The 563,476-nt window shown below is 46.3% G+C and overlaps 15 protein-coding genes, 1 long non-coding RNA gene, 6 other non-coding genes and 2 pseudogenes across 34 annotated transcripts; 16 read left to right on the forward strand and 8 right to left on the reverse strand.

Moving 5' to 3' along the window:
• The first annotated feature begins 5,100 nt into the window (after window positions 1–5,100).
• LOC123463699 lies at window positions 5,101–5,207 on the forward strand. The gene has a single exon (XR_006639089.1). It is a non-coding gene; the product is annotated as a U6 spliceosomal RNA (small nuclear RNA).
• Window positions 5,208–11,697: 6,490 nt separating this feature from the next.
• On the forward strand, window positions 11,698–26,913 carry G6pc1 (glucose-6-phosphatase catalytic subunit 1). Its single transcript, XM_004655334.2, has 5 exons — window positions 11,698–12,022; window positions 17,440–17,549; window positions 19,935–20,040; window positions 22,587–22,702; window positions 25,935–26,913. The coding sequence occupies exons 1-5, from the start codon at window positions 11,793–11,795 to the stop codon at window positions 26,444–26,446; spliced, it is 1,074 nt and encodes a 357-aa protein (XP_004655391.2). The 5' UTR covers window positions 11,698–11,792; the 3' UTR covers window positions 26,447–26,913.
• A 28,026-nt stretch (window positions 26,914–54,939) lies between these two features.
• On the reverse strand, window positions 54,940–74,674 carry LOC101598670 (alanyl-tRNA editing protein Aarsd1). Its single transcript, XM_045159829.1, has 12 exons — window positions 74,585–74,674; window positions 74,301–74,432; window positions 69,510–69,669; window positions 68,450–68,507; window positions 68,067–68,223; window positions 67,855–67,971; window positions 67,140–67,270; window positions 66,760–66,826; window positions 66,497–66,588; window positions 66,023–66,077; window positions 63,558–63,652; window positions 54,940–55,141 (listed from the first exon to the last, which is right to left on the reverse strand). Exons 1-12 carry the CDS (start codon window positions 74,621–74,623, stop codon window positions 55,006–55,008), a joined length of 1,239 nt encoding a protein of 412 aa, XP_045015764.1. The 5' UTR covers window positions 74,624–74,674; the 3' UTR covers window positions 54,940–55,005.
• Window positions 54,992–60,696, forward strand: LOC123463602. Its single transcript, XR_006639018.1, has 2 exons — window positions 54,992–55,237; window positions 60,396–60,696. It is a non-coding gene; the product is annotated as an uncharacterized LOC123463602 (long non-coding RNA).
• On the reverse strand, window positions 73,194–73,326 carry LOC123463861. The gene has a single exon (XR_006639232.1). It is a non-coding gene; the product is annotated as a small nucleolar RNA SNORA21 (small nucleolar RNA).
• Window positions 74,675–75,232: 558 nt separating the features above from the next.
• Window positions 75,233–85,331, reverse strand: Ptges3l (prostaglandin E synthase 3 like). Of its 2 annotated transcripts, XR_006639017.1 has the most exons (8): window positions 85,262–85,331; window positions 84,592–84,705; window positions 84,444–84,510; window positions 84,242–84,340; window positions 81,297–81,386; window positions 80,342–80,395; window positions 78,254–78,339; window positions 75,233–75,314 (listed from the first exon to the last, which is right to left on the reverse strand). XR_006639017.1 is itself a non-coding variant. In XM_045159834.1 (7 exons), exons 1-7 carry the CDS (start codon window positions 85,267–85,269, stop codon window positions 78,322–78,324), a joined length of 450 nt encoding a protein of 149 aa, XP_045015769.1. In that variant the 5' UTR covers window positions 85,270–85,331; the 3' UTR covers window positions 77,631–78,321. The 2 variants fall into 2 exon arrangements, 1 of the variants encoding a protein (XP_045015769.1); XM_045159834.1 differs by lacking the exon at window positions 75,233–75,314 and having other exon boundaries at window positions 77,631–78,339.
• Window positions 85,332–86,642: 1,311 nt separating this feature from the next.
• Window positions 86,643–103,358, forward strand: Rundc1 (RUN domain containing 1). Its single transcript, XM_045159560.1, has 5 exons — window positions 86,643–87,140; window positions 90,193–90,198; window positions 91,179–91,337; window positions 93,412–93,625; window positions 103,246–103,358. Exons 1-5 carry the CDS (start codon window positions 86,643–86,645, stop codon window positions 103,356–103,358), a joined length of 990 nt encoding a protein of 329 aa, XP_045015495.1.
• Window positions 103,359–103,374: 16 nt separating this feature from the next.
• Window positions 103,375–108,796, forward strand: Rpl27 (ribosomal protein L27). Of its 2 annotated transcripts, none has more exons than XM_004655333.3 (5): window positions 103,375–103,440; window positions 103,707–103,789; window positions 104,739–104,908; window positions 108,502–108,612; window positions 108,708–108,796. In XM_004655333.3, the coding sequence occupies exons 2-5, from the start codon at window positions 103,709–103,711 to the stop codon at window positions 108,754–108,756; spliced, it is 411 nt and encodes a 136-aa protein (XP_004655390.1). In that variant the 5' UTR covers window positions 103,375–103,440; window positions 103,707–103,708; the 3' UTR covers window positions 108,757–108,796. The 2 variants fall into 2 exon arrangements, with proteins under 2 accessions (XP_004655390.1, XP_045015770.1); XM_045159835.1 differs by lacking the exon at window positions 103,375–103,440 and adding an exon at window positions 103,468–103,506.
• Window positions 108,797–110,227: 1,431 nt separating this feature from the next.
• Window positions 110,228–130,636, forward strand: Ifi35 (interferon induced protein 35). Its single transcript, XM_012948152.2, has 7 exons — window positions 110,228–110,510; window positions 128,712–128,810; window positions 129,364–129,511; window positions 129,593–129,699; window positions 129,791–129,977; window positions 130,061–130,167; window positions 130,362–130,636. Exons 1-7 carry the CDS (start codon window positions 110,490–110,492, stop codon window positions 130,551–130,553), a joined length of 861 nt encoding a protein of 286 aa, XP_012803606.2. The 5' UTR covers window positions 110,228–110,489; the 3' UTR covers window positions 130,554–130,636.
• Window positions 130,637–130,744: 108 nt separating this feature from the next.
• Vat1 (vesicle amine transport 1) lies at window positions 130,745–140,501 on the reverse strand. Its single transcript, XM_004655332.3, has 6 exons — window positions 140,052–140,501; window positions 136,309–136,516; window positions 135,759–135,929; window positions 135,564–135,653; window positions 132,435–132,676; window positions 130,745–132,278 (listed from the first exon to the last, which is right to left on the reverse strand). Exons 1-6 carry the CDS (start codon window positions 140,484–140,486, stop codon window positions 132,195–132,197), a joined length of 1,230 nt encoding a protein of 409 aa, XP_004655389.1. The 5' UTR covers window positions 140,487–140,501; the 3' UTR covers window positions 130,745–132,194.
• Window positions 140,502–142,823: 2,322 nt separating this feature from the next.
• On the forward strand, window positions 142,824–146,732 carry Rnd2 (Rho family GTPase 2). The gene is made up of 5 exons (XM_004655331.2): window positions 142,824–142,943; window positions 143,472–143,559; window positions 144,814–144,923; window positions 145,581–145,715; window positions 145,926–146,732. The coding sequence occupies exons 1-5, from the start codon at window positions 142,842–142,844 to the stop codon at window positions 146,172–146,174; spliced, it is 684 nt and encodes a 227-aa protein (XP_004655388.1). The 5' UTR covers window positions 142,824–142,841; the 3' UTR covers window positions 146,175–146,732.
• Window positions 146,733–161,346: 14,614 nt separating this feature from the next.
• LOC123463632 lies at window positions 161,347–161,474 on the reverse strand (annotated as a pseudogene).
• Window positions 161,475–172,107: 10,633 nt separating this feature from the next.
• Window positions 172,108–257,304, reverse strand: Brca1 (BRCA1 DNA repair associated). 2 transcript variants are annotated; one of them, XM_045159815.1, is made up of 24 exons: window positions 257,186–257,304; window positions 254,585–254,683; window positions 246,811–246,864; window positions 232,808–232,885; window positions 231,049–231,137; window positions 230,358–230,494; window positions 228,914–229,010; window positions 224,011–224,056; window positions 222,172–222,248; window positions 217,669–220,992; window positions 215,448–215,536; window positions 206,769–206,940; window positions 201,043–201,172; window positions 199,195–199,352; window positions 197,660–197,728; window positions 196,829–197,091; window positions 192,079–192,166; window positions 186,975–187,052; window positions 186,469–186,509; window positions 181,403–181,483; window positions 176,780–176,834; window positions 174,101–174,165; window positions 173,629–173,689; window positions 172,108–172,401 (listed from the first exon to the last, which is right to left on the reverse strand). In XM_045159815.1, exons 2-24 carry the CDS (start codon window positions 254,662–254,664, stop codon window positions 172,280–172,282), a joined length of 5,454 nt encoding a protein of 1,817 aa, XP_045015750.1. In that variant the 5' UTR covers window positions 254,665–254,683; window positions 257,186–257,304; the 3' UTR covers window positions 172,108–172,279. The 2 variants fall into 2 exon arrangements, with proteins under 2 accessions (XP_045015750.1, XP_045015749.1); XM_045159814.1 differs by having other exon boundaries at window positions 228,914–229,013.
• Window positions 257,305–257,870: 566 nt separating this feature from the next.
• Nbr1 (NBR1 autophagy cargo receptor) lies at window positions 257,871–295,653 on the forward strand. 5 transcript variants are annotated; one of them, XM_045159823.1, is made up of 21 exons: window positions 257,873–258,360; window positions 263,835–263,945; window positions 267,879–267,941; window positions 269,577–269,595; window positions 271,830–271,852; window positions 273,318–273,509; window positions 274,808–274,885; window positions 275,993–276,207; window positions 276,962–277,129; window positions 277,724–277,933; window positions 278,459–278,618; window positions 278,710–279,000; window positions 283,054–283,203; window positions 283,680–283,755; window positions 284,247–284,357; window positions 284,601–284,765; window positions 286,358–286,769; window positions 288,518–288,609; window positions 290,190–290,262; window positions 290,922–291,027; window positions 293,832–295,653. In XM_045159823.1, exons 2-21 carry the CDS (start codon window positions 263,844–263,846, stop codon window positions 294,003–294,005), a joined length of 2,880 nt encoding a protein of 959 aa, XP_045015758.1. In that variant the 5' UTR covers window positions 257,873–258,360; window positions 263,835–263,843; the 3' UTR covers window positions 294,006–295,653. The 5 variants fall into 5 exon arrangements, 4 of the variants coding, with proteins under 4 accessions (XP_045015759.1, XP_045015758.1, XP_045015760.1 ...); XM_004655330.2 differs by having other exon boundaries at window positions 257,875–258,360; window positions 290,205–290,262; XM_045159824.1 differs by lacking the exon at window positions 284,247–284,357 and having other exon boundaries at window positions 257,871–258,360.
• On the forward strand, window positions 273,749–274,681 carry LOC105943811 (annotated as a pseudogene).
• Window positions 295,654–298,274: 2,621 nt separating the features above from the next.
• Tmem106a (transmembrane protein 106A) lies at window positions 298,275–313,980 on the forward strand. Of its 3 annotated transcripts, XM_045159832.1 has the most exons (10): window positions 298,275–298,347; window positions 298,633–298,742; window positions 299,334–299,462; window positions 299,560–299,784; window positions 301,088–301,151; window positions 307,505–307,658; window positions 308,793–308,933; window positions 310,279–310,322; window positions 313,041–313,094; window positions 313,403–313,980. In XM_045159832.1, the coding sequence occupies exons 4-10, from the start codon at window positions 299,580–299,582 to the stop codon at window positions 313,521–313,523; spliced, it is 783 nt and encodes a 260-aa protein (XP_045015767.1). In that variant the 5' UTR covers window positions 298,275–298,347; window positions 298,633–298,742; window positions 299,334–299,462; window positions 299,560–299,579; the 3' UTR covers window positions 313,524–313,980. The 3 variants fall into 3 exon arrangements, with proteins under 3 accessions (XP_045015767.1, XP_045015768.1, XP_045015766.1); XM_045159833.1 differs by lacking the exon at window positions 299,334–299,462 and having other exon boundaries at window positions 298,281–298,347; XM_045159831.1 differs by lacking the exon at window positions 298,275–298,347 and having other exon boundaries at window positions 298,369–298,742.
• Window positions 313,981–323,614: 9,634 nt separating this feature from the next.
• On the forward strand, window positions 323,615–323,805 carry LOC123463635. The gene has a single exon (XR_006639039.1). It is a non-coding gene; the product is annotated as a U2 spliceosomal RNA (small nuclear RNA).
• Window positions 323,806–327,422: 3,617 nt separating this feature from the next.
• Window positions 327,423–327,613, forward strand: LOC123463638. Its single transcript, XR_006639042.1, has one exon. It is a non-coding gene; the product is annotated as a U2 spliceosomal RNA (small nuclear RNA).
• A 4,031-nt stretch (window positions 327,614–331,644) lies between these two features.
• On the forward strand, window positions 331,645–345,875 carry Rdm1 (RAD52 motif containing 1). 2 transcript variants are annotated; one of them, XM_004655327.2, is made up of 7 exons: window positions 331,645–331,753; window positions 331,959–332,138; window positions 334,688–334,810; window positions 336,619–336,781; window positions 338,906–339,004; window positions 340,552–340,637; window positions 344,619–345,875. In XM_004655327.2, the coding sequence occupies exons 1-7, from the start codon at window positions 331,658–331,660 to the stop codon at window positions 344,706–344,708; spliced, it is 837 nt and encodes a 278-aa protein (XP_004655384.2). In that variant the 5' UTR covers window positions 331,645–331,657; the 3' UTR covers window positions 344,709–345,875. The 2 variants fall into 2 exon arrangements, 1 of the variants encoding a protein (XP_004655384.2); XR_006639015.1 differs by lacking the exons at window positions 336,619–336,781; window positions 344,619–345,875.
• Window positions 345,876–353,271: 7,396 nt separating this feature from the next.
• On the reverse strand, window positions 353,272–353,462 carry LOC123463636. The gene has a single exon (XR_006639040.1). It is a non-coding gene; the product is annotated as a U2 spliceosomal RNA (small nuclear RNA).
• A 5,951-nt stretch (window positions 353,463–359,413) lies between these two features.
• Window positions 359,414–359,604, reverse strand: LOC123463637. The gene has a single exon (XR_006639041.1). It is a non-coding gene; the product is annotated as a U2 spliceosomal RNA (small nuclear RNA).
• A 6,469-nt stretch (window positions 359,605–366,073) lies between these two features.
• On the forward strand, window positions 366,074–426,982 carry Plekhm1 (pleckstrin homology and RUN domain containing M1). 2 transcript variants are annotated; one of them, XM_045159821.1, is made up of 12 exons: window positions 366,074–366,184; window positions 373,018–373,106; window positions 378,492–378,739; window positions 380,923–381,549; window positions 391,683–392,064; window positions 405,248–405,509; window positions 412,272–413,192; window positions 415,781–415,926; window positions 419,469–419,662; window positions 424,841–424,904; window positions 425,289–425,446; window positions 426,543–426,982. In XM_045159821.1, exons 2-12 carry the CDS (start codon window positions 373,059–373,061, stop codon window positions 426,652–426,654), a joined length of 3,162 nt encoding a protein of 1,053 aa, XP_045015756.1. In that variant the 5' UTR covers window positions 366,074–366,184; window positions 373,018–373,058; the 3' UTR covers window positions 426,655–426,982. The 2 variants fall into 2 exon arrangements, with proteins under 2 accessions (XP_045015756.1, XP_045015757.1); XM_045159822.1 differs by lacking the exon at window positions 366,074–366,184 and adding an exon at window positions 371,952–372,065.
• Window positions 426,983–431,886: 4,904 nt separating this feature from the next.
• Window positions 431,887–471,635, forward strand: Arhgap27 (Rho GTPase activating protein 27). Of its 2 annotated transcripts, XM_045159655.1 has the most exons (18): window positions 431,887–432,033; window positions 432,910–433,047; window positions 434,874–435,557; window positions 462,415–462,810; window positions 462,954–463,136; window positions 463,360–463,440; window positions 463,513–463,596; window positions 463,835–463,902; window positions 465,489–465,579; window positions 466,367–466,471; window positions 468,199–468,297; window positions 469,868–469,973; window positions 470,193–470,315; window positions 470,388–470,486; window positions 470,663–470,740; window positions 470,865–470,999; window positions 471,094–471,199; window positions 471,306–471,635. In XM_045159655.1, the coding sequence occupies exons 3-18, from the start codon at window positions 434,892–434,894 to the stop codon at window positions 471,481–471,483; spliced, it is 2,598 nt and encodes an 865-aa protein (XP_045015590.1). In that variant the 5' UTR covers window positions 431,887–432,033; window positions 432,910–433,047; window positions 434,874–434,891; the 3' UTR covers window positions 471,484–471,635. The 2 variants fall into 2 exon arrangements, with proteins under 2 accessions (XP_045015590.1, XP_045015591.1); XM_045159656.1 differs by lacking the exons at window positions 431,887–432,033; window positions 432,910–433,047; window positions 434,874–435,557 and adding an exon at window positions 456,434–456,490.
• Window positions 471,636–476,051: 4,416 nt separating this feature from the next.
• LOC101596304 (40S ribosomal protein S15a-like) lies at window positions 476,052–476,372 on the forward strand. Its single transcript, XM_045159775.1, has one exon. It carries the CDS (start codon window positions 476,052–476,054, stop codon window positions 476,370–476,372), a length of 321 nt encoding a protein of 106 aa, XP_045015710.1.
• Window positions 476,373–563,476: the final 87,104 nt, after the last annotated feature.

Consider the following 563,476-nt stretch of genomic DNA (forward strand, 5'->3'; position numbering starts at 1 on the left):
TGTTTGTCACTCTCAAATTAATAAATATAAATAAACAAAAAAAGGGAAAAAGCTGGGAGAGTTAAAAAAAAAAAAGGTACCCAATGTTGACATCTGGCCTCCATATGCATGTGCTCACACAATCATGCATATTCACACACATTCAAAGTAAAGAAATTTTAAAAAGCTGGGTGTGGTGGCACATGCTTTTAATCCCAGCACTCTAGAGGCTGAAGAGGGAAGATTGCTATAAATTCATGGCCAGTCTGAGACTACATAGTGAATTCCAAGCCAGGCTGGGTTACAGTCAGACCCTACTTCAAAAGAAAAAGAAAAAAAAAAAAGAAAGAAAGAAAGAAAAGAATGAATGAATGAATGAAACCTAGCATGGTGGCACATGCCTTTAATCTCAGCACTTGGGTGGTAGAGGTAGGACAATCACTGTGAGTTCAAGGCCAGCCTGGGAATACACAATGAGTTCTAGATCAGTGTGGACTAGAAAGAGGCCCTACTTTGAAAAAATAAATAGAAAGAAAAGAAATGAAAAGGAAGGAAAGAAAGGGGGGAGGAAAGGAGCAAAGCCATTCTAAAATTTAGTGCCTTAAAATAATTAAATCAGGCTGGAGAGATAGCTTAGTGGTTAAGGCACTTGCTTGCAAAGTCTAAGGGCTCATTTTTGACTCTTTAGGTTCCATATAAGCCAGATGCATAAAGTGACACAAGCATATAAGGTCACATATGCACACAGGGGGGACACACATCTAGACTTTGATTTCAGTGGTTGGAGGCCCTGGCGTATCAATTCTCTCTCTCTTCCTCACTTGCATAAGAAAAGAGGCCAGTCTGTTGGGCTTGCGTCAAAAAAAAATTTTTTTTTTTTTACTTTGATCTCTGTTTTTCAGGGAGACAGTCTGGGCTGGGCTCAGCTGGGAAGTTCTTCTGCTGGGTTCTTTGGAGAGCATTCTCACGGAAGCTGATATCTGGCTGATGGACAGGGGCTCAGTATTCCAAAATGGCGCCATTCATGTGTGGTGTCTGAGGCTGTCAGTTATACAATGACTCTCCAGGAGGCTGTAGTCCAGGATTCTAACCATAGCCCAAAGAGAACAAATCCTAGTGAGGAGGGCTTTTTAAGCCTTTTTCTTTTCTTTTTATTTATTTTTATTTATTTACTAGAGACAGAAAGAGAGTGAGTGAAAGAGAGAGTGAGAGAGAATGGGCACAACCAGGGCCTCCAGCCACTACAAATGAACTCCAGACACATGTGCCACCAAGAACATCTGGCTTAGGTGGGACCTGGAGAATCAAACCTGGGTCCTTAGGCTTCACAGGCAAGTGCCTTAACTGCTAAGTCATCTCTCCAGCCTTAAGCCTCTTTCTTTAAGCACATTTACTAATGTCCCATTGACCAAAATAAGTCACAATACCAGACCCAGATTCAAAGGATAGAGACATAAACTTTGCATCTTGATGGGAAGAGAAGCAAAATGTCAATATAAAGAACCTAATGTCTCTCAAGAGTGCTTTCTCAGCCATCTAAACAACTCACCACACTGAGCACCTTGTAAGTGAGCAGAGCTCAATTATAGAGGCTGAGTGGGATGTGTTCTTGGTCCTGGGGGCTCTAGATAGAAAGAAAGGGATTAAGACACAAGAAAAATAACTGTAATTTAGGTCTTGATTATGATAAGTAAGGAATGGTTAAGTATTGGAGGAGTGTGAATCAAAGATCTCCCTTATACTAGCAAAGGGTAGAGGTCAGTAATTGGGAAGTCTTTCTTTCTTTCTTCTTACTTTCTTTCATTTTGAGATAAAGAGGCAGATAGAGAAAATGGGTGAACCAGCCCCTCCAGCCACTGAAAACAAACTCCAGATGCATGAGCCACCTTGCGCATCTGGCTTATGTAGGTCCTGGGGAGTTGAACCTGGGTCCTTTGGGTTTGCAGACAAGTGCCTTAACCACTAAGCCACCTCTCCAGCCTTCTGGGAAGGCTTTCTTACCTTGACGTTAAATATGGTTAGAATCTGGATGTGTGGAGATGGAGAAAATGATACCCTAGGTGGAGATAAGAGCAAAGTTATGACAACCAAGGTATGTTTGAGAAATCCAAACCAATCTAGCATATCTGGAGTCTGGAAGCCATGAAGGAAAGACTACAGGGGACAAGAATGGAAAGGTAACTTGGGATCTGATTGTGGATGAACCTGAGCTTGAACTTCATACTATAGGCAATGGGTAGCCACCGATGAAAAATGAAAAAAAAAAACAAAACTGTTTTATGAAAAGATTCTTTTGTCAATGGTCAGTAGGACAGCTGGAATGGGGAATGCAAAAGGGAGTAGATGGCAGTTGCATGATGAAGGACTGGGGTCTGGACAGGGTGATTGGCTGGGAATATCAAGAGTTTGGAGATGGCTCAGTAGGCAAGAGCACTTGGTGCACAGCATGAGGACCTGAGTTCAATCCCTAGCATCCAAGTAAGAAGCTGGGCATGGCAGCACAAGCCTATAATCCTAAAATTGAGGAGGACAGAGACAAGAGGATGGCTGAGGCTCTCTGGTAAGTTAGTATAAAAGAAAAACTGCAGGGGCTGGAGAGATGGCTTAGTGGTTAAGTGCTTGCCTGCGAAGCCTAAGGACCCCGGTTCAAGGCTCAACTCCCCAGGACCCACGTTAACCAGATGCACAAGGGGGTGCACGCGTCTGGAGTTGTTTTCAGTGGCTGGAGGCCCTGGCGCGCCCATTCTCTCTCTCTCTGTCTGTTTGCCTCTTAATCTCTCTGTCTGTTGCTCTCAAATAAATAAACAATAAAAAAAAATTAAAAAAAGAAAAACCGCAAGCATCAGGCTCAGTGAGACTATGTCAGAGAAATAAGGTAGCAGAGTGATAGAAGAAGACACATCTGTACACACGTGTACACACACCATATGCACACACACACACACACACACACACACACACACACACACACACACCATACAGACTACCCACACATACACCAGAGAAAAAGTAAGAAATATAAGGACAAGCCAGGCATGGTGGTGCACACATTTAATCTCAGCACTTGAGAGGCAGAGGAAGGAGGATCGCTGTGAGTTCAAGACCACCCTGAGACTACATAGTGAATTCCAGGTCAGCCTGAGTTAGAGTGAGATCCCACCTAGGGAAAAAAAAAAAAAAGAGAGAGAGAGAGAGAGAGAGAAAGAGAAAAAGGATGGGTGTATCAGGGCCTGTAGCCTCTGCAAAGGAACTCCAAATGAATGTGCCACTTTGTGCATGTGGCTTTATTTACATGGATATTGGGGAATCATGCCTTTAACTGCTGCTGAGCCATCTCTCCAACCCCCAACCCAATCTTTTTTTTTTTTTTTTTTTTAGGTTTTGCCAGCACTCTGTAGTCCCAGACTGGCCTCGAACTCATGGTGATCCTCCTACTTCTGCCTCCCAAGAGCTGGGATTAAATGCATGCATCAGTATGCCAACTTTTTTCTTTCTTTCTTTCTTTTTTAATAAATATTTTAAATTTTTTATTTATTTTAGAAAGAGAGAAAGAGAATGGACATGCAAGCTCCAGCTGCTGCAAATAAACTCCAGACACATGTGCCATCTCATGCATCTGGCTTACATGGGTCCTGGGGAATCGAACCAGGGTCCTTTGGCTTTGCAGGCAAGCACCTTAACCACTGAGCTACCTCTCCAGGCTTCTTTTTTGAGACATGGCCATATTACAGGCTGGCCTCAAACTTGCTATGTAGCCAAGGAGGACTTTAAACTTATTCTGATTCTTTTAATACATATATTGTTTTGTTTTGGTTTTCGAGGTAGGGTCTTGCTCTAGCCAAGGCTAACCTGGGATTCACTATGTAGTCTCAGGGTGGCCTTGAACTCACGGCGATTCTCCTACCTCTGCCTCCCAAGTGCTGGGATTAAAGGTTTGTGCCACCATGCCTGGCTCATCCATATTTTTTTTGTTGTTTTTTGTTTGTTTTTCAAGGCAGGGTCTCACTCTAGCCCAGGCTGACCTGAAACTCTCTGTAGCCCAAGCTGACCTTGAACTTGGTGATCCTCCTACTTCAGCCTCCCAAGTGCTACGATTACAGAAATTCACCACTACACCCAGTTTATGTGGCGCTGGATATTGAACCCAGGGCTCTGTGCTTGCTAGGCCCTCTACTAACTGAGCTACATCACCAGCCCCAAGACATTTGAAATCCGTTTCTTTTTACAATTATTATCATTAAACATTTTAAATCTTCAAAACAAAACAAACACTACTTTTCCCTTTCAGCCCTTCTGGAGAGAGGCAGGCCAGACTGTCCAGCCCAGCTTTCCTTCCCTTCAGCCAGATGGATCATGGATGGTCAGGCCTGAGGAGTCAGGGCACAGACCGGCTATTTACTTCCTAATGGAGCCCGGCTGTGTTTTCATATCTAAAAATAGCTACACACAGGCCATTCATCTCACAGGGCCTCCCTAACCTCAATGTTTGTTTTCTTGACAACTCGGGACCTTACTTCCCTTCCTGGCATGGGGTCCCTTACTTGGGAACTCTCAGGAGGGTAGAATGCTGGTTAAAAAGATCCAAGAGGACCTGGAGGAATAGCTCAGCAGTTAAAGGCACTTGCCTGCAAAGACTGATGGCCCAGGTTTGATTCTTCAGTAGCCATGTAAAGCCAGATACCCAAAATGGCACTGTGTGTGGAGTTTTTCTGGCTCTAGAATTCCCAGGGTGGCCTTGAACTCACAGTGATCCTCCTACCTCTGCCTCCCGAGTGCTGGGATTAATGGTGTGCACTACTGTGCCCGGCCATAAATTTTATTACATTTATTTGAGTGAGACAGACAAGTAGAAAGTATGGGCACGTCAGGGCGTAGTGCCACTAGATGCACGTGACACTCTGTGCATCTGGTTTTCCAGAGGTACTGGGGAATCAAACCCAGGCCTTCAGGCCTGATAAGCAAATGCCTTTAACCGCTAAGCCATCTCTACAGTCCCTAGCTTTTATTGTTGATTAACATGTATATGCATAAATCTAACTCCTCCTCCAGAAGACTATCTATTCAAGCTGATAAATCTAGTAAAACTCTAGGACACACTCAACATACAAAAATTAGTAGACTGTGCTCGCTTCAGCAGCACATATACTAAAATTGGAACGATACAGAGAAGATTAGCATGGCCCCTGCGCAAGGATGACACGTAAATTTGTGAAGCGTTCCATATTTAAAAAAAAAAAAAAATTTAGTAGACCGAGCTAGAGAAATGGCTTAGCAGTTAAGGTGCTTGCCTGCAAAGACAAAGGACCCAGGCCCACATTAGCCAGATGCACAAGAGGACATACGCGTCTGGAGTTAGTTTGTATGCAGTGGCTGGAAGCCCTGGCATGCCCATTCTCTCTCTCTCTCCCTTTTTCTGTGACTCTACTAAATAAAAAAAATTTTTTTTAATTAAAAAATGATCAGTAGAAGGCCAGGCATGGTGGTGCATGCCTTTAATTCCAGCACTCGGAAGGCAGAGAGAGGTAGGTGGATCTCCATGAGTTCGAAGCCACCCTGAGACTACATAGTTAATTCCAGGTCAGCCTGGACCAGAGAGAGACTCTACCTCAAAAACCAAAAAAAAAAAAAAAAAATCAGTAGGCCTTCATACACCAACAGCAAAGTTGTCAGGAAATCCTGAAAGCAATCCTGACCACATTTTTTTTTTTTTTAAGGCAAGCCCAACAAACCAATCTTTTTTATTTTATATGAGAGAGCTAGAGTGAGAGAGAGAGAAAAAGAGAATTTGTGCACCAGGGCCTCCAGCCACTGTAAGCAAACTCCAGACATGTGTGCTGCCTTGGGCTCATGTGCAATCTTGTGCGCCTGAGTCACCTTGTGCATCTGGCTCACGTGGGACCAGGAGAGTAAAACATGTGTCCTTAGGCTTCCCAGGCAAGCACTTTAACCACTAAGCCATCTCTTCAGCTCCTGACTGTATTTTTTTCTTTCTTTATTTTTTTAGTTAATTTATTTTTTATTAACAACTTTCATGATTGTAAACAATATCCCATGGTAATGCCCTCCCTCCCCCGGACTTTCCCCTTTGAAACCCCACTCTCCCTCATATCCCCTCATCAGTCTCTTTTATTTTGATGACTTGACCATATTTTTGAAAACTTCCTTCCCTTGCTTCTGCCCCTGCAGGGCACCATCAACCAAGATCAACTTTAACTGCTAGCAGGGAGGATCACATAAGATAGCAAGAGGGTTTCCTAACTGCTAAAGTGGTTTGGCAACACTAAAGGAACTGAGATGAGTCTACCATCTACTCCTCGGGGAACTGGTTGGTTGATTGCTGAAACAGATTATTTCTGGGCAGAAACACAAGCTTTTTGGGGGAAGGGGAGCAGTCTATGATTCCCATAACAGTTCTGGGTTTTCTATTTTTTAATGTTTTTTTGTTGTTGTTTGTTTTAGTTTTTGTTATTTATTTCCAAGTTGAGAGAGAGAATGTGTACACCAGGGTCTCCTGCCGCTGGAAACAAACTCCAGCTGCATGTGCCACTTTGTGCACCTGACTTTACATGGGAACTGGGGAATCAAACTCAGGTTGGTAGGCTTTCTAAGCAACAGCCTTTAACCACTGAGCCATCTCTCCAGCGCCTGGAGCCTCCTTTGATTTAGGTGGAAGGCAGCAGAGGAAGGGAGTGAATAGGGAGCCCTTAGCTATTTGCAATGAGGCAAATAAATGCCTTCAGGTACTTTTCTGCGAACACAATGTCCAGCTCTTCGTGAGAGCCAGGCTCCCGCCGCCTGGACAACCTGTGCGCGGGTCAAGGTCCTGAAGCTGAACTTTCTCACCACACCGCAGATAAGTCAGCCATTTTTGCCGGCTAACAATGATTAATCCACCCCCACCTGTTTTTCTAGCAGACGATCTAGGTCACTCACTCTGAAGGTGACAGTAAGCTGAACCGGCCAGTTTCTATGGTTCACCCCTAAACATGGATCACATGGTAGGAGAGAGAGAAAAAATATACCTGCAAAGTGCAAAGAATTTAAAACAAAACCAGGGCTGGAGAGATGGCTTAGCGGTTTAGGCGCTTGCCTGCAAAGCCAAAGGACCCTGGTTTGATTCCCCAGGACTCACATAAGCCAGATGCACAAGGTGGCACATGCATTTGGAGTTCATTTGCAGTGGCTGGAGGCCTTGGTGGGTCCATTCTTTCTCTCTCTCTATTTGCCTCCCTCTCTCCCTCAAATAATTTTTTTTTTTAAATGTAAAAAGGAACAAATGGTATATTGTGCACTTTGGACTGTAACTCTTCAGTAGCATGTACCTGCCATTCAGATGAAGCTGTGGATGCCAGCTGGCTTGGGTTTTTAGTCTTGTTGTGTATTTTGAGGCAGGGTGGTACTCTAACCCAGGCTGACCTGGAGCTCACTCTGGAGCCCAGGGTGGCCTCAAACTCACTATGTCCCTCCTTGCTCAGTTTCCCTAGTGCTGGGATTGAAGGCATGAGCCACCACGCCCGGTGGCAGCTTGGTTTTGTATGCTGGCTACAATGTGCAGACAAGACCTATCCTAAGAATCATAGCTAGGGAGCTGAAAGAAGCCCTTTTTTTTTAACAGAACTCAGTGCCCAACCAGAATAGAGGCTTCAGCTGCAGATGAAATCAGACCTTCTTTTTTTGGTAGTAAGTGTAATTTTTGGATGATGTCTGTGGTAAATTATGTCTCCTTCCTCTTTTGACCATCTTGTTGGCAAATAAACTTGAGGGAATGAGTTGATTTTACTCTGGGAGAAGGTGTTAGCCAGGACTGTTTAATGGTGGACCAGACTGTACTTGCTGGCCCCTTTCCTTTTCTATTACCAAAAACCCCAGACCTCTGGATGTCTCGTTTGTGGAGAAAATGTCTGGGAGTACCCAGCTAGTCTGTGTGCCTAACAGAGGACCAAGTCATTTTCCATCCCTGTTTCTTTCCAGCCTTTGCTCATTACTCAAGTCTTCCCTGCTGAGGACACGTGGTAAGGAACTCAGTGACATTTGTACAAATGAGACACATTTAAACATAGGGATCCCTCAGTGTTGTTAGAAAAATATCTGCCTCCCAACCCCCTAGACTGTCAATGTCCCAGAGGACAGCCAAGATTAAACTCTGAATTCCTGAGAGTCCCTGAGGCATGGGGCTTGCTTTGCTCAGGAAATGCTGGTGAAATTAAATTGGAGAATTTCTTGAAAGAGATGGTGACAAGAATTACAAGGAGATGATGAGATTCACTCTCTTCAGTTGTCTCTTCAGAATTCCACAAGACTCAGATTTTCTAGGCTTCACAGTTTTCCATACATGATAAAAATTTTCTGGAAGAAGCAAGAAAGGGCTAGAAGATCAAATGATAAGGCCCAGCAACTAGTCTGATGATGTCTTCCACAGTTGCTTTGGCCATGAGGGTCCCCTGCCTGGCAGGCAGTTTGCTAAGGAGTCTCCCAGAATGAGATATCAGCCCCATTACGCCTCTTTATCAGCACAAGCATTCTGCATCCCGAAGGGCCTCTGAAGATAGGGCTGTCTATTTGTTCCCCACATGATGAGCATATGACAGAACCCCACCTGACACAGAGATCCTCGTTCCTAGCAGCGCTGAGCATCTGCCAGATTTGCCCTCAATTCACCTCAGACCATAGACGCTCAGATCCCAGGGTTACCACAGTGCTTACTCAATACTCTCTAGGAAGACTTATCTGGAAGGGGCTGTCTCTTCTGCTGAGGCCTACTCCCTGTGGCCCCAAAGTCCTGACAGTGCGGAGCATGAATGTCTCAGCTCCCCCACCACCATGGAGCCACATGCATCTGGAGTTCCTTTGCAGTGGCTACAGCCTCTGGCATGCCCATTCTCTCTGTGTCTCTCTTCTCTCTCTCTCTCTTTCTCTCTCCTTGCAAATAAAGAAAGAAAGAAAGAATATTTTTATTTAGCCAGGCATGGTAGCACACACCTTTAATCCCAGCACTTGGGAGGCAGAGGTAGGAAGATTGCCATGAGTTCAAGGCCACCTTGAGACTACCAATTGAATTCCAGATCAGCCTGGACTAGAGTGAGACCTCACCTCAAAAAAAAAGAATATTTTTATTAATTAATTTGAGAGAGGCAGAAGCTGGAGAGATGGCTTAGTGGTTAAGGCACTTGCCTGCAAAGCCAAAGGACCCAGATTCATTCCCCAGCACCCAGGTAAAGCCAGACATACATGGTGGCGCATGCATCTGGAGTTTGTTTGCAGTGGCTAGAGGCCCTGGTGCACCCATTCTCTCTCTCTCTCTCTCTCTCTCTCTCTCTCTCTCTCTCTCTCTCTATCAGCTTCTTTCATGTTCTCTCTCAAATAAGTAAACAAAATATATTTTTAAAAACTAAAATGGGGCTGGGGAATGTAGCTCAGTGGATAGAGTGCCTGCCTATCATGCCCAAAGCCCTGGGCTTAATGTCCACCACACATAAACTGTGGGTGATGGTTCACACCTGCAATTCCAGTGCTTGGGAGGTAGAATCAGAAGGATCAGAAGTTCAAGGTCTCCCTTGGCTACATAGTGAATTTTTAATTTTTAAAAATTTATTTGCAAGCAGAGAGTATATACTAGGGCCTTGAGCCACTGCAAATGAACTCCAGATGCATGCACCACTTAGTGCAGCCGGCTTTATGTGGGTACTGGGGAATTGAACCCAGTCCTTCAGGCTTTGCAAGCAAGCACCTTTATTCACTTAGCCATCTCTCCAGCCCGAATATAGTGAGTTTTGAGGAAAGACTGGGATGCATGAGACCTTGTCCCCAAAAAAAGTTAAGGGAGAGGGAACATGAGAAGGTAATTAGAGGGGATTGTGATCAAAATATATTATATATGTACATAAAAATCATTAAGCCGGGCGTGATGGCACATGTCTTTAATCTCAGCAGTTGGGAGGCAGAGGTAGGAGGATTGCTGTGAGTTCGAGGCCACCCTGAGAATACAGAGTGAATTCTAGGTCAGCCTGGACTAGAGTGAGGCCCTGCCTCGAAAACAAAACAAAACAAAACAAAAAATCATCAATAAAAAACTAAAGCTTTTTTTTCTCTAGTTTCCCATTTTCAAGAGTTCTTATCTAGATCTATGTGTTCAGTCACTGCTGTTTCATGAGCGTACACATTCATTCCATTGCTTAGCTTACGTGGGGATATACAACGATAACTCAGTGGCAGCATGATTACGTAGCATTCATGAGTCCCTGGGTTGGATTCCCAGCAACACACACACACACACACACACACATGCATGCATACTTTCAAAGCCTGACAGCCTGGGTTCAATTCCCCAGTACCCACTTAAAGCCAGATGCACAAAATAACGCTCTCGTCTGGAGTTCGCTTGCAGTGGCAGGAGGGCTTAGCACAAACACACTCACTCTCTATCTGCCTCTTTCTCTCTGTCTTTCTCTCACACACAGATCAATAAAAAAAATTTTTAAGATGGGGCTGGAGAGATGGCTTAGCAGCTAAGGTGCTTGCCTGTGAAGCCTAAGGACCCAGGTTTGAATCCCCAGGACCCACGTAAGCCAGATGCACAAGGTGGTGCATGCACCTGAAGTTCATTTGCAGTGGCTAGAGACCCTGGTACACCTGTGTTCTCTTTCCTTCTCTCCCTCTCTTTCTCATAAATAAATAAATAAAATATTTTTAATATCATTTATTTATTTTACTAAATAAATTATATTAATTAAATAAAATATATGAACAATATTTATTTATTTTATTAGTTCATTTACTTATTTAAGAGAGAGACAGAAAGAGCCTGAGAGAGAGAGAATGGGCACGCCAGGACCTCCAGCCACTGCAAACGGAACTCCAGACACATGCGCCACCTTGTGTATCTGGCTTATGTGGGTCCTGGGGAATCAAACCTGGGTCCTTTGTCTTTGCAGGCAGATGCCTTAACCACTAAGCAATCCCTCCAGCCCCAAATAAAATATTTTTTGTTGTTTTTGTTGTTGTTGTTGTTTTCTGAGGTAGGGTCTCACTCTAGCCCAGGCTGACCAGGAATTCACTATGTAGTCTCAGGGTGGCCTCATACTCACTGTGATCCTCCTACCTCTTCCTCCCAAGTGCTGGCATTAAAGGCATGTGTCACCACGCCCGGCTAGATAAATTTTTTTTTTTTAAGTTTACTTTCTGGCCCTAAGACAGATGGAGCCAATGCTGAGGTGTCAGTTGACCTCCCAAACCAGAGGTAGACTCCAGCCAGACCCCAGTGAAGCTGAGGACGGACCAACGTGGTCACACTGCCCAGAGTAACAGAACCTATGGCTACATATTTTCAATTAGTAACTTCACACTTCAATAGCTTGCACAGCGAGACGTTTCTTTGTCCTCAAATAAGTGCAGCTACAGACTTAGAAAAGCATACACCCTTGCAGAAATCATGATGAAATTAGACTCTGCCCTGTATTTCTGCCCTGGATTCAAGGACCAGGAGGGCAGCCCCTTGCACTGTCAAGCACCATGCCCAGGTTAATAATTGGCCCTGCCAATGGGCGATCAGGCTGTTTTTGTGTGCCTGTTTTGCTATTTTACGTAAATCACCCTGAACATGTTTGCATCAACCTAGTGGTGATGCACCTTTGATCAATAGATTTTAGACAAAAGTGGTTTTTGGGTCCAAAGATCAGGGCTGGGTTGGCCTACAGACTGGATACGGGGCATATAAAACAGGGCAAGACGCAGATGGGTAGCAGAGCAATCACCACCGAGCTCAAGTAACCACGCGGGCTCTGCTGACAGCTTCCTAAGGTGCCAGGGGCGGGAGGATGGAGGAAGGAATGAACGCTCTCCACGACTTTGGGATCCAATCAACTCGCTACCTCCAAGTGAATTATCGAGACTCCCAGGACTGGTTCATCTTGGTGTCTCAGGTCGCTGACCTCAGGAATGCCTTCTTCGTCCTCTTCCCCATCTGGTTTCACATTCAAGAAACGGTGGGCATCAGACTCCTCTGGGTGGCTGTGGTTGGAGACTGGCTCAACCTCGTGTTTAAGTGGTAAGAGCCACACAGAGGGGGATGGGCAGGGAAGAGGCTTTCTGAAATGACAGGCCTTCCCATAGGATGCAGGCTATGCTCTTCAAGAAGCTGCGGGCAGCCTTCCCTTCCCTTGGGAGTCTGCATAGAGAAGGAAAATAGTGAGCCAGGCAGGGTGGTGCACACCTTTAATGCCAGCGCTCAGGAGGCAGAGGTTGGAGGATCACCATGAGTTCAAAGCCACCCTGAGAGTACAGAGTGAATTCCAGGTCAGCCTGGGCTAGAGTGAGACCCTACCTTGAAAACACAAACAAGCAAAGAAACAAAGAGAGAGAGAGAGAGAGAAGGAAGATAGTGAGAATATTATCAGTAAACTGGAAACACGTGGGAGCCTATTGACAGCAACTGAAGGGGTGGAAATATAGCTTCGTGAAAAGTCTGAGTGACAGAGTTTCAGCAAAGGCTGGTGAGATAGCTCAGTGAATAAAGTGCCCACGTTGCAAGCGTGAGGACCTGAGTTCAGCCTCTAGGACCCAGGTAAGTGCCAGGTGTGGTAGCACACACCTGTAATCTCCGTGCTGGGGAGGCGGGGACAGGCAGCTCAAAGGCCAGCAAGCCCAGCCTAACAGGTGAGCTAAGGCCAATGAACGGTCCTGTCTCAAAGGAACAGACAATGAGGAGGTGGACGGAGTTCCCAATGAGAAACTGGAGATTGTTTCTGGCCTCCACATGCACACGTAAAGGTGCACACCCACCCACACACAAGCATGCGCCCAGTATATGTGAATATGCACACATACACACACAAATATATATAATATAAATATTATATATATATGGAGAGAGAGAGAGCATGGGTGCCCCAGGGCCTCTGGCAAGCTCAAACAAACTCTCCACACACATGGGCCACCTTGTGCATCTGACTTTACATAGGTACTGAGGAACCAAACTTTGGTCCTTTGGCTTTGCAAGCAAACACCTTAAGTGCTAAACCATCTCTCCAGCCATATATATATATATATATATATATATATACACATACATATCTATATACATATCTATATATAATATATATACATATATATATATATACATCTCTCCAGCCATATATATATATATATATATATATATATATATATATATATATATGTATTGGTTTTTCGAGGTAGGGTCTCACTCTAGCCCAGCATGACATGGAATATACTATGTAGTCTCAGGGTGGCCTTGAACTCGCGGCAGGCAATCTTACTACCTCTGCCTCCTTAGTACTGGGATTAAAGGTGTGCCCCACCATGCTCTGCCTCCAATAAATAGTTTTAAAACATTTATTTACATATTCATTTGAGAGAGAATAGACATACTAGGACCTCTAGCTAGCTACTGCAAATGAACTCCGGACACATGTGCCACTTTAGGCATCACTTTAGGTAGGTACTAGGGAATCAAACCCAGGCTATCAGGCTTTGTAAGCAAGTGCCTTTAACCACTGAGCCACCTCTGCAGCCTCACAAACATTTAAAAACTGAAAGAAGCAGCAGAACAAAAACTGTAAAGGTAGAGGTATGAAAGGAAACAAGACTGATGGAAAAAGACAATAAATGGTTCAGGAAGCTTTTCTGTTGGGTGGCAAAAAGTAATTAAGCCCTTGCTTGGCCCCTACTAACTACATGACCTTGGCAAGTTATATCAGCTCTCTGAGCTTCTATCTTATAATCTATTCAGTAGTCTTCAGGACTTTAATAATGAACATTTATTAAGTGTCAGTATGTGGCAGATTATGTGTACATGTGCATGCATGTGTGTGTTTTGCTAGGGACTAAACCCAGGGGTTTTTACAGGTTTTTAAAATATATTTTATTCATTTACTTGAGAGAGAGAGGGAGAGAATGGGCGCGCCAGGGCCTCCAGCCACTGCAAACAAACTCCAGATGTGTGCGCCCCCTTGTGCATCTGGCTAATGTGGGCCCTGGGGAATCGAACTGGGATCCTACAGCTTTGCAGGTAAATGCCTTAACTGCTAAGCCATCTCTCCAGCCCAAAACCCAGGCTTTTTCACATGCTAGGAAAGCGTTCTGCCACTGAGTAGCATCCGCAGGCCCAGGCCATGTGCTTTTCTGTGAGGAAGCCACACCTGCGTCACAGGCCAAACCAGCAAGGCACTGAGCTTAATGGTGAGACCCACAGAGAGCCAGGGTAGAAACCCTGGCAGGTCCGGAGGTAACTGTGAGGAGCCGTGCTACATCCAGACTGGGGACGGGCCAGCACCCTGACTTTTCACACTTGCCAGTTTCCTTATGTAAATATTCCCATTGTGAACCTTCCAAGGTATTGATGGTTCTGGCTTGTAAAAATCTGGAGCCTGGCTGGAGAGATGGCTCAATGGTTAATGCACTTGTCTGAGAAGACTAAGGACCCAGGTTTGATTCCCCAGATCCCACATAAGCCAGAAACACATGGTGGCATATGTTTGCAGTGGCTGAAGGCCCTGGTGCACCCATTCTTTCTCACTCTCTCTCTCTCTCCCTGCCTAATTACAAAAAAAAAAAAAAAAACTTTGAGTATGGGTTGGGGAGATAGCTCAATGGTTTGAAGGGTCTTGCTTGTAAACTCTGCCAGCCTGGGGTTCAATTCTCCAGTACCCAGGTAAAGCCAGATATACAAAGTGGCACATGCATCTGGAGATTACAATGGAAAGTGACTATGGTGGACACGCTCTCCTTTCTCTCTCTTTCTCTCCTTCTGTTTTCTTTTTGGCTTTTCAAGGTAGAGTCTCACTCTAACCCAGGCTGACCTGGAATTCACTATGCAATCTCAGGGTGGCCTCAAACTCATGACAGTCCTCCTATCTCTGCCTCCCGAGTGCTAGGTTTGGAGACATATGCCACCACACCTGGCTCTTTTCTTTTTTGAGACAGAATTTCAACATGTATCCCAGAGGAAGGGATTAGAGGCATGTACCATCACACCCCGATCCAGGTGATTCTCTTCTTTTATATTGAGATTTGGTCTCGCATAGCCCAGGCTGGCTTTGAATTTGCTATGTGGCTGAGGATAGCCTTGACCGCCTAATCCTCCTCCTTCTGTCTGCCAAGTGGTGGAATTTCAGGTGTGCATCGCCCTGCCTGGCTCCCAGGTGACTTTTTGTTTTTAAAGTAGTGTCTTGGTCTGGAGAGATGGCTTAGCGGTTAAGCTCTTGCCTGTGAAGCCTAAGGACCCCGGTTTGAGGCTCAATTCCCCAGGACCCACGTTAGCCAGATGCACAAGGGGGCACATGCTTCTAGAGTTCGTTTGCAGTGGCTGGAAGCCCTGGCATGCCCATTCTCTCTCTCTCTCTCTCTCTCTCTCTCTCTCTCTCTCGCTCTCGCTCTCGCTCTTAAATAAATAAAAATAAATAAATAAAGTAGTGTCTTGCTCTAGCCCAACCTGGCCTCGAATTCACTACGGTGTCTCAAGATGGCCTCAAACTCACGGCAATCCTCCTGCCTCTGCCTCCTGAGTGCTGGGGTTAAAGGTGTGTCACCACTCCCAGCCCAGGTGATTCTTAAGACCTCGCCTAACTCTGATATTCTTTGATCATACAAAATAGAAGTAAGAGGTTAGGAAAAAGTTGTTACAAGGCTACATAGCCACAGGTGTACTGATGAAATTCCTGAAAACTGTTGTGTGGTGACGCGTGCCTGTTTGAAAATAAATAATGGGAAAAAGGCTATTCTAAACACCAAAACTCATGAAATAATTGTGGATTCTGTGTTGGTAGATGTCAAAGTTAGTGACTTCTCTAATTTTGACTTTTTAAAGGAAATTTTGAGCCGGGAGTTGGGGCGCACGCCTTTAATCCCTTTAATCCCAGGGAGGCAGAGGTAGGAGTATCACCATGAGTTCGAGGCCACCCTGAGACTACATTGTGAATTTCAGGTCAGCCTGGGCTAGAGTGAGACTGTACCTCAAAAAAAAAAAAAAAAACTTAAGTAAAAGAAATTTTATTTATTTGAGAGAGAGAGAATGGGCGCAGCAGGGCCTCTAGTCACTGCAAACTCCAGATGCATGTGCCACCATATGCATCTTGCTTACATGGGTTCTGGGGAATCAAACCTGGGTCCTTAAACTTTGCAGTCAAGTACCTTAACTGCTAAGCCATCTCTCCCGCAAAAAAAAAAAAAAGTTTTAGGGCTAGAGAGATGGCTTAGCAGTTAAGGCGCTTGCCTGTGAGGCCTAAGGACCTAGGTTCAATTCTCCAGGTCCTATGTAAACCAGATGCAAATGGTAGTGCATGCATCTGGGCTTTGCAGTGGCTAGAGGTCCTGGTGCGCCCATTCTCTCTCTCTCTCCCTCTTTTTGTCTCTAATATATATATAAGTAAATAAAAATAAATCAGAAAAAAAAATTTTTAAAGAAACGGAAAAAAAATTTGCAGTTACAAACTGAAGTTCCACATAATTCCCTCAGGGCAAATTCTTCTAAGGGTTAAAAAAACACCAAAAAGTCACATCATTAACATTAATGTGGATTTGCGGATCTTGGGTTTATTTTTTATTTATTTTTAATTTGTTTTTCAAGGTAGGGTTTCACTCTAGCTCAGGCTGACCTGGAATTCACTATGTAGTCTCAGGCTGGCCTTGAACTCACGGCGATCCTCATACCCTTGCCTCAAGTGCTGGGATTAAAGGCGTGCGCCACTATGCCCTGCTATTTTTAATATTTTTAAACAAAGAATCAAGGTTTATTTAATTTATAGTTCTTCCCTCTTTTTTTTTTTTTTTTGTTTTTGTTTTTCGAGGTAGGGTCTCACTCTGGTCCAAGCTGACCCAGAATTAACTCTGTAGTCTCAGGGTGGCCTCGAACTCTCAAATTCTCAGCTATCCTCCTACCTCCGCCTCCGGAGTGCTGGGATTAAAGGCGTGCGATGCCACGCCCAGCTAGCCGTCTTTTATTTTGATGTCATCATCTTTGCCTCCTATTATGAGGGTCTTGTGTAGGTAGTGCCAGGCGCTGTGAGGTCATCCATATCCAGGCCAATGTGTGTCTGGAAGAGTACATTGTAAGGAGCCCTACCCTTCCTTTGACTCTTACATTCTTTCCACCCCCTCTTCCGCAATGAATCCTGAGTCTTGGAAGGTGTGATAGAGATGTTTCCGTGCTGAGCACTCCTCTGTCACTTCTTCTCAGCACTATGGTGCCTTTTGAGTCATCCCAGAGGTCATCTGAAAAGAGAAGCTTCTCTAACCAAAAGTGACAGTAATGTTAATATATGGGTATGAACATTAGGAAAAGTGCTATGTCATACAAAGTATAGCTTCAGGCCTCTCCCCATTCATGCACCTCCCCCACACTCCTAGAGGCAACACACAGATCTGGAGCTTTTTTCTCTTCTTGACTGTGCGGGCCTCACCCAAAAACCATGCGCTCAGTAACCCTGACCCTGGCTCTGCCTTCCGCAGGATTCTCTTTGGACAGCGCCCCTACTGGTGGGTCCTGGACACGGACTACTACAGCAACACCTCTAGGCCTCTGATAAAGCAGTTCCCGCTCACCTGTGAGACTGGACCAGGTGAGTCCCCCGCCCTTACAGACGCTGAGACAGGGTGCCCTGGTTCTTCATAGACACTAAGTTCCAATGTGAATGAGGCTGGCCTTGAAGGGGCATGAGGAGAGCCATGGCTTCATTCTTTGGTCACAACGTTCAATTTGGTACAACTTTGTTTTTGTTGTTGTTGTTGTTTGTTTGTTTGTTTTTTGTTGTTGTTGTTTCCTGAGGTAGGGTCTCACAATAGCTCAGGCTGACCTGGAATTCACTATGTAGTCTCAGGCTGGCCTCAAACTCTCGACGATCCTCCTACCTCTACCACCTGAGTGCTGGGATTAAAGGCATGTGCCATCATGCCTGGCTCCTTTTTAAAAAAATTATTTATTTATTTATTTGAGCAAGTGACAAAGAGAGAGAGAATGGGCATGCCAGGACCTCCAGCCACTGCATATGAGCTCCAGATGCATGTGCCCCCTTGTGCATCTGGCTTACATGGGTCCTGGGGAATCAAACCTGGGTCCTTTAGCTTTGCAGGTAAACACCTTAGCCACTAAACCATCTCTCCAGCAAACCCCCCGCTTTTTTTTTAGAATTTTTGAGGCAGGGTCTCACTCTAGCCCAGGCTGACCTTGAACTCACAGAGATCCTCCTATCCCTGTTTCCTGAGTTGTTGGAATTAAAGGTATGTGCCACCACACCTCGTTTATTTTCCTTTTTTCTTTTCCTTTTTGTTTTTGTGACCCAGTGGTTTCATTAGGGTTGTTTATAGGAACATGGCCATGACGCTTTCTCCAGCAAAGGGGTAAGTGGGAGAAGTGTGAGGCCCTGCCGGCCCCTCCCAGAAGCTAGGCCCAGCGAGCATATCCCAACCCCCCACCACCCTGAGATGACCATCCCATCTTTATTAGTTACATTTTTGCATTTTGTTATTCTTATTATAGGAATTAGGTCAGATGATGTATTTAGTTTGCAATGTGTAATAGGAGTATTCCACCTGGCCCTCCTGGCTGGTTTCAGTCCTTCTAGCATCTCTTCCTCAGAGACCCTTCCCTGGATTCATACGAGGAAACATCCCAATGGCTCTCAGAGACCACTGGTTCATTCCAGCTGTTATTTATGAAACACCTGTTCCAGGCACCAGGGATAAAAATACCTTTGTTTCTGTACAAAACAAAGACCCCTGGTCTCACAGAACTAGAAGTTAAAGGAGGAATGGGGCTGCAGAGATGACTTAGCAGTTAAGGTACTTGCCTGTGAAGCCTGAGGACCCAGGTTTGATGCCCCAGTACCCATATAAGCCAGATGCATAAGGTGGCATATGCATCTGGAATTTATTTTCAGTGGCTAGAGGCCCTGGCGTGCCCATTCACTCTCTCTCAAATAAATAATTTTTTTTATAAAGAGGACTGCAGTACACAAAAATCATAAGAAATTAGCAAAGTATATGAGGTAGCAGAAGGTAATTTACATGCAAAAAAGCAAGAGAGGGTCTGGAGAGCTGGCTTAGTAGTTAAGGTTCTTGCCAGCAAAATCAAAAGGACCCAGTTTCAATTCCCCAGTACCCACATAAGCCAGATGCACAAGGTGGGCACTGGGGAATAAAACTTGGGCCGTCAGACTTTGCAAGCAAGCGCCTTAACTGCTGAGCCATCTCTCTTGCCCTTTAAGGGTTTATTTGGGCTTAGGGTTAAAGGGAATGCAGTCAGCCATGGTGGGGAAGGCACAGCCGCAGGAGATGAAACAGTTGGTCACATTCAGTCCACAGTCATGAAACAGAAAACAATGACTGTCCGCACTCAGCCAGTCAGCTCGCTTTCTCCTTGTGATACAGCCCAGTACCCCCAGCCCATGGAATGGAGCAGCCTGTAGTCAGCATGGGTCTTTCCAGCTCAATTAACCTAGCCTAGGAAATCCCTCACAGACAAGCCCAGGGGTTTGTGTCCACTGTGATTCTAAATCCTGTCAAGTCAACAAGGTTGATTATTACAGCTGGCGTGCTTAGAGGAGAGCAATGAAGCCAGCGTGGCCAGAGCAGAGGAAGTAAGGGCAGGTAGCAGAGAAGCGTCGGCGGGTAGGCACACCCAGCATGCTGGTTCCTGTGTAATCTCCAGAGTGCATATGACTACAAGAGCAGTGGCTTTCTCTGGCTTCCTGACCGCTGTACTCTCAGAGCCTTTCACAATACTCGGCACATAGCAGAAATTCAAATCGTCTGTGTTATATAAATACATTGGGGATAATTGAATGTAAGATGGGTGAATAGGTGGATGGGCGAAAGGGATGGTGAATGAATGGATGGATGGATGGGTGGGTGGGTGGGTGGATGGATGGGTAAATGGGTAGATGATGTTCCCTAACAGCTTCTCACCTTTTCCACCTTTAGTCCATTAAGCTCTTCTTCCCTTTCAGGAAGTCCTTCGGGCCATGCCATGGGCACAGCAGGTGTATACTATGTGATGGTCACATCTGCCCTCTTTATCTTTCGGGGAAAGAAAAAGCCAACATATGGATTCCGGTAAGAAGAACTCACCAGTGGGGTGTGTGGTGGAGGGCAGGAGGTGGCTCTGTCTGTAGTTGACACACCAGTTGCTCTTCCTCTTGTTCTCACCTCACCAGCTGGCACTGATAAGTGGCACTTCTGCTATAGGTTAAGAGAGTCACAGATTGTTAGGACTAGAAAGGACGAACTATGCAACCCTTATTTCAGACAAGGAAATGAGGCCTCCCACCAAGAAGGAGCATCTGAAAATTAGGTAGTGAGATACTGGCAGGGATTAGAGAAAATTCCACTATGTCATTCATTTGCTTATGTTTGTGGTGCTGAGGTTTAAACCCAAGGCCTTATGCATGCTGGGTAAGTACTCTATTATTGAGTTATAATCCTAGCATTAAAAAAAAAATTCTGAGGGCTAGAAAAATTGCTTAGAGTTTAAGGCACTTGTTGCAAAGTCAAAGGATGCAGGTTGAATTCCCTAGGGTCCGTATAAGCCAGATACACAAGGTGGCACATGCATCTGGAGTTCATTTGCAGTGGCTGGAGGCCCTGGCATGCCTATTCTCTCCCTCTCTCTCTTTCTCTGTCTCTCTCTGTCTCTCTCTCTCTCTCTCTGTGTGTGTGTGTGTGTGTGTGTGTGTATATATATATATATATATATATATATATATATATATATATATCTTTCTCATTCTCAAATAAATATATATTTTTTAAATTCTGAGCCAAGGCTGGAGGAATGGCTTAGCAGTTAAAGCATTTGCCTGCAAAGCCAAAGGACCCAGGTTCGATTCCCCAGGACCCACATTAGCCAGCTGCACAAAGGAGTACACACATCTGGAGTTTGTTTGCAGTGGCTGGAGGCTGTGGCACACCCATTCTCCCCCTTCCTTTTCTCTGTCAAATAAATAAAAATAAAATATTTTTTTAAAATTCTGAGCCATGGGCTGGAGAGATGGTTTAGTGGTTAAGCATTTGCCTGTGAAGCCTAAGGACCCCGGTTCAAGGCTCCATTCCCCAGGACCTACATTAGCCAGATGCACAAGGGGGCGCACACGTTTGGAGTTCGTTTGCAGTGGCTGGAAGCCCTGGTGCACCCATTCTCTCTGTCTCTCTCTCTCTCTCTCTCTCTCTCTCTCTCTCTCTCTCTCTCTGTCACTCTCAAATAAATAAATAAAAATGAACAAAAAAAATTTAAAAAGAGTTATAAAAAAATTCTAAAAAAGAAAATTCTGAGCCAGACATAGTAGCTCATGCCTTTAATCCTACCACTCCAGAGACTATGGTAAAAGGATCACAGTAAATTTGAGGCCAGCCTGGGACTACAGAGTGAGTTGTAGGTCAATCTGCGCTAGAGTGAGACTTTGCATCGAAAAAACAAACAAAAATTCCATTTCTAGCCAGGCATGGTTGCACACGTCTTTAATCCCAGCACTCAGGAAGCAGAGGTAGGAGGATCACTGTAAGCTTAAGGCCACCCTGAGACTACATAATGAATTCCAGAACAACCTGGGCTAACTCAAAACAAAACAAAAGATTATTTCTAAAGTAGTCATGTTATTTTAACCATGCAAGCTAAAGTAAACAGAGATAAGATATTGCTACTGTAGGAAGCTAAGAATGGAGTTAAGGCCTTAGTGTTTGAACAGATCAAACTGGAGGCTAAAATTCATACAAGCAAGCAAGGCATGGTAGTACATGCCTATGATCCCAGCACTTGGAAAGAGGAGGCAGGAGGATCAAGTTCAAGGTCATCCTCAACTATATGGTGAGTTTGAAGCTAGCCTGGACTACATGAAACCTTGTCTCAAGAAAAAAAAATCACATCAGGAAGAATTTCCCACATAGCTTCTTTGAGCAGAGGCTGAAGTTTAAACAAAATAAAATAAACTGGGCCTGGTGGCGCACGCCTTTAATCCCATCACTTGGGAGGCAGGGGTAGGAAGATCACTGTGAGCTCAAGGCCTCCCTGAGAATACAGTGTGAATTCCAGGTCAGCCTGAGCTACAGTGAAACTGTACCTTGAAAACCCAAAATAAATAAATAAATAAATATTAAACAAAATAAGCCAGGTGTGGTGATGCACGCCTTTAATCCCAGCACTCAGGAGGCAGAGGTAGGAGGATAGCCTTGAGTTTGAGACCACCCTGAGACTCCATAGTGAATTCCAGGTCAGCCTGGGCTAAAGTGAGACCCCACCTTGAAAAACCAAAAACAAACAAACAAACAAAAATTAAACAAAATAGGGATGGAGAGATGGCTTAGTGGTTAAGGCACTTGCCTGCAAAGCCTAACAACCTGGGTTCAATTCCCAAGTACCCATATAAAGCCAGATAAACAAAGTGGTGCATGCATCTGGAGTTCGTGTGTAGTGGTCGGAGGCCCTGGCATGCCCGTTCTCTCTGTCTGTCTTGCTCCTCTCTCTCTCCCTCTGCTTGCACACAAAGGCATAAGTGAAAATTTAAAGTAAAATGAGTGGCTCAGTTTGTCCTCCATCCCCATGAGGGCTGTCCCTCTGCTAAAGGTCCCGCACCCGGGTCCTGTCACGGCTGTCTCTTCCCTTGCAGGTGCTTGCGCGTCGGCCTGTGGTTGGGGTACGGGGCCGTGCAGCTGACCGTCTGTCTGTCACGGATCTACCTTGCTGCTCACTTTCCCCACCAAGTCGTCGCTGGAGTCTTGTCAGGTATCAGCTACTCCGACTCCTCCCTACTTCTTCCTGATCAGTACAACACCCCAGCCATGTTCCACGTGTCATTAGTGCTGTTAGCATTTGAGTATTTTGAAAGTCAAAGGAAGGGAAGTCTAAATCTATCCAATTATAAAGCTGTACCAGGAAAGTTCAGTATATCAAATTAACTCACCCCGTCGAACCTGACTGAAATCTCAAGGTTTTTGTATTCTTTTTTTTTTTTTTTTCCTGGTTTTTGAAGTAGGGTTTCACTCTAGCCCTGGCTGACCTGGAATTCACTATGTAGTCTCAGGGTGGCCTCGAACTCTCAGCAATCCTCCTACCTCTGCCTCCCTAGTGCTGGGATTAAAGGCATGGGCCACCATGCCCGGCCCGGGAATGACTTTTATTGAAATATAATCACTTGCAGACCTAATAGGTATCCACAGTTCATCTCTTTTAGTGTGAGTTTGTGTATCTGCAGTTTCTGAGACCCAGAAAAGAAAAGGGGCTGAGGAGGTGCTCGCTCTACAAGCCTGATGACCAGGACCCACGTAAAGTGGGATGCGTTCATTCCAGTGTGCCTGTGACAAGATGGGAGGCAGAGATAGGAGAAACCCTGGAAGTTCTCAGGCTAGCTAGTTTGGCATACATAGTGGCAAACAAAAAGAGACCCTGCAGCTGGAAAGATGGCTTAGTGGTTAAGGCACTTGCCTGCAAAGCCTGAAGACCCAGGTTTGATTCTCCGGTACCCACATAAGCCAGATGCACAAGGGTGGCACATATGTCTGGAGTTCCTTTGCAGTGGCTAGAGCCTTGGCATGCCTATTCTCTCTCTCCCTCTATCTTTCTCCCTCTCTCTCAAATAAGAGATAATAACAAAGCTGGTTGTGGTGGTGCACACCTTTAATCCTAGCAGTTGGGAGGCAGAGATAGGAGGATCACCATGAGTTCAAGGCCACCCTGGGGACTACACAGTGAATTCCAGGTCAGCCTGAGCTACAGTGAGACCCTACCTCGAAAAATTTTTTAAAAAAATTTTTTTAAGACATAATAAAAAAAGAGACCCTGCCACAAAAACAAGGTGGAAGGCAGGGACTGATACCCAAGGTTGTTCTCTGTTCTACACACACACACACACACACACACACACACACACACGAGAAGCCAGGTGTGGTGGCATATGTCTATAATCCCAACACTCAGGAGGTTGAGATAGGAAAATCACCAGCAGTTCAGAGCAGCCTGAACTTCAGAGTGAGTTCCAGGTCAGCCTGGGCTAGAATGAAACCCTGCCTCAAAAAAAAAAAAAAGAAAGAAAGAAAGAAAGAAAGAAAGAAAGAAAGAAAGAAAGAAAGAAAGAAAGAAGAGAAGAGAAGAGAAGAGAAGAGAAGAGAAGAGAAGAGAAGAGAAGAAAAGAAAAGAAAAGAAAAGAAAAGAAAAGAAAAGAAAAGAAAAGAAAAGAAAAGAAAAAGAAAGAAGAGAAAAGATTTGGGTTAAGCATAAGGAAGAATTTGGGGGGCTGGAGAGATGGCTCAGTAGAGAAAATGCTTCCCTCACAAGCATGAGGACCTGAGTTCCAACCCCTAGAACCCACAAATCATACTGCTTATCCTGGCATGTGCCTGTGATCCCAGTACAGGAATCCTTGGGACTTACCAGCTGCTAGTTTAAGCCAATCAGCAAGCTCTAGGTTCACCAAGAGACTGAAAGAATAAAAGTAATAAAAGTGGGAGGGATTGAGGAAGACACCCAACATCCACGTCTGGCCTCATACATATGCACACTCACGTATAACCACACACATATGAACATGGATGTGCATGTGCACACACACCCCACACATAAGCAAAAACAAATATTTTAAAAAGAATTTCTAGGGCTGGAGAGATGGCTTAGTGGCTAAGGCATTTGCCTGCAGAGCCAAAGGACCCAGGTTTGATTCCCCAGGACCCATGTTAGCCAGATGCACAAGGTGGCGCATACATCTGGAGTTCATTTACAGTGGCTGGAGGCCCTGGCGTGCCCATTCTCTCTCTCTCTTTCAAATAAATAAATAAGTAAATATATTTTTTAAAAAATAACAATTTCTGGGCTGGAGGGCTGGCTTATCAGTTAAGGCATTTGCCTGCAAAGCCAAAGGACCCAAGTTTGATTCTCCAGGACCCATGTTAGCCAGATGCACTAGGGGGCACACACATCTGGAGTTCGTTTATAGTGCTTGGAGGTCCTGGCGCACCCATTCTCTCTCCTTCTCCCTCCTTCTCTCTGTCAAATAAATAAATATATATATAAAAGAATTTCTGGCCGGGCGTGGTGGCGCACGCCTTTAATCCCAGCACTTGGGAGGCAGAGGTAGGAGGATTGCCATGAGTTCAAGGCCACCCTGAGATGACAGAGTTAATTCCAGGTCAGCCTGGACCAGAGTGAGACCCTACCTCAAAAAACCAAAAAAAAAAAAAAAAAAAAAAAAAAGAATTTCTGGACACTGTGTTACAGCCCTCAAAGTAATTGTGGAATGTTTGTTTGTTTAATTTTTTTTGTTTATTTTTATTTATTTATTTATTTATTTGAGAGCTACAGACAGAGAGAAAGAGGCAGAGAGAGAGAGACAGAATGGGCATGCCAGGGCCACCAGCCACTGCAAACGAGCTCCAGATGCATGTGCCCCCTTGTGCGTCTAGCTAACGTGGGTCCTGGGGAATCGAGCCTTGAACTGAGGTCCTTAGGCTTCACAGGCAAGCACTTAGCTGCTAAGCCACCTCTCCAGTCCTGTTTGTTTTTTGGAGGTAGGGTCTTGCTCTAAAAAGTTAGATGCAGGGAGTGGGGCACATACATCTGGACTTCATTTGCAGCAGCTAGAGGCCCTGCCTTCTCTCTCTGCTTGCAAATAAATAAATAAAAACACCTTTTAGAGAAACTAAAGTGGGGTTGTGAAGGGGGTGAGCTTTCCACGCCTGAAGGTATATATTCAAATAGAAACAGGAACCAGCTCCCCAATGGGAAACTTCAGTGTGATGGGAGGATGGATGTGATTAGACTCTTCCGTCTAAGAGAGACTGCACTGAGGACTTGCTGGAGTCACAGGTAGAAATAAACCAGCAACCCTCCATTTGGGTGTCTGATTTAATTTCACAACAGCGGGATGGATGGCATGTCTCCCACTGCTCCGAGTCCACCTGTCTGTCGTGGAGGTGAAGGTCCAGCATCCGTTCTGTCCCTCACAGTCCTTTTCTCTTCTGTGCAGGTATTGCTGTGGCCGAAACCTTCAGCCACATCCAGGGCATTTATCATGCCAGCCTCAAGAAATATTTCCTCATCACCTGCTTCCTGCTTGGCTTCGCCCTTGGATTTTACCTGTTGCTAAAGGGGTTGGGGGTGGACCTCCTGTGGACTTTGGAGAAAGCCAAGAGATGGTGTGAGCGGCCAGAATGGGTCCACATTGACACCACACCCTTTGCCAGCCTCTTCAAGAACCTGGGAACGCTCCTGGGGCTGGGGCTGGCTGTCAACTCCAGCATGTACCGGGACAGCTGCAAGGGAAGGCTTGGCAAGTGGCTCCCATTCCGCCTGTGTAGCATCGTGGCGTCTCTCGTCTTCCTGCACCTCTTTGACTCTCTGAAGCCCCCATCCCAAAGGGAGCTGATCTTCTATGCCTTGTCTTTCTGCAAGAGTGCGGCTGTGCCCTTCGCATCAGCCAGTCTCATCCCCTACTGCCTTGCCCAAGTCCTGGGCCAGACGCACAAGAAGTCCTTGTAAGGCATGTGGAATGTGCAATATTTAAAGTCCGTGACTATACAAAGGACTGGGGGAAAATAAGGTGTTTTGCAGCCCATTCTGAGGCCAGAGGTGCTAACATCAGCTCAGGTGACCCTCTCCCCCTTGGGCAATCCTAACTGTATGGAATGATGTTTTTTTCTGAAAAGGTAACAAGGCCATTTGTGAAAGCCTTGACTGTTAGAAATTGAGTCATTCTCAATTTTTCTCTGAAGACCTACTTACCCATGCTCTGTCAGATAGGTGAGAGTGAGATTTCCAGGTAGGGAAGCTCAAAAGCCCGGGCCAGAGATCCCAGCTGAGAATTTGGACCTGTGCTCATCCCTGCCAGGAAAAGGAGAAAGGCAAAGTGGACTGGACAGGGAGAAAATGGATCAAGGAGCTCTTGCAAACGAGATGCCAACTTATTGAAGTTGTATTTGAATATTTAAATATAGCATTAGTTTTTAGTTTTTTTTCTTAATTTTTAATTTTTTATTTTAGAGAGAGAGAGAGAGAGAATTGGCATGCCAGGGCCTCAGCCACTGCAATCAAACGTCAGATGCTTGTGCCACCTAGTGGGCATGTGTGGCCTTGCACTTGCCTCACCTTTGTCTGGTTTACGTGGGATCTGGAGAGTCGAACCTGGGTCCTTAGGCTGCGCAGGCAAACACCTTGACCACTAAGCCATCTCTCCAGCCCAAATATAACACTTTTGATAACGGTGGACCAAAAAAGTATAATGAACGGGTGATAATTCTGCTTCTGGCATTTCTCTATTACACGTAAGTGGACATGACTTCTGAATTATGGCAGTGACTGTGCTATGCTTCTAGGCCAGGCATAGCTGACTTCTGTTATTGCATCACATCTGCTTCCTTCTTAGCCCACCTCGCTTTCCATAGGATTTTCTTCTGGCTCCACAGTCACTGTGCTGGACCCTCAGATGCACCCCCTGAGGGCCTTTGGTGCTTTTGAATGTTTTCATAAAGCTCTGAAATCTTGGCAAAATGGCAAAAAGAGGGCCAGAATTCCTCTGAAGGTCACTCCGATGTTACTTTTTTTTTTTTTTTTTTTTTGGTTTTTCGAGATAGGGTCTCACTCTGGTCCAGGCTGACCTGTAACTCACTATGTAGTCTCAGGGTGGCCTCGAACTCACAGCAATCCTCCTACCTCTGCCTCCCAAGTGCTGGGATTAAAGGCGTGTGCCACCACGCCTGGCTCCAATGTTACTTTTGATTCCTGGAGGGAAAATATGACTCCTTTCTTTGTCCTGAGCCAACCAAGAATGAATTTTTAGGAAAACAAAAAAGCCAACTCCTCCATGCCTTTTCTCCAGTTCCAACTGATTTACAGAATATGTCTTGAAAACAAAATGCTGAAGCCTATTTATTTGTGATTCTTTGTTTTTGCTACTTATTCTATAGAATGGCATATATTATCATACTCAAGCATCCTGCTCCTAACATCTTTGCAAAGAAAACTATAAATGTGAAGTACTTTATTAAAATAACATTTTATTTAAGAATGAAGTCTTCCTAATTACTATATTTTAGATGCAATATGAACTGAAGCTTCCAATTTTTTTTTTTCCAAGGTAGGACCTCACTGTAGCCCAGGCTGACCTGGAATTCACTTTGTAGTCCCAGACTGGCTTTGAACTCACAGTGATCCTCCTACCTCTGCCTCCCAAGTGCTGGGATTAAAGGCTTGTGCCACCACGCCCAACTCTGAAGTGTCTCATTTTGACCCAGGTAAGTTTTCTAGGTCTTCCTCTATTTATTTTTGTTGGGTTTTTTTTGTTGTGTTGTGTTTTGTTTTGTTTTTCGAGGTTCAGTCTCACTCTAGCACAGGCTGACGTGGAATTCACTCTGTAGTCTCAGGGTGGCCTCAAACTCATGGTGATCCTCCTACCTCCTGCCTCCCAAATGCTGGGATTAAATGCATGCGCCACCACGCCTGGCTCTATTTCTCATTTATTTATTTATTTATTTTGGTTTTTCTAGGTAGGGTCTCACTCTAGCTAAGGCTGACCTGGAATTCACTATGTAGTCTCAGGGTGGCCTCAAACTCATGGTAATCCTCCTACATATACCTCCCGAGTGCTGGGATTAAAGGCATGCGCCACCACGCCTGGATTTACTATATATATTTTTAAAGAAAATGTTTATTTTTATTTATTTGAGACCAACAGACAGATAAAGAGAGAGATAGAGCAAATGGGCACGCCAGGGCCTCCAGCCACTGCAAACGAACTTCAGACACGTGCGCCCTCTTGTGCATCTGGCTAACAAGGTTCCTGGCGAATCAAGCCTCGAACCGGGGTCCTTAGGCTTCACGGGCAAGCGCTTAACCGCTAAGCCATCTCTCCAGGCCCTACTCTGCCTCTTTCTCTCTTTCTGTTTGTCACTCTCACATAAATAAATAAAAAAAAATAAACAACACAAAAGCTGAACATGAAAATAAATAAACCGAACTTAAACATGCAGAAGTCATAGGTTATCATAGAAGAATCCCGGTGCTAGTGATGAGATGCCTCTCAGTGAGCTTTTGGTCAGGGAAGTCTTTTAGGTTCCCAAAATAATACAGGCTTTTGACATTGTTCCCGGTTGCCCACCAGCACTATATGGTAGGACCCCATTGCTAAGGACACCACTTGTTTCAGTGCTAGGTCACTGAGAAGTCAAGCTGGAACTGAGTTGAAAGCTTCCTTCCTGCTGGGAGGTGCTATGAGGCTGCTGGGGAGAAAAGCCATCAGCACCCTTTCCCAGGGGTGAAGGCCGTGAGGTACACACCCCGCTGCCAGGCAAGACCTGCATACAGGTGCAATGATGGCGTGACCGCTGTGGGAGTCACCAGCTGCTGTCTTCCTGGAGTTGAGGCTAGCTGCCCAGGAGGGAATTCAGGCCTAGTACTGAAAATTTAGCCAGCAGTTTATGGTGCAGGGCGTGGTGGCGCACGCCTTTCATCCCAGCACTTGGGAGGCAGAGGTAGGAGGACCGCAGTGAGTTCGAGGCCATCCTGAGACTACATACTGAATTCCAGGTCAGCAGCTCATAGGCCCTAGGAAGGAAGCAACTATTGTTGTTTGGCTAAATGGATATTTTGTGACCATAAAATTGCCCTCTAAATACTTACCTTTTGGTTTCTTTTTTGGGGGGGGGTTGAGGTAGGGTCTCATCCTACCTCAGGCTGACCTAGCATTCACTCTGTAGTACCAGGTTGACCTTGAACTCACAACAATCCTACCTCTGCCTCCTAAGTGCTGGGATTAAAGGCATGTGCCACCATGCCTGGTGAAATACTTATGTTCATGCATATAGAATATTGCCACTCTAACTTTTGGTAAGAGAAGTTTCTTTTTTCAGTTGGTGTTGACTATCAGGGAGACTCAAGACTTGTCAGCTGAGAACAAGTGACCGTGAGTCTCTATCACACCCTGCAAGGGCTGAGGGGATGGCTCAGTGATTAAAGGGGCTTGCTTACAAAATCTGCCAGTCCAGGGGTCAAATCAGGCCCTGACTTTCTTTCCCTTTCTCTCTCTTTTTCTCCTTGCAAATAAATAAATGAAATATTTTTTTTAAATAAAGTGTATAGGGCTGGAGGGATTGCTTAGTGGTTAAGGCATTTGCCTGCAAGGCCAAAAGACCAAGGTTCAATTCCCCAGGACCTACATAAACCAGACACACAAGGGGGCACATGCATCTGGAGTTCTTTTGCAGTGGCTGGAGGCCCTGGTGTGCCCATTTTCTCTCTCTCTCTCTCTTTCCCTATTTCTGTATCTCTCTCTCAAATAAATAAATAATAAATTTAAAAAAAAGAACCCAGGTTCTATTCCCCAGGACCCACGTAAGCCAGATGCACAAGGATCTGAGGTTTGTTTGCAGTGGCTGGAGGCACTGGCACACTCTCTCTCTCTTTTTTTTTTTTTTTAATTTTTTATTTATTTGAGAGCGACAGACACAGAGAGAAAGACAGATAGAGGGAGAGAGAGAATGGGCGCGCCAGGGCTTCCAGCCTCTGCAAATGAACTCCAGATGCGTGCGCCCCCTTGTGCATCTGGCTAACGTGGGACCTAGGGAACCGAGCCTCGAACCGGGGTCCTTAGGCTTCACAGGCAAGCGCTTAACCGCTACGCCATCTCTCCAGCCCACACTCTCTCTCTTAAATAAATAAATAAAAATAAAGTTATAGTGGAGGCTGGGGTGTAGTTCAACAGTAGAACATTTGTCTAGCATGCATAAGACCCTGGGTTTGATCCTCAGCACTACAAAACATAAAACTAAATTTTAACAAGCTATACAAAGGTTTTCAGTTTACTCACAGTTATACAGCCATCCCCACAAATATTGTGCTGCTCCATAAAGGAATCCTGTACTAAGACTGAGATGGCCACTCAGTTGTTAAAGCACTCACTGTTCAACCTGGAGTACCCAAGTTTGATCATCAGACCCCACATAAAAACTGACATGTCAAGGGGCTGGAGAGATGGCTTAGTGGCTAAGGTGCTTGCCTGCGAAGTCCAAGGACCCAGGGCAACCCCCCAGAACCCACATAGGCCAAATGCACAAGGTGACTCATGACCACAGGTTGCACATATGCACGAAGTGGCATATGCATCTGGAGTTCGTTTTCAGTGACTAGAGGCCCTGGCTCACTAATTCGTTCTCTTCTCTTTCTCATAAATGAAACAGTGATATGTCATGGTGAGCTCTGTAATCCCAGCACACTGACTCTGATGGTGACACATGGACAGAGACAGAATTTTCTAGAAGCTTATGGTGAGCACAGCAAAGAACAGCAGAGCAAGAATCCAGCCACTTTGTCGCTCTCAAATAAATAAAATAAACAAAATTTTTTTTAAAAAAATTTGAAAAACAAAAAGAAACCCTGGGGCTGAAGAGATTGTTTAGTGGTTGAGGCGCTTGCCTACAAAGCCAAAGGACCCAGGTTTGAATCCCCTGGTACCCAAGTAAAGCCAGACACACAAGGTGGTGCCAAACATCTGGATTTGTTTGTTTGAAGAGGCTAGAGGCCCTGACACACTCATTCTCTCCTCCCCACTCTTTCTCTCAAATAAATAAATAAAAATTAAAAATATAATAAAAAATAAAAATAAAGGCTGGAGAGATGGCTTTCTGGTAAGACACTTGCCTGCAAAACCAAAGGACCCAGTTTCAATTCCCCAGGACCCACATAAGCCAGATGCACCTTGACTTCATTTGTAGTAGTGCACCTGCTCGCTTTCTCTCCCTCCCTCTCTCTCTCTCTCTCTCTCTCTGTGTGTGTGTGTCTCAGCCTCACTCTGCCTCTCTGTCTCCTAAATAAATAAATAAAAATAAAAATAATCTAGTAAGCATTAAAAATATTTTTTAATAAAATATTAAAATAATTAAAAAAAAGAAGCCGGATGTGGTGGCGCATGCCTTTGATCCCAGCACTCAGGAGGCAGAGGTAGGAGGATCGCCATGAGTTCAAGGCCACCCTGAGACTACATAGTGAATTCCAGGTCACCCTGGACAGGAGTGAGACTATACCTCGAAAAACCAATAATAATAATAATAATAATAATAATTAATTAATTAAAAAAAAGAAATCCTGTACCCATTACAAGCCACCCTCACTTCTCCCTCAACCCACCTAGCAACAAGCATCTATTGGTCTACTTTCTGGGTCATAAATTTGTATTTCATGGATATTTCATATAAAAGAAATCATATTAGCATATGGGATTTTGACAGGTTGGCCTCAGTCCACCAACCTCAGTCTCCTGAGTGCTGGGATTACAGCATGAGCCACCACACTTGGCTAGTATGATATTTTCAAGGCTCTGTATTGTAATATGTATTGGAGATCCATTTTTTATTATTTATTTACTAAATTTTTAAAAATTTTATCTTGCCGGGCGTGGTGGCACACGCCTTTAATCCCAGCACTCGGGAGGCAGAGGTAGGAGGATCGCTGTGAGTTCGAGGCCACCCTGAGACTCCATAGTGAATTCCAGGTCAGCCTGGGCTAGAGTGAGACCCTACCTCGAAAAACCAAAAAAAAAAAAAAAAAAAATTTATCTGTTTATTTGCAAGCAGAGGGAGAGAGAGATAGAAGAGACACAGAGAGAGAATAGGCACACCAGGGCCTGTAACCACTGCAAATGAACTGCAGACTCATGTGTCCCTTGTGCATCTGGCTTACATGGGTCCTGGGGAATTGAACCTTGGTCCTTTGGCTCCGCAGGCAAGCACCTTAACCACTAAGCGATCTCTCCAGCCCTTATTTACTTGAGATAGAAAAAGAGAGACAGAGAGAATATGGGTGTGCCAGGGCCTCCAACCACTGCAAACAAATTTCAGATGCATGGCCACCTTGTGCATCTTGGTTTATGTGTATACTGAGGCATCGAACCTGGGTCCTTTAAGGTTTCCCAGGCAAGCGCCTTAACTACTTAGCCATCTCTCCAGCCCTGAAGATCCACTTTTCGTGGAGAAGTAATAGTGCATTGTATGGCCATGCTACATTTTGTTTTATTTCTTGCTCGGTGGCCGAGTATTTGGGTCGTTTCCACTTTGGGCTCTCATGACTCATGCTGCTATGCATGTCTGTGTGGATGTATTTCATTGCTCTTGGGAGTATTCCTGGGATTGGAACTACTGTGTCATGTGGCAACTATATTTAACTTTTTAAGGAACTGCCAAACTGTTTTCCTCACAGCCTAGTAGGAAAAGTTTTACAGTGTTTTTGGTTTTGCCATCTCTTTTGATGTTCAGGTATCACGCCCTATATCATGACTTCATCCATTCTTTGCTCTGGATGAGATTGGTCAAGGGGTCACGTTTAACATGATGAGCCCCTCCTCTTTCACTGGCAATATACACATATGATAATATTACACGTATTTATGAGAGAGACAAGCAGAGAGAGCATGGGCATGCTAGGGCTTCTTGCTGCTGCAAATGGACTCCAGATACATGGGCCACTTTATGCATCTGGCTCTATGTGGGTACTGGGGAATTGAACCTGGGACACCAGGCTTTGCAAGCAAATGCCTTTTATCCCTGAGCCATTTCTGCAGCCATTTCTGGCAATGGCTTTATTGTTCTACTATGGGGTCAAGACCATTTCAATGGAAGACATGCCTGGATGTTTGCAGTTCCAGCCCAAATCAATTGACCAGCTATTTGTAACCTGCCAAAACTTGCTGACTTGTTTTCTGAGAACCATTACTTTAACTGCTGAATTATTAATATTTATTGACTTATCCTGTAGTAATTGCTGGACTAGGACAGATCTGCATGTGTAAATAAAATAGGGCAGTGTCATTAGTACTCAAGAGTATTTCAGGAGCCTCCTGAGTCTGGAAGAATCACCAAAGAACCTTCCAGTGATATTAAAGGAAGAACTGACTTGAAGTGGAATGGAGGAGCAGTTAGCAAAAGTCACGTCTATCAGAAAACCAACAATTTGATTCATCTGGAGGATGAGCTAACATCTGTCTGGCCCAGCAATGGACAACTAGAAGCCCCAAATCTAACTCCAGGATGGAAGATTAAAAAGCAGACACCTAGGGTTTAAAAGATGGCTCATTGGTTAAGATGCTTGCTTGCAAAATCTAAAGTCCTGGGTTGAATTCCCCAGTACCCACATAAGCCAGATGCACAAGGTGGAGCATGCATCTGGAGTTCCTTTGCAGCAGATGGAGGCTCTGACGCACCCATTCTCTCCTTCTCTCTGTTTATAATTAAATAAAATATTTAAAAAGAAAAGAAAGAAAGTGAGGAAGGAAGGAAAGAAAGAAGGAAGCCCAGAATGGTGGTGCACGCCTTTAATCCCAGCACTTGGGAGGCAGAGGTAGGAGGATCACCGAGAGCTCAAGGCCACCCTGGGTAGTGAATTCCAGGTCAGCCTTGCCAAGAGTGAGACCCTACCTCAAAAAAAACAAAAAACAAAAAGTAAAAAAACACTCTCCCCCCCTCCCAAAAAAAAAAGGTGAGGGTAAGCAAAGAAAGGTTAAGGTCAGGAGAGGTACACTAGCTGACCTAAGTCACAGCCACAACTTGTCCCCAGGTCTCCTGATTCTTAGCCCAGAGCCGCCTCCCCTCCCCTCTGCCAGTCTCCTGCACATATTTGGATGGCTATGTCAACATTCAGCTGTTGAAACAGAAGTAAAAGACATAAGTAAACAGCAGAGCCAGCTTACTTGGACCTGAACCAGATACAGCCAGCATGACTGTGCTCAAGGTGGCCTTGTCTTAATTCAGTTCGGCTTCTCTTCCTTTGCTTTCAGAAGTCTCCCCAGGGGGGAAATTTCACTAAGTACAACAGGTTAGTGCTTTCATGGGGCCTTGGAATTTTTTACTTTTTTAGCATGAGACTGGTTTTCCAGCCAGCATTTTTTTTTTCAAGGTAGGATCTCGCTCTAGTCCAGGCTGACCTGGAATTCACTATGTAGTCTCAGGGTGGCCTTGAACTCAAGGTGATCCACCTACCTCTGCCTCCCAAGTACTAGGATTAAAGACGTGGGCCACCATGCCTGGCCCAGCCAGCAACTTTTCAATATTTTCCTTGTGCTGTCTTCTCTGCTCTTCTCATCCAATCCGTTTGGCCTTCAGATCGTCTCAGCTAAAATCTAGCATGTGAGAGATGGGTCAGTGGTTAAAGCGCTTGCTTGCAAAGTCTGACTTCCTGGGTTCAATTCCTCAGTACTCACATAAAGCCACATGAAGTGGTACATGCATCTGGGGTTTGTTTGAAGCAACAAGAGATCCTAGTCCATCCATCCTCTCCCTCTCTTCTCTCTCTCTCTCTCTCTCTCTCTCTCTCTCTCTCACACACACACACACACACACACGCACACACACACAATTTTAGATAAACAAATATATAAAATATAATTATTTATTTTTTGTTTGTTTGTTTTTCGAGGTAGGGTCTCATTCTAGCCCAGGCTGACCTGGAATTCACTATGTAATATCTCAGGGTAGCCTGGAACTCATGGCAATCCTCTACCTCTGCCTCCCAAGTGCTGGGATTAAAGACGTGCGTCACCATGCCTGGCTCATAAAAAAATATTTTTGAAGGGGCTGGAGAGATGGCCTAGCCATTATGGTATTTGTCTGCAATGCCAAAGGACTAAGGTTCAACTTCCCAAGGACCCACATAAGCCAGATGTACAAGGTGGCACATGCATCTAGAGTTCGTTTGCAGTGGCTGGAGGCCCTGAGCACCCATTCTCTATTTGCCTCTTTCTCTCTCAAATAAATAACTAAATAAATAAATACATTTAAAAAAATACTTTTAGGCTGGGCATGGTGGCACACACCTTTAATCCCAGTACTTGGGAGGCAGAGGTAGGAGGATCACTGAGTTCAAGGCCACCCTGAGACAACATAGTGAATTCCAAGTCAGCCTGGGTTAGAGTGAAAACCTACCCCGAGAAAAACAAAAACTAACAAACGAAGAAAGGGCTGGGAATGGTGGCGCACGCCTTTAATCCCAGCACTCTGGAGACAGAGGTAGGAGGGAGTTAGAGGCCACCCTGAGACTACATAGTGAATTGGTCAGCCTGGGCTAGAGCAAGACCCTACCTTGAAAGACCAAAAAGAAAAGAGAGAGAATGGACACTCCAGAGCCTCCTGCCACTGCAAACAAACTCTAGACACATGCACTACTTTGTGCATCTAGTTCTACTTGGGTAGTGGGGGAATCAAACCTGGGTGGTCAGGCTTTGCAAGCAAGCACCCTTTTAAAAAAAAAGATTTATTTATTTATTAGAGATAGAGAGAATGGGTGTGCCAGGGCTTCCAGCCACTGTTAACAAACTCTAGATGCATGGTTTACATGGGATTTGGAAAATTGAACCTGGATCCTTAGGCTTCGCAAGCATGCGCCTTAACTGCTAAGCCATCTCTCCAGCCCCAAGCATGCACCTTTAACCACTGAGCAATCTCTGCATCCCTCCATCTTGTTTTTTTGTTTTGTTTTGTTTTCCGAGGTAGGGTCTCACTCTGGCCCAGGCTGACCTGGAATTCACTGTGTAGTCTCAAGGTGGCCTCGAACTCATGACGACCCTTCTACGTCTTCCTCCTGAGTGTTGGCATTAAAGGCATGCACCACCACGCCCAGCCATCCTGTTTTTTAAATATTTTTATTTATTTATTTATTTTTTTTTCCCAAGGTAGGGTCTCACTCTGGCTCAGGCTGACCTGGAATTCGCCATGGAGTCTCAGGGTGGCCTCGAACTCTCGGTGATCCTCCTACCTCTGCCTCCCGAGTGCTGGGATTAAAGGCGTGCACCACCACGCCCGGCTTTTTTTTATTATTCAAGAGAGAGAAAGGCAAATATAGAAAGAAGAGGCATGCCTGGGCCTCCAGCCACTGCACATGAACGCCAAACGTATGTGCCATTTTGTGCATCTGGCTTTACAGTGGTACTGGGGAATCAAACCTGGGTCAAGCACTTTAACTGCTACCACTGCCTTCCAGGTGCTGGGGTTAAACAAGTACGCCACCACACCTGGCTCCATCCTGTTTGTTTCCTTTAATAACATTACCAAGTGTTTGGGTTTTTTTTTTTTTTAATTAATGAGAGAAAGATAATGGACACGCCAGGGTCTGTAGCCACTGCAAACAAACTCCAGACACATGCTCCATTCTGTGCATCTGGCTTTACGTGGGTTCTGGAAAATCCTGGGTCCTTTGGCTTTGCAAACAAGGGCCTTAACTGTTAAGCCAGCTCTCCAGCCCCTTCCATTCTTTTTTAAATTATTATTATTTTTTATTTTTTAAGTTTTTTGAGGTAGGTTCTCACTTTAGCCTCAGCTGACCTGGAATTCACAATGTAGTCTAGGTGGCCTCGATCTCTCGCAGCGATCCTCCTCCCTCTGCCTCCCGAGTGCTGGGATTAAAGGCGTGCACCGCCACGCCCGGCTCATGCTGGTTTTTAACTCAGCATCAGAAGGCTGCTTGTGTACAGGGGTCCTTCTAGATTACTGAGCAGCTGTCTGGAGTGGGAGACTGCGCTGGACATGAGGTGGCTCAATGGGAGATTGCTTGCTAGGCATATGCAAAGCACTGGGGTCAATCCCCAGCACCAAGCAAAAACAAAATTAACTGTTAAATGGGAGATTTCTTTTCTTTTTCTCGAAATTCCAAAATACTTTCTTCATCCAGGTCTAATTGTTAAAGCAACCAGAGTCACCTCCTCTGAGTTCATACAAGTAAAATCCCTCAGCCCAGGTCTGTTGCAGGCCTGACGCTGAATGCAAGTGTTGCCGGTTTCCCGCAGCTGGGAACATCGTGAAACTCCAGAGAACCTGTGGAGACAGACTGGGAGTCTTAGCCAGAAAGGGTGAGATGGGCCAAGTCTGGCAGAGAGCCACCTATTGTAAGTTTTCTCCACCAAAGGCGCTGGACATGATTAACACTGTTATCTTAAGTCACCAGGGAGAAGAATGAGTTCAACACAACACATGAACAAACAGACGCCCGTAGTTAAGACAAACTCCATTACACTGGCGCTCGGTGACGCTGAGCTAAGGTCTGACGTCCTAGGAAAAGACAGAAGAGATGAAATATATACCTTGATTTTTCTTTTCTTTCTTTTCGCCTTCCTTCCTTTATTTATTTAGGTTTTTATGTTTTAGTTTGGTTTGGGGTTTTTTTTTTTTTTGAGGTAGGGTCTCACTCTAGACCCAGGCTGACCTGGAATTTACTATGTAGTCTCAGGCTAGCCTCGAACTCATGGTGATCCTAAAGGAGTGCACCACTATGCCTGACTTGACCCCCTTTTTATTAATTTATTTTTTTACCCCCTTTTTTTATGTTAGAGAAAGAAAGAAAGGAAAAAAATAATAATAATGGAGTGCCAGGGCCTCCAGCCACTGCAATCGAACTTGACCTTGCCCACTTGAATCACTGTGCATCTGGTTTACATGGGACCAAGACTCAAACCTGGGTCCTTAGGCTTCTCAGGCAAGTGCCTTAACTGCTAAGCCCTCTCTCCAGCCGGGCTTCCTTGATTTTTGAGACAGGGTCTCATTCTATAGCCAGGGTTAGCCTAGAGTGCGCTGTGTAGCCGAGCTGCCCTCAAACACGCGTGCGGTCCTCGTGCCTCAACCTCCTGGCTGATTGCTGGGACTACAGGTCCAAACTACCATGCTTGATTTGTGCTTTTCTTTCTTTTTTTCTAAATTTAACTTTTATTTCCTCCTTCCACAGAAAACACGACCAAAACTTCGAGCCAGAAATATATGCTGATTTCCTACAAACTATGTGTTTCTTAATCTGTAAAAAATTAAAGTAAATCAATAATTTTTTTCTTTTAAATATTTATTTTATTAATTTATTAGAGACAGAGAGAAGGAGAGAGAGAAAGTGAGAATGGGCATGCCAGGGCCTCTAGCCACGGTAAACAAACTCCAGATGCATGCACCACCATGTGCATCTACCTTACATGGGACCTGGAGAATCAAACCTGGGTCCTTAGACTTCACCACTAAGCCATCTCTCCAGCCCTTGGTTTTTGGTTTTCGAGGTAGGGTCTCGCTGTAGCCCAGGCTGACCTGGAATTCACTATGTAGTCTCAGGATGGCCTTGAACTCACGGCAATCCTCCTACCTCTGCCTCCCAAGTGCTGGGATTAAAGGCGTGCGCCACCATGCCCTACTTAAAGGTGATTTTTTTTTTTTTAAAGTCTCAGACATTAGCTAATGGTAATTATACTACATTGGCTAGGGAAAGCACATTTGAAGCATGCTCTATGGTGATAATTTGAAATGTTCCCAATAGGCTGGCTGGTAGCCAAGTAGCGTATAGAAACTCCACTCTAAAAGGCTTCAGGCTCAGGCTAACCTGGAATTCACGATGTATTCTGGGTGGCCTCGAACTCACGGTGAGTCTCCTACCTCTGCCTCCCCAGTGTGAAAATAAAGGTGTGTGCCACCATGACTGCCTCTTTTCTTTAATCCCAGTACGTGGGAAGCTAAGGTGGGAGAATTGTCATGAGTTCAAGGCCAGCCTGAGACTACATCGTGAATTCCAGGTCAGCCTTTAGAGTGAGACCCTACCTTGAAAAAAAAAGAAAGAAAGAAAGAAAGGAAGGAAGGAAGGAAAGAAGGAAGGAAGGAAGGAAGAAAGAAAGAAAGATGGTGATTACCTGCAAAGGCAAAGGACCCAGATTCAATTCCCCAGTGCCCACGTAAAGCCAGATGCACAAGGTGGCACATGCATCTGGAGGTCATTTGCAGTGGCTAGAGACCCTGGTGTGCCCATTTTCTCTCTCTTTCAAATAAATAAATAAGTAAACAATTTTTTTCAAGGTAGAGTCTCACTCTAGCCCAGGATGACCTGGAATTCACTCTGCCTCCCGGGTGCTGGGATTAAAATCATGCACCACCACACCTGGCAATAATATACTTTTAAAATATATTTTTAAAAAAAAAAAGCCAGGCGTGGTGGTGCATGCCTTTAATCCCAGCACTCGGGAGGCAGAGGTAAGAGAATTGCCATGAGTTCAAGGCCACCCTGAGAAGACAGAGTTAATTCCAGGTCAGCCTGGACCAGAGTGAGACCCTACCTAGAAAAACCAAAAAAAAAAAAAAAAAAGGAATTCACAGGATGGAGGGAATTACCATGGGATATTATTTAATAAAAAGGAATTCACAGCCAGGTGTGGTGGTGCACACCTTTAATCCCAGCACTCAGGAGGTAGGAGGATCACCTTGAGTTCAAGGCCACCCTGAGACTACATAGTGAATTCCAAGTCAGCCTGAGCTAGAGTGAGACCCTATCTCAAAAAACAAAAAAAAGAGAAAAAAAAAAGGAATTCACTAGGAGGGAATGGGAAGATATCTCAGTGGTTAAAGCCACTTGCTTGCAAAGTCGGCCAGCCTAGGTCTGATTCCCCAGTACCCATACAAAGACAGATGAACAGGGCTGGAGAGATGGCTAAGCAGTTAATGACATTTGCATATAATGCCTGCAGTCCAGGGTTCAATTCCCCAGGACTCACATACTGACATAAAGCCAGAAGTACAAAGTGGTGCATGCATCTGGAGTTTATTTGCAGTGGCAAGAGACCTAAGTGCACCCATATACTCTCTCTCTCTTTCTCTCTCTCTACATTCTTGCAGATAAATTTAAAAATTTTTATTATTATTATTATTTATTTATTTTGATTTTTCAAGGTGGGGGTCTCACTCTAGCTCAGGCTAACCTGGAATTCACTATGTGATCTCAGGGTGGCTTTGAACTCACAGCGATCCACCTACCTCTGCCTCCTGAGTGCTAGGATTAAAGACGTGTACCACCACACCCAGCTTAAATTTTAAAAATTTTAAAAAAGACAGGGCCTCCAGCCACTGCAAACGAACTCCAGACACATGCGCCCCCTTGTGCATCTGGCTAATGTGGGTCCTGGGGAATCAAACCTGGGTCCTTTGGCTTTGTAGGCAAATGCCTTAACCGCTAAGCCATCCCTCCAGCCCCTGTTCCCAAACATTTTTGCATAACATACATCTCACATGGCTTTGACCTTCCCATTTGATTTATTTTTGTTTATTTAAGGGAAAAAAGAGAATGGCACAACAAGACATCTGGCTGTTGCAAATGGACTCCAGGTGCATGCATCACTTTGTGCATCTGACTTTATGTGGGTCCTACGGAATCAAAAAGCCTGGCCTGCAGGCTTCACAAGCATGTGTTGAGCCATCTCTGCAGTTCTCTCCCCACTTGACTTGACATTTTCTTTTATCCTTCTTTTTTCTCTCTCTCTCTCTCTCTCTCTTTCTCTTATGGTAGGGTCTCGCTCTAGCCCAGGCTGACCTGAAATTCACTATGTTGTTTTAGGATGGCCTCAAACTCACAGCAATCCTCCTACTTCTGCCTCCTGAGTGCTGGGATTAAAGGCATGTGCCACCATGTCTAGTTCCACTTAATATTTCTTATCACCTAAAATAATCAAATTTCTGAAGTTGGGGCAATGGCTCAGCAGTTAAAGGCGCCTGCTTAAAGTAGCCAAACTTCTTAACCTGGCATGTGGGCTCAAACCTATAATCCCAGCACTTGGGAGGCTAAGGCAGGAGGACCAGGAGTTCAGGGCCAGCCTTTGCTATATAGCAAGTTCTAAGGCAGTCTAGATTACATGAGGCCCTGTCAACAAAAAGGGGTGCAGAGGGGACTAGAGAGATAACTCAGTGGTTAAGGTACTTGCTTACAAAGTCTGACAGTCTGGGTTCCATTCCCCAGTACCCACGTAAAGCCAAATGCACAAAGTGGTACATGTGTTTTGATTTTGTTTGCACTGGCAAGAGGCTCGGGTGAGCCCGTTTTCTCTCATTCTCTCTCTCTCTCTCTCTCATTCCTTGCAAAGAAATAAATGTTATTTTAAAAATACTAAAACAGGGTTGGAGAGATGGCTTAGTGGTTAAGTCAAATTGCCTGCAAAGCCAACGGACCCAGGTTCAACTCCCCAGGACCCAAGTAAGCCATAAACACAAGATGTTGTATTCATCTGGAGTTCGTTTGTAGTGGCTGGAGGGCCTGGGCATGCCCTCTCTCAAATAAATAAATAAATAACTCAAAAAATAAAAATAAAAAACACAAAACCAGCTATATATATCAGAGGCTACATTCCTGTTCCAGAGAGCCACTTCCTGCTTCCTAAATCACTATACCATAATGTGCACAGCCATTCCCTTATTTGGCATTTGAATTATTTCCAGTTCTTCACTCTTATAAATAGAACATGAACATCTTTGCGCAAATTACATTTTTTCCTTTTGGGGTTATTATTTCCTTGGGGTATATTCCCAAAACTGGTATCACAGGGTCAAAGGTTTGAGAAGTTTCATAGCTCATGTTACACCCTGCCAGAAAACTTTCTAGGCAGACTGTGGTATATTTGAGCATTGCAAATGTTTAGCCAGGTTTCTTTCCCACGATACAAAATAAGATTAACTTTCCTGCTTTTTCTTTTCTCTCTCTCTCTCTTATTCTTCTTTAAATCTTCAGTGGTGAAAGGAAGTGGAAAAATCTCAATGAAACAACAATAGAGATGGCAGAGCACACTTCCTGTGATGGGAGATGGGCTCTTTGGAGCTAGCTTGATCGGAAGCGTCCGCTGGTGGGACCTAAGGTAGAAACAGTTCGGCGAGAAGTTTAACCCTGCCAGTGGAGTGAGTGAGGCGACAAGGTTGAGGCGTCTAGAAGGCAGGTGGAAAACAGTGAGAAAGGACACGCGTCCTCTGCGTTGCTGTCTCTGGGGTGATGTCGCCACCAGCAGAGACAAATAAACCGCGTCTGTGCCTCTGGGCTTCAAGTGACCCCGCAACTGTGGGTGACTTCAGAGAATTCTGAATGCTTGCAGTCCTTGGTCTTCTTGGGGTAAGAATTATATTTTATTTATTTATTTGAGGGGGGAAGACAGATAGATAGAGAGAGAGAATGGGTGCACCAGGGCCTCCAGCCACTGCAAACAAACTCCAAAAGCATGTGCCACCGTGTGCATCTGGCTTTACATAGGTACTAGGAAATTGATCCTGGGTCCCTTGGCTTTGCTAGCAATCACTTTAACCTGTAAGCCATATCTCTAGTCTAGAATTATATTTAAAATGCCACTGGATCTTCTTTAACATCTCGTTCTCCCTGAAGGAAGTTAAGCATTGCAATGATTTGGATGTTGCTTATTAGTAAGTTTGGTCTCCAATGCAATGGTATTGAAAAGAAACCGGGCATGATGGTGCATGCCTTTAATCCCAGTCCTTGGAGGCTGAGGTAGGAGGATTACCATAAATTCAAGGCCAGTTTGGGTTCCAGAGTGAGTTCCAGGTCAACCTAGAATAGCCTCAAAAAAAAAAAAAAGCTGTCCATGCTTTTTGTTTGTTTATTTGTTTTTGTTTTTGTTTTTTGAGGTAGGGTCTCACTCTGGCCCAGACTGACCTGGAATTCACCATGTGGTCTCAGGGTGGCCTCGAACTCATGGCGATCCTCCTACCACTGCCTCCCAAGTGCTGGAATTAAAGGCATGCACCACCACACCTGGCTAGTGCTCGCTTTTAATCCCAGCATTTAGGAGGCAGAGATAGGAGGATCACCGTGAGTTCGAGACCACCCTGAGACCACATGGTGAATTCCAGGTCAGCCTGGGATAGAGCAAGACCTTACCTCCAAAAAAAACAGAAAAGAAAAGAAAGGAATAGAAGGAAAGAAAGGGAAGGGGAAGGCAGGGAAGGAGGGAGGGAGAAAGGAAAAAGAAAGGTGGTAGAACCTTCTAGAAGTGGGGCCTAACTGGACATGGTGGTGCATACCAGTAATCCCCATCCTCATGAGGTAGAGCCAGAAGAATCAGGAGTGTGAGGCTGGCCTGGGATACAGAGCTAGAAATTTCTCTCTCTCTAGAGGAGAGAGAAAGGAAAAGTAAAAGAAAAAAGAGGTGGGCCTAATGGAAAGTGATTGGTTCCTGACTCTTGTTTAGGGATTGATTACTCATCTGCAAGCCTGGGTCAGGACTCATAGAATTAGATTAATTCTCACAAAAGCAGGTTGTTAAAATAGGTGTGCTAGTCCATCACTGTAACCCCAGAACTTGGGAGGTGGAGGAAGGATGATCAGGAATTCAAGGTCATCTTCAACTACATAGCAAACTGGAGATCAGCATGGGATACATGAGACCCAGTCTCAAAAAAGCAACACAGGGCTGGAGAGATGGCTTAGCAGTTTAGGTGCTTGCCTACAAAGCCTAATGACCCATGTTTGACTCTCCAGATCCCATGTAAGCCAGGCACACAAGTGTGCAAGGTCACATGTGCACAAGGTGGCACATGCATCTGGAGTTCAATTGCAATAGCTGGAGGCCCTGCTGAGCCAATTCTCTCTCTCTCTCATTAAAAAATAATAATAACAGTTTTAAGGCCAGGCAAAGTGTCACACACCTTTGATCCCAGCACTCGAGAGGCAGAATTGGGAGGACTGCCATGAGTTCAAGGCCACCATGAGACACATAGTGAATTCCAGGTCAGCCTGGACTAGAGCAAGACCCTACCTCAAAAAAAAAAAAAAAAAAAAAAAAGTCAAGGGCTGGGGAAAATGGCTTAGCAGTTAAGGCGTTTGACTGCAAAGCCTAAGGACCCTGGTTCGATTCCCCAGGACCCATGTAAGCCAGATGCACAAGGGGGCGCATGCTCCTGGAGTTCATTTGCAGTAGCTAAAGGTCCTGGTGCACCCATTGTCTCTTTCTCTCTATCTGCCTCTTCCTCTCTCTCAAAAAAATAAATAAAACATTTTTTAAAAAATCAAAAAACAATTTTAGCTAGGCATGGCAGTGCACACCTTTAATCCCAGCACTAGGGAGGCAGAGGTAGGAGGATCACCATGAGTTCGAGACCAGCCTGAGAATACATAATGAATTCCAGGTCAGCCTGAGCGAGACCCTGCCTCAAAAAAATAAAAAAGGGCTGGAGAGCTGTCTCAGTGGTTAAGGCGCTTGCCTGCAAAGCCAAAGAACCTCGGTTTGATTCCCCAGTAACCATGTAAACCAGATGTATAACGTGGCACATGCATCTGGAGTTCATTTGCAGTGGCTGGAAGCCCTGGCGTGCCCATTCTCTGTGTGTGTGTGTCCCTCTTTCTCTCTCTTAAATAAATAAATAAAAATCAAATATTAAAAAAATTTAAGGGCTGGAGAGATGGCTTAGCGGTTAAGCACTTGCCTGTGAAGCCTAAGGACCCCGGTTCGAGGCTCGGTTCCCCAGGTCCCACGTTAGCCAGATGCACAAGGGGGCGCACGCGTCTGGAGTTCGTTTGCAGTGGCTGGAAGCCCTGGCATGCCCATTCTCTCTCTCTCCCTCTATCTGTCTTTCTCCCTGTGTCTGTCGCTCTCAAATAAATAAATAAAAAATGAACAACACAAAAAAAATTTTTTTAAATAAAAAAAATTAAAAAAAATTTAAAGCAACACAAGCAGAGTAGATGGTTATAAAACAAGCCCCACCTCCCCATATGTGACCCCAGGCGATTTCCTTTCTGCTTCTCTGACATGTGACAACCAGGGGTTTCAGCAGCGTTGATGCCATCTTCTGTGGACTTTCCAGGAACCAGAATCACGAGTTAAAGAGCCCCTTTTATTCATAAAGTGCCCAGGTTCAGACATTTGGCTGTAGTAACACAAGATGGACTAAGACAGGCAACATAATGAGAATGAACAAGTGCAACCAGGTCTTCCTATGCGCCTGCCACTTCTTTCAACCCTCCAACAACTAGTGTTTATCCCACTTTACAGACAAGGAGGCGGAACATCCAAAAACTGAGAAAATTAGGATCACGGGGAGTAAGATTCAAGCTGGGAAATCTGCTTTTGAACACCCACCCACCACACCATACTGCTTCAGGAACTGCAACAGAAAAAAATGGCTCTGCAGCTAACGGTGCTGCTTGCAAAGCCTAACAGCCCAGGTTCAGTTCCCCAGGACCCACGTAGGGCCAGATGCACAAAGCGATGCATGTCTATGGAGCTTTTGCAGTGGCAAAAAGTCCTGATTTCACCCATTCTGTCAAAGAAATTAAAAAAATAAATTAAAGAAAAATAGTTTTTGGTTTTTGTTGTTGTTGTTTCGAGGTAGGGTCTCACTCTAGCCCAGGCTGGCCTGGAATTCACTCTGTAGTCTCAGGGTGGCCTCGAACTCATGACGATCCTCCTAACTCTGACCTGATCAATTTAGCAAGATCAAAGCAAGGAGTAAACTGAGGGTCCTGGTACATGCCTGAAGTGTCGGCCCTTGGGAGGTGGAGGGAAGAGGATCATAAGTCATCTTTACTACACAGTGAGTTCGAGACCAGCCTAAGCTGGTCTGTGAGCTAATCTCACAGAAAGAGGTTTCACACAGTTCTCAAAACTTGCCAGGCCCCTTGCAAGAACCTAAATGATGCTGATCAGGAAGACATCTCAATCAACCTGCTTACCTCTGCGCACCTCTGGCCCTCTACCTGAACCTAAGCTTCATGTCAAGACCTCACAGACAGACTGAGGGAGGGAACATTAGACCTCTTTTGTCCCTTTTCCCAATGTGGCCACTTTGACTGAATCTCCTTTCTCTGCTTCTAGCCCAGGCTTGCCTTGAACTCATCGATACTCCTACTTCTGTCTCCCAGTACTGGGATTAAAGGCGTGCACCATCACTGTCAGCTTGTCTCTGCTTTATTTATTTATTTATTTATTTATTTATTTATTTATTTATTTATTTATTTATTTATTTATTTATTTAAGAGCTTGTCTCTGCTTTTAACTATGACTTAATGGCTTCTTGGGGATGGTGGCCGAACCCAGCTTATCAGGGCTGCCCACAGCCCAGGCTTCTAACCCTAACAACTCAGGGAAAAGAAGGAAGGAAAAATAATTTCCAGATGGCTAAAGGTGTCAGTCAGACCCTGTTTGTGTTCTGAGACATGCCGATAGTTCTCATGCAGGAACAAGGAACTATTCACCTGTGTAATGGGGAGCCTTGGCAACCACAGGCTCACAGCGCCCTCTACTGTTACGTTGAAAGGACAGGATTTTGGGACAAAGGCTGCTGACTGATTCTGATCCGGGCCAAGCAGATTGTAAGAGTGGAAGAAACCGAAATATTTTATGCACAACTCCGGGTTGAGTTCATTTCGACAATGACAGACAGCAATGATAAGGCAAAGAAAAATTTGGCAGATTGACTGTTTTGCCAAGGTGGGTTTTCAGTCTTTTCCAGCCGAGTAGAAACCTCCAATTCATCTGCGCTAAAGGCACACACAAAATGGAAAAATATCTTTTTTTTTTTTGGTTTTTCGAGGTAGGGTTTCATTCTAGCCCAAGCTGACCTGGAATTCACTATGTAGTCTCAGAGTGGCCTCGAATTCATGGCGATCCTCGTACCTCTGTCTCCCAAGTGCTGGGATTAAAGGCATGCACCACCACGCCCAGCAAAAAATATACTTTCTTTTTCTTTTCTTTTTTTTTTTCAAGGTAAGGTCTCACTCTAGCCCAGAATGGTCCTGGAACTCACTCTAGCTCCAGGATGGCCTCGAACTCACAGTGATCCTCCTACCTCAGCCTCCCTAGTGCTGGGATTAAAGACGTGCGCCACGATGCTCAGCGGGTCTATTTTTCTTTCTTTTTTTATATATATATATTTTTTAATTTATTTATATTTGAGAGCGACAGACACAGAGAGAAAGACAGATAGAGGAAGAGAGAGAGAATGGGCGCGCCAGGGCTTCCAGCCTCTGCAAACGAACTCCAGATGCGTGCGCCCCCTTGTGCATCTGGCTAACGTGGGACCTGGGGAACCGAGCCTCGAACCAGGGTCCTTAGGCTTCACAGGCAAGCGCTTAACCGCTAAGCCATCTCTCCAGCCCTTCTTTCTTTTTTTTTTTTATATTTTTTAATTTTTATTTATTTGAAAGTGACCGACAGAGAAAGAAAGAGGCAAAGAGAGAGAGAGAGACAATGGGCCCGCCAGGGCCTCCAGCCACTGCAAACGAACTCCAGGTGCGTGCGCCCCCTTGTGCATCTGACTAACGTGGGTCCTGGGGAATCGAGCCTCGAACTGGGGTCCTTAGGCTTCACAGGCAAGTGCTTAACCGCTAAGCCATCTCTCCAGCCCAGGTCTATTTTTCAATGTGTGTGTTTGCATGTATGGAAGTGCACGTGCCACAGCATTTGTGTAGAGGTGGGAGAACAGCCCTGGGGTGTCTGTGCTAATCTTCCATCTTGTCTGAATCAGGATCACTTGTTTGCTGCTGCAAACACCAGACTAACTCACCCATCACCTTCAGGGTCCTCCTGTCTCTGACTCCTACGGCTCAGGTGCATGGGGGTTGCGACACATGCACTACTGTGTTTGGCTTTGCTTGGCTTCTGGGGAGCCACACTCTGGTCAGCAGGTGAGCCATCTCCATAGCCAGAGTCTGTAATGTTTTTGATTTTCCAAGTGAGACCCTACTCTAGCCCAAGCTCACCTGAAATTCACTATGTAGTCTCAGGGTGGCCTCGAACTCTCAGCGAACCTCCTACCTCTGCTTACCGAGTGCTGGGATTAAAGGTGTGCGCCACCACTCCTGGCTGAGAGTCTAATTTTTAAAATCTATTTTGGTTTTGTTTATTTGGGTATAGGGGCTTTGTGCATGCTAAGCACACATTCTACCACTAAGCAATATCCCAGACTCAAATATTTGTGCTTCATAAAAAAATATTTAGGGGACTGGAGAGATGGCTTAGCAGTTAAGATGTTTGGCTGCAAAGCCAAACGACCCCAGGTTCAGTTCCCCGGTACCCACGGAAAGGCAGATATACAAGGTGGTTCATATGCCTGGAGTTCATTTGCAGTGGCAGGAGGAGGCCCTGGCACACCCATATTCTCTCTCTCTCTCCTGACTCTTTCTCTCTAAAAATAGCTTTTAAAATGTTACCCAGGCTGATCTCAAATTCCTGGGCTCAAAAGGCTCCTTCTGCCTCACTTTATTTATTTATTTATTTTTTAATGAGAGGGTGAGGGAGAGAGAATTAGAGCACCAGGACCTCCAGCCACTGAAATCAAACTACAGACATGTGTGCCATTTGGAGCGCATGTGCAACCTTTTACTTGCATCACGTTGTGTGTCTGGCTTATGTGGGACCTGAAGGGTCAAACACAGGTCCTTACACTTCACAGGCAAGTGCTTTAACTGCCAAGTCATCTCTCCAGCCCTGCCTCACTTTCTGCAAATGGGAAAGAGATCAACCACAAGGAATCAGAGGCAACGACCTAATAGTGGGGAGAGAGACCCATTTAGATGAAATGAACAGCAGCTGAAGAAGTTTTATGCCAGGCAGGCACGGTGGTACCCACCCATAATCCCAGCCCTCAGGAGGCAGAGGCAAGAGGAACTGCAATCCCAGTCTAGCCTGGGCTAAGGGTGAGACCTCATCTCAACAAAACAAAAGCAGCTGGTGGTGGTGGCACATGCCATGAATGCCAGTACTGGGAAGGCGGAAGTAAGAGGATCACTGTCAGTTCAAGGCCAGCCTGGTCAGGACTCCAGCCAGAGTTCAAGGCCAACCTGGGCTAGCTCAGGCCCCCACCCAACAACAACGGAGCAGCCCTGTGGCTTCATGTTACTTGTTTTGTAGCTGCCCCATAAAAGATGCCCAGTACTTCTGGGCTCACGGGTGAGTCCACAGCCTCTTGAAGGCCCTGGTCAACTTTAAGGACAAATAGACAATTTGCAGCTCCAGAGTGTAAGGAAGGGATCCAAGGTTGACCATCTGGCTAGAAGAGAAACAAGCAGGCTTGTCCTGTCCTTTTATTTATTTATTTTTTTTTTTGGTTTTTCGAGGTAGGGTCTCACTCTGGTCCAGGCTGACCTGGAATTAACTCTGTAGTCTCAGGGTGGCCTTGAACTCATGGCGATCCTCCTACCTCTGCCTCCCGAGTGCTGGGATTAAAGGCATGCGCCACCACGCCCGGCTTGTTTATTTATTTTTTAAAACACTTTTTATTTACTTATTTAAGAAAGAGGAAGAGGCAGAGAAAGAGAGAGAGAATGGGTGTGTCAGGGCCTCCAGCCACTGCAAACGAACTTCAGATGCATGCGCCCCCTTGTGCGTCTGGCTTACATGGATCCTGGGGAATTGAACTGGGGTCCTTTGGCTTTGCAGGCAAGTGCCTTAACCGCTAAACCATTTTTCCAGCCCCTATCCTTTTATTTTTTAGGCTTTTTAAAATTTTTATTATTTTAAGCAGGATCTCACTCTAGTCCAGGAAGCTGGCCTGGAACTCATGGCACCCCTCCTACCTCAGCCTCCTGAGTGCCAGGATTGTGTGTCTTTCTCCTTTTTCTTTTTTTCCTAGGTAGGGTCTCACTCTAACCCAGACTGACCTGGAATTCACTATATATTCTCAGGCCCCAAACTCATGATGATCCTCCTCCTACCTCAGCCTCATGAGTACTGGGATTAAAGGCATGAGCCACCATGCCTGGCTTAAGGTTTATCTTTCTGTTTTGTTTTGTTATTTTGAGGTAGGGTCTCACTCTAGCCCAGGCTGACCTGGGATTCACTATGTAGTCTCAGGGTGGCTTTTCAGGTCCCAAACTCATGATGATCATCCTACCTCTGCCTCCTGAGTGCTGGGATTAAAGATGTGCACCACCATGCCTAGCCTCAGGTTTTTCTTCCTAAAGAAGGAAATTCCTCCATCACTCTTTCCCTCACAGCCTTGGTTGTCCTGTATTGAGGAAACTTTAGTCACCATTTGGATCTAATTCAGGATGGGTATGGGAAACCCAGATGCTTCCTGCAAGAGTTTCTCATCAGGATATGTTGAGCTGTTTTCCCACTCATTCCAGACAGGGCCTTGGAGTTTATTTAAGTTCTTCTTCAGGAAAAAAGACCTGGCATGCTGGCATAGCCTGACTCACTGGTTTCCACTCAGGACTAAAGGGTGAGTGGGGCTGCAGGATGTTTTGGCACAATGCCTTCTTGAAGATCTGGGACTCTCCTGTCCCCACTTTCATACTAACGTCTGCTCCAGGACCTCCACGTGCAGATGCGCAGACACTCAGAAGGCCCGCGACACTCTTGGGTAGGCAACTGATGGCTACTGAAATAACAGAACTGAGCAGACAAGGGGGCTTGCATCCTAGCGACGTGTCGGCTGAACCACTGGCACTGCTCCCCAGTGTCTAATGTGCATGTGCATACATCAAGTTCTTACTCCAATAAACAAACTCATTCTCCGTGCTTCTTGGCAGAGCTCATAAAGCAACACACCCCTTCCAAAGAACACACAACTGTTCCTCCTCTCCCCAGGGCATCGGAGCGGAGACGAGACCCTGTGGCAGGCTGAATATTTCCCCTTACTTTACACAACCAATTACAGTTTTCAAATAATTTGCTCAAGTGTTTATGTTTTTTTCCTAATTGAGTTATTTCAGAAAGTTTCTTCTTTCTTAGGACACCATGTTCATGTTCTCATGTTCAGGTCAACGAACTGAAGCTCAAGGAGTATCTTAGCAATAAGGCATCTGGGCGTAGTGGTGCGTGCCTTTAATCCCAGCCCAGGTCAGCCTGGGCTACAGTAAGACTCTACTTGGAAAAAAAAAAAAGAAGAAGAAAAATGGGGCTGGGGGGATGGCTTGGAGGTTAAGGCATTTGCCTGCAAAACCAAAGGACCCAGGTTCGATTCCTCAGGACCTACATAAACCAGCTGCACAAGGTGGCGCATGCATCCACAGTTCATTTGTAGCGCCTGGAGGTTCTGGTGTGCCCGTTCTCTCTGTCTCTCTCAAGAGAGAGAGAGAAGACAAATGTGCAGGCTTGCCCAGCACAGTACACGTTCATGATTCATTCTGAAATGAGACATGCTCAAAAGTGTCCGGCTTTGAATAGTTACCTGAGAGATGTTTTGTTGTTGTGTTGTTCCAGGCAGTGTCTCCTCACTTTAGCCCAGGCTGACCTGGAACTCACTCTGTAGTCGCAGGCTCTTTTTCTTGTGGTTGTTATTGTTGTTATTGTTGTTGTTGCAAGCAAAGACAAAGAGAGAGGAGAGAGAGAGAGAATGGGACACACAAGGGCCTCCTGCCACTGCAAAAGAACTCCAGGTGCATGCACCACTTTGCACATCTGACTTTATGTAGATACTGAGGAATCAAACCCAGGCCATCAGGCTTTGCAATCAAGCACCTTTAACCATTCAGCCATCTCTCCAGCCCACCAATCTTATTATAGTATTATAGAGGGTATTATTATAGAGGTATTATACAGCGAGAGAGGCAGATAGAGAATGGGCATGCCAGAACCTCCAGCCACTGCAAATGAACTCCTGATGCATGAGCCACCTGGTGCATCTGGCTTACATGGGTACTGGGGAATTGAACCTGGGTCCTCAGGTTTTGCAGGAAACACCTTGCTCCCACCCTTGGGAGGTAGAGGGAGGTGGATCACCATGAGTTCAAGGCCACCCTGAGACTACATAGTGAATTCTAGGTCAGCCTGGACTAGAATGAAACCCTACCTCAGAAAAAGAAAAAAAAAGAGGTCAGGAGCATGGTATGGCAGCACACACCTATGATTCCAGCACTTAGGCTCATGAGGAGCCCAGCCTGGGCTACATAGCAAGACTCTGCCTCAACAAAAACATGGGATGACTCAGTGGTTGTGGTGGTTTGATTCAGGAATTCCCCTCAAAACTTATTACATCCCCAGCTGGTGGCAATGTGGGAATTGGAGACTCCAAGGGGGGTATATTATTGGGGGTGGGCTTATAGCCAGCACTCTCTTGCTGCTGTTGTCCACCTGATGTTGACTAGGACGTGATGTCCACCCTCTGCTCATGCCATTGTTTTCCCCTGCCATCATGGAGCTTCCCCTTGAGTCTGTAAGCCAAAATAAATCCTCGCCTCCCACAAGCTGCTCTTGGTCAGGTTACTCATGCCAGCAACACGTAGCTAAGTGCAATAGTGGTTAAAGCACTTGCCAGCAAAGCCTAACTGCCTGGGTTTGACTCCCCAATACCCACATAAAGCCAAATGCCACATGTCTGGAGTTCGTTTGCAATGGCAGGAGGTCCTGGCATGCCCATTCTCTGGCTCTTTGCTTGCAAATAAATAATTAAAAATACTAAGAAAAAAAGAAAGAAAGAAGGCTAGAGCTGAGTGTGGTGGTACACACCTTTATTCCCAGTACTCGGGAAACAGAGGTAGAAGGATCACCATGAGTTTGAGGCCAACCTGAGACTACATAGTAAATTCCAGGTCTAGCCTGGGCTAGAGTGAAACCCTTCCTCAAAAAACAAATAAATAAATAATACAGCTGGAGAGATGGCTTAGTAGTTAAGGCATTTGCCGGCAAAGCCAAAGGACCCAGGTTCAATTCCCCAGGACCCATGAAAGCCAGATGCACAAGAGGACATGTGCCTCTGGAGTTCGTTTGTAGTAGCTGGAGGCCCTGACACACCCATTCTCTCTCCCTCAAATAAATACATAAAAATGTTATTTAAAAAAAAAAATAAAAGCTAGAGAGATGGCTTAACAGTTAAGACACTTGCCTGTGAAGCCTAAGGACTTAAATTCAACTCCCCAGAACCCACATAAGCCAGATGCACATGGTGATGCAAGAGTCTGGAGTTCATCTGTAGTGGCTAAGAGGCCTTGGCACACCCATATTCTCTCTCTCTCCCTCCCTCCTTCTGTAGCAAATAAATATAAAAAATACATAAAACGAAACTAGGGCTGGGGAGATAGCTTAGCAGTTAAGGCCTGCAAAGCCCAATAACCTGGGGTCAATTCCCCAGTACCCATGTAAAGCCAGACACAGTGTTGCATGTGTCTGGAGTTTGTTTACAATGGTTAGAGGCCCTGGCTTGCTCTCTCCCTTACATTTGCAAATAAAGAAACAAAGAATGAAAGAAGAAAGCTGGGCTGGAGAGATAGCTCAGTGATTAAAGGCACTTGCTTCCAAAGCCTGCCAATCAGGGTTTGATTGTCCAGACACACAAAGCAGGACACACAAAGTGGTGCATACATCTAGAATTTGTTTGCAGTTGTGGGAGGCCATGGCTTGCTCTCAAATAAGTAAAATAAAAAAAATAATAAAAAAGATAAATGCTATTTATTTTAAAAACTTATTTATATCTTTATTAAAAAATGTTAAAAATAAAAAGAGCCAAGTGTGGTGACACACGTCTTTAATCCCAGCACTCAGGAGGCAGAGGAAGGATTACCATGAGTTCAAGGCCACCTGAGACTACATAGTGAATTCCAGGTCAGCCTGGACTAGACTAACACCCTACCTCAAAAAAACAAAAATAGGGCCAGGCCTGGTGGTTCACGGCTTAAATCCCAGCACTTGGGAGACAGTGGTAGGAGGATCACCATGAGTTCGAGGCCACCCTGAGACTACAAAGTGAATTCCTGGGCTAGAGCAAGGCCCAATCTCAAAATACCAAAAGAAAAGGAAGCTGTTCCCAGCTGAGTGTGGTGGCACATGCCTGCAACCCTTATACTTGGGAGGCAGTAGGATCAGGAGTTTGAAGCCTGCCTGGGTTGCATGAGACCCTGTCTCAAAAACAAACAAGCCGGGCGTGGTGGCACACTGGTTTTATCCCAGCACTTGAGAGGCAGAGGTAGGAGGATCACCACCCTGAGACTACCCAGTGGATTCCAGGTCAGCCTGGGCTACAGCGAGACACTACCTCAAAGGAAAAACACACACACACACACACACACACACACACACACACACGGAAATCTAGATGAGATTAAGCCCTAGGTCAAGCCTGCACACTGACTAGTACTTTCCACAAGCACTTAAATCGCTCCATGAAGAAAGATTTCAGCTGAACTCAGATCAGCCCATTTCATCGATCTAATATGCCCACTCATGTAGGTTATGCAAAATAAGAACCAGATAACTGTTTCTTCATAACAGATGCTATCTCCAAGCATACTGGGATATTATGTACATATTATGCATATGCATATAAACGGCAGCACCATCATTTTGAGTTACATTATTTTATTGTGCAATTGATTTCTGTGGTCACAGGAACAGGTGCCCTGGGCGCTCACTCCTCAGAGCTCTGCGTGCTGACATAATCCTGCAGGAGCGCCTGCACTTCTGCCCTCCGGCTCATCTTGGTGGCCTTGCCCTGGAAACGGCCCTTCTTCCCCGCACCTTTGCCTTCCAAGACCTCAGCCACCCTGGAGAACAATGGAAATATAGTCAGCGAGACGGTCTCTGAGGGAAAGCCACAAAAAAACAAGGGCAGTTACGAGGAGTGCCTCCTGGAGTCTGGGGTAAGGAGAGGAAGGAGGTTTCAAGAAATCCCTTTTTATGGCTGGAGAGAAGACTTAGTGGCTATGTTTGACTCTCCAAATACCAGGATACAAGGCTGCACATGTGCATTGCACATGCATCTGAAGTTCAATTACAGTGGCTGGAGGCTCTGGCATGCCAATTTTCTCTCTCTCTCTCTCTCATTAAAAAAAGAAAGAAGGACTGGAGAGATGGCTTAGTGGTTAAGCGCCTTTAATCCCAGCACTTCGGAGGCAGAGGTAAGAGGATCGCCGAGAGTTTGAGGCCACCCTGAGACTACATAGTTAATTCCAGGTCAGCCTAGACCAGTGTGAGATCCTACCTCAAAAAATAAAAAAAATAAAAAATAGGAAGAGGGGGGCTGGAGAGAGAGTTCAGCAGTTAAGGCATTTGCCTGCAAAGCCAAAGGATCCCAGTTCGATTCTCCAGGACCCACATAAGCCAGATAGATGCACAAGAGGGTGCATGCATCTGGAGTTCATTTGCAGTGGCTGGGAGCCCTGGCACGACCATTCTCTCTCCTCCTTCATATAAATAAATAAATAAATAAGTAAGTAAGTATATATTTTTTTTTAAAAAGAGCAGGGCATGGTGGCGCACGCCTTTAATCCCAGCACTAGGAGGCAGAATTAGAAGTATTGTCATGAGTTTAAGGCCAGCCTGAGACTATATAGTGAATTCCAGGTCAGCCTGGGCTAGAGCGAGACCCTATCTTGGAAAAAAAAAAAAAGAAAAAGACCTCACAGGGCCTGATACTACCTACACAAGAACATCATAATAAGAGGAAAAGATCATATCATCAAAACAAAAGAATAATGAGAGGGGAAAGAGATAGTTCCAAAGGGGAAAGTGGGGGAAGGGAGGGCATTACCATGGGATATTGTTTACAATCATGGAAGTTAATTAAAAAAATTTTTAAGTAAAATAAATAAATAAAAGACAATGACTAAGGCAGGAGATTGAAAAAACAAAAAATAAATAGATCCATACATATACCATGTTCACTGAAAGAGAAAATGGCTAGAAACACACATTTACAAATGGAGACTAAATTAATGGTGGTAATCTCCAGAAAGTAAGGTTATGTACACTAAAGATAAGGGGTTGCTATGGGATCAGCACTGATGCCAGCCAGGAGGTAAGAGAAAGGTAGGCAAACTAGAAAGGCCTGTCCTGCCTGAGGCGGGCAACCACTATTCAGCTCTCTAGCCACTACTATGTAGGCCAGATCTGACTTGGCTTATTTTTGAGAAAACCTAGAGCTATATTTTTAATGTAATAATCTCTGAATTTTAAAATGTAGCAACAGGGCTGGCAAGATGGCTTAGCGGTTAAGGTACTTGCCTGCAAAGCCTAAGGATCCATGTTCTACCCTCTAGCTGCCACATTAGCCAGATGCACAGATAAGGCAAGTGCAAGGTCGCACATGCCCAGTAGGTGGTGTAAGCATCTGACGTTCTATAACAATGGCTGAGGCCCTGACAAGTCAATTCTCTCTTGCTCTCTCTAAAAAGAAAAAAAAAAAAAAAAAAAAAAAGCAACAAATCTTGAACATTTGAAATAGTGCACAGAAGCTGGGCCTAGTGGCATATGCTTATAACCTCTGCATAGGCATGGTAATGAATGCCTTTTAAAAAAATTTATTTTTAACTTTTATGTTTTTATTAGAGCCAGAAGGGGAGAGAGAAATGGGTGTGCCAGGGCTTCCAGCCACTGCAAACGAATTCCAGACACATGTGCCACCTTGTACATCTGGCTTATGTGGGACCTAGAGAATGGAACCTGGGTCTTTAGGCTTTGCAGGGATGTATCTCCAGCCCCGATGAATACTTTTATTTATTTTTTTATTTTTATTTTTATTTATTTATTTTGTTTTTGTTTTTCGAGGTAGGGTCTCACTCTAGCCCCGCTGACCTGTAATTCACTATGGAGTCTCAGGGTGGCCTTGAACTCACAGAGATCCTCCTACCTCTGCCTCCCAAGTGCTGGGAATAAAGGTGTGCGCCACCACGCCTGGCTTGATGAATACCTTTAATCTCAGCACATAGAAAAACACTGTCTCAAAAAGAAAGACAGGGCTGGAGAGATGGTAGCAGTTAAGGTGCTTGCCTGCAAAACCAAAGGACCCAGGTACAGTTCCCCAGTACCCATGTAAGCCAGATACACAAGACGGCTCATACATCTAAAATTTGTTTCCAGCATTTAGAGGTCCTGGAACACGCATTCTTCCTCTTTATCTCTGTCTCTCACTCTCTAATAAATAAGCAAAAATAAAATAAGTTGGGCATGGTGGCACAAACCTTTAATCCCAGCACTCGGAAGGCAGAGGTAGAAAGATTGCCATGAGTTCAAGGCCACCCTGAGACTACATAGTGGATTCCAGGTAAGCCTGGACCTCAGTGAGACCCTACCTTGAAAAGAAAAATAGTAAATTTTAAAAGCTGGGCATAGTGGTGCATGCCTTTAATTTCAGCAGTTGGGAGGATGAGGTAGAAGGAATGCCATGAGCTCGATGCCAACCTGAGATTACAGAGTGAATTCCAGGTTAGCGTGGACTAGAGCAAGGCCCTGCCTCAAAATAAATAAACAAATAAATAAAAAGACAGAGTCTAAGCTAAACCAGTCTACAGGTGACATATGGCTGCCTGTCAGAATCTCAACTATATATACTTAAGTTTTCCTTCAATGTTTCCAATGAACACATATTCCACAGAGCCAATAAGAGCGTTGGAAACTCTAAATGCAAAGGATAGGTTATGTATTCCCAGATCACATTTAAAATAAGAAAACAGCCAGGTGTGGTGGTGCACGCCTTTAATCCCAGTACTTGAGAGGCAGAGGTAGGAGGATCGCCATGAGTTCGAGGCCACCCTGAGACAATATAGTGAATTCCAGGTCAGCCTGAGCTAGAGTGAGACCCTACCTCGAAAATACAAAATAAATAAATAAATAAGAAAAACAGTGCTAGGGAGATTGCTCAGTGAGTAAAGCACTTCCTGTGCAATCGTGACACCCTGAGTTCAGGTCCCCAGAAGCCACATAAAGCTGAACGGAACAGCAAGCATCTATAATCCCAGCCCTCCTATAAGATGGGACGGGCAGAGACAGGAGAATCCTGGAAACTCACAGGCCAGCCAGCTTGGCATTCACAGCAGCGAATAATAGACCTGCCCCCAACAAGGAGAAGGTGAGGACAGATACTCTGTTGTCCTCCAACCTCCACACAGGTGCCGTAGCATTCGCCCACCGGCACTTGTCCACACACACAAAGAAAATAAAGGGCTGGGGATATGGTTCAGTGGTAGAATACTTGGCTAGCATATGCAAAACCATGAATTCAATCTCCAGTACTGGAAAGAAAGAGAAAGAGAGAGGAAGAGAGGGAAGAAGGATGTGTACTGTGAGTGATTTAAGGCTGCAGAAGTGGCTTAGCAGGTAAGGCGCTTGACAGCAAATCCAAAGAACCCAGGTTCGATTCCTCAGTACTCATATAAAGCCAGATGTATAAGGTGGTACATGCATTTGGGGCTTGTATGCAGCAGCTCGAGGCCCCAGTGTGCCCATTCTATCTCCCTCTCTCTCTCTTCAAATAAACAAACAACTATGTTAAAAAAAAAAAAAAAAAAAAAAGACCTGGAGAGATGGCTCAGGGGTTAAGTGCATGTATCTGGAGTTTGTTTGCAGCAACAAAAGGCCCTCTCTCATCTCTCTCTGTTTAGAAATAAATAAAAAATATTGGGAGGGGAGCTGCAGAGATGGCTCAGTGCTTAAAGGCACTTGCTAGCAAAGCCTGACTGCCTGGGTTCGATTTGCCAGTACCCACATAGAGCCAGATGCACATATTGGCACATGCATCTGGAGTTTGTTTGCAGTGACTAACAGGGCCCTGATATGTCCATTCTCATTCTCTCTTCATAAAAGGGAAAAAAACAAGTTGGGCATGATAGTGCATGCCTTTAATCCCAGCACTTGGGAGGCAAAGGTAGGAGGATCGCTATGAGTTCAAGGCCACCCTGAGACTACACAGTGAATTCCAGGTCAGCCTGCACTAGAGTGAGACCCTACCTCAAAAATAAATCAAAAACAGAAGAAAAAAAAATTTTAAGGAGCGATTAAGGGCTGGAGAGATGGCTAAACTGGTAAAGTACTTGCCTGCAAAGCCTAAGGACCCAGGTTTGATTCCCCAGTACACAAGTAAGCCAGATGCACAAGGTGGCACATGTGTCTGGAGTTCGTTTGCACTGGCTAGGAGCCCTGGCATGCCTATTCTCTCTCTATCTGCTTCTCTGTCTCTCAAATAAATAAAAAATAATTTAAAAAAAAAAAAAGAGTGATTTAGCTGGATGTGGAAGTGCACACCTTTAATCCCAGCACTCGGGAGGCAGAGGTAGGAGGATTGTCATGAGTGCCAGGCCACCCTGAGACTCCATAGTGAATCCCAGGTCAGCCTGAGCTGCAGTGAAACTCTTCCTCAAAAAGCCAGAAAACAAAAATAAATAAATAAATAAATAAAACCACTACCACAAAAAAAAAAAAAAGAGTGATTTAAAGCTAGGGTATAAACCAGGCGTGGTGGTGCACGCCTTTAATCCTAGTACTCGGGAGGTAGAGGTAAGAGCACTGCTGTGAGTTCAAGGCCACCCTGAGACTCCAGAGTGAATTCCAGGTCAGCCTGGGCTAGAGTGAGACCCTACCTCAAAAAAACAAAAAATAAAAATAAATAAATAAAGCTGGGGTCTGGTTGCTCACAGCTATAATCCTAGCAATCAAAAAAACTAAGGTAGCCAGGCATGGTGGCGCACGCCTTTAATCCCAGCACTTGGGAGGCAGAGGTAGGAGGATTTCCGTGAGTTCAAGGCCACCCTGAGATGACAGAGTTAATTCCAGGTCAGCCTGGACCATAGTGAGACCCTACCTCAAAAAAAAAAAACCTAAGGTAGAAGGATTCTTGAGAGTTTGAGACCAACCTGTGGCTATATATTGAGTTCTAGTCAGTCTGAGCTAGAGTAAATCCCTACCCTAAAAAAAAAAAAAAAATTAAAAGAGTGGTATCAGTCCTGGCTGGAATGTAGACTGTGTTTTTAGTAATGTGTACTGTACTATGTATACTTTGTAACGTATTTTTCTCATCTACCAAAGGATGAAACAAATAAACTGACTTAAATAGTTTCAAAGACACAGAGAGAGGTGTAGAGACCTGCAGCACCATGAGTTCCACAGACAGCACCAGGGCAAACGAGAACCTGATGGGCCCGGGATGATCCATGTCTCCGTGAGGAAGAGTAAGCTGGGCAAAGGAGATCCCAAGCTAAAAGGCCAAAGGCCATCATACGCATTCTCCCTGCAAGCCTGCTGGGAGGAGCACAAGAAGTACCCAATAGTCCATCTCCTGCAGTTTTCCAAGAAGTGCTCAGAGAGGTGGAAGACCATGTCTGCTAAATAAAATGGAAGCAGAAGACACGGCAAAGACAATAAGGCTTTAAAAAGAGAAATAAAGACTATAATCTCTCCTCAAGGGGAAACAAAAAAAGCTGAAGGAATCTAAAACATCCATGAGGCTTCTTGTTCTGTCCTGAATATCGTCTAAAAACCAGAGAACATCTTGGCTACAATGAAACTGGAGAGATGTGGAACCACGATGCAGATGCATACAGCCTTAGGAAAAGAAGGCTGCTGAGCTGAAGGAGAAACAAGACAACACTGCCCATAAAAAAGGGAAAACAAGTCCAGCAAGAAAAGCTGCCAAGGCTGAAAAGAGTAAGGAAAAGAAGGAAGAGGAAGAGTATGAGGACAATAAAAAGATGGTAACAGAGCTGGAGAGATGGCTTAGAGGCACTTGCCTGTAAACCTAAGGACCCAGGTTCAATTTCCCCAGAACCCATGTAATCCAGATATACATTGTAATACGTGCATCTGCAGTTCGTCTATAGTGACTAGAGGCCCTAGTACAACCATTCTCTCATGTGCATGCACTCTCAAATAAACCAATAAAAAAAATTATTTTTAATTAAAAAAAAAAGATGGTGAAAATGTAGGGTCTTGCTCTACCCAGGCCAACCTGGAATTCACTATGTAGTAGTCTCACACTGGCCTCTAACTCACAGGGATCCTCCCTCCCAAGTGCTGGGATTAAAGGCATGAACCACCATATTTGGTCTTTTTGTCTTGCTTTCATAGGCAGGGTTTCACTCTAGTCCAGGCTGACCTGGAATTCACTATGTATTCTCAGGGTGGCCTTGAACTCACAGCCATCCTCCTATCTCTGCCTCCCAAGTGCTGAGATTAAAGACATGTGCCACCGTGCCCAGCTTTTGCTTTTTTTTTTTTATGAAAAAGACAGAATTGGTGGGCCAGGGCCTCTAACCACTGCAGTGGAACTCTACATGCATGAACCACTTTGTGCACATGCGTGACCTTGTACATCTGGCCTATGTGGGCTCTGGGCAATCAAACCTGGGTCCTTAGGCTTTGCAGACTAGGACCTTAACCACTAAGCCCTCTCTCCAGCCCTGTTTTTTGCTTTTTGAGATAAAGTCTCACTACCTAGCCCAGGTTGGCTTCGTGATCCTTCTGCCTAGCCCTTCTTAAAACTGGGATTACTTTTTTTTTTGGGGGGGGGTTTTCGAGGTAGGGTCTCACTCTGGCTCAGGCTGACCTGGAATTCACTATGTAGTCTCAGGATGGCCTCAAACTCACGGTGATTCTCCTACCTCTGCCTCCTGAGTGCTGGGATTAAAGGTGTGCACCACCACACCTGGCCTTTTAGTTTAGTCTTGAAATCCAAAGTTTTTCCCCCAAAAGATTGTGCCTCTCCTTGCTGAAATCTTAAGAACTTTAAGGATGGACTATGGCTGAGCGGTACAGTGCTTACCCAGCAAGTGTGAGGCTTGGATTCAATCCCATGCCAAAAAATGAACATGTACATATATATACATATAAATGAACCTGTTTAATTTACCTACTGATAACCCAATAGCTGTACCATGTAGCATGAATCATTAATGAATATAAATTTCTTTTTCTGGATTTTTTTTTCAGACAGGATCTTTCTTTATTTAATTAATTAATTTTTAAAATATTTTATTTATTTGAGACAAAGAGAGAATGGGTGCACCAGGGCCTCTAGCCACTACAAACGAACTCCAAACACATGTGACTCTTGTATATCTGGCTTACATGGGTCCTGGGGAATCAAACCTAGGTCCTTAGGTTTCCAAGGCAAACGCCTTAACTGCTAAACCATTTCCCCAGCCCATTTTTAAATTTTTTATATTTTACTTTTATTTGAGAGAGAGGAAAAAAAAAGAGGCAGATAGAATAGGCACATTAGGGCCTTTAGCCACTGCAAACAAACTCCATAAACATGCACCACCTTGTGCATCTGGCTTATGTGGGTTCTGGGGCATTGAACCTGGGTCCTTTAGCTTTGCATGCTAGTGCCTTAACTATTAAGCCATCCCTCTAGCCCTGAGGCAGGGTCTTTCTGTAGCGCTTATTAGCTTCAAAATGGCAATCTTCCTGCCTCAGCCTTCCAAGTGCTTGGATTAGAGGCATGTATCACCATACCTGGTTCTATGGATCTACAATTCCAAAAGGAAAACACACACCCAGGTTTTAGAGCCAAAAGCTCTAGGTTTGAGTCTCCTGCCACTTTAAATGTAAGCCCTCAAAGGCATGATGTGAGGTCCATCATCCGTCAAATTAGGAATGCTGGAGGTAGGAACATGTTGGGCTCTGAAAGGCCCAGGTGTGAGGCCTAGTGGAACTTCCTGAGCCTAGATAAAGTTTGGCGACCTGTCTCTGGCCAGCTAGGACTCAGCAAGACACCTAATGGCTTCTGGCCTGCCACTTCTGCGTGGTAATTGTAATTGCCATTTCAGTAGTTACAGTTTACTATTGGCCCTTACCTCTGCCCCATCCTAAAATCCCCGCCTTCCTCCCCAACATGATATAGGCAACTGCTCAGAGTAATAAAGCGAGTTTTTTCTGTGAGTTCCTGCATCGAAAAGACTCCCAACTCAGTGTGGTTTTTCTCCGACGGCCAGGAGAGGTCTGAGTCGTCCAGCGCTCATCATCCTCCTCAACCCCTAGGTTGGAACCAGCAGGCCTGGTTCTTCCCTCGGCACTACCCACCTGACCAGGAAGGAGCCCCGCAGGAACACATCTGCTCAGCCCACCCACACAAACCTACATGAGTCAGGAAGGTCACAGATATGATGGCCCTGTTAACCAATACAGGGCTGCATCAGTAAGTTAGGAGCACACAGGCTCTCCCACATGCACAAGTCCACATAGCATTACCTGGGCCCCAGGGTCTCCACAGCTTCAGCTGGCCCTGCCAGTAAGAAGAGTCCAGCACCTTTTTCATCTCCCACAGTTAAGAACAGGAGGGTCTCCTAGAATGTAAGACAAAGAAATAAGCATGTGTGAGGCCCACTAAATTCCATATCCTCCTGTTTCAAGAACAGATACTGGACTGGAGAGATGGCTTAGCAGTTAAGGCGCTTGCTTGTGAAACCTAAGGACCCATGTTTGATTCTTCAGATTCCACATAGCCAGATGCATAAAGGTAAGGCAAGTGCAAGGTTGCACATGCCCACTAGGTGGAAAAAGCGTCCTGAGTTCAAATTCAGTGGCTGAGGCCTGATGCACCAATTTTCTCTCCCTCCCCCCACCCTCTCTAACACAAATAAAATAAAAATAAGAGGTACTGGGGCTAGAGAGATTGCTTAGCGATTAAGGCATTTGCCTGCAAAGCCAAAGGATCCTGGTTCAATTTTCCAAGACACAGGTAAGCCAGATGCACAAGGGGATACATGCATCTGGAGTTTGTTTCTAGTGGCTGGAGGCCCTGGCATGCCCATTTTTTTTTCTCTCTGCATTTCTCTGTCTTAAATAAATAAATAAATAAAATACATTTTAAAAAAAGAACAGGTATTGCCCCCAAACCACAGGTGATGTTGCTGATAACTGACAAAGCCCCTCCACCCTGGTGCGCTGAGCCCACCAAACATTTTCTTTAACATTTTATTTATTTGCAAGGAGAGAGAGAAAGAGAGAGAATGGGCATGCCAGGACCTCTTGCTACTACAAATGAACTCCCAACGAATGTGAATGTGCCACTTTATGCATATGGTTTTAGATGGTAGTCAGGCTTTGCAAGCATGCATCTCTGACCACTGAAGCATCTCTCCAGCCCACTTTATTGAGAATGACCAGGAACTTGGGTTCAACATTAAGGAGGCAAGAGGCTGCTGACCATGCCTTTCACGGTCTCCTTCTGGCCATTCTTTCCCAAACATCCTGTGCTGCCATTACCTAAGCCACCATGCTGGTTCGTACTACTGGTCACTCTGCTCCCTCTGTCTGATGACCTCCAGACAATCTTCCAGCCCCTCCTTGAAGCCTCTCACCCCTCTAGTAATGCAGTCTTCAGCCTTTGGCATATATCACTCCAACTTTTTTTTAAATTTTTATTTATTTTTACTTTTTTGTGTTATGTATGTTTGTTTGTTTTTGAGGTAGGGTCTCACTCTAGTCCCGACTGTCCTGGAATTCACAATGTAGTCTCAGGCTGGCCTCGAACTCACAGCGGTCCTCCGATCTTGGCCTCCCAAGTGCTAGGATTAAAGGCTTGTGCCACCATGCCCGGCTTTTCTTTTATAGGAGAGAGATAGAGAGTGAGTGAAAATGGGCATGCCAGGGCCTCTTGCCACTACAAACTCCAGACACATGACATTTGTGCATCTGGTTTTACGTGAGTACTGAGGAACTGAACACAAGCTGTCAGACTTTGTAAGCGAGTGCCTTTAACTACTGAGCTACCTCTACAGGCCTCACTCCAAGTTTTAAATGCTGATATTCACATTTATCTCCCAGGCTAAATTATGAACTCCTTGAAAATCAGTGCAAGGCTAAGTGTGATGGCTCACACCTTTAATCCCAGCAGTCAGGAGGCAGAGGTAGGAGGATCACCGTGAGTTCGAGGCCAGCCTGGGACTACAGAGTGTGTTCAAGGTCAAAAGTGAAACCCTACCTTGAAACAAACAATAAATAAAAAGAAATTCAGTGCTTTATACAGAGAGTTTAAAAACAAAGAGGCATAGTGCTTGATCCACAAGAGACATTCTAAGGGTTTGGAATAACTGAAAGAGACTTGAAAATCCCCTGAGCTATTAGCAGGATAGGGGAGGGCAAATGAAGCCAAAGGCAGAAGCAAATGGATGGGACAGACATCAAAGGATCTCACCAACCCATACGTTTCTCAGACTGTGTCCGTCATTAGCACACACAAACCTGTGTGGCCTTCAAGAACTTGATTGAAACTGACAAAAGGGGGGCTGGAGAGATGGCTTACTGGTTAAGGCACATGCCTAAGGACCCAGGTTCGACTCTTCAAGTCCTACGTAAACGAGATGCACATGGTGGCGCACGCATCTGGAGTTTGTTTGTAGTGGCTGGAGGCCTTGGTACGCCCATTCTCACTCACTCTCTATCTCTCTCTCTAATAAGTAAATATATAAAAACAAATCTTAAAAAACAAAAGGAGCTGGGAAGCTGATCCTCAGCTCCAAAAATCAAGAGCAGAACTCTATTAATACCTACACCACAGCCTGGGTCATCACTGGTGCTCAGGAAATAGCAATGCATGAACTTCTATTCACCTCCTCTTTATGTAGAAGGACTTCAGTGAAGCAAATGCCCCTCATTTATACCTCCCGAGATCTCTACGCAGGACAGAATGGAGAAGCTCATTTTTTTCTTACCTCTGACCCAACCTCATTGGCAATGATGTTCATGAACTCAGAATCACCCTCCTTCCTACAAGACAGGACACAGACATGAGATCCAGGTTAGAGAGCTACTGTGAAACTAAAGCACAGACTAATGAGTGACAGAAAGGCCCAGAACCCTTAGCAGGGAGAAGTTACCCTTTTCAACAGCAGTTTAGAAGCAAGCACTTTGTTTCTGTCTCCCTTTCAGAGGATTTAGCAGCATAAGAGGGGGGGTCTGTTAAGTGGTGGGGGAAGGGAGTGAAAGTGCTAATAAAGTTACAATGTTACAGGGAAGATGTTGCTATCAAACTCAAGGAACTCTTGATAACATTTCCTAGGGCCTATGAAGCCTAGTACACCCCATAGCATCGCACTTCCCCTTGGGCACTGCCCTCAGGAGGGAGCTAAGACCTCAACCCACTCACTCATCTTCCACGGCCTTGTCTCCACCTTCTAATGTCTCACCTGTGGAGAAGGACCACAGCTCCCCAGTCTGGGCTGTTCCTGAGGCTGTGGGCAAGGTGCACAGCCAGGTCTCTGAGCAGGTTCAGGTTGTTCTGAAACATGTGATAACTCAGCAGGCAGGTAGAAGGATAACAGAGAGCACCATCTTCCCTCCACCCGCTCTCCCCTCACTACCCTGTAGAGCCAACCACGCATCACGTCAGCTCGGGCAAGGGACAGCATGCCAGAAGAGCGAGCGCCACCACCCCCCCCAAGTCAGTCACCTTCTGCAGGAGCTTGGTGCAGTTCTGGAGCTTCTTCACAGCCTCCACGTGATCCTCTGCTCCACACCTGCAAGACAAGGGTCAGTGGAGACTGGCCCAACGGCCCAGGTGCTTCCAGTGTTGGGGACATAGGTCAGTGATACCCTCCTTGCTGGGGTGCCTTCCTCAACACGGGGACATTCTGAAGAGGCTCTCAGGCAGCTGGGACAGAGGGTAAAAGGAACAAACTATTTTACATGGGTCTGTCTTACTGTCCAAAGCACTTTGCTTATGACAACGTCTTACTCTCTAGAGAAAACATCATTCTGCCACCCTACAGGTAGGCAAGCTGAGACCCCAGGATCCAAGGTTGGGCACAGGGGCAACTAAGGGGGGCGTACTTCAGCAGGGCGGTGAGTGCTTTCTCAGTCCCATGACTCCTCTCCATCCACTTCAGCACCCGGTTCCCAGCCAGAAACACCAGATTGGTTTTGTTCTTCTTCCCCTTCTCAGTGCCCAGAATCTTAATGACCTACAAAAAGAGAGCAACACACACATCAACCACAGCGGCTCCTGTGACCTGAGGGCGGGAGAGACTGGACTTCCTCCCCAGCTCGGAAGCAACAGAGGAAGAGAGCACGTAGGACTTCTTAGTTGTCCCCAGCTTCCTCTCCCAGCCCTGCTCCCACACACCCTCTCTATCACCCCCTCTGTTAGGTCAGGACAAGACAGGGTTGCAGCAGGAGGGCGAAGTGAATCATCCACATCCCTCAAGAAACTGTCCATCCATTATCCCTCCCTTGCCTATCAAGGCTCCAGGTCTAGATTTACTACTGCCCCCTTATCTCTCACTGGGTCACTTCTGGTCTCACTCTATGGCTAATGTAAAGAACAGAGATTTACTGCCCCAACAAAGACATCCTTCCCTTCCTCACCTTCCTCTAACTGAAGAGCCTATAAAGCCCATTATCTGTAACCCCAAGCTGACTGTTCCGCTCTTGAGTCAGTCCTGGCAGCTCATGTCCCACCCCCCAATAAAAACTTCCATCTTTGCCTCAGAGTGGTCTTCATGGTCACTCCTGAACCTTACACACTACACAGCCTTTCCACACCTACCTGCAGGTCACTCAGATTGCTCACATGGGTCCCACAGCACATGTTGGCATCAACACCCTCGATGGTAACAACTCGAATGGGCCCAGCATGGTCATCTGGCAAACCCCGGGCCCTCACCTGGAATAAAGGGGCAGGAGAAAGGCTGTCTGAATTTTGATGAAGACCCCCTTGTGTGTCCTTCTACAGAAGCCGGCCCCCGGCCCTCCCCTCACCTGCTCCACCTCGGGGTCATCCAGGCTCAGTTCTCGAACACACACAGGCACCCGATCTCTGATTTTCTCATTGACACTCTGCTCAATGGCAGCAACTTGCTCTGCAGTCACAGAGGGGTTGTCCAGCTCAATCACACTCCGGAGTCTCCCTAACTCCCTGCCGGGAAAAGATGAGCTATCGCTCATGTTTTTGTTTTGTTTTGATTTTCAAGGTAGGGTTTCCCTCTAACCCAAGCTGACCTAAAATTAGCCTCAGTCTGGTTTGGAACTCACAGCAAGCCTCCTACCTCCCCACTATCCTTTCTTTTCTTTCTACTCCCTACCTATTACTGACGACAGAACGAGCAGTTGAAGATTTACCACACTCTGTGCCTCCCACTCACCATGACGTCGTCTTTAGCCCAAACAGATTGTCAGCAACTGCTGTGATGAGATGCTGTCCTACACAGAGATGACAGGAAACACTGAGAAGTACTGCAAATGCCCCACAACAACAGTCTCAGAGATTTTACTGAAAACCTGCGAGGCACCAGACAAATAATTCATTGAAAATCATCTCAAGCATCCTGCTGGAGACTTTATAATGCTAATTAACAATAATGTGCCAATGGAAGAAGCCTATCAGAGGCAGGATTTGTGTTCCAGGTGTAATTTGTGGCATTTAATCATGTACTGACTGAGCACCTACCACGTACAAAATACAGGGCCTGACATCAGAGATGCAGTAGCATCCCTGGTTGATGGTGACAGTGAGGAAGGGGACAAGGAAAAGTTGAAAGAATTAACTATGAAGACAGAAAGATAGCTAAAATCCTTGAGGAGGAAATAAGAATGTACAAACAACATCAAGAAAGCCAGTGTGGCCAGGATGCACAGAGCAAGATGTGAAGAGAGGGGCCTGGAGAATTGGATCAGTGGTTAAAAATGCTTGCCGTGCACACTTGACAAATGGAGTTCGGATCTCTAGAACCCACATAAAGCCAGGCACAACAGAATGTCTGTAACCCCAACACATCTCAAACAATGGGAGGCAGTCAGGAGAATCCCAAATTCATGAGGCAAACTAACATTCACAGACAAAAACAAGAGAGACCCTGTCTCAAAAAAAAAAAGAAAAGAAAAGAAAAAGAAAGAGAGAAAGCCAAGTGTGGCAGCATGCACCTTTAGTTCTAGCACTCAGGAGGCAGAGGTAGAACTGCCACCCTGAGACTACACAGTGAATTCCAGGTCAGCCTGGGCTAGAGTGAGACTCTACCTCAAAACCAAACAAAACAAAACAAACAAAAAACCCAGCATCTATTCCAAAACTATAATTATTCATGCTGTTTTTATCAAAGCTGATTCTGAATGTCTACCCCACCTAATAAGTTATGTTCCAGAGAATCTAATCCCCATCTCAATCATGATGGCATTCCCCTGTATGTCCTCACTTACAGCCCTTACCTGAATGTTGCTGCATATGGTCAAACCTCCGCTCCCAGTCCACCCGGACCTGCACCTGGCTTCCAGGGGCCAGAGGGGTCTGTGTGAAATGATCCGCCTGAGCCCCGCGGCGGGTCACTCTCAGCACAGAAATGTCATTGATAGTACCACGGTCATCAGGCTGGGGGAAAGAAGTAAATTGACTAGTTTGTCGGGTGAGGTGGCACACACCTTTAATCCCAGCACTCGGGAGGCAGAGGTAGGTAGGAGGATCACCATGAGTTCAAAGGGCACCCTGAGACTACATACTGAATTCCAGGTCAGCCTAAGCTAGAGTGAGACCCTACCTCGAAAAACCAAAAAAAAAAAAAAAAAAAAAAAAAAGCAAGACAGGCAGTGCTCACCTACCTACTTCCTATATACAGAGACTCTCTAGGGGAAGCCTGAGAGAGACAGACTGTGGTGGTTTGATTCAGGTGTCCCCCATAAACTTAGGTGTTCTGAATGCTAGGTTCCCAGCTGATGGATATTTGGGAATTAATGCCTCCTGGAGGGAGTGTATTGTTGGGGGCGGGCTTATGGGCTTTATAGCCAGTTTCCCCATGCCAGTGTTTGGCATACCCTTCTGTTGCTGTGGTCCACCTTATGTTGGCCAGGGGGTGATGTCCACCCTCTGCTCATGCCATCGTTTTCCCCTGCCATCGTGGAGCTTCCCATCGAGCCTGTAAGCCAAAATAAATCTCTTTTTCCCAGAAGCTGCTCTTGGTTGGGTGATTTCTACCAGCAATGCAAACCGGACTGCAACACAGACCCAGAATCTGGGCTGCTCCCTAAGGGAAGAGAAGGCAATGCCAAAGTGGCCCATTTTATTCCATGACAGGATTCTATTCTATCATCTTTTCTGTGAACAGGTATATATTTTGTTCTTCTGGACAGAAAAGCAGAATTAAAACAAAGAGATTAAAAGAAAAGCAAAGAGGGCTGGAAAGATGGCTTAGCAGTTAAGGCAATTGTCTGCAAGCCTAAGGACCCATGTTTAACTCTCCAGATCCTACGTTAAGCCATATACACAAAGGTGAGGCAAGTGCAAGGTCACGCATGCTCACTAGGTGGTGCAAGTATCTAGAGTTCAATTTTAATGGCTAAGGCCCTGGTGTGCCTATTTTCTCTCTCTCTCTCTCTCTCTCTCTCTCAAATAAAAAAATTAAAGAAATATCATTATAAAAAGAACAGCAATGAACGCTGAGTGTGGTGTATACCTTTAATCTCAGCACTTGGGAGGCAGAGGTAGGAGGATCGCCATGAGTGTGAGGCCACCTTGAGATTACATAGTGAATTCCTTGTCAGCCTGGGCTAGAGTGAGACCCTACCTCAAAAAAAAAAGTCAGGTGGAGTGGTGCATACCTTCAGTGCCAACACTCTGAAGGCAAAGGTAGGAGGACTGCCATGGGTTCAAGGCCACCCTGAGACTACACAGTGAATTCTAGGTCAGTCTGCACTAGAGCAAGACCCTACCTCAGAAAATTAAAAAAAAGAAAAAGAAAAGAAAGAAACCCAAAGAACCTTAATCCTCACTGTTATCACTTTAAATTATCTTTTTTAAATTTTTTAATTTTTTTTTCTGATTTATTTTTATTTATTTGAGACAGAGAGGAGGGGGAGGAGGGGGAGAGAGTGTGTGGTGTGAGAATAGGAGCGCCAGGGCCCCTAGCCACTGCAAACGAACTCCAAACACATGTGCCACCATGTGCATCTGGCTTACATGGGATCTGGATAATCAAACCTGGATCTTTAGGTTTCACAGGCAAGCTCCTTAGCTGCTAAGCCATCTCTCCAGCCCTAAAAAAAAAAATTATTTTATTTTATTCATTTATTTGAGAGAGGGAAGAAGAGAAATAATGGGCATACCAGGGTGTCTAGCCACTGCAAGAACTCCAGATACATGTGCCACCTTGTGCATCTGACTTGTATGGGTACTGGGGAATTGAACCTGGGTCCTCAGGCTTTACAGGCAAACACCTTAACCACTAAGCAATCTCTCCAGCCCCTAGATTATCTTTTATTTATTTATTTATTTATTTATTTTTTATTTATTTGATGGGGAAAGAGGCAAGGAAAGAGAGATAGAGAATGGCATGCTAGGGCATCAAGCCTCTGCAGACAAACTCCAGACACATGTGCCTTGTGCATCTGGCCTATGTGGGTCCTGGGGAATTGCAGGCAAGAGCCTTAATCACTAAGCCATATCTCCAGCCCTCTTATTTATTTTTTTTGAGGTAGGGTCTCACTCTAGCCCAAGCTGATCTGGAACTCACTCTGTACTTTAAGGCTGGCCTCAAACTCACAGTAATCCTCCTAACTCTGCCTCCCCCGAGTGCTGGAATTAAAGGTGTGTGCCACCACATCTGGCTAGCTTTTATTTATTTGCACTTATGTGTAGGTGTGTAGCACTAGGGTCTCTTGCCTCTACAAATAAACATCAGATATTTGCGCCACTTTTTTTTGTTTTGTTTTGTTTTTTGTTTTTTGAGGTAAGGTCTCGCTCTAGCCCAGGATAACCTGGAATTCACTATATAGTCTCAGGGTGGTCTCAAATTCCTATCAATCCTCCTACCTCTGCCTCCTGAGTGATGGGATTAAAAGCACGCCCCACCACACCTGGCTTCACTTGTGCCACTTTTTGTATCTAGCAGCTTGGGAACTGAATGCAGGCTTTGCAAGCCAGCGCCTTTAACCACTGAGCCATGTCCCCAGCCCTAGATTATTTTAAGTAATCTCTGAATGCTCCTACCTCTGATCACTCCATCCTCTGTACTGCTACTAGAATTATACTCAACAATATTCATAAATCCATTTAGAAAGGCGTTAAGTGCCAGCTGCTTACAAGTCAAGGTACCAACTCAGTACAAGGGAAATAATTTATGTGTACAAAACACACATGATGCTATGGAAACTTAAAGAACAGAAACCTAATTGTCTTGGGAAATCAGGGAAGACTTACTGAAGGAAATGATGTCTACAATGAGACCCTCTGTAGGTACCGGTTTGCTGAATGAAGTCCATATACTTAATATGTCCTTCAAGGGCTTCTGAAGTGACCCCAATTACCTTTCCAAAGTTCTCTCTCACCTGTCACCAACATGCACAAGCTACAACTACAACTACATTGGACAGGTACAGTTAAGCAGGTTTCTCAGATTCTTTCAGGCCTTACTGTCCTGATTGATGCCACTTTCCCTGTAGAAAACACACCTGTGGTGTGACTATCTTCTTCCATTTTTTTTCCCTCATGTCTACTCTATACTTTTTTTTCCCTTAATTTTTTTTTTTGGATATGTATGTGATATGCATGTGTGTATGTGTGTTCACACATGTCTGGGTGCACATGGATACAGGTAAGAGGTCAACGTCAGGTGTCTGCTTCAAAATCACTCTCCATGTTAGTTTTTTTTAAATATTTTATTTAGTTACTTATTTGAGAGAGGAGAAGAGGAGGAAAATAGACAGAGACAATGGGCACACTAGGGTCTTTAGCCACTGCAAACAAACTCCAGACGCATGTGCCCTTTGTGCATCTGGCTTACGTAGGTCCTGGGGAATCGAACCAGGGTCCTTACGCTTCTCAGTCAAACGCCTTAACCATTAACCCATTTCCCTAGCCCCCTCTTTTGGGTTTTGTTTGTTTGTTTGTTTGTCTGCTTTGTAGCTTGTCACACCACCAATTGAAGCAAAACAGCACATGCTGCCACTTCACCCAAAAGCAGTATTTTTATTCTGCCCCTTTTTGGCAGCTCAATGGGTCGTTAGCAAAAGGCCCACTGAGTGCTTTTAAAAGGGAATCTACCAAAGTTTTTGAGACAGTCTCTCCCTGAACCTAGATGTCACCTAGCTAGTCAGTAAGCCCTAGGGATCTCTGCCTCTCCAGTGCTTGAATTACAGATGCACACCACAGACATAGGCCACCAGACCTTGCTTTTATGAAGTGTTGGGGACTATAACTCAAGGTCTTCAGGCTTGCTCAGCATTTTAAGGACTGGGCCATCTCCTCAGGGAACCCACCCTGCCTAGTAGTACCTGCCCCCTCAGAGCGGTGAAAAGTCTATTCTGTTGTGGTACTGTAAGGCAGCCATCTACCTCACCTGAACTGCCTGGGGTACGGTACCACCTTTTTCAGTCTCTGTCACTCTATGCTAATTCTTATCTCAGGGTCTTTGCCTCGCTATTGTCTGGAATATTGCCTGTCTCAGTACCACTAGGACAAGTGCAGTGGCTCAGCACCCCCCTTCACAGAGAACTGCACTGAATAACCTGCCCTCAACCGAAGAGAGCATGCCTTCACTTTCTTCTGTTACCCAGCTTTATTTTTCGAAATATTTTATTTATTTGCATGTGTGAGGGTGGGTGCACCAGAGCCTCGAGCCACTGCAAACGAACACCAGATACTTAGTTGCACCACTTTTTGAATCTGGCATTATGTGGGTACTGGGGAATCAAAGCCTGGTTAGCAGGCTTTGCAAGCAAGTGTGTTTAACCACTGAGCAATCTCCCCAGATCTCCCAGTTTTCTTTTTTTTTTTTCATTTACATGAACACGTGGCCTAAGGGATAGCCTCCAGTAAACACCCCATGCATGCAGAGACACTGCCCTTTATCTTTAGTCTGGAATAACGCTGCACACGTGTCACACCTACACAAGCATTTGGTGAGAGAATAATTAATGAATTAATAGTTAGCGTCCACCTGAATTCACTGCGGCTAACTGACAAGGCTTTGGTCAAAGCATTTTCTCCCTGCGTGTGAAGGAGTAAGGTACCTGGCCCCCGCCCTCGGGGAAAAGCACCGTGTCTTCCAGCACCACGTGGAAGCCACTGAGCACCTCTTTCTTGCCGTTGCTCCCTTCGGTCTGCAGCTCGGCGGGGCGGCAGGAGACCACGGCGGTGGTGATCTGCGGCAGAACATGCGAGAATGAGCGCCGAGCCCTGCCGTCCCCACACCGCGACGGGAGCGCACGTTCGTCCTCCCTCCCCGCGGCACCCGCGACCCCAGACTGTCCCGGCGTGCCGGCAGCCTTGGCACCCTTGGCCCAGCAGGTCTCACCTCCCGCAGGTAGCTGTCGCGCTGACACTGGAACGCCATCGCGCACTCTCACGAGCCGGGAGACCTGCACCAGCGGAACAGCCGGGCGGCGGACGGAGAGCTACGAGGGACAAACTTGAGGGCGCGTTTCTTGGCAAAATGAGCGGAAAAATAGTGTGGTCTGACCGAATTTATTCAAGACTCGAATTACAGAGCAGCTGCGTTGTTTTTCAACTGTTTTAACACCTTCTTTGTTGTTGTTTGATTTTCGAGGTAGGATCTCGCTCTAGCCCAGGCTGACCGGGAATTCACTATGTAGTCTCAGGGTGGCCTCGAACTCACAGCCATCCTCCTACCTCTGCCTCCCAAGTGCTGGGATTAAAGGCGGCGTGTGCCACCACACCTGGTATTAACACTTTGTGCTTTTTATTTCTTTTATATTTTTGTTGTTTTGCTTTGGTTTGGTTTTTGGTTTTTCGAGGTAGCGTCTCACTGTAGTCCGGGCTAACCTAGAATTCACTATGTAGTTGCTGGGTGGCCTAGAACTGAAGACAATCCTCCTATCTCTGCCGAGTGCTGAGATTAAAGGTGTGCGCTACCACACCCAACTCAACATTTTTTAACAACAAAATTGCAGGCCGAGTTTGGACGTAGTTCACTCGTCTAGACCTTTGCGCCCAGTAATTCAGCACGTGGATTCCTTGTTGCACAGATTTGGGAATGGTACAGGGTGTACACAGGGCAGAACTGCCTAAAGGAAATATGGACACATATATGATGCTGTCCATAATGAGACATATATAATATCGTTTACTTTAACCAATATATCCACAATTTTACTTCATCATGTAATAGACATTTTATTTAACACTTTATTTATTTGAGAGAAAGAGGCAGAGAGAGAATGGGTATGCCAGGGCCTCCAGCCACCATAAACGAACTGCTGATGTATCTGGCTTACATGGGTCCTGGGGAATCAAGCCTGGGTCCTTTGGCTTTGCATACAAGTGCCTTAACCTCTAAGCCATCTCTCCAGCCCATGTAATGGATATTTTAAAATTAGATGGTTTGCCTTCTCTCCCACCCCCCCATACAAAATTTTCAGAGCCAGTCATGGTGGTTTACACCTGTCACTGGGGATGATCATTAAGCAGAGTTTACAGGGGAAAAGGAGAGAGGAAATTTATCACAATTGCTACAAGAAAAGGGGTAGGAAGTAGGCTCAAAAATGCTGACCAACCTGCTGCAGATATGTTTTCTTTTGTTTCTCTCTCTCCCTCTCTCTCTTTTTTCTTTTTTTTCTTTTCTTTTTTCTTTTTGTTTGTTTTGTTTTTGTTTTCCAGGTAGGGTTTCACTGTAGTTCAGGCTGACCTGGAATTACCTGTTTTTCTTTTCTTTTCTTTTCTTTTCTTTAGTTCCCCTGGGACCCTTCCCCCCCTTTTTATAAAAATATTTCATTTATTTATTTATTTGAGAGTGAGAGCAAGAGAGAAAGAGGTACATAGAGAGAAAGAGAGAATGGGCATGCCAAGGCCTCCAGCCACTGCAAACAAACTCCAGATGCATGTGCCCCCTGTGCATCTGGCGTACGTAGTCCTGGGGAATCAAACCGGGGTCCTTTGGCTTTGGAGGCAAACACCTTAACTGCTAAGCCATCTCCCCAGACCATCCCCTTTACCACAATAGTACACAGTATTCCAAGCTTCTGGGCACATTCCAGGCTGCAAGTTCTTTTCATGTAAACAGACACACAGCTTGCTCTCTGCTCTGCTCTGTTCTGTGACAGCCCTTCCCGCATGTTGTATGGCAAAACTGCTCCCCACCGAAAGCAGCAAACCACTGCCAACTTTTATCAAAAGCAGCTGGGACAATTCAGAGGAGCAGGCATGGCCACGGTCATCAAGCCTCACACGATCTCAGGCATCCCCGCGCCACTGTATGCAATGATGCAAGAGGTCTCCAGACCTCAGGGGGAGATAGAGTATGGAGAAGGTAAAAGATCAAGGAAAAGGGCTGCTTATCAGTTAAGGCCCCTTATGCATCTGGCTAACGTGGGCCCTGGGGATTCGAACCTGGGTTCTTTGGCTTTGCAGGCAAATGCCTCAACCGTTAAGCCATCCTTCCAAACCGGGTCTCTTGCTCTTTAAGTAAACTCGCTCTTACCCCGAGACTGAGGGAAGAGATTCCATGGGGGTAATCCCCAAAAGAGTGAGCCCCTCTAAAGGGCTTCTCTGGGGTTTCCATACTTCTGCACAGGGACAAGAAAACTCTTTGAAGCAACCACCGGGAAGTCATCATGCAGGATGGGGTGAAACTGTCTCCTCTGGGAGTACAGAAGCTCTCACCTACAGCTGAAGAAGCATCAGAATAGTAATTCTGACACAGGAAGCCCCATTAAAGTGGCTGTTTTGGGGGCTTCACATTCATGTAAGTAACCCCAATAAACTCACTGGCTTACTGAACTGTTACTGGTGCAATCATACTTTGGTCTGTCACCTGAGTCTTGTCTGGGGTGACATGTGTTTGTGTCTCCCCAGGGGAAAAGATTCCTGTGACACCACAAGGACACACACATGAACCTTTGTGCTACAAAACCACAGATATTTGAATATATCTTCTTTTTCACCTGGGAGGTCTAATTTTAGAAATTTGCCCTACAGATGATTATTCTGGCACAAAAATGTCAACAACTGCAGTTCAGGGGCCTGGGAAGGTCTCATCAGATGAAAGGCAGTGCTGCTCAAGCGTGAGGACCTAGCCCTGACCCCAGCACCCATGTAAAAAGCAGAGTTCATCTGCAGTGGCACTAGGCCCTGGTGCACCCGCTCTCATTCCCTCTCCTGCCAAAAAAATAGGCCAGGCATGGAGCCTGGGGTGGTGATGCGTGCTATTGATACAAGCACTGGGGAGGCAGAAGTAGGACGACTGTTGTGAGTTCCAGGTCAGCCTGAGACTACAGAGTGAACTCCACGTCAGCCTGGGTAGGAAAGAGACCCTACCTTTCAAAAACAAATTAAAAAAAAAAAAAAGAAGAAGAAGAAAGAAATAAAAATAAGGATGTGGACGAAGTAGTTTGAGGAAGACAATGGAAGAGCAAACAGATACAGATATTAGGATAACAACTCCTTTGAAGATGTATAGAAAGTTCTAGGGTGTGCAGGAAGCTGAGGTAGCTAGGTTTAGGGAAAACACATCTGGGTGAGAGGGGTGCTTCAGCTTGAATACAAGCTGACCTGGTATTCAAGTCTCCTAGTAGCTTTGTTCTTCCCACATCAGAGAAGGCCAGAATCTCTGAGCCCCACCCAGCACTTTGAGAGGAGCTCCTGGGAGAGAAGAGGCTTGCTATAAGGAAAAAGACACACAAGAAGGAAAGAGCCCAACAGCAGTCATTTCTAAATGTGTATTATAACCTCCTTTGTCTTTAGCTCTTTCTCTGCCACATATACATACATGCTCAGCTAAAATAATCAGGTGGTCCAAGCACAGAGGTTCTACATGAACATTAGAAGTCAGAAGCTCCCGAGTCTACGCTTCCCTACTTCGAAGCTGTCATCTAGTGCAGGCCCACACCCAGATGCCTAAGGAGAAGCCATACAGCCAGCCTGAAGGAGGACTCTTCATAAAGAACTTCTAAAAAGTTCAGAGACCTCAGTGGACCTCGGCACACAGAAAAAGAGCAAATTTCCAAACCATAGCTTCTCAGAGCTACAGAAGGTAGCCACAGCCTCTTCCCCAGTGCTCCTGTCACAGAACGTGAATCAGGTGTCAGAATCCTCCTGAGGGGGAAGAAAAAGACAAAACACCTACAGTTTACACAAGAGAGAACATTTGTGTTTACCTCCTGACCTCCTAGTTCCCTTCAATAATTTCCTAAACTACGTATCTCAGGAAGCTAAGACCAAAGGACTTTAACTTTGGATACTAAAATAAAGCAGTACTCTTATGCAACACTTGGTTTTGTTAGGTCAGGATGGGCTCCCAAGATGGAGTCACCAAGGACAGCAGAATGGTGACAGAAACATAAGGAGATTATGCACATTCCTCAAGAAACTGCCCAGCCATTAACCCTTCCCTGCCTAACAATGCCCCCAGGTCATGGTTTCCCTCATTGTTCTTATTTCACATCCTGGCTATCTTAGATTCCCCCTAAACAACCCTTTTTTATTCAACTTTTCCCTTCCTCACCTTCCCCCATCTGAAAAGCCTTATAAAACCCATATCTGCAAACTCAGGTTGGCTGTGCTCCACTCTTGAGAGTCAGGCCTGGCAGCCTGTACTTTTCCATCTTTGCCTCAGAGTGGTTTGCATGGTCTTGGTCACTCCCGAACCTTGCAGGTTTCAGAATTTCAAGTAACACTACTACTCCCTACAGAGGTAAAGATACTCAACAGGCTTAGCATTTAAGGTGTTTGCCAGCAAAGCCAAAGGATACTGGTTTGATTCTCCAGAACCCACATAAGCCAGACACACATGGTGGTGCATGCATCTGGAGTTCGTTTGCAGGGGCTAGAGGCCCTGGCAAGCTCATTCTCTCTTTGTCTCTCTCATTCTCTCCCCTCTCCCTCTTTCTCTCTCTCAGATAAATAAATAAAATATATTAAATATACTCAACAGGGCCAGGTCTGCTATAGGAAGGGACAGGGGAAGGGAAAAGAGTCTTGCTGGAATTTTTCATTTTTAAAAAATATTTATTTGTTTTCGTTTTTCAAAGTAGGGTTTCATTCTAGCCCAGGCTGACCTGGAGTTCACCATGTAGTCTCAGGGTGGCCTCAAACTCACTATGATCCTCATACCTCTGTCTCCCAAGTGCTAGGATTAAAGGTATGACTACCACGCCCAGCTTTTATTTGTGTGTGTGTGTGTGTGTGGGTTTCTGGGGAATGAAACCAGGTTCTTATGCAAAACTTTGTCTCTGACACCTTGCTGGGATTCTTTTTTTTTTGGGGGGGGGTTTCAAAGTAGGGTCAGGTCTCCCCCAGCCCTGCCTAACCAGGAATTCAGTATGTTGTCTCAGGGTGGCCTAGAACTCATGGCGATCCTCCTACCTTTGTCTCCCAAGTGCTGGAATTAAAGGTGTGAGCCACCATGCCAGGCACCTTGCTGGGCTTTTTCAAGGTTTAGAGAATATCCAATTTCATGTCTCAAATTCAAATTTAGTTAATATGCACAGTTAAGTATAGTGTGCTGGGGACTGGGAAATAATATTCATTTCTTTTGGCAAGGGTCAAGTGGAAGGTAAGGCCTCAAGAATGGTAGGTGAGTACTTTGTCTCTTTCCCTGTCTCTCTCAAATAAGTAAGATCCAACCCCCCAAAAGCATCTTTAAAAAATTTTATTTTATTTTATTTATTTGAGAGAGAGAGAGAGAGAGAGAGAGAATGGGCATGTCAGGGCCTTCAGATGATGCAAATAAATGGCAGAAGCATTCGCCACCTCGAGCATCTGGCTTACATGGGTTCTGGGGAATCAATCCTGGGTCCTTTGGCTTTTCAGGCAAGCACCTTAACCACTAAGTCATCCCTGCAGCCTCCCCCCCAAAAGCAATTTTTTTTTTCCAAAGTAGGGTCTCACTCTCTCAGGCTGACCTGCAGTTCACTATGTAGTCTCAAGGTGGCCGTGAACTCATGGCAATTCTCCTACCTCTGCTTCCTGAGTGCTGGGATTAAAGGCGTGCACCACCACGCCCAGCTAAAAGCACTCTAGACACACACACACACACACACACACACACACACACACACACACACGAACCCGAAGGGCCCGGGGGACGATTACTTACATCCAGGTCATCCATGGCAGGGGGTGGTCTCTTGGTGCTGACCTTGCTCAAAAGCTAATGGAAAGAGTCAGAGAGAAAAGAGGGTCAAGGAAGAGCAATTTGTTACCAGAGAAACCCAAGGGGCTGGAGAGATGGCTCAGTAGTTAAAGGGACCTGCTAGAAGGGCCTGCCAGTCAATGTTCACTACCCACCTAAAGCCAGGTGCACAACGTAGTGCATACGTCTGCGGTTGGTTTGTAGCAACAACAGGCCCCGGTGTGCCCATATTCTCTCATTCATATTCTCTCTCTTTCCTCACAAATAAATAAATAGAAACTAAAAAGATAAAACATACCAGGTGTGGTGGCACACACCTTTAATTCCAGCACTCTGGGAGGCAGAAGTAGGAGGACTGATGTGAGTTCGAGGCCAGCCTGATTCTACATAGTGAACTTCAGGTCAGCCTGGGCTAGAATGAGACCCTACCTAGAACCAAAAACAAAAAGGAAACAAAACAGAGCTGGAGAGATGGCGTAGAGGTTAAGCACTTGCCTGTGAAGCCTAAGGACCTTGGTTCGAGGCTCCATTCTCCAGGGCCCACGTTAGCCAGACGCACAAGGGGGCACACACATCTGAAGGCCCTGGCGAGCCCATTCTCTCTCTCTTTCTCTCTCTGTCTGTCGCTCATAAATAAAAATGAACAACAAAAAAATAAAAGAATCGGGGGATGGTGGGGAGTTTGTAAATATATGTATGACTTGTCAAGTAGCAGGTGACTCTGTATGTAATTTCACTAGTAATTCCTTTCTCTCATTCCTGCTAAATTCCTGCGCGAAATATGTAGTCTTAACACCAATATGTAGCCTGCCTAGGGAGCAAAAATATCTCTAGGCCTGACATTGATGATAATTCTACAGAGAAATGTGTGCAGACTGACGCTGAGAATGGTCAAGATGGGCGGCACGTACTCTCATACCTCTGCGTAATGCTCGACGTGTGCCAGCTCCGCCTCCTCGTCACCTTCCCAGTCTCTCCAGTTATCAAAGTCCACAGACAGCCACACGGGCTGCAAGAGAAGATTGCAGCGTTGTGGGCAAGGAGTGCAGGAGCGTGAGGGCACGGAAGGAGTGGGTGTGCACAAGAGCATGCCCATGGGGAAAGGGTCAGTGGAGTAGAGTCCTCCCAACAGCTCTTCTTCAGGCACCCATCCCCCACCTCCAAGCTTCCCTGTCAGCACTGGCATCCGTTAATGTTTACCAGGAACCTGCTGGGTGACAAACACAATGCTCAGAACCTCAGGTCTAAAAAAGCATACAGCCAGGCGTAGTGGCACACACCTTTAATCCCAGCACTCGGGAGGCTGAGGTAGGAGGATCACTGTGAGTTCGAGGCCAGCCTGAGACTACAAAGTGAATTCCAGGTCAACCGGGGCTACAGAAAGACCCTATGTTTTAAAACCAATAAATAATAGATAAATGTAAAAAAGCATACATATTCTGCCCTCCAGTGAAAACTGAATGGGAAACAACATGTCTTGAAAAGTAACTGTATTATAAAACACTACAGGAGTCAACCAAGCAAGACAGACAAGTTTCATTCCCTGGAATTAGGGACCCTTAAGGACCACATTCAAGTTCCCACATTTAAAGCCAGACATGAGCCAGGCATGGTGGTACATGCCTTTAAATCCCAGCACTCAGGAGGCAGAGGTAGGATTGTTGTGAGTTCAAGGCCAGCCTGGGACTACAAAGTGAGTTCCTGGGCTAGAATGAGACCCTAATTCTAACACCTTCCCCCTAAAAAAGGTAGCTGCATGAAAAGCCTATCAGCCCAGGGTTCAACTCCCTAGAAACCTACATAAAGTCATATGAGCACTTGTTTGCAGGGGCAAGAGACCCTGGCTGGCATGGTACTCACTATTTACCCAGGCTGGCCTTAAACTCATGTCAATCCTCCTGCCTCAGCTTCCCTAGTGTTGAGTTAAAAGATGTATGCCACCATACAAAGCTGTTAGTTTTGCTTTTGTTTTTCAAGGCAAGGTCTTGCTAGCTAGCCCTGGCTGACCTGGAATTCACCATGTTGTCTCAGGGTGCCTCAAACATATGGCAATCCTCCTACCTCTGCCTCCTGAGGGCTGGGATTAAAGGCGTGTACTACCCATACCCAGCTCTGTTAGATTTTTTGAGACAGGGTCTCAGTATGTATCCTAGGTTGGCTTAGAGCTTGCTATATAGCTGAAGCTAGTCTCAAATTTATGACTCTCCTGTTTCAGCCTCACAGAAATTACAGGCAGGTGCTACCATACCTAGCCAAAATCATCTAGATTGTTAGTAGCAACCAATCAAAGATTATAAATGTTGCCAGGTGTGGTGGCGCATGCCTTTAATCCCAGCCCTCGGGAGGCAGAGGTAGAAAGACTGCTATGAGTTTGAGACCACCCTGAGACTACATAGTGAATTCCAGGTCAGACTGGGCTAGAGTGAGACCCTACCCTGAAAAAATAAAAAATAAAAAAAAGGGAGGAGGGGTTAAAAATTATAAATATCGGGGCTGGAGAGATGGCCTAGCAGTTAAGCGCTTGCCTGTGAAGCCTAAGGACCCTGGTTCAAGTCTCGATTCCCAGGATCCATGTAAGCCAGATGCACAAGATGGCACATGCATCTGGAGTTCGTCTGTGGAGACTGGAGGCCCTGGAGCACTCATTCTCTCTCTCTCTCTATCACTCTCAAATAAATAAACAAAAAATTATAAATGTCAGTAATCAGTCAAAATAATTTTAAGGGCTGGAGAGATGGCTTAGCGGTTACGCCCTTGCCTATGAAGCCTATATTTTTATGTGTGTGTGTGTGTGTGTGTGTGTGTGTGTGTGTGTGTATATATTTGCAGTGGCTAGAGTTCCTGGTACACCCATTCTCTCTCTCTCTCTCACTCTGAAATAAACAAACAAAATTTTTAAAATTAATTTTTAACATTGTGAAAAAAATTAAAAATTGACAATAAATAAATAAATGTGAAAGTAATGTGAAAACCACATTCACCCAGCAGGTGGCCAACTTTCAACTTTAAAGGAGAAGCTGTCACTGAAGGATCTTAAGTGACAAGTCAACATGTGTTTGATAGATCATGCTGGGGACAATACAGAAAATAAATTGGAAATCAGGCAGGAACTATTCAACAAACCTCCCAACAAAGTTGGGGTTGGTGACAATGTCAGCATGTATGTAATGTCAGCACTCAGGAGGCTAAGGCAGGAGGATGGCCAGTTCAAGCCAGCTTGGGCTTCAAGGAGAGACACTGTCTCTAAAACAAAGTTAAAAATAAATCACAATGCTGGACAGATGGCTTAGCAGTTAAGGCATTTGCCTGCAAAGTCAGAGGACCCAGGTTCGATTCACCAGGACTACATAAAGCCAGATGCACAAGGTGGCACATGCATCTGGAGCTCGTTTGCAAGGGCTGGAGGCCCTGGCACACCATGCTCTCTCTCTCTATCTGCCTCTCTCTTTTTCTCTCTCAAATGAATAAAAATTTAAAAATATAAACAAGCAACTCTCCTAACATACCCTGATGGATGAGGTCTAGACTAGGAAGACAAAGTAATAGATGCAAGAACATTAAGGAGGGTGGGCTGGAGAGATGGCTCAGCAGTTAAAGGCACTTGCTTGCAAAGCCTGTTAGTCCAGGTTCAATTTCCCAGTACCCATGCAAAGCCAGACACACAAAGCGGTGCATGTATCTGGAGTTTGTCTGCAGTGGCTAGAGGCCCTGGTACACCCATTCTCTCTCTCCCTCCCTCTTGTTTTCTCTCAAATGAATTGTAAATCTCATAATAATTTTTTTTTAATCCCTACCCCCAGATATAACTTAGGTACCTGGATACATGAAAAGAATTGAAGGGGCAGGCCACTCCCACCCATTCACCTTGATATCCTCCTTGGTGAGCCGGGGCCAGGCCACCTTCTCCTTCCATTTCCTCACAAAGCAAGTAATGGTACGTCCAGTGCGCTTATCCTGGGAGTCCTGACAAAAAGAGTCTCATTCTCAGGATCTGAATTATAGAATAAATCCCCAGTTTTCTTGGGTAGCCTTCCATCCACACCTTACTATCTAACCCCATGCTTACCTTAGAGTTCACCTTCGCATAGAACTCGATCTCATTGTACAACTCCACTCCATCACCATTCTTGCAGCTGAGGAGACAATGAAGCTGAGGAGATGTGGAAGACATTGTGGGGACAAGGGAAGTTCTTGGGGGGAGGGGCAGGCAGTACCTGAACACAATGCGGTGGTCATCAAGGAGCACTTTGACATCAGTGCTGTCTTCAACACAAAACTTGATGAAAACATACTTGGGACGGTCATACCACAGGGTCTGAGCGTGCTGCCTGAAGGGGACGGATGTGGGGGTTCATAGGGGTAGGCTGGGGAAGACTGGGGGTGGTCAGGAGAGGTGGAGGGAAGGAACAATATAGGGACATTTGGTGTCACAGTTTTCTCAAGGTGGAGCTAAGTAGCCTGGTGTGGTGGCACACATCTTTAATCCCAGCACTGGGGGGGGTGGGGGGCAGAGGTAGGAGGATCACAGTGAGTTTGAGGCCACCGTGAGACTACATAATGAATTCCAGGTCAGCCTGGGCTACAGTGAGACCCCACCTTAACCCCCCCAAAAAATAAATAAAAGTGGAGCTAAATGAGACAGAAAGGAGTGGAGGGGGTAGGTGGTCAGGATGAATTTGGGAAGATGGAGACTAGGTAGGCAGGAAATTAGTGCATACGTTCAGGTCACACCGACCCCTCACCTACAGTCACTGAGATATAGGGTTGGTGCTCCAGTGGGCCCAGGGCTGTGAAGTACCTGGAGCTCCTAGAAGACGTGGGGCAGGGCCTCTCCACGGAAAAGGGAGGGAGACAGGGGTTAGTTCTACGGCCAGAAACACTCACCGTGCCATGGTGGCTCCAGCTCTGGTGGCTTTTGGAGTCCCAGGCAAGAAACTCTATCTTTAGATCCCGGGGACGCCCCCAGCAGCTGCCTCTCCTTATATGGTCCGGGGCAGGGTTGACAGGAAGGGGAATGTGACTCCCCTCCAGAGGGACTCTGGGAGGGTTTATTCAGCCCTTCACTTCTGAGTGAGGGACGTTCTCCAGAAATACTCAGATTAGGAAGAGAAAACCCATTCGTTATGACCATGGCAATCATACTCAGAGAATTACTTTTCCTCTGCCTCATGCACATGTTTCTCCAACACTCAGTACTCTGTGGCTAATTCATAATATGCAGTTAATTTAAAAAATGTGACTGAACTGGGCTTGGGAGCACATGCCTTTCTTTAATCCCACTACTGAGGGCAGGGGCAGAGGTAGGAGGATCACCATGAGTTTGAGGCCACCCTGAGACTACATAGTGAATTCCAGGTCATCCTGGGCTAGAGTGAAACCCTACCTCAAAAACAAAACAAAAAAGTGACTGAGCCAGGTGTGGTGGCACATGCCTAATCTCAGCACTAAGGAAGGTGGAGGTAGGAAGGTCACCATGACTTGGAGGCCACCCTGAGATTACATCATAGTGAATTCCAGGTCAGCCTGGGCTAGAGCGAGACCCTACCTCAAAAAACCAAAATAAATAAGTAAATAAAAGTTTAAGTTACTGGCCAAGATGCACAAAGGGGTGCATATGTGGAGCTCATTTGCAGTGGCAGGAGGCCATGGCGCATTCATTGTCATTCCTTCATTCATTCATTCTCTCTACCTATCTATATCTCTTTGCTTAAAAATAAATATTTAATACAAGTTAGGGCTGAAGAGATAGATGGCTTAGCGGTTAAGTCCTTTGCCTATGAAGCCAAAGGACCCAGATTCAATTCCTCAGTACCTACATAAGCCAGATGTACATTGGTGGCACCTACATCTGGAGTTCGTTTGTAGTGGCTAGAGGCCCTGGCGTATCCTTTCTCTCCCCTCTACCTCAAATAAATAAAAATAAAATATTTTGCCGGGCTTGGTGGCACACACTTTTAATCCGGGCACTTGGGAGGCAGAGGTAGGAGGGTTGCCGTGAGTTCAAGGCCTCCCTGAGACTACATAGTGAATCCCAGGTCAGCCTGGGCTAGAGCGAGACCCTACCTTGAAAAACCACAAAGTAATAAATAAATAAATAAGTAAGCAATAATAAAACTGGCCAGAATGAAGGGGAAGGTGGAAGACCCGCCTTCCAGGACGCGCGAGCCGCAAGCCCCGCCCACCGCTCCTGGGGGCTTCCCGGCCAGGGCTCCGTTGCCATGGCAGCAAGGGGGCGCGGCTAACGTGCGGCAGCGTTTCCGGGAAGATGGCGGCCGTGGAAGTGGCAACGGAGCCGGTGAGTGCGGCGGCGGCGGCGGAGCCAAAGGCGAAAGACGAAGAAGAGGAGGAAGAGGAGTCGCTGCCGCCATGCGAGGCGGTGCGCTGGGCCCCGGTGGGGGCGGTGGCCGAGGCCGGGCCGGGTGCGGCTGTGTTTTCGGAGGAAGCCGCGGGCGAGGAGCCTGGCGCGGCCCCGGGCTCCCCTCCGGACTCGGCGCTGCGGACCCTGCGGCAGCTGCAGGCCGAGCGGCGGCGGCTGGACTCGGCGCTGCTCGCGCTGTCCTCGCACTTCGCGCAGGTGCAGTTCCGGCTGCGCCAGGTGGTGCGCGGGGCGCCGGCCGAGCAGCAGCGCCTCCTGCGCGAGCTGGAGGACTTCGCCTTCCGCGGCTGCCCGCACGTTCTGGGTTACGAGGGGCCGGGGGACCCGTCCGGCGACCAAGGCGACGGGCTGCTCGGGGACCGGCCCCGGTTGCGAGGTGAGGACCAGGTGAGTGGCTGGGATTGGACCCCGTGGGCGGAGAAGCGTGGAAGGAGGAAGTGGGGGAGGGTGATGTGGGTGTGGGTGACGTTGCTGACGCGGACCGAGGATAGGTGAGAAGCTAGATGGGTGCTTGGATGCAGGACCGGACACGGGACCAGAGGCTTGTGCAGGGCCTTAGCACAGAGTGGGAGAGAAGTACACTGAAGATGTGCAGAGAAAGGCACCTGCCCTGTCATTGCGGAACCGTGCGAAGAGTTATCGGAAAGGGTAAAGGAAGCCTACGCTCCCTAAAGTACTTATCTTGAGCACTTTCTTGTTTTGTTTTGTTTTTCGAGGTAGGGTTTCAGTCTAGTTCAGGCTGACCTGGAATTCACTATGTAGTCTTAGGGTGGCCTCGAACTCACGGTGATCCTCCTACCTCTGCCTCCCGAGTGCTGAGATTAAAGGCGTGCGCCACCACGTCCGGCTTTGAGCACATTTTTGTTACTAAGGTTTTAAACCCAGCGTCTTGATCTTGACAAGCACACGTTCTACCCTAAGGTGTATCTCTAGCTCAGAGCACTTTTTCCAACAGAATTAGACTCCAGCCGTGGAGATTGTGAGAATTGGCAAGTGAAAGGAAAGTGAGTTGGAATCCATGGAAATTTGTATTAATTTTGGTGCCTTTAATCTTTATGCTTCCTTGTCTCCGTGAGTGCTTAATAAACTGCTTCCCTGGCCTATTTGATAATGAGGTTCTGTGAATGAGTCCTCTGTTAACTGACAAGATGGTTTCCATTCCCCTGTACTGAGAAGCAGTGAAGTTATATAAATAACGCACAAGGGAAAAGTTCCTTACGGTCTCTAAGTCTCTGAAAGTACATAGATGTGAGGAATTTGTTAGGGATGTTGAAACACGCCACCTTTTCTGTTCTACAGATTACAGCCCACATGTGGCTTTCTTCCCACTCAAATTGATTTTCTTCAGAAATACTTATCAGTAGCAGACACTGACTTAATGTGAACTGTTTTCAGTACAGTCCTTTCATCTTCTCTCCCATCCTTCTCTCCACACACTCAGCTCCTTGCAGGAGGAGTAGCCACCTTAACTTGCCCAACTTAAAGGGCTAGAAAATTAGAATTACCTGTGGCCAGGGCCTGTTCAATAGTGAACAGTACCAAAGGTTCTTTGTGGATACAGCAGGATTTTATTAATGGTACACACTTTCTTGTGTACCATTAATAAAATAAGGCCAGCTACCTAATCATAAGCAGCTGTACTGTTAGGTACTTACATCGATATGTGAACAAATGGTATCTAAGGAAAAGATAAGGAGGATACCTTTTAACTGAGTTTATTTATTTATTATTTTTTGTTTGTTTGTTTGTTTTGTTTTTTGAGGTAGGGTCTCTAGCCCAGTCTGACCTGGAATTCACTATGTAGTCTCAGGTTGGCCTTGAACTCACTCCTTCCTCTGCCTTCCAAGTGCTGGGATTAAAGGCCTATGCCACCATGCCCAGCTAACTGAGTTATTTTTTAAAATATATATATATTTTTTTTGGTTTTCTGAGGTAGGGTCTCACTCTAGTTCTGGCTGACCTGGAATTCTCTCAGGGTGACCTGGAATTGTCTCAGGGTGGCCTTGAAATCACAGTGATCCTCCTAAGTCTGCCTCCCAAGTGCTGGGATTAAGTTTTATATATGTATTTGCAAGCAGAAAGAAAAAGAGAATGAGAATTGGTGCACCGAGGTCTCTTGCCACTGCAAACTAACTCCAAACATGTGCACTACTTTGGGCATCTGGCTTTACATGGGTACTGGGGAATCAAACCCAACCTGTGTCAGGCTTTGCAAGCAAGCTCCTTTAACCACTGAGCCATCTCCCCAGCCATGAACTGAATAATTATCAATTCCTTTTATCTTTGGCAGTGTTGAGGGTCAAACCCACAGCCTTGTACAGTGCAGGCAAGTACTCTGCCGTTGAGCTATGGCCTCACCTCCCAAATTATTTTCAGTTGGTATTTTATCTCGATTTGTATTGGAAACTAAACCTGTTATTTCCTGTCTTGCCCCAGAACTTTCTGTCCTCACTGTTGGACGTGTTTGCCCATGCCCTAGCAAATGCACTGTAGCTACTGCAGCAGGCAGCAGAGCTGAGCAGGCAGAGTCGTGAAAACAAACAAAAGTTTATAGCTGGCTTCTTTCCTCCTTCATGTCATACAGGGGCATGACAGAAACAGACTGTTCTTTCTCCTTGGCCTGGTTGTAGATAGCTTTCTTTAGTCAGAAGTCATTATTTGGAAACTGGGAGTGGTGGTGCATGCCTTTAATCCCAACACTTGGGAGACAGAGGGAGGAGGATTTCTGAGTTCAAGGCCAGCCTGACTACATAGTGAATTCCAGGACAGCCTAGACTAGAATGAGACCCTACCTCAAGGAAATTGTTATTTGGAACTTGCCACTCTGTCCGATGACATATATATATATATATATATATAAAGTGCTCATCCTGTGATAGGCACAGTGTTAGGCATTAGAAGTTTAGAGTCAAGGCCTTTGCTCTTTGTTGTTTATTATTAGCAGAGACTGAGCCTAGACAAATGCTGCAATGTGGCATGAACTAGAGTGTAAGTGTGTATAAAATACAGAGGAGGAAATCATTTGTTCTGCCTGGGCAGGGGGACAGGTAAACCTCTTAAAGAGACTTCAGCTTTGACTATGTGTGGAAAGGGAATGGGCTTCTAAGAAAAAAACAAAAAACACTGACATTCAGAAAAGCTTAGAGCAGGACGTGGTGGTGCATGCTTTTAAATCCCAGCACTTAGGAGGCAGAGGTAGGAGGATAGCTGTGAGTTCAAGGCCACCCTGAGACTACCGAGTGAAATCTAGGTCAGCCTGGGCTATAGTGAAACCCTACCTCAAAAAACTGGGAAAAAAAACAAAACAGAAAGGATTGGATGAATATCATAAGACTTGCTTTCATGTTGAGCAAGGCTAAAGATGATTGCTTTTGAAGAACTTAAGCAAAAGTTAATGTGTTGTTTTTCATTTGTTCTCTCTCATTCCTTACTTCTGGAGGGCTTGGTAAGTACCAATTAAAAGTTAAGTTTAATACTGTATGGACTTCTGGCTTAAAATACAGCCTTCTATCTATAAATGTGTTTGCTTTCTAGTTTTAATTTTAATTTGTTAGGCTATTTGGGCTTTTTAGTAGTTTTTTTAAATGTTTTATTTAAATGTATTTATTTGAGAGAGAGAGAGAAAGGCAGGGAGAGGGGGAGAGAGAGAGAGAATGGGCACACCAGGGCCTTTAAGCCACTGCAAATGAACTCCTGATGTGTGCGCCCCCTTGTGCATCTGGCTTACATGGGTCCTGGGGAATTGAACATGGGTCCTTTGGCTTTGCAGGCAAGCACCTTAACCAGTAAGCCATCTCTCCAGCCCCTAGTAGTTGTTTTTGAGATAGTGTGTGTATGTACCCTAGGCTGGCCTCACATTGACAATTGTGCCTCTTGTGGGAATGCTGAAATTACAGGTGTGTCCACATCAGGCTTGCTTTTTTGGTTTTTTTTTTTTTGTTGTTGTTGTTTGTTTGTTTGTTTGTTTGTTTTAAAATGATTCTTAGCTGGGTGTGGTGGTGCACATCTTTAATCCCAACACTCTGAAGGCAGAGGTAGGAGGATCACCATGAGTTTGAGGCCTCCCTGAGACTACATAGTGAACCACATAATGAACTCCAGGTCAGCCTGGACCAAAGTGAGACCCTACCTCAAAACAAAACAAAACAAAAAAACTATTTATTTGAGAGAGAGAGAGAGAGAGAGGAAGGGAGAGAGAGAGAATGGGCACATCAGAGCTTCCAGCCACTGTAAACGAGTTCCAGACACATGTGCCTCCTTGTGCATCTGGCTTACGTGGGTCCTGGGGAATTGAACCGGGGTCCTTTGGCTTTGCAGTCAAACACGTTAACCACTAAGCCATCTTCTCCAGCCCTAAAAAGATTCTTAATATATCCTCAGTTTCTCTTTTCTATGAAATAGACCCAAGTGTTTTTCTCATCCTAGAGTGAGCAGGAAAAACGGGAGCGTCTGGAAACCCAGAGGGAAAGGCAGAAAGAGCTAATCCTGCAGCTCAAGACCCAGCTGGATGACCTGGAAACGTTTGCCTATCAGGAGGGCAGTTATGACTCCCTGCCACAGTCTGTAGTCTTGGAAAGACAGCGGGTGAGCAGACCTCAGGGGCTTCTCTGCCACTCTTCAAGGTTAACCTGTCCTTGCTGCTGTTCTAGACAGTTGCTTCTGAGTTCATTTCTCCGGTGGCCTTACTGAGAATCCCTGGTCCAATTTTTTTTTTTTTCAAGGTAGGGTCTCAATCTAGCCCAGGCTGACCTGGGATTCACTATGTAGTTTCAGGGTGGCCTCTAACCCACAGCAATCCTCCTACCTCTGCCTCCTGAGTGCTGGAATTAAAGGTGTATGCCACCACACCCTGCTCAAATCAAAAATTTACTGAAACCAGTCTCTCTTTTTTTGTTTTTGAGGTAGGATCTTGCTCTAGCCCAGGGTGACCTGGAATTCACTCTGTAGTCTCAGAGTGGCCTTGAACTCTTGGCGATCCTCCTGCCTCTGCCTCCTGAGTGCTGGGATTAAACGTATGCACCACCATGCCTTGCTTTACTATGATGTTTTGTTCTTTATTATTTTATTTACTTATTTGCAAGCAGAGAGAGAAAGAATGGGTACACCAGGGCCTTTAGCCATTGCAAACAAGCTGTAGATACATGTGCCACCTGTGCATCTGGCTTTACGTAGGTACTGGGGAATTGAACTGGGATTGTTAGGCTTTGCAGACAAGCATCTTGACGTCTCAGCCATCTCTCTAGATTGACTTTGATGGGTTTATTTTATTCTATTTTGGTTTTGGTTTTTCAAGTAAAATGTCTCTCTATCCCAGGCTGACCTGGAATTCGCTGTGTAGTCTCAGGGTGTCTTGAACTTGTAGTGGTCTCTCCACTGCCTCCCAGTGCTGGGGTTAAAGGTGTGTGACACCACACCTGGCTAACTTTGATTTTTATTTCTTTTTTTATATAATTTTTTAAACATAACTTCCATCTTTTTTGTTGTTCATTTTCATTTATTTATTTGAGGGTGACAGAGAAAGAGGCAGATAGAGAGAGAGAGAATGGGCGCTCCAGGGCTTCCAACCACTGCAAAGAAACTCCAGACGTATGTGCCTCTTTATGCATCTGGCTAACGTAGGGCCTGGAGAATCGAGCCTTGAACCAGGCAAGCACTTAACCACTAAGCCATCTCTCCAGCCCTATAATTTCTTTAGTTGTCTGGAGCAGGGCAAGAACAAGAAGGATGAGAAATTAATAAAAATAAGTATATTCTGTTGGAAGGCTGTAAAGAAAATAACTGTGAGACTTGTGGTGGGTGTTCACTCTTTGGGATGTTCATACTGTTCTGGATGAGAGCTGACTGGCTGATGAAGTTCAGTGAAAGATGGGAGACATTTCAGTCAAGGAGAAACTGAAGGGTCTTGTTACTCTAAACAGAGAAGAGTGCCTGTGCCTTCATCTTAGTCAATACTTCAGTCATTTTTCTTACAAACTTGGAGGTCTTTGTAGGTTTTTTGTTTTGTTTTTTGACAGAGAAAAAAGGAGAGAGGGAATAGGTGCACCAGGGCTTCCAGCCACTGCAAATGAACTCCAGACGCATGCGCCCCCTTGTGCATCTGGCTAACATGGGTCCTGGGGAATTGAACCAAGGTCCTTTGGCTTTGCAGGCAAACACCTTAACCACGAAGCCATCCCTCCAGCCCGTCTTTGTAGTTTTTTATTTCTGTTTAAGCCTTGCTAAGGTTCTCAACCTTCTGCTTCAGAATTCCAAAGGCAGGCTGGGCATGGTGACACACGCTTTTAATTGTAGTACTTGGGAGGCAGATGTAGGAGGGTTGCTGTAAGTTCAAGGCCAGCCTGAGACTATGTAGTGAATTCCAGGTTAGCCTGGGATAAACCAAGACCCTTTCTTTAAAAAAAAAAAAAAAAATAGAATTCCAAAGACTTAGGCCAGGCATGGTGGCTTATACCTATAGTCTTAGCACTCCACGAGGCTAAGGTGGGAAAGTCACCATGGGTTTGAGGCCAGCCTGGGACTACACAGTGAGTTTCAGGACAGCCTGGGCTGGACTAGATTTGAGAGCCTGCATCAGAACGAACGAACGAATGAATGAATGAATGAATAAATAAATAAAATAAAAATCCAAGGGTGTACTCACTGCTGTGGTCTTTAATAGGTCATCATAGATGAGTTAATAAAGAAGCTGGACATGAATCTGAACGAGGACATTAGTTCCTTATCCACTGAAGAGCTTCGTCAGCGAGTCGATGCAGCAGTAGCTCAGATTGTCAACCCAGCCCGAGTGAAAGAACAGTTGGTTGAGCAGCTCAAAACGCAGATCCGAGATCTAGAGATGTTCATCAGCTTCATCCAAGGTCAGGAGAGAAAGGGTGGGTGGAAAGTGTCATGATTATTTTTTATTATGTGTTAATATGTAATGGTGCCAGCTCTCACTGTACTGTTTAAGAGATTTAATAACACAGACAGCATGGTGTAATGAAAAGAACATGGGTTCTAGAATTATCTTTTACATCCTACCTCTGCTGTTTCCTGGCTTCATAACCTTCAGTAAGTAAGCAATCTTTTTTAGTCTTTGGTTTTTTCTTTATTTTTCTTTCTTTATTTATTGGAGAGAGAAGCAGAAAGACAGAGAGGGAGAGAATGGGCACCAGGGCTTCCAGCCACTGCAAATGAATTCAGACACATGTGCCACCTCGTGCAGCTGGCTTACGTATGTACTGGGGCATCAAACCAGGGTCCTTGGGCTTTGCGAGCAAACACCTTAACCTCTAAGCCATCTCTCCAGCCCTTATTTTCAACATTTTGACCAGTTATAAGTCTGAATTAACTGCCAATTACTGCAAAAAAAGAAGAAAAAAGTTTTTGTGACCAAGGCTGAGAGCTGCACTAATCTGTGAATATAAACATAAGTATAGGCCAGGCGTGGTGGCACGTATCTTTAATCCCAGTACTTGGGAGGATTGCCTAGGGTTCCAGGGCACCCGGAGGCTACATAGTGAATTCCAAGTCAGCCTAAGCTAGAGTGAGACTCTACCTTGAAAATTAAAAAAAATAATAATAAATTAATGGCTAGGGAGATGGCTCAGTGGTTAAAGGCACTTGCTTGTAAAGCCTGCTGGCCCAGATTTAATTCCAAGTGCCCATGTAAATCCAGATGCACAAAGTGACACATGCATCCAGAGCTCACAGTTTTTTGCAACAGCAAGAGGCCCTGGCACACCCATGTTTGCACAACACACCCCTCTGCTCTCAAAGTTTTGTTTTTGAGGTAGGGTCTTGCTGTAGCCCAGGCTGACCTGGAATGCACTATGTAGTCTCAGGGTGACCTCTAACTCATGGCAGTCCTCCTGCCTCTACCTCCCAAATGCTGGGATTAAAAGTATGTGCCACCATGCCCAGCAATAACATATTTTAGAAACAAGTTGATTTTATTTTATGTATTATTTTTTATTTCATTTTTTCAAGGTAGGGTCTCTAACTCGGGCTGATCTAGAACTCACTCTATAGTCCCAGACTGGGCTTCAAACTCAAGGCAATCCTCCTACCTTTGCCTCCCAAGTACTGGGATTACAATAAATTTCTTTTAATAAATATTTAGAAGACAGTTTGAAAAGATACCATTTAGCAAAACATTAGTAGTAGATTGCCCACCTAGGGCCTGTAAACTCCCTAGCTCTGGGCTTTTTACCACATTTTCAGTATCAATCTTTGTGATTCATGCTTTATTTGCTAAGCAAATATTGATTGCACCAACTATTATATACTAGTCACCATTTTTCCATAGTGAAATGAGTTAATATGTAAAGTTCTTGTCACATGTAGACACTAGTAGATACTACTTTTCCTTTAAAAGTCTGCATCAGAGGTAAGAAGGAAATCTCCCTGACAGATCACCTCAGTACAGACAGTGGTCATTCTGTTGATGAGGAATGAGCTTACATGTCTGGTCCCGTGTGCTCTGTTGGGTAAATTTTTCTCTGTGTGCCTCTCAACAAGACTAACAATCTTTGTGGAAGTGGATGTATTCAAGAGAATACCCACCACCTGCATACATGGTGGAATGCAGACCAGTGGCCAGCCTCAGTGCTGCACCCCAAGTTGTGACTCCCCAAGCACCATTTGTCCTGGAGGCTGGATAGAGAGTGTCTGACCTTACAGTGGGCACTTCAGCGAGGATGGGAACTAATGTCAAATACCATACAGACCAGGTACCTGAGGGTTTCACTATAAAACTGACTCAGAGCAGTCTGTTTGGTTCCTCCTTATTTTATCCTTTTTTAGTTTTCACTTGCTGTTCAGCTTGTGGTGAGTCGTGCTCCAGGACCAAACAAAGATAGGTAAGATAGATCACTAAAAATACTAGATTCAGAATTCCTCAAGTGTTAAACTGCCACCTGCACTTTGTTTCTACACGACTATGAAGTACAGTTTAACCTTTTTCAGAAACATGTTACTTATTTAAGGTACATCATTGATGTTTAATTAGAATTAGGTTTCTGTGTGAAACAAGATAGTGTTTTTGAGGTGGGAATATAGCTCATTGGTAGAGTGCTTGCCTGGCATGTTTGAGGCCCTGTGTTCAATCACCATCATATACACACACACAAAAAAAAATGTAAGATGTTGTGAGAAATGATACATCTGTGGTTCTTAATAAAATAATAATATTTTGTATAGCTTCTCTGCAAAAGCCATAGAGGCCCCAGTTTTGGTTTGTAAGTGTGTCTGTGGGGCTGGGAGGTGGCTCAGTGGACAGAACGCTAACCACACAGGTAAGAGTACTCTTGGAGCCCACATGAAGCCAGACACTAGCAGACGCCTGGAATTCCAGTGTGCCCACAGCAAGGTAGGAGACAGGAGAGAATCTTCAGAAGCTTGTGAGCTAGCTTGCCTACCTCCAGGGAAAAAGAGAAGACTAAGATCCATGGTTGTCCTCAGACCCCCCCACCCACAATTTTTTTTTTTTTTTTTTTTTTTTTTTAGAACTCTGCTTTTATCAATCCATCTGATCCAGGTCAGCATTTTTAAATTTTTTTTTTGGGGGGGGGAGCTTCAAGATAGGGTCTCACTCTAGGCCAGGCTAACCTGGTGCTCACTGTGTAGTCCCAGGCTGGCCTGAGACTCACAGCTATCCTCCTACCTCTGCCTCCTAAGTGCTGGGATTAAAGGTGTGCACCACCACACCCTTTTGTTTTTGTTTCTCGAGTTGGGTTTCACTCTAGCCACTATGTATTCACTATGTAGTAATCTCAGGGCAGCCTCAAATTCACAGCAATCCTTCTACCTCGGCCTCCCTAGTGCTAAGATTAAAGGCATGTGCCACCATGCCCAGCCCAGCCAACACCCAGCTTTTTAAAATATTTTTATTGGGGCTGGAGGGATTGCTTAGCGTTTAAGGTATATGAGTGCAAAGCCAAAGGACCCAGGTTCGACTCTCCAGGACCCATGTTAGCCAGATGCACAAGGGAGCATATGCATCTGGAGTTTGTCTGCAGTGGCTGGAGGACCTGGCACACCCATTGTCTCTGTGTCAAATAAATAAAAATAAATATTTAATTGAATTTTTTCTTTTTAAGAGAAAGATGGCTTGGTGGTTAAGATGCTCGTCTGCAAAACCTAATCACCCATGTTCAATTCCCCCATCCCACATAAGTCAGACGCACAAAGTGGCACATATGTCTGGAGTTTGATTGTAGTGGCTGGAGGCCCTGGTGCACCAATTCTCTAACCTCCCACTCTGTAAAACAAAATATTAACATCTCTCCAAGCCAGTTTTTTTTTTCTTTTTTAATAATTCGTTTATTTGGGGGAGAGAGAAAATGGGCACATCAGGGCCTCCAGGCACTGCAAACTAACTACAGATGCATGTGCCAACCTTGTGCATCTGGCATACTGGGTTTTGGGGAATGGAGCCTGGGTCCCTTGGCTTTGCAGGCAAGTGCCTTAACTGCTAAGCCATCCCCTCATCCCCAACCCAGCAATTCTTTAAGAACTGTCAGCTTCTTCATTGAGGATCAACTCAAGATTTGGTGGTGGGGCTGGGGAGATGTCTCAGTGGTTAAGATGCTTGCTTGCAAAGCCCAACTAATAATCTGGGTTTGATTTCCCAGGGCCCACATAAGGTCAGATGTACAAAGTGACACATGCATCTGAAGTTCATTTGCAGTGGCTGGGAGGGCCTGCCACACCTATTCTCCTTCTCTGCCTGTCTCCTTTTTCCCTCTACTTGAAAATAAATAAAATTAAGAAAATATATATAAAGATTGTGGTGGTTTTATTGTGTATATTGCTTTTGCCTGATAAAGTTCACTAAAAAGAGCCCAACAAGTTTGCTCACACCTGTATTCTCAGCACTCTGAGGCTGAGGTTGGAGGATTGCTGAGAGTTTAAGGCCAGCCTGGGATAGAGTGAGACCCTGCCTAAATAAATAAAAGGGGGGGGGGGAATCACTGAAAATTAGCCTGAACATCATCATTTCTCTTGCCCAGTCCTACAGTCTCAACCCCACAGCAGATGTCACCACACATGCTGCTTTTGGAAATTGGCACTTTTAAGTTTGTCCATCTGGCTGTCACTTAGGGTGGATGATAAATGGTATAGCCATATGGCATAGCCTTGGATTGCACATGTATTAGGTTGCTGTAGTCCTCACTTGCAATTAAAACTTCATGGTGGGTTGGGCGATACCTCAGTGGTTAAAGGTGCTTGCTTGCAAAGCCTGCTGGCCTGGGTTCAACCCTAATACCCACATAAAGCCAGACACAACAAAGTGACACGTGTCTGGAATTTGTCTGCAGTGGCAAGAGGTTCTGGTGTGCCCATTCTCTCCCTCTAACATATGTTACCTCACTGTATCATCCCATTTTGTCAATGTATTTATTTTATTTTAGAGAATGGGCACACCAGGGCCACAGCCACTGAAATTGAACTCCAGATATTTGCACAACCTAGTGGGCATGTGCCACCTTGCACTTGCCTCACCTTTGCGCATCTGGCTTATGTGGGATCTGGAAAGTTGAACATGGGTCCTTAGGCTTCACAAGCAAGTATCTTAACCCATGAGTCATCTCTCCAGCCCTATCAATCTATTTTTAAAATTTATGGGAGCTGGAGAAATGGCTCAGTGGTTAAGGGCCCTTATTTGCAAGGCCTGATGGTCTGGGTTCAATTCCCCAGTACCCATCCATGCAAAGGCGGACGCACAGCTTGGCGCAGCTGGAGCTCATCTGCAGTGGCAGGAGGCCCTAGCTCGCCCATCCTCTCTGTGTGCTGCTTTGTCTCTGTCTCAAGTAAATACATAAAGCTTGTATTTGTGCATGTGCGTATGTGTGGGCATGAATGCCAGAGTCTTGCTACAAACAAAAGCTCTTCCGGTTTTTTGTCAGGGAGGTGGGATTTGCAAGCAAGTGACTTTGGCCCCTGAAAATATCTTGACAAATGAACAAGTCCTTGCTTCAAGGTGAAAGGCAAGGACTAACACCCAAAAGCCTTTCTCTGACCTCCACAGGCGCACCATGGCATGCGCACACTAGCACTCAAACACATGAACACTGAAAAACACACAAAAACAAGTGGGTTAAGAGTTCAAGGTCATCTTTAGCCACATAATGAGTTTGAAGCCAGGCTGAAATACATGAAACTTTGCCTTAAACCCCAACACAATAAAAATGAACCACCTTTTTTTTTTTTATTCCACCAAGTGATCTATTTCATGAAGTTTATCAGGTGAGGTACAGGAAATAAACATACTCTGAGCATACAGAATGGGTGAATCTATGACTTATATATGGCTTAAACTTCTACCACATGCCTATACATCATAAAATGCCCATGTTGAGAGGAGAGTTGTGTCTTTTCTGTTTAGTCTAATCCACCAATACGAGATTTCAACACTAAGGAGTCACAGTTGACTTATTCCAGGTATTTATTCTTGGGTGAATGATCACTGTTGACCTTCATACCAGACTCACTAACATGGCACATTATGCCACAAGGTTATATTGTCCCCTTATGTGATAATAACAGGGCATTTTGCCAACAATGGTATCTCATGACAATTCTTTTTCTGTGAAAATTTTTTTAATTTATTATTTTTTTATTAACAACTTCCATGATTGTAAACAATATCCCATGGTAATGCTCTCCCCCCCTTTCCACTTTGAAACTCCATTCTCCATAATATCCCCTCCCCCTCTCTTATCAGTCTTTTATTTTGATGTCATGATCTTTTCCTATTATTTTTCTTCTTTTTAATATATTTTATTTTTCTTTATTTGAGAGAGAGAGAGAGAGAGAAATAGGGAGAAAGAATGGGCACGCCAAGGCTTCCAGTCACTACAAACTCCAGATGCATGCGCCCCTTGTGCATCTGGTTTACGTCGTTCCTGAGGAATTGAACCTGGGTTCTTTGGCTTTGCAGGCAAGTGCCTTAACCAATAAGCCATTTCTCCAGCCTTTTTCTTCCTATTATGATGATCTTGTGTAGGTAGTGTCAGTCACTGTGAGGTCATGAATATTCAGGCCATTTTGTGTCTGGAGGAGCATGTTGTAAGGAGTCCTACACTTCTTTTGGCTCTTACATTCTTTTTGCCACCTCTTCCGCGATGGACCCTGAGCCTTGGAAGGTGTGATTAAAATACTGCAGTGCTGAGCACTTCTGTCACTTCTTCCCAGCACCATGATGCCTTCTGAGTCATCCCAAGGTCACTGCCATCTGAAAAGATAAGATTCTCTAACAAAAGTGAGAGTAGCATTATTATGTGGGTATGAACATTAAGAGAAGTGTTACTGGGCGGCTTGGTTGAGCATCGCATATACATTTAGCCAGATGGCAGATGTTACACCCCTAGGGTTCATGACCACCCCTGTTGCAGGTACTCAGTATCAGGGATGTCTTCCCTCCCATGGAGTGGGCCTCCAGTCTAATTAGAGGGCAGTTGTTTCCACCATGACAGACCTGCCACTATTGCACCCGTTGGCTCATTTGGCCTGGCTGGCAAAACAAGGCTTGCCGTGTCCACTGTTGAGTGTCTTCACTGGTGATTTCTCTCTCTCCCCCCATTGAACTGCATGCAGCTATCTGTCAGCTGGTCTACCTGGAGGAGGTTTTCAGCTCAGTTCCAGCAGGATTTCTCAGTGGCCTTACAGCCCAAGTATGTGCAGTCTTCAGCAATAGGGTCTTACCCTCTATTCCTGGTGGGAAACCAAGGGCCTCGACAATGGCCTGTAATGTTTTGGGAGCATCAGGGACCTCCCTGGCCAACAACTCACTGGAAGGTATCCCATCCCTGGCACTGAGAATTATCTAGTAACAATCTACAGCTCCTGAGTGTTCCATTGTCCAAAAAAGTAGGTTTACTCATGATTTATTTATATCCACTTAGATTTTGATTAGCCTTCCCTCCACCTTTCCTTTACTCAGTCTTGTCCCCTGACCTCTCTTGGGCCTTTTAACCCCCATTAATCTATTCTTCCATTTACATATATACAATACCATCCTATTAAGTGCCCCCCTAACTTAAGCCAGGTATGGTGGCGCTGAAAGACCCCCAGAGGGAGACCTTCACTCAAGTCTCAAGATAGCACGCACCCAAAGACACACGGGAGACCAAACTTGCTGCAAAAGCATGAGGCTTTATTCGGGAAACCAGAGCTCTGGGGTCGACACGTATCTCATGCAGGAGACAGAGGAGTCGACCCTGAGCCCTATTGGGTGTTTCTTTTTATAGGGTTTTTAGCAAGGAAAGGAAAGGGGAGGGGGTTTCACAAGGGAATTTGCCAAGCTTGTACAGTTATGTCTACATATCTTATTTGTGCATAACCAGAGTTTAAGTCCTTGGTCAGGCTGTCTTGGGAAACTATTTTATTATTTTGGTTTTTCTCAAAACTGTATTTTTGTTTTTCCTCTTCCCGGGACACAAAGTTTAGGTTGACCCGACCAACCCATATCTTGGGCCACCTGCAGCCTATCTTTTAGCCTATTTTTGATTTACTACTTTCTGAATATATAGTTCAGGCTGTCCCCTACCTGTAGCAACCAGCTATTTCTTTACCAAGTTTACTTTAAAATTTTCCATCCTGCCTTTCAGCGCACGCCTTTAACCCAGCACTCAGAAGGTAGAGGTAGGAAGATCACTGTGAGTTCAAGGCCACCCAGCGACTACATAGTGAATTCCAGGTCAGCCTGGGCCAGAGTGAGACCCTACCTCGAAAAACAAAACAAAACAGAAAGAAAAGTACCCCCCTCCTTTCCTTTCTCTTCCCTTTATATCTCTTTTCTAGCTTACTGGCCTTTGCTACTGAGTTTTCTTTCTACTCACACAGAAGTCCAATCATCTGTAGCTAGGATCTACATATAAGAGAGAACATGCAACGTTTGGCTTTCTGGGCCTGGTGAACCACTTTTTGAGGGTCTACACACTGAGTTGAAATGGTCTTGCCTGTGTACTGTGCTATGAAGCCACAGACAGCCCTCAAATTCTCACAAAGGATGTGACTCAGCAGGGAGACTCCACAGTATGCTCAGTCCTTCACGCTGAGGCCATGATCAACATTTCCAATTCCAAAGCAATCCCTCACCTCCGCTCCTAAGATGGCCCTGGATAATGGTGTGACCAGCCACACAGTCATCTGAACCACAAAACCAGGCTCATTATCCCCTTGGTATTTATGGAGCGTTGACTGTGAGTTCTAACCCCCACGCTCACATCTTGCTGTTTTTAGCTACAACCTGTCTTCTGCCTGCACATCTCCTGGCCCTGAGGACTGATAACCTCTCCCAGTTTTTTTTTTTTTTTTTTTTGATGGGGGGCAAGGGGTTTCGAGGTAAGGTCTCACTTTAGCCCAGGCTTACCTGGAATTGACTATGTAGACTCAGGGTAATCTTGAACTCGTGGTGATCCACTTACCTCGGCCTCCTGAGTGCTGAAATTAAAGGTCACCACTCCAGGCTCTCTATTTCTTTGAGAAAAAGGTTATTTTTGTTGTTGTTGTTCATTTTTATTTATTTGAGAGTGACAGACAGAGAAAGAGGCAGATAGAGAGAGAGAGAGAATGGGCATGCCAGGGCCTCCAGCCACTGCAAACGAACTCCAGACGCGTGCGCCCCCTTGTGCATCTGGCTAATGTGGGTCCTGGAAAATCAAGGCTCGAACCAGGATCCTTAGGCTTCACAGGCAAGCGCTTAAATGCTAAGCCATCTCTCCAGCCCAAAGAAAGAGGTAATTTTTTTTTAATTTCATTTATTTATTTGAGAGCGACAGACACAGAGAGAAAGACAGAGGAAGAGAGAGAGAATGGGCGCGCCAGGGCTTCCAGCCTCTGCAAACGAACTCCAGACGCGTGTGCCCCCTTGTACATCTGGCTAACGTGGGACCTGGGGAACCGAGCCTCGAACCGGGGTCCTTAGGCTTCACAGGCAAGCGCTTAACCACTAAGCCATCTCTCCAGCCCAATTTTTTAAAATGTTTTATTCAATTTATTTATTGCAAACTGAGCGAGAGAGGAGACGGAGAGACTGGGCATGCCAGGGTCTCCAGCCACTGCAAACGAACTCCAGAGGGATGGGCCCCTTGTGTATCTATCTGGTTTATGTGGGTACTAGGAAATCGAACAGGGGTCCTTTGACTTTCGCAGGCAAGCGCCTTAACCATTGAGCCATCACTCCAGCCTTTTTGTTGTTGTTGTTTTTCAAGGTAGGGTCCTTCCTTTGTAGCCCAGGCTGACCTGGAATTCACTGTGTAAAGTCTTAGTGTGACCTCAAACTCATGGCGATCCTCCTACCTCAGCCTCCCGAGTGCTGGGATTAAAGGTGTTGTACGCTTCCATGCACCGGCGGCCTGCCACCTCTAATTCTCCTGCCTCCACCTCCAGAAAACTGATTCTGAGATCACAGACGTGCGGCACCACGCCAGGCTCCCTCGAGTCTTCCAAGACCAGAAAAGAAAAAAAATTTAAAAATTCGGATTGTGTCTGTCCCCTTCCCCCCTAGCGCCAGAGGAGGGAAACTGCAACAAAGCACACGGCGGAACTGGGTTCTGCTCTTCCGCCCGCAACACGGACCGACTTCCGCGAGGCATGAGTGCGGGGCGGGACCGGAAGTGACGTACACCAGCCGCAGGGTCAAAGGTTAGCGGAAGTGCCCTTTTTTCTTTCCTTCCTGCTGTGTGCCCGCCGCTGGCTGTGGGTGAGTAGAGGCCCGTGGAGGGTCTTGCAATCCGTCGCCATCGCGGCCCGGGGTTCGCGTTGCGGGGTGCGTTCCGTCCGTAGGCCTCTGGCGGCTTCGCAGCGGTTCTGGTCCTGCGAGCGGAACCTGCAGACTGTCGGGCCAAGGCGGCCGGGAGCCGTCGGAGGTCCCGTGCCTGCGGCCTGGGCTTGCATTCAGAAGTCCCGGCTCGGGCTTCTCTAGCTCCGCGGGGTTTCTGAGCGATTCTTTCTCCTTGTTCTCTGCAGAAATGGGCAAGTTCATGAAACCCGGGAAAGTGGTGCTGGTCCTGGCTGGCCGCTACTCCGGACGCAAAGCCGTCATCGTGAAGGTACCGGCCGTTCATGGCCACTACCCCCTTTGCATCTCAAGAACCAGGCTGCAGTATAGGGCGAGCAGGCTCGGGACTAATTTTTAAGACCTGCTTTGATGGCAGTAGCCACCGAAATCGGGGCGTAGTAAAAGAGAAAGAAGATTAGAAGTGCAAATCAAAGCTGGGCGTAGTGGTGCATCAGCCTTTAATTTTAATCCCAGCACTCGGGAGGCAGAGGTAGGAGGATCACCGTGAGTTCAAGGCCACCCTGAGACTACGTATTGAATTTCAGGTCAGCTTGGACTAGAGTGAGATCCCCACCTAAAACGATTTATAGATAACATACTGATCACCCTGCAGGGGTCTTGTATTCTCTCAGTAAACATGAGGATTCCTTTCGACTTCAAAGGTTTAGAGGTGTGCAATAACTCCCCTGAGGTCAAGTAGGTATTGGGTGTTGCAGCTGGAATTCTATAGACAGGGTAAACTGCTTTTAGTTGCTGGGCGCCCAGGATGTTTTAGTCCTAAACTAACTTAGTTTACCAGCAGTTCTTACAGCCTCTTGGGGCTCAGGCCACATACACCGTGCTGCTGTGAGGGCACCGGTCCACCATTGCTGCCCCTTTTCCCATTTACCTGAGACTGGTCTATTTTTGTCATTTGGAAGCAGAGTCTCGCTTTTGCCCAGAGTGACTTGGAATGTAGTCTAGACTAACTTTGAACTCACAGCTGTCCTCCTGTTTCAGTCTCTTGAGTACTAGGATTATAGGCGTGAGTGTAATGGTACTTTTAAACCTACCTCAAAAGCCTTTGCAGTTGGTGGGAATAAACCCTGCCCCCCCTGGGTTTGCAGTTATGTGTGTGTAGCATAGGGCCTAATACTAATGGGTTTTTTGTTGTTGTTTTTCAAGGTAAGGTCCTTCCTTTCTAGCCCAGGCTAGTCCTCATGTAATTTTTATTCATTTAGAATATTGATGATGGCACCTCCGACCGTCCCTACAGCCATGCTCTGGTGGCTGGAATTGACCGCTATCCACGCAAAGTGACAGCTGCCATGGGCAAGAAGAAAATTGCCAAAAGGTCAAAGATCAAGTCTTTTGTGAAGGTTTATAATTATAATCACCTCATGCCCACAAGGTGAGTGCTTAGAGAATGAATAGGTGTTTAGCTTTTTGTTTTTCGAGGTCGGGTCTCACTTTGGCCCAGGCTGACCTGGAATTCACTGTGTAGTCTCAGGGTGGCCTTGAACTCATGGCAATCCTGCCTCTGCACCACCACACCTGGCTTGGATTCTATTTATTTATTTTTATTTCCACTTGAAAAGGCAGTCTTGGCAGCTATTACAGTAGAAAGTGGAAAGGGACTTTTTTTTTTTTCCCCCTGAGATATAGGGTCTCACTCTAGCCCAGGCTGATTTGGAATTCACTATGTAGTCTCATGGTGGGCTTGCACTTACAGCAGTCCTCCTACCTCTGCCTCCTGAGTGCTGGGATTAAAGGTGTGCACCACCATGCCCAGCTCTCTTTTTTTTCCCCAGCTATATTATTATTATTATACTTTATTTATTTTCAAGCAGAGAAAGAATGAGAATGGGCGTGCATGTGCCACTTGGTGCATCCGGGATTTTGTGGGTACTGGGGAATTGAATCAAACCTGAGTCATTAAGCTTTGCAGGTAAGCTCTTGACCACTGAGCCATCTTCACAGTCCCTATCCTCACTTTCTTGAAGTAGTTGGGCATAGTCAATCCCAGTTACTTGGGGTACGATGACAGGAAAGAATGTGATATTCCATCCATGGGAACCATGTATTTATTTGCAAGCAGAGAGGGTGAATGAGTGCATCAGGGCTTGCTGCTGCTGCTGCAAAGACACCCCAGACAATACACCACTTTGCCTCTGGTTTTTGTGGGTACTGGGGAATTGTACCCAGGCCTTCAGACTTTGCAAGACAGTACAGTAATTGCTCAGCCATCTCTCTAGTCCTCTTTTTCACCCCACAGGGTCTTATTAAAGCCTAGACGGACTGGAACTCACTGTAGTCCCAGGCTGGCTTTGAGGTCATGGTGATCCTCCTACCTAGCCTCCTGAGTGCTACAGTTATGTTATCTATAAATCGTTTTAGGTGGGGATCTCACTCTAGTCCAAGCTGACCTGAAATTCACTACGTAGTCTCAGGGTGGCCTTGAACTCACGGTGATCCTCCTACCTCTGCCTCCCAAGTGCTAAGTAAGCTTGGCCACACCCAACGCTGCCAGTTTCCCTCTGCAATCCCAACTTGTTTTGTGCTGCCTTGTGAAAGCCAGACACACTACCAGTGGGCCCCACACATTGCTCTCCCACCCTGTCACCTCTTCTTGAATAGGGTCTTGTATGTACCCCAGGCTAGACTAGAATTCACTATGTACTCTAGGATGTCTTAAACTTGTCATTCTCTTTTGTTTATCTGGGAGGAAAAGGTAGATAGAATGGGCACATCAGGGCCTCTAGCCACTGCAAACAAACTCCAGTCACAACACACCACTGCATCTGGTATTACATGGAACCTGGAGAGTTGGATCTGGGTCCTTTAGCATTGCTGACAAGCGCCTTAGTCACTAAGCCATCTTTTGTTTCTGCCTCCTGGGTGCTAGTATTTGAGTCATGATCCTCCATGTCTGCCTCCTTCCTGTCCTTTTTTTGTTTGACCCAAGAATGTTGAAAGTACTAGATAAAAACTACTCTAGGGGCAGGAGAGGTGGCTTAGCAGTTAAGGTGTTTTCCTGCAAAGCCAAAGGCCCTTGGTTCAATTCTCCAGGACCCAGGTAAGCCAGATGCACAAGGTGGCACATAGGTCTCAAGTTTGTTTGCAGGCCCTGGCATGCCCATTTTCTCTCTTGTCCTCCTTCACCTTCTCAAATAAATAAAATTTTTAAAAACTACTCTGTTTTTCATCAAGAGTAGACACAAACCTAGAATCTGTTGAGTGAAGGCTGCTGGCAAAACCAAAGGACCTTTGTTTGGTTTAAGTGGTACATGTGTTTGGCATACTTTTGCAGTGGCATGAGTCTCTGATGCACCCTTTCTGTTTTCTCTCTTCTCTGTGCTTGCCTTCTCCACCACGTCCCACCCCCAATGCAAATAGTTGGATTGTAGAGATGGCTTAGCAGTTACGGTGTTTGCCTGCAAAGCCAAAGGACCCAACTTTAATTCCCCAGGGTCCATGTAAACCAGATACACAAGGTGATACAGGAGCTGGAGAAGCACCCATTCTCTCAAATTTTAAAAAGACACTAAAATATAAAAAAATAAGTGCAGAGTTAAAAGGCCTCCCGGTGCCATTACAGCACTGAAGTGCTGGGCTTTTCAGTGTCCAGGTGGTTTCATATTCTCAATACGTGTGCCGTCCTGGCACAAGGGTTATAATGGAAGTGTCGTCCTGAAATGTTGGCATAATCTAGGTTTTCCTGACTTAGCTTCCTAGGTGTGTGTTAGACTTACAGGTGTGCACCATCATGCTCAGCTGTGTGTTCACTCTTAATTGTTAGCCTGAAAGAGCAGAGATGGGGCTGGTGAGGAGCAACACCACAAAGCTCGGAAAGTTGTGAGGCTGAGGCAGCCAGCTGTCTTCATTGCGCATTGTCATGAGGAGAGTGGTGCCATCGACAGAGCTTGAGCAGCGCTGAGTAAAATAGTCCCAAAGGTCAGCTGGGGGGCTGGAGATAGTTTAGCGGTGATGGCATTTGCTTGCAAAGCCTAATGGCCCAGGTTCCAGTCCCCATGCAAAGACAGATGCCCAAAGTGGTGAGTGCGTCTGAAGTTTGTTTGCAGTACCTAGAGGCCCTGGTGTGCCATTCTTTTTCTGTCACTTCTCTGCAAATAAGTGTATTAAAAACGGGCTTTCTGAAGGTAAGGATGAAACTTAAATTTTTTTAAAAAATGGTCACCTGCTCTATTGAAAGTGAAGCTTGGGGTGGTTCTCCCCACCCTTGGTAATTTTTTTTTGTTTTATTTTTTTAAATAGGGACTTTCCTAGCTTGGCTTCTCGCTTGCTGTGTAGCCAAAAATGACCTTAAACTGTCCTTTCCGTCTGTACCTCCTAGGTGTTGGGGTTTCCTGTGTGTGCAACCACGGCTAGCTTTTTTTTATGTGGTACTGGGGATCAAACCCAGTGCTGATGCCAAGTGCTCTACCAACATGGTTAGATCCCCGGCCCACTATTAAGAAATATCTAGGGGCGGAGAGATGGCTTAATGATTAAGGCATGTGCTTGTGAACCCTAAAGACCCTAGTTTGATTCTCCAGGTCCCACATAAGCCAGGTGCACATGGGTGGCACATGCATCAGGAGTTAGGTTTGCAGTGGCTAGAGGCCCTGGTGTGCCCATTCTCTCTCAAATAAATAATAAAAAGTCTTTTTTTTTTTTTTTTTTTTTTTTAATGTCTAAGGGTGTTTGCCTGCAAAGCCAAAGGACTATGGCTCAGCTGCCCAGGGCTCATGTTAGCCAGATGCACGAGGTGGCACATGCATCTGGAGTTTGTTTGCAGCGGCTGGAGTCCTTGGCGCGCTCATTCTTGCTTACTTGATTGCACTCTCAAATAAAACAAAGTAAATGTTTAAGGAGCAGCATTAATACTTAATCCAGCTTTTGTTGAGGGCTCTTTTGGAATCAGACCTGGACCACCCCAGTGTCCCAGGAAGATAGAGCTGCATGTGGGTCTCCAGCTAATCCTGTCTCTCCACATTGATGCAGATACTCTGTGGATATCCCCTTGGACAAAACTGTAGTCAACAAAGATGTCTTCAGAGACCCAGCTCTGAAACGTAAGGCCAGACGGGAGGCCAAGGTCAAGTTTGAGGAGAGGTAAGTCAATTATATATATATAATTTTTTTTTCCTGTGAAAGGATTTTGTCTTCCTTTTCCTTTTTTAATTAATGTCCTTTTTTTCCCCTTCCAGATACAAGACCGGCAAGAACAAGTGGTTCTTCCAGAAGCTTCGGTTTTAGATGTGTGTGTGTTTTTCCCCTCATTAAAAATAAAACAATCTCTGCCTGTTGTGTGTATTAATCTGGGGGAAAAACAGTCGTCATAAGGAGACACTAGGCAGAAGAAGGAGGGCAGCGTACGCACCCTTGATCCCAGCATTTACGAGGTAGAGGTAGGGTTGATGTGAGCTTGAGGCCAGCCTGGGCTAGAGCACCCTACCTTGGAAAACCAAGGAATTTTAAAAGGGTCTGAGCCAAGCATGGTAGACTAGCATGCTTTTAATCCCAGCCCTCGAGAGGCAAAGATAGAAGGATCTCTCTGAGTTTGAGGCCACCCTGAGGCTCCACAGTGAATCCCAGGTCAGCCTGGGCTAGAGTGAGACCCTACCCTTAAAAAAAAAAAAAAAAAGATTGAGTTTTGTTTTATATTTCAAGATAGGGTCTCTAGCTCAGGCTGACCTGGAATTCACTATGGAGTCTCAGGGTGGCCTGGAACTCATGGCAATCCTTCTGCTTCCCAAGTACTGGGATTAACAGTGTGCACCGCCATGCCTGGCCTCAAGTTCTTTATCATGAGGTCTGAAGAAGTCAAATGTGAAATGGGAGTTAGGAGCCGTACCTAGTGATACAGGATTTCTGAACCCAGGAGGGCTGCAGGTTCAGTGCCTGCTTGGTCTCCAGTGAATTAGAGGCCATACTGAGTGATTTAGACTGTCAAAAAAATCAGTTGGAGGGCTTAGCAGTTAAGGTGCTTGCCCTCAGCGCCAAAGGGTCCACATGAGCACAAGGTGGTGCCTGCATCTGGAGTTCCTTTGCACTGGCTGGAGAAAGGGGTGCACACCTTTAATCCCAGCATTTGGGAGGCAGTGGTACCACTGTTCAAGGTCAGCCTGGACTAGAGTAAGACCCTACCTCAAAAACAAAAATGAGATTTGGGTCAGTGGTAGAGCACTTGCCCAGAATTGGCAAATCTGGTTTCCATCCCCTGTACTGCAGAAAGATTAAAATAGAAGTAGGGCTGGAGAAGTGGCTTGGTAGGTGAGGTGTGTGAAGACAAAGACCCCAGGACCCATGTAAGGCAGAAACACAAGGGGCACATGCATCTGGAGTTGGTTTGCAATGGCTAGAGGCCTCGGCGTGCCCATTCAGATTGCAATAAAATTTAAGTTGGGCATAGTGGCACACACTTAAGCCCAGCACTCTGAAGGCAGAGAGAAGATTGTTGTAAATTCGAGGCCACTCAGACTACATAGGGTCTTGCATTCATGCCTTTTATCCCAGCATTGGGAGGCAGAAGTAGGAGGATTACCATGAGTTCAAGGCCAGCCTGAGCTACAGTGAAATAATACCTCAAAATAAGCAACAAAGGCCAGGCATGCCTTTAATCCCAGCACAAGCGCAACCAAGTATACCACTGGGCTGTGCTAGAATTGACTAGCTGGAGAGGGGGCTCAGAGTCAGCATGGTCTTTGCTGCGTGTGGCCTGTGATGTGGCTTTGCGGGAGGAGAAGCTCATGCTGGGTAGCCAGCTTTGAAGGCCTGGAAGGCTCCTCCCAGGGGTGGGGAAGTCCAGGCTGGGAGTGAATGAACTTCCTGGAAGACATTCACAGAAACGAAAGTGGAAGCAAATAACCTGCATGTAGAGCTTTCCTGAAGGGTGTTTCTGGATCTGTTGGAGCCCCTAAAAGTACAAGCAAAAGTGATTTCTGCTGTTCTGTGCCCGGTTCTGAAGCCTCGGCTGTCACCAAACACTCATGCCAGTGACCATAGATGCTGTAAGTAAGGGGGTCTGGTGTTGCCGGAGGGGGGAAATGCAGAGAAGCGTTTTTGACCAGGAACCTGGCCATCTTTTAGACATGCTGAAGGGCCTGAGAAACAGAACTGGGGTTGGCTCTCCCTTGCATTAACTGACCTAAAAGACAAAAAAAAAAAATTCTTAAAACCTGTTGACAGAACTTTGTTAATTCTTTGTATAAATATGTGTGTCCATGCTTTTTTAAAAAAAAAGACTGGGCTGGAAAAATGGCTTACGGTTACAGCGTTTGTCTGCAAAGCCTAAGGACACAGGTTCAATTTTCCACGTCCTACGTGAGCCAGATGCACATGATGGCACATGCATCTGGAGTTTATTTGCAGTGCCTAGAGGCCCTGGCGTGCCCATTCTCACTCTCCCCCCATATCTCTGTCTCAAATAAATAAATCTTTAAAAAAAAGAAAGAAAAATAATTCATGCTTTCCATTAGTCAAAGGGTTCTGTAACTCAAGTAACTGCTCTAATGAGTGCTGTCTTATCTCCTGAGGTATCTCCCAGCCAAAACCTTCCTCCCTCTCCTCAACATGACCATAGGTCTTTCCTGGGCTGGAAGGAGTGCTGAGGTGAGGGCTAACTTCCCGTGACCCTGCGGCCCCAGAGCTGCTAGATGAGCTGTGAAGAAGGCCTTTCCCATGAGCCCCTGACGAGTGCACCACCCTCCCTGCAGTGGACAGCAACCACTGAGAAAGAAACCAATCTCACCCTCTCGGGTTTTCTCAGTTTTTCTCTTCCTGTTACAAATACAGAGTTCCCGCAATTGGAGATTTTTCACATGCCCTTCAAATGTAATAAGAAAAAGTATTGGTTCTGAAGCCAGTCTTCCTGGTTTCAAACCCTAGTTCATTCAAATTATGTTGCTACCTTGCACAAATCATTAGCCTTGGAACTCACACTGTAGCCCTGGCTGGCTTCAAACTCACAGGGATCCTCTTATCTCACCCTCACCAGTGGTGCTGGGATTAGGTGTGTGTCACCATGGTCAGGTTTTCAGTCACCTAAATTCACAGCCTAATAATCAATCCTCTTTTCTTCACCTATTGTGATGTGGGAATGATGTTAAACTTCCTCACTACCAGCCACTGTGTTGGTGGCTCACACAAGGATTGCCCTATCTAAAAAACAAAACAGGGCTGGAGAAGTGGCTCGGCAGTTAAGGTGCTTGCCTGCAAAGCCAAAGGACACAGGTTTGAATCCCGAGTACCCACGTAAAGCCAGATGGACAAAGTGGTGCATGTGTCTGGAGTTCATTGGTAGTGGCTATAGAGGCCCTAGCACCCCCATTCTTTCACGCTTTTTCTCTTAAATAAATAAATAATTTTTTAATTTAATTTATTTATTTGAGAGATGGCTTAGCAGTTAAGGCGCGTGCCTGCAAAGCCCAAGAACTCCTGTTCAAATCCTCCAGATCCCACATACAGCCAGATGCAACAGTGATGAAAGCATGCAATGCCATGCATGCCCACAAAGGAGCACACAGGTCTGGAGTTTGTTCACAGCAGCTGAAAGGCCCTGACGTGCCCATTCTCTTTCTCTATCTCTCAAAACAAAACAAAAAAAAAAAGCAGCAGAGGTAGCAGAATCACTGTGAGTTCAAGGCCATCCTGAGCCTACATAATGAATTCCAGATCAACCTGAGCTAGAGTGAGACCCTACCTCAAAAAAATGAAATTAATTAATTAATTAAATTTAAATTTTAAAAAAAGCTGAGGAGGGGCTGGAGAGATGGCTTAGCGGTTAAGCACTTGCCTGTGACGCCTAAGGACCCCGGTTCGAGGCTCGGTTCCCCAGGACCCACGTTAGCCAGATGCACAAGGGGGCGCACGCGTCTGGAGTTCGTTTGCAGTGGCTGGAAGCCCTGGCGCGCCCATTCCCTTTCTATCTGTCTCTTTCTCTCCCTCTCTCTCTGTCACTCTCAAATAAAGAAATAAAAATGACAAAAAAAAAATATAAAAAAAGCTGAGGAGATACCTTAGTGGTTAAAGGAGCTTGCTTCACAACTCTGCCAACTGTCCACAGCACTCATGTAAAGGTGGATGCAAAGTGCCCACAGCCCTACAGCAAAGTGTGATAGCCAGTAGAATCCTGAAGCTCACAAGCTTTTGGCCTTCCCAGTGGCAAGGTACGAGAGGACCCTGTCTCAAATGAGGTATGAGAGGACCAAGACCATGAGGTTATCCTCTGATCTCACATACACACAGATAAAAAAAGATTATACCAATTAGACTAATCCATAAATTAATACATAATTAATAATCCATAAATTAAGTAAAAACTTAAACCAGGGCTGGAGAGATGAGTTAGAGTTAAGTTGTTTGCCTACAAAGTCTTACAATCCAGGTTTGATTCCCCAGTACCTACGTAAAGCCAGATTCACAATGTGGGACATGGAGTTTGTTTGCAGTAGCTGGAGGCCCTACATGCCCTTTCTCTCTGTCATCTGTCTTCTCTCTCTGCTTACAAATAAACTAATAAAAAATATTTGTTAGCCGGGCGTGGTGGCGCACGCCTTTAATCCCATTACTTGGGAGGCAGAGCTAAGAGGACCATGAAGAGTTCGAGGCCACCCTAAAACAACGTGGTGAATTCCAGGTCAACCTGACCTAGAGTTAAACCCTAACTCAAAAAAAAAAAAGAAAGAAAGAAAGAAAGAAATAGGGCTGGAAAGATGGCTTAGCAGTTAAGCACTTGCCTGTGAAGCCTAAGGACCCCGGTTCAAGGCTTGAGTCCCCAGGACCCACATTAGCCAGATGCACAAGGGGGCGCACTCGTCTGGAGTTGGTTTGCAGTGGCTGGAAGCCCTGGGGCACTCATTCTCTCTCTCTCTGCTTCTTTCTCTGTCACTCTCAAATAAATAAATTAAAATAAACAAAAAATATTTAATTTTTTTAAAATAAAATAAAACAAATATATATATATTTTTTAAAAACCGCATAACATAACCTCTATTGAGTGCTCTATATCTGTAGGTGTTTTACTTGTTTTTACTTTTTTATTTTTTCTAGATAGTAGAGTCTCACTCTCGCCCAGGCTGACCTGGAACTTACTCTGTAATTTCAGGCTCGCCTCAAACTCACAGCACTACCTCTGCCTCCCGAGTGCTGGGATTAAAGGTGTGCACCACTATGCCTGGCCCAGTATTTTATTTTACTTTATTTTTTTAGTATATTTTATTCATTTGAGAGGCAGAGAGAGTGAGAGAGAAGAGAGAGAGAATGGGCACGCCAGGGCATCTAGCTGCTATAAAGGAACTCCAGATGCATGCACCTCTTGTGCATCTGGCTTACTTGGCTCCTGGAGAATTGAACTGGGATCCTTTGGCTTTGCAGGCAAACACCTTAACCGCTAAACCATCTCTCCAGTCCTGGTCCGGTATTTTAAATAATTTAAAAAAATATTTTTATGTGTTTATTTGCAAGGAGAGAGGACTCTAGCCACTGCCAACGAACTTCAGATGCATACACTGATTTGTACATAGAGTTTTTTGGGAATTGGAAAATTAAACCCAGGTTGTTAGGCTTTTCAGCCAAGTGCCTTAACCACTGAGCCTTTCTCCAGCCCAGAATCCCTTCTTTCTGACTAGTATCTCTTCTATTTTTTTTTTTGTCTCTGTTTTTTTTTTTTTTTAATGTTTTTGTTTTTTTTTTCTCTTCTATTTTGATGTCATCATTTCTCCCAGGCTATTATGCAGGGCTTGTGTAGGTAACGTTAGCTACTGTGAGGTCGTGAATACTATGACCATTTTATATCTAGTAGACAGTATCCCAAAGCCCTTCTCCACTTCCTTTGCCCCGACATTCTTTCCAACACCTCCTCCCCAATGGTCCCTGAGCTGTAGAGAGTACGATAGAAATGTCTCACTTAGTGCTGAACACTCCACTGTTAGTTCTTCTCTGCACCTTGACCACCATGATGAGCTTTTTTTTTTTTTTCTTCAAGGTAGGGTCTCTCTAACCCAGGCTGACCGGGAATTCACTGTGTAGTCTCAGGCTGGCCTCAAACTCACAGCCATCCTCCTACCTCTGCCTCCCAAGTGCTGGGATTAAAAGCTTATGCACCATACCTGGCTCTTGATGAGCTTTGAGTCACCCCAGTAGTCAGTCATCTGAAAATAGAAGCTACTAATGCATGTTATTAATAACAGTAGCCTTTGTAAAGCCAGGCGTGGGGGGCGCACACCTTTAATCCCAGCACTCGGGAAGCAGTGATAGGAGGATCGTGGTGAGTTTGAGGCCACCCTGAGATGACATAATGAATTCCAGGTCAGCCTGGCCTGAAGCAAGACCCTATCTCTAAAAACAAAAACAAAAAAATAAAATAAATAGTAGCCGCTGTAAAGAAACTCCAGATGCATGCGCCTCCTTGTGCTAGGCTGTGAATATAGCTCAGTTGGTGCAGTACTTGAATATGTATGTGGTCCTGGCTTTAATCTCTATCTAGCATTGCAGGAAAAAGTACTATTTACAACTTTTTTCAGAACTCCAACTCTCCAAACTATTTTTTGTTTTGTTTTGATTTGATTTTGGTTTTTCAAGGTTGTTTTACTCTAGCCCAGGCTGCCCTGTAATTCACTATGTAGTCTCAGGGTGGCTTTGAACTTGTGGTGATCCTCCTACCTCTACCTCCTGAGTGCTGACATTAAGGGTGTGCACAACTCTATCTGGCACAGACTGGTGTTTCAAACAGGCTTTTTACTTTGCTTGATTGTCCTTTTAAAAAAAATACACACACACACACACACACACACACACACACACACATATTTATCTGAGAGAGAGAAAGAGTCAGAGAGAGAGAGAATGGGCGTGTCAGGACCTCCAGCCACTGCAAACGAACTCCAGACACATGTGCCCCTTGTGCATTTGGTTTACATGGGTCCTGGGGAATCAAACATGGAAACTTCAGCTTCACAGGCAGACACCTTTACTGCTAAGCCATTTCTCCAGCCCTTTCCCTCTCTCCCTCTCTCTCTCTCTCTCAATCTTTTTCTTTCTTTTATTAATATTGAGACTCATTCTTTTTTTGTTTTATTTATTTATTTATTTATTTATTTATTTATTTATCTGAGAGACACAGAGAGAAAAAGAGGCAGAGAGAGAGAGAATGGGCGCACCAGGGCTTCTAGCCACTTCAAATGAACTCCAGATGCATGTGCCACCTGTGCATCTGGCTTAAGTGGGTACTAGGGAATTGAGCCTCAAACCGGAATCCTTAGACTTCACAGGCAAACGCTTAAATGCTAAGCCATCTCTCCAATCCTTCTTCCTTCCTTCCTTCTCCCTTCCCTCCCTCCCTCCCTCTCTTTCTTTCTTTTTCCTTTTTTTCTTTTTTTTTCCTGAGATGAAGTCTCACTCTAGCTCAGGCTGACTTGGAATTCATTTGGTAGTCTCAGGGTGGCCTCCAACTCATGACAATCTTCCTACCTCTGTCTACCAAGTGCTTGGATTAAAGGCTTGTGCCACCATGCCCAGTGAATAATTTTTTTAATATTTAATTTTTATTTATTTATCTGAAAGAGAAAAGGGAGAGAGAGAGAATGGGTGTGCCAGGGCCTCCACTCACTGCAAATGAACTCCAGACTCATGTGCCCTCTTGTGCATCTGTCTAATGTGGGTCCTGGGGAATCAAACCTGGTTCCCTTTGCTTTACAAGCAAATACCTTAACTGGAGAGCCATTCCTCCAGCTCCAGTGAATAATATTAAAAAAAAAATTTTTATTGAGCCGGGCATGGTGGCACACGCCTTTAATCCCAGCACTTGGTAGACAGGGGTAGGAGGGTTGTCATGAGTTGGAGGCCACCCTGAGACTACCAAATGAATTCCAGGTCAGCCTGAGATAAAGTGAGACCCTACCTGGAACCTCCCCCCCAAAAAATGAAATATATATGTTTACAACCAGAGAGAGATGAAAGAGAGAATGGGCCATTCAAATGAACTTGACACATGTGTCACTTTGTGCATATGGCTTTACATGTGTGCTGGGGAATTGAACCCAGGTTATTAGGCTTTGGAGGCAAGCACCTTAACCACTGAGCCATCTCTCCAGCCCTGAATAAATTTATTTTAATTTTTATTTGTTTTTAATTAGATATGGACATATTTAGGTGAATATTTTTTTAAATATTCATATTCATATTCATATTAACTGGGATGTGGTGGGTTCTTTCCTACCTTTCATAAAGAATTAATAAACTGGGCATGGTGGTGCACACCTTTAATTGAAGCATTGGGAGGCAGAGGTAGGAGGATTGCCATGAGTTCGAGGCCACCCTGAGATGACATAGTGACATCCAGGTCAGCATGAGTTAGAGTGAGAACCTACCTCGACAAACAAAAACAAAAAAAAGAGAGAAATTCAGAAGAGAAATGAGTAATGAAGAGGGTTACACTCATGGTTACCCCGAGTGTAAGGAAACTACACAAGTAGCAGGTCTGAAGTTAGTGTCAGCATCCATGTGGTAGATCCACAGCGTAACAAAAACCCACATGTGGAGGCTGGAGAGATGGCTTAGCGGTTAAGGCGTTTGCCTACGAAGCCCAAGGATCCTGGTTCGACTCACTAGGATCCATATAAGCCAGATGCAGAAAGGGGTGTGTGGTGGTTTGATTCAGGTGTCCCCCATAAACTTAGGTGTTCTGAATGCTAGGTTCCCAGCTGATGGATATTTGGGAATTAATGCCTCCTGGAGGGAGTGTATTGTTGGGGGCGGGCTTAAGGGCTTTATAGCCAGTTTCCCCATGCCAGTGTTTGGCACACCCTCCTGTTGCTGTGTTCCATCTTATGTTGGCCAGGGGGTGATGTCCACCCTCTGCTCATGCCATCGTTTCCCCCTGCCATCGTGAAGCTTCCCCTCAAGCCTGCAAGCCAAAATAAACCTCTTTTTCCCAGAAGCTACTCTTGGTTGGGTGATTTCTAACAGCAATGCGACCCAGACTGCAACAGTAAAGTGGTACCGAGGAGTGGGATTGCTGCTAGACACCTGACTGTGTGGCTTCGGCCTTTTGGAGCTGATTTTCAAGAGGAATGTGGGAGGATTTGAAACCTTGGCCTAAGAGATGCCTTGCAGTGCTGTAAGTACAGCTTGATGGACTGTTCTGGTCTGAGCTGAAAGACCTGAAGGCAGTAAGAACTATGGACTGTGAGGTTTGGTTTATGAGGGTGAGAAAGAGCTGTGCCTGGACTGGGCTAGCAGTTTGTGTGAGAAGCTTGCTCTTGTGCCCATGTCCTGAGAAGTTGTGCAGGGTTGCTTAGTGTAGAAATGAACTGGTGTGTGCAGAGGGATATGGCACAGAAAGGAACATCTTTGGGTGAACTGCTGCCCGTTCAGCTGCAACTGAGAGATTACAACCTTTGAGACTGGGCTAGCTGACCTGCGCTGGGGCAACAAGAAGAATGTAGACTCTTTTGAAGGGGCCTGAGTGCTCAAGGAGTGTCCTGTTCTTCAAAGTCTGCTTTATTCCCCCCTGGATTAACAAATTGGCACCCTACCTGGTATCATGGAGTATAAGAAATGCTGGAAAGAGGGTCATTGAGTTTGCAACACGGTCTTGTGTTTTGGAAATGGCCATGGGCAGTGTGAAGCAGGTTTGCTGGTTGCCTGCATAGAGACCCCATGGGGCCATGAGGACGAACCGTGGCTTGCAGTGGAGACCCAGTGGAGATGCCGGGACTGTGAGATGGCTGCCGAGGAGCTGCCGGCCCTGATGAAGTTTCCCAGGACTGTGAGTAGCCTAGCTGGAGGGGCGGAATTGGAATGCCAGAGACTTGTTGCTGGTTAGAATTATCAGACTTGAAGATTTGTCACTGGCTAGAGTTGCTGGACTTGAAGCTACAGAGTTTGATGTTTGCCCTGGTTGTTTTAAATCTTGTATTGGTAGAATGTTTCTTTGCTATGCCCAATGCCATCTATTGCAGTGTGAATATTTATTCTGTGCCATTATGGGTTTTTTGAGGTTATATTTTGGTATTATGGCTCAGTTAAAAGATCTTGAACTATGGGGATATATGAACATCACTGGAATTGATAAAACTATGGGGACTTTTAAAATGAGATGAATGCATTGTATTTTACATCATGTATGGATATCAGTTTATGGGGGCCAGGGGCATAATGTGGTGGTTTGATTCAGGTGTCCCCCATAAACTTAGGTGTTCTGAATGCTAGGTTCCCAGCTGATGGATATTTGGGAATTAATGCCTCCTGGAGGGAGTGTATTGTTGGGGGCGGGCTTAAGGGCTTTATAGCCAGTTTCCCCATGCCAGTGTTTGGCACACCCACCTGTTGCTGTGTTCCATCTTATGTTGGCCAGGGGGGTGATGTCCACCCTCTGCTCATGCCATCGTTTCCCCCTGCCATCGTGAAGCTTCCCCTCAAGCCTGTAAGCCAAATAAAACCTCTTTTTCCCAGAAGCTACTCTTGGTTGGGTGATTTCTAACAGCAATGCGACCCAGACTGCAACAGGGTGCATGCATCTGAAGTTCGTTTGCAGTGTGTGTGTGCCTCCACCTCCTGGCCAACATAAGGTGGACCATAGCAACAGGAGAGCGTGCCACACACTGGCATGGGGAAAGTGGCTATAATAACCATAAGCCTGCCCCCAACAATACACCATCTCCAGCAGGTATAAATTCCAAAATTTCCATAAGCTGGGAACCTAGCATTCAGAACACCTAAGTTTATGGGGGACACCTGAATCAAACCACCACATATATGTATATATATACACACACACAAACACACATACTAGGGAGGCTGAGGTACAAGGATCACTGTGAGGCTAGTCTAAAACTACACAGTGAATTCCAGGTCAGCCTGGATTAGAACAAAACCCTACCTCAAAGAAACAAAATAGGTTGAAGAGATGGCTTAGTGATTAAGGCACTTGCCTGCAAAGCCTAAGAACTCATCTTTGAATCTCCAGGTCCCATATAAACCAGATGCACAGTAACACAAATGTGTAATGTTGCACATGCACACAAGGGGGCGCACACCTCTGGAGTTCATTTGCAGCTGCTGAAGGCCCTGATGTGCCCTCTCTCTTTTCCTCTTTCTCTCTCTCTCGAAAAAGGGTTGGGGGAAGGGGTTGGAGAGACGGCTTAGTGGTTAAGGCTTTTGCCTGCAAAGCCAAAGGATCCCAGTTCGACACAATGGGGCGCGTGCGTCTGGAATTTGTTTGCAGTGGTTGGAGGCCCTGGCACACCTACACACCCTCTCTCTCTCTCTCTCTCTCTCTCTCTCTCTCTCTCTCTCTCTCTCTCTCAAATAAGTTTACAAATAAATAAATAAAATTTTTTTTAAAAAAAGGATGGGGGGAAGAAGCCGGGCATGGAGGCACATGCCCTTCATCCAAACACTTGGGAGGCAGAGGTAGAAGGATTGCCGTGAGTTCAAGGGCACCCTGAGAATACAGAGTGAAGTCCAAGTCAGCCCTGGGTTAGATTGAGACCCTACCTCGAAAAAAAAAAAAAAAGGTGAAGGGGATAGCTGGAGAAATGGCTCAGTAGTTAGGGGTGCCTGATGGTGGAGTTCAATTCCCCAGGACCCACATAAAACCAAATGTAGAATGGTGCATGCGCCTGGAATTCAGTTACACTGGCAAGAATTCCCTCTGTCCCTTTCTCCTTGCAAATAAATAAATATATAGAAAGGAGGGGAGAGAGGGAAGGAAGGAGTACAGAAAGAGAGAGAGAGAGAGAGAGAAATGGACAGGAAAAGGCATTGAATAAATACTCTTTACATGCAACATCATGGTTGAAGACTGTTGCAACATCATGTTTTAACACTTGCATATCAGATCTTTACTGTGTGATCACACAGCTCCTTGTGGTCAGCAGAGTATCATATCACATACAATAGCTCAGGAAAAGATCAAACTTCAAAGTACACGTTATACCGAAAGCAAATCACTTTAGCGTGATTGGACCATTACAGAGTGAGGATTGTCAATACATGAACCTCTGGTCTTGTTTCTCCTTTTTGTTTTTCAGGGTAGAGACCTCACATTAGCCTAGGCTGACCTGAAACTCACTCTGTAGTCCTACTCTGACCTTGAACTCATAGTGATCCTCTTACCTCTGCCTTCAGAGTGCTAGGCACCACCATACCCAGCCACCTTTGACTCTCTTTCTCTCTCTCTGTCTCTCTCTCTCTCTCTCTCCATATATATATGTATTAGCCAGGTGTGGTGATTCATGCCTTTAATCCCAGCTCTCGGGAAGCAGAGGTAGCTTTTTTTTTTTTTTTTCTTTTGGGGTAGAGTCTCATTCTAGCTCAGGCTGACCTGGAACTCACTCTGTATTGTCAGGCTGGCCTCAAACTCACAGAGAGCCTCCTTCCTGGCCTCCCAAGTGCTGGGATTAAAGAGAGATGTGGAGGGCTGGAGAGATGGCTTAGCGGTTAAGCGCTTGCCTGTGAAGCCTAAGGACCCCGGTTCGAGGCTCAGTTCCCCAGGTCCCACGTAAGCCAGATGCACAAGGGGGCGCACACATCTGGAGTTCGTTTGCAGAGGCTGGAAGCCCTGGCGCGCCCATTCTCTCTCTCTCCCTCTATCTGTCTTTCTCTCTATGTCTGTCGCTCTCAAATAAATAAATAAATAAATCATTAAATTAAAAAAGATATTTAAAAAAAAAAAAAGAGAGATGTGGAAAAACCATCTCTCTGCTTATTGCAAGGTTCCATGCAGTTTTGAGGCCTTTACTTGTAAAATGAATTCATCTGATCTGTGGCTCACGCCTTTAATCCCAGTACTTGGGAGGCAGAGGTAGGAGGATCGCCATGAGTTCAAGGCCAGCCTGAGACTACATAGTGAATTCCAGGTCAGCCTGGGCTAGAGCGAAACCCTACCTTGAAAACCCAAAAAGGAAACAAACAAACAAACAAAAAACCCAAAAAACAAAAACCACTTGAGCTCATCTGTCTACGATCCCTCTGTGCCCTGCCCAGAGCCCAGGTTAGCTCCTGTCGCATGGGTTGGCATCAGAGCAATGGAATCTGGGTGTGTTTACTCATTCCAAAGTTCTCATTCTAGTTCATCCTGTTATCATGACCAGATTTTCTTTCTTTCTTTCTTTTTTTTGTTTTTGGTTTTTCAAGGTAGGGTTTCACACTGGCCCAGGCTGACTTGGAATGCACTCTGTAGTCTCAGGGTGGCCTCAAACTCACAGCGATCCTCCTACCTCTGCCTTGCAAGTGCTGAAATTAAAGGCATGCACCATCATGCCCAGCTCAGATTTTCTTTTCTTTCCTTTATTTTTTTTTTAGTTGTTCGAGGTAGGGTCTTGCTCTACTAGCCCAGGCTCACTTGGAATTAGTTTTAGAATGGCCTCAAACTCACAGCAGTCCTCCTACCTTTGCCTCCCACGTGGTAGGATTAAAGGCATGTACACCACGCCTGGCCAGATTTTCTTAAAAATATATGTATTTATTTGGGAGAGAGAGAGGCAGATAGAGTGAAAAAGAATGGGCATGCCAGGGCCTCTAGCCACAACAAATGAACTGCAGATGCAAATGCCACCTTATACATCTGACTTACGTGGGTCCTGGGGAATTGAACCCTCGTTGTTAGGCTTTGCAGGCAAACACCATAACCGCTGAGCCATTCTCTCCAGCCTTAACCACTCTCTCTATAGCCTGGGCTGTCCTAGAGCTCAGTGTGCAGCTGAGGCTGGTTTCAGACTCAAAGTGATTCTTTGGCTTTTAGCCTCCTGAATACTGAGAGCACAGGTGTAAGCTACTACAGTAGCTGGTTGGTTTGTTTTTTTTTTTTTTTTTTGCTTTTGTTTTTTCTTGCTTTTTTGAGGTAGGGTCTCACTCTAGGCCTGGCTGACCTGGAATTCACTATTGTAGTCTCAGGGTGGCCTTGAACTCACGGCAATCCTCCTACCTCTGCCTCCGGTGTGCTGGGATTAGAGACATGCGCCATAGTGCCTGGCCTCCAGCAATTCCTGAGTCTCCTTCAGAACTGAGGTTCAATGCACTGTGACCATGTCCAGCTCTTTATGCCTGTCCTGGGGATCAAACTCAGAGTGTTCTCTCAGGCCTCCTCAGGTGCTCCTGCTTGCACTTGCTCTTAATTGTTCAGTTATCTCCTCAGCCCTATTTACTTATTTATTTATTTATTTTTTATTGATAACTTCTATGATTGTAAACAACATCCCATGGTAATTCCCTCCCTCCCCCGACTTTCCCCTTTGAGACCCCACTCTCCAGCATATCCCCTCCCCATCTCAATCTCTTTTATTTTGATGTCATGATCTTTTCCTCCTAGTATGATGGTCTTGTGTAGGTAGTGTCAGGCACTGTGAGGTCATGGATATCCAGGCCATTTTGTGTCTGGAGGAGCACATTGTAAGAAGTCCTACCCTTCCTTTTCCAGACCTATTTTTACTTAAAAAAAATTATTGGGGCTGGAGAGATGGCTTAGCGGTTAAGCACTTGCTTGTGAAACCTAAGGACCCCAGTTTGAGGCTTGATTCCCCAGTACTCATATAAACCAGATGCACAAGTTGGCACATGCATCTGGCCCTGATGTGCCTATTCTCTCTCTGCCTCTTGTTTTTCTCTGTTTGTCTGTTGCTCTCAAATAAATAAATTAAATAAACAAAAAAAATTAAAAATTATTTAGCCGAGCATGGTGGCACACCCCTTTAATCCCAACACTCGGGCGGCAGAGGTAGGAGGATCACCGTGAGCTCAAGGCCACCCTGACATTACATAGTGAATTAGAGGTCAGCCTGAGCTAGACTGAGACCCTACCTTCAAAAACAAACAGACAAACAAAAAAATTATTTAGATGGGCATGTTGGAACACACCTTTGATCTCAATTTGGGAGGCAAAGGTAGGATGATTGCCATGAGTTCAAGACCACCCTGAGACAACATAGTGAATTTTAGGTCATCCTGAGCTAGAATGAGACCCTACCTCAAAAAAACCAAAGCCAAAAATAAATGAATAAATAAATAAATTTAAAGCCAGGCATAGTGGCACACACCTTTAATCCCAACACTCAGTAGGCCGAGGTAGGAGAATCACCATGAGTTCAAGGCCATCCTGAGACTACATAGTGAATTCCAGGTCAGCCTGGGTTAGAGTGAAACCCTACCTCAAAAAACAAACAAACAAACAAATAAGGTACTGGAGGGATGGCTAAGTGGTTAAGGCTCTTGCCTAAAAAGCCAAATGACCCAGGCTCGGTTCTCCTAGTTCCCACATAATCACAAGGTGATACGTGTGTACAAGATGGCACATGTGTCTGGAGTTCTATTGCAGTGGCTGGAGGCCCTAGTGTGCCCATTCTCTCTCTCTCTCTCTCTACTCTCTCAAATAAATAAATAAAAATAAAATACCTGACCAGGTATGGTGGCACATGTCCTTATTCCCAGCACTTGGGAGGCAGAGGTAGGAAGATCACCGTGAGCTCATTACATAGTGAATTCCAGGTCAGCCTGCACTAGAATGAGACCCTACCTCAAGAACCAAATAAATAAATAAATAAATAAAATAGTGTATTTGAAAAAGAAGGGGGATGCTGAAGAGATTGTTTAGTAATTAAAGCATTTGCCTACAAAGCCAAAGGATCCCTGTTTGACTCTCCAGGACCCACATAAGCCAGATGCACAAGGGGGTGCATGCATCTGGAGTTCATTTGCAGTGGCTGGATGCCTGGTGTGCCCATTCTCTCTCTCAAATAAATAAATAAAGTATATTAAATTTTTTTGTTGTCGTTGGGCTGGGGAAATGGCTTAATGGTTAAGGTGTTTGCCTGCGAAGCCTATGGACCCTGGTTCCCCAGGACCCATGTAAGCCAGATGCACAAGGGGGCACGTGTGTCTGGAGTTTGTTTGCTGTGACTCTTTTTTTCTCACTCTAGCTCAGGCTGACCAGGAATTCACTATGTAGTCTCAGGGTGGCCTTGAACTCACAGCAATCCTCCTAACTCTGCCTTCTGAGTGCTGGGAACAAAGGTGTGCGCCACTACGCCTGACACCTTCCCTTCCTTCCTTCCTTCCTTCCTTCCTTCCTTCCTTCCTTCCTTCCTTCCTTCCTTCCTTTCTTTCTTTCTGCCTGTTTCTCTCTCTCAAATAAATAAATAAAATATTTAAAAAATTATTTATTTGAGAGAGTGAGAGGGCAAAAGTGGCAGATAGAGAGAAAAAATGGGTACACCAGGGCCTCTAGCCATTGCAAAGGAACTCCAGGCACATGCACCTTGTGCATGTGGCTTTATGTATGTTCTGGGGATTCAAACTCCAGACCTGAGTATTTGCAGGGAAGCACCCTAAGCGCTGAGTCATCTCTGCAGCCCTTTACTTTTGCTGTTGTTGCTGCAGGGTCTCTTTCTAACCCAAGCTGACCTGGAACTGACTCTGAGGCCCCAGCTGACTTTGAATTCATAGATTCTCCTATTTTGGCCTCCCAAGTGCTGGCATTAAATGCATGGGCTACCAAGCCCTGCAACATACTTTTTTTTTTTTAATTGAGCCATTTTTTTTTTTCAAATAAAAATCTAGACTTCGCTGGGCATGGTGACACCTGCCTTTAATCCCAGCACTTGGGAGGCAGAGGTAGGAGGATCGCCGTGAGTTCGAGGCCACCCTGAGAATACAGAGTGAATTCCAGGTCAGCCTGGACTAGAGTGAGACCCTACCTCAAAAAACCAAGAAAAGGGCTGGAGAGATGGCTTAGCAGTTGAGCACTTGCCTGTGAAGCCTAAGGACCCCGGTTCGAGGCTCAGTTCCCCAGGACCCACGTTAGCCAGATGCACAAGGGGGCGCACGTGTCTGGAGTTCGTTTGCAGAGGCTGGAAGCCCTGGCACGCCCATTCTCTCTCTCTCTCCCTCTCTCTGTCTTTCTCTCTGTGTCTGTCGCTCTCAAATAAATAAATAAATAAATAAAATTAAAGAAAAAAGGGACGATATAGAATTCTAAAACCATGTCTCCAAACAAAGTTGGTTAGAAGCCTGGTGTGGAGGCGCACACCTTTAATCCCAGCACTCAGGAGGCAGAGGCAGGAGGATTGCTGTGAGTTCGAGGCCAGCCTGAGACTACATAGTGAATCCCAGGTCAGCCTGGGCTAGAGTGAGACCCTACCTTGAAAAACCAAAAACAATAAATAAATTAAAAAGTTGATTAGAGCTGAGAAGTTGCATGTCAGCAGAGACATGTTTTCAGTTTGTCCCAGTTCCTACCACTCCTTACTGTCCTGGGGAGCTCTCTTGACCTACTCATATCATCTGACTAACCCTTAGAGACATTGAGTATACAACCTTTGATGTACAGATGTATTAATAGATACATAAACGAACGGACCTTTTCCACTATGCATAAGCCGGCACTATTTGCTCAGACTCTATTGTTCCTCCGCTTGAACCAGAACAGGCTTACACGAAACTCTTCAGTGCCGTCTGTAACATGCTCGACCCTGTCATTCATTCATCACACATTTACTAAACATGTTTTTTTTTTAAGTATTTTATTTATTTATTTGAGAGAGAGAGTGGGCATGCCAGGGCATCTAGCCACTGCAAACGAACTTCAGACACATGTGCCACTTTCTGCATCTGGCTTATGTGGGTACTGGGGAATTGAGCCTTGGTTATTAGGCTTTGTCAGCAAGTACCTTAACTGCTGAGCCATCTCTCCAGCTCTCGTTTTTTGTTTCGTTTGTTTGTTGTTGTTTTTTTTTTTTAAGTTTTTATTTATTTATTTGAGAGTGACAGACAGAGAGAAAGAGGCAGAGAGAGAGAGAATGGGCACGCCAGGGCCTCCAGCCACTGCAAATGAACTCCAGACGTGTGCACCCCCTTGGCTAACGTGGGTCCTGGGGAATTGAACCTCGAACTGGGGTCCTTAGGCTTCACAGGCAAGTGTTTAACCACTGAGCCAGCTCTAGCCCTCTTTTTGATTTTTTGATGTAGGGTCTCATTCTAGCTCAGGCTGACCTGGAGTTCACTGCGTAGTCTCAGGGTGGCCTCGAACTTACAGTGATCCTCCTACCTCTGCCTCCCAAGTGCTGGGATTAAAGGCATGTGTCACCACACCAGACCTAAACATACATTGTGCTGAGGACTTTTCTGAACACTGGGGATATAGAAAAGGCCAAGACAGAGGCACATCTTCCCAAGCCAAGACACACTTCTCTGAGCCAATCTTATCAGGTTTGCTAACCACATTTTGAGCCCTGCCAGCCAATGCCTGCTCCATCCACAGACAAAGGTTCATTCGTTGGTATCGCAGTGTCATTTCCTCATCTGTCCTGCCTGTGCTCTGTTTGGACTGGCTTTAAATCACTCCAGCCTGGTGCATGGAAAGAGTGATAAGTAAGGACAAACTAGATGTGTGAATCACTTCCCACCCTGTGCTGGACTCCTCCACTGGGAAGAACGGCTGGGAAGAAGGGTCTAGAGTCAGACTGCCCAGGCGCCATGATTTGTTAGTTTCCTCATCTGTAGAATAAGACAGTACCTCAGTATCTCAGTGGGGAGTGTGACGCAGTGACGCAGAAAGCCTTACCTTGGGCTGGAGAGATGGCTTAGCGGTTAAGGCACTTGCCTGCGAGGCCAAAGGATCAAGGTTCGATTTCCCAGGACCCAGGTAAGGCCAGAGGCACAAAGTGGCAAATGGATATGGAGTTCGTATGTAGTGGCTAGACACCCTGGTGTGCCCTTTTTTTTTTTTTTCTCTCTATATGCCTCTCTCTCTCAAATACATAAAGAAATAAAAATAGAAAGGTTTCCCCTGTGGATCTACAGTGTTACGGTGAACACCCTGGACTCTTGAAAGGCTTAGTTTATAGGCATGGTTGTGGCTCAGGCCTGTAATCTCAGCTTCCCCAGACTCAGGTAACAGTCAGACAGGTTCCCTGGCCCGACCTGGCCACTTACCTCAAGGCAGGAAGATTACTGTGAGTTTTAGGGCAGCCTGAACTATATGTTAAGTATCAGGCCAGGTAAGGCTACACACCAAGACACTGTCTCTCAATGAGTAAACAAAAGACATAAAAGTTTAGCTCAGCCAGACGTGGTGGTGTATGCCTTTCATCCCAGCATTTGGGACGCAGAGTTCAAGGCCAGCCTGGGTCTACAGAATGGGTTCCAGGTCCAGGTCAGCCTGGGCTTGAGAGTGACCTCACCTGGGGCTGGGGGAAAAAAAAAGTTGAGATCATAAGTATTTGGTAAACATTAGCAAACAGGAGAAGAAGATAGAGCTCAATGATAATGCGTGCAGAGCAGGCCCAGGGCCTGGGCTCAATCTCCAGAACAACAAGAAAGTTGGCAAATAGTGTAATGATGTTTTGCAACTCTAATCCCTTACACCTCCTAGTCATGTTAACCCCTTTGGGACAGAACCATCCTTCCTCCATACTCCTGCTGCTCCTCAGTCAGCCCTAACTGTGTAGTCTTGGCCACTGTTTGGTAGAGATCGGAGGGCTGGGCCTCATTTTTTACTGCGCTGTTTCAGGACCTAGCATCTCATAGCAGGAGCTCCACTCGTCTCGGTTCATGAGCCACTGATAGCTGCCACAAGGGCTCCAGCCCTTCTGAGAGCTGCACAGGTCAGACGTGCCCTGGGTCCCTGCACGGTGTGCGCTGGGACTCACTGAGGCCAGGAAAAAGGAGTTTGGAGTGTTCGGAGTCGGAGAACGGACCTCAGCTTCTTCTTTTTAAATATTTTGTTTATTTTTACTTACTTATTTGAGAGCAACAGATAGAGAAAGAGGGAGAGAGAGAGAGAGAGAGAGAGAGAGAGAGAGAGAGAGAGAGAGAATAGGTGTGCCAGGACCTCCAGCCACTGTAAATGAACTCCAGACGTGTGCGCCCTCTTGTGCATCTGGCTAACGTGGGTCCTGGGGAATCGAGCCTCAAACCGAGGTCCTTAGGCTTCACAGGCAAGCGCTTAACCGCTAAGCCATCTCTCCAGCCCGAGCCTCAGCTTCTTTTTTTTTTCGATTTTTCGAGGTAGGGTCTCACTCTAGCCCAGGCTGACCTGGAATTCACTATGGAGTCTCAGGGTGGCCTTGAACTCATGGCAATCCTCCTACCTCTGCCTCCCGAGTGCTGGGATCAAAGACGTGCATCACCACGCCCGGCTAAGCCTCAGCTTCTTGAGAGTCCAGAACAAGCCTCCTTCACCCAGGGCCTCTACTTATTCCCTTCTGCCCCAACAGGCCCTCTGCACCCTTCAGGAGGAGCAGGCCAGACTAAAGATGAGGCTGCAGGAGCTGCAGCAGCAGAGGAGCAAGCTCAGGGCCTCCCCCAAAAATAAGGTAAGTGGGGGAGAAAAGGTGTGCCAGTAGACTGGAGCTGGGGAGTTCTTAGCTCCCTTCCTGGTCCTGCCGCTTCTTGCTGTGTGACCTCAAGTTGCTTGAGAACTCTGTAAAATAAAGCTCCCTACCTCCCAGACGTGTGTGAGCTGGTATGTACCATGCTCAGTGTGGGCCTGGCCTGCATTTTTCCTTTCAGCCCAGTTTTTTTTTTAATTTTATTTAAAATATTTTATTTTTATTCATTTATTTATGAGAAAAGGTGGGCCCCCCAGGGTCCCTCGCCATGGCAAATGAACTCCAGATGCACACACCATCATGTACATCTGGCCTATGTGGGTTCTGGGGAACCAAATCTGGGTCCTTAGGCTTCGCAGGCAAGTGCCCCAACTGCTGAGCCATCTCTCCAGCCCCCAGCTCTTCTTTCAGCTAAGGCATTCATTCTGCACTGAGCCACAATCAACAGGAACTGGGGGGCATCTCCTGCCTGAGAGGGTGTGGAGACTTTGCCTACTACCCGTGAAGGCTGTGTCCACCTCCCTTCTCTCGCCTCCAGGCCCTATTCCCAGTGCCGGAAGTCCCTCTGGTCTTCCGAGGACACACTAGGCAGGGCAGGAGTGTGTCTCGGTCTTTGGTTTCCAACATGAAGATCTGCTGCCCTCTACCTGGAGGCTCTGCTCTGGTCACCTTTGATGACCCCAAAGGTGAGCCTGGTGGGGAGCCTCAGAGAACGAAGTGGGCTTCCCGGTGCTGACCCTGTCCTCCCCCACTCTGCCACCTCCCAGTGGCCGAGCAGGTGCTACAACAACTGGAGCATAAGATTGACATGGAGGAGTTCAGACTGCGGGTGCAAGTCCAGCCCTTGAGACTGCCCACGGTGACCACCATCCAGGTGACACAGCGGCAGGGTCCTCTGACATTGCAAGAGGGGGGACGTGCCTGAGCCTGGTGACGACGTCTGTGCCTGTCCTGTGTCCCCCTAGGTGTGTAGCAAACCAGCCAGCCACAGCGTGCTGGTCAGCGGCTTTCCCGCTGGACTCAAGCTGACTGAGGAGGAGCTGCTGGACAAGTTGGAGATCTTCTTTGGCAAGGCCAGGAATGGGGGTGGGGACGTGGAGACTCGGGAGCTACTGCAAGGGAATGTCATGCTGGGGTTTGCTGAGGAAGAGGGTAAGGACCCCGCAGGGAAGGTGGGAGGTCTGGCTCTAGACGACTGAGACACCTTGATGCCAAACACCCTTGGTTCCCCACAGTGGCCCAGCACCTGTGCCGCATTGGTCAGTTCAGCGTGCCGCTGGGCCGGCAGCAGGTTCCTCTGAGGGTCTCTCCCTACGTGAGCGGGGAGATTCGGAAGGCCGAGGTAAGTGTCCGGGTGGGGCCAGGGAACCTGTGTGCCTGGCTACCTGCTCAGGGAAGGCTCAGTACACCCAAACCCCGCTGGCCCACCCACCAGCCCCCTCTCCGGGCCTCCCGATCCTCCCTCCCGTGAGACCACGGGGGACCTTCTCCCCTATGCTCCCAGGGCCCTTGTCCATCTCCGGGCCCCTTCTCCAGATCAGGTTCCAGTCAGCGTCCCACTCGGTGCTGGTGCTCAACATTCCCGACGTCCTGGACGCCCAGGAGCTGCACGACGTCCTGGAGATCCACTTCCAGAAGCCCACCCGGGGAGGCGGCGAGGTGGCGGCCCTGGCGGTGGTGCCCCCAGGACAGCGAGGCCTGGCGGTCTTCACGTCCGAGAGCGCCTAAGTCTGCACGCTCACCCACGGGGGCAGGGAACCACGAACTGCCAGACACTGCCAAGATCAGTAAAAGTTCCAGTATGGCATGGAGTTCTTCCTCATTTTCCTCATGAAAGGAAACATGATATGGGCACAGAGGGGAGGCTGCCAACACGCCTTCCTTCCCCACCACTCAGAGGCAGCATCCAGGCGAGGACCCAGGGTTTGGTTTTTTATTGACACAAACACAAAGGCAGCTGTGGTAATGGGGTGAGGGACACAAAAGCAGAAATCGCACTTCCCAGATGGAGGCTTCGTTAAGACTACAAAGTGGATGAGCCCCTCCCCCCACCTCCTACTGGCAATGGCTAGGCCAATAATAACTTTTCCTAATCCCAGCTCTGGGGCAGAGGGAGTTAGCCCCCACCTCAGAGAGTCCCCACTTTGGCTCCAGCAACCACCCCACTTTACTCTCCTGCTCCCCACCAGGGCTCCTCCTCCCTGTCCAGGCTGCTTCTCCCATGATGCTCCACCTCCCCGCCCGCCTGTGTAAAGGAAGAGTGGGGCTGAGCTAACCAGCAGAGTCTGGGCTGAGCAGGCGGCCTCCCTTGACAGCAAAGGGAATGTGCTTAGGTTTTCACTTTGGTCCCAGAACAAGACCCAGCAGCGGCAGCGCCTCTCGGGGCTCTGGCCACTCTTCCCTGTCTCCCCCTCTCCCACCACCAGCAGAGACAGGCACAGACTACACTGAGAACAACTGACCCCACTAGGCGAGGGGCTGGCTTCCACCCACTGGCACATACACAGATTTTTGGCAGTGTTACAGGACTGGGGAGGAGTAAAGGCCCAGTTCCCTCAGGACACGGAAGGCACTGGGGAGGGAGGACGGAGTGGAGAAGGTCAGAGACAGGGACCCCCCTACACACAGCACAGGTTTTTCCGATGCTAAGGCACTGAGAACAAATCTAGAGACCTCAGTGGGAGGGTAGGGGTGTTCGGTAGACCTCAGAAATGGTGACCTGGGGGATTGATCTATCTGACTCCTGCCCTAACCGTAAGAGGCAGCCTTGGTTAAACAGCAGCAAGCTGGAGGTGGAAGAAGTCCAATTGTGCTTAAGAAGTTAGGGACAGGTGACAAAGTTGGGGACTGGTCAAGCCCAGAGGTGGCACGGGTTGGCCTGGGCTAAATGGACACCAGGGAGAAACATGCTGGACGCACACGGATTCGCCCCACATCCTGAGCTGACATTTTGATTCTTTGGGGGAGGTGGTGGGGCAGGGACAGGAGGGAAGGTGAGGCAGAGTGGAAACACACAGAACAGGACCAGACGGGGACAGGGACTGGCTAACCTTGGCACAAAAGCAGCACAGCAGGCCCAGGGAGAGGGTGGGGGCAGGAAGCAGCCAGCCTCCCTCTGACCCTCCCTGTCCCCTTGGCAGGGCCCGGACATCCAAGTGGTCACTTCCCAACCTCTTCTGAGAGCAGGAAGGGGAGGGGCAGTCCTGAGCAGACAGAGCGCTCAGGGCAGGGAAGTGGTCCTCAGCGGAGACCCTTAGGGAGGGAGGGCAGAGCATACAACAGAGGGTGAAATGTGAGAGGCTGGTGGTCAGCACAATGGGGCTTTCAACTTCCTCCTTCCTGGTCCTCAGGGGTCTTCAGCCCCCTGCCCTAGTTCTCCTTCTCGGGCCCAGGAACCAGGAGCACTTTGCCCACGTTCCTCTTCTCTTGCATCTGCTTCATGGCATCAGCCACCTGGAGAGTAAGGGAAGAGCACTTCTGGTGGCATATGGTCTCCACAAGAGGCTACCCAAAGAACTGCCGCCACCCTCCACCCACGCCCCAGGAACTCTTGGGACCCCTGGCAATTAGGAGCCCTACCCAGACCCTCCTTGTGGTCATCACACCCACCTTCTCGAAGGGCCAGACTGAGTCAATGCGGGGTTTGATGCGGCCCTGACTGTACAGAGCCAGGAGGTGGGCCACCACGCGGCTGACGAGCTCCACCTCCCCCTCCAGGTAGCCCAGGTGGAAGCCGCACACAGCCCGGTTGGCTGGCAGCAGCTGCAGAGCCGTCACACTGAACTGGTTCCACCACGTGCGGGCAAGGGCCATCAGGTTTCGCTTGGGGCCCGTTAGCAGGTTGGCCATTCCTGAGGGGTTGGTGGGAATGGCTCATGATCGAGGTGCCAGGGGCATCCCTGTGTGTCTGAACCCATTGCATCTAGCCCTTTGCTCCCCTCGCAATTCCCCACACCAGCACCAGAGAGTGACAGGATAACCCCCAACCCGATGGTTACCAAGCTCCAAAACAATGCTGACTGACTCAAAAATTGCTCTCTGGGGCTGGAGAGATGGCTTAGTGGTTAAGGCGCTTGCCTGCAAAGCCAAAGGATCCAGGTTCGACTCCCCAGGACCCATGTAAACCAGATGCACAAGGGGGCACATGCATCTGGAATTCGTTTGCAGTGGCTAGAGGCCCTGGTGCACCCATATTCTCTCTCTCTCTCTATTTCTATATCTCTCTCACTCAAATAAACAAATAAGAATTAAAAAAAAAATTAAATTGCACTTGGGCTGGTTAGATGGCTTAGTGGTTAAGCCTAAGGACCCCGGTTTGAGGCTTGATTCCCTAGGACCCATATTAGCCAGATGGAGTTCATTTGCAGTGGCTGGAGGTCCTGGCACGCCCATTCTCTCTCTCTCTCTCTCTGCCTCTGTCTGTCTCTATCTGTCCCTCTCAAATAAATAAATAAAAGCAATACATAAATAAATAAATTGCTCTCTGCTGGGTGCAGTGGTACATGGCTATAATCTTAGCACTTGGAAGGTGGAGGCAAGAGGATCCGGAGTTCAAGTCTAATTTTGGCTATGAAACAAGTTTGAGGCCAGTGTGGCCTACCTGAGGCCTTATCTCAAAAACTGAAAAGGAAAGCCCAGCATGGTGGCGCAAGCCTTTAATCCCAGTACTCAGAAGGCAGAGGTAGGAGGATCCCATGAGTTCAAGGCCACCCTGAGAATACAGAGTGAATTCCAGCTCAGCCTGAGCCAAAGTGAAAACTCTTCCTTGAAAAACAAAAACAAACCAAAGGGAAAAAAAAAAAAAAAAAAAAGAAATGAAAAGAAAAAAGAAAAAGGAAGCTGGGCATGGTGGTGCATGCTTTAATCCCAGCACTTGGGAGGCAGAGGTAGGAGGATCACTGTGAGTTTGAGACCATCCTGAGACTACATAGTGAATTCTAGGTCAGTCTGAGCCAGAGTGAGAACCTACCTGGAAAAATAAAAAATAAATAAAAAGAATTCAGACACACAAGGCACCCCTGGGTGTGATAGCACACACATTTAATCCCAGCACTCAGGAAGCAAAGGTAAGAGGATCACAGTGAGTTCAAGGCCAGCCTGGGCTAGAGCAAAACCCTAACCCAAAAGGGGGGGAGGGGCTGGGATGTAACTCATGAAGCCCTGGGTTTGACCTCCAGCAACCACATAAATTGGATGTGATGGTGCAGGCCTGTAATCCTAGCACTCAGGAAGTTGAAGCAGGAAGATCAGAAGTTCAAGGTCATTCTCTACTACCCAGTGAGTCTGCGGACAGGAATGGATGGATGGATGGAGGGAGGAAGGAAGGAAGGAAGATAGATTGCTCTCTACTGGATGTGGTACCACATGATTCTAGTAGAGTAGAGGCAGAGTAATTCTAGTAAAATAGAGGCAGAGGATCAGGAGCCCCGATTTAAAAAAAAAAGAAATATATATATATATATATATATATATATATATATATATATACATATTTTAATTTTTTTGTTCATTTTTATTTATTTATTTGAGAGTGACAGAGAGAGAGAGAGAGAGAGAGAGAAAGAGGCAGATAAGAGAGAGAGAATGGGCGCGCCAGGGCTTCCAGCCACTGCAAATGAACTCCAGACGCATGCATCCCCTTGTGCATCTGGTTAACGTGGGTCCTGGGGAATCAAGCCTCGAACTGGGGTCCTTAGGCTTCACAGGCAAGTGCTTAACCGCTAAGCCATCTCTCCAGCCCAAGAAGTATATTTTTAAATGAAAAATCCAAATATGATGGAGAATGAAATTTCAAAGGGGAAAATGGGGGAGGATTACCATGGGATATTTTTTTATAATCATGGAAAATGCTAATAAATATTTTTTAAAAAAGAAGGAGCAGGTAGTAGAGCAGGACCAGTTAATTCTTTTCAAATGGGGGAAAAATGAGCTGAGTATGGTGGTACATGCCTATATTCTAGCATTTGGGAGGCTAAAGTGCAAGGATAATAAGTTTGGGCTGGAGAGATGGCTTAGAAGTTAAGCGCTTGCCTATGAAGCCTAAGGACATAGGTTCAATTCTCCAGAACCCAAGTAAGCCAGATGCACAAGGTGGTGCATGCACCTGTTGTTTGTTTACAGTGGCTAGAGGCTCTGGTGTACCCATTCTTGCTCTATCTTTCCCTCTCAACTCTCTCTTAAATAAATAAATATGTTTTAAAAAGAAAAAGAAAAGAAAAAAATCCAGGTTACTGAGCCGGGCGTGGTGGCGCATGCCTTTAATCCCAGCACTCGGGAAAGGCAGAGGTAGGAGGATTGCTGTGACTTCAAGGCCACCCTGAGACTCCATAGTGAATTCCAGGTCAGCCACTGCTAGAGTGAGACCCTACCTCGAAAAACCAAAAAACAAAACAAAACAAAACAAGAAAGAAAGAAAGAAAGAAAGAATCCAGCTTACCCAAGAAGCCCAGGAAGTAAGACAAAAAGGAGGCAGACTGGTTGGTTTTGCTTTAGAAATCATCCCTAAATAGGAACTGAGGGCTTACTATGATTCACATGAAAAGTTGTGAAAGAGAATTAAAATGTCTTATACACATCAGGAAGCAGAAATCTGACATAAATACCTAGGATCACTCCAAACCCTTACTCTCACAGTGAAGCTTCCAAAGCTTGGCCTGGCCAGGAACCCTAACTTCCCACCCACCAGCCCCACCTCCCTGCCCCAAACATCCTCCCTGCATTCTGGGCCCACAAACTCACCATAGGTGACAATTTTGCCCATAGGTTTGAGGAGGTTGTAGCCTTTGGCAGTATCTGACCCACCCAGAGGGTCCATGACGATGTCCACTCCTGTCACAGAGCCACAGGAACCATGAGCAGCATCAACAGCCACAGATCTGGAGACCCCTCGCCCCTGTCCTGTTCGATCCTCCCGCTCCCAGGCCCTGACCCTACCTTTGGGGGAGATCTTCTTGATCTCATCCACGTAGTCCGTCGTGTGGTAGTCAATGGGGTGTGTAACGCCATTCTCCTTCAGCACCTCGTGCTTGCTGGCCGAGGCCGTTCCAAACACCGTCACGTTCTCCACCGTGCGGCACAGCTGCAGGGCTGCTATGCCCACCCCACCTGCAGCGGGACCCCCAGAGGAGGGGGATGCAGTCATCCGGTCACTACTCTGCATTCCAGCCTCCCAAGGACCCAGTCAGTCCATCACTTTCATTGTTCTTACAGGCTCCTTTGGGGGCCCATGTCCGAGTTCTATGATTGACAATTGGGTGAGGGTGAATGGAGAGAAGATGTGGGGTTGAGGGCATGTTGCTAAGGACACTAAGGCTGGACCTGGTGCCTGAATGTTACCATGGCAACTATACTGCAAAGGCCTCTGGGATCCATGGGCCAAGCAGCCTGGTGTTGCCATGACAACAAGCCAGACAGGCTGCAGAAAGGGGCCTGGAAGGAAATCAGGGTGGGGCAAAAAAAAAAAAAAAAGGAGGAGACCCGTCACCTGCAGCCATGTGCACCAAGACGCTGTGGCCAGGCCTCAGGTTGCCGAAATCAAAGAGAACCATGTAGGCTGTGATGTAATTGACCAGCAAGGCAGCAGCTTCCTCGAAGGTCATGGCCTCAGGCATCAAGAAGGTCTGGGCAGATGATACGGTCACCTCCTCCTGCCACATCCCAGACCGATTGAGCACCATCACCCGGTCTCCTACCTTGAAAAACAGAGGAACACCCATCTGTCACTCATTCATTCACCCTTAGGTGATTCACTGGCCTTTACTATGTACCAGCCCTTGGAGACCAAGTAGCAGTAGTGGTCACAGGATCAAAAATAATAGCATTATCTTGTTTTTTTTTTTCTTTCTTTTTTGGGGGGGTTTTCAAGATATTCTTGCTCTAGTCCCCAGGCTGATCTGGAATTCACTGTCTTCTCAGGATGGCCTTGAACTCATGGTGATCCTCCTACCTCTACCTCCCAAGCAGTAATAGCATTATCAATAAGAACTTCCCTATACTGAGTGTGCACTAAGGTCCTATTCCAAGTACTGTATATGTGTCAATTAATTCTTACATCAGCTTTAAGGCAGGTAACATCCTTATGTCTGTTTTACAGATCATACACTTCATTATTGTGTAGATCCCTGAATGTAAGAATCTTAACAGTTTAGGTCACTGTGAGTCCTGTTAAACAGAGCTAACTGTTTTGATTACAAAAAATGAGCTCCACCATTTACTGGTAGTGTGACCTTGGGCAAACAAAAATTAATCAGGCCAGGCATGGTGGCACATGCCTTTAATCCCAGCTTGGGAGGCAGAGGCAGGAGAATCACCGGGAGTTCGAGGCCACCCTGAGACTCCATAGTGAATTCCCAGTCGGCTTGAGCTAGAGCGAGACCCTACCTCGAAAAATAAAAAGAGAAAAAAGAAACAAAAATTAATCAGGGCTGGAGAGATGGCTTAGAGGTTAAGGAATTTGCCGGCAAAGCCAAAGGGCCCAGATTAAATTCCCCAGGACCCACATAAAACCAGATGCACAAGGGGCACATATATCTGGAGTTCATTTGTGGTAGCTAGAAGCCCTGGCATGCCCATTCTCTATCTCTTTGTTTTTATTTTGTTCTTTTTATTTATTTATTTATTTATTTGAGAGAGAGAAAGAGAGAGAATGGGCATGCCAGGGCCTTCAGCCACTGTAAACAAACTCCAGATACATGTGCCCCCTTGTGTATCTGGCTTACGTGGGTCCTGGGGAATTGAAGCTGGATCCTTGTGCCTCACAGGTAAATGTCTTAACTGCTTAGTCATCTCTCCAGTACCTATTTTTTCTTTTTATATTTATTTATTTAGGTTTTTCAAGGTAGGTTCTCACTCTAGCTCAGGCTGACTGGGAATTCACTCTGTAGTCTCAGGGTGGCCTCAAACTCCCAGTGATTCTCCTACCTCTGCCTCCTGAGTGCTGGGATTAAAGGCATGTGCCACCACGCCCGGCTTCTACCTCTTTCTCTCTCTCTCAACTAACTAAATACATAAAATAAAATAAATTATTTAATCAGTTTTCTTATTTGCAAAGTAGGGGAGTTGTAAGGACTAAATGGGAAAAAAATTCAATAACTCTTAGCACAATATCTTTCACATGGTAAGTATTTAGCAATTTAGCTAATCATATGATAATAGGAAAAAGGAGGAAAAGTAGCAGTAAGAAATAATCATAATCAAAAAACTGAAGGAAGAAAGCAGCATGTGGCAAGGGCCATGCCAAAATGCAGGTAAATGTCTGTGAGTGTAGGGTGTGACCTCTTCAGGAGAAGTATTTCAGTCAATAGTGGCAGTCCCAGAAAACACCTATGTGCAGATATACTGCAGGAAGAATGATATACAAGAAGAGACACACATTTCCCTCATTTTCAGCCTCTTTGCAAGAGGGAAAAGGGACAAAGATAAAAGAATCCCTCCAGCTTAGCAACTGTGGGGCAAAGGGAGGGGTCAGTCAGGATCTGTCTTAGTTCCTGCCAGGAATGATGCGAATCTGTATATTAAGTTCATAAGGGACTCCTGCCTACACTACCCTTTAACATGTCCTCAAGCCTCCACAGTGCCCTGAAGAGGAGGACAGAGGGCAGGTTAGAATTTTTCCCTACATGCTCTAGTCTGGGGAAGGAAGCCCCAGGATTCAAATCCAGCGGAAACAAAAACAACCCAGTAGAGCTGGGCAACGATGTGATAGTGCCATAACCAGTTAGAGTGACTGCCAATTCCAGACGCGGCACAGAACAAGTGTCACTCAGTCTGTCCATTACATTGCTCTCAGTTCATTACAGGTCAGGGCTATGACCCCCTCCCCAGGCCAGCCACCCAAGCGCGAGGGAAAACCCTCCCCATAGAATCCAGGCTCTTACATCAGATTCTTGCGCTAGGCAGGATATCCTGTATTTACCAGGCGGAAAAGTGTGGGGAGGAGAGGATCGGTGGGTGGTCTTCAGTAGTAATATCAACTACAACTCCCCCCGCAAAAAAAAGAAAAAGAAAATTCCTCTTATCATTATCCCTGAAGTGGGATTATTTAAGAGTCAGAACAAGGGTGGGGCTGGATCTGAACTGGGAGCTGTTTGCACATATAATATTATGTCAACAAATCCAGCTCTGGTATCTGGGCTGGCAGGGTCAGCAAAGGGGGGGAAAGGCTTGCATCCTAGCGGCCTCTCCTGAAGGAGCAGGATTTGAAAAGAAAACCCCTACACAACACGACGTGGAGAGGCCTCACCCCAGGTCTCTCAAAAAGTTGGTCATCTGGAAGTCACCGGTGTCCAACGATGTGACTGAGATAAACGAGAAACAGACCGGCAGAGCTGGGCCAACCTGCTCATGGTGCCACACCCCCAAACCCCAGTCCAAAGGGGCCCCGCCCGCCCGAGGTTCTGAGACTGGGGTCTTCAGGGGGACTTTCGTTCGTCCCGGAAGTTCCCAAGGGCAGCAGCCCGTCGTGGCCCTCCAGCTGAGTCACTGGAGACGACACTGCAGTCACTGGAGTGATCCCAAGACAAAGATCAGAGACCCCATCCCATTTGCACCCCCCTCCCCAGCCCAGAACTAGACTAGCGTCGTAAGGCCGGGGTGGTGGGGTGGTGGGGGAGCGAGGCTCCTCCGCTCCGCGAAGGGCGTGTCCCCTCTTTGGCTCGGCTCCGGGAAGGGCCGCCTTACACCCCCACAGGCCACGGGGCTGCATGTGACTAGCTCTGGCACTGGCCACTGCGCCCCCGCCCAACCTCGACAACACTGCTCTCCAAAGCTCCCTCGGGGGCACGCAGCCGCTAACCGTCACTCAAGGTCTCAGACCACAGCCACCCTGGGACTGTTTAGGGGGCAGGGGTACAGGTGTGGTCTAATTGGGAGGGGGTGGGTGGGTGGAGAAGATCACCATGCGCATGCGCGTGGGCGCCTTATTGTCCCCCACCACCACCACCACCGCCACTTCAGGGCGGCGGCCACAACCAAAAATAATTGGGGAGAAAAAAAAAAAAGGCAATAACGCTATTTCCACTCCCCAGTAAATCCTCTTTGCTCTGGGAGCCTCAAAAATAATCAATTGCTTTCCTAACGCTTTCCGTGTTTGTCCACCCGGATCGGTGCCATTTTCTCCACCCTGCCACACCCCCCACCACCACCCTCACCCCCCGGCGCCCGCCCACTAGTGCACCCCCACACTGCCCAGTGGCCTGCGCTAGCCCTTCCCCGCCCCGGCCCGCTCACCTTACGGTCGCTGACACCCTCGCCCACGGAGATCACCACGCCCGCGCCCTCCATGCCCGGAGTGATGGGCAGCGGTGGCAACCGGTCGTACAGCCCCTGGCGGGCCATGAGGTCTGCGAAGTTGAGTCCGCAGGCTCGGACGCGTATCGTCAGCTGCCCGGGTCCCGGGGCCGGAGGAGCGGCCGGTCGGCTCTGCAGCTTCACCTTGTCATAGCCGCCGAAGCCCGTGAGTACCAGGCAGCGCAGCGGCGGCGGCGGCGGGGACGGGGCGGCGGCGGCGGAGGTCTCCTCCGAGGCCGCGGGAGGCTGCTGGGGCTGGCTCTCCGCCTCGGCTTTCGGGGGCTGAGAAGGGGCGTCTCCTCCGGCCCCGGCCTCCGCCGCCGCCGCCGCCACCACCGCGGTGGCCGCCTCGGCTGCCTCTCGGTCTGCGGACATGGCTGGACTCGCGACGTGCGCGCAGAGCCGCGGAGAAGGTGCACAGCTGGGGAGGGCGGGGCGCGGCGCGGCGCGCGTCGGGAAGAGCCCGGGCCGTCGACTCCCGTGGGAGAGGCGGAGCCGGGTCTCGGGGGGCGGGGCTTCCAGAGCACATTTAAAGGGCCAGGGCTTCTGCTGGGAGTGCTGGCGAGAGAGCGAGGAAAAAAAAGAAAAAAAAAAAAAAAAAAGAGTGCCGATCTATACACGAGGACATTCTGGAGCTTGTAGACATGGCGATTTAGTGCATTTATATTAAGCCTTACTCAATTTTTAAAACTACCTTATGACAGCCGGGCGTGGTGGTGCACGCCTTTAATCCCAGCACTTGGGAGGCAGAGGTAGGAAGAATGCCGAGAGTTCCAGGCCACCCTGAGACTACATAGTGAATTCCAAGTCAGCCTGGGCTAGAGCGAGACCCTACCTCGAAAAACAAAAAATAATAACAATAATAATGAAAAAAACTACGTTATGCGTCAGTCTGAATGTGCATCAGATTGGGAGAGCCAGCTATAGGCCAGAAGCCAATGAAGCTATGACTCACAGGTTTTTTGTTTGTTTGCTTGCTTGTTTTGTTTTTGGTTCCTTCGAGGCAGGTTTTCACTGTAATCGAGGCTGACCTGGAACTTATTCTGTAGTCCCAGGCTGGCCTCGAACTCACAGTGATCCTCCTACCTCTGCCTCCCGAGTGATGGAGGTATTTAAAGGTGTGCGCCACTCCGCTGTTCGCTCGGACACTCAGGTTCTAACTCTGTCCGATGAGGTTTTTAAAGGTGTGCGCCACTCCGCTCTTTGCTCGGACACTCAGGTTCTAACTCTGTCCGATAGTAATCAGATTTCATTCACTGTGGTCTTGCCCTGGCAAACTACGAGCATGGGGACCGAGCCTTTTTTTTTTTTTTCGAGGTAGGGTAGAAGGGGCGTCTCCTCCGGCCCCGGCCTCCGCCGCCGCACGCTAGCTCAGGCTGGGATTCACTATGTAGTCTCAGGGTGGCCTCGAACTGACAGCGATCGTCTGCCTCCCAAGTGCTGGAATTAAAGGTGTGCGCCACCATGCCTGGCTTTGGGACCGAGTCTTTCAAGAAACTGAACTTCTCTTCCGCCAACTCCCTCTTTGGACGGTGCTAAGGATTGGAACCCAGAGTGTCAGACAAGTGCTCCACTACTGCGCTAAGTCTCCAGCCCAAACTGTCTAACTCTAGCTCTCGCGCCGTGCCTTGTTTGTCCTTCTGTAAACTAGTGATGATGCGCGCTCCGGTCGTCTTTACAGAGTTATTTACAAGAAAAGCTAAATCGAACATCCTATGTAAGGAAGATGCCGTGCAAGCAGTGGTTTGCTTATTGTTAGTCTGAATCCAGGCTTAAATGACTTGCTGTTTTGGCTCGGGTTTCAGCAGGACCGTCACTGTTTCTTTCTTCCTCTTCTTTTTGCCTTTATCCTTCTTACCCAAGCATCCACCAGAGGACGCAGCGTTCCCCTAAAACTTTACACTCAACCCTTGGCCGGAGTAACTCAGCCCACGCTTCCATTGCGGGTCTAGCTAGCTTGGCCTTAACCACAGCCTCAGATCCGGCCACCGGTCGCCATGGAGACAGGAAGCTATGATGTCACTCTTGTCTGGTTGGATGTGTTTGAGTCCATACTTGCAATTTCCTCAAAGACCCCTGCCAGGTGCCAGGACACCGAGTGCAAGGGAGAAAATCAGAGAGTCCCTTTCCTGACATCTCGCGCCGCCCCCGCTCCACCCCGTGGTTCAGGAAGTGGATGACGGTCGCCATGAGTGTCTGCGCTAGCACACCTGCGTGCACGCATGGATACACACACACACACACACACACACACACACACGGCTCAAGTCTCGCGTGGGTGACAGCTCTGTCACCTCTACCTCTAAGAACTTCACTCAGACTCGGCCCCTCCCCCGTTCCCAAGAAACTAAAAAAAAATATATATATATATAAAGCAGGTTTCGACGGGTCCCAAACCCTCACAGGGCCCCCTTTCAGGTCACACCAGCGCTCTGGAATCCGACTCGCTGGACCCTCCTGCTCCGCCCCATCCTCCGGCCCCGCCCCTCCTCGGGGCGGGGGCGGGTCTGGGGGCGCGGCCCCGGGGCTGGGGGCGGGGCGGAGGGGGCCCGCAGCCCCGGGCGGGGGCTCGGCGCGGGCCCGCGAGATGCCGGTGTCCGCGGCCCGAGAGGCTGCAGCTGCGGCGGCGGCGGCGGCGGCGGGGGAGGAGGAGGCGGCGGGGACGGCGGCGGGGACGGCGGCGGGGCCCGGCAGGGGGGCGGCGTGGGGGGCCGGCGCGTAGCCGGGACGATGGAGGGGCAGAGCGGCCGCTGCAAGATCGTAGTGGTCGGGGACGCAGAGTGCGGCAAGACGGCGCTGCTGCAGGTGTTCGCCAAGGACGCCTACCCCGGGGTGAGGAACCCGAGTCTGGCATTCGGGGCTCCAAGGTGGCCGGGGTGTGTGTGTGTTGAGGGGGGTGACAGAGGCCCGGGGGACGGATGGAAACCGGTGCCAAGGTAACCAGGGACGAGAGAGACAGAGAGAGAGAGAGAGAGAGAGAGAGGCTCTGAGGAGGGGGAGGAGGCGTTGGGGTTCTGAAAGGACTGCAGAGGACTGGGGTGGAAGGAATTAGGGGACACGGAGGAATGGATGGGGTTTGGAAGCATCCGAGGATCCAGGAGCGTGCTCTGGGAGAATGTCGAAGGTCCTGGGCATCAGAGGGGGGAAAGAACTAGGGGCTGGAGGGGCCCATTGGGGATCTGAGATTCCGTGAAGGCAGCAGTTCCTGGGATCTTCTCTTCAACCAACCCCAGACCAACTTCTATCTAGGGACTGGGCTGGACCGGGTGTAGGAGGAAGGAGGATAGTTGTTTGGGAGGTGAGGGTTGAGAGAGAGAGAGAGAGAGAGAGGATCTTACGTTGATCCATCCGTGTCTGCAGAGTTATGTCCCCACTGTGTTTGAGAACTACACTGCAAGCTTCGAGATCGACAAGCGCCGCATTGAGCTCAACATGTGGGATACTTCAGGTAGCCCAGTCCCTTGGGGGTCACCCTGATTTCCAAGGCCCCCTGCCCTGACCCCTTCCCTTGACTAAGCCCTTAGATTTCAGATTAGCTTAGGTATCCATCTAGTTTTAGAATGGAACATCAGCTTTCTGCTTAAAGTCAAGGAAACTGAGGCAAAGTTCATTGAACCTGAGAGAGACCAGCTCCTGAAGTAAGAAAGCCTATGGGCTGGAGAGAGGGCTTAGCAGTTAAGACGCTTGCCTGTGAAGCCTCCCACCTGGGTTTGATTCCCCAAGACCCACATAGGCCAGATGCACAAGGTGCTGCATGCGTCTGGAGTTCATTTGAAGTGGCTGGAGGCTCTGGGTGTGTGTGTGTGTGTGTGTCTCAAATAAATAAATAAAAATATTAAAAGAAAATTGAAGTAGGAAAGCCTAATTCTGAGCCCCACAGCTAGGTTCTGCCTACCTAAGGAAGTTGGAAAGGAATGACTTATTTTGGAGCATGTTTCTTGGAAGAAAGGACTATGTTTAAGAGAGATTTAGAATTTCTTGGGGGTAGGGAGGGTGGGAAAGGCAAAGGGAAGTAGTTTCTTTAGACTGAACTAGAGAAATCTGAGACTATGTTCCAAGAGGATGGGATCTCTTTCCCCGTCCTTGTGCCTTCCCCCATATGGGGAGGGTTTTTATTTTTACTCTGCTTCTGGGAGGGCTTTAGAAGATGTCCATCAAAGCCCAGAGAGCACATGCAAAATTTTGTAAGGATATTGATAGATTTCCTGATCTTATCAAAGGGTCCCAAACTCATAAAGACTACAAGTTGTTTGTTTTATTTTTTTTCAAATATTTTATTTATCTGAGAGAGAGAGAGGGAGAGAGAGAGAGGAAGAGGCAGATAGAGAGAGAATGAGCACGCCGGCTTGCAGCTACTGCAAATGTACCTTGTGCATCTGGCTTACATGGGTCTTGGGAAGTCGGACCTGGGTCCTTAGGTTTCACAGGCAGGCGCCTTAACCACTAAGCCATCTCTCCAGCTATTATTAATATTTTAGAGAAACCCCTTGGGGAAACAGAGACCTGTTTCCCATCCTCTTCCCCCCTCCCCCCTTCCAAGGAGAAACATACACTTCCTCCATGATGGATATTCATGACTGCTCTTTTCCATTTTCTACTCCCAGCATCCCTTGACCAAGATTTCTTAACTGGCCTGTTTCCTTCCAGGCCTCCCACCCACGTAGCCGCCTCATCTGTCCCTTCACCCCCTGTCTTCCTTCAGGTTCCTCTTACTATGATAATGTCCGTCCTCTCGCCTATCCGGATTCTGATGCCGTGCTCATCTGCTTTGACATTAGCCGGCCAGAAACACTGGACAATGTCCTCAAGAAGGTGAGAACCCCGGGGGACCAGACGTAACCTAAGCCAGGAGGAGGGAGTGACGGCTGGGACATGGCCATCAGCTGAATAGAGGATGGGGCTGTCATCCCCTAATCCAGCTCCATCTCTCCCACTTTTGCCACTTCTGTGAATCAGGCCCCAGAGCTAGAATCAACATCCGGGGGCTTGGAGCAAAGCAGAGAGACTAGGGGACTCCTTCTCTGCCCTCCCCGTCTCCTTGGTTGTAGGAGCTCTAGATGGAAGAGTTGGGAATGCTGAGCCTGGAGCTCAGGAAAGCCTGGTGGCCTCCTGTCCAGGCCCTTATTTCCATGAGAAAAGCCTTTGGTGAACGGTCAAAAGTCAGTCAGGACAGCCCCAGTTCCCAGAAGGGGGAGGATGTGGTTGGTCTGTTCCCAGGAGAAAGTATGGGAAAGGAGAGTGAGAGGAAGAAGGTTCCAGGCTGAGGAGACAGCCTCACAGCTTCCCTGCCGCCTCCTCCTTCTCCCGCCCCTGACACCCCGAGCTGCTCTCAACCCCAAGCCCAGCAGTGCCTCGTCCTTCGTCGCCTGTGAGGATCCTGAAAGATATGTGGTGTCTGCAGGCATTAGGCAAGGCTTCTCCCTGCTTCCCTCCATCCTTCCATAACTTCTGATTGCTTTCTCCAAATAGTGGCAGGGGGAGACTCAGGAGTTTTGCCCCAATGCCAAGGTTGTGCTGGTTGGTTGTAAACTGGACATGCGCACTGACCTGGCCACGCTGAGGGAGCTATCCAAGCAGAGACTCATCCCTGTCACACATGAGCAGGTAGGACACTTGACCTCTAACCTAATTCCGGTCTAGACTTCACACCTCTGCCCCTTTGGGTCTCTGATTTGAAAGCATCCTTTTGATCTCTGATCCTATCCCTTGACCTTCCCTCTGGCCTGACCTCCAACCCCAGCCCACAGCCTCCATGCCCTTTGCTGAGTGGGAGGCTTAAGCCCTGTAATTTTCTTTCACGTACTTCTTTTCTAGGGCAGTGTGCTGGCCAAGCAGGTGGGGGCCGTGTCCTACGTCGAGTGCTCCTCCAGGTCCTCTGAGCGCAGTGTCAGGGATGTCTTCCACGTGGCCACCGTGGCTTCTCTTGGCCGTGGCCATAGGCAGCTGCGCCGTACTGATTCACGCCGGGGACTACAGCGATCTGCTCAGCTGTCAGGACGGCCAGACCGGGGGAATGAAGGCGAGATACACAAAGATCGTGCCAAGAGTTGCAACCTCATGTGAGGGGCTGTGGCGGGGCAGATAGTGAGGAAGAGTGGTGAAGGACACAGTTGTTCCCATCCCTGCATCTTGGCTTCCTGACCTCCTGACCCTGGCTGTGATGTCAGGGTAGGCAGAAGGTGCAAGTCTGGTTGGAGACGCTGGAAGACAGAGGGTATCACCGTTCCCCACATCCGCATCCGCATCCCCTCCCCCTTCTCTGCTGGAGCTAACAAGATGGGCATCTGGGGCATGAGCTTGGATGGGGCAGGTGGGTGTTTGGAAAGCCAGCATCAAGTAGTGACCTTAGTTGAGTCTTGTATATAAAATGTATCTTCTCTCCCCATCCTGATTGTCACATCCTAGTCCTGGCTGCCTTCCCTAGGGAAAGGGTCCGTTCTGTGACCTTCTCTTTTCCTCTCCTCTCGCTTGGACAGCTGTGCCCACACATTCTAACCTCCAGACAACATGCACTAAATTGTCAAGCAGGAAGTCCCGCCCACCACCAGCCCACCAACCAGTTCTAGCTTCCTCCCTTCTTTTCCCAAACAGTCCCTAAATAAAGCCCACGTCCATGGAAAACGGCTGTGGCTTAGTTTTGCTGCTTTTTTCAGAAAACGATCCACCAGCCTCTAGCAACAAGAGGGGAAAAGTTAGTCCTCAGAGGACTGCCCTGTTCATGCCTCTAGATGAAACCGAGGAACAAGCCTTGCGTGGGACCTGGGAGTGGGAGAATGAGACATCTTGAGGCATTGCATTCTAGTTGAGGTGGATGACCCTCAGACCATTTGGTGGGGTGCTTGGAATGGATTAGTGTGCAGTTGCTCAGCATTACTCAGCCCAACTGGGATGTCCTGCTGGCATAGAAGGGGTTCCTGCGGAGGTGGCACAGACCCCTTGCTCACCATCTCCACCTCTGGTTTGGAGCCTGCTGGTTCTGTAGGGGTTGTTTTCACCTCACTGAAGCAGGACTTGCATAGAGTCAAGTTCCTCAATGGGTCAGTAGTCTCTGGGGTCTCCCCAGCAGGCTAATGTAAAAACTCCTGTCTTCATTTCTTTAATGATTTGGGAGGGGAACATTGGCTGTGAGTTTAGGGCCGCACCCCCCCCCCCCCGCAAGCCTGGAGGAGGAAAGCTGGTGGAAGGATGGCTAGAGGACTTGTTGTCAAGGACAGTGCTGGTCTGTTTTCTCGGGAGTCTGGTTTCAGATTGCCCTGCATTCCCTCCCTGGCTGTGGTCCCACTGGCCTCTTTTCAGTGACATTCTCCCCCAGGAACCATCCCTCCCCTCCCCCAACCCCAGCCCCAGTTTCTCCTAGACATACTGGAACAGAACACAGACCTTACCATCCCATCTGCTGGGACCCTAACATAATTCACACACCTCTTTCCCTGTGCATTCAGCAAGCATGTGCAACACCAAATGTGTGCCACGCACTGACTTGACAGACTCAGTCTCGGAGCTCCTGGAGGCCAGCCCAGTGAGGCACCTAAAGTGTGAGGGTACCTTGGCTGAGGGACACGTGTGCACATACAGGCTGCTGCTGCAAGTGCACTGAGCCAGAAAGTTCTGAGTGTTGGAGGTGAGGAAGGGCTAGGAAAGGCACTGTTGGCAGAGGTACAGCAGGTATATGCCACATATGGATAAGAATGAGTATGGCATGGTGGGCATCCCATACCACAGTAGTTAGAAGAGACAACAAAGCTGGGAAGATCCATAAAGATTGCTGCAGGATCCCCAAGAAAGAGCTAGGACTTTATAGTGAGGATGTGAGAGACGCTACCAAGGTTTCAAACAATATAGTAATGAGATTTTGGAGGTTTTATTATTAAAGATCTATTTTTATTTATTAGAGAGAGAGAAAGAGAATGGGCATGCCAGGGCCTCTAGCCACTGCAAACGAACTCCAAAGGCATGCTCCACAATGTGCATCTGACTTACGTGGGACCTGGAGAATCCAACATGGGTCCTTAGGCTTCGCAGGCATGTACCTTAACTACTAAGACATCTCTCCAGCCCTATTATTATTATTATTTGTTTTGTTTTTTGAGATAGATAGGGTCTCGCTCTAGCACAGGCTGACCTGGAATTCACTCTGTATTCTCAGGCTGGCCTTGAACTCATGGTGATCCTCCTACCTCTGCCTTCCAAGTGCTGGGATTAAAGGTGTGGGCCACCACACCAAGGCTATTATTACTATTATTATTATTATTTTTTTTTTTTTTTGAGGTAGGGTCTTGCTCTAGACTGACCTGGAATTCACTGTGTATTCTCTGGCTGGCCTCAAACTCATAGCAATCCTACCTGTGCTTCCCAAATGCTGGAATTAAAGGCTGTTTTCATCTTATTTATTTATTTGCAAGCAGAGAAATACAGGGACGGAGAGAGAATGGGCACACCAGGGGCTCTAGCCACTGCAAACCCCAGATGCATGTGCCACCTTGTACAGCTGGCTTATATGGGTACCGTAGGCTTTGCAGGCAAGTGCCTTAACCGCTAAGCCATCTCTCCAGGCTTCCCCTTTTTCTTTACAGTTATCTGGAATGAGGTGGTGAGGGTTAGGGGTTTGGGCTCTAAGATGTGTCATATAAAATAGCTCCTCCTTTTCCTGTGTCAGAACTAGTCTTTGGAAAGGAACTCCCTCCCCACTCTGGCTCACTGGATACCTCAGTCCCTGCTCCTTCTGTGGGACTCCTGACTCATTCCATCTCAGCCAATCTCAAAGACTTCAGAGTAACTTCAGCTGGTTAGGGGCTGACTCAGACCTTGCTGAAGGGGACTGAATCCTGGGCTGAGAGTGCCTGGAGGTGTGCCATTCTCACACCCAGTGTGGTGGGTCTCCTCTCCCAGAAGGCTGACTCTTCCCCAGTAGGGACCTTCCATAAAAAATCAATTTAGCGGGCTGGAGAGATGGCTTAGCAGTTAAGCACTTGCCTGTGAAGCCTAAGGACCCCAGTTCAAGGCTCGATTCCCCAGGACCCACGTTAGCCAGATGCACAAGGGGGCACACGTGCACCCATTCTCTCTCTTTCTCTCTATCTGCCTCTTTCTCTCTCTCTCTCTGTTGCTCAAATAAATGAACAAAAAAGATTTTAAAAAATCAATTTAGACAGGGTGTGGTGTGCATGCCTTTAATCCCAGCACTCAGGAGGCAGAATTAGGAGGATTGTCATGAGTTCAAGGCCACCCTGAGACTACATAGTAATTCCAGGCCAGCCTGGGCTAGAGCAAGACCCTGCCTCAAAAAACAAAACAAAACAAAACAAAAAAAAAAAAAGAAAAAGAAAAAGAAGACAAAAAACAAAAATCAATTTAGAAGTGGGTTTGATAGCTCATAGCTGTAATCCCAGTACTCTGGAAACTAAGGAAGGATTCCCATAAGCTCAAAGGCAGCCTGGGCTACAGAGTAAGACCCTGTTTCAATTCCCAACTCTCCCTGTCCAAAACAAAGAAAAAGAAAAAAAGTTGACTTAAAAATTTTTTTTAATATTTTATTTTTTTCTTTTTAAAAATATTTTATTTATTGGGCTGGAGAGATGGCTTAGTGGTTAAGGCGTTTGCCTGCAAAGTCAAAGGACCCAGGTTCTATTCCCTAGGACCCATGTTAGCCAGATGCACAAGGAGGCGCATGCGTCTGGAGTTAATTTGCAGTGGCTGGATGCCTTGGCTTGCCCATTCTCTCTCTCTCTCTTTCTCTGTCAAATAAATAAATTAATTAATTAAAAAATATTTTATTTATTGATTAATTAGAGACAGAGAGACAAAGAGAGAATGGTCACACCAGGGCCTCCAGCCACTGCAGAGGAACTTCAGACACATGTGTCACCTTGTGCATCTTGCTTATGTGGGTCCTGGGAAATCGAACCTGGGTCCTTAGCCTTTGCAGGCAAGTGCCTTAACCACTAATCCACCTCTCCAGTCCATAATCTGTGTCTTTTTTTAAAAAATTTTTTAAATTCATTTTTATTTATATATTTTATAGTGACAGACAGAGAGAAAGAGGCAGAGAGGGAGAGAGAGAATGGATGCACCAGGGCCTCCAGCCACTGCAAACAAACTCTAGATGCATGCACCCCCTTGTGCATCTGGCTAACGCGGGTTCTGGGGAATCGAGCCTCGAACCGGGGTCCTTAGGCTTCAAAGGCAAGCACTTAACCACTACACCATCTCTCCAGCCCCATAATCTGTATATTAAATAGGCTGCTTGGCAGGCAGTTTGACATCACCTTGAGTTCGTTTATCTATCTATCTATCTATCTATCTATCTATCTATCTATCTATCTATTTATTTGACAGAGAAAGAGGGAGGGAGGGAGAGAAAGAGAGAGAGAGAGAGTGCGCCAGGGCCTCCAGCCACTGCAAACAAACTCCAGACATGTGTGCCCCCTTGTGCATCTGGCTAACGTGTGTCCTGGGAAATCGAACCAGGGTCCTTTGGCTTTGCAGGCAATCGCCTTAACCACTTAGCCATCCCTCCAGCCCTTGACTTGGTATTTTTGGTGGGGGACACCTTAGTTTTGGAAGGTTCAGTACAAAGCAGGCTCAAACCTACAGACCACACAGTGCAGTGTTTGTGCCCCCTCTTTTTCCACAACCTCTCTCCCTTGCACTTTGTGTTTAGGGAATGCAAACACATTTCATTATCCACCTAAAGCAAATATAATTAGGAAGATAAATCAGTTGGAGGAGCCCCCAAAGTTTAATACATTTCCCAAACCACTGAGACTGGAACTCGGTCCCCTTGGCAGGGCTGGTTTGCCAACTTATTTCTGGGGAGGAGGTTGGGCCTCTGGGCTGAGGAGACCAATGGGTGGGAGGAGAGAATAGGGTTGTTCCATGGTCCAAAAAGGTCCCTGGAGGGCACTTTACATCCACCCATATGCAAGAGTCAGACTCAGCTTCCTCCTCTGCAGCTGTTTCCTCCACAAATTAGACTCCCAATTGGGAAACAATGTAGCCTCATTAATCATTTAATGAAATAAACAACTAATCATGCTGTGATGCAGCTAATGTTTCTTAACCTCAGCCACCAGGGAGGGGGACAGGGCTATGGGGGAGACTCCTCTAACCCTGAAATACTTCAGCTGAGGAGGGTCCTCCATACCTCAGCCCTTCTAGGAGGGACAGCAATGGGAAGATGTGAAGGCAGAAAACTTAGGGCTTGGGTGGAACCCGGCTGCTTTTATCCTGGATAGCCTTTGGCTAGGCCTAGCAGCACCTTGTCTGACTCTTAGTTTTCATACCAGGAAAAGGGGCCATTCGTATCTACCTCCTTGTACTATTGAGGAAGTCAAGCAAGCTGGAGAGCAGCAAGAATGTGAGATAGCCTGGGCTAAAAAGATGGCTTAGTGGGAAGGCACTTGCCTGGAAAGACTAAGGATCCAGATTCGATTCCCGAGTAGCCATGTAAACCGGATGCAAGGAGTTCATTTTCCATGACTGAAGGTCCTGGCACGCCCATTCTCTCTATCTGCCTCTTCCTCTCTCCCCTATCCCTGTAAAATACAGAAATAAAACACATTTTTTAAAATGTGGGACTGGAGAGATGGCTTAGTGCTTAAGGCACTTGCTGTGACGCCTAAGGACCCAGGTTCAACTCCCCAGAACTCCCCAGAGAGAACATAGCTATGACAGGGCCCCTTGCCACTGCAAATGAGCCCCAGACTTGCCAATTTGTGCATTGGGCTTTATATGGCTATTGGGGAATTGAATGCAGACCATCAGATGTTGTAAGTAAGTGTCTTTAACCACTGTACCATTTCCCTAGCCCTATATTTTTACATTTATTTTTATTTTTGTTATTTATCTGCAAGGAGAAAGAGAGGGACCAGATGCATATGCCACCTTGTTACATGGGGATCAAACTTGGGTCCTTTGGCCAGCAAGCACCTTAACTGCGAAGCTATAGCTCCACCCCCCCTTTTTTTTTTCTTTAGAAGGAGGCAGTTAAGGCCGGGTGTGGTGGCGCACGCCTTTACTCCCTGCACTTGGGAGGCAGAGGTAGGAGGAACACCATTGAGTTCCAGGCCACTCTGAGACTACATAGTGAATTCTAGGTCAGCCTGAACTAGAGTTAGACTCTAACACAAAAAACCAAGAAGAAGAAAAAAAAAAAGAGGCAGATAGAGAAAGAGAGAGAGGAGTGAATGGTGCACCAGGGCCTCCAGCTGTTGCAAACTCCAGATGCATGTGGCACCATATGCATCTGGCTTATGTGCAGGTCCTGGGGAATTGAGCCTGGGTCCTTTGGCTTTGTAGGCAAGCACCTTAACCACTAAGCCATCTCTCCAGCTCTATTTCTTATTTGTTTATTTATTTATTTTTGGTTTTTCAGGGTAGGGTCTCACTCTAGCCCAGGCTGACCTGGAATTCACTATGGAGTCTCGGGGTGGCCTCGAACTTATGGTGATCTTCCTACCTCTGCCTTCTGAGTGCCGGGATTAAAGGCGTGCGCCACCACGCCCCGCCTATTTTTTATTTTTTTGAGGCAGGGTCTTAGTCTAGTCCAGTCTGATGTGGGAGTAATTCTGTAGCCCAGGCTGGCCTAGAACTCGTGGTGAGCCTTCTACCTTAGCATCCCAAGTGCTGGGATTGAAGGAGCGCATCATTGTGCCTGGCTTCAGTTCTTAATAGTTTCCTCTGTAAATTTGGCTCTTCTACCACTCTCCTCTTAGCTGGGGTCCACGTTGCCCTCCATCTCTAGCCAATCCTTCAGCCCTTGTCTGTTTTTCTCAAGGCTGCTGAGAGGTCAGAGAGAGGCGAGGCTTCAGATCCTGAGGTCTGGGGTGAGACCCAAGCAGCTATCCCACAGTAGCCAGAGTGGAGAGACATGTACATAAATGCCCCTCCCCCCTCAAGAAAATGCCTCTGCTGTTGACTCCTAAATAACAGATGTCTGTCTGCATATTAATGAGATTGGACGAATAATTGGCGAGTTTTTCATTCAGTGTCAGAATGAACCCGGAGGCCTTATGTTCATGCTCATAGACACCCACTCACCCTGACTCTTCCCTTCCCCCAAAGCATAATGAAACAGACCCAGACACTGGCAGCCTTGACCCACAAAGGGGTGGGGGGCAGATGGGAACAGGGAAGGGTGTTAGCAGGGGGAGAGACCCCCTCCAAAGGCTTGGTTTGTCAGGTCTCTTAGTCTAGATCATTGTCTGTCCATGCCCCCAGAGGTGGAAGCTTGCGTTTGTACTTTCACTACCTTGCAGAGGGGGCTCAGAGGAAGGTGGGAGCCAGAAGGAGAAGGTCCTGGGGGTGCAGGGGAGGGGAGAGAAGTGTCAGTACCTAGGGGAAAACAAAGCAGTGCCCTCCCTAGCCCTCTGTGAAGTTGTGCCTTGCCTGAATCACTGGCTTTCTATCTTGCTTTAATTAGACGCTGTGCTGGTGTGTTTGGTGGAAGAACAGAGGTTTTGGTATCAGACACATACCACTTGCCGGCTGGGTACCCTTTCCCAAGTTTCTCACCCTCTCTTGAGTCTCTCTCTCTCTTTTTTTTGGTCATTCTAGCTCAGGCTGACCTGGAATTCACTCTGCAGTCTCATGGTGGCCTCAAGCGCACACTGATTCTCCTACCTCTGCCTCCCCAATGCTGGGATTAAAGACGTGTGCTACCACGCCCAGCCTTTATATATATAATTTATTTATTTATTTAAGAGAACAAACTCGGGCTGGAGAGATGGCTTAGCGGTTAAGCGCTTGCCTGTGAAGCCTAAGGGCCCACGTTAGCCAGATGCACAAGGGAGCGCATGCAACTGGAGTTCATTCACAGTGGCTGGAAGACCTGGCGCACCCATTCTCCCTCTCTTTCTCTCTGCCTCTCTTTCTCTGTTGCTCTCAAATAAATAAATAAAAATAAACAAAAAATATTAAAAAAAAAAGAGAACAAACTCCAAATGCATGTGCCATTTTATGCACCTGGCTTTGTGTGGGCACCCAGGACTGCAGACTTTGCAAGCAATCACCTTTAACAGCTGAGCAATCTCCCCAGTCCTTGCTCCCAGTTTCTAAGATCACCTCTACCTTGCAAGATTGAAAGAATGAAATGAAATGTGTCATGTCTTCATGCTTGGTTCATAATAGGCCCCAAGCCAGGCGTGGTGGAACATGCCTGTCATCCCAGCATTTAGGAGTTAAAGGATCCCAAATTCAAGAAAGGAGTGAGATGAAGAAAAAGAAAACACAAAAATCAAAACAGACAGTTTCCAATTTGCTGCTTCTCCTGCCAGATCCACCCTTGTTAGGGTGAGGGTTAATCAGAAGTTTAGTAATTATCCTGGCTCACTGGAAAAGACAGGAAGGGCAGGAACAAGGAAAGAGATTAGACTGGAGACAAAGGAAAGTGTGTGATGGAAAACCAAAACCCAAAGCCGGGCATGATGACATACACCTTTAATCCCAGCATTCCCGAGGCAGAGATAGAAGAATTGCCTTGAGTTTGAGGCCATCCTGAGACTACATCGTGAATTCCAGGTCAGCCTGATGCTACCTCAAAAAAAGCAAAAACCAAAAAACAAAACAAACCAAAGCCCAGACCAAGAGATCTAGACAGAGATCTAGAACCAAAGGAGGTAATGCAGGGACCAAAGTGAGCCCAAAAATAAGAGTTCAGAATCTAGCCAGGCATGGTGGAGCACACCTTTACTCCCAGCACTCAGGAGACAGAGGTAGGAGGATTGCTATGAGCTCGTGGCCACCCTGAGACTACACCGTGATTAGTAATTGCAAGGTCAGCCTCTGCAAAGTGAAAAATAAAATAAAATAAAATAAGAGTTCAGAATCGAATTGACTAGACTTTTCTAGAAGCCCAGTTCATCCCTGTATGGATGCTTGACCTTAAACAACACTCAAGTTCCCTCTCAGCACCTCTGTCAAGGGAGGGAGTTGGCTCACTCTCCAAGGTCTGGTCTCATTGTGAGTGTCCCCGTGGCTGGTGGAGCGTAGGGGAGGGGAGGTGGCTGCCCAACTCCAACACTACAGCCTATCAGTCACTGGTGCTCTGTCCCCTCTCCCCCTTGGTAAATGATCTGCTGCGCCAGCAAACAACTGTCCATTGTGTCCTAATGAGGGAAGAGCCGGGAAAGCCAATCACTTATGATGCAAATGAGCCAAGGGCTGCAGCCCGGGCATTCACGGAGTGTCTCTCCTCTGGTCCATCCCTGGCATGCCCTAGTTGGGCCTTTCTCCAGAGCCCCAGTTTCCATCTGGTCCTGGAGGAGGAGGAGGGACAGAGAGACCCAGCCTGGCCATCACATTGTCTATCATTGCCGCTCCCTGCAAGGCGACCTGATCCTTTCAAAGCCTCAGAGCCAGGCCCAATTCTCCCTGCCTGAAAGGTTGCTCTATTTTGTTTTATTTATTTATTTTGGTTTTTCAAGGTAGGATCTCACTCTAGCTCAGGCTGACCTGGAATTTACTACGTAGTCTCAGAGTGGCCTCGAACTCACGGCGATCCTCCTACCTCTGCTTCCTGAGTGCTGGGAGTAAAGGCGTGCGCCACCATGCCTGGCTCATTTAAAAAAATAGCCTAGCATGGTGGCGCACGCCTTTACTCCCAGCACTCAGGAGGCAGAAGCAGGAGGATCCCTGTGAGTTCAAGTCCAGTTTGGGACTACACAGTGAGTGCCTGGTTAGTGTGGGTTAGAGTAAGACCCGACCTCGAAAGAAAAGAAAATTATATCACAATAAAATTTACTGTTGCGCCGGGCGTGGTGGCACACGCCTTTAATCCCAGCACTCGGGAGGCAGAGGTAGGAGGATTGCCGTGAGTTCGAGGCCACCCTGAGACTCCATAGTGAATTCCAGGTCAGCCTGGGCTAGAGTGAGACCCTATCTCGAAAAAAAAAAAAAGGAAAAAAAAAATTTACTGTTGCAAACCGGGCGTGGTGGCGCATGCCTTTAATCCCAGCACTTGAGAGATAGAGGTAGGAGGATCACCATGAGTTCGAGGCCACCCTGAGAATACAGAGTGACTTCCAGGTCAGCCTGGGCTAGAGTGAGACCCTACCTCAAAAAAAAAAAAAAAAAAAATACTGTCACAAGCTGCACATTTAGTGTGTTCACAATATATGAAGACACTGCTCTGGTCTCAGGGCTTTTGTCCTTCTGCCCATTCCCCACCCTTCATGGGGACAGAGCTGCCAAGCAGAGTGGAGTGATAGATGCTGGTGTTGGGATGACAGAAAAGCGCAGAGCCAGCCCGGGGTGCGGGGCTAACCCTGTGCTTGGCCTTTACCAGGAGATTATTTCTTTGCCTAGTTCAGCCCTTGGGGGGGGGGGGGTCCTCATTTTAGGAACTCATTATCTCTGGGGAGTTTCTCCCACTGGATTTCTTTGGCAGTTGATTAGAAACCAGAGTTGGCTCTTGCACAGTCTTGGTTTCCATGGCTTCTGGAGCCTCTGTGGGCTTGGGATGATCAGCAGGCTTCTCACCTTAGAGGCTGTGGGGGTACCACCCAAACCCTTTGTTCCCAGGAAAGCCCTTCCTTCACTAGGTTCCAGGGACAAGACTTAGCAAGGGGAGATTTTCTAGTAACTTGGCAAACAGACCAGCACATTCCAGAGTCTCCTGCAGCCTAGGGCTGGGAAAATCTTCCTAAATAGCAACTTGAATTTTACTTGCTATACACTGCTGTTTGGTTTTATCTTTTATTTTACTTTCTTTTTTTTTTTTTTCTTAAAAATTTTTATTTATTTATTTGAGAGCGACAGACACAGAGAGAAAGACAGGTAGAGGGAGAGAGAGAGAATGGGCGCGCCAGGGCTTCTAGCCTCTGCAAACGAACTCCAGATGCGTGCACCCCCTTGTGCATCCGGCTAACGTGGGACCTGGGGAACCGAGCCTCGAACCGGGGTCCTTAGGCTTCACAGGCAAGCGCTTAACCGCTAAGCCATCTCTCCAGCCCTTATTTTATTTTCTTATTTAAATATTTACATATTTGACAAAGAGTGAGCGAAAGAATGACTGCACCAGGGCTTCTGCCATTACAAAGAACTCCAGATACATGTGCCACTTTGTACATCTGGCTCTACAAGGGTGTGGGGGAATTGAACCCAGGCCTTCAGGCTTTGTAAGCAAGCACCTTTAGCCACTGAGCCATCTCACCAGCTCTTTTTAAAAAAATATTTTTATTTATTTATTTGCAAGCAGAGAGAGAGACAGAGAAAATGGGTGTGGTGCACCAGGGCCTCATGCCATTGCAAACTCCAGACACATGCACCACTTTGTGCATTTGGCTTTAAATGGATACTGGGGCATCGAAACCAGATTGTCAGGCTTTGCAGGCAAGTGCATTAATGTACTAACTACTAAGCCATCTCTCTAGCCCTCTAGTTTGTTTGTCTGTTGTTTTTTCCAGGTAGGGTCGTGCACTAGCCCAGGCTGACCTGGAATTAGTCTCAGGCTGCCTCAAACTCACAGACATCCTACCTCAGCCACCCAAGTGTTGGGATTAAAGACATGTGCCATCACACCCAGCTCATTTTATTAAAAAATATTTTTTATTTATTTGAGAGAAAGAGGTAGATAGAGAGAGAAATACAGAGAGAATATTGGCAATCCAGGGTCTCCAGCCACTGCCAAAGAACTCCAGACACATGTGTCACCGTGTGCATCTAGTTTACGTGGGTTTCTGGAGAATTGAACCTGGGTCCTTAGGTCCTGGAACCTAGGTTCGCAGGTAAGCATTTTTACTGCTAAGCCATCCCTCCAGCCTTTATTACTACTATTACTTATTTTATTTTATTTTTTGGTTTTTCGAGGTAGGGTTTCACTCTAGCCCAGGCTGACTATTCACTATATAGTCTCAGGGTGGCCTTGAATTTACAGGGATCCTACTACCTCTGCCTTCTGAGTGCTGGGATTAAAGGCGGCTTTTTTTTTTTAAGGTAGGTCTCACTCTAGCTCAGGCTGACCTGGAATAAACTATGCAGTCTCAGGGTGGCCTCGAACTCTTGGCGATCCTCCTATCTCTGCCTCCCAAGTGCTGGGATTAAAGGTGTGTGCTACTATGCCTGGCCCTTATTTTGTTTTTAAAAATTATTTTTACTGGGCTGGAGAGATGGCTTAGCGGTTAAGTGCTTGCCTGTGAAGCCTAAGGACCCCGGTTCGAGGCTCGGTTCCCCAGGTCCCACGTTAGCCAGATGCACAAGGGGGCGCATGCGTCTGGAGTTCGTTTGCAGTGGCTGGAAGCCCTGGCGCGCCCATTCTCTCTCTCTCCCTCTGTCTTTCTCCCTGTGTCTGTCACTCTCAAATAAATAAATAAATAAATGAACAAAAAATATTTTAAAAATGTTTTAAAAAAAGTATCCATTTATAAAAAAAAAAAGTATTTTTACTTACTCGTTTATGAGGAGGGAGAGAGAGAGAACAAGCGCTTGTACCATGGCCTCTTGCCATTACATATGAACTCCATGGGCATGGGCGACTTTGTACATTTATCTGCTTTATATAGGTACTGGGGAATTGAATGTAAGGCCTTGCAAACAAGTACTTTGACTGTTGAGTCATCTCCCCAGGCCTGGCTTTTGGCTTTAGATGGCAAAATACCAGTGGGTCTGCTACCTTGGGATTAACCCTCTCACCTCCTCTCATCGGCGACATGTGGGAACACATCAAACAAACAAACAAGCAGACACAAAACAACCTCTGGAATTAACTAATGCGAATAACTTCAGTCTTGCAGAGAAGAGAAAAAAAAATCTTTACAGCTGTTAACTGTGACCTTGTCCGGCCTTTCCTAATCATTCAAGGCTCCTCATCCCAGACACGGACCAGACAACATAATGAAGGCATTTCCAACTGGGCCCTGATAAATAGGGACTCCTGAGCTGGTTTAGTTCCAGTTCTGCCACCAACTTATGAGGTGACCTTTGATAAGTCCTAGGGTTTCAGTTTTATCTTCTAGGAACTGAAGTTACCAATCCTTACCCTAGTGAGGAGAGAGAGAGAGAGATAATGGCTGGGTTAGTGCTTTGAACTTGCAAAAGGATTATCAGGAAAATCATAATTATTTCCTCAGCCATGGAAGGAGTAGTCTCTCTGGAGAAGGCTGCACTGAGGAGTAGGACAAGCTGATGGGTAGGTGCTGGTCTGATTCATCACAAAGGGGCAGGCTCTATGAAAGGCCAGAGAACCAAAGAGGAAGTCTGTAGGAGTGGACTTAGAAGACATGTGGATTGCCTTAGATTTGTCTTCAGAGTAAATCATGGCTAAAAAAGAAAAAGGTTGGGGCCAGGTGTGGTGGCACATGCCTTTAATCCCAGCACCCAGGAGGCAGAGGTAGGAGGATTGCCATGAGTTCAAGGCCACCTTGAGACTACATAGCGAATTCCAGGTCAGCCTGAGCTGAAAAACACCCCCCCCAAAAAAAAAAAAAACCAATAAAAAAAGTGTGTGTGTGGGGGGAGGTCAACCTTGGAAAGCTGAGTAGGAAGCAAAAATAAAAAAAATAACCTGGTGTCTTGGTGTCTGGAGAAATGATTTAGCAGTTAAAGTGCTTGCCTGAGAAGCCAAAGGACCCAGGTTTGATTCCCCAGGACCCATGTAAACCAGATGCACAGGATGGCACATGCATTTAGAGTTCCTTTGCAGTGACTGAAGGCCCTGGCATGCCCATTTTCTTTCTCTCTGTTTCTCTTTATTTGCCTCTCTCAAATAAATACATAAAAATAAAAACATTAAAAAAATAACTTGGGGGCTGGGGAGGTGACTTAGCAGTTAAGGTGCTTGTCTGTGAAGCCTAAGGACCCAGGTTCGACTCCCCAGAACCCACATAAACCAGGTGCAGCACATGCATCTGGAGTTCTTTTGCAGTGGCTAGAGGCCATGGGACACCCATTCTCTCTCTCTCTCTCTCTTAATAAATAAATAATTAAAAAATATTTTATTTGCCAGGTCTGGTGGCACATGCCTTTAATCCCAGCACTTGGGAAGCAGAGGTAGTGGATCGCCGTGAGTTCGAGACCACCCTGAGACTACACAGTGAATTCCAGGTCAGCCTGAGCTAGAGTGAAACCCTACCTTAAAAAAGAAAAAATATATATATATACATATTTATATTATTTATTTTTTAATTTATTTGAGAAAGAGAGGGAGGGAAAGAGAAGAAAGAGGCAGCTATTGCAAATGAACTCCAGACACATGCACCACCTTGTGCATCTGGCTTACGTGAGCCCTGGGGAGTTGAACCTGGGTCCTTTGGCTTTGCTGGCAAGCACCTTAGTTGCTAAGCCATCTCTCTAGCCCATTACAAAAAAAAAAAAAAAAAAAAAGTTGGGTTAGGCATGGTGGTACATGCCTTTAATCTAGCTAGCACTTGGAAAGCAGATCACCTAGGAATATCACCTCAAGGCCACCTTGAGACTACATAGTGAATTCTAGGTCAGCCTGGGCTAGAGTGAGACCCTACCTTGAAAAACCAAGAAACTAAAAATTAAAAAAATAGGTTGGGGTTGGAGAAATGGCTGTGTTAAGACACTTGCCTGCAAAGACACAAGAGCTAGGTTTGATTCTCTAGTACCCATGTAAAGCTGGATGCACAAGGTGGCACATGCACCTGGAGTTCATTTGCAGTGTCTAGAGGCCCTGGCATGCCCATTCTCCTTCTGCCTCCCTCTCTTTTTCTCAATAAATAAATAAATATATTTTTTCAAGGTAGAGTCTCATTCATGCTCAAACTAACCTGGAATTCATCTCAGGGTGGTCTCAAACTCATGGCAATCCTCTTACCTTTGCCTTCCCAGTGATGGAATTAAAGGTGTGTGACACCATGCCCAGCAAAAATAATTTATCTTTTTTGGTTTTCTGAGGTAGCGTGTCACTCTAGCCCAGGCTGACCTGGAATTCACTGTGGAGTGGGCAATCCTCCTACCTCTGCCTCCCAAGTGCTGGGATTAAAGGCATGTGCCACCACGCCTGGCCAAAAAAAATTTTTTGAGACAGGTAGAGGAATAATGGGATCACCAGGGCCTTCAGCCACTGTGAATTCCAGACATGTGCGCCCTCGTATGGTGCATGTGCAACATTGTGTGCTTGTGTCGCTGTGTCTAGCTACATGGGACCTGGAGATTTATACATGAGTTCTTAGGCTTTGCAGGCAAGCACCTTAACTGCTAAACCAGAGATAGGACTAGAGGCGTGTGCCATTACACCGGGCTCACGTTCCTTTTTTTTTTTTTTTTTTTCTTTTCTGATTATGTAGTCAAGTTTCCTACATTTAGAAAAAATCCAGAGGTCAGCACTTTTAGAATGCAAAAGATAAGCCTTGCCCTGGGAAACCACCATTGTGATCATGGTATCTCCCCTGCCAGGTTAAGTATCTCTCTCTTTTTTTTTTTGTTTTTTGGTTTTTCGAGGTAGGGTCTCACTCTGGCCCAGGCTGACCTGGAATTAATTATGTAGACTCAGGGTGGCCTTGAACTCATGGCGATCCACTTACCTCTGTCTCCCTAGTGCTAGGATTAAAGGTATGCACCACCATGGCCAGCCAGGTAAGTATCTCTCTCTCTTTTTTTTTTTTTTAAAGATACAGGCGTTTATTCATTTATTTGAGAGAGATTGAGAGATTGAGAGAGAGAGAGAGAGAGAGAGAGAGAGAGAGAGAGAGAGAGAGAGAGGGAGGGAGGGAGGGAGGGAAGGAAGGAGAGGGAGGGACCGAGAATGGGCGTGCCAGGGCCTCCAGCCACTGCAAACGAACTCCAGACACATGCGCCACCTTGTGCATCTGGCTTACATGGGTCCTGGGGAAGTGACCCTGGAATTCGTTCAAAGGTTCCTTTGGTTTTGCAGGCAAACACCTTAAATGCTAAGCCATTTCTCCAGCCCCCTCTTTCCATTTTAATTTTTTTTTAAATTTATTTATTTGAGAGCAACAGACACAGAGAGAAAGACAGATAGAGGGAGAGAGAGAATGGGCGCACCAGGGCTTCCAGCCTCTGCAAATGAACTCCAGACGCATGCGCCCCCTTGTGCATCTGGCTAACGTGGGACCTGGGGAACTGAGCCTCGAACCAGGGTCCTTAGGCTTCACAGGCAAGCACTTAACCGCTAAGCCATCTCTCCAGCCCCCCTCTTTCCATTTTGCAAAATACTTTTATTTGCAAATAATGTGTATGTGTGTATATATATACACATATATATTTAGAGAGAGAGACTGAGAATGGGCATACCAGGGCTGCTGCAAACTCCAGATGCCTACACAACTTTGTGCATCTGGCTTTACATGGGTACTGGGGAATCGAACCCTGGTTGTTAGGTTTTGCCAATGAGCCATCTCTCCAGCCCCCCTTTTAGACACACACACACACACACACACACACACACACACACACACACACACACACAATTTATTTGAGAGAAAGAATGGGCATGCCAGGTCTTCCAATTACTGCAAACACACTCCAGATGCATGCACCCCTTGTGCATCTGGCTTACATGGGTCCTGGAGAATTGAACCAGTATCCTTTCAGCCCCTCTTTTTATATATATTTTGTTGATTTATTTAGTTGAGAGAGAAAGGGGGGAAGAGAGAGAGAATGGGCATACCAGGGCCTCCAGCCACTACAAACGACCTCCAAATGCATGTGCCCCCTTGTGCATCTGGCTTACATGGGTCCTGAAAAATCGAAACGGGATCCTTTGGCTTTGCAGGCAAAGGCTTTAACCGCTAAGCCATCTCTCCAGCTCCTCTAATATAGTTATCCTCTCCTCCCACCAAGCTCTGGCTTTGTTCTGGGTCTTTCTTGTCATCGGCCTAAGGTCTGCTCGCATTTCTCCCTCCAGGCCGGCTTTCTCGGCTCCCCTTAGAGAGCTGGTTGTTGCTGATCTCACCGGGTTTGGGCTTGCCCAAGCCTTGTGCTCTATCAGTCAATAAAGATAAATTACAAAATCATTTATTTGTTCTTGTTACCTTGAGGGCTGTCTGAAATTGCCTTGCTTTTGAAAGCCACATTTGCATGTTGCTATGTTGGAGTCAAAGGGTGCAGCTGTGGTTTCACTGAAATTTAAATATTAATAAAACCGGCTAAACCGCTAGCTTTTTTTTTTTTTTTAAGCAGTCTGGCCCTTCTGCTCCTAGGTTGCTAATATAATTTAATCTTTGTCCTTGGCTTTGTAGTTGCTTCAAGGGCCATTTTGGAGTTGACTGAAGCCAGCTGCTACAACTTAGTAGATAAGAACTCTCACCTGCCCACTCAACCAGAAGGCTTGACTTTAGTCTACTAAAGAATCACAGGTTGCTGGGCTTTACACCCCAAAATTGCTGATTCAGTAGGTCTGGGTGAGGCCAGGGAATCTGTACATCTAAGTTCCTAGATGTTGGTGTTGCCTCCACCATAAGGCCTCTATCATGGAGGAATGATTTAAAAACCACTCTAGGGGGCAGGAGGGATGGTTTAGCAGTTAAGGCATTTGCTTGCAAAGACAAAGGACCCAGGTTCGATTCCCCAGGACCCATGTTAGTCAGACACACAAGGGGGTGTACACATCTAGAGTTCATTTGCAGTGGCTGGAGGCCCTGGCACACCCATTCTCTCTTTTTCTCTGTCAAATAAATAAATAAACCACTCCAGGGCTGAAGAGACGGCTTAGTGGTTAAGGTGCTTGCCTGGTAAGCCTAAGGACCCAGGCTTGATTCTCCAGTAGCCGTGTAAGCCAGATGCACAAGGTGGCACATATGTCTGGAATTTGTTTGCAGTGGCTAGAGGCCCTGGACACCCATTCTCTTTCTCTCAAATAAACGAATATTAAAAATATACTCCATTTATGGTGGCGCACGCCTTTAATCCCAGCACTCGGGAGGCAGAGGTAGGAGGATCGCCAAGAGTTCAAGGCCATCCTGAGACTACATAGTGAATTCCAGGTCAGCCTGAGCCAGAGTGAGACCCTACCTCAAAAAAAAAAAAAAAAAAAATACTCCATTTAGCTTCATGTTAAACTGCAATGTCATTTCAGTTTCTATTTTAGCTAGATCTTCACAGTTCAAGCTTTGGGCTGGAGAGATGGCTCAATGGTTAAGTGTGTTTCCTATGCCACTGTGAGGGTCTGAGACCCAGAACCCATGTAACCTGGACAGCAGAGGCAGGAGAATTACTGAGACTTACAAAGGACAAGCTTGCTGGGCATGGTGCTACACACCTTTAACCCCACTGCTTGGGAGGCAGAGGTAGGATTGCCATAAGTTCGAGACCACCATGAGACTACATAGTAAACTCCAGGTCAGCCTGGGCTAGAGTGAGACACTTGTCATCTCAAGGAATAAACAGGCTGGTGAACAATGGAGGAGGACACTTGATGTTCTCATGCCACCACAGTCCAGGACATACATGTGCATTCACCACACACATTACTCAAATGTCAAAAATAAATCTAGGCATGGTGGGAGCACTTGGGAAGTGGAAGTAGGATTGTCATGAGTTTGAGGCCACCTTGAGACTACATAGTGAATTCCAGGTCAGCCTGGCCCACAACAAGATCCCTTGCAAGGTCAGAGGTCAAAGAGTACTAGGCTAGATCAGAGTGCTGGCCTAGCATGTCTGAGGCCCCTTGGGTACATTCCCCAGTGCCATATAAATTGGATGTGGAGGCAGGAGGATCAGAAATGCAGGGTCACCAAAAAAAAAAAAAGGTAAGCCAGGCGTGGTGGCGCACGCCTTTAATCCTAGCACTCGGGAGGCAGAGGTAGGTGGATCACCATGAGTACAAGGCCACCCTGAGACTACATAGTGATTTCCAGGTCAGCGTGGGCTAGAGTGAGACCCTACCTCAAGAAACAACAACAAAAAAAGTAAGAAATGCAGGGTCATCCTCAGCCTACATGGTGAGTTCTAGGATAGGGCAGCCTGGAATACATGAGACCCTGCTTCAAAACACAGTTCATGTTTTTCAGGGTTAGGGAAATTGCTCCAGATTTTCTTCTTGTTCTTTCAACCATTAACTAGGTTCCTTGATCACCCAGAATCAGCTCCTTGTCTTTTTTTTTTTTTTCCGAGGTAGGGTCTCACTCTGGCTCAGGCTGACCTGGAATTCACTATGTAGTCTCAGGGTGGTCTCAAACTCATGGTGTTCCTCCTACCTCTGCCTCCCGAGTGCTGGGATTAAAGGCGTGCGCCACCATGCCCGGCTCCTTGTCTTTATTTTATTTATTTATTTATTTATTTATTTGAGAGAGAGAGAGAGAGAGAGAGAGAGAATGGGCACGCCAGGGCCTTCAGCCACTGCAAATGAACTCCAGATGCATGCGCCACCTTCTGCATCTGGCCTACGTGGGTCCTGGGGAATTGAGCCTCAAACCGGGGTCCTTAGGCTTCACAGGCAACCGCTTAACCACTAAGTCATCTCTCCAGCCCTCCTTGTCTTTTTTAAAAAAAATATTTTATTTTACGGGCATGGTGGCGCATGGCTTTAATCCCAGCACTCGGGAGGCAGAGGTAGGAGGATTGCTGTGAATTCGAGGTCACCCTGAGACTCCATAGTGAATTCCAGGTCATCCTAGGCCAGAGTGAGAACCTTCCTCGAAAAAACAAAAAACAACAACAAAAAATTATTTAATTGGCAGAGGGTGTGGGGACAGAATGGGCCTGTCATAGCCTCTAGCCACTGCAAAGGAACTCCAATGCATGTGCCACTGGCTTACATGGGTACTGGGGAATCAAACCTGGATCCTTAGACTTTGCAAGCAAGCGCCTTAAGGGCTAAGTCATCTTTCAAGCCCCCCTCTTTTGAGATAGGGTCTCTCTTTAGCCAAAGCTGGCTTAGAGCCCACTGTGTAGCCCAGGCAGGCCTCAAACTCTTGGCAATCATTCTGCCTCAGCCTTCTAAGTGTTGGGATTACAAAGCAGGAGTTACCACTTCCAGTTTAAACTGGCTATTCTCCCATCTTAGTTTCCCAAGTCCTGGGACTACAAGGATCAGCTTGTAGACCCCCCTAATCTCTGCAGAAATGGGTTGATTTCAGTTCTTAATTTTCTATCTGCCAGATGCATCTATTTAACTTCCTCCTGCTTTTAGGCAGATTTACAGGCTGTTAGCAAGCACTAAGCCTGTAGCCTGGCCAGTTGATGAGTCGGGCAATCCCTGGGTAGCAGGCCTCACTCTCAGGTTTCCTTAGGCAAATCTGCAATTCCCCCTCTCTGCCCTTCCTTCTATTGCTGCTGGCTTCTGGGGCTGTCCTTATCTGCTCCTAACAGCCCTTACAGGACACATTCTGGGCAGCTTGGCTCCTTCCGCTCCAATCACCCCAACACTGATTTCTTTCTTTTTCTCTTGCCTGTTTTTGAGCTAATACTTTGTGGATGATTCTGGCTGCCTTTTTTAGGAGGGTGACAATCCACTAGAGCTTTCTCTAGGGCTCCTCCCTATGCCTGCCTGATAACCATTTTGCCTTTCCAGCGTCTTTGCAGTTCATTTTATAAAAAAGAGAAAAAGCAGTAGAGGAACTATTCCCCAAATGCTGCTGGGTTCAGAGAGGACTAGAGATTGTAAGGTGGCAGAGTGGGACGACACTGAAGTCAGAGGTCAAAGGAACAAGTAGATTTACTCCATCATCAGCTAGGACGCTTACCCTAGGCACAAGGCAAGAAGACCTTGGGAAAGGTTACACAGAACTTCCAATTAGAGGGTAGACATTTGCTCAAAGACTGTGAGGCAATTATATAGAATGTTTTAGTCAAATCTGCTTTCACTCAGGATTCCTGAAAAGGCAGAGATGTGCTATCTATTTCTTTTTATTATTATTAATTATTTATTTTGGATTTTCGAGGTAGGATCTCACACTAGTCCAGACTGACCTGGAATTCACTATGTCGTCTCAGGGTGGCCTTGAATGAACAGTGATCCTTCTACCTCTGCCTCCCAAGTGCTGGGATTAAAGGTGTGCGCCGCCACACCCAGCTTCTTTTTATTATTAAATTATTATTATTATTATTTTGAGGTAAGGTTTCACTCTAGCCCAGGCTCACCTGGAATTCACTGTGAAGTCTCAGAGTGGCCTTGAACCCATGGTGATCCTCCTACCTCTGCTTCCCAAGTGCTGGGATTAAAGGCGTGTGCCACCACACCCAGCTTTTTATTATTAAATGATTACAGTTTTGTTTTTTCTTTGGTTTTTCTTTTTTTTTTAAATTTTTTATTTATTTATTTGAGAGCGACAGACACAGAGAGAAAGACAGATAGAGGGAGAGAGAGAGAATGGGCGCGCCAGGGCCTCCAGCCACTGCAAACGAACTCCAGACGCGTGCGCCCCCTTGTGCATCTGGCTCACGTGGGACCTGGGGAACCGAGCCTCGAACCGGTGTCCTTAGGCTTCACAGGCAAGCACTTAACCGCTAAGCCATCTCTCCAGCCCTTTCTTTGGTTTTTCGAGGGAGGGTCTCACTTTGGCTCAGGCTGACCTGGAATTCACTATGTAGTCTCAGGGTGGCCTCAAACTCATGGTGATCCTCCTACCTCTGTACCTCCCAAGTGCTGGGATTAAAGATGTGTGCCACCATGCCCAGTTTTTAAATGATTATGTTTATCAAGGGAAGTACAGAGCCAAGGAAAGGCTCCCATGTGGAGGGCCTGGGAAAATTGTGGAGGAAAAAGAAAAGAAAATTCAAAGAGCTCCTGCCACATGGGGAGATGGAGTGGGGAGAGCTCATGAGGAGGGTAAGGGCTAGGGGGATTTCCCCTCGGCTCAGACCAGCTGGGCCTGGGTCTAGCTGAGGGGAAACTCACCAGCAGCTGAGTTTCCAGATGATCAAGCAGCTCAGAGCATTTTTACTTAAAAAAAAAATTATTTTACTTGTTAATCAGAGAAAGGTGGATAAAAGGAGAAAGGGAGTGCCAGTGTATTGCAAATCAATTCCAGATGCATGTGCCACCTTATGTGGGTACTGGGGACTTGAACCTAGGTCCTTAGGCTTCATAGGCAAGCACCTCACTTGTTAAGCCATCTCTCCAGTCTGGACGTTGCTTTTTTTTTTTTTTTTTTAATTTTTTTGGCTTTTTGAGGGTTTTGCTCTAGCTCAGGCTGACCTGGCATTCTTTCTGCAGTCCCAGGTGGGCCTTGAACTCACTGAAATCCTACCTCTGCCTCCTAAGTGCCAGGATTAAAGGCATGCACCACCAGACCCAGCTTTTTCCTTTTGTTTTCAGAAATAGTTTACAATACTTTTTTTTAAACATTTTCTTTGAGAGAGACAATAGGCGCACCAGGGACTCAAGCCACTGCAAACAAACTCCAGATGCATGTGTCACCTTTTGTGCATCTGGCTTTACATGGGTACTGGGAGAAATTGAACTCGGGTCCCCACCCACCAGTTCCTATTTTTCAAGTCTGAGATACTTACTTCGTAGGGTTGTGATGAAGACAAGAGGTAAAATGGAATGGCATTAGCTCTATTTTCTCTACTCACCCTCAAAAAGAGTACTGAAGTGTGATGTCTTCATTCTCTTTGCCTCTAAGGGAATCTCAGTCTCTTAATACTGTAAGGAAATGGTGTGTCAAAGACCTGCTTGGTCATCTGTGGATTAAGCATGTTAAATAGGAGTGGAAGGCAAAATTCTAAAGATGTTATTCCCTGCTTACTGTCTCCTGGGTGTCCAATCCAACACGAATCCAGATACTGTTCTGAAGGGACTTTATAGCTGTGACTAAGGTGATGGACATTAAGACAGGGAGATCACTCTGCTCAGTGGAGTGCAACCTAACTGCCTACAAAACAACGATCTCTGGCAAGAGTCAGAACATGCAGCCATCAGATGCAGCAAGAACCTGACCAGCTAGGAAGACGGAGGTAGTGGGTAAGGAGCTTCTAGAAGGTGAGAATGATCACTGGCCAACAGCCAGCAAGAAAGTAGAGATCTCAGTCCCAAGCTACAAAAACCAATTCTGCCAACATGAATGAATTTCCAGTGGAGTCATTCCCAGAGCCTCTAAAAGAGGACAAAGGCCTGCTGCCACCTTGGTTTAGGCCCCATGAAACCTGAAACAAAAGCCACTTGAGCCACCTTGGACTTTGAAACCCATCACACCCCTTAGCTTTCTGACCTAGTGAACTGTGAAATTCTAAGCAGATGTAAATGTAAATCACTAAATCCGTGACAGTGCGTTATGGCGGCAATAGAAAACACAGGTGTTTAAGCTGCCTCAGTATTCCTAGGAGGTCCACATTACTCTAGACCCCCACCCCATTTTGTGGATGAGACTGAAGCACAGTGAGAATGTTCTTTCAAAAACAGTCATGCTAAGATGCACACACCACTTTGTGTCCAGCTTTTCATGGGTACTGGGGAATTGAACCTGAGCTTTGCAAGCAAGCACCTTTAACTACTAAGCCGTCTTCCCAGCTCCAGCACAACACTTATAAAACATTTTAAGGGGGCTGGAAGGATGGCTTAGCAGTTAAGGCGTTTGCCTGCAAAGCCAAAGGACCCAGGTTCTATTCCCCAGGACCCACATAAATCAGATGCACAAGGGGCACACACATCTGGTCTGGAGTTCGTTTGCAGTGGCTGGGAGCCCTGGCACGCCCATTCTCTCTCTCTGTTCCTTTCTCTGCCAAATAAATAAATAAATAAATAAATAAATAAATAAATAAATAAATAAATAAAACATTTTAAGGGCTGGAGGATGAACAGTTAATGTGCTCACCTGCAAAACCAAAGGACCCAGGTTCAATTCCCCAGGACCCTCATAACCCAGATATATAAGGTAGAGCATGCTTCTGGAGTTCATTTGCAGTGGCGGAAGGCCCTGGTGTGCCCATTCTCTCTCTCTCTCCTTTCTCTCAATAAAATAAACATTTTAAGTTGGGTGTGATGGCATGCCTTTAATTCCAGCACTCAGAAGGCAGAGGTAGGGTGATTGTCATAAGTTCAAGGCCACCCTGGGCTAAAGCAACACTTTACCTCAAAAAAACAAAACTAGAAGCCGGCGTGGTGGTGCATGCCTTTAATCCCAGCATTTGGGAGGCAGAGGTAGGAGGATAGTTGTGAGTTCGAGGCCACCCTGAGAATACAGAGTGAATTCCAGGTCAGCCTGGGCTAGGGCAAGATTCTACCTCAAAAAACTAAAAAAAAAAAAAAAAAAAAAGAACTTAAAAAAAATTATAACAACAGCACACACACACGGGCTGGAGAGATGGCTTAGTGGTTAAGATAGTTACCTGTGAAGCCTAAGGATCCACGTTCAATTCCCCAGCATCCATGTAAGCCAGATGCACATGGTGGCACATGTGTCTGGAGTTTGTTTGCAGTGGCTAGAGGCCCTGGAGTGCCCATTTCTTCCCTCCCTCTACCTCTTCCTCTCTTTCAAATAAAAAAATAAAATTAAATAAATAAAAATAAAATAAATAAAACAGTAAAAAATATTTATTTGCAAGCAGAGAGATAGATGAATTCCGGATGCACGTGCCATTTGTGCATCTGGCTTTCTGTGGGTATTGGGTTGTTTAAACACTGAGCAATCTCTCACGCTCCTTCCTTTTTTTTTGTTTTCAAGGTAGTGTCTCACTGTAGCTCTGGAATTCACTATGTAGTCTCAGGGTGGCTTCAAACTCACAGCAATCCTCCTACCTCTGCCTCCTGAGAACTGGGATTAAAGGTGGGTACCACCACACCCGGCCTTTATTTATTTATAATTTTTTTTTGTTTTTATTTATTTAAGAGCAACGGGGGGGGGGGAGTAGGCACGTCAGGGCTTCTAGCTACTGCAAATGAACTCCAGATGTGTGCACCCCCTTATACATCTGGCTAATGTGGGTCCTGGGGAATTGAGCCTTGAACTGGGGTCCTTAGGCTTCACAGGCAAGCGCTTAACCACTAAGCCATCTCTCCAGCCCACTTTTTTAAAATTGTTATTTATTTATTGGGGTAGGGGGAGAGAAACTGGGAATACCAGGGCCTCTAGCCACTGCAAACGAACTCCAAATGCATATATATGCCACTGTGTGCATCTGGCTTTCATGGGATTTTGAGAATGGAACCTGGGTCCTTAGGCTTCACAGGCAAGCACCTTAACTGCTAAGCCATCCCTTAGGCCAGATTTTACTTACACATGTATCACGTTGGGTCTGGCTTTATTTGGGTAATGGGGACTCAAACCTGGGTTGGTCCTTTAACTGCTGAGCCACTTCCCCATCCCTGAACATGAGATTAAAAAAAAAAAATATATATATAAATATAAATATATATATATATATATTTATATATATTTATTTGTAAGCAGAGAGAGAAGACAGACAGACAATGGACATGCTAGGGTCTCTGGATGCTATAAATGAACTCCAGATGTATGTGTCACCTTGTGCATCTGGCTCTACATGGGTACTGGGGAACTGAACTCGGGTCTTTAGGATTTGCAGGCAAGTGCTTTACCCACTAAGTCATCTTTCCAGTCCTGAACATGGGATTTTTTTTTGTCAATTTTTATTAACATTTTCCATGATTATAAAAAATATCCCATGGCAATACCCTCCCTCCCCCCACCAAACATGAGATTTTAAAGGAACAAATTTAGAGACACTAGCTATTCCCACCCTCAGGTCTCAGGTAGCCCAACCTGGCCTTAATCTCCCGATTTACTGCCTCCAGCTCCCAAGTGCTGGGATCTCACGAGTGCACCACTATACCCAGCTTCGACCAGCTATTCTCTTGAGGCCAAGCCATGCTGTTTCTCCACTCCCAAGCCAACAACAGTTCTAGTATCAGGAACAATAAATAATAAATTAACATCTTGTTTAATTGGTGAGGTTTAAATGGTTTTAAATTCTACATTTATTTATTTTTTACCCTGCTACACATAAAATATTATAGTACAGGACTGTTAAGCACTCAGGAAATGAGACACTCTCTGAGCCTATACCTTTTTTAAAAAAAAATTTATTATATTTATTTGCAAGCAGAGAGAGAAGAGAGGCAGAGAGAGAGAGAATAGGCATGCTAGGCCCTCTAGCCACTGCAAATGAACTCCAGATGCATGTGCCCCTTGTGCATCTGGCTTATGTGGGTCCTTGGAAATCAAACTTGGGTCCTTTGGCTTCGCAGGCAACCGCCTTAACTGATAAGCCATTTCTCCAGCCCGAAAGACCATTTCTTAAACTTTATCCTTGAGGACTTGAGGCTTTAGATATGTGGCTGACCACACTCATGGGCCAGGGGGGATTTGCGCTATCAGGTAGTTTTCCAGATCCTGGCACTGGTTAAGGGCTACGCTGTCCAACACCCAGTCACGAGCCACCACACTTGCTTCATACAGTTGCTTAATTGCTGCAAACAGAACACAAGCAGAGATTAGTGTAGCTCTCCCAGATCAGACTCCTGTCAGTCTACTCCAATAGCCTGACTATGAGTTCTTAGGTTAACCAGGCAGGGCCCAAACTTGCTCTTCAGTAATGCTTTTGGACACAGGTTTACTCAGAGGAATGGCTACTGGTGAGCTCCAAATACAGAGTGAAGTGCTACAATTTAATAATATGCGACAATCAGAATGATAACCACGATCATATGTGGGTAAAATGTGTGCATAAACACACACTCACACACACCTATAACTTGATGGTGATCATCTTCAAGTGGTAGGATTATTATTATTTTTTGGTGTTAGATTACATTTCCTGCATTTAAATTGTATTTAATCTACCTACCATGAAAAACGTTTCTGTATTACTTTTGTCATATAAAGTAACAAAAACAAATTTCTGAAAGGACTGGGGACATGGCTCAGCAGTTAAAGGCGATTGTTTGCAAAGCCTGCTAGCCTGGAATCAGCTCCCCAGTACCCACTTGAAGCCAGACGCACAAAGTAGCACATGTGTTTGGAGTTCATTTGCAATGGCAAGAGTCCCTGGTATGCCTATGCTGTCTCTAATACATTAATAAAAATATTTAGAAAAATATATGTATTTTTGGTTTTTCGAGGTTGGGTCTCACTCTGGTCCAGGCTGACCTGGAATTAACTATGGAGTCTCAGGGTGGCCTTGAACTCACGGCGATCCTCCTACCTCTGCCTCCCAAGTGCTGGGATTACAGGCGTGCACTACTACGCCCAGCCTAGAAAAATAAAATTTGCTGAGAAAAAAAATGACAAAAAATAGCTCAGTGTGGTTGGGGGCATGGCTGTATTCCTAGCATTTAGAAGGCTGAGACAGGAGGACTGCTATGAGAGTGAGGCTAGTATGTGGTACCTCATGAGTACCAGGCCATGCAGTATTGCATAACAAGAGCTTGTCTCAAAAACAAACAAACAAACAAACAAGAAAGCAAGCAAGCAAACAAACAAACAAAGCAAGCTGGGCAAGGTGGCACACATGAGACCCTACCTTGAAAAATAAAAACAAACAACACTCCCTCCCCAAACCCCAAATCAAAAATCCCCAGCAAATAAATAAATGTTAAAAATATCTGCAAACTCACGGAGCAGGTAAAGGAGTGTTGAATGGAACCTGTCTAACAGGACCCCCCCCAAATATGACAGAAGTGCTGACAGACTCTTACCTTGGCAGTCATTCTCTTCGGTCCAGGCTTCTGGCTGTACAACAACAATTGGATGAGCACACTGCATCCCAGGAGGGAAAGAGGATTGAAGATGTCAGAGCAGTACTTGTGGAACAGTCACCTCATCATTTCTACTTTGCTGAAGCAGATGACACCAGAGGCAGTAGCCATAGGGGGAAGGACAACACATGGCAAAAACAGCTTCAAGGGTGGCGCCTGCCTTTGATCCCACACTAGGGAGTCTGAGGCCAGTTTGGAGCTATCGCATTCCAGGTAAGCCTGGGCTATAGTGAGACCCTACCTTAGAAACAGACAAACTGTTCTCAGTTCCCAAGTCCTTACTTATCCCTCTTGGGTGGAATCTCCTGATACAGGCCCATGGTTAGAGGCTCCAGAGGTTACTTTAGGGGGCCTTGCTCAATTGCAGGAGAAAATATTGTATTTCCCCTCTAACAGGGCCCCAAACACTTACTGTGAATGATGACAGCTCCTTCACCACAATAGCCCCACACAGCTGCAGCATCCACTCCAGCTGATCTATACAGGAAAGCCACATCTAAAGTCATCACCAGCAGTCCACGTGCATAGCCTGTACCCTCCACGACCTCCCCTGGAGAGCCAGCCTTCTCAGTGAGAGGACAGAAAGGCCTTACAATTAGTATGGATTCTAAGTCAATTTGCCACTGATATGCTACCTACTATATTAGTCTCCATAAAGCCACTTGATAGATAAGGGTTCATGGTCTTTCAAATATTTTGAAAGGAAAAAATTCAAGATCTAACTTCCATTAATTTACTAAATTACTAGATAGTATCTGTGGGAAAAAAATATCTGTCTTCTTCCTCCTCTTTCTTCTTCACTCCCTGCATCCTAATTCTGTGTTGGTAATTGATAATCACGCCACCGAGAGCACCAAACTTGGTGGTAATTACTGCAAATGTCAAGAGATAGGAAGATAATTCATCCTGTGCAAAAAATATATATGTGCCATCATGGTCAGGGACTCAGCATGTCAGTGGGAAAGGTCACATGCTTAGCTGGAATCCATACACTCTGAGCAGTAAAAATCAGAAAACTGAGCTGGAGATGGTTTAGTGGTTAAAGCACTTGCCTGCCAAGCCAAAGGACTCAGGTTCAGTGCCCCAGGATCCACACAAGGTGGCATGTACATCTGCAGTGGCTGGAGGCCCTGGCATGCCCATTCTTTCTTGCTATATTTATCTCAAATAATAAATAAAAATAAAATATTAAAAAATAACTTTTTAGGGGAGGAAGATAGCCCTGGAGGTAAAGGCTCTTGCTTGCAAACCCTGCCAGCCTGTGTTTAATTCCCAAGTCACCCACATAAAGACGGATGGGCATTCATTTGCAGTGGCAAGAGACCCTGACACACATGCAAGTAAATAAAATTCTGTTTCTATAGCTATATACATAGACATGTAAGATGTATGTATGCATTCATCATGGTGAGTGGATGGGTTAGAAACATACATACCAACAAATAAGTAATAAGACTTGAGTATTTGGGACAAAAGGTTGGCATGGGAGAGAAAAATGGGCAGCATTGGTGGGGCGTGGTGATGCATGCTTTTAATCCCAGCACGTGGGAGGCAGAGGTAGGAGGATCGCAATGAGTTTGAGGCCACCCTGAGAATACATAGTGAATTCCAGGTCAGCTGGAGCTAGAGTGAGACCCTACCCTGAAAAAACCAAAAAAGGGCAGCCTTTGTTTTGAAGAAACCAAATGTATGCATTACAGGGACTATAGCTGAACACCACAGCAGTCTTTTGTTGTTGGTGCTGTTTGAGACAGGGTTTCATGTAGCCCAGGCTGGAGTTGAATTCCCTGTCGCTGAGGATGACCCTGAACATCTTCCTGCTTCCATATTCTAAGTGCTGGAATTCTAGGCATATGCCACGCTTGGCCCCATAACAGTCTTGACTACCACAAAGCAGTCAAAGTTAACTAGATGATTATTCATCAAGAGTCACAGTGTGCATTGGGCCTATACATAGCCTCAGATCCATAGGGTTTACATAGTTGCAATGCCTTCTTCTCTGTATTACATGAAGATAGCTTATGAAGGGCAGAAATCTTTTTTTTTTGGGGGGTTTTCAAGGTAGGGTCTCATTCTGGCCCAGGCTGACCTGGAATTCACTATGGAGTCTCAGGGTGGCCTCGAGCTCATGGCGATCCTCCTACCTCTACCTCCTGAGTACTGGGATTAAAGGCGTGCACCACCACGCATGGCCAGAAATCTTTTTTAAAAGGTCTCACCGTAGCCCAGGCTGACCTGGAATTCACTATGTAGTAGTCTGAAGGTGGCCTTGAACTCACAGCAATCTTCCTACTTCTGCCTCCAGAGTGCAGGGATAAAAGGCGTGTAGTATACCTCCACACCCACAGAACTCTTTTTGGACATTCATAAATTCATAAGCCCCAGGTAGCCTCTTGCTAATTTCTCCTTCCTTCTTCCCTCTCTTCCTCCCTCCTTTTTATTTTTGGCTCATGAGGGAGGTAGTCTTACTCTAGCTCAGGCTGACCTGGAATTTACTATGTAGTCTCACACCCAGTTCCTCTTGCTAATTTCTTTTTTCTTTTTCTTTGGTGTTTCGAGGTAGGGTCTCACTCTGGGCCAGGCTGACCTGGAATTCACTATGTAGTCTCAGGCTGGCCTCGAACTCATGGCTCTCTTGCTAATTTCTTCCCCTTTCTTAGTCTAAATGGGCAATAATAACAACAGTTGCCAGGTGTGGTGGCGCATGCCTTGGCAGAGGTAGGAGGATCTCCGTGAGTTTGAGGCCACACTGAGACTACATAGTGACTTCCAGGTCACCCTGCGCTAGAGTGAGACCCTGCCTCAAAAATCCAAATAACAATGACGACGACGACAGTTGTGCCCAACTGGAGTGTAGCATGTAGTGGCCTAAATCCTGACCTCAGTGGTCTTGTGTCCCTGAGAAAGGGGGCAGGCCTAGCTGCAAGATGGCATCGAGGTGCTCATTTGTTTGGAAGGGGGTAGAGACATTGAAGAACCTCTAGTACATTTCACCAATCAGAGGGACCCTGCGTAGGGTGATCCTGCTTACATCACTCTACCAGGTAAGACAGGCTGGGGCGACAGTGCTGCAGCTGTCTCAGGATCGTACCTTTGGGCATGTTGGTAAAGGGCTCATAACAACACACTTGTAGGCCCTTGAAGATCTGCAAAGAAGAGAAAGAACAGTGGGGATGAAGAAACACAGTTGTAACTTTTTTTTTTAAGAGTAATTTTTTTAAAAATAAAAAAGTACAGTGAGCTGGGCATGGTAGTACACATCTTTAATCCCAGCACTCAGGAGGCTGTGGTAGGAGGATTGCCATGAGTTTGAGGCCAACCTGGGCTAGACTGAGAACCTGCTTCAACCATCCCCCCTCCAAAAAAATACAGAAATCCCTGAAAAACAAGTTTTTCCCCACCTGACAATTTCTGTGCTCCTTCCCAGAGATCAGTCCAATATCCTGAACAGTGATTTAAGACATTTCTGAAGAATATGTGCAGTTGATCTACACTCTGGTTAATCTTGTCTCTCAAGGGATAAGGATCCCTGTCTTCAAGACTACCCCTTAATGACCTTTGCACGTGATTTTACTACTACATCCCCCCTCCCCAAGGTAGGGTTTCACACTGGGCCAGGCTACCTGGAATTTACTACGTAGTCTCAGGGTGGTCTCAAACTCACAGAGATCCTCCTACCTCTGCCTCCCAAGTGCTGGGATTAAAGGTGTGCGACACCACGCCCGACAGTGATTTTACTTCTTGTTAGAGATAAAACAAAACAAGAGCTTTGAAGTTATGGGTTGAAGTCTGATGTCTACTCAGACTTGGTACATTAATACTCTAACCATGACCCGGGTTAGCACAGCAAGCTATGTTTATTTTGTGTCTGCGTGTTCTTTTTCTCTGTTGACCTTTTTCTGGTCCTCCAACATCTTTTCCTTCATAGTGCTCTAAGAATGGCCAGCATATCTGGTGAGTTCTGATGTAGAGTACAGCCTGGTCTGTCCCCCTCACTGAGCTGACTGATCTGAATGCCTCGTTTTCTGCTGACACAGATCACATATTCCTTGTGGGGGACTTACTGTGCTTGGCAGTGTTGCCCAATGAAATAACTTCCTCCCTCCCTCCCTCTCTTTCTTTCTTTTGGTTTTTCAAGGTAGGGTCTTGCTGTAGTTCAGGCTGACCTGGAATTCACTATGTAGCCTCAGGGTAGATTTGCACTCAGTGATCCTCCTGCCTCTGTCCTCTGAGTCCTGGGATTAAAGGCATGCACCACCACGTTTTATCAGACAGGGTCTGATTTAGCCCAGGCTTTGAACTCTTGATCCTCTTGCTTCAGCCTCAAGTGTGGGGTTACAGGTGATCACCACCATGGCCAACTTGTCTGTGGGTTCTTTTTTTCCTTCTTCTTTAAATTTAAATTTCTGAATATGTATGGGCCTGCCCATGCCATGGTGTGTATGTGGCGGTCAGAGTTGACAACCTTAGGGTATTGGTCCTTTCCTTGCACCCTGAGTGAGACAGGGTCTCTCTTGTTTGCTACTGGGAAGGCCAGACAAGCTTGCCTGCAAGTACACTGGGGTGAGAGATGCACATACTACTTGTGTCTGTGGTGTTGGGGATCTGAACTTTCGTCCACAGGATTGTGGGGCAAACACCTTTAACTACTGAGCCATCACCCCCACCCTTGTCTCTTTCTATGAGACAAGGTCTCATTCTGTATCCCAGACTGTCCTAGAACTATACTCAGAGAAGCCTCTGATTTGCAGCAATTCTCATGCTTTTGACTCCCTAGTGCTGGGATTACAGGTATGAGCCATCACACCTAACTCTGAACTTCCTATCTTTCTTTTTTTAATTTATTCATCTTGTTTTTTTGAGGTAGGGTCTCACTCCAGCCACAGGCTGACCTGGAACTCCCTCGATTGTTCCATGTTGGCCTCAAACTTACAGTGACCCTCCTACCTCTGTCTCCCAAGTGCTGGGATTAGAGGCTTGAACTTCCCATTTAATTATTTATTTATATTTTATTTATTTATTTATTTGAGATAAGAGAGATAGAGAGAAAGGATGGCCATGCCAGGTCCTCCGGCTGCAGGGAACAAACTCCAGATGGATGCATGACCATGTGCATCTGGCTTATGTGGGTACTGGGTAATCAAACCTGGGTCCTTAGGCTTCGTAAGCTAATGCCTTAACCACTAAGCAATCTCTCCAACACTATTCACCTTTTTTTTTGAGGTGGGGTCTCACTCAAGCCCAGGCTGACCTGGAATTCACTATGGAGTCTCAGGGTGGTCTTGAATTCTCAGTGATCCTCCCACTTCTGCCTTCTGAGTGCTGGGATTAAAGATGTGTGCCACCATGTCCATTTTATTTGTATTTTTGAGGTAAAATCTCACTTTACCCAGACTGAGTTAGAACTCACTCTATATTCCCAGGCTGTAGTCTCAGGGTGGCCTCAAATTCTTGGCAATCTTTCTACCTCTGCTGGGATTAAAGGCGTGCACCACCAGGCCCAGCTTTTTTTTTTTTTGGTTTATTTATTTATTTATTTTTATTAAATTTATTTATTTATTTGAGAGCGACAGACACAGAAAGACAGATAGAGGGAGAGAGAGAGAATGGGCGCGCCAGGGCTTCCAGCCTCTGCAAACGAACTCCAGACGCGTGTGCCCCCTTGTGTATCTGGCTAACGTGGGACCTGGGGAACCGAGCCTCGAACCGGGGTCCTTAGGCTTCACAGGCAAGCGCTTAACCGCTAAGCCATTTCTCCATCCCTTTTGGTTTATTTTTATTTATTTGAGAATGATGAGAAACAGGCAGATACAGAGAGAAAATGGGCGTGCTAGGGCTTCCAGCCACTGCAAGTGAACTCCAGATGCATATGCCCCCTTATGCATCTGGCTAATGTGCATCCTTAGGCTTCATAGCACAGGCAAGCGCTTAACCACTAAGCCATCTTTCCAGAACTCCTTTTTTTTTTTTTTTGAGGTAAGGTCTCTTTGTAGCCCAGGCTGATCTGGAATTCACTACGTAGTCTCAGGGTGCCACTATGCCCGGCTTGACCTCTTTATATCTTTCCATGACACTCAAAACAAAGCTAGCTGGGCCTAATAATCATGTGGACCAAAGAGACTGATAGAGAAAAACTAGGAAGCAAGAAAGACACAGGTAACTTATTGGAAATAGCACTCCTTCACAACACTTTGCCAGTAGAGGAAAAAGAAAGGACAGCAGGACAAGTCTGTCTTTGTTCAAAGTGACAGCATGCCACTCTCCTTATCTGTATGAATAAAGTACAGTCCCAACTAGAAAGGACCAAGATGGTTACGAATGCTCCAAGTTCTCTCCAGGCAGCCAGCTGGAGGCAAATGCTACCTTGAAAAGTACAAAAGATTAGGAATTTCCATATCCAGGCTGACACTCACTGATAAGAATGTCTAGATATGAGTGAGCGGAAGCTTCACCTCTACACAGTTCTCTTCTGCATGAAAATGCCATGTGACATTCAGTATCTTCTGAATGTCACACTTGGACCAGAACCTTTCCATCATTGCTATCCTGAATGTAAGAGAAATCCTCAAGTGCTGGGAGTTCCTCTGAAGGAGGACCCAGTGCTAACTCTGTCTGGCATCCAGCACGGTAAGAACAAATGGCTGGCTCCCAGGGAGCTCCCTGGGGTGAAGGCAGAAGTAGGGCAAACAGCTTGTCTAGGCATCTGAGCAGTTATTTGATAGGCTCAGAAGGTGAGGATCGGCTGATCTCAAGGGTTCAGAACTCCAGGCTTGATTTGTGATCATCTTCCAAAGCAGCTTTCCTTAGAGAACCACCTCTACTGGCACCCTCTCAAGTTTCTGTAAAGGAACAGAAGGCTCCATATGGGGGTGTTCTGAACTGGCTGGTGGTCCACATTTGAAAACAAAGAAAAACAGACTGGGAATACAAGCCCTTATCCAATGACCCGAGAAAATAGCTGGCTCAGGCCTGCAGGCAGGTGTGACATCGTATATCAACGAAGGACTCCTGGTAGCATCATCGGCTACAACATGATCTGGGGAAAGTTACTGAATGTCCTCAGTCTTATCTGCAAAGTTAGAATGATCTATTTTCTCCAGTAAAGATTTCTAAACCTTTTTTATTTTTTTCCTCCAAAAGAGTTAATGTACTAGGTATAGTGGCTCACACATATAATCCCAGCACTTGGGAGTACTTCACTGCTTTACAGAAAAAAATGCAGAGCCTAATGGCCTGGGTTCGATCCCCCAGTCTCCACGTAAAGCCAGATGCACAAAGCAGTACATGTGCCTGGAGTGGAGTTCATTTCTGGAGGCAGGAGGTCTTGGCATGCCCATCCTTATTCTCTCTCTCTCTCCCTGCTTGCAAATAAACAAAATTATTTCTGTGGTGGCAGGAGAAAATACATCATGGAAAACTGGAAAGAGCAAAGGTTTCAGACTCTCATCAGTTTAAAATCTAAGCTCTGTCACTATCAGCTAAGCTTTAAAACCCAGGCTGAGAATCTAGATTAGCTCCATGTCCTCCCACTAATGAAGCAGGAACAACCCTTATTTGCTTTGCTGGCAGAACTAAAACAGCGCCCCTGTGCAAGCGCCCTGTCAGTACTCTGGCAAGTATGCAGTGTGCCCTAGGTGAAGACCATCCCATGCCATGGTGGCTGGCTGCAGAGCCTGTGCTGGGGTTTCTGTCAACAAAAGGAAGGGGTCTTTACCTTCTCCTGGGATTCTCTTGCTCGCTTTGGACCTTGGTGGTTTCTTCCATTGATTATATCCCCCCTGACTTCAAAATCATGCTGAAAGAAACCAAACACAAAGCACTGTCATCAAAAGGAAGCCTTCCCTGAAAGGGAAGCCAATATATCTAAAGTATTCAGCATCACCAAATTGTTTTGACCAAAAATTAGTAAATATAGCATTTTTTAAAAAATAAAATAGGTGAACTGGATTGAAATGACCAGGATCTTAGCTGCTGAAATCAATTCTTCAAGTGCATAAATTACCCATTGGCATTTCACCTCACTGGAACTTGTATTTGATTAATTTTCAGTATTTATCTTCTTTCAAAACACTCGGCATTTATATTAATCTGCTAATGTTGTGCTGTTATAAAGATAACTGGAGAATTCCTGATCACTTATATCAACTATATACTGCCATCTAATAAAATAAAGGCTTTCAGATTTTATTGAGAGGTGTACACAGTTAATGAAGTCAAAATGATAAAACATACATTTAATAAGTTGAAGAAACCTAGATTTTTCATCATCACTATTTTTACTAATGAAGCATGAGAAAGAATAATGGAACATGGAGTCTGGAGCTTTGGAGAGAAAGCTGGGCAAGAATGCTTAGAAACAATTATAACAAACTCAGACTCTAGGGAAGCTTTGCTAAGTACTGCTAAGAGTATTATTTCAAAGGGGGGAGGGAGGGAATTACCATGGGATATATTTTTTTTTTATAATCATGGAAAATGTTAATAAAAATTTAAAAATTAAAAAAAAAAAAAGAGTATTAACACAGGCAACAGGGCTGGAGAGATTGCTCAGTGGCCAGGGCACATGCTTGTTAAAGCCTAGTGGCATGGGATTGATTCCCCAGTACCCACAAACAGCCAGATGCACAATGTGGCACATGTAATCTAGAGTATGTCTGCAGTGGCTGGAGGCCCCTGCAAACTCCAGACACATGTGCTACATTGTGCATCTGGCTTATATGGTCCTGGGGAACTGGACCTGGGTCCTTTGGCTTTACAGGCAAGTGCCTTAACTGCTAAGCTATCTCTCCAGCACCCATATTTATATTCTAATTGTGTCTTTGAGCTTCTTACAAAGAATCCAACTGCTTACTTAACCTCTCTATCCAGATGCCTAATATAAACCTCTCCCCCCCAGGTAGGGCCTTAGTCTAGCCCAGGCTGATGTAGAATTCACTATGTAGTCTCAGGCTGGCCTTAAATTTAGCAATCCTTCTACCTCTGCCTCCCAAGTGCTGGGATTAAAGGTGTGTACAACATGCCTGTCAATTTATAAATTTAAAAAACAAACAACAACAACAAAAAACAAAACAACTAGCCAGCACTTGGAGGCAGAGGTAGAAGGATTGCCATGAGTTCAAGGCCATCCTAAGACTACACAGAGAATTCCATGTTAGTAGGCTACAGTAAGACCCTACCTCAAAAAACCACACACAGAAAATCTATTCATCTACAACAGAACTCAGGATCTCATTTTTGGCTTCTACCTTCCTTCCTTCCAATGTATTCCATTTTTTCTTTTCTTTTCTTTTTTTTGTTTTTTTCGAAGTAGGGTCTTGCTATAGTCCAGGCTGACCTGGAATTCACTATGTAGTGTCAGGGCGGCCTCGAATGCCTCCTAAATGCTGGGATTAAAGGCGTGTGCCACCACACTTGGCTCAATGTATTCCTTCCTATGTCTTCTCATCTAAGATCACTGAAATCCAATGTGCTGCTCAAGCCCCAAACACAAGAATTACTCCCTTGGTTTATTCCCTCCCCCTCCTTTTTCCATTTTTTATATTTATTAATTTATTTGTGAGAAATAGGAAGGTAGAGAGAAAGAATAGGCCCACTAGAGCCTCCAGCTGCTGTAAATGAACTCTAGATGCATGCATCCCCTTATGCATCTAGCTTACATGGGTCTTGGGGGTATTGAACCTGGGGTCTTTAGACCTTGCTGACAAATGCCTTAACCACTAAGCCATCTCTCCAGCCCCCTTTCCTCCTTTTTATTCGCCAAATATAATCTGGCACCAAGCCCAATGTTCATATAAATCCCAAACTAACTTTTTTAAATTTTAATTTATTTATCTGACAGAGTGAGAGAGGGAAAGGAGAGAGAGAGAGAAGAGAGAGAGAGAGAGAGAGAAAATGGGCACACCAGGGCCTCCAGCCACTGCAAACGACTCCAAACACATGCGCTACCTTGTGCATCTGGCTTACATGGGTCCTGGGGAATCAAACCTAGGTCCTTTGGCTTTGCAGGCAAACGCCTTAATTGCTAAGCCATTGCTCCAACCCCCCAAACGATTTTTTTGATTTGAGGTAGGGTCTCACTCTAGCCCAGGCTGACATGGAACTCACTCTGCAGCTCCAGGATAGCCCTGAATTCACAGCAAGCCTCCTACCTCAGCTTGAGTGCTGGAACAAGTAGGTGCCACTATGCCCAGTCCACTCTAATTTAAAAATTTTATTTATTTATTTATTGTATTTTTGTGGTAGGGTATCACTCTAGCCCAGGCTAACCTGGAATTCACTATGTAGTCTCAGGGTGGCCTCGAACTCATGGTGCTCCTCCTACTTCTGCCTCCCAAATGCTGGGATTAAAGGTATGCACCACCAACACCTGGCTCCTTTTTTTTTTTTAAGACAGTGAGAGAGAGAGAATAGGGTGTGCCAGGGCTTCTAGCAGCTGCAAACTCCAGAGACATGTGCCACCTTGTGCATCTGGCTTATGTGGGACCTAGAGAATTGAATCTGAGAGTAAGTGCCTTAACCACTAAGCCATGTCTCTAACACCCTTCCCTCCCAGGTAGAGTTTCACTAGCACAGATGGACTTGGAATTCACTATATAGTCTCAGGGTGGCCTCAAACTCACAGAGATCCTCCTACCTCTGCCTCCCAAGTGCTGGATTAAAGGCATGTTTTACTCTGCTTGGTCTGCCTCTATCTTTTCAAGTGTGTGTGTCACCATATCCCATTTTTTAATGTAGTGGTGAGGATTGAAACCAGGGCCTCAGGTACACGAAGCAGGCACTCTACCAACTAAGGTACAGCCCTGGTCCAAGATGTTTTCTTTAACAATGTCAAATAGCCAGCTTCCTATAAAGGTGCAGACAAGTAAGATTCAGGGGGAGCGGATGCGCATCAACAGTCCCAGCATTTGGAAGTTGGAGGCAGAAAGATCACAAAGGTCATCCTCAGCTACATAAGGAGTTTGAGTTATATCAGACCCTGTCTCAAAAAAAAAAACAAAAAAAAACCCAGGGGTGCTCATTTTGACTCTCTTTTTTCTTTCCCAAGTGTTGGGATTACACATATATGCCACCATACCTGGCTCTGGAGGAGGCCTCATCTTATGTACTTATACATCTTTTATTTCATAAATACCTTCCTTAAACCGGATGTGGTGGTGCACGCCTTTAATCCCAGCACTCTGGAGGCAGAGGCCAGAGGATCACTTGAGTTCAAGGCCATCCTGAGACTACATAGTGAATTCCAGGTCAGCCTGGACTAGTACGAGACCCTATCTTTTTTTTTTTTTTTTTTTAAAATATTTTTTGTTCATTTTTATTTACTTAATTTGAGAGTGACAGAGAGAGAGGGAGAGAGAGACAGAGAGAAAGAGAGAATGGGCACGCCAGGGCTTCCAGCCACTGCATACGAACTCCAGACGCGTGCGCCCCCTGGTGCATCTGGCTAACGTGGGTCCTGGGGAATCAAGCCTCGAACCGGGGTCCTTAGGCTTCACAGGCAAGCGCTTAACCGCTAAGCCATCTCTCCAGCCCCGAGACCCTATCTTGTAAAACCAAAAACCAAACAAAAAAAGCTCATTTCATAAATACCTTTCCCTTTCTTCCCAAGAGAAGACAATTCTGCCTTTTTTGCCTGTTTTGCCATGTGTATGTGACACACATATGTAGGTAAGGTCAACATTGAGTTCCTTCTTCATTTGAGACTAGGTCTCCCACTGAACCTAAAGCTCAGTGATTTGGCTAGGCTAGCTGGTCAGCAAGTCTTCTGGATCCTCCTATCTCTGCCTCTCCACATGGGTTTACAAGTGGTGTTTTTACAAGGGTGCTGGGAATCTGCACTCAGGTTCCTATGCTTGTGTGGCAAGCCCTTTACCATTGAGCCATCTTCCCAGCCCAATGATTGTGTCTCTTCTGAATCCTAGAACAAATATGAGCAAGAACACAGAATCTCATGGTCTACTCTGAATTATTTATTTATTTATTTGAGAGCGACAGACACAGAGAGAAAGACAGATAGAGGGAGAGAGAGAGAATGGGCACGCCAGGGCTTCCAGCCTCTGCAAACGAACTCCAGATGTGTGCGCCCCCTTGTGCATCTGGCTAACGTGGGACCTGGGGAATCGAGCCTCGAACCGGGGTCCTTAGGCTTCACAGGCAAGCGCTTAACCGCTAAGCCATCTCTCCAGCCCTACTCTGAATTATTTTAAAAAATGTTTTATTTTTACTATTTATGATAGAAAATGTTTGTGCCAGGGCCTTTAGCCACTATAAATGAACCCTAGATGCATGTACCATCATGTGCATCTGGCTTACATAGGTTCTGGGGAATCAAACCTGGGTCTTTAGGCTTTTTAGGCAAGTGCTTTAACTGCTAAGCTATCTCCCCAGCCCTGCTCTGTATTACTTTTTTTTTTTTTTTGCTTATTTTTATTTATTTATTTGAGAGCAACATACAGACACAGAAAGAAAGAGGCAGACAGATAAGAGAATGAGTGCATCAGGGCCTCCAGCCACTGCAAACAAACTGCAAATGCATGCGTCCCCTTGTGCATGTGGCTTATGTGGGTCCTGGGGAATCGAGCCTTGAACCAAGGTCCTTAGGCTTTATAGGCAAGTGCTTAACCAGTAAGCCATCTCTCCAGCCCATGGGTTTTGCATTAGTTTTGATGGTCCTCAATGTCAAAAAACATTCATGTGCATTGGTGGAAGGAATCAGAAACATTTTTCCTGACTATAGTACCAGTACCAAGGGTTTTTGATTAGTTTGTATTATCAAGTACCTACCTCATCCAAAATTTTTTTTTCTTTAATAGACTGGGTCACCCCTAGAGAGAACACGGAAAAGATAGGTCAAATAGAGAATATGCTCCTTGTGTGGAGGTGGGGAGTCGAGTGACTCATGAAAGACAATGGGAAGGTTTTCTCTCTCTGAAATGACAGCTCTTTAACAAGGTTTTGGTGAATTTCCTTCTAGAAAAGCAGGTGATGCAATAAAAGTGCCTGCTGCACATGGATTTCTGCCTACTATTAAATAAATTTCTAGTTCATATGCTAACATGGCTAGAAGATTAGGTCCTATTAGTTATAAAAGAAATCCATTTTCCAGCATCACCAGCTTATCTGAACAAAGTGATATGCATTAAAGATAAGGCTAGTTTTGTGTTACCTTTCAAGACCTCCTGGTAATTCAGAGTCAGCATCAGTAAAAACCTCAGGTGTTAAAATGTTAGGTGTAAAAATGCAATTCTGAGGTGTTAAAGGGAGAAGCAGAGAAATTGTATTGCACTTACAGGAATAGCTAACTACCCATTTTCCTCCTGCAATTCCCAGAAAGTATTTCAGGGTCCGTTCACACACAAGCTGAGCATCTGCAGAATGAAAAACACCCAAAGGATTAGAAGACAACAAAATCAGAGGCTAAGTCCCAGCTCTTGATCTCAAGATCAATCTGGATTGATAATTTTGACACCCTGGAGATAAAATCAGAAGCTGGAGGCACACACTAATTAAAACCAGCATGTGTAGGTCTTTGGAAGTTTAATAGAGGCAGATACCACGTTTAGACCACAGGAAATGTCTGTCCTGTCTTGCAGACGCCAAGTCTAGTTAAAGAGCTCTATCCTATACTTAAGAAATTATCCATGTCAGCAGTAGGGGTTAATCTAATAGATGGGAGAAGATGTATTATTATTATTATTATTTTTTAGGATTTATGATTTGAGAAGATGTATTTTACTAGATGGTAATATGTGAAAAGAAGGCAGAGTTGAAATCATAAATCTGAAAAGCCAATGTGACAAAACTGCACCCCCAGAAATTCTACCTGAAGAACCTTGAGCTCCCTGTATTTCCCTGAGAGCACAGGGAAACTCAGTCCTTTCATAGCTCTTCTATTTCCCCACAAGTGTTTCAATAAGCAGTAGCTAAAGAATTACTTTTGTTTATTTCCTTGTGGTTAAAGGCCCTTTTTTTCTTAAAAAAATATTATTTATTTATTTATTTATTTGAGAGGAGAAAGATACAGGCAGGGAGATGGACAGAGAGGGAGACAATGGGCGCACCAGGGCCTCCAGCCACTGCAAACGAACACCAGACACATGTGCCCCCTGTGCATCTGGCTTACGTGGGTCCTGGAGAATTGAACTTGGGTCCTTTGGCTTTGCAGGCAAATGCCTTAACTGCTAAGCCATCCCCTCCAGCCCTAAAGGCGCTTTTGAAGGCCATTTACATCGGAGAACTGTATTTAACTATATCCCAAACGCAGGTCAACTGCAAGTAGTAGAAGCAATCATTCTCCCTCAAAACTCCTCATCGTTTTTTGATCCTCCCCTGCTCAAAGTAGGGTCTTACTGTAGCCCAGAGTGATCTGGAACTTACTCTATACTCCCAGGTTGGCCATGAACTCACAGTAATCCTGTATCTCTGCCTCCCTAGTGTTGAGATTAACAGTGTGCACCACCACACCCCACTGTATTAGAGGCTTTCTGCTTAAAATGCTACAAAAGGTGATTTTAGTTCAAAAATAACAAATACCTATTACCTTTCAGCTGAAAGAATTAGTTTGCAATTTAAAGTCTTTTTAGTTTTTTAAAATTACTTGTGAGAGAAAGGCATATGTGTGTGTGTGTGTGTGTGTGTGTGTGAGAGAGAGAGAGAGAGAGAGAGAGAGAGAGAAGAGACATGCTTTTTGAATCCTTTTTTACTTTTTTTGGTGGGGGGCAGATACAGAATGGGCACGCCAAGGACATTGGCCACTGCAAATGAACGCCACACGTATGTACTACCTTGTGCAACTGGCTTATGTGGGTCCTGGGGGAACTGAACCTGGGTCCTTTGGCTTTGCAGGCAAATACCTTAACTGCTAAGCCATTTCTCCAGCCCTTTTTACTTTTTAACAAATTCATACATATTAAAGTTTAATGACATTCATCTGTAAACATAGTGGCTTGTGGTGCCCTGCTCTGGCTCCTGATCTCAGTGGCACTATTTTATGAGTCTGGTATAGTTTTCATGCAACAGAAGCGACATCACATTACTTCTATTGCGAAGAAGCCAAGCAGTGTGAACCCATGCCGAAGCACCTATGGCTCAGTGAGCAGAAATGTCCTGGAATGAGCAAGAGTATATCCACAGAATCTATTCTGTTTAGAAAGGTTTTAGAGTGCAGCCACCATCTGCTTCTCTTGCATTTAATGCACTCTGCTTTCAGGAGCCCAATAACATTCTCCAAACATGTGCCTTAACCACTTAGCCATATCTCTGGACCCTATAACAATTCTTCAAAAACCAAAGCAGGTGCCTTAACTGCTGAACCATCTCTCCAATCCCCGTAAGTCTTTTCATTCCTTCATCTTTTGTTTCAAATGACATCATTCTGAGTTCCTGTTTCCCATATTGTTCACCATCTACCTCTGGATAAATACGCTTCAACAGAGCAGTTTCTATCTTAAGAAGCAAGCAAGCACAGCATTCAGAACCCATGACATTGTCTTCCACACAGTCTCTCCAGCAGAGGATTCAGTGGGGGCAAAAGCTTGACTTTGCTTGCTGCAGTTATCAGGTTTGTATGAAAATGACCCAATTTCAAGTCGGCTTTTTGAGCAGCTTTGAAATGTTTACTCAGATTTAACTTACAGTTGACGGAAAACTCTGAGGTCTCAGTATCATGCAAGCCCAAATTTAAGATTCAAACAGCAGGGATAGAGCCATAGCTGAGTAGTTAAGGTAGATACCTGCAAAGCCAAAGGACCCAGGTTCCATTCCCTAGTACCCATGTAAGCCAGATGCACAAAGTGGCACATTCATCTGGAGTTCATTTGCAGTGGCCTAAGTCCTTGGTGTGCACATTCTCTATCTGCCCCCAACAAAAAAGAAAAATAAATAAATAAAAGGGATTCAAAAAGCAGCCACAGGACCAATGAGCTACTGCCTTCTTTACCTCTGGTTCCATGTTAGGATTACCTCAGAAAGGTATATGTCCTGTTTTCTTCTTTCCTCCTTTCTTTTTCTTTATTAGTTTTTCAAGGTAGGGTCTCACTGTAGCCCAGGCTGACCTGGAATTCACTATGTAGTATCAGGGTGGCCTTGAATTCACAATGATCCTCCTACCTCTGCCTCCTGAGTGCTGGGATTAAAGGCATGTGCCACCATGCCCAGCTTTTTTTCTTTTTTTAAATTTATTTTTGAGACAGAAAGGAAGAGAGAATGGTTGTGCCAGGGCCTCTAGCTACTGCAAATGGACTCCAGACACATGTGCCACCACCATGTGCATCTGGCTTATGTGGGATCTGGAGAATTGAACCTGGGTTCTTAGGCTTCACAGGCAAGTGCCTTAATCATTAAGCCATCTTTCCAGCCCTCCCCTCCCCCCTGTCTTTTGGATTTTCCTACCTCTGCTTCCCGAGTGCTGGGATTTAAGGAGTGGATTACCACTCTGGTAGGTTTTGTTTCTTAGAAACACTCTCAACCACACTCAAAGCAGCTGTTGATATTAATCATCTGTCAGATGTACACCTGGCAAAGGTTCTCCCCATCTTGTAGGCTGCCTGTTCACGTGACTGAGAGTTCCCCTTACTTTCTGAGCTTCTCAAAAGCTTTCTCCTATCATGAGGTCCCACTCATCAATTGTTGGCCTATTTCCTGGGCAGCTGGAGTCCTACTCAGAAAGTCCTTACCTTTTCTTATATATTGGGAACTGTTTTTTCTACTTTTTCCTCTAGCAGTTTCAGGTCTCACATTAAGATCTTTATTATTATTATTATTTTTAGTTTTTTCAAGGTAGGGACTCACTCTAGCCCAGGCTGACCTGGAATTCACTATGTAGTCTTTGGCACATGCCTTTAATCCCAGCAATTGGGAGGCAGAGGTAGGAGGATTGCTGTGAGTTCGAGGCCCTACCGTCTAAAAACAAAAACAAACAAAAAAAGAGAATATTTACTTATTTATTTGAGAGAGAGAAAGAGGCACATACAGAGAGGGAGAATGGTTGCATCAGGGCTTCCAGCCACTGGAAATGAACTCCAGATACATATCTTGTGCAATCTGGCTTAGGTGAGAACTGGGGAATCAAACCTATGTTCTTAGGCTTCACAGGCATGTGACCACTAAGCCATCTTTCCGGCCCACATTGAGTTCTTAGATCCACTGATAAAGTTGATTTTTTTTTAAGAGTTGATTTTTGTGTTGGGACAAAGATAAAGTAACTTCATTTTCCATGGAAGCAGTGAAAGAACTCAGGCCTTGCACATGCTGACTAAGCTGTACCCTCCCACTGAGGATCACCCTCAGTCCCTGAAGACAATTTTTTTTAAAGACTTAAAAAAATTTTATTTGTGTTGATTTTAAATTTTATTTATTTATTTGAGAGTGACAGACAGAGAGAAAGAGGCAGATAGAGAGGGAGAGAATGGGCACGTCAGGGCCTAACGAACTCCAGATGTGTGCGCCTCCTTGTGCATCTGGCTAACATGGGTCCTGGGGAATTGAACCTCGAACTGGGGTCCTTAAGCTTCACAGGCAAGCACTTAACTGCTAAGCCATCTCTCCAGATCCCTGAAGAAAATGTAATGCAATATACCTAGTATGTCTACATTTTGACCTGAACTGTCACATGAGGTTATGTGTAGAATTTTCCATTTGTGACATTATGTCTATACTCCAACTGTGGTGGGTTTTGGATTTTCATATTAGGAATGCTCAACCTGAGTCCTCTTCTTTTCTTCCCTTCTCTCCTCTTTCTCTTTCTTTCTTTGAGGCAAGCTCAACAGAGTGGCCTTTTTCTTTACGAAAGAGAAAATTAGCCTTCCAGGGCATCCAGCCACTGCAATCAAACTTCAGATGTGTGTGGCCCCCTTGTGCGCTTGTGCAACATTGCATCACTGTGTGTCTGGCTTACATGGGACCTGGAGAGTCAAACTTGGGTCCTTAGGTTTTGCAGGCAAGTGCCTTAACCACTAAGCAATCTCTCCAGCCTCTGCATTCTGTTTCTTAACATAATTTATGAATCAAATGCAGTGTTTTGTTTTTCCTTTTTTTTTTTTTTTTTTGGTTTTTTGAGGTAGGGTTTCACTCTAGCTCAGGCTGACCTGGAATTCACTATGTAGTCTCAGGGTGGCCTCGAACTCAAGGTGATCCTCCTACCTCTGCCTCCCAAGTGCTGGATTAAAAGTGTGTGCCACCACACCTGGCCCACCCCCATTTTTTTTTTTTTTTTTTGAGGCAGGGTCTCACTCTAGCACAGGTTGACCTGGAATTCACTCTTTCACTCTGTATTCTCTGGGTTAGCCTTGAACTCACAGTGATCCTTCCACCTCTGCCTCCTAAGTGCTGGAATTAAAGGCATGAACCACCACACCTGGTGAAATGCAGTGCATTTTATAAACATTCTTGGTATACCTGTTTTCATAACGACATGGGTAGTCTCTTCCGTAACTTTGCCAGTTAATGTGAGGTGGTGTTTTCTGACAAACTTTTGCACAAGCATCTGGAATCAAATTAAACATTGAATTAGAATAAATTATCTCTAGTAAACAGTTTAGAGTATTAGTTAAGCCTAGCTTTGAGCCTCCATTTTTCTTAGAAAAGGCGCATCTTTTTTTCATAACATGAACTCTAAAAATGAATAGTAAAAATTATGTACAAATCAGAGACTGACATTCTAATGTAGTCTAGTATAGTGCTAGCAGACAACCAAAGATTTAAAGCAATATTAACTTTACTTTTAATAGCATATATCATTTGGTACTCTAAGACAGTTTCTTTCTATCACTATCCCATTTATCAGTTACATTTTATAAGCTGAAAACTAACTAGACTGTACAGAAAGCTATGCTGTAGGTATATGTGGGTTAAAACCAAGATCCATTCAACTCTGGTGGTTACAAGGCACTCAAGTGAAAATGTTTCTAAAAGTCAGTGCAAAAAGTATCAATTCTCTCTGAAAAAGCAGGCTTGAAAGAGACTCCTTCTTTATTTTTAAAATATTTATTTAGAGCTGGAGAGATGGCTTAGTGGTTAAGCGTTTGCCCGTGAAGCCTAAGGATCCTGGTTTGAGGTTCGATTCCCCAGGACCCACATTAGCCAGATGCACAAGGGGGTGCAAGCATCTGGAGTTCTGCAGTGGCTAGAGGCCCTGATGCGCCCATTCTCTCTCTCTCTATCTGCCTCTTTCTCTGTGTCTGTCTCTCTCAAATAAATTTTTTAAAAATAAAATATTTATTTATTCGAGAGAGAGAAGAATGGGCATACCAAGGCCTCCAGCAGCTGCAAATGAACTTCAGATGCATGCATCACCTTGTGCATCTGGCTTACGCGACTCCTGGGGAATCGAACCTGGGCCCTTTGGCTTTGCAGGCAAGTGCCTTAACCACTAAGTCACCTCTCCAGCCTGAGACTCATTCTTCTTCTTATTAATATTATGAGAGAGAGAGAAAGAGCGAGAGAGTGTGCGCACACATGGTAAGAGAATTGGTGTTCCAGGCTACTGTAATCTAACTTCAGATGTGTGCACCATCTTGTGTGCATGTGCGACTTTTCATGTTTGCATCATACTGTGTCTGGCTTACATGGGGTGTGAAGAGTTGAACATGATTCCTTAGGCTTCACAGGCAAGTGCCTTAACTGCTAAGCCATCTCTCCAGCCTGAGACTTATTCTTACTAAAAGAAATAATAGAGTTCTCTAGCCCTTATCTACAACTAAATAAAAATCAGTAGGTAGGGCTGGAGAGATGGCTTAGCAGTTAAGCACTTGCCTGTGAAGCCTAAGGACCCCAGTTCAAGGCTCGGTTCCCCAGGTCCCACGTTAGCCAGATGCACAAGGGGGCGCACGCATCTGGAGTTCGTTTGCAGAGGCTGGAAGCCCTGGCGCGCCCATTCTCTCTCTCCCCCTCTATCTGTCTTTCTCTGTGTGTCTGTTGCTCTGAAATAAATAAATAAATAATTTTTTAAGAATTAAAAAAAATCAGTAGGTAGAGGCTAGAGAGATGGCTTACAGTTAAGGCATGCAAGCCTAAGGACCCAGGTTCAATTCCCCAGTATCCACATAAGTCAGATACACAAGGTGGTACATGCGTCTGGAGTTCCATTTGCAGTGGTTGGAGGCCCTGGCATGCCCATTCTCTATCTGCTCCTCTCTCTGCTTCTTTCTCTATCTCAAATAAATAAATAAATAAAATTAAAAAATGTATTTATTAAAATATTTTTAAAAATTAGTAGGCAATAAAAGAAAGTAACCAGATCCACTGTGGATAGAGTTGACATAATTGGTAGATATTACTTGGTAAATAACTTTATTTACCAAGGGCCAACATTTTCAAGCCATTGCCATCCACACCAACATTTGTATGCTCCACAATATTGCAACAGAGGTCATGTCATCGTTCTTTAATGCTGCCTCATTCCATACTGCCAAGGGACACTGAAAAAAGGCAGGCTAGAGAAGCTAATGACACCTTCCCATTTTTGCCACTGTCCTTTGCCAGGATCATTAGCAATTCTGAACTGATTAATTACTAAGATTGCCAGCCTTGAAACAGTGTTGAGTTAGAAGAGCAACTGCTGAAAAGATCATCTCCGTACGGGTTTCAGAATTAATCATGTGGAATACAGTCAGCAGCTTTCATCATAAATTTATTACACTTCAGCAAGTCTGAATAGAGCTCAAAGTTTTCCTCTTTGCCTGTTTAAAGAAAACATACACCCAAGCCACTTGTAGCTTAATCTGCAGCTCAAAATTGCCCAAGGCAAAAAAAAAAAAAAAAAAAAAAAAAACCAAACAAACAAACAAACAAAAAAACCCAGACAATTCTAGCTAACTCTAAAGAGCTGAACTCATAAAACAAAGGAATAAATGGGAATTCTAGATGTGTAGGCAAGTTGATCAAGAACCATTTAAAGAGCAACAGTAAAAATATGCAGAGAAAACTGCTGCTTGGGTGGAGGGTGGGGGGAGGGCAGGGTGGTGAGAGCAGCCAGCATCTTGCACTCATTCATCTATCAGGGTAGTCACAGCTTATTTTGCCTTTCCGTGGTGGGACATCTGGCCACAGAGAATGTTATGCTGAGTCACTGCATGTGGACAAGTTGGGATGAGGGTAATTTCACATTCTAAGGATATATTAAGAAAGATACTTAAAATGACTGTGCAATAAATGGCACTCATTCTTGAAGCCAACTGATGGCTGGGGTACTGTCATGTTTTAACATTTTATTAGGAAATGATAATAATTACATGGGAAATACATTTCCCAGGATGCCTTAAATCTACAGGCAACCTAAGGGTAAACAAGGGTTCAATGATGTTCATCTTTTAATGGGTATTTCCCTAATATGACACAATTTGCACTTCTAGCACAGGAACCAATGGAGTTGCCAAAATCCTAATGAGAAAGGAGTGCCTCAGGGTAGAAATAACAGGGCAACTACTGAAGAACTGTTTTACAAAAGCAAGATAAAGAGCCAGGCATGGTGGTGCACACCTTTAATCCTAGTAATAGGGAGACAGAGGTAGGAGAACCGCCAGGAGTTCAAGGCCATCCTGGGGAATACACAGTGAATTCCAGGTGAGCCTGGGCTAGAGTGAGACCCTACCTTGAAAAGAAAAACAAAACAAACAAACAAACAAAAAAGCAAGACACACAAACACTGGAGAAATGCACCATCTGGCAGGCATGCTTGGGATCAGTGTGCAGTCAGTTAAACACACCAGAAGTTCACTCAGACATAAACTAGGAAGGGAAGGATGCATCCTCAGTGGAGCCACAGCTACTTAACTTTCCTCCTACCTCAGCCTCCCCAGTGCTGGGATTAAAGGCATGTGCCACCATGCCCAGAACTAGTTAGTTAAAATTTTTTAATTTACTTATTTGAGAGAGAGAATGCACATGCAAGAGTGAGTATGGGTGTTCCAGTACCTTCTGCCCCTGCAAACAAACTCCAGATGCACGTGCCACTCTGTACATCTGGCTTTGCGTAGGTACAGGGGAATCAAAACCTGGCCTTCAGGCCTTGCAAGCAAGAGCCTTTAACCACTGAGAAATCTCTTCAGCTCCCCAGATGTAGTTACTTTTTCAGATAAAAAGAAAACTTTAGGGGATGGAGAGATGGTTTGGTAGCTAGAGTGCTTGCCTGCAAAATGCAATGACCCCAGTTAACACCCCCGTCCCCATGTAAAGCCACATGCACAAACTGGTACATGCATCATTTGCAGTAGCTAGAGGCCCTGATGTGTCCATTCATTCTTTCTCTGTTTTCAAATTAAGAAATAAAATATTAAAAAGAGAAAACTTTAATACAATTCAAAAGCTTTACATTATATCCTAAAGAATATATTTTCTAGATAATATTCAATAATTATTTTCTCAAGTAAAAAAAAAATATATATATATAAATTTTTTTTTTTGGTTTTTCGAGGTAGGGTCTCACTCTAGCCCAGGCTGACCTGGAATTCACTGTGGAGTCTCAGGGTGGCCTCGAACTCACAGCAATCCTCCTACCTCTGCCTCCCGAGTGCTGGGATTAAAAGCATGCACCACCACACCCGGCTTCAAGTAAATATATATTTACAAAACCTACTTCTTCTTCTTTTTTTTTTTTTTTGAGGTAGGGTCTCCTTCTAGCCCAGGCTGATGTGGAATTCACTATGTAGCCTCAGAGTCGCCTCAAACTGACAGCAATCCCCCTACCTCTAACTCACAATTGCTGGGATTAAAGGCGTGTGCCACTACACCCAGCTTAAAATCTACTGTTGAGCTGGAGAAGATGGCTTAGTGGTTAAGGCGTTTGCCTGCAAAGTCAAAGGACTCAGGTTCGATTCCCCAGTACCCACATAAGCCAGATGCACAAGGTGGTGCACACATCTGGAGTTTGTTTGCAGTGGCTAGAGGCCCTGGCATGCCTGTTCTCTCCCTATCTGCTTCTCTCTCTCAAAATAAGTAAATGAAAATATTTTTTTAAAAAGCTACTCTTAAGCTTTATTTAAATGCACATTTTCAGAAATTAGGAATGTAATAAACTATAGAATCATGCTTATTTCCTAGATTTCTTCATTGTTAGTATCTACACAAAATTATTTGTAGTGAAGTTGTTACATTCCAATCATTATAGATAGATAGATAGATAGATGGATATAGATATGGATACACTCACAAATTCTTTGGCAGTCAAGCCTGATACCACCATAGATATCCTCTTATTGACCCTTTCTGGCTGTTCCCTGCTCATATTTTCTTCCACTGCCACATTAGCAGCATGAGGAGCAGGTGGGCTCTTGGAAAAGGCTACAGCTTGAAACTGGGATGTTTTCAGTGCTGAGGCAGGTGAAGTGCAAACATGAGCTGGCTCCAGGGCTCTATCACTGTGCTCTCTATTAGAGAAAAGGCTGATTCCAGACTCCAGGTATGGCGTTCCCTCTGAAAGGAAGAGAAATTTCATTTGGGTGGCAAATGTTGAATTACAAGATTTCAGGTTTATTAAAAAATATTTTATTTTTATTTATTTATTTGACAGAGAAAGGAGAGATAGAGAGACAATGAGCGAGCTAGGGCCTCTAGCCACTGCAAATGAACTGCAGAGTCATACGTCCCTGTGCATCTGGCTGAAGTGGGTCTTAGGGAATTGAACCTGGGTCCTTTGGCTTTGCAGGCAAATGCCTTACCTGATAATCCATCCCTACAGCCCACAATTTCAGTTTTTGATAAGAATTAAAAAGAACCACAGGGCTAGAGATTTGTTCAGTGGTTAAGGCACTTTCCTCCAAAGCTTGCTTGCTGGGGGTTTATTCTGTAGTACCCAATAAAGCCAGATATATAAAGAGGCGAATTCACCTGGAGTTTGTTTACAGTGGCTGGAGGCCCTGGCATGCCCATTCTCTATCTACCTCTCTCTGCTTGCAAATAAATGAATGAATGAATGAATGAGGCACAACGGGCTGGGGAGATAGCTCAGTGAATAATGTGCTTCCTGTATGGCTCTAAATACCTGAGTTCAGATTCCCAGATCCCCCGTAAATGATGGAATCTGTGGCTGACTTCTGTAATCCCAGTTTACCTAAGGCAAAAAGAGAAGCAGAAATAGAACTTGGAAACTGAGGAATAGAGGAAACAGAGCATTGAACAACTACAAGAGACCCTGCATCAAGAAAAACAAAACAAAAAGTGGTAGAGGGGGCTGGTGATATAGCTTAGTGGCTAAGACACTTACCTCCAAAACTTAAGAACCCAAGTTCTATTCCCCAGTACCCATGTAAAGATAGACGCACTAAGTGGCACATGTGTATGGAGTTTGTTTGCAGTAGCTAGTGGCCCTGGCATGTCCATATTCTTTCAAATAAATAAATAAATAAAATATATTTAAAAATGAGGTGGAGGGCAAGGATCACCCCAAAAGTTGTACCCAAAAGTTATCCTTTGATCTCCACACATATGCTGTGGCATGCATGTGCATACATATGCACAAACACACAAAAATTAAAACAAACAAACAAAAAAAATGCACACGCCTCTCATCCCAGCCTGGGGTGGGGGGGCTACAGGTGAGTTCTAGGTCAGCCTGGGCTAGGAGACCCTACCTTGAAAAAAACCAAATCACCTCCACCTTTTGCCAATCTCCCCCTAGAACTATAGTTAGGTTAACAGTATACACTGTTGGTACCTTCTTACAGAGGTTTAGCTTTTCTAACGAACCATACAGCATTATATGCAAAATTCTATTCCAGGGCCTTAAAACTCTCATCTAATAGTTGAAATAAAGTAGTCAACACATACCAATATTCTCCCACCTTCAAAACTTAATTGATCCAATGTAGAGAGATTAACAATATAATCTTTTTTGTTTGTTTGTTTTTTCAAGGTAGGGTCTCACTCTGGCTCAGGCTGACCTGAAATTCACTCTGTAGTCTCAGGGTGGGCTCAAACTCTCAGCGATCCTCCTACCTCTGCCTCCCGAGTGCTGGGATTAAAGGGGCTGGCCAATATAATCATTTTTAAGTAAACTTGGATTAAAACAAGTTATTGGCCTAGAGAGATGGCTTAGCAGTTAAGGTGCTTGCCTGCAAAGCCAGAAGACCCAGGTTCAATTCTCCAGGACCCAATTAAGCCAGATGCACAAGGGATCACATGCATCTGGAGTTCATTTACAGTGGCTGGAGACCCTGGTGCATCATTCTCTCTCTCCATCTGCCTCTTTCTCCCCATCAAATACATAAAAATAAAAATAAAAATAGAAAACCTCAAAGGCTGGGTGTGGTGATGCACGCCTTTAATCCCAGCACTTGGGAGGCACAGATAGGAGGATCGGCATGAGAATTCTAGGTCAGCCTGAGCTACAGTGAAACCCTATCTTGAAAAACTTAAAGAATATAAGTAAATAAAAAACAAAACAAAACAAAAAAATCCTCAAGTTATTTTTCAAAAGTAAATACTCATAAACCAGTACCTTTGCAAGTTGACTAACATAAGTAGCATTACATTACGTAGGATTCAGAGTGTTTTCCATTAGGGAAGATGATGCATTACCTAGCTCTTGCCATGGCAAATGAGGCTCATGTAACTCCTGTGCTTCAACAGCCTTGACAAGCTCTTCCCCAGATGGGCAGTTTCTGTTCTGAATACTTCCAGAGTGGCTGTGTGCAGAAGACCTATTACTCAGCAGCTGGGACCTAAAAGGGGAAGACCTGAAAAGATGGATGAAGGAAAAAAACCATCACCACCAATTCTGAAAGGACTTACCACAATTCCTGGACAATCTACACATAGCTAACAGCTCCCTGTCAGAGAAATCAAGAATGACTAACAAATAAGAGCCTACATGACAGCCCATAGGTTTGAATTCATGCTGCCTGCCAACACACCAGTTGACAAATCACACCTCCCCAGCAAGGGCTGGTCTGAGGCAGTATATCTCCTAGATGTTTAAAAGCACGTTAGCAATTTCTGCCAAACTATCCACTACCACTCACTCAAATTAGATACACTATTCCACTTGAGTCCAAACGCATGCGTTAATCGCCTATGAAGATAAGATGATTAATAATGAAATCGCCACACTCATTCTTTTTATTTAAAGAAAAAACTTCATGTTTATTTATTTATTTGTTTATTTATTTATTTGGCCACTGCAAACGAACTCCAGCTGCATGCGACCCTTTGTGCATCTGGCTTACGTGGGTCCTGGGGAATCAAACTGAAGTCCTTTGGCTTTGCAAGCAAACATTTTAACTGCTAAGCCATCTCTCCAGTCCCACACACTCATTCTTTATATCCTAATTTTGGCAAGTTCATATAATCATTCCTATTTCCTCCCCTTTAGTTCTCCCCTCATGCCCGGCTGGATTTTAGTTTTTTGTTTTTTATTTTCCCTCCCCTACCTTTTAAATGCCAGGTCATTATAAAAACAGAGCTATGGGGATAGGGGAATAGCTCAGTTGTAAAGCATTCAATCTAGTATGTGTGAGGTTGGATCAGCAGCCTTGAACCCCTCCCCCCAAACAGGTCAATTATTAAACATTACTAGAAATATAAAGCTGGCAGTGGTGGTGCATACCTTTAATCCCTGCACTTGGGAAGCAGAGGTAGGAAGATCATCATGAGTTCAAGGCCACCCTGAGACTACATAGAGAATTCCAGGTCAGCCTGGGCTACAGGGAGACCCTGCCTCAAAAATACCAAAGACCAGAATAAATAAATAAATAAATAAAATTTTATATATATATATGCAGTTCCTCTGGTCTTTTGGTTGTTTAGGACTTTGCAAAATAAAATAATTAATAGGTTTAAGGGGCCTCAGAGATTAAACAATTACTTCAAATTATTGGATTCTCATTCTGTCTGGGACATATAGCACAAACTGGTCTTTCTGTCTCAGTTACCCAAATGCTGAGATTACAGTTGTATGCTACCATGACCATTGCAATTATCGAGTTCTTACTATGGTCAGGTTTTAAAGCTGGACCCAACAGATTAAAGATGAACAAGATCTGAATTACTGCTCCCAAGAAGTGCAGTAGTTTGAAGCTGGGTGTGGTGGTGCAGGTCTTTAATCTCAGCATTAAGGCTGAGGCAAGGATGATCACACTGAAGCCAGCCTGAGGCAAAGGAATGAGACCCTACATCAAAAACAAGTAAACAAAATCAAACGGAAAAAGTGTGGAAGGCTGGACAGATAGCTAAGTGGTTAAGGCACTTAAGACCCAGGTTCAATTCCCCAGGACCCAAGTAAGCAAGATGTATAAGGTGGTGCATGCATCTGGAGTTCATTTGCAATGGCTGGAGGCCCTGTGCACCCATTTTCTCTCTCTCTCCCTCAAATAAAATGAATAAAAATAAAACATTTTAAAAAAGATAGAAGAACTTGACATTTCTTACCTTTCCACTGTTGGTTCTTTATTTTGACTAGTTGAACTATCTGGAGGTAGAGGAAGGAACTTGTCTGGAGAAAAGCTTTTTGGATTCTGGCTAACAGGATACTCATCACTTTTCTTTGAAGTACAAACGTCTTTAAAGGAAATAAGAAAACAAAGGAATCTATTTTACTTACCTAACCTGATCACATTAATTTAGGACTAAACATATATATATATATATATATGTATGTATATATATGTGTGTGTGTGTGTATATATATATATATATGGTGTTATCATTGTTTTCAAATCAAAGTCTCACTCTAATCCAGGCTGACCTGGAACATACTCTGTAGTCCCAGGTTGGCCTGGAATTCACAGTGATCCTTTTACCTCTGCCTTCCAAGTGCTGGGATTAAAGGCAGGCATCACCATGCCCGACTACTTATTTTTAATTACTGAGAAAGAAAATGAAACAAGAAAACCCCCCCAAGCCGGGCGTGGTGGCGCACGCCTTTAATCCCAGCACTTGGGAGGCAGAGGTAGGAGGATCGCCATGAGTTCAAGGCCACCCTGAGACTACAGAGTTAATTCCAGGTCAGCCTGGACCAGAGTGAGACCCTACCTCAAAAAACCAAAAAAAAAAAAAAAAAAAAAAAAAAAAAAAAAAAAAAAAAAAAAAAACCCAAAAAAAAGAAAACCCCCCCAAAACAAGCCTACAAACAAACTCAAAACATATATACACACCAAGGTGCTAGCTGACATGAAACCTTGAGCAATACAAGGAAAAAAATGATGAAATGGTACAAGAAAGGGAAAAAAGACCCAGGAGAAGATGCTGGCATGTTAGTGTATCTTTTTAATTTAACTTTATTTTATCTGAGAAGGGGAGGGGTGAATTCTAGATGCTTGCACCACTTAGTGGGCAAATGTGACCTTGTGCTTGCCTCACTTTTGTGTGTCTGGCTTATATGTGATCTGGAGAATTGAACATGGATCCTTAGGCTTTGCAGGCAAGCACGTTAACTCCTAAGCCATCTCTCCAGCCCTATCTTTTTTTTTTATTTTTAAAATATTTTATTTATTTATTTGAGAGAGAGAGAGAAAAAAAGAGAGAGAGAGAGAGAGAGAGGGGAAGAGGTAGTTAGAGACAAAGAGAGAATGGGTGCACCAGGGCATCCAGCCACTGCAAACGAACTCCAGATACATACAACCCCTTGTGCATCTGGCTTACATGGGTTCTGAGGAATTGAACCCAGGCCCTTAGGCTTCCAAGGCAAATGCCTTAATTGCTAAGCCATTTTCCCAGCCCTATCTTTTTAATTTATTAATTCTTCTAAATTTATTACTGTGCCACTCCCAGTAAGTAATTGGTTTAAAGGAAGAAATATTTATTATTAGTATTTTTTTTTTTTTTTGGTTTTTCAAGGCAGAATCTCACTCTGGTCCAGGCTGACCTGGAATTAACTATGTCGTCTCAGAGTGGCTTTGAACTCTTGGCAATCCTCTTACCCCTGCCTCCTGAGGGCTGGGATTAAAGGCGTGAGCCACCACGCCCAGCTTTACTTTTGGTTTTTCAAGGTAGGGTTCTACTCTAGTCCAGGTGACCTGGAATTCACTATGTAGTCTTAGGGTGACCTTGAACTCACAGTGATCCTTCTACCTCTGCCGCTTGAGTGCTGGGATTAAAGGCGTGTGCCAACATGCCTGGAGAAATATTTATTTATTCTTTTTTCTTAGAGACTTATTTTTATATATTTGTTTATTTATTAGAGAGGGAAAGAGAGATTAAGAATGGGCCAGAAAGAGAACCTACAGTGAAAAAACAAAACAATAACAACACCGTTAGACTTTGTGATCTACATTTTGGCTGGTCTAAAAAAGTATATAAAATTAAAAGTACAAAAATAGGGATTCAGAATCTAGGTCCCTTCATTCATTCCTTCTTCAGGGTATCTTCATGTGTTATAATAATCTTCATGGGTAAGAATTGTTGTCTGGGCCAAACATATAATAAATTCACTAAACACATATTACATGCTAACCCTGCACAAGGAGCTGGGAAGAATCAAGGAAAGGCAGGCCAAAAGGAAAAGAATAAGAAACAACTCCAGTTGGGCATGGTGTCTTATCCTTGTAATCCTAGCACTTGGGGAGCTGAGGTAGGATAGCCAATTTGAGGCCAATCTGGAGCTACAGAGTGAGATTCTGTCTCAAAGGAAAAAGAATATATAGCCAGTCTACCCAAACTCACTCAGGATTCCTAGGGAAGGAATATAGAAAATTAAAAAAAAAAAAAATTAGCTTGGGGGCTGGAGAAATGGCTTAGTTGTTAAGGCACTTGCCTGCAAAGCCAAAGGATCCTGGTTTGATTCTCCAGGACTCACATAAGCCACACAAGGTGGCACATGCATCTGGACTTCATTTGCTGTGGCTGTAGGCCCTGGCACACCAATTCCCTCTCTCTCTTTCTCCCTCCCTCTTTCTCTTTTTCAAATAAATAAATAGGCGCTAGAAAGAAATGGCTTAGTGGTTAAGTGCTTGTCTGTGAAGCCTAAGGACTCCAGTTCGAGGCTCAATTCCCCTAACCCATGTTAGCCAGATGCACAAGGGGGCGCATGCGTCTGGAGTTCGTTTGCAGTGGCTGGTGTGCCCATTCTCTCCTCTATCTGCCTTTCTCTGTCTGTTGCTCTCAAATAAATAAATAAAAATAAAAAAAATGAATAAATAAACTTGGGCGCACGTGTGTTTGTGCATGCTATGGCACACATGTGGAGGTCAGAGGACAACCTCAAGGTGTTTGTGCTCTTCTACCTTCTTTGAGAGGGTCTTTTGCTGCTGCAAACTAACCCTAGTCTTGCTTCAGATTCACAAGCTTCAGATTCCTTTTGCTCTCCTCCCAATGTCCTAGGCACACCGGGATTGAAGAGCCAGGTGAACCACTTTACATCTGGCCTTACATGAGTGTTCTTGGCCCAGGCCTGGCAAGCAAGCACCTTTAACAGCTGAGATACCTGCCCAACTCCAAACCAGGAAAACTTGAAGTAGTATTTCTAGGGATTAACATATTGCAGCTAGAAAGCTCAGATGTACCTGAAAATCACTTTCACCATAATGGGCCATGATCTCACAAATGTTAATATTTACTGTTTGAATGACAGAAAATCTGCATGGTGGGGTGGTTGGTCTAATATGAAACAGCTATACCTACAGAGAAAGATAAACACAACTTGTAATGAGTATACACATTTGCTCCCAAATATTATGAAGTTTGGGATAGATCTTTAGGCAAACAGTAAGAAGACCTATGGTGACCAGTAGGATATGGATCTAAGTGGATTTCATCATCTTTAACAATCCTAGATCTTAAAACATACATAAATTTAAATGAAGTCACTAGCTAATATTGTTGCAATAATGTTGGTTTCTTAGCTTTGACAAAAGAACCACTGTGGGCTGGGGATGTAGCTCAGTGGTTAGGGTGCTTACCCAGCAAGCACAGTCCTAGGATTGATCCCTCTTACTACATAAACCAAGTGTGGGGGCACACTGCTATGTGAACTTGGGAGGTAGAGGCAAGAGGATCAGAAGTTCAAGGTCATCCTGCCCTACATAACAAGTTCATGGACCAGTCTGGGCAACGTGAGATTCTGTCTCTAAAGAAAATAGTAGTCATGTAAGATAACATTAGGCAGAAACTGAAACTGGACAGAAATACTCTCTGTGCTACCCCACCTGTAATAATTCTGTAAACCCAAAATTATTACAAAATAAAAAGTGTACTTAAAATTACATCCCAAGTACAGTGGGATGTGAACAATAATTTTTCTATGATTAAGAAATTTAGGGCTGAAGAGATGGCTTAGAGGTTAAGGTGTTTGCCTACAAAGCCAAAGGGCCCAGGTTCAATTCCCCAGGACCCATATAAGCCAGCTGCACAAGGTGGCACATGCATCTGGAGTTTGTTCAAAAAGTGGCTGGAGGCCCTGGCGTGCCCATTAGCTCTCTCTCTCTGTCCTCTCTCTCAAATAAATAAATAAAAATATTAGTCAGCTGGCTGTGGTGGTGCACACTTTCAATCCCAGCACCCAGGAAGACGAGGATCACTGTGAGTTCAAGGACACCCTGAGACTACACAGTGAATTCTAGGTTAGCCTGGGCTAAAGCAAGACTACCTCAAAAAACCAAAGTAAATAAATAAAGAAATAAAACATTTCAGAAATGAAACCACAAAGAAACATTTTGTTTGTTTCACAAAGAAACATTTTATCTATAGCTCCATCAGGGCAAAAATAAATAGATACATATACCAAAAATAAGATAGTAGATTTAGGCAGCTATTCAAAACCAGACAGTAACATTTCATTGTCTGGTGTATTAGAACTGAAAGTCCTGTCTGTTTTCAGAATGAAGACAGCAACAACAACCCAAAGAAGATGACTGAGCTGGGGACAGGACCTTGTGCCTCATTATCAGGAGATGAACTACGTGAAGATGCACTGACAAAGAAAGCATTTAAGGAAATACACATCTTGAGTGTGTGCCATAGCAACAGAATCCCAGACCCTTGTGCATGAGCTACCATCTCTTACTGAACATAGAAATACTGCAAGGCACACAAGTTCCTAGAAAGACTCAAAGGAAGATTTTACAGCCCCATAGGACTGCGGAGGAAGGGTTGGAGAAGTTTTGTTTTGTTTTTGTTTTTTTTTTGAGGTAGGGTCTCACTTTAGCTCAAGCTGACCTGGAATTCTCTATGTAGTTTCAGGGTGGCCTCGAACTCATGGTGATCCTCCTACCTCTGCCTCCTGAGTGCTGGGATTAAAGGTGTGCACCCCCATGGCCGGCGAGAAGGAGTTTTAACACTAAGTTAGGTAGGGATTACTGACACAGTAATGGAAATGCACTCTGGGAAGACTCCACTCACCACCCCAGCCGGGTCCAAGCACTAAGCTCTCCTTGTAAGTCCCCTGCCAGATGTGCTGACCCTCTAGTGGAAAACTCCCTTGAAGTCATCAATGGTGATGTACATCTTTAAAACCAGTACTCAGGAAGCTGTGGCAGGAGGATTACCATGAGTTGAAAGGCAGACTGGGCTACAGAGTTGAGTTCCAGGGGACTGTGGGGATTGCACTGTGGTTAAAGGTACTTGCTTGCAGTGTGAGTTCCAGGTCAGTCTGGACTAGAGTAAGATCCCACCTCATAACCAAAACAAAACGCTCTGAAGCTCCATGCCCATCTTCATCGCCTAAAAGCCAGGATTACAAACCTGTGCCACCACACATTGCTTTCTAACTGAAAACTTAAACTGCGTCTTCTGAAATGAAGGATGTCTCTTCTTATAAATCACAAAGCACATGAGCTAGGTCTTTGTGATCTAACATTAATGCAATAAATAGGATATCTGGATTTTTGTTCATGGCTTTCTGAAATGAAGGGGTTACCATTCTTCCCCATAACTAACAGCAAGAACTGTGTCTATTTCTCACAGGACCCTCATAGCATCTTCTTGTCAGGTGCTTACTTAGACAATGACATGAATGACTGTCTTGGGTCCTTCTGCAAGGTACATTAGGTGTGAGCAGAGACCCAAGGCTCCCAAACTACTCACAGAGTGATTCACTACATATATACCAAGCAAATATCATAAAATGTTGGCAAGTAGCTCTTTCTTTTCAGAAGGAGATAAAAGGTGAAGGAGGGGAAGAATTTTGCTCAAGATACTGGCATATGGTCAGTATTCCCAACCTGGTCCTGATCTGTTTTGCTGTGGACTTGGCAGGTCCTCAGGCACATAAGAATCCACCAGGAGGGAAGGGGAGCGGCCAGAAGCCTGGTTCCCATGCTGCTCCAGCACAGCTTCCAGCTGGGCCATTTCCTGCTGGAGCTTGATCAGGTTATCCTTCATGGTATCCCTCTGCTGCAAAACATACCAAGAAAGTTACACACTTAGAGGAGCTTGCCATAAAGTGAAAGTATACCACACCAATTAATTTTAGCAAGGGAACTGAAATCACCTCGTATGGGATTATGAGTTCTGGCTGAATACTTTTATTCCAGCCATATTCATGTGATTAATGACCTTGAAATTATTTCAAAATGATGTATGGGGGAGGGGGAATCCACTAGTTCTCCTGAATAACTGGCTTGTTTCATTGTGATGTCCTTTGCAGCTGTTATTTTAAGGATGTGGGAGTAAAATATAATTATGGTACTTGAGTAATATTAATGTTTAAAACTAGCATGAATCTATTAACATTTTCCACAATATTCTTTGGTGAGACTCACAAGGCATTTAGGTCAGTTCACATAAAAATATGTGACTGGCAGTGTGTGGTGGCTCACGCCTTTAATCCCAGTGTTCGCGAGGCAGAGGCAGGAGGATGGCCCTGAGTTCGAGGCCACTCTGAGACTACAGTGAATTCCAGGTCAGCCTGGGCTAGAGCAAGACCCTACCTCAAAAAAACAAGAATTCCAGGTCAGCCTGGGTTAGAGTGGGACCCTACCTTGAAAAACCAAAAAAAAAAAAAAAAAAACAACAAAACAAAACAAAACAAAAAAGGTGACTGAATTACTGAGTGTGTCTGTGCACGCACATGCATGAGATCAACACTCGTGTCTTCCTCTACTATTTTCCACCTTGGAGACAGGGCCTCTCATTGAACCTGGAACTCACCAGATCCCAGGTTCTAGATAAGCTAGCCAGGGACTCTCGCCAGTAGTGAGATTATAGGCACATGCCACCACACCCAGCATTTCACATGGGCACTGGAGATCTGAACTCAGGGCCTCATGCTTGCATAGTAAGCACCTTATCTACTTAGTTTGAAGATAGGGCCATATCCTCTTGGGCTCAAGTTATCCTCTCACCTCAGCATCCCAAGTAACTGGGCCACTGTGCTCAACTCCAAACATCCTTTTTTTTTTTTTTTTAAAAAAAAATATTTTTTTGTTCACTTTTTATTTATTTTTTTATTTGAGAGCGACAGACACAGAGAGACAGATAGAGGGAGAGAGAGAGAATGGGCGCGCCAGGGCTTCCAGCCACTGCAAACGAACTCCAGACGCATGCGCCCCCTTGTGCATCTGGCTAACGTGGGACCTGGGGAACCGAGCCTTGAACCAGGGTCCTTAGGCTTCACAGGCAGGTGCTTAACCGCTAAGCCATCTCTCCAGCCCTCCAAACATCCTTTTTAAAATTAATATTTTATTTATTTGCAAGCAGAGAATGAGACAGAGAAAATGAGAATATGAATGGACACAACAGGGCTTCTAGCCATTGCAAATGCACTCCAGATGCATGTGCAACTTTGTGCATATGGCTTTATGTAGGTACTGGGAAATCAAATCTGGGTCATTAGGCATTGCAGGCAAGCACCTCAACCACTGAGCCATCACTCCAACCCCCACATGTGATTTCATTATTATTTTTTGAGACAGGCGGAGCTTAAACTTGCTGTGTAGCTGAGTATGACCTTGAACTTAATCCTTCTGCCTTTATCTCCTAAGTGCTGGGATTACACGTGTGTGCCACCATGTCTGGATTATATGGTTCTGGGGACTGAGTCCAGGGCTCTGCGTATATGCTAGGCAAACACTACCAAACAAGCTACATCTCTAGCCCTTACATGCTGTCAGGCAGGGTCTCACCACTGAAGCTTTGGCTGGCATTATACGCATGAGCTATGTTTTTTCCACCCCACACAGGGTCTCACTTAGTAGCACAGGTTATCCTTGAAACTCATGGCAATCAGCCTGGCTCGCCTCCCAAGTGCTAAGACAATAGGTGTGAGCATTCACACCCAGCTGTGTGCTTCTTTAATATTTTATTTATTTACTTATTGAAAATGATACAGATAGAATTAAAGAATGGGTACACCAAGGTCTCCAGACACTGCAGACAAACTCCAGACGCATATACAACCTTGTACATCTGGTGCTACATGGGTACTGGGGAACAGAACTCAAGTCCTTAGGCTTTGCAGGCATCTTAAGTGCTGAGCCATCTTTCCAGCCCGGTCTGTGTCCCTGCCTCCCTTCAGTTTTTCCAGGTAGGGTACCACTCTAGTCCAGGCAGATCCAGAATTACTCCCAGGGTGGGCTTGAACTCACGGAAATCCTCCTACCTCTGCATCCCAAGTACTAGGAATAAAGTCATGTGTCACCATGCCTGGCTTCCGATCTGTGGTTTTTAAAACTGATGAAATGTTGAATATTTCCTATGGCATTCTAGGAAGTCTTCAAGGATAGTTCAAGATAACAGGATCTTTTCGGAAATGGGCTCTTATTATTCCATTTCAAAAAGTACTCTGGTGTAAGTTCAAGGTATCTAATAAGCAAAGAACTTTAAACACATAAAGGATTTTCCAAAATGCATATTTCCTCACTATTTTTCGAAGGAACAGTGATGGTTGTCCTCAACCTAGAGGTGGGAAGGAAGAGATGAGGCAGACCGTTTTACCCCCTGCTTTTTTCTTATCTTTGAAAATGACCTTGCACTTTACTAAAAATAAGTTGTCTTCTTTCTGCTGCTACACTAATTTCTTAGTTTTCAGGAGGATTTTACTATCAGAAACTGTATTTTCAGTTTCATAAGTTTCCCCTGCTACTCTAAGACTGGTCTGCTGTTAATGTCTACAGCAAATCCACTGCCACCACATGGTCCTTGTGAGTACTGACATCACTGATGTAAGTACTTAGGTGTTCTGAATGCTAGGTTCCCAGCTGATGGAGAACTGGGAATTAATGCCTCCTGGAGGCAGTGTAATATTGGGGGCGGGTTTATGTATATTACCGCTGGTATCCCCTTACCAGTGTCTGGCACACTCTCTTGTTGCTACGGTCCACCTCATGTTGGTCAAGAGGTAATGTCCACCTCTGCTCATGCCATTGTTTTCCCCTGCCATCATGGAACTTTTGAGTCTGTAAGCCAAAATAAACACTCCCCCCCCCCCCCGCAAAGCTACTCCTGGTGGGATGATTTCTCTAGCAATGAGAACCCGACCACAACAGTTACTATGCCCTGGCCTAGAACTTTTTTTTTTTTAATTCAGTTTATTGATTTATTTTATTTATTTGAAAGAGACAGACAGAGAAAGAGGCAAAATGAGAGCGAGAGAGAATGGGTGCACCAGGGCCTCCAGCCACTGCAAACAAACTACATGTGCCACCTTGTGCATCTGGTTTCCTGGGGAATCGAGCCTCTAACTGCGGTCCTTAGGCTTCACAGGCAAGTGCTTAACTGCTAAGCCATCTCTCAGGCCCTTTTCTTTCTTTCCTGTTTTGTTTCGAGGTAGGATCTCGCTCTAGCCCAGGCTGAGTTGGAATTCAATATGTAGTCTCAGGGTGGAAGAGAACTCACAGCAATCCTCCTACCTCTACCTCCTGAGTGCTGAGATTAAAAGTGCGCATCACCACACCTGACTATGCCTGGTTATCTAGTTAATTTTTTTTTATTTCAAGGGAGGGTCTTGTTCTAGCCCAGGATGACCTGGAATTCACTATGTAGTCTCAGGTTGGCCTCAAACGACTACCTCTGCCACAGGAGTGCTGGGATTAAAGGCATGTGCCACCATGCCTGGCCTTTTTTTTTTTTTTTTTTTGGTTTTTCAAGGTAGGGTCTCACTCTAGCCAAGGCCAGTCTGGCATTTACTCTGTAGTCCCAGGCTGGTCTCAAACTCACAGGGATCCTACCTCTACCTCTTGAGTGCTGGAATTAAAGATGTGCACAACTGGGCTGGAGAGATGGCTTAGCGGTTAAGCGCTTGCCTGTGAAGCCTAAGGACCCCGGTTCAAGGCTCGATTCCCCAGGACCCACGTTAGCCAGATGCACAAGGGGGCGCACGCGTCTGGAGTTCGTTTGCAGTGGCTGGAGGCCCTGGCGCGCCCATTCAATCTCTCTCTCTCTCTATTTGCCTCTCTCTCTCTCTCTCTCTCTCTCTGTCACTCTCAAATAAATAAATAAATATGAACAACAACAAAAAAATTTTAAAAGATGTGCACAACTATGCCCAGCTAATTTCTCATCTTTTGAATTTATCATTATTATTTTTGGTTTTTCAAAGTAGGGTCTCACCCTAGCCCAGGCTGACCTGAAATTTACTATGTAGTCTCAGGGTGGCCTCAAACTCACAGTTATCCTCCTATCTCTGCCTCCCAAGTGATAGGATTAAAGGCATGTGCCATCACGCCTGGCTTTAATTTCTCATCTTTTTATCTTTTTTTTTTTTTTTTTTTTTTGAGGTAAAGTCTCACTCTGGCTCAGGCTGACCTGGAATTCACTATGTAGTCTCAGGGTGGCCTCGAATCCACTGCGATCCTCCTACCTCTGCCTCCAAGTGCTGGGATTAAAGGCGTGCACGACTATGCCCAGCAAATTTCTCATCTTTTAAGATCCAGCTTAAAAGTCTCCTCTGGGGACTGAGGAGATGGCTCTATCAATAAAGGGTTGGTTGGCTGTGCAAGCACGGAGTATCCCCAGAAGCAGGGCAAAATGAGAGGAGAGGTTGTGTGCATGTCATCAGAGTGCAGGAGGCAGAAAAGGGAGTCCCTGGGGCTTATTGGGAGAGACCACGTGAAGAAGAAAGACATCTGATCTTCACACACATAAATATAAATGTGCACATGCACACACACACGTGTACACATGCAGAAAGTCTAGGGCTGGGGAAATGGTTCAGCAGTTAAAGGGACAAGGTGGCAAGAAGCTTTTGTATGACAACATGTACTCTCTCTTAAATAAATTTAAAACAAACAATTTTTTGCTAGGTGTGGTATTGAGACCCTACCTCAAATCCCCTTCAAAAAGAAAAAAAAAATTTTTAATCTCCATTGGAGCCGGGTATGGTGGTACATGCCATTAATCCCAGCACTGGGAAGAGACAGAGGTAGGAGGATCACCATGAGTTTGAGGCCACCCTGAGACTACATAGTGAATTACAGGTCAGCCTGGGCTAGAGTGAGACCCTACCTGGAAAAAAAAGAAAGAAAAGAGAAAGGTCTATGTAATCTAGACTGGTCTCTCAAAGTTTTAACTATCCTGCCTCAGCCTCCTCCATGCTGGAAATGCTGGGTTACAGGTGTGCAACAGCATGTCTGGCCCCTTGAACATTGTCTCCCCAATCCTTAGTAGACAGTAGGTTCTTAGCAAATGTTTAATAAATAAAGGACTCAGTGAACCAATAAAACTAATCAGTCTTTGGTTTTAAAAAGAAGATACTAGGGCTCGAGAATTGGCTTAGTGGTTAAGCACTTGCCTGTGAAGCCAAAGGACCCTGGTTCGAGGCTTGATTTCCCAGGACCCACGTTAGCCAGATGTACAAGGGAGCACAGGTGTCTGGAGTTCGTTTGCAGTGGCTGGAGGCCCTGGCATGCCTATTCTCTCTCTATATCTGCCTCTTTCTCTCTCTGTCACTCTCAAATAAATAAATAAAAATAAAAAGAAGATACTAATGAATTCAAATTAGGCAGTCTATCCGTTGTGTATAAACAGAGGAGAATGATCTCACTTCAATCATAGTGCCTGTTTGCTCCTTTGGATGTAAGGTACCTGTTTTATGTAGATGCTTGATAAAAAAAAAACACTGCAAAATGAATCCTAAACAAATAATAAACACATCTCAGGGAATATCAGGATACAAAAACAATCAAGTAGTTTATTGAATGTCAAATATAATACAGCCTGGCCAAGGCAGATGGAATAAAAAAATTGGAACCTCAAACTTGAGAACACAAGGGGCAGAATTAGGTGGCAGGCATATTGACAAAGCTTCAAATCTGCATCCCGCAAGGATCAGAGGAAGTGCACATGGAGAAAAGGCATCCTAAGTCTTTTCATCATTTTAGTCACCATGGCAATCCCGCAAAAGTAGAGAATAAAGGGGACAAATCAGCTTCAGAATGGACAGTGGTCACAAAGGTTTCCTCGTCATTTTAATGGGTTCAAGGCCTAGAAGGATTTACATTTACTCTGTCCAGAGAATGGCCATCAGACTACAAGTCTATTTGTTGTTTGCCAGTAATGTCAAGATTCAGAAGATTTTAAAAACTGGATACCACCCAGTATTGGCAAAGATACAGGAAAATGAGAACTAACAAATACCACGCAGGGGCCAGAGCACAAATTGGCTTAGTCCTAAATAACAATTTAACAGTAAAACAGATCACAGATCAAAAGTTCTAGGGCTGGAGAGATGGCTTAGCGGTTAAGTGCTTGCCTGTGAAGCCTAAGCACCCTGGTTCGAGGCTCTATTCCCCAGGACCCACGTTAGCCAGATCATCAGGAATGTGGGCAAGTATTTAGTAACTAGGATGTCTACTGCAGTGTTGTGCATAATAGCAAATGGTACCTCTTGCTCTGAAAGTCTTAACATTCAGCAAAAGGCTTGATAAATTACTATATGCCCAAACAACAAAATGCTATACAATAATTAAAAATAAGCCAGGGGCTAGGGAGATGGTTATATGTATGGATAAGCCATTTGCCACATAAGCATGAGTACCTGAGTTTGAATCTTTAGTACCCACATAAAGCCAGACATTGCACTATGCCCACTGAGAGATGGGAAGTAAAGACAGGAGAATTGCCCAAAAGGTTGCAGGCCAGCTAGTCTGGGGTTCATAGTGGTGAACAAGAGACACTGTCTCAAAACAAGGTAGAAGGTGAGGACCAGAATTTAAAGTTGTTCTCTGACCTACACACATGTGCCATGATATGTGTGTGCCCATACTCACAAACATGAATATACACACACACACACACACACACACACACACACACACACACACACACAAAGGTATGTAAGGTGGCATAGCTCAGTGATCTCAGTACTTGGGAGGCAGGAGGATCACAAGTTCAAGGCCAGCCTGTGGTAAAACAGTGAGACTGCCTCAAAAACAAAGTCACTGAAGGGTGAGAGATGGCTCGGCAGTTAAGGTACTTGCTTGCAAAGGCCCCACATTCAATTCCTCATTTCCCACAAAAACGAAGATGTACAAGGTGGTGCATGTGTCTGGAGTTTGTTTACAGTTATTAGAGGCCCTGGTGTACTTGTACTACTCTCTCTATGTCTCGAATCAAAATAAAGTTATTGAGGCTGTGGATACAGCTCTGTAGTACAGTGCTTACGTAGCATGTACAAGGGCCTGAGTTCATTCTTAGAACCACAAATAACAAAATATATTTAAAGTTAAAGGCTATATCATAATGAAAGTATGTAGAATAGCATATGAAGGTTTTTATATCTGTTGATAAGTTTCTTTGAATTAATGACTGTTGTGCCATTAGCTATATGGTGTATGTATATATGTATGCATACATGCATGCATGAATGATATAAATGGTAGTGAGTTCCACTGAGGTACTTTAAACAATCTAATTTGAGGAGACAAGGCATCATATATAACTGCCAATCATTAATTCAAAGAAACTTATCAACAGAGATAAAAATCTAGGATTCTTGGGCTGGAGTGATGGCTTAGCAGTTAAGCGCTTGCCTGTGAAGCCTAAGGACCTTGGTTCGAGGCTCCATTCCCCAGGTCCCACATTAGCCAGATGCACAAGGGGGCGCACGTGTCTGGAGTTCGTTTGCAGTGGCTGGAAGCCCTGGTGCACCCATTCTCTCTCTTTCTCTCTCTCTGCCTCTTTCTCTGTTGCTCTCAAATAAACGAATACAAACAATAAAAACTGTTTAAAAAAAATAAAAATAAAAATAAAATAAAAATCTAGGATTCAGAGCTGGAGAAATGGCTTAGTGGTTAAGGCACTTGCCTGTGAGCCACAGGATCCAGGTTTGATTCTCCAGATCCCACATAAGCCAGATGTACAGGTGGCGCATGCATCTGGTCATTTGCAGTGGCTAGAGGCCCTGGTGCACCCATTCTCTCTCTCACTCTTTTCCTTTCTGTCTCTAATACATAAATAAAATAAAAGATAAATTAAACAAACAAACAAACAAAAATTAATCTAGGACTTGGGCTTGGGAGATAGCTCATTACATGTAGTGCTTGACCTAGCAAGCATGAGGACCTGAGTTTGATGTCTTATAGTCACATAAAATTTCTAGGCATGGTGGTGCACACCTGTATGACACGCAAGGTTGTCTTTCGGTGTTCACATGCATGTGTACATGTGTACCCCTCACACACACTAAAAATATATAAAGAAGCTAGAGAGATGGCCTACCAGATAAAGGTGCTTGCCTGAAAAGCCAAAGGACCTCGGTTCAATTCCCCAGGACCCACATAAGCAAATGTATAAGGTGATGCATACATCTGGAGTTCATCTGCAGTGGCTGAAGGCCCTAGCATGCCCATTCTCTCTCTCAGACTCTTTCCCTCTCTCAAATAAATAAATAAAAATAAAAATATATACAGGATTAAAACCACCAACTGCAAATGACATTACAAACATGTATATATGGTCTTTACCTGAGTGGTTAAAATATCACTTTGTGAGGACAGCACTGAGCAGTCATCAGAGAGGTTTGTTTCACTGTCATACACAGATGCCTCTTCACCTTAAATGATAATAAAAGCAGAGGGTCAGATAGAAAAACAGACTATGGATACTGCAACTTGTAGTATCTGTCCCTTCCCCCTGGCAGGATGTTTTACTTTCACACCACATAAAATGGTCAAATTCCTTGTTCTGGACCACTGGAATTTACTCTCAGATACCCTAACAATAAAAACCAGGAGCAATCCCATCAGGTATTTCACCACAATTAAAAATTCTGTAGCCGGGCGTGGTGACGCATGCCATTAATCCCAGCACTTGAGAGGCAGAGGTAGGAGGCTCACCGTGGGTTCGAGGCTACCCTGAGACTCCATAGTGAATTCCAGGTCAGCCTAGATCAGAGTGAGACCCTACCATGAAAAACAAACAAACAAAAAAACAAAAAAAAAAAAAAATTCTGTGGCAGGGCTGAAGAGATGGCTTAGTGGTTAAGGCATTTGTCTGCAAAGCCAAAGGACCCAGGTTTGATTCCCCAGGACCCACATTAGCCAGATGCACAAGGGGGTACATGCGTCTGGAGGTCATTGCAGTGTCTGGAGGCCCTGGCGTGCCCATTCACTCTCTCTCACCTTCTTTCTTTGTCAAATAAATATTTAAAAAAATTTTGTGACAGGGGCTGAAGATATGGCTCAGCACTTAAGACACTTACCTGTAAAGTCTAACGACCACAGTTCAATTCCCTAGTACTCACATAAAGCCAGATGCACAAAGTGGTGCATCCTCCTCTGTATATCTTCCTCTTTCTCTCTTCAATAAATAAATAAATACATAAATTAAATTTAAAAATTTTCAGGGGACTGGAGAGATGGCTTAGTGGCTTGCCTGAGAAGCATAAGTATCCAGGTCCTATTCCCAAGGACCCATGTAAGCCAGATGTACAAGGGGGTGTATGCATTTGGAGATCATCTGCAGTGGCTAGAGGACCTGGTGTACTCATTCTCTATCTGCCTCTTTCTCATATTAAAAAAAAAATCATGCCGGGCGTGGTGGCGCACGCCTTTAATCCCAGCACTTAGGAGGCAGAGGTAGGAGGATCACCGTGAGTTCAAGGCCACCCTGAAACTCCATAGTGAGTTCCAGGTCAGCCTGGGCTAGAGTGAGACCCTACCTCGAAAAACCAAAAAAAAAAAAAAAATCAGGGCTGGAAAGATGGGTTAGTAGTTAAAGAACTTGCCTAAGCCTAAGGACCTAGGTTTGATTCTCCAGTACCCACATAAGCCAGATGCACAAGGGGCCACATGTCTTGAGTTTGTGTGCACTGGCTAGAGGTCCTGGTGTGCCCATTCTCTGTCTTTTTCATCAAAAAAAGAGAAAGAAAGAAGAAAGAAAAAAATTCTATGACAAATGTAATATTTTAACTGTTGGGATATGCCTGAAAATTGGTGTACATGCACCCCCTGCAACAAAAAACAAACAAACAAACCAACTACTAGGACTTTAAAGTATTCAAGATCATCCAGTCATATTCCAGCTGTATGAAGGACTTGACTTTTTCTTTTTTTTTTTTTGTTTTTTGAGGTAGGGTCTCACTGTAGCCCAGGCTGACCTGGAACTCACTATGGACTCTCAGGGTGGCCTCGAACTCACAGAGATCCTCCTACCTCAGTCCCCCCCACCCCAGTGCTGGGATTAAAGGTGTGCGCCACCACACCTGGCTTTTTTTTTTTTTTTTTTTTGGTTTATTTAGTTTTTCAGGGTAGGGGTTCACTCTAGCCCAGACTAACCTGGAAATCACTACATTATATAGGTCTCAGGTTGGCCTCGAACCAATCAATCTTCCTTCCTCTGCCTCCCAAGTGCTGGGATTGAAGATATGTGCCACCACACCCTGCTGTTAGGTTCTTCTTAAAAGCCAAATCCTTCAGCAGGGCAGAGGCAGGAGGATCGCTGTGAGTTCAAGGCCACCCTGAGAGTCCATAGTGAATTCCAGGTCAGCCTGGGCTACAGTGAGACACTACCTCGAAAAACTAAAAAACAAAACAAAACAAAAAAAACAAATAAAACCATCACCAAAACAAAACCTTAAGAGGCACACCTTTTCAACTTCTAAATAGCAATTCAATTGTACTTTCACCTTATAAAATGTGCTCCCTCAAGGGCATAAACTTGCAAACAAAAACCTGGTTCCAATACCTAGAGATGAGGGCACGTAATCTTCTTGGTGATTGTCTGCTTCCAGATCAGTTTCCTTTTCTTCATCATCTGAAACTACTTCCTCATCACTCACAACTTCCTGACTCGCAGAACGTAACTCCACTTGTTGGGAAGGGGGATTGAACATCACACAGGAATCCTGGGAGCTTGTATTTTCGGCCAAGTCTTCTAGTGAACTGCGCTGTGAAGAAAACATGCTACCAGAACACTTAGCTTCCTCACTAAAGTGATGCTCCTGAGATGCTTCTACCAAGATCACCTCGCTACTGCAGTCGTCAGAGCCATTCTTCAGGGACACTTGGTTCTCTGCTTCATGTGACAGGTAATGTTTGGTAGATTGAGACAAAGTACTGGTCACCTTACCATGTAAATGCTGGAAACAGGGAAGGTTTTCATCCTCACCAGATATGCTCTCTCCTGAGGACTCAAATTTCCTGGCCCTACTTTGGTGACTCTGAGCCAGAGGCATATGGGCAAAAGGGCTAGGGCTCCTGCTCAGCTCTCTTCTGTGTTTACTTGTGCCAAAAACTATAGATGTTTCCATTATGTCACCTTTTGCAAAGTTAGTACTTTCCTTTGTTTCATCATTATCCAACAGGTTCTCAGGTGTCTCAGAACAAACCTGAGAAACATTATCACTTCTCACAGGTTGTTCCAGCTTATCTGAAATTAGACATGGAGAGAAATCTGCACTACCAGCCTGAACTACTTCATTCCCTTCCTGACTTATTTCCAGGTTATAGCCACTTACAAGACTTTGCTTACAGGTTTCAGATTGCACAAAACTTAATCTAAACACAGTGCTCAGCTTAGGTCCTCTGTTTCTGTGCAGTTCTTCTTGAATGGTTTCATCACTGGGACCTATTTCATTAATGCTGGAGCTTCCTTCATTAGCACTGGAACCTACTTCATTAATACTCCCTGAGCCAGCTTCTTTATAAGCATTTTCTCTACTGTTATTTTGCATTGCATTGCTATTTTGAACGATCATCTCATTTCCCACTGCCTTTTCAGGTGACCATGAATGTCTGTCAGACCTTTCCTCTGACAGAGGTTTCTTCCATCTAGATTTTGCAGGTGACCTGATGGGAGAAACTGACTGTTTAAGAGATGGACTTTGTGGCATTCCACTTTTGCCTGCAATCCTGAGTGCAGTCTCACTGCCTCTGGATTGAAATGATTGACAAAGCCCTGAGCCTCCTGTGGATTTGGCATCACCACCTGTCTCATCTTTCTGACAAACAGCAGGCAAGTCCTGCCTGATTTTAGATTCTTCCTTGTGTTCACATTCAAGAGTGACTTCTGGACTCTGTTTCTTTAAGGATGTGGAGTGGACAGAGGCTGCTGTATACTCCTCTGGATTTCTAGGATTTGAAAAGAGAGCAAATGACTGACGCTTGGATGCGTGGAATGTATTCTGTAAAAACTGAGTATCGACTTCACTCTCCTCCATTTCTATGTTTGCCTCCTGAATGTGGCTCAGTTGATGTCTAGGTGGATGCTTAAGGCCCTCTGTGGTATGGCCAGCATCTTCAGAAGCATCAGGAAAAGGCTGCTTGGGCTTTTCAATGGCTACAAACTGGGACATACATTGTTTTGATGCTGTTTTTGCCTTCCTGAGAGCGATATCCTCCAGTAATGAAATACTGCCCTGGGTGCCACATTCAGTTTCAGGTACCACTGAAATACTGGTGCTCTCTGTAGATCTTGCTGTTGACAAATCCTTTTCTTCACTTAGCACCAGATTCTTGGTACTGTCGGGCACATGGATTATCTCTGTCTTCTCTATTTCATCTCTCTGATGGCTACATTTGACAGATTCTTTAAGTTTACCAGAACCTGAAGGGTTAGTTGCACCAGGTATGTTTCCTAACGTTGATTCCAGGGAAACATTCCAAGCACATATCCTACTTAGACGTTCACTTGGCTCTTTCCTCTTCCTGCCTCCAGCCACAGGCTCTGCAGCTCCCAGTGGTGGCTCCATGCCCTGCCTGAATGGTATCTGGATAGAATCCTTCTTTTCCTTCATTTCCTCACTGCTACTACAACTCTCAATTTGTAGTTCGGTATGAGTAGGTGGGCTTGGGTTATCACTGACTAGCTCAAGCACAAGATTGCCCCTGGTAGAAGACTTCCTCCTAAGCCTGTTTTTCTTAGGTGTCCTTGAATGGTGAACATTTAATTCTAGTTCCAAATTGCTTATGCTGCTGCTTATAGGTTCAGCTTTACTTCTGAAAGCTGACTCTTTTGACAAAGATTTTATGGGATTCGCATTTCCCTCTTTCTGAATGTCATCGCATTCTGTTTCATTCTTGTGACCATCATTAGTAATGTCCTTAACTTGGCCATTCTGCTGCATTTGGTCAGTTCCCTGGCTTATATTTTCACAAGTCTTTTGAACAACTGTCAAATCTGCTTTCTTGATAAAATCCTCAGGTTGAAGGCATGAAGGAGTTCTCCTTTTACGCTTTAATTTATTTGTGGAAGGATGCTCTTGTGTTATTTGTGGTTCTGCAGCAAATGCTCCTGGAATTAGATTTTCAGTCACATGGTTCAAATTGGTGAGGCCTGCCTTCTTATGATAGGTTTTCCCAAATATTTTATCTTTGATATCACTCTCTGGTTTGGAGCAGACGGTCTCACTTTGACATAGCACAGCAGGACAAGCATCTGTGTCCGGGACGCCCGTTCTCTTGGAAGAACAGGAATATCCGCTTACTTCACCGACAACTTGTACAGCTCCAGCTACTTCGGCATCTGATTCGCCCCTCACGCTGTCTGTATCAGCAAAAGTTAACAACTCACCACTTCTGGAAAACCACTCGTTTACCTTCAGAATGCTGCTGTTTCGGGTTAACCAAGCAGGACCTTCATTACCTGCAGGAGTCTCGGAGCACACAGGTTTCTGTTCATTCAATGTTTGTCTCCCAGAGAGGGGACCAGCACTCAGACCCACCTTCCTCTCGGGGCTGGCGATCTGCCCATGATGACATGCTTCCTTGCTTTTGGCCCATCTGCTTGGTTGGATCTTTTCTAAGCCAGACTGTTTGCTTTTATTACAGAATTCTGCCTTTTCTACATTCATGCTGTCTTTAGTGAGAAATAAACTGCTATTCTCCCACTGTAATGAGCTGGCATGAGGATCTGTGCCACATGGCTCCATATGCAAGTTTGAAATGGAAACACCCTGATACTTTTCTGGATGCTTCTCAGCTACATGATTTTCCACAGCATTCAAATCTTTATTACTGGGCTGATGATGTTCAGTATTGGTTATGTCCTTCTCAGAAACCTCACAAGCCGCTGAAAATAAACAAAAATAACAAGGTGCTTAAAATTGGAATTATTGTGAGAATTCACACGTAACAAACCTTGGGACTGGAAATCAAGCAACTATCTTTTTTAGAGAAGCCACCAAGTACAATGATGATGTACTTCATACTCTTTCACATAATTCCTACTTATGTAGAATCTGATTATTTCAGATAAGATAACTAGACCAGGCTGGGTGTGGTGGTGCACACCTTTATCCCAGCACTTGGGAGATAAAGGTAGGAGGATCACTGTGAGTTCGAGGCCACCTTGAGAATACATAGTGACTTCTAGGTCAGCCTGGGATAGCAAGAGACCCTACCTCGATAAAAATAAAAAATAGATAACTAGATTACATATCCTATTTCCTTAGTCACTAAGAGTGAATTAAAAGGAGATTAATGCCAAGTGTGGTGGTGCATACCTTTAATCCCAGCACTTGGGAGGCAGGGTAGGAGGATCACTGTGAGTTTTTTTGTTTTTTTAACTTTTTATTTATTTATTTATTTGAGAGCGACAGACAGAGAGAGAAAGACAGATAGAGGGAGAGAGAGAGAATGGGCGTGCCAGGGCTTCCAGCCTCTGCAAACGAACTCCAGATGCGTCCGCCCCCTTGTGCATCTGGCTAACGTGGGACCTGGGGAACCGAGCCTCGAACCGGGGTCCTTAGGCTTCACAGGCAAGCGCTTAACCGCTAAGCCATCTCTCCAGCCTGTGAGTTTTTGAGGCCACCCTGAGACTACATAATGATTCTAGGTCAGCCTGGACTAGAGTGAAACCCTACCTTGAAAACACAACAACAACAAAAAAAGTAGATTATTGGTCAAAAGCTGCTTTGTTCTCTGTTCTGGTTGCAGACTCATTCTCTCTATATTTAAAATCCAACTGACAGAGCTGGCTGTGGTGGCTCATACCTATAAACCTAGCACTCAGGATTCTGGAGGAATGTGAGTGTCCAAGGCTAGCCTGAAGTATATAATTCCAGGCCAACCTGAACTATAGTGTGAGATCAGGCTGTACTATGATATCTAAGAAAAAAGTGATGTTCTAACTTTGCCAAAAGATGTTGTGAACTCTAGATGTCCCAAATGGTCTTCAGAATAACCTAGTTACAGCAAGGCAACTACCCACTCTCTTCAATGCCATTAACTTGGAAAGACTTGCCATTACCCTTTTTTGCAGAATCCATATTGGGTTCAGGTCTGGCTCCTTCAGGGGTGATTTGTAAAAATTCTTCATCTCTCACACTAAAGAGAAAAAGACAAGCCCTAATGAGAAATACTAGTTATATGCTCACAGAACTGTAAAATCAGCAAGATTGAATCTTTTAGTTCTCCAAGATGGATTTATGGTAGCTGGCCAATCTGATTAATGAGTCTACTCTCTCTTTCATGTACTTCTGGTCAAAATGGGAATGACCAAAGGCTGCGATCATAGTCACAAAAGTAAGAGAAGCAGTGTGCAACACTGTTTAATGGATATGCCTCCCAAATGCTGGGATTAAAGGCATGCACCACCACACCCAGCAAGAACCAAAGTTAAGTGAATGTCAAGAGATAGTTAGCAGACATCCCAATCAAAGGTAAATGTACTTACTTTCTTACACAGCTCTGTATGCTTCTTTTTAGGCAAAAAATCTTCTCCTTCCAATTTTATTGTATATTTTTCCTCCCAATTTTAAACCGAACTATCTACTGCTTTTTTGGTGGTGCTGGGAATTAAGCTCAAGCCCTTGCACAGCAAAGAAAATGCTCTACAATTCAGCCATACTCCCAGGCCTTCCTTCCACTTTTAAAATTAAAACGAAAATAAACAAAAAAATCCCATCAAAAACCAAAAACCAACAAAACAAAGCTATTTGCCTACAAAAACTTACTGTTATTGACATGGGCATAGTCTATACAAGATATCATAGAGATTAGATCAGGAAGGTAATCTGGCAGTTAATTTAATTGGGGGCTGCTCATAAATTATTAAGCAATTTATATAGGCAAAGATCGAGAGAGAGGTAAAATTAAGGATAGAAAAAAGAACTCTTAAATAGTCCTCTAGCAGTTTCATTAGCCATAATCAGCTGCCCTGATACTATTGTACATGAAAAGCTCAGCTAGAAAACCACCTGGTAGAACCAAGTGTGCAGAGTTTCCACTGTTACTTGTTAAACAACTTTGGACATTACAAATAGAAAAGTAAAACAAGCTAGGGATGGTGGTTCAACATTTAATCTCAGCCCTTGGTAGGCTGAGTGTGGTGGTTTGATTCAGGTGTCCTCCATAAACTTAGGTATTCTGAATGGGTAGTCTCCCCAGCTGATGGCAATTGGAAATGAAAGCCTTCTGGAGGCGATGTATTGTTGCAGGCGGGCTTATGGGTGTTATAGCCAGTTTCCGCTTGCCAGTGTTTGGCACACTCTCCTGTTCCTGTTGTCCATCTGATGTAGGCCAAGGGTGATGTTCACCCTCTGCTCATGCCATCATTTTCCCCTGCCATCGTGGAGCTTTCCCTCGAGTCTATAAGCCAAAATAAACCCCTTTTTCCCCAAATCTGCTTCTTAGTTGGGTGATTTCTGCCAGCAATGCGAACCTGACTGCAACACTGTGGTAGAAGGATTCAAGGCTAGCTTGGGGTTATAGAGTAAGCGCCAGATCAGCCTGGGCTAGATAGAGTGAGACCCTGATCTTCAAGGCTTCTTTTTTCTTTTTAATATTTTATTTACTTGACAGAGAAAGTGGGGGGGGGGGGGCAGAGAGAATGGGTGCACCAGGGCCTCCAGCCCCTGGAAACAATCTCCAGACGCGTGTGCCCCCTTGTGCATCTGGCTAATGTGGGTCCTGGGGAATCGAACCTAGGTCCTTTGGCTTTGCAGGCAAATGCCTTAATAGCTAAACCATCCCTCCAGCCCCATAAGGTTTCTTCTAATACTACAATCATAAGATAAAAGAACAGTCTTCCATAGCAGTTACATATGAAAATACACAAGCTTCACAGATAAGGCTCTTTTTGACTCACCTGTAATAATTTGGCTTAATAACTCCCTCTTCAGAAGAATCAGATCCTAAAAAAAAAATAAAAAAAAAAGACAGACAAAAGCAAAATAGTAAAACAATTTTTCTTTCATTAAAAGGGGTTGAGGCCGGGCGTGGTGGCGCATGCCTTTAATCCCAGCACTCGGGAGGCAGAAGTAGGAGGATTGCCGTGAGTTCGAGGCTACCCTGAGACTCCATAGTGAATTCCAGGTCAGTCAGGGCTAGAGTGAGACACTACCTCAAAAAAAAAAAAAAAAAAAAAAAAAAAAAAAAAAAAAGGGGGAGGGTTGAAGCCCAGGCATGGTGGTGCACGCTTTAATCCTAGACAGAGGTAGGAGGATCGCTGTGAGTTCAAGACCACCCTGAGACTACATAGTGAATTCCAGGTCAGCCTGGCCTAGAGTGACATCCTACTTCAGAAAAACCAAAACCAAACAAACAAACCAAAACAACAACAGGGGGTTGGGAGGAGAGATGGCTTAGCGGTTAAGGTGCTTGCCTGCGAAATCTCCAGGTCCCACGTAGAACCAGACAGAAAAGTGACGAAAGCATGCAATATCACACCTGTGCACCTTTGTAAATTGATATGCAAAAATGGTACAAGTGTCCGGTATTTGTTCACAATGCATGTACAAATAATAAAAATTTAAAAAGAGATCTACAAACAAAAACTAGTTATTTGGGGGCTGGAGGGATTACTCAGCAGTTAAAATGCTTGCCTATGAAGCATAAGAACCTGGGTTCAATTCCCCAGGACCCATATAAGCCAGATGTGCAAGGTGGCACACATGTCTGGAGTTCACTTGCAGCAGCTAAAGGCCCTGGCACAGCATATCCCCCCCATCTCTCTGTCAAATAAAAACAATTTTAAAAAATAGTTTTTTGTTTTTAAAAAAAAATACTGGTTATTTGGTGAAAGGGATAAACTCCAAAAAGCATTGTTAGCACCCACTATGCAACAAGCATAAATAACATGCCAGGAAACACAGACAAGTGACTTTAAGCACAGGCACTGAAGCCAAATTCCTAGGTCTGAATCCATGGCTCACCTACTTACTAGCATTATTTTTTTAAATTAATTAATTAATTTATTTATTTGAGATCGACAGACAGAGAGAGAAAGACAGATAGAGGGAGAGATAGAATGGGCACGCCAGGGCTTCCAGCCTCTGCAAACGAACTCCAGACGCATGCACCCCCTTGTGCATCTGGCTAACGTGGGACCTGGGGAACTGAGCCTCGAACCAGGGTCCTTAGGCTTCACAGGCAAGCGCTTAACCGCTAAGACATCTCTCCAGCCCCTTACTAGCATTCTTAATTGGGCAGAATCTTAAGTTTTCTGTGCCTTAATGTCTTCATCCGTAAAACAAGTGTAATAGAAACCATTTCAAGAGGTCTGACAGGCATCTTAAATTATCATAGAGGAAAGTACAATAGCCCCTAGATCAGTTAAGTGCTCCTGAATATTAACTGCCATAATTAACTGGACGACTATTTGAGACAGAGACACACAGGGAGAATGGGTATACCAGGGACTGTGGCCACTACAAAAAACTCCAGATGCACGTGCCACTTTGTACATGTGATTCTGCATGGGCATTTGAGAACTGAACCTGGCTCCTTTGGCTTTGCCAGCAAGCACCTAAACCACTAAGCCATCCCTCCAGCCCCTAGGTGGACTACTTTTATTACATAAGATCTGTTGTACATGAAATTATCAAATTATACGTGGGAGACACAAAGTGATTTCAGTAAAATCCAGTAACTGCTATAGTTAAAAAAAAAAAAAAAGTAATTTTGACTTCAGGTTAAGATGGCGGGAGAAAAAGCCAAAAACAACAAAATAAAATCCAGCAAAATACACTCTTCTACTAAAAAGTGAGGTGTATAAGAAATTACCAACTGCAGCAGAGAAGTAGGAGAGATCCAGAGTGTCTAAGCCTACATAGGCAGGCAGAAGCGGCTCGACCAGCAGTGATACCAAGTCCGCGTGGCTCCAGCCCTAAGGCTCGGCCTGAGCCAAAGGAAAAGCCAGGTGAGGAGACTCTCCACTCAGACCGGAGCTCCTTGCAAACTCAAGAAACGTGAAGGGAGGATGGCAGGGAAGAACGGAGGAGCAGCTCATGAGGAAGATGGTTATGAGGACCAGTGGGAGAAATTCAGCCACCATCCACAGCCTTACCCGCCCCCCCCACCAGCACAAGTGCCAAAAAGCACAAGAGACCTGGGGAAAGGAGCCCTCCTACACAGCACCACCACAGGCGATCAGAGCAGCGATCCAACGACCCAGCCAGCCTACCTGTGCCCACAGCACAGCAAAGAGGGACCCAAGAAGGTGCGCAGCATAATTAACACCAAAACCATCCCAAAAGGTAACTGGATTACACCAGGTCAGTACTGGCCATATAAACCTAGCATATAGGATTGCATTGGAAGTGCTAATTGTACCTTCCATGTCAGGACAAGTTATGTTAAATCTGATGGATGGTTGGATTTGCCATTCAAATAAGCTATATTTTGAGCTTGTCATTTGTTGCTTCCTGATTTATAGTGCCTTTGTTTCCTCTACTGTCATTCAGTAGGGAAGGTCTTTCTTGGTCACAAGCTGACCTGGACCCTCAACAGACCAGAAATCTTAGCCACCCAGTTGACAGGATTAAAGGTGTGGGGCAACACATCCTAAGAGACTGTTACTTTCTTTGAGGATCTGGTAATCAAAATACCTACTTTTGCATAAATACTCTGTGCTGTTTTTCATTGAATATGTACATTGTTTAGTTAAATTTTAGAACTGCCTGTATTTTGTTCTACTCAACCTTCTTGAACACACTCATAGAATGCAAACCCAACAGCTGCTGTCTGGCTAAAAGAATATACTATGCTCACCAAACTGCCCAGTAAGCACTTCTCTTAATGTTCACACCTATGTATTAATGCTACCCTCACTTTTGGTTAGAGAAACTTCTCTTTTCGGATGGCAGTGACCTTGGGATGACTCAGAAGGCACCATGATGCTGAGAAAAAGTGACAAGAGAACTGCCCAGCACTGCAATATCTCTCTCACACCTTCCATGGCTCAAGGTCCATTGCAGAAGAAGTGGTGGAAAGAATGTAAGAGGCAAAGGAAGGATAGGACTCCTTACAACGTGCTCCTCCAGACACAAAATGGCCTGGATATCCATGACCTCACAGTGCCTAACACTACACAAGACCATCATAATAGGAAGATCATGACATCAAAATAAAAGAGAGACTGATTGAGAGGGGGAGGGGATATGATGGAAAAGAGAGTTTCAAAGGGGAAAGTGGGTAGCTGGGCGTGGTGGCGCACGCCTTTAATCCCAGCACTCGGGAGGTAGAGGTAGGAGGATTGCTGTGAATTCGAGGGCACCCTGAGACTCCATAATGAATTCCAGGTCAGCCTGGATTAGAGTGAGACCCTACCTTGAAAAAAAACAAAACACAAAGGGGAAAATGGGGGGAGGGAGGGCATTACCATGGAATATTGTTGACAATCATGGAAGTTGTTAATAAAAAATAAATTAATTTTTTAAAAAAGAGACTGACTGAGAGGGGGAGGGGACATGATGGAGAGTGGAATTTCAAAGGGGAAAGTGGGAGGAGGAAGGGAATTACCATGGGATATTGTTTACAATTATGGAAGTCATCAGTAAAAAAAATACACACACACACACATATTACACACACACACACACACACACATATATGTATATATATACATATACAATTTTTAGGAGCTTAAAACAAGGTCTTCTTTCTCAAAATATATAAATAGATAAAAAGTTTTGAGACAGGTTTCAGTAGCTCAGTTTGGTCCCAAATTACTTATTCTCCTGGCTTATAATCCCCAAACCAGCTATCCTTCCCAATTAAAACAAGTAAGGCTTAGAGAGACCTGTTTGACCTTTGAGCTCAGTACTATTTTTTAGGTAGAGTCAAGATGACAACTTAACCAAGGGCCTTGTGCATGTTGGGCAAGTTTGGACCAGTGAGTTATACCTCCGTCCTTTAAAATTTTTTTTTTTTTTTGGTCTTTCCAAGGTAGAGTCTCACTCTAGCCTCGGCTGACCTGGAATTCACTCTGTAGTCCCAGGGTAGCCTACAACTCATGGTAATCCTCCTACCTCTGTCTTCCCAGTACTGAGATTAAAGGTGTGTGCTACCATGCCTGGGGATTATTTATTTTTATTTTTAAGGTAGGGTCGTGCTCTATCCCATGCTGAGTCACACCTGTCAATAAAACAAAAAAACAAACAACAAAAACCCTCCAGATGCATATGCCATACTGTGCATCTAGCTTTAAGTGGGCACTGGGAAATTGATCCTGGGTCCTTAGGCTTTGTAGGCAAGGGGCCTTAACGATGGAATCATCTCTCAGCCTCAATTTTTTACTTATTTATCAATTTGTGTGTGTCTCTTGCCCCTAAAAACAAATGGCTATCTGGCTTTATATGGGCAGTTGGGAAACAGAACTCAGCTCACAGGTGTTTCTGACCACTGAGCCATCTCCCTAGCCCCCTCTTCTGAAAAGGGGTCCTGGTCTAGTACAACTTATCTTTGATCCCTCCAGATGCTATCAACCAATCATGTTCTTCCTTATTGCTACTTCCCATTTTTGCAATATTCATTTCCACACACTGACAAACTGGACATTGTCTTGCTCCCTTTGCCCAGTAAAGCCCTCCAGGGAAGCAACAGCTTTTACATTACTTGTAAATCATGATGAGTCCCATAAAATTATTTTACTTTCATTTACCAAAGTTTCTTGCCACGTGTATAAATTATGACCAAGTTTGTTGGTAATACTTGAAGATCAATATGCAAGCAAATACTATTTTGAACTTAATAAAACGCAAGACCCTTACCTAAATCAATGTAGAAAGATTTCTCCTGAGGTTTCTTCTTTCTCTTCGGCAATCTTACAATTCCAAGGTTGGAAAGTTGGTTACTGAGACTGCCTCCCTGCTAAGCAGTAAAATAGTCAACCAACTTTTGGCCAGCTTTGTGCCTTTCTTTTTTTTTGGGGGGGGGGGGTTTCAAGGTAGGGTTTTGCTCTAGCCCAGGCTGACTCGGAATTCACTATATAGTCTCAGGGCAGCCTTGAACTCAGGGTAATACTCCTACCTTTGCCTCCCAAATGCAGGGATTAAAGGTGTACACGACCATGCCGGGCTCTGTGCCTTTTTCTTAAAGAGAAACTTGAAGCCATGGGCAAATTCACCATGATAATTTCACTAAAACTTATAACTCCTGGTAAAAATGCCTGGCAAACTATACATGAAAATGCCTGGGTTATATGTGATTTGATTTTTTTTCACCCTCCTTGTTTTAAAATCTTCCAAAACTGATTTTATTTTAAGTAATTTTATTTTTAACTTTTTATTGACAAATTCCAAATATATAGATGAATAATTTTTTTTTTAAGTTTTTCAAGGTGGGTCATACTTTAATCCACGCTGACCTGGATTTCACTCTGTAGTCCCAGGATGGCCTTGAACTCACAGCAATCCTCCTACTTCTGTCTCCTGAGTGCTAAGATTAAAGTGTGCGCCACCACATTTGGCTGATGAATAATTTTTTTTTTTTAATTTTTTGTTTTTCAAGGTAGGGTCTCACTCTAGCCCAGGATGACCTGGTATTCACTATGTAGTCTCAGGGTGGCCTTAAACTCACAGCAATCCTCCTATCTTTGCCTCCCAAGTGCTGGGATTAAAGGCATGTGCCACATGGCACCATTTTCTTTATTAATATATTTATTTGGGGCTGGAGAGATGGCTTAGTGGTAAGGCATCAAAGGACCCAGGTCCAATTTCCCCAGGACCCATGTAAGCCAGATGCACAAGGTGGCACATGCATCTGGAGTTCGTTTGCAATCATACCATTTCTCTCTGCCTGTTTCTCTCTTACAAATAAACATATAGTTATTTACTTGTGAATACAGAGAGAGAGAAAGAGAATAGGAACATGCCACAGCCTCTTGTTGCTGCAAAGAAGTGCCTTTACCCATTGAGCTATTTCCCCAGGACTTCTTGTGGCTATATTATTTATCTATTTAATTTTGTTTTGTGGCTATTTTAGACAAGCATCAAAGCTGAAAAGCAGGGGCAAGGGCCTGCAAGGTATCTGGAGCATATAGGGTACTCTGACCTTTCTGAACTCTTACTGATTTAAATACTTGTCCAACCTCTTAATTTTCCATCTTCCTTTCCTTGGTAAAATTTCATATGAATGCGAGAGGATCTAGCCTATTTACTAGTTGATAATGCTTAATAAAGACATGATGTCAGAAGAAGAATGAAATGCCTTTACCAAGGTAGGATTTCCAAGTTGAGTCTGTCGAAGTCTTTTGGCACGGTTTCGGTAGCCTGTACTCTGGATGATAGAAGTCTCCTGGTTTAAATGTTCAGAATTATTGCTCTTTTTGGAAAAAGTGTAACTGTTTGCAACTGTGAATTACAAAGGCACACATTTTTATAGTTAGAAAAAAATGCATTAACTTTCATTCAAGAACCAAGAGAAATGCTGCATTTATTCTTTGTTGTATTTGGATAATATATTAAGGTTATATATAATTAAAAAAAAATCAAATTTGGAAATTCACACAGGCTGTCAAAAGCAGCTAAAGGCACTTTCTTGCAAAGCCTGCTGACCTGGGTTCAGCAGCCCAAATCCTCAGTAGCCAGGTAAAAGCAAGATGCACAAAGGGATGTGTGCACATGTGCATGCTTGCACAGTTGGATCACTTTGTGTACCTGGCTTTTATGTGGGACCTGGAGAGTTGAACATGAGTCCTTTGTTTTTGCAGGCAAGCACCTTAACTGCTAAGCAATTTCTCCAGCCATAAATAAAATAATTTTAAAAAATAAAAGAAAATACAGATTATAGAGGTAAGTTATCCAGGTCAAAAGGTCTTATCACCTAGTCTAAGAAAATAACTGCAAACTTCGCAAATTTTACAGACAGTGGCTTGGTCACTGCTTCTGGGGTATACAACACTTACATTGCAATCCCGTGTCAAGCTCAAAAGCATCAATGATTTTCAACAGCTCTTCAACAAGCTGACTAAATCTTGTGCTTTCTTGTAGACTTCTGAAATTACATTGTTGGAAAAGCACTCTGAATAGATTGTCAATTTTTTACATACTAACATAAGAAAATACATCAAAACATATTAATAGATTATAACTTTTCTATTATAGCGTAGTAGAAAACACAATTCAAAGAACTATTAGTTCAATCCCCAGTACTGTAAAAACAAAAAACTACTAATGACTTTACACTATAATCAACACACTACTGATATAAAAATAAACAATGTGGCAGTACTGCTTTTTTCTTTTTGGTTTTTCGAGGTAGGGTCTCACTCTAGCTCAGGCTGACCTGAAATTTACTACGTAGTCTCAGGGTTGCCTTGAACACACAGCGATCCACCTACCTCTGCCTCCCTAGTGCTGGGATTAAAGGTGTGCACCACCGTGCCTGGCTTCACTTTTCTTTCCTTTTTAAAGTAATTTATTTAGACTTCAGAGGGTGCATGCACAGAAATCTGCTTTTTGTTTTGTTTTCTTTTGAGAAGGTAGGAGACCCGAGGAAATGAACCACCCTTCCCATCTCAGTCAAGACCCAGGTGAAACCACAGAGGAAGTGGGGAGATGAACAAGAATGCTGCTTTCTTGGTGAGTCTGACGATCAGCACCAGGGTGAAGGAGACAGACAGATGCTGAGTATACTCAGCACATACCAAAGCAGAGATCCAGAGGCTCCTGAGAGCTCATCGCTGAAACAGACTTACAACACACCCACTACTGCTCAAGGAATTTGCAGAAGAGGAGGCAGAAAGACTGAAAAGAGCCACAGGTTGGGAAGTCATGCCCAGAGGCCCTGCCTCCCCCCAATAACTGACTGCTGCTCCCACAACCCCACGGGGAATACCAGCAACTGCACTGAGGTGGGGTCCCTGCAGAATGAGGGTAGGGAGGAAATGATGGAAGCAACACATGATGTATCCATACAAAGTATGTCCTTTTAAAATTATTTTTATTTTATTGAAGTTTTGGTTTTTCAAGGTAGGGTCTCACTGTAGCCCAGACTGACCTGGAATTCACTATGGAGTGTCGGGGTGGCCTCGAACTCTTAGCATTCCTCCTACCTCTGCCTCCTGAGTGCTGGGATTAAAGGCATGTGTCACCATGTGGATTCTCTGCTTTTTAATTTTATTGTTGAGGCAGATAGATAGAGAAAATGAGCTCTCATACCATTCAGAACATTAGAAAAAGTTAACATAAGCCAGGTGTGGTGGCGCACACCTTTAATCCCAGCACTCAGGAGGCAGAGGTAGGTAGGAAGATTGCCATGAGTTCGAAGCCACCCTGAGACTCCATAGTGAATTTCAGGTCAGCATGGAAAAAAACTAAAAAAAAAAAAAAAGAAAAAAAAAAAAGAAAAGAAAAAGTCAATACATGTTGACTATAATTGCAGCACCCAAATGTTATTTGATGGTAGAAGTTAGACAGGATCAGGAGTGGTTAGTATATGGGTGGGAGAAAAGGGCACTAAGTGGCTAGTACCTGTTTAAGACAAATGTTCCATAAAATTTTCAGGAAAATAATTTTATAAAGAATTCAACTGGGCTAAACACATTTTTCTTCATTTTGCTATTGATGAATAGTTTCATAGGAATACCACCTATATTATTACAGAATTTATACTTTTCCTGCCATTGGTGCTTCCAACCTCCTATGGTTATACAAATTATGTACCTTTTGGTTATCTCATTCTTACACAAAGGACACTGTGAAGGCCTTTTCTTCTGGTTAAGCAGTTTCAGCATACAAAATCTATAAATTAGAAAGAAGAACAAGTTATGTTCTTTTGCAGAAAGAACGCTTACAAGACAAATAGCCATGAAAAAATAACTTTATAACTGCCCTTAGGAGTCATTGAAAAGGTAATGACAGGTGAATTACAACCAGTGATTTTCTCTAATTTTTCTTAGATGCTGCATAAGCGAAAAACCAAAGAACATAGGAAAAGAACTATGAAAACTGAACTTATATGCACATGGCTTCCTGTTACATTCAAATAAAACATTAAAAAGTTAATGTGGCATATTTAATGATATATTCATAATTATCTCATGCTGCATAATCAGATATAAATGCTTAAGTAGTTGATACAAAATGGCTACAATTAATTTGAAAATAGCATCTATAGCTGGGGATGTACCTCAGTAGTAGAATGCTTGTTTAGTATGCATAAAGCCCTGGGGTGAATGCCCAGCATCACATAAATAAATGTAAAAAAAAATAAATAAAAGCTCAAGGAATGGGGAAATGGCTTAGCGGTTAAGGTATTTGCCTGTGAAGCCTAAGGACCCAGGTTCGATTCCCCAGGACCCCACGTAAGCCAGATGCACAAGGGGCACATGCATCTGGAGTTCATTTACAGTGGCTGGAGGCCCTGGCATGCCCATTCTCTCTCTCTCTCTCTCTAATAAATAAACAAAATATTAAAAAAAAATAAAAGCTCAACATCTTACTACAAACCTACACGAACTAAAACAATGTGGTACTGGCAGAAGTATAGAAACATATCAATGGGATAGAATCAAGAGCCTACAAATCAGTCCACATGAACATTTATAATAAAAAAAAATAAGATTGTTGTCGGGGATGGTAGCTTATACCTTTAATCCCAGCACTTGGGAGGCAGAGGTAGGAGGATCGCCATGAGTTTAAGGTCACCCTGAGACTACAAAGTAAATTCCAGGTCGACTTGGGCTGGAGCAAGACCATACCTCAAAAATTAATAGAAAAAATTAAGAAAACTAAAATTCATTAGGAATGGCAAGCCAACAGACAATGGGAGAGCAGTCATTACTAGTCAGGATATTTCTTTACTTTTCCCCCACCCCAGGACCAGGGATGGAATCTAGACTTTTCACATATATTTTTTTAAATTTTATTTGTTTGGTTTTTTGAGGTAGGGTCTCACTCTAGCCCAGGCTGACCTGGAATTCACTATGGAGTCTCAGGGTGGCCTTGAACTCCTTCCTACCTCTGCCTCCCAAGTGCTGGGATTAAAGGCATGCGCCACCATGCCCGGCTCCTTTCACATATTGAACAAGCACTCTACCATTGAGCTATACCCCCTACCCACATTATGGCCCTCTTTTAATACATCAACAACCCTGAAGTTTTTTGTTCTTTTTTTTTAATATTATTTACTTATTTGAGAGAAAGAGAGAGAGTGTGTCTGACTCGCTGATTGACTATGGGTGCACCAGGGCTTCTTGCCACTGCAAAAAAATTCTAGTCGCAATTGCCACTTTGTGCATCTGAATTTTGTTTTGTTTTGTTTTGTTTTTTAATTTTTATTTATTTATTTATTTGAGAGCGACAGACTCAGAGAGAAAGACAGATAGAGGGAGAGAGAGAATGGGCGCGCCAGGGCTTCCAGCCTCTGCAAATGAACTCCAGACGCGTGCGCCCCCTTGTGCATCTGGCTAACATGGGACCTGGGGAACCGAGCCTCGAACCGGGGTCCTTAGGCTTCACAGGCCAGCGCTTAATCGCTAAGCCATCTCTCCAGCCCTTGTTTTGTTTTATGAGGTAGGGTCTCACTCTAGCCCAGGCTAACCTGGAATTCACTATGTAGACTCAGGCTGGCCTCAAGCTCACAGAGATCCTCCTACCTCTGCCCCCAGATTGCTGGGATCAAAGCTGAGACACCACGCCCAGCTCAAGGGAATTCTTAAAACCTATACCCTGAATGGATGATGTAGATCATTTCCTTCAGTAATACCTCTCAGAAAAAGAAAGTTCTGGGCTGGAGAGATGACTTAGCAGTTAGGACACTTGCCTGTGAAGTCTATGGGCCCAGGTTCAATTCCCCAATACCCACATAAAGCCAGATGCACAAGGTGGCACATACATCTGGAGTTCGTTTGCAGTGTCTAGAAGCCCTGATGTGAACATTCTCTCTCTTTTTCTCACCCTCTGTCTCAGATAAAAATTAATGAATTTCAGTGCCAGGGATGGGATACCCTCCAGTGAGTTGTTGGCCAGGGAGGTCCCTAATGCCCCCAAAACATTGTAGGCCATTGCTGAGGCCCTTGGTTTTCCCACCAGGAATCGATGGTAAGACCCTATTGCTGAAGACTCTATACTTGGGCTTCAAGGCCACTGAGAAATCCTGCTGGAACTGAGCTGATAACCTCCTCTATGTAGACCAGCTGACAGAAAGCTGGAAGAAGCCATTCTACATGCAGTTCAATGGGGGAACGAGATACCACCAGTGAAGATACTTAACAGTGGACACTGCAAGCCTTATAATTGACCAGTCAGGCCAAATGAGCCAACGGGTGCAATAGTGGCACATCTGTCATGGTGGAAACCAACTGCCTTCCAACTGGACTGGAGGCCCACTCCAAGGGAGGGAATACATCCCTGATACTGAAAACGTAAAACAGGATTTGTCATGAGCCATAGGGGTGTAACATCTGCTGATGTCTGGATAAGTGTATATACTATGCTTATCAAACTGCCCAGTAAGCACTTCTCTTAATATTCATACCCTTATATTAATACTACTTTCATCTTGGGTAGAGAATCTTCTCTTTTCAGATGGCAGTGACCTTGGGACGACTCAGAAGGTATCATGGCAAAGAAGTGACTACAGTACCGAGTAACAACTTGATCACACCTTCCAAGGCTCACAGTCTAATGTGGAAGAGGTGGTGGAAAGAATGTAAGAGCCAAAGGAAGGGTAGGACTCCTTACAATGTGCTCCCTCCAGACATAAAATGGCCTTGATATCCATGACCTCATAGTGCCTGACACTACCTACACAAGACCATCATAAGAGGAGGGAAAGATCATGACATCAAAATAAAAGAGAGACTTATTGAGATGGGGAGGGGATATGATGGTGAATGGAATTTCAGAGGGGAAAAGGGGGGGAGGGTATTACCATGGCATATTTTTTATAATCATGGAAAATGTTTTTAAAAATTGAGAAAAAATAAGATTTTAAAAAATTAATGAATTTTGCTGGACGTGGTGGTACACGCCTTTAATCCCAGCACTTGGGAAGCAGAGGTAGGAGGATTGCCATGAGTTTGAGGCCACCCTGAGACTCCATAGTGAATTCCAGTCAGTCTGGGCTAGAGTGAGACCCTACCTTGAAAAAAATAAAAAATCAGAGGGCTGGGGAGATGGCTTAGTACATTTGCCTGCAAAACCAAAGGACCTAGGTTTGATTACCCAGGTCCCATGTATGCCAGATGCACAAGGTGGCACATATGTCTGGAGTTTGTTTGCAGTGGTTAGAGGCCATGGTGTACCATTCTCTCTCTTTTTCTCTCTTCTGTCTCAAATAAAAATAAATTTTAAAAAAAATCATCTGGACTAGAGCAAGATTCTACTTCAAAAAAGAAAATCACAGTACCACAAACCAGTTCTGGAGACTTTTCATAGTACTTATGACTTATTTTTTCCTTTTTTTTTTTTTTTTTTCGAGGTAGGGTCTCACTCTGGCTCAGGCTGACCTGGAATTCACTATGTAGTCTCAGGGTGGCCTCGAACTCTCAGCGATCCTCCTACCTCTGCCTCCCGAGTGCTGGGATTAAAGGCATGCACCACCACGCCCGGCTATTATTTCCTTTTTATTTATTTATTTATTTATTTATTTAATTTTTTTTTCCTTATGACTTATTTTTTGAGCACATCCATATCCTGAGCAATCTAACAATGTTGTGAGAAATCATCTACATTTTTTTCATGCTTCTTAAATTGTACCCTGGCAGGGAGAAGTAATTAAGAGCTGAGTCTAGCAAAACAAAGACAGGTTGTTTTTGGCTCCCTATGGTTACACTGGGTGCTTGGATTTCTACTGCTGTGATCTTCCCTCTCAACACAGCTAAAACAACCATGGTTGAGAAATGACCCTGAGAAATGCCTCGCTTAGCATCTCAGCATCCATCTGTACCACTGATTCTACTGAAACTCGCTCGTGTCAAGAATAACTGTTTGCACATTATTTCACAGGGAAGCATCTATCTTGACCTCTTCATTTGGGAGCTTCTAATGACATCCTTTGCTTGGTACTCTACTCCAATGGGGTCAAGGCTCTTTTCTCCTAAGGATAAGAATCTTACCCATAACCCTCTGCTCCTTCCTGTGACTCTGTTTTTCTTCTAAGAATCATCATGAACTTATGCTCATTTCTGCAGCTAGGTTCCTAACAGAGTACAATATATTTTCTGCGCCCCAGCCGAGCTCTGTGTCCACGGCGGCAGATTCACCACCAGCGGAGCTCCTGTTGCTTTAAGAAATCGAATTACACACGTCAAAGCAGAGAAGTAGAAGAGTTCCAGAGCATCCAGAGCCTGCACAGGCGGGAAAAGTGGCTCCGGCAGCTCGGCGGTTGGCCGCAGCCACCGCGCACCAGAAAGCCGCCAGACTCGGCTCGAGCCGCAGGAAAAGCCAGGTGCGGGCGCTTCCCCTCACACTGCGCTCTCTGAAACTCGGGAAATGTGAGGGGAGAGCAGTAGCGAGCAACGGAGGAGCAGACCGCGAGGTAGAAGAACGCTTGGAGCAGCAAGAGAACCAGAGCAGCTGCGCCCCCCCCCCCCCACGGCCTGAGCCCAGCTCCTGCGAACAGAACAGCAGCCCGGGACCCGGCCACGCCAACAGCGGGACCCAAGCAGGAGCAGAGTTCGGCAGCAACATCAGCGGCTCCAGCACCGGTAACAGCGGCCCCAGCAGCAGCAGACCTAGGAGTGTCAGCAGCGGCAGACTCAGCAGCAGCAGCTTCAGGGGGAGCAGCAGCAGTGGACACAGCAGCAGCAGCTTCAGCAGCAGTGGTGGCTCCAGCAGTGGCAGCTACAGCAGCAGCAGAGGCAGCTTGAGCAGCAGCAGTTCCAGCAGCAGGGGTGCTGATCTGCAGGGCCACACTTGCCAAGCTCGGTTTGCCCCGCAGGAAAAGCAAGTGCCCAGCTCCAGAAATCAGAACAGCAGCCCCACGGCCCAGGCAGCAACTTGACTGAGACCAAAATCATCCAAGGTAACTGGGATTGCACCAGGGAAGGGTCTCACTTGGTCGCAAGCTAACTTGGATCCCTCAACAGACCAGAAATCTTAACCTCTTTGTTGATAGAGGATCTGGTCCTTATAATAACTACTCTTGCATACATACTTGGGGCTGTTATTGATTGAATGTGTACAGTGTTTAGTTAAATTTTAGAATCTACCTGTATTTTATTCCACTCAGCCTGCTTGAATACTCCTATAGCAGGGAAACTCAACCCCTAAGAACATCTTTGTAGATACTCTGAGAGTCTTAAGAGCCACACCTAACACCTTAAGGTCCTACCCTGAAAATATATTACATCAAATCAATTGATACAGCTAAGAATACACAGCTAGCTAGAAAATCCAAGCATTAACTTAATCCAAGATGCAAAAATATATACATTATAACACAAGAAACACTAAAAAGCAAGACGATATAAACCCACTTAAAAGTATTAATGCATCAGAAATGTCCTCCAGTGAGAAAGAGTTAGAGGAAATGCCTGAGAAAGAGTTCAAAAGAATGATTGTAGCAGAAGAAGATGAAGAAGATGAAACAGTAGAACTTGATGTGTCAGATGAAGAAATGGCAAGAAGATATGAGACCTTGGTGGGGACAATTGGGAAAAAGTTTGCCAAGAAGAGGGACCGTGCCAAGTATGAAGAAGATGAAAATGGAAACATAAAGCCCATGAAAGTGAAGAAGATGTTCTTAAAGCCCCAAGATTAAAAATGAGTGCCTGAAAACTGGACTGTAGATGCCTATGAACACAGCAGCATTTGGAACTCATAAAAAAAAAAAAAAAAGAATGATTGTAAATATGTTCAAAGAAGTCAGAGAACAAATCAAAGGAGTCAAAGAGGAACTTAAAGAGGAAATCAAAGGAATCAAAGAAGATGCAGGACACCAATTTCATGAAATAAAGAAGGCAATACAAGACATAAATAAGGAAATAGAAATAATAAAGAAAAACCAGTCAGAATTACTAGCAATGAAGAACACAGTTAATGAAATAAAAAACTCTGTAGAAAATCTCACCTGTAGGATGGATGAGGGAGAGGACAGAATATCTAAGCTAGAAGACCAGGTGGCAGACCTAATGCAGTCCAACAAAGAGAAAGACAAACTTATAGAAAAGTATGAGTGGGAATTTCAAGATATTCGGGACACTATGAAAAGATCCAATATAAGAATTCAGGGCATAGTAGAAGGAGAAGAACTCCACTCCAGAGGCATAGTAGGCGTCTTCAACAAAATCATAGAAGAAAATTTCCCCCAAATTGGGAAAGAGGTGCCAATGCAGATACAGGAAGCCTTTAGAACCCCAGCCAGACAAAACCCAGAACCTCTCCTCGCCATATTATAATCAAACTTCCAAACACACACACCAAAGAAAAAATATTGAAAGCAGTTAGACAGAAAAATCAAGTTACCTACAAAAGCAAGCCCATCAGGATTACAGCAGATTATTCAACACAAACTTTTAAAGCCAGAAGGGCTTGGAGTGATATATTCCAAGTTCTGAAAGATAACAACTGTCAACCAAGGTTACTTTATCCTGCAAAGTTATCCATTCAAATAGATGGAGAAATAAAGACATTCCATGACAAAAGCAGGTTAAAGGAGTATTTGAAGACAAAACCAGCTCTACAGAAAATACTTGATAGAATCCTCCATGCTGAAGAAAAGGAAAAGCACACATATAAGGAACCTAGAAAAAACAAGCAATACTCAAATACTAGTTAACAGAAGAGAGCGCAGGTAGAACCAGAAACACACACACACACAAAAAAATGGCAAACAAAAATACACACCTTTCAATAACATCTCTTAATATCAGTGGCCTCAATGCCCCAACGAAAAGACATAGATTTGCAGACTGGGTTAAAAAGCAGGATCCTACAATTTGTTGTCTCCAAGAAACTCACCTTTCTACAAAGGATAGACATTATCTTAGGGTGAAAGGTTGGAAGATGGTGTTTCAAGCAAATGGGCCTAGAAAACAAGCAGGGGTTGCTATCCTAATATCAGACAGGGTAGATTTTAGTCCGACGTTAGTCAAGAAAGATAAGGAAGGTCACTTTATATTGATTAAGGGCACACTCCAACAGGAGGACATTACAATCCTAAACATATATGCATCTAACATGGGGGCTCCCAAATTCGTCAAACAAACACTATTAGAACTAAGGTCACAGATAACACCAAACACAGTGGTGGTGGGTGACTTTAACACCCCACTCTCATCAATTGACAGGTCATCCCGGGAAAGAATAAACAGAGAGGCATCTGGACTAAATGAGGTCATAGAAGGAATGGACTTAACAGATATATACAGGACATTTCATCCAAAGGCTGCAGAATATACATTCTTTTCAGCAGCACATGGAACATTCTCTAAAATAGACCATATATTAGGACACAAAGCAAATCTTAACAAATTCAGGAAAATTAAAATAATTCCTTGCATTCTATCTGACCACAATGGAATTAAACTACAAATCAGTAGCAAGAAAGGCTATAGAGCATACACAAAATCATGGAAACTAAACAATACACTACTAAATGATGAATGGGTCAATGAAGAAATCAAAAAGGAAATCAAAAAATTTATAGAGTCAAATCATAATGAGAACACAACATACCAAAATCTCTGGGACACAATGAAGGCAGTTCTAAGAGGTACATTTATAGCCTTGAGTGCCTATATTAAGAAATTAGAAAGGTCGCAAGTAAACGACCTAATGCTTCGCCATAAAGCCTTGGAAAAAGAAGAACAAGGCAAACCAAAAATCAGTAGACGGGAAGAAATAATAAAGATTAGGGCAGAAATTAATGAAATAGAAACAAAAAGAACAATCCAAAGAATTAATGAAACAAAGAGTTGGTTCATTGAAAGGATAAACAAGATTGATAAACCCTTAGCAAATCTGACCAAAAGAAAGAGAAAAGAGACACAAATTAATAAAATCAGAGATGAACAAGGTAACATCACAACAGATTCCAGAGAAATTCAAAAAATCATAGGGACATACTATAAAAGCATATACTCCACAAAATATGAAAATCTAAAAGAAATGGATGATTTCCTTGATCTATATGACCTACCTAAATTAAATCAAAATGAGATTAATCACTTAAATAGACCTATAACAAACATGGAGATCCGAACAGTTATCAATAATCTCCCAACTAAAAAAAGCCCAGGCCCGGACGGATTCACTGCTGAATTTTACCAGACTTTTAAGGAAGAGCTAACACCATTGCTTCTTAAGCTTTTCCAGGAAATAGAAAAAGAAGGAATTCTACCAAACTCCTTCTATGAGGCCAGCATCACCCTGATACCAAAACCAGGCAAAGATAGAACAAAAAAAAGAAAATTACAGACCAATCTCCCTCATGAACATAGATGCAAAAATTCTCAACAAAATATTGGCAAACAGAATACAAGAATATATCAAAAAGATCATTCACCCTGACCAAGTAGGCTTTATCCCAGAGATGCAGGGATGGTTCAACATACGCAAATCTATAAATGTAATACATTACATAAACGGGTTGAAGGACAAAATTCACATGATCATCTCATTAGATGCAGAGAAAGCATTTGACAAAATCCAACATCCCTTCATGATAAAAGTCCTACAGAGACTGGGAATAGAAGGAACATATCTCAATACAATAAAGGCTATTTATGATAAGCCTACAGCCAACATATTACTAAATGGGGAAAAACTGGAAGCTTTTCCACTAAAATCAGGAACAAGACAAGGGTGTCCACTGTCCCCACTTTTATTTAATATAGTTTTGGAAGTCTTAGCCATAGCAATAAGGCAAGAGACACACATAAAAGGGATACAAATTGGAAAGGAAGAAATCAGGTTATCATTATTTGCAGATGACATGATTCTATACATAAAGGACCCTAAAGACTCTACTAGCAAGCTGTTAAAGCTGATCAAAACCTACAGCAATGTAGCAGGATACAAAATAAATACACAGAAATCAGTAGCCTTCATATATGCTAACAACAAACACACAGAGGATGAATTCAGAAAATCACTCCCATTCACAATTGCATCAAAAAAAATAAAGTACCTTGGAATAAACCTAACCAAGGAAGTAAAGAATCTCTACAATGAGAACTTTAAAACACTCAAGCGAGAAATTACAGAAGACACTAGAAAGTGGAGAAACATCCCTTGTTCCTGGATTGGAAGAATCAATATTGTGAAAATGGCAATCTTACCTAAAGCAATCTACACATTTAATGCAATCCCTATCAAAATTCCAAAGGCTTTCTTCATGGAAATAGAAAAAACAATCCAAAAATTCATTTGGAATCATAAAAAACCTCGAATATCTAAAATAATACTGAGCAACAAAAATGAGGCTGGTGGTATCACCATACCTGATTTTAACCTATACTACAGAGCCATAGTAACAAAAACAGCATGGTACTGGCACAAAAACAGACATGTAGATCAGTGGAACAGAATAGAGGATCCAGATGTAAGCCCAGGTAGCTATAGCCACCTGATATTTGATAAAAATGCCAAAAATACTCATTGGAGAAGAGACAGCCTCTTCAGCAAATGGTGTTTTGAAAACTGGATATAGCACTCCTAGGCATATATCCAAAAGACTCATCACATTTCCTTAGAAGTACGTGCTCAACCATGTTTATTGCTGCTCAATTTATAATAGCTGGGAAATGGAACCAGCCTAGGTGTCCATCAACAGATGAGTGGATAATGAAGATGTGGCATATTTATACAATGGAGTTCTACTCAGCGGTAAAGAAAAATGAAGTTATGAAATTTGCAGAAGAATGGATGGACCTGGAAAGTATTATACTAAGTGAGGTAACCCAGACTCAGAAAGCCAAGCGCCACATGTTCTCTCTCATATGTGGATCCTAGCTACAGATGACTGGGCTTCTGCGTGAGAATGAAAATACTTAGTAGCAGAGGCCAGTAAGTTAAAAAGGAGACATAAAGGGTAGAGAAAGGAAGAGGGGAGGACACTTAATAGGTTGATATTGTATATATGTAATTACAATGATTGTAATGGGGAGGTAATATGATGGAGAATGGAATTTCAAATGGGAAAGTGTGGGGGTGGGGAGGGAGGGAATTACCATGGGATATATTTTATAATCATGGAAAATGTTAATAAAAATTTAAAATATATATATATATTTTCTGCATAGTCCATCTCTTGCCTATTTCTGGGTTTCTCTGACACACCAAACCCTTTCTTTATTAGATACAAAATTCCCTGATAGTTTGTTCTAATGCATTTGGCCATCAATTTTGTCTAAGATTGACTCATCTACATGTCCATTTCATGGATAATGACTTACTTGGTATACATGGTTTTATATTTTCACTTTCTTATTTATTTATTTTTTGTTTGTTTGTTTGAGGTAGGTCTCACTCTAGCCCAGGCTGACATGGAATAAACTATGTAGTCTCAAGGTGGCCTTGAACTCACAGCAATCCTCCTACCTCTACCTCCCGAGTGCTGGGATTAAAACTGTGCGCCACTACGCCTGGCTTATTTTCCCTTTTTTTGTTTAAAAAAAAATACACACACACACACACACACTTGCAAGCAGAGAGAACAGGGATAGACAGAGAGAGACTGGGTGCACCAGGGCCTCTTGTCACTATAAATAAACTTCAGATACAGGTGCTGCTTGTTCACTTGGCTTTACTGGGTATCGAGGAGTCAAACCTTGAGCCTGGGTTGTAAGGCTTTACAGGGAAGCACCTTAACCGATGAGGAGCTATCTCTTCAACCCCTCCTTTTTTTGTTTTTCAGCATAAGGTCTCACTCTAACCCAGGCTGATATAGAATTCACTATGTATTCTCAAGGTGGCCACAAATTTATGGTGATCCTCTGCGTCCCTAATGCTGGGATTAAGTGTGTGCACCACCACACCCCTTTTTAAAAAAATTTTTTTTGTTTATTTTTATTTATTTATTTGAGATCTCAGACAGAAAGAAAGAAAGAGGAAGAGAGAGAAAGAGAATGGGCACACCAGGGCCTACAACCACTACAAATGAACTCCAGATGCACGCGCCACCTTGTGCATCTGGAGTTCGTGTGCAGCAGCAAGACACCCTGGCGCACCCATACTCTCTCTTTTTTTTTTTTTTTTGGTTTTTCGAGATAGGGTCTCACTCTAGCCCAGGCTGACCTGGAATTCACTCTGTAGTCTTAGGGTGGCCTTGAACTCTCAGCGATCCTCCTACCTCTGCCTCCCGAGTGCTGGGATTAAAGGTGTGCGTCACCACGCCTGGCCATACTCTCTTTCTATTACATGCATGTGAAAATAAATAAACAAATCAAAAAGACCAGGCCAGATCTGGGTAAGTAACTTAGGGCAGAGTGCTGGCCTAACATATAGGAGGCTCTGATTGAAAAGAAAGATTAGCCTTCAACTATCTGGAACCTTTTAAATGCTGGATCTTTCTTACCTTATTTTATAAAGTGATCTGTGGAGAAAATGGTCCTGCACCATATTTCGGCTGAGAAGTGCTGATCTAGAGGCCACAAAGCCAGAGAAGTAGAAGTTCTTAAGGGGCTACGGCCCCGACAAGTGGCCAGCCAGTGAAGTGGCTGAAGAGGCACAAGGAAACTGTTGGAACAGACCTAAACCAGTGGGATGACATAGGGGCGGATGGAAAGACCGTGGAAATGGGCTTCTATTTCCATGTTGGGATAGTAGAAGAGTAGGAACTCAGAAGAGAGGAAGGCACCAGGCAGCCTTACACTCACAGGGTATACCTCCAAAGGAAACAGGCTTCGTGAAGCCTCAGCCAGCCCTCATTATCCTTAAAGTTGCAGCTGTTCTTTTTTTTTTTTTTAAGTTGAGAGAGAGAATGCATGTGAAAGAGGGTGATAAAGAGAGAATGGTTGTGCCAGGGCCTCCAGCCACTGCAAACAAACTCTAGATGCACACAGCACCATGTGTATCTGGCTTACATGGATACTGGGGAAGCAAACCTGGGTCCTTAGGTTTCGCAGGCAAGCACTTTAACCATTAAGCCATCCCTCCAGCCCAGCTGTTCCTTTTTTAAGTTAAGGAAACATCTAAGACTGGCAAAAATTATGGCTCATCATCACCCCTCAAAAATACATATCCTGTTTTCAATGTAACTGAATTTAAAACTGAATAGAATTTTAGCAAATTCATGAACCCCAATTCAAGAACTCTTCAATTTCAGCACTCAGGAGGCAGAGGTAGGAGGATCGCTGTGATTTCAAGGCCTCCCTGAGACAACATAGTGAATTCCAGGTCAGCCTGGTTTAACGTGAGACCCTACCTCAAAGAAAAAAAAAAAAGAACTCTTAAATTAAAAGATTATTGATGGGGGCTGGAGAGATGGCTTAGCAGTTAAGGTGCTTGCCAGTGAAGCCTAAGAACGTATGCTTGAACCTCCAGGTCCCATGTAGCCAGATGCACAGTGATACAAGCAAACAATGTCGCACATGCACACAAGGGCGCATTATTTCTGGAGTTTGATCATAGTAGCTGAAGGCCAACGTGCTCATTCCCTCTCTCTCTCAAAAAAAATAATTGATGGGGCTCGAGAAATGGCTTAGAGGTTAAGGTGCTTGCCTGTAAAGCCAAGAGACTCAAATTCAATTCCCAAGAACCCATGTAAGTCAGATGCACATAGTGGCACATGTGTCTAGAGTTTATTTGCAGTGGCTGGAGGCCCTGCCATGCCCATTCTCTCTCTTCCTAATAAATAAAATATCATTTGGGGCTGGAGGAATGGCTTAGTGGTTAAGGCACTTGCCTGCGAAAAGTGGTTCATTTACAATGTCAACAGACCAAAACATATGGATGCTCTAATTCCTTACATGAAATAATATCATATTTCTGCATATCTTCCCATATCCTTTATATCCTCTTTAGTCTATTTATAGTACCTAATATAATGTAAAATTATACTGTTACTAGACTGTACTGCTTAAAAAAAAAATGAAAAGAACACAAAAGTCTGTGTATGTTCACTGCAAACACCATTTTTTTTTCCTGATTATTGTCAACCTGTGGTTGGTTGATTATGAATATAAAACCTGCAAGCTGGGCATGGTGGCAAATGCCTTTAATCCTACTACTTGGGAGGCAGAGGTAGGAGGATCACCCTGAGTTCAAGGCCCTGAGACTACATAATGAATTCCAGGTCAGCCTGGATTGGAGTGAAACTCTACCTCGAAAAACCAAAAAAAAAAAAAAAAAAAAAAGTGCAGATACAATATTATGAAAGTCTAGCAAGCTAGGTATAAACTGATATCCAAACTCCTATCTTTACCAGGTCCATAAAGTAGGCAAACACTGAACCTCTGAAGAGGGTAAGATAAAAAGGCATGTAGAAATGAACAGGGAGGAGAAAAGGGGAGGCTGAAACACAATTGCTTGCAGTCTGCATTTACACACACAAACACACACAGAGCTATTCAAAGTGACCATATGTCACTTGTTATACAATGTCAACCCTTTACCAACAACTATGGTTTCAAATGACTTATGATGACTTATGCGCACTCCCCTAGGAAGGAGTGGATTTTTGGTTGCTGTCACTTGAATGACTATGCTATAAAGCTAGGTATTCCTGTTACAAACAAGCATAGAAACTGAGAATGGATTCACAAGTCATTGAAACTTACCTGCAAAATATGTGGTCACACTTTGTGGAAACAGGTTCCTTGATCAATTCCAGACTAGAAGAGTAAGGGGAGGGGGCGGAAATAAACAGAAAATAAGTGAGGCTCAATAATGTTAAAAAATAAATACTTTTAGCTGGGCATGGTGGCACACACCTTTAATCCCAGCACTTGGGAGGCAGAGGTAGGACTGCTGCGAGTTTGAGGCCAGCCTGAGAGTAAACTTTGGGTCAGCTGGAGCTACAGTGAGACCCTGGGGTGGGAGAAGGAGGTAACTGCTGCAACTTTTTCCAGCTATTAGTTTGAATGCATAGCCTATATCTCAACAGAACTTTGAATACCATAAAGTAAAAAGCCTGTTAGTAAGTGCTGGTGCATGCCTGCAATCCCAGAACTAGAGAGAAGGCGGTAGAAGGTCTGGCTGGAGATGGCTTAGCAGTTAAGGCGCTTGCCTGCAATGCCTAAGAATGCTTGTTCAAATCTCAGTTCCCAAGTAGCCAGACACCAAAGTGACACAAGCATGCAATGTTGCATTTGCGCACAAGGGGGTAGACGTGTCTGGAGTTCATTCACAGTGGCTAAAAGGCCTTGGCGCACCCATTCTCTCAAAAATAAAATGTTTTAGGGCTGGAGAGATGGCTTAGCGGTTAAGCGCTTGCCTGTGAAGCCTAAGGACCCCGGTTCAGGCTCGGTTCCCCAGGTCCCACGTTAGCCAGATGCACAAGGGAGCGCACGCGTCTGGAGTTCGTTTGCAGAGGCTGGAAGCCCTGGCGCGCCCATTCTCTCTCTCTCCCTCTATCTGTCTTTCCCTCTGTGTCTGTCGCTCTCAAATAAATAAATAAAAATTTAAAAAAATATAAAAAATAAAAAAAAAATGTTTTAAAAGTTCAAGGTCACCTTTGACTACATAGCAAGTCCAAAGCCTCCTAGGTATATGAGACCCTGTCTCAAAGCACTAAACTAAAATAAGATGGCATTAAAACATTTTTATTATTATTTTTTCCCCCAAGGTAGGGTCTCACTCTAGCCCAGGTTGAGTAGGGTGGTCTCGAACTCACAGTGATCCTACCTCTGCCTTGGTGTGTGCTACGAAGCCCGGTATTTTTATTATTTTTTTTTATAGCAGCTTCCCCTATTTTTTTTTTTTCAAGGTAGGGTCTCCCTCTAGCCCAGGCTGACCTGGAACTCACTATATAGTCTCAGAGTGGCCTCAAACTCATGGTAATCCTCCTACCTCTGCCTCCCAAGTGCTGGGATTAAAGGCGTGAGCCACCATGCTCAGTTTATTCAGTTTTTAATTGCATCCTGAGTACTGTTACAAATCTCCTGGAACATGAATCACCCCTTATCACTTTTAGTTAAGTAGTAACTTATTGGGGGGGGGGTTAGTAGAGGGAAGTGAACCCAAGGTCTCACCATGGGGCCCAGCCTTCATTTTGCCCAGCGTATTGCGGCAGTATTTGCTACCTGCCTGCTAGTCGCTCAGTAGCGGAGCCTCCACTCCCCTTCCATTCTCTGCTTTGGTCTTTTAAGGCTATAGCAGTGCTTGTGTTCATGTCACCTCTATTTTACTTAATATGTTCCGAATCATCAGAGTAGTTGCTAGTATTTGTTTTCGTTTTTTTTTTTTTAATTGTTTTTGTTATTTATTTATTTGAGAGTGACAGAGAGAGAAAGAGGCAGATAGATACAGACTGGGTACATGAGGGCCTCCAGCCACTGCAAACGAACTCCAGGTGCATGTGCCCCCTTGTGCATCTGGCTTACATGGAACCTGGGGAATTGAGCCTCGAACCGGGGTCCTTAGGCTTCACAGGCAAGCACTTAACCACTAAGCCATCTCCCATCTTTTTAAAAAATAATTTATTTTTATTTATTTATTTATTTATTTGAGAGAAAGAGGCAGATAGAGAATGAGCATGTCAGGGCCTCCAACCACTGCAAATGAACTCTTGTGCATCTGGCTTTACATAGTACTGTGGAATCAACCTTGGGTCCTTAGACTTTGCAGGCAAGTACCTTAACCACTAAGCTGTCTCTCCAGCCCTCCAGGCTGCCCTCAAATTCAGGATCCCCTTAATTTCTTCTTGGATTCCCTCTCAGCATTTTCTGGGCATGGGACTGCTTTGTTAATGTATGAAAAATTAGGGGCTAGAGAGATGGCTTAGCGGTTAAGCACTTGCCTGTGAAGCCTAAGCACCCTGGTTCAAAGCTTGATTCCCTAGGACTCACGTAAGCCCACACAAGGTGACACATGCATCTGGAGTTTGTTTGCAGTTGCTGGAGGCCCTGGCGTGCCCATTCTCTATCTGCCTCTTTCTCTCTCTGTCTGTCACTCTCAAATAAATAAACAAAAATAAAAATAAATTTTATAAAATATGAAAAATTATATGCATTTACACAAATAAAATAGCAAAATGAAATGTATGTACCACCATCCAGTTTCAACAACTATCAACAATGGTCAATCCTTTTCAACACACCTAAAAAGTTAAAACAAATTCTAGCCATAACACTTCACCTATATTTTTTTGTTTTGTTTTTGGAGGCAGTGTCTCGCTCTAGCTCAGGCTGACCTGAAATTCACTATGTAGTCTGAGGGTAGCCTTGAACTCATGGCAATCCTCCTACCTCTGGCTTCCAAGTGCTAGGATTAAAAGCACGTACCACCTTGCCTATCAGCTAATGAATAAATTTCCAAGTTACCTCATTTTTAAATTCTATTGAAGGGGCTGGGGAGATGACTCAGGGAAGTATTTATCAGTCAAACATGAATGTTGCTGGTCGAGGTAGTGCATGCCTTTAATTCCAGCTCTTGGAAGGCAGAGGTAGGAGGATCACCATGAGTTCAAGGCTACCCTGAGACTACATAGAGAATTCCAGGTCAGCCTGGGCTAGAGGAAGACCCTACACCACAAAACCAAAGAAGGGGCTGAAGAGATGGCTTAGCAGTTTAAGGTACTGGCTTGCAAAGCCAAAGGACCCAGGTCTGATTCTCCAGTACCCACATAAAGTCAGATACACAAGGTGACGCATATATTTACAGTTTGCAGCGGCTAGAAGACCCTGGTACACCCATTCTCCCTCCCTCCCTCCCCCCCCCCTGAAGTATATTAAATAAAGGCTGGAGAGATGGCTTAGTGGTTAAATCACTTTCCTGAAAAGCCAAAGACTAGGTTCAATTACCCAGAACCCACATAAGCCAAATGCACAAAGTGGCACGTGCATCTGAAGTTCATTTGCAGTGGCTGGAGGCCCTGGCATGCCCATTCTCTCTCTCTTTTCCTGCATCTTTCTCTCAAAAAAAAAATTAAAATTAATAAAATTGACAAGAAAACCCAGAAAAAAATAATCCCAAAAACCTGAGTAGCCATGCATGCCTACAATTCTAGCAGTAGGGACACGGAGGCAGGAGGATCCCTGGGGCTTGCTGGCTGGCTAGTCTACCTGAATCAGTACGTGCCACATTCACTGAGAGACTGTCTCAAAAGACAAACAGAGGGCAGCCAGGTGTGGTGGTGCACACCTTTCATCCCAGCACTTGGAAGTATTGGTAGAGGAAGTATTGGAAGAGGTAGGAGTATTGCTGTGAATTTTAGGCCACCCTGAGACTACATAGTGAATTCCAGGTCAGCCTGGGCTAGAGCAAGACCCTACAGTGGGGGGAGGGAGGAAGGAAAAAAAAAAGAAAAACAGAGCTAGGGTGTACCTCAGTTGCTAAGGTACTTGCTAGTATGCACAAAGTCCTCTAGGTTCGATCCCAGCACTGCATAAACTGGGTGTGGTGATGTATACCTACAATCCTCATACTTGAAAAGTGGAGGCAGGAGGTTATCCTGGCTACACTGCAAGTTCAGGGCAGCCTGGACAACATGGGACCCATTTCAGAAAGAAAAGCGAGGGGCTGGGGAGATGGCTCAATGGGTAAAGCATTTGCAGCTCAAGCCTGAGTTTGGATCTCCAGCCCCATGTAAATGCCATAAGCCATGGTGTGCTTTTGTAACCCTAGCCGGAAGTTGGCAAACACAGCAGTGAACAAGAACAAGAGACGCTGCATCAAACAAGGTGGAAGACAAGGACTAACTCCAGAAAGTTCTTCTGTGACCTCCACACATGTGCCAACACATACATAAATATGCATACCCATACACATATACATGCACACCAAAAAAAAAAAAAGACAGAGCAAATTTACATGGAATTTTCATGGAGAATATGTCACAGGCTCCTCCCTAAGGAGGTGGACAGCTGAGTAATGTAAGGAAACAAGCCATGCATCAACTGGACATCAACTCCAACAGAAGGAGCACAGAAGTATGAGCAGGGCCATGCCTGGGTAGCAGATAGGCCTGTATGCCAACAGTGAATGATCAAGTAGGCATGCAGAAGGCAGGGGTAGATGGAGCTTGGATCAGAAGACAACTTTTGGCTATTCTGAGTTGTTAGTTTGATTCTGAATGAGGTTTATATACTGAGTTGGTGGTCAAGTCCACGCAGGTAATTAAAGGAGAGGTACCCTGCTAGTGTGGGAAGAATATCTTTCTTTTCATGAAATGTTTAGCTTCTTAGAAAAGGATCACAAGGGGGGGCTGGAGAGATGGCTTAGTGGTTAAGGCCTTTGACTGCAAAGCCAAAGGATTCTAGTTCAATTCCCCAGGACCCACATAAGCTAGATGCAAAGGGGCGCATGTGTCTGGAGTTTGTTTGCAGTGGCTGGAGGCCCTGGTGCGCTCATTCTCGCTCTCTCTCAAAAAAAAAAAAAAAAAATCATTGTTGGGCTTCGTAGCCCATGCTTTAATCCCAGCACTTGAGAGGCACAGGTAGGAGGATCACCGTGAGTTCAAGGCCAACCTGAGACTACATAGTAAATTCCAGGTCAGCCTGAGCTAGAATGACACCCTACCTCGAAAAACCAAAAAAAAAAAAAAAAACCGAGGTTTGATTCCCCAGGACCCATGTTAGAGAAACTCACAAACTCACTCACAAAGTGGTGCATGGAGTTTGTTTGCAGTGGCTAGAGGCCCTGGTGCGACCATTCTCTTTCTATCCCTCTCAACTTAATAAACTTAAAATAAAAAGAAAGAAAAGGATCACAAGGAAAGCTGGGGCACAAAAGCTTGTTGTATAAGTCTTAGTAATACAACTCTTTCAATCATAGGGTTTCTGACGAAGCACAGGTAATGAAAAGAAAGACAACTGGCTAAGCCAGAAAGCTGGGTTTCCAATACAGTTCTCTTTCTATTGGCAGAAGAACCTGGGCCACACATTCTATCTGAACCTGTTTCCTCCAGTCATCCATCCTTGTAGTCTTCTGGGGCTATTGTGAGAATAAAAACAATCACAACACAGAGAATTCTCATTTACTACTAAATCACTATTTCAGAGACAGGCTAGATATCCAAGAAAATTCTTAGCAAGAGAAAACTTGGATTGAGCTGTGAAACCAGATGGCTCGTGTTCTCACCACTGACTCAATTCTGAAATAATTATATTTCAGCATGGCAATCACAATCCAAGCTATACAAACACACGATAAACACAAACCTTAAACAGATGAAAACTCCCATGTGTAAAAAAGGTAATGACTTGAAGAAAGATCTTGAGGAGGAAGTGTAAGAGTAAAAAGGAAAAAAATTAAAATGTTTCTCTTCTAGCTCCTGATAAGAGTAAATGTTTACTAGAAAAGTAATTCAAATATTTTAAACACTTTTCATAGTAGGCAATATTTTCAGCATATTACATATTTGTATCTTCAGCTTCCAACAGAATAAATCATGGAAAAAGGAAGCTACGCTTAGGTTTGGAAAAAACAAAACAAATACCAGGAAGCCAGGAGTAGCAGTGCATGCCTTTAATCTCAGAGCTCAGGAGGCAGAGGTAGGAGAATTATCGAGTTCAAGGACAACCTGAAACTACATAGTAAATTCCAGGTCAGCCTGGGCTAGAGTGAGAACCCAGCTCAAACCACCAAAAAAAAAAGGGGGGGGGGAATACATTCTACCAAATTGTTCTTAAATTAAAAGAAAAAAAAAAAAGGCTAGAGACATGACATAGTGGTGAATTTTAAGGACCCAGGATCATTTCCCCAGTACACACATAAGCCAGATGCAGAAGGTGGCACATGCATCTGAAGTTTGTTTGCAGTGGTTGAAGGCCCTGGTACACCCACACTCTATCAGCCTTTCTCTCTTCTCTCCCTCTCTCTCTCAAGTAAATTAGCATTTTTAAAAAAATTATATAATTGCACACAAAAAGCTAGGCAGCACTGCCAATTCTCACAAATAACTGCCAAGTGAATTGAGTGTGGCAGTACATGCCTGTGGTTTCAGCTACCTGGGAGGCTAAGGTGGGAGGATCACATGGGTCTACAGTTGGAGACCAGGCTGTCTGAACCAGCAAGGTCTTGTCTTCAATGTGTACCCCCAAAACAAAGTGCTACTGAGAAGGTGTGTGCCACCATGCTTGGCTTTCTAAGTTTTTGTTTTGTTTGTTAAAGATTTTTTCAAGGTAGCGTTTCACTCTGGTCCACGCTGACCTGGAACTCACTACATAGTCTCAGGGTGACCTCAAATTCATAGTGATCCTCCTATCTCTGCCTAATGAGTGCTGGGACTAAAGGCGTGCATCACCACATCTGACTTTTTAGTTTCTTGAATGATTTCTTAACCTAGACACTAACTATAAAAGATAATGAAAACTGTCCTTGGGCTGGAGAGATGGCATAGTGGCTAAAGTTTCCCTGTGAAGCTCAAGGACCCTGGTTCGAGGCTTGATTCCCCAGGACCCACGTTAGCCAGATGCACAAGGGGCGCGCATGTCTGGAGTTCATTTGCAGTGGCTGGAGGCCCTGGTGCACCCATTCTCTCTATCTGCCTCTTTGTCTGTCGCTCTCAAATAAATAAATAAACATTTTCAAAAAATAAAAGAAAGAAAACTGTCCTTGATCAGACTATATTCTGTGAGGATAGAGAAGAAACAGTATGTCTTATAGTAACAAGTGTTATAGAAAAATATAAAGGAGAAAGAGAATGAATATGGAATAGGTTGGGGTCAGTGCAATTTCAAATAGGGCTGTCTGAAGATGCCTTGAAAAGGTAGCATATGAATCAAGATTGTGGGGGCTGGAGAGTTGGCTCAGTGGTTAAGGCACTTGCTCACAAAGCCTTACGACCTGGGTGTGATTCCCCACTTCTGATCTGATTTAAAGCCAGATACACAGTGGCACATGCATCTGGAATTCATTTGTAGTGGCTGGAGGCCCTGGAATACTCTCTCTCTCTCTCTCTCTCTCTCTCTGTGTGTGTGTGTGTGTCTCTCTCTGCTTGCAACTGAATTTTTTTTTAAAATATATTTTCCAAATGCAATTATCTGAATAAAAACATAGGAAGAAGGAACAGGAAGGGAAGTATAACAGCTCAAAAACAGTGGCAAGGAGGACATGCTGCATGACTGAGGCCACTGTTGTAAGTCTAAAAGACCAAAGCAGAGAATGGAAGGGGAGAAGAGGCTCTGTGTGGGTACTGGGGAATCAAACCTGGCTCTTTAGGATTTGCAGGCAAGTGCCTTAACCACTGAGCCATCTCTCCAGCCCAGGAGTACTTTACGCTTAAAGAACTTCAGTTCTAAAAAGCAGAAACTAGGAGTTTGACCTTAATACATTTATATTTTACCCCATGTTGACTATGTTAGGTCACTTCTACTCATTCATATGATGGACAGCAATATAAGGGAAAAAATCCCAAACTTAATAAACTCCATGGGCTGCCAAACTACTTACCAGATTGGACACTCTAAGATTTTCTGCATAGCATTAAGGACATTTTGTACTTCTTCACAGTGAACTGCAGGTAAGTCCATTTCCTTCTGTTCCAGTGAACTTTAACACAAAATTTAAAACACATTTTAAATACAACAGTTTATCTGTCAAATCTGTCAATTTTCTTTTTCCTTCTCTCTCTTCCTCTCTTTTTCTTTGTTTTTGGTTGTTTTGAGATAAGGTCTCATGTATCCCAGACTAGCAAGTGTAGCTGGAGGATGCCTTTGAACTCCTTTCATCATTATCCCAATGCTGGGATTACAGTCATGTGCCACAACATGTGGTGTTTTGTTGTTTTGTTTTAGGCAGGGACATCTTATTCTTGTAGCTCAGGCAAGCTTGGAACTCACAATGTAGCCCAGGTTGGCCTTGACTTTACAAACAACCTCTGCCTCCCTAGTACTGGGAATATAGGTTTCAGACACCATACCTGGCTTGTCATTTCTAAATAAGAGAAATTTAAGACTGGAGTGCTTCAGAATTATATTAACCATGGAAACAATGCTAAAAAGCTTTCATTAAAAAAAAAAAAAAATACAAGACAAGGCACCATGAGCTCAAGGCCACCCTGAGACTCCATAGTGAATTCCAGGTCAGCCTGGACCAGAGCAAAACCCTACTTTGTAAAACAAACATCAGGGCTGGAGAGTTGTCTTAGAAGTTAAGCCACTTGTTTACCAGCCAGATGGCCCAGGATCAAATTTCCAGCACCAACCATGTAAAGCCACATGCACAGGTGGTACATGCATCTGGAATTTGTTTGCAGGGGCAGGAGGCTCTGGCACACCCATTCCCTCTTCCTCTATCTCCCTCTCCCTCCCTCCCTACAATAAATATTTTTAAAAATTCAAGAGGTTGAGAATGTTTGCCTAGCATGCACGAGCCCTGGGTTCAATCCCCAGCACTGCATAAACCAGGATGGTAGTACATGCTCATAAGCCCACAGCACTTGGAGGTGGAGGCAGGACGGGAAATAAGGGCAGCCTAAGCTACGTGAGTTTCTGTTAAAAAAAAAAAAAAAAAAAAAAAAGGAGGGGGGACTGGAGAGATGGCTTAGCAGTTAAGGCACTTGCCTACAAAGCCAAAGGACCCAGGTTTGATTCACCAGGACCCACATAAGCCAGAAGAACAAGGTGGCTCATACATCTGGAGTTCATTTGCAATGGCTGGATGCCCTGGCATGGCACACTCATATTCTCTCTCTCTCTCCCCCTCTATATGCCTCTTTCTCTCTCTCAAATAATTTTTAATTAAATATTAAAAACAGGGCTGGAGAGATGGCTTAGCGGTTAAGCGCTTGCCTGTGAAGCCTAAGGACCCGGGTTTGAGGCTCGGTTCCCCAGATCCCACGTTAGCCAGATGCACAAGGGGGCGAACGCGTCTGGAGTTCGTTTGCAGTGGCTGGAAGCCCTGGCGCACCCATTCTCTCTCTCTCCCTCTATCTGTCTTTCTTTGTGTCTGTCGCTCTCAAATAAATAAATAAATAATTTTAAAAAATATATTAAAAACAAAAATAAAAAAAGGAATGAGGTCTTGGTGGTTAAGTCACTTGCCTGCAAAGTCTAAGTTCCCAATTCAATTCCCCAGTATCCACATAAAGCCAGATGCACAGATGGTGCATGTGTCTGCAATTTGTTTGCAGTGGCTAGAGCCTCTGGTATGCCCACCCCATCCCCATGTCTTTCTCTCTCTCTCAAATAAAATAAAGTTTTTTTTTAAAAAAAGCTGAAGAGATGTCTAAACAGTGAGATTATATAGTGAATTCCAAGCCAGCCTGGGCTACAGTGAGATCCCACCCCAAAAACAAAACAGTTAAAGCAACACCTGTCTCTAAAATTGAAAAAAAGAAGGGCTGGAGAGATGGCTTAGTGGTTAAGGTGCCTGCTTGTGAGGCTTAAGGAGCCATGTTTGACTGTCCACATCCCACATAAGCCAGACGCACAAAGGTGAGTCAAGCGGAAGGTTACATATGTCCACTAGGTGGCGCAAGCGTCTGGAGTTCAATTGCAATGGCTGAGACCCTAGTGCGCCAAAAGTAAAAAAAAAAAAAAAAAGAAAAAGAAAAGAAAAAACATTAAGCAACACGACTTAATACTTCACCCCTTTTTTCCTAGTGTTTCCCAATTACAGCCTCCATCTCAGGGTCCCGCTCAAACACGTCCCTGACAGCCTCACTGATTATTACAGATGCTTCCCTATGTCCTTCCCTTCAGTCCCTTCTGGAAAACTCATGCGCATCCAGTTCTCAAGCGTCTTCCTCGACGAAGTCCACCCAGTCTGCTGCTCTCCCCAGACACATTCTTCCCCCACTTCTCCCAGCGGAGCCATGGCATGCCCTTCAGGGCACCAAGCCAGTTCCTGTAACCGGGACTCCCACTCTTCCTCGGAGCGCTGGCGACAAACTTCACGGCCTGGCCCCCTTGTCAGGATCCCCGCGCTTCATTTCGTCCACGGGATTCTCCACGGCGGTCAACACCCTCCCTGCTCTCCTTCACGAGACCGCCCTCGGCTGCCCGCCGCTCACTGACAACCTCCTCCCGGACCCCTTAGGACATCGCTCACCTTTACCCAAAGCAACACGTCCCGCGCTCCCGGGCGAGGGGACCCTGCGATCTGGCCAAGCCCTCCACACTGGCCTCGGGCCAGAGAGTTTCCGCCGACGGCGCGCAGTCGCAATGAACAATCTATCTGTAATTCCCGCGCTCTCCGTTGCCACGGAAACCGGCCGCTGGCCGCCGAGTGCCAGCCTCTAAGAGCTCGCGACCGACGGACGTCACCGGAAGGGTGAGGTAGAAGAAAAAAAAAAACAAAACCGAGACTCTCTCGTGGCTCCGGATTGGTCATCCATTCTGCCACGCGTGACGTTTTAGAAAGAGACGGAAGAGAAATTCTGAGTTTTCTGTTAGGGGCCGTCCCCTTTGCCTGTTCGCTTGGGATTGTGGTTTATTACGTCACAGTAGTTGCTGTCTAAGGGTCAGAACCCGAGCGCCAGGTAGTACTTCAAGGAGTCTAAGGAGCAGGCTGCTCCCTCCCACCCTTTCCTGGCAATGGAAGTCTGCAGTTTAGCTAACTAGGATGGTGCGGGAAAGAACTACGAGTTCCAGCATGCACTGCGCAACAGGCGGCCTCCGGCCCCTAGTCCCTCGGAGGTTGTAGTCTTACAGAAAGGAACGGCCGAGGCCGGAAGCACGCACTGTCCTCACAGCAGCCCAGTTAGTAGATTGCAGACCTCCTCGCGGTGACGTAGGATAACCAGTTATGGATCGAAGTGTCACGTTTTCATCATCTCTTGTAAGCGGAGACTAGGCTAAAGAACCTACGGGCCCCCAGCAAGACTACAATTCCCATCGAGCCCCGCGAGTAGAAAGCTCCTCAAGGTCAGTGACCTGAGGGACCAACCCAGGGCGGCCAATCAACTTGGGACGGGGAACTCCCGGCCCTGGCCCACATCTGCGCACTAGAGCCGTCCCTCTGCTCCTGGTGTTTGTTATTGTTGTGTGGGTCAGATCGCATCTGCCCCGCCCCTGCCAACGCAACACCGGCCAATCGGTGGGGAGAACATTTTGAGGGACAAATAGTCAGAGCCAATCACTTCGTCGAAAACTCAGAGAAACATGGGACTAGGCCCTGTCTCTATCCGCCATGTTAGATTCACCCCGCAGGGATAGCAGCCGAGCTGGCAGCGAACGGTCCCCTGCACCGGCCACTGGCAAGCGCCCTCCGGGGGCGGACAGCAGGTAAGGTTCGCTGCGGTTACCTGGGGGTGTGGAGGAGGGATAAGATCACGCCTCTCACAGAGGGTTTGGAGAAGTTCAAGGGAAGACTTCTGCAGAGGGGAGACTTTTTCCGTGTCTGGGCAGCCAATCTTCGGTGGCCGTCCGAGAGATCTGTTCACATTAGTGAGGGGCGACAGTGGCAGGTGGACACTGCCAGAGGAAAGGAGAGTCCATGGCTCTAAACGCCTCGCTTCTGTTCAGAGAAGGTCGACATTCCCCAGGACAAAAAGAGGGCCCAGGCAAATAAAGTGAGAGACTTCAGGAATGGTGACACTGTCTTGGGGACAATGGAGTGCTAGGAAAGGTAACTTGAAAGCTGGGATTAAGTCTTCAAAGAAGAAATGACAAGCATCCTTCTCATTCCAGTCCCCCTCCTCTTTTTGAGACCTTCTTGAAGATAGATTGATCTTCGTCATTAAAAAATCACTCTTTTCCCTTTTTGTTAAAACACCCAGATTTCAAATTACACATTTTAACATTTGATAGCTTGTGCTGGATCTGATGGAGACGATAAACAAAACTCAGGTTCCCAGGTCGACTTCATTAAAGGTATTGTTGAGTCTGAAACAGACAAAAAAAAAACAACAAAAAAAAAAACCCAGAATCGATCATGAGGAAGAGATGGCTTTTGCCAAGTGAAGGTGAGTCAGTAGGGCATAAACTTCCAATGTCAGTTATGAAAGCCAATGGTTGAGGCCCCAGCTACCTGACTACTGGCAGTCATCCTACAGGAAAAGACAGAGCCAACTGAAGCTTTTGTATTTCCACAAGTTCAAGATTAATGCCCTGGTTGAGAGAATTTTCATATGTAAGTAAAAGAAAGATAGACACTTTGTTATGAAGAACTGTACATTGGCCAGCTGAATTCTCCCACTTCCTGTTTTCTCCCATAGGTGGATCATCAACTGGATGAGCTCCAAAGTATCTAAACTAATTTCCATTTGTGTAATCTGAGAAAGAGGAAGGAAGATTAGTTCTTTCCAGCACCCTTCAAGTGTGGAAGTACATTTCTTGAAGTTGGAAAGTGAGGATAAGTTTCAGAATATCTGTTTTTGACAGACTGAAACAGTTAACTCATTATCCCAAATATTTTCTTTTGGGATCTTGCCCAAATTTTAAAGAACCTGAGAATTGTGTTTCATATATATGAATACTGGTTGTCTGTGGGATTAGTGCTAGAAACCAATGTTATTTTGATGATTAAGTTAACTCTAGGTGAAGAAAAGTAATGAAACAATGTGAATAATTGAGTTTTTTTTTGTGTTTCTTTTTTTTAATCCATGATCTTGGGACTGGAGAGATTTCTCAGTGGTTAAGGCCCTTGCCTGCAGAGCCAAAAGATCCAGGTTCAGTTCCCCAGTACCCACATAAAGCCAGATGCAAAAGGTGGCATATGTATCTGGAGTTCATTTACACTGGCTAGAGGCTCTGGTTGTGCCCATTCTCTATCTGCCTCTTTCTCTCAAATAAATACTTTTAAAAATCCATGATCTTCAGGGAGAACAAGATTTTTAAAATAATACTTGCATAGTGTAATATGTTATAAAAGTTATTTTAAGGTCCTGATGACTGGTTTGCTATGATAGCTTTTCTATTTGCATATTTTAAAGAATTTCTGCCTACTTATCTTTCTTGGTGCTGGGAATTGAATTTGCCATACCAGTAGATTTTACAATACTGTATTCCTAGTCTCCTCAACCACATTAAATTTTTTTGTTTGTTTGTTTTTCAAAATAGGGTCTTGCTTTAGCCCAGATTCACTATATAGTCTTGGGCTGGCCTTGAACTCACAGCAGTCCTCCTACCTCAGCCTCTTAAGTTATATGGTTGGCAAGGAGTTGAACCCAGGCCAGCAGGATTTGCAAGCATGTGCCTTTAACCACTGAGCAAGCTCCCCAAACCCCTCAACTGCTTTTTTGTTTTAGTTTTCACTCTAGTTCAGTTTGACCTGGAATTCACTGCGTAGTCTCCAGGTGGCCTCAAACTCATGGCAATTCTTCTGCTTCTGCCTCCCAAGTGCTGGGATTGAAGACATGCGCCACCACACCCAGCTTCAACTGCATTTTTATTGGAGTCCTGTGATAACATTGTAAGGTAGTCAAAGCAAAGTAAACAATTGATGCTCATAGGTAAACTGACTAACAGTTATGTGGCTCATATTGTGCCAGAGCTGTATCTGGAACCCGTCCCTTAGGCTTCTTTCTGTGACACTGGAAACTTTTGGGACTGAATCTTGTTCATTTATTATGTTTTGTAGGTGGATCAAAATCTGGCTCTTTCTAGATCAGATTAAAAATGTGTTCATTCAGGCATGGTAGTTTATACCTGTAATTGCAGAACTCAGGAGGCTGAGTGGAACAATATTGTGAGTTCTAGGCCAGCCTGGCTACAGAATGAGTTGTTGAGGTCAGCCTGGGTTACAGAGTGTGTGCCCTGGACTACAGTGAGACCTTGCCTTAACACACACAATAAAGTGTTGGCTGGGTGTGGGGGTGTGCACCTTTAATCCCAGCACTTAGGAGGTAGAAGTAGGATCATAGTGAGTTCAAGGCTACCCTGAGACTACATAGTGAATTCCAGCTCAGCTTAGGCTGGAGTAAGATCCTACCTCAAAAAACCAAAAAAATAAAATAAAATTGTTGACTCTGTTTAAAAGCTGACATTTTTGCTGTGCAACTTAAACCAGTTTTTTTCCCCTCTGAGGCAGGGTCTCACTCTAGCCCTTTCTGACCTGGATCTGGATCTCACTGTACAGCTCTAGTCTTGCCTCTAGCTCAGAGCAGTCTTCCTACTTCTGCCTCCTAAGTTTTTTTTCTATAGTTACAAAATAACACCCCAAAAAACAGACAGTCCAACAGACATATTTAAGTAAACAAAGTTCTTAAATAAAAAGATATTATTTTATTTTTATTTATTTATGAGAGAGATTGGTATACCAGAACTTCCAGCCACTGCAAACAAATTCCAGGCACAAGCGCCACCTTGTGCATCTGGTTTCTGGGAAATAGAACCTGGGTCCTCAGGCTTTGCAAGCAATCACCTTAACAGCTAAGCCATCTCTCCAGGCTCTGAAAATAAATTTTAATGGGCATTTGATTAATAATTAGTAATTTCTAGCCGTGCATGGTAGTACATGCCTTAATCCCAGTACTCTGGAGGCTGTTAGGATTGCTGTGAGTTCAAGGCCAGCCTGAGACTACATACTGAATTCTAGGTCAGCCTGAACTAGAGTGAGACCTTACCACAAAAAAAAAAAAAAAGTGAAGCCAGGCGTGGTGGCGCATGCCTTTAATCCCAGCCCTCGGGAAGCAGAGGTAGGAGGATCGCCATGAGTTCGAGGCCACCCTGAGACTCCATAGTGAATTCCAGGTCAGCCTGGGCTAGAGTGAGACCCTACCTCGAAAAACCAAAAAAAAAAAAAAAAAAATGTGTACACACACACACACACACACACACACACACGTAAAGAAATTGTTGGCTTGGAGAGGTGGCTTAGCAGGTAAGGCACTTGCCTGTAAAGGCAAAGGACCCAGGTTGAATTCCCCAGTAACCATGTAAACCCACTTAAAGTCAGATGCACAAAGTGGCACATGTGTCTGGAGTTTGTTTGCAATGACTAAAGGCCCTGGCATGCCTAATTCTGTCTGCCACCCCTCAAATATTTTTTTTATTTATTTGAAAGAGAGAGAAAAATGGTTATGCCAGGGCCTGTAGCCACTGCAGATGAACTCCAGACACAAGCACCCCCTTGTGCATCTGGCTTACATGAGTTTTGGGGAATCGAACTGAGGTCCTTAAGTTTCACAAACACCTTAACCACTAAGCCATTTCCCCAGCCCAAATAAATATCTACTCATAAAAGAAATTAACTTCTTAGAAATGATAATAATAACTTTTTTTAGAAGCAGATGTATTATACTGTGAATTATCTGCCTGTTTTTTTTAGATATAGTTTTAAACATTTTATTTTATTTATTTATTTGGGACAGAGAGAGGGAGCTAGAGAGAATGGATGCACCAGGGCCTCCAGCCACTGCAAATGAACTCCAGACACGTGCACCACCATGATATCTGGCTTACATGGGACCTGGAGAATTGAACCTGTGTCCTTAGGCTTCATAGGAATAATACACCTTAACTGCTAAGCCATCAGTCCAGCCTTCCCGTCCCTTTTTTAAGATCTTTTTAAAAAGTCTTAATTATAGATGAAAAGCTAAATATCTTTTTCTTAATTTTTAACGGTTTCCATGATTATAAAAAAGTATCACATGGTAATACCCTCCGCCCTCCTCCCCCCACTTCCCCCTTTAAGATTCCTTTCTCCATCATATCCCCTCCCCATCTCAATCAGTCTCTCTTTTATTTTGATGTCATGGTCTTTTCCTCCTCATATGATGGTCTTGTGTAGGTAGTGTCAGGCACTATGAGGTCATGGATATCCAGGTCATTTTATGTCTGGAGGGAGCATGTTGTACGGAGTCCTGCCCTTCCTTTGGCTCTTACATTCTTTCCGCCACCTCTTCCGCATTAGACCCTGAGCCTTGGAAGGTGTGATCGAGATGTTACTCAGTCAGTACTCCAGTCACTTCTTCCGAAAAGCTGACTATCTTGTCACAACAATCCAGAAGTTGGGCTCGGTGGTAGAGTAGATTGCCTAGCATGCATGATGGAAACCCCCATCTTCCATCTTCAGCAGCACACATAGGATTATAATAATCTAGAAAGGAAAAGTTATTCTAACAGTCAGCCTTGAGTTGTGGAAGCTAGCTGATAGGTCCATAGGATTCATTATATTATTCTCTCTACTATGTATCTAAATATTCCTATAATCAGTTGGGGGGGGAGCAATCTGTGTTGTTTGGGTTTTTTGTTTGTTTTCTAGAGACGGAAGGAAGTTTCACTATGTAGCTTAGGCTGGTCTTGAACTCCTGTGCAGCACCAGCTTGTCTAGAACTGGAAATCTTTCTGCCTTTTCTTCCCAAGTTCGGGGATCACAAATATATATTGCCTTGTCCAATTACAGAAGTTTTTTCTTTTGTCCGTCTTTTTATCTCTTGCTTCATGTGTTTCATTAAACAAGCCAGTGAAATCCTTAGAAATTTTTTTAAAAATGTCAGCTGGAGAGATGGTTTTAGCGGTTAAGGAATTTGCCTCTAAAGCCAAAGGACCCAGGTTCGATTACTCAGGACCCACATAAGCCAGATGCACAAGGTGACACATGCATCTGGAGTTTAATCTCTTTATTTCTTGGAAAAGACAATTCCTATTTAACAGTGAGATTTGGGTTAAACCACTCTAATAGATTGTAAATTTGACAACAGTAGGGATAGCATTTCTCTTATTCCCTGCCATCTCTCAAGCCTAGCCCTGGTTAGAGCCTTTTTAATGTGTTGCTTTTTTTTCCCTCTCTCTCTCTCTCTCTCTCCCAACCCTAGCCCCACAGCATGGAACCACAGGTTACTCTAAATGTAACTTTTAAAAATGAAACTCAAAGCTTTCTGGTCTCTGATCCAGAAAATACAACTTGGGCTGATGTTGAAGCTATGGTGAGTAGTACTTTGTTTTGTTTTTCCAGGGGTTGAGCATTGATATTTTTTTCCAAATGTAGCTATTTTTAGCAGTGGTATTTCCAAGCTGTCAACTTCTTATTACCATTTCTGGGCCTGTTAGAAAATTGTTTTTGATGGGTTCAGTATTTGTATAGAAGATGTACACAGATAAAGGGAACAAAGAAAGTTCCTTTGGAAGAGTTTAGATGGAAAGTTAAAAAAAAAATAAGTGAAATTGGATTTAGGAAACATTTGTTTTAGAAATAGTCTGAGGAATGATTTTGTCTGGGCCCCACCCCATCCATGCCTAAGGGAAATATCTGGCTTGACATCAGATGTTCGTGAACTACCAAGGTTATAACTTGTGTTTTGCAAGACCTATCTATTTTTTCTTTTCCCCCTCCCCCAGGTAAGGTCTCACTCTAGCCAAGGCTGACCCTGGAACTTACTCTGTAGTACCAGTCTGGCCTCAAATTCACATCAGTCCTACCTCTGCTTCCCAAGTGCTGGGATTAAAGGTGTGCACCAACACATTCAGCTCTATATTTCTTTATTTATTTTTTTTTTTCCCTTTGGGTTTCCAAGGTAGGGTCTTGCTCTAACCCAGGCTGACCTGGAGTTCACTATGTAGTCTCAGTGTGGCCTCAACTCACAGTGATCCTCCTACCTGTGCTTCCCGAGTGCTGGGATTAAAGGCGTGTGCCACCATGCCCGGCTCCATTTCTCTTATTACTTTAACAGCAGTATGTCTGCTTCTTGCTCTGCCAATGCTTTGTTTCCTCTTGCTTTGCCCTTTGTACTCTTCTGCTTCTGTTGGGTTTGCGCTGGTCAATGTTTCACTACTTGGGCACCTGTGTTGGAATATAGCCCTTAAGTTAAGACCCTACCTTTACCTGGCTACCTTGGTGATAACTAAAAATAAAAGGAAATGTTGGAGAGACCTTAAAATACATTCTGATTTACTCCCCTGTCTTCTAGAACATACTTCTCATTACTGTCCTAGACAAATGGTCGTCCAGAAAGAAGTGGAATATTGTTGGAAAAAATGATCTGAAAATCAGTTATCTTTCTTTCTCTAGTAGTTAAGTGAGCTAATAGCTTACTTTTTTTCCCCTTTATTGTAAAAACTTAACTTATGGGGCTAGGGAGATGGCTTGATGGCTAAAGTTGCTTGCTTGCAAAACCTGCTGGCTCAGGTTCATTTCCCCAGCACCCATGTAAAGCCACTCATGGACAGGAAAGCCTGTATCTCAAAGGAGGTGGAACACAGAATCCCTCTGGCCTCCATCCACATGTGCACCATGGCATGCATGCACGCGCGCGCGCGCGCACACACACACACACACACACACACACACACACACACACACAAAAATGAATAATTGAATGAATGGAAGAATGATATTTTAAAACCTTAAATTATAAACATGTAACACATGCTTATTTAAGACTTGAAATAATCTAACTACTTAAGGAGGAATTGTTTCTCCAGTCTCCTCCTCTCACATCTGCCTTTCACACCTCTTTTGCATAACCAGGTTAACAGCCCTGTGTCCTTACCCAAATTTTCCATGTTTGTTTCGATGTCATAGTAGAAGCATACGATGAAACACTATTCTTCAGCTTGCTTTTATTTCCCTTTTGTACATTATAGACATAGTTCTTAACAGAAAAGGATCAATGCTTACATGTTCCAAGCTGCAGTCTACAGCATTATTGGTATTGGTGAACTCCCCCATTTTTATTTATTTATTTGTAAAGAGAAAGAAGAGGATGAGGTAAAATATGGACTCACCAGGACCTCTTTCCACTTGCCAATGAACTCCAGACACATGGGCCACTTTGCGCATCTGGCTTTACATGTGTACTGGGAAATTGAACCTGGGCTGGTAGCCTTTGCAAGCCTTTGCAAGCAAATGCTTGTAACCACTGAACCATCTTCCCAGTCCCCAGGTTTTCTTTCGTTTTACCATTGTAAAATAAACTACCAGAGATTTAAATTGTCATAAATACTGCCAGACGCTTTGCACAATTGTAGCAAGTCACAGAAAAATAATGCCTTCAGACCCAGTATGGTGGCACATGCCTTCAATCCCAGCACTTGGGAGGCAGAGATAGGAGGCTAGCTGTGAATTCAAGGCCACCTTGTCTAAAGTGTAAATTCCACGTCAGCCTGAGTTTGAGCAAGACTCTACCTTTAAAACACACACACACACACACACACACCTTTGATTTTGTTTTGCTTTTTTGTGTGGTGCTGGGTATTAAACACAGGGCTTTGCACATGCTAGGTAAGGCTCTGCCACTTAGCTCCAGCTCAATCTCCAGCCCTGAATTTTTCACAATGTTGGATGTTACACTTTAAAAAAACTCTGTCATTCAGATTATATAGTCTTGTTGAATTAATTTGCTAGCAGTTAAATTGAACATCCTTTTTATATGTTTGTTATACATTCTGATTTTCTCTTTGTGATATTCAGCACATTTTTACTTTTTTTTTCTTTGGTTTTTTGAGGTAGGGTCTCACTCTAGCCCAGGCTGACCTGGAATTCATTATGGAGACTCAGGGTGGCCTCCAACTCACAGCAATCCTCCTACTTCTGCCTCCCGAGTACTGGGATTGAAGGTGTGTGCCACCACACCCAGCACATTTTTACTTTTTTGTTTTTGTTTGGTGTTTGTAGTTTTTTGTTTGTTTGTTTGAGGTAGGGTCTTACTCTAGCTCAGGCTGACCTGGAATTCACTATGTAGTCTCAGAGTGGCCTTGGACTCATGGTGATCCTCCTACCTCTGTCTCCTGAGTGCTGGGATTAAAGACGTGTGCCACCACATCCAGCTTAAAAATGTTTTTATCTGGGGATGGACCTTGATAGAGCACTTGGCCTGACACACATGAAGCCTTGGGTTCAAGCCTGAGCACCACAAAAAGAATAAATATAAGATATTTGGGCCAAGGAGATTGCTCAGCATTTAAAAGTGCTTGCTTTGGGGCTGGAGAGATGGCTTAGCAGTTAAGGCACTTGCCTGCAAAGCCTAAGAACCCATGTTCCACTCTCTATGTCCCACATAAGTCAGATGCACAGGTGACTCAAGCACAAGGTTGCACATGCACAAAGGGTGGCACATGCATCTGGAGTTTTATTACAGTGCCTGGAGGCCCTAGCGTGCTGATTCTCTGTGTCTCACTCTTTCTCTCTCATTAAAAGGGGGGGGGGTAGCCTTTTGGGCTTCCCTCAAAGTAACAGACAACAAACAAACAAACAAAAAAAAATGGGGCTTGCCAGGTGTGGTTGCACACCCCTTTAGTCTCAGCACTTGGAAGGCAGAGGTACGAGGATCTCCATGAGTTTGAAGCCATGCTGAGACTAGATAATGAGTTCCAGGTCAGCCTGGGCTACTGTGAAACCCTAGCTAAAAAAAAAAAAGTTGGGAGGGGTTGGAGAGATGGCTTAGCAGTCAAGGCACATGCCTGCAAAGCCTAAGGACCCAGGTTCAATTCTCCAGGTCCCACGTAAGCCAGATGCACATGGTGGCACATGCATCTAGAGTTCGTTTGCAGTGGCTACAGGCCCTGATGTACCCATTCTCATTCTCTCTTTTTCTCTCTCCCCCCCCCCTCGCCCTATCTCCCTCCCTCTCTGCCTCTCTTTGTCTCTAATAAATAAATAAAAATAAAATGGTAGGGGAAAAAAAGGTGCTTGCTTACAAAACCTAACACCCCTGGTCAATTCCCCAGTACCAATGTAAAGCCATATTCACAAAGTGGTGCATGCATCTATAGTTCTTTTGCAGTGGCTGGAGGCTCTTGCACACACGCTCTCCTCTCTCTCTCCCTCTCTCTCTGCTTGCAAATAGCTAAATAAGTAAAGCATTAAAAAACAATAAGTTTTTCCATGGTAAAATACACTCACCCTTTCTCTTCATTTTCAGGTAAAAGTTTCATTTGATCTGAACACTATTCAAATAAAATACTTGGATGAGGAAAATGAAGAGGTAAAGTATATTGTGAATCCTATATCTGAGTATCCAGAATAGGGGTCTTTTCTAGAGTAATGTGAGACTTGAAAGGTCAGTTTAAAGCCAAGTTGTGGTGGCTCATACCTGTATTCACAACACTTGGAAGGCTAAGAAAACATGTAACAAATTCAAGACCAGGTTGAGGTACAGAGTGAGACACTGTCTCAGAAAAGGGGGGGATGGAGGCTGGAGAGATGGCTCAATTGTTTAAGGTGTTTGCCTGCCAAGTATAAAAACCTAGGTTCAATTTTCCAGTACCCACCTAAAGCCAGATACACAAAGTGGCGCATACATCTGGAGTTCATTTGCTTTCTGTCTGTCCTTGCAAATAAGTAAAATACATTTAAAGCCAGGTGTGGTGGTACATGCCTTTAATCCCAGCACTTCGAGGCAGAGGTAGGAGGATTACTATGAGTTCAAGGCCACCCTGAGACTACATAGTGAATTCCTGGTCTGCCTGGTCTAGAGTGATACCCTACCTTGAAAAACAAATGTGTGTGTAATATACACATGTATATGCACACATATTCACATACATATACATGCACACACATATACATATAGTAAAAAAAATGCCAAGTGTGATGGCACACACTTTTAATCCCAACACTTGGGAGGCAGAGGTAGGAGGATCGCCATGAGTTTGAGATCATCCTGAGACCACATAGTGAATTCCAGGTCAGCCTGTACTAGAGCAAAACCTTAAAAAAAAAAAAAATAAATAAAATAGGGGCTGGAGAAATGGCTTAGCAGTTAAGCGCTTGCCTGTGAAGCTAAGAACCCCGGTTCGAGGCTTGCTTCTCCAGAACCAACGTAAGGCAGATGCGCTAGGAGGCACACACATCTGGAGTTTGTTTGCAGTGGCTGGAGGCCCTGGTGCACCCATTCTCCCTCCCTCCCTCCCTCTCTCTCTCTCTCTCTCTCTCTCTCTCTCTCTCTCTCCTTTGCCTCTTTCTCTCTCTGTCATTCTCAAATAAATAAAATATAAATAAATAAAAGCACACTCCTTTAATCCTAGCACACCAAGTGTGATGACGCACACTTTTTTGTTTTGTTTCGTTTTTCGAGGTAGGGTCTCACTTTAGCCCTGGAATTCACTCTGTTGTCTCAGGGTGGCCTCGAACTCACGGTGATCCTCCTATCTCTGTCTCCTGAGTACTGGGATTAAAAGTGTGTGCCACAGCCGTGCCCTACCTCGAAAAACAAAACAAAAAGAGCTGGGCATGGTGGCACAAACCTTTAATCCCAGCAGAGGTAGGATTGCTGTGAGTTCAAGGCCATGCTGAGACTACAAAGTGAATTCCAGGTAGCCTGGGCTAGAGTGAGACCTTGATTAGAAAAACCAAAAATTAATAAATAAAATCTTGGAAGTAATGGGTAGAATTGGGGTTCAGTCCATACTCTCTGGCCCCAGATCCCAGGTTCTTAACCACTGTGTTGTGCAGCTGCTTATGGAGAGGACAGCATTAAAGTAATACAGCTCGTTACTTGAGATCTAGGGCTAGCACGTAATACTGGGAGAGGGTTAGCACCTTTCCTGTAGGGCTTGTCTTAGCTACATAAGGCTCAGTTGATATGACACTTGTAACTGTTGCTTTTTTCTCTTCATAGGTATCCATCAATAGTCAAGGTGAGTTTCTAAGAGAATCTAATTAACTTTACTTAAAATTTGCTTTCATGGGGATGCTGGAGAGATGGCTTAGTAGTTAAGGCATTTGCCTGAGAAACCAAAGGACCCAGGTTTGATTCCCCAGGATCCACGTAAGCCAGATGCACAAGGTGGCACATGTATCTGGAGCTCATTTACAGTGGCTGAATGCCCGGCATACCCATTCCTTCTCCCTCCCCTCCCTCTGTGTGTGTGTGCACACACGCCCATTTCTCTCAAATACATAAAATGAATGAAAAAAGAATTTGCTGGCATGATGGTACATCCCTGTAACTAGCACTTGAGAGGCTGACACAGGAGCATCTCAAGTTAAAGGCCATCTTGGGCTACATATTGAATCCCTACTCAATCAAGCAAACTAATTGTTTTCATTGAGGCATGTCTGCTTATATTCAGTCTTGCTATAGTATTTTAGAATAAAGTTTGGTATACTGTAAATTGATACTACATTCCAAAATACGCCTTTTTTTTTTTTCTCTTGGTTTTTCAAGGTAGGGTGTCACTCTAGCTCAGGCTAACCTGGAATTCACTCTGTAGTCTCAGGATGGCCTTGAACTCACAGTGATTCACCTGCCTCTGACTCCCCAGTGCTGGGATTAAATAAATAACTTAGTTAAATAAATAAATATGCCTTCCTAGTTGTCACCCTGTTGTCACCCCTAACTTGTTCTGGTGTTGCATTGTGTCTGACTTGGCATATATGCTAATATCAGTATATAAACAAATGATGTTCCCAAAGTTTATCAGATGGTTGGTTGGTTAGAACTAGTGTGTCTTCTCATTGGAAACATGTCATATTAGAAGGTTAATTTCCCAGACCAACCCCCAAATCCTTAGCCTAATGACCTGAGTTTGATTCCACACTACCCATGTAAAGCCAAATGCACAAAGTGGCACATGCCTCTGGAGCTCATTTGTGGGAGCTGGAGGCCCTGATACACCTGTTCTCTCTTGTCTCTTTTCTCTATCTCTCTCAAGAATTGAGCCAAAGCTGGGCGTGGTGGCACATGCCTTTAATCCCAGCACTTGGGAGGCAGAGGTAGGAGGATCGCCATGAGGTCGAGGCCACCCTGAGACTACATAGTGAATTCCAGGTCAGCCTGGGCTAAAGTGAGACCCTACCTCGAAAAACAAAAAAAAAGGAATTAAGCCACGACTGGCTATACCTTTTTATTTTAGTTTTTTTTTTAATTTTAATTTTTATTTTTATTTATTTATTTGACAGCAACTGACAGAGAGAGGAAGAGGCTGAGAGAGAGAGAGAGAGAAAGGGCGTGCCAGGGCATACAGCCTCTGCAAATGAACTCCAGGTGCGTGCGCCCCCTTGTGCATCTGGCTAACGTGGGTCCTGGGGAATCAAGCCTTGAACCGGGGTCCTTAGGCTTCACTGGCAAGTGCTTAACCGCTGAGCCATCTCTTCAGCCCTTTAGTTTTATTTTTTATTTCTTTATTTTTGGCTATACCTTTTTAAATAAGCTCATTTACGTATATTGGAGGTACACAAGATGTTTTGAGGTAAATGTAAATAATAAAGAGGGTTACTATTGAGCCAGGTATGGTGACACACACCTGTAAGCCTAGCAGAGGTAGGAGGATTGATGTGACTTCAAAGCCACCCTTTGTGAAACAATGTCTTATCTGTCATTATAGTTGTCACAGTTAGCACCTTTCCACCCACCTCTGTCACTCCAGATTTCAGAGCAGTTGATCTACTGTACTGAAGATCCTGAATATATTATGAGGAACTGTAGCCATTGTGGCCTATAGTCCTAGCTAGTCTGATACCAGAATTTAGGACGATCCAGGAATGTTATATTCTTGTAATCCTAACCCTCAGGAGGCTAAGGCAGAAGGATCATGAGTTGAAGCCAGCCTTAACTACCAAGCTGAGCCCTGTCTCAAAAATAAAATAACTAGGGCTGGAGAAATGGCTGAGCGGTTAAGGCACATGCCTATGAAGCCTAAGGACCCAGGTTCAATTCTCCAGGTAACATGTAAGCCAGATGCACATGCATCTGGAGTTCATTTGCAGAGGTTAAAGTCCCTGGTGTGCCCATTCCCTCCCTCTTCCTCTCTCTCTCTAATAAATAAAAATAAAATCTCTTAAAAAATAAAACAATTAGGATTGATGATATTTTATAGTCTTTATGGCTAGTAAAAAACTATATATATTCACTGTTTTTCTGTTCTTTCAGGAGAATATGAAGAAGCACTTAAGGTAATGTTTGTTTCCTGTTATTTTCAAATTATTTGGAAATATTGATTAAGACTTTAATTCCACTAGGAATTAGTAAGTATATATACAGTGCAACCCATTTTTCGGAAGACTGATAAGTAGGGCATGTAACACAGCACATGGCAGCTTCTAATTTAAAAAACTCTTCTAGTTGATGCCTCATTTTGTTGCTGGTTTTGGTGCCACCATCTTTTTCACAAATAAAAAGAGGGCTGGGAAATGGCATAGTGTTTAAGAGCACTTTTTGAGAACCCGAGTTCAATCCCCAAGCACCCATGTAAAAAGCCAAGCATGGTTATGCATGCCATTAACCCCAGTGCTGAGGAAGGTGGAAAGCAGGAGGAATATTGTTGGGATTTGGTACTCAGTCAGACTAACTGAGAAAGAAAAAAAAACAGGGAGCTCCAGGCTCAGTGAGAGAGACTGAGGGAAATAAGGTAGAAGAGCAATAGAAGAGGACAACCTGATTCTTCATCTGGCCTGCACACCAGGCATGTGCATTTGCACACATGGGCATAAGACACACACATAGACTTCACTCACCCAAAATAAATAATTCTTACGTGTGGTGGTATACCTTTGTAACCTAGAAGTCAAGAAACCAAGCCAGGTGTGGTGGCACACGCCTTTAATCCCAGCACTTGGGGTAGGAGGATCGCTGAGTTCGAGGCCACCCTGAGACTACATAGTGAATTCCAGGTCAGCCTGGGCTAGAGTAAGACCCTACCTCAAAAAAGAAGCTGCTGCCAAGGCAGGAGGATCTTGAGTTCCAGGCCATCCTGAGCTACAGTTCTGGGCCAGTCTTGGCTATATAGCAAGACTCTGTCTCAAAACAAACAAACAAGAAGCTGCAATGCCATAGTTCAGGCCTGCAGTTCCAGCTACTTGGCACTAGGGTGACAAGATTGGAGTCCAGTTCAGGGACAGCCTAGGTAATATGGTAAAACCCTGTCATCAAACAGCACCCTGTTTTGGTGCTGAGAGTCTAGCTCAGGGCCTCATTTATACTAGGCAAGTGCTCTGTGCCCACAGCCCACCATATACACACACACATGTATATAGAGAGAGTTAAATGATTGCTACGATCACACATCACTTGACATAAATATGAAATGCTGTTTTTTTAAAAAATATTTTTATTTGTTTATTTAAGAGACAGATGGGCATGCCAGGACCTCCATCTGCTCCAAATGAACTCCTGGTACATGTACCACCTTGTGCAGCTGGCTTGCAAGGGTGCATAAAGTGGCCCATGTGTCTGGAGTTCATATGCAGCAGCAGGAGCCCCTGCCATGCCCATTCTTACACTCTCACATTCTCATATTCTATCTATCCATCCATCCTTTCAAATAGATAATTCACCACACTTCTCTATTTCAGTGCTTTGAAATTTTATTTGGAAAAAGAAGTGCTCAATATGTTTTTGCTGTTCAAAATATGCTTTCAGATGGCCGTTAAACAGGGAAACCAACTACAGATGCAAGTCTATGAAGGGCGTTATGTAGATCAAGCGCCTCCTCTGGTTGTCGCAGAAAAGCGGGCAACTGCCAGGACAGGGAAGAAGCCACTTGCACATTATTCTTCAGTGGTGAGAGTCCTGGGATCCGATATGAAGGCCCCAGACGAGCCTGCGACACAGGTATGACCTGTTATCCAATTCTCTGACTGTGCATCTCACTGTCTTTTATGTCCCACTTAACCATACATTAGACATTTGTGAGTTAATATTGACCATCTGCCTCTGACTTTTTTTGGTTTTTTTTTTTTTCAACGTAAGGTTTCACTCTAGCCCAGGCTGACCTGGAATTTGCTAGATAGTCTCAGAGTGGCCTCGAACTCACAGAGATCCTCTGCCTCCCAAGTGCTGGCATTAAAGGCATGCACCACCACACCCGGCTGCCTCTGACTTTTTGAAACTGGAAGCAGTGGTTTATTGTGGTTTAGTGGAAAAGAGGAACCATAACATACACGCTGCTTCCCTCTTCTGCTTCTTCACACTTTCTAAAACCACACGTTATATCACTTGACAAAGGAAACCTCGAAGGAGCTGTGGCAGTGCACAGGGACACAGCCGTGGTGGCTGCGGGATTGACTGGAAACTACAAAAGTTCCTGTGGAATCCAAAGAGAATGTCCTAAGAGAACACTGGATGGAGAGGAGAAACCTACGGTAGCTGTGAAGGCCCTGATGCCATAGATGTCAAAGTAATATCTTCTGGTCACAAATTTACTGTAAAAAGAGAACATGCAGCGAGGCGAGGTGGTACACACCTTTAATCCCAGCACTTGAGAGGCAGAGGTAGGAGGATCGCTGTGAGTTTGAGGCCACCCTGAGACTCCATAGTGAATTCCAGGTCAGCCTGAGCTACAGTGAGACCCAACCTCGAAAAACAAAAAAGGATAGAGAGAGAGAGAGAGAACATTCACTAACATCCAGAACAATAAAAGCCATGTTGAACGGACCAGGTTAGTTTGCTGAGAATGAAACCAGTGAGGTCAGTTTTAGAGAGATCCCTTCACACATGCTATCAAAAGTATGCAAGAGTGCACGCCTGTAATCCCAGCACTCGGGAGGCAGAGGTGGGAGGACCACCATGAGCCTAAGACCACCCTGAGACTACATAGTGAATTCCAGGTCAGCCTGAGCTAACGTGAGACCCAACCTTGAAAAACAAACAAACAAAAAAAAAAGTGTACATTTACCTACAAGGATCGCTATACTAACAGCTCTACCGAAATCCCCAAGTTCCCAATTGTACCTGATATTGCACTGGAACTGCTGATGGCTGCCAACTTCCTAAGTGGTAAATAAGTTATAATAAACTGTTAATTTTTTCAGTATTTAAAAAAGAAGAAACATCGAAATAATACATTTTGGAGAAAATATTTTAAACAAGAAAAGTAACTTTCAATGCCTTGTACTGTGCTTTTCTTGCAGTCATGTCCACTTGCTCCTTGTGACACCGACCAGCCTCAAGAGAAGCCCCCAGACTGGTTCACAAACTACCTGGAGACAGTGAGTGTTCTCTCTGGCTTGGGTTTTAGTAGCACTGTTAGAACAGGTGGAATGTGGAGGAACTAGAAAGCTAAACCCAGATTGTTGCTGCCTCTGGTTCAGGTAAATGAAGAGCGGTTGCCAAGGCTTTCCCTACTTAGAACAAATCCAGTCAAGAAAGCTCTCACCTCTGCCTTCAGGCACCAGGAAAAAGGGAGATTAATTCTAAGCATGTAAGGGAGAGGGACAGATCTGAGTACTTTAGAATTAAGAGGTTAGAGGGCTGGAGGGATGGCTTAGCGATTCCCCAGGACCCACGTTAGGGGGTGCATGCATCTGGACTTCATTTGCAGAAGCTGGAAGTCCTGGTGCGCCCAATTCTCTCTCTCTCTCCCTCCCTCCCTCTTTCTCTGTCAAATAAATAAAAAATAAAATATCTTTTAAAAAAAAAAAAGGAATTAGGTTAAAAAGGTACTCATCAAAAGAATTTGTGACCCACGCCTTTAATCCCAACACTCTGGAAGCAGAGGTAGCAGGATTGCTTTGTGTTCCAGGCCAGCCTGGGACGACTGAGTGAGTTTTCAGGTCAGCCTGCGCTAGAGTGAGACCCTACCTTGACCAAAACAAAACAAAAAGATTAAAAAGACTAGGTGTGGTGGTGCACACCTTTAATCCCAAAATTTGGGAGGCAGGAGGTAGCTATAAGTTCAAGGCCACCCTGAGACTACATAGTGAATTCTAGATTACCCTGAGTTAAAGTGAGACTCAACCTTGGAAAACCAAAACAAGAAAAATAAAATTGTGGTATTTGAGTTAGTTTAGTTGTAGAAAGAATAATTATTTTATTACATTGTTCATTTCTTCAGTAGCTATTGGTCTGTTAAGTTCTAATGTTAATATATATTGTTTGTTTTGGTTTGGTTTGTTTTTTGGTTTCTCAAGGTCTCAGTTTAGCCTAGGCTGACCTGGAATTTACCATGTAGTCTCATGCTGGCCTCAAACTCACAGCAGTCCTCCTACCTCTGCCTCCCGTGTGCTGGGACTAAAGGGACGTACCACCACATCTGGCTGTTTTCACGTTTTCCAGTGCTAGAACTGAGTTTTCTCCCTACCTTCTTCTTATTCTAGTTCAGAGAACAAGTGGTTAAAGAAACAGTTGAGAAGCTTGAACAGAAATTACATGAGAAGCTTGTCCTGCAGCAGCCACCCTTGGCTTCCTGTCCCTCCGAAGTCTCAATGCCGGTTTCAGAGGAAACACTATTTTTGCCAGAAAACCATTTCAGCTGGCATATTGCTTGCAGCAACTGCCAAAAAAGGATCATGGGTGTGCGCTACCAGTGCAGGTGAGCAGCCACTAGGAGCCAGTATGTGTCAGCTGGCTTCGAGCAGTGGTTCCTAGCATTCTGGGGAATTGAAGAGGAACTGGCTATCTTATGAGACGCTGATGGTGTAGCTTTGGTCTGGAAGCACATGCGCCTCACATACATCGTGTAGGTTGAGTGGCGGTTACTTACATGCTGTGTTCAGATGAGCATTTATATTGACTGAGCCAGATGAAATTAGGTTCCCCAGAACAAAATTAAATCACTAAGAATTGCTACCCTTGGGCTGGAGAGATGGGTTAGCGGTTAAGCACTTGCCTGTGAAGCCTAAGGACCCCGGTTCGAGGCTCGATTCCCCAGTACCCACATAAGCCAGGTACACAAGAAGGATGCATGCATATGGAGTTTGTTTGCAGTGGCTGGAGGTCCTGGCGTGCCCATTCTCTCTCTATCTGTCTGCCTCGTTCTCTCTCTGTCCTGTCGCTCTCAAATAAAAAAAAAATTTTTTTTAATTAAAAAAAAATAATCACTACCCTCTTGCTCCAGATACTATATATCTTGCTTCCTCCCATAAATTGCCTACAAAAATAGGTACAGGTGAAGTGTTATTCTCATGTCATTAATGAGGAGAGTATTAAGACTTGGCATGATCAGGTGACGTTTAGATTACTACCTAGCTGGTAATAGAGAAAATATAGCATGCTTGCTCTTACACCTCTCTGCCTCAGGAACTTCCAACTATGATGTTTTATCTGTGTCATCCTGTTCCCCACAGCCTGTGCCCATCCTACAACATCTGTGAAGATTGTGAAGCTGGACCATATGCCCATGACACTAACCACGTCCTGCTGAAGTTACGGAGACCTATTGCGAATGCCTCAGAACCATTTTCTCACTCAAAATATTCTACTCCTCGACTGCCTGCTGCTCTGGAACAAGTCAGGTAAAACCATGTGCTTGGGGTTGCTTGGCCTCTGATGGGCTTTTGATTTTGATGACACAAAATGCTGGTGATAAAAATATCTGATGTATGGGCTGGAGAGATGGTTCAGCGGTTTAGACACTGCCTGCAGAGCGTAAGCTTGAGTCCCCAGTACCCAGGTAAAGCCAGATACATGAGTGGCCCATGCATCTGGAGTTTGTTTGAAGTGAGTAGAGGCCCTGATGCTGCCATCCTCTCTCTCTGTGTCTCTGCTTGCAAATAAATACATTTTGGAATTTAAATATATAATACAGTATCAAGCTAGTATGGTGGTGCACACCTATGGCACTCAGAAGGATCCCGAGTTCAAGGCCAAGCTGAACTACATAGTGAGACCCTGTCTCAAAACAAAAATGATAATGTTATGAAACTACAGATGGTTTCCTGATTTCTCCTCCTCTTCAGTTACTGTGCAGTAACGAAGAAACTTTCTGAGTGGAAATAACATAAAAGAAACCACAAAACTAGACATGTTGATAAACTGGACTTGGCTCCAGTAACTTCAAGATTGGTTTACTGCTTGTCTTTGTTTAAGACTTTCTTTTTTCCTCACAGGCTCCAGAAACAGGTTGATAAGAACTTTCTGAAAGCAGAAAAGCAAAGGTTGCGTGCTGAGAAGAAACAGCGGAAAGCGGAAGTGAAGGAACTTAAAAAGCAGCTCAAGCTGCGCCGGAAGATTCACCTATGGAACTCCATCCATGGATTCCAGAGCCCCAAGTCTCCTTTGGGTCGCCCTGAGAGCTTGCTGCAGTCTAACTCCCTGATGTAAGCCCGGGGTGGCTGGGGTGGGGGTGGGGCTTGAGGCCGAGCTCTCTGGAACTGGGTCTTGAGCCCTCTTCTGTCTCAGTCATTGGCAGCCCCAAACACCCACACCCTTAAAGCTTCCCATTCTCAGGCCCACGCTAGTTTGGTGGTTGTTTTTGAGCTTGCTTTGTTGCCTTCTTCAGAATGCCAGAAGGTAGAAAAGTGCAGAACTGGAGGATTGGGGCTTTTTCTTGGAGGCAAAGGCGACAAACAATAGCCTTAATTATTTTTGCTTTTTGCAAGGCCAAGTGTCACGCTAGTCCAAGTAGTCCCAGACTGGCCCGAAACTCGCATCGATCCTCCTACCCCTGCCTCCCAAGTGCTGGTTTTAAAGGCATGCACCATCATGCCCCATTTGGATTATTCTTTCAAGGCAAACACCATTGGTACATCCTTAAGGGTCACAGTCACCCTCTCAAGTCACAGTGTGGGGTGCTCAGAAGCCATCACACCCCACAAGTGACTAGCATCTGGATTTCTGTTCAGGCTTCCCTTGCAGCCCTGTGCACCCGTGATGCCAACACTCAGTGCGGCGTTCGTAGATGAGAACTTGCCTGACGGGACTCACCTCCAGCCAGGAACTAAGTTCATCAAACACTGGAGGATGAAAAATACAGGAAACATAAAGTGGAGTGCAGACACAAAGGTATTATTTTCACACAGAATGTTAAGACAAAGTAGTTTAAAGTGGCAAAGCACACAGCTGACAGGCTTTTTCTTGTCCCTATTCTTTTCAGCTCAAGTTCATGTGGGGAAACTTGACTTTGGCTTCTACAGAAAAGAAGGATGTTTTGGTTCCCTGCTTGAAGGCCGGCCATGTAGGGGTTGTGTCTGTGGAGTTCATCGCCCCAGCCTTGGAGGGAACGTACACTTCACATTGGCGTCTTTCTCACAAAGGCCAGCAGTTTGGGCCTCGGGTCTGGTGTAGTATAATAGTGGATCCTTTTCCCTCCTCAGAGAGCCCTGACAACATTGAAAGGGACATGATTAGCTCAAGCAAAGCTGATGATCTCGCTTGTGAGCAAGAGGTGAGCATTTGCAGACTGACTCAATAAACCAAGTTATTTCTCCAAGAGTTAGGAATGCCAAGCATTGTGACACATGACTAATTCAAACACTTGGAAGGCCCAAGGCAGGACAATTGCTAGTTCAAAGCTAGTTATACCTACATAGTAAACCCATTCTTTGTCTCTGTCTGCTTCTCTCCTTTCTCTTTCTCAAATAATTAAATAAATAATTTTTTTTAAGTTCATTTTAGGGCTGGAGAGATTGCTTAATGGTTAAGGAGTTTGCCTACAAACCCTAAGAACCCAGGTTTGATTCACCAGTACTCATGAAAGCCAGATGCACAAGGTGGTCCATGCATCTGGAGTTTGTTTACAATGGCTGGAGGCCTTAGCACACCCATTCTTTCTGTATCTGCCCCTCCCACATACACACACAAAAGCAAATTAAAAAAAAAATTTTTCTGCCGGGCATGGTGGCGCACGCCTTTAATCCCAGCACTCGGGAGGCAGAGGTAGGAGGATTGCTGTGAGTTCGAGGCCACCCTGAGATCACATAGTGAATTCCAGGTCAGCCTGGGCTAGAGTGACACCCTACCTCAAAAACCAAAAAAAAAAAAAAAAGATTTCTGGTTTTTCTAGGTAGGGTCTCATGCTAATTCAGGCTGACCTGGAATTCACTATGTAGTCTCAGGCTGGCCTCAAACTCACAGTGATCCTCCTACCTCTGCCTCCCGAGTGCTGGGATTAAAGGTGTGCGCCACCACGCCCAACCCTAAAAAGAATTTTTAAAAATTTTAGTTCAGTTTTAAAGGTTTTAGCCCATTGTTTTTAAGCTTTTACTTAGAATACCAGACTGGCAGGAAGCACATGACAGAGCAAACAAATTCATAAGAAATTTTTTTTGAAAAACACCTCATGTAGGTTGGACGTTGTGGGTTCACAACTTTAATCCCAACACTCAAGAGGCAGAGGTAGGAGGATCACTGTGAGTTCAAGGTCACCCTGAGTCTACATAGTGAATTCAGGTCAAGCTGGGCTAGAGTGAGACCCTACCTTGAAAAGGACCCATGTTCAACTCTCCAGACCCCATGTAAGCCAGACACACAAGGTAACGCAAAGGTCACACTTGCACACAAGGTGATACCCCCCCCCCCAAAAAAAAAACATGGGGCTGGAGAAATAGCTTAGTTATTAAGGCGCTTGCCTATAAAGACAAAAGACCCAGGTTCAGTTCCCCCCCAGAACCAACGGTAAGCCAGATGCCCAAGGTGACATACATCTGGAATTCTAAAGGCCCTGGCACACCCCTTCTCTGTCTTTCTCTCTCTCTAATAAATAAATCAATAAATAAAAATTAAAAACAAAAAAACACCTCATGGGCCAACAAGAAAAGCCATGATTCCACAGTTCCCTTTGAGCACATGTCCTTGGTAACCTTAGAGATCTCCCAGAGAGCTTCACTTCCTAAAGGTCAAAATATTATTCAATAATGTCATCATCACTCTAGGAAACAAGTCTTGGACAGATAGGCTTTTGGGAACACTTAAAATCACAGTAGCTTCTCCCCCAACACATTTGTGTTGTTATCTGGCCTAGTCCTCAGAGTGTTTCAGTGTTTTACAGTCTTGGTATAAGCAGTCTCTTGAGTGCTTTTTTTTTAAATTTATTTATTTATTTATATATTTGAGAGAGAGAGAAAGGAATATAGAGAATGGGTGCACCAGGGCTTCCAGCCACTGCCTATTAACCTGGTATACAATTTTGCTGTTTGTTTTTTCAAGGTAGGATCTTGTCCAGGCTGACCTGGAATTTAGTACGTAGATTCAGGATGACATCAAACTCATGGTGATCCTCCTACCTCCAGGATTAAAAGAATGCATCACCATGCCCATCAGTTGTTTTTTTTTTTTATTTTTTGTTTGTTTGATTTTTTTGTTTTGTTTTGTTTTTCGAGGTAGGGTCTCACTGTAGCTCAGGCTGACCTAGAATTCACTATGTGGTCTCAGGGTGGCCTCAAGCTCACAGCAATCCTCCTACCTCTGCCTCTCAAGTGCTGGGATTAAAGGCATGTGCCACCATGCCTGGCTTTTTTTTTTTTTTTTTTTTTTTTTGTAAACAAGAGAGGGAATTGGTATGCCAGGGCCTCCAACCACTACAGTTGCACTTCAGACACATGCACCTTGTGTGTACATGTGACCTTGTGTGTGTGTGTCACCTTGTGTGTCTGGCTTACATGGGATCTAGAAAGTTGAGCATGTGTCCTTAGGCCTCAAAGGCAAGTACCTTAACTGCTAAGCCATCTCTCCAGCACTGCCTTTATTTATTTATTTATTTGTTTGTTTGTTTATTTTCAAGATGAGGGTCTCCCTGTAGCTCAGGCTGACCTAGAATTCACTATGTAGTCTCAGGGTGGCCTCGAACTCACAGCAATCTTCCTCCCTCTGTCTCCCCAGTGCTGGGATTAAAGGCATGCACCACCACACCAGGTTGCTTTTATTTTATTTTTTCATTTATTTATTTGGGAGAGAAAAAGAGCCAGATAAGAGAATGGGCATATCAGAGCCTCCAGCCACTGCAAAGGAACTCCAGACACATACACCCCGTTGTGCATCTGGCTCACATGAGTCCTAAGGAATTGAACCTGGGTTCTTTGGCTGCCTTAACGGCTAAGTCATCTCTTCAGCCCTCTTTTTCTTTTTTTTTTTTAATTATTTATTTCATTTATGTGAGAGAGAACTGGCACACCAGGACCTCTAGCCACTGCAGTGGAACTCCAGATGCATGTGCATCTTGTGTACATGCACCACCTTGTACATCTGATATACATGGGTTCTGAAGCTTTGCAGGAAGGCACCTTGACTGCTAAGCCATCACTCCAGCCCCAGTTTCATTTTTTTATACAACTTTCTTGTTAGTGAAAGAGACTGTTTACTGTAGTTTATAGTTAATGTTAACTTCATGATTTTAAGTATTATGCTAACTATAGCTAATATAAGTTGTAGGAAAAGTTGAGTGAAGGAATAGTATATAAACTTCTATTTTTGCAACATTTTTGTTCCTAAAATTATAAATTGTTTTGGTTTTTCAAGATAGGGTCTCATTCTAGCTCAGGCTGACCTGAAATTTACTATGTAGTGTCAGGGTGGCCTCAAACCCATGGCGATCCTCCTACCTCTGCCTCCTGAGTACTGGGATTAAAGGCATGCGCCACCATGCCCGGCTTATAACAATTTTTTAAATAGCATTTTTCTTTCTTTCTTTCTTTTTTTTGTGAGGAGAGAATTGGGCGTATCAGGTCCTTTTGCCACTGCAGATCTGTGGTCCACTCTGTGAATCTGGGTTTCTGTATGCTTTGGGAAATTGAACCCAGGCTGGCCAACTTTGCAAGCAAGCCCTTAACCACTGAGAAACCTCCCCAGCCCCAAAACTATAACTTTTTTGTAGGGCTGGAGAGGTTGCTTAGTGGTTAAGGTATTTGCCGGCAAAGCCTAACAACTCAAGTTCAATTCCCCAGTGTCCACATTATGCCAGATGCACAAGGTAGAACTTGTATCTGGAGTTGTTTTACAGTAGCTAGAGGCCCTGGTGCCCCCATTTTGTCTGTCTCTATTTTCTCTCTGCTTGTGTGTATATATATGTGTGTGTGTATAAAATCTTTTCTTGTTTTTTTGTTTTGTTTTGTTTTTAGAAGTAGGGTCTGACTCTAGCCCAGGCTGACCTGGAATTCACTATATATTCTCAGGGTGGCCTTGAACTCACGGTGATCCTCCTACCTCTGCCTCCCGAGTGCTGAGATTAAAGGCATGTGCCTCCATGCCCAGCTAAAATATCTTTTTTGTTTTGAGGTATGTGGGTGTCATTTTAGTCCATACTAACCTGGATCTCAGTAGCTTCACGCTGACCTCAAACTCAGTGATCTTCCTACCTCAGCCTCCCAGAATGCTGGAATTAAAGGCCTACACCACCACACCTGGCTATGCTGTTTTTTGGAGGGAGGGGAGGGGGACATTATCAACCTTGGGCTTTAGTTGCATTGAGAGCCTAAATATGTCCCAATGATTTGCCTCTATACAGGAAGCTTTTCTTCTAGCTAAAGAGGAAATGCAATTTGGTGAAACGAGTAAGCAGACAGAGGGGACAGGAACCTGCACGCCACAGAAGACAAAGACTGTTGCCAGTGAGAGGGAACTCTACATCCCATCCATGGACCTTCTGACTGCCCAGGTGGAAAATACAGTACTGTCCTTTGAGGGGAAAGGGACAGAAAGAGCACTGGACGAAGAGTTGTCTCTTTGTTGCAGAGAAGGTGGTACAGCCATAGTTGGTTCCTAGGAAGTCAGAGAAGCTCGCTTGATCCACCAAAGTTCCTTTAATTAGAACGAGATCTCCCATGACAGCAAGTTTCTAAACTGTTTCCTCTGTACTGGAAGCTTAAATCATGTGCTTCACCACAGTTTCCCTTCAGCTGCCCATTTAGTCCATCTGCTTCATCCTCACACCCACTGTGCTTTCTTTCTTCCTGGCTATTTAGTCACTTGAGTCTCTACTTCCCATGTAACTCCTTACTTTCACTGGACTGAGGCAGGAATGAGAACAAGGTTGAACCCAGGAAAATGTATAAGTGCCCTGGAGGTCCAGTCATGACAGAACAGCTCCAATGTGCACTGCCAGCAGCTTGATTTGACCATCTTTTTTCCTAGGATCTGCTGTCCTTTGAGCTGCTGGATATAAACATTGTCCAAGAATTGGAGAGAGTGCCCCATAACACCCCTGTGGGTAAGAATGTCACCTGGCTCATCTTGTTTAAGTTATTAACGAGTACCAAAGTACTGTAGCTTAGCTATTGGTATCTAGTATTTTCTTCTGAGGCAAGGATTTCTCCCACACTATAAGAGTAAGGATGCACCCAGGGCTTATTTTCCTCCTTTCTCTGCTCTGTTTGAAGCAACAATAAATTTGTGCAGGGCTTCCTTACTATAAAGGAACCCTCTTTACTTTTCCTCCTTTTGTTCCTCTACATTCCATGGTTTTGGGTCTTGTCTATGACCTTGCAGGTCAGTTCATTATAATCCTTCCTGCATTGATTGATGAGATAGTTTCACACCTGGTGAGCTGGAAAAATTCTTTATGACAGGTGTTGGAACGTATTTGGGTTTATTTTAACCCTACAGGAAGCAAGAAACCTAGGAACTGTTGCTTCTGGACAGTGGCTGTGGATGATGTGATGTGTTTTCTCAGTTGATGGTTCTCCTGTCTTCATTCTCCAGATATGACTCCCTGCATGTCTCCTCTGCCACATGACAGTCCTTTAATAGAGAAGCCAGGCTTGGGGCAGATACAGGAAGAGAGTGAAGGGGCGGGATTAAAAGCACTTCCTGGTAAGGGGTTAAGTATCTGCTAACTATTCTCATCCTCCCATATCACAATCTATTTTTACACCTATTCCTTACTAACCCCACCTCAGCATGTAAGTGGGTGTCTGTAGCACCTTCCTTTCTGGAGCCTCCTCTCCAGACACAGAGAGCAGCTATTCCTTGACCTCATTTCAGCATGGGTAATGACTGGGAGAAGTTCTCAACTCTTGAGACACCAAATATAGACAAAGATGATGTGTCTTTCAGATACCACTGGATTGGCAAAAAGGAGGGCTGAGCGCACTGCATTAGTGGAAGAAGCAGAGGAAGACCTGAGCGGGACCCAGTTTGTGTGCGAGACCGTAATCCGATCCCTGACCTTGGACGCTGCTCCAGACCACAGCCCACCCTGCCGGCAGAAGTCCCCCCAGAGTAAGTGTCCTACATTCCCACCAGCTAGCAGAGTGACACCTGAATAATGACAAAATGTGCTTTCTCTGAGGGGATATTGATTTTCACTGGAAACTGATCACTTTTTTTTTTTTTTTTTTACTTTTTAATTGTTTTTTCAGGGAGGGGGTAGAATCAAGGTAGGGTCTTGTTCTAGCCCAGGCTAGCCTTGAACTTAACATCAATCCTTCTACCTCTGCCTCCCAAGCGCTAGAATTAAAGGCGTGTGCCACCACACCCAGCACATTTGTTTCCTTGACTTTGGATAAGCTACCTGATCATTATAATTAGAGCATTTGCTTAAAGTATGTCATTTTTTTGTGTCTGGCTTCACGTGGGTGCTAGAAGATTGAACTCAGGCCAGCAGGATTTGCATGCAAGCACTTTTAATCAGTGAGCCATTTCCCCACCTCCTAAATCAATTTTTCTTATATTGGAATAATTAATTTCTAATCTATGCCCTTGAAATATCTGATAAATAATTTAAGAGCAGTGCTTCCTGTGGAATTAAGCTTGGAAGGTTTTCTGTTTTAAACTTAAATATGAGTGGAAATTACTATCTGCAGCAGTGGTTTGAAATTTCTTCTGCTCCATATTATCACCATGTTTTAATTCAGAAACCCAGAAGTTATTTTTGTATTTTTTTCACACATATATACAAGTGTGTAACAGAAAGATGTAGAAGGATTTATATCAAATTACCCATAAGTTACTCTGATGGGACTTGGGGTACCTTGTTATATCCTTCCTTCCTCCAGTGATTTTTCTCATATACACTATGTATCACTTTTGTTTTGGGGGTTTTTGTTCCTTTTTTGAGGTAAGGTCACCGTCTAGGCCAGGCTGACCTGGAATTCACTATGTAGAGTGGCCTCGAACTCACAGCAATCCTCTTACCTCTGCCTCCAGAGTGCTGGGATTAAAGCCATTATGCCTGGCTCAGTTACCCCTTTTTGATAGCCTATCTTAATACTGTTAAACAGCACATGAAGAAGGATAAAGGACTATAAGGTTCATAGTGCTGTGTTGGAGCCTAACTGCTTCTGCCTGCCTTGTTTGTGTGGGCTTTGGTTCTACTTGGTTTGACATTATCTTCAAATTTAGCATACAGCCATGGGTCCAGCATAGCCTTCATTTATTATTTTTGCTTGTGTGTGGGTAATGTGGTACGTGTCTGGTGTGGTGTGTGCATGTGTGCATGACCCTGTGCTCCCCTGTGGTGGCCAAAGCAAGAACACTGGGTATCACTCTTTCACCAATTCTTATTTGAGCCAGAGGCTCCTACTGACACTAGAACTGACTGGTTTTTATGAGCCCAAGTAATTCCCTGATCCCTTTTCCCCTTTTGGGGACTGGAGTTAATAGGCACACGTGGCCATGCTCTGCTGTGTACATGGAATCTGGAGATTTGAACTCGGCTGGTTTCAGGCCTCCCCAGGCCCTCATGCTTGCACAGCGAGCACACTTAGCCACTAAGACATCTCTCCAGCCCGCCTGTGGCTTTTGTAACACTAGCTCTTCTTGATTCACAAAACTTGACTTCTACTTTCAAACTGGGGGATTTCATTCTGTAGTGAAATTTGCCTTGTCTGGAGATGGACCATTTGAAGACAAGAAGGAAGAGATCATCCACGTTGCTGAGGAAGAAGTTGAGGAAGAAGAGGAACTCAAAGATGAAGTTCAGAGTCAGTCCTCTGCTTCCTCAGAGGACTATATCATCATCTTGCCTGAGTGTTTTGATACCAGCCGCCCACTGGGGGACTCTATGTACAGCTCTGCACTCTCGCAGCCAGGACTGGAACGAGGGGCTGAAGGCGAGCCTGGGGTTGAGGCTGGGCAGGAACCAGCTGAGACTGAGGAGAGACTCCCTGGTGGGAAGAGCCCGCCAAAGGAGCAGAGCATCAATGATATCCTCATGGCTTCACAGACGCTGGAGACAGTGCCCCTGGTCCCAGAGGTGGTGGAGCTTCCGCTGCCGTTGTCCAGGTACTGTTCAGCCCCCCTCAACTGGAGGGTTCAGAAGTGAAATAACCAATTGGAGGAAACAACTTGATCTCAAAACCTTTGTTTTTGAGGTAGGATCTCACTCTAGCTTAGGCTGACCTGGAATATTTCGTTTTTCGAGGTAGGGTTTCACTGTAGCTCAGGCTAACCTGGAATTCACTATGTAGTCTCAGGGTGGCCTCGAACTCCTGGTGATCCTCCTACCTCTGCCTCCCGAATGCAGATGCAGAGATTAAAGGCGTGTGTCACCACGCCCAGCGAGAGCCAGTTTTTTAAACACAAACGTCCCTGGATCTTCGTTGTTTTTTTTTTTTGTTTTTTTTTTTTTTTTTGACAGAGGGAGAGAAAAAGAGAATAGGCATGCCAGGTCCTCCAGCCATTGCAAACAAACTCCAGACGCATGTGCCCCCTTGTGCAACTGGCTAACGTGGGTCCTGGGAAATTGAACCTGGGTCCTTTGGCTTTGCAGGCAAATGCTTTAACTGCTAACCCATCCCACCAGCCTTATTCTTTTATTTTTTATTGTTATTTATTTGAGAGTGACAGAGAGAGAAAGAGGCAGATATATAGAGAGAATGGGAGTACCAGGGCCTCCAGCCACTGCAAATGAACTCTAGGCACGTGCATCTGGCTAACGTGGGTCCTGGGGAATCAAGCCTCATACCAGGGTCCTTAAGCTTCACAGGCAAGCGCTTAACCACTAAGCCATCTCTCCAGCCCTCTTTTTTAATATATATACACACATAATACTTTTTTCAATTAGTTTATTTATTTGAGAGCAGGGGGAGGCAGATAGAGAAGAATGGGTGTGCCAAGGCCTTCAGCTACTGCAAATGAACTCCAGACGCATGTGCCACCTTCTGCATCTGGCTTATGTGAGTCCTGGCAAATCGAACCTGGGTCCTTTACTTTACAGGCAAAAGTGCCTTAACTGCTAAGCCATCTCTCCAGCCCCCTTCTTGTTTTGATTCATGGGTTAAGACATGTAGGTCAGTGACAGAGCATGAGGCTTTGGATTCAGTCCCCAGCAGGATAACAGAAAAATCATTCATATATTAACCCTAAAATGCATAATTAGGAAGTTAAACTCATTACGGAAAAAATAATACTACAAACTCACATATAAATTGTTTAAGACTACTGCATCTGAGTCCACTGATGTCTCCTATAGTATAGTATAGAAGATGCTGGCACCTTCGCCATAATTTAAACCATTACTTTATCAGCACCACTTGATGTTGGGGGAAGTGACCAGACTGAAGCCAGTCTTTCTAGTTTGATTGATGCTAAAGAGGAAAGCCAGGAATAGAAGGCAACCCTTCTCACCAGATCTTTAAATTCACACCTGTGTTCTGGATCACCTGTAATGTGATGTCATGAAAAGCCTCTGCAGAGAATTTGACATTGCCATGCTGCTTGCCGGGATTTTTTTTTAAGTCCTATATTTTATTTTTATTTATTTATTTGAGACAAAGATACAGAAATGGGCAGGTAAAGAGAGAAAATAGGTGTGTCAGGGCCTCTAGCCACTGAAACGAACTTCAGAGGCATGTGCTCCCTTCTTTATCTGGCTTACGTGGGTCCTGGGGAGTCAAACCTGGGTCCTTTGGCTTTGTAGGCAAGCACTTTAGCTGCTAAGCCATCTCTCTAGCCCAGTTTTTGTTGTTTTTTTTTTTAACCATTGCCATTGGTGCTTTCAACTTACTTTCAACATTGTATCTTTCTGAAAGGAGCCCTCCTTGTGTAAGTCACGGTTCCCCAGGAGTGGACTTACCGGTTACCACACCAGAAGTGTCTTCAGTCCCTGATCAGATCAGAGGAGGTAATGACAAGCCTGAGCTTCACGTCTTTGTCTTTGCTTCTTTCTAATGGAGACCAGGTAGAAACAGGTTCTCCATCTTCCTAATTCTTGGCAGCTTTTAGAGAAAGTTTTCCTTTTCCAGTGGTGGCACACGCTTTTAATCCCAGCACTTGGGAGGCTGAGGTAAGAGTATCACCCTTAGTTTGAGGCCAGCCTGGGGCTACAAAGTACCAAGTCAGCCTGGGCTAGAATGAAACCCTACTTTGAAATAATAAAAACTGCCAATCATGTGGTGCATTCCTTTAATCCCAGCACTCTGGAGGCAGAGGTAGGAGAATGGCAGTGAGTTCAAGGCCACCCTGAGACCACATAGTGAATTCCAGGTCAGCCTGGGCCAGAGTGAGACCCTACCTTGAAAAACAAACAAACAAAAAAAACCCTTTCCCTCTGTCCTCATTCTGTGCATTTCCCTCTTATTCTTTTTATTTCTAAAGTAAGGAGCTAGTTGTGGTGGCTTACTTCTTTAATCCCGGAACCCAGGAAGCTGAATTAGGAAGATTGCCATGAGTTCAAGGCCAGCCTAGGCCACAGAGAGTTCCAGGTTGGCCTGTTTTAGTAAGTGAACTTAGGTGGGCTGTAGTAGGAAAAACAAAACGTGTTTGGAGCAAGGCCAGTGTTAGCTTCTAGCTCCAGTTCACCTTTCCTAGCCAACCCCCTGCAGCAGGTCAGCTGCTCTGGCTGTGGGTCTCTTTCCCTGCTTGCAGAATCAGGACAATAGCACTGTGACATTGTAAATAGATCCTCAAAATAACTACCCCAAAAAGCCAAACCTAAAAGTACTTAGAACTCATATACCAATATAGTAGGGTTATAGAATTGATTTTCTAAATATTTATTTATTTGCAAGCAAAGAGAGAGAAAGAATAGGCACACTAAGGCCTCTTGCCCTCTTGCCACTACAGATGAATTCCAGATGCATGTGCCACTTTTGGCATCTGGCTTTATATGTACTGGGGAATTAAACCCAAGTTGCAGGCTTTGCAATCAAGTGCCTTTAATGCTAAGCCATTTCCCCAATCCAGAATAAATCTTTTTTATTCAATAAAAAGTCATCTTGTAACCAGGCGTAGTGGCACATGCCTTTAATCCCAACACTCGGGAGGCAGAGGTAGGAGGATCGCCATGAGTTTGAGGCCACCCTGAGACTAATAGTAAGTTCCAGGTCAGCCTGGCCTAGAGTGAGACCCTACCTCGAAAAACCAAAAGAAAAAAAAAAAAAAAGTCATCTTGTGTCAGATGTTGTGGCAGCTCTCAGGAGGCAGAGGCAGGAGGACTGCTGTGAGTTCCAGGCCAGCCTGGGCTAAGAGTGAGACCCTACCTCAAAAACAACAACAACAAAGAAACTCATCTTGTATTGCATTTCTGGACCAGTTTCTTCTTATCAGTCACTTAAACCACCCACAAAACATTCCCAAATATTTCGAACAAGAACAAAAATGAAACACTCGAGATTCTCCTGCTTAACTTGCCACCTGCCTTAATAATAGCCTTGCTGTGTGAGTGGACTCTAGGTGCTTATGGACGCTGCATCTAACCAACAGCTCTTTTGCTTTTAGAGCCCAGAGGCTCACCAGGAGTTGTAAACAGCAGACAGAAGAGCTATGAACACTCAAGGTAACGACCTTGTGCAGTCTCTTCTGCAGAAGCACATGGATATCCTAGCATTGCTTCTGCTTCAAAGAGCCTCTCAGAGCCATGTGCCCACATCCATCTTCCCAGCACAGGAGAGCCCTCATTCCCTCCCATTCATACTTCTAAAGCTCTGAGTAGCACTGGACAGAGAGCTAAAGCTCATGTGTCAGTGCCTCTCAGTCCAGATAAGAAAGCAGGGCCTTAGAGAAAGCAGGAGCAGCGTGCCCAGTGTGCATCCTAGCAACTTTCTTTAGACACACCTGCCTCTCTGTTCATCATCCCAGAGCAGTGTCCAGAAAAATCACATTTCCTTTGCCAGGTTTTTTCTGTGGATGAGCAGACAGACTGCTGATAGCCCAGTGTCCCGATGACCACGTGAACTGGCAGCTAGGCCTGAAAGCTGGCATGATAACCAGGGCGGGGTCTTTCCTGCAGTGCTCATGTCTTGTACCAGCAGAGCTGAGCCTGACATCAAACCAAGACTGATAGCTATGGAGCCACTTACATCACATCACCTTTCTCACATCATATGTTTTTCTTTTAAGGAAATCTTGTTCTCTTTCGAGATTAGCTCCCAGATTATCTTGTAAGAAGCTCGTGGATTTGTTTTATTTGGGGAAGTAATTTGGTTTTCTCCTCAGGCACCACAGCGGGAGCAGCACTGCTGGAGGACTGGTGAAGGGGGCTTTGTCTGTTGCTGCCTCTGCATACAAGGCCCTGTTTTCTGGGCCACCAGTCACTGCACAGGTTAGTGTTTTGTTGTTGTTTGTTTTTGTTTTTGTTTTTTTCACCGAGGTAAGGTCTCACTGTAGTCCAGGCTGACCTGGAATTAACTATGTAGTCTCTGGGTGGCCTCGAACTCACAGCCTCCTACCTCTGTCTCCCGAGTGCTGGGATTCAAGGCATGCACCACCACACCCAGCTGTGTTTTATTTTTCTAAACCTCAGCTCCAGTAAAAATGATGGCATCAGTCTGGATTGGTGAGCATCATAGTATGGATTGTAGATTTAGTTTTTGATTAACACAACTTCTATTTCCTAACTTTATGTCTTTAGCCAAGAGCTCTGGGGAGGAAAGGAGAAGGTCCTTACATTTTCTCGGGACCTATTACATGTATAGAGTTGTTATTCCAATTGCTGGTGATACAAGATGACTAAGACAGTGTCTCCTACCCAACAACTATGGTAAATGGGTGAGGCAAACACATTCACAGTACAAGGCCAGAGGTCTCTAGGAAGATAATGTGTGAACTGCCATCTAAAGGACAAAGCAGGTATTCCCCAGGAAAGACAGATGGAAAGAACATTGAAATGCTAGGTGTGGTGATTCACTCCCGTGATAACCAGCTAGTCAGAAGGTAAGACTAGCCCAGACTATTTGGTGAGACTTTGTTTCAAAATAATTCTTTTTTGTTTTTTTCTAGGTAGGGTCTCAGTCTAGCCTAGGCTGACCTCAAACTCACAGCAATCCTCCTACCTCTGCCTCCTGAGTGCTGGGACTAAAGAGGTACACAACCATACCCAGCCTCAAAATAAATTTTATTTGTGTGAGAGAGAGAATTGGCATGCCAGGGCCTCCAGCCATGGCAAAAAATACTCTAGATGTGTGCTCTCCCTTGTGCATCTGGCTTATGTGGGTACTGGGGAATCAAACCTGGGTCCTTTGGCTTCGCATGCAAGTGCCTTAAGCACTAAGCCATCTCTCCAGCCCCCCAAAACAATTTTTTAAAGAACTGAAGATGGGGCTGGAGAGATGGCTTAGCAGTTAAGCACTTGCCTGTGAAGCCTAAGGACCTCGGTTCGAGGCTTGGTTCCCCAGGTCCCACGTTAGCCAGATGCACAAGGGGATGCACGCATTTGGAGTTCGTTTGCAGAGACTGGAAGCCCTGGCACACCCATTCTCTCTCTCTCCCTCTATCTGTCTTTCTCTCTGTGTCTGTTGCTCTCAAATAAATAAATAAATAAATAATTAAAAAAAAAAAAAAAAAAGAACTGAAGATGTAGTTAAGCTTAGTAAGTGGTAAAGCTCTTGCTTAGGATACCAGAAACCCAGGGTAGGGGTTCCACCGTGCACCCCCCCCCAAAAAAAAAACACAGTAGCTAATAAAAAGACTTGGTAGGGTGAGTGTGGATTATGAATCTGGTCTCTGAAGAGTAAGAAAACAAAGGATTGGGGCTGGAGAGATGGCTTAGTGGTTAAGGCACTTGCCTGCAAAGCCAAAGGACTCAGGTTTGATTTCCCAGGACCCACATGAGGTGGCACATGCATCTTGAATTCATTTGCTATGATGCCCTACTGTGCTCATTCTCTCTCTCAAATAAATAAAATTGAAAAAAAGAAAGAAAGGATTGTAAGGGGTTAGAATTTTTGTTTTTAGGCATGTAAGGGTTTGGGGAAGTGATTTAATGTGATTGCTGTGCTATTGTGGGGGCTTAATGGAACTGGAATCCATACATAGGTGTGCAAAATGTAGTCATTTTTGGATAGTGAGTTTACAGCATATCCAGATAAAAGGTTAAACCATCCAGAGTGCATTGGATATGCATATCTGGATCACAGGGAGAGATTTGGCCTGGTGCTAACAGTTGAGAATCACTTGCATACAACTTATAGCAGGAGACATCTTCAGCAGTGGGAAATGCTGCAGAGGTGTGACTAAGTGGTGAGGAATTTGAGAGTTCAAGTGTGCCCACTTTACAATAGCCGGGCCACAAAGGGAAAACAAGAATAAAAGCTAGGCTACATGAGGCAGAAGAAGGTGTTTTTAATGACTGAGGGGCTGGAGAGATGGCTCAGTGGTTAAAGGCACTTGCTTACAAAGCCTAACAGCTCAGGTTCAATTTTCCAATACCTACATAAAGCCAGATATACAAAGTAGCCCATGAATCTGGAGTTTGTTTGCAGTGGCACGAGGCCCTGGCACACCATTTCCTCTCTCTCATCTCATCTCTTGTCATTCTCTCTTTCCCTCTCTCAGCTTCAAATAAATAAAATAAAAATATTAAAGATGACTGACACTTGAGATGGAAAGGCCTACTAGTTAGCAATAGAAAAAGGAAAACAGCCGGGCGTGGTGGCACATGCCTTTAATCCCAGACAGAAGCCACCCTGAGACTACATAGTGAATTCCAAGTCAGGTCAGCCTGGGCCAGAATGAGACCCTACCTTGAAAAAAAAAAAAAAGAAAAGAAAAGAGGAAAGCCAAGTATGAGTGGATTAAATCTGTCAGGAAGACAGATAATCTCTAATATAAGCAGAAAGCAGGAAGTAGTTCATGGGTAAAGTACATGCCTGGCATACATGAAGCCCTGGGTTCTATTCCTAGCACTGCCCCCCCACCAAAAAAAAAAAAACAAAAAGTCTTCTCAGAAGCATTCTCCCTGTTCTTAAGCCAGTCCTTTGCCTCCCGTCTTCATGTACGCTTCTGAAGCGCTCTCTGCCCCTCAAAGGACCCATTTGACTTGTCAGGTGCTAGAAAGACTAGTGACAATGTAATGAAGATTTGTAAGATAAACAAATGAAAATGTCTGCTTCTGTTGTCTCTGTACAGCCAATCATTTCTGAAGACCAGACAGCGGCCCTGATGGCCCATCTCTATGAAATGGGATTTTGTGACAGGCAGCTGAACCTAAGGCTGCTGAAGAAACACAATTACAATATCCTGCAGGTGGTGACAGAACTCCTTCAAGTCAACAACAATGACTGGTACAGCCACCGCTACTGAGGAGTGATCCTGAATTAAATTAACTGCCTGCTGCTCAGAGATGATCTTCATTCTGTCACTGAGGTGTAGGGTAGAAATCCCCTCTTGGTTTTTAATCTGCCGAGTCTATAGAACATCATTGAATGGTTAAAACAATACCTGTTACAGTATTTTTTGAAGCGAATCAAAGATAAGAACTTCAATTTTCACTTTAAAAATCAGATAAGTAGTAAGATGAGTTTTTCAACTGATTTAGATAAAACTCCTTTCTCCACCTTAGTGCATTGAAGAGTATAACCTCAACTTCCTGTAGAACCTTTTTTTTTTTTTCTCCTGCTTGTATTGAAATTGAGTATTTTTCTTTGGCTCATGTGAATGTTTTTAATGGGTTATCTGTTAAATGTCAGTTGTTGGGTTGTTGTTTTTTTTTAATTAACCTTGGAAGTTATTTTTAAGAATTATTCTCAGCTAGGTGTGGTGATGCACACCTGAGGCCAGCCTGAGACTACATAATGAATTCCAGGTCAACCTGAGCTAGAGCAAGACTCCACCTCAAGAAACCAAAACAAAGAATTATTCTCATAATTTCTGTAGCCAACCCAAGCCCTCATACCCATGTGACAGTGGAAGGACACCAGAACATGATTAAAAACATTGCTGCCGGGCGTGGTGGCGCACGTCTTTAATCCTAGCACTCGGGAGGCAGAGGTAGGAGGATCACTGTGAGTTCGAGGCCACCCTGAGACTACATAGTTAATTGCAGGTCAGCCTGAGCTAGAGTGAGACCCTACCTTGAAGAAAAAAAAAAACAAAAAAAAAAAACATTGCTACTCTTCCTTCCTCCAAGAGAAAGTCATTTCCCTGTAAGACATAGTAAGTAACAGCTATCTGGAAACCCCATTGGTACATTTGCATATCCATCTTGCAGGAATTTCCAATGAAAGGAAGGGTGTGCTAATTAACTCACCAGCACCTGAGCAGTTTCTACTGTAATTTTACATGAACTTTTCTTTGAAGGAAAAAAAATCCTAGATAGGAAATATTTTGCTAATCCTGCAGAGAAGGAAACAACCCTACCTATGACATAAAAGGAAAAGTAAATCTAGCACTTTTTTCCTAAGTGTCACAGTAGGTCTTATTTTACAATAGAATGGGGGGAATAGGAATGTGAAAGGCAGGCTCCTATGTTGGTCTCCGGATAAAGTGCAGGTATGGGCAAGTGGGGCACAGAAAATGCCGAGGACCTCTTGAATGCTGGGAGTCCCCTGAGAGGTCTAGTCCTGGAGAGGCTAGAACAAGAAGCAATGGCTACCGTTTTGCAAAATTTGGATGGAGTTGAAGCCACCGATAAATGTTTAGTTTGACCCTAGGATAAGTAGGATAAAGGCTTGCTTTCAAGGTCCCAGGTCTCATTCTGTTTTTAGAAGGGGAGTCATGGGTATAAGTGCTGAAGAAAGGGCTAGCAAAAACTGCTAAAGATTTTATTCGTGACATGATTTCCAGAAAAGAAAGAATCTGAACCCAAACCCATGGGGAAAGAGTTAAAATAGTATTATTTAACCTGGTTGGTTATTTATACTAAATGGTGATTTTAATTAGTCATAATATGTTTATTTACAGTATAACTCTTGAATGCTTCTAAATAAACCACAATCCAATTGCAACCCAACCAGGCTGTTTATTTCAAACGTTTTCATTGGGTTTTGGGATGGAAAGCCAAGCCACAGTGAAGCAGTTTAAGGGTGACAGGACCCCAGGGTGAGTAGCTTTCTCCTTGACTAAATGACAGACTTGTCCTTGGGCCTGTAGGGGAAAATCATTACACTTTACCACACCTGACTCTGACCTGTAGTAGTTTGAATAGATGGCCCCCAGTATATTCAGTGTTTTGTTATTCAGTGTTTTGTTATTCAGTGTTTTGTAGTTTGGATTTGCAGCCACCTGGTTGAAGGAGGTGGATTTGAGATTCCAAGACATGCAAAGTACCTGAGTTCCTTCTGGAGTTCCTGAGGTGGATCTGTAGGCTTCATTAATCCCTTCCTCCCTAACTGTGCCTGCTCTGGAAGTTCTTCTCAGCCAACCTGAAGCTGTCTGCTACAGTAAGGTCGGGCCTTTTCTTACTCTGCCCCGTAGTGTCCTTCCACTCCCTTCTGAGAAGGCCCTTCTTAGAGAATTAAGATTTCTGGTAAGATTGCTCTTTTCCAGAAATCTGACCCCGGTGTTAGCGCCAGTTCTTCTCCCTTCCTGGTTCCAGACTTGAATATGATGGGTAGGCTCAGGCTGGACATGGTGGCGCACGCCTTTAATCCTAGCACTCTGGAGGCAGAGGTAGGAGGATCGCCATGTGTTTGAGGTCACCCTGAGACTACATAGTGAGTTCCAGGTCAACCTGAACTAGAGTGAGCCCCTACCTTGAAGAAAAAAAAAAGCAGGCTCAGGTTGGAGGGATCTCAACAAGACTGAGTCAAATTGATTCTCATACAGTGCAGTTTATATATCAAGAAAATAGGTCAGTGAAGAAAGTCCTGGGGCAATGGCCCCTATCAAGAACATGGAAGGCACAAATGGAGCTCATAAACATGGTTCACGGAAGTGAACCTGGTAGCAGACTGGAAAATCTTTTTGGTCTGGACTCAGGCACACACAGACCTATCTTTGACCCTTAGTGGTTTTCGCTTCCTCCAAAACCTTTGATACAGCAACTTCATTTTTGTCCCCAGCACCAAGTAGACAAACTAAGTAGCCAAACTGGGCGAGGTGGCACCTTTAATCCCAGCACTGGGGAGGCTGAAGTAGGAGGATTGCTGTGAGTTCCAGGCCAGCCTGGGATACAGTGAGACTCTACCTGGAAAAAACAAAACTCAAGCCGGGCGTCGTGGCACACGCCTTTAATCCTAGCACTTGGGAGGCAGAAGTAGGAGGATTGCCATGAGTTCAAGGCTACCCTGAGATGACAGAGTTAATTCCAGATCCAACCTCGAAAAACAAAAACAAAAACAAACAAAAAAAAAAAAACAAAACTCAGCTGCTCATCCCTGGGGCTCACACAAAAATTTCCCAACCTAGCCAGGCATGGTGGTACACACCTTTAATCCCAGCATGCAGGAGGCAGAGATAGGCATTTCATCATGAGTTCGAGTTCGAGGCCACCCTGACAGTAAATAGTAAACTCCAGGGCATCCTGAAGCTCTAGCGAGACCCATCTGGGGGGGGGGGGGGTGAGGGATCCCAACCTGAGTTTCAAATTGGGCTTCTCAAACACCCTCTTGCCTCCTTGGGCCAGAAAGAACTCTGCCTTCTTATGTTCTGGGCTTCACAGCCCTCTTGCAGGCATGGCGGCTCACACCTCTAATCCTAACACTTGGGAGGCAGGAGTAGGAGAATCCCTGTGAGTTTGAGACCAGCCTGACGCTACAGAGCAAGTTCCAGATCAACCTGGGCTAGAGTGAGACCTTACTCTGGTGGGGGCTGGGGAAACACTCTTGCCTACCCTAGGCAAGAGCTCTCTGCCTCCTTAATGTCTAAGCTCCAAAAACCCCATCTTGGGGTTAGGAGAGGTGGCTCAGGGGCTAAGGTGCTTGCCCGCAAAGCCTGATGACCCAAATTCAATTCACCAGTACCCACCTAAAGCCTGATGCACAAAGTGGTACATGCATCTGGAGTTCATTTGCAGTAGCTAGATGCCCTGGCGAGCCCAATTTCTGTCTCCTCTCTCCCCGCTTGCACACTTGAGAGGTAGTGAAGGAGGATCATTGAGTTTGAGGCCATCGTGGAACTACCGAGTGAGATTCAGGTCAGCCTGGGCTAGAGACTCTTACCTTGGGGGTGGGGGGAGGCAAATTAATAAAATCAATTTAAAAAAAAATCTTGCCTTCCTGGACAAGAGCTGCATCTTCCCTTAAACTGTCTTTCCTATAAAGAAAGCCTTATGCTATAATAAAATCTTTCTGAGCCTCTGGTCTGGATTTCATTCTTCGAATTCATAAGACAGGAATCTGAGGACACACCAAAATTATCAGTATTGGTGTGTATATATTGGCTCAGTGACAGAGGACACCCCAGAAATTCCTATATAGCCCTTGGGTTGATTTGGAGGCTGACCTGTATTGACCACGTGGGTCTTGGGCCCTGGGGTCCAATCATTCATTCTGTTGTAGATAGCCACGTAAAGAGTGATGAAATAAATGTTCTTTGAAACACTTACCTAGACTGGTTGGTCCTTGCGGAAGCAGCACGTCGGGGCGGTGGGGGTGGGGAGGACGAGTCCGGGGCGGGGCGGGGCGGGGCGGGGCTGCGGCGGCTCAGAGCCGCAGCTGGGGAGCCCTCGTCCTCCGCTGCGCTCGCCGCTTTTCCGTCGTCCTGGGTAAGACGCTCCTCTCCTTTCCCTTTCTCTTTTCCTCTCTGGGGCCTGGGCCCAGGGAGCTTCCTCCTCGCCCAACACACACAGGCATCAAATTCCTCTAACGGCCTCTGGGGTGTCGGATGCAATTTAAACCCCTTCCTCGAGGACGCCCCACCTTTCCCGCCCGCGCCCACCTGCCTGCCCACGGCAGAGCCCTCCGCTGTCAAGGAAAGCCGGTTGGCCCTTTCTGGGAGGCAAAGACTGCTGCTCCCCACTCCAGCGTCACCGGCTCATTCCCTGTCCCAGGTCTCAGCCAAAAGGGATCTTTCTCCCCCAACCGCCCAAGAGAACCTTCTCCAGAAGACTCACCACCACCTTGCAGCTGAAAGGAGCCGGGCATCCCAGACCCGAAGCAGGTGAGGTTCCTTTATTTTAGCCCAGGAGGATCTGAGTGTGGCTTGGCTAGCCAGCCTCATTCTGCCACCGCACGGGACTTTTGGGGAAAGTCCAGGTGTACCTTTGACCTTTCCCAGTGAAAGACAGACCATGACCAGACTCATGATCCGCCTCAAGCCTTCCCCCCAGTCCCCCACCTCAGAAAAGTGTGAAGAACAGGTGTACTCTTGTCTTACTTGTTCTTAGCCACACCTGTGACCTGTAGTTTGTATAAAGAACCCTACCTTCCAGTGTTAAGACCGTAGCATCCACAGCCAGCAATGGGACTCTTCCTTCTATACCCCCCCTGGGGTGAGGGGAGGACAGGCCTCAGACGCTTCTGACCTGGTGGTCCTGGCGACCACTACACAATGATCACCAGAGTAGGGAAGACAAGGGTTCCCTACAGGTCACCATCCTTCCAACTCCCAGCCCCGGGCCAGCTTCCTGTCTTTAAAGAGAGTGACAGCTCAGCAACTTTGAAGGGAAAAACCAACATATTCTGCATTCGCTTACAAAAAGTCCCTTAAAGTGAAATAACTTCTGCTTTTCTTTGGTTTTCTCTTTTGTAGATGACTTGGTGTTATAATACAAAATCAAAAAAAAAAAAAGAAGTTGAATTGTATTGAGATTTCTGATCTGTAAATCTCAAGTCTCCACCCAAGCCTATGTTCCTTGGACTTCAGCTTGCTTAGATTGTGGTATGGCTTCTTGCCAATCCTGAGAACTTGAAACCAGAATTACATTTGGCGCCACTACTAACAGGCTTAGCACTGAATTACCTTCTTTTTTCACTAGTGGAAAATCCCCCTGGAAGGATGGGGGAGACCTGCTCGCGGCTCCGATCCCAGGAGGATGAGTCCATGCCCATCGCGCCCACCAGCCCAGTCACAGCCGGCAAGGCTGCTTGCTACTCCAGCACCAGCAGCAAGTCGTTTTTTTCCTGCGTGCCCTGCAGAGGAGCTGCTGCTGTCCGCTTTGTGACTTGTCCTACTTGCCAAGGCAATGGCGAGATCCCTCGAGGTGAATGGTCCAAGACTCTAGAAAGAGCCTAGAATTCAGGACAAGCTCATGCTTAGCTAGCTGGACCCCTTCTGGATTTCCTGGAATAGGTGAACCAGACCAGTTCATACTCTCCTAGTCTCACGTGGTCAGGAAGGTGCCAACTACCTATGGGATTTCTGCACACACAAGACACCCTCCTGTCTTAGTTGTATCTCCTAGCACCTGGGGGTGGGTTTCTAAGCCATTTTGCTCCCCAAACAGTACACTGAATCTGAGGATTCAGGAAGTTACAAATTACCACTCTAAAGAAGTTAGGTATCTTTGATTTGCTTCAGAGCTTCTTCATATCTGGTCATAGAAATCACACCTCCAGGGCTGGAGAGATGGCTTAGCACTTAAGTGCATGCCTACAAAGCCAAAGGACCCAGGTTCAACTCCTCAGGACCCAAGTAAGCCAGCTGCATAAAGCGATGCATGTGTCTGGAATTCATTTGCAGCAGCTGGTGTGCTCTTTCTCTCCCCCACCCCTCTCAAATAAATAAAATATTTTTAAAAAGAAATCACTTCCAGGGCTGGAGAGATGGCTCAGTATAGTAAAGGCACTTGCCTGCAGAGCCTAATGACCCAAGTTTGATTCCCCATTAACCATGTAAAGCCAGATGCAAAGTGGCACATGCATTTGGAGTTGGTTGGTAGCCCTGGTGCACCTATTTTGTCTCTTTTCTATCTCTCTCTACTTGCAAAGAAAGGAAGAAAAGAAAGCAAAAGAAAGAATTTGAAAAATTACGGGGCTGGAAGGATTGCTTAGTGGTTAAGGCATTTGCCTGAAAAGCCAAAGGACCCCAGTTCGATCATTCCGGACCCACGTAAGGTGGCGCATGTATCTGGAGTTTTTTGCAGTGGCTGGAGGCCCAGGCGCACCCATTCTGTCTCCCTCTCAAATAAAATATATTAAAAAAAAAGAAAGAAAGAAAGGAAGAAAGAAAGGAAAAATCTGGCCATGGTAGTGCACGCCTTTAATCCCAGCACTCGGGAGGCAGAGGTAGGAGGATTGCCCAGAGTTTGAGACTACATAGTGAATTCCAGGTCAGCCTGAGCTAGAGTGAAACCCTACCTCGAAAAACAAAAACCAAAAAAAATCGCGCCTCCATTCTAGTTCAAAGCTAAGCTGCCAGCTTGAACGCAATATTGTCATTCCTGCTCTGGGACAGAGGCAGTGCTTCCAACATTGCCTACTGGAGTGAAGGGGTGTTTCTGGGAGGCAAGCACAAAAAGTATTTGTCCTTCTTGGCCCTCCCTCTCACCATCTTTCTCTCTGCAGAGCTGGAGAAGCAGCTGGTGGCACTCATCCCTTATGGAGATCAAAGGCTGAAGCCCAGACGCACGTGAGTTCCCCCGTTTCTTCCACCTCACAAGCCATCACCCTGGGGGCTGCTTCACTTGTTTGTCTATCCTATTTTGATCCTTTGTATTTATTTATTTTTTTAAATTTATTTATTTGAGAGAGAATGGGCATGCCAGGGCCTCCAGCCACTGCAAACAAACTCCAGATGCATGCACCCCCTTTGCATCTGGATTATGTGGATCCTGGAGAATCAAACTGGGATCCTTTGGCTTTGAAGGCAAATGCCTTAACCACTAAGCCATCTCTCCAGCCCTTATTTTTTATTTATTTATTTTTGTTTGTTTGTTTGTTTTGGTTTTATGAGGTAGGGTCTCTCTCTAGCTCGGGCTGACCTGGAATTCACTATGTAGTCTCAGGGTGGCCTCGAACACACGGCAACCCTCCTACCTCTGCCTCCCAAGTGCTGGGATTAAAGGCGTGCATCACCACACCCGGCTGTCCTTCCTAATTTTTTTATTTTTTAAAATAGTTTTTATTTGTTTATTTGCAAGCAGAGAGAGAGAATGGGCATGGCAGGGCCTCCAGCCACTGCAAACTAACTCAAGATGTGTGTGCCCCTTGTGCATCTGGTTTACCTGGGTCCTGGGAAATTGAACCTTGGTCCTTTGGCTTTGCGTGCAAAATGCATTAACTGTTAAGCCATCTCTCCAGCCCTTCTTCCTAATTTTTTGCTTATTAGGTTTTCTTCAAAAAGCCTGAGTTTTGCAGGGCTCAAACATACTACCTACTATCTCTTTGTTCCTAAAAATGTTCTTGGTTTAAGAAGGATAACAAAGCCAGGTGTGGTGGCGCACACCTTTAATCCCAGCACTCAGGAGGCAGAGGTAGGCGAATCACAGTGAGCTCAAGGTCACCCTGAGACTACATAGTGAACTTTTGGTAGAGTGAGACCCTACCTTTTATTTTTTTATTTTATTTTATTTTTTTAATATTTTTTATTTATTTATTAGAGAGCAACAGACACAGAGAGAAAGACAGATAGAGGGAGAGAGAGAGAATGGGCGCGCCAGGGCTTCCAGCCTCTGCAAACGAGCTCCAGACGCGTGCGCCCCCTTGTGCATCTGGCTAATGTGGGACCTGGGGAAGCGAGCCTCGAACCGGGGTCCTTAGGCTTCACAGGCAAGCGCTTAACCGCTAAGCCATCTCTCCAGCCCTACCTTTTATTTTTATTATTATTATTATTGATTATTATTATTATTATTATTATTATTATTATTAGAGATCCTACCTTGAAAAACAAAAACAAACCAAAGGCTAGAGAGATGGCTTTGTAGTTAAGGCGCTTGCCTGTAAATCCTAAGGATCCAGGTTCGATTCTCCAGGTCCCACGTTAGCCAGATGCACATCATGGTGCATGCATCTGGAGTTTGTTTGCAGTGGCTAGAGGCCCTGGTGCACCCATTCTCTTTCTCCCTCTGTCCCTCTGTATCTAATAAATAAGTTAAAAGGTGATAGTGTCAAGGGTTGGGGTTGTAGGTCAGTGGTAATGTGTTTGCTTAGTATGCATGAGGCCTTGGATTTGATTGCTAACACCACCAAACTAAAAGATAAATGTCATAGATAAACTCATTACTCTATTGCACAATGTACACATATATTAAAATGTCACAGTAGCCAGGTGCAGTGGCACATGCTTTTAATCCCAGCACTTGGGAGGCAGGTGTAGGAGGAGTACTGAGTTTGAGGCCAACCTGAGACTAGAGAGTGGGTTCCAGGTCAGCACGGGTTAGATCAAGACCCTACCTCACCCCCCCAAAAAAAATAAAAATAAACATGTGTTGGAGAAGTGGCTCACCAGCTAAAGGTACTTGCTTGCAGAACCTGATAGCCTGGGTTTAATTCCCCAGTACCCACATAAAGCCAGGCGCACGCACCTGGCGTTTGCCTGCAGTGCAGGCCGAGGTGCACCCATGCTCTCTCTCTCTCTGTTTTCCTTTTTCTCTCTGTCTCTCTCTAAATAAATAAATAACACTATTTTTTGATGCTGGGCGTGGTGGCGCACGCCTTTAATCCCAGCATTCGGGAGGCAGGGGTAGGAGGATGGCAGTGAGTTTGAGGCCACACTGAGACTACATAGTGAATTCCACATGAGTCTGGGCTAGCAAGACTCTACCTCAAATAAACAAAACAAACAAACAATATACATGCATACATACATACACACATACACATACATACATACACGCGCACACACACAGGCTGGGAGGGGTGGCTCAGCAGCTAAAGGCACTTGATTGCAAAGCCTGCTGGCCCAGGTTCCCTCCCCCAGCCACCATGTAATGCCAGATAGGCATTCGTTTGCAGTGGCAAGACAGCTTGGCATACCTGAACACACATGCGCGCGCGTACACACACACACACACACACACACACTATGTGTGAATGAATTAATATTGACCTGAATGAATTAAGATGGCTTAGTGGTTGAGGTGCTTGCTTGCCAAGCCAAAGGACCCAGGTGTTTTGTTTTGTTTTTTTTTTTTTTTTAAACAATTTTTATTTTATTTTATTTTATTTATTTATTTGAGAGCAACAGACACAGAGAGAAAGACAGATAGAGGGAGAGAGAGAGAATGGGCGCGCCAGGGCTTCCAGCTTCTGCAAACGAACTCCAGACGCGTGCGCCCCCTTGTGCATCTGGCTAACGTGGGACCTGGGGAACCGAGCCTCGAACCGGGGTCCTTAGGCTTCACAGGCAAGCGCTTAACCGCTAAGCCATCTCTCCAGCCCTTGTTTTGTTTTTTAAATTTTATTTATTTATTTGAGAGAGGGGGAGAGAGAGAGAGAGAGACAGAATGGGCATGCCAGGGCCTCCAACCACTGCATAGGAACTCTAGATGCTTATGCCCCCTTGTGCATCTGGCTAACGTGGGTTCTGGAGAGTCAAACTGAGGTCTTTGGCTTTGCAGGCAAATGCCTTAACCACTAAGCCATCTCTTCAGCCCAGGACCCAGGTTTTATTTCCCCAGTACCCACATAAAGACAGATACACAAGGTGGCACATGCATCTGGAGTGTTTGTTGTGGCCGGAGGTAAGACCTGACACACTCATTCTCTGTCTGTCTCTCTTGTATCTCTCTCTGCTTGCAAATAAATAAATGAAATTCATTTTTAATTTTTTTTTCAGAGTAGAGTCTTGCTCAAGCCCAGGCTGACTTGGAAATCACTATGTAGTCTCAGGCTGGCCTGGAACTCAAGGCGATCCTCCTGCCTCTGCCTCCAAGTACTGGGACTAAAGGAGTGCGCCACCATGCCAAGCTTCATTTTATTTTTATTTATTTGTTAGAGAGAAAAAGGCAGATAGAGAGAGGATGGGTGGGCCAGGGCAATAAAGAAAATTAAAATAATGAAAACCCAGTCAGCATGGCAGATAGTGCCTGAGGCCATTTCTTGTCCTTCCCAGCTAGCCCCTCACTGCTTTCAGCAAGCATGGCCCCCTCTCAAAGACGTGAGGACCCCAGCTTTGCACATCCTCCCAGGAGGGAGCAAGTAGTCCTGGTGACACTTGTTTTGGGAAAGATTGCTTTTTTTTTTTTTGGTTTTTCGAGGTAGGGTCTCACTCTAGCCCAGGCTGACCTGGAATTCACTATGGAATCTCAGGGTGGCCTCAAACTCACGGCAGTCCTCCCACCTCTGCCTCCCGAGTGCTGGGATTAAAGGCATGCGCTACCACGCCCAGCATGATTGCTTTTTTTCTTCAGTATTTCCCTTGCTAAGGTAATTTAGGTCTGCTAGAGAGAGAAAGCCATGTGCTCCCTGTTCTGAGACAATTCAGAATCTCGGCAGCCCTGTGTGATCCATTTCAGGTGGATTCCTGCCTGCAACCTTCTCCACAAGTCTTCAGCCTCAGCCTGAGAGGAGCCACCCAGCCTCCTCCAACACTACTAAAGTCACAACCCAGCAATGCCTCTCATCAAATACTGTCTCAGCCAGGTGTGGTGGCACACACCAGCCCTGGGGAGGCAGAGATAGGAGGATAAAGATCTCTATGAGTTGGAGGCTAACTTGAGACTACATAGTGAATACCAGGTCAGCCTGACTAGAGCAAAACACTACCTTGGAAAAAAAAAAAAAAGCAAAACAAAACAAAAACCAACCAAACAAAAAAATATGTAGGGGCTGGAGAGATGGCTTAACGGTTAAGCCATTTGCCTGAAAAGTCAAAGGATCCCGGTTCAACTCTCCAGGACCCACGTAAGCCAGATGCACAAGGGGGCATATGCCCCTGGAGTTCTTTTGCAGTGGCTGGAGGCCCTGGCATGCCCATTTCCATTCTCTCTCTCTCTCTCTCTCTCTCTCTCTCAAATAAGTAAATAAAAGATGTTTAAAATATATATGTATGTATATAGTCTCCTTTTTAAAATATTTTATTTATTTGAGAGAGATACAGAGAATAGGTATGCCAGGGCCTCTAGCCACTGCAAACTAGCTCCAGATGCATGTGCTACCACGTTCATCTGGCTTACGTGGGTCCTGGGGAATCGAACCTGGGTCCCTTGGCTTTGCAGGCAAGCACCTTAACCACTAAAGCCATCTCTCCAGCCTGATACTGTCTCTTTTAATGCAGATCTCAGTTTTGAATGGTATGGAATCCTGTTCTGAGTAGTGGATCTAATTAAAAGTTTAGAGGCTCTCCGAGAGTCATGAGGACTAGTTTCTTGGAGAGATAATAGTACTCACTGAGCTCTTGCTATGTTCCAAGAGCAGTGAATAGCTCCCCTTCAACCTTTCACCCCACAGATGGGTTCACACTCAAGCCCAGGCTGACCTGCAACTCACTCTGTGGCCTCAGGCTGTCCTCATGATCAATTGGTCCTCCTACCACTGCCTTTCCAGTGCTGGGACTAAAGCTGTGCATTACTGCATTAACCCACAGGAAATTCTATGAGGTAGATACACTGATGTCCATTTTACAGAAGAAGAAACTGAGGTCTTAAGAAGTTAAGTGGTACTGCTCAGCATTATGGGGTCAGTGGGGACAAAGAACTCCTGTGCTGGACCATGGCTAGAGAACTAAGCACAAAGTAGTGAGTGTAAGGTTCGAGAGTGACCAAGACCACACAAACTACTCTGAGGCAAAGATGGAAACTTTCATTTGGGAAAAGCACAAGCTGCTAGGACTGACTGTCAAGAGCGGAGCACAGCCCACCTGAGATTCCAGATAGTGGGCTTTACAGGGCTCTTCAGGTGGGGAAAGGTGAGGAAGGGAAAAGTTGAATAATAAAAAAAAAGTTTCAGCCAGGTGTGGTGGCGCACGCCTTTAATCCCAGCACTTGGGAGGCAGAGGTAGGAGGATTGCCGTGAGTTCAGGGCCACCCTGAGACTCCATAGTGAATTCCAGGTCGGCCTGGGCTAGAGTGAGACCCTACCACAGAAAAATAAATAAATAAATAAAAAGCTTCTTCGACCGGAGAGATGGGTTAGAGATTAAGGTACTTGCCTGTAAAGCCTAAGAACCCTGGTTGGATTCCTCAGGACCCACATAAGACAGATGCACAAGGAGGCGCACGCATCTGGAGTTCTTTTGCAGCAGCTGGAGGCCCTGGAGTGCCCATTCTCTCTCTCTCCTCACTTATTTCTCTCTCTCAAATTAAGATAAATTTTTTAAAAATTAAAAAACATAAAAGGTTTCTTTTTTTCTCAATTTTTATTAACATTTTCCATGATTATAAAAAATATCCCATGGTAATACCCTCTCTTCCCCCCCCCCCCCACTTTCCCCTTTGAAATCCCATTCTCCATCATATCCCCTCCCCATCTCAATCATTCTACTTACTTATATACAATACCAACCTATTAAGTACCCTCCTCCCTTCCTTTCTCTTCCCTTTATAAAATGTTTCTTTAGGGGAAAGCTAAGATAGCCAAGGTGTGACGCCAGAGCAGTGACCATGTGATTTACAAGATAAGGGGGCAGGCCGGGCGTGGTGGCGCACGCCTTTAATCCCAGCACTTGGGAGGCAGAGGTAGGAGGATCACCGTGAGTTTGAGGCCACCCTGAGACTACATAGTGAATTCCAGGTCAGCCTGGGCTAGAGTGAGACCCTACCTCAAAAAAAAAAAAAAAAAAAAAGATAAGGGGGCAGGAAATCATGACCTGGGGGGCATTGTTAGGCAAGGAAGGGATAATGGCTGGGCAGTTTCTTGAGGAATGTGGCTAAGTCTGTGTGGCCATCCTGCTGTCCTCAGCGACTCCATTTTTGGGAGCCTGTCCCAACCTAACATTGGGTATATGTACAGGGGAACCTTGTGTCTGGAGAGGAGGGACCAGACCCCGTTCCCAGTTTTCACTCTTCTCCCCTCCTCCTTCCCGGGGGGGCTGCTTTCCCGCAGGAAGCTCTCTGTGTTCCTGGCAGTACTCACATGCCTGGTGACCTTCTCCTTCATCATCTTTTTCCTGTTTCCTCGCTCCATCACTGTGCAGCCTGCAGGTCTCAACTCCTCCATCGTGGTCTTTGACAAGGCTGATATTCACCTCAACATGACGGTGGGTGCCAGGTGCCCCTGGCTCAGTCCCTGCCTTTCCAACAATGCCTCCGTGTCGCTTTACTCATGAGTCCCATAAGCGATTGTGTAAGAGTGGGACTCTACATAGCGAAGGATCGTAATCTGGACCGTATAAGTTTTGGGATGGAGTGTGGTGGCAGGATGGAATGGAGAGAATCTGAGCAAAGTAAGACTGTAATCCTGGGACTGGAGAGATGGCTCAGCAGTTAAGGTTACTTGCCTGCAAAACCTAAGGCTCCAGGTTTGACTTCCCAGCAAAGCTGGATGCACAAGGTGGCACATGCCTCTGGAGTTCATTTGCAGTGGTTTAGAGGCCCTGGCGTGCCCATTCTCTATCTGCCTCTTTCTCTCACTTTTTTTGTTTTGTTTTGTTTTTTGAGGTGGGGTTTCACTCTAGCTCAGGTTTACCTGGAATTCACTATGTAGTCTCAGGATGGCCTCGAACTCATGGTGATCCTCCTTCCTTTGCCTCTCTGAGTGCTAGGATTAATGGCATGTGCCACCACACTCCCAAGTGCTGGGATTATTTTTTCATTTCTTTATTGTTTTCTGAGGTAAGGTCTCACTCTCATTCAGGCTGACCTGGAATTCACTCTGTAGTCTCAAACTCATGATGATCCTCCTGCCTCTGCCTCCCGAGTGCTGGGATTAAGATGTGCGCCAGATGCACAAGGGGGCGCATGCATCTGGAATTCGTCTGCAGTGGCTGGAAGCCCTGGCATGCCCATTCTCTCTCTCTCTCTCTGCCTCTTTGTCTGTCGCTCTCAAATAAATAAAGAAAAATAAACCAAAAAAAAATTTAAAGGTGTGCGCCACCACGCCCAGCTTGTTTCTTTTTTTGAAACGGAGGCTGAATGATTGATCCTGTGACTCAGCCCCCTGAGTAACTGAGACTTTCAGGCAGTACCACCATACTCAGCTCAGTATAACTTCTTAAAGGTGACCCTTTACCATTAAGAGCTCTTCAGAGGGGCTTCTAGTATTAGTTCTCTGTACTTTGAGGCCCAGCATATTCAGGTGGGGCTCAGGTCAGAGGACCAGGCTTCTGAAAACGGTTTCTCCCTCACAAAGACAAGCTATGCTCACCACTTCCTTTCCTTGTCATCATTTCCAGAATATCTTGACCATCTACAACAACAACTTCTACCCCATTACTGTGACCCAGATGACCATTGAGGTTCTGCACCTGACCCTTGTAGTGGGGCAGGTTTCTGAAAGCCTCCTACTGCACATCGGCCCTTTGTCCAGCAAACAGGTAGCTTCCCTTTTCCTGGATAACCCTGCCCACAGGTATATGGGAATATGTGTGTGTGTGAGAGAGAGAGAGAGAGAGAGGGAGGGAGGGAGGGAGGGAGGGAGGGAAGATGGGGCTGGAGAGAGCTTAGCGGTTAAGGCACTTACCTGCAAAGCCAAAGGACCTCAGTTCGATTCCCCAGAACCCATGTAAGCCAGATGCACAAGGGGACACATGCATCTGGAATTTGTTTACAGGGCTGGAGGCCCTGGTGCACCCATTCTCTCTCTCTACCTGCCTATTTCTGTATCTCTCTCTCTCTCAAATAAATAAGTAAATAAAATTTAAAAAGAGAGAAAGGGAGAAAGAAAGGTTAATGACTTTCCCTGAAAACTAGAGGGTTAATGACTATTCCTAACACTGGAAGGACTTAGAGAAACATCAGAGGCAGCCATTCCCAGACTAGGTTGACAACTCCTATGATTGATGTACTTGCTTTAACTCAGAAGGCCTTGAAGAACAGAGAGGATTTGGATTATCCTCCCTTAGACAATTCTTGCTTAAAAAAAAAAAACTGGGGAGGGAGGGAATTACCATGGGATATATTTTATAATCATGGAAAATGTTAATAAAAATTAAAAAAAAAAACTATTCTGAGCAAAGACAAAAATAGCTACAAATTCCTTATCTACTTCCCTTAGACCTACACCTGGTCCAGTCTGTTTGTTTGTTTGTTTGTTTGTTTCAAGGTAAGGTATTGCTCGAGCCCAGGCTGACCTGGAATTCACTATATAGTCTCAGACAGGCCTCAAACTCACAGTGATTCTCCTACCTCTACCTCCTAAGTGCTGGGATTAAAGGCCTACGCCAACACACCAGGCTTTTCTTTTCCCTTTCTTTCTTTCTTTCTTTCTTTCTTTCTTTCTTTTTGTAATTTATTTATTTAGTTATTTGATAAAGACAGAGAAGAGAGAATGGGCATGCTTGGACCTTCAGCTACTGCAAACGAACTCCAGATGCATGCACTACCTTGTGCATCTGGTTTACGTGAGTACTGGGGAATCAAACCTGGGTCTTTGGTTTTGCAGGCAGAGCCATCTCTCCAGCCCTCCAATCTATTTTTCTTAGGATGCTCCTTATAAGCTTGAACCCCAGCCTAGCTCAGGGCTTCAGCCTAACCCACAGGAAGGCAGTAGGCCTTGCTGTGCTTTATCTGCTGAGATCAAATACGGTGTTTTCCTTTTTGCTTTTCTCTTTCACTTTCCTTACTGGCGGGGTTGTTGGGAGTGTGTGGGTGTGGTGGTACTGGTGGTAGATGGGAAGAGGGCAGCCTGAGGCACTAACCCTGTGCCCTTTTGGATGACAGATGTTTTATGAAGTGCCCAGCAGGATATGGGATGAAAACACCTAGTAAGTACTCCTTGATTTCTCCCCCACCCTGTCCTGTATTCCCTGGCTTGGAAACTCGGTTAATACCTACTGGGTTTCCTAATTGTTCAGCAAACTGCAGCCTACATTTGACCTGGCCCCTTGTGACCAGGACTAAAATGTGCAAGGGTGTTGGTCCCCAGCTGCTGTGCCTATTGGACCTAGATTAAAATGAAACCAGAGGGCTGGAGAGATGGTGTAGTGGTTAAGCGCTTGCCTGTGAAGCCTAAGGACCCCGGTTCGAGGCTCGGTTCCCCAGGTCCCACGTTAGCCAGATGCACAAGGGGGTGCACACGTCTGGAGTTCGTTTGCAGAGGCTGGAAGCCCTGGCGCGCCCATTCTCTCTCTCTCCCTCTATCTGTCTTTCTCTCTGTGTCTGTCGCTCTCAAATAAATAAATAAAAAATTAAAAAAAAAATGAAACCAGATACTGCTCAGTTAGTAGAGCACTTTTCTGGCATGCATGAGGCCCTCAGTTTAGTTCCTCTTTAAAAAAAAAAAAAAAGGCGCTGCGAGGGTGGGGTAGCTAAGGCTCTAGATTAGAATAAAAACAGGTTGGAATTTGGTTCGTCTTTTTTTTTTTTTTCAAAAATTTTTTGGTTTATTTTTATTTATTTATTTGAGAGCGACAGACAGAGAAAGAGGCAGAGAGCGGAAGAATGGGCAGGCCAGGGCTTCCAGCTCCTGCAGACAAATTCCAGATGCATGCGCCCCCTTGTGCATCTGACTAACGTGCGTCCTAGGGAATCAAGCCTCGAACCGGGGCTTCACAGGCAAGCACTTAACCGCTAAGACATCTGTCCAGCCCTCGTCTTTTTTTCTTTTTTTTTTTTTTTCTTTTTGAGAGAGAGAAATACGCACTGCAGGGCCTCAGCAATCAAATTCCAGACAATTGCGCCACCTAGTGGGTATGTGCAACCTTGTGCTTGCCTCACCTTTGTGTGTCTGGCTTATGTGGAATCTTTCCTGGAGTCCTTAGGCTTCTCAGGCTCAGCGGTTAAGGCATTTGCCTGCAGATCTTAACGAATGGAGTTCAGTTCCCCAGTACCCAAGTAAAGCCAGATGCACAAAGTGGCTGTAGGCCTAGGTGTACCATTTCTCTCTGTCTGCCTCTTTTCTATCCCTCTTTGCTTGCAAATAAGCAAATAAAAATATTTTTTAAAAATTTTAAGCTGGTGTGGGGCGCACACTTTTAAACCAAGCACTCGGGAGGTAGAGGTAGGAGGATTGCCATGAGTTTGAGGCCATCCTGAGACTCCATAGTGAATTCCAGATCATTCTGTGCTACAGGATATCCTATCTTGAAACCCCTCCCAAAAAATTTAAAATATTTATTTGCATGCACACACAAAAGAGAGAGTATGGGCACATCAGGGCCTCTTGCCACTGCAAGTGAACTCCAGATGTGTGCATCACATTGTGTGTCTGGCTTTACATGGTACTGAAGAATAGAACCTGATCTTTGCAAGCAGTCATCTTTAGCTGCTGAGCCATCTTTCCAGTCCTGGTTAAATCCTTTTTTGTAGTTTTATATTTGGGTTTTTTTTGTTTGTTTGTTTTTTTAGAGAAAGAAATAAGGGGAGAGAGAGAGAGAAAGAGTAGGCACACCAGCGTATCCAACCACTGCAAACGAACTCCAGATGCATGTGTCACCTTCTGCATCTGGCTTTATATGGGTCCTGGGGAATTGAACCTGGATCCTTTAGCTTTGTAGGCAAGTGCCTTAACTACTAAGGCATCTCTCCAGCCCATTTTTTTAAGTTTTTAATTTATTTATTTATTGTTATTGATTTTTTATTTTTTTGAGGTACGGTATCACTCTAGCACAGATTGACCTGGAACTCGCTATGTAGTCTCAGGATGGCCTCGAACTCACAGCAGTTTTCCTACCTCTGCCACCCAAATACTGGGATTAAAGGCATACACTGCCGTGCCTGGCTTTTGGGGGGTTGTTGTTGTGGTTGTTGAGGTAGGGTCTTACTCTAGCCTCAGCTGACCTGGTATTTACTCTGTAGTTCCACGCTAGCCCAGGATCCTCCTACCTCTGCCTTCCAAATGCTGGTATTAAAGGGATGTGCCACCATGCCCATGCCCAGCCTGGTTAATCTTTATAATATGTGACCTTGGAACTCTGGCCCAAATCACTGAGGAAGAGACCAGCATGTGTCTGGGGCAAGAAAGTGGGGGTGGCCAAGTGGCCAGGCTCTCCTTAGAGAAAGAAAGAATGAAGGATTTGGCACCTTGAGGGCTCCTAAGGGGATTGAAGGAAACTGAGCTGCAAGTCACCTTTGAGCTTTCTTTTTTGTTGTTTTTTTGTTTTGTTTTGGTTTGGTTTGGTCTTTTGAGGTAGGGTCTCACTCTGGTCCAGGCTGACCTGGAATTAACTCTGTAGTCTCAGGGTGGCCTTGAACTCAGGACGATCCTCCTACCTCTGCCACCTGAGTGCTGGGATTAAAGGCGTGGGCCACCACACCCGGCTCTTGTTGTTTTGTTTTGATTTCCAAGGTAGGGTCTCACTGTAGCCATGTTGACCTGGAATTGACTCTGTAGTCTCAGGCTGGCCTTGCACTCACAGTGATCCTCCTACCTCTGCCTCCTGAGTGCTGGGATTAAAGGCGTGCTCCACCATGCCGGGCGTCCCTTTGAGTTTTCTGACAGTACTCAACATGTCTCCCGTCTTGTCTGTTTTTCTCCCTTTCAGCAAAATCTGTACCTGGCTGAAAATCAAAGTCCACCATGTGCTTTTACACATCCAGTAAGTACAGCATGGAGCGTGTCCATGTCCTCTCTTCCACTCCCAACTTCAGCCTCCCCTCAGTTCCATTTCATGAGGGGAGAAATGCCATGGCTGTTACCCTCATGTATTTTCATTGTCCTTGGTGTGACAGCCCCAGGGGGCATCTGGAAGCTGCCAGAACACAGTTGACCCAGTGCTTTGGCAGAGTACCCAGAGCAGGGAGGGAGAAAGAGGCATGAGAGAGCCAACCCTCCCCAGACAGCACCACAGGCCAGGAGCTGTCCTTTCCCTCTGAGACTTGGCAATAAATCGGATTTCTTCTCCAGAGGCACCCTGACCTGCTCCTACCTGAGCCACTCAGAGCAGGTACCCTTTGAGAACTACGAATATCTGGACTGCCGGGGAAACACATCAGTGACCCATCTGGAGACTCCTCACCCATCCTGACCCGTCAGATGCCTCTGTGCTCCAGGCACCAGCAAGCCTAGCCTGTACCCCTCAACTCCGTGGAGCTCAAGGAAGGACTTTCACATAGGAAAAGCCCTGCTTTATTATGCCCTACAGCACAGGGAGCCTATGTAACGTTAATGTCCTAAGCATTCAATCCTTAGATTTCCATGGGTTCTTTCTGGAGCCAGCATCAGATCTTGCTCTTGGTCTGTCTTGAGAAAAGTCTCACCTGACCCCCACCCCAGCTCCATCACGGTTGGTCTTCCGTCTGAATGAGAAGCTATAATTTTATCTGGCTTTTACAACATGGATCCCTTCATGTTGTCTACGCAGTGATAAGAGAGCAACTTTCGGGACATCCAGTGAAGTCTCTAAGGTCTTTGGGGCTTCATAGATGTTCTCTCCTATGCTTTCTGCTTTGATCATGTGATTAAAGTAACAGTGATGGCCTGCTTCTGCCTGGTAACTTGTGTTCAGTCCATCTGACAGTATGATTAGCCAAGGCCCTCATCCGTCCTGGTTAATGGCTCTCCTGGTTCCTAGAAAGGCAAGGCTGTTAAGCCATCTAAAGAGAGAGAACAGTTTTACCACTGTCATCACAGCGGGAGCTCAAGTAGGGGAGGAGAGAGAGCTACCTGGCTTCTCCTGGGTCAAAGCTAGAATCAGTGTTTATTAAGGGTTTCTAAATCCAGGTTTTACTGGGCGTGGTGGCACATGATTTTAATCCCAGCACTTGGGAGGCAGAGGTAGGAGGATCGCTGTGAGTTCAAGGCTACCCTGAAACTACAGACTGAATTCTAGGTCAGCCTGGGCTACAGCGAGACTCTACCTTCTGAAAAACCAAAATAAATAAATAAATTAAAAAAAAAAAAAGACTCAACTAATTGGGGCTAGGATGGGGAGGAGGGAGTCTGTTGTATACAAATATATATTTTTTTAATTTTTCGAGGTAAGGTTTCACTCTAGCCCAGGCTGACCTGGAATTCACTATAGAGTTTCAGGGTGGCCTCGAACTCACAGCGATCCTCCTACCTCTGCCTCCCAAGTGCTGGGATTAAAGGCGTGCGCCACCACGCCCAGCTTACAAAGTTATTTTTTTTTTCAAGGTAGGGTATCACTTTGGCCCAGGCTGTGGTCTCAGGGTGGCCTCAACTCATGGTGATCCTCCTATCTCTGCCTCCTCAGTGCTTGGGGTTAAAGGCATGTGCCACCATACCTGGCTCTTATAAACGTTCTAATTTATTTGAAAGAGGCAGATAGAATGGGCACACCAGGTCCTCTAGCCATTGCAAATGAGCTCCAAACTCGTGTGCTACCTAATAGATCTGGTTTTACATGGGCATTGGGGAATTAAACCGCTTTGCTAGCCATCTCTCCACAGCCTTTTTTTTTTTTTTTTTTTTTTGAGGTAGGGCCTTGCTCTAGCACAGGCTGACCTGGAATTCACTACATAGTCTCAGACTGGCCTGGAACTCACAGAGATCCTGCTCCCTCTGCCTCCCAAGTGCTGTTAATTGCTGTCCCATGCTATCCCCCTCCCACCATCCCAGCTACACCCCTCAGAAAATGTCCCTAGGCCTCAGTGAGATGGGCCTCTTCAGTCTGACCCAGCCATACTGCATTGTGGACGACAGTGAAACACCCATTGACCCTTTGGCCCAGGCTGGGGCAGAGATGACAGAGACAGGCTTCCTCAAGATGGAGGCAGAGGGCCGGGCGTGGTGGCGCCCTTCTTTAATGCCAGCGCTTGGGAGGCAGAGGCAGGAAGAGCGCCAAGAGTTCAAGGCTACCCTACCTCAGAAAAAAAAAAAAGATGGAAGCAGACAGGACTTCCAGGCTTGCATGTTCCTGGTGCCTGATACCCAGAATCCCCTAGTCCTGTCCCTCTTCCATAGAGCCTCCTTATAGTATGTAGATGGAAAGGCTGAGGCCCAGGAAGAGAAAGGCCTGGAGATTTACTGGTCCAGCCCCTCTTATGCCTTCCCAGGGTCATGCCGTGGACCTGACGCCGCAACGCCATTTTCTTGTGAGTTCTCTCCCTGCCCTCCTGCACTGACCATGTAACCACTCATTACCCATTATGGAATAGCGTGAAGCTGCTGCCCCAGGCCTGCTGTGATGCAGAGCAACCCCTCCCTCCTCAGGCTGTGGCTCAGTCGGCCTGGGGAAAGAGTTATGACTCCAGTTGACATCAACCTGGCTTGACAGTGAGCTGACAACTCTATCACTGCTGAGTAAGGACCAGTGGTAATAGCAGTAGAAGATGCAGGCTTGGGAAGACGCAAGATCAAGGTTTTCCCTTGGCTTGTCCTCAAGCAGAATGGACTGGCTTCTGCCTTTCCACTCCCCTCATGGGTTCTCTTGCCCCTCCCTCATTCCAGTCTCTTAAAGCCCACCTGATTCTTTCTAGCAATCACATTTTCTTTTAAATCTATTTTATTTACTTGAGAGAGAGGTAGAGAGAAGGAGAGAATGGACATCCCTAGACATTCAGCCGCTGCAAATGAACAAACTCCAGATGCATGTGCTACCTTGTGCATCTGGCCTACTTCAGTCCTGGGGAATCGAGCCTGGGTCCTTGGGCTTTACAGGTAAGTGCCTTAACCGCTACGCCATGCCTCCAGCCCAGCAATCGCATTTTAATCCTGGCCTGGAGGGGAGATGTTACTTGTGGAAGGAAGGTTTGGTTGCTTATCTTAGCTGAGTTTTTTCTTTTTTTTTTTTTTTTTGGTGATGGCATGGGGTCTTGGAGTCCATCTCTGGGTCACCACTGCTGGATGTAATTAGTTGACTGAGGAAAAGGAGAGATGAGAAGCAAAACAAGTTAGTTGTTTCTGGGCCTGCTGCTGTTAGAACCCTGTGTTAAGCCCTTTCAGGCCAGAAGAACCCAAGAGAAATATAGCAGCTGGCCCTCACCTGAAACCCGATGAGGAAACTTGTTCAAGTTCTCTCCCCTTCCCACCTACGTCACACTAATTCCTAAAGTTTGTGCCACTTCATACTCATTTAGAGTTGCCAGCTGGCAAGTGGCAAGGAAGATAGCCCAGTGGATCAAATGCTTGAACAAACCTGAGGCCTTGAGTCCAGAACCCATGTAAATGCCAGGTGGCGTGGCATACTCCTGTGACCCCAGCATCTGGTGGTGTAGGCAGGTGTAGTGGTTCGAATGTGAAGTGTCCCCGACAGCCTCATGTGTTTACGGTTGAGCTTCATGTGACACTCAAGCCCCAGAGAGTGGCTCCCTTGGGAGATGGAGGTTTTCTGGGGGACGTATGTCACTGGGGTGGGCCTCGGGACTTTAAAATCCTGCCCTACTTACAACCAGTGCCAGAAAAACACTCTTTCTCTTTCCTACCTCCCTGCTTATTTGTGATGATGTGAGTCAGTTTCCTGCTCATACCATGCTTTTGCTGCCATAATGAAACTTCCCCTCAAAACTGTAAGCCAAAATAAACCTTTTCATCCCATAAACTGCTTCTGGTCAGGTGTTTTGTCCCAGCAACAACAGAGACTCCCTGCAGTTCACTGGTCTAGCAAACCGATGAGCACCAGCGTCGGCGAGGCCCGGTCCCAATAAGGTTCGGAGAGATCAAGTCAGATACCCGGCGTCAACCTTCACGTGTTCACACAGCCCTACTCATCCGCTTACACGTGCATGCACACGCACAAAGTTCCCAGCCTGGTAACCTGGCCTGCGGCCATAGGCCTGTAATTCCATCTAAGGAGGCTGAAGGTGTGGCGGGTAACACACCTTTAATTCCAGAAGTAGGAGGATCACCATGAGTTCAAGGCCACCCTGAGATTTCATAGTGAATTCCAGGTCAGCCTGGACTAGAGCAAGACCCTACCTCGAAAAACCAAACCAAACCAAACAAACAACGAAAAAGTGGGGAAGAAGGGGATATGGCTCAGTGGTAGAGTATGTGCCTAGCACGCACAAGGCCCAGGTTCAATTGTCAGTACTGTACAATAATAGGAAACCCCAAGGTTTCTTTTTGTTGTTTGTTTTTCCAGGGTAGGGTCTCACTGTAGCCCAGGCTAACCAGGAACTCACAGCGATCCTCCTACCTCTGCCTCCCCGGTGCTGGGATTAAAAGTATGTACCACCACACTCAGCTCTAAAAATTACTTTCAAATAATTTGAGTCCTCTCTTTCTGCCACTCCTGCTAAGAAATCCTCTGTGGGTCGGGCATGGTGGCACACGCCTTTAACCCCAGCGCTCGGGAGGTAGAGGTAGGAGGATCACTGGGTGCAAGGCCACCCTGAGACTACATAGTGAATTCCAGGTCAGCCTGGACTAGAGGGAGACCCTACCTCAACGCCCCCCCCCATCAAAAATAAAAGAAAGAAATCCTCCTTGGACTCCATGGGTAGGTACACACCATGCATTCAGTCAGGAGAGCCCCTCTGCCTCTCACCGTGAGTCGGGAATACTCATTGGAAGGGCTGGTGCTGCATGGGTTCAGGAGACCTGATAATGAAACAAAGGGCAAATCACTCATCTGTCAGTTTCGAGTAACAGATGTAGCCGGGCTGGACTGCTGGGGGCCTCAGAGCTGGGGATAGGGAAAACCCTTTCTGGGGCAAGCTCAGAATAAACCTCCCTGAACATTCTCAACTAGGAAGCCACTCTACAGTAGCCACGTTCTAGACCTCACGGTGTACAACATCCCACTCTTCCTTCCCACTCACCCTGGAAAAGGGGCTGACTCCTTCCCACGCACCCTTCACGGAAGTTCTTTGCTGCCCTAAGTTGGTACTCAACCCAGCCAGTAATGGTGGGACCACGAAGGCAGTTAAAGGCTGAAGGTCCTGTGGAGGGTCACACAGGGTGGAGTGGCCAATAAAGACTGTGAGCTAGCCGGGCGTGGTGGCGCACGCCTTTAATCCCAGCACTCTACTCAGGTAGAGGCAGGAGGATCGCCGTGAGTGTGAGGCCATCCTGAGTCTACAGAGTGAATTCCAGGTCAGCCTGGGCTAGAGTGAAACACTACCTTGGAAAAAAAAAAAAAAAAAGTTTCATAAGATTGTGGGCTATAAAGCTGGAATGGGAGCAAGGGACTCTCACTGCCTCCTTTCCCAGGCACCATACTCACATACTAGGGCCTGGAAGGGTCTGGGGCCCATCACGCAGTCTAGAGACTTGCTGTCCAGCTTGATGGGCAACCTGTGACCCAAGCTGGGGTCTTTGCTTTTGAGAATCCTTTGGGAGACTGCTCTTGAAGGTGTTTTGCTCACTTTGTTGCGCTGGCCGAGGTGGCTGGGGCTGGGGCTGGGGCTGCTGCTGGTGGGGCGCTGGTGGCTGAGGTTCCTTTGACTCCTGGGGTAGCTGGGAACCTTTCTCCTGATGGTGTTCCTTTTCTTGGTGTTTCTTCAGTTCCTGGCAAGAAGACCCCACCCCCCCAGCAAATGATATCCTCCTTTCTTGCCCAGTCACCCATCTGCCAGAGAAACTGGGCAGTGGAACAAGGAGGAGAGGTGGAGGTAGGCAGAAGTATGGCTGCCCCTTGGGGTTTGACGCAGAAATGAGGCCCTGGCAGTCTCCCTCCACACAACACCCAGTCCTAGTTCCTGCCTCCCCTCCTTTTTTTGAGGGGGCAAGGAGGGTTTCAAGGTAGGGTCTCACTCTAGCTCAGGCCGACCTGGAATTCACTCTGTATTCTCAGGGTGGCCTGGAACTCACAGCCATCCTCCTACCTCTGCCTCCCAAGTGCTGGGAGCACAGGTGTGCACAACACCTGGCTTTTTGTTTTTTGTTTGCTTGGTTGGGTTCTCTCTGTTTGTTTGTTTGTTTGTTTATGTATTGGTGTTTCAAGGTAGGGTCTTACTCTCTAGTCCCGGGCTAGACTGGAACTCACAGCAATCCTGCTACCTCCGCAAGTGCTGGGATTAAAGGCGTGGGTTGCCAAGACTGGCAAAACTCTGCTCTTCTGTGACAATGAGAACATTGTTTTCAAGGAGCTACAGGAGCATCAAGACAGCCCTGGTTCTGACTGACAGTGCTCTCTGGCAAAGCTCCTGCCCAGGAGGTGGCATTGTCTTAGCATCCATCTCTTGGGTTCAAGCTGGGCACTGAAAATGATTCTCAGTGCCAAAAGACAAAGAGTAATTCTTTGCCAGTCTTCAAAATAGCACTGCCCATGTGTGCCAAATATAATTTTTATTTATTTATTTATTAGAGAGAGAGAGAGAGAGAGAGAGAGAGAGAGAGAAAATGGGCATGCCAGGGCCTCCAGCCACTGCAAAGGAACTCCACAATCATGTGCCACCATGTGCATCTAGCTTATGTGGGTCCTGGAGAATGGAACAAGGATCCTTAGGCTTTGCAGGCAAATGCTCTAACCACTAAGAAATCTCTCCAGACCCATGTATAATTTTTGGGGGGAGGTGGTACTTGGCTTCACCCATACTAGGCAAATGCTCTACCACTGAGATGCAAAACCATCTCTAACTTTATTTTATTTTATTTATTTGAGACAGAGAAAGAATGGGCATGGCAGAGCCTCTAGCCACTGCAGACAACCTCTAGATGCATACACCACCTTGTGTGTTTGGCTTACCTGGGTCCTGGGAAATTGAATCCAGGTTCTTTGGCATTGCAGGCAAGTGCCTTAACCTCTAAATCATCTCTCCAACACCCTAATTTTATTTTTAGTAGTGTATAATTCCATTTATTTGAGATATTCAGAGTAGGCAAATTCAAAGAGATAGGCATCTGATTAGTAGTGGCCTAGGGCTCGGAGTAGAGACCGGCATCAGGGAGAGAATGCTACTGTGCAGCACTGATTTTAACTTTCCTAGTAGCCACATTCAAAGTCAGAAGAAAAGCAGCAGAAGCTAAGCATGGTGGTATACCGTTACTTCCAGCACTCAGGAAGTGAGGTAGGAGGATCATCTCCACTGTAAGTTTGAGGCCATCCTGGGCTAGAGTGAGATCTTATATCAAGAAAGAAGCCGAGCATGGTGGCGCACAGCTTTAATCCCAGCACTGTAGTACCAGCTACACACCTAGGCTGGAGAGATGGCTTAGTGGTTAAAATGCTTGCCTGCAAAGCCTAAGGACCTAGGTTTGATTCTCCAGGTCCCACATAAGCCAGATGCACATGGTGGCTCAGGCATCTGGAGTTCATTTTCAGTGGCTAGAGGCCCTGGTGCGCCCAATCTCCCTCACTCTCTCTGTCCCTCTCTCTGTCTCTAATAAATTAATAAGCTGGATGTGGTGGTACACCCCTTTAATCCCAGCACTCGGGAGGCAGAGGTAGGAGGATCACTGTGCAGACAGCATTCATCTGATAGCAGTCAGCTTCTGGGACATCTGCCTTCTTCCCGCATTCCCTTATTAGCCCGAAAAACCATGATGAACCTGACCCTTCTTGCACCTGCTCTTGCTTTTGCTGGTCCATCACCATCTTCTTCCGGTCCAAAGCCATCTGCCGACGCCGGGCCTCCCAGTGATAGGCACTACCCATGATGGTGGATGACAGAAGACCCCAGCAGGGTGTGAGGGTAGAAAGTGCCCAAGATCCTATCACTGTTACCACTGCCACCTCTGTCACCTCCCACCTCAAGGCCTCTGCTTGTTACCAGAAACACCTCATAATGTGGCCACTACCAGGACAACTAACCACCACCCCCAGCTTGCTGGGGGTGAGGGCTTGTACTTCTCAAGGCTCTTGGGGAACTCCTGTAAATCTGTAAAGTAAGTATCTTTTCTCCAGAGTCTGGAGAAAGTAGAAGACACCTCACCTTAGAGTTTCAAGTGTGCCCCAAGGACAATTTTATTTTTTTATTTTTATTTTTTATTTTTTTTTGGTCAAGATAGGGTCTCGCTCTAGCCCAGGCTGACCTGAAATTCACTTTGTAGTCTCAGGGTGGCCTTAAACTCATGGCAAAACTCCTATCTCTGCTTCCCAAGTGCTGGGATTAAAGGTGTGTGCCACCATACCCAGTCAACAATTTTTTTTTTTTTTTTTTTGAAATGGAGTCTCACTCTAGCCCAGATTGAAGTGAAACTTACTCTGAAGTCCCAGGGTAGGCTTAAACTCACAGTGATTCTCCTCCCTCTGCCTTCTAAATGCTGGGAATAAAGGCATGTGCCACCATGCCCAGCCCCCCCAAAGGACAATTTTTTTTTTCTTAGTGGTAAGGTTTCACTCTAATCCAGGCTAACCTGAAATTCACTATGTTGTTTCAGGCTGGCCTCCAGTGCCGGAATTAAAGGTGTGTGGTACCATGGCTGGCTTATTTTTATTTTTATTTTTTCTAGTTAGGGTCTCCCTCTAGCCCAGGATGACTTGGAATTCGTTATGTCGTCTCAGGGTGGCCTCAAATTTACATTAATTCTCCTACCTCTGCCTCCCAAGTGCTGGGATTAAAGGCATGTGCAACCATGCCTGGCTCACTCCTTTTTTTTTTTTTCTTTAACCTTAAAAAAAATATTTGAGAGAGATAGATTAGATAGATAGACATATAGAGAGAGAGGGAGGGAGAGAGAATGGGCACACCAGGGCCTCCAGCCACTGCAAACAAACTCCAGAAGCATGCACCACCGCATGCATATGGCTTTCCTGGGTCCTGAGGGATCAAACTTGAGTCCTTAGCTTTCGAAGGCAAAAGCCTTCACAGCTAAGCCATTTTTCCAGCCCTCAGTCGTCCACTTCTTGCCCCATTTCTCACCCCTGCCCCCTGCACTATGTTCAAAAGGCTCAACCCTGCCACGTCTGTTATACACTCCAGCACCCTCCCCCACCGTCAGTCTTTGCTTCTCTGCACTCCCCTGGCCTGAGTGTTCCTTCAAGGTCTTGCCTGGCTGCCCAATCTCCTAATTTTCCCTAAACCTCTTTTCTTCCCGGAGCCTGGCCCATAAAACTCCGCAAATCCTGGCTGCCCACCACACTCCCGGTTCTCTCTGCTCCAGTTGTCTCACCCTTCACGCCATCCTAGCCACTACCATCCTCCTCTGCTGGCTCTCGGTGCCCTCTCTGGGGCGTGTGAACTGGAGCCCTGCCTACTCAGGCTCCTCTGGGAGCAACATCTAACACTGAAGCAAAAGGAATTGAAAGTGGGGCCTGGCAGCTCATGCCTTAACCCCAGCACTGAGAGAGAGAGGCTGAGGCAGAAGGATCTTTGCAAGTTCCAGGCCAGCGTGGGTTACAAAGTGGAGACTCTCAAAACAAGAGGTTGGGGGAGGAGGGAGCACCAGAAATTAAAGGTATTAATACGGCTAAAATTTCAATGTTTCCTCTCCCGTAGGCTCTTTCCATTCCTCGAGTTGCTCAGTGTTCACTCCCAAGTATACTTTGACATCCCTCCTGTCCCCTTTAGTCCCAGCACTTGGGAGGCAGAGGTAGGAGGATGGCCGTGAGTTCGAGGCTACCCTGAGACTACATAGTGAATTCCAGGTCAGCCTGGGCTACATTGAAACCCTACCTCGAAAAACCAAAACAACAACAAAAATTATCTGTCTACCTATCTACAATTATATATAATAAGTAAGTAAAATAAAATAAATATTTTTAAAAAAATTTAAAAGCGGGGCATGGAGAGATGGCTTCGCGGTTAAGGCACTTGCTGACAAAGCCAAAGGATTGAGGTTCTATTACCCAGAACCCACGTTAGCCAGATGCACAAGATTGCGCATGCGCCTGGAGTTCGTTTGCAGTGAGTGGCTGGATGCCCTGGCGCGCCCATTATCTCTTTGTGTCTCTCTCTGTCTGACACCGTCTCTGTCAAATAAATAAATAAAAATAAAGATGTTTTTTAAAAATTAAAAGAACCGAAGCCTGTCCCTCCTCGCACACACTGGTAAGGCTCCTGCGCTTTCACAGGCATGGACACCGGCGGGGCGGGGCGGGGCATGCAAATAGGACGGCGGAGGGCTTCCCGCGGCACTATGGGAACGAGAGAAGGAATTAAAAATTCTCCAAATAAGAAAGATTTCAGAATTTGTTTTGCCGGTGACAGGTTGTGTCCGAGACACGCTATCGAGGTGGGGTGGGATGGGAGTTCGGAGGCGCGTGTGTTTGCTCACCGTGAGCTGAGGCTGTGTGGTGGCGGCTGTGCCACGGGTGCAGGGGCTGGGTAGGGCATCGCTTCTCGGCCTTTTGGCTAAGATCAAGTGTAGTATCTGTTCTTATCAGTTTAATATCTGATACGTCCTCTATCCGAGGACAATATATTAAATGGATTTTTGGAGCTTGGAGTTGGAATAGGAGCTTGCTCCGTCCACTCCACGCATCGACCTGGTATTGCAGTACTTCCAGGAACGGTGCACCCCCTCGGGGGAAAGATCACCTGGTTTAAAGAGAGTTTAATTTAAGCTTTGTTGTGGGGGTTTTTGTTAGCTTAAATTCTATGCTGGTGTTTCCTCTGATGCTTTTGCCTTCTGAGTCTTGGGGCTTAAAAGCATAGCTATCACCCCCACCACATCTCAGGGTGACTTCAAACTCATTGCAATTTTACCTCTGTCTCCTGAGTGCTGGAATTAAAGGCATGAGCCTCACGCCTGTTAGGTGGGGACAAGTTTCCAAAATGGAGTTACCAAGGAGAGCAAGATGGTAACAGACATAAGGAAGTGGACTATCCACATTCTTCAAGAAACAGCCCAGCCATTATCCCTCCTCACGTAACAGTGGTTCCAGGTCATGGTTTCCTGCTCCCTTATAAATTGCCTGGTTTCTGTTCGGGTGTCACACTCTAGCTATTTGAAATGGCTAATGCAAAGAACAAAGATGTTCCTTTCCTTTCTTAGTCTCCCCCAACTGAAAAACACTATAAAGCACACTATCTGGAAATTCAGGTTGGCTTGTGCTTTTCCTGAATAAAAGCTTTTCATCTTTGCCTCAGAGTGGTTTGTGTGCTCTTGGTCACTCCCAGGCCTTACAACACCCAGCCTATTTATTTTTCTGTGATTTACTTATTTGAGAGAGAGAAAATGGGCATACCAGGGCCTTGTGCTGCTGCAAACAAACTCCAGACACATTGCCACTTTGTACATCTGGCTTTACATGGGTCCTGGGCAATTTAACACAGGCAAGGAGGCTTTGTAAGCAAGTGTCTTTAACCACTGATCTACTCAGGCCTCCTAACCTCAAAATCCTATAGAGGACTGGAGAGGTGACTCGGTGGTTAAAGGCGCTTGTTTGCAAAGCTTGAAGGCTCTCCCTCTCTGTGTCTGATTACAAGTAAATAATTTTTTTTTTTTTTGCTTGTTTTTTCGAGGTAGGGTCTCGCTCATGGTGATCCACCTACTTCTGCCTCTCGAGTGTTGGGATTAAGGGCCCTCCTGAGACTATATAGTGAGTGAATTCCAAGTCAGCCTGAGCTAGAGTAAGACCTTACCTCAAAAACAAACAAACAAACAAATATATATATATATTTGAAGCAACCTTTATTAAACATTTAAGGCCATTTTGATATGTTTTAGAAGTTATAAGAGAATAAAGATTAACAGAGCAGTAACTGTAACTTTGAAGACATGATTTTAGTGAGGATATTTGATGTTAAGTCTAGTCTAGTCTTGTCTTGAGGTCAAGGCGACTTGCTATTCGATACATATTAATATTATTATTATTATTTTAGTTTTTAGGGTTTTTTGTGGTTTTTTTTTTGTTTGTTTTGTTTTGTTTTTTTTGAGGTAGGGTCTTGCTCTAGTCCAGGCTGACCTGGAATTCACTATGTAGTCTCAGGGTGGCCTCCAACTCATTGTGATCCACCTACCTCTGCCTCCCAAGTACTGGGATTAAAGGCGTGGGCCGGGCTTTTTTTAGGTTTTTGAGGTAGGGTTTCACTCTAGTCCAGGCTGACCTGGAAATCACTACACTAGGTAGTTTCAGGGTGGCCTCGAACTCATGGTGATCCTCCTACCTCTGCCTCCTGAGTGCTGAGATTAAAGGTGTGCCTGGCCTTGTACGTGTTTTATATCGACATTTGGTGTTTGGTTTGGTTTTTATTTGGTGTTTATGTTAACTGCCAAATTTTGTTTTTGGTAAATTGTGTTTATTTGCTATTACAAAAGATAACTGGGGAGGGAATGATTTAAAAAAATTTAAGGGCTGGAGAGATGGCTTAGCGGTTAAGCGCTTGCCTGTGAAGCCAAAGAACCCCGGTTCGAGGCTCGGTTCCCCAGGTCCCACGTTAGCCAGATGCACAGGGGGGGCGCACGCATCTGGAGTTCGTTTGCAGAGGCTGGAAGCCCTGGCGCGCCCATTCTCTCTCTCTCCCTCTATCTGTCTTTCTCTCTGTGTCTGTCGCTCTCAAATAAATAAATAAAAATTTTAAAAATGGGTCATTTTGGGCTGGAATGATGGCTTGGCGGTTAAGCGCTTGCCTGTGAAGACTAAGGACCCTGATTCGAGGCTCTATTCCCCATGACCCACATAAGCCAGATGCACAAGGGGGTGCATGCATCTGGAGTTTGTTTGCAGTGGCTGGAGGCCCTGGCGCGCCCATATGTTCTCTCTCTTTGCCTCTTTCTCTCTGTCTGTCACTCGCAAATACATAAATAAATAAACAAAAAATTTAAAAAATGGGTCATTTTATAAAAAATGTGATTCTTAGCCGGGCGTGGTGGCACACGCCTTTAATCCCAGCACTCGGGAGGCAGAGGTAGGAGGTTAATTGTGAGCTCGAGGCCACCCTGAGACTACCTAGTGAATTCCAGGTCAGCCTGGAGTACAGTGAAACCCTACCTTAAAAATCCCCCCAAAAAGTTTTTTTTTTTTTTTTTTTTTTTTTTCTTTAAAAACTCATTGTAGAGGGTTGGAGAGATGGCTTAGCGGTTAAGTGCTTGCCTGTGAAGCCTAACGACCCCGGTTGGAGGCTTGATTCCCCAGGACCCACGTTAGCCAGGTGCACAAGGGGGCGCATGCGTCTGGAGTTCGTTTGAAGTGGCTGGAAGCCCTGGTGTGCCCATTCTCTCTCTCTCTCTCTCTCTCTCTCTGTCACTCTCAAATAAATAAAAATGAACAAAAAATATTTAAAAAAAAAACTCATTGTAGAGATATAAATGAATCTTTTTTTTGACATCTAGTTATAAAGAGACAGAAGTCGGTTCGGAGGCTCTTCTGTTCATTTCTGGTCTAAAATTCACTGCGCATTAAAAAAAAATCAAAACGAAAAGAAGGGCTGGAGACATGGTTTAGCGATTAAGGCGTTTGCCTGCAAAGCCCAAGGATCCAAGTTCAACTCCCCAGGACCCATGTAAGCCACATGCACAAGGGGGCGCGTGCATCTGGAGTTCCTTTGCAGTGGCTGAAGGCCCCGACATGACCATTCTCCATCTGCCTCTTCCTCTCTCCTTCTCTCTCTCAAATACATAAATTAAAAGATATATATTGGAAAAAAATCAGGGCTGGAGAGATGGCTTAGCGGTTGAGCACTTGCCTGTGAAGCCTAAGGACCCCGGTTCAAGGCTCGACTCCCCAGGACCCACATTAGCCAGATGCACAAGGGGGCGCACGCATCTGGAGTTCGTTTGCAGTTGCTGAAAGCCCTGGCGCGCCCACTCTCCTCTCTCTGCCTCTTTCTCTCTCTGTCTGTCACTCTCAAATAAATAAATAAAAATTAAAAAAAAAAAAATTCAGCGTCTCTCCTTTCAACCGTAGGCTGGTGAGGCTCAGGCGCTTTTCCCACTTCGGAGGCAGGCGGGCCGGGAGGGGCGGGGCATGCAAATATGACGGCGGAGGACTTCCCGCGGAACTATGGGAACGGGAGAAGGAATTAAAAATTCTCCAAATAAGAAAGATTTCAGAATTTTTTTTGCGGGTGACAGGTTGTGTCCGAGACACGCTATCGAGGTGGGGTGGGATGGGAGTTCGGAGGCGCGTGTGTTTGCTCACCGTGAGCTGAGGCTGTGTGGTGGCGGCTGTGCCACGGGTGCAGGGGCTGTGTAGGGTATCGCTTCTCGGCCTTTTGGCTAAGATCAAGTGTAGTATCTGTTCTTATCAGTTTAATATCTGATACGTCCTCTATCCGAGGACAATATATTAAATGGATTTTTGGAGCTTGGAGTTGGAATAGGAGCTTGCTCCGTCCACTCCACGCATCGACCTGGTATTGCAGTACTTCCAGGAACGGTGCATCCCCTCGGGGGAACAACGGTGTCTAAAAGAAAGACTTACCTAGCTTGTGATATTTTATGAGTCTTCGTGTTTGGCCTAGTGTCTAAACACTGCTGTTGTTTCTATCAGCCATTTGTGTGAGAAATTTCTTACCTACTGGTAGGTCTTTAGGTATCAAACTTTACTACAAAGCCTCATATCCCGTGCCATTAGAGATGAAAAGAGGCAGAGTGATTAGGGCTTCCAACTTCTACAAACTCCAGATGCACGATCTAAGCCTCAGTTTTATTTATTTTTTTCTCGAGGTAGCGTTTTGCTCTAGGTCAGGCTACCGTGGAATTAACTGTGTGCTCTCAGGCTGTCTTCTAACTCACAGAGATCCTCTTACCTCTGCCTCCTGAATGTTGGGATTTTTTTTTTTTTTAATTTTTGTGAGTGACAGAGAGAGAGCCACTGCAAATGAATTCCAGACGCATGCGCCCCCTTGCGAGTCTGGGGAATCAAGCCTCGGACTGGGGTTCTTAGGTTTCACAGGCACGCACTTAACCGCTAAACCATCTCCGAGTGCTACCTAGCCCTCCTCACAAATGGTATTAAAAAAAAAAAAGGGGCTGGAGAGATGGCTTAGCGGTTAAGAGCTTGCCTGTGAAGCCTAAGGACCCCGGTTCGAGGCTCGGTTCCCCAGGACCCACGTTAGCCAGATGCACAAGGGGGCGCACGCGTCTGGAGTTCATTTGCAGAAGCTGGAAGCCCTGGCGCGCCCATTCTCTCTCTCTCCCTCTATCTGTCTTTCTCTCTGTGTCTGTTGCTCTCAAATAAATAAATAAAAAATTTTAAAAAAATTTAAAAAAATAAAAAGCTGGGCGTGGTGGCGCATGCCTTTAATCCCAGCATTCCGGAGGATCGTTGTGAGTTCAAGGCCACCCAGAGACAACATAGTGAATTCAAGGTCAGCCTGAGCTACAGTGAGGCCCTACCTCAAAAAAACAAAGAAAAAAAAAAAAGCAGAATGCAAGTGTGGCCTAGTCCTTTTATCCCCATGCTTGGAGTCAGAGGGATTGCCTTTGCCTTGAGTTCAAGGCCACCCTGAGACTCCATAGTGAATTCCTGGTCACCCTGGCCTAGAGTGATACCCTACCTCGAATTTTTTTTTTTTTTTTTCATTTGCAAGCAGAGAGAATAAGTATGGCCACACCAGTGCCTAGTGCTACTGCAAAGAAACTCTAAATACATGTTCCATTTTGTGCATCCGTCTTTTACATGGAATCTGGGGAATCAAATTCAGGCCATCAGGCTTTGCAAGCAAGTACTTTTAACTGCTGAGCCATCTCCCCAGCCCAGGTTTTCAACTTCTACCCCATGTGAGGCAATAATGGTGGGGAGCTGTCCATTCCTCTTCTTGGAAGCTTGCCCTCATGTGGGTTGCAGCCACAAGAATTCAAACTGTTAAGTCTGATGCCCTATGGAGGCTCAGTTGCTCTGTTTCATTCTATTGCAGAATATACACACAGAGGTCTAGACATCTGTTGTGATGTTGTGGGGCAGGCCCTGTGACTGGCAGCTCCTCCAAGGTAGACTTGTTCCCAGAAGGGAGCAGAGGTGGGAGGTAGAACTCTCTCCTGCCTGGTGGACTGCCTCACATTTGTCACCTGGCCTGCTAGTCTCATTGCCAGCTTCACCAGTTTGCCTGGTTCAAACCAGTGTATTTTTCGGGAGAGTGATGACATCGTGAAACTGAAGCTCTTGAAAGCTGGGGCTGCTGAGCACTGCATTCTTGAATGGAAGGAGCACTGTTAGTAGGCTGGAGCTGGAGAGTGGTTGGGGAGGAAGATGAGGTTCCTGTCCCCAAGACCTCTAGACTCTTACTTAGGCTGGCTGCAACCCAGGCCCAGCGTGGGTGAGAGAGGGGCACACTTTGGAAGCTATATGGAACCATGTCCTTAGACCACCACCATCTTCCCAAAGGGACACCGGAAGGGCAGCATTGGCCAAGCTAGACCTTCCTGCTTCCTTAGGTTCTGAGAGATGTATCTCTGAGGGTCCTTCTGAGTCACAGTGAGGAAGGTTACATAACAAATCCTTGAGCTAAACAGCTACTGGCCATTTGCCTGAAATCCTTACAACTAGGCACTGTGAAATTCTACATGCTAAATCTGGCAATACTAGGGTGAGGGTGTGAGAACAGCCAAAGTCCACCTCCAGTGCAGGTGTGTGGAGAAAACAGAGCAAGAGACAAGGAAGGAAGCAAAGCCACCAGAGGCCCTTTAGTCCCCACATATGCTGTCCCAGTCCTGAGGGGAAGTTGGAGGAACCCAGGCCTTTGCTCTCAACACAATACACTGGGTTAAGGTGAACACACAAACCCTGTGATGGAAACAGCCCTGTCCGTTCTCAGGGCAATGAGCATTCTGGAGGACACGCCTACTAAATGCTCTTCCTGGGGTTCCTCCAGGTGCTGCTCATCCAGGCCCATTCCCTTATTGCTATCAGTTGTAAAGCAAGAGGACCACAATGAAAACATTCCTATTCTTTTTTTCTCAACTTTTTTTTTAATATTTTTTTGTTCATTTTTTATTTATTTATTTGAGAGCAACAGACACAGAGAGAAAGACAGATAGAGGGAGAGAGAGAGAATGGGCGCGCCAGGGCTTCCAGCCTCTGCAACCGAACTCCAGACGCGTGCGCCCCCTTGTGCATCTGGCTAACGTGGGACCTGGGGAACCGAGCCTCGAATCGGGGTCCTTAGGTTTCACAGGCAAGCGCTTAACCGCTAAGCCATCTCTCCAGCCCATTTTTTTTCTCAACTTTTATTAACATTCCATTATTATAAAACATATCCCATGATAATACCCTCCCTCCCCCCACTTTTCCCTTTGAAACTCCACTCTCCATCATATTCTCTCCCCATCTCAATCAGTCTCTCTTTCATTTTGATGTTATGATCTTTTCCTTCTCTTATGATAGTCTTGTTTAGGTAGTGTCAGCATTATGAAGTCATGGATATCCAGGCCATTTTATGTCTGGAGGAAGCACGTTGTAAGGAGTTCTACCCTTCCTTTGGCTCTTACATTCTTTCTGCCACCTCCTATTCCTTTTATTTATTTATTATTTATATTATTATTTTTGGGGGGTTGAGGTAGGGTTGCCCAGGCTGACCTAGAACTCACTCTGTAGTCTCAGGATGTCCTCAAATTCATGACGATCCTCCTACCTCTGCCTTCAGAGTGCTGAGATTAAAGGCATGACCCACCACATCTGGCTTCCGATCTAGGCGTGGTGTGGCACGTGTCTAGCATTTGGAAGCTGAGGTAGGAGGATCACCATGATTTCAAGGCCAGTCTGGGACTATAGAGTGAGTTCCAGGTCAACCTGAGCTGTAGTAAGACCTCAAAAAAGAAAAGAAAAGGCAAAGAGAAGAGAAAAAAAAGAAAGAAAGAAAGAAAGAAAAAGAAACAATAACAAAAACACTGGGACCTGGACGTGGTGGAGCACACCCTTGATGCCAGCACTCAGGAGTCAGAGGTAGGAGGAACACTGTGAGTTCGAGGTCAGCCTGAGATTACATAGTGAATTTCAAGTAGGCCTGGACTAGAGCAAGATCTCTGGGAAAAAACAAAACAAACAAACAAACAAAAACACTTTTGGAGGCTTGGGATATGGTTGAGCAGCTAAAGGCGCTTGCTTGCAGTCTGTCAGCCTGGGTGTACTTCCCTAGGACCCATGTAAAGTCAGCTGTACAAAGTGTCACATATGAGAGCAAGAGCGAGAGATCGCATAAAAACAGTTAAAAAGCAAGTGGTGCCGGTTGTGGTGGCGCCTGAGCTAGAGAGAGACACTACCTCGAAAAAATAATTTTATACACACACACACACACACATACATATATATATTCGAATAAAAGCACTAGATCCCATATGCACGGGGGCTGTGTGGCTGGAGTAAAGGAATAGATCCCAAAGACCCGTCTCGGGCCAGGCCGGGAACCGTGCAAGGTTGGGACCCGCCCCCTCGCCCCTTTTAAACGTTCGCGGGCCGCCCTTGCGCAGGCGCCGTTCTGCGGGCGCCCGACGATGGCGGAGTTGATCTCTTTTACGGTCCCCACGGAGAGTGACAAGACCGTGTTGGTGTGGGAGCTCAGCGCCGGACCCACGGCCGAGGCCTTGCGGGTGAGCCAGGCGGGCCCAGGTTGGGGGGAAGGCATGGAGGTGCGGAAGCTCGGCCTTGGCGCCCGGCTGAGGGGCTCCCGCCGCCCCGTCGGGTTTCTGGAGACGCGGCCGGAGTGGCAGCGGGCCCAGCACCGAGGATGGGCGCGCGGCGACCGGGAGCTCCGCGCTGACCGGCGTGTCCCACCCCCGTCCCCACCTCCCCCAGCATTCTGTGTCCGCGGTGTTCTCGCGGTTCGGCCTTCTGCACTCCGTCCGGGTCTTCCCTAACGCGGCCGTAGCGCGCCCCGGCTTCTACGCCGTCGTCAAGTTTTACTGCGCCACGGATGCCCGCAGAGCCCAAAAGGCCTGCGACCGGAAGCCGCTTTTTCAGACGTCTCCAGTGAAGGTGGGTTCCGGGGCGGAATTCCCTGCAGCGCTTGCAGCTCAAGGTCTGAGCTCAACACTCAGCATGTTTGTGTGCAGTTGTTCAGATGCATTCCGCCCTGCGTAATCCTCTGGACGCAGGTTTTCTTAGATGGGGAAACTCAAGATGGGGAAGTCACTCGGTTAAAGTGCATGACAATAACCATGGCCGCTGGAGGTCAAACCCCACCTTACTGATGCTAAATCCCATGTCATCGTGTGTTGTCATCTACTTTTAAGAACTCCTCACAACTTTGGCGTCTGTTACTTTATGTGGGTTTGAACATGTATGAGTTCAAACTATTCAGTTGTAACTTACTTGATGCTCCATCTTCATCGCTATCAAACTGCCTACCTAACTCCCCTCGGATCCCAGAAGATGGACAAAGCATCTTTTTTTTTTTAATTAACTTTTATTTTTATTTTATCTTTATTTGAGACACAGAGCGAAGCAGAGAGAGGAGAGAGAGAGAGAGAGCGAGAGAGAGCGAATGGGCACGCCAGGGCCTCTAGCCACTGCAAACGAACTCCAGACGCATGTGCCACCTTAGGCATCTGGCTTACGTGGGTACTGGGGAATCGAACCTGGGTCCTTTGGCTTTGCAGGCAAACGCCTTAACCTCACTAAGCCCTCTCTCCAGCCCAACAAAGCATCTTTTTTTTTTTTTTATTATTTATTAGAGAGTGACAGACAGAGAGAGAAAGACATAGAGGGAGAGAGAGAGAATGGGTGCGCCAGGGCTTCCAGCCTCTGCAAACGAACTCCAGACGCGTGCGCCCCCTTGTGCATCTGGCTAACGTGGGACCTGGGGAACCGAGCCTTGAACCGGGGTCCTTAGGCTTCACAGGCAAGCGCTTAACCGCTAAGCCATCTCTCCAGCCCTTTTTTTCTTTTCCGAGATAGGTTTCACTGTAGCTCAGGCTGACCTGGAATTCACTATGTAGTCTCAGGGTGGCCTTGAGCTCATGGCGATATTCCTACCTCTGCCTCCCGAGGGCTGGGATTAAAGGCGTGTGCCACCACGCCCCCCCCCCCCCCCCCCCCGCAAAGCATTTTTTAATGCGTGGTAGAAACTCCACTCATTGTTCACATGCCAACCAATTTTATTTTCCTCAATTCAACACCTGTGTTTTATTTATTTTGCTTTTGAGTTTTTCATGCCTGGCTAATTTAACCTTCCAGCCCCCCTCCCTGCTCCCGCCTCAGGTAGGGTCTCCCTCTAGCCCAGACTGACCTGGAATTCACTATGTAGTCTCAGGCTGGCCCTAGCTCACAACGATCCTGCTACCTCTGTCTCCAGAGTGCTTAGGCGTGTGTCACCACATCTGCCTTAAATTTTTGCTTGTCAAAGAATCTTATTAATGTGGATAGCCTACAATTGTTGCTTATAAAATTCATAAACATGGGCAGGAGAGATGGCTTACTGGTTAAGGAGCTTGCCTGTGAAGCCTAAGGACCCATGTTTGACTCTCCAGGTCCTGTGTAAACCAGACACACAAGGTGAGGCAAGCGCTTAAGGTCGCACATGTGCACAAGGTGATACAAGCATCTGGAGTTTGAAGACAGTGGCTGAGGCGTATGCCAATTATCTCTTTCTCAAAAAAAAAAAGCATAGAGATATGTATATATTTTTTAAAGATTTATTTTTTATTTATTAGAGACAGAAGGAGAGAATGAGAATGAGCATGCTAGGGCCTCTAGCCACTGCAAACGACCTCCAGACACATGCGCCACCATGTGCATCTGGCTTATGTGTGACCTGGAGAATCGAACTGGGGTCCTTAGGCTTCGCAGGTATGTGCCTTAACCACTAAGCCATCTCTCCAGCCCTTCTTTTTTTTTTGATTTTCAAGGTAGGGTCTTACTCTAGCCCAGGCCCACTTGGAATTCACTAAGTAAGTTTCAGACTGGCCTCAAACTCACAGTGATCTTCCCAAGTGCTGGGATTAAAGGTGTCTGCCACCATGTCCGGCTGTGTATTACTTATAAGTGGTAGTAACTTGACGAGGAGTAGCAATGAGTGGCAAGTTCATGTCATTAGTTCTTTGGGCCATTTTCTGAAGCTGGAGCTATTATGTGGAAAGAAGGTCACAAACCTACCCTTTTTCTCCTGGGCTTCTTTAGAATTTCTTTCATCTTCACTGTTGGCCACCAGAGGGCAGTTAATCAGTAGTCCTGAAAATGTTACTGTGATTTGCCCTGCATGGTGGTGTATGCCTTTTTTTTTTTTTTCTTATTTGTTTTTCTTATTCCATTAATGTTCACTACCAGCCAGGTGTGGTGGCAAACGCCTTCAATCCCAACACTTGGGAGGCAGAAGTAGCAGGATCACTGTGAGTTTGAGGCCACCCTGGGATTACATAGTGAATTACAGGTCAGCCTGGGCTAGAGTGAGACCCTACCTTGAACAAAAAAACAAAAAATTAGTGTTAACTACCACTCAGTGAACTTGGTGTTGAGAAATCTCAGTTCTCCAACATAAAATGTGTGTCAGGTGGTGATGTTTTTGGGTATCTCTTTTGTGACCTTAGGTTTGTCTCAGCACTAGACATAAGGCAGTTCACCATCAGGCCCTTGCCCTAAACAGCTCACGATGCCAAGAACTAGCAAATTACTACTTTGGATTCAATGGATGGTCCAAAAGGATCATCAAGGTAAGCCTTGTTGATTTTCCTTGAGTCATTATATGCTCCTCTCAGCCTTACAGGCTTTAGATGGGACTGATCGGGCTTGAGGGCCACCTGCCATTGAGAGAAGCTGACATATCTGAATTAGCCATCACTAGAAATGGACCAGCAGTTCCAGGATATTGCTTACAAAGGCTACCAGTCTGGGTTCAGTTCCCCAGATCACATGTAAAGCCAGATGCACAGAGTGGTGCATATGTCTAGAGTTCCTTTGCAGTAGCAAGAGGCGCACATCTTTAATCCCAGCATTTGGGAGGCAGAGGTAGGAGGATCGCCCTGAGAAGTCCAGATCAGCCTGGCCTAGAGTGAGACCCTACCTCAAAAAAAATATTTTTTTTTCTCTCTGTGTTTTTTTTTTTTTTTTTTTTTTTGAGAGAGAGATGGCTTAGCAGTTAAGGCAATTGCCTAAGAAGTCTAAGGACCAAGATTTGACTCCCCAGGACCCACATAAGCCAGATGTACAGGTTGCTCATGTATCTGGAATCTGAAGTGGCTAGAGTCTCTGGCATGCCCATGCCCTCTATATCTCTCTCAAAAATAAACAAAAGTAAAATATTAAAAATATATTTTTATGTGAGAGAGAGAATGAGCATGCCAGGGCCTCCAGCCACTGCAATCGAACTCCAGACATGTGTGCCACCTTGTGTGCATGTGTGACCTTGTGTGCTTGCATTACCTTGTGTCTGGCTTACCTGGTATCTGGAGAGTTAAATATGGATCCTTAGGCTTTGCAGGCAAGTGCCTTAACTGCTAAGCTATCAATCCAGTCCTAAATATATATTTCTTAAATATTTTATTTATTTATTTGCAAGCAGAGACAGAGAGAGAGAGAGAGAGATACAAAAAGAGAATGGGCATGTAAAGGCCTCTAGCTGCTGTAAATGAATTTCATGTGCCACTTTGTGCATCTGGCTGTATGTGAGTTCTGGGGAATTCAACTCTGTTCGTTAGGCCCCTTAACCACTGAGCAATCTTTCCAGCCCCCAAATATATTTTATTTATTTATTTTTATTTGAGACAGAGAGAAAGGGGGAGAGAGAATGTGTGCATCAGGGACTTTAGCCACTGCAAACAAGCTCCAGACACATGTGCCACCTTGTACAACTGGCTTAAGTGGGACCTGGAGAATCAAACCTGGGTCTTCAGGTTTTGCAGGCCAGTGCCTTAACAGTTAAGCCATCTCTCCAGCCCTCAAAAATCTTATTTTTTTTTTGTTTCCTCAAACATATTTTTAAAAATTAAAAAAATTAGGGCTAGCCAGGCATGATGGTGCTCACCTTTAATCCTAGCACTCAGGAGGCAGAGGTAGTGAGTTCAAGGCTACCCTGAGACTACATAGTGAGTTCCAGGTCAGCTTGGACCAGAGTGAGACCCTACCTCAAACCCCCCCCCTAAAAAATTAGGGCTAGAGAGATGGCTTAGCGCTTAAGGCATTTGTTTCCAAAGCCAATGGACCCTGGTTCGATACCCCAGGACCCATGTAAGCCAGATGCTCAAGGGGCACATATGTCTGGAGTTTGTTTGCAGTGGCTGCAGACTCTGGTGTGCCCATTCTCTGTCTTTCTCTCTCTTCTATCTCTATGTCTCTGCTTACAAAAACAAACAAAACAAAGAAGAAGAAGAAGAAAAGTTTTAATTATAGGGCAGATTGGGGATGTCGCTTGGTGGTAGAAAGGTTGCTTAGCATGGGTGAGAGGCCCTGTGTTTGATTCACAGTAACACACACACAAACACACCACAATCCTAGGAAGGACTTTAATTCAAAACCCTAACAGCTTCAGGAGCTGCCTGACCTTGGAAATGAAGAGCTGGTGGTACCAGCACTGCGGAAGCCGAGCACGAAGTTCTTCTGCGCTGTGGAGGTGGTGCTGCCGCGCTACGGGTGCAGGAGTCCCGGCGTCGGCCTCGCAGGGGAGCCTGTGGATGGGCTGGAGGACGGTCTGTTCTCAGTGTGGGGAAGGATCTCCTTTTCTCTCCCTTTTCTGCTCCTCACCAGCTACCTATAAGCCCTTCTCACTAAGCTGCATAGTCCTGGGTACAGTTTTAGTGCCTTATAAAGAGGTTTTTACTTTACACGTGTATAAGTTTATAATAGGAGGGCTGATCTGCCAAGACGCTTAGGAGGAGGAAAGAAATAATGTTCCTGTAGTTCCTGGTTAAGGACTTGCTTTATGCTAAAATAGTATAGTTGTTCAAATACCAACGTTTGGGGTCTTCAGTAATTTCCATATAGTCATCTGAAGATTTCCATAAACTCTGGTGTGAATGATCAGGTTTTTGCCGACTTGTGCTTGAGCAGAAAGAGTCAAATGTAGAAAAGATATTCCAGCCAGGTGTGGTGGTGCACACCTTTATTTAATTTTTTTTTTATTTATTTATTCGAGAGTGACAGACACAGAGAGAAAGACAGATAGAGGGAGAGAGAGAGAATGGGCGCGCCAGGGCTTCCAGCCTCTGCAAACGAACTCCAGACGCGTGCGCCCCCTTGTGCATCTGGCTAACGTGGGACCTGGGGAACCGAGCCTCGAACCAGGGTCCTTAGGCTTCACAGGCAAGCGCTTAACCGCTAAGCCATCTCTCCAGCCCTGGTGCACACCTTTAATCCCAGCACTGGGGAGGTAGAGGTAGGAGGATCACCATGTATTCAAGGCCATCCTGAGACTGCAAAGTGAATTCCAGGTCAGTCTGGACTGGAGTGAGACCCCACCTTGAAAAAAAAAAAAAGATAGTCCAGTTGATATTTTGTTCTTCTTTTCAAGGCAGGGTCTCACTGTAGCCCAGGCTGACCTGGAACTCACTCTGTAGCTTCAGGCTGTTCTCAAGCTCATGGTGTTCCTCCTACCTTAGCCTCCCAAGTGCTGAGATTAAAGGCATCCACCATGATGCCCGGCTGCAGTTGATATTTTCTTCTAGACTCCATGGTCCTAAGGCTTAGGGTTCTAAGGCAGAGACAAGGGGCGGGTGGTGGAGAAGAATAGCTCCTGTGGCTGATGCACTGGCAGCAGTTCCATCATGTCCACTGTGATTCCAGCCCTCATTCCTAGCAGACGAGGATCTGCAGGAGTTTAGCTTCTGCCTGTCCATTTGAAATCAGTGGGTGGATGTGAGACTTATGCTGGCTTGGACCCCACAACTAGTATATCAGAAACTTCCAGAAAAGATGAAGACAATGGAAAATGGACCCTATCAGGATGTACTCACAGCAGAGCCATTGGGCCATGCCCTTGTGCTATCCCTATCTTTAGTTAGGATATTGATCTTAAGAATCATGGGTACCAGCTCCGGAAGCAGAGGTAGGAGGATTGCTGTGAGTTTAAGGCCAGTCTAGGACTATAGAGTGAGTTCCAGGTCAGCCTGAGCTAGAGTGAGACCCTACTATAGAACAAAAATAAAGAGTGTGGTGGTGGGGGGGGGCTGCTGGAGAGGATGCTCTTGTTCAGTGGCTAAAGGCATTTTCTTATAAAGCCTACCAGCCCAGATTCAGTTTCCTGGTACCCATGTAAAGACAGATGTACAAAGTGGCACATACATCTAGAGTTCCTCTGCAGGAGGCCCTGGCATGCTCATATTCTTTCCTGTTTTTCTCTCAAGTAAATATTTAAAAGATAAGCATAGGGGCTAGAGAGATGGCTTAGCAGTTAAATGCTTGCCTGTGAAGCCTAAGGACCCCAGATGCACAAGGGGGTGCACACATCTGGGGTTCATTTGCATTGGCTGGAAGCCTGGCGCGCCCATTCTTTCTCCCTCTCTGTCGTTTTCAAATAAATAAATAAAAATTAAAAACAAGTAAACATAGGGCTGGAGAGATGGTTTAGCAGTTAAGGCGCTTTCCTGCAAAGCCAAAGGATCTTGGTTGAATTCCCCAGGACCCACGTAAGCCAGATGCAAAAAGTGGTGCATGGGTCTGGAGTTCATTTGCAGTGGCTGGAAGCCCTGGTGCCCCATTATCTCTCTCTCTCTCACTCTGCCTCTTTCCCTCTCTCAAGTAAATAAATTAATAATAACATAGAGCAGTTGTCATCCATATGGGAATGTTAAATCCATCTGCTTGTTTTGATCTAGGACAGTTGTCATTCGTTATGAAAAGGAAGACAGCACAGAAGCTTGCTATTCAGAGGGCTCTGTCAGATGCCTTCCAGAAACTGTCCATTGTGGTGTTAGGTAAGACTTTATTTTACTTATTTATTTATTTTGATTTTTTGAGGTAGGGTCTCTCTATATCCCAGACTGACCTAGAATTCACTATGTAGTCTCAGACTGGCCTCGAACTTACAGCCATCCTCCTACCTCTGCCTCCTGTGCTCTGGGATTAAAGGTGTGCTGCACCATCATGCTCGGCTGGTAAGACTTTCTTGATTATCTTCACAAATTTTTTTTTATGTCTTCAAGAATTTAAATTTTTTATTTTTAAGTTTAATTTTATTACTTATTTTATTTTGAGGTTGGGTCTGTAGCTTAGGCTGACCCGGAACTCACTCTGTAGTCCCAGGCTCGCCTTTAACCCACAGCTAGCCTCCTACCTCAGCCTCAGTGTTGAGATTAAAGGTGTGCACCACCATGCCTGAGGCTCAAGAATTCAGAACTTTTTTTGTTTGTTTGTTTGTTTGTTTTTTGGAGGTATGCTCTCACTCTAGCCCAGACTGACCTGGAATTCACTATGGAGTCTCAGGGTGGCCTCGAACTCATGCAGTCCTCCTACCTCTGCCTCCTGAGTGCTGGGATTAAAGGTGTGCACCACCACGTCCAGCTAGCTCTTTTTAAAGTTTTTTTTTTTTTTAATATTTATTTATTTATTTGAGAGAGAGAGAGAATGGGCATGCCAGGGCCTACTAGCCACTGTAGATGAACTCTAGATTTGACACCTTGTGCATTTGGCTTTATGTGGGTAATTTGTCTTGTAAAATGCCTTGCCTCAGATCATAGATGTTTGATGGAAATCTTTGTCAGTTGCTTACTTGGCACAGAGAATAGTGATTATAAGCTTTGGGCAACTGTCTTTAATTCCTAAATCTGTTTGATTTTTAGTGTAATTTTACGTTTCATAGCTAGAGTGAGTTTTAGACTTTTATTTTTCTTTCCAGGTAAGGTCACATTCTAGCTCAGGCTGACCTGGAATTCACTATGTAATATAGGATAGCCTCGAACTCATGGTGATCCTCCTACCTCTGCCTCCCAAATGCTGGGATAAAAGGCATGCGCCACCATGCCCAGCTTAATATTTAGACATTTAATATCATTAAACAATAATCTTATTATCTGTAAAACAGGGCAAGCACTATTTCTATTTTGTTGCTTTAAAAAATGTGAAGTATTGCCGGGCGTGGTGGCGCACACCTTTCATCCCAGCACTCGGGAGACAGAGGTAGGAGGATCGATTGCCATGAGTTCAAGGCCATCCTGAGATGACAGAGTTAATTCCAGGTCAGCCTGGACCGAGTGGGACTCTACCTCAAACCCCACCCCCCCAAAAAAAAAGTGAAGTAATCATTATTCTTTTTTTCCCCCCCAAGGATAACCTGGAATTCACTCTGTAGTCCCAGGCTGGCCTCAGACTCACAGTGATCCTCTTACCACAGCATTCTGAGTGTTATGAGTAAAGGCGTGCACCACCACACCTGGCAAAAGCACTCATTATTGGGTGCTACCTTTGTGGGTAAGAAGCTTTGGAACAAGAAAAATTCCGAAGTGACCCTCTAACTTTATTTCAGAAAGCGGTAAGACAGCTGTGGAGTACAGACCCAGCGAGGAGACCATAGATGCCAGAAGCGAGGAAGAACTACAGGACTTAATCCAGGTGCGTGGAAGGACAGCGCACGGCTCCGAGCCTCTGCTGCCAAGACTGACTGAGCAGTAGCATTTGCAGGGCTTCAGTCAGCGGGCATCATTGTAGGAAAATGTGCAAGCCTGAAACTACTGTTTGTTGTTGCTGATGTTTTTTAGGGAGGGTCTCGCTTTAGCGCAGGAGAACCTGGAACTCATTCTGTAGTCACAGGATGGCCTTGAACTCACAGTGATCCTCCTATCTCTGCCTCCCAAGTGCGGGAATGAAAGGCATGCACCACCACAGTCAGCTTTTTTTAAGAAAATATATCTGTTGCTGGGCTTGTTGGCACATGCCTTTAATCCCAGCACTTGGGAAGGCAGAGCTAGGAGGGTTTCTGTGAGTTCAAGGCCACCCTGAGACAACATAGTGAATTGCAGGGCAACATAGGTTAAGCAAAACCCTACCTTGAAACACTTAAAAAAAAAAAAAAAAAGATTTTGGGGGCTGGAGAGATGGCCTAGGTGCTTTCCTGCAAAGCCTAAGGACCCAGGTTTGACTCCCAGAACCCACCTAAGCCAGATGAACAAGGTGACATGGGCGCAAAGTGGCACACATGTCTGAAGTTCCATTTCAGTGGCTAGAGACCCTGGTGTACCAATTCTCTCTCTCTCACTATTGTTCTTCCTCATAAAAAAGAAAGATGGATTCTTGGGCTGGAGAGATTGCTTAGTGGTTAAGGCACTTGCCAGCAAAGCCAAAGGACCCTGGTTTGATTCCTCAAGACCCACGTGAGCCAGATGCACAAGGTAGTACCTGCCTCTGGAGTTTGTTTGTGGTGTCTGAAAGCCTTTGCACGCTATTTTTTCTCCTCTTTCTATCTGCCTCTTCTCTCTCTCAAATAATAAGAATACAATATTTTTTAAAAATGGAGCTGGATGGTGGCACACTCCTTTAAACCCAGCACTTGGGAGGCAGAGGTAGGAGGATCACCGTGAGTTTGAGGCCACCCTGCCTGAGACTGCATAGTGAATTCTAGGTCAGCCTGAGCTACAGTGAAACTGTACCTCAAAAACAAACAAACAAAAAACTGTGAAAGTAATTCATAGGCTACACATGGTGATGTGGTGAATGCCTTTAATCCCAGCACTCAGAGGCAGAGGTAGGAGGATTCCTGTGAGATGCTAGTGAAACAACCTGTGGTGAATAGACCTAAGGGAAGCCATCTTAGGCCACTCAGCAATCTTGACATTCTCAAGGAGCCAAAGTAGGTTAAAGATTAGCACAGAGCATTATTAATAACAAGAATGAACATGGGTTCCAGTAAGGTATCTGGTGTTTGCTCTCACCCTAAGGTCAAAATGACCTGATATTTGGCATCTGCTTTGTACCTTGTGCTAACTGCAAAGATTTTGCCTTTGTGATCATGTTTGCTTGCTTGCCCTTGCTAAAGACATTTGTGTGTGGTGGGGGAGGCTGGGAGTTTTTCAGATCATAATAAAGAAATCTGGTTTTTGCCTTTAAAAACTCACAGTAAAAGTTAGATGGGGTTGCTCTCCCCCATACTGTAGGGGCCAGCTTAATAAAGACCCTCCTTTTTAATTAAAAAAAAAATGGAGCTGGTGTGGTGGCGCACGCCTTTAATCCCAGCACTCGGGAGGCAGAGGTAGGAGGGTCACCATGAGTTTGAGGCCACTCTGAGACTCCATAGTGAATTCCAGGTCAGCCTGGGCTAGAGTGAGATCCTACCTTGAAAAACCAAAAAAAAAAAAAAGGATTCTTGGGCTGTAGAGATGGCTTAGCGGTTAAACACTTGCCTGTGAAGCCTAAGGACCCTGGTTCGAGGCTCTATTCCTCAGGATCCACATTAGCCAGATGCACAAGGGGGTGCGTGCATTTGGAGTTCGTTTGCAGTGGCTGGAGGCCCTGGTGTCCCCATTCTCTCTCTCTCTGCCTCTTTCTCTCTGTCTGTCTGTCACTCTCAAATAAATAAAAATAAAAATAATTTTTAAAAAATGGATTCTTGGCCTGGAGAGATGGCTTAATGGTTAAGGCACTTGCCTGTGAAGCCTAAGGACCCAGGTTCAATTCTTCAGGACCCACGTAAGCCAGATGAACAAAGTTGGCACATGTATCTGGAGTTTGTTTGCAGTGGCTAGAGGCCCTGGTGTGCCCATTCTCTCTCTCCCTTTCTGTCTTAAATAAAAATTTAAAAAATTAATTAAAAAAAGAATGGATTCTTAGACAGGCATGGTGGCGCACACTTTTAATCTCAGCACTTGGGAGGCAGAAGTAACCTGGGTCATTAGCCTTTGTAGCACTTAATCACTGAGCCATCTCTTTAGCCCCTTTATTTTTAGGGTTTTCTTAAAATATTTATTTATTTATTAGAGAGAGAGAAATAACAGAAATAGGCAGGTAGAGAGAGAGAGAGAGAGCGCCTCCCAGGGCTTCTAGCCACTGCAAACAAGCTCCAGATGCCTGTGCCCCCTGTGCATCTGGCTTACATGGGTCCTGGGGCGTTGAACCTGGGTCCTTTGGCTTTGGAGGCAAGTGCCTTAACTGCTGAGCCATCTCTTCAACACCCCCCCCTTTTTTTAAATTCCATTTATTTATTTATTTATTTGGAGCGACAGACACAGAGAGAAAGACAGATAGAGGGAGAGAGAGAGAATGGGCGCGCCAGGGCTTCCAGCCACTGCAAATGAACTCCAGATGCGTGCGCCCCCTTGTGCATCTGGCTAACGTGGGACCTGGGGAACTGAACCTCGAACCGGGGTCCTTAGGCTTCACAGGCAAGCGCTTAACCGCTAAGCCATCTCTCCAGCCCCCCCCCCCTTTTTTTAATGAGAGAATTGGTGTGCCAGGGCCTCTAGCCACCGGTTGAACTTCACACATGTACACCACATGTGCGCATGTGTGACCTTGCATGCTTGCATCACTTTGTGCATCTGGTTTATGTGAGATGTGGAGAGTTGAACACGTGCCACTTTGTGCATCTGGCTTTATGTGCTCCTAAGGAATCAAATCTGGGCCATCAAGCTTTACATGCAAGTGCCTTTAACTGCTAATCCATCTCCATCCTCTCTTAAAAGCAAAGTGTTATAGATAGATGTGATGGTACCAGCCCTTTAATCCTAGTATTGAGGGGGCCGAGGTAGGAGGATCAAATGAGCTCAAGACTAGCCTGGGGCTCCAGAGTGAGTTCCATGTGAGCCTGGGCTAGAGTGAGACTCTACCTCAAAAAAAAAATTTACTAGCCAGACATGGGTGGCATGCCTTTAATCCCAGTATTCAGAGGCTAAGGTAGGAGGATCGCTATGAGTTCAAGGCCACCCTGAGACTTCATAGTGAATTCCAGGTCAGCCTGGGCTAGAGTAAAACCCTCCCTCAAAAAAAAAAAAAAAAAAAAAATTACTTAACTTTTGGAATCAGTTCCGTATTAAAACCATTAGTCATCGTGGGCGTGGTGGTACTTCTCTTTAATCCCTGAACTGAGGTTGGAGCACTGTGTGTTGAGACCAGCCTGGGGCTACAGAGTGAGTTAGCCTGGACTAGAAGAGACCAGGCCTGGGGAGAAAACAAACAAAAAACATGTAAGAAACCACGTTCTTCCATGTAAGTCATGTGCATGAGTAACACTGGGGTGGAGATGAGGCCGTTTGGACTCCTGTCAAGAAGGAAGTGAAGTGTCTTTTCCATATGTGCAACACGGGTGGACCTCTGGAGAGTGGTGTCATCACCTGTGTCAGCTGAGGTGGGATGAAGACGCTTTTCCAGACCAATGGAAAGGCTTTCCACTTGGATGCCAACCATCTGAACTGTTCACTGCCCCAAACCCCGTGAGCAGAAGTTTGGAGCAATGACTCATTCCACCATAGGCCCAACCTAACAAGTGGTGAATTATGAAATGTGGAACCTTACAGTAAGAGTTGAGACAAAATAAGAACACTATCAACTAACCACCATGGGTGTTCTCCTGCCTGACACTCTTAACTGGCTTTATCTTGGCAGGTCAGTTGCATTTCCAGGAATCAGCCCAGCCAGGTGGAGGAAGAATATCTCTCAGATTTCAGCTTGGAAGAGGAAGAATTCAAGATGTAGGAACAGGATGAGCAGTCCTGACTGCCCAGAGGCTCTGCTCTCTGACATTCTTGGCAAGTTCTACCACATCCAGTCAGTGGGCTGCTAGTGTCTGTGGACTACCAGGTCTGGGCCCAGATCCTGCCTGGAGGTGGAGGGCATCCTGGAGGACATGGGTGTCCTCCCTGTGGGAGTAAAGGAGACTTGGTCCCTGTCATTGTGGGAAAAGGCTCCCTGAACAGAGCCCAACTGAACCAAAGCAAAAAGGATTTGTAACAGAGATACCCTGTAGAAGCTGGCTGTGGTGGTGTGTGCTTTAACTCCCAGCACTCAGGCGGCTGAGGTAAGAGCAGGTCAGGACAAGTTTAGTTGCTCCTTTCAACTGTAAAAGCCTCACACTCCTCTTCTTCATAGAGCTCAGTGAAGTCCTGACAGAAACCCAGTCAGAAGGCCGGGCATGGTGACCCACGCCTTTGATCCAGCACTTGGGACTTAGAGGTAGGAGTATTGTTGTGAGTTCAAGGTCACCCTGAAACTACATAGTGAATTTCAGGTCAGCTGAGCTAGAGTAAAACCCTAACCAAAGAAAAAAAACAAAGAAACCCAGTCAGAGTTGGTCCCTGAAGAACAGTCAAGGTGACAGAGCGACCCAGCCCTGCTTTGACACTGGGCAGATTTTATAATTCCTCTACCCCACATTCAAAGATAAAGTCACGATGAGTGAGAGTTAAATACCTCCGTGAGTAAATGAAGACTAATGAACAGAAAATGAGAATATCCTACTGATCACAGAAAAATGCTGTCAGTGCAGTAATGAATGCAAGATGAAGAGGTGCTGACCATTTGGTAATAGTGCAGGTCACATTCCGCACCTGGTAGGGTGATTTGGCCCTGCAAACGACGACTCACTCCCGGGGCATCTGCACAGAGTGCTTTGTGGGAGGGTACCTAATGAAACATACTTGAGCACCGTGAGGCCCGTCATCATAAAACTTGAACTTTGGTAGCTCCTGAAAAGTTCCATGATATGCTTATACCCCAATTCACATCACTTTTATGTAGACTGATATTTAAGAACTTTTCTGGGCTGGAGAGATGGCTTAGCGGTTAAGCGCTTGCCTGTGAAGCCTAAAGGACCCCGGTTCAAGGCTCAATTCCCCAGGACCCACGTTAGCCAGATGCATAAGGGGGCGCACGCGTCTGGAATTTGTCTGCAGTGGCTGGAGGCCCTGGTGTGCCCATTCTCTCTCTCTATCTGCCTCTTTCTCTGTCTGTAGCTCTCAAGTAAATAAATAAAAATGAACAAAAAATTAAAAAAAACTTTAAGTAAAAAAAAGAATTTTTCTGGCCATGGCAAGTATCACTTCCTCTTTAAATTATCATCCAGTAATAAAACCTTGTTATTGACAGCTTGTAATATGAAATGAAGTGAAGTTGTTTGGCCTGCAGGGGGCGGACCAGTGACACCATCAGCATGTTGTCAACTTGGTTCTACAGAACTTACAAAAAGACTGGTGATGCGCAGCGCTGAGAGTTACCACACATTTATAGGCACATATATGAACAGTCTTTCTTCCCTTAGCAGGGAATGGCTATTATGGTAGGGAAATGGTTTTGAAGACCACAGTCTCCATGAGTTGGGTGTCTCGCAGGGGGATGTGTGCCATCCTTCCCCATAGACAAGGTGGTCCTTTTCCAGTGCCTGAAGATGGGTAGAAACCTGGTGTTGGACATGAAGCCACGCATCTCCTTGATATTTTCACTCTGGGTCTTTTTTTCAGCTGATTTCATTCTACATAAGATTGTCACACTGTCATATTGCTGCTGTATTAAGCTTTGAAAATGCATACTGCAGTATCATGAAGTTTCTTTTTTTTAACTTTAAAGGAAGAAAGGAGGGAAGGAAGGAGGGGTGAATATTTGTATTGCAGTGCATGGGGTATAGAGGGGGATTTGATGGGGAGGTCCAAGTCTGGAGAGACTTTATTTGGGTGAAAGCAAACTCAACACATCCCTTTGGGTGGGAGGGATTGAGGGGAACTTAGGGGGCAGACGCAGGTAGGGAATGGATCTAGGGGACTGCTAACATGGGAGAATGGGGAGGCATTCTGTATTTATAATTGACCACCAAGACAAAAAAACATAAAAGCAGAAGGGGGTAAAAAGTTAAAACAGTTGGGAGGCAGAGGTAGGAGGATTGATGTGAGTTTGAGGCCAGGCTGAGATTACATAGTGAATTCCAGGTCAGCCTGAGCTAGAGTGAAAAAAAAAAACTTGGGGCTGGAGAGATGGCTTAGTGGTTAAGGCACTTGCCTGCAAACCTAAAGGACCCAGGTTCAATTCCCCAGGACCCACATAAGCCAGATGCACAAGGTAGCACATGCATCTGGAGTTCGTTTGCAGTGGCTGGAGGCCCTGGCAGGCCCATTCTCTCTCTCTAGCTGCCTCTATGTATATGTCTCTCAAATAAATTAAAAAAATTAAAACAGCCGCTTGCTTGAAAGTCTATTATGTGTCTTGGGTAGGGGTCTAAGGGGATGAGTTAAAGCCCCATCCCTCCTCACCATGACAGGAGGGGAGGAGGGAGACCCAGATCCTGTAAGGGTCAGTCACTGAGCGCAATCCCAGGGTCTCCCAGTTCTCGGGCCCCTCCCTTCTTGAGGGCAGCTGTGCTGCTTCTCACTGTGTGTTTGAGTCTGTCTGCATTTCTGAAGTCAGATCTCTGTCAGCTTCCAAAAAGGACCCATTGCCCCGACCCTCGATGGGGAAGCAGTCTTCTTGCCACAGAGGTTTCTGGGAAGGGTGGCTACACTTCTCCTAGCTTCAGGCTTGTGTCTGGTTCTGACTAGTTTGTCCTCCCAGGCCGCTGACCCCCTAGGGTCCCCATTGGTCTCTGTCCATGCACTTTTTCTTACGGTTTGATAGGGAGGGGTCACCCTTCTGTTTATGAGCCCAGGAGTGGCTAATTGGTTCTCCCATCTCTGTGCATGTGCTAGACCACCTGTTGAGCTCCTCCCAACCCCCAAGTAAGACTGAGTTAACAAAGGTGATGAGAGGAAGTTACGCTTCCTCTCATGCAGAAAGGCTGTTGATCACCTAAGTAGCAGATGTTGGACCAGAGTCGAGACTGAGATCAACTAGGGCAACATAGAAATAAAAGAGAATAGGGGCAATAAAAGAGAATAGGGGCTGGAGAGATGGCTCAGTGGTTAAGACACTTGCCTGCCAAGCCTTAGTGACCCGAGTTCAATTCCCCAATACCCATGAAATATCATACTATCAAACAAATGAAAACATGGGTGTTCTTAGCAAAAAATTAAAAAAAAACATTTTAGGCATCTCTGACTTTGCCTTGGGGTGAGAAGGGTCTGGTGAGCAGACATTGAGACCATCTCTCTCTTTTTAAAAATTTTATGTATTTGTAAGCAGAGAGCAGACAGACAGAGAATGGACACATCAGGGCGATTATCTACTACAAACAAACTCCAGATGCATGTGCGCCTAGTGCATCTGGCTCCTGTGGGTCCTGGGAATTGAACCTGGGTCCTTTGGCCTTGCAGGCAAACTCCTTAACTGCTAAGCCATTTCTCTAGCCCAAGACCATGTATCAGAGAGAAAGAGAATGGGCACACCAGTGCCTCCAGCTACTGCAAACAAACTCCAGACACCTGCACCCCCTTGTTCATCTGGCTTACATAGGTCCTGGGGAATTGAACCTGGGTCCTTAGGCTTCACAGACAAATGCCTTAACTGCTAGGCCATTTCCCCAGCCCCGGGTTACTTTCTTGAGAAGTTCTGCTGGGCCCAGTCAATGGCTGATGACTCCCCAATACTGCCCGGCTATGGTGTCGCTGTAGAAGCCAGTTGCTTCCTCTATGGGGGTCCGGGAGGTCAGGCCCTGTCACTGTGGGAGAAAGCTTCCTGCCGGGACACAACTAGTTAGGAGCCTAGTAATGGTTGTGTAACTAAGGTGGTGTCATAAATGAAGGGCGGGGCCGGGGGGTTGCCAAGGCTCTGGGAGGTCTGGCTCTCTCTCATTCAGTTTGTCTCCTGCCAGCAGGAGCCAGCGCTGAGCATCCCATTGCTGTTTGTGCCATGTTCCTACTGCTTGTGACGTTTCTACTGCGCTATTGCAGTCCAGGGCTTCTCCTGAGCTGGCAGCTTTTGTGGCTGAGGGAGACACAGTAGCTCCTGGAAGCTTCCCCTTCCACGCGTCGTTCATGTCACCACATTTTGCCAGCAGCCACCACAAGTCAGTCTCTCTCCCCTGCCCTCCACACACATGCGTCCCTCCATCCATTCAAGAACCATCTGGCCTTAGTTTAGGGATGAGATGAACATATTGGAGATGGAGGTTGTATCAGTAGCTAGAACATAGTCCCCCAGTGAGCGCTCACTGACTGGCCCATGGGTGGCTGAAGCCTTTGGGATTTCAGCTCCTTTTAACATCTCACTATCATTGTTTTTTTTTTTTTTTTTTGTGTGTGTGTGTGTGTTTATTTATTTATTTATTTATTTGAGAGCGACAGACACAGAAAGACAGATAGAGGGAGAGAGAGAGAATGGGCGCGCCAGGGCTTCCAGCCTCTGCAAACGAACTCCAGACGCGTGCGCCCCCTTGTGCATCTGGCTAACGTGGGACCTGGGGAACCGAGCCTCGAACCGGGGTCCTTAGGCTTCACAGGCAAGCGCTTAACCGCTAAGCCATCTCTCCAGCCTTTTTTTTTTTTTTTTTTTTGAGGTAGAGTTTCACTGTAGCCTAGGCTGACCTGGAATTCACTTTGTAGTCTCAGGCTGGCCTTGAACTCATGGCGATCCTCCTACCACTTCCTCCCAAGTGCTGGGATTAAAGGGGTGCACCACCATACCTGGCTTTGTGTTTCTATTTCTTGATTTCCCTCTTTCCCTGTCTCTCCCTTTCTCTGCTGTCCTCTCTCCATGTCTCCATCCCTCCCCTAACCCCTCTTGTTTTGAGACAGGGTCTTGTCTTATGAACCAGGCTGGTCTGGAACATCTGGCCATCCTCCAGCTTCTGGAGTGTGGAGATCAAAGGTGTGGGTCAGCAGGCCAGGGAGCCTCCCCCCCACTCGCCAAGGTAGGGTCTCACTAGTTCTAGCCCAGGCTAACCTGGAATTCACGATGTAGTCTCAGGGTGACCTTGAACTCACAACAGTCCTCCTACCTCTGCCTCCTGAGTGCTGGGATTAAAGGCCTGCGTCACCATGCCCAGCCTTGTGACTGGGTTTCTGTCAGGACTTCACTGAGCTCCATGAACAAGAGTGTGAAGCTTTTAAAATTGAAAAGAGCAACTAGTCCTGACCTCCTTGTTTTACCTAGGAGTTTTAAACCATCTCGGCCACTCAATGTGTAACCTGATTGCAAAAAATCAGCCAGGTGTGGTGGCGCACTACTTTAATCCCAGCACTCAGGAGGGAGAGGTAGGAGGATAGCCATGAATTCTAAGCCACCCTGAGAATACAGAGTGAATTCCAGGTCAACCTGAGCTAGAGTGAGTCCCTACCTCAAAAAACCAAAACAAATTAAAAAAAATAAGTAAATAAACATAGCTGGGCATGGTGGCTCATGCCTTTAATCCCAGTACTTGGGAGGCAGAGAGGTAAGAGGATCACCATGGGTTCGAGTGACTACCTAGTGAATTCCAGGTCAGCCTGGGCTAGAGTTGAGACCCTACCTCGAAAAACCAAAATAAAAGTAAATAAATAAAAGTGAAAACCAAGCAAAATACTCTTCAGTCCTGTCCTGTTCTCTTCGCCCCCCCAACTCCCCCCCACCCCCCGCATTTCCTCCTCCCTATGTGATACCTCCCAGGACTCGGGCACAGTAATGGGTAGGGGCACAGTGGTGGGCAGGTGGGCTGCAGAGACCCTGTCTCACATGGCAGAAATGAGCACTTGAAGGACACCGCAAAGCCCGCGGGCGGGCCTGCAAGCCCAGAGACCAGAGGCAGGCGAGCGGCCCCAAGCATGCCAGGCTGGGGCAGGGCAGGCAGACAGACGGGTCTCCTGGCAGCCCTCCCAGGACCTCGCACGGTGCTCTCTGTGCCCTGGACCACAGCTGCCACCCGCGCAGGCCGTTTCTCTAAACGGTGGCCGTGACCCACGAGTGGCCAATAGTGACCCTTGTAATCCAGAAAAAGTGTTAGGAAAAGCGGGGAAGAATCCTATGGGACTGGGGGGGGGGGACTTAACCCTCAGAAAGACTTAAGGTTCCTATTTATTTATTTATTTACTGTTTTTTTTTGAGGTAGGGTTTTGGTGTAGCTCAGGCTGACCTCCTGGAATTCACTATGTAGTCTCAGGATGGATGGCCTCGATTTTATGGCTATCTGCCTACCTCTGCCTCCTGAATGCTAGGATTTAAGGCATGTGCCACCATGTCTGGCTTATTTAATTTAAAATATATAGGTACATATTTATTTAGGACTGGAGAGTTGGCTTAGCAGTTAAGGCACTTGCCTGCAAAGTCAAAGGACCTCGGGTCGATTCCACAGAACCCACATAATCCAGATGCACAGGGTTACATCTGGAGTTCATTTGTAGTGCCTGGAGGCCCTGGCGCTCCCTCTCTCGCTCACTCTCCCTTTTTCTTGCAAATAAATAAATAAAAATAAAACTTTAAAAAAATTTTATTTGAGTGTTACAGAGAGAGAGAGAGAGAGAGAGAGAGAGAGGCAAATAGAGAGAGAGAAGAGAGAATGGGCGTGCCAGAGCCTCCAGCCACTGCATACAAACTCCTGACACATGCGCCCCTTTGTGCATCTGGCTAACGTGGGTACTGGGGAATCAAGCCTCGAACCGGGGTCCTTAGGCTTCACAGGCAAGTGCCTAACCGCTAAGCCATCTCTCCAGCCCCCAGCCCTCTTTTTAAAAGATATTTATTTATTTGCAAGCAGAGAGACAATAGGTGGACTAGGGTCTCCAGCTGCTGTAAATGAACTCTAGATCATGCACCTGACTTTCCTGGGTACTGGGGAATTGGACTCTAGTCATTAGGCTTTGCAGGCAAACCGCTAAGCCATCTCTCCACACCTTGTTAGCTCTTTTATTTTTATTTATTTATTTAACTTTGTGTTACTTTTATTTATTTATTTGAGAGTGACAGAGAAAGAGGAAGATAGGCAAAGAGAGAGAGAGAGAGAGAGAGAGAGGGAATATGGGTGCACCAGGGCTTCCAGCCGCTACAAAAGAACTCCAGACATGTGCGCCCCTTGAACATCTGGCTAACATGGGTCCTGGGGAATTGAGACTCAAACCTGGGTCCTTAGGGTTCACAGACAAGCACTTAACTGCTAAGCCATCTCTCCAGCTTATTTTTTCTTTATTATATTTTTAAATTTTTATTGTTTTCAAGGTAGGGTCTCATTCTAGCCCAGGCTGACCTGGAATTCACTGTGTAGTTTCAGGGTGGCCTCAAACTCATGGTGATCCTCCTACCTCTGCCTCCTGAGTGCTGGGATTAAAGGTGTGCACCACCACGCCTGGCTCTAAAAATATTTTTTTTAATGAAATACAAAAATGGGGGCGGGGGGCTGCTGGAGAGATGGCTTAGCAGTTTGTGGGCTTGCCTGCAAAGCAAAAGGCCCCAGGACCCACATAAGTCAGATGCACAAGGTGGCACATGCGTCTGGAGTTTTGCAGCGGTTGGATGCCTGTTGCCCTTGTGTGCCTATTCTCTCTCCTCTCTCATATAAATAAAATTAATTTTTTGTTAAGGCTTGGGTGGTGGTGTATGCCTTTAATCCCAGCAGAGGTAGGAGGATTACTGTAAATTTAAAGAGACTCAGAGGTAGAGGTAAGTGGCTCAAAATTACCCCCTCCCTTCCCCACTACAGTACTCCTGGACATGGATCCTAAAGACTACGATTTTTTTTTTTTTTTTTGGTTTTTCAAGGTAGGGTCTCACTGTATCCCAGGCTGACCTGGAATTCACTCTGTAGTCTCAGGGTGGCCTGGAATTTAGTAATCCTCCTATCTCTACCTCCCGAGTGCTGGGATTAAAGGTATGTGCCACCACGCCTGGCCTAAAACTTCAGTATAAAGCTGCTTGTTGCTGGTATAGTCACAACAGAAAGGTAGGAAATGAAATCAGCCCAGATGTCCCTCAAACGATGGGTAATGAAGATGTGGTACATATAAACAATGGTCATGAAAATTGCAGGAAAATGGATGGACTTTGGGGGGAAAAAACAAAACAAACATACTAAGGCTAGATTACTAACACAGGGTACGTATGTATTTATCACCTTAAATTTTATTCCACAGCTACATCCTTCAAAACCATTGGATCAGATTTGGACGAACATGTTTGCTCTACAGCCCATGCTGACCTGGAACTCACTACTTTTTAAAAAGGTAGTATCCTTGCTCAAAACTCTTTTACACTAACAGATTTTAAACAGAATTTTTTACTTCTCAAACTATAAACTGGGTGGGCGGCAGAGTTCAGTTAGTGGACCGTAGTTTGTTTACAGAGATGACAAGGAAGGCTCAGAAGTAACCAGAGAGACATTAGCAACAAACTTCAGACATTTATCCTATCTTTAAGACCCCAATAAGTACCCCCGAGGGGGTGCACCGTTCCTGGAAGTACTGCAATACCAGGTCGATGCGTGGAGTGGACGGAGCAAGCTCCTATTCCAACTCCAAGCTCCAAAAATCCATTTAATATATTGTCCTCGGATAGAGGACGTATCAGATATTAAACTGATAAGAACAGATACTACACTTGATCTTAGCCAAAAGGCCGAGAAGCGATACCTAACGCAGCCCCAGCACCCGTGGCAGAGCTGTCCCCACACAGCCTCAGCTCACGGTGAGCAAACGCATGCGCCTCCAAACACCCATCCCACCCCGACCTCGATAGCGAGTCTCGGACACAACCTGTCACCCGCAAAAAAATTCTGAAATCCTTCGTATTTGGAGAATTTTAAATTCCTTCTCCCGTTCCCATAGTTCCACGGGGCGTCATCAGCTGTGCAATTTGCATGCCCCGCCCCTCACGGCCCCGCAGGCCTCCGAAGTGGAAGAAGCGCCTGAGCCTCACCAGCCTACGGTTGGAAGGAGAGACGCTGAATTTTTTTAAATATATATCTTTTAATTTATGTATTTGAGAAAGAGAAGGAGAGAGGAAGAGGCAGATGGAGAATGGTCATGTCAGGGCCTTCAGCCACTGCAAACGAACTCCAGATGCACGCGCCCCCTTGTGCATATGGCTTACATGGGTACTGGGGAGTTGAACCTGGTTCCTTGAGCTTTGCAGGCAAACGCCTTAATCGCTAAGCCACCTCTCCAGCCCTTTTTAAATTTTTTTTAAAAATACGCAGTGAGTTTTACACCAGAAATGAACAGAAGAGCCTCCAAACCGACTTCTGTCTCTTTACAACTAGATGTCAAAAAAAAAAAAAAAGCTCCATTTTATCTCTACAATGAGTTTTTAAAGACAAAAAACCCCACAAAACTTTTTTGGGGGATTTTCAAGGTAGGGTTTCACTTTAGTCCAGGCTGACATGGAATTCACTAGGTAGTCTCACGGTGGCCTCGAACTTACAATGATCCTTCTACCTCTGCCTCCCCAGTGCTGGGATTAAAGGCATGCACCACCACGCCTGGCTAAAAACCACATTTTTAATAAAATGACCCATTTAAAAAAAATTTTTTTAAATCATTTCTTCCCCAATAATTACCTTTTGTAATAACAAATAAACACAATTTACCAAAAACAAAATTTGGCAGTTAACATAAAACAAACACCAAATAAAAGCCAAACCAAACACCAAATATAAAATACTAGAATGTAATTTCAAAGGGGAACGTGTGGGGGTGGGGAGGGAGGGAATTATCATGGGACTTTTTTTTATAATTATGGAAAATGTTAATAAAAATTTAAAAATAAAAAAAAAGAAATAAAAAAAACAAATATAAAATACTTACAAGGCCAGGCACGCCTTTAATCTCAGCACTCAGGAGGCAGATGTAGGAGGATCGTCATGAGTTCAAGGCCATGAGACTACATAGTGTAGTGATTTCTAGGTCAGCCTGGACCAGAGTGAACCCCTACCTCGAAAAACTAAAAAAAGTAATAATAATATGTATTGTATACCAAGTTGCCTTGACCTCAAGACAAGACTAGACTAACATCAAATATCTTCACTAAAATCATGTCCTCAGTTACAGTTACTGCTCTATGTTAATCTTTGTTCTCTTCTCCTAAAGCATATCAAAATGGCTAAATGGCCTTAATGGACTTTCCTTAGGACTGTTTAATAAAGGTTTCTTCAAATATGCGTGTGTGTGTGTGTGTGTGTGTGTGTGTGTGTGTATATATATATATATACATATATATATACATATATATATATATATATATATACATATATATATATATATATATAATTTTTTTTTTTTTTGAGGTAGGATCTCACTCTGGTCCAGGCTGACCTGGAATTAACTATGTAGTCTCAGGATGGCCTAGAACTCATGATGATCCTCCTACCTCTGCCTCCCGAGGGCTGGGATTAAAGGCATGTGCCACCACACTTGGCTTGTTTGTTTGTTTGTTTTGAGGTAAGGTCTTACTCTAGCCCAGGCTGACTTGGAATTCACTCACTATATATTCTCAGGATGGCCTTGAACTCATGATGATCCATCCACCTACCTCTGCCTCCCAAGTGCTGGGATTATAGGTGTGCGCCTCCATGCCCAGCTCAAGTATTTCATTTATTCATTTATTTGAGAAAGAGGGGGAGCTAGAGAAAGAAAGGAGTGCACTAGGGCTTTCAGCCATTGCAAATGAACTCCAGACCCTTGCACCACTTTGTTCATCTGGCATGTGAGGGTACTGAGGAAACGAACCTGGGTCCTTAGGCTTCACGGCAAGTACTTCCTTTAACTTCTGAGCTATCGCTCCAGCCCAGATACCAAGTTTTTCTTTTTCTTTTTCTTTTTTTGTTATGCTAAAGAACAGACTTTATTCATTTTCCCAAAACACTAACACAGCACATGGCATAGTAACTTAGCACACAGTATAAATGATGTATGCAATGCATTATCCCTTAAATGGCTGATTTTAACTCTGAGTTCAGGAGTCCTAAAAAAATTATACATTTTTCGGGCTGGAGAGATGGCTTAGCGGTTAAGCGCTTGCCTGTGAAGCCTAAAGACCCCGGTTCGAGGCTCGGTTCCCCAGGTCCCACGTTAGCCAGATGCACAAGGGGGCGCACGCGTCTGGAGTTCGTTTGCAGAGGCTGGAAGCCCTCGAGCGCCCATTCTCTCTCTCTCCCTCTATCTGTCTTTCTCTCTGTGTCTGTCGCTCTCAAATAAATAAATTAAAAATTAAAAAAAATAAACAAAAATGCCTTTAAAAAATTATACATTCTTAAATGAATGACCTTTATTAAAGTTATCAACAAACAACAAAGGGGAGTTACTTTAAAAATCTTAAGGTAAAAGAGACCTCAATTCCTAGGACCTGGAAACTGTGTCACGGAAATACTTGATTTGCTTTACTCTGTTATCTGCACTCATCATTCCTTCATACCCAGGAGAACCCTGTTGGGTCTCCTAGCTTGAGAAGATGATTCCAGGGTTAATATTGCAACATCACCATAAATGTCCCCATTTAAACTGCTTCGAGTGGAGGGAGGGAAAGGAGAGGAAACTTTGCTGCAGGTCAGAGCTGTTTTATGAAATGCAGACATGGTAACAGCTCACTGTGAACTGAGCAAAGCTTGCATAATAAAAAATAGAGCAGGTAGACAGAAAAATCTACTCCCATTAGGCAATCAGAGACCTGCTGAGATGGATGGTGTCTGGGACAGTTCCTTTAGAACGGGGATCTGAGAAGATACATAAACAACCTCATGTGAAGGCACTGCGCTCACTGGACATCATGCTGGATACATCATCATCTACAGAAAGGGTTTCTCAGTCCTGAGCCTCTTCCCAGCACAACTTAAGACATGCTCGACAATGTCCTTCTGCACCAACCAGCAAGGTCCGTCTAGTCATACACATGGACTCCAGGGAGCAGGGACTGGATAGCTGTGCTGTCTGCATCCTGGCTCAAGCCGAAAGAAATCCTCTTAAGATAGCTTTTAAAATTAACCTACTGTTTTTATTGTTCTCTTGTACCTTAGCTATGGCATGAGAGATTTGCTAATTCCAATGGTTGTAAAGCCAGTAGCCCCAGTATTATCTGGAGACCTTTTGAAGTACTTTTTATACTTGGAACAATTTTCTTACAGCCTATTGTTTGCTCTGAAAACAAGGGCTTTGATAGGGTAAGGAAAACACATCTCCTCTCATCTTTACGGAGAACTTCAGGAAGGTTGCCTGGCATCCGGAGCAGATCAAAACGCAGACAAGACAGTTCTAACTCAGGAAAAGTGCTTGGCAGTTCACACTTAAAGAATCCCACATCCCATGGTTTGGGGTGGCCTGGCCTTCCTGACACCCAGGGCTCTCCTTTGGGGTACTGTCCTTCTTGGCTGTCTGTGGCTCTGGGTCTTCCCTCCAGCCAGTCCCTCCTCAGGGCTTCCTTCATGCCACCATGCACCCCAGCAAGGTGCTCTTCCACAGGGCCAGGAGGGCAGACCCTCATCCTTATGCAGAGCTGTGGCCAGGGTTGGATTTCTTCCTGTTGACTCAGTCAGATGTGGATGCAGTTTGTCGCCACTGTGAAGCAAGTGATCGGCGCTGTTCAGGTCACTCTTCATTTCCAAGGAGCCGGCCTCATCCTGTGATTTTCCATTGGCTCCAACCTCAGGCTGGTCCTTCCTGGAAGGCACTGCTGGGCAGGGGCTCCCCCTCTGGGCTCTTTTCAAGGCCACTTAAGAGTTTGTCCAGGTCACCTCCTCCAGAGCATTTCACATTTGCCAGGCAGGTGCCCAGGGTCCCTCTTCTGCCCCTCATGCTTCGTGTCCTCTGATACAGTGAGCTGGGGGTGACGCCTGTCAGTCAAGGAATGACCTTCAGTGGATTTCAATATGAACCTGCAGGCGCATATTGAGCATCGTGGAAGCCATGATGTACAGGTAGGGGAAGTTGATGTGCAGCCTCCAAACCAGGTTGAAGAAGATGAGCAGCGGGCGTTGAGGCTGCCGGCCGGCGGGAGCCGAGGATGCTCGTCACGCAAAGCCAGCCATTGCCTTGTCCCGCCGGACTGCTGCTCAGCCTGACATCACCAAGTTTTTCTTTTACAGCTCAAGCTGACCTGAAATTCATGTAGTCTCAGGGTGGCCTTGAATGTAGAGCAATCCTCCCATTTCGGCCTCCTGAGTGCTGGGAACAAAGGTGTGGGCCAAGTTGCCTGGTTTTGTTTTTATTATTTATTTATTTATTTTATTTTTATTTATTTTACTTTATTTTATTTGAGGTAGGGTTTTGCTGTAGCCCAGGCTGATGTGGAATTCACTATGTATTCTCAAGCTGGCCTCAAACTCTCAGTGATTCTCCTAACTCAGGTTTTAATTTTTTAAATATTTCTGAGGTGTGGTGGTGTACACTTTTAATCCCAGCACTCCAGAGAGAGAGGTAGAAGGATCACCATGAGACTAGATAGTGAATTTCAGGTCAGCCTGGGCTAGAGAGAGACCCTACTTCAAAAAACAAGCAAACAAAAAAATTATTTACTTGTAATCAGAGACAGAGAGAGTGAGCTTTCAAACTTTGCAAACAAGTGCCTTTAACCACTGAGTCACCTCTCTAGTACTCTCAAGGATTTTAAGGTAAGGAGGCCTGGGTTGATAGTTCAGTGGTTAAAGATGCTTAAAAAAGCCTCCTTGCCTGTGTTAAATTCTCCAGGACACATATAAAGCCAAACGTAGAAAGTGGCAATGTGTCTGGAGTTTGTTTGCAGCCAGCACAAGGCTCTGGTATGTCCATCTTTCTCTCTCTCAAATAAGTAAATAAAAATCACAGTAAAAATAAATAGGCTGGGTGTTGTAAGGCCTGGGAGTGACCAAGACCACACAAATCATTTTGAGGCAAAGATGAAAAGCTTTTATTTGGGAAAAGCAGGAGCTGCCAGGACTGGCTCACAAGAGCACGCAGAGTCAACCTGAGTTTCCAGATAGTGTGCTTTATAGGGCTTTTCAGTTGGGGGAGGCTAGGAAAGGTGGGCTGTTTCTTGAGGAATGTGGATAATCCACTTCCTTATGTCTGTTACCATCCTACTCTCCTTGGTGACTCCATTTTGGGAACTTGTCCCCACCTAACAGGCATGAGGCTCATGCCTTTAATCCCAGCACTCAGGAGGCAGAGGTAGAGTTAGTTGCATTGAGTTCGAGGCCACCCTGAGACTACATAGTAAATTCCAGGTTAGCCTGGGCTACAGCGGGACCCTACTGCAAAACAACAACAACAATAATAATAAAATAAGTGAAGTTGAGAATCTTCGGGGAACCTACTTCCAGCTGACAGTGTGGGAAGTAGCTCAACAATATAGAGGCCTATATTAAATTTGGGAATATACTTCCAGTTAGCAAGATTATGACACAAAGCAGAAGTATCAACAGACATGCCCAGCATGGCCCAGATGTCAGAAGTTGCAGCTCAGGCGCAGTGCGCAGGGCCACAATGTATGAGTCTAGCTATGGGAAGGGAGCGATGGTAGGAGAACGAGATGTCTGAATAAGCAAAGCTAGCCAGTGAATATCCCCACGACAAACCGCAAGCCAAATCTTTTCTTAAACAAGATGGTTTCCCCCGAGGGGGTGCACCGTTCCTGGAAGTACTGCAATACCAGGTCGATGCGTGGAGTGGACGGAGCAAGCTCCTATTCCAACTCCAAGCTCCAAAAATCCATTTAATATATTGTCCTCGGATAGAGGACGTATCAGATATTAAACTGATAAGAACAGATACTACACTTGATCTTAGCCAAAAGGCCGAGAAGCGATGCCTAATGTACCCCCAGCACCCGCGGCAGAGCTGTCCCCACACAGCCTCAGCTCACGGTGAGCAAACGCACGCACCTCCAAACACCCATCCCACCCCGATCTCGATAGCACGTCACGGACACAACCTTTCACCCGCAAAACAAATTCTGAAATCTTTCTTACTTGGAGAATTTTTAATTCTTTCTCCCGTTCCCATAGTTCCGTGGGAAGCCCTCCGCCGTCATATTTGCATGCCCCGCCCCACCCCGCCCCGTCGGAACCCGCCCCGCGGCTTTAGCTCTTGCAGCCGCTGAGCCTGCATCAGGGAGGGAGTAGCGGGGCCGGGTGCGGTGCACCCTTAATGTCAGCACTCAGGCGGCACAGGTGGGAGGATCACTGTGAGTTCAGGCCAGTCTGGGCTAGAGAGATCCTACCTCGGAAAAAGACAGGAGAAAGAGAGACGAGTGAAATGAACTGTAGCTCGTTTCTTTGGCGAGGGCGCTCCCCTTAGGTAGGGTGCGTCCTGGCTATGGCTGTCTCTCACCTGTGTCTCTTCTATGGCCTGTGGTCTCCATTTCATACCGGTGCGCCGTGGTACCGCCTTAGTCCATCATGGCTACACCGAATAACTGGGAGGCTGAAGATCTCAGGTCTCCATTCCCTCAAGGTCACAGACACCTCTAGTTGCCAATCCCACACAGCTTCCCCTGTCTTCATTCCCTGCCATTCTGAGCTATGCTGGACCTCACGCAGAGTAAGTTCCAAATTTCAAGATGAGTGAGAACAACTGGTTGTTTTTCCACAATCCCCGTCCGTTCTGCAGGAATGCAGCAGGACAGCCTAGTGGTAGTGGTAGCACACACCTGTAACCCCAGCACTTGTGAGGTGGAAACAGGCAGATCAAGAGATCAAGGTTGGGCCTGAAATTCACTCTGTAGTCTCAGGGTGGCCTCGAACTCCTGGCGACCCTCCTACCTCTGCCTCCTGAGTGCTGGGATTAAAGGTGTGCCACCATGGCCGGCTCCTTTTATTTACTTACTTTATTATTTTTTTTATTCCTTTTATTTTATTTTTATTTTTTATGACTTTCCATTTTCTTTTTTCTTTTAGTCTTTTAATTTTTAATAACATTTTCGATGATTATAAAAAATATCCCATGGTAATTCCCTCCCTCCCCCTCCTTTTATTTTTTTTTAAATAGACTTTTATTTATTTGAGAGAGAAAGGCAGATAGAGAGAGAGAATGGGCACAGTGGGGCCTTCAGCCAAACCATCCCTCCAGCCCTTAAATGTTCTTTAAAATTTATTTATTTATTTATTTATTTATTTATTTATTTATTTATTTATTTGAGAGCGACAGACACAGAGAGAAAGACAGGTAGAGGGAGAGAGAGAGAATGGGCGCGCCAGGGCTTCCAGCCTCTGTAAATGAACTCCAGACGCATGCGCCCCCTTGTGCATCTGGCTAACGTGGGACCTGGGGAACCGAGCCTCGAACCGGGGTCCTTAGGCTTCACAGGCAAGCGCTTAACCGCTAAGCCATCTCTCCAGCCCTAAATATTCTTTTAAATGTAGGCCTCCAATCACTCATGTCTTGCTGATCTGTGTCAGATTAGGTCCATTTTTTTTTCTTTTAAATTTTGAGACAGTGTGGCTAAATTGACTAAGCAAGGCTTGATCTTAAAAAAAAGTTTAATTTATTATGTATTTGCAAAGGGGAGGATGGGGGCTGGGGAGATGGCTTAGTGGTTAAGCGCTTGCCTGTGAAGCCTAAGGACCCTGGTTTGAGGCTCGATTCCCCAGGACCCACGTTAGCCAGATGCACAAGGGGGCGCATTCATCTGGAGTTCGTTTGCAGTGGCTGGAGGCCCTGGCGTGCCCATTCTTTCTCTCTCTCTCTCTCTCTCTCTCTCTCTCTCTCTCTTCCTTTTTCTCTCTGTGTCACTCTCAAATAAATAAATAAACAAAAAAAAATTTTTTTTTTTAAAAGGGGGAGTATGGGCAGACCAGGGCTTATTGCCATTACAAACAAACTCCAGATGTATGGACCACTTAGTACATCAGGCTTTATGTGGGTAGCTGGGGAATTGAACCAGGGCCTCCAGGCTTTTCAAGAAAGTGCCCTTAACCACTGAGCCAACTCCCCAGTCTAGGCCTTGAATAATATAATCAATCCTCTTACATTAGCTCTTGAGCAGCTTGGACTGTACACATGTACCACCATGCCCAGCTGCTATTTATTGACATTCTTGAAATAAAAAAAAAAGTTAAAGCATTTTATTTAAGTATTGGGATGTAACTCAGAGGAACAGTGCTTTCCTAACATGAACAAGGTCCTAGGTTCAATCCTCAACACCTCAAAAAAAAAAAAAAAAATGGGATTAACAGTTCCCAAGATAATAGTTCATATGTCCTTATCTGTATTTTCCATCTTAACCATCCACTATAGTAATCATTCAGACCAACCTTACCTAAATCTAAGGAGGGATGGGTCTCACTTCTGCAGACAGAATGGATGAATAGGTAACCACAGATGGAGGGGAGGGGACACTCCTGATAGCTGGTTTCATAAGTGAAAAGAAACAGTCATTAGGTTCTCAGACTCTGTGAGCATACCTTCCCTGCAAAAGCCCAGGTGGATCAGAGGCTCCTGCTTCAATGAGCTGTTTAGTTCCCTGGGCACAGGCACCTTGCACCTCTGTGAGGTCTTAGGACCTGCATACCTTGCCCCAAACTCATCCTGAGGCCCATACTTGGGCACTGGGGTTATAACTGAAGCCAAGTCTGCAAGTGTATGTTTATGGGGTCTGGTGACTCACAGAATGTGAGGCCAAGTTTTATTGGGTAGAAAGAAAGAAAAAGAGAACTGTGAGCCAGGTCTGCATCTCAGAGTTCGGAATCTCAAGATGCAGCCTGTATCTGTTTGGAGTGTCAGCTTTTATTGGAAATAACCATATGATGTGTATAGTAGAAACAGGGAGTTAAACCACAAAGCTGCATCTGTTAAATGAGGGGGGGGCACTTACAAGAAGTCACAAGGTTACATAGGTCACATAGGCGGAACTTAGGCAAGAAACACTCTATGCTCTGTAATCACAAAGATATTTAGAAACAAAGAGATACGGGAAGGTCATGGTACATTGCATTTTTCCCCATCCTGCCCAGGATCATCCCATTTCTTACATATTCCATTTTTCATTCCCCCTGATATGACACTAAGTCAAATCCTTGACTCGTGAAGAACAGTGTCCAGGGTATTTTCATCTAAGGGGTTCTTGTGTCCACATTACCATGAGTTTAACAGAATTCTATTTTATTCTGTATATATCTACTTAGAGAATGAATAATGCACGGTCCTATGGTAAGGTCTAAGAGCAGTAGTATCCGAGGGCCAGCAATAAAAGAGACAAGGGAAGTTAGCCATTGACACCAACTAAATATAGACTGAAAACAATTACTAGTGGCTTGTCTCTGAAGTTCTGTTTATTCGAGGTGTTTTCTACCTATAGCCAGTGCATTTCAGGTTATTTCTGATTTATTAGCATAACAGCAACAAGTTTTTTAAAATTTTTTTGTTTATTTTATTTATTTGTTTGAGGGTGACAGACAGAGACAGAAAGAGGCAGAGAGAGAGAGAGAACGAGAGAGAGAGAGCGAGCACACGTGTGCACCAGAGCCTCCGGCCACTGCAAATGAACTCCAGATGCGTGCGCCCCCTTGTGCATCTAGCTAACGTGCGTCCTGGGGAATTGAGCCTTGAACCAGGGTCCTTAGGCTTCACAGGCAAGTGCTTAACCACTAAGCCATCTCTCCAGCCCAAAAGCAACAAGTTTTACCTAAAGCCATACATAGGTCCCCTCATAAAAAGTCTGTCTAATCTTTTTATAGTTTGTCCCTTACTTTCATGGCTGTTGGAGTGGTTAGGATGACCTGGTGGGGGCCTTCCAATGTCCCAATGCAATCTCTTGATCTGAACTCTGTCACCCAGCTGAAAGGGATGGGGACAAACAGGGTATGTCTGAAAAGCAGCCTTGATTGCTGGAACAATGGACTCCTGGACTCTTTGTAAGACTTGGATAAAGAAGCCTTTCATGAGTAAAGTCAGTTATCTATTCAAGACCCTTCCTGGGCAGGATGGGGGAAAAGGTTCCATGCATGATTTTATTTAAAATTTTTTTCTTTAGTAATTTTTTAGTAAATTTTTTAAAAATTTTTATTAGCATTTTCCATGATTATAAAAAAATCCCATGTTAATTCCTTCTCTCCCCCACACACTTTCCCCTTTGAAATTCCATTCTCCATCATATTACCTCCCTATCTCAATCATTGTACTTACATATATACAATATCAACCTATTAAGTACCCTCCTCCCTTCCTTTCTCTTCCCTTTATATATCCTTTTTAACTTAGTGGCTTCTGCTACTAAGTATTTTCCTTCTCACGCAGAAGCCCAATCATCTGTAGCTAGGATCCACATATGAGAGAGAACATGTGGCGCTTGGCTTTCTGGGCCTGGGTACCATGCATGATTTTAAATGGAGTAATTCCTTTTACATAAGGGGTACACCTGGCCCTTAAAAGGGAAGAAGGGAAGGAATCCCACCCATCTTTCGCTGGTCTCTAGGGTTAATTTAGTTAAAATCTCCTTCAAGGTCTGATTCATGCTTTCTACCTGTCCTGAACTTTGGGGATCTTAGGCACAATATAATTTCCAATTAATCCCCAAAGTCTAGGTTAATTCCCTAGTGATTTGACACAAAGGCAGGCCCATTATGAGATCTTATCCTGAGGTGCAACCCATAGCGGGGAATTACCTCCTCTAACAATTTCTTAGTCACCATTTGGGCGGTCTCAGATTGGGAAAACTTCCACCCAACCTGAAAAGGAATCAACATAAACAAGTAAATTTATATCCATACTGATCTGACTTTACCTCAGTGAAATTAACTTCCCGTTATCTACCTGGCTGTATTCTCTGAGGCATTTGTCTGTTGGCAGGCCTGACAGCAGGTGGTGGTGGTGTCCTTGATGACTGAGTCCATACCTGGAAAGCAAAACTCTTTCCTTATTAACTCCACTAGCTTGTTGCTTCCTAAGTGAGTTCCTTCATGTAGTTGCTTAGCCAGTCTCTGCCTGAGGGCTTGGGGCAGCAACAGTTGTCCATTCTCCAGTTCATACCATCTTTGTGGGGTCTGTTCCTTTATCAGATGGGAGGTGAGTTGTAGGTCCTGTCCCGTGTACGTTGGTTGCTCAGGACCACTAGGTGCCAGGAGGGTGACCAGACAATCTGACAGATGCTGACAGGCAGCACTCTTTACTGCTAGGTCTGCCAGTCAGAATATATCACCAGATCAGGGTCCAGCCAAGCCACATCTGTCAGGTATGGTCAGAGTCCATAGAAGGTGGAAGGGATCTCTAGGCAGTCATGCAGAGGGGTTGACGCCTCATCAGTTTCTGGCAGCAAGGAGGCTGGATTCAAAGCCTTGGTTTGGCAAAACTGTACCCTTGGTTGAGTGAGGCCTGATAGTGGGTTATGTGAGAGTTGGTGAGCCATCGTGGGGCTCTTTAAAAGCGTCTCTATCATACGTGGAGCCATAATTGATAAAGTTTGGCCCTAGGTTAATTTGTCTGCTTCCTCTGTCAGAATAGCAGCAGCAGCTTCAATAGCAGGGAGACAAGGGGCCAACCAGTGGCTCCTGGGTCTAGCTTCTTAGACAAGTAGGCTACTGATTTGGTGATGTATTCTCATGGCAGCAGCTTTGTTGTGGACAGAATCAGGTGGGCAGGGGCGGCTGTGATGACTTTGGAAGAAACACTGTGTCCACAATCGTTACTTTTCAGTTTTCATGAATCCGTTTGAAAGATATGTATGTTACTCCTGTAATGGAAAGAAAACAACCAGACAGTCCTAAGAGAAAAAGCGAGTGCCCCCCCCCCGCCCCGCCCCGCCCCACCCTCCGGGTTTCATGTCTTGAGGGGGCTAACAAAATGAACACAACACCCAAGAGAGCCTCAGGGTGGTCACCTGGTGTAAAGTGCAGTCAAAGCCAGGCTGGAGGCTCCACCTTGGGTCGGGGCTCCGCCCACCTTTTGCTCTCCTGCCCACGGAGGAGGCACTGTCCGGGTTATGGATGCCACTCACACATGATCACCTCGGACCTAAAGAGACGACTTGACAACACCAAAGTCGTACGGTTGGTGCGGAAGGCCGGCGAGACGAGGAGCCCCGAGTCCAAGATGTAGTGACGCGGACTGGGGGATGGCGGGCCGGCGGTGACGGACGCCTAGGCTCTGGGAGCCCGGGACCCGCTTCACCGGTGGGAACCTGCCGGCAGAGACCGTCAGCCCCGCCCTCTTCCCCGCTCCACCCGTCCCCCGGGAGAGCGGCTGGCCCCGCCCCTCTCTCCAGCACGGCTCGCGATTGGCTCTTCAGGCGGGGGGCGTGACCTGAGAACCCAGACGACGTGATGGCGTCAGGGGCCGCGCGCCGCTTCCTGTTGTCGGTGGCCGGGAGGCCGCGGCTTACGGCTGGGAGACCTAACAGTGACCGCAGCCGGGGGTGTCCCACGCCGGCTCCCCGCTCCCTGGTGTCTTCCTTCGGTGAGTGTAGGGGTCAGGGCCCGAGGGGGGAGCGGCGCGGGCGATTTCGCGGTGGGCCTCCAGGACACGGCGCCACCTCACACCTCTTCGTGGCCGTGAGGTTCCGGGCAGTCGTGACAGGTCCCCTGCATCCACCCTTGCCCGTGGCCGGTCCCCCTCCACTCCCACCGTGACCCGACTGCAGCGCTCACCCCGCCCGCCCCGACCCACGGGTCTTGCGTAAATGTTCCCTCACTCGTGATCCCCCTTTAGCCCAGTTACGAGCCCCCGTGGTCACGTCCTCGCCCATCAACTCCGGGCAGTCCTAATGCTGCGGTGCCCCGCGCACACCTCCGCTAGGCCCCGCACGCCGCCTCCGCTTTCTTACCCGAGCGTCTCGAACCCTTGCTCAGCTTGCTCCTTCCAGACATCCTACTTGGGCCCACCCAATGTGGAGGACCCACCATCAGAGTAGGGTCCTGTTGAACTCACTCTTGGTAACTGAGCTCAGCCTTACTCCAAGTCTCACCTGTATCTTCTTGCCCTTGCTGACTCTTCTATTTTCCTAGCTCATTCCATCCTTCCTGAGGACACTACTTTGTTTCTAAACTGTGTCCTGTCCTGTCACCCCCCCCCCCCATGATACCTCAGTTCCCGCTTTGCTTTCTTTGTTTCATTCTTGGGTTTTATTCATGTCATGTAGCCTTGATCCTCCTGCTTCCACATCCCTGGGACTGGGATTATAAATGTTAGCCACTACACCTGGCCTCCCAGTCTTAGTACCAATTAATTAGATCTCATGTCCTTTCATGTCTACTGGCCCAGTGGCAGTTCGTGTCGTCCCCCGTCCCCCCCCCCCCCGCCCCCGAGGAAGGGTCTCATTCTAGCTCAGGCTGACCTGGAATTAACTATGGAGTCTCAAGGTAGCCTCAAACCCTCGGCGATCCTCTTTCCTCTGCCTCCTGAGTGCTGGGATTAAAGGCGTGTGCCACCATGCCCAGTTTGACCCTTGACAGTTTTTTTTTTTTTTAATTTATTTGAGAGTGACAGACAGAGAAAGAGGCAGAGGGAGAGAGAGAGAGAGGGAATGGGCGCGTCAGGGCTTCAAACCCCTGCAAACGAACTCTAGACGTTGTGCGCCCCCTTGTGCATCTGGCTAATGTGGGTTCTGGGGAATTGAGCCTTGAACCGGGGTCCTTAGGCTTCATAGGCAAGTGCTTAACCACTAAGCCATCTCTCCTTTCCCTGTGACAGTTCTTAACCCCAACCCTGTGCCCAGTCTTCCCGGGATCCAGCTTTCATTCAATCTGAGAATTTAGGGCACAGCTCCCACTGTCAGTCCCACCAGCTGCCCCTCAACAGCCATATGTGGTCCTTGCTCAGAACGGGCAGTTAGACTGAACAGCTTGACTGGTGTGTGCAGAGCCGCCTCAGATGGTAAATGAGTGTGGAACAGAGATCAAAGGCTTCCCTCACTCTTGGGGGAGAGGGATTTTTCCTGGTATCTGGTCTCCTGACTCTGTCCCCAGGGATTGTTTTTCTGGCATTCATATTAAATTACCTGTGCTGGCTGTTGGAATAGTAATAGTGTCATGGAGATACCTGGAAGGTGAGGGATGGCCACTTACACACTCAGCTGACTTAGCCTGGGGCAGTGGAAACCATCTCTTTGGTCTAGCTTCCTAGCTGTGGAGAACCTCACTGTGCCATGCTGATTGTGATCACAGAGCGCTATCTGTATATCTTGTCTTGACATTTCTGACCCTAGGAACCACTTGTCCTCTCCTGATGCTCCTTTCTGCCAGAGCTGATTGCGGACCAGTCCCAGCGCTGACTGCAGGGGACAATGGTGGTCAGAGGCTTGTAGCAAGTGATGAAGGATGTGGGGAAGTAGAGTGTAGGGTCCTGTGAGGCTGAGGCCTAGGTGGGTGCAGAGGCTGTTGAATCACTTCTGTTTTGTTGGCCCTGGATCTTTGAGCTTTAGACATTTGGCTTTCAGGAACACAGAAAGCTGAGAGTTCCTGTTAGTGGCTGAGGAAGATAGCTGTTCTTAAGGTGCCATGCTCAGCATTTCCAGATCCCTGGGAACATTTTAATGCACATTTCCTCCAAATTCTAATGTGCTGGCTTCAGAAGGGCTGGCCATTTGATAGCGAGTTTTTTTCAGAGCTGAGGTTGACTCTGTCCTGTGCCTGCTACACAGTTCTCTACCACGAAGCTACACACTGCAGCCCTGACAGCAGTCGTAAATGATAAAGGGCCCTGAGTCCATCACGGCCACAATAGCCTTTTTCTTTTGAAGGCTGAATGCAATGCTGTCTTCAGTATCCTCTCATGGTACAACCTTCAGAATGACTTGTGTCTTTTTGTCAGCTTAGTGTAATGGCTGGAATTCCCCAGGAGCCCTACCACATCACAGTGGTATACCACTGTGGTAAACCAGTCAACTTCCCAATTTGTGAACTAGACATATCCGACCTGCACCTTGCTTTTATTTTTCAAGTCATTCAAGTATTTATTTTCTCCTCCTCCTCCTCCTCCTCCTTCTTCTTCTTTTTTTTTTTTGAGCAACACTGTATTTGAGCACCAGTATATGCCGCCATGGTTTTGGGTACCAGAAATGCAATGTGAATGAATCATGGAGTTCTAATTCTTTTTTGTTTTGCTTTGTTTTGTTTTCTGAGGTAGGGTCTCACTCTAGCCCAGGCTGACCTGGAACTTAACTCCTATTCCTGTCTGACCCCTAAGATCCTCCTAACTCTGCTTCCAGAGTGTTGGTATTAAAGGCATGCACCATCACACCCTGCTAAAATTCTTGTTCTTATCATTCAGAGGTGGCTTTTAGGATCCTACAGCATAGCTAAGCACATACCTGCATACCAGTGACCCCAGTTACTTTGGAAGCTGAAGGTAGAGGATTGTGAAGGCCTTCCTGAGCTACATATCAAAATCAAGGTTAGCTTTGGAGATATAGCAATATGCTGTCTCAAAAAAAGAAAAATTGCTGGGCGCATGCCTTTAATCCCAGCACTCGGGAGGCAGAGGTAGGAGGATCGCTGTGAGTTTGAGGCCACCCTGAGACTCCATAGTGAATTTCAGGTCAGCCTGGGCTAGAATGAGACCCTACCTCGAAAAAAAAAAAAAAAAAGAAAAGAAAAGAAAAAAATTGCCGGGCGAGGTGGTGCACTCCTTTGGTCCCAGCAGTTGGAAGGCAGAGTTGGGAGGTCTCTGTGAGTTCGAGGCTAGCCTGGGACTGCATAATGAATTCTAGGTCAACCTGGGCTAGAGCAAGACCCTACCTCGAAAAACAGACAGACAGACAGACAGACAAGATATATAGAAAGAAAAATTAAGGACTGAGGCTGTGGTAGAGCACTTGACTAAGTCCAGTCCCCAGTACTGGTGTTGGGGATGGAGTCGGGCATGGTGACTCCTGTAATCATAGCACTTGCAGAGTCAAAAGGCAGAAGGCCAGCCTAGGCAACATACTGAGTCTTTGCCTCAAAACTCTGAAGGAGGGGCTGGAGACATGGTTTAGTGGTTAAGTGCTTGCCTGTAAAGCCTAAGGACCCTGGTTCAAGGCTCAATTCCCCAGGACCCATGTAAGCCAGGTACACAAGGAGTCACATGCATCTGGAGTTCCTTTGTAGTGTCTGGAGGCCCTGGCATGCCCATTCTCTCTCTCTCTCTCTCTCTCTCTCTCTCTCTCTCTCTCAAATAGATAAAGAAACTTGAAAAAAAATCTGAAGGAGGCTTTGCTTCCAGCATTTAGATCACTGGGAGTTCAAGACCAGCCTGGGCTACACAATGAATTCCAGGTCAACTGGGCTAGCGTGAGACCTTGCCTCATTAAAAAAAAACAAAACAAAACTGGCAACAGCAACAACAATAACAAAGATTCAAGGGAGAAAAAAGAATTCTGTATCATATGGGTAAAGAATATGGGGTAAAGCCGGGCATGGTGGTGCACACCTTTAATCCCAACACTCAGGAGGCAGAGGTAGGAGGATCACTGTAGTTCAGGGCCACTCTGAGACTACATAGTGAATTCCAGGTCAGCCTGAGCTACAGTAAGACTCTATCTCAAAATAAATAAATAAATAAATAAAAATAATGGGGTAAGGGCTGGAGAGATGGCTTCAGTGCTTAAGGAGCTTGCCTGCAAAGCCTGAAGACCCTGGTTCGATTCCCCAGTACCTATGTAAAGTCAGGTGCACTATATCTGGAGTTTATTGAAGTGGCTAGAGGCCCTGGTGCACCCATTCTCTATCTGCCTCTTTCTCAAATAGATAAATACTAAAAAAGAATATGGGGTAGTAAAAATGATAAAAGGAAAAATAAGCTGGGTGTGGTGGCTCATGCCTTTAATCCCAGCACTTGGGAGGCAGAGGTAGGAGGATCACTGTGAATTTGAGGCCACCCTGAAAATCATAGTGAATTTCAGGTCATCCTGGTAGAGTAAGACCCTACCTCAAAAAAAAAAAAAAGTAACTAAATGAAGTGGATATGGGGTAGATGAATGTGGTACTGGAAGGAAGGAAGAAGAGGCGAAGCAATGTGCCCCGTGTTCACAGATGTCCTCCATGACTAGTCCTTGGTCTGGGAGTCACAAGCTAGTCTCTCACCCGCCAGCATATGTAATTTGAAGCTATTGCTTCAAAGGTCTGTTTCCACCCTGTACCTTCCAAGACACTTGTCTGGAAATCAAGCTTTTTTCAGATAGAAGGAAGTGCTGCTTTTTTTTTTTTTTTTTTAAACTCACCAAGCAGCCAGCCGCATGTCTGAAAGATCAGCTGTCTGTCTGAATCAGATGATATCTGTCATTCTTTTCCAACTGAGATACCATGACTCATCAATTGACATTCTGGGTAAATGGCACAAGTGCCAGACTCTTGTTTACAACAGCCAAGTCAGCTACTCAGCCAGTAAAGAGAAGGCTGTTGAGAGTGGCTGAGAAGTCTCTGATGTTTTTGTTTTTGAGGTAGGGTCTGTCTCTAGCTCAGGCTAGCCTGGAATTCACTGTGTAGTTTCAGGCTGGCTCACAGCAGTCCTCCTACCTCAGCCTTGTCAGTGCTGGGATTAAAGGCGTGCGCCATCATGCCCGACACTATTCCTTTTCTTTTCTTTTTTCTTTTAAAATTTACTTTTTTAATTTTTTGGTCTATTTTTATTTATTTATTTGAGAGTGACAGAGAGAGAGAGAGAAAATGGGCACACCAGGGCCTCCAGCCACTGCAAACGAACTCCAGATGCATGTGCCACCTTGTGCATCTGGTTTACATGGGTCCTGTGTAATTGAGCCTTGAACCAGGGTCCTTAGTCTTCGCAGGCAAGTGCTTAACTGCTAAGCTGTGTCTCCAGCCCTTTTCTTCTTTTTTCATTTTGAGGTAGGGTCTCACTCTAGCCCAGGCTGACCTGGAATTCACTATATAGTCTCAGGGTGTCCTTGAACCTCCTACCTCTACCCGCCCCCACCCCAGTGCTGGGATTAAAGGTGTGAATGGCCACTCCTGGCAAGTTTGCTGTTCTTCTACATGAAGCCAGGTTCTACTGAGCCTGTTTCTTCCTTTAATGTTTATAGAGAGGAGCACATTTCTCCAGGATTGAGGCTGAAGAATGAGATCAGAGAAGCTTGTTTTGTTAGTCTGGAAAGCTGTGGAAGGTTGAACTTAGTGCAGTTGGTGGTTTCCTAGATGTCAGAAGTTGCCTTTTACCCTGCTAAACTCTCCCCTGTAATATTGGACAGCCCTGGTAGTGTTGCCTAAGACTTCTCCTTACTCGTTTTCAATTAGATGTCCTGGAAGTCTTGCTTCTCTCCAGTCTGGTGCTTGGTGTGAATGAAGAACTGGAGCACTGATCCAGGAGTCGAGAGACCCAGACTTCAGTTAGCTTCCACCCGCAGGTGCTTATGTCTCTCCCATTGAGCCACTGTGGCTAGACATTAGGTAGGGTGTCTGGCCTCTTATAAAGAAAGATTGAAAATCTTGGCACTGTTTGGTGAATTATAAGATGACTATTTATTTTTGGTTTTTCAAGGTAGGGTCTCTCTCTAGCTCAGGCTGACCTGGAATTAACTATGTATCTCAGGGTGGCCTCACACTCTAGGTGATCCTCCTACCTCTGCCTCCCGAGTGCTGGGATTAAAGGCGTGCGCCACCACACCCAGCTTTCTATTTTGTTTTGTTTTGAGATAGAATCTCCTTAGTGCCTAGGCTGACCTTGACCTCCTGATCTTCCTACCTCTACCTTATAAATGCTTCCCCTCCACCCCACAGGCTGACCTGGAATTCACTAGGTAAATCTCAGAGTAGCCTTGAACTCAATTCTCCTACCTCCTACCTCTGCCTCCCAAGTGCTGGGTTTAAAGACGTGCACCACCATGCCCGGCTTTGGTTTTGAATTTTTTTGGTGGCATTTAGAAACCTTTTACTGTTGACAGATTTTTTTTTTTTTTGTTTTTACATTTTCCTCATTTAATTACACTACCTCATGTGGGCTTGTGATGCAGTGTAAGAAACTTGGCAAACCAGTCATTGACACCCCCCCATGCCCTTGCCCCCGCTCCATAGGTCTTGGCTTTCTGTGCTGAAACCCAGGTATGAAGAGCTCTTGTCATAATGTTTCCATGGCACATAGGGTGCCTCTGCTCTCAAAGAACACATCTCGGGCCTTTTTCCTTCGTATGTTTCCTTCCTTAAAATTCACTCTGAAGTTTTACATTTGTGCTGCTTAAATGCCTTTCAGTTGCATTTTGAGTGAGATGGCCTGACTGCCTGCTGCTTGCTGTGGGGACGGACTGTGGTTGTGAGGGTGCGTTGGGCTTGTGCTTATGTAGCTGCCATCTGTCCCTGCAGGTGTCATGTGAGTGTCTTCAGGAGTTGCTGCCTGAGTGGAAATGCTCTCAGTGGTAGAGAGTGGACTGGACCCCCGGGCTGCCATCCAGGTAGGTTGGCCAAGGAAGATTAAGGTTGGGAAGGGCTATGCAGGGCTTCCTTTTTAACTTAAAAAAAATTTTTTTTTTTTTGAGATAGGGGTTTTATATGTCTTAGCCTTGGAAATCTCTGTATTATCAAGGAAGTACTGATTTTTCAGCCTCCACTTCCAAGAGACAGGCTTGTGTCCTATCACATCCAGCTTCATTGTAGCTTTCCGATTTTGACATGAATGAGAGGCTTCATGTGGAGGCAAAGTTATAGCAAAGGCGGGTTCTCAAGAGATCCTGCCTTTTCTAGAGCATGTCTGTGAGTCTGTAGTGGGAATCTGTTTAAGGCACAGTGGGGATTTCAGTTGTTACCTGAAGATGAAGGCCTGCCATTCAGCCCTTGATCCCTTTACCCTTCAGCTGGCATCAGGCCAGTTTTTTCAAAGCATTGATTTGGTCTGAAACAGCAGTGGGGGTCAATTGCCACTTGACTGTATCTTTGAAATTTACCATTTTCCATCCAACCTCCCACCCACTCCTTGAGGAACTCTGTCCTGTGGGCTGGGCCCTGGACTGCCCTGGGCAGTCTGAACTGGCTCAGTCATGATTCTTAGTGGAACCCTGACGTGGTTTTTTATTGTTATTATTTTTATTTTTTTGGTTTTTCAAGGTAGGGTTTCACTCTAGTCCAGAATGACCTGGAATTCACTATGTAATCTCAGGATGACCTTGAACTCATGGCAATCCTCCTACCTCTGCCTCCCGAGTGCTGGGATTAAAGGTGTGTGCCACCACGCCTGGCTTCTGAGGTAGTTTTTTGAGGTCGGTTCTCAATCTAGCTCAGGTTGCCCTGGAATTCACTATGTAGTCTCAGGGTGGCCTTGAACTCATGGCAATCCTCCTGCCTCTGCCTGCCAAGTGCTAAGATTAAAGGTGTGCACCACAACGCCCTTTGTTCCCTGTTGCTGCTTCCCCTGTGAAGTTTCTCTTCCTGAGGAAGTGCAGCCCTCAGAGATGTGCCTTCCCTTGCCTGGCCACTAGAGGGTCTGCTCCACCTCTCTGTTGCTGGCTTTCCTGCACAGGCGGTTTCCCTGTGGCCTTCCTCATTCCACCTGTGGAGCTCTGGAGCTGGAGCAGAGCCCAGAACCCAGCTAATAATAGGGCTTCATAGACCGGCTCCTTGAAGCTGTGAATTCTCCTCCTCCTCCTCCTTCTCCTCCTCCCTCCTCCTTCCTCCTCCTTCCTCCTCCTTCCTCCTTCTTCTTCTTCTTCTTCCTTCTTTCTTCCTTCTTTCTTCTTCTTCTTCCTTCTTCTTCTTCTTCTTCTGAGGTAGGGTTTCACTCTAGCCCAGGCTGACCTGGAATTCACTCTGTAGTCTCCGGGTGGCCTCGAACTCATGGCGATCCTCCTACCCTGCCTCCTGAGTGCTGGGATTAAAGGTGTGCGCCACCAAGCCCAGCTCACTTGTCAGTACTTAGGGAGTTGGCCTGTTTATGCCTGTGTTCCCGACCTAGTAGTCACTCAGAAGTAGTTTGTTCTTTTTGTATAATCTACTAATATCTTACACATAAAAGCACACTTAAACTGGGCGTGGTGCCGCACACCTTTAATCCCAGCACTCAGGAGGCAGGGTAGGAGGATCGCCATGAGTTCGAGGCCACCCGGAGACTACAGAGTGAATTCCAGGTCAGCCTGGGCTAGAGTGAAACCCTACCTCGGGAAAAAACAAGCAAACAAACAAACACTTAAAACTGGACTTCTTCAACTTTAAAACCTCTTCAAAAAGCTGACCATGATGTTGCACACCTTTAATTCCAGCACTTGGGAGGCAGAAGTAGGAGGATCACTGTGAGTTCAAGGCCACCCTGAGAGTATAGTGAATTCCAGGTCAGCCTGGGCTAGAATGAGACCCTATTTTGGGGGGCCCTCTTCAAAGACACTATATGAAGAAAGTGGTGATTGTGAGTTAATATGATCAAAATACATTGCAAAGGCGGGCGTAGTGGCACACACCTTTAATCCCAGCACTTGGGAAGTAGAGGTAAGAGGATCACCATGAGTTTGAGGCCAGCCTTGAGACTACAGAGTGAATTCCAGGTCAGCCTGGGCTAGGGCGAGACCCTACCTCAAAAAAAACAACAAAAATATTTTGCATGCATGTATGGAAATGTTATAATGAAACCCATTAGTATGTAAAATTAACCTATGCTAATTAAAATTAAAAAGGAAAAAAGAATTGAAGTCAGGGAAGGCAAAATAAATAAAAATAATGTAAAAAGAAAGCCTGGGCTGGTGAGAAGTTTCAGTGGCTAAGGCACTTACCTACAAAATGTAAGGACCTAAGTTTCAGTCCCCAGTGCCCATGTAAAGCCAGATGCACAAGGTAGCACATGTGTCTAGAGTTTGTTTGCAGTGACTAGAGGCCCTGGTGCATGCGTTTTCTCTTTCTCCCCTTCTCAAATAAACAAATAAAAGAAAGCCCACAGGAAAAGAGAAGATAGCTGCCAATTATTTATCTGATAAAGGTCTAATATACAAAATAGAGAACTGTTTCAGCTAATCAATAAAAGATAATCTGGGCTGGAGAGATGGCTTAGTGGTTATGGTACCTGTGAAGCCTAAGGACCCCATAGGTTCGATTCCCCAGGACCATGTAAACCACATGCACAAGGTGGCACATGCACCTGGAGTTCTTTGTAGTGGCTAGAGGCCCTGGCACACCCATTCTCTGTCTGTCTCTCTCAAATAAATACATAAAAAGGTAATCTAAGCTGGGTGTGGTGGCACAGGTCTTAATCTCAGCACTCAGAAGGCAGAAGCAGGAGGTTTGCTAGGAGTCCTAGGCCACCCTGGGACGGCAGAGTGAGTTCCAGGTCAGCCTGGCTTACAATAAGACCTTACCTTAAAAAAAGAATCTTAATTATAAGCAAGTATTTCTTTTTTTTTTTAATTTATTTAATTTATTTGAGAGGGAGAGAAATAGGCAGGTAGAGAGAGAGAGGATGGGCACACCTGGGCCTCCAGCCATTGCAAACGAACTCCAGATGCATGTGCCCCTCCTTGTGCATCTGGCTTTCATGGATCCTGGAGAATTGGCCCTGGGTCCTTTGGCTCTGCAGTCAAGTGCCTTAACTGCTAAGCCTTTTCTCCAGCCCAGCATCTTATTTCTTTATTTGCGTGTGTGTGTTTGTGTGTGTGTGTGCGCACGTGCACATGTACACATCAGGGTCTTTTGCCACTGCAAACCCACACCAGCTGCATTTGCTGTTTTTTTTTTTTCCAATATAGGTTCTCACTTTAGCTCCTCAGGCTGACCTGGAATTAGTGCCAGGGTCCTCCTGCCTCTGCCTCCTGAGTGCTGGGATTAAAGGTGTACGCCACCACACTTGGCGTATTCGCTGTTTTTTTCATGTTGCTTTCCATGGGTATTAGGGAATTGAGCCTGGGCCATAGGCCTTGCAAGCAAGTGCTTTTAACCACTGGCCCATCTCCGTGCCAAAGTATTTCTTTGAAGAATATGTATAATAAGAAGATATGCCCAGACACAAAATGGCCTGGATATCCATGACCTCACAGTGCCTGACACTACCTACACAAGACCATAATAATAGGAGGAAATTTCAGATGATGACATCAAAATAAAAGAGAGAGTGATTGAGAGGGGGAGGGGATACGATAGAGAATGGAGATTCAAAGGGAAAAGTAGGGGGAGGGAGGGTATTACCATGTTATATTTTTTATAATCATGGAAGTTGCTAATTTGAAAAAAAATTAAAAAATTAAATAATAATAAGGAAGAAGATATACACATGACCAACAAGTACAGGAAATAGTGATAGTCATCATTAGACTGAGGGAAGTGCAGATGGCATCTGAGATGTGTATACCTACTAGGATGGCTGTGATCAGAAAGTCAGAAAATAACAAAATCCCTGGTGGGAATTAAAATGCTGTAGTTACTTTGAACAATGGTTTGACAGTTCTGGAAAACTTAAATGTAGCTTTAAACTTTTTATTACTTTTTTTTTTCCTGATGTTTGGGATGAAACCCAGGACTTGTAGCTAAGTATTCTACCCATCAGTCATATCTCCAGTATAGCATAGGAATGGTTATTTATTTATTTATGAAAGAGAGAGAATATGGGCACATGGGTCACCTTGTGCATTTGGCTTATGTGGGTTCTGGGGATGTAAACCTCTGTCTTTAGGCTTTGCAGGCAAGTGCTTTAACCACGGAGCCATCTCTCCATCCCTCCACTTCCCTTCTTGCCATAGGCATATTGGGATTACAGAAGCAATTATTTATGGGCTAGGCACATAGCTCATTTAGGAAAGTGAGGACCTGAATTTGATTCCCACAGGAAAAAACAAAAGCCATAAGTAGGGGCTTAGCCTTATAATCCATGTGCTAGAAAGACAAGCAGATCCTTGGAGTTGGCTGGCTGGTCAACTTCGTAAGCACCAGGTCAGCGAGAGCCCCTGTCTCAAGGTAGCTGGTGTTCCTTACAAACAGTAGTGAAGGTTGTGCTGTGGCCTCCACCACAACTCATACACACATGCATGTGCACCCCCTCCATACACATGCACCAGCGCTCATGAAAACACAGACACAGGTCGGGCATGGTGGTGCACGCTTTTAATCCCAGCACTTGGGAGGCATAGGCAGAATCGCCATGAGTTCGAAGCCACCCTGAGTCTACATAGTGAATTCCAGGTTAGCCTGGGCTAGAGTGAGACCGTACCTTGAGGGGGGAGGGGGGTAATGGACACAAACAACTGTTCATGCCCTTAAGGAACAATATTTCCATGATGTAAATCCAGAAATATTAATTTCCACTTAACCAATAATGAAATTGAGACTCAGATTAAGATCAGGTTAAGTGAAATGTCTGAGGTGTCCCATCTTAATACTAACTGAGCTGGGTCTGAACCTAAGCCTTTGGCTCAAGACCTAGGATCTTTCTTAATGTAACCAGATTTCTATTTGGCTCAAGACCTAGGATCTTTCTTAATGTAACCAGATTTCTATGCTCTTGATCTCTCCTCCTCCCACACAGTGCTAGGGTCTTTTGCTTTCATTAATGTTTTTATTTTTCTAAAACCTTTTTCCTCTTTAGCTTATCTCTGCAGTAACTCCAAGCATTCATAGTTATAACTGATAGAGCCAGTATTTAAACACAAGATTGTTTGGTTTAGATGGGAATATACAACAAAATATATGAAAAACCATGTCTTCTGTATTCTGTAGCTCTAGTTGACATAATTAATATACTGGTTTGCAGAAGGATCTAGATATGTACACACAGGTATGTATGTGTGTGCTTGCACATGGTTGGCCACAGCACAGAGGCTCCCTGTAGAATTTACTTGCCTCTGAAGTCCTTCCTTCTGTTTGGCCTGGCCTAGGTCATCAAGAAGAAGCTGGTGGGATCCGTGAAGGCTCTGCAGAAGCAGTATGTCTCCCTGGACACAGTGGTCACTAGTGAAGATGGAGATGCTAACACCATGTGCAGTGCCCTGGAGGCCGTGTTCATTCATGGCCTGCATGCCAAGCACATTCGTGCTGAGACTGGAGGAAAAAGGAAGAAACACACCCACCACAAAATTCTGCCCCAGCCTGTCTTCTGGCCCCTCTTGAAAGCTGTCACCCACAAGTGAGAGGATTGGAATGGGGGAGGAGCTTGGGAGTGTGGGGCACTTGGCTGTTCCTCTTTAGGGGTGGGGAAACCATCAGACACCCTGTGTTTTAGCATAGGAATAGTGTGAAGTGGGCTTGGAGGGGATCTTACAGAAAGGTTTATTTCTGTTCCTTGAGACTCTGTTTATGAACCTGTGGCTGGTTCCCACCTCAGGCTATTATCCCTGTACTCGGTGGTAGACAGGATGATCAGAAGTTCAGGGTCATCATCAGCTATGTTACAGGTTTAGGGTCAGGGTGGGGTACATGCTGCACTGTTTAAAAAGAAAGGAAGGAATGAGAAAGGGAAGGAGGGAAGAAAAAGAAGGAAGAAAAAACAACCCTAATTAAATTCAGTGGGTTAAAAACTGGGCATGAAAGTATGATGGGGATTAATGGGGAAGAAGGGTGTTCATGGAGAGGGGAGGAAATGAGACATGGTTATTGGGGGAGTAAGATCAAAATACATTACATATATACACATACACACAGAAATGAAATGTCAAAAATGGAAAAAATAAAGTTAAGTAAAAAAACCTCTGGGATGACTCAGGAGGCACCATGGTGCTGAGAAGAAGTGACAGAGGAGTGCTCAGCATGGAAACATCTCTATCACACCTTCCAAGGCTCAGGGTCCATTGCGGAAGAGGTGGCGGAAAGAATGTAAGAGCCAAAGGAAGGGTAGAACTCCTTACAATGCACTCTTCTAGACACAAAATAGCCTGGATATCCATGACCTCATAGTGCCTGGCACTACCTACACAAGACCCTCATAATAGAGGAAAAGATGATGACATCAAAAATAAAAGAGACTGATTGAAAGGGAAAAGGAATATGATGGAGAGTGGAGTTACGAACGGGAAAGTGCAGAGGTAGGGGAGGGAATTATCATGGTTTATTGTCTATAATAATGGAAGTTGTCAATAAAAATTTTTTAAATATAAAATTAAAAAAGCCCCCCAAAATTTAATGCCTTCTTTAGCTCAAAGGTGAATGATCAGTGTCTGGTCTGTCTTTCTATACCAGTTGCCACTGACCCAGTTCAGGTTCTTAACTCTCTCCTGAATGACAGTGGCTTTCTTGTTGAGTCTAGGGAACTGTGGGCAACATTCCTACACAGGACTCTGTGGTAGTGGAGAGGAGGGGTGTTTGAGTCAGACCAAGGGCTTCGGAACTAAGTTTGGTACACTTGGGGCCTGACCTCCTTACCCATAGCAATCCATCTTAAAGTATAAATAGCTGTAGTCAGGTCACTTCCCCATGAAGAAAACCTTAGCTCCCAAGTGCTGTTTGAGATCAGTGCACTAAGTTGGGACCCTGAATCTGTATCTTGGAAAGTTCTCCGGGGACTTTTGGTGCACAGCCAGGTATGAGAGACTTTGTCCCACGTAGCCTGACCGGGTTGACACTCAAGCCTCTCCACTCCTTGGCTTTGCAACCCAACTAGCCGTGCTCTACCTGTTGTAACTGGAGCTCTCCCACTCCTGTTACGGGCCTGTTGCTTTCCTACCCATTATGCTCCTCCCCCAACAGTCCATTTTACCTAGAAGGTTCTCCATCTTCGCCTCTTGAGTATCTTTCAGCTCATACACTGAGTTTTCTATTATGTTTCAGATACTTACATTTCTTACTATAACCCAGAAATGATGGCCCGACCTGTGGTGCAAACTCCACCAGCAAAAGGACTGAACTTCATGTGCCCTTCCTTCAGTGGCGGTTTCTTGGGGCTGGGGTATAACTCAGTAGTAGATAGGCTCGCCTAGCCTGTACAAGGACGTGGCTTTATTCCTCAGTACTGGGAAAAGAAAGTAGAAAGAAGGAAAAAGAGCAGTTACTTGAACCAGGGCAGGGACCATATTTTTATTTTGCACCTTCTCAGTCCCTGTCTTGGATTAGCAAATCACATCTGGGATCCTAGGGGTGGTTGTGCTGAACAGAATTGAGTCCTTCATGGCATTAGTCTCGAAATGTTGGTGGCTATAGCTTAACAACTCAATATTTCCATATTACCCTTAAGACACCACTATTCAGGGCATATGCGTGTATGCACACATACATACAGTAGTTGCCAGTGGTTCTTGCTAAGCAGTGTATGAGACCACATCTCAGGGATTTGAGGTACTTTGTAGTTTCTTGAACCAAGTCTGCTCTCCTTCCCAGACACATCATCTCAGAATTGGAGCACCTGGTCTTTGTCAACACGGATGTGGGCCGCTGCCGGGCCTGGCTGCGGCTGGCCCTCAATGATGGCCTGATGGAGTGCTACCTGAAACTGCTCCTGCAGGAGCAGGCCCGGCTGCGCGAGTACTATCAGCCCTCAGCCCTGCTACGAGATGCCGAGGAGGGCGAGTTCCTCCTTAGCTTCCTGCAGGGACTGACGTCCTTGTCCTTCGAGCTCTCCTACAAGTCAGCCATCTTAAATGAATGGACTCTCACTCCATTGTCTCTGTCTGGGCTTTGCCCGCTGTCTGAGCTTGAGCCTCTCACAACCTCTGGGGCAGAACTACAACGGAAGGAGTCTCTAGATTCCATTTCCCATTCTTCAGGCTCTGAGGACATTGAAGTCCAGCACTCGGGCCATAAGATCCGCCGAAACAAGAATCTCACTGCCTCCTCCCTCAGCCTGGACACGGCCAGTTCATCCCAGCTGTCCTGCAGCCTAAACTCTGATAACTGCCTTCTCCAGGAGAATGGTTCCAAGAGTCCTGACCATTCTGAGGAGCCCATGTCCTACGACTCAGACTTGGGCACAGCAAATGCTGATGACTCTGACAGGTCTCTGCAAGAGTGAGTGCCCCCCTCCACCCCTTCCCTCCTTCTCTTGGCTCTCCTTTTCTGTCACAAGGGAGCATGTGATTGTCACTGAACTCTGCTAGCGCACAAAGGAAGTCAAAGAGCACATGGCTTCTTATAGTCATCAAAAAGCAGCAGTGAGGCAAATGGATTTGTGTTTTGTATTTCTGGTTTTTTTGTTTATTTCAAGGTAGTGGGGTCTTGCAGTAACCCTAGCTGACCTGGAACTTACTCTGTAGTCCTCAGCTGGCCTGAAACACACAATAGTCTTCCAACCTGCCTCCTTGAGTGCTGGGATTAAAGGTGTGCTCTACCACACCCAGCTGTGATTTTTGTTTTTTGAAACATTTTTATTCATTTATTTGGGAGCAAGAGAGACAGAGAGAGGACAGGCAGGCCAGGGCCTCTAGCTGCTGCAGACAAACTCCAGATGCATGTACCACCCTGTGCTTCTCACTAACATGGGTTCTGGGGAATTGAACCTGGATCTTTAGGCTTAGAAGGCAAATGCCCTAACTTCTAAGCCAGCTCTCCAACCCTTATATTTTTATTTGAGAGAGAATGAGCATGCCAGGGCCTCTAGTCACTGCAAATGAACTCCAGACACATGGGCCATCATGTGCACCCGGCTTACATGGGTACTGGGAAATTGAACCTGGGTCCTTTTGATTTTGCCAGCAAGTGCCTTAACCACTTAAGCCACCTCTCCAGTCCTCCATCATTTTTTAAAATTTTTATTAGCATTTTCCATGATTATAAAAAAATATCCCATGGTAATTCCCTCTCCCCCCCAAACTTTCCCCTTTGAAATTCCATTCTACATCATATTACCTCCCCATCACAATCATTGTACTTACATATATACAATATCAACCTATTAAGTACCCTCCTCCCTTCCTTTCCATTTTTTTTTTTTTTTTAGACCGAATATCATGTATTCCAGGCTGGTCTCAAACTTACTCTGTAGCCAAGACTGACCTTCAGTTCCTTCTTTTTTTTCTCTTCTTCTTCTTTTTTTTTTTTCTTTTTCAGTTCCTTCTTAATCGTCTTGCTGTCAACTCCCTAGAGCTGAGATAATAGATGTATGGCACTGTGGCTAGTATAATTATTAATTTCTTGCATATTCCTGTAGTGTTTCTAAATGTATCTGTAACAAATACAGATATAGACATACTTAAAATTTCTTCCTTCTTCTCCCCCCTTGTACCTTGTACACTGCTCTGCACTTTGAGTATCAGCGCATCCTCATTTTTTTTTTCCTGTTGTATCTTGTTCTATTGTGTGATCAGTTTGTTTAAGCAGGCCTATGTTGAATATATAATGAAATTCAGTACTTCTGTAAGTAACCTTATATATGTGGCCTTTCCTACTTTTCTTTTTTTCTCCTGTGCCTCGCTCTGGCCCAGGCTGACCTGGAATTCACTATGTAGTCTCAGGCTGGCTTTGAACTCATGGCATTCCTCTCTGCCCCTGGAGTACTGGGATTAAAGGCATGCACCACCACTACATCTGGGCCTCTTTTAATTTTTTTTTGTTTGTTTGTTTTTTCGAGGTAGGGTCTCGCTCTAGCTCAGGCTGACCCGGAATTCACTATGTAGTTTCAGGGTGGTCTTAAACTCACAGTGCTCCTCCTACCTTTGCCTCCCAAGTGCCTGGATTAAAGGTGTGCACCACCATGCCCAGCTATTTTTTTTTTTTTTTGTGACTGATGCATTCATAACCCCACAGTGAATTCCAATAACTCCACTGAAGTTGTATGTAGGCATGTTGGTTCAGTAAACTCTCAGAAGCAAACGTACTGAGCCAAGGCAAAACTAATTTGGAATTTTCACAAAATACTGCCTGTTTACACTCTACTAGGCTTGTCCCTGTGTCCTCCCAGCCTTGCCAACAGAGGGTCTTCTCAAAGTTTTGCATATTTGCTCATCTTCTAGGTGACAGAGGTAACCCGTTGTTGAGTCCTGGTAATCCCGTGTTCTCTCAGCACATGTCTTAGACCCCTTTTATACTCCTGCTGTCTGCACCCTGACCTTGGTTCAGGACCTTCAACAGTTGCCATGCAGTGTGAGATAGCACCAGTGCCAGGAGACAGCTCAGAGCAGACCTAGTTTCTGGACCTGTTCCACCACTTGCCAGTCCACTAATGCCAGGCAAATGTTGAGTCTTTCTAAAGCTGTTTCTTCATCTTTATAATGGAACTTCCTCCATAGGGCTGCCTGCAAATCATATCAGCTGTTTGTTTAGTGGGCTGCACAGTGACAATGATACACTCTAGTATAGAGCACTGAGGCAGTGAGGTGGCGATTTCAATTACCAAGTGAGCATGTTGGAGAACTCAGGGCACTAGAGATGATGGGGCCATAGCATGCCTTAGGCTTGCTCATCTCTCTCAGCCCTTCCCTTTGTCATATGCCCTGCCTTTTATCTCTCATGAATCTCATGACTGGAAACTCCCAGCATAAGGCTATTGAATCAGTGACCATCCACCCTGTGTGGGAAGCAGTGTCTTGGGAACTGAAGGGCAAAGGTCAGCATGTATAGGCCAACACTGGACATGTTAGCACAGAGATGTATAAAGGCATGTTGAGCACCATCATTCCTAGAACTGGGTCTTGGAGTTGGCCTTTTTTTTTTTTTTTTTTGAGGTAGGGTTTACTGTAGCCCTGGCTAACCTGGAATTCACTATGTAGTCTCAGGGTGGCCTTGAACTAATGACAATCCTATCTCTGCCTCCTGAGTGCTGGGATTAAAGTTATGTGCCACCATGCCCAGCCTTTTTTTTTTATTTTAAAAAATGATTTATTTATTTATTTATTTGTAAGCAGAGAGAGATAGAAGAGAGACAGATAGAGAATGGGCACAGCAGGGCCTTTAGCCACTGCAAACGAACTCTAGACACATATGTGCCTTGTGCATCTGGATTACGTTGGTCCTGGGAAATTGAACCTGGGCCCTTTGGCTTTGCAGGCAAATGCCTTAACTGCTAAACCATCTCTATAGCCCAGGCCTTTTTTTTTTTTTGGTATGTGATTGTTTGTGCCCCCCCCCCCCCCCCCCGCCATCTCAAAAGGGTCACCACATGTATCCTAAGATCCCAAGCTGGGCCATGACCTCTTGACTCTCCTGCCTGCGCTTCCCAGGTACTTGGATTGTAGGCACACACTCTCAGGTTCTCCTTGAAGTTAGTCTTTAAAGCAGTCACAGGTTATTTTTTACAGTGTGTGTGTTTTGAAGATTCACCGCACTTTAGGTTCAGTTGAGTTTTTTGTGGTTGTTGGTGGTGTTTGGTTGGTTGGTTGGTTTTTCTTTTTCTTTTTTTTTTTTTCTTTTTTTGTGGAAAAAAGAGGTTTATTTTAGCTTACATGCTTGAGAGGAAGCTCCATAATGGCAGGAGAAAAGGATGGCATGAGCCAAGGGTGGACATCACTCCCTGCTCACATAAGGTAGACAATGGGAACAGGAGAGTGTGCCAAACACTGGTATGGAGAAACTGGCTATAACACCCATAAGCCCACCCCCAACAATACACTCCCTCCAGGAGGCATTAATTCCCAAATCTCTATCAGCTGGGAACCTAGCATTCAGAACACTTAAGTTATGGGGGGACACCTGAATCAAACCACCACATTATGCCCCTGGCCCCCATAAACTGATATCTATACGTGATACAAAATACAATATATTCAGTGGTTGGTTGGTTTTTCAAGGTAGGGTCTTACTCTAGCCCAAGCTGACCTGGAATTCACTATGTAATCTCAGGAATTGTACTTGCTTTGTGGATAGATGGCTGGCTGTTCTTTGACTCATTATCACTAAGAGTTTAAGCTTAGGCCAGTGGCCTCAGGAGTCTAACTGCCTGGGTTATCTGTTTACCAGCCTTCTGACCTTGATGACTTTTATCTGTGAAATGAGGGTAAGAACTCTTCAAAGAAAAGAGGATTAAAGGAGGAGTCAAGGTGCTTAACGGGCCCCCTTAGGACATCATGAAGGCCAAAAAGATAATTTCATTGTTTTATTACTTGGTACATGCGACATCAATTCTCCCAATACTTGTCTTTATGTAAACCACCACAAAACCTTTGGATGCTAATATATATTTGTCAGATGTCATTGTCTGGAAGCTTTCCTGTGGGAAATGACTCTCAGCCTAGACTGCTTTTTTCAGAAGCCTTTCTTTGCCTGCCAAAGCTACAGTACTGTATTCTACCAGCACAAGGGCTTCTTTTTTTTTTTTTTTTTTTTGGTTTTTTTGAGGTAGGGTCTCACTCTAGCCCAGGCTGACCAGGAATTCACTTTGTAGTCTCAGGGTGGCCTTGAACTCACAGCGATCCTCCTACCTCTGCCTCCTGAGTGCTGGGATTAAAGGCATGCGCCCGGCACAAGGGCCTCTTTGGTGGTCAGGGAAACTCAGACTGACTCCTGGTCAGGACTATATAATACCATGTATTTTAGCTGTTAGGCATAAACACTAGTAAAGACATATATAATATACAAATCTGCATAGACACCCTTTTTTCCCAGTTGCTTTCAAAATGGAAGTGCTTTTTTCTTCAGTACTGGGGATGGAATTCAGGGCCATGGTTATACTGAGCAAATGCTTTACCTGTGAATATCATCCCCAGGCCTTTGCATTTTTTTTATAAAAAATTTTTGGGGTGCTGGAAATGGATCAGCAGTTAAGGCACTTGTGTGCAAAGCCTAATGACTCAGGTTCAAATCCCCAGTACCCATGTAAATCAGATGAACAAAGTAGCCCATGCATCTGAGCTAGTTTGCACTGGGTAGAGGCCCTGATGTACTCATACTCACTCCACCCCCCCCATTTCTCTGCTTGCAAATGAATAGATAAAAAAAATTTTTTCTTTCTTTCTTATTTATTTATTCATTTAAATAGATAAAAATTTAAAAAGCGTTTTTGGAACATGCTGCTGTAAGCCACACAAGTGGAAGGATACTGGCCATTTAAGTTTTACTTTATTTTATTTATTTATTTATTTTGTTTTTCAAGGTAGGGGTAGGATCTCGCTCTGGTCCAGGCTGACCTGGAATTTGCTATGTAGTCTCAGGGTGGCCTCAAGCTTACAGTGATCCTCCTACCTCTGCATCCACAGTCCTGGGATTAAAGGCATGCACCACTGCGCCTGGCACTTTGATTTTATTTTATCTTCAAACCTCTTCAAAATTTCATTTCACTTACTGTTCCAAATTTTATCTCTTGCCAGCATCTTTTTCCACTTGATAAGCATGTCCTACCTACTTTTACTGGGCCTTATCCAGTAGTACTGATTGTGGGGAAGTTCTGTGGACTGACTTTACCTTGCCCTTGCTTTTTTGATCTTGTAGAAGCTTGTCTGGTGATATTTGTTTTAGGCATTAGAACACACGTTTTTCCTAGCATCCAGTCTTTGTCATTATCCTTATAGATTAGGATTCATTTATAATTACAACTATTGTCATAATGCTTGTATGATCATAATTTGACTTTTTGTCTCTAAATTATATTTGTGTACATGGAGGCTATAGTAGTCAGCTTCAGACTTCTGGGATGAACCCCCAGACCAGACACAGTTTAGGGGAGGAAGGAGGGATTTTTTTTGACGCTTACAGATCTAGGGGATGTTCCATAGTGGCAGAAGAAGCTGGGCTCCCTTTCACAGACCCACACTGAGAGGAAAGCCATCCCCAACACGGCAAGCGCATTTCAGGAACGCCAGGCAAAGCTTAGGCACTCTGCACATGTTTAGACTGGCATTCCAAATCCACTCCCATAGCTCAGGGCTGGACCTTAGGATCAGTCTAGTGGTACCTCCTCCAGCCAGGCTGCTGGAGAGTTGAATTATAAGCACTTTTTTGTTTGTTTGTTTTTCGAGGTAGGGTCTCGTCTAGCCCAGGCTGACCTGGCACTCACTCTGTAGTGCCGGATGGCTTCAAACTCACTGTGATCCACCTATCTCTGCCTCCTGTGCGCTGAGATTAAAGGCATGTGCCATGCCCAGCTCTAAATTACAAGCTTTAATAAAATCCTGAATATATTGGGGATCATCCATTCAAGCTACCACAGAGGCTAAGCAATCTTATCAGTGATTTAAGACAACAAAAACCTTATTTAACAAACTGAGGTTAACATTTGTTGAACCTTTGTGCCATACACTTTGCTTATATTATCTCATTCAGTCTTTCTCTCAGACATAAAAGGTGTTGCATATAAGGAACATGAACAGAAATAAACTGTGGTGACACGCACAGCAGTGTGCTGAGTGCGGCCAGGTGTACTCAGGAGCCCCTGGTCTTAATCAACCTCTGCACTATCTTCCTGGTGCCCATGAGGAATTGTGACTTTACAGGGGACATTTGCCCAAAAGTGTGCCTCCCTAGTTAATTTCAGAAGTGGCCCCATTTGGTCATAGTGGTTTAGATATGCACAGTTGGTGAGCAAATTTATCCATTTTAGGCTTTGCTGGGAATCAAACCTAAGGCCTTGTACAGGTTAGGCAAACATCTTGCCACCTCAAGTACCTGTTCTTTTCTTGCCTTTGTTTCCAGAATTCTGCATTGTTTGCTCCCTGCAAGTTATACCCTTGGAATTTGTTCTCTTGCACTGGGGATTGAACCTGTGCTTCATGCATGCCCAACAAGCAGGCTGTGTACCACAGAGCTATAGCCCAACAGACTGGCCTTTTTTTTTTTTTTTTTGAGAGACTGAGTGAGTTGGCACGCCAGGGCCTCCAGCTACTGTAATTAAACTCCAGACGTGTGTGCCATCTTGTGCTCATGTTCATCTGGCTTACATGGGATCTGGGAAGTAGGGCATGGGTCCTTAGGCTTCTCAGGCAAGCACTTTAACCACTAAGCCATTTCTCCAGCCCCCAAGTGTCATTTCACTTTCTTTTTGGTTTGTTTTTTGTGAGGCAGGGTCTTTCTGGTCCAGGAATTCACTATGTAGTCTCAGAGGAGCCTTGAACTCATGGAGATTCTCCTACCTCTGCCTCCCAAGTGCTGGGATTAAAGGAGTGTGCCACCACACCCGGCTATCTTCTTACTTTTTTTTTTTTTTTTTTGAGTAGGGTCTCACTCTAGCCCAGGCTGACCTGATATTCACTATGTCATCTCAGGGTGGCCTTGAACTCACAGAGATCCTCCTACCTCTGCCTCCCGAGTGCTGGGATTAAAGGCATGCGCCACCATGCCTGGCTTCTTTTTACTTTTTGAGACAAAATCTCCCTAAACTGTCCAGGTTGATCTTGAATTTGGTATTCTGCCTGGGCAGTGCTGGGATTATAGGCCAGAGTTATCAAGTGCTGCTTGTTGACCTTTCAGTGACCTTAGAACAAGAACCAGCACCTGCTTATCTTCCCCATAACTTTCCTCACACACCTTTCCTTTTTTCTTTTAGGATTTTATTTACTTATGAGAGATAGAGGGGGAGAGAGAGAATGGGCATGCCAGGGCTCTAGCCAGTGCAAACGAACCCCAGATGCATGTGCCACCATGTACATCTGGCTTACATGGGACCTGGAGAATTGAACCTGAGTCCTTAGGCTTTGCAGACATGCACCTTAACTGCTAAGCCATCTCTCCTGCCTTCCTTTCTTTTTTTAAATTATTTTGTTTATTTATTTACTTGAGAGTGACAGACAGAGAGAGAGAATGGGTGCGCCAGGGTCTTCAGCCACTGCAAACGAACTCCAGGTGCTTGCACCCCCTTGTGCATCTGGCTAACATGGGTCCTGGGGAATCGAGCCTTGAACCGGGGTCCTTAGGCTTCACAGGCAAGCGCTTAACCGCTGAGCCACCTGTTCGGCCCCTGCCTTCCTTTCTTTTTTAATTAACTTTTTTCATTATTTATTTGAGGGGGGCCAGATATAGAGAGAAAATAGACATACCAGAGCCTCTGCCACAGCAAACGAACTCCTGACACATGCACCCTGGTATGCATCTGGTTTATGTGAGTGTTGGGGAATTGAACCTGGGTCCTTTGGCTTTGCAGGCAAGTGCCTTAACTGCTAAACCACCTCTCCAGCCCTTTTTTTATTTTTTCAAGGTAGGATCTCACTCTAGCCCAGGCCATCCTGGAATTCATTCTGTAGTCTCAGGGTGGCTTCAAACTCATGGCACTTGCCCTACCTCTGCTTCCCGAGTGCTGGGATTAAAAGTGTGCACCATCATGCTGGCTATTTATTTATTTTCTGGGGGAGAGAGAAGGAGAATATGGGCACACCAGGACCTCTTTGCTGCTGCAAACAAACTCCAGATGCATGTGCTGCTTTGTGCATCTGGTTTTATGTGTATACTGGAGAACTGAACCTGGACCTGCGGGTTTTGTAAACAAGTGCCTTTAAGTGCTGACCATCTCTCCAGCCCCTCTCTTTTGTTGCAGCTATCCTAGTGATTGCATTTCTTGGGTTGCCAGTGAGGAGGAGTATCATATACTTCCCAGCAATTTGTATATCTTTATACAAAATTCCTTGCAACTTCTTAGATCTCTGAACCACACTACAAACTGGCCTACTTTTGCCCATTTTATTTTCTTATTCTTTTTTTATTATTCACAACTTCTATAATTATCGACAACAGACCATGATACTTCCTACCCCCCTCACTTTCCCCTTCACAACTCCGCTTTCCATCATATCCCTTTCCCTTTTTCCTGTTGGTTATTTGTCTTTTCATTGGTGAATGGTAAGAGTCCTTTATATATTCTGAGTACTAGACCATTATATATGATTTACAGATACTCCACCCACCTTCCCCAGTACTGGGGAATCAAATCCAGGGGTACATCATCTTTGGGCTCCGGGTAGCCTTGTTGCTTCCTGAACTCACATTTATCCATGGCATGCTTACTGGATTTATAAACAATAGAGGAGAGAGCAGATAAGTTTATTTTAGAAAGAGAATTTGAATTCTCAGGAGGCCCGTAAGTGTGTGTACAGAGCCAATAATGTTGGTTTCCTGTGACTCCTTTGAGGGGACAAGGAATTAAAACCCCACTGGGAGGCAAGAGCAGGAATACACCCCACGTATCCTCCCACACGTCCTTCCATAACATGTGGAACTGCTGAGCTCCAGCAGTGATTTCTGAGGATGTGAAGCTTTCCTGACCTCACCTCTAGTCCACGTTTGAGTAGTACCAACCCACATGCCTCCCTATAACCTGCTACCCCAAGACTATCCCATGAACAGAGTGCATCCTTATCTCACTCACCACAGGGAATAGTCTTGGTACCTCAGTTTTTGGGTACTAAAAATCCCCGCTCTGAGGCACTATTTCAAACTGTTCAGAATGGAGTTGGTTCCCAGTTACATCACATGATTATTTCTACCCTATGAGCCTTTCGCCTGCGATGGAGACTCCACGGTCCCCCTGTCTACCCACTGTGCCCAAGTCCTGGCCTCTATGAGAGCATCAGAGTGGGAAATGCAGTGGGTAATGAAGATTGTTTTATTTGTTTTTTAAATAGTAAGACACCTAGACTGGAGAGATGGATCGCAGTAAAGGCATTTGCCTGCAAAGCCTAACTACATGAGTTCGATTCTCCAGTACCCATGTAAAGCCAAATGCACAGTGGTGCATGCATCTGGAGTTCATTTGCAGTGGCTGGAAGCCCTGGCACACCCATTCTCTCTCTGTGTCTTGCAAATTAATAAAAATATTTATCCAGCACTCAGGAGGCAGAGGTAGGAGGATCGCCATGAGTTTGAGGTCACCCTGAGATTACATAGTGAATTCCAGGTCAGCATGGACTAGAGTGAAACCCTACCTTGAAAAACAAAAAAACAAACAAAAATTTTAATAAGAATATTTAAATAGTAAAACACCAGTTTTCCAATCTTACCACTGCCTCAATAGCTTTAGCTTTAGGTGTTCTTTATATATATATTTTATTTGAGAGAGAAAGGAAGAAGCAGAGAGAAAGACAAAACGGGCATGGCAGGGCCTTCAGCCACTGCAAATGTACTCCAAATCCATGCACCCCCTTGTGCACCTGGCTTACATGGGTCCTGGAGAATTGAACTGGGGTCCTTAGGCTTCGCAGGCAAGTCTTACCCGCTAAGCCATTTCCCCAGCCCAGCTTTGGGTATTCTTGCCATCACTTGTCACACAAGTTTTCTTGTTTAAAAACTAGGGTATTATCGGAATTCAGCAAAGCCCAAGTAAACTCTGTGCCAACCAGCAGACCAAGCCAAGAGACAGAGGCCCCTGCATTCCCGGCCCCACTCCTCATCCACAGCCACCTGCACTTTGAGGGGCCTGCAGAGCTACTCCCTGTCCAAGCATCTTCTGGAACCTCACATGGTGGCCACAAGCAGGAGCCACTTCCCCGGGAGCCTGATGTCCCAGAGGTGCAGCAGCTGGACACTGCCCAAGCTGTTCCTGTGGGGAGCACTTCAGACAAGCTGGCTTTGAGTCCTGGGAGTGGAGCAGCCAGCCAGTGGAGTGAACGGCACAAGACCCTGGAGTATGGTGGTGTCAGACCGAAGCTTGTGGTATCCTCTCCCACTAGTCCGGTGAGTGCATAGGCTGTTCCAGGGAGTGCTGGGGAGATGCCTGAAGTGAAGTAGTGCTTCCCCTGCTGGTAACCCTGGGTGCTTCTGCCTTCTCATTAGCCTCCCTCTCCCCAAATGAGATAGCATTATCAGTGTGGTAATGATGAGCTAATGTGGACTTGGACTCTCAGTAGTGAAAAAGAGCCAGGCACTGTGCTGATCACTTCCCATGTATATCTCTTATCTTCACAGTGGCTGTGAAGAATGACTCCCATGTGATATCAAACTCTGCTTTGGTCTGGAATAAGCCAGTCCAATTTGTCTATAACTTGAGGAATGCCAGCCCTGTGCACCTCATTGAGAGGGTGGGTGGATGACTTGTTTCACTGTGATCCCACTGAAATACAGTCCAAGGCAATGAATTCAAGCTCCTTAGCTTTTTTAAAATTTCTCTTTAATTTTTTTGTTTATTTTTATTTATTTACTTGAGAGCAACAGACAGAGAAAGAGGGAGAGAGAGAGAGAGACAGACAGACAGAATGGGCATGTCAGGGCTTCCAGCCACTGCAAACGAACTCCAGATGCGTGCACCCCCTTGTGCATTGGCTAACGTGGGTCCTGGGTAATTGAGCCTTGAACCAGGGTCCTTAGGCTTCACAGGCAAATGCTTAACCGCTAAGCCATCTCTCCAGCCCTCCTTAGCTTCTTAACAGTCATTCTTACGTGGCCTTTGGTGTTCCCTAAGCAAAGTTATTGACTGTTTAGTGCTTGCAGCTAAGGAATGTGTGTGGCTTCTGTGACTCAAGCCCCAGCTGGCTAACCAGAGCCAGTTGAGGGAAGGCAGCTGCTCAGGGATGCCAAGGGAGACCTATGGAGGGGAAAGAGAAAAGGCCATGTGGGGGGAGAGAGAACGAAGGTGTTTCCAGGTAAGAGTGCTCCTCTCTCTGGCTCTCACAGTTAAACTACACCATGGAGGACAAAACAGCTCCTGAAAAGCAGACATAGGAATTTGGGTGTTGAGCGCACACAGACACAAAGCCTGGAGTTCATCCTGCTGTTGCCCGGTGCTGTGATTTTACCATTTGCAGCTGCACCCATGCTCATCTCTCCCTTAGTTAGGAACTTCTAGATCTTATAACTCAGGACGAAATAAACTGGAGGTGCACACCTTCCCCACTTTTTTATTTCCCCTAGTCTCACTATGTAGCCCAGGCTGACCTCACCATCCTTCTGTCTTCACCTCCCCAGTGCTGCTGTTATCAGCCTGCACCACTGTGCCCAGCCATTTTCTCTCACTTTTAAACTGATTCATTGAGATTTAATTCACATACTCTGCTATTCAGCTAATCCAAGTATAACTTGATTTTTTTAGCATATTCCTAGGATTGTACAATGACCACAATCTATTTGCAGTCACTCCCCATCCCACTCTCCTCAACCTCTGAAAAACAGTATTTCATCTGAGCAAATTTGTCCACTCAAAGAAATTTTATACACATGGAGTTTATATATATACATTTACACATATACATGTGTGATCTTTTGTGATTAGCTTCTTTTGCTTAGCAGAATTTGTGTGTGTGCACAAGTATGTATGATATGTGTGTGTTCATGATTGTGAGTGCCAGTGTGTGCATACCATAGCAGAGAATGCACGTTGAGGTCAGAGGACAATTTCAGGTGTTAGTCCTCAGCTGAAAGGGTTCACCTATGTTGTAACATCTGTCATTACTTCATTGCTTTTATTGCTGAGTAACACTCTGATTATTGTCCATTGGATTGCTAAATCATATGGTATTTATATGTACATCAATTGATGGACATTTGGATTATTATTATTAGTAGCAGTAGTTTGGGTTTTGTTTTTTGAGGTAGGGTCTTGCTCTAGCCCTGGCTGACCTGGAATTCACTATGTGGTCTCAGCAACCTTGAACTCATGACGATACTTCTACCTCTGCCTCTTGAGTACTGGGATTAAAGACATGTGACACCACACCTGGCTTATTTCTACTTTTTGGATCTTACAAATAATGTTATAAACATTCATGTATAAGTTTTTGTATGACAATCTTTAAATATGTAATGAACAGCTATTTTAATTTTATTTATTTGACAGAGAAAGAGGGAGAGGGAGAGAGAGAGAGAATGGTTATGCCAGGGCCTCCAGCCGTTGGAAATGAACTCCAGACACATGTGCCCCCTTATGCATTTAACTAATGTTGGTCCTGGGGAATTGAACTTGGGTCCTCAGGCTTTGCAGGCAAACTCCTTAACCTCTAAGTCATCCCTCCAGCCCGACATTATGTTTTTTTTTTTTTTTAAGATTTATTTATTTATTTATTTTTGTTTATTACAGACAGAGAGGAAGAGAGAGAGTGTGTGTGTGAGAATGGGTATGCCAGGGCCTCTAGCCACTATAAATGAACTCCAGACTCATGCTTCACCAAGTGCATCTGGCTTATGTGGGATATAGAGAATCGAACCAGGGTCCTTAGGCTTCACAGCCATGTGCCTTAACTGCTAAGCCATCTCTCCAGCCCCCTGACAATATATTTTAATTCTCTTGGATAAATAAAATTCTACTGAGTCAAATTTTTGGATCCTATAGTAGCTCTATATTTAACCTTTTGTGGAATTGCCAAACTGTTTCCCAAAGCAGCTGCCCTAATTTATACTGCTACCAGCAGTGTATTTTTCCACAATCTTACCAATAGTCATTATATCATTTTAATTAAATAAATAAATAAATATTATATATATATAAAGTAGTCATCCTAGTGGGTAAGAAATGGTAGCTTGTCTTTTTTATTTTTTTTATTTTTATTTTTATTTTTATTTTTATTTTTATTTTTTTCCCAAGGTAGAGCTTCACTGTAGTCTAGGCTGATCTGGAATTCACTATGTAGTCAATCTCATGGTGGTCTCAAACTCACAGTGATCCTCCTACCTCTGCCTCCCAGAGTGCTGGGATTAAAAGTGTGCACCACCATGCCCATCTGATCCCATTCTTAATTTGATTGTATGTGGTTTTTATTTTTTTCTTTCTGGTTTTTTTGTTTGTTTGTTTGTTTATTTTTTGAGGTAGGGTCTCACTGTAGCCCAAGCTGATTTGGAATTCACTCTGTAGTCTTAGGGTGGCCTTGAATTCATGGTGATATGGTGATCATCCTACCTCTGCCTCCCGACTGACTGCTGGGACTAAAGGCATGTGACACCATGCCCGGCTGGGATTAAATTTTGTTTGGTGTGAGATAGGAGTCAAAGCTTATATTTTTCTTCTTTTTTATTTACTTATTTTTTTATTGACAACTTTCATAATTATAAACAATATTCCATGGTAATTCCCTCCCTCCCCCCACTTTCCCCTTCGAAACTCCACTCTCCATCATATCCCTTCCCCTTCTCAATCAGTCTGTCTTTTATTTTGATGTGATGATCTTTTCCTCCTATTATGAGGGTCTGTGTAGGTAGTGTCGGGCACTGTGAGGTCAGGGATATCCAGGCCATTTTGTGTCTGGAGGAGCACGTTGTAAGGAGTCCCACCCTTCCTTTGGCTCTGACATTCTTTCTGCCAAAACTTATATTTTTCCATATGGACATCTAATTGACCTAGCTCCATTCACTGCATGTGACTGTCAAGGTCCTGTCCTTGTGTGACTGTGATCCAGACTCTCCTTTTCTGAAGAAGGCTTCAGATTGACTTCTGGAAGACAACTTTTATCAGAATTTAAAGGCTATGAATAGGGTGTCATGTAGCCCCACCTGGTCTAGAACTTGCTATGTAGCCCAAGGTGACCTTAAACTCATGATCCTCTTGTCTCAGCCTCCTGAGTGCTGACATGACAAGTGTGTGCCAACATATCTGTCTTACTGTTTTTTTTTTTTTCCCTGCCTGTCTCGTTGGAATATTAGTTCAGAATACAAAGGACCATGCCTCTTCACATTTGTGTTAGCCCCTAACTCTGTTCCTGAGAGAATAGACACCATCAGTATGTGTGTGTGTGTTGTGCATGTGTGTGTGCAGATGTACATGTTTCTCTTGTCCACAGATGTGGAGGAGGCCAGAAGAGGATGCTGGGTACCTTCCTCTATTACCCTTCTGCCTTACTTCCCTGAGAAGGGTTCTCACTAAACCTGGATCTGTTTTTGATGAGACTATCTGACCTAGCAAGCCCCAGTGACCCTTTTCTCTCCATTCCACTCATTTTTGGGGTTACAGGTATGCAAAGCCACATCCAGCTTTTTTTTTTAATTATTTTTTATTTTTATTTATTTATTTGAGAGAAGAAGAGGGAGACAGAGAATGGGCATGCCAGGGACTTCTCCACTGCAAATGAACTCCAGACACATGTGCCCCTTTGTACCTCTGGCTTACGTGGATCCTGGGGACTCTAACCTGGTTCCTTTGGCTTTATAGATAGCTGTCTGAACTGCTAAGCCATCTCTCCAGCCCCACATCCAGCTTTTTTATGTAAGTTCTGGGCATCAGACTCAGGTCCTCATGCTTGTGCAGTAAGTGTTCTTACTCACTGAGCCATCTCCCCAGCTCCCTACTAATAGTTCTTGAGCTCTCAAGAGACACTCGAGATGCCAACTTGTAGGTTTACTTGGGAAAGTGCACCACTGAGTAGATAGGGTGGTCACGTGGGTCTGACAGGGAAGATTGCCTCCTTACTGACCTCAGGGAAGACTGAGAGCCCGAGGGTCTCTGTGGAATAGCTGAAGGCTGCACAGCTGCCTCTCTGTGTGTCTGTCTCACAGAACTGCGGATTTGCTCAGCGTATAGTCACTGCACCCACCCCACTGTGGCCTGGTGGGCTCCTTGCCTTTGTACTATGCTGGGTGGTGACATGTCTGCCCTGTGCACCTCATCTGTCTGTGCTTCTGTCAATTAGTCACATACTTTCTTCTTTTTTTTTTTTTAATATATTTATCTGCGTGAGAGGGAGAGAGAGAAAGAGGCAGATGGAGAAAGAATGGGTATGCCAGGGCCTCCAGCCACTGCATACAAACTCAACTCCCAGTACATGCACTACTTTGTCCATCTGGCTTACGATTTTCTGGTCAACATCAAAAGTTTTACTGCTGTAAGAACAATTCAGCTCTTTTTTTTTTTTTTAAAGTGTTTCATGTGTAATTCAGTCAATGCAAAGCATTTACTATGAGCCATGCTCCATGATGGATGCCAGTGATACAGTGACAGACAATAGCTGTGCTCTGGGAACACACACCAGATTCGACAGACCACAATCCTCATCATAATTACCCTGTGCTAAGTGCTGGGCAGGAAGGCACCAAGAGCTTGCAGCCCCTGGGGTTGACAAGCTGGGCCTAGTCACTGCCCAGCTGATTACCTGCCTAAGGTCTCTTGCTGCACTCAGGCAGCCCACTTGTGTTGTATAATGAAGGCAATTTTGATGGAAAGCAACCCCAAGAGCAGAGTGTTACATTTCTTACCCACACCCCTCTGAAAGTCAGCCCTTGTGTGTTAACAGTGTCCTGACACCTAGTAACTCTAGCATTCCTGTCTTTGATCCCTGGTAGCAGGTGCTGCTCTGGTATAGATCCCAGGCAGGAAGTGGTCTCTCCACACTTAAAGGAATAGCAAGCTGCTCACATACATGCGGTGCCCTGAGCAAGCAGACATAGGAGGATGACCGAAAGAGGAGAGAGCAAAGGGAAACAGTGGTGAGGAGGTGCCAGTGCCATGATCACTCTCTTCCCCACCCAGGGGCTGCAGATGCCCTCAGCGCTCTCTCTAAGGAACCTGCTTCCCACTGTGTTCCCTTGTTGGAGAACCAAAGGCTTTCTCTAGAGAATCATCTCCTTGGCTCAGTGGTTAAAGGCGCTTGCTTACAAAGCCTGCTGGCCTGGGTTTGAGTCCCTAAAGCCTGATGCACAAAGTGATGCATGTGTCTGGTGTTGTAGAGGCAGGAGGCCCTGGTGTACCCATTCTCTTATTCATTCACGTTCTTTTTCTCTCTCCTCTCTCTTTCTCATCTTCCTTCCCCCTTCCCCTCCCTCCGTTTCAAATAAATGAGTAGAGAATCATGTCCTCGCAGCTGCTCTGTGGTCAGCTGGCCGTGAAAATGTCCTAGTTGTCTCCCTCTCCTATGACCTGTAGTCATGAATTCACATTTGTCACTCTTCTGTTCCTTCCATCCACCTTTTTTTTACGTTAAAGATATTTAGATATTAGAGATTTATTCCTTCATCTTTTATGATTCTGTGACATACATTTTTGCTGTAAATACCAAGAAAAAATGATTATTCCAAACAGCCTTATATATGCGAGGATGGAATGAGCAGAGAATATCATGGGAGCCCAATGGAGAGTCCTTGGCCCAGCTGGGAGATGAGAGGGTGTAGGCTGGGGTTGTGTAAGGAGGCTTCCGGCAGGAGGTGACAGGAAACCCCTGCCTGACTTCTAAGGGAAGGTGATCTCTCCTGTCAGGGCCATGAGCAGGGCTTGCAGATGGCAGGTGTTTGTGAGGTCACCAGGATGGTGTCGTGGCATCTGGGAGCTGCTGCTCCTGCCCAGTATTCTCAGAGAATCACCCAGGTCTTGTTGTTTGTCAAGCCATGTTCAGAATCCAGTTTTACATGCTCCCTAGCAGCCACCCTAATTGACACATCGTGCTGGCCCCGGAAGAAGGAAGGACCTGCCAGTTCCCAGAGTCCTGTGGAGAGACCCTGGAGGCCAGATCTGAAGGTTTTCTTGGCTTCAGGAGTCTTGTAACATTTGAGTGGATTAAACTGTCCAAACCAACCTTTCTGAGGCAGCCCCAGGCCTGGACCTTCTTCTCTGTCTACATCAGCTGGCAGGGCAGTCTCAGTTGAGGGCTTGGAAATAGCAATGTCAGAGTGAGGCTGGTGCCACTACAGTAGTGGCGCTGGCTGCACCCCTTGTGTGACTCATTTCCTGTGTAGACAGCCACTTAGAGCAGCCGGCCAGTTCCTTGCCTCTGCTCATCCATATTCAGGCACAGAAAGGCAGGGAGAGCTAACAATAATGAAAAAGGAACAACTGGGGTTCACTTCCACAAACCCACTGACCCCAGAACTCCCCAACTTCCTCTGCCAGTGAGGGACTTCAGGCTCAGAGAGCACATCAGGAAGGGCAGTTCCTGCCTGCAGGGTCTCGGGGTTTGCTCAGCTGTGGAGAGTGGGTTTGGAAGCAGCCTGTGAGGACCAAGTACCATGTGCCACACCTGCCTCATCTCAAACCCTGTACAGCTCAGAAAAGCCTAACATGCCAGAATGACTGGATATCCACCTGCCAGAGAATAAAATTGCACCCCTTCCTTACATCTTACACAAAAGCTGACTAAAATGGGTCACAGATAGAAATGTAAGCTGAAATTAGAAAGCTCTTAGCAGAAACGTGGGAGTAAAGCTTTTTGACATTGGCTTCAGCAGTGGTTTAGATAAAACACCAGGAGCACAGATAAAAGGGGATCTGGGGCTGGAGAGATGGCTCAGTGGTCAAAGATGCCTGCTTGTAAAGCCTGATGGCCAGGATTTGATTCCCCAGCATCCGTATAAATCCAGATGCACAAGTGGTGCATGTGTCTGGAGCTCATTTGCAGTGACAGGAGGCTCTGATGTGCCCATACTCATTCTGTCTTTGTCTGCCTCTGTTGGTCTCTATCCTTCCCAAATAAATAAAATATTTTTAAAAATATAAAAAAAGCCAGCATGGTGATGTACGTCTTTAATCTCAGCACTCAGGAGGCAGAGGTAGGAGGATTGCTATGAGTTCGAGGCCACCCTAGATTACATAATGAATTCCAGGTCAGCCTGGGCTAGAGAGCATTACTTTACCTCAAAAAATAAAAATAAAATAAAACCTTTATATTTCAGAGTGCATCGTTAAAGACTGAAAAGGGCTTGAGAGATGGCTTAGCAGTTCGTCTGCAAAGCCAAAGGACCTCAGTTCAATTCCCCAGGACCCTGTAAACCAGATGCACAAGGTGATGCACGCGTCTGGAGTTCGTTTGCAGTGGCTAAAGGCCCTGGTGTGCCCATTCTCTCTCTCCCCTTGTCTTTCTCTCTCTCAAATAAATAATAAAATATTAAGAAAGAGAGAGAGAGTGAGAGAGAGAGAGAGTGAGAAGCTGCACATGGTGCTTCATTCTATCACCCCAGCACTAGGAGTCTGAGACAGGAGACTTTTTGCAAGATTGAGGTTAGCCTGGGCTTTGTGATGAGTTCAGAACAGACTTTGCTGCAGACCTTGTATCAAAAAGAACAAAAAAGATAGAATACAAGAAAGAACAAAGAAAAGTAGTGAAAGGGAAAGGAGTGGAAGAGAGGGAGGAGAGACAGAACATAACATGTAGAATGGGCGTAATTATTGGCAAATCAAATAGTCAATGAGGATTTACTGCCCAGAATATGCAAAGATCTCTTGTGATTTGTGTTAGCTTCTAGTACAGCCAAAACAAAATGCCATAAACTGTGGATGGCTTAAAACAAGCAAAATGTATGTTATATATGTCTGTATGTGTGGGTATGCATGGTGTATGTGTGTGTATGTTTTTTTTTTTTCCCAAGGTAGGGTTTCACTCTAGCTCAGGCTGACCAGGAATTCACTGTGTAGTCTCAGGGTAGCCTTGAACTTATTGTGATCCACCTACCTCTGCTTCCAAAGTGCTGAGATTAAAGGTGTGCGCCACTACACCCAGCACGTGTGTGCATGCATGTGTGTGTGTGCACGCGTGTACATGCACAAGCCATAACCCACACATGGAGGTCTGAGGACATTAGAGGGATGCAAATAATCAAAACCACAGTGAGGTAGCATTTCACACAAATCAGCGTAGCTAGAATCGGAATGACATGAAAACAAAGGATGGAAGGTTCATGAAACTGGATCCCTTAAACATTGCTGGTGGGACTATAAAATAGTATGGCCACTTTGGAAAATAGTTCTCAAGCAGTAAGTCATGTGACCCAGCAACTCTACTTCTAGGTGTATGCCTAAGAAAAGGAAACTATTAGTCCACATAAAAACTTTTTCATGGGGGCTGGAGAGATGGCTTAGCGGTTAAGCACTTGCCTGTGAAGCCTAAGGACCCCGGTTTGAGGCTCGGTTCCCCAGGTCCCACGTTAGCCAGATGCACAAGGGGGCGCACGCATCTGGAGTTCGTTTGCAGAGGCTGGAAGCCCTGGCACGCCCATTCTCTCTCTCTCCCTCTATCTGTCTTTCTCTCTGTGTCTGTCGCTCTCAAATAAATAAATAAAAATTTTAAAAAAGGGCTGGAGAAATGGCTTAGCGGTTAAGCGCTTGCCTGTGAAGCCTAAGGACCCCGGTTCGAGGCTCGGTTCCCCAGGTCCCACGTTAGCCAGATGCACAAGGGGGCGCACGCATCTGGAGTTCGTTTGCAGAGGCTGGAAGCCCTGGCGCGCCCATTCTCTCTCTCCCTCTATCTGTCTTTCTCTCTGTGTCTGTCGCTCTCAAATAAATAAATAAAAAAAATAAAAAAATAAAAAAAAATTAAAAAAAAAAAGAAAAGAACAAAGTCAATTTAAAAAAAAAAACAAAAAAATCTTTTACATGGGAAGCCAGGGGTGGTGGTGCATGCCTTTAATCCCAGCACTTGGGAGGCAGAGGTAGGAGGATCACCGTGAGTTCGAGGCCACCCTGAGACTCCATAGTGAATTCCAGGTCAGTCTAGGCCAGAGTGAGACCCTACCTCGACAAACCAAAAAAAAAAAAAGCAACCTTTTACATGGGGCTGGAGAGATGACTTAGTGGTTAAGGCGCTTGCCTGCAAAGGCAAAGGACCCAGGTTTGACTCCCCTGGACCCAAGTAAGCCAGAAGCATAGGGGGAGCAGGCATCTGGAGTTCGTTTGCAGTGGCTGGTGGTCCTGGCATGCCCATTCTCTCTCTCTACCTGCCTATTTATATATATATATATATATATATATATCTTTCAAATAAGTAAAAATAAAATACTAAAAAAAAAAAAAAACTTTTACATGATTATGGATGTGGTGGCACATACCTGTAATCCTAGCACTTGGGAGGTTGGGCTGGGGGTCGGGAGTTCAAGATTATCCTTAGCTACATAGGGAGTTTGAGGCCAAATTGGGAGACCTTGTCTCAAAAAAAAAAATAAATAATAATAATAAATAGGTGATGGGGAGATAGCTCAGAAGTTAAAGGGACTGACTTGTAAAGCTTGCCCGCCAAGGTTCAGTTCCCCAGCACCTGCATAAAGCCAGATGCAAAGAGTGGCACTGTGATCCTAGTACACCAAGGAGACTATGGAGGCCACAGGCCAGCTAGACTGACAGTTTTCATTCTGACAGTTATTTTGCTGTGGCAAGAGACCCTGTCTCAAAGGTGGAGTGCAGCACTTTGAAGGAGGTCCTCTGACCTCCACACATGCTGGGCACATATGCAGATAAAAATGAATAAAATTTAAGCCAGGTGTGGTGACACACACCTTTAATCCCAGCACTCAGGAGGCAGAGGTAGGAGGATTGCTGTGAGTTCAAGGCCACCGTGAGACTACAGAGTGAATCCCAGGTCAGCCTAGGCTAGAGTGAGACCCTACCTCAAAAAAAAAAAAAAATTAAAACATGAAAACAATAAGTAAAACTTGTATGCAAATGTTTTTACACCTTTAGTCATAATAGATTAAAAAGTGGGCAACACAGGGGCTGGAGAGATGGCTTAGTGGTTAAGATGCTTGCCTGTGAAGCCCAAGGACCCAGGTTCAGTTCTCCAGTCACATGTTAGCCAGATGCTCATGGTGGCACATGAATCTGGAGTTTGTTTGCAGTGGCTAGAGGCCCTGGTGTGCCCATTTTTTCTCTCTCTCCTTCTGTCCCACTGTTTCTAATAAGTAAATTAAAAAATGATTTAAAACAAAGTGGACAACACGGGCTGGTGAGATGACTTAGTGGTTAAGGCGTTTGTCTGCAAAGCATCAGGACCCAGGTTTGACTCCCCAGAACCCATGTTAAACCAGATGCACATGTTGGTACATGCTTCTGGAGTTTACTTGCAGTGAGTATAGGCTCTGGCGGCCCACATTTTCTCTCCTTTTCTCTAATAAAATAAAATATTTTTTGAAAAAGTAGACAACACCCAAATGTCTGTCAGCTGATAAAGAGATAAATGTGCACACACATGATTATTTAACAGTAAGAAGGCATGACTGTCCATGCGTGTGTACCACAGGAATGACCTTGTGAGCATCATTTGCAGAGAACAAAATTAGCCATAGAAGATCGCATATTATATGATTTCTTTTTTAATCTGAAATGACCAGAACATGCAAATCTATAGAGACAGGAAGTAAATGAGTAGTTGCCTAAAGCTAGAGTGGGTGTTAAAAATGGGTATTGAGCCGGGCGTGGTGGTGCACGCCTTTAATCCCAGCACTCGGGAGGCAGAGGTAGGAGGATCGCCGAGAGTTCGAGGCCTCCCTGAGACTCCATAGTAATTCCAGGTCAGCCTGAGCCAGAGTGAGACCCTACCTCAAAAAAACAAAAAAAAAAAAAAAAAAAAAAAAAAAGGGTGAAGGGTGTAACCACCAGGGGATAGTGAGTTACTTTTTTTATTTTTTAATTAATTAATTTATTTATTTGAGAGCAACAGACACAGAGAGAAAGACAGATAGAGGGAGAGAGAGAGAATGGGCGAGCCAGGGCTTCCAGCCTCTGCAAACGAACTCCAGACGCGTGTGCCCCCTTGTGCATCTGGCTAACGTGGGACCTGGGGAACCGAGCTTCGAACCGGGGTCCTTAGGCTTCACAGACAAGTGCTTAACCGCTAAGCCACCTCTCCAGCCCGAGTTTTTTTAAAAAATTTATTTATTTATTTACTTATTTGCTTGGAGAGAAACAAAGCAAAAGAGAAAGAATGGACATACCATGGCCTCTTGCTGCTGCAAATGAACTCCAAATGCATGTGCCACTTTGTGCATCTGGCTTTATGTGGGTACTGGGAAATTAAACTCAGGCTTGCAGGCTTTGCAAGCAAATACCTTTAACTACTGCCCATCTCTCCAGCTGTGAGTTTCTTTTGAGGTGATGAAAATACACTAAACTTCAGTCATTGCTGAATTCTAAATATACCAAAGCCACTGACTTATACATCCATTTTTATTTTATTTATTTTTTTACTATTTTTTTTTTAAATTTTTGTTTGAGATAGAAAGGGAGAGGAGGAAGAGAGAGAGAGAATGGGCACGCCAAGGCCTCTAGCCATTGCAAATGAACTCCAGATGCATGTGCCATTTTGTGCATCTGGCTTATGTGGGACCTGGAGAATTGAACCTGGGACCTTAGGCTTCTTAGGCAAGCGCCTTAACCTCTAAGCCATCTCTCCAGCCCCATTTGTGTGTGTGTGTGTGTGTGTGTGTGTGTGTGTGTAGTTCATGCCAGGGCCTCTTGTCACTGCAAATGCACTCCAGACACATAGACACATGAGCCTCCTGAATCTGGCTTTACATGGGTGCTGAGCAATCAGACCTGGGTCAGCAGGCTTTGTAAGAGCCCCCTCACACCCATTTTTAAATATTTTATTTTTACTTACTTATTTGACAGAGAGAAAGAAGGAGAGAGAGGGAGAAAGGGAGAAAGAAAGGGTGTGCCAGGGCCTCCAGCCACTGCAAACAAACACCAGATGTGCACCCCCTTGTGCATCTGGCTAACGTGGATCCTGGGGAATTGAACCAGGGTCCATTGGCTTTGCAGGCAAACCCCTTAACCTCTAAGCTCTCCCTCCAGCCCTCACACCCATTTCTTTTTTCCCTTTGGTTTTTCGAGGTAGGGTCTCAAAAGTAGTCCATCACACCCTTTTTTTTTTTTTTTTTTTTTGAGGTAGGGTCTCACTCTAGCCCAGGCTGACCTGGAATTCACTATGTAGTCTCAGGGTGGCCTCAAACTCACGGTGATCCTCCTACCTCTGCCTCCCAAGTGCTGGGATTAAAGGCGTGTGCCACCACTCCCGGCTACACCCATTTTCTTTAAAAAATATTTAATTAATTTATTTATTTGAGAGAGAGAGAGAGAGAATGGGTGTGCCAGGGTCTCTAGTCACTGCAAATCAACTCCAGACACATGTACCACCTTGCATCACACCCATTTTTAAAATGGGCTAACATTCCTATATATGAACCATAGCAAAATATTTTTTTAAACACTTAAAAGCAGACAGCCTCATCTTTGTTTTTTTCTTAACAGAAAGGCAAGAGCTGGATTTGCGAAGATGACTTCTACAGGCCCCCCCAGGAGCGCGCCCCTGAGAAAACTTCAGAGTGTGCGGCAGCTTCTTCCCAAAGGCCTGCTCTCCTCAGGCATTTTTCTCAAGGACCAAGAAAGAGCAGCTCCTTGGGGGCATTAGACAAAGCTTGTGAGCCTTCACCAGATAGCAGGAAAGCCAGAGCTACTCCGGAGGTGGTGCAGGAGCATAAGAATTTCCGTGTGGTGCACCGAAGGCAGATGGGTAGGTGCCTCTGCAGGGTCCCATCTGCAGGGAGAGTGTCTTTTAGAGAGCAGCTTATAAACTCTGTTTGCCAGCAGTTGGTGTGTTCTCCCAGAATAAAATCTAGCCCCAGAATCTTAACAGTAAGGTGTAGTCATGCCTAGGAATGGAGGAGAGAGTTCTGAGAAATGTGCTACATTTTGTTATAACATCATATTAAAATAATGTTCAGGGCAGGAGAGATGGTTTAGTGGTTAAGGCGCATGCCTGTGAAGCCTAAGGAGCCAGGTTTGATTCTCCAAATGCACATGGGGCGCATGCATCTGGAGTTGTTTGCAGTGGCTGGGGCCCCTGGCATGTCCATTCTCCCCCCCCCCCACCGTCTCTAATAAATATATAAATAAATCTTTAAAAAAAAAGACAACGTTCAAAACTGCCAACTGGACTGGGCATGGTGGCGCATGCCTTTAATCCTAGCACTCAGGAGGAGGCAGAGGTAGGAGGATCACCCTGAGTTTGAGACCACCCTGAGACTACATGGTAAATTCCAGATCAGCCTGGACTAGAGTGAGACCCTACCTCAAGACACTCACCTGCAATGCCTAAGGACTCAGGTTTGATTACCCATTTACCACATAAGCCAGGTGCACATGGTGACACATGCATCTGGAGTTCGTTTGCAGTGGCTAGAGGTCCTAGCATGCCCATTCTCTCTGTATACCTGCCTCTCTCTCTCTCTCTCTCTCTCTCTCTCTCTCTCTCTCTCTCTCCAATAAATAAATAAATAAAATATAAAAAATGAAAAAATAATTAAAAAAAAAAACAAGCCAGTTGTGGTGGCTCACACCTTTAATCACAACATTTGGTAGGCAGAGGTAGGAGAATGGCTATGAGTTCAAGGCCACCCTGAGACTACATAGTGAACTCCAGGTCATACCCATATTCATTTTTTCTCTCTCTCAAATATATAAATAAATAAAATAAAAACAAAAAGTAATGCCAACACCCAGGAGACTGCCACTTGGGCTACAGGTGAGATTTTTTTTCTCCACAAAACAAAAAATAAGAGCAACAAAAATTACTTGCTAAGAGCCAGGCATGGTAGCGCACACCTTTTATCCTAGCAGTTGGGAGGCAGAGGTAGGAGGATTGCCATGAGTTCGAGGCCACCCTGAGAATACAGACTGAATTCCAGGTCAGCCTGGGCTAGAGTGAAACCCTACCTCAAAAACAAAACAAAAAACAAAGCAAAACAAAACAAAAAATTACCTGCTTAGGGGAAAAAAAAATACTCTGTTTCTTTTAGTGTTGTTTGGTTTCTGTTTTGAAGCAGGGTCTGGCTGTGTAGCTTGTTGCTCGGACCAAAACCAGTTTAAGGGAGGAAGGGTTTATTTCAGCATACAGTTCTGCCCATTATGGCATACAAGGCATGAAGTCAGGAGTTTGAAACAGTTGGTCATTCAGACCACAGTGAGGAAGTAGAGCTATGAATGCTGCTGCTCAGCCAGCTCTCTCCTTGGACACAGTCCAGGACCCCTACCAACAGCAAAAGCAGATCTTTCCACCTTGTTGACCTAATCAAGATAATCCCTCACAAACTGACACAAAAGCCAGCCTCATCTACTTAATCTCTCACAGTTGACTCTGGGTCTAGTCAATTTGACTGTTAATATAAGCCATCACACCTGGCTAATCTGGTGCTCAGTATATAGCTCAGGCTGGCCTGGAACAGCCATCCTTGGGCCTCAGCCTCTGGATTGTTGGGATTACAGGCATAAGCCACCACTCCTGGCTTATTTCATGTGTTCAAATGGAAATACTCTCTCTGAAATGTTATAAAATTTAGGATCACAAAGCTTGGCTGGTGGTACAGAATGCAGATTTATAATGTAGGCTATTTGGAAGGCTGAGTTGAGACTATATCTCAAGTTTAATGCCTGTCTAGTCCCAGGATGAGTTCAAGGCAACCTGGGCAATTGAGTGCGACCTTGTCTCAAAAAGGCAAAAAAAAAAAAAACCCAAGATTCTGGGAATATAACCTAGTGTAAGAGCACTTGCCAAATAAGTGAAGCCCTAATTCAATCCCTAAAACTATCAAAAAAAAAAAAAAAAATCCAGGGCTGAAGGGATGGCTTAGCACTTGCCCAGGAAGCCTAAGGACCTATGTTTGATTCCCCAGTATGTAAGCCAGAAGCACAAGGTGGCACATGCATCTGGAGTTTGTTTGCAGTGGCTGGAGGCCCTGGCGTGCCCACTCTGCCTATTCTGTCTATATATTTGCCTCTTTCTCTCTCTCTCCAATAAATAAGTAAAATATTAAAAAGAAAAAAAAGGGCTGGAGAGCCGGGTGTGGTGGCACGTGCCTTTAATCCCAGCACTTGGGAGGCAGATCACCATGAGTTCGAGGCCATGAGACTACATAGTGAATTTCAGGGCAGCCTGGGTTAGAGTGAGACCCTACCTCGAAAAAAAAAAAAAAAAAGGCTGGAGAAATGGCTTAGCGGTTAAAGCACTTGCCTACAAAGCCTAAGGATCCAGGTTCGACTCTCCAGGTCCCACATAAACCAGATAGATGCAGAAGGTGGCACATGCATCTGGTATTCTTTTGCAGTGGCTAGAGGCCCTGGCATGCCTGTTCTCTCTTTCTCTCTCTAATAAATAAATAAAAATAAATATCTTAAAACCAGGCATGGTGGTACAAGCCTTTTATCAAAGCACTTGGGAGACAGGCAGGAGCATCTCCATGAGTCCCAGGTGACCCTGAGACTACATTCTAAATTCCAGGTCAATCTGGGATAGAGTAAGACCCTACCTTGGAAAAACTAAAGACAGGATTGCAGAGACTTCACAGTTCCCTCTTTGACTCAGAGGAAACCTTCCTTTCCTTTGAAGGCTCGGTGTTCTAATGGCTCCTTCCAAAGGTCTTTATTTTGGATGGTTCAGTGAATACCACTGGGGGGATTTATCAATCCTCCTGTCTGTTTCTGTCCTCTGCATGCCGTTTATAGTGAGGCCAGCTTGATCTCCACATTTTGTCAAATTTCAGAAAATAAGCCGGCGTGGTGGCACACGCCTTTAATCCCAGCACTGAGCAGGCAGAGGTAGGAGGATCACTGTGAGTTCCAGGCCATCCTGAGACTACATAGTGAATTCCAGGTCAGCCTAAGCTACAGTGAGACCATACCTTGAAAAACTTACAAAAAAAATTCAGAAAATATTAAATAACCCTAGCCTAACTTTTCTGTAGCCATCAAGATTTGTCTCTTTTTTGTGGTTATGTTTTTTTTTTAAGTTTTTTTTTTAGATCTTGCTGTAGTCCAGGCTGATCTGGAATTCACTGTGTAGTCTTGGTGACCTCAAACTCACGGTGATCCTCCTACCTCTGCCTCCTGAGTGCTGGGATTCAAGATGTGCGTCACCACGCCTGGCTCTTCTCATTTTCTAATATCAAGGACCCAGCAGAGAATTCTGCCAGGTTTGTGGAGCCCTGGCCTGGGGAATGTGGCTAGAGTATAGGTCTCCACTTTGGCTTCTCTTGGGTTTGTCTCTCAGCCAGGCCTGGCTCTGATCTCTAAGCAGGCCAATGAAGCTTTGTTTTGTGCGTAGGCTGTTCGGTTCCCTGAGGTGTAGAAGCACCCCATATTAGTTTCATATCTCCAGGCTGGGAGAGAGAACTCTGTGTCCTTTGGACCCGTGGTTGGGAGTAGGAAGCAGGGAGCAGTGTGTGGCACAGAGGCACTCACTTAGTTACCCATCCACTTACTCATGCAGTAGCTATTTCTGTGACAGTGCCAGGCATTGTCTGTCATGTCCAAGCCCTGCCCTAGGTGCTAGGGACATAACGGGAAGCAAAGTAGTGTGGATACATCTGTGAGACTTACATTCTAATGGAGGAGAGGGAGTAGTAGGAAATAAGAAAACTCACCATGGAGCCAGGTGTGGTGGCACACACCTTTAATCCCAGCACTCGGAGGAGACAGAGGTAGGAGGATCTCTATGAGTTCGAGGCCACCCTGAGGCTACATAGTGAATTCCAGGTCAGCCTGAGCTAGAGTGAGATCCTACCTTAGAAAAAAAAAAAAAAAGAAAATTGACCATGGGCTGGAGAGATGGCTTAGTGGTTAAGGCGAAGTCTAAGGAGTCAGTTTTTTGTTTTGTTTTGTTTTGTTTTTTTCCTGAGGTAGGGTCTCACTCTAGCCCAGGCTGACCTGGAATTCACTATGGAGTCTCAGGGTGGCCTCGAACTCACGGCGATCCTCCTACCTCTGCCTCCTGAGCGCTGGACTTAAAGGCATGCACCACCATGCCCAGCTAAAATGTTTTATTTTTATTTGTTTATTTATTTGACAGAGAAAGGGAGAGAGAGAGAATGGGTGCACCCTGGCTTCCAGCCAATGCAGATGGATTCCAGATACATGTGCCCCTTTGTGCATCTGGCTTACATGGGTCCTGGAGAATTGAACCAAAGTCCTTTGGCTTTGTAGGCAAATGCCTTAACTGCGAAGCCATCCCTCCAGCCCCAAATTAAAAAAAAAAAAAAGTCATCAGGAAATGTCAAACATGGTCAGGTGATGATAAAACTATGAGGGGAAAAAAATGACAGAGTGCCTAGGTGGAGAGTAATCTTATTAGAGGGTAGCCAGGGCCATCCTTACAGATAGGTGACATTTGAGGAGATGGGAAGGAGGGAGCTATGAGGTGACCTATGCATTTTAAAGAGAGAAGGCCCTTTGCTGAGAGCATGTTTGACATGTGACCAGAGTGACAGGAGCAGGGTGATAATGTGGAGTGCTGGGGTGAAGTGAACTGGGAGCCATGTGGAGGTCTTTGGGCTTTGGCTTTGAGGGAGGATGGCATAGGGCTGGGATCTGGCTGATCTTGTAAACACAGCACCCTGGCTCCATGCTGAAGAACAACAGGGATAGAAAGACTTGTTAAGAGGGCTGTTGTCATAACCCAAGCAGGGGAGGGCCCTGTGAGGGAGAAGGGGTGAGTTTGGGTCTATGTTGCAGGCACAGCCAAAGGATTTTCTGATAGCCTATATGTAAGGTGTGGGAAGAAGAAAAGAAAATCAGGTAGGTCGTTCTGAGATCAGGGGCGTTCAGAGTAGTATGGTTGTAGTCACTGGTAAAATCAGGTTAGTTCCAGTGCTTGTAGCCAAGCAACTAGAAAGATGAATTTTGCCATTTTATGAGATAAGGAACATTAGAGAAGAAGCAGGTTTGCAGCAGGAGACTCTGGAGTTCACTTTTGGACATCTCACCTTGAGATAGACGCGTGGAACAGATGGATACATCAATCTTATGCTGATAGGTGAGGTCCCGGTGTGTGGGGGGGACAACACTGGGAAATCATTGGCACAAATCCCTGACAGCAGGTAAGAGCAGCTGTGCAGTTAGTGGCCATGGAGACGAGGTACCCAGAACTGAGCTGTGGGTGTTGCAGCCTTGAGGGAGGAGATGAAGGCTGAAGGAGGACATTGGTGGCCTTCTCAGGAGCAATTTTAGTGGAATGAGGAGACAAAAGCCTATAGGGAGCAAGATCCAAAAGGAATGGGAGCAGCGAAGCCAGACAGAGATGCATCATTCCAAGAAACAAGGGTGGTAACTAGAGATAGTTGTCGAGATAGGGATTTTTAAGAAAAAGTTTTATTTATTTGAGAGAGAGAGAATGGGCATGTCAGGGCCTCCAGCCACAGCAAATGAACTCCAAACTCATGCACCACCTTGTACATCTGGCTTATGTGGGTGCTGGGGAATTGAACTTGGGTCCTTAGGCATTATAGGCAAACACCTTAACTGCTAAGCCATCTCGCTAGTATGAGATAGGAATTTTATTTTATTTTTTGGTTTTTCGAGGTAGAGTTTTACTCTAGCCCAGGCTGACCTGGAATTCACTATGTAGTCTCAGGCTGACCTAGAACTCACAGTGATCCTCTTACCACTGCCTCTCGAGTGCTGGGATTAAAGGCCTGTGCCACCACACCCAGCCCCTGAGATAGGGATTTTTAATATTTTAAAAAATTTTTTTGTTTTATTTATTTGAGTGCAATAGAGAATGAGGCCGAGAGAGAGAGAGAGACAGAGAGAGAGAGAGAGAGAGAAAGAAAGAGAGGGAGAGAGGGGGGGAGAGAATGGGTGCACCAGGGCCTCCAACCACTGCAAACGAACTCCAGACGTGTGCGCCCCCTTGTGCATCTGGTTAACGTGGGTCCTGGGGAACTGAGCCTTGAACCAGGGTCCTTAGGCTTCACAGGCAAGCACTTAACCATTAAGCCATGAGATAGGGATTTTTAAACAGGATGAATAGTAGCACAGTGTGCTGTTGTGGATGATCCAATGTAGAAGAAAGAAAAGGGCAACATGAGAGAGAGGGAGAATTTCTGAGGAGATGTTCTTGTGTTTGAGTTTGAGTGGGTGAGGGAAGAGGTTGGCCTCATACAGATACAGTTGGCCCATCCCTGGTGACAGGAGGGAAGTCAGTGTGTGGGCACAGGTGCTGGAGGGGGCTGGTGCAGTGAGGGGGCACGTGGTAGAGTCTTCTGAGTGCTTTCATCATTTCAGTGAAAGGCTGGAGGAGGGGTCCACAGCCGAGGGGAGGATGGATGAGGCGCTCAAAAAATACGTCCAGCTTTCAGATGGGTTCTGAAGGGCCCTGGGCCAGCTGCATTCTGGTGACAGTCACTGCTCCTCTCCCACAGTAGGACTCTTGGCACCAGTACTGGTCTGGGGTGGGTGGCAAAGGGACGGGCCCATAGTCTAAAGTGCCTCTTTGTGCCTCCAGGCCTGTCCAACCCATTCCGGGGCCTCGTGAAACTGGGCACAGTGGCACGACGGGGGGCCATGGGCATCTGGAAGGAGCTCTTCTGTGAGCTGTCGCCACTGGAGCTCCGCCTCTACCTGAGCGATGAGGAGCGCACCTGTGTGGAAAGCTACTCCCTGCTACGTTGTGAGGCTGTGGGGCTGGCACACAGCGATGGGCGCTTTGAGCTGGTCTTCTCTGGCAAAAAGCTGGCACTACGCACCTCCTCCCAAGATGAAGCTGAGGACTGGCTGGACCGTGTGCGGGAGGCCCTGCAGAAGGTGCGGCCTCAGCAGGACGATGAATGGGTAAACATCCAGTACCCTGACCAGCCTGAGGACATCCCCCAGGCCCCGCCGGGTGCCCAGCCTTCTCACTCAACCCTGCTGCCAGAGCCTGCAGACCCCCAGCGCATGCAATTAGACTGGACGTCTGCTCAGCTTCCGGAGCCAGACGCTATTAAAGAGTCACTTTTGTACTTGTATGCAGACCGGACCTGGGTGCCTTATATTTTTTCCCTGTCCTTGGAGTCTTTGAAATGCTTCCGGGTGAGAAACAATGAGAAGATGCTAAGTGATAGCCATGGAGTGGAGACCATCCGAGACATCCTGCCAGACACGAGCCTCGGGGGCCCCGCCTTCTTCAAAATCATCACAGCCAAGGCCATCCTGAAACTGCAGGCCAGGAACACCGAGGAAGCCGCCGCGTGGAGGGACCTGGTCCGCAAAGTCCTGGCGTCCTACTTGGAGACAGCCGAGGAGGCTGTGACGCTGGGTGGCAGTCTGGACGAGAACTGCCAGGAGGTGCTCAAGTTTGCCACCAGGGAAAATGGCTTCCTGCTGCAGTACCTGGTGGCCATCCCCACGGAGAAGGGTCTCGACTCCCAGGGCTGCTTCTGTGCAGGTGCTGATCCACTGTCCGCCACCTCCAGCCTTCCAGCCACGCCCTTCCTTTGGGGGGCTCCATACCTCCCCTGGATTATGCAGCAGAGGAGTTTGCTCCTCCCCCCGAGCCTCTGCTCCTCCCTAGTGCCACTTTGGGCATCCCCGTCCCTTCCCTCTCCGGCCACTTTCTGGTGCTGGGTAGGATCTGTGGTGTCCTGTTTCCTTGGACCCTGCTGCTCCTGCACTGTCTTACTGCTGCACTGTCACATGCTTTTTTAGCAGGCTTTCATTTTCTTATTTTTTTTGAGACAAGGTCTCATTGTACAGCTCAGGCCATCCTTAAACTCATTAAGCTGCCTTGGCTTCCCAAGAGCTGAAATTACGGGTTTTTGTCACCACACCCAGTCAGCCTTTTCTCCTTGGTGTAATACATTGTACGTATTGTTCCATATCACGTATGGGGGTCTGCTGTGTCAGTATCATCTTGGGAGACCTAATTGTGTGCAAAACACTGAGCCAGATTCCTTCCTTGGATTATCCCATTTCCTCCTCAGAACAACCTGTGGAGATAGGTTTATAGTATAAGAGGAAAGAGACTCTGAGATAGTGTCTTATCCTAGGCTCCCAGTGAGTGGAAAAGCAGAATTGGATCTTGAAGGTTGTGCCTCAGAACCTATGCTCATATTATCCATATAGCTCACTGCCCACCTTCTATTGATATCTCTTCCCACCTACCCTCTGGATCTGCTGTCCCAGGGAGATGCCAGCTGCCCTGGTGGGGCAGAGCCTGTGGGAGCCTGCTTTAAGCGTCTGGAAGGAAGTGGCCTGTAGTGGGCCCCTGGAGGCTGGGAGAAGTGGCTGGTCAGGGCTTCCTGCAGGAGATACCTGCAAGCCTCTGCCTGCCCAGCACTCAGTCTGCCCTTGCAGGGGAGGTTTCTGCCTGTGCGGGGTGGGGAGTAGGAACGGCTTTGCTTGTGGTTGTCACCTGACAGCTAGGACTGCTAAACTGGGGTAATTCAGGCCCCTCACCCTGCATCACTGCCCAGGAGTTAGGCAGACACCAGTGATACTTGTGGTAGAGCTTATAGTTCACAGGGTGTTTTCAGAACCTTTGTAACAACCCCACAAGATAGCTGGCAGTAGCTAAATTTTATAGACAGTGAAATAGAACCTTGGGAACATTAAGTGAAGGTCAGGATGAGGCAGCTGGTAAGCCCAAAAGCCAGCTGTCTGGTCCCTAGACCAAAGGGACCCTTTGTCCTAACCCCAAGAGAAGCAAGATGTGGGTTTAGGATTTAAGCGGATCCTTAGCTTTTTGCCTGGGACATGACTGACTTCACTACCCATTGATATGGCAAGACCACCAACCAGAGGGCTAAAGCTGTCCCTGCCCCACTATTCCTGAAACACCATGCTGCTCTGAGCTCGTGTGGGCACAGGTGATGTCCACGTCCGCCTGTGCTGCTGCCCGCTTCCCTCCACCTGTGGCATCTACCCTCCGCTGCTTCTGCACTGGCTGGCTTAGTTGTTTCTAAGCCCTAGTAGAGAGTAGATAGAATGCAGGATGGCATTGGGAGGGAGCAGTGGTGGCTAATGGAAGAGAATGTGGGCTTTGAGACCACCCAAGCCCAAACTGGAGTACCATTGTGCCACTGAGTTTCTGTGTGACCCAACAGATTTCTTCCCCTTGGTTTTATTTGTTTGGGTATTTTTTTTTTAATTAAAATTTTTTATTAACATTTTCCATGATTATAAAATATATCCCATGGTAATTCCCTCCCTCCCCACCCCCACACTTTCCCATTTGAAATTCCATTCTCCATCATATTACCTCCCCATTACAATCATTGTAATTACATATATACAATATCAACCTATCAAGTATCCTCCTCCCTTCCTTTCTCTACCCTTTATGTCTCCTTTTTACCTTACTGGCCTCTGCTACTAAGTATTTTCATTCTCATGCAGAAGCCCAATCATCTGTAGCTAGGATCCACATATGAGAGAGAACATGTGGCGCTTGGCTTTCTGGGCCTGGGTTACCTCACTTAGTATAATACTTTCCAGGTCCATCCATTTTTCTGCAAATTTCATAACTTCATTTTTCTTTACCGCTGAGTAGAACTCCATTGTATAAATGTGCCACATCTTCATTATCCACTCATCTGTTGAGGGACATCTAGGCTGGTTCCATTTCCCAGTGGGTATTTGTTTTGAGATAGGGTTGGCCTATGGAGTCCTAGGCTGACCTCAAGTTCAGAATCCTCCTGCCTCTACCTCCACAGTGCTAAGATTCCAGGCCGTCACCACAGGCTAGGCAATAATTGTTCCACATGTGGACTGTCAGCAGTGTTGACTGAGTGGTGACTATTTTCCTTGTACTTAACTTTTTTTTTTTTTGGTTTTTTGAAGCAGGGTCTCACTGTAGCTCAGGCTAACCTAGAATTCACTATGTATTCTCAGAGTGGCCTTGAACTCACAGTGATCCTCCTACCTCTGCCTCCTGAGTGCTGGGATTAAAGGCGGGTGCCACTATGCAGACTCTCCTTACTATAGTAGCTTTTCTGTTCCTTGGAACTGTCTCTGACCTATCATCCATCTCCCCAGGCTGCTCACGACAGATTGGCTTTTCCTTTGTACGGCCCAAGCTCTGTGCCTTCTCTGGCCTCTATTACTGTGATATCTGCCACCAAGATGATGCCTCAGTGATTCCGGCCAGGATCATCCACAACTGGGACCTCACCAAGCGCCCGGTAAGTCTAGGCCAGCCTATCTTGGCCACACAGGGTTGCTGAGTGGCTGAGGAACATGCTGTTCTCTTTGCTGCTGCTCTGTCTCTTTGGAAGAGTTTGGCTGTAGGGAAGCCTGGGTCACTGGCTCAGGCCCTATGATGTGGGTCTGAAAGTTTGGTGCCTGTTTGCAGCACTTGAACAGGACCCTGTGAACCCCAGGTGGGAATCTGATGACAATACTCTGCAGCTATGGAAAGCATCAGCAACAAAGTCCATCACTGAGAAACTTAGGATAGATTTAATGTGTTGACAGATAGATGGGTGGAATTTTTTTTGAGGGAGGGTCTTACTCTAGCCCAGGATAATCTGGAATTCACTATGTAGTCTCAGGGTGATCTCAAACTCACAAGAATCCTCCTACCTCTGCCACCCGAGTGCTGGGCTTAAAGGCATACACCACCATGCCTGGCTTTTATAATGTCTTTTTAAATTAAGTAATTAATTAATTTAAAAATTTTTGTTGATTTTAATTTATTTATTTGAAAGTGACAGAGAAAGAGGCAGATAGAGAGAGAGAGAGAATGAGCGCACCAGGGCCTCTAACCACTGCAAACAAATTCCAGATGCATACGCCCCCTCGTGCATCTGGCTAATGTGTGTCCTGGGGAAACGAGCCTCGAACCGGAGTCTTTAGGGTTCACAGGTTCACAGGCTTAACCGCTAAGCCATCTCTCCTTATAATGTATTTTGATCATCCCCTATTTCTCTTCTTCCCAGCTAGTCCCATTTTAACTTTGATGTCTTTTGGTGGGGAGGGGGACTTAGGGCTGCTTGCATGAGCACAGGTGGGGAATTATTCACCAGAGCAGGGAGCTTACCAGTGGCTACACCATTGAAGAAAATGTTTTTCCCTTTCCCAGCAACCATTAACTGCCAGTAGCTCCTTGGGGAGGAGTGGGACCTTGTGAGCTCCTCCACCGTCCATAATGGAATGTTGTGCATGTTTGGCACCATAACGGCAGCTGTGCAGGTTAATAAATGCCCTGGCCATGTCATTTCGGAGGACCACACTGCACAGCACTCTTCCCTGTCCTCTGGTTCTTTGTAATTTTTATCCACCCACTCTTCTGCAGTGTTTTCTGAGCCTTGGATGGGGTGCCATAGATGTCCCATTTTGGATTGAGCCCTCAGCAGTCACTTATTCTCAGTATTTGGGCCAGCCAGGTGATCCTCCTACCTCTGCCTCCCAAGTGCTGGGATTAAAGGCGTGCGCCGTCCTGCCTGGTTTTCTTTCTTTTCTTTTTTCATTTGCTTTTATTTATTTTTTTAAATTTAGTTATTTGAGAGCAACAGACAGAGAGAAGGAGGGAGAGAGCAAGAATGGGCGCACCAGGTTTCCAGCCACTATAAATGAACTCCAGACGCTTGCGCCCCCTTGTGCATTTGGCTAACATGGGTCCTGGGGAATCGAGCCTCGAACTGCAGTCCTTAGGCTTCACAGGCCAGCACTCAACTTGCTTCATCACATGCTTCCTTTACTTAATATTACGTCTTGAATATTTTTCTGTATGTCCATTAAATGCTTCCAAACAAGATTTTATTTATTTTATTATTATTATTAGTAGTAGTAGTAGTAGTAGTAGTATTAGTATGCTTGAGACCTGAGGTCTATCATACTGCCTGTCCTCAGTTCACTTGTCAGAGTCTCTACAAGGGGACCTGTCTTCTAAGGTCACAGATATCCAAGACAGATGAAGAAAATGACAGGAGTTATCTGCTTCTCAGCCCCAGAGCCTGGGGCCAAGCAATCTTGGCCTCTGAATTTAGGACTGATGGCTCTGTTGAGTCACTTTCACCCCTGTAGAAGGAAAACACAAGTGTTGGCTTCTCTTTGGCTTTTTTTTTTTTTTTTTTTTTTTTTTTTTTTTTTGAGGTAGAGTCTCACTCTAGCCCAGCCTGACCTGGAATTCACTATGTAGTCTCAGGGTGGCCTCGAACTCATGGTGATCCTCCTACCTTCCAAGTGCTGGATTAAAGGCATGCACCACCATGCCTGGCTTACTTTTTTTTTTTTTTTTTTAAGGTACTTCTGAGTCTAGGAAATAGCCAGAGATCACTGGTCTGGGCAAGACAGGAAAAGTTAGAATACAACAAAGGAGTTAGTCTGTGGGTCTGGGGCTTCATTTTTCAGTTACTGCTCTGGCTGACCCACTTGCGCTGAGGCCTTGCCAGCCCCGGAAAGACACCAGCCCTGTCTGGGCTTTCAGGTTTTGTGTCTCGCCTCTGTCCACTGGGTAGAAAAGGCCCCAGGGAGCACTGCCTTGTGTGCAGTGCTAGGTAGTGTTCAGTATGCATTCCTGGGTGTTTTTCCAGCCGAGCCTTCCCTAGGGCCTGAGGCTGAGTCCAGGCAAGAGCTGGACTGAGTCTGGAGGAGCAGTTTACCCCAGAGTCACCAGGGTATTCATTGTCACTGGGCTGCGCCCAGGCTAGTGATTGTTACCTTAGGAAGGTGGGTTCTGGGGAAAGGAATTGTCTGTTGTGGGTGGGGAGGGTAGTGAGAGCTGCTGCTGAAGGTGGGATATAGAGGTGAGGAATTCCTTAGCTCTCAGATATGGAGGCAGGTCTCCTGAGGGCCCAGTTATATTCCCTGGTTCTCAGAGGGCAGCAGGGTCATAATGGACTCTCAAATTGCAGCTGGCAGCAGCTGACATTCACTGCAGATGTGACGCATGTCAGGTCCTGTGCCAAGAGCTTATGTGGGATATCTCCTTTAGACTAAACTCACAATAATATCATGAGGTACACTTTGCTTTTCCTCTGAGCAGCCTCAGCTCTTGGCACACAAGGAGGAAGCCACAGAGAAGAGAGTTTTTGTTAGTGTGGCATCCTGGTGATCTGAGACCGTGTTATGGGTGGGCTGGATAAGCCAACTTCTCTAAGCCTGTTTACTCGTCTATGGCAAAAGGGTAATGTCATCTCTCTCCGTGGGCTGTTCTAAAGCTGAGAACATGACATTAGGGACAGGGTCAAGAGCCGGGACTTCCTTGGTCTGATGGTCAGTTGGGAGATGCCGCCGTGGATTACTCAGCAGCACGGGTAGCTCTGGCAGTTAACTGCTCCTGGTGAGAGCTGAGGACACTTGAAAACCTTATGAAGTTGTGTCTGCTTGGTCATTTCCTGTTGCTGGAGCCTGATGGCAGCGGAGTCACCTGGTTCTTGAGTCAGAGCCAGAGGAGAGCGCCTGTTTCCTTTAGGCAGGAAAAGGGGGCTGGGAGGACAGGAAAGTGTGGGAAGTGTGTGAGTCCCACATGGAAGGACCCCCTCCCCCATCTCAGCATGGTCGGAAGAGGACAGTCACAAGGTTTGGGAGCAGGACAAACTGGGTTCAGGCTTGACCACCATTTCTGAACTCTGTGACCTTGGCCAAGTGGTTTCGAATCTCTGGCCCCATTTTCTGGACTGTCACGTAAAGAGAGCCCCACTTGCTGGAGGCAGGGGAAGGGCAGGTTGCACAGTGCGCAGCAGGCCCTGACTGAACAGCCAGTCTCTTGGTGGTGCCCCAGGTCTGTCGGCAGGCCCTGAAGTTCCTGGCACAGATCCGGGCCCAGCCCCTCATCAACCTGCAGCTGGTGAACGCCTCTCTGTATGAGCATGTGGAGCGCGTGCAGCTCATTGGCAGGAGCCGGGAGCAGCTGAAGCTTCTCGGGGACTACCTGAGCCTGTGCCGAAGTGGCGCCCTGAAGGAGCTGAGCAAGAGGTGAGCACCCTGCCTGTGCATGCCCCAAGCACACACATAGGCCAAGCCTAGGTAAGGCATCCCGCAGGGAAACATGCCAGGGCATCCTTTAGGGGTAGCTTTGGTTCCCCTGTGTGGTTCTCTTCTACCCACCCATTCATTCAACAAATACTTAAGAACAACTGAGTTCTAAGCACCAGGAGAAGTCAGTAAAAAGGAAGGCAGGTGGGCTGGCAGCACCCCAGCCAGGAGGCAATAGCTGGGAAGGAAGAAGGACACTCTGGAAGTGCAGAGGAGACGGCTGACCCGGAGGGGAGGGCTGGAAGACATACTGGGTAGATTTCTCAGAGGGAGTGACTCCTGAGCGGAGACCTGAAAAGTGAGTAGCAATTGGAGGCGGGAGTAAGCGGGCAGAGCTTCCAGGCAGAAGAGTGGCATATGGAGCGTGGTGGAAGGGACTGTACACAGAAGGCCCACGGAGGGCTTTGGCTGAAGGGGGAGCGGAAGCAGGTACAGTGGTGAGGGGCAGAACCAGAGAGGGACACCAACCTGTCTTCATCCTTTAGCTACTTGTTGCTGACAGTTGACAGCATCTCTCCCAATATCCTGTAGTGTGCAGTTGATGCCATCCTCAGGAGACCCTTCTAGAAGTCTCTCGGTACCTGGAGCCTTTGGTGCTCCAGGGCAGGGAGGTGATGCTGGACTTAGAGGCCCTCTTTGTGCCTGCCTCGAATACCTCCTAGCCCTGTGCTCATGGCCCAGGCTGCAGCTTTGAGGGACTGTGCTCTCTGGGGGCCCTCAGGAGGGGAGACCTCAGTATAAACATTGTGTCTAACTTTGCTGGATCTTTGGAGATTAGGGGGCTCACAAGCCACTTGCTTCACCAACCTCACCTCCTCAGGAGCTGACTTGGAGAGTGTCTCTGTGGGTCTAGGTACACATCAGTTCTAAGGCACATCTTCCCTACCCTTCAGCGATGGGTGTTTCCATTGCAAGTCCCTGGTTCTGAGGGGACAAAGCCACAGAGTGCTGTACTAAGCACGGGGATTGCTAGCCCCTCACAGCCTAGCAGAGCAGCAGCTGAACCCTGAGGCTTTCTCTTCCTTTCCATGAGGCCTAGAGGACCAGAAAGCCCTCTGGGGGAGGCTCTACCACCCCAACATCAGCCCAGTACCTTTTTCTCTGAGGTTGACTCATTCTCCTTTGAAGATTCCATGGCCCAGGGCTCCACAGAACCTGCCTTCCTGCTTCTGCCCATTGGTGAAATCTTGGGTGGGAAGAGGGGTCCTGCTGCTCTCCCTGGCACGTGAGGAGCCTGCAGACCTGTGTAGACGTGGGTTCTGGACACTGGCCGCACCTACCCTCCTCACCTGCTGAATTGTCCAGGCAGCCCCAGGCGGGTGCTAGGGTGTCCTGCTCCTGTCTCCACCATGGTACAGCCCTGCATACCTACTTTGTACCTACTGGCTAGAAGGTAGGGCATCCTTCAGGAAGTCTCCTTTCAGAGGAAGGAAGCATAGTGCAGAGGAAGAGCATATGAGTAGCTCCTGCCCAGCCCCGGCTGCTGCGTGACTGAGCAGCAGCTTCGCTTCGTTTCTCTGGAGCCCATTTCCCATCTACAAAATGGGCTCATGATCCTGGGGCTACAAGATCTTCTGGAGCTTGGTGAGGACCACTGAGAGGGTCAGTGTCTGGGCCTCAGACAGCAAACAGATGGCTGGATCAGCTTGGTATGCTCCCTGAGAGAGGATTTAACTAAGCCAGCCTGGGCAGGTGCCAGAGGGCCAGAGAGCGCCCAGAGGACTTGGTATGTGATCTGAGGACTTCCAGTTCTTTTCTTTCTTAACTTCTACTTTTTAATTTTTTGTTTTGTTTTTTGAAGTAGGCTCTCACTCTAGTCCACGCTGACCTGGAATTCACTATGGAGTCTCGGGGTGGCCTTGAATTCACTGTGATACTCCTACCTCTGCCTCCCAAGTGCGTGGGTTAAAGGTATGCGCCACCATGCCTGGCCTAATTTTTTTTTTTTTTTTGAGGCAAGCCCAACAGACTGACTTTTTTTTTATGCAAGAGAGAGAGTGTGAGAGGAAGAACTGGTGCGCCAGGGCCTCAGCCACTGCAGTCAAACTCCAGATGCGTGCGACCTCGTGCGCTTGTGTCACTTTGCGCATCGGGCTTGCATGGGACCTGGAGAGTCGATCGTGAGTCCTTAGGCTTTGCAAGCAAGCGCCTTAACCATTAAGCCATTTCTCCAGCCCTTACATTTTTTTCTGATGTATGTGTATGTTGACCATAGTGTGATACATAGTGTGGTATAAGCACGTATGTGCTAATGCATGTGCTCCATGCACATACATGCAGAAACCAGAGGAGAATGTGAGGTGTCCTCTTTCCACGTGTTTCCTTAAGACACAATTCTTGCTCAGCCCAGAACTATCATTCTCCACCACCACTCTGGCAATTCTCTAGTCCTCATGCCCCCGCCTCCTGTACAGGAATGGATTACAGATGTGTGTGCCCATGCCCAGCTGTTTATGTGGTAAGGAATCAAAATTGGCTGATCTTAGGCCCTCTCAGACCCTCCTGTTGCAAGGCAAGCACTCTTAACCACTGGATCATTTCATCTCCTCAGCCCTATGTTTTCTTATTTTTTTAATTTTTAAAAAATATTTTATTTGTTTGAGAGAGGGAAGGATGGAGAGAGACAGAGACAGAGAGAGAATGGGCATGCCAGGGCTTCTAGCCGCTGCCAACGAACTCCAGATGCATGTGCCACCTCATGCATCTGGCTTACATGGGTCTTAGGGAATCAAACTAGGTCCTTTAGCTTTGCAGGCAAGTGCCTTAACTGCTAAGCCATATCTCCAGCCCCTTTTTTTTTTCCTTAAAAAAAATACTTTTCTTGAGCCAGGCGTGGTGGCGCATGCCTTTAATCTCAGCACTTGGGAGGCAGAGGTAGGAGGATCACCGTGAGTTCAAGGCCACCCTGAGACTACATAGTGAATTCCAGGTCAGCCTGAGCTAGAGAGAGATCCTACCTCAAAAAACCAAAAAAAAAAAAAAAAAAAAAAAAAAACTTTTCTCGGCTGGAGAGCTGGTTCAGCAGATGGGCACCTGCAGTGCCGCCATGGGAACATCGGAAGGGTTTGAACACAGGCCTCCTCATTCTGATCAGCAGTTAGGAAAGACCACTCTACCTAGTGTGCTGGCTCATGCCTAGAATCCCAGCACTTAGGAGGTAGAGACAAGAGGATTAGGAATTCAAGGTCACCCTCAGCTCCACTGTGAGTTCAAGACCAGCCCAGGCTATATGATGTCATATCTCAAAAAGTTCTGGGAGGGAGGAAGGAAAAGACAATTCTGGCAGTAGTGGGGAGCTAGGGGTGAAGGGGCATCCTGGAAGGCACCGTTGTAATCATTTACATGGAGTTGGAAGGCCTGACCAAGAGGCAAGGGCTGAAGAGGCCTGGCCTGGACAGCTGGGAGGAGCTGCCCAGTGTTCCTGGCAGCAGACTGGCAGGGCCTCCAAAAGGAGGTTCTTGGCAGTCCTGAGACATGTCTCCTAAGTGACTTCCTGGGCCTTTGGGAAAGAGCTATCTTAGAAACGCCCTCAGGGATGTCCCCACCAGACCTCAGTTCTCCATGGCCGAGGAGAGCTGGCCAGACAGGTAGAGACAGGTGACACCCAGGCCATCAACAGGAGTCTCGCTGATCACCAAGCCTTGCCTGAGCCCTCTCTCCAACATTTCCCAGATCCTAGCATTTCCTCTGCTCCTTTCTCCAGGCAGTCAGCCTTGGACAAGAACACTGAGAGGGGTGTCATTGTGTGATAAGAGAAACCAGGGCTCAACCCGGCTGTTTTGCAGTGCCTGAGCATCTCCTCCTGTGGCTTCAACAAGCATCGCAGAGGAATCAATGCTTGTCCTCCCTGAGAGTGATAGGCCAAGGCTACAGTGGTTCCCAGGGAGAGGCTTTTGGCCGGGATAGCTCCTAGGACAGGGCAGAGGGCACATGACAGGGATAACTCTCCATCAAATCAGCCCCACCCTTCCTGCCACCCAGGGCCAGCCTGTGCAGCTCCCCCTCACTTGTTTTCCTAGTGATAAATGGCAGCTTCCTGTTCCCAGAAAGTGGGACTCACCGGGGAAACCAGCATGGCGAACTGAGTGGCAAGCTGCTAGTGCTCCACCGCAGGGTGCAGCCGGCCTGCGTGCGGGACCTGCCGTCTCTGCCCCAGGTCGGGCTTCCTGTGAGCCACAACTGAGGCCATTGCCTGGGGCATGGCTGAGCCCCCCAGGAATCTTAACACTCTCTTGCCACAGATGCCTGGGCTTCCAGGCCCAGGGTCTCAAGCTTCCTCGGGCTTGGAGTGTCTCCCAGTGACAGCAGAACTTGCACAAACATACAACAGGGCTGGGCATAGGTCTGTGCCAGGGATCTTCTGCAAACATTCCCTAGCCAGCCCTCAGGGTGTGACCTGGAGTCCCTACCTCGGTGTGGTGGGAACCGGGGCAGAGCTACGGCCTACCTTCTTCCTCTGCTCCCCACCCCTGAAATAGGACCTGCATGGCTCAGTTGTTCTCATAGAGCATCAAAACCAGATACATAAGTATATATCCTTCAGCTGGACCAGGAGCTAGCAGGGGTCAGCTACCAGTGAATGCCTTTCTGTCCCTCGCGCTGTCCCTGGTGTGTGATGACGGCTGTGAGTCCATGGCGTGTGTAAGGGTACAGGCTGTAGAGGCAGACTCCTGTGTTCCAGCTCCAGCTATGACTCTTCAGTGTGTGGCCTCAGGCAAGCAATTTAACATGCGCTTCCTGTCTTCTCTAAAGGGGGAAAACAAGACGGGCCTCACAGGGTTACTGTAGGATTAGATGAGTGAGTCTGCTGCAGGCTCTTAGCCCAGTTCCTGGTACCAGGTGTCAGCACGCCTCATGTCCGTCCTCATTACTGTTAGTCATGTGTTTATGATGTGCCAAATGCCTTCAACAAATTATCTAATCCTTAGAACAATTCTGAGTCTCAGGGAGGTCACTTGAGGTTCAGAGGTTAAAGTAGGTCTCTCCAGCTGGTTAGTGTACCAAGTAGCCCAGGCGGGCATGCAGAAGGACTGACTCGTGCTCTGGGTCTGGATGGTCAGTGGCAGGAGGGCTGGCCTTGGAATCTCATCTGAGGAAGGCTTTGTGTTGCCTCTGCAGGCTGGGCCACAGGAATTATCTCTTGGAATCTCCCTACAAGTTCAGTGTTGCTGACCTCCAGCAGGTAAGCATACCATGCCCCCATGAGGCCACTCACTGCTGGAGAAATCAGAGAAGATGCCTGCAGCTCCCTGAGGGAAGACAGCATTCTGAACTGTGTCTGCCCCTTGCCTCCAGGCAGTCATGCCTCCCCTCCCCCAGCCTCCTAGAAGTACCAGGGCTCCAGCAGGCCCAGGGTCCTAGGAATGACAGTGACAGTCTTTCCCTCCAGAGGGCAGAATGGATTTGGGTCCTGTCAGTCCCATCCCCCACTGACCTCAGGGTACCAACAAGGTGCTTATATCACAGAGCCCGAGGTCTCCTTGCCTACCCGGAACCAAGGAGGTGCTCAGACAGGTACCATGGTGACATAGCCGAGCCCCTGACTGGTCTGCACTTGTTCCTGCAGATAGCAGAGGGGATGTACGAAGGGTTCCTAAAGACCCTGATTGAGTTTGCCTCCCAGCACGTCTACCACTGCGACCTGTGCACCCAGCGAGGTTTCATTTGCCAGATCTGCCACCACCATGACATCATCTTCCCCTTTGAGTTTGACACCACAGTCAGGTACGTGGGGCACCCTGCCAGCCTTCTCCAACCCATAGCCTGGCCCTGCATCCTTGGTAGCAGGCCTTGATACCGTGCGCTGGTGCCCACAGTGATGAAGCTGCCAGAGCAACCTGGGATTACAGGGCTTCCTCTGCCATGTCACCCCAAGAGAAGAGGTGGCCTGCTGACTCTTAGAGCAGGGTGTCCCTGACCTCAGTTCACCTTGGTTTGAGAGAGGACTGAGCCAGGTACAGCACTGGCTCAGAAGCACTGGCACGAGACCTGGCATAAGATAGGTACCTGGTGGGTAGTGGTCATTTTTGTCCCTCATTATTGTTCATCATCATTTGTTTTATTTTATTTACTTACAAGCAGATAGAACTGTGGAGAGAGAGTGAAAGAATGAGAATGGGAGGGAATGGGCATGCCAGGACATCTTGATACTGCAAACAGACTCCACATGCATGCGCCACTTTGTGCATCTGGTTATGTGGACTCTGGGGAATTGAAACCAGGCCATCTGGCGTTGCAAGCAAGTGCCTTTAACCACTGAGCCATCTCTCCAGCCCCTCCTCATCATGTTGTAATAGAAACCAGTGTCCAGCTTTCCTTTATCCCATGTGGAGGGTGACGAACTAAGCTAGGGGGAGTACCTACTCACCTTCAGTAGGTGAGCCAGGCAGAGTCTGACCTGAACAGGCCTGGCTGTTGTTTAAACTATTTTAAAACTAGCCAGGGGGCTAGAGAGATGGCTTAGTAGTTAAGGTACTTGCCTGTGAAGCCTAAGGACCCAGGTTCGATTCCCCAGTACCCACGTAAGCAAGATGAACAAGGTAGTACATGCGTCTGGAATTTGTTTGCAGTGGCTGGAGGCCCTGGTGCACCCATATTCTCTCTCTCAAATAAATAAATAAAACTAAAAACATTTTTAAAAAATAACTAGTCAGTTACAGGTTGAATGTCTGAAGTAGCTTTCTGGGAGAAGTGGGGGACACTACCTATCGGCGCAGGCTATAAGTAGAACCAGCCTTCACATGAGTTTGGTACAGGGCCCTAGCAGGCCTGGCCAAGGGTACATTGGGATGACTGGCAGAGCTCACTGTTCTCCCTGCAGGTGTGCTGAGTGCAAGACTGTCTTCCACCAGAGCTGCCAAGCAGCCATGAAGAAAGGCTGTCCTCGCTGTGCCCGCCGGCGCAAGTACCAGGAACAGAATAGTCTCAGCTAACCCTGATGTCCTGACCCACCGAGGCCAGGGGAACTGCAGCTCAGTCATGGGGCTGGGTTTTCTTGGCTCCTTGGTCTCTCCCAGGACAACCCTCAGGTGTGGACAGATCTCAGCCCTCCAGAGAAAGCCCAGAAAGCCCCATGGCCCCACCACTTCTCTGTTTCAGGAGAAGAGGGACCCGGCCACATGCTCCTTTCCTGGGCCTTTTGACGGGTCTGGCTCGCCTCACTATCACGGCACCTCCATTAGGGCTGTCATACACTGTGGAAATGAGACTTGGAGAACATTTTCGACTCTACATTCCTGATTAAAAGGTCTAGTTTTTTAAGGTGGGGTTTTTTTTTCCCTTCATATTTCAGCAGAAAATATTTTTTTAGTCTTTCCCCTACACAAGTCACCCAAACAACCCAGGCCTTCCTACCCCAAGCAATTGGGTAAGAGCCACCCAAGTCCAGCCTGGTGGCAGGCAGGGGTCTGGGTGGGCAGTCCACTGTGGGAGAGAGCCTGTCTGTGGACTGGGTGCCTCTCCTTCACCCTCTTGCACATGCTTACAACAGCTTAAGTGTCACGTGCCAAATTATCCATCCCACAAGGTCGGTCGGTTGTGATGGTCTTCTTCCTCCTCCCTCATCTCCATGACCCGCACCTGAAAAGCCTCCCCTGCCTTCCTGAGTGTCAGGGCCCTCTGCCTCCTCTGGCCTGGAGTCATGGCAGGGCAAGAGCAGGGATGGCCCAACACCAGCACTGTCAGCACTTTGATCCTTACCTAGTTCAAGAAGGCCATCATCTTGCCCACCCTCACCCTGTGACCTCCTCAGTCCTGCAGAGGTGTCAGGGTCCACCCCTGCCTGAGTTAGCCCTTCCAGGGTAAAGTAGGCTGGACACCAAAGAAGCCACAGGTTTCAGCTGTGGAGAAGACACCTCACCCTTTTGCAGAAGTGGGCAGAAGCTGTCCTGTGGGAACCTTATCAGCCTCAGTGTCCAAGCCATGAGTTCACGAAGCTTCTGTGGACCTGACTGGCCCAGCAGGGCTGCATGGAGCCTAGAAAACTGCCTAGTAGCAAAGTTAAGATTGCCTTTAAATTTTTTTTTTATTGGCAACTTCCATAATTATAGACAATAAACCATTTTAATTCCTTCCTCCCTCCCATTCCCCTTCGCCACTCTTCTCTCCATCACATCCCCTCCCCCTCAATTAGGCTCTGTTTTATTTTGATGTCGTCATTTTTTCCTCCTACTGTGAGGGTCTTGTATATGTAATGCCAGACACTGTGAGGTCATGGATATCCAGGCCATTTTGTGAATGGAAGAGTGCATTGTAAGGAGTCCTACCCTTCCTCTGGCTTTTACATTCTTTCTAGCACTTCTTCCACAATGGACCCTGAGCGTGGGAAGGTGTGATAGAGATGTTTCACTGCTGAGCATGCCTCTGTCACTTCTCAGCATTAAGGTGCCTTTTTGAGTCATCCTAGAGGTCACTGCCATCTGAAAAGAGAAGCTTCTCTAAACAAAAGTGAGAATAGTGTTAATATATGGGTATATGCATTTAGCCAGACACCAGCAGGCATTACACCCCTAGGGCTCATGACTTCCCATCATAGGTTTTCAGTATCAGCATATATTTCCTTCCATAGAGCGGGCCTCCAGTCCAATTAGAGAGCGGTTGTTTCCCTCTATAACAGACATGCCACTATTGCACCCATTGGTTCATTTGGCCTGGCTGGTGAAACTCAAGGCTTACAGCGTCCATTGTTTATCTCCACTAATGACTTCTCTGTCCCATGGAGCTGTATGCAGCGTAACTTTTTCCAGCTTTCTGTCAGCTGGTCTACAGAGAGAAGGTTTCAAGCTCAATTCCAGCAAGGTATCTCAGTGGCCTTGCAGCCCAAGCATATGGGATCTTCTGCAGTAGTGTCTTACCATCTATTCCTGGTGTGAAACCAAGGACCTCAGCAATGGCTTGTAATGTTTTCGGGGCATCAGGGACCTCCCTGGCCAACAACTCACTGTGAGGTACCCCATCCCTGGCACTGAATTTTTTTTAGTAACAATCTTTGGCTTCTGGGTATGCCATTGTCCAAAAAACTAGGTGTCCATTCAGCTTATTCACACCCTCCCCCCACTTCCTTTACTCAGACTCTTCCCCTGACCTCACTTAGGTGTTTCCAACCCCACTAATCTGTCCATCTACTTACATGTATACAATACCAGTCCTCCCCCTCTCCTCCCTCCCTTAACGTCCCTTTCTAACTTACTGGCCTCTGTTTTATTTCAACTCACAAAGGTTGCCTTTTAAAGGGGCCTTGGAGCTGGTGGGAACTTGGGAGTTTTCTGTAGGTAACAGATCACCACCTGGAGGTTTGGGGGAAGTGGGTGTGGTCGGTGCTGCTTTCCCCTCCTCTTCTGGGCCCAGCAGCCCATCTGGCCATCCCAGAGCTCTGACCTTGGGAGTCAGAGGCCTCAAGGGGAGATGTGCCTGTCATGTTAAGAGGCGAGGCTTCCCACCCTCGCTGAGGTGAAGGGCTGCTGAGTCACCTGCCCGGGCGAGGAGCTAGAATTGTGCAATAGAGCAGAGGGGGCGGTAGGCAGGTGGCAAAGGCTGCCAGCCACACAGCTCCTCGGTCCCTGTCATGGAAGGTGATGCACACCAGTGCCTGGAATGCCAAAGACTGGAAAACCAGAAAGTGTCCATATCCTCACCCCACCCCCACGGCCAGAGTTCACACCTTCCCACAACCACTGCCTGATCCTAGCTGCCTTGCCCTGGGCCCTTGGGTGGACCTTGGCTAGGAGTGCATTCCAGAAAGTGCCCCAGGAGGCAGCAGGACTCTGCCTGCCCCTAGGATTGTGAACATTAGAACTGGGTCTCCCCCTTACCAACAAGCTGCTGATGTGTTCAGATGAGTATGCAGATCCCACGCTGCCGGGGGAGAGCTCACGGGAGCCTCTGTAGTGCCCACACTATTTTAACAATGTTCTTTTATGCAATAAACTAATTCTGGCGAGTGGGGCTCCCGCCCTGAGAAGTGCTTGGCAAAGTACTGACTGAGCTGCCGCTGCCTGTGGTATTTGAACAATGTTTCAGTAAAGAGCTGATTGTTCTAATCACAGTCTGACTTCTGAATCCGAACCCTGTTGATTCTGGGCAACCACAGCCACCAGGGCCATCAAGCGTAATTCTCTCCTCCTGGGCATGGGGTCTGGGGATCCACGGAGCACTCTGGCAGATGGGGAGGGGGGTGCTTGTGTCGTGGTTGTAGTTAGGTAGAAGAGGGTGAGTAACACTGTTTAGTTGCCCCCTAGGGTGGGGCTTTGGGTTTGATTTACCCACACTGTCATATGGACTGAAGCTAATCCTCTGGGTTTCTTTGCCGCCTTAAACACAGCACGTGTACCCCACACCATCCAGTGAGAGCTCAGAATCTGGAAGTGGGAGGGGGCAGTTGACAGCTCCAGGATGCATGGCTTTAGGGATCAGAGGAGCCCCTCCTTGTCTACGGACTTTCCTCAGAAGTCCAGGGGGGCCTCCAGGGGAATTCCCCCCAACACTGTCCATGTAAGAACAAAGGAAGGAAACCAACTAATTCCCAGGGAAATGAGGTTGCAGGAAAATAGGACAGAAAAAGACAACACTCAGGACACCTTGTCTATCTATATATATATAAGCCCCAGGCCCATTCCACAGCCCCCAGAACCTCTTCTCCAGAGGCTTGGGCCCAGAGAAAGGGAAGAGAAACTGAATTTGGGAGCTATGGGAGGTGGGACCAGCTGACACATGAGCTGGTTCTATTCTGTCTTGGGCTTGGTTCCTCCATCTCCCCCACAATGCCTGGAAAGGTGCACTTCCCCTTCCCTTCTGCCTGGAGCAGTTTGGGAGGGTTGGAGATCTCAGCCCCCAAAAGCCCAAAGTAGCAATAATAAGTAATAAAGTGTGTGTACTTATTAGCGCTGTGCTTGGTGTACCTCATTTAATCCTCCCAGCAACAGCCCACAATAGGTGTTAACCAGCCCTCGGTGAGGAGAGAAAACTGAGGTACAGGCAAGGCAGTACTCCCATGCCTAAAGGCCAGCAAATGGCAAAGTTGAGCAGCAGACTGCCAGATTCCAGATGGCCTCCCTGGCTTGCTGAGTGACAAGGCCAAGTGGAGAAGGACACCACCAGGTGAGGTGGACAGCCTGCTCATCCAGCCACTCTACGTAGAACACCGGGGACGAGAGCTGCATTCGGCCATAGGCTTTCCCTGGTGGGTCCTGACGTGCTACCAGTCCTCAGTTGCACTGGAGATAATCAGCAGTGTGGACTCACTGGAGGGTGTAATGCATACTAGGGTCAGAAGTGTTAGAGCCAGGTGTGGTGGTGCACACCTTTAATCCCAGCACTAGGGGGCCAGAAGTAGGAGAATCACTGTGAGTTCGAGGCCACCCTGGGACTACATAGTGAATTCCAGGTCAGCCTGGGCTAGACCCTATCTCGAAAAACAAGCAAACAAACAAACAAACAAAAAAAAATGTTAGAAAGGGCCAGAGAGATGGCTTAGCGGTTAAGGTGCTTACCTGTGAAGCCTAAGGACCCAGGTTCGATTCCTCAGTACTCATGGAAGCCAGCTGCAGGTGTATACAACTGGAGTTCCTTGGCAGTGGCTGGAAGCCCTGGTGCACTCTTTCCCTCTTAAATAATTATTTTTGAAGTGTAAGAAAGAAAGCAAGAAGGGTCCAGCCAAACCTTCGGCTCTACTCAGCTAACTCTGGGTCGCCTCCTCTTTGCTTAGTAGCTTGAAGCAGCCACCTAGGTGGACCCCACACTATTCCTGCAATTGTTTAGAACTGAGACTTGTCCTTGCCTGAGGTGAGAGCAGGTTAGAGGGGCAAAAGTGCTTGCTTTCTACGAGGCAGGTGATTCCCACAGTGGACAATCCTGCAACTTCACTCAGGAGCTAGCTGCCTGCAGTAGACTGGAGGGTGACCTCCCAAGGATGGGGTGGTAGTGAGAAGAAAATGCCAATCCTTCCCGTTCCCCCTCTTCCCCCCCTCCAGCTACCCATCCAGGCCCAGGGGCCGCCGCCTCCCAGGACACAGCCAGGTGTGGCCCAGGATCCCAAGAGGTGTAGGGGGAGGGAGGAGGTGGCGTCTCTGTTCCAGGAGCGCTGGCCCGGCCCAGAGGGGACAGGAAGCCAGGACACCGGGGATTGTCTCTTACTACTGCAGCCCAGCCCCAGCCTGGGAGGAAGTTCTGCCGAGCGCTCTCCGCCGGTGCCTCCCTCGTTATATTGTTGAACAGGAAACAGGGCAACTCAGGAGCCTGGAGGTGGAGGAGGGAGAGCCGGACGCCGACCCCAGCGCGCTTGCGGGGGGCAAGTGGAAGCGGGCGAACGCTTTGAGGTGCCCGGGTGGCAGGGCAGGGCTGGGGGGCGGGAGTGGGGGGGACGTAGAGCTGGGGAAGGGCGGTAAGGGTGCCTCAGGTGGCCGTCCTCACCCTGGAGCTCCGCGCCCTTGGCTCTGCGCTGGGGCGGGAACTGCGCCAGCCTGGAGGAGGGCCCTGCGTTCCGATCGTCTGGAGAAGAGAGGGTGGGCGAGGGGCTGCGTCCCTCCCCGAGCAGGAAAGAGACCAAGGGCAGCACCCAGGCGCCTACTTTGGCGTTGGCAACGCTGTGTCTCGGGCGGCTGGGACAGCAGAACAGGGGACCTCTTGGCTTAGGGTGCGTTCTTGCGCTCCGGCGATCTTCCCCGCTCTTCCATCCTCTCCCTTCTCGCCGCTCCCAAAGCGTCGGGGAAGGAACTGAGGCGCGGATCCCCTTCCCACTCAGCCCTAGACACTGTGCTCCAGTGGGGAACCCCGCGGGGGAAATCTCCCGAGTTTTTTTCCAGGCCCGGCCAGGCTGCGCCCACAAAGGGCCTGGGAGGGAGGGGGTGCGCCCGGAATGGGAATGGGTAGTGCCCGCAGTCTGGCTGCAAAGGGCTTAGGATGCAAGTGGCCTTGCTCGGAATGTGAAGGCCCGGACGACACCAGTCCCGGCTGACATTCCCAGCGCCTGCGCCAAATCCCTCCGGGGTGGCAGAGAAACAGGACCCTATGATTCTTGGGCTCTCCCTTAAGACCCGTCAGCGCCCACCGGGCTCCGGCACCTTCTCTTGCTCGAGGCCCTGACCCCAGTATTCCCCAAGGGTCCTAGCACAGTTATTATGGCTCCTCCTCGCCTTCCCGAGGGAATTGGGGACAATCCTACTAAGACTGGGTCTCCGCCTTTCCTCTCCTAGCCAGCTGCGGCTCCTAGCGTTCTTCTCCGGCCCAGCCCTTGGAAGCCCCGCCCAGGGAGATGGTAGGGGCCTAACCTGCTACCCTTCGTCGACTCCGCCCATCCAACCCATGGGCAGCCAGAGGCCAGTCCAGACTACGTGAGTGCGCTGAGGGGTAGGGGGAAGAGAGGGCGTGAGTGTCCTGACTCCCAGTTTGTAGGCCTACGTCTGGTCTGCCCTATGACCCCTCCTCCAGGGCCCAGGGTGCTCAGTGACTCAGTTTACGCATCTTTCCCTGCCAGGAAAGCTTGAGAAAGAAGTGTTTTGGGCCCCCTGGTCAGACCTAGTCCTGGGTTCCCTCAGCTTCAGCAAAAAGGGTGGACTCCGGGCTGCTGGTCCCTGGCCCACCATGTAGGGCAGGAAGCAATGTGGTCAGTATAGGGATTTGGAGGGATCCCTACTTCCGGAGAAGGCCACTGATTGCACTTTGTTGGAAACACACAAGCAAGTTTACAGTGGCCAGCCACCCCCTCCACCCCACACATACCAGAAAGTCAGATTGAGCTGGCATGGGGCGTGGTGAGAGGGTGACCACTCCAGAGAGCTTTGGGGGTTAGGGGTGGCACTATCATAATGCATGCTCCTGGGCAGTGTGGGATCCCAAGGCAGGTGCGCAGGCCGCGAAGCCCAGCCTCTCGGAGGCTGCCTGGGAGCTGGAGAGCAGGGGCGGTCCTGGCCCAGCCAGGCTCCGAGTTCACCTACTCGGCGGCGAGGAGGCCAATGGGGAACTGGAAACTCAGAGAACCGGTTCTCCAGCCTTAGCTGTTGAAGTCTCTACCCAAAGCCCTGGGACTGAGCGGGGAGGGACATCCGTAGGTTAGATGAGCTAGAGGTTGCTCCCGAACCTGCACCCCAAGCCAGACCCAGCGAACCAGGGGCTCAGGGTTCGTGGAGGGTGGGAGCTCTGCGGAGCTTCCCACGGATTCCCTGAAGGCTTGGAGGCGCCGGGGTGGGGCGGGGGCGGAGGAGTGACAGGAAAAGGGGCTGTAATTGACACTTCACCGACAGGGAAAACTAGCTTCAGTCAACCTTTAGGCAAATTTGGCATCTACCTTATTGTAGACAGTCTTTGCGCCACAGTTTTCCTAAGCAGCAAACTTGGATACCGTATCACCCATAATTTCCCCACCGCGGGCCTGCAGCGAGACTAAAATCTTATCATCAAGACACAGGATGAGGGTGGGAAAGATGGCTTAGTGTTAACAGCGCTTGCCTGTGAAGCCTAAGTACCCAGGTTCGATTCTCCAGTGCCCACCTAAGCCAGATGCAGAAGGTGACACATGCGTCTGGAGTTCGTTTGCAGTGGCTGAAGCCCCCTGGCGCACCAATCTCTCTCTCCCTCACCTCACCCCACTCTCATTAAAAAAAAAAAAAAAAAAAAGGAGAGAATGAGCGCGCCAGGGCCTCTAGCCACTGCAAAAGAACTCCAGATGCATGAGCTACCTTGTATCTGGCTTCGCAGGCAAGTGCCTTAATCGCTAAGCCATCTCTACAGCGCCCCCCCTTAAATAAATAAAATTAAATATTTTTTATAGAGCTTAAAAGACACAGGATGAAGGGGTTATTGTCATTCCATCACAGAGTTTAAGTTTAATATGAGCCGGGAGTGGTGGCACACGCCTTTATTCTCAGCACTCGGGAGGTAGAAGAGGGTCGCCATGTGTTCGAGGCCAACTTGAGACTACATAGTAAATTCCTAGGTCAGCCTGGACTAGAGCCAGACTCTATACCTGGGGTGGGTGGGGGAGAGAAGTTTAAGATCAGAGATCATTTTATGCAATTCCACATTTCAGAGATGGGAAACCTTGAAGCCCAAAGGTGCATTGGGGCAAATGAAAATCTCTGGACCCTCGTACGTGCGGCACTCTCCCAGTTGCGCGCCCCTGACCTTGGTGTCCCCTTGATGATCCTCTTGTTGCTCGCAGGAAAACGCGGTGTCCGCGATGGCTGCGGACGTCGAGGGCGACGTGTACGTGCTGGTGGAGTACCCCTTCGAGTATACGGGCAAGGATGGGCGGCGGGTCGCCATCCAGCCCAACGAACGCTACCGGCTGCTGCGGCGCAGCACCGAGCACTGGTGGCACGTGCGTCGCGAGCCGGGCGGCCGGCCCTTCTACCTGCCCGCGCAGTACGTGCGCGAGCTGCCCGCGCTCGGCGACCCCGCGGCCACGCCGCCGCCGCCCGCGCCCCACGCGCGCCCCACCGTCCCGGAGCCGCTGGCCTACGATTACCGGTTCGTGAGCGCTCGAGCACCCGCGGGCCCCGACGACTCCTCCACCCCGGTGGATCCCCGAGGTCGCGCCAGCTCCCTGTGCGGCCCGGCTCGGCATCGCTCGGCCGGCCAGCGCCGCAGCCTGGCACCCGGCGGCCCGGCCTGCCTGTACGTGCGGCCCGCGGCGCCCGTGCGCCCCGCGCAGTCCCTGGACGACCTGGCGCGCGCCGCCGCCGCGCCCCCTGCCGGCCTCCTCGCCAGCGCCGGGCACTTCAAGGCCTGCAGCGTGGCGGGCTCCTGGGTATGTCCGCGGCCCCTGGCTCGCAGCGACTCGGAGAATGTCTACGAGGCCATCGCAGACGTGCGCGCTTCCCAAAGGGCGGACAGCCTGGAGCAGGTAGGCCGCCGTCGCCGCGCGTGGGGAGGAAAGGACACGGTTACCAGCTGTCAAGCTCAATGGGCCTTTTATCTGCAACTCCCAGGCGTCAAAGCTCCCCCAGAAGGCCAGTTTTCATAATGCATAATTTAGCTGGCGACAAAATGGGCTTGAGTCTGTTTGAAGGCCGTTATTTTATCTACTTATTCTTAGGGTGAATACTTATGGTTTGCTGCAAAAATACAAATGAGAGCTTGGTTATGGGGGTACTGCCCCAACCCCTGCTGTGAGGTGATCCAACCTAGGACAGGTGCATGCACAAAGAACGTTTCTAAAACCCCAGACTTGCGTCCACTATGTCTGGCCTTTCTCCCTGGAGCTCAGGGCCAGGGGAGGATCAGATGAGATGGTAGATATGAAAGTCTGGCGTCTAGAGCTTCTCTCTCTTTTTTTTTCTGGCTTCTTCCACTGTTTCAGTTCCTCTTGAAAGACTCTTAGTGGGTTTGATTCAGAAACAAGTTTAGTTATGGCAAAGGTGTTTCTCTTTGCATTCAGAATCCGGTTGTGTTTATCGGAGCCATGGAAAATAAAACCTGGTGTTGAACACTCTTCCATGCTCAGAATGCTCCCACTGCGCTTTGACATCTTGAACTTGAGATTTTTTTTGTGGGGGGACAGTCTCAAAGGGGAGATTTGCTGAAGGTGTTGACATATGCACTGGCTGTGGTGTTATCCGCGCGACCCATTTCCTCTCACGGTCTCAGTTTGAGTTTTTGTTTGTTTGTTTTTCGAGGTAGGATCTCCCTCTTGCCTAGTCAGTTTGATCTTTAGTCCAAAAGGGAGGGGGCCGGGTGTGGGGGCACACTCCTTTAATCCCAAATGCTGAGGATTAAATCCCAAATCCCAGCATTTGGGGTTAAAGGGGTAGGAGGATCGCCATGAGTTCGAGACCACCCTAAGACTGCATGGTGAATTCCAGGTCAGCGAGACCTACCTCGGAAAAAAACGGGGGGGGGGGGCTAGGGGTGGATGGTAAGACCCCTGGAGGTCTGGGGTGGGGTGGGTGGGCTCTGATTCCTTCAACACTCATGCCTGCATATGCAGGGGTTGGGCTCGAGATGCCCACACTGAGGAGCCGGTGCCCTGCACCCCACCCGGTAGGCCAGCTATGGCCTTGTTTCTGCTCTGGCTCTTTCTAGTATAGGGTTCTTGTTTTGAGGCTACTGAAACCCGAATTTGACTCTGCTGGGTCACCCGCCAGCTGCTGACGAGCTCTGTGTCCTCGTGTGTAAACAATACTCAGGGAATAAGGTTGTTGTGAGCCTAGAACGCGGTGAGGCTTGGAAGCGCTTGCAGCAGCTGGTGCCCTGAAAGCCGCTAGCGAGGGTCCCGCTTGTCCTTCGCGCCGGGCCCGCGCCGCCGAGCTCAGGTTGCCGCAGAGCATCGCGCCCCCTCGTGGCCACCGCAGAGAACCGCACCCAGCGGACTTGGAGCGCCACTGCGGGAGGCGCCGGTGCCCCCCAGCAGGCCAGAGAGGGATGGCTAAACGCTGACCCTCTATCTCCCCCCACCCCTCCGGCGCCCCACGGTTCCTGAGCAGAGCCGGAAGAACACTCCCAGTTCTCCATATTGTAGGTCCTAGGTTCCACAGTTGGGGGAGTATCTCCATACCCCTCCCCGCCCCCCCCCCCCCCCCGTGAGCTCCTGAAGGTGGGCAGTGCGCTCTGAGCTCCATCCTCACTCCACTTGCACAGATGTGTCGAGAAGCAAAGCGCTGCATGCAGTCTCTTTGCTCACGAACCAGGGCTTTGTAAATCTGCCCCTGTGCCAACACCCAGGTTCCGAGACCAAGAAGGAAAACGACCTCCCAGGTCCCAGCATTAACAGAGAAATCAACCCTAGCCATGCGGCTCGCTACCCCGTGGTACCTTCTCCTCCTCCCTCCAGCTTCCCGCAGGCTCCCAGCTGTGGTGGTGAGGGGAGCTGGGTGCTGGCCGGAGAGGCGGCTGCCTGGCTCTTTCACTAGGGGCTCAGCATCTCTGGTCCTGTTTCGTCTCGTGTGTTTAGGATTACAATAGCACACTCCTTGTGACCTTCCTTTACTCAAGGTCAGTTTGAGTAAAGGCTCTTCCTGATTCCCTTTCCCCCGCCAAACAGCAGGGACAGGGACTTAGTACTCCCCCGGGAAGGAAACCACACCCCTGCTCTTCCATGTCCCAGGGCAGTATGGGAAGGCATTTCCTGAAGGAGCCAGTCTGTTTAACAAAGCATGCACAAGCACTCTCCCCCATACACACACATACACGTGCACACACACACACACACCACCTCAATGGTTCCCTGGCTCCATTGCCTTGCTCATTCACTGAGCATAAATTGAATGCCTGCCAAGCTTTCTAGTGAGCCTGTGGACTTAAGATTGGTTGGCGGCATCTCCGATGCATGCGCCACTGATTAGAGGTAATATATGCTTCTGCCCCACATGGCCCAGGTGTCTGTGATGGAGCTTCGCCCCGGTTGCTATGAATCAAGGGCAGAGGACGGGTGTGGACAGAACCATATTGGACCCTTGCAGCCCCAGCCCAGCCACAGAGCGCGTGGTTGACGCGGACGGTGTCCGCCATGAAGGCAGGGCCTCATAGACCTTCACTGGGAATTTGGACTTTTTCCCGCAGTCATTGGAAGGCCCTCAGCAGGGGAGTGGGATTGAGCCATGAGCCCTGTGTCCAGGGCTGTAGCACAGGGTGATGGTGAGAAGCTTCCCACTCAACAGGAGTGAGCAGGTAGTGGCACTGTTTGATGGAGGCCTTGGGGTAGACATGGGATGGAGGAAAGATGGAGTGTACCTAAATGTAGTTAACTAAAGGAAAAAAGAGGAGGCCCAACAAGGGATGGCTCAGCGGTTAAAAGCACTTGCTTGCAAAGCCTAACGACTGGGTTCAGTTCCCCAGTACCCACATAAAGCCAGACGCATAAAGTGGCACATATGTCTGGAGTTCCTTTGCAGAGTCAGGAGGTCCTGTGTGCCCATATTTATGGTCTCTCTCCTTCTGTCTGTCTGCCTATTTCTCTCTCTCAAATATATATATATATATATATATATATATATATATATATATATATATGGAGAGAGAGAGAGAGAGAGAGAGAGAGAGAGACAGGACTGGGTGCTAGAGAGATGGCTTAGTGGTTAAGGCACTTGCCTGTGAAGCCTAAGGTCCCCAGGTATGATTCCCCAGTACCCACATAAGCCAGATGCACAAGGTGATGCATGCATCTGGAGTTCATTTGCACTGACTAGTGGCCCTGGCATGTCTGTTCTTTCTCTCTTGCACTTTCTTGCTCTTTCTCTGTCTGTCTCCCCATCTTTCTCTCATATAAATAAATAAACAAAAATAAAATATTTTTAAAAATAAACAAGACTGGGCACTCAGGAAGCCAAGATAGGATGATCGCTGTGAGTTTGAAGCCACCCTGAGACTACATAGTGAATTCCAGGTCAGCCTGAGTTAGAGTGAGATCCTGCCTAGAAAAAAAACAAAATAAAGAGAAAGAAATAGAGGAGGAGCCTAACAGGGAGCAAGCATGAGAAGCTAAGGAGAATGTGCAGAAGAAAAGGGTGATGAGAAGTTCAGGTTGGACAAAGGCTGTGGGAGGTCATCTGAAGTGTCCACCACGAGGCCACGGGTCAAAGGACTGAGGAAGACAGGAGGTGGTGGGTCAGAGCGTGAAGGGTGTGGATGGAGAGGGCAGGTGGCCAGCAGTAACTTGGCAGAAAAGGAGGGAGATGCTGTGAGGCCAGGGGAGGATGGAAGATGAAGGCTTCCTTCCCTGAGTCTAAGTGCATGGATTGAACAAGAGACTGAGGCAGTTGATGGGGGGATTTTCCTGGAAGGGAGTGGCCTGCCTCAGGGGTAGACATGTGAACAGGGAGGTGACTGTGCCAAGGGACATCCACCTGTCATACCTCGGTTCAGAGTTTACTTTTATTATTTTATTTTAGAGAGAGAGAGGATTGGCATGCTAGGGCCTCAGCCACTGCAATTGAACTCCAGATGCCTGTGCCACCTATAGTGGTCACGTGTGACCTTGTGCTTGCCTCACCTTTGTGTGTCTGGCTTTTGTGGGACCTGCAGAGTCAAACATGGGTCCTTGGGCTTCGCAGGCAAGCACCTTAACCTCTAAGCCATCTCTCCAGCCCTCAGTTCAAAGTTTAGAGCAGACCACTCAGCAGGGATCTCAACATTTTAAATATTTATATTTTATGTATCTATCTGCTTATGAGAGGGGGAGAGAGCCTCCAGCCACTGCAAATGGACTCTAGAAACATGTACCACTTTGTGCATCAGGCTTGTGTGGGTACTGGGGAATCAAATCTTGGTCCTTAGGCTTTGTAGGCAGACACCTTAATGGCTAAGCCATCTCTCCAGCCCATCCAATGTTTTACAGCCTTGTCATTCATCACTTGTTCAAGTAGCATGCACTGTGATCTGGTGTGTTGGTCACAGGGCTGGACACTGGGGACCCAAAGTATGGTGAGAGAGAGTCCCTGTGGGCTAACAGTCCTGTTTCCTCTCTCTCTCTCTCTCTCTCTCTCTCTCTCTCAGAGGGTCTGCACACAGCTAGGCTCCTAGCAGCCCCAAAGTGGCCATAGGCACACACCTTTTTGCCCTGACAACAGGTTCAGAGAGGTTGAGTGATTGATTGGCCAACCATCCCACAGTCAGGTACTGGCTGTGTCCTCATCAGGTCAAGGCATCCTGACTTCAAACCACACCCTAGCCACCAATCTTAGTCTTTGTCAGGGAGTCTTCAGTGTTGGCCACCTTCTTCCTCTCAGAACTGCTGGAACAGGGGACAAGCAGGTTGACAGTCTTCTGAGGGCTGTGCCCTGCCCAGGGGAGGAAGGGAGGAGCCAAGCATTCCAACTCTTCCTTGCTACTAACAGCCAGGGGCGCAGCTGGCGAATTAGAAGTTAGCCTAGGCCATGCAGGAAGTTCAAGCACAGATTCTAGGTGACAAAATAGCCCGGGAGGCCTGTTAATCCCTTGGGAAATATGCAGGAGAATCACATGTTCAGTGCTGGAGAAATGGCTCAGTGGTTAAGGTGTTTGCCTGCAAAACCAAAGGATCCCAGTTCGACTCTTTAGGACCCATGTAAGCCAGATGCACAAGGGGGCACATGCATCTAGAATTCGTTTGCAGTGGCTGCAGGCCTTGGTGTGCCCATTCTCTCTCTCTTTCTTCCTCTTTCTCTGAAATAAATAAACAACATACTTTAAAAAAATAATTTTGTTTTTGAGGTAGGGTCTCGCTCTAGCCCAGGCTGACCTGGAGTTCACTATGTAGTTTCAGGCTGGCCTCAAACTCACGGCAGTCCTCCTACCTCTGCCTCCCGAGTGCTGGGATCAAAGGGTGCGCCACCCCGCCTGGAAAAATTTTACTTTGAAAGTAAAAAAGGAAGGAAGAAAGGAAAGAAGGAAAAGAAAGAAGGCAGAAAAGGAAAGAAGGAAGGAAATGCTGGGGAGCAGGCTCAGTGGGTAAAATGCTTGCTGCCTAAACATGAGGGCCTGAGTTTGGATCCCCAGCACCCAAGTAAAGCTGGATGTAGTGGCGTATACCCAGGACTTGCTGGTAGCTAATCTAGACAGATTTGGTTAGTTCTAGGTTAGGTTCAGTGTGAGAGTCTGTCTCAAAAAAATAAGATAGGGGCTGGATAGATGGCTTAACAGTTAAGGTGCTTGCCTGAAAATCCAAAGGACCCAGGTTCCATTCCCCAGAACCCATGTAAGGAGCTGGAGGACCTGGTGCACCCATTCTCTTTCTCTCTCAAATAATTGAATAAAAATGAAATAAAAAAAATAAGATGGAGGCTTGGGAGATGGCTTAGCAGTTAAGGTGCTTGCTATAAAGATAAAGGACTCAGGTTCAATTCCCCAGGACTCATGTAAGCCAGATGCACAAGGTGGCACATGCATCTGGAGTTCATTTGCAGTGGTTGGAGGCCCTGGTGCACCCATTCTCTCCCTCCCTCTCTCTCTCCATATACATACATACATACATACATATATATATATATATATATATATGGTAAAATTTTGAAAAGCTGGATGTAGAGAGATTGCTTAGTGGTTAAGGAGCTTGCCTGTGAAGAATAAGGACCCAGGTTTGATTCTCCAGGACCCACATAAGCCAGATGCACAAGGTGCCACATGTATCTGGAGTTCGTTTGCAGTGGCTAGAAGCCCTGGCATGCCCATTCTTACTCACTCTCTCTTTCTCCCTCTCTAATAGATAAAATAAAATCTTAAAAAAAAAAAAAAAGCTGGATGTGGTGGTGCACGCCTTTAATCCCAGCACTTGGGAGGCAGAGGTAGGAGGATCGCTATAAGTTTGAGGCCAGACTGAGACTACATAGTGAATTGCAAGTCAGCCTGAGCTAGAGCAAGACCCTACCTCCAAACAACAACAACAAAAATAAATAAATAAGATGATGGAGGGGCTGGAGAGATGGCTCAACAGTTAAGGCAGTTGCCTGCAAAATCCTTTTTTTTCCCTTCTCAATTTTTTTTTTAACATTTTCCATGATTATAAAAAATATCCCATGGTAATACCCTCCCTCCCCCACTTTCCCCTTTGAAATTCCTTTCTCCATCATATCCCCTCCCCATCTCAATCAGTCTCTTATTTTGGTGTCATAATCTTTTCCTCTTCTTATGATGGTCTTGTGTAGGTAGTGTCAGGCACTATGAAGTCATGGATATCCAGGCCATTTTATGTCTGGAGGGAGCACATTGATACCAAAGGAGTCCTACCCTTCCTTTGGCTCTTGCCTTCTTTCCGCCACTGCTTCCACATTAGACCCTGAGCCTTGGAAGGTGTGATCAAGATGTTACTCAGTATTCCAGTCACTTCTTTCCAGCACTATGATACCTTCTGAGTCGTCCCAAGGTCACTGCCTTCTGAAAAGAGAAGATTCTCTACCCAAAGTGAGAGTAGCGTTAATATAAGGGTATAAATATTAAAAGAAGTGCTTACTGGGCAGTTTGATAAGCATAGTATATACATTTATCCAGACATCAGCAGATGTTACACCCCTAGAGCTCATGACTACCCTCTAAGTTTTCAGTATCAGGGATGTATTCCCTCCTATAGAGTGGGCCTCCAATCCAAGTGAAAGGAAGTTGGTTTCCACCATGACAGACGTGCCACTATTGCACCCGTTGGCTCATTTGGCCTGGCTGGCCAATTATAAGGCTTGCAATGTCCACTGTTGAGTATCTTCACTGGTGGTATCTCTTTCCCCCATTGAACTGCATGTAGAATGGCTTCTTCCAGCTTTCTGTCAGCTGGTCTACATGGAGGAGGTTATCAGCTCAGTACCAGCAGGATTTCTCAGTGGCCTTGCAGCCCAAGTATGTGGAGTCTTCAGCAATAGGGTCTTACCATCTATTCCTGGTGGGAAATCAAGGGCCTCAGCAATGGCCTATAATGTTTTGGGGGCATCAGGGACCTCCCTGGCCAACAACTCACTGGAAGGTATCCCATCCCTGGCACTGAAAATTTTTTAACAATGATCTATGGCTCCTGAGTGTTCCATTGTCCAAAACTGGAGGATTCCATATGATTTATTTATATCCTCTTAGATTTTGATTAGCCCTCCCTCCACCTTTCCTTTACTCAATCTCTTCCTCTGACCTCACTTTGGGCCTTTTCATCCCCGTTAATCTATTCTTCTACTTACATAACAATACCAACCTATTAAGTACCCTCTTCCCTTCCTTTCTCTTCCCTTTGTATCTACTTTTAAACTTACTGGCCTCTGCTACTGAGTTTTTTCCTTCTCACACAGAAGCCCAATCATCTGTAGCTAGGATCCACATATGAGAGAGAACATGCGGCGCTTGGTTTTCTGGGCCTGGGTTACCTCACTTAGTATAATCCTTTCCAGATCCTTCCATTTTCCTGCAAATTTCATGACTTCATTTTTCTTTACTGCTGAATAGAACTCCATTGTATAAATGTGCCACATCTTCATTATCCACTCATCAGTTGAGGGACATCTAGGCTGGTTCCATTTCCCAGCTACTATGAATTGAGTGGCAATAAACATGGTTGAGCATGTACTTCTAAGGAAATGAGATAATTCCTTCGGATATATGCCTAGGAGTGCTATAGCTGGGTCAAATGATAGATCAATTTTTAGCTGTCTTAGGAACCTCCACACTGATTTCCACAATGGCTGGACCAGATTGCATTCCCACCAACAGTGTAGAAGGGTTCCTCTTTTTCCACATCCCCGCCAGCATTTATAATCATTTGTTTTCATGATGGTAGCCAATCTGACAGGAGTGAGATGGAATCTCAATGTATTTTTTTTTAATTGGATTGCAATGTTTTAAAGAAATTTTTGGTTCATTATTTATTTATTTATTTATTTGAGAGTGACAGAGAGAGAGAAAGAGGCAGATAGATAGAGAATGGGCACACCAGGGCTTCCAGCCACTGCAAACGAACTCCAGACGTGTGTGCCCCCTTGTGCATCTGGCTAACGTGGGTCCTGGGGAATTGAGCCTTGAACGGGGTCCTTAGGCTTCACAGGCAAGCATTTAACCGCTAAGCCATCTCTCCAGTCCCCGTATTTCTTCTTTTGAGAACTCTCTATTTAGCTCCATAACCCATCTGCCTCCTGAGTGCTGGGATTAAAGGCGTGAGCCACCATGCCTGGCTCCATAACCCAAATGGCTTTAATTGGCTTGTTTGATTTCTTATTATTTAACTTTTTGAGTTCTTTGTATATCCTAGATATTAATCCTCTATCAGATATGTAGCTGGCAAAGATCTTTTTCCCATTCTTTAGGTTGCCTCTTTGCCTTATTCACAGTGTCCTTTGCAGTACAAAATCTTTGTAATTTCATGAGGTCCCAGTGGTTAATCTGTGGTTTTATTGCCTGAGCAATTGAGGTTATATTCAGAAAGTTTTTGCCAAGACCAATATGTTGAAGGGTTTCCCCTACTTTTTCCTCTAGCAATTTCAGAGTTTCAGGTCTGATGTTAAGGTCTTTAGTCCATTTGGACTTAATTCTTGTGCATGGAGAGAGAGAATCTATTTTCATCCTTCTACAGATACATATCCAGTTTTCCCAGCACCATTTGCTGAAGAGGCTGTCTTTTCTCCAATGAGTATTTTTGGCATTTTTATCGAATATCAGGTGGCTATCTATAGCTACCTGGACTTATATCTGGGTCCTCTATTCTGTTCCATTGATCTACATGTCTGCTTTTTTGCTTGCAAAATCTAACTACCCGGGTTTGATTCCCCAGTACCCAATAAAGCCATACACAAGATGATGCATCCATCTGGAGTGCCTAGAGACCCTGGTGTGCCCATTCTCTCTCTCCTTCCCTCTTTCCCCTCTCCCTTTCTCAAATGAATAAATAAAAAATATTAAAAAAAATAAGATGGAGGGCTGGAGAGATGGCTTACTGGTTAAAGCACTTGCCTGCAAAGCCAAAAGACCTTGGTTTGATTCCCCAGGACCCTCATAAGCTAGATGCACAAGGTGGCACATGTGTTTGGAGTTTGCAGTGGCTGGAGTTCCTGGCACACCCATTCTCCCGCCCTCTCTCTCTCTCAAATAAATAAATAAAAATTAAAAAAAAAAAAAAAGATGGAGAGCCGGGAGTGGTGGTGCACCGCTTTAATCCCAGCACTGGGGAGGCAGAGGTAAGAGGATCGCCCTGAGTTTGAGGCCACCCTGAGACTACATAGTGAATTCCAGGTCAGCCTGGACTACAGTGCGACTCTACCTTGAAAAACCAAACCAAAACAAAAACATGGAGAGTGACTGAGGAAAACACCCAACACTGGTATCTGGTCTCTACAAGCAAGTGCATCCACATACATACAAACACTCATGCACACCACACACATGTTTTAAAAAAAAAAAAAAAAAAAAGGAAAGCTAGGCACGCAGAGTGCATGCCTAGCATGTCCAAGACCCAAGGTTCAACCCTGACTCTTCCTCGTGGCTCCTCCCCTGCAGCCCCTGACCTCGCTAAGGTGTGGTCACAATCCCTTCCCCAACTTTGGAGCTGGGAAGGCCCAGGGCTCAGGTCAGACTAGGCCCCGCCCCTGCTGTCCAGGCATTGGTTACTGGCAGGAGCAGGATCCAGCCTCTGCTCCAACTTCTTATGCAAACAGTGCTGCAGGAACTGCACCTGAGCACAGGCACCTAGGGGACTGGAAGGAGCCGCAGGGCCCTCATTCTTCCTTCATCTGCTTCCAGGAACTGTGAGTGGTCTCTCCCCCGGCACTGGGAGCCCTCCTCACCTGATTCCCTATCTAGTCCTTCCCTGAACACATCCTGGGACAGGTGCCTCCGGACTGACCCAGCCTGCCAGGGGCTCTGTAAAGGGGAATTGGTAAGAGCAGGGAGCCAAGTTGAGGGGATCCAGTGAACCTTCTTCGAACAGTTTCCCTCCCCCCACACCCTAGCTACAACAGCTGTCCTGGGTGGGTCAACTGTTTCTTCACACCTGGCTTGATCTTTTCCTCCCGGTAACCCATCTACTGACCCAGGAGCCCCGTGTCCAACACATAGCCTGGTTTTAGGGAGAACAGGTTCTCGGATCCCCCTTCCAGCCTCACGCCACCTTACTGGCCATGTGGAATCTCACCCCCACCACCACCCCACCCCCGCTGACTGGTGGGGGCACCTCCTGTCCATTGGGTGGCTCCCTGGTGCCTAGGCTTTTGCATACCCTCAATCTCTAGTTCTCTTCAGATCCGGGCTGTGAAGCTGGACCCCAGGACCAGCACATTCCCACACCCCTTCTGCCTGAGCCCAGAAGTTGGCCTCAAATAGTACTCGTTTTCTCTCTCCTGTGTCCAGTGGGAAGGGGCAGGTTTCAGTGCTGAATGCCAGGCCCGATGGGTGGTCAGTGCCAGGTCCCGAGGGACAGGAAGGACCATGGTCATGACTGGGGTAGCTGATGGTCAGGGATGTGGTACAGGCTCCATGCCAGAGCTGGGTTTGGGCTGGTGAATGTTGGACAGTTGGCTCCTGGTTGATGTTTGGAGGAACTGAGGCTGCGAGGCCTGTGGCTCTGGGGCACAGCCGTGCTTGCTTAAAGTTAGGAGCTCCTTTTCCAGCGTGAGGAAGGACTTTGGTGTTGAGGGGATTCCCAGCGCTGTTGTAGTCCAGATGAGGCCCACAGGAACGTCTTGCCCTGAGGGCCGGGGCCGCTGCTTCCACCCTACTTCCTTTCTTCCTGGTAGGAGGGTCCTTGCCTAATAGTGTGAAGCCCAGGGATCAGGGCCTCTTTGAATGTGTCAGTTCCTATACCTCACTGTAAAACGGTTTGACCTTCTTCATATTTGGGTAACAGGAAAATCCAATCTGTTTCTACCAGTATTTAGGTTTCTCCCCATGTGTCTGTTTTCCTGGGCTTTCTGGTTGAGGATTTGCCCCCAGGCAGTTCAGTAGGTTGACTTGTACACCTCCCGAGTTCTTGCTCACATACTCACTCAGGCAGCAAATAGCAGCTGGGCACCAGGAAGGCAACGAACAGTAAGGCCCTGGCTGCAGGTAGCTTATCGTCCAGGAGGTGAGACTAGCCAATGAATGGAACACTGTGATCTGGTGCAATATATATATATATATATAATGTCCTTTGGGCTTGAGGTGAGTCTTTTGAAGTCTCTCTGAAAGGATCTTGTTGGCAGAATTCTAAGAATAATAAGAAGGTAAATTTTAAAGGTTTCTATAATGTCCTCCCATGGAACCCTCCAGACCCAGTACCTTTTCAGTGGCATCCTTTTCCCTTTCCTCATCAGTAGCTACTCTCTTCCAGTTTCATACTCGTTCTCTGTTAACTTTAGCCATTTTACATATTATTTGGAAAACATTCATTGTGAAATCTCCTCTTCAAAAATTTAGTATGAGGGCTGGAGAAATGGCTTACCAGTTTAGGCACTTGCCTGTGAAACCTAAGGATTCATGTTCAACTCTCCAGATCCCACGTAAGCCAGATGCACAAAGGTGAGGCAAGTGCAAGGTTGCACATGCACACTAGGTGGTGCAAGTGTCTGGAGTTCGATTGCTGTGGCTGAGGCCCTGTGGGCCAATTTTCTCTCTCAGTAGGGTCTCACTCTAGCCCAGGCTGACATGGAATTCACTATGTAGTCTTGGGGTGACCTCAAACTCACAGCAATCCTCTTACCTCTGTCTCCCAAGTGCTTGCGTCAGCACACCCAACAGTGCACCTCAATTACAGCACTCTAGAGATGGCTTAGCAGTTAAGGCATTTGTCTGCAAATCCAAAGGACCCAGGATCAATTCCCCAGAACCCACATAAGCCAGATGCACAAGGGGGCACACACGTCTGGAGTTCATTTGCAGTGGCTGGAGCCCTGGCGTGCCCATTCTAAATCTCTCTCTTTCCCTCTTTCTCTCTATCAAATAAATAAATAAATAATAAAATATTTAAAAAAGGCTGGAGAGATGGCTTAGCGGTTAAGCACTTACTTGTGAAGCCTAAGGACCCCGGTTTGCTTGATTCCCCAGTACCCATGTAAACCAGGTGCACAAGGTGGCACATGCACCTGGAGTTTGTTTGCAGTAGCTGGAGGCCCTCGTGTGCCCATTTTCTCTCTTTCTCTCTCTCTGCCTCTTTCTCTATCTTTTGCTCTCAAATAAATAAATAAAAATAAATCTTTGAATTGCAGAACTCTGGAGGCTGAGGTAGGAGGATCGCTTGAGTTCAAGGCTAGCTTGGTGCTACAGAGTGAGTTCCAGACCAGCTTGGCCTAGAGTGAGACCCTGCCTTGAAAAATAAATTAATCCATCCAATAAAGTAAACCCAAGCTACCTGGATTTTAGCAGAATTCAATCTGCTCACTTTTCATTGTTAAACTAATATCTTCCTATGCTTAAATTTTATTACGTCTGTCATATTTTGCATTTATTGGTTGACGTTGTGGTTTCTCAGATTGCAATTGATTACCCTACCCTGTCTTTCTGTTTACTTTACATGCCTTCCGCCCCTTCCTTGGGCTTCCTTGTCAGAAGCACACACGTTTCATAGACTTTGCCCGGTGGGGGTTCTTCTCAGTGTCCCATCTGAGACCTGCTGAACCTGTTTGGTCTACTGTAGACTTGGTCTTTTTCAGCTTAGGACACTGTTGCGTGATTGTATTTCCTTTCATTTTCTTGTTAGCTCTCTGACTGGGTCCACCCAGTGTATCTTTTATCCCCTTTATTTCTATCTCTATGTACTTTTTGCTATGATGCTGCCAATTATTTCTTCTGCTTGAACTTGAGGCAACAATTTTAAATCATGCAGTGAAAATCTTTTTCTTCAATGAGTTAATGAGTATACCATATATTTCAAGTCCTAAAAAAGTGCTTTTTTTTTTTTTTTTTTTCCAAATGAACGCCATAAGCATGTGCCATCAGGCTTATGTGGGTTTTAAGAAATTGAACCAGGGTCCTTAGGCTTTGCAGGAAAATACCTTAACTACTAAACCATTTCTTCAGCCCTGTTTCTTTCTTTCTTTTTTCTTTGTATCTTTTTTATTTTTCTAGGTAGGGTCTCACTCTAGCCCAGGTTGACTTGGAATTCACTATGTAGTCTCAGGGTGACCTTGAATTTACAGCAATCATCCTACCTCTGCTTTCTGAGTGCTGGGATTAAAGGCGTGTGCCACCACACCCAGCTCCCTGTTTCTTTTTTTGAGACAGAGTCTTGCGTAGCCCGGGCTGGCCTTGAACTCATATGTAGCTGAAGATGAATTTGAACTTATGATTTTCTTCCTCTATCTCCCAAGTGCTGAGACTACAGGCTTGTACCACCATTTCTGGAGTTTTGAATTAAAAAACAAAGAAATTTGTCATATGTCTTCAAGTTTTAAAAAAGAAAAAGTGGGCTGGGGAGATTGCTTAGTGGTTAAGGTACCTGCCTGCAAAGCCAAAGGACTCAGGTTCAATTCCCCAGTACCCACATATGCTAGACGCACGAGGTGGCACATGTGTCTGGAGTGTTTGCAGTGGCTGGAGGCCCTGGCATGCCAATTCTCTCTCTCGCTCTGTCTCTTTGTCTCTCTCCCTATCTCAAATAAATAAGAGCAAGACTTTACCTCAAAAAAACCCATATATATATATATATATATATATATATATATATATATATATATATGGTTAGTTAGTTAGTTAGTTACTTACTTACTTATTTGATAGAGATAGAGAAGAAGGTAGAGAGAATGGGCACACCAGGAGCTCCAGCCACTGCAACTGAACTCTAGAAGCATGTACCACCATGTTCGTCTGGTTTATGCGGGTCCTGGGGAATCAAACCTGGGTCCTTAGACCTCGCAGGCAAGCACCTTAACTGCTATGCCATCTCTCCAGACCCCTTCCAGAGTTTCTTCTCTTTTTTCTTTTTGGTTTTTCCATGACAGGGTTTCTCTCTAGTCCAGGCTGACCTAGAATTCACTATGTGTCTCAGGGTGGCCTTGAACCTCCTACCTCTGCCTCGCGAGTGCTGGGATTAAAGGCGTGCGCCACCACGCCTGGCTCTCAAGAGTTTCTTTATACAAATGCTGACTAGCAGCAATACGGGTTGGGTTACGTGATCTTCTGTGTCTTCTGTGTGAGGGAAGAACTAAGAACTAGTACTGCACACTAGTACTCCATCCTGTCCTGCTGTTGTTTACTTCCTGCCCACCCACCTTTCTTGTTTTCCAGGTAAGGGTCTTGCTGTAGCTCAGGCTGACCTGGAATTCAGTATGTTGTGTCAGGGTGAACTCGAACTCTTAGCGATCTTCCTACCTGTGTCTCCCAAGTGCTGGCATGAAAGGCATGCGCCCTGTTTGATTCATAATGTGCCTCAGGAGCTGGAAAAATGTCTCAGTGATTGAAAGAACTTTCTTGCAGAGCCTGTCAGCCAGTGTTCATTTCCCCAGTACCCACGTAAAGCCACATGCACAAGGTGGCACATGCATCAGGGGTTCATTTGTAGCAGCTGGAGGCCCTGGCCAGCTTATTCTCGCTGTCTGTCTCTCTCTGCTTTCAAATAAAAAAGTGTGTGTGTGTGTGTGTATATATATATATATATATATATATATATATATATATATTTTTTTTTTTTAAGAAAAAAGGGCTGTAATATACCTTAGTAGACAGTGCATCTGAAAAGCTCTGGTTTCAATTCCCCATTAAAATGCATGCCCACACACACATACACAGTATGTACACACACATACACATGCACATGCACACCACACATGCTGGACAACACCTTTTGCATCTCACGTTAAGATATTTTATTAAAGCCAGGCGTGGTGGTGCACGCCTTTAATCTTAGCACTCAGGAGGCACAGGTAGGAGGAATGCTGGGAGTTTGAGGGCAGCCTGAGACTGCATAGTGAATTCCAGGTTAGCTTGGGCTAGAGTGAGACCTAACTCAAAAAAAAAAAAAAGGCTGGGCGTGGTGGTGCACACCTTTAATCCCAGCATATTTGGGAGGTGGAGGTAAGAGGATCACTGTGAGTTTGAGGTCAGCCTGGGCTAGAGTAAGACCCTATCTCAAAAAACAAAAATAAATAAATAATAAATAAACCAAAAATATGTATTTGAGAGAGTGAAGGAAAGAGAGAGAGAGAGAGAATGGGCATGCAGGGCCTCTAGCCACTGCAAACAAACTCCAGAGGTATGCGCTACCTTGTGCATTTGGTTTACATGGGTACTGAGGAATCAGACCTGGGTCCTTAGGCTTCGTAGGCAAGCACCTTAGCCACTAAGCCATCTATCTCTCCAGCCCCCTCCATCTCACTTACTTGGGTGGCTAGAATGAAACCCCAGGCCAGCAAGCTTTGCAAGCAAATGTCTGTAACTACACAGCCGTTTCCCTAGCCCCTCATTTTTTTTTTTTTTTACATTAAATCTTTAATCTTGAGTATTGACCAATGTAGACAGTGAGATGTGGAAACCCTCCCTGCTGCTTTATTTTCTGTCTAGATGGCGGTCACTTGTGCTGTGGCATTTTATTTACTTGACTCCTACATCTGAGGTGACTTCAGCATGGCCAGCTTCCAGGCGTGCTGGGATCCAACAGCGGCTGCTGGGTAGGTGCCCTCTTCTGCCTCCACAGATGCTGCCTGGTCAGAGGGACAGACTGTATATGTCTCTTCACCAGGGCTCAGCAGAGCTTGTAAGTGTAGTCCACTTGTTTTGGTGATTTCAAGGCAGGGTCTCGCTCTAGCCCAGGCTGACCTGGAATTCACTATGTATCCTCAGGGTGGCCTCAAACTCATGGTGATCCTCCTACCTCTGCCACCTGAGTGCTGGGATTAAAAGTGTGTGCCACCATACCGGGCTTCTATCCCAGGGTTCCTGGGGCTCTGGCCCAAGTTTCTCAAGTGCAACCTCCCCTCTGGGCCTGGGTCTGCCCATTCACTTGTCTAGCCCTGCTTGATTTAGGCAGGAGAGACTGTTCTGAGAGAAGAAGAGAAGCAAGGCATGTGTCTGCTGACTTATTCCCCAAACCCACAGCCCCAAGACTGAACCCTAATGGGAGGAACATTAACTTGTTCAAGATAAATTGGGGGTGGGGAGAGATGAAAATGCTATAATTTCATATTTCCAGATCCAGATGAAAAATAATGAATAGCTTGGATGATGGAAACAGTAAAGATTTGAAAAAAAAAAAAAAAAAAAGCCAGGCATGGTGGCATATATCTTTAATCCCAACACTTGGGAGGCCAAGGTAGGAAGATCAGTATGAGTTCACGGCCACCCTGAGACTACATAGTGAATTGCAGGTCAGCCTGAGCTAAAGTGAGACCCTCGGAAAAACAAAAAACAAACCAAGTTTGAAGGAAGCCAGCCTGGCATAGTGTAATCCCATCACTCAGAAGGTGGAGGCAGGAGGATCAAGATTTGGGGACTGCATAGTAAATAGGTTCCAGGCCAGACCTTGTCTCTAAATAAATACAAACAAATATGATAAAACAGTTTCAGGAACCAGAGTCACACTTTTTGTTTGTTTGTTTGTTTTTGGCCATTGAACCCAGTGCCTTGCATATACTGAGCAAGAACTCTACCACTGGGCAACATCCCTAGCCCAGATCTCTCTGTCTTAAAACAAAAACAAAAACAAGCTGGGTGTGGTGGCGCATGCCTTTAATCCCAGCACTCAGGAGGCAGAGGTAGGAGGATCCCTGTGAGCTCAAGGCCACCCTGAGATACATGGTGAGTTCCAGGTCAGCCTGAGCTAGAGACCCTACCAGGCCCAGCAAGCGTCCCTGTGGGGTCACCCAGCAGCTGGGGCCAGAGTCCAGTGCCTAATCGAAACCTAGAGTCAGAAAAGCAGAACCACGCCCTGCTTCCTCACCACAGCCCTGTGGGTGTGGGAACCCAGGGGCCTGCCTGGCTTTCACAGAAAACATCCCTGAGGGTGGGAAGGAAAGCCCCATGCTACGGCTAATGAAATCGAGGCCCAGGAATTCCAGCAGGTGCTCAGGGAGAAGCCAAGGCAGAGCCCTACTCAACACCCCCACTCTTCATCAAGAGGTTTCGGCCCCAAGCCCACTGTGTTCAGAATCCCACATCACGCCCACGCTCTGACATTCCCCTGACCCCTGCACCTCCCCTGGGCTGCCCACTCAGTGACCCCCAGCCCAGGTCCATCAGCATCTTGGGGTGAGCCAGTGTTCCAAGGTGTGGGGACAGGACCCCAATACACACACCATAGTGGACATGTAGCTCTTAGTCAGACCAGGGTGGATATATAGGGGAGACTCAGTCCCTGGCTTGTAGGTGTGGCAGGGGAGGGACTCACATATGTGTCACCCTTGAGGTCAAGAGCACAGTTCCTTCCTGATGTCCCTCCACCCAGCCTGGGTGGCAGAGAGCAGGCTTGGTGAGTGGACAAAGGAGGCTGTGTCCCCTCAGTAGCTCCTGAGCCAGCTCCCAGCTGAGTCACTAGTGGGACTCTCCTCTCCTCTCCTCTCCTCTCCTCTCCTCTCCTCTCCTCTCCTCTCCTCTCCTCTCCTCTCCTCTCCTCTCCTCTCCTCTCCTCTCCTCTCCTCTCCTCTCCTCTCCTCTCCTCTCCTCTCCTCTCCTCTCCTCTCCTCTCCTCTCCTCCCCTCCCCTCCCCTCCCCTCCCCTCCCCTCCCCTCCCCTCCCCTCCCCTCCCCTCCCCTCCCCTCCCCTCCCCTCCCTTCCCCTATTCTCCCTTCCCCTATTCTCTCCTCTCCTCCCCTTTCCTTCCTTCCCCTCCCCTCCTGTCACCCTTTGGTGAGTTATTATTTTGAGAAATCTTCTCATGAAGCTGATCATCTTGAACTTCTGATCCTCCTACTTCCAGAGGGCTGAGATTACAGGTGTGCTCCACCACAGCTGTTTTTTATGTGGCATTAAGAATCAAATCCAGTGCTTCTTGCATGGAGGCAAGCACCCCACAAACTGAGCCATAGCCACATCTATTAGCCCATTAAAAATTATTTATTATTTATTTGAGAGAGAGAGAGAAAGGTAGATAGATAGAGAGAATGGGTACACTAGGGCCTTCAACCACTGTAAATGAACTCCAGACACATGTGCCACCCTGTGCACCTATCTGGGTTATGTGGGTCCTGGGGAATCGAACCTGTGTCCTTTGGCTTTGCAGGCAAATGCCTCAGCCACTAAGCCATTTTTCCAGCCCCGTTTTGTTTCTGCTGCAAGGTCTCACTTGGGAGTCCAGGCTGGACTCAAACCTTTGACAATCCTGCCTCCGCGTCCTCAGTGCTGGGATTGCAGGTGTCAGTCACAACACCTGGCAACAGGGTTTCTTTCTTCTCTGTTTCTCTCCTCACTTTCTTCATTCCTTTTTAAAAATTTTATTTATTTGTTTTGTTTTTTTGAGGTAGGGTTTCACTCTAGCCCAGGCTGACCTAGAATTCACTATGTAGTCTCAGGGTAGCCTCGAACTCATGGTGATCTTCCTACTTCTCCCTCCCAAATTCTGGGACTAAAGGCATGTGCCACCACGCCCAGCTATTTATTTTGTTAATATTCTATTATTTTTTTTGTTTTTCGAGGTAGGGTCTCTCACTCTAGCCCAGGCTGACCTGGAATTCACTATGGAGTCTCAGGGTGGCCTCAAACTCATGGCGATCCTCCTACCTCTGCCTCCCGAGTGCTGGGATTAAAGGTGTGCGCCACCACTCCCAGCTATATTTTATTTTTATTTTAATTATTTTATTAGAGAGAGGGAGAGGATGAGTGCGCCAGGGCCTCTAGCCGCTGAAAATGAACTCCAGATGCATGCGCCACCTTGTTCATTACATGGGTACTGGAGAATTGAACTTGGGTCCTTAGGCTTTGTAGGCAAGCAACTTAACCACTAAGCCATCTCTCCAGCCCTTTTCTTTTTTGGTGTTTTCCAGGTAGGGCCTCTCTTTAGCCCAGGCTGGGATAATGGGCACACACCACCACATGTAATGTGGTGTAGGATGTCCTGCTTCAAGATGACAGGGTTTTCCTCTTGCACCTGCTTCTGAGAGAAGGAAGGGTGGTTGAGGCCCCGGGGAGAGTGAGAGGGGGTGATGGACAGCTGGTTGGTGCTAGTGTCTGTGCTTTTCCCCCTGAGTGTTCACACACACACACACACACACACACACACACACACACACACACACGGAGAGAGAGAAAAGAAACCTCAATGGTCTGAGAACCAGCCTGTGTGGCCAGAGGTGGTATGGGCTTGCTGGGTCTGAACTGGACTGTGTGAGGCCTCCTGCTCTGTCCTGTGCAAGAGGGATTGGTGTGCCTTGAGGTTTTAGCCTCTGAGGGAGGACCAGCCTAGAGTGCTGAAAAATACCCGAGCCTTTAAGGACAGAGGGTTGCAGAGTCACAGACTTCCTGTGCCCTCACCCAGATCAATGCCACATCTGCCTCTACCCGGGCGTGCCCTGGGGCTCACAGGGATTGCCCATGGTGGGAGAATGAGAGGCCTCTGAGCCTGAGGAGGGGCAGAGAAGACAAGATGGTTCCCGAAGACTTGCAGGTTTAGACATAGCTGCTCACTCAGGGCTTGCTGGGCTCACTGTGAGAGGCTGACATCTGAATGACTGTCTGCATGAAAGAGCGATGGAAAGCGAGGCTGGAAGGAGGAAGAGGAGCTGGTGTCAACTCATACATGAATATGGACACACTTGTCGTGTGGGGTGCACACGTGTGGACTCCAGGCGAGGGGGGACAAGAGGGGCTTAGTGACCAAGTGTGGAGGAGACAGACCCAGGCAGGCAGACAGTCCTATGTATGGTCAGAGTCCCCCCTCCTCGCCTCGTGGCTGGCAGGGTCCAGACACCGGGTCCCTGATACCACATCTGCCCAGACTCCTTCCCATTTGGGATCCCCTTCCCCCACCAGCTTCCTCTTTCTCTTCCCACCCTCCCTGGGCCTTGGGGGAGCGGAGAGAACTGACAGCTACCTGCTGTTCTGTCTTGCCAGCCCAGGCAGGAGCCTCAGAAGTCCCTTCTGTCTGTCCCTGTCTGGGCCATATTCCCCACCCCTGACACACAGGCCACCGACCATCTTTGTCCAGGCTGAGATTTAGACCTTGGTCACCCGAGTACTGAGTGCCATAACTAACCAGTGGGGTGGAGGAAACATGAACTCACCCCACTCCAACCTGCACCCCTCCCCACCCCCACCCCAGTCAGGAACCCTCTGTCTCAGGCAGCACTTCCGCCACCCCGACAGGAAACCAGCCGCAATCTTAGCCTCCCGCCATCTCGAGGCAACTTCTTGTTTCCCAGTTGCCCTGTGCCAACCCCCCCCAGGGTCGTGGCCGTGGGCTCCACCCCCAAACTTTCCCAGGCTCTCTCCCAGCAGCTCAGAGGGGCCGGGATGGTGGACGTGATGGCCAAACTGGCCAGGAGGCAAAGTCGGGCCCTGCGGGCACAGGTAGGGGTGAAGGGACCAGAGGCCAGCTCAGCCTTTGATGGGGTGGCAGAGGGGGCCTTCTAGGTTTGGGGTTCTCTCTGGCAGGCCCGCACTCCAGTCTGTTAAGAGCTGGGCACAGTGAGACCCAGAGCAGGGGGTGTTGGCAAAGCTGGGGCTCTTCTCTACCTCTCTCTCTCAGAGGCTCTTCCTGTCTGAGAGAGCAGGGGAGAGACCTGAGATTCCCATCTTGAGGCAAAAGAAGCGGTTGGGGGGCGGGTTGCCACCTGCTGTGGGCAAGGGGAGGGAATTGGAGGCAAGGGAAACCCTGTAAGGAAGCTGAGGTGCTGGTGCAGGTGCGGTGAGTGGTGAGTGGTGAGTGGAGAGGGGAGGAGACACGCTCCCTCTTGGCTCAGTCCTCTGGCCGAGGTGGGGAGTCCTCTTCCTCTTTGCCAACCTATACCCCCACCCCTGCCCTCGTGTCTCTAGGGTACGACTGAAGCCCTTGGTGTGGTAATCAGACCTTTGCTGTCAGGCTGTGGCTGTGCGTGGACCTCCAGGAGCAGGGTGCATGGTGCCTGGCTCTGCTGTCTCCGTATGCAAGCTAAGCAGAGGGCCTGGCTCCCAAGGAGCAGTCAGGCCCCTAGAGAAAAGCCCCTTAGCTCAGCACTGATGGGAAGGGGCTCCATAGAGAGGTCCGGAGTGTGAAAGGGTGCAGCCTCCCCAGGGTGACGGCATCGCAGAGAGTGTGGGCTTGCCTCCTTGGGAAGCCCTGTCTTCTACCACCAGTAGCTGTGTCTCTGGGTCAGCTGTCCCCCTAATGCTTCCTGACCCCACCACGTGATTCCCCATCTTCTCTTCTTGTGACAACAGTCACCCACTGGGTACCTAGGCTTCTTTGTCCCAAACCCTCCCTGCACATGCTAAGGGCATCATGTGTGAGGTCCCCCATCAGCTCCAGCAGCCAAACAGGCACAAATAATCTGCCCCAAAGATCCCAGCTCCACCACTGGCTCTCCCCACCACCCACAGGCTCTTCCAAGCCCTGCCCTAGGGACGGGCACACCCACTGCCCCATGTGTCCAGCTGTGGTGTCAAGAGGCACATCTACGCACTCAGTCTCCTCTCCTCATGGGCTCCGTCCTGTGGTGCCCCTGTGTGTTTGTTGCTGACATTTGTCCTAAGACTGGCTTGTGTATGAAAACAGTGTTTCGCTGGCTCTGCTATGTGCTTTGAGGCATCGCTTCATCTTTTGGAGCCAATGACATCAGTTACATCCTCCTGCATCATAGTCTCAAAAAACCCCTGGGGCGGGGTTAGACCACAGGTGGTAGAGTGCTTGTCTGGCATGCATGAAACCTTGGCTTTGATCCTGAGCACCATATAAACGAGGCACAGTGGGGCTTGAGAGATGGCTTAGCAGTTAAGGCACTTGCTTGCACAGCCTAAGGACCCAGGTTCAATGACTGTCTGCATGTACCCACGTAAGCCAGGTGCACAAGGTGGCATATGTGTCTGGAGTTTGTTTGCAGTGGCTGGAGGTCCTGGAGTGCCCATTCCCTCTCTATATTGGTCTCTTTCTCTCTCAAAAATAAATGAATAGGGCTGGAGAGATGACTTAGCTGTTAAGGCACTTGCCAAAGGACTACAAGCCAAAGGACCCAGGCCTGATTCCCCAGGAGCCACATAAGCTCGATGCATAAGTGACACATGTGTCTGGAGTTCATTTGTAGTGGCTGGAGGCCTTGGCGTGCCCATTCTCTCTTTAAAAATAAATAAAATATAAACAAATTAAAAAAATAGGCATAGTGGAGTCCATCCCTAAGGTGTCACTAGGCACAGATCTAAGTTCCAGACAAAGGTATAAAAGAACAGTTTGAGCTCTGGCAGTGTCCTGCTGCTTTGCTTGGGGATTGTCCCTCTGCGTGGATTTATGAATGGATCAGTAAGCTAAAATAAATCCCATTCCTCCCACAAAAAAAAAAAAAAAAAAGGCATAGTGGCCCACGCCTTAATCTTAGCACTGGGAGAGGGAGGAAAAAGGATCAGGAGTTCAAGGTTATCCACAACTACACAGTGAGTTTAGGGACAGCCTGAACCACATGCAACAGTCTCAAGGAAAACAGGGAGCTGGGCGTGGTGGCGCACGCCTTTAATCCCAGCACTCGGGAGGCAGAGGTCGGAGGATCACTGTGAGTTCGAGAACACCCTGAGACTACATAGTGAATTCCAGGTCAGCCTGGGCTAGAGTGAGACCCTACCTCAAAAAACTGAAAAAAAAAAAAAAGAAGGAAGGAAAACAGGGCTAGAGAGATGGCTTAGTGGTTAAGGAACTTGCCTGCGAAGCCTAAGGACCCATGTTCAACTCTCCAGATCCCACATAAGCCAGACGCACAAGGTAATGCAAGTGTGTAAGGCTCCACATGCACACAAGGTGGTGCACGCATCTGTAGTTTGATTACAGTGGCTGGAGGCCCTGGCACGCCTATTCTCTCTCCCTCTCTCTGTCTTAAATAAATAGTTTAAATAGTTTTTTTTTTTTTTTTTTCTGTTTTTCGAGGTAGGGTCTCACTGTAGCTCAGGGTGGCCTTGAACTCTGGGCGATCCTCTTACTTCTGCCTCCTAAATGCTGGGATTAAAGGCATACACCACCATACCCGGCTGTCTCAAATAATTAATTTTTTTTTGGTTCTTCAAGGTAGAGTCTCACTCTAGCCCAGGCTGACCTGGAATTCACTATGGAGTCTCAGGGTAGCCTGGAACTCACAGCGACCCTCCTACCTCTGCCTCCTGAGTGCTGGGATTAAAGTCGTGCGCCACCACGCCCGACCCTCATTTCTACTTTTAACCAAAGAATTGAAAAAAATTAGACCGTGAAGGATAATTATTAAGTTGTATTTATTGAGGGATGTACAGAATCAAGGAAAAGCACCCACGTGGCTACAGATCCCATGTGGAGCGACTGAGAGAAACATGGAGAAAAAAAGAAACTTCAAGGGGAGTTGAAGGGGGTAAAGAGCGGGGGAGGGGGGAGATGGAGGAGAGTAAGGGTGGGGGCTCCCCCCTCAGCTTGCCCAACTGGGCTGAGCCAAGGAGGAACTCACAAGCAGCTGGAAGTTCAGGCAGCACAGAGAGCTTGTCCTCCCCCCACAAACATATTTATAACCTTATGGTAGTGAGCCCTACCTTCCAGCTCAGCTCACCTGAGGGACAGCTGATTGGTTTGGACTAGGGGCTGTCTCAGGAAGCGGCTAGCCAAGTTCTGGGGTCTAAGCTTGACCAACCACAATGTTAGGATGAGACTTAAATCCTAGGAAAGACCTCCCTTCCTGGAGGGGCCCAGGTTGTTTGTGGAAAAACAGGTTTGGGGAACCAGACAAGAAATAAGTCAGATCATTTCTAGTAAGGGCAGACCATCCTGCCCTTTTACTTTCAGGTGTCACCCTAACTGCCTAAAAAAGTTACCTGACTCCCTGTCACCCAGCACCCCTACAAAATATGGAAAAGCTAGCTGGGTGTGGTGGTACATGCCTTTAATCCCAGCACTTGGGAGGCAGAGGATCACTGTGAGTTTGAGGGCAGCATGAGACTACATAATGAATTCCAGATCAGCCTGGGCTAGAATGAGACCAAACCTAAAAAAAGAAAAAACAAAGATCAACGGGTTTATTTATTTGAGAGTGACAGAGAGAAAGAGAGAGAGAGAGAGAGAGAGAGAGAGAGGGCGGGGGGAGGATGGGCACACCAGGGCCTCAGCCACTGCAAACCAATTCCAGATGCATGTACCACCTTGTGCATCAGGCTTACATGGGTACTGGAGAATTGAACCTTGAACCAGGGTCCTTAGGCGTCACAGGCAAGCGCTTAACCTGTAAGCCATCTCTCCAGCCTATTTATTTTTCTTGTACTCACTGTGTAGCCAGGTATAAGCTTCTGGTCCTTCTGCCTCTCTTTCCTGAGTGTGAAGATTGCAGACACCATGACACCATGTCTGGCTTCATGAAGCGCTAGGGACGGAAACCAGGGCTTTGTGCATGGCACACATTGTGCATGGTACACATTGTACATGGTACACAGCACTGCACCAACTAGGCCACATCCTGTTTGGATGTGTATTCCCCCCCCCCTTTTTTTTTTTCAATATAGAGTCTCACTCTAGCTCAATTGACCTGGAATTCACTACATAGTCTCAGGCTGGCCTTGAATTTGTGGCAGTCCTCCTACCTCTGCCTCCTAAGTGCTGGGATTAAAGGTGTGCGCCACTACACCCCGCTTCTGGATTTTTTTTTTTATTTTAAAAGATTTTATTTTTATTTATTTATTTATGAGAGAGAGAGAGAGAATGGGTGCGCCAAGGCCTCTAGCCACTGCAAATGAACTCTAGACACGTGCACCCCTTGTGCATCTGTCTAACGTGGGTTCTGGGGAACTGAACATGGGTCCTCTGATTTTGCAGGCAAGTGTCTTAACCACTAAGCCACCCCTCCAGCCCTCTGGATTTTTTTTTTTTTTACATTTATTTATTTATTTGACAGAGAGAAAGAGAGAGAGCGAAAGAGAGAAGGGGTGCACCAGAGCCTCCAGCCACTGCAAACGAGCTCCAGTTGCATGCATCCCCTTGTGCATCTGGCTAACGTGGGTCCTGGGGAATCAAACCTGAGTCCTTTGGCTTTTGCAGGCAAATGCCTCAACCGCTAGGCCATCCCTCCAGCCCTGAATGGTTTTTAAAACCATAAAATTGAGCTGGAGGGTGGTTTAGCGGGTAAGATGCTTGCCTGGGAAGCCTAAGGACCCGTGTTTGACTCTCCACGTTCCATGTAAGCCAGACACACAAGGTTGCACATGCGCAAAGTGGCACACATGTCTGGAGTTTGATTGCAGTGGCTGGAGGCCCTGGCATGCCAATTGTTTTGCTCTCTCTCTCTCTTATAAAGAAAAATTAAAAATATAAAGACATGAAATTGCAGCTATGCAGTCCGTTGTTTTGAGACCCTCAGCACTCTGCATTAGAAAGCTGCTAATCCCTGTGTGCAGCCCTGCTGCCTGGGTCTTGATGACCCATCTGTCCCTCTGTGGGCTGGTGGTGGGCACACTGGAGGAATCTGCCACGCCACCCACTCAGCTGAACTGAAGGGATTGGAGTGGACTGGTAAGAAAGGGGTGGAGATAGCCCAGGCCTGCAGGAGCCTCAGGTGAGAGGGTGGGGACTTGGAACCATGCTGTGTTACTAGAGCTTAAAGTTCAAGGCAAGGGGCGAGGTGTGGCAGGAAATAGGCCTAAACCCAGGCAGGTGATGGATGGATGGCCTCACAGGGGTTGAGGGACTTTGCCCTATCGCCAGCAGGGAGCCAGGAGGGGTGAATCAGGTCCGCTTTTTTTTTTTTTTTTCCTGTGACCAATCAGAATAAACTCTCAACACATTGCGCTCCTTTCTTTGACCCCTTGGAGCCCTTCTGGCTGACTTATATCCCTCTTGTTGGAACCGATTCTGGTCCCTGCCAAGCAGGCCCAGTCCAGAGACAATGTTTCACCCCCACCCCCCGCTTTCTGAGCTTGGAGGGAGGAATAGTGGGGGCTCTTGGTAGAGCTGTGGAATATGGAAGAACCTTGAATCAGGGACCGCAGAAAGAATGGGTGGTAGGCCATTGCTGTCCAGCCTCTAGTGCTTGGTCGTGAGAACTGAGTTGTATGAGTGTTAATTAATATAATGTCTTACTTATCTTCTGCACCATTTCTTTCACAAGAGCACTTGCCAAAACGTTCCCTTATTCTCCTTTCATAACAATGCCTGGAATGGGCAGAGCAGGCATATTCCACCCAGGGAAACTGAGTCAGAGAGAGGTAATGGGCCTTGCTGTGAAGACTGCGTGGGTTGCAAATGGACAGGTCCATCGACACCGTGTGACCCTGGACTTGCCCTGAAAGCCGTCTCCTTGGCCGGTCCACAGGTGGACGATGCCCCGGAGCCCGTGTACGTGAACGTAGAGAGGCAGCCTCGAGCCCGTCGACCCAGCCCGGCCTGGGAGACGCACACGGACGCCGACACCGGGCGCCCCTATTACTACAACCCCGACACGGGGGTGACCACCTGGGAGCCGCCCTGCGAGGCAGCCGAGGGGGCCACCAGCCCGGCCACCTCCCGGGCCTCGGTGGGCAGCGGGGCGAGCCTCGACGCCGAGTGGGGCCAGTACTGGGATGAGGAGAGCCGCAGGGTGTTCTTCTACAACCCGCTGACCGGGGAGACGGCCTGGGAGGACGAGGTGGAGGACGAGGCCGAAGACCAGCCCCTGGACGAGCCCGAGATGCAGCCCAGCCTGAGCCCGGGCAGCCCCAGGCCCCAGAGGGTGAGGGGCGGGGCCGCCTCTGACCACGCCCCTTGCCCCTCCCGGCCCCCAGGGACTTGGGTGGGTCCGGTACCCAGTGGGCGGAGGCGCGGGATCGTGACTGTCACCGACAGCATCCGACTCCCATCTTCTGCTCCTTGCAGCCCCCCACCCCTGAGACAGACTACCCCGAGTTGCTGACCAGTTACCCTGAAGAGGACTATTCCCCTGTGGGCTCCTACAGTGAACCCAGCCCCACCTCCCCCGCAGCCGCACCCCCTGGCTGGTCCTGTCACATTAGCGCTGACAGGCAGATGCGCTACACCAACCACTTCACCCAAGAGCAGGTAGGGGCAGTGCCGGCCGATGGACCCAGGGAGCCGTGGCGTGGGGCCCCACGACTGTCCTCACCAGGACTTCCCCTTAAGACTCTAAGCTGCAAACCCCATGCCATCCCAGCACCGAATCACCTGATCCCAGCCCCTGGTGCCATCCTGGGCGCTGGTTGAAGAGAACTCTTCCATTGCGGCTGAGCTGGGCTGGTGGTCCTGATTGTCCCTCTGTCCACAGTGGGTGAGGTTGGAGGACCAGCACGGAAAGCCATACTTTTACAAGCCTGAAGACTCCTCTGTTCGGTGGGAGCTGCCCCAGGTAACCCACTAGGGCAGGGAGAACCCTGGGGGGAGGAGAGGGGACGGTAGATGACAGCGTCTTTCTCCCCAGGTCCCGGTCCCTGCCCCTCGAAGCAGCCAGAAATCTAGCCAGGACAGTGACACTGCAGCCCAGGCTGGCCCTCCAGAGGAGAAGGTAGAGAAGGGGCCATGGAGGCCCTGTGGGCAGAGATGGGAACCACGAGGAAATCTCTTTGTACCAGCTGCTGTAGGACAATCACCACCACCCCAGGACCAGCAGCTTGGTGGGTGGGCAAGTGACAGGGCTCAGCGGAGACTCAGGCCTTGCCCGTGGGAAGCTGCCAGCTGAGGGGGAGCTAGCCTCTGCCCTCCTGGCTTGCCTCTTTGTGACTGTTTCCCCTTCTCTCTTGTAGATCAAGACCCTGGACAAGGCAGGGGTGCTCCACCGCACCAAGACCGTGGACAAGGGGAAGAGGCTCCGGTGAGAGCCCGTCCACCCCCAGGACAGGGCAGGGTGGGCCTTGACAATGGTCACTGAACACCAGGCTCGCAGATGCCAGTCTCTTGCTAATCTTCATATCAACTTCATGTGAGGTCCTATGAGGAAACTGAGGCACCAGGAGATACAGTGACTTGGCTAAGATTCCTTGGGTATCAGCTTTTAGAGGCTGGAGTCTAGTCTTCATGGGAGGGTGTCCTAGGTTATGTTTTTTATTTATTTATTTATTTATTTATTATTGGTTTTTGGTTTTCCATGGTAGGGTCTCACTCTAGTCCAGGCTGACCTGGAACTCACTATGTAGTTTCAGAATGGTCTCAAACTCATGGTGATACACCTACCTCTGCCTCCCAAGTACTGGGACTAAAGGCGTGCACTACCATGCCCAGCTGGTTTTTCAAGGTAGTGTTTTTGCTTTAGCCTAGACTAACCTGGAATTCACTATGTATTCTCAGGGTGGCCTTGAACTCACAGCAGTCTTACTACCTCTGCCTCCCGAGTACTGGGATTAAAGGTGTGCCACCATGCCTGGCTCTTGTTTTTTTATTTTTTAAATAATATATTTTTAAAAAATTTATATCAGAGACAGAGAATGAAAAACAGAGAGAGAGAGAGAGAGAGAGAGAGAGCGAGCGAGCCAGGACTTCCCACCATTGCAAATGAACTCCAGATGCATGTATCACTTTGTGCATCTGGTTTTACATGGATACTGGGGAATCCAACCAGGACTATCAGGCTTTGCAATCAAGCATCTTTAACCACTGAGATATCTCCCCAGCCTTATGTTTTTATTTTATTAAGAGGACATATTTATTTGCATACAAACGCCTTAACAGCTAAGCCATCTCTCCAGCCCTTTTTTGTTTTTTTGAGGTATGGTTTCACTCTAGCCCAGGCTGACCTGGAAGTCACTATGTAGTCTCAGGGTGGCCTCAAACTCATGGCAATCTTCCTACCTCTGCCTCCTGAGCACCGAGATTAAAGGTGCGCACCACTACACTTGGCGATAAGAGGACATATTTTTTTATTTTTATTTATTTGAAAGTGACAGACACAGAGATAGACAGAGAGAGAGAGAGAGAGAGAGAGAGAGAGAGAGAGAGAGAGAGGGAGAAAATGGGCGCGCCAGGGCCTCCAACCACTGCAAAAGAATTCCAGACGCGCGCACCCCCTTGTGCATCTGGGTAACGTGGGTCCTGGGGAATCCAGCCTCAAACCACGGTCCTTAGGCTTCACAGGCAAGCGCTTGACTGCTAAGCCATCTCTCCAGCCCACGAGGACATATTTTTATGTCTTTATTTTTTAGCCAGTGAGCCCCAGGGGATTCCCTGTTTCTGCCTCCCCAGTGCTGGGATTAAAGGCACATGCCACCACACCCAGCATCTAATGTGGGTTCTGAGGATCCACACTCAGGTCTCCATGCTTGCACGGCCAGCATTTTACCCAGTAAGCCATCGTCCCAGCTCCAGACTGTTCTTAAATTGTATGCTTGCTAGGGGGGAGGGTGGTGGTCACTAGTCCAGAAGCAAATCTGAGCCCTGTCCACTCTCACCTCTCTCCCCATCCAGGAAGAAGCACTGGAGTCCTTCCTGGACTGTGCTGGAGGGTGGCGTCCTGACCTTCTTCAAGGACTCAAAGACCTCAGCTGCAGGCGGCCTGGTAAGACCTGTCCCTAGGCAGGAACCGCCCCCTCTGCTGGACTTTTTTTTTTTTCCTTCTTTCTTTTCTTTCTTTCTTTCTTTCTTTCTTTCTTTTTTTTTTTTTTTTTTGAGGTAGGGTTTAACTCTACTCCAGGCTGATCTGGAAATCACTATGTAGTCTCAAGGTGGCCTTGAACTCACAGTGATCCTCCCACCCTTGCCTCCCAAGTGCTGGGATTAAAGGCATGCGCCACCATGCCAGGCTCATCTGCTGTTTTCTCCCATCCAAGTACTAACCAGGCCTGACCCTGCTTAGCTCCCGAAATCAGACAAGGTCGGGCACGTTCAGGGTGGTATGGTCGTACATCATCTGTTGTTCTCTGATCTGGTTTGGGAAAGGCCAATCTGAGAGAGAGGCACTCAAGTGCCAAGGAACTGGATGTTGGCAGGGAAGAGGTGATTAGGGCAGAGTCACCCCTGGCCATGCCTTTCTTCCCATCTTGGGACTGAGAGCAGTTCTTGGAGGTGGGCAGCTCCCGCACGCAGGGCAGGAAAGCTGGGTGTCTGCTCCTGAAGTAGGGCTGGGCTTCTTCCTCCCCCTCCCCCTTGGATGGGCAGGCAGCAGTGGGCCGGCGGGTCAGCAGGCTCCAGGACAAAGAAGCATCAAGAGCTCGCTGTCCTCTGATGACCCCACCCTGTCCCTAGAGCGGGAAAGCCTGGTGTGTAGAGTCAGGTGTTTTAGCAGGCCCGTCGTGGCTGAGGACCCCTTATAACTTCATTCCCCTCTCTTGCTTCCTACTCCTCAGAGACAGCCTTCCAAGCTCTCTACCCCCGAGTATACCGTGGAGCTGAAGGGGGCCTCTCTCTCCTGGGCCCCCAAAGACAAATCCAGCAAGAAGAATGTGCTGGAGGTGAGTGGTGGCGTGGAGAGAAGGGGCTTACTGATGGCCTGGGACCCTCACATCAGGCAAGCCCTGGAAACAAAGATCTGGGGAAGAGTTTGGGGCTCGAATTCACAGGACTCAAGACCAAAGCTGTCCCCACTCTGGGCCCAGTGTTTCTGGCATCACCTGGAGTCTGCAGTCCTCCCTCTGGTAGCTCAGTTAATAGTCTTGACCTGGGAGAGTTGTGAGAAACAGGGTCTCTGGGAGATGAAACTGTCCTGCCCGGAATATGCTTCCTCCCCCAAGCCTGAGACCCGAGACTCTTTGGCTACTCACGCTGATTGGATTTAGCCTGAAAACCGAATTCCAGCTTTGACTGGGCCCCCAGTGCTTAGAGCAAGGCAGTGACAAGCTGGTCCAGCACTCCCAGCAGGAAGAGCCAGAAGACTCGGGGGAGGTTCTTACAGGCCACACCTCTTGCTGTTCCCAAACTGACCCTTATTTGACCGACCCTGACAGCTGTGAGACAGAACACAACAAAAACATAGACAGTGAACTGGTAACAGCCACGAAAAGCCAGGAGCAAGCCAAACAAGTTAGCAGTGAGACCCGCATAGAGAAGAACTAGGGGCAGCCGGTGAGCAGTGCTGCCGTGGTAACAGAGAAGCTCAGCTCCAGGTCTCCTGCCAGCAAAGGTGAAAAGAAATAGCTCTGTATTGTGTGTGCAGGGGCGGGTGGGGGGGGGTCAGCATCCAAATTTCCAGAGATTTAAAGCTCTTTCTTTTAAAAAAAAATTTTATTGATCTGGGCATGGTGGCACACACTTTTAATTTTTTTTTTGTTCATTTTTATTTATTTATTTGAGAGCAACAGAGAGAGAAAGAGGCAGATAGAGAGAGAATGGGCACGCCAGGGCCTCCAGCCACTGCAGACGAAATCCAGACGCGTGCTCCCCCTTGTGCATCTGGCTAACGTGGGTCCTGGAGAATGGAGCCTCGAACCAGGGTCCTTAGGCTTCACAGGCAAGCGCTTAACCGCTAAGCCATCTCTCCAGCCTGACACACACTTTTATTTATTTATTTATTTATTTGAGAGCGACAGACACAGAGAGAAGGACAGATAGAGGGAGAGGGAGAGAATGGGCACGCCAGGGCTTCCAGCCTCTGCAAACGAACTCCAGACGCGTGCGCCCCCTTGCTGACACACACTTTTAATCCTAGCACTCAGGAGGTAGAGGTAGGAGGGCTGGAGAGATGGTCTACTTCCCTGTGGACCTCAAGGACAGGAGTGGTGTGTCTTTCTGCAGCCAGTCATTGCATTAACCCGAAACCCCTGATCCTCAGAGCCAGAGGCCGAGCAGAGTTCCACCCAAGTCAGAAAGGCATCTGGCCATCGTGCTGTGTCACAAAGCTTTCCTCCAGAACTTTGATAGGTGTGTGCTTCTTGACGAAGTGGCTGTTAGAGGACTCAAATATGAGGCACGGTGGGGACTCCTGACTGCCGAGGCTGGGGCAACATTCAACAGTCCTTGATCTGCTTTCTATTCCTCACCGCCCCCCCCCCCCTAATTTTTCCAGCAGCCAGGGTCTCCCATGGGAAGCTTCTGTCACTTGCCATTTTGTGAGCCAGTGTTCTGTAGCAGGGTGGGATGTCCGCAGCAAGCCCTGCAAAGCTGTGCTGCATCACTTCCGGCTGTGTGCCCATGAGAAGGTGGCTAAAACTTTCCGATGACTAAGTGACCTGTGTCTCTGCAGCTGCGCAGCCGCGATGGCTCAGAGTACCTGATTCAGCACGACTCCGAAGCCATCATCAGCACTTGGCATAAGGCCATTGCCGAAGGCATCGAGGAGCTGGTAGGCAGAGCCTGGGACCTCCAGGGGTTGTGAGAAGTGGACCTCTATGCACGGGGAACACTGAATGAGTGCCCCTCCTTGCAAGAGCAGTGCCCCTGCTGAAGAGAAGGGCCCTGCAGAAGTGTGTGGGTTCAGTCTTGGGGTTATTTTGCAGGGGGACTCTACAGAAGGGTTCTCACTTCAAAGGTGGCAGGAAGGGAAATATGAGAAGTATATTTCGGCTAAATGACAAATGATGGGAAAAAAAAAACTACAAGAGGAAACTTTTTTTAAAAAAAATTATTTATTTATTTGAGAGCGACAAACACAGAGAGAAAGAACAGATAGAGGGAGAGAGAGAGAATGGGCGCGCCAGGGCTTCCAGCCTCTGCAAATGAACTCCAGACGCGTGTGCCCCCTTGTGCATCTGGCTAACGTGGGACCTGGGGAACCGAGCCTCGAACCAGGGCCCTTAGGCTTCACAGGCAAGCGCTTAACCGCTAAGCCATCTCTCCAGCCCAAGAGGAAACTTTAAGGGAGTGAACTCAAGAACTTGATTCCTGAGCTTCAGCTCCAGTAGCGTACAGCAGTCGTGGACTGTGGTTGGGGACTTGCCTAGCATGGTCCCCTGGGTTTAATCTTCAGCTCGGAAGGAAGGAGGATAGAAGGAAGCAAGGAAGGAAGGAAGGAGAGAAGATGAAAAGAAGGAAAAGGAAAGGAAAGGAAACATGGGCCAGGTCCCTTCCCCTGACAACTACTTATCTGGTGGTGACTGAGTACTCTTCATTTCTTATAAGGGGCTGGGACGCAGCATGTAGTTGGTAGCATGCGCAGTGCCCTGGGTTCCTGCGTTGGATCCCCAGCACCGCATAAAGCCAGGCATGGTGGTACATGCTGCAATCCCACCACTCAGGAAGAGGGGACAGGAGGATCAGACGTTGAAGGTGTCGTCCTTGACTATCAAGTTCTAGGCCAGCCTGGGCCAGCATGAGACCTTGTCGCCAACAACCTGAGTTAACATTGGGTGCAGCCTTTGGCTATATTAATAGAAGTAGGAGCTGGGCGTGGTGGCGCACGCCTTTGATCTCAGCACTCGGGAGGCAGAGGTAGGAGGATCACTGTGAGTTCGAGGCCACCCTGAGACTACCTAGTGAATTCCAGGTCAGCCTGAGCTAGAGTGGGACCCTTCCTCGAAAAACAAAAAACAAAAAACCAAACAACGACAGCAAAAAGTAGGGTCCAGATATAGGAGAGAAATTAATGCTGGTGCCAATTAACAGTGCTGTGGTTCCAGTTGGAATTTCAGGCTCACGAGGGGGAGCCAGTGTAGTGGGGAGTATAGAGGGAGAATTAAAGGGAAATGGGAAGTGGATGGAAGTGGCGGGATAAGAAAGGGAGGGAGAGAACCTCAGCACGAGAGCTCTGCCAAAGAAGGTGGTTGTGGGGATTCCCTGGAGTAGAGGCTGTACCACCTGCGAAGGGTGTCTCCAGGCCAGTCCTACTGTGAGGCAGTCTGGATCTCTTGCCCATGCCCGTGGGAAGCCCCGAAGGGCCCCCAAGCCTGTGCCTGTCTGAGGTCGTCCGATTCCAGTCTGCAGAACTGCTCCCTGGGGAGGAAAGTGAGGCCAGCAGCGCAGACTTCGGGTCCAGTGAGCGCCTGGGAAGTTGGCGGGAGGAGGATTCGCGGCAGAACGCAGGTGTGCGGAGCTGGTGGCGGCGGCGGCGGCGTGTGTGTGTGTGTGTGTGTGTGTGTGTGTGTGTGTGTGTGTGTGTGCCGGGGAAGGGGGTCGTATGTGTTGTTGTGGGGGCGGGGGAGACACTTTCCAAGTCGATGCTCTCTGGCTTGGCGCCATCCGATGCCACCGCCACCAACTGACCGGAGCTCCTGTTCCCCCCCACCCCCCACCCCGAGGCAGCCTCGCCCGCGCTGAGCCCCGCGGGCCTGGAGAGCGACCTGAGCCGCGTCCGGCACAAGCTCCGCAAGTTCCTGCAGAGGCGGCCCACGCTGCAGTCGCTGCGGGAGAAGGGCTACATCCGAGGTACCCCGGGCGCGCCGGGATCCGGGCGCAGGCGGCGCGGGCCCGCGCGGCGCTGACGAACCTCTCCCCCAGACCAGGTGTTCGGCTGCGCGCTGGCGGAGCTGTGCGAGCGCGAGAGGAGCACCGTGCCGCGCTTTGTCCAGCAGTGCGTCCGCGCCGTCGAGGCTCGGGGTACGCCCCGCGCGCCACGCGGCCGAGCGGGGGTGCGGGCTGCGGGGAGGGCATCCGCGGCCCGTAAAGGGCGCAGACCCCCCCCAAGGCTGGGCGCACGGCCCAAGGGGATCCTGAATAGGGAATCGTTGCTGTCCTCCCCAACCCCCGCTCCCCACCCCATCCCCACCCCGCAGGGCTGGACATCGACGGGCTGTATCGCATCAGTGGGAACCTGGCCACCATCCAGAAGCTGCGCTATAAGGTGGACCACGGTGAGGACCCTCCCCAGTCACTGTCTCACCTCCCCCATACCACCACCACCAACCCCCCCTCCCGACTTGAAGGCATGAAGGGGTGCTGATCGTCCTGCACCCTCTCGCCCGCTCCCCACCGCAGATGAACGTCTGGACCTGGATGATGGGCGCTGGGAGGACGTCCACGTGATCACAGGCGCCCTGAAGCTCTTCTTCCGGGAGCTGCCTGAGCCCCTCTTCCCTTTCTCTCACTTCTCTCAGTTCATCTCGGCCATCAGTGAGCAGCTAGGGGAAGGGGCAGGGGGAAGGGGACTTCCGGTCACCACAACCAGTCCACCGTCGTCTCTGGTCCTCTTTCTTCCCTTGTCCAGAGCTGCAGGACCCGGCCCAGCGCAGCCGCTGTGTGCGTGACCTGGTGCACACGCTGCCGGCCCCCAACCATGACACTCTACGCCTGCTGATCCAGCACCTGTGCAGGTGAGGGTCCTAGCCGTCCCGGCAGGGTTAGATGGGGTCCTGGATGGGGCATCCCACACGGGCCTTCCTCAAGCCCCGAGCTCTGATCCCACCGACCCCACCCCAGGGTGATCCAGCACGGCGAGGAAAACCGCATGTCGGTGCAGAGCGTGGCCATAGTGTTCGGGCCCACGCTGCTACGGCCCGAGACCGAGGAGACCAGCATGTCGATGACCATGGTGTTCCAGAACCAGGTGGTGGAGCTCATCCTGCAGCAGTGCTCGGACATCTTCCCGCCGCGCTGACTGTGGGCCCAGGGCCGCTGGAGGACACCCAGAGCTTGGGCCTCCTTTCTGAACTTTTCTGCTTCTCGGCGCCTCCCCCCTCCCCGCCCCTCGCTTCAGAGGGTACGGTGATCCCTGGTGGGCAGCTCACGAAATGTGATTTCTCCCTGGTGCGTCCCGTTTCTGGATTCATTTAAGGGTCTGCTCTTGGTTTTGAGCGCCGCCTACTGTGGGGTGCCAGAAAGTGTGCGGGTGAGCATTCGTTTTCCTAAGGCCCTGGTGGGAGGAATTTGGTGAGGATTCCGGGCTTCCTCAGGCCTGCTTGACCGGCCAGGCCTTCCGTGAGACCTTGTGGATCCCGTGCTGGGTAGGAGGTCCCACGCCTGTCTTGAAACAGCCTAGGCCCCCCGGCCCTCCTTCCTCAGCCTCGGCGATGGCCAGCGCTCCCTTCTGCAGGCTGGCGGAGGAACTTGCATCTGTTTTCCTCCCTCCTGTAACCTGTTCTGTGCCTACCCTGCACCTGCTCCTTGACCTTCCACACATGATCCCACTTGACAGGAGGGAACAGGGACTTGCAGAGCAGAGTGGCCTGTTCAGGGTCCCTTAGGTGATCTGACTCCCAGCAGAGGCTCCTCCCACAGCAGACCCAACCTCTAGGGAGGCGGGATGATTCCTTTTTAGCCTCCCTCCCCTTCCCAGCGCACCGTGGACAGAGCAGAGGAAGGAAGTGGAGCGCCCTGCCTGGGCCTGAGGAGGTCTCTGAAGGCAGCGGGGACCCTGCCACAGCTCTTCTTCTAGTAGAGGAGAAATAACCCTGACAAGAGGACAACCCCCTCACCCCCGCCCCTGCCCCAGGCCCTCTCTTCATGGCTGAATGTGTCCCTGGTACCTTTGCCATGCAGAACCAGGAGGTGTAGGTCAGTCTTGAGCAAAGAGGGATAACACGGGTCGGCGGCCTTCCTTCCCTCCTCATGTGCACACACCACCTCAGTTTTTGGATCTCAGCTCCGCCCACCCTCATTGACTCAACAAACAATAATAGCTAATATTTATTGGGCATTCATACTATGCAAGCCTTTCACTTGGATTATCCCCATTGGTTTCTTACAGTCTGTATTTATTGTGTGCCCTCGTGGGCCAGGCACTGTACTTTGGGACAGGGGTACTACTGCACATGCCACTGGCCCTGGTGGAGCTTAGGGCTAGGCCAGGCTCGCCAAGCCCAGTCCTGATGCCAGCAGGCCTGGAAGATGCGCCTGCATATTTAAAAGTTTAAAACCAAGCTAACAACTGTTAAATAATAAAACGTGTTCTATTCTCCTACTTTAGCAAATGGACTCTCCTAATGGCCCGGAAGGCCAACTTCTAGTTTACACTCCTGACTCTCTAGTCCACACTCAAGGAGGGCGCTATGAGACCCCTAGCGTGCACTTGTCTTCCCCAGGAGAGGCCTCCGTGAGATAGGTGGCCGTTCCAGTACACGAGCACAAACTGTCCCCACCCCTGCACCACTGGCCACTAACTGGTGACACATGAGGAAATGGGTCTGGGGAGAATGGGGAAGGGCCTTCTAGGATGCCACAAATCGGGATCCTTGTCTGAAGGGAAAGGTCTAGTCTCCTAGAAGTCTCCATAAATTCCTCACCCTGTGGGAGAGCAGCAGATGGAGAATGTCCAGCCTGGGGCCCTCTACAGCCCGAAACCCATGACGGAGACCTTGGTGCCCAAGGCCAGAGGGCACAGTGGGTCAGGAAGGAGCGCAGGGTGTTCCAAAGGTGTGACTTATCCGAGACCCCAGGATGTCTCTGCAGAAGCCACACTGGAGGTAAGCAGTCAAGAGGTGAAGAATTAAGAGGACTAAGCTGATGGAACCACAGAGGCAAAGGCGCAGAAGCAGGAAGGTTTGTGGAGAGAATGAAATCACAGACCACCGCCATATCCTGTCAGGAACCCTAACAGCGAGTGGAGCTGGGTGTGAGGTGATGCTGGAGGGGGAGGCAAGTGACAGTGTGTGCAGGGTCCTGCAGACCATGCTGACTGGGCTTGGCACAAGAGATAAGAGGCCGGAGGGTCCTTGGATAGGAAAGTGTTGAGTGTGGTGCAGTGTCATATACCTTGAGTCCTAGCACTCCAGAGGGTGAGGCAGGAGGATCACTGTGAGTTTGAGAACAGTCTGGAGCTACAGAGTGAATTCCAGGTCAGCCTGGGCTAGAGTGAGACCCTGCTTCATAAAAACAAAAAGATCAAAACAAGAAAACAGGGCTGGAGAGATGGCTTATCAGTTAAGGCTTATGCCCAAGAAGTCCTTAGACCCATGTTCGACTCTCCAATACCCATGTAAGCCAGATGCACATGGTGGTGCATGCATCTGGAGTTTGTTTGTAGTGGCTAGAGGCCCTTGCCCGCCCATTATCTCCCCATCTCTGCCTCTTTCTCAAATAAATAAATAAAATATTAAAAAAACAAAAGCAGCCAAGGCTGGGTGTGGTGGCACACATCTTTAATCCCAGCACTCAGGAGGCAAAGGTAGGAGGATTGCCATGAGTTGGAGGCCACCCTGAGACTACATAGTGAATTCCAGGTCAGCCTGGGCTAGAGGGAGACCCTACTTAGGGGGAAACAAAAACAAAAACCAAACAGCCAGGCGTAGTGGTGCATGCTTTAAATTCTAGCACTTGGGAAGCAGAGGTAGGAGGATGGCTGTGAGTTGGAGGCCAGCCTGAGGCTACATGGTAAATTTTCAGGTCAACCTGGGCTTGAGTGAGACCCTACTTCCAAAAACCAAAACAAACAAAAACCAGAAAAATGGCTGGTGAGATGGCTTTTAGCAGCTAAAGCATTTGCCTGTGAAGCCTAAGGACCCATGTTCTGCTGTCCAGATCCCACGTAAGCCAGATGCACAGAGGTGAGGCAAGCCTAAGGTTGTACTAGGTGGCACAAGCGTCTGAAGTTGGATTGCAGTGGCTGAGGCTCTGGAACACCAATTCTCTCTCTCTCTCTCAAATTAAAAAACAAACAAAACACCCGAAAGGTGTTGGGAAGTGTTAAATTCCCACCCCACCCCGCAGGCTCGGAATCTGACAGGACCTTAGGGATAAACAGTACAGCAACAAAGAGCAGCCCTAGCTGCTCTGGCAGGAGCTTTGGAAATCAACCACCAGCAGGGGGCGATGTCATAATTCATGTGAAGGCACAGGGCCGACTGGTGACGGATCCCAAGCCCAGAACTTGGTTTCCACAATCAGGGCTTACTGCGGGCTGCCCTGGAAGTGAGGCTGCGCCCCAAGTCCCCGCACTGAGCCCTGGGTCAAGGGCGAACACTACAGGCGCCACAGAACTGCATGGAAGATGAACTTGCCCTCTTGCAGCGCCATCTGGTGGCGGAGAGGAGCAAAGCTGAGTGACAGTGGTACAGTTGATAAGGACATTGGGGCGGGGTCTCTCCCCAAGCCCCTACCCCAACAGAGGCTGAGACCCGTGGCCTAGTCTCTGCCCTGAATAGTTTGGGAAAGGCCACAAGCTGCCTGCCTGCTAGGTCCCAGAACAAGTCTGGTTCTCGTGTGAGTGGGGGCATGGGCCGCCATGTGTCCTTGAGACCCACGATGGAGTCTCCTCCACGGAGCTCACTTCCAAAGAGCAAATCCCCACTCGCCTGAGGGACCCCTCTCTTGTGGATGGCCACCAGACACCTAAGTGCAACCTGGATGCCATGAAATTGCATAACCAGTTCCTTCTCCCTTCCCCCTTTCTTCCTTCTTTTCTTCTCTCATATGTCCCAGGCTGGCCTCAAAGTTGCTGTGTAGCCAAGGATGATCTTGAACTTCTGATTCTAATGCCTCCACCTCCTGAATGCTGGGATTACAGGTGTGGCTCACCATGCCCAGCTAAATGGTAAATTTTATACTGAGTGTATTTTATCACAATTCCAAAGGCAAAAAAAGGTAACAGTACAAGTCATACTCCCATTCCTGACCTCCAGACCATTTTGTTCCATTCCACCAAAACACCCATCACCAGTTTTGTGTATCCTTTAAGAGAAATCTGTATATTGACAAGCAAACCATACATACATGTGTAAGTGCAAATGTGTCAAGGGCTGGAGGGATGGCTTAGCAGTTAAGGCACTTGCCTGCAAAGCCTAAGGACCCATGGTCGACTTGCCAGGCCCCACGGAGCCAGATGCACAAGGTGGCACATACGTCTGGAGTTTAACTGCAATGGCTGGAGGCCCTGGTGAGCCAGTTCTCTCTCTCTCTCATAAAAAAGTGTCAATATGTATCTGTGTGAATTATTTTATACATACATACATACATATATTATGTGTATCTCATCTTTTAACAATGCAGGCCTGGAGGTATGGCTTAGTGGTTAAGGCACTTGCCTGCAAAGCCAAAGGACCCAGGTTTGATTCCCCACGAACCACATAAGCCAGATGCACAAAATGGCACATGTATCTGGGGTTCATTTGCAGCAGGTGAAGGCCCTGGCAATCCCATTCTTTCTCTCCTCATTTGCCTCTTTCTCTCTCTCTTAAATAAACGAAATAAAAAAGTTTTGAGCTCTTTCCACCATCTTTCTGTGCCGCCATCATGGTGCACATGAATGACCTGGCAGATGCTCTCAAGAGCACCAACAATGCTGAAAAAAGAGGCAAAGGCCAGGTCCTTACTAGGCCGTGCTCCATAGTCATCGTCCGGTTTCTAACAGTGATGATGAAGCACGGTTACATTGGCGAGTTTGGAATTACTGATGATCACAGAGCAGGAAAAATTGTGAACCTCACAGGCAGATTTGATGTACAGCTCAAAGACTTAGAAAAATGGCAGAATAAGTTGCTTCCATCCCGTCAGTTTGGTTTCATTGTCCTGACAACCTCAGCTGGCATTGTGGACCATGAAGAAGCAAGATGAAAACGCACAGGAGGGAAAATCCTGGGATTTCTTTTTCTAGAGGTATAAAGAAAGCAAACATGAGTAAAATGCCTCAGTGGACTCTGAAAAAAAAAAAAAGTTTTGAAAAATTGCAGGGCTGGAGATATTGCACCCTAAGGACCCAAGTTCAATCTCCTAGAACCCACATAAGCCAGATGCACATGGTGGTGCATGCATCTGGAGTTCGTTTGTAGTGGCTGGAGGCCCTGGCACACCCATTCTCTCTCTCTCTCATAAATAAATACATAAGATATTATTGAAATGCAAATGGTTGTACCTGCTGCACGGCACTTTTCCCATTGACAGTATGTCGTGGAGACCTTTATAAGTCAATGTCCATCTAGCTTCCCTAATTTTTTCCCCCCAAAACAGCTCTTTTGAAGCTGAACCTTTTTTTTTTTTAATATTTTATTTATTTATTTGAGAGGGACAGAGACAGAGAGAAAGACAGATAGTGGGAGAGAGAGAGAATGGGCACGCCAGGGCTTCCAGCCTCTGCAAACGAACTCCAGACGCGTGCGCCCCCTTGTGCATCTGGCTAACATGGGACCTGGGGAACCGAGCCTCGAACCGGGGTCCTTAGGCTTCACAGGCGAGCGCTTAACCGCTAAGCCATCTCTCCAGCCCGAAGCTGAACCTTTGATTCCCTTGCCTCTATCTCCTGAGTGCTAGGACAGGACTACAGCTGTGCATTCAGTTTATGCAGTGCTGGGGTTCAAACCCAGGACTTCATGCATGCGAGGCAAGCGCTCTACCGACTGAGCTACATCCCCAGCCCCCTTCCTCCCGTTTCTGAGCACGACCCTGCCACGCCAAGTTCCTACTGTCCACCTCCTAAATAGCTTTTCAGACCTGCTGAGCCTGACCCAACCATCTCCCACGCACGAGCACTGCAGCTGCTGGTCACACTCCTCCACTCCCTCTCCGCTAAGCCCTGGCAAGGCCTTTCCCAGCTGTGCCCCAGCCCATGCACAACAGATGTGCCAGGCGCATGGCTGCAGCACCCTGGGTTCTTACAGTGCCCTACACTTCCTCCTTTGTTCAGCCTACACACCTTCTCCTATGGACTCAACTCATACCTACCCCGCACCCCACCCTTCAGCGTGTTAGGGTTATAGAAGCCTGCCATGGCTTCCGGATTTTTTTTTTTAATATATATCAAGGTAGAGTCTCACTCTAGCCCAGGCTGACCTGGAATTCACTATGTAGTCTCAGGGTGACTTTGAACTCAGTGGTCCTCCTACCTCTGCCTCCCAAGTGCTGGGATTAAAGGCGTGTGTCACCTTGCTGAAGTTTTCTTGCTATGTTCGCCAAATGATAACCGAGGATGGAGCTCTGGTCCTACCTCACAAAGACCTTAATCCCACAAAGGCCGTTCACAACGACCTTACCCAAACCTAATTGCTCTCAGAGACCCCCACCTCTAGATGTCATCACACTGGGGCTTGGGGCTTCAACATGAATGTGAGGGTGTGAACATCCATTTCTGTTCAGTCTTCTTGGGTGCAATTGCTGGGTTACCTGCCAAGAACCTGCTCTACCATCCATAGCAGCCAAGGGGAGAGAGAGGCTGTTCTCGCCCAGCATCTGCACCACCGGCTTCGGGCCTCAGCTCTCCGCCGAGCCCTGGCTCTCTCCCGGCCTCCCTCGCTCTCCGCAGATGGTTGGCCTCCGCCCCTAGCAGTGATGGGAACACGCCGTCATCGCTCTCTGCCTCTTCCCCAGTCTCCCTGCTGTGCCTGTTCACATCTCCCCAGTGGCGGCAGTCACCTTTCTTTCTCAGAAGTGCCTACAGTCACGGACCACAGTTCTCTCTTCCACATCGAGCTGCTGAGGCAGGAAATAGGACACGGAGTCACCCGGGTGTGCTCGGGACCAGCATCTGCGAGGGATGAGGGCCGCATGGCAGGGGGCCACGTCTGGTCTCAGTAGAACCACTAGAGGTGCTGGGCAAGCCTTGGCACTGTCCATCCTGTGGCAAGGAGTTAGGCCTGCCAGCTGTCATATTGACCAGTCACTGCCATGGGCTGTCTGGCTGGGTAGTGAAGAGGCCTTCCTCAGTCCAGGAGACACTCTGGAGAGGGTCTCAGAGGAGAGGTGCTGGCCACCACCTTTGCTAAGCTGGGGCCCACTAGGGAAGTTAGTACATCAGGCCTAGAGGAAGGGAGCTGAAGGGTGCCTCTGCACCCCCTACCATATCTACCCCTGACACCCCATGGGACATGCCTCAATCACTGTGGCCTGGAAAACCCTCCCTCACTCCACATCTGTCAGCAGCTATAACCCCCCTTCTCTTCATGGCCAAACGTCTTGAAAGGCATCCATATTCACTGTCCTCATATGTTCTCAAGCCCCTCTCTCCCCTGGCCCCAGCACATCCCAGACCACAGACTTGCCAATACCTGCATATCAACAGCTGCTGGACACATTGGAGTCTCCAGGTTCACTGTCCTGGGGCATGCTATCCATCCAGGGAACAACGTTTTCCCCTGGGCCCGCATGCCAGCCTCTGGTGTTTTCTGGCCAGGCATGGAAGTAGTTCTCAGGCTGACCCCCTCCACTCTGTCCTCCTTCTGGGCCGACACCATCTGCAGCCAGGGTATCAGTGACTCCCAGTTCCCTTGACAATTTGATATCTGCCCTGTGGCATATTTCAGCCTTAGACTGGATTCACTGAGTTTGCCCTGTCCCAGGATATGGCTCTGTCATTCCTCCAAGTAGGCAAATTGAAACCTGGGAATGGGGGCTGACCCCTTCTATCTCCATCCCTCTCTGTCTTTACCCAATTTTCTTCTCTGGCTTACTGTTCCTCATGGGACCCCCACCTTGGTGTAGGAGGCTTAATATCTCCTGTCTGAATTATCACACAGTCCCCTTTTCTGCCCCAATCCAACCTCAGTTTAAAATGTAATCTGAGGGCTGGAGAGATGGCTTAGCGGTTAAGTGCTTGCCTGAGAAGCCTAAGGACCCCGGTTCGAGGCTCAATTCCCCAGGACCCACGTTAGCCAGATGGAGTTTGTTTACAGAGGCTGGAAGCTCTGGGGCGTCCATTCTCTCTCTCTCTCTCTCTCTGTCTCTCTCTCTGCCCCCTTCACTCTGTTGCTCTCAAATAAATAAACAAAAATAAAAATAAAAATAAATGTAATCTGAGCTGGGTGTGGTGGTGCATGCCTTTAATCCAAGCACTGGAGAGGCAGAAGTAGGAGGATCACCATGAGTTCGAGGCCATCCTGAGACTACATAGTGAATTCCAGGTCAGCCTGGGCTACAGTGAGATCCTACTTAAAAAAAAGGGGGGGGGGCTGGAGGGGATGGCTTAGTGGTTTAGGCGCATGCCTGTGAAGCCTAAGGACTCAGGTTCAATTCCCCAGGTCACACGTAAGCCAGATGTATGTAGTGGCGCATGTGTCTGGAGTGTGTTTGCAGCGGCTAGAAGCCCGGGTGCACCCATTCTCCCCCTTTCTCTCTGTAATAAATAAATAAAACACACACATATCCTTTAGGGAGAAGGGCCAGAGCCAATCCAGCTAGACCCCCAGCACCATGGGCCACGCTCAGCTGGGCGTGAGGGGTGGAGGGAGGCAGGTCAGTTAGGAAGCCTCTGGGTTCCGATGATAGCACAAGCCAGTCATGCACCATAGTGTCGCGCCCCCTCTCTGCATCCTGGATCTGGCTTTGGCCATTCGGGGAGCGCAGCTGACCAGCGTCTGGCACAGAGCGCGGCCAGGACGCTGGAATCAGAGCTGCCAGCAGGCGGCGCCAGAAGCCTTTGCCAAGGGTTCGTTGACAGACACACCCAGTAGAGCGGGTTTTGAGTCATTGTTGCATAGGCCAAGAGAATCTTAAAAGTCTTGCTCATTTTGTGGCCCAGCACATACGTTTCGGTCCAGATGTGCCCTCCAGACATGAGAATGAGGCTGATGACGCGCACCAGAAGGAGACAAGGCTGGCCCAGGGAGGAGATGGGGCTGGTCAGGCAAGAGGGAGGTTCTCCGTTGTGTCCTGGCTCAGGCTGTCAAGGCAGAGACCAGGGACCAGGGGCTTCCACCTGCCCACGCTTCCCACCCTTGGTATGTGTTCTCGCCCTTTTTCTCTCCATACTCTATGTCCTTTTCCCACCCCCACCTATAGGTGCCAGCTTCTGATGAGCCCCCTTCACTCAGGCTGTTCTCTAGCACACTCTCAAGATACGCATCTGGCCCTGTGAAGGGCGCCAAGTGGCCGCGCCCTGGCACCTGCTGACCCTACGGGCCCAGGAGGGGAGTCTTGCGTGCTGCATTCCCAGCGGTGGCACACTGATGAGCGGTAGACGTTCTTTTCATTACCTCCCTGCCTAATACCTATGCAACAAGCTCTCCCCATCCCTCCTCCTCCCCCCGTGGAAGCCTATGCCCTGTATGCACCCTACAGGTGCCCACCTCTACACTCTTGCTCAAGCTGTTTCCTATGGCAGCTGTCTTTACCCCATGCCTACCTCTACCTCTGTGCCTGGTCCTAGCACACAGTAAAGAAAAAAAAAAAAAAGAGCCCCCATCCTTCTTCTGTGCCCTCCCAATGTGTGCCATGTGTATTTGGTCATAGTATTAGGATCTTTTTGTTGTTGTTTGTTTGTTTTCGAGGTAGGGTCTCACTGTAGCCCAGGCTGATCTGGAATTCACTATGTTGTATCAGGCTGGTCTTGAACTCACAGCGATTCTCCCACCTCCGCTTCCTAAGCACTGCAATTCAAGGTGAACACCACCACGCCCGGCTAGTACTAGAATCTGCTCATATAACTTTGCTTAATTATTTATTTATTATCATTTATAATTCACATACCTTTCACCCCAAGAGACTTCTAATTCATGTCTGATGGCCCAGATCCTGTCACACAAAATAGACTAAAGATTGATTGAATGTGTCACTTGTCAAATCTTTGAAATTCTCTTCTTGTGTTCTGTTTCCCCCATCCCATCACTCCAAGGTGTGGGGAGACCTTGCGTGGTCCTCCCCCCTATTCTCTCTGCTCGGCTCCCTCAGTCCCATCCCTGGGCAAGCTCACCTACCCAGGCAGCTTTAACTGCTGCCCTTCAGCTGTCAGGACAGATTCCCAGCACCCATATATGTATAATTCTTTGTATCCTGTCTCCTCTGGGTTGAAATATTCCTTGTGTGGGGAGGAAGGAGGCTCATGAAACTCACAAGAAAATTATAAGAAGGGACTGGGGAAGCCAGGCCTGGTGGCACATGCCTTTAATTCCAGCACTCAGGAGACAGAGGTAGGAGGATCCCTGAGAGTTTGAGGCCACCCTGAGACTACATAGTGAATTCCAGGTCAGCCTGTGCTAGAGTGAGACCTTACTTCGAAAAACCAAAAAGAAAAAGAAGAAGAAGGGACTGGGAAGATGGTTCAGCCTTTAAAGACACTTGCTTGCAAAGCCTGCTGGCCTTTTTTTTTTGTTTTGTTTTTTTTGAGGTAGTGTCTCACTCTGGCTCAGGCTGACCTGGAATTCACTATGTAGTCTCATGGTGGCCTCGAACTCTCGGAGATCCTCCTACCTCTGCCTCCCGAGTGCTGGGATTAAAGGCGTGTGCCACCATGCCCGGCAAAAATATTTTTTAAATATTTAAAATAAAAGAAAGACTTTGGGAAACTGGCCTAATCTACTGAACCCGAGCATACAAATGATCCAGGGTTTCAGTTCCAGCAGAAATGAGTATGTAGTGCTCACCAGAAAGTCACATGAGGGGTTGGGAGAGATGGGTCATGGCTAAAGGTTCAATTTCCCAGCCACCTATATAATATTAGACAGGCACTCATTTGTGGCTGTAAGGGGCCCTAGAGCTCCCCCATACATACACACATGCAAATAAATAAATAATATTATTTTAAAAATATTATATTTATTTGAGAGGAGAGAGAAAATGGGCATGCCAGGGCCTCCAGCCACTGCAAATGAAATCCAGACCCATGTGCCCCGTTGAGCATCTGACTTAAATGGGTCCCAGGGAATCGAACTGGGGTTCCTTCGACTTTGCAGGCAAATGCCTTAACTGCTAAGCCATCTCTCCAGCCCAAATAAAATGATTTTTAAAAGTCATGTCAGAACATACCTAGCATCTTGGGCATAAGAGTCAGCAAGCAAAGAGTCAGCATAAGCTGAAACCAGCCTATGTGTCCATCACCACTAGAATGGAAGAGTGCCTTCTGGTGTATACACAGAATGGAATAGTATACAAGAGTATCAATGCAGCTGGGTGTGGTGGCGCACGCCTTTAATCCCACCATTTGGGAGGCAGAGGTAGGAGGATCGCTGTGACTTTGAGGCCACCTTGAGACTACATAGTGAATTCTGTCAGCCTGGGATAGAGTGAGACCTTACCTCGAAAAACCAAAACCAAACCAAACCAAACCAAAACAAAACAAAAACCAACTTACTTAAATTTAGTGTTTAAAAAATTTCTTTTTAAAGCATGTTATTTTTATTTATTTGCAAGGAGAGAGAAAAGGAGGGGAGAGAGAGAGGAAAGAGAGAAAGAAAATGGGTGCACCTGGGCCTCTTAACACTGCAAACTCCAGACACATGACCACTTTGTGCATCTGGCTTTACATTGGTACTGAGGAATTGAACCCTGGGCTGTCAGGCTTTGCAAGTAAGAGCCTTTAACTGCTGACCCATCTCTCCAGCCATAACTTATTTATTTATTTTTTCTTTATTTTGAAAGAGAAATAAAAAAAGGCAGAAAGAGAGAGAAAGAGAGAGAGAGAGAGAGAGAGAGAGGGAGGGGGGGAGAGAATGGGCGCACCAGGACCTTTAGCCTCTGCAAACAAACTCCAGATTCACGCGCCTCTTTATGGTACTTGTGCAACATTGCATGCTTGCGTCGCTGCGGCTGGCTACATGGAACCTGGAGATTCAAGCATGAGTTCTTAGGTTTCGCAGGCAAGCACTTTAACCACTAAGCCATCTCTCCAGCCCAAATTTAGCGGTTTTTAAATATTTTATTTATTTATTTATGAGAGAGAAGTGAGAGAATGAGTGCACCAAAACCTCCAGCTACTGAAAGCAACTCCGGACGCATGTGTCACCTTGTCATCTGGCTTACATTGGTACTGGGAAATCAAACCTGGATCTTCAGGTTTCACAGGCAAATGTCTTAACTGCTAAGGCATGTCTCTCTAGCCCCTATTATTTTGTTTTTGAGAGAGGGAAAGAAAGAGGCAGAGAGAGAGAGAGAGAGAGAGAGAGAGAGAGAGAGAGAATGGGTGTGCCAGGGCCTTTCAGCTATTGTGAACAAACTCCAGATGTGTGTGTTCCCTTGTGTGCATGTGGGACATCACATGCTTGCATCACTGTGCAACTGGCTATGTGGGACCTGGAGATTCGAACATGTGTTCTTAGGCTTTGCAGGCAAGCGCCTTAATTGCTAAGCCATCTCTCCAGCCCAAATTTAGGTTTTCAAAAAGTGAATCACTAGAAGAAATTTTCTAAGAAAATGAAAGCTTGTAGATTGAAGAGATGACTCAGTAGACAGATTCCCAAGCCCCATGTGAAAACTAGAAGCTGTAGTAAACTTCCGTAATCCCAGTGCTCTACATGAGAAGGGAGGTGGCAACAAGGGAATTTCCCAGAAGCTAGCTTAAAGGAGCCGGGAGCAACAAGAGCCCTGCCCCAAACGAGGTAGAAGGCGTGGGCCCACTAGAAGTTCTCTTCTGACCTCCACGTGTGTGCCATGGCACTCGCTCACACCACACACCAAATAAGTAAACACATAAATATATATTTTTTTAATGTGAGTGAGTGAGTGAGGGAGGGAGGGAGGGAGGGAGGGAGGGAGGGAGAGGATGGGTGTATCAGGGCCTCCAGACACTGCAGATGAACTCCAGATGCATGCACCACCTTGTACATTTGGCTTACGTGGGTCCTGGAGTTTGTTTGCAGTGACTAGACACCCTGGCATGCCCATTTTCTTTCTTTCTCTCTCTCTCTCTCTCAAATAAATAATAAAAACAGAAAAAGAGGGCTGGAGAGATGGCTTAGCGGTTAAGGTGTTTGCTTGCAAAGCCAAAGGACCCAGGTTTGATTCCCCAGGAGCCATGTTAGCCAGATGCACAAGGGGGAGCATGCGTCCAGAGTTCATTTGTAGTGGCATGGCTGGAGGCCCTGGTGCGCCCATTGTCTCTCTTTCCCTCTTTCTCTGTCAAACAAACAGAAAAAGAAAACAAAAAGAAAATAACTAGAAGCTAGGGCTCTGGTGTCTTGCAGGCATAGAGCCCTTGGCAGACACCCATTTGGAGAGCCTTGCACCCTGGGATCAGATCCAGACTGTTTGGCTTTCTAGGTGCTACCTGGACCTATGGAAGCAGTTCAGCTTGGTGGTTAGGAGTACAGATTTGGCCGGGCGTGGTGGTGCACGCCTTTAATCCCGGCACTCGGGAGGCAGAGGTAGGAGGATCGCCGAGAGTTCGAGGCCACCCTGAGACTACATAGTGAATTCCAGGTCAGCCTGAGCCAGAGTGAGACCCTACCTTGAAAAACCAGAAACCCCTCCCCCCAAAAAAGGAGTACAGATTTATGTTTTGGGGGATGTTTTATTTTTGCCTTATTTTGTTTGAGATGAAGTCTTACGACATAGCCCTGTCTGACCTGGAACTTACTTTGTTGACCAGGCTGACCTTGAACTTGCTGCAGTCCTCCTTTCTCTGCCACCAGAGTGTTAAGATGATGGGCATGTCCTGCCCTACCTCCCTAGGAGCAGGGTCTGGAGATGTACCTATTGTGGAATGAAAAGAGTGGCACATGCCTTTAGTCCCAGTACTTAGGAGGCAGAGGTAGGAGGATCGCCATGAGTTCAAGGCCACCCTGAGACTACATAGTGAATTCCGGGTCAGCCTGGGCTAGAGTGAGACCCTACCTTGAAAAACAAAACAAAACAAAAGAAAAAAGAAAAGAAAAAGAGCGAGATCAGCTCTTCCAATGCTGTGTCTGCAGTTGGGGTGGGGGCAGGGCGAGGGGTGGGCCCCGTTCCTCTTGCGCACTCAGGAGAACACTGGTCACACAGGCTCCCATCTGTCTCTACAGAGAGCTGGCACCACGAGATGTATTGCGGGTCAGTGGTTATCATGCTGATGTCAACCTCAAAGGTTAGGGATGTCCCCAAGTCATCCCAGTTCCCTTTACCTCCCTATATGGATAGGTCACCGCTAAGCGTGCCTCCACCTTCCACTTTAACCTCTTCGTAGCCCAACAAAGTCCCCGAGCCAGTCACTTGGTGCCAAGAAAGGAACACTGTGTTAAGCATTCTCAAGTCCTCCGCAGGGGAGAGGGAAGAGGTGACTTAGGCTGAGGTGACTTCATAGGTGACCAGGACCATGACTCCCTTTGGAGTTTAGTAAATAGAGCCAGAGTCTCTTGGTAAGAAAAGTGCCATATGAGCCCTTTGAAGCCCATGCTGCCCTCCGTATACCTGCGGGGCACCGAGTGTCCTTTCCTCTCACTTCCTGTGCCCCATGCTCTCCGTAAACAGACAGGCACATCCCCAGCATACTGCACCTTTTCTCCCCATGTGGACTTTAAGGTCCAGGACCCGTGAAGACCCCATGCCGGAGTAAGCCAGGAGAACCCAGAATCCCAGCCTTCCCGGGTGGAGACAGGCATTCCCACGCAGCTACTGGGTGCGCTCAGGGGGCGTGGGGTCTGTGGGAGACACAGGTGATGCGGAGCAGCTTCAGGAAAGGCTTCCCGAGGAAGGCTGGTGTTCTGGGGCTGTGCAGATGCACTGGCCCACTGGTTTTTGTTGCTTTATGGTGCTGGAGGTTGAACCCAGGGCCCTGCGCACGCCGGGCAAGCAGCAGGCAAGCAGAGCGCGGGGCAAGAAGTTTGCAGAGACGCAGGCTGAGCAGTCGAAGCTCTTTCCTCTCCCGCCGCATTCCTGTTTGGAGACCCTCGCTGCTTCCGATGCTTCACACCCTGCATCCTGCCTCTGGTAACATCGGCACTTACTGAACACCTACTACGTGCCAAGTGGGATCCTGGAGCAAAAACTATCATGCTGGGCATGGTGGTGCACAGCTTTAATCCCAGCACTCAGAGGGCAGACGTAGGAGGATTGCCATGAGTTCAAGGCCACTCTGAGACTACATAGTGAATTTCAGGTCAGCCTGGGCTAGAGTGAGACCCTACCTTGAAAAAAAAAAAAGCAAAAAAAAACCCTCCTCTCAGGTGCAGCATGACGCGTTTCCAGAGGGATTTCTCATCAGTGCCACACCTCACCCTCACGGCAGCTCTGGAGATAGCATCCACTCCTCTCCATGCATCCATCAACCCACGTTTTCATGTGTTTAATAATACATACTGGCGGGCTGGAGAGATGGCTTAGCAGTTAAGTGCTTGCCTGTGAAGCCTGAGGACCCCGGTTCGAGGCTCAATTCCCCAGGACCCACGTTAGCCAGATGCACAAGGGGGCGCACGTGTCTAGAGTTTGTTTGCAGTGGCTGGAGGCCCTGGCGTGCCCATGCGCGCGCTCTCTCTCTCTCTCTCTCTCTCTCTCTCTCTCTCTCTCTGCCTCTTTCTTTCTCTATCGCTCTCAAATAAATAAATAACTAAGCCGGGCATGGTGGCACACACCTTTACTTCCAGCACTCGGTGAGTTCGAGGCCACCCTGAGACTACATAGTGAATTCCAGGCCAGCCTCAGCTAGAGTGAGACCCTACCTCAAAAAAACCAAAATAAATAAATAAATAAAAACAACAAAAAAAGAAAAAAACGACATATACAATTATATCACATACATACATACATACTACATACATGATGCAACCCCTACTTAAAAAAAAATACATACTGGGTACTTAGCATGTGCCAGGAGGGTAATGACAGGGAGCCAGAAGAAGAAAATCCCCCCACCATGGGCCTAGGGGCGCCATAACCCAAACAAACCGGAAAGCAGCCAGAGGAATGGCCAATTCTGTGATAACATAAGAAATTGGGGGGCGTGGTGGGGAGAGACTGGGGGGACTGGAAGGGAAGGCTCTCCCAAAGTGGCGTTTGGGGAGCACCAAACCCGGAAGGGACACAACAGGCAACATTTGTTCACGGAGAGTGCCAAAGGTGGGACCACACCTGGGATCCGGAGGAACATCAGGGCGGTGACTGGTGTCTGGAGAATCAGGATGTTGGATTGGGACCAGCTGGGGAATGAAAGGAGCAAGGCAGATGAGGAGGCGGAAGTCAGGCTGGGAAAGGTTTGCAGACGTTTGGATTCATTCTATGGCGAGGTATGAATCCATTGAAAGGTTGTTTATGTTTATTTGTCTGTTTTTATATGTGTATATATGGTGTGCCTGAGGGGCCCACATGTGTGTGCAGATGCATGTTCGTGTGTGTGCAAACACATGTGTGGAGGTCAGAGATTGATGTTAGCATCTTCCTCACTCATTCTCCAAGTTATTGTTGTTTTTTTTTTTTTGAGGTAGGGTCTTGCTGTAGCTCAGGCTGACCTGGAATTCACTACATAGTCTCAGGGTGGCCTCGAACTCACGGCAATCCTCCTACCTCTGCCTCCCGAGTGCTGGGATTAAAGGCGTGCACCACTATGCCCAGCTCTACCTTATTTTTTGAGACAGTGTCCTTTGCTGAGCATGGAACTCACTGATCAGGCAAGACTAGCTACCCAGTGAGCCCCAGTGCTGGCATTACAGGTGTGTACGCCACCTCTGGAATTGAGCAAGAGTTCTGAGGCTCTGACCCCAGGTCCCCAGGCTTGCGCAACAAGAACTTTCCCACTAAGCCATCTCCCCAACTCCACTGAAAGATTTAACAAAGGTTGGGGCTGGAGAGATGGCTTAGCAGTTAAGGCCCATGCCTGCAAAGCCTAAGGACCTAGGTTCAATTCTTCAGGTCCCACGTAAGCCAGATGCACATGGTGGCGCACATGCATCTTGAGTTCGTTCGCAGTGGCTGGAGGCCCTGGTGAGCCCATTCTCTCTCTCTCTCTCTAATAAACAAATAAAAATAAATCTTTACAGAAGAAAGCTGTAACAAGGGTGAGCTGACTTGTTTGTATGCGTGTGCATGGGCGGGCGTGACACTGCTGAGGTGATCACTTGCATGCTAAGCAAGTGGGCTGCCGGTGAGCCGCGCCTGCAGCCGCCTGTAGGTGACATTTCAGCAAGACTTCTGGGCCCAGTGAGAAGCCGCAGAGATGGAAGGGTCAGTACTAGCCCCAGACTGTGCAGAGGATGAACTTTCAGAGCAGTGGGAGCCTTCGCTTCTCATCTAAACGTATTTCTCCCCACCTTTCCAGAGCACGGCATCACCACGCACGTTACTGGTCCAGCCAGGCACTTCTGAATCCTTCTCACATCCTCTTTTTCCCTTCACTCTCTACTTCCAGTTTGCTCTGTGGGTGTCCATGCTGAGAAACCAGGGTTCTCAGGCAGTGTGGAGCACCCAGACCACTGGGGATGAGCTCAGCCCTTTCCCGGTTTCCCCGGGGGAGGGAGACTGGGCAGCTCCCTTCAGCCAGAAACTGAGTAGGGAGCAAGGGTTAGGCTTGCTACAAGAATCTTTAAAGATGTTGACTAGCTGGGCGTGGTGGCGCACGCCTTTAATCCCAGCACTTGGGATGCTGAGGTAAGAGGATCGCCGTGAGTTCGAAACCACCCGGAGACTCCATAGTGAATTCCAGGTCAGCCTGGACTAGAGTGAGACCCTACCTTGAAAAACAAAAACAACAACAAACAACAAAAAACGTTGGACTATAGACTCCAAGGTGGGAGAGGAGGGAAGAAAGTGGGTGACAGCAGACCCTAGAAGGAGCCTGCTCCGGAGAAAGCGAGCTGGGAGGACCAGAGGTGAGGCGAGGCCAGGCTGGAAGGTCAGGGTGGTTCTGTTAGAAGTGAGGTCAAGATCCAAGGTATAGCTCTGGGGTCAGACAGCTACAAGGGCTGGAGAAAAGTCTTGTCTGGAGCTTCAACTAACAGGATGTGGGTGCTGGAGTCATCAGGAGTGAGGTTGGGCTGGATACCAGGCAGTGAGCTAGGAGCCAAAAGCTCTAGTCCTTGTCTGGAGAGATGTGGCTGGGCGGTGGTGGGGGCCATTGGCTGGACATAAGTGGCTGTGGTGTGTTCAGAAGAGCCAAGGGTTGGTGGGAGAGGTGGTGCACGTCTGTAATCCCAGCCTTCAAGAGGTTGAGGTAGGACAATTATGAGTTTGAGGCCAGTCTATGCTAGTGAGGTCTTATTTCAAGATTTAAAAAGAATATATATATATTTGAGAGAGAGTGACAGAAAGGAGAGAGAGAGGGAGGGAGGGAGAGAGAATGGGTGTGGCAGGGAATCTAGCCACTGCAAACGAACTCCAGATGCATGTGCCACCTTGTACATGTGGCTTACCTGGGTATTGGGGAATCAAACCTGGGTCCCTAGGCTTCACAGGCAAATGCGTTAATCACTAAGCCATCTCTCCAGCCCTAAAAATACTTTTTAATGGTGGGGGCTGGAGAGATGGTTTAGCAGTTAAGGCGGTTGCCTGCCAAGCCTAGGGACCCAGGTTTGATTCCCCAATACCCAGGTAAGCCACAAGGTTCAATTTCCCAGTGCCCGTGTAAGCCAGATGCTCATGGTGGCGCATGCGTCTGGAGTTTGTTTGCAGTGGCTAGAGGCCCTGGTATGCCCACTCTCTCTCTCTTAAGTAAGTAAATAAATAAAAATAAAAAAAAAATTAAAAAAATATATATTTTTGGTTTTTCGATGTAGGGTCTCACTCTGGCCCAGGCTGACCTGGAATTCACTATGTAGTCTCAGGGTGGCCTTGAACTCATGGCGATCTTCCTACCTCTGCCTCCTGAGTGCTGGGATTAAAGGCATGCACCACCATGCCTGGCTTAAAAAATAATTTTTTTTAAAAGAGCTGAGATCTAGCTCAGTGGTAAGGCACTTTTTTAGTATCAGCAAGGCCCTGTGTTCCATCCCTAGCATTGCAAAAATAAGAATAATAAAATGAAAAGAAGGGCAAGGAGGAAGAAGGGGAACACCTTGAAAGCTGTAAAGAAGGACCCTGACCCCCACTTCTTGGCCCTGAAATGCTTCATCTGGAAAGGGTTGCTGGGATGCCTCCACAGGGCCATTAGGTGAGAGGACACCCTGGGAACCCCAGTTCCCCCACAAAGGGCTGTAAAGGAGTCTACAGGGAGACCAGGTGAAAGAGCTGAGCGGACCTGAGACCATCGTTGGCAGAAGCCCCACTTGTCTGAGGTAGAACAGTTGATCCCTGCTGTGCAGCTGATATGGCCTACTGTCTGTCCATCCATCCATCCATCCATTCACCCACCTATATACCCACCCACCTATGCATGCATGCATCCAATCCCCCCATCCCCTCATCACTCAGTGAATGTTTACTGAGCACCCACAGTGTGAGGTGTTTAGAATGCAGATGCTTATAACAGATAAATGCCGCTGCGCTCAGCAAGCTCAGAGCTCATTCTGTGCTGGGGAATGAGCTAGATAATAAACAAAGCATCAAAGGCAATGTAACTGAGAGAGCAATGTAATCAGAGAGCCCATGCCACTGGTCCCTCCCAGCACCCTCCTCAGAAAAGCTCTCCACCTGGACTTGAGCAAAGGGACCGAGGATACACTTAAGAGCTAGAGTCCCCCAAAGCCACCACCTCTCAGCTCAGGGGGTGCACATTAACCTCTGAACACATTCATCTCCAGAGGTCTTGACAGCATTGAGCTTCTCAATCTGCAAGCCAGGTTTGGGTCAAGTTGAGGCTCCATAATTTAGTGACCAAGGAGTCCCCAGCGTCCTTAGCAGCTCCGGAAGAGAAGGTCCCTCCCGGTCTGCTGGCAGTGGTCACACATGGTCAGGGCTTCCTCACAGTGTGGCATCCTCATTCAGGGCACCCGTGGTGAACGACCCTGGTGAAGTTGAAGAGAGCCTCAGAAGTCACACAGCGTGGCTTCTGCCACACTTCATTGTCGCCATTCTCTACAAGGTCAACTCGGCTTTCAGGGCAGGTGACAGAGATGCCACCTCTCATTGGAAGGAGGGCCAAAGAATTTGTGAGCAAGTGGTGTTAGAGCTTCCAAATATGGGTCAGAGAGATAACGTTTGAAGATAACCTTTGTGGCTGGAGAGATGGCTTAGTGGTTAAGGTGCTTGCCTGCGAAACCTAAGGACCCATGTTTGACTCTCCACTTCCCACTTGAGACAGATGCACAAAGGTGAGGCAAGGGCTCGAGAGATGGCTTAGTGGTTAAGTGCTTGCCTGTGAAGCCTAAGGACTCCGGTTCGAGCCTCAATTCCCCAGGACCCACGTTAGCCAGATGCACAAGGGTACACATGCATCTGGAAGTCGTTTGCAGTGGCTGGAGGCCTTGGCATGCCCATTCTCTCCCTCTCTCTCTCTGCCTCTTTCTGTCCCTGACACTCTCAAATAAATAAAGATAAACAAAAAATTTAAAAAACATATCAAAATAAATAAAAATAAAAATAAAAAAGGTGAGGCAAGCGCAAGGTTGCACGTGCCCACTAGGTGGCACAAGCGTTTGGAATTTGATTTCAGTGGCTGAGGCCCTGGTGGGTCAATTCTCCCTCTGTCTCTCTCTCTAAAAAAAAAATCTCCTGGGCACATGGTGGCACACACCTTTAATCCCAGCACTCAGGAGGCAGAGGTAGGAAGGTCACCATGAGTTCCAGGCCACCCTGAGACTCCATAGTGAATTCCAGGTCAGCCTGGGCCAGAGTGAGACACTACCTTGGGGAAAAAAAAAAAAAATCTCAAAAACAGAAGTTAACCTTAGGAAGTCTGACAACAGAGTCTACACCTTGGGCTCCGGGACCTCACATGATCTGGGCTGCCAGGAAAGATAGAGGAAGTCTTTGCCGAAGCAGTGGATATGGGTATGGAATCCCTAGAGGTGAAGTGCATTTGTTTGTTCTGGACATTCTAGCTGGGCATACAGAGGGTCAGAAATGCATGGCAGGCCAGTGGTTCTGGAAGCTGGGATGAGCATGGTGGGGGTACTTTGCCTGTAGGGAGCCAGCAAGAAGGGAAGAGAACTGCTGGACAGATGTGCTTTTTTGCTGTGTGTGTGTTTGTGTGTATGAGGGCCTGTGTGACACAGCACATGTGTGGAGATCAGAGGACAACGTCTCACGCTTCTGTCCTCGCGGTCCACCTTGTTACTGACCTCTCTCAATGTTCACAGCTCTGTTGGCCAGGCTAGCTAGCCCAGGAGCTTCTGGGAAATTCTTCTGTCTCCTCCCTTCCCATCTTGAGTGTCTTGGGATTACAGAAGTCCTCCACAAATTCCAGCCTTTTTTTTTTCCCCCAAGAGAAAGTTACACCTATAAAGGACCCTGTATTTAAAAAATATATATTTAATTAATTAATTTACTTGAGAAAGAGAGAGAATGAGAGGATGGGCACTCCAGGGCCTCTAGCCACTGCAAACTAACTCCAGATACATGTGCCACCTTGTGCATCTGGCTTAATGTGGGTCCTGGGAAAATCAAACCCTGGTCCTTAGGTTATGTAGGCAAGCGCCTTAACTGCTGAGCCATCTCTCCAGCCCAAGTTCCAGCTTCTATGGGGGTCTTGTGATAAGGACCCAAACTCAGTATTCATGTCTGTGCAACAAATACTTAGTCCACTGAGCCTCCTCTCCAGTCCCAGCTGGGCTTTGGCCGGGAGCGGAGGAGGGAGCTTGGGGGAAGCCAGGCTTGTGGCCACCCATGTCTCTGGGAAGTGAAACTCCTTCAGGGCTCACTTTCTCATTTGTTGTTTTAGGTCGCCTGTCAGCAGCTCCCCTGTTCTGAAGCAGTTCTGAAGCCCGAAACACAGTGAAGCCTGCCTGGGGGTGTGGGAGAGAGGAGGCCATGGACTCCCCACTGACCCTTAGTGGGGAATCCCTGGGTGGGGGCAGGGCCAGGCGCCCATAGGCCCTTCGCCTTTAGCTCTTTTCCTGAGTAGAGGAGTGGGGACTCAGCGGGGAGTTAGCCTAGGTTTTGATGGTAGCGCCACCAGGAAAGATCTAGAAAGATCTGTGTGACCTTCAAGAAGTTACTTCTCTCTCCAGCACTGTTTCCTCATCTATCAAATGTCAGGTGGGCCGGTCTTTATGGTCTGTCCTGCCCTGACATCGTCAGACATTCTTTCCTCTGAGCCACTTCCTGCAGCCCCTACCCAGAGCCTGAAGGTTGGAGGGTCACCCAGACACCCCCAACCCCATACTGTCAGGCTTGGTCTCTGTTCACTTCCACCTGCCCCTTTCCCAGCTTGCTGCATCCTGAGGAGACTGGCAGAGAGTGGATGGTACCACTGCTGAGGGCATCCCTGGACAGTGCTTTTCCTTCCTAGGGTCAGCACACCCATGCCAAGCCTTCTCTCTCAGCACCATTGCCTGGCACCCATCTGGCAGAGGACCCTAAGGGTAGCAGTGTGAGGGAGGAGAGCAGGATGGGGCCCATCGTACACTATCATTGCACGCGGGACTTCTTGGAGATTGTCCCAAAGGTAATTAATTCCTGTGGGAATTGAACATTCATCTTTCTCTCCAAACCGGAAGTTCTATGAAAGCAGGCACCATGTCTGGTTTACTGTGTCCCAAGGCTCAGAAATACAACTTGCCTACAGGGAATGCCTATGCCAGCAAAAAGAGGGAAAGGATGACAAATGTCTTGAAGTCCCCCCCCCTTTTTTTTTTCTGAGGTAGGGTTTCATTCTAGTTCAGGCTGACCTGGAATTCACTATGGAGTCTCAGGGTGGCCTTGAACTCATGTTGATGTTCCTACCTCTCTGCCTCCTGAGTGCTAGGATTAAAGGCATGCGTCACCACGCCCGGCTTCTTTTTTTTTTTTTTTAAGCATATTTTTTATTTGTTTATTTGACAGAGAGAGAAAGAGGAAAAGAGAGAGAGAGAGAAAAAAAATGGGCACACCAGGGCTTCTAGCCACTGCAAACGAACTCTAGATTCTTGTGCCATTTTGTGATCTAGCATTATGTGGGTATTGGGGAATCAAAAATTGGGGTTCTTGGCCTTTGCAGGCAAGCACCTTAATTGCTAAGTCATCTCTCAAACCCACTTTTTTTTCCCCCCCAAGATAAGATCTCATTCTAGCCCAAGCTGACCTGGAATTCACTCTGTAGTCTCAGGCTGGCCTTGAACTCACAGTGATCCTCTTGCCTCTGCCTCCCCAGTGCAGGAATTAAAGGCGTGTGTCACCATGCCCGGCTTGAAGCACTTTTAAAATGTAGTGAGGAAGGTTTAGATACATAAAAATAGTAAGGCAAAAAGCCTTCTTGTGCTGGAGCGATAGGTTAGCAAGTAAAGGTGCTGTTTACAAAGAGGGCCTGGGTTCGATTCTCTAGTAGCCAATGGAAAGTCAGATGCACAAAGTGGCGCATGGATCTGGAGTTACTTTGCAGTGTCAGGAGGCCCTGGTGACCCATAGTCACTCTCTTTCTGTTTGCTTCTTTCTCTTTCTCTCTCAAATAAAGAAATAAATTTTTTGCTTATGGTTTTTCCAGGTAGGGTCTCACTCTAGCCCAGGCTGACCTGGAATTCACTAAGTGCTGCAATTAAAGGCGCGGGCCCCCACACCCGGCTCCCTTCAACATTATTGTTACTGCTTTTACTAATAGTCCTGGGGACTCAACTCAGACCTGCAAGCATGCTCAGCACATGTTCTACCTCTGACCTGTACCCACAGTCCCTCCCCTCAATATTTATTATAAATAAACCAGCTAGTATATATTGTGGATTAACTCCACGGCAGGCTAAAGTTGCTAGGCTTGGCAAATAAAAATTCACGGTTCTCAGTTAATATTTTTCTTTCTCCAAAAAGTTTCTACATATTTATTAGTAAGCTACCCCACTAATGTAGATCAAAGAAAATAAATCAGACTCAATTAAACATAGCCAACTGTCCAGGTAGTGTGACATTTTCAGCCCGGGGCTACAAAGCAGATCCTATCTCAAAGGAAAAAACAGTTGGGGGGTGGGGTTGGGGTGAGGGGTGGGGAATTTCATGGGCCCTGAAAGACTGAAGGGCAAGGTGGCCACAGTCTGATGTTCCTAACATTTCCCCCATAAGGTACGTTTCATACCACCCCCAAGGCCTGGCTGCCCCTCTGTCATCACTGACATCAAACCTTCCCAGCATCCTCATGCGCAGGTTTGTTCCGGTCAAGATTCGGCCAGGGAGCCAGGTCCACGTGGTGGCGCACGCCTTTAATCCCAGCACCCGGGAGGCAGAGGTAGGAGGATCGCAGTGAGTTCGAGGCCACCCTGAGACTGCATAGTGAATTCCAGGTCGGTCTGGGCCAGAGCGAGATCCTACTTCGAAAACCAAACCAAAACAAAAGACCCGTCACTCCACATTCAGTTCAGGCGCTTATGGACTCAGGATGGGGAGAAGGGCGCGTGGGTCCCCGGGGCGCCCCTGCCTTCCTGGCGGGTGGGCAGGCGGCCTGGGAGGAGGTCGCCTGGCTGGTTGGCAGAGAAGGCGTCTAAGGAGTTTCCCGGGAGGAAAAGCGGCGGCTGGGGCCCGGGACGTGGCGTTCCCCGGCTGCCCGCGCCCTGAGTCACCGCCCGCGGGGGTCCGGGGCGGCCGGCCTGACTCAGCGGGACCCCTGCGGGCGCAGCGGGGACCTGGCGGCCGCGGACCGCCTGGGGAACACCCCCGCCCCGAGGTCAAGGTCTCCGCAGACGCCTCCAAAACGACAGTGGGAAGAAAGAAATAGCACCATTTCATTTCTACTTATTCATCCTTTTAAGTTTTTTTTTTTCTTTCTTTTCTTTCCCGAGGTAGGGTCTCTCTCTAGTCCAGGCTGACCTGAAATTCACTTTGTAGTCTCAGGGTGGCTGGAGGGATGGCTTATAGTTAAGACGTTTGCCTGTAAAGCCAAAGGACCCAGGTTTGATTCCCCAGGACCCACATTAGCCAGATGCACAAGGGGGTGCACACGTCGGAGTTCGTTTGCAGGGGCTGGAGGCCCTGGCGCGTCCATTCTCTTTCTCTCCCTCTTTGTCAAATAAATAAAATATTAAAAAACTAAAAAAAAAACCCAAACCAAAACAACAACAACAACAAAAAACCCCAGGGACTGCAGAGATGTCTCCGCAGCTTGCCTGCAAAAACTAATGATTCCCCAGTACCTATGTAAAGCCAGATACACAAGCATCTGGAGTTTGTTTGCAATGGCTGGAGACCTTGTCTTGCCTATTCTTTCTCTCTCTCCTAGGAATTGATTAATTAATTAAAAAAAAAAAACTGAGTACAGTGGTGCATGCCTTTAATCCCAGCATTCAAGGTCAGCCTGGGACTGCAGAGGAAGTTTCAAGTCACCCTGGGCTAGAGAGAGGCCCTATCTGGAAAAAGACAAAATAAATAAATAAATAAGGTGGGAGAGTGAGTGACGAAGACATGTGACGTTAACCTCTGGCCTCATGTACACACTCATGTATACATACACATACATATAAACACACACACACACACATATATATGTCACATACACACACAATAAAAAATAAAACTGCACAACAAAACAAAACAAAAAACAAAAAAAAGACAAAAGAAAAAGAAAAAAATAAAAAAAGGAAAAAATAAATAATAATGCATAGGGTTGCATGCACTGTATGGTGATTTTTCTTTACTTTTAAAATTTTATTTATTTGTACATGTGAGCATGTCTGTGTGTGTGTGTGTGTGTGTGTATTGGATACAGCAGAGTCTCTTGTCACTGCAAATGGATTCCAGATGTATATGCCACTTTTTTTTTTTTTTTTTTTTTTTTTTTTGGTTTTTCGAGGTAGGGTCTTACTCCAGCCCAGGCTGACCTGGAATGCATATGGAGTCTCAGGGTGGCCTCGAAATCACGGCAATCCTCCTACCTCTGCCTCCCGAGTGCTGGGATTAAAGGTGTGCACCACCATGCCCGGCTCGTATATGCCACTTTGTATCTGGCTTTACATGGGTGCTGGAGAATTGAACCGGGGCCAGTATGCTTTGCAAGCAAGCACCCTCAACACCGAGCAATCTCCCAAACCCATCTTGGAGACCTTTCTAAAACAATGCCCAACTAGATTCCTCATTTTTTTTTTCCAAAAATATCTCAGTTGAGAGTGAATTTATCCACTGTAAAGGTACTGCTCAATAATTTTTAGCAAATTCATAGAGTTATGCAACGATTGCTACAATCCAGTTTTAGAAATTTCCATTGTCCAATAAAGTTCCTTTGGGCCCATTACTCTTCACTTCCATCCCAGCTCCAACTGACTGCTGGTTTGCTGTGTCTGTGAATTTGCCTTGTGAAATCGCCTTTTCTGGAAATTTCATATAAATGGAATCATGCACATGGTGTTTTGTGTCCGACTTCTTTCACTGACATGTTTCCCAACTGATCAAAGTTGTTGTATGTTTGAGTATTCTGTTCCTTTTTCTTGTTGAGTGGTATTTCCTTGTTTGGAAATTTATATTTTATTTATTCACTAGCTGATGGACATGTGGATAGTTACAGATTTATCATGATTAATGATACAACTATGAACATTCATGTTTAAGTTCTTCTTCTTTTTCTTCCTCTTCTTCTTTTTTTTTTTTTTTTTTTGGTTTTCCAAGGTAGGGTCTCACTCTAGCCCAGGATGACTGGGAATTCACTATGTAGTCTCAGGGTAGTTTTGAACTCATGGTGATCCTTGTACCTCTGCCTCTCAAGTGCTAGGATTAAAGGCATGTGCTACCACACCTGGCTTTCATGTTTAAGTTCTTGTGTGGGTATATGTGTGAATTTCTCTTGGATAGGTACCTATAAATCAAATTACTGGGCTATCTGGTTAAGTTCATATGTTTTGTGTGTGTGTGTTTCTGGAGATCAAACTCAGGGTCTTTAAAAAAATATTATTTATTTATTTATTTATTTGAGAGAGAGAAAGAGGGAGAGGCAGAGGCAGAGAGAGAGAGAGAGAGAGAGAGAGGGAGGGAGGGGGAGGGAGGGAGGGAGAGGAAGAGAATGGGCTTGCCAGGGTCTCCAGCCACTGCAAAGGAACTCCAGATGCATGTGTTCCCTTATGCATCTGGCTTATGTGGATTCTGGGGAATCGAACTGGGATCCTTTGGCTTTGCAGGCAAAGGCCTTAAATGCTAAGCCATCCCTCCTCAGGGTCTTTTTTAAAAAATTAATTTTTTTAAAAAAATATTTTATTTATTTATTTGAGAGCGACAAACACAGAGAGAAAGACAGATAGAGGGAGAGAGAGAGAGAATGGGCACGCCAGGGCTTTCAGCCTCTGCAGACGAACTCCAGACGCGTGCGCCCCCTTGTGCATCTGGCTAACGTGGGACCTGGGGAACCGAGCCTCGAACTGGGGTCCTTAGGCTTCACAGGCAAGCGCTTAACCGCTAAGCCATCTCTCCAGCCCTAAAAAATTAATTTATTTTTTGTTGACAACTTCCATAATTGTAAATTTCCCATGGTAATTCCCTCCTTTTCCCCACTTTCCCCTTTGAAACTCAACTCTCCATCATATCCCCTCCCCATCTCAATCAGTCTCTCTTTTATTTTGATGTCATCATCTTTTCCTCTTATTATGGTTTTGTGGTGTAGGTAGTGTCAGGCACTGTGAGGTCATGGATATCCAGGCCATTTTGTGTCTGGAGGAGCATGTTGTAAGGAGTCCTGCCCTTCCTTTGGCTCTTACATTCTTTCTGCCACCTCTTCTGCAATGGACCCTGAACCTTGGAAGGTGTGATAGAGATGTTGCAGTGCTGAACACTCCTGTCACTTCTTCCCAGCACCATGGTGCCTTCTGAGTCATCCCAAGGTCACTGCCATCTGAAAAAAGAAGCTTCTCTAACCAAAAGTGAGAGTAGCATTAATATAAGGGTATGAACATTAAGAGAAGTGCTTGCTGGGCAGTTTGGAGAGTGCAGTATACACATTTATAGATGTTACACCCCTGTGACTACACACCTCATGACTACTCATGTTGTAGGTTTTCAGTATCAGGAATGTATTCCCTCTCATGGAGTGGGCCTCCAGTCAAATTAGAGGGCAGTTGGTTTCCCCCATAACAGATGTGCCACTGTTGCACCCATTGGCTCATTTGGCCTGGCTGGCCAAATATAAGGCTTGCAGTGTCCACTGTTGAGTATCTTCAATGGTGATTTCTCTCTCTCTTCCATTGAACTAGATGCAGCATGGCTTCTTCCAGCTTTCTGTCAGCTGATCTACATGAAGGAGGTTATCAGCTCAGCTCCAGCAGGATTTCTCTGTGAGCCTTGTAGCCCAAGTATGTGGAGTCTCAGCAATAGAGTCTTACCATCTATTCCTGGTGGAAAACCAAGGGCTTCAACAATGGCCTGTAATGTTTTGGGGGTATCAGGGACCTCCCTGGCCAACAACTCACTGGAAGATATCCCATCCCTGGCACTGAAAAATTTCTAGTAACAATCTATGGCTCCTGAGTGTTCTGTTGTCCAAAAGAGTAGGTTTCCATATGACTTATTTATATTCTCTTAGATTTTGATTATCTCTCCCTCCACCTTTCCTTTACTCAATCTCTTCCCCTGACCTCACTTAGGCCTTTTCACCCCCATTAATCTGTTCTTCTACTTACATATATACAATACCATCCTATTAAGTGTCCCCTCCCTCCCTTTCTAGCTTACTGGCCTCTGCTACGGAGTTTTCTTCCTACTTAAACAGAAGTCCAATCATTTGTAGGCAGCATCCACGTATGAGAGAGAGCATGTGATGTTTGGCTTTCTGGGCCTGGGTTACCTCACTTAGTACAATATTTTCCAGATCTATCCATTTTCCTGAAAATTTTATAACTTCACTTTTCTTTACAGTTGAGTAGAACTCCATTGTGTAAATGTGCCACATCTTCATTATCCATCATCAGTTGAGGGACATCTAGGTTGGTTCCATTTCCTAGCTATTGTCAATAAACATGGTTGAGCAAGTATCTCTAAGGTAGTGAGACCAGTCCTTAGGATATATGCCTAGGAGTGCTATAGCTGGGTCATATGGTAGATCTATTTTTAACTGTCTCAGGAACCTCCACACTGATTTCCACAATGGCTGGACCAGATTGCATTCCCACCAACAGTGTAGAAGGGTTCCTCTTTTTCCACATCCTTGCCGGCATTTATGTTCATTTGTTTTCATGATGGTAGTCAATCTGACAGGAGTGAGATGTAATCTCAACATAGTTTTTAATCTGCATTTCCCTGATGACTAGGGATGTAGAACAGTTTTTAGATGCTTATATGTCATCTGTATTTCTTCTTTTGAGAACTCTCTATTTAGTGCCATAGTCCATTTTTTAATTGGGTTGTTTGATTTCTTATTATTTAATTTTTTGAGTTCTTTGTATATCCTAGATATTAATCCTCTATCAGATGTATAAATGACAAAATTTTCTTCCATTCTGTAGGTTACCTCTTTGCTCTATTCACAGTGTCTTTTGCCCTCTTTTGTCATACAAAAGTCTTGTAATTTCATGAGGTCCCAGTGGTTAATTTGTGGTTTTTTTTTTTGTTTGTTTGTTTTGTTTTTTGAGGTAGGATCTCACTGTAGTGCAGGCTGACCTGGAATTCACTATGGAGTCTTAGGGTGGCCTCGAACTCATGGCAATCTTCTTACCTCTACCTCCTGAGTGCTGGGATTAAAGGCATGTGCCACCACGCCTAATTTGTGGTTTTATTGCCTGAGCAATTGGGGTTATATTCAGGAAGTCTTTGCCAAGACTAATATGTTGAAGGCTTTCCCCTACTTTTTCTTCTAGCAGCTTCAGATCTGATATTAAGGTCTTTGATCCATCTGGACTTAATTTTTGTGCATGGAGAGAGATAAGGATCTATTTTCATCTTTCTTTTTTAAATTTTTTATTTTTTTAAATTTTATTTATTTATTTATTTATTTGAGAGCGGCAGACACAGAGAGAAAGACAGATAGAGGAAGAGAGAGAGAATGGGCGCGCCAGGGCTTCCAGCCTCTGCAAACAAACTCCAGACGCATGCGCCCCCTTGTGCATCTGGCTAACGTGGGACCTGGGGAACCGAGCCGCGAACCGGAGTCCTTAGGCTTCACAGGCAAGCGCTTAACCGCTAAGCCATCTCTCCAGCCCTATTTTCATCTTTCTACAAATACATGTCCAAGTTTTCCTAGCACCATTTGCTGCAGAGGATGTCTTTCCTCCAATGAGTATTTTTGGCATTTTTGTCAAACATCAGGTGGCTACAGCTACCTGGATTTACATCTGGGTCCCCTATTCTGTTCCATTAATTTACATATATGTTTTTGTGCCAGTACCATGTTGCTTTTCTTACTATGGCTCTGTAATATAGGTTAAAATCATGTATGGTGATACCACCAGCCTTATTTTTGTTGCTCAACATAGTTTTAGATATTCGAGGTTTTTTGTGTCTCCAAATGATTTTTTTTTTTTTTTTTTTTTTTTTTTTTTTTTTTCGAGGTAGGGTCTCACTCTGGTCCAGGCTGACCTGGAATTAACTCTGTCATCTCAGGGTGGCCTTGAACTCACGGCAATCCTCCTACCTCTGCCTCCCGAGTGCTGGGATTAAAGGCGTGTGCCACCACGCCCGGCTCCAAATGAATTTTTGGATTGTTTTTTCTATTTCCATGAAAAATTCCATTGTAATAAAAAGTATTTTCATTTTTATTTATTTACTTGACAGAGAGAAAGGGGAGGGAAAGAGAGAGAGAGAGAGTGAGAGAGAGCAAATGGGTGCACCAGGGCCTCCAGCCACGGCAAAGGAACTCCAGACTCATGTGCCACCTGTGCATCTGGCTAATGTGGGTCCTGGATACTTTGGCTTTGCAGGCAAACGCCTTAACAGCTAAGTCATCTCTCCAGCCCGCCATTGGAATTTTGATAGGGATTGCATTAAATGTGTAGATTTCTTTGGGTAAAATTGCCATTTTAACAATATTGATTCTTTTATTCCAAGAACAAGGGATGTCTTTCCATTTCCCATTGCCTTCTGCAATTTCTTGCTTTAATGTTTTAAAATTTTCATTGTAGAGATCCTTCACTTCCTTGGTTAGGTTTATTCCAAGGTACTTTATTTATTTATTTTTTTTGATACAGTTGTAAATGGTAGTGATGCTCTGATTTCATCATCTGTGTGTTTGTTGTTAGCATATAGGAAGGCTACTGATTTCTGGGTATTTATTTTGTATCCTGCTACATGGCTGTAGGTGTTTATCAGCTCTAACAGTCTGCTGGTAGAGTCTTTAGGGTCCTTTATGTATAGAATTATGTCATCTGCAAATAATGATAACTTGATTTCTTTCTTTCCAATTTGTATTCCTTTTATGTGTGTCTCTTGCCTTATTGCTATGGCTAAGACTTCCAGTATTATATTAAATAAAAGTGGGGACAGTGGACATCCTTGTCTTGTTCCTGATTTTAGTGGAAAAGCTTCAAAATTTTTCTTCATTTAGTATTATGTTGATTATGTTGGCTGTAGGCTTGTTATAAATAGCCTTTATTATGTTGAGTTATGTTCTTTCTATTTTCTTGAGGTAGGGTCTCACACTAGCCCAGGCTGATCTGGAATTCACTATATAGACTCAGGGTGGCCTCAAACTCACAAAAATCCTCCTACTTCTGCCTCCCCAGTGCTAAGATTAAAGGCATGCACCACCATGTCCAGCCTCTGTAGGATTTGTATTATGAAGGGATGTTGGATTTTGTCAAGTGCTTTTTTTGCATCTAATGAGATGATCATGCGATTTTGTCTTTCAGTCCATTTATATACTGTATTATATCTATTGATTTGCATATGTTGAACCATCCCTGCATCTCTGGGATAAAGCCCTACTTGGTTGGGTTGAATGATCTTTCTGATATGTTCTTGTATTATGTTTGCCAATATTTTGTTGAGAATTTTTTTTTTCAAGGTAGGGTCTCACTCTAGCCCAGGCTGACCTGGAATTCACTATACAGTCTCAGGGTAGCCTCAAACTCACTGCGATCCTCCTACCTTGGCCTCCTGAGTGTTGGGATTAAAGGCATGTGCCACCATGCCCGGCTTTTGTTGAGATTTTTTGCATCTGTGTTCATGAGGGTGATTGGTCTGTAATTTTCTTTTTTTGTTCTATCTTTGTCTGGTTTTGGTATCAAGGTGATGCTGGCTTCGTGGAAGGAGTTTGGTAGGATTCCTTCTTTTTCTATTTTATGGAAAAGTTTAAGAAGCATTGGTGTTAGTTCTTTATTGAAGGTCAGGTAAAATTCACCAGTGAATCCATGGGGGCCTGGACTTTTTTTTTAGTTGGGAGATTTTTTTATAATTGCTTGGTTCTCCATACGTGTTATAGGTATATTTAAGTGGTTAATCTAATCTTGATTTAATTTAGGTAGGTATGTAAACCAAGGAAATCATCCATTTCTTTCAGATTTTCAAACTTAGTGGAGTATATGTTCTTATAGTATGTCTCTATGAGTTTTTGAATTTCTCTGGTATCTGTTGCAGCTCATCTTTTTTTTGAATTTTATTACTCAGTGGTAGTTCATGATATAGATGAGTGTTAATTTATTTAGCTTGTTTACTGTTGAAGAGTCTCTCGCATGCTCATTTGCCCTCTATCCATCCTTCTCTCTGATTCTGGGCCTCAAACCCAGGGCCTTGCATAGGCTAAGCTCGCACTTTATTACTGAGCCACAGTCCCAGCCCTAGATATTTCTTTTTTTCTTTCTTTTATTTTTTAACTTTATTTATTTATTTAAAGACAGATGTGGGGGGGGGGGGAAAGAGAGAGAGAATGGGTGCACCAGGGCCTCTAGCCACTGCAAGCAAAGTCCAGATGTGTGCGCCCCCTTGTGCATCTGGCTAATGTGGGTCCTGGGGGAATCGAACCTGGGTCCTTTGGCTTTACAGGCAAGCACCTTAACCGCTAAGCCATCCCTCCAGCCCCCTAGATACTTCCTGTGAAACTTTCAGCTACACATAGCTAGTGACGCTCCCATCATCAGGACTAGAGGGTGGTGATTGCCTTTCCTGGCTAGGGTTCCATGCAAAAGACTTTGAACACTGTGAAGAGACTTCTAGATGCTTTGGGCAGCACCAGGGAGGATGCATGGAAGCTGTCCATTGATGGTAGAGTCACAGGGGCTGTGCCAAAGGTGAACAGCTTAGGAAAACAGCAACAGAGGCGGCTTGATGCAGGGCAGAGAAAGAACAATTCAGGAGGCCAGGCCCAAGGGCTCCAGCTGCCAGTACCTTAGGGAAGACCCTTGGTATCTCTGTCTCTCCTCTGTGCTTCAGGCAGCTCATGTTCAGACAGTCGTGGGCCACATCATGGCTGTCCACACTGTAGTGTCATAAAACGTAATGTCTGAGGGACACCATACTGTTACTAATCAACTGCGAGAAGCCTTGGCAGCCCGCCCTGGTGCATTGGTTGAAGAGGCCACCCTACAATGTAGTACTATTACCTGCAAACCTCAATGGAAACTTCTTTTCACGACAGAGATGCATTTCTCATCCACACAACATGGTCCAGATAGGGCAGCTCTCCAGGTCGGCTGTCCCTTGTACAATGACCCAGTGATCCAGGTTGCTTCCTTCTAGTGGCTTCACCATTTAAGCTGTGGCCTCAGATGAAAAGAGAAAACAGGAAGGCTGGACATCAGCACTTCAGTGCTTCAGTGAAGAAGTGACTTATGTGGTCTCCATTCACAGCCCAGTGATCAGAGCTCATCACCCAGCTCCAGCCTGACTGCAGGGAAGGTGTGGAGGTTTGATTCAGGTGTTCCCCATAAACTTTGGTGTTCAGAATGCTAGGTTCCCAGCTGATGGAGATTTGGGAATTAACACCTCCTCCTGGAGGCAGTGTATTGTTGGGGGTGGGCTTATGTGTATTATAGCCAGTGTCCCCTTACCGTGTTTGGCACACTCTCCTGTCACTGTTGTCCACTTGATGCTGCCCAGGGGGTGATGTCCGCCATCGTTTTCCCCGGCCATCATGGAGCTTCTCCTTGAGTCTGTAAGCCAAAATAACCCCCCCTTTCTTTTCCCACGAGCTGCCCTTGGTCAGGTGATTTCTGCCAGCAATGTGAACCTGACTGCAACAGGTCAGGAAGTGTGGAGGTGGACATGGTCTCCAAGGGCACTTAGTACCTCTACTATGCTGGTGTCCTTGCAGAAAAGGAGACAGAGGCACATGGGAAACTTTGAGCTTGGTCCCAAGCTCACAACATCCACTTTCCCCAAACTGGGGACTGAAAATACATAGCTGCGACCCAAGGGTGTGGCTCGGTAGCAGAGAATCACACCTCCCATAAAGCCCCAGCTTCGATCCACAGAAAGAGGAGAGGAAGACAGGAGAGATGAGGAGAAAGAGAAAAGGGAAGAGAAAGGAGAAGGGGGAAGAGGAGATGAAAGAAGAAGGGAGGGAAAGAAAGGGGAGAGTGGGGGTGAAAAGGCCCAGAGTGAGGTCAGGGGAAGAGATTGAGTAAAGGAAAGGTGGAGGAAGGGCTAATCAAAATCTAAGAGGATATAAATAATTCATATGGAATCCTCCGGTTTTGGACAATGGAACACTCAGGAGCCATAGATCATTGTTAAAAAATTTTCAGTGCCAGGGATGGGATACCTTCCAGTGAGTTGTTGGCCAGGGAGGTCCCTGATGCCCCCAAAACATAGGCCATTGCCGAGGTCCTTGATTTCTCACCAGAAATAGATGGTAAGACCCCATTGCTGAAGACTCCACATACTTGGGCTGCAAGGCCACTGAGAAATCCTGCTGGAACTGAGCTGATAACCTCTTCCATGCAGACCAGCCGACAGAAAGCTGGAAGAAGCTATGCTGCATGCAGTTCAATGGGAGAGAGAGAAATCACCATTGAAGATACTCAACAGTGGACACTGCAAGCCTTATATTTGGCCAGCCAGGCCAAATGAGCCAATGGGTACAATAGTGGCTTGTCTGTCATGGTGGAAACCAACTGCCTTCTAATTGGACTGGAGGCCCTCTCCAAGGGAAGGGAATACATCACTGATACTGAAAACCTAAAACAGGGGTAGTCATGAGCCCTAGGGGTGTAACGTCTGCTGCTGTCTGGCTAAATGTATATATTATGCTTATCAAAACTGCCCAGTAGGCTCTTCTCTTAATGTTCAAACCCTTGTATTAATGTTACTCTCACTTTTGGTAGAGAATCTTCTTTTTTCAGATGGCAGTGACCTTGGGACAACTCACAAGGTATCATGGTGCTGGAAAGAAATGACCGCAGTGCTCAGTACTGCAATAATCTCTATCACACCTTCCAAGGCTCAGGGTCTAATGCAGAAGAGGTGGTGGAAAAAATGTAAGAGCCAAAGGAAGGGTAGGACTCCTTACAACATGCTCCCCCCTACACAAAATGGCCTGGATATCCATGACCGCACAGTGCCTGACACTACCTACACAAGACCATCACAAGAAGAGGAAAAGGTCATGATATCAAAATAAAAGAGAGATTGATTAAGAGGGGGAGGGGATATGAGGGAGAATGGAGTTTCAAAGGGTAAAGTGGGGAGAGGGAGGGTATTACCATGGGATATTTTTAATAATCATGGAAGTTGTTAATAAAAATTTGAAAAAAAAATTAAATGAGAAAAAAAGAAGAAAGGGGAGAGAAAAGAGAAGGGGAATGGAAAGGTAGAGGAGGAGAGGGAACGGGGGCAAAGAGCACAAGCAATCTTTGTTTTTAACTTTTTTTTTTTTTTTTTTTTTTTTTTTTGGTTTTTCGAGGTAGGGTCTCACTCTGGGCCAGGCTGACCTGGAATTAACTCTGTCATCTTAGGGTGGCCTTGAACTCATGGCGATCCTCCTACCTCTGCCTCCCGAGTGCTGGGATTAAAGGCGTACGCCACCACGTCTGGCTAACGTTTTTGTTGTTGTTGTTTGGGTATTATTCTAGCCCAGGCTGACCTGGAATTCACTATGTAGTTTTAAACTGGCCTGGAACTCAAGGCAACCCTCCTATTTCTATCTCCTGAGTGTTGGGATTAAAGGCATGTGCCACCACACCCAGCTGACTTTAACTTTTTGTTGATGACCTCAATACGTATAGACAATATATTATGATCATAATCACCTCCCACTACCCCCCTCTTTTTTTTTTTTTTTTTCGAGGTAGGGTCTAACTTTAGCTCAGGCTGACCTGGAATTCACTGTGTCTTCTCAGGGTGGCTTCAAACTCACGGTGATCCACCTCCCTCTGCCTCCCAAATGCTAGGATTAAAGTCCTACGCCACCACGCCTGGGTTCTCTCTTTTATTTTAATGTCATCCTTTATTGTTCTCTCCTATTATGCAGGTCTTGTGGAGGTCACATCACCCACTATGAGGTCATGAATGCCATGGTCACTTTGTGTCTGAAAGACAGCATGAGGAATCTCTTTCAGATAGCCAAGTCCCTTTTCTATTTCTGTCTGGGATTCCTTGCCCTCCTTCCCTCCCCTTTAAAAGGACCTCAGTGAGTAAGCACATCTGCCCTCCCCCCTCCCACGGCACATCCCCCAAAGACTCAGTGTGAACGAGGAGAAAGGGAGCAAGTGAGAGAGGGGACTGCTGTGCCCCTAAACATTGCACCTACTCACTCACGGACAATGGATTACCTAAGGAATAGACACCTTTGGGGGCTGAGGCGATAGCTTGCTTGCATGCAAAGCCTGCCAGTCTGGATTTAATTCCCCAGTATCCACGTAAAGCCAGATGCACAAAGTGGCACAGGCATCTGAAGTTCATTTACAATGGCAAGGGGCCCTGGCATACCCATCCATTTACTCTCTTTCTCTCTCTCTCTCTCTCTGCTTGAAAATCAATAAATAGGGCTGGAGAGATGGCTTAGCGATTAAGTGCTTGCCCGTGAAACCTAAGGACCCCAGTTCGAGGCTCGATTCCCCAGGACCCACGTTAGCCAGATGCACAAAGGAGCACACGCATCTGGAGTTTGTTTGCAGTGGCTGGAGGCCCTGGCGCGCCCATTCTCTCTCTCTCTCCCTATCTCTGTGCCTCTATCTCTCTCTGTCTATCTCAAATAAATAAATAAAAATATTTTTTAAAAAGAAAATCAATAAATAAAAATGCGTGTGCGTGTGTTTTAATGGACACCTTCAGGCTGAAGAGACGGTTCAAGTGCTGGCTTGCTTGCAAAGCCTGCTGGCCCCAGTTCAATTCCCCAGTGCACGCATAAAGCCAGATGTACAAAGTAGAACATGTTTACAGTGGCAAGATACCCCGGAACACCCAAATTCTCTCTTTTTTTTTTGTGTTTTCCCTCCTTGCAACTAAATATATAAATAAATAGATGTATTTTAAAAAATAGACACCTTTGGTGTGGATATCGAGTTTCCTGAAAAGCTTCTTGGAGGAAGGCAGCCTCTGGGTGGCTGGGGGCGGTGGGGGGGATGGGAGGGCAGCGTGAGCTCCATCAGACACAGAGAAGGCCTGGGGAACTCGGGGTGCTGGCCGAGTGGGAGACAAGCCCTCACAGCCCAACAGCCCCCTACAGTGTACAAAGCAAGGCCACCAGGCGGATGCGAAGACTTGATGGCAGGGACAGCAAACCCGCCCCTTTCTGGTGTCCAGTTGTCTCTGGGAAACAGTTATGAGGTCAGGCCTCTTTGGCCCTGTGACAGGTTCTTACCAATGGAGTGTGAGCCGAAATAATGTGTCACTTCTGGGCCAAGCTTTCATGAAGTGGTCACATCTTTCACCAAAGTCTCTTTATTCTTCCACAAAGCTTAGTGCAAAAGAGGACAGTCGGTCTCGAGTGGTGGCGTGCGTCTTTAATCCCAGCCCTCGGGAAGCAGAGGCAGGAGGATCGCCATGAGTTCAAGGCCAGCCTGAGACTACAGAGAGAATTCCAGGTCAGCCTGGGCTAGAGTGAGACCCTATCTCGAAAAACAAAACCAAGAAACAGAAGAGGATAGTCAGACTAGGTGACCTTAGAGCCTCAAAATAGGAAAATCCTTGTCTCAAAGTCACTGTATGAAAGAGAAATACCACAGCCATGAAGGAACGCCCACTGTGAACTGGTAAGGAATGAGAAACAGACAATGCGTATTTGTGGGTTTACTAGTTATAGCAACTAGCACGATCTTAACGCATGGGTGTTCTTTGGTGGGGTTTTGGGAACACTAACGCTGTGAGGGGACAGAGAGAAGGCAGTCCTCTTTGGCCCTGTCCCCCTTCCTTTTGCCTAATGACGGGAAAGTTGTCTTGTCTCCCTCCCCTCTATCCCCACACACACCCTTCCCAGGGAGACAGGGGACAGTGCTCAGGCTGGGTGGGGCTTGTCCCATTTCTGTTTTCTTGAGAATCTCCTCAGCTCATGAGCTGGAAGTTTTGGCCACTTTGAGAGATGTGGACAGCTGACTCTATGACTGATTGTGTCACCATGAAGAAAGGGGGCTGGTGGCAATCAGGAGTGAGAGCTAAGAGGCAGCCAGGAACTGGGCTGTCATAGTCGGAGTAGGAAAAGCCCAGGGGGCTCAGCTCCATGTCCCCTCTGTAGGCACAGCCAGCCAAGGACAGAAGCCACGAGATTTCAAAGAGGGCCGAATGTACCACCTGGCAAGGCCAGTTCGCCGGCCACAGAGGACCGCACTCAAAGGCCGTGGTGGCTGCAGGCTCCATCTGAGAGTTGGTTGGGTAGAGGGACACGTGCCCAAAGCCCTTCGCACTGTCTTCCCCTCCCTGGGGAATGATGAAGGACACCTCTGAGGCAGGAGGTGGAGAGTCAGAGCTCCTCACTGCCGTCCATCTGGCCTTCCGTCTTCTCAAACCTACAACTGCCTGCAAGTGTCCCTATCTCTGTTACAGCTTCATTCCTGACGGACTGTCCCTTCCGTCACTGTTTTGGTGCTTATGTGGAGGTCAGAGGAAACCTTAGGTGTTGGTCTTCATCTTCCATCTTGTTTAAGGCAGGGGAAATGGCTTAGCAGTTAAGGTGCTTGCCTACAAAGCCTAAGGACCCCACTTCAATTCCCCAGGACCCACGTTAGCCAGATGCACAAGGGGGCACATGCATCTAGAGTTCATTTGCAGGGGCTGGAGGCCCTGGTGAGTCCATTCTCTCTTTTCCCCTGTCTCTCTCAAATGATAAATAAAATATTTAAAAAATAAATATATTTTCCATTTATTTGCAAGCAGAGAGAGAGAAGGAAAGAGAAAGAGAATGGGTGCATCAGGGTCTCTTGCCACTGTAAGCAAACATTAGATGCATGTTCTACTTTGTGTCCAGTTTTATGTGGGGAATCAAACTGGGGATGTGAGGTTTTGCAAGCAAGCACCTTTCACCACAGAACCATCTCTCCATTCTTCTTCGTGTTTTTGAGGGAAGTAAGGTCTCACTCTAGCTCCAGCTGACCTGGAATTCACTATTTAGTCTCAAAGTGGCCTTGAACTCATGGCGATCCTTCTACCTCTGCCTCCTGAATGCGGGGATTAAAGGTGTGTGTCAACATGCCTAACTTCCATCTCTCATTTTGAATCTTTTATTTTATTTTATTTTTATTTATTTATTTGTTATTATTATTGTTTGGTTTTTCAAGGTAGAGTCTCACTCTAGCTCAGGCTGATCTGGAATTCACTTTGTAGTTTTAAGGTGGCCTTGAACTCACCGTAATCCTCCTATCTCTGCCTCCTGAGTGCTGGGATTAAAGACATGCACCACAACGCCCAGTTAATTTTTTATTTTTTTAATTAAAACATTTATTTATTTGCAAGGAGAGAGAGAGAGAGAGAGACAGAGAGAGAGAAAGAAGAGATACAGACAGAGAGAATGGATGCACCAGGACCTCCAGCTGCTGCATACAAACTCCAGATGCCTGAGCCTCTTTGTGCACCTGGCTTTATGTGGGTACTGGGGAATTGAACCCTGGTCATTAGGCTTTGTAGGCAAGCACCTTAACAGCTGAGCCATCTCTCCAGCCCTTTATTTTATTTTATTTTATTTTATTTTATTTTATTTTATTTTTTTTTTTTGAAGTAGTGTCTTGCTCTAGTGCAGGGTGACCTGAAATTCACTATGTAGTCTCAGGGTGGCCTCGAACTCACAGCAATCCTCCTGCCTCTGCCTTCCGAGTGCTAGGATTAAAGGTGTGTGCCACCACATCCAGCTTATTTAAAAAAAATTTTTTTACAATGAAGATATGGTACATTTATACAATGGAATCCTATTCAATGGTAAAGAAAAATAAAATTATGAAATTTGCACAGAAATGGACGAATCTGGAAAGGATTATACAAAATGAGGTAATCCAGGCCCAGAAAGTCAAACACCACATGTTGTCTCTCATATGTGGATCCTAGCTACAAATGTTTGGATTTGTATGTGAGTTGTAGTAAAAGTCAGTAGTAGAGGGCAGGAAGCTAGACAGGGGCTATAAATCAGGGTAGAGTGGGAAGGGCTTAAGGGGATAAGGGGATGGTATTGTATATATGTAAATATGGGAGCAGATTACTGGGGGTGGAATGGCCTAAGTGAGGTCAGGGGAAGGGATTGCGTAACGGAAGGGTGGAAGGAAGGTTAATCAAAATTTAAGATGTCCTGAATAAGCCATATAGAAACCTACTTTTTCAGATGATGGTTTACCCAGAAGCCACAGATTGTTACTAGAAATATTTTACTGTCAGAGATAGGAGACCTTTCAGTGAGTTATTGGCCAGAAAGGCCCCTAATGCCCCCAAAACATTAGAGACCATTGCCAAGGCTCTTGGTTACCCACCAGAACTATGGCAAGACCCTGTTGCTAAGGGCCGCACAAGCTTGGGCTGAAGGTCACTGAGAAATCAAGCTGGAGCTGAGCTGAACACCTCCCTGTAGATCAGCTGACAGAAAGCTGGAAAAAGCTATGCCGCATGCAGTACTATGGGAGAGAGAGAGAAGTCATCAGCAGACGTTACCAGCAGTGGACATTACAAGCCTTAATATTGGCCAGCCAGGCCAAAAGTGCCAACTGGTGGCATGTCTATTATGGGGTGTTGGAGTTAGGTTTGCATTGCTGGTAGAAAACACCCAACCAAGAGCAGCTTGGGGCGGAGGAGTGGCTTATTTAGGCTTACAGACTTGAGGGGAAAGTCCACGATGGCAGGGGAAAATGATGGCATGAGCAGAGGGTGGACATCACCCCCTGGCCAACATCAGGTAGACAACAGGAACAGGAGAGTGTGCCAAACCCTGGCAAGCGGAAACTGACTATAACACCCAAAAACCCGCCCCCAACAATTCACATACTCTAGGAGGTGTTAATTCCCAAATCTCCATCAGCTGGAAACCTAGCATTCAGAAAACCTGAGTTTATGGGGGTCATCTGAATCACACCACCACATGGGGGAAACCATCCACTCTCTAATTGGACTGGAGCCCTGCTCCATGGGAGGGAACATACGCCTGGTTCTGAAAACCTAGTCAAAAGCCTCGTGCTGGGGAGGTCACGATCTCCTAGGGGAGTAACGCCTGTTGTTGTCTGGCTAAATGCATATATTATTTCCAGCACTTTTCTAAATGTCCACACCTATATATTAATGCCACTCTCACTTTTGGTTAGAGAAGCTTCTCTTTTCAGATGGTGGTGACCACTGGAATGACTCAAATGCTACCACAGTGCTGCCAAGAAGTGCTTTCTTGCAAAGTCTAATGGCTCCAGTTCGACTCCCCAGCACCCACACAAAGACAGCTGCAATGGTGCATGGGTCCGGAGTTTGTCTGCAGTGGCTGGAGGCCTTTGTGTGCCCTCTCTCTCCCTTGCACTCTCTCTCATAAATAAATAACGGATATGTTTTTTTTTTTTTGGTTTTTGGAGGTAGAGTCCCACTGTCAGGGATATGATTTTTTTGTTGTTGTTCATTTTTTATTTATTTATTTGAGAGTGACAGACAGAGAGAAAGACAGATAGAGGGAGAGAGAGAGAATGGGCGCGCCAGGGCTTCCAGCCACTGCAAACAAACTCCAGACACCTGTGCTCCTTTGCGCATCTAGCTAACGTGGGTCCTGGGGAATCGAGCCTTGAATCAGGGTCCTTAGGCTTCACAGGCAAGCGCTTAACCGCTAAGCCATCTCTCCAGCCCAGGGATATGATTTTTTAAAGTGTTCGGCACCATCAGTCATCAGAGAAATACAAAACTGCAGTGAATTTAATCCCAGCACCGGGGAGGCAGAGGTAGGAGGATCGCTGTGAGTTCGAGGCCACCCTGAGACTACATAGTAATTCCAAGTCAGCCTGGACCAGAGTAAAACCCTAAAATACAAAAACAAAACAAAACAAACAAACAAAAAACCCTGCAGTGAAACACCAACATGCACCCACAACCACAGCTAAAAATTAAAGGCTAACAGCATCAAATGTTGACACGGAAGTGGAACAATTGGAATTCTCGTGCTTGCCGGAAAGAACATAAACCGGAGAAAAATCTGGTAATTTCTCATATAGCTAAGCCTTTATGTAACTCAGCAATTCTACATTTAAGGATTTACCTAAGAGAAAGGAAACCATATGGCCATAGAAAATTTCATAAAAGGATGTCCATAGCTTCGTTATTCACACTGAAAGCAGCCCCAGCGACTATCAACAGATAAATGAAAATTTCTTCTGACATGATCTCATCACAACGGAATATTTTTTTTTTAAATTATTTATTTATTTGTTTGAGAGCGACAGATACAGAGAGAAAGACAGATAGAGGGAGAGAGAGAATGGGCGCGCCAGGGCTTCCAGCCTCTGCAAACGAACTCCAGACGCGTGCGCCCCCTTGTGCATCTGGCTAACGTGGGACCTGGGGAACCGAGCCTCGAACCGGGGTCCTTAGGCTTCACAGGCAAGCGCTTAACCACTAAGCCATCTCTCCAGCCCCACAATGGAATATTACTGAGCAATAAGGAGAGACTGGCCGCCAGCACATGCAGCGGTGGTAGGGAACGTCCTGCGATGGTGAGCGGAGGGTGGTAGACATGGAGAACGTTTTTAACACAACTCAATTCGTATGAAGTCCCCCCAAACTGGCATAACTATTTTAGAGTACCAAACATTAGAACAACTGAGAAGTGGAATGGAGGGACTTTCTAGGGTGGTGGTAACGTTATCTATCTTGATAGGAATTTCAGTTACACAGGTACAGGTATGTGTCAAAACTCGCCTAAGGTATAAATAATATCTGTGCATTTCCTGTATGTAGTTTTTACCTTAAAAACAAGCAAGTGACGGGGCTGAGGAGATGGCCCGGCCGTTAAGAGTGCGAGGAGGGTCTGAGATGGCCCAGCACTCTTCTAAAAATCTGGGTGTGCCTGAGACTTCTTAGTGAATTCCAGTTCAGCCTGGGCCAAAGTGAGACCTTACCTCAAAAATACCAAAAATGAAATAAAATAAAATAATAGATAAAAATCTGGGTGTGTTATGCATGCCTGTAATCCCAGACTCACTGGAAGGGGGAAAAGTCTGGAGAATCATTGAAAAAAGAAAAAAAAAAAAAAAGTGGCAGCTCTGGGCTAAGGGAAAGACCCCATTTCAGAGAAATAGATGAGTGATGGAGAAGGGAACCTGAAGTTCTCCTCGGCCCTCCGCAACTTGTGCCCAGGGCACGTGCATCTGCACACAGACACAATCCACACACACAAACACACATGCAAAAAAAGTAAAAGGGGGCTGGAGAGCTGGCTTAGCTATTGAGGCGCTCGCCTGCAAAGCCAAAGGACCCAGGTTCGACTTCCCAGCACCCACGTAAGCCAGATGCACAAGGTGATGTATGCATCTGGTGTTCGTTTGCAGCAACTAGAGGCCCTGGCATGCCCATTGTCTCCTTCTCTCTCCCTCTCCCTCTCTCCATCCTTTCCTCTCTCTCTCTCTCTCTCTGCCTCTTTCTCTCTCTCAAATAAATGAATAAAAAAATAGAATATTTTTAAAAAACAGTAAAGAAAAAAAAAGATCAATAGCTAGAACTGAGGTGTGGTTCAAAAGTAGGGGTGCTTGGTTAGGATGTGTGGTGTCCTGGGTTTGATCCCCAGTTCCACGCAGAGATATTAAGCTCCAGCTAATTATGTATGTATGTATGTCTGTCTGTCTGTGTGTATGTCCTGAAATGCTTAGGAGTAAAATCAACTGATATCTGTGACTTTCTTTGAAGCAGTTTAAAAAGTAAAAGATGAAAGGAAGAGAGGGAGTGAGGGAGAGGGAGCTGTGTAGATGTGATGAAGCAATCACATGATTAAACAATCACAGCACCGTGTTAATGGAGCACCCAACGTGGTAGGCATATGACTGCTCACTGTGGCATTTCAATTTTTTGTATGTTTGAAACTTTTTGTCATTGAATGAATTACATAGAAGGTAAAACACGCAAATTTTGGCAACACAGCTGGACCATTCTCTTTCTCCTGGACAGACCATTGAGACCCTCAGCTCCACATCTTGTTCACAGAAGAAGATGCTGTCGAGCCATCATTATGCAGATATTGTTGCTACGCTGCCCAACCCTTCATCTTTCCCTTCCAAACCCTTCCTCTGAACTCCCCCAAACATTCACTCTACTGCACTCTTTAAAAAAAATTTTTTGTTTTTATTTATTTATTTGACAGAGGAAGGGGGAGAGAGAGGGTGGGGGGAGAGAGAGAGAATGAGAGAGCCGGGGCCTCCAGTCACTGTGCAGCTGCCTAATGTGGGTCCTGGGGAATCGAACCTGAGTCCTTTGGCTTTGCAGGCAAAAGCCTTAACCACTAATCCATCCCTCTAGCCCTCTACTGCACTCTTTATCATTTTCTAGAAATTTCCTCTTGCCTCCTGACCTTAATGGAAACTGAGTTTCCCCAGAGCCCTTCTCTCTCATCCACCAGAGCACCTTGAAGCCAAGAAAGAGGCGGGAGTGGGAAGCTGCACTCTTGGTCCCCATTGGCCTCCAAGTCATTTCTCTTCCCTCCTCCCTCACGAAGTCTAACTGCTTTGAAGCTTACGCCCCCAGAATAAGGGACACCTCAGCGCTCCACCTGCCTCCCGACCAGCCCTCAGGTTCATTGCGGGCTTTGGCTCCAGGACGGTTTCCACTCCACCACCTCCTGTCTGCGTTCACCTCACCTCACATGGGCAGCCTGCAATAATAGCCTAGCTGCTCAGTTAATTGACTTCCTCACCTCCAAAGGTCTTTTCCTCCACCCCAACTCAAAGTGAATTCCAACCCATTCACACTGTACACTCCAGACCTTGTCCCAACACTGCCATCTTTTTTTAAAAAAGAGTTTATTTTTATTTATTTATTAGAGACAGAGAGAAGGAAAGAGAGAGAGAGAGAGAGAGAGAGAGAGAGGACATGCCAGGCCCTCCAGCCACTGCAAACGAACTCCAGACGCACGCGCCCCCATGTGCATCTGGACAACGTGTGGGACCTGGAGAATAGAACCGAGGTCCTCAGGCTTCGCAGGCACGTGCCTTAACTGCTAAGCCATCTCTCCCGCCCACCACTGGTATCTTGACTTCATGCATCTTGCATTCAGACACTCCCTTCCCTGCAGTTCTGGGGCTCCCGTTCTCTCACAGCGCTGGGCTCTGAATACAGAGAACACTAATACTACCTTCCCCCACTCCTCCTCCTCCTCACTTCCTCTTCCCTTCTCCTGTCCCACCAAACACCCTGTCTGCTTGCCTCTGTCACTTTTCTCTATAGCATTTACCAGCTTTTTCTTGACTCTGTCCCCCAGTGGAAGGTGTGCATCATGAAGTCTAGTCACGGTTGGAACTCAGCCTGGAGAGCAATTCATGGCATACAGTAGGTGCTCAGTCAATGCTTAGGAAGAGAGGGAGGGAGAGAAGAAAGAGGATAGCTCAGAGGTGATTTGGGAGACTGAGGCAGGAGGATCACCAGAGATTTGAGGCCAGCCTGGACTATATTGTGAGTTCCAGGTCAGCCTGGACTAGAGTAAGATTTTGCCTCAAACAAAACAAAATAATAATAATAATAATAATAATAATAATAATAATAATAATAATAAAAAATGAGAGAGAGAGAGAGAGAGAGAAGCATTCCTTCAGGAATATAGTCACTTCCCTACCCCTTGCTCCGTACCATGTTCTCTCTCCCTCTGACAGTCAGACGAGTCCCTGTCTTCTCTGAGACTGGGGCCCGTGGATATTCATACTCTCCAAATTGATCATTTCACGGGCCTCTACCACCTTTCATCTTTCAAAACCCCTCTTCTTGATTCCATACGAACATCCAGCTAATGGGCCACTTCTCCGAGCCCTCTGCCTCATTTATTACTCATGCTTCAACTCGCTTCAGCAGCCATCTTGTCCAGGAAGTAACCATGGTTGGGAAATCATGTGCTACTAGAACACAGAGAAGCCCGGGCTGGAGAGATGGCTTAGTGCTTAAGGCACGTGCCTGCAAAGCCAAAGGGCCCTGGTTTGATTCCCCTAGGGCCCACATAAGCCAGAGGTGCACGTGGAGTTTGTTTTCAGTGGCTGGAGGCCCTGGCAAGCCCATTCTCACTCTCTCTCTACCTCTTTTTCTGTCTCTCAAATAAATAAAATATGTCAGAGAATTTTTTTTTGTTTATTTTTATTTGTTTATTTGAGATTGGCAGACAGAGAAAGAGGCAGATAGAGAGAGAGAGAGAATGGGGGCGCCAGGGCCTCCAGCCACTGCAAACGAACTCTAGATGCGTGCACTCTCTTGTGCATCTGGCTAACATGGGTCCTGGGGAATCGAACCTCGAACCAGAGCCCTTAGGCTTCACAGGCAAGCGCTTAACCACTAAGCCATCTCTCCAGCCCGTATTAAAGAAAATTTAAAAAATCAATTAATTGCCAGGCGTCGTGGTGCACACCTTTAATCCCAGCACTCCAAAGACAGAGGTAGGAGGGTTGCTCTGAGCTGAGACCAGCCTGAGAGTATACAGTGAATTCCAGGTCAGCCTGAAGCAAGACCCCACCTTGAAAAACAAAAGCCAAAAAAATAAAAATAAATAAAGAAAAAAAAATATATACACACATACACACACACCTATATATGACTAAAATTTGGTTTTCACAAAATAAGCTCAGGACATTATTAAAGTTTTCTTTAAACTAAAAAAAAAAAAAAAAAAAAAAAAAGGAAAGAAAATCAGCCAAGTGGTATTGACACAGCAAACAGAGGCCAGCCCAGGCACCCGCCTGGTTAGCAGCAGGGTTCCTTTGCCCTGTCCATAAATGTGGTCACGGGTAGGTTGGGCAAAGCAAGGGAAAGCACAAAGAGGAACTAAGAGACTGTGGGCAATGGTTGTGTTTGATTTACTTCTTTTTTAAAAATTTGTATTTGGTTTATTTTTATTTATTTATTTGAGAGTGACAGACAGAGAAAGAGGCAGAGAGAGAGAGAGAGAATGGGCACGCCAGGGCTTCCAGCCACTGCAGACGATTTCCAGATGCGTATGCCCCCTTGTGCATCTGGCTAACGTGGGTCCTGGGGAATTGAGCCTCGAACCGGGGTCCTTAGGCTTCCACAGGCAAGCGCTTAACCGCTAAGCCACCTCTGCAGCCCTGATTTACTTCTTGTGTTGACTGACTCTCTTGGGCAGGGATGCAGTTGGAGTCTATCTCAGGGCTTCTTTTCTCTCTCTCTCTCTTTATAATTAATTAATTTATTTGAGAGTGAGAGAGAAATGGGCACACCTGGGCCTCTAGCCATTGCAAACAAACGCCAGACACATGCACCACCTTGTGCATCTGGCTTATGTGGGTACTGGGGAATTGAACCTGGGACCTTTGGCTTTTCTGGCAAGTGCCTTAACCCCTAAGCCATCTCTCCACCCCCCTCTTGTTTTTTTGTTTATTTTTATTTATTTATTTGAGAGCAACAGACAGAGGAGGGGGAGAGAGAGAATGGGTGAATCAGGGCCTCCAGCCACTGCAAAGGAACTCCAGATGCATGTGCCACCATGTGCATCTGACTTATGTGGATCCTGGGGAGCCGGGATCCTTGGGGTTCACAGGCAAGCAGCCACCTCTCCAGCTCTCATTTGGCTTCTTTCACTTAGCATAATGTTTCCAAGGCCCACCATTTACTGCCGCGTAAGATTCCATTGTGTGGACATACTGCTTTTATTTATCCATTCATCAGTTGCTAGACATTTGGATGGTTCCCACTTCTTTGTCATGTGAATATCTGTGTATCAGTTTTGATTTATATGTGAGTTTAGGGCTGGAGAGATGGCTTAGCGGTTAAGGTGTTTATCTGCCAAGCCTAAGGATCCAGGTTCAATTCCTCAGAACTCATGTAAGCCAGATGCACAAGGTGGTGTATGAGGAGGCCCTGAGTACTGGGGAATTGAACCCATGCCATCAAGCTTTGCAAGCAAGTGCCTTTAACTGCTGAACCATCTCTCCAGCCCTATATGTGAGCTTTTAATGCTCTTGAGTGAGGTTGCGGGAGTATATGACAACTCTGTTTAAATTTTAGAGTAATCGCTAGTTTGTTTCCTAAAGCTGCTGCCCCACTCTGTATTCCCACCATGGGGTTCACCAAATGGTTGTTATCATTCGCTGTGATTTGTTTATTTTTATTATTATTGTTATTATTATTTATTTATTTTTTGTGTTTTTAGAGGTAGGGTTTCACTCTAGCCCAGGCTGACCTGGAACTCACTATGTAGTCTCAGGGTGGCCTCCAACTCATGGCGATCCTCCTACTTCTGCCTCCCAAATTCTGGGATTAAAGGTGTGCACCACCACGCCCAGTTTATTTTATTATAATTTTAAGAGTTGTTTTTAACATTTTTTTTTTCGAGGTAGGGTTTCAGACTGACCTGGAATTCCCTATGTAGTCTCAGGGTGGTCTTGAACTCACAGCAGTCCTCCTACCTCTGCCTCCTGAGTGCTGGGATTAAAGGTGTGCACCACCACACCCAGCTTAAATATTTTTTTGATTTTTATTTATTTGAGAGGGAGAGAGAAAGAGAGAGAGAATGGGTGCTCCAGGGCCTGTAGCCACTGCAAATGAACTCTAGATGCATGTGCCATCTTGTGCAACTGGTTTACATGGGTCCTGGGGAATCAAACTGCGGTCCTCTGGCTTTGCAGGCAAGTGCCTTAAGTGCTAAACCATTTCTCCAGCCTTTATTATTATTATTTTTGAGGCAGGGTTTCATTCTAGCTCAGGCTGACCTGGAATTCACTATGTAGTCTTAGGATGGCCTCGAACTCATGGCGATCCTCCTACTTCTGCCTCCCAGTGCTGGGATTAAAGGTGTGCGCCACCACACCCAGAATTTTGTTATTATTATTATTATTATTTTGGTTTGTCAAGGTAGAGTCTCACTCTAGCCCAGGCTGACCTGGAATTCACTATGGAGTTGCAGGGTGGCCTCGAACTCACGGCAATCCTCCTACCTCTGCCTCCCGAGTGCTGGGATTAAAGGTGTGCGCCACCACGCCTGGCTATTTTATTATTTTTGAGAGAGGGAGAAAGAGGCACAGGAGAGAGAGATAGAGTGGGGTGTGGGGGGGAAGAGAATGGGTGTGCCAGGGCCTTTCAGCCATTGTCCACGAACTTCAGATGCATGTGCCCTCTTGTGGCACATGTATGACAGTGCCCCCTTGTGGCGCATGTGAGACATTGAGCACTTGGGGTCGCTGCATCTGGCAACTTGGGACCTGGAGATTTGAACCTGGGTTCTTGGGCTCTGCAGACAAGTGTCCTAACCATTAAGCCCTCTCTCCAGCCCTCAGCTGTGATTTGTTACCACAGCTATCACGGTGTGTGTGAAGCGGTATCTTGTTGCAGTTACATTTGCGCTGCTGTCAGAAAGCCCCTGACCAAAAAGCAGCTTGTGGGAGGCAAAGGTTTATTTTGGCTTACAGATGCAAGGGGAAACTCCTCGATGGCAGGGGGAAATGTGGCATGAGCAGAGGCTGGACATCACCTCCTGGTCAAAATCAGGTAGACCACCCCCAACAACACACCTCCTCCATCAAGGTTCCACCTCCCAAATCGCCATCAGCTGGGGACCCGGTATTCAGAACACCTGAGTTTATGGGAAACCCCTGATTCAAACCACCACATATCTCATTACTGTTGATTTGCATTTCCTTGAGAACGAATTGTGCTGAGTGTTTTTTCACATGCCACTTACATATCTTATTTGGGGAAATGTCTATTCAGATCCTTTACTCATTTTTTTTTCCCCCAAGGTAGGGTTTCACTCTAGCGTAGGCTGACCTGGAACTCACTCTGTAGGCCATACTGGCCTCAATCTCACAGAAACCCGCCTACCTCTGCCTCTAAAGTGCTGGGATTAGAGTTCTTTACATTTTCTGAATCCTCGGCCCCTATCACGCACATGATTTGCAAACATTTTCTCTGTATATAGATTGCCTTTCACTTTTCTCGTCCTGTGTGTGGGTGTAAGTAAACATGACGCCTGTGCGCGTGGAGGCCAGAGGACAATCTCAAGTGTCATTCTCATGGACACTATTCATCTCTTTAAAAATATTTTTATTTATTTATTTTCAAGCAGAGAGAGGGAGAGAAAGCGAGAGAGAGACAGAGAGACAGACAGAGAGAGAGAAGAGAGCCTTTAGCCACTGCAAACACACTCCAGATGCTTGTGCCACCCTGTGCAGCTAGGGATTCAAACCCTAGGTTGTTAGGCTCTGCAGGCAAGATCCTTAACTGCTGAGCCATCTCTCCAACCCCTGTTCAAACCCCCTTCTTTCCCCCTTTGAGACAGTCCCTCATTGAATATACTTACCAAACAAGGCAGACTGACTGGCTAGCAAAGCCTAGGGACCCACCTGTCTCTGCCAGCCCAGCACTGGGATTGCAATCCTTTTTAATTCTTTTTAATTATTTGCAAGCACAGAAAGATAGAGAGAAGAGAGACTGACAGCGAGCATGGGTGCACCAGGGCCTCCAACTGCTGCAAACGAACTCCAGATGTATGCACCGCTTTGTACATTCAGCTTTAGGTGGGTCCTGGGGAATCAAACCCAGACCCTTAGGCCTTGCAAGTGCCCCAACCACTGAGAAATCTCTACAGCCCAAGGCTTTTCATTCTCTTGATGGTGTCAGAGGACAACCACGAGGTGTCTGCTCTTCTTTCTTCTTTGAGACAGGGTCTCTTGCTGCTGTGAACAAATGCCAGTCTAGCTGGTCTGGGCGGTTCAAATTCTTTTTTTTTTTTTTTTGAGGTAGGGTCTCAATCTAGCCCAGGCTGACCTAAAATTCATGATGTAGTCTCAGGGTGGCCTTGAACTCACGACAATCCTCCTCCCTCTGCCTCCCAAGTGGCACATACCACTTTGTATCCTGTGGGTATTGGGGAGGCTTTGTAAGAAAGTGCCTTTAGGGCTGGAAGAGATGGTTTAGAGGTTAAGGATCTTGCCTGTGAGGCCTAAGGACTCAGGCTTGATTCCTCAGTACCTAGGTAAGTCAGATGCACAAGGTGACACATGCATCTGGAATTCATTTGCAGTGGCTGGAGGCCCTGGCGAACGCATTCTGTCTCTCTCTCTCTCTTCCTCCCTCCCCCTCAAATAAATAAATAAATCTGCCTTCAGTTGGTGTGCCATTTCCCCGGCCCTCTTTCTAATTTTTTTAAAAAGATTTTATTTTTATTTATTTACTAGAGACAGAAAGAGTGAGAATGGCAATACCAGGGCCTCTAGCCACTGCAAACAATCTCCAGATGCATGCGCCTCCGTGTGCATCTGGCTTACGTGGGTCCTGGAGAACTGAACCCGGGTCCTTAGTCTTCACAGGCAAGCACCTTAACTGCTAAGCCATCTCTCCAGCCCCATCTTCCTAATTAAAAAAAAAATCTTTGTGTGTGTGTGTGTGTGTGTGTGTGTGTGTGTAAGATGTGTGTTTGAGGGGCATGCACGTGCCATAGTGTGTGTGTGGAGGTCAGAGGACAACTTTGGGTGCTGGATCTCCCCTTCCACCTTGTTTGGGGCAGAGTCTCATTGTTCACTGTGGCAGTAAGTGCCGGGCTTACAGATGCTTGTGCCAGCATACCTGGTTTACATGGGTTCTGAGGGTCCAAGCTCAGGTCCTCAAGTTGCTAACGACCACCTTATCTACTGAGCCATCTCCCCGGCCCCATTTCTAACATGTTTACAATTTTACCTGTTACATGTATGCCTTTGTCCATTTTTCATTGATTTTTTTTTTGTTGTTGTTGTTGTTTTGAGGCAGGGTCTCACTCTAGCCTGGGCTGACCTGGAATTCACTATGGAGTCTCAGGGTGGCCTCGAGCTCATGGCGATCCTCCCACCTCTGCCTCCCGAGTGCTGGGATTAAAGGCGTGCACCACAACGCCTGGCTATTTTTCATTAATTTTTTTCTTATTTAAAATTTTTTTGGGGAGGATACTTAATAGGTTGATATTGTATATATGTAATTACAATGATTGTAATGGGGAGGTAATATGATGGAGAATGGAATTTCAAATGGGAAAGTGTGGGGGTGGGGAGGGAGGGAATTACCATGGGATATATTTTATAATCATGGAAAATGTTAATAAAAATTAAAAAATAAAATAAAATAAATTTTTTGATTTTGTTTATTTTTAGTTATTTACTTGAAAGTGACAAACAGAGAAAGAAGCAGAGAGTGAGAGAGAATGTGCACACCAGGGCCTCCAGCCACTGCAAATGAATTCCAGACACGTGCACCCCCTTGTGCATCTGGCTAACATGGGTCCTGGGGAATTGAGCTGTGAACTGGGGTCCTTAGGCTTCACAGGCAAGTGCTTAACCTCTAAGCCATCTCTCCAGCCCCTTAATATTTTTACTTATTTATTTGTAAGCAGAGAGAGATTGGGTTGGAAATTGGTGTGGCAGGCCTCCTACTACTGTAAATGAACTCCAAATGCATGAGCCACTTTGTACATCTGGATTATGTGGGTATTGGGGAATTGAACCTGGACCTTAAGGCTTTGTAAGCAAGCACCTCTTAACTATTGAGCCATCTTCCCAGTCCTCCTCCTCCTCATTATTATTATTATTATTTGTTTTTTCAAGGTAGGGTTTCACTCTAGCTCAGGGTGACCTGGAATTTACTATGTGGTCTTAGGGTGGCCTTGAACTCTCTTGTGATCTTCCTACCTTTGCCTCCTGTGGTGGTTTGATTCAGGTGACCCCCATAAACTTAGGTATTCTGAATGCTAGTCTCCCAGATGATGGCAATTGGAAATTAAAGCCTCCTAGAGGCAGCATATTATTGGGGGTAGGTTATGGGTATTATAGTCAGTTTCTCCTTGCTAGTGTTTGGCACACTCTGCTGTTCCTGTTGTCTGCCTGATGTTGGCCATTGTTTTCCCCTGCCATCATGGAGCTTCCCCTTGTGTCTGTAAGTCAAAATAAAGCTTTTCCCCCCAACAAGCTGCTCTTGGTTGGATGATTTCTGCCAGCAATGCGAACCTGACTGCAACACCTCCCAAGTGCATGGATTAAAGGATTGTGCCACCACACCCGGCTAATTTTTTAATTTAATATGAGGTATGTGGACAACATTCATTTGTCCCAAACAGCATTTGTTGAATTTCTTTCTCCAACTGAGTTGTTTTGGTGTCCATGTCAAAAGTCAACTGAATGGGGCTGGAGAGATGGCTTAGTGGTTAAGGCACTTGCCTGTAAAGCCCAGTGACCCAGGTTTGATTTTCTAGTACCTACATAAAGCCAGATGCACAAAGTGGTTCATGCATCTGGTATACCAGTTCTCTCTGTCCTTGCAAATAAACAAATAAATAAAAATCAACTGATCATAAGTGTGTAAGTATTTCTGTCTTTCAGTTCTATCCATTGATTAATATGTCTACTTTATTTTGCCACATTATCTAGGCTGTGATAGCTTTGCAGGATGTTATGATATTGGGAAGTGTGAATCCTCCAACTTTGTTTTACTTTTTCAAGATTGTGCGGCTCTTCTGCACCCCTTCAATTTTTGCATGAATTTTATTATTTTTTTAAAGATAAAAAAACTTTTTATTTGTTAGAGACAGAGAGAGAGAGAGAGAGTGAGCTGCAGAGAGTGGGCCTTCAGCTGCTGCAAACAAACTCCAGATGCATGCGTCACCTTGTGAATCTGGCTTATGTGGGTACTGGAGAATTGAATCTGGGTCCTTGGGCTTCACAAGCAAGCACCTTAACTGCTAAGCCATCTCTCCAGGCTCAATCAAATCCAGTGAAAAAATAAGAAATCTAGGAAAAAATTACATACCATGACCAAGTGAAATGTATCCTAGGAACGCAAAGTCTTAATATCCAGGAAGTAATTAATGTTACCCATCCTATCAATATCACCACATTATTATCTTAATATACATGAAAAAACCATTGACAAGAATGCAGGCCTGCGCCCCAGGACCTCTTGCTACATCAAACAAATGTCTGTCCAGCTTTACATAGGTGGGAAACTGGACCCAGGCTGGCTGGCTTTACACACAAGTGCCTTTAACTGCTGAGCTATCTCCCTAGCCCTGAAACTCTTTTATTTTTGAAGAAACACCTCCCAGGATTGATGTCCCATGGCCCACACTTTGGGAAACTCTGCCTCAGAATGATTTAACTAACCCTTTAGCACCCCACCCCCGCCAGCCCCTGTGGGGAATTTCACTCGCCTCTGGCCTTCAGTTGCTTTTGCTTAGTCAGCAGTCTGCCTGGGCCTCTATGGGGTTAGGCATGGCTTTCAGGAGCCAGATTCTGGAGAGATTCCAAAAACCCACAATCAAGATAAAGTCTTATGTGGCGGCTAGGTTGACAAGAGGGCCTGTGAGGGGCCAGGTGTGGCGGCACACGCCTTTAATCCCAGCACTCAGGAGGCAGAGGTACAGAGGTAGGAGGATCGCCTTGAGTTCGAGGTCAACCTGAGACTCCATAGTGAATTCCAGGTCGGCTTGGGCTAGACACAACTACCTTGAAAGATGAAAAAAAAAAAAAAAAAAAAAAGGCCTGTCAGGCAGCCAGGGGGATAGGAATGGGGCACAACAGGATAGCAAATACTCAAATGATCTCATGGGTGTGTCCAAGTGCCAGTATCTCTCTGAGTGGGGCAGCAGTGTTGGCAACCTAAGGTTTGTCAGACCCGCCCCTCCCCCCCCAACAGCCCGTGAACCCCTCCAGAGGAGGGACAGGTCTTTCTTCCTGCCCTCTGAAGGAGGCCCTGGCGTAGCCAGGACTGTTCGGTTTCCCTTAGAGAACGCACACAATGGCACACTCCCTCCCTTCCCACCTCCTTCCCCAGTATCTAGCCCATTATTAGGCTCAAGGAGACTGGGTCGATGCAAATTTCTGGCAATTGGGTGGATTGCATCTAGAAGCTTCCCCAGGGGCTCTGAATAGTCTTTTTGCTGGTGCCTCACTTTGGAAGTGTTCCCAAATCTGAAGTGGGGGTGGGGGAGGCAAGAAGGCTGAGTGCCAAAGAGTTCCAGGAAAAGTTTATGTTTTCCCAAATACCCTTCCTCTTTGTGTCCAACTGAGCTTAACCTCACATGTGCAAGTTCTAACATTCAACACAGTTGGGTTGGAGACAACTGGGCTCTTGCTAGATGTTTGTGCAATCATGGTGGCCTGATTAGCTGGAACAGCCCTTTGAGTGACTTTGGGAGGAAAAAAAAAAATCTAAAAGTCACAAGTAGTTAGTTACCCAGGAATAATAGCTCCTGGCCACACCCGGTTCCAGGACACCACCCTAGCTCACTCCTGTATCCCATGAAAAACACTTCATAGGTCTCCTCTCTCTCCCTTGGAATTTCCATTTCTTCTCTGCTCCAAGAACTATAAAACCTTGTCAGCCAGTCGGTAACCATAGAAGCAGGAATACAGTTCCCTTGAAAGAGCTTGTGTAAAAGTTATTACTGCGGCTCCATGATGAGCTGCTCAGAAAGGAAATGATCTGACTCTCAGACAATGCAGGGCTGCAGATAAGCCTCCCGCTGCTCACGACCACGTCTTCTTTGCCGGGGAACGCTGGTCCCCACGGCCTGCTCTTGTCAACACCTTGTAAATCTACTGTGAGTTGCTTCATGACCTTCCAAATGCAGTGATATCTTCTGGGAATTAAGCTTTGTAATCATTTGGTTGTGTTAAACAAACATCAGAAAGCAGGGCAAGCTAGGCCCTGGGGAAGGTCCATGGATGTGCAGGCTAGAAGCTGCTAGAAAGCTGGTTCTTTGGGATTACGTTCCCAGTTCTCAAAGGAATGTCATTTTTATAGAGGAGGAGCAGAAGCCCAAGGTGAGAGAGAGGAGATTTGTCCATGTTTACATGGGGCACATCTGAGGATGTAGCTCACTGGTAGAGTGCCCATACCCATCACTAAAATAAGGGGGGTGCTGGAGATGGCTTAGCAGTCAAGGTGCTTGCCCATGAAGCCTAAGGACCCAGGTTCAACTCTCCAGGTCCCACATAAGCCAGATGAACAAAGTGACACAGCACACAAGATCGCAGGCATGTACAAGGTGGTGCATGAGTCTGGAGTTTGATTGCAGTGGCTGGAGGCCCTGGTGTGCCAATTCGCTCTGTTTCTCCCTCTCTGACTCTCTTTCTTTCTGTCACGTTCTCACTTCTCTCACATTAAAAAAAAAAACAACAAGGCCATCTGTTAGTCTTCCCTCAAAAAAAAAAAAAAAATCAGATAAATGTACAGAGCAGAGCTGGAGAAATGGCTTGCCTGCAAAGCCTAATGACCCAAGTTCAATTCTCCAGTACACGTAAAACGAGATGTAAAAAAACAAAAATATAGGCTGGAGAGATGGCTTAGTTGTTAAACGCTTGCCTGTGAAGCCTGAGGACCCCAGTTCGAGGCTCGATTCCCCAGGACCCATGTTAGCCAGATGCACAAGGGGGCGCACGCGTCTGGAGTTCGTTTGCAGTGGCTGGAGGCCCTGGCGCGCCCATTCTCTCTCTCTCTTTCTATCTGCTTCTTTCTCTCTCTGTCTGTCACTCTCAAATAAATTAACAAAAATTAAAACAAAAAACAAAAAAGTCTATCATCTGTCTGTCTATCTGTCTGTCTGTCTGTCTCTCAAAGCCAATATGGCCAAAACAAGATGAGGATAGTGGGGTCCAGACATCATATTCTATTCCCTGCTCCCTTCCTACTCCCAGGACTAGCCCTGGTGCTGTTCCCCCAGCCTGCTAGGAAGGCAGAGAGGAAGCATGTGAGTCAGGAGATTCAGTCCTTTCCCTCTGTATTCTTGGTCATTTATCCTTTCGGTGTAACCAAAGTTCTGTGCTCTGTCAGCTGAGATGCAGGCAGGTGGGAAGAAACTGGAGAGAAGTTAAGAAGCCTCCAAAGTCACACCTAGAGTGGGCAGCGGTTCTCCCTCTTGGCTTGCACATTAGAACCACCTGGAGTCATTTAAAAAAGAAACAAAACAAAACAAAACAAAAAACCCCCAAAACAAAACCAACCAACCAATCCTATGGCCAGGCCAACCCCAGGCCAATTGCATCAGAATCTCAGGATAGAGACCAGGGTTCAGTATTCCTTAGGGTGTCCCTGGTGACATCCCTCAAGTTTGGGAACCATGGGCTCAAATGTTTCTGAATCAAATAAAGTTGGAGGGGTGCGGGGAGCCACAATGGCTGTGCTGATGAATGAATGCCCGCCACCGATGCAGACAAAGCTGTGCGATCTTGGGCAAGTCACTGAATCTTTTGGGACCTCTCATTTTGTAATGTCCCTCCCAGGGTTATGGAAGGGTTGAATGATAAAATGTTTGTAAGGACTTGGCTGTGTACCTGGCACACAAAAAAAATGCATTTATTTACTTTTATTTTAAAAAATTTATTTGAGAGAAAGAGAGAATGAGTGCACCAGGGCCTCTAGCCGCTGCAAATTAACTCCAGATGCATGCACCACCTTGTGCATCTGGCTTTATGTGGGTACTGGGGAACTGAACCTGGGTCCTTTGGCTTTGCTAGCAAATACCTTAACTGCTAAGCCATCTCTCCAACTATGATTTTTATTTTTTAAATTTATTTTATTTTTAAACTATTAAAAAGTTTTTTTTTTGTTTGTTTGTTTGTTTTTTTTACAGAGGACGAGAGAAAGTGAGGAAGACTGGGCTCACCGAGGCCTGTCGCCACTGCACGTGAACTCCAGATGCATGTGCCACTTTGTGCACCTGGCTTAATGAGGGTACTGGGGAATCTACCCTGGACCAGCAGGCTGGCAAACAAGTGCCTTTAACTGCCAAGTCATCTCTAGACCCAACTGTGATGATTTTGATTCAATATTTCATCAATTTCCATTAATTTTTTCAATTCTAGGGATGTATACGGTTTACATTTTTGTGTCTTTAAAATTGACATGCGTTAGCTGGGTGTGGTGGCGCACGCCTTTAATCCCAGTGCTCGGGAGGCAGAGGTAGGAGGATCACCATGAGTTTGAGGCCACCCTGAGACTACATAGTGAATTCCAGGTCAGCCTGAGCCAGAGTGAGACCCTACCTCGAAAAACCAAAAAATAAATAAAGTAATAATAATAGAATTGATATGCATTTTACCCCTGAGGGAGGCTGACACTTGGTGACAATATAATAAAGTCCTCAACTGTGCCAAGCACCACTCACTTGTTGCTTATTACCTCCTTGAGTTCTTTTTTGTTTATTTTTATTTATTTATTTGAGAGCGACAGAGAAAGAGGCAGAGAGAGAGAGAGAGGAGAATGGGCGCGCCAGGGCCTCCAGCCACTGCAAACGAACTCCAGACGCGTGCGCCCCCTTGTGCATCTGGCTAACGTGGGACCTGGGGAACCGAGCCTCGAACCGGGGTCCTTAGTCTTCACAGGCAAGCGCTTAACCGCTAAGCCATCTCTCCAGCCCCCTTTTTATTTTTTTTTAATCTTTTTTTTTCTCTTTGAGATCTTTCCTGATCCCTGAGAGAAGCATTATATTTGTTTTGGCTGTTTTCTTTTTTTAATTTCCATTATTTATTTAGCGTATGTGTGGATGCTTGTATATGTGTGTGTGTGTGGGCACATATATGCCACAGTGTGCCTGTGGAGGTCAGAGGGCAACTTCTAAGCGGATCTCTGCTTTCCACCTCATTCTTATTTATTTATTTTATTTGCAAGCAAAGAGAAATTGAGAAGAGAGACGGAGAAAGAATAGGCATGCAAGGCCTCCAGCCGCTGCAGACAAACTCCAGATACTGTTACTTTGTCTGGCTTTACTAGGGGAATCAAACTCTAGGTGTTAGGCTCTGCAGGCAGGTGCCTTAACTTCTGAGCCATCTCTCCAGCTCCCACCTCATTTTATTTATTCATTTATTTATTTACATAATAAGACTTTTTAGAACTTTAAAATTTTTATCTCTTATTTATTTATTTATTTTTATTAACAAGTTCCATGACTATAAACAATATCCCATGGTAATGCCCTTCCTCCTCCCACTTTCCTCTTTGAAACTCCATTCTCCATCATATCCCCTCCCCCTCTCAATCAGTCTCTCTTTTATTTTGATGTCATCATCTTTTCCTCCTATTATGATGGTCTTGTGTAGGTAGTGTCAGGCACTGTGAGGTCATGGATATCCAGGCCATTTTGTGTCTGGAGGAGCACGTTGTAAGGAGTCCTACCCTTTCTTTGGCTCTTACATTCTTTCTGCCACCTCTTCCGTATTGGACCCTGAGCCTTGGAAGGTGTGATAGAGACATTGCAGTGCTGAGCACTCCTGTAACTTCTTCCCAACACCATGATGCCTCTGAGTCATCCCAAGGTAACTGTCATCTGAAAAGAGAAGTTTCTCTACCAAAAGTGAGAGTAGCATTAATATAAGGGTATGAATTAAGAGAAGTGCTTACTGGGCAGGTTGATGAGCATAGTATATACATTTAGCCAGACAGCAGCAGACATTACACCCCTAAGGCTCATGACTACCCCTGTTTTAGGTTTTCAGTATCAGGGATGTCTTCCCTCCCATGGAGTGGGCCTCCAGTCCAATTAGAGGGCAGTTGGTTTCCACCGTGACAGTCATGCCGCTATTGCACCCATTGGCTCATTTGGCCTGGCTGGTCAAATATAAGGCTTGCAGTGTCCACTGTGGGGTATCTTCACTGGTAATTTCTCTCTCTCCCATTAAACTGCATGCAGCATGGCTTTTTCTAGCTTTCTGTCAGCTGGTCTACATGGAGGAGGTTATCAGCTCAGTTCCAGCTGGATTTCTCAGTGGCCTTGCAGCCCAAGTATGTGGAGTCTTCAGCAATAGGGTTTTACCATCTATTCCTGCCCACCTCATTTTAAAAAAATATTTTATTTATTTATTTTGAGGGAAAGGCACCATATGCCTTGAGGTGGCCGGCAGAACAACAAAAGAATGGGACCTGAGTCCTTAAGAGTCTGCCACCTCCCAGAAGTGAATTCAGTCTGTCTCAGTACCTACCAGTGCAGTGACCCGCCCTCCCACCAAACGCCAGCCTCCCCAGCAAAGGAGAGGCTGAGCCATAGTCAGACCACATGTGCCGCCCAGGCCCGGCTCAGATTCTTAGGAAATCAGGAGACAGCAAAGTGGCCTCACTTGGCCAGAGAAGCTGGAAGGTTTCCATCAGAAACCTCACTGAAATTAAAACCTTAGCCCCGACCATAGCTGCCAGATGGAAGTTGGTCTCAACTTCTAGCACTCTTTACAGGCTCATAGTTCAGCCTTATAATTAGGAATAGAGAGAGATGGAGAGAGAGAGAGAGAGAGAGAGGGGGAGAGGGAGATGAAGTGTGGATACACCTGGGTCTTCTGCCACTGCAAATGAACTCTAGACACATGCACTACCTTGTGCATCTGGCTTTACATGGGTACAGAGGAATTGAACCCTGGGCTGTCAGGCTTTACAAGCAAGTGCTTTTAGCCACTGAGCTATCTCTCTAGCTAGGTGCTTAAGCAATTAACACTCAAGGTCTGTGAACTCTTCTTCCAGCAGAGCCAACATGAAAAAATAAATAACATGGAGCCACTTGTTACCATATTTCTGTTTGTGGTATTATACATTTAAAGGTAAACTGTTTTTCAATAGAAATTAAAATTTTCTGAGTGTGAGCTGGGCATGGCACCTTAACTTTTAACCCCTGCACTCAAGAGGCTGAGGTAGGAGGATCATCTTGAGTTCAAGGCCAGTCTGAGGCTACAGTGAATTCTAGATTAGACTGGGCTAAAGACCCTCCCTTGAAAAAACAAAAATAAAAATTTTTCTGAGTATGGTGGCTCATACCTGTAATCCTAGCACTTGGGAAGCAGAGGTAAGAGGATCAGGGGTTCAAGGCCAGCCTCAGCTTTATAGCAAATATGAGACTAGCTACCTGATACCCTGACTCAAAACAAACAAGCAAACAAACAAACAAAAATTAAAATTAACATTGGGGGCTAGAGAGACAGCTTGGCAGTTAAGCTACTTGCCTGTGAAGCCTAAGGACCCATGTTCAACTCTCCAGATCCCATGCAAGCCAGATGCACAAGGTGATGCAAGGTCACACATGCACACAAAGTGGTGCGTGCAACTGGAGTTCAATTGAAGTGGCTGGAGGCCCTGGCACACCAATTCTCTCTTGTGCAAATGCACCCTTACTTGCTCTGCTGTCATAAAAAATGTACATTGAAGCTAGAGAGATGGCTTAGCAGTGGTTCATGCATCTGTAGTATATTTGCAGTGGCTTACAGGCCCTGGTGTGCCATTCTCTCTCTCTCTCTCTCTCTCTCTCTCTCTCTGTGTGTTTAAAATAAATAAGTAAACTACTTTAAAAAAACATTTATTTATTTATTTTATTTTTATTTATTTTTTTTTTTGGTTTTTCGTGGTAAGGTCTCACTCTGGCTCAGGCTGTCCTGGAATTTACTATGTAATCTCAGGGTAGCCTCGAACTCTTGGCGATCCTCCTACCTCTGCCTTCCGAGTGCTGGGATTAAAGGCGTGCGCCACCACGCCCGGCTCTAAAAAAAATATTTAGAAGGTTGAGCTCTACCCACAAGCAGAGCAAAGACAGAAGTCCAGGTCCTCAGGGACTAAGTCACCCATCAACACATCTGAGCACGGTCATGGGCCCTTCTAGGATGACTCCAGTCTTTGTCACTTACCTTGTCACAAGAGCTAAGTACCACCTTCCTATACATATACGCCTTAGAGACGCGTGCCACTTGAAGCAGATCTGAACTCTTGTCCCTCCTCTGTACTTTCCAGACATGTGACCTTGTAAAGCCTTGGGAAAATAAGGTGAATAATCTCGTGAGACATTCCTCAAAGGTGGTGAGACCTGATGGAGTCTGTGTGAATGTGATGTGTGAACCCAACCGAAACCATTCATTAGCTTCATGGTGGCCTTGGGCATGGCTCTGAGGCAGCTGTTCAGGAGGGACAGAAGTGGGGGGGGGGGGTCAAGAAATACAGGTTGTGGGAACCCTGGAGGCCATTTCCAAACTTCAAAGCAAGGCACCCTGAAACTGCTGGGGTATCACCCACTCCTACCTAGGACCCGAAGGCTTGCGTACTAAAGACATCAGGGGCTTCCTCAGGCCAGGCCCTGGCCAAACACTTTTCACAGGGTCATCTCATGAAAGCACCTGGAGGCAGGTGTTGAAATCCCCCACTCTATGAAAGAGGAAACTGAAAGCCAGGTGTGGTAGAACAGGTCTTTAAGCCCAGCACTTTGGGGGCTGAGGTAGGGGGATCACTGGGAGTTGAAGGCCACCCTGAACTATAGAGTGAGTTCCAGGTCAGCCTGGGCTTGAGTGAGACCCTACCTCGAATAAGCAGAAAAGGAGAAAGAGGAAACTGAGGCCAGTACAGCTCTGCTTGATGCTGAGCAGCACGCCCCTGTGAAATCTGGGCATTAGTCTCAATTGCTAGGCTTCTAGGGGGCTCGAAAACACTAGGACTGTCCCACGTGGAACTGAGTTATCCATTAGGCCCAGAAGGCATGGTGTCTAGGGACTCCCCCAAATGACTTAGTTGTAATTTATTTTAGAATCAGAAAAAAATTCATCCTTATACCAATACATTTGCATAAGGTACTTTTAAAATTTATTTATTTATTTATTTATTAGAGAGAGAGAATACCCACTGCAAACAAACTCCAGATGTATGTATTAACATGGGTACTGAGGAATTGAACCTAGGTCCTTAGGCTTTGCAGGCAAGCTCCTTAACCGCTGAGCCATCTCTCCAGTCCTATAATATACTTTTTACATGCATATGTGTGTGTGCATATGTGCGTGTGTGTGGGTGTGCATGAAAATGCAAGTGCATGTATGTGCCTGTGGAGGCCACCAGTGATACCAGGTGCTTTCTTTGATCATTCCCCACTTTATACTTTATTATTTTAGTTTTAGTTTTGTTTTTTTTTTTTAGTTTTTCTTTTCTTCTTCTTCTTCTTCTTCTTTTTTTTTTTTTTTTTTTTTGAGGTAGGATCTCACTCTGGCCCAGGCTGACCTGTATTTCACTGTATAGTCTCAGGGTGGCCTTGAATTCACGGTGATTCTCCTACCTCTGCCTCCCGAGTGCTGGGATTAAAGGTGTGTGCCGCCACGCCCAGGTTTTTCATTCCCCACTTTATTCTGAGACAAGATTCCTCCTGACTCTACCTCCCTTGTGCTGGGATTACAGTCATGCACTGCCATTCCTAGCATTTTATGTGGGCACTGGGGATCCAAATCCAAGCCCTCACGCTTGTACAGCAAGCGTTTTACTCACTGAGCCATCTCTCCAGCCCCTAGTATAATATACTTTAGTTTAACTTTTTTTCTAGGTAGGGTATTACTCTAGTCCAGGATGACCTGGAATTCAGTATGTATTCTCAGAGTGGCCTCCAACTCACGGTGATCTTCCTACCTCTGCTTCCAGAGTGCTGGGAATAAAGGTGTGTGCCATCATGCCCAGCAGTTAAAAAAATTTTTTTTGTTTAATTTTATTTATTTATTTGAGAGTGACAGAGAGAGGGCGAGAGAGAGAGAGAATAGGCACACCAGGGCCTCCAGCCACTGCAAAGGAACTCCAGATGCATATGCCCCCTTGTGCATCTGGCTTATGTGGGTCCTGGGGAATTGAGCCTCAAACTGGGGTCCTTAGGTTTCACAGGCAAGTGCTTAACCACTAAGCCATCTCTCCAGCCCCTAGTTTTTAATGTTTTAATTTATTTATTTGAGAGAGAATGGGCATGCCAGGGCTTCCTGCTGCTGCAAATGGAACTTTGCGCATCTGGCTTTACAGGGGTAGTAGGGACTCGGACCCTGGTCAGCAGGCTTTGCAAGCAAGCTCCTTTAACCGCTGAGCTTTCTGTCTAGCCCTAAATCAAAAATCAGTTGTGGCCCTGGTGCCCAGCCATAACTTTACTTGCTTTGGCCCTGGAATGGCTTGGCAAGGCCAAGGGTCAGAGCAAGTCCAACCGATGCAATCAAACCCCTCAGGAAGTTTAGGCTGCAGTGCCTCAGCCTGCAAGGCCCACATTCTACACCCTGTCCCAAGTCCTTCCCTGAGAGCACCCCCACTATGCCAGTCTCCTCCCAGCCCAGAGCAGAGGAAGGTTGGGTTCCAATTCCTGGCAGAGCCCAGCTTCCTGTTTTTCTTCAAGTGGACAAGGTCAGGCCACTGCTGGAAAGAGACATAGGGACCAGCTATGGGCCAAGAGATTCCAGCCACACGGAAGGAGGAGGGGCTGCAAGCCACGTTGGGGCCCTGAGCCCCTCAGCTCCATGTAGAGACCAGTGTTTCTGACATCCCTGAAGACTCCCTGTAAGGCCTCCTTGACCCCTGTCGCCCCCTGAGCTATATCATCTGCTCTTCTATGAGATGGGCATAGTGGTTCTACAGAATCTGCCCATTTGCAAGAGTGAGGCAAGTTGGCAGAACAGAGGGCTTGGTCCACCAGAAAGAGCCTGGTGGCCCCTGAGGAGTTATTGGCAGGTAAGGTGTACTGGAAGAGGGGGGAACATTTTCTCCCACCCAAGTGCTAATTAGGCCCAACTCTGCTTAGCTGCAGAGATCAGGTGCATTCAGGGTGGAACAGCCATAGACATTTCCCTCAGTTCCATAGCCACTGGTAACTTCCCATAAATAACCCCTACCCATGTTCGTGTAAGCACGTCTAACTAAACTCAGTAGGCTGTGAAACAAACATCAAAGCAGAGGCAGGACTAGTTAAGAAGAAAGGGTTCAGGGCTGGAGAGATGGCTTAGCGGTTAAGCGCTTGCCTATGAAGCCTAAGGACCCAGGTTCAAGGCTCGATTCCCCAGGACCCACGTTAGCCAGATGCACAAGGGGGCGCACGTGTCTGGAGTTCGTTTGCAGTGGCTGGAGGCCCTGGCGTGCCCATTCTCTCTATATATATATCTGCCTCTTTCTCTGTCTGTCACTTTCAAATAAATTAAAAAAAAATTTAAAAAAAAAAGAAGAAAGGGTTCAGTAGGAGTGAGAAGAGGGACAAAAAAAAAAAAAAAAAGGACATGAAGGGCTGGAGAGATCACTCAGCTATTAAAGGCACTTGCTTGAAAAGTCTGAAGGCCTGGGTTTGATTCCCTAGGACCCACATAAGCCACATGCACAAGGTGGCACATACATCTGGAGTTCATTTGCAGTGGCTGGAGACCCTGGCGTGCCCATTCTGTCTGTCTCACTTCTATCTCTCTTGGCTTGCAGATAAATAAATATTTAAAAAGGAGTTAACAGAGTATGAATATGATCAAATTGTATTATTATATACATGTATGAAATTGTTTTTAAAAAAGAAAAAAGATCCAAGCTGGGCATGGTGGCACATACCTTTAATCCCAACACTTGGGAGGCAGAGGTAGGAGGATCACCATGAATTTGAGGCCACCCGGAAACTACATAGTGAATTCCAGGTCAGCCTGGGCTAGAGTGAGACCTTACCTTGAAAAACCAAATTAAAAAAGTGGTGGGGGGCACTGGAGAAATGGCTTAGAGGTTAAGGTGTTTGCCTACAAAGTCAAAGGATCCCAGTTTGATTCTCCAGGACCAATTTAAGCCAGATGCATAAGCGGTCTCACACATATGGAGTCTGTTTGCAGTGGCTGGAGGCCCTGGTGTGCCCATTCTATCTGTCTGTTTCTCTTCTCTCTCTGTTTGCAAACAAATAAATTTACACACACACACACACACACACACACACACACACAATTGCTTGATTGATTTTTTTGAGATAAGGTCTCACTCTAGCCCCGGCTGACCTGAAATTCACTATGTAGTCTCAGGGTAGCCTTGAACTCACTGCAATCCTCCTGTCTCTGCCTCCCAAGTGCTGGGATTAAAGACATACACCACATGCCTGGCTTAAAATATATACTTAAAACTTTTTTAAATTTTTTTTTATTTTTCATTTTTTTAAATTTTTTTAAATTAATTAATTTATTTATTTGAGAGCGACAGACACAGAGAGAAAGACAGATAGAGGAAGAGAGAGAGAATGGGCGCGCCAGGGCTTCCAGCCTCTGCAAACGAACTCCAGACGCGTGTGCCCCCTTGTGCATCTGGCTAACATGGGACCTGGGGAACCGAGCCTCGAACCGGGGTCCTTAGGCTTCACAGGCAAGCGCTTAACTGCTAAGCCATCTCTCCAGCCCTTAAATATTTTTTTTTGTTTATTTTTATTTCTTTATTTGCGAGGTAGACAGAGAGAAAGAGGCAGAGCGGGAGAGAGAGAGAGAGAGAGAGAATGGGCGCACCAGGGCCTCCAGCCACTGCAAACAAACTCCAGACGCGTGCGCCCCCTTGTGCATCTGGCTAACGTGGGACCTGGGGAACCGAACCTCGAACCGGGGTCCTTAGGCTTCACAGGCAAGTGCTTAACCACTAAGCCATCTCTCCAGCCCTAAAAATTTTATTTATATATTTGCAAGCAGAGAGTGAGCAAGAGAGAATGGGTGTGCCAGGGCCTCTAGCCACTGCAAATGAACTCCAGATGCATGTGCCCCTTGTGCATCTGGCTTACGTGGGTCCTGGGGAATTGAACCTGGGTCCTTCAGCTTTGTAGACAAATGCCTTAACCACTAAGCCATCTCTCCAGGTCTCCATTTATTTTTTGAGACAGAGTCTCACTGTGTAGCCCAGGCTAGCCTAGAACTCATGATCCTCCTGTGTTAGTCTCCTGTGTGCTGGGGTTAGGGATGTAAGCCATCAGCCTGGCTTTATTATCCCCAAAGGAGATTGAGGCAAGGTGAGTTTTGAAAACTTGTCTAACACCTTATACTTTGTAACCAGCAGAGCTGGCATTTGGGCTTGAGGGGGTCTGAGGCTGCTCCAAATCTCCAGACCCCAGGGAAAACAGCTGGGCATGGCCAAGTATGCCTGTAACCCCAACCCCATAGGGGCACAGAAACCCTAGAAATCTGTGGAGCCTCACAAGCTCCAGAATTAGTAAAAGGAGACTCTTGCTCAAAACAAGACCAGGTAGCGTGGTCACTTGACATTCCATTCTTCATGCGAGAGGTCTCCTCCCCCCATTTTGGGGGCTCCACAAGGGCACATACACGTGCATAGAACACACACACACACACACACACACACACACAGAGAGAGAGAGAATAACAAGAAAAAATGTTAGCAGTTAGAGAGATGAAGGTGATCTAGACCAGAATGGAGGTGGTGATGACAGAGAAAACAAATGTTTGGCACTCTGAGGTCACAGTAAAAGTGAATTTTGATAGTTTGGATGTGGGGATGGACACCCACCTTCCCCCAAATTTAGTGACAGACTGCAGGGGGCGTGGGGTGACACAATGCGAAGCCTAGCATAGCCTGTCAAAGCCATGACTGAAACTGAATAGCAAAGGACACAGCCAGGGCAGGACGGAGCCAGCACCGGACAGTGCTGAGCCAGTTCCTATGGCCTGGAGCTTCCCGCCACCCCACATCTCTGTGCAGAGAAACAGCTGAGACAACCAGTCAGGGGTCCCCAGTATGGCCCCCGAGCCCAGCCAGGCTTACATCTAATGTCCACCAGGATGCTCTGGGCAGCTCTCTGTGGCTGATGGTGGGAGACACCTCCAAATCCCTGACTGTGAGAAATACAGCGGATAGACATCTCAACTGTCACCCTTCTTTAGACATTGCCTTAGCTGAGGAAAACAGCCTCAACAAAGATCTCAGCCAGTGACCAGAGACTGACCCACATGATGGCATTAAAACCAAGGCTGTTCATCCCAAATGACATGTTGCTGAAAGGTTACTGTAACCTTTCTGTGGAGGGGGTGAAAGAGGCCTTCAATAAGACTAGCTCATATAACTTCTCCTCTGTCCACCCTTTTTCTAATACGTTTATTTATTTATTTTTTATTTGTGAGTGACAGACAGAGAGAGGCATGTAGATAGAGAATGGGCGCGCCAGGGCCTCCAGCCACTGCAAACGAACTCCAGATGCATGCGCCACCTTGTGCATCTGGCTTATGTGGGTCCTGGGGCATCAAGTCTCAAACCTGGGTCCTTAGGCTTCATAGGCAAGTACTTAACTGCTAAGCCATCTCTCCAGCCCCTTTTTTCTTTCTCTTTTTATTTTATTGGTTTTATTGAGGTAGGGTCTCACTATAGCTCAGGCTGACCTGGAATTCACTATATAGTCTCAAGGTGTCCTTGAACGCATAGCAATCCTCCTACCTCTGCCTCCCAAGTGCTAAGATTAAAGGCATGCACCACCATGCCTGCTCCCTTTATCTTTTTTATTTAATTTAATTTATTTATTTGCAAGGAGAGAGAGAGAGAGAATGAATGAACTAATGGGCATGCCAGGCCCTCCAGCCACTGCAAACGAATTCCAAATGCATGTGTCACTATGTGCATTTGGCTTATGTAGGTACTAGGGAAATGAATCTGGGTCCTTTGGCTGTGCTGGCAAGGGCCTTAACTTCTAAGCCATATCTCTAGCTCTGCCCAACCTTTGTCTGCCCTTCCTTGAGATGGGTGCTGGTCCCCAATGCCTCCTAAACAACTTCCTACATGCTGCTTTCCAGCTCATGATCTGGTGGCTGGGGAACTCAATCATCACTTTTATTTTTTCTTTTTCTTTTCTTTTTTTTTTTTCTGAGGTAGGGTCTCACTATAGCCCAGGCCAATCTGGAATTCACTATGTAATCTTAGGCTGGCCTTGAACTCACAGTGATCCTAATTCTTCAACCCCTTAGTGCTGGGATTAACGGTATGTGCCACCATGCCTGGCATCTCCTTTAATCTTTAAAGTTTTCCAGGTAGGATGAGAAGAAATTGCATAGTCATACCAGCTCTCTGAGACCCTCTGGGTCAAGCACTTATAATTATGGGGTAATTTTGTTTTGTTTTGAAGGTAGAGTTTTGCTCTAGCCCAGGCTGACCTGGAATTCACTATGTAGTCTCAGGCTGGCCTTGCACTCATGGTGAATCTCCTACCTTTGCCTCCCAAGTGCTGGGATTAAAGGCGTACACCACCACACCCAGCCATATACACACACACACACAGAATTTTTTTTCCCAGTTTTTCGAGGTAGGGTCTCATTCTAGTCCAGGCTGACCTGGAATCACTATGTGGGCTCAGGGTGGCCTTGAACTCACAGCCATCAACTTCCTCTGCCTCCTGAGTGCTGGGATTAAGAGTGTGTACCACTACGCCCAGCTATAATTATGTTTTTAATAACACTGGCCCGGGAGCTCCAGAAGGCAGGGAATTTGTAGGCCTTATCCCGGATTCTGCAGAGTCTAGGGCCTGTCCCAGCAGGTGCTCAATAAATATTTGTTGAATGGATGAATGAACCACCTTATCTGAGGATTTAGATCAGGGCAGCTCCAGGGAAAAGAGGAAGGGGCGTAAAAGGCTAGAGTGAGGGAGAGGACAGGGAGGCGCTGCTCTGAGCAGTTACCCCACAAAGCACAGCATGCTCACCCTCACACACGCCTGTCCCAGTCTGCCGCCCAGGTATCTTGCCTCCTCCCAGGACCACCCCACCCTTGCCTGTAGTTCATTCACGTGTGACTTCATTCCCTCATTCACCCAACACTGGTTCAGAGGTGAGAGCTCCGGCCACTGTCCCACAGGAGGCCACAAGTTAGAGGGGAGACAGGTGTATGTCAGACTACTGTGGCATAGCATCAGGAGTTGGCAGTACCCCCGGCCTACTTTTTATTTTTTTTTATTTTTTATTTTTTTGTGTATTTTTAGGGTAGGGTCTCACTCTAGCCCAGGCTGACCTGGAACTCCCTCTGTAGTTCCAGGCTGGCCTTGAACTCACAACCGTCCTCCTACCTCTGCCTCCTGAGTGCCAGGATTAAAGGCATGCACCACCATGCTTGGCTTACTTTTTTTTTTTTTTTTAACTTTGTTTTATTTTATTTGTTTGAGAGAGAGAGAAGCAGATAGAGGGAGAGAGAGAGAGAGAGAGAATGGGTATGCCAGGGCCTTCAGCTGCTGCAAACAAACTCCAGATGCATGTGCCACCATGTGCAGCTGGCTTACATGGGTCCCTTGGCTTTGCAGGCAAGCGCCTTCACTGCTAAACCATTTCTCCAGCTTCCCGGCTTACTTTTGATTTTTATTATAGCAAGATTTTACCTGCAATAATGATAGGTGGAGGGAGGGCATGGGAATCCCTGGATTTATCTGCAATCTCAGGAAGGACTAATTCTATTTGTTTATTTATTTATTTATTTGGTTTTTCTCAAGTAGGCTCTCACTATAGCCCAGGCTGACTTGGAACTCACTCTGTAGCTCCAGGCTGGCCTCAAACTCACAGCAATCTTCCTACCTCAGCCCCCCCCCTAGTGCTGGGATTAAAAGCATGTGCTTTTAAAAAATATATTTTTGAAAAGCTGGGCGTGGTGGCACACGTTTTAATTCCAGCACTCAGGAGGCAGAGGTAGGATTGCCGTGAGTTCGAGGCCACCCTGAGACTCCATAGTGAATTCCAGGTCGGCTCGGGTTAGAGTGAGACCCTACCTTGAACCCCCCCCCAAAATAATAAATAAATAAATAAAAATTTTAAAATATGAAAGAAAAACAACCATTGTGGCAAGGGAAAACAGGTGGTGAGGAGGGGGACATGTGACCACAGCTGGCTAGCACAGGGGAACAGTGTGTTCACACACACACACATATCACACTACACATACCATGCCTATGCAAAAACTGAATAAAGTCAAAATGACTGTGCAGTCAATCACATGTTCCTTCCTTGGTAAAGACTATGCTCTTGTTTTGTCTTTCCAGAAATGAGACACAGGGTCTTTGCTAGGCAAGCCCTCTACCACCGAGTCACATCGCCAGTCACATTTATTTTATTTTATTTTTTGGTTTTACAAGATGGGAGCTCACTCTAGCTCAGGCTGACCTGGAATTCACTCTGTAGTCTCAGGGTGGCCTTGAACTCACAGTGATTCTCCTACCTCTGTCTCCCGAGTGCTGGGATTAAAGGCGTGCGCCACCACGCCCTGCTGCCCAGTTACATTTTAAAGATGACCTTTGCAGGGCTACACTTTGCTTGGGTCGCTTACTTCAGACAGATGGGCAGGGAGCTAGATGTCGAGTGGGAAAGCACCTGACCTGTAGACTTGCTCAACCAGACACAGCAGGCTTGCAGCTACCTACCCAAGTGGGGGAGGTTCCCGGCTCAGCTCCTGGAGGAAAACTGGAGCCACTTTGGGGGAGCTGGTGGTGCCTGCGAGAGCTGGCAGGCCAAATATCTTTTCTACCCACCCTCCTCGCTTCCCATTCTCATCTCCTGTTAGGCGGGGCCTGAGCTGCCCAGGAAAGCTCATCACTGGCCGCAGAGCAGAATTCCAGGAACTACGGGCTGAGTAGACTCCTGGCTGCGTTCTCAGTTCCTTCTTGCTTGTTAAAGGTCTCAGCCCCATGACCTTCCAGGCAGGATTCCGGCTGCCTCCTGCTCCCTCCCCCACCCGCACACTTCTCCCTTCTGAGGCTCCTAGAAGGTCACTGCTGGAAAGGACCCTATTGCTAGCAAAAGAGGAAGCTGAGAGGTGCCCACCTGCCAGTCCCTAGCCACCACATGTGTAGCCATTCATTAAGGCCAGCTGCTCTGGAGCATTCTCGCTGGCATCCCTGATTCTATAGGGGATGAAAAAACAAGGCTGCTCTACAAAGGCGCCCTTGCCTGGGCCACAGAGAAGAACCCTTGCTAAGCAGGTTGAACTGTGTCTGCCTTCTTGCAAACTGTCTATCCACTTTGTGTCGTTGTTGTTCTTGTTTTCTGAGGTAGGGTCTCACTTACATGACCTGCAATTCACTCTGTAGTCCCAGGTTGACCTTGAACTCAGCAATTCTCTTACCTCTGTCTCCCGAGTGCTGGGATTAAAGGCGTGGTGTGCCACCATGCTGGGCAATTGTCTATCCATTTGTGTGTGTGTGTGTGTGTGTGTATGTGTGTGTGTGTGTGTGTATTTGTATATGGTATGCACGTGTTTAGCATGTTTGTATGTGTGAGTGCACACACGTGTTTGTGCATGTGAGGCCAGAAGTTGATGTCAGATGTCTCACTCAATCCCTCTCCACTTTATTGTTTTAAAACTTTTTATTGGGGCTGGAGAGATGGTTTAGCAGTTAAGGTGTTTGCCTGCGAAGCCAAAGGACCCAGGTTCGATTCTCCAGGACCCACGTAAGCCAGGTGCACAAGGGGGCGCATGCATCTGGAGTTCGTTTGCAGTGGCCCTGGTGCACCCATTTTCTCTCTCTCTCTCTCTCTCCCTGCCTCTTTCTCTCTCTCAAATAAATAAAATATATTTTAAAAACTTTTTATTGCAAACTTCCATAAGTATACTATGACCTCCTTTTCCTCTTCTCATCCCCTTTAGATTTTTTTCTTTTCTTTTTTAAAAATATATATTATTTATTTATTTATTTCAGAGAAAGAAAGAGACGGGGGGGGGGTGGACGTGCCAGGGCCTCCAGCCACTGCAAATGACCTCCAGATACAAGTGCCCCCTTGTGCATCTGGCTTATGTGGGTCCTGGGGAATCGAACTGGGATCCTTTGGCTTTGCAGGCAAATGCCTTAACTGCTAAGCTATTTCTCCAGCCCCACTTTAGTTTTTGAGACAGCGTCTCTCCCTGACCCCACAGCTTACTGAATTGGCTAGGCTAGCTAGGCTGCCAGTCTCAGGCACCATCTCTGCCTCTGCAGGGCTGGTTCACAGGTGGGCTTCTCCATGCCTGGCTGTTTATGGGTGCTAGGGATCCAAACTTCCGTTCTCACGCTTGGGCATCACTTTATCCTCTGAGCCACCTCCCCAGCCCCTACTGGTACATTTGTGCTCGGGACAATGCAGCGTCTGTCTTCATGGAGTACATGATGATCCAGTGGGGACAATGAGAGAAGATTACAGTAGAGTGAGTGGGATATAGTACTGTGTGAGCCAACAGGGAGCTGATGAGAGCCTGTCAATGAGATGGGAGAAGGAGGAGACCATGACCAACCCAACCCAGGGCCACAGCAGCTGAGTCAAAAGACACCTCAGCCTCAGAGGTTAATTTTCCCCAAGATCACACATCTGGCAAGTGGTAGGCACCAGCTCAACTCCCCATTGTAAAAGTTAACTGGTGTGAATCCTGCCATTGCCACTTGCTGGATAAGTGACTTAATTTTCTATGCCTGTTTCCTCATCTATAAAATATGGGTATAAGAAACCTGCCTGGGCCGGGAGTGGTGGTGCACGTCTTTAATCCCAGGCAGAGGTAGGAGGATTGCCGTGAGTTCAAGGCCACCCTGAGACTACATAGTGAATTTTTTTTTAATTTTTAATTTTTATTTATTTATTTGAGAGCGACAGACAGAGAGAAAGAGGCAGAGAGAGAGGAGAGTGGGCGTGCCAGGGCTTCTAGCCACTGCAAACGAACTCCAGATGCATGCGCCCCTTGTGTATCTGGCTAACGTGGGCCCTGGGGAATTGAGCCTCGAACTGGGTCCTTAGGCTTCACAGGCAAGCTCTTAACCGCTAAGCCATCTCTCCAGCCCTACATAGTGAATTTGAGGTCAACCTGGGCTAGAGCGAGACCCTACCTTGAAAAACAAACAAACAAACAAACAAAAAACCCCAACAACAACAACAATAAAAAAGACCACCTGCCTGGGGCATAGGCAAAAACTAAATGCACCAGTATAGCAGTTCTCCCATTATGGTTCTAGGACCTTGTGAAAAACCCCAGGACACTTTCAAGGGTTCCATGAGGTCAAAACCATGTGCACAACAATACTCCGACATTATTTTTGTTGATTGCTCTCCAGTGAAATTCTCTAGAAACCACGTGACATGTGACATTCACAACAGATCCAATACAGGTCTATGAATCCAGCCATCTTTGGGAAAATATAAAATATGTTATTTGCTTCACTATTTTTGAATTTTATAAAATACAGTTATTTTCATAAAGAACATTACTCACAGTGGGACATTATGGTGCATGCCTGCAACCTCAAGCACGCAGGAGGTGTGAGCAGGAAGATTAGGAATTTTCTTTTTTTCTTTTTTGGCTTTTCGAGGTAGGGTCTCGCTCTAGCCCAGGCTGACCAGGAATTCACTATGTAGTCTCAGGGTGGCCTCAAACTCATGGCAATCCTCCTACCTCTGCCTCCCAAGTGCTGGGATTAAAGGCGTGTGCCATGCCCAGTTGAAGATTAGGAATTTAAGGGCATTCACAGCTACAAAGGAAGTTTAAGGCCAGCCCGGGCTATATTAGACCATGTCTAAAATAAAATAAAATAAAAAGTCTTCCTCCAGAGATCAACTGCTAAATGTTATATATATATATTCCAGGCCATATATATATATATATATATATATATATATATATATATTCTATATACATATACATGTTTATATATATTTATAAGAGAAGCTTCTCTTTTCAGATGGTGGTGATCATTGGGGAGACTCAAAACTCATCAAAGTGCTGAGAAGAGACAGTGGAAAGTTTAGTACTAAATGAGACATCTCTATCACACCCTCCAAAGTTCAGGGACCGTTCGTAGAGGAAGTAGAGGAAAGAATGTAAGAGCCAAAGGCTGTGGACAAGTGCTTTGGAATGCTGTCTTTCAGATACAAAGTGGTCTCCTGGCATTCCTGACCTCCCAGCAGCTGTTATTTCCTGTATAAAACCTGCAGAATATTGGACTTATGGACATGATGTCATGGATGATGGATGAGGGCAAACAACAACAACAAAAAAAAAACATCAAACTAGAAGAGGGCTGGAAAGACAGCTCCGTGGTTAAGACACTTGCCTGCAAAGCCTAACTACCTGAGTTTGATTCTCCAGTAACCACATAAAGCCAGATGCACAATGTGGCACCTGCATCTGGAGTCTGTTTGCAGTGGCTGGAGGCCTTAGTGTGCCCATTCTCTCTGTCTGTCTTCTATGTCTCTCTGTTTGCAAATAAATAAATATTTTTTAAAAACATAGAGGAGGTAAGCGAGGCATGGTGGTGCAGGCCTTTAATTCCAGCACTCGGGAGGCAGGGGTAGGAGGATTGCCATTAGTTTGAGTCTACACTGAGACTACATTGTGAATTCCATGTCAGCCTGGGCTAGAGTGAGCAAGACTCTACCTTGAAACACCCTCCTCCCAAAAAAGAGGTAATAGTTGGAAAGATGAGGGAGCTGGGGGAGGGGAAAAGGAGGATGGTGAGCGGCTATTATATACAATTTTTATATTTTTTTAAATTTTATTTATTTGAGAGAGAGAGAGAGAGAGAGAGAGAGAGAGAGAGTGAGAGAGAGAGAACGGGCATGCCAGGGCTTTCAGCCACTACAAATGAACTCCAGATGCATGTACCACCTTGTGCATCTGACTTACATGGGTCCTGGGGCATCGAACCTGGGTCTTTTGGCTTTGCAGCCAAGCACCTTAACCATTAGGCTATCTCTCTAGCCATATATATATACTTTTTTTTTTTTAAATGGGTGTGCCAGGGTCTTTTTTTTTATTATTTTATTTATTTATTTATTTGAGAACGACAGACACAGAGAGAAAGACAGATAGAGGGGGAGAGAGAGAATGGGCGCGCCAGGGCTTCCAGCCTCTGCAAACAAACTCCAGACGCGTGCGCCCCCTTGTGCATCTGGCTAACGTGGGACCTGGGGAACCGAGCCTTGAACCGGGGTCCTTAGGCTTCACAGGCAAGCGCTTAACCGCTAGGCCATCTCTCCAGCCCTATATATACTTTTTTTTGAGGTAGGATCTTGCTCTAGCCCAGGTTGACCTGGAATTCATTATGTAGTCTCAGGGTAGCCTTGAACTCATGGTGATCCTCCTACGTCTGCCTCCCAAGTGCTGGGATTAAAGGCGTGTACCACTATGCCTGGCAATTTATATTTTTTAATATTTATTTATGAGAAAGACAGATAAGAGAGAATGGGTGCTCCAGGGCCTCTAGCCACTGCAAATGAACTCCAGACACATTTGCCACCTTGTGCATCTGGCTTTACAAGGGTACTGGGGAATCAAACCTGGGTCCTTTGGCTTTGCCAGCAAGTGCCTTAACCACCAAGCCATCTCTTCAGCTGTAAATTTTTTTTCTCAATTTTCATTTTTTCCATGATTATAAAAAATATCCCATGGAAATACCCTCCCCCTCTTTCCCCTTTGAAATTCCATTCTCCATCATATCCCCTCCCCATCTCAATCATTCTATATACAATATCAACCTATTAAATACCCTCCTCCCTTCCTTTCTCTTCCCTTTATATCTCCTTTTTAACTTATTGGCCTCTGCTACTGAGTTTTTTTCCTTCTCATGCAGAAGCCCAATCATATGAGGGAGAAGATGTGGCACTTGGCTTTCTGGGCCTGGGTTACCTCACTTAGTATGATCCTTTCCAGATCCATCTATTTTTTTCTGCAAATTTCATAACTTCATTTTTCTTTACCGCTGAGTAGAACTCCATTGTGTAAATGTGCAACATCTTCATTATCCACTCATCAGTTGAGGGACATCTAGGCTGGTTCCATTTCCCAGCTATTATAAATTGAGCAGCAATAAACATGGTTGAGCACATACTTCTAAGGAAATGAGATGAGTCCTTAGGATATATGCCTAGGAGTGCTATAGCTGGGTCATATGGTAGATCAATCTTTCAGCTGTAAATTTTTAAATAAAGCTTAAAAAACATTTAGCATCATAATGCCAGATATAATCTATATGAACCAAAGCTCTTGAGGTCCTCAATTTTATGAGCAAGCCAAAACATTGGCAATCCACTGAACTAGTACTTATGAGACACTTATATCAGTGCCAGGTACCTGACAGGTCGTCAATATTGCAAAATGTTAGTCACTAGATTTCAAGCTCGAGGACTTAACCTTACTGGGTGTGGTGGAACACCCCTGTAACACCTGCATTTGGGAGGTAGAGACAGGAGGATCAAGAGTTCAAGGCCAGCCCAGGCTATGAGACCCTTTCTGAAAAATAAATACCTGCCTTCCCCCCAGAAAGGACTTAAGCTCTAACCTTCTCATGACCTTACCTTGCGTTGTTCCTATTTTCCCAGCACCCAGACATTCCTTCCAGCACTTGGCTCCCTGAGGCTCCCCACCCTTCCATTCCACCCTGGCCCCTCTTACCTCCCATGCTTCTCTGCCTCTGGGCCCTTAGGTATCACCCACCTGTGTTCCAGAGAAAGCTAACAAGGGCAGCTAGAGCCCTGTTACTGTGAGCCTAGAGCCGGCCCTGTGACCTCGGCATGGAGAGCAGGCTGTGAATCGCCCTTGTCCGTGTCTCCAGCCGCCAGGCTAATTGTTTGTGTCTTCAGCTAACAAGCTGTGGGTGATTATAGGCCGCTGGTGGTTGTGGGCATTGTTCTGAAGGTTCTGGCTTTGAGATCTCCTTGGGTTGGGTTGCTTTATTGTGCTGTATTTTAAGATAATTACTGGGTAAACCTGAGCCTGATGATGCAAATCTGACTAAGGGTGCTGCATGCAGGCCCCTGGCAGAAGCGCCTTCCAACGTTTCCAGAGCCAAAATGCCTGGAGTCTTTGGGGAATTTGAACGCAGGAAAGTTTCTGAAAGAATTCAGATTATGCCGGGTGTGGTGGTGCACGCCTTTTATCCCAGTACTCAGGAGGCAGAAGTAGGAGGATTGCTGTGAGTTCAAGGCCACCCTGAGGCTACATAGTGAAGTCCAGGTCAGCCAGGAGTAGAGCAAGACCCTACCTTGAAAAAGCCAAAAAAAAAAAAAAAAAAAAAAAAGAAAAAATAAAGAAAGAAAAGAAAAAGAATTCAGATTATGGTGGTTTATTAAATAAGGGAAAGAAAAAAAACCTCTCTAAATTTGGGATGGAGAGATGGCTTGCACTTGCCTATGAAGCCTAAGGACCCCGGTTCGAGGCTCGATAACCCCAGGACCTACATTAGCCAGATGCACAAGGGGGTGCATGTGTCTGGAGTTCGTTTCCAGTGGCTGGAGGCCCTGGTGCGCCCATTCTCTTTCTCTCTCTCTCCATCTGCCTCTTTCTCTGTCTGTTGCTCTCAAATAAATAAAAATAAACAAAAACAATTGAAAAAATACCTCTCTAAATTAAAAAGTAAAACTTCTCATGGCCAGAAGCTTAGTAAAATTTAAGTACAAGAACTACTGAACAAATCATATTTTTTCCAAATTAAAAAATATTTTTATTTAGTTATTTATTTGACAGACAGAAAGATGTAGAGAGAAAGAAAATGGATGTGCCCAGGCCTCCAGCCACTGCAAACAAATTCCAGATGCATGTGCCACCTTGTGCATCTGGCTTATGTGGTTCCTGAGGAAATCGAACCTGGGTCCTTTGGTTTTGCAGGCAAATGCCTTGACTCTAAGCCATCCCTCCAGCCACAAATAATAAGTAGTAATAAAGGACAAGAATATAATCTACTCAGGGAAAATAGGGAGATCATCTGAACCCTAAAGATGAGCAAAGTTATAAAAGCAAACACCTGGGATGGAGAGATGGCTTAGTGGTTAAGCACTTGCCTGTGAAGCCTAAGGACCCCGGTTCGAGGCTCAACTCTCCAGGACCCATGTTAGCCAGATGCACAAGGGGGCGCACGCGTCTGGAGTTTGTTTGCAGTGGCTGGAGGCCCTGGCGCTCCCATTCTCTCTCTCTCTATCTACCTCTTTCTCTGTTACTCTCAAATAAATAAAAATGAACAAAAAAATTAAAAAAACAAAAAAGCAAACACCTAGCTGGGGAATGGCTCAGTGGGTAAAGTGCTTGCTTAGCATGCACAGGGCCCTGGGTTCAATCCCCAGCACCATCAAGAAATAAAGTAAAGCCAGGAGTGGTGGTTCTCACCTTTAATCCCAACACTTGAGAGGCTAAAGTAGGAGGACTGTCATGAGTTCGAGGGCAGCCTGGGTTAGAGAGTGAGACCTGGCCTCAAATAAAATAAATAAATTACAAAATAAAGAGCCTTTTTCTTCCTGCTCTAATTCAGTGGCTTCCTAACCTCAGTTGCTTTAATATCACATCAGATTCCACCTATGTTGTTACTTATTTAACATTTTTCTCTAAATTGTCTCACTTTTTTTTCCAAAATTTTTTGTTTTATTTTTATTTATTTATTTGACAGAAACAGAGAGAGAAAGAGAGAGAGAATGGGTGCGCCAGGGCCTCCAGCCACACTGCAAATGAACGCCAGATGTGTGTGCCCCTTTTGCATCTGGCTAACATGGGTCCTAGGAAACTGAGCCTTGAACTGGGGTCCTTAGGCTACACAGGCAAGCATTTAACCACTAAGCCATTTCTCCAGCCCATTTTTTCCAAATTTTTATTAACAACTTCCATGATTATAAAAAATATCCCATGGTAATACCCCTCCCTCCCCCCACTTTCCCCTTTGAAACTCCATTCTCCATCATATCTCCTCCCCATCTCAATCAGTCTCTTTTATTTTGATGTCATGATCTTTTCCTCCTATTATGATGATCTTGTGTAGGTAATGTCAGGCACTGTGAGGTCATGGATATCCAGGCCATTTTGTGTCTGGGGGGAGCACGTTGTAAGGAGTCCTACCCTTCCTTTGGCTCTTACATTCTTTCCGCCACCTCTTCTGCAATGGACCCTGAGCCTTGGAAGGTGTGATAGAGATATTACAGTGCTGAGCACTCCTGTCACTTCTTCTCAGCACCATGATGCCTTCTGAGTAATCCCAAGGTTACTGCCATCTGAAAAGAGAAGGTTCTCTACCAAAAGAGAGAGTAGCATTAATATAAGGGTATGAACATTAACAGAAGTGCTTACTGGGCAGTTTGATGAGCATAGTATATACATTTAGCCAGACAGCAGCAGTAAATTGTCTTACCTTTTTAAAAAAATGTATTTATTTGTGTGTGAGGTGAGTGCATTGTAATGGTGCACATGTGGTCAAAGAACAACCTCAAGGTACTTTTGCTTTCCCCCCCCCCCCCCCAAGAGAAAGAGAGACTTAGGGAATTGGCGCACCAGGGCCTCAGCCACTGAAACAGATGCTTCCGCCACCTAGTGGGCAGGTGATACCTTGCGCTTGCCTAACCTTTATGTGTCTGCCTTACTTGGGAACTGGAGAGATTGAACATGGGTCCTTAGGCTTTGCAGGCAAGTACCTTAACTGCTAAGCCATCTCTCTAGTCCTTTGCTCCATCTTTGAGACAAGGTTTCTTGTCACTGCAAACAAATAGCCAGAGTGCAAAAGAAAAGTGTCAGTCCAGTTGTTCCACCTTCCATAGTTGGGATTGTAGATGCATGCACCATTTTGCATCTGGCTGTATGTGGGTGCTAGGGAATTGAACCCAGACCATCAGGATTTGCAAGCAAGCACCTTTAACAACTGAGCCATCTCTTCAGCCCCCATCTCACCTTATTTAAAATTGAAATTGTTTTGTAAAAGAGACTTCATACGTTGTAGATAGAAAATTGGTGCTACTTGCTAAGTAAACATAAGTCCAATAACAACCAAGGACTGTTACTAAACTCTACTTAGGTTCTGTAGCCCAACAAACTACAAGACTTTCTTAAACATATTTGCCAGCCAGGCCTGATTGCACATGCCTGAAGGCCAGCTACACAGGAGCTGAGATAGGAGAATTGCAAATTCAAGATCAGCTTGGTTGGCCACATGTGGTGGTGCGCTCCTTTAATCCCAGCACTTGGGTGGCAGAGGTAGGAGGGTCACCGTGAGTTCAAGGCCACCCTGAGACAACATAGAGAATTCCAGGTCATCTTGGGCTAGAATGAGACCCTACCTCAAAAAACAAAACAAAACAAAAAAAACAACAACAATGACAACAAAAGACCAGCTTGGCTACATTTTGAATTTAAGGCCAACCTGGCCAATTTCATAACGCCTGTCTCAAAATAAAGAAAATCAGAAGAGGGCTGGAGAGATGGCTTAGCCATGAAGGCGCTTGCCTATGAAGCCTAAGAACACATTGGAATCTCCAATGTCACACATGTGCACAAGGGGCACACATATCTGGAGTTCATTCACAGTGGCTGAAAGGCTCTGGTGTGCCCATTCTCTCTCTGTGTGTCTCTCAAAAACAAAAACAATAAAAATAAAAAGAAGCCTGGGAGTGTAGCTCAGTGGTAGAGTGCTTGCCAAGCATGTCTACCTTGGGCAAAGCCCTCAGTTACCACCAAAACAAAAACAAACTCCAGACACATGTGCCACCTTGTGCATCTGGCTTATGTGGTTCCTGGGGAATCGAACCTGGGTCCTTTGGCTTTGCAGGCAAGTGCCTTAAACACTAAGGCCCCCACAACAATTCTTACACTAGGAAATGGTTGGAAACTGGTAAGTGGTGACCAGGTAAATTCTACTGTGGCCATTCAATAGCATATGTGCAAATTGAGACAGCTATATATAGTACATGAAACTCATTGATTTATTAAGTAAAATGAGCAAGGCAGAGCAGCTCTCCATAATATGCTTTTGTAATTTTGTTTTGTTTTCTGAAGTTTTTGTTTTTAACATTTTATTTATTTATTTGTAATCAGAGAGAAAGAAAGTGAAAAAGACAGAGAGAAGGGGCAAGCCAGGGCCTCTAGCCACTGCAAATGACTTTCAGACACATGTACCACCATGTGCATCTGGTTTACTTGGGTACTGGGGAATCGAACCTGGGACCTTAGGCTTCACAGACAAGCACCTTAACTGCTAAGCCATATCTCTAGCCCTTTTTTTTTGTTTTGGAAGCAGGGTCTCACTATAGCCCAAGTTGATCTGGAACTTACTCTGTAGCCAGGCAGGCCTCAAATTCACAATGATCCTCCTACTTCAGCTTCCCAAGTGCTGGGATTAAAAGGTGGGTACCACCACACCTGGCTGCATCCATTGTTTTTTTTTTTAAATATTTTTTGTTCATTTTTTATTTATTTATTTGAGAGTGACAGACAGAGAGAGAGACAGATAGAGGGAGAGAGAGAGAATGGGCGAGCCAGGGCTTCCAGCCACTGCAAACGAACTCCAGATGCGTGCGCCCCCTTGTGCATCTGGCTAACGTGGGACCTGGGGAACCGAGCCTCGAACCGGGGTCTTTAGGCTTCACAGGCAAGCGCTTAACCGCTAAGCCATCTCTCCAGCCCTCCATTGATTTTTAAACAGAGTTATATGGATGTATGTTATGTATTGGTAGATGCAGGAAATATATTGAGAAGCAACATACAAAGGAGCAGTTACACATGGTTTGTCAAAAAGAGAACCTGGGATCAGATGTGGGAGAAGCAAGCTCTTCTGAAATATGTGTCAAGTACATGCATCAGGGATTCAGGAAATAGACACGAATGGAACTGGAAACAGCTGGGCATGTTGGAGGCTGGGGTGGGAAGATCACAGTGAGTTCAAGGCCAGTTTGAGACTGTTTATGAGGCACCCTTGTCAGCAAAGTATGGATTATTGGAAGCACTCATCTCCAGACTAGAATCTGCTCTCATCTCTGAATCTCAACAGCTGGATTTTCCCTCCACCTAATTTGAGCATCCTTTATCTTCCAGGGGTACAACATATCTTGCTGCCCATCTGCACATCAGCAAGAATCACGCAATCCTTGACTGACATTCCTGGCATACAATTCAGCCCATGAAGTCATCCGTGCCCTTCCACAGCTTTCCCAGGGGAGGTTCCTTTCTCAGAAAACAGGAGTGGCACTCTTCGCGGACCCGGTTGCCGACCAGGCTTTCTCATAAATTACCCAACCCTAATAAGCATTTACATAAGACATTTTAAGGCTTTTGTCACAGTGTCATTTTATCTTAGGGATACTTTTCACTGCTGAAAAGTCTCAAGTTGTCTAAATCCTACAACTCCTAGTGAGTTGGCTAGCATTGACATGTCACAGAAAACTCAGTTTTAAGGGCTTAATCATGCAGCCAGGAGCCAAACAGGCTCAGATCCCATGTAGCTTCTCTCTCTTCCCCTCCCCCCTTCCTCTTCCCTCTCCTCTTTTTTTTTTTTTTTAAGTATTTATTTGTTCATTTGAGAGAGAGAAAGAGGCAGATAGAAAGAAAGAATGGGTGCACCAGGGCTTCCAGCAGCTGCAAACAAACTCCAGATGCATGTGCCACCTTGTGCATCTGGCTTACGTAGGTCCTGGAGAACTGAACCTGGATCCTTTGGCTTTGCAGGCAAGTGCCTTAACTGCTAAGCCATCCCTCTACCCCTTCTCCCTTCTCCTTTCCTCTCCTCCCTTCCCTTCCCCTCTCCTCCCCTCCTTTTCTCTCCTCTCCTCTCTTCTCACTTTCTCCTCCTTCCTTCCTTCCTTCTTTCCCTCCTTCCTTCCTTCTTCTCTTTCTTTCTTTTTCTTTCTTGGTTTTTCGAGGTATGGTCTCACTTCAGCCCAGGCTGACCTAGAGTCCCAGGCTGGCCTCCAGCTCACAATGATCTGGCCTCCCATGTAGCTTTCTGCTCTATCACCACAGATAAAGGTGGATTTTTATTTTATTTTATTTTTTTGCTGGTATTTTTATTTATTTATTTGAGAGTGACAAATAGAGAAAGAGGCAGGAGGGGGGTGGAGAATGAGCACACCAGGGCCTCCAGCCACTGCAAATGAACTCCAGATACGTGTGCCCCTTTGTGCGTCTGGCTAACGTGGGTCCTGGGGAATCGAGCCTTGAACCAGGGTCCTTAGGCTTCACAGTCAAGCACTTAACTGCTAAGCCATCCAGGCCGGATTTTTTTTTTTTTTATGCACAGATATGTGTGTGGGCACATGTCTGCATGCAGGTACATGTGTGTGCACTTAGAGATCAGAAGTCAGTATCAACTGTCTTCCTCAGCTGCTCTTCACCTTATTCATTGAGACAGTCTCTCAATGAATCCAGAGCTCACTGGTTTAGGCAGTCTAGCTAGCCAGCTTGCCCTGTGGATCAGCCTGTCTCCACCTCTTGAATGCTAGGATTACAGGTCTTTATGCTTCACTGAGTCATCTCTCTAGTATCTTCCACCCCACTCATTTTATCCGGAAAGGATCTCATGCCTTGAACTTGCTATGTGCCTGAAGATGGCTTTGAACTTCTGATCTTCCTGTCTCTACCTCCCCAGTACTGGAATGACATGTATGCACCACCATGCCCAGTTTTATGGGATACTGGGGACTGAATCCAGGGCTTTGTGCATTCCAGGAAGCTGAGTTACATTCCCAGCCCCCAGAGGAGGAGGTTCATTCCTATACTGACACTAACTGCTACACCTCCAGACTCTGTCTGGATCCACAGCTTAAAAAAATATTTTTTATTTATTTGAGAGAGAGAGAGAGATTGAATATCCAGCCATCGCAGGTGAACTTCAGATGCTTATGTGGGTCCTGGGGAATCGAACCTGGGTCCTTTGGCTTTGCAGGTAAGCACCTTAACTGCTAAGCCATCTCTTCAGCCCCTGGATCCACAGTTTATTGTATTTTTAAATGTTTATTTGAGACACACACACAGAGAATAGGCATGTCAGGGCCTTCTGCTGGTACAAACAGATGCATGTACCACTTCGTGTATTTAGCTTTATGTGGTTATTAGGGAATTGAGCCATGACTGTCAGGCTTTACAAGCAAGTATATTTAACCACTTAACTCTCTCCCCAGCCTGTGGATATGTGTCTTAGATAGGAAACAGATCATGGAGCAAAGAACAAGAGACAAAGGGATACGCCAATTGAGGGTCTCCTATAATCAATCCAGGGACATCTGTATCCACCCATCTCACTGGTCAGGATCAGCTAACATAGTCATCCTGGCTGCGAAGGAGCCAGGGGAGCGCCCAAACCAAGTAGGTCACCACTACAATCCCTGATCATTAAGGACAGACTAGAAACCCCATGAGTAAATGCCATTATGTTAAGCTAACACTATATTAGCTGTTAGTATGTATAGCTTATTGACTTCGGGAGTTGGCACACTTCTGGAGAGCAGTGAAGATGTGTTTTATTCATTTTTTTGATTTAGTTGATCTTTTCCTTTTTTTATTATTGACAACTTCTATAATCATAGACAATAAACCATGATGATTCCCTTGCCCCCCCCACCTTTCCCCTTCACAACTCAACTGTCTACCATATCCCCTCCCCTTCTCAGTCTCTCTTTTATTTTGATGTCATCATCTTTTCCTCCTATTATGATGGTCTTGTGTAGGTAGTGCCAGGCACTGTAAGGTCATGGATATCCAGGCTATTTTGTGTCTGGAAGAGTATAATATAAGGAGCCCTACCCTTCCTTTGGTTCTTACATTCTTTTTGCCACCTCTTCTGCAATGCACCCTGAGCCTTGGGAGGTGTGATAGAGATGTTTCAGTGCTGAACACTCCTCTGTCACTTCTCCTCAGCACTATAGTGCCTTTTGAGTCATCCCAGAGGTCACTACCATCTACTTTTCTACCAACATCACTTTTCTAACCAAAAGTGAGAGTAGCATTAATACATGGGTATGAACATTAGGAGAAGTGCTTACAGGGCATTTTGGTGAGCATAATATATACATTTAGCCAGACATCAGCAGGTGTTACAACCCCAGGGTTCATGACTTCCCCATCATAGATTTTCAGTATCAGGCATGATACTCTCATGGAGCAGGCCTCCAGTCCAATTAGAGAGCAGATGATTTCCTTCATAAGAGACATGCCACTATTGAACCCATTGGCTCATTTGGCCTGGCTGGCCCACTTTAGGCTTGCAGTATCCACTGTTGTTTATCTTCACTGATGACTTCTGTCCCTCTCTCACAGAGCTGCATGCAGCATGGCTTTTTCCAGCTGTCTGTTAGTCTACACAGAGGTTTGTCAGCTCAGCTCCAGCAAGATTTCTCAGTGACATTGTAGCCCCAGCATGGAGTCTTTAGCAATAGGGTCTTACCATGTGGTGGGAAACCAAGAGCCTCAGCAATGGCCTATAATTTTCTGGGGACATTAGAGACCTCCCTGGCCAACAACTCACTGGAAGGTATCCCATCCCTGGCACTGAAAATTTTCTAGTAATAATCTATGGATTCTGGATGTGCCATTGTCCAAAAAACTAGGCTTTCATATGACTTATTCATACCCTCTTAAATTTTGATTAATCCTTCCTCCACCCTTCCTTAACTCAATCTTCCCCTGACCTCACTTAGGCCTTTCCATCCCCAGTAATCTGTTCTTCTTCTTACATATATACAATATCATCCCTGTAAGTTCTCCCCTCCCTCCTTTACAGTGCCTTTCTAGCTTACTGGCCTCTGCTACTGAGTTTTATTCCAACTCACATACAAGTTCAAACATTTGTAGCTAGGACCCACATATGAGAGAGAACATCTACTGCTTGACTTTCTGGGCCTGGGTTACCTCACTAAATATAATCCTTTCTAGATCCATCCATTCCCCTGCAAATTTCATTTTTCTTTACAGCTGAATAGAATTCCATTGTATAAGTGTACCACATATTCATCATCCACTCATCAGTTGAGGGACATCTAGGCTGGTTCCATTTCCTAGCTATTGTGAATAGAGTAACAATAAACATGGATGTGCAACTATCTCTAAGGTAGTGAGATGAGTCCTTAGGATATATGCCTAGGAGTGCAATAGCTGGGTCATATGGTAAATCTATTTTAAGTTGTCTCAGGAACCTTCACACTGATTTCCACAATGGCTGGGCTAGATTGCATTCCCACCAACAATGTAGGAGGATTCCTCTTTTTCCGCATCCTTGCCAGCATTTATTGTCATTTGTTTTCATGATGGTAGCCAGTCTGACAGGAGTGAGATGGAATCTCAAAATGCTTTAATTTGCATTTCCTTGATAGCTAAGGATGTAGATGTTTATATTCCATCTATATTTCTTCTTTTGAGAACTCTCCATTTGGTTCCTTAGCCCTTTTTTTTTTTTTTTTTTTTGGAGGTAGGGTCTCATTCTGGCCCAGTCTGACTTGGAATTCACTATGTAGTCTCAGTGTGGCCTCGAACTCATGGTGAACCTCCTACTTCTGCTTCCCGAGTGCTGGGATTAAAGGTGTGCGTCACTATGCCTGGCTCCTTAGCCCATTTTAAATTGTATTGTTTGATTTCTTATTATTTAGTTTTTCAAGTTCTTTGCAGATCCTGGATAGTAATCCTCTGTCAGATATATAACTGGCAAAGACTTTTTACCCATTCTGTAGGTTGCCTCTTTACTCTATTCAGTGTCCCTTGCTGTACAAAGCTTTGTAATTTCATGAGGTCCCAGCGGTTCATTAGTGGTTTTATTGTCTGAGAAACTGGGATTATTCAGAGGGGAGAAGTAATCTATGGGCCAGTGGAAATTCTGGTTTGGAGCTTAGGATCAAGGTATCAAGGTTAGAACTGGAAGTGTCAATAGGGAAGTGAGCAGCTAAGCGAAGACAATGAAAGGGTCAGAGGAAAGTGAGATATGCTACATCCAAAGCCAACACACATCCTCCTCAGCCCAGAATCCCCTCTCTCCCTGCCACTCGTGCCCTCGGCATCCGAAACTTGCCCCTCTGTCACCATTCACGTCTCAACATTCTCCATAACCACTCAGTACTGAACCTCTCCCTGTTGCGGATGGGGCGCGGCTCAGCGTTGAAAGGCACTTGTTTGAATCTCTCCCTATCTGGCTCATCTGTCCCAACCACCCACCCTCCACTCACTACCCTAGTTCAGCTCCACCGTGTCTCACCTGACTTATTGCAAAGCCTCCCAACTGGCCTCCTGGTCTGTCATGAGCTGTCCCACCCCTATTAGTGACAAAAATCCATCTAAGCTTCCGTTCTACACTATCTTTTCTTCCCCAGCCCAACCTACTACGTATGACCTACGGTCCATGCCAGTGATGTCTGGGAATACTTTTCCCTGTTTAATGTCCCTTCCTCTAGGCTACCCTCTCCGAGCTCCATCAGGGTAGTCCTCTCCTACCGCCCCCTTCATGGCCGTGGGACCTCCCTTCCAGCCCTCATCTTCCCTGCTCTGTGCTGCAGGGGACTGACCCCTGCTGGCTTCTGGGCCAGTGAGAGGTAGTGGGAAACTATAAGATGGAAGGCAAGGAGAGTCCCAGATTTTCTCCCCATCACTCTTGGACTTCAGTGGAAGCCATGGAAGTTGGTGTGTCTGTTGCGTGGCTCTAAGTTCTTCCCAACGACCCTGGCTCCCAGTCTCCGACTGACCCACCCTGTCCCAGTCTTCCCACCAGGGGGCAGTAGTGGATTCCTGGTCACTGCTATCTTCTGCTGGCCTGCTGGCCTTCTCCACTCTTCTATCCCCTATGTAACCTATTCCCACATTAAACTTTATGTTTAGTAGGCTGAAAGGGAGAGGCTAAAGTAGGGAGATGGTGGAGGGCAGGACACGCTGGGACAATAGCAGAGGAACAACATGACCTAAGTGATCTTGTTCCTGGGGCTAGGGGATTGAACCCATGGCTGTAAGCATGCAATGTAAGTACTCTACCATTGAACTACATCCCTATGTAGGAATGCTCTTAAGTATCCCACCATGTACAGGACCGTCCATTTCTGAATTATCCAATACAAACTGTCAAAGTTGAATCAATATTCTATGAAGTGATGTACTTGATGCACTTTGCGTCTGGCTTTTGTTTGATCAGCTCCAAGTGATCTCCACCTTACTATGTAACCAAAAGAAATGTAAACAAACAGATGCTGAGCCAGGCATCCAGGCATAGTATCACATGACTATAATCACAACACTGGGGAAGTAGAGGCAGGAAGAGCACAAGTTTGAGGCTATCCTGGGTTACATAGCAAATACCAGGTCAGCCTGTGCTACAAAGTGAGATCCGGTTTACAAAAACAAAACTCAGTGCTGGATAGATGGCTTAGTGGCTAAACGTGCTTGCTTGTAAGGCCTGATGGCCTGGGTTTGAGTCCCCAGTATCCACATAAATCCAGGTCCACAGAGTGATGCATGGAGTTCAGTTATAGTTGCAGGAGGCCCTGGCATGCCCACCCTCCCTCTCTCTTTCTACTTAAAAAAAAAAAAAATCCTGAAGGCTGGGGATATATCTCAGTGCCAAGCGTCTGCAAGGCCCTGGTTCTCATCTCCAGTACCATAAAATAGCAGCTTTTCAACTACCACAGCCCTACCCTTGTATATCCAGACTTGAAATAGATGGGATGTGAAACCTCCTAGGTACTGAGAAGCTAGCTCACTGCTCCAGGTGTGAGTCACCCCATAAATGTCAATTCTTTTATTGAAAGTAGAGCTGAAGCTGCACAAGTGACTCGGGGCTAGCGGCGTACCCAGACTATCATGACTTAGGCTGGAAGGAAGTCAATTTGACCTGAAGCTCTCCTTCAAGTGACTCAGGGCTAGCAGCTTACCCAGACTATCATGATTTAGGCCGGGAGGAAGTCATTTTGCCCTGAAGCTCTCCTTCTAGAGGGTGTGTAAGCATTTCAAGATTCAGAGACACCCCAGTGCTCACCCCATCGGAGGCTGTTTCTCATCTTGCCCCACACACTGTGGAAAGAGACCCAAGAAAAGGAGCTGAGACGGAGAAACCCTGCTCCTCCCACTTTCCTTACTCGAGTTTTTTTCCTCCCGTGCAAGATGACCTGGAATCCCTTCTCCAGAGCTTTGAATGAACTTGAGTTTATTATTTCGCCGATACATGCTGGTGATGAGTGTAGGTTTAAAGACAGATCATCTTGGTGGGGAAGGTGGGATATTCAGGGAAGCCAGGGCCAGAGAGGCATCCAGTAAAGTTGAGTCAAGTACAGGAACCTACAGAAGGAAGGGTGAAAGAGGGAGAAATCAAAATGAGCCAGCACTGCAGGAACTGTCTACAGATTCTAGGCCTGTGCCCACGTCTTTCCTGAGAAGTGTTGTGCCCAGAGGCAAACAGATGGTAGGAGGGAAAAGACAGGTTCCCAAGACCAGATCGCAACCTATACATCTGGCCCAACTCCACCAATCCCTGAGTCACTGAACTGCAAAACCATGGGGAATGGAAGGAGCTTCTTAGGATCCCCAGCCATGCTTCTTTCTTGCCCACCATCTCCCAGCTGGTCACTGGCAGAGCTAGGATATGCCCCAAAAACAACTGACTCCAAAGTATAAGCTTTGTGGGAGCCACAATTAGAAATGCTTCCAGGGTCAGGCATGACATGGTTGAGAATAAAATAACATGGGCTGGTGCTATAAGGAACTGCAGGCTTTCCTGTAAGGCATTCAAATAAAAAAAAAAAACAAAAAACAAAAATAAAAAAAAACAATACAAAGCATTATTTCTGGATTGGAGGCATGTGTGAGGCTCTAAGTTTTTTCTTCCTAAACTTTTGAATATTTAAAAATATTTTTATTTATTTATTTGCAAGCAAAGAGGTAGAGAGAAAGAGAGAGTGTATGGGCATGCCAGAGCCTCTAGCCACTGCAAATGAACTCTGACTGCATGTGCCACTTTGTGCATCTGGCTTTACGTGAGTGCTGGGGAACTGAACCCAGGTCATCAGGCTTGGAAAGCAAGCACATTTAACCACTGAGGATCTCTCCAGCCCCTGACTATAAGTTTTAAAAACTAATTTATTTATTCATTCGTTTATTTATTTAAGGAGACGTGGGCGGGGGGGAGGGAAGGGAGAGAATGGTGTACCAGGTCCTCTAGCCACTGCAAATGAACTCCAGACACATGTGCCACCATGTGCATCTGGCTTGCGTGGGTACTGGGGAATCAAACCTGGGTCCTTAGGCTTGGCAGGCAAGTGTCTTAACCACTAAGCCATCTCTTTAGCCCCCAACTGTAATTTTTTTTATTACAAATAAATACAAATTCACTGTGAACAGTAGAAAATACATTAGCAACTAAGATGACCTCGATGGGCAGCAAAGGAATCACATGTGAAATCCCTAACATAAAAATATATTGACTTAAAAAATGTAAAATAGGCTAGGCGTGGTGGCGCTCGCCTTTAATCCCAGCACTGGGGAGGCAGAGGTAGGAGGATCGCCGTGAGTTTGAGGCCACCCTGAGACTCCATAGTGAATTCCAGGTCAGCCTGGGCTAAAGTGAGACCCTACCTTGAAAAAGAAAAAAAAAATGCAAAATAGGGCTGGTTCCCCAGGACCCATATAAGCCAGATGCACAAAGTGGTGCATGCATCTGGAGTTCGTCTATAGTGGCTGGAGGCCTTGGCATGCCCTTTTTTTTTCTCTCTCTCTATCAAATAAATAAATAATAAAAAATGTAAAACAGGGGCTGCAGAGATGGCTCATCAGTTAAGGCACTTGCCTGTAAAAGCCTAATGACCCAAGTTCAAGCCTCCAGTGCACATGTAAAGCCAGATGTGCACAGTGGCATATGCATCTGGAGTTCCTTTGCAAAGGTTAGAGAACCTTGGCACACCCATTCTTGCCTTTTCTCTGAGGAGCTTGATTGGCGCTGGGCGCACGCCTTTAATCCCAGCACTCAGGAGACAGAAGTAGGAGGACTGCTGTGAGTTTGAGGTCACCCTGAGACTACATAGTGAATTGCGAGTCAGCCTGGGCTAGATTGAGACCCTACCTCAAACAAACAAACAAAAGTAAAATACATTAGCAAAATTAGAAAAAAAATCCATACGATCCTTACATCCATTCCCTTCTACCCCACTGAGAAAGGGTCACGGTAGACAGCACGTTTCATTGTCACAGTTCAGGTCTTTTCTTCGCTTCGGTAAAGCTCTCATTTTGCCAGCTTTGTACGGCTCTGGATATTTTTTATTTTAGGG

This window comes from Jaculus jaculus, chromosome 9 (genome assembly GCF_020740685.1).
Source record: "Jaculus jaculus isolate mJacJac1 chromosome 9, mJacJac1.mat.Y.cur, whole genome shotgun sequence".
Taxonomy (NCBI): Eukaryota; Metazoa; Chordata; class Mammalia; order Rodentia; family Dipodidae; genus Jaculus; species Jaculus jaculus.

Coding starts and splice junctions, on each gene's coding strand:
- G6pc1 (XM_004655334.2), top strand. CDS start 11,793: ATGGAGGAAGGAATGAACGCTCTCCACGACTTTGGGATCCAATCAACT. Junction 12,023..17,439: donor CTCAACCTCGTGTTTAAGTG/GTAAGAGCCACA, acceptor TGCCTTCCGCAG/GATTCTCTTTGGACAGCGCC. Junction 22,703..25,934: donor CGTCGCTGGAGTCTTGTCAG/GTATCAGCTACT, acceptor TCTTCTGTGCAG/GTATTGCTGTGGCCGAAACC.
- LOC101598670 (XM_045159829.1), bottom strand. CDS start 74,623: ATGGCGTTCCAGTGTCAGCGCGACAGCTACCTGCGGGAG. Junction 74,433..74,584: donor GCGACAGCTACCTGCGGGAG/GTGAGACCTGCT, acceptor GTTCTGCCGCAG/ATCACCACCGCCGTGGTCTC. Junction 55,142..63,557: donor GTGGAGACCCTGGGGCCCAG/GTAATGCTATGT, acceptor ATTGTTCTCCAG/GGTGGCTGAGGTCTTGGAAG.
- Ptges3l (XM_045159834.1), bottom strand. Junction 81,387..84,241: donor TCACCAAGGAGGATATCAAG/GTGAATGGGTGG, acceptor CTTCTCTTGCAG/CCCGTGTGGCTGTCTGTGGA. Junction 80,396..81,296: donor ACGTCGAGCATTACGCAGAG/GTATGAGAGTAC, acceptor TCTTTCCATTAG/CTTTTGAGCAAGGTCAGCAC.
- Rundc1 (XM_045159560.1), top strand. CDS start 86,643: ATGGCGGCCGTGGAAGTGGCAACGGAGCCGGTGAGTGCGGCGGCGGCG. Junction 91,338..93,411: donor TAGTCTTGGAAAGACAGCGG/GTGAGCAGACCT, acceptor GGTCTTTAATAG/GTCATCATAGATGAGTTAAT. Junction 93,626..103,245: donor CCAAGGTCAGGAGAGAAAGG/GTGGGTGGAAAG, acceptor CTTCCCCCCTAG/CGCCAGAGGAGGGAAACTGC.
- Rpl27 (XM_004655333.3), top strand. CDS start 103,709: ATGGGCAAGTTCATGAAACCCGGGAAAGTGGTGCTGGTCCTGGCTGGC. Junction 104,909..108,501: donor AATCACCTCATGCCCACAAG/GTGAGTGCTTAG, acceptor ACATTGATGCAG/ATACTCTGTGGATATCCCCT. Junction 108,613..108,707: donor AAGGTCAAGTTTGAGGAGAG/GTAAGTCAATTA, acceptor TTCCCCTTCCAG/ATACAAGACCGGCAAGAACA.
- Ifi35 (XM_012948152.2), top strand. CDS start 110,490: ATGCCAGTGACCATAGATGCT. Junction 110,511..128,711: donor TGCCAGTGACCATAGATGCT/GTAAGTAAGGGG, acceptor CTGCCCCAACAG/GCCCTCTGCACCCTTCAGGA. Junction 130,168..130,361: donor GGGAGATTCGGAAGGCCGAG/GTAAGTGTCCGG, acceptor CCCCTTCTCCAG/ATCAGGTTCCAGTCAGCGTC.
- Vat1 (XM_004655332.3), bottom strand. CDS start 140,486: ATGTCCGCAGACCGAGAGGCAGCCGAGGCGGCCACCGCGGTGGTGGCG. Junction 136,517..140,051: donor AGGGTGTCAGCGACCGTAAG/GTGAGCGGGCCG, acceptor CTGTTTTTCAAG/GTAGGAGACCGGGTGATGGT. Junction 132,279..132,434: donor CAGTCTGGCCCTTCGAGAAG/GTGGGTGTGATG, acceptor CTTACTCTCCAG/GTGGCTGATGCCATGAAGCA.
- Rnd2 (XM_004655331.2), top strand. CDS start 142,842: ATGGAGGGGCAGAGCGGCCGCTGCAAGATCGTAGTGGTCGGGGACGCA. Junction 143,560..144,813: donor CAACATGTGGGATACTTCAG/GTAGCCCAGTCC, acceptor GTCTTCCTTCAG/GTTCCTCTTACTATGATAAT. Junction 144,924..145,580: donor TGGACAATGTCCTCAAGAAG/GTGAGAACCCCG, acceptor TTCTCCAAATAG/TGGCAGGGGGAGACTCAGGA.
- Brca1 (XM_045159814.1), bottom strand. CDS start 254,664: ATGGACTTACCTGCAGTTCACTGTGAAGAAGTACAAAATGTCCTTAAT. Junction 197,729..199,194: donor TTTGCCATGGCAAGAGCTAG/GTAATGCATCAT, acceptor TTTTTGCCTTAG/GTAAACTGGGATTACAGAAG. Junction 197,092..197,659: donor ATCTGGGAATCTGAACTCAG/GTATTTAGAGCC, acceptor TCTTCCTTTCAG/AGGGAACGCCATACCTGGAG.
- Nbr1 (XM_045159823.1), top strand. CDS start 263,844: ATGGAACCACAGGTTACTCTAAATGTAACTTTTAAAAATGAAACTCAA. Junction 263,946..267,878: donor GGGCTGATGTTGAAGCTATG/GTGAGTAGTACT, acceptor CTTCATTTTCAG/GTAAAAGTTTCATTTGATCT. Junction 286,770..288,517: donor CTTCCGCTGCCGTTGTCCAG/GTACTGTTCAGC, acceptor TCTTTCTGAAAG/GAGCCCTCCTTGTGTAAGTC.
- Tmem106a (XM_045159832.1), top strand. CDS start 299,580: ATGGGGGAGACCTGCTCGCGGCTCCGATCCCAGGAGGATGAGTCCATG. Junction 301,152..307,504: donor AGGCTGAAGCCCAGACGCAC/GTGAGTTCCCCC, acceptor GCTTTCCCGCAG/GAAGCTCTCTGTGTTCCTGG. Junction 313,095..313,402: donor CATGTGCTTTTACACATCCA/GTAAGTACAGCA, acceptor TTTCTTCTCCAG/AGGCACCCTGACCTGCTCCT.
- Rdm1 (XM_004655327.2), top strand. CDS start 331,658: ATGGCGGAGTTGATCTCTTTTACGGTCCCCACGGAGAGTGACAAGACC. Junction 332,139..334,687: donor TTCAGACGTCTCCAGTGAAG/GTGGGTTCCGGG, acceptor TTGTGACCTTAG/GTTTGTCTCAGCACTAGACA. Junction 336,782..338,905: donor TGTGGATGGGCTGGAGGACG/GTCTGTTCTCAG, acceptor GTTTTGATCTAG/GACAGTTGTCATTCGTTATG.
- Plekhm1 (XM_045159821.1), top strand. CDS start 373,059: ATGCTCTCAGTGGTAGAGAGTGGACTGGACCCCCGGGCTGCCATCCAG. Junction 381,550..391,682: donor TCTGACAGGTCTCTGCAAGA/GTGAGTGCCCCC, acceptor TTTAAAAACTAG/GGTATTATCGGAATTCAGCA. Junction 424,905..425,288: donor GTGTTGCTGACCTCCAGCAG/GTAAGCATACCA, acceptor TTGTTCCTGCAG/ATAGCAGAGGGGATGTACGA.
- Arhgap27 (XM_045159655.1), top strand. CDS start 434,892: ATGGCTGCGGACGTCGAGGGCGACGTGTACGTGCTGGTGGAGTACCCC. Junction 463,597..463,834: donor CTGGCCCTCCAGAGGAGAAG/GTAGAGAAGGGG, acceptor TCTCTCTTGTAG/ATCAAGACCCTGGACAAGGC. Junction 469,974..470,192: donor GGATTCGCGGCAGAACGCAG/GTGTGCGGAGCT, acceptor ACCCCGAGGCAG/CCTCGCCCGCGCTGAGCCCC.
- LOC101596304 (XM_045159775.1), top strand. CDS start 476,052: ATGGTGCACATGAATGACCTGGCAGATGCTCTCAAGAGCACCAACAAT.